Source organism: Nylanderia fulva, unplaced genomic scaffold (genome assembly GCF_048542155.1).
Source record: "Nylanderia fulva isolate GAGA-0341 unplaced genomic scaffold, ASM4854215v1 Scaffold33, whole genome shotgun sequence".
NCBI classification, from domain to species: Eukaryota; Metazoa; Arthropoda; class Insecta; order Hymenoptera; family Formicidae; genus Nylanderia; species Nylanderia fulva.
In genome coordinates this window covers 559,601-1,047,187 of record NW_028190400.1, presented here as the reverse complement: position 1 = coordinate 1,047,187, position 487,587 = coordinate 559,601, and the positions used below count along the sequence as shown (strand labels likewise).

At 32.5% G+C, this 487,587-nt stretch overlaps 37 protein-coding genes, 3 long non-coding RNA genes, 2 other non-coding genes and 1 pseudogene across 66 annotated transcripts in view; 23 read left to right on the top strand and 20 right to left on the bottom strand.

Moving 5' to 3' along the window:
* The first annotated feature begins 567 nt into the window (after positions 1-567).
* On the top strand, positions 568-149,888 carry Ih (hyperpolarization activated cyclic nucleotide gated potassium channel Ih). Of its 7 annotated transcripts, none has more exons than XM_085484988.1 (16): positions 568-1,067; positions 34,046-34,129; positions 74,709-75,061; positions 79,610-79,880; positions 115,511-115,674; positions 116,782-116,918; positions 117,377-117,520; positions 121,121-121,195; positions 130,188-130,295; positions 137,026-137,175; positions 137,761-137,979; positions 138,067-138,213; positions 138,431-138,548; positions 138,706-138,994; positions 140,042-140,177; positions 140,383-149,888. In XM_085484988.1, exons 1-16 carry the CDS (start codon positions 1,030-1,032, stop codon positions 140,527-140,529), a joined length of 2,580 nt encoding a protein of 859 aa, XP_085341114.1. In that variant the 5' UTR covers positions 568-1,029; the 3' UTR covers positions 140,530-149,888. The 7 variants fall into 7 exon arrangements, with proteins under 7 accessions (XP_085341114.1, XP_085341109.1, XP_085341112.1 ...); XM_085484983.1 differs by having other exon boundaries at positions 970-1,067; positions 138,706-138,982; XM_085484986.1 differs by lacking the exon at positions 121,121-121,195 and having other exon boundaries at positions 970-1,067; positions 138,706-138,982.
* LOC146722336 (uncharacterized) lies at positions 121,766-124,610 on the bottom strand. The gene is made up of 2 exons (XM_085484990.1): positions 123,168-124,610; positions 121,766-123,064 (listed from the first exon to the last, which is right to left on the bottom strand). Exons 1-2 carry the CDS (start codon positions 124,237-124,239, stop codon positions 122,514-122,516), a joined length of 1,623 nt encoding a protein of 540 aa, XP_085341116.1. The 5' UTR covers positions 124,240-124,610; the 3' UTR covers positions 121,766-122,513.
* A 1,951-nt stretch (positions 149,889-151,839) lies between the features above and the next one.
* Positions 151,840-174,423, bottom strand: LOC114927900 (uncharacterized). The gene is made up of 4 exons (XM_085484991.1): positions 173,960-174,423; positions 173,526-173,677; positions 153,330-153,917; positions 151,840-153,228 (listed from the first exon to the last, which is right to left on the bottom strand). Exons 1-4 carry the CDS (start codon positions 174,206-174,208, stop codon positions 153,036-153,038), a joined length of 1,182 nt encoding a protein of 393 aa, XP_085341117.1. The 5' UTR covers positions 174,209-174,423; the 3' UTR covers positions 151,840-153,035.
* Positions 157,644-173,772, top strand: LOC114927901 (carbohydrate sulfotransferase 11). 2 transcript variants are annotated; one of them, XM_085484992.1, is made up of 8 exons: positions 157,644-157,714; positions 162,614-162,786; positions 167,327-167,580; positions 170,322-170,562; positions 171,217-171,396; positions 171,725-171,882; positions 172,016-172,092; positions 173,482-173,772. In XM_085484992.1, coding segments are annotated over exons 1-8 (1,098 nt in total). In that variant the 5' UTR covers positions 157,644-157,701; the 3' UTR covers positions 173,484-173,772. The 2 variants fall into 2 exon arrangements, with proteins under 2 accessions (XP_085341118.1, XP_029154790.2); XM_029298957.2 differs by lacking the exon at positions 173,482-173,772 and having other exon boundaries at positions 172,016-173,352.
* A 2,764-nt stretch (positions 174,424-177,187) lies between the features above and the next one.
* Positions 177,188-177,697, top strand: LOC146722335 (uncharacterized). Its single transcript, XR_014925210.1, has 2 exons — positions 177,188-177,264; positions 177,332-177,697. It is a non-coding gene; the product is annotated as an uncharacterized LOC146722335 (long non-coding RNA).
* A 617-nt stretch (positions 177,698-178,314) lies between these two features.
* On the top strand, positions 178,315-186,753 carry Tnks (tankyrase). Its single transcript, XM_029298955.2, is given in 13 exon segments — positions 178,315-178,863; positions 179,631-179,833; positions 179,949-180,274; positions 180,473-180,726; positions 180,829-181,162; positions 181,268-181,398; positions 181,548-181,776; positions 182,060-182,445; positions 182,662-183,093; positions 183,220-183,752; positions 183,847-184,269; positions 184,271-184,360; positions 184,362-186,753. Coding segments are annotated over 13 exon segments (3,618 nt in total). The 5' UTR covers positions 178,315-178,664; the 3' UTR covers positions 184,440-186,753.
* On the bottom strand, positions 185,524-189,053 carry LOC146722334 (uncharacterized). The gene is made up of 2 exons (XR_014925211.1): positions 188,584-189,053; positions 185,524-188,503 (listed from the first exon to the last, which is right to left on the bottom strand). It is a non-coding gene; the product is annotated as an uncharacterized LOC146722334 (long non-coding RNA).
* On the top strand, positions 188,056-217,265 carry Gbs-70E (Glycogen binding subunit 70E). 3 transcript variants are annotated; one of them, XM_029298958.2, is made up of 5 exons: positions 188,060-189,718; positions 204,463-204,711; positions 205,418-205,939; positions 206,596-207,099; positions 212,983-217,265. In XM_029298958.2, the coding sequence occupies exons 2-4, from the start codon at positions 204,469-204,471 to the stop codon at positions 206,770-206,772; spliced, it is 942 nt and encodes a 313-aa protein (XP_029154791.1). In that variant the 5' UTR covers positions 188,060-189,718; positions 204,463-204,468; the 3' UTR covers positions 206,773-207,099; positions 212,983-217,265. The 3 variants fall into 3 exon arrangements, with proteins under 3 accessions (XP_029154793.1, XP_029154792.1, XP_029154791.1); XM_029298960.2 differs by lacking the exon at positions 212,983-217,265 and having other exon boundaries at positions 188,056-189,718; positions 206,571-206,659; XM_029298959.2 differs by lacking the exon at positions 212,983-217,265 and having other exon boundaries at positions 188,056-189,718; positions 206,559-206,659.
* On the bottom strand, positions 217,136-220,502 carry LOC114931416 (serine protease snk-like). The gene is made up of 6 exons (XM_029303416.2): positions 220,247-220,502; positions 219,323-219,477; positions 218,657-218,763; positions 218,185-218,438; positions 217,824-217,993; positions 217,136-217,593 (listed from the first exon to the last, which is right to left on the bottom strand). The coding sequence occupies exons 1-6, from the start codon at positions 220,320-220,322 to the stop codon at positions 217,426-217,428; spliced, it is 930 nt and encodes a 309-aa protein (XP_029159249.1). The 5' UTR covers positions 220,323-220,502; the 3' UTR covers positions 217,136-217,425.
* A 2,170-nt stretch (positions 220,503-222,672) lies between these two features.
* LOC114931414 (venom protease) lies at positions 222,673-226,331 on the top strand. Its single transcript, XM_029303414.2, has 6 exons — positions 222,673-222,857; positions 223,985-224,248; positions 224,641-224,905; positions 225,180-225,445; positions 225,593-225,759; positions 226,076-226,331. The coding sequence occupies exons 1-6, from the start codon at positions 222,761-222,763 to the stop codon at positions 226,256-226,258; spliced, it is 1,242 nt and encodes a 413-aa protein (XP_029159247.2). The 5' UTR covers positions 222,673-222,760; the 3' UTR covers positions 226,259-226,331.
* A 1,166-nt stretch (positions 226,332-227,497) lies between these two features.
* Scgbeta (sarcoglycan beta) lies at positions 227,498-230,800 on the top strand. Of its 2 annotated transcripts, none has more exons than XM_029298978.2 (4): positions 227,498-227,872; positions 228,819-228,983; positions 229,258-229,483; positions 229,571-230,800. In XM_029298978.2, exons 2-4 carry the CDS (start codon positions 228,844-228,846, stop codon positions 230,222-230,224), a joined length of 1,020 nt encoding a protein of 339 aa, XP_029154811.2. In that variant the 5' UTR covers positions 227,498-227,872; positions 228,819-228,843; the 3' UTR covers positions 230,225-230,800. The 2 variants fall into 2 exon arrangements, with proteins under 2 accessions (XP_029154811.2, XP_085341063.1); XM_085484937.1 differs by lacking the exon at positions 227,498-227,872 and adding an exon at positions 227,879-228,094.
* LOC114927910 (interleukin enhancer-binding factor 2 homolog) lies at positions 230,554-233,403 on the bottom strand. 3 transcript variants are annotated; one of them, XM_029298975.2, is made up of 5 exons: positions 233,259-233,403; positions 232,317-232,620; positions 231,893-232,199; positions 231,530-231,787; positions 230,554-231,133 (listed from the first exon to the last, which is right to left on the bottom strand). In XM_029298975.2, the coding sequence occupies exons 2-5, from the start codon at positions 232,611-232,613 to the stop codon at positions 230,847-230,849; spliced, it is 1,149 nt and encodes a 382-aa protein (XP_029154808.1). In that variant the 5' UTR covers positions 232,614-232,620; positions 233,259-233,403; the 3' UTR covers positions 230,554-230,846. The 3 variants fall into 3 exon arrangements, with proteins under 3 accessions (XP_029154808.1, XP_029154810.1, XP_029154809.1); XM_029298977.2 differs by having other exon boundaries at positions 233,283-233,402; XM_029298976.2 differs by lacking the exon at positions 233,259-233,403 and adding an exon at positions 233,062-233,133.
* A 167-nt stretch (positions 233,404-233,570) lies between these two features.
* On the top strand, positions 233,571-235,940 carry LOC146722333 (uncharacterized). The gene is given in 4 exon segments (XM_085484945.1): positions 233,571-233,575; positions 234,339-234,411; positions 234,414-234,851; positions 235,299-235,940. Coding segments are annotated over 4 exon segments (741 nt in total). The 3' UTR covers positions 235,524-235,940.
* A 480-nt stretch (positions 235,941-236,420) lies between these two features.
* LOC114927898 (disintegrin and metalloproteinase domain-containing protein 10) lies at positions 236,421-304,523 on the bottom strand. Its single transcript, XM_085484947.1, has 19 exons — positions 304,365-304,523; positions 304,086-304,289; positions 293,427-294,109; positions 289,095-289,236; positions 276,688-276,806; positions 250,402-250,645; positions 249,526-249,642; positions 248,603-248,787; positions 247,156-247,296; positions 246,917-247,041; positions 246,048-246,176; positions 245,724-245,892; positions 245,403-245,572; positions 244,841-245,008; positions 244,616-244,740; positions 244,402-244,516; positions 244,194-244,328; positions 243,362-243,589; positions 236,421-243,259 (listed from the first exon to the last, which is right to left on the bottom strand). The coding sequence occupies exons 3-19, from the start codon at positions 293,683-293,685 to the stop codon at positions 242,363-242,365; spliced, it is 3,468 nt and encodes a 1,155-aa protein (XP_085341073.1). The 5' UTR covers positions 293,686-294,109; positions 304,086-304,289; positions 304,365-304,523; the 3' UTR covers positions 236,421-242,362.
* A 3,665-nt stretch (positions 304,524-308,188) lies between these two features.
* On the top strand, positions 308,189-309,437 carry LOC114929778 (calmodulin-like protein 4). The gene is made up of 5 exons (XM_029301434.2): positions 308,189-308,333; positions 308,545-308,575; positions 308,656-308,787; positions 308,850-309,032; positions 309,114-309,437. The coding sequence occupies exons 1-5, from the start codon at positions 308,331-308,333 to the stop codon at positions 309,212-309,214; spliced, it is 450 nt and encodes a 149-aa protein (XP_029157267.2). The 5' UTR covers positions 308,189-308,330; the 3' UTR covers positions 309,215-309,437.
* LOC114929779 (neuronal acetylcholine receptor subunit alpha-7) lies at positions 309,427-329,585 on the bottom strand. 4 transcript variants are annotated; one of them, XM_029301435.2, is made up of 9 exons: positions 329,462-329,585; positions 323,001-323,137; positions 318,483-318,637; positions 317,774-317,957; positions 315,808-316,024; positions 313,249-313,383; positions 312,116-312,294; positions 311,466-311,601; positions 309,427-310,540 (listed from the first exon to the last, which is right to left on the bottom strand). In XM_029301435.2, the coding sequence occupies exons 1-9, from the start codon at positions 329,523-329,525 to the stop codon at positions 310,290-310,292; spliced, it is 1,458 nt and encodes a 485-aa protein (XP_029157268.2). In that variant the 5' UTR covers positions 329,526-329,585; the 3' UTR covers positions 309,427-310,289. The 4 variants fall into 4 exon arrangements, with proteins under 4 accessions (XP_029157268.2, XP_029157270.2, XP_029157271.1 ...); XM_029301437.2 differs by having other exon boundaries at positions 311,466-311,598; XM_029301438.2 differs by having other exon boundaries at positions 310,476-310,540; positions 312,102-312,294.
* A 1,267-nt stretch (positions 329,586-330,852) lies between these two features.
* On the bottom strand, positions 330,853-334,329 carry Fbxl7 (F-box and leucine-rich repeat protein 7). Its single transcript, XM_085484994.1, is given in 4 exon segments — positions 330,853-332,463; positions 332,465-332,861; positions 333,387-333,858; positions 334,213-334,329. Coding segments are annotated over 2 exon segments (1,335 nt in total). The 5' UTR covers positions 332,849-332,861; positions 333,387-333,858; positions 334,213-334,329; the 3' UTR covers positions 330,853-331,512.
* A 29-nt stretch (positions 334,330-334,358) lies between these two features.
* On the top strand, positions 334,359-345,045 carry LOC114937350 (cytosol aminopeptidase-like). The gene is given in 11 exon segments (XM_029310778.2): positions 334,359-334,487; positions 334,792-334,907; positions 340,202-340,298; positions 340,300-340,363; positions 340,832-341,006; positions 341,096-341,423; positions 341,505-341,621; positions 341,623-341,774; positions 342,169-342,214; positions 342,216-342,348; positions 342,533-345,045. Coding segments are annotated over 11 exon segments (1,536 nt in total). The 5' UTR covers positions 334,359-334,403; the 3' UTR covers positions 342,757-345,045.
* On the top strand, positions 334,842-340,097 carry LOC146722332 (E3 ubiquitin-protein ligase COP1-like). Its single transcript, XM_029310777.2, has 2 exons — positions 334,842-334,907; positions 335,574-340,097. Exon 2 carries the CDS (start codon positions 335,848-335,850, stop codon positions 337,894-337,896), a length of 2,049 nt encoding a protein of 682 aa, XP_029166610.2. The 5' UTR covers positions 334,842-334,907; positions 335,574-335,847; the 3' UTR covers positions 337,897-340,097.
* Positions 344,831-350,147, bottom strand: MED28 (mediator complex subunit 28). The gene is made up of 4 exons (XM_029310787.2): positions 349,916-350,147; positions 349,192-349,543; positions 348,934-349,109; positions 344,831-346,814 (listed from the first exon to the last, which is right to left on the bottom strand). Exons 1-4 carry the CDS (start codon positions 350,051-350,053, stop codon positions 346,602-346,604), a joined length of 879 nt encoding a protein of 292 aa, XP_029166620.1. The 5' UTR covers positions 350,054-350,147; the 3' UTR covers positions 344,831-346,601.
* LOC114937361 (anaphase-promoting complex subunit 13) lies at positions 349,938-350,880 on the top strand. 2 transcript variants are annotated; one of them, XM_029310789.2, is made up of 2 exons: positions 349,938-350,319; positions 350,574-350,803. In XM_029310789.2, exons 1-2 carry the CDS (start codon positions 350,180-350,182, stop codon positions 350,800-350,802), a joined length of 369 nt encoding a protein of 122 aa, XP_029166622.1. In that variant the 5' UTR covers positions 349,938-350,179; the 3' UTR covers position 350,803. The 2 variants fall into 2 exon arrangements, with proteins under 2 accessions (XP_029166622.1, XP_029166623.1); XM_029310790.2 differs by having other exon boundaries at positions 349,958-350,319; positions 350,538-350,880.
* A 3-nt stretch (positions 350,881-350,883) lies between these two features.
* Positions 350,884-351,823, top strand: LOC114937360 (AN1-type zinc finger protein 1). Its single transcript, XM_029310788.2, has 2 exons — positions 350,884-351,306; positions 351,397-351,823. The coding sequence occupies exons 1-2, from the start codon at positions 350,884-350,886 to the stop codon at positions 351,781-351,783; spliced, it is 810 nt and encodes a 269-aa protein (XP_029166621.1). The 3' UTR covers positions 351,784-351,823.
* Positions 351,824-351,975: 152 nt separating this feature from the next.
* Positions 351,976-355,250, bottom strand: LOC114937364 (tetraspanin-33). Its single transcript, XM_029310794.2, has 5 exons — positions 354,953-355,250; positions 354,446-354,649; positions 354,190-354,363; positions 353,948-354,079; positions 351,976-353,833 (listed from the first exon to the last, which is right to left on the bottom strand). Exons 1-5 carry the CDS (start codon positions 355,040-355,042, stop codon positions 353,597-353,599), a joined length of 837 nt encoding a protein of 278 aa, XP_029166627.1. The 5' UTR covers positions 355,043-355,250; the 3' UTR covers positions 351,976-353,596.
* Positions 355,251-361,313: 6,063 nt separating this feature from the next.
* On the top strand, positions 361,314-366,660 carry Brd8 (Bromodomain containing 8). Of its 3 annotated transcripts, XM_029310781.2 has the most exons (4): positions 361,314-361,494; positions 362,153-364,141; positions 364,193-365,364; positions 365,739-366,660. In XM_029310781.2, exons 1-4 carry the CDS (start codon positions 361,476-361,478, stop codon positions 365,913-365,915), a joined length of 3,357 nt encoding a protein of 1,118 aa, XP_029166614.2. In that variant the 5' UTR covers positions 361,314-361,475; the 3' UTR covers positions 365,916-366,660. The 3 variants fall into 3 exon arrangements, with proteins under 3 accessions (XP_029166614.2, XP_029166613.2, XP_085341122.1); XM_029310780.2 differs by having other exon boundaries at positions 362,153-365,364; XM_085484996.1 differs by lacking the exon at positions 361,314-361,494 and adding an exon at positions 361,505-361,540 and having other exon boundaries at positions 362,153-365,364.
* A 166-nt stretch (positions 366,661-366,826) lies between these two features.
* Positions 366,827-367,824, top strand: LOC114937356 (uncharacterized). Its single transcript, XM_029310784.2, has 2 exons — positions 366,827-367,289; positions 367,461-367,824. Exons 1-2 carry the CDS (start codon positions 367,088-367,090, stop codon positions 367,745-367,747), a joined length of 489 nt encoding a protein of 162 aa, XP_029166617.2. The 5' UTR covers positions 366,827-367,087; the 3' UTR covers positions 367,748-367,824.
* Positions 367,825-368,172: 348 nt separating this feature from the next.
* LOC114937354 (heparanase) lies at positions 368,173-371,404 on the top strand. Its single transcript, XM_029310782.2, has 6 exons — positions 368,173-368,346; positions 368,757-369,073; positions 369,260-369,506; positions 369,614-369,973; positions 370,230-370,674; positions 371,151-371,404. Exons 1-6 carry the CDS (start codon positions 368,271-368,273, stop codon positions 371,308-371,310), a joined length of 1,605 nt encoding a protein of 534 aa, XP_029166615.2. The 5' UTR covers positions 368,173-368,270; the 3' UTR covers positions 371,311-371,404.
* LOC114937355 (uncharacterized) lies at positions 371,332-373,839 on the bottom strand. The gene is made up of 3 exons (XM_029310783.2): positions 373,453-373,839; positions 372,905-373,213; positions 371,332-372,711 (listed from the first exon to the last, which is right to left on the bottom strand). Exons 1-3 carry the CDS (start codon positions 373,729-373,731, stop codon positions 372,178-372,180), a joined length of 1,122 nt encoding a protein of 373 aa, XP_029166616.2. The 5' UTR covers positions 373,732-373,839; the 3' UTR covers positions 371,332-372,177.
* On the top strand, positions 372,908-378,076 carry LOC114937368 (tektin-3). The gene is made up of 9 exons (XM_085484997.1): positions 372,908-373,912; positions 374,854-375,005; positions 375,196-375,447; positions 375,748-375,974; positions 376,112-376,221; positions 376,290-376,441; positions 377,186-377,408; positions 377,581-377,729; positions 377,806-378,076. Exons 1-9 carry the CDS (start codon positions 373,853-373,855, stop codon positions 378,014-378,016), a joined length of 1,536 nt encoding a protein of 511 aa, XP_085341123.1. The 5' UTR covers positions 372,908-373,852; the 3' UTR covers positions 378,017-378,076.
* Positions 378,077-378,150: 74 nt separating this feature from the next.
* mino (glycerol-3-phosphate acyltransferase mino) lies at positions 378,151-395,914 on the bottom strand. 2 transcript variants are annotated; one of them, XM_029310791.2, is made up of 13 exons: positions 395,371-395,914; positions 386,188-386,303; positions 384,663-384,841; positions 382,296-382,457; positions 381,815-382,209; positions 380,976-381,399; positions 380,719-380,884; positions 380,327-380,511; positions 380,064-380,253; positions 379,770-379,993; positions 379,578-379,688; positions 379,054-379,246; positions 378,151-378,837 (listed from the first exon to the last, which is right to left on the bottom strand). In XM_029310791.2, the coding sequence occupies exons 1-13, from the start codon at positions 395,433-395,435 to the stop codon at positions 378,644-378,646; spliced, it is 2,604 nt and encodes an 867-aa protein (XP_029166624.2). In that variant the 5' UTR covers positions 395,436-395,914; the 3' UTR covers positions 378,151-378,643. The 2 variants fall into 2 exon arrangements, with proteins under 2 accessions (XP_029166624.2, XP_029166626.2); XM_029310793.2 differs by lacking the exons at positions 384,663-384,841; positions 386,188-386,303; positions 395,371-395,914 and adding an exon at positions 382,762-383,761.
* Positions 395,915-403,587: 7,673 nt separating this feature from the next.
* On the top strand, positions 403,588-412,582 carry LOC114937375 (uncharacterized). The gene is made up of 4 exons (XM_029310805.2): positions 403,588-403,877; positions 404,230-408,005; positions 408,594-408,790; positions 411,280-412,582. Exons 1-3 carry the CDS (start codon positions 403,746-403,748, stop codon positions 408,694-408,696), a joined length of 4,011 nt encoding a protein of 1,336 aa, XP_029166638.2. The 5' UTR covers positions 403,588-403,745; the 3' UTR covers positions 408,697-408,790; positions 411,280-412,582.
* A 1,093-nt stretch (positions 412,583-413,675) lies between these two features.
* On the top strand, positions 413,676-421,384 carry LOC114937376 (mitoferrin-2). Of its 5 annotated transcripts, XR_014925212.1 has the most exons (7): positions 413,676-414,341; positions 416,101-416,377; positions 416,749-416,973; positions 417,060-417,270; positions 417,389-417,525; positions 420,721-420,875; positions 420,956-421,378. XR_014925212.1 is itself a non-coding variant. In XM_085484995.1 (6 exons), the coding sequence occupies exons 1-6, from the start codon at positions 414,231-414,233 to the stop codon at positions 420,762-420,764; spliced, it is 1,005 nt and encodes a 334-aa protein (XP_085341121.1). In that variant the 5' UTR covers positions 413,676-414,230; the 3' UTR covers positions 420,765-421,384. The 5 variants fall into 5 exon arrangements, 4 of the variants coding, with proteins under 4 accessions (XP_085341121.1, XP_029166642.2, XP_029166640.2 ...); XM_085484995.1 differs by having other exon boundaries at positions 420,721-421,384; XM_029310809.2 differs by lacking the exons at positions 420,721-420,875; positions 420,956-421,378 and adding an exon at positions 420,052-420,213.
* Positions 419,691-425,533, bottom strand: LOC114937377 (uncharacterized). The gene is made up of 6 exons (XM_085484944.1): positions 425,521-425,533; positions 422,732-422,788; positions 422,445-422,647; positions 422,122-422,321; positions 421,849-422,026; positions 419,691-421,746 (listed from the first exon to the last, which is right to left on the bottom strand). Exons 1-6 carry the CDS (start codon positions 425,531-425,533, stop codon positions 421,516-421,518), a joined length of 882 nt encoding a protein of 293 aa, XP_085341070.1. The 3' UTR covers positions 419,691-421,515.
* A 472-nt stretch (positions 425,534-426,005) lies between these two features.
* Positions 426,006-427,194, top strand: LOC146722331 (uncharacterized). The gene is made up of 3 exons (XR_014925213.1): positions 426,006-426,140; positions 426,238-426,390; positions 426,796-427,194. It is a non-coding gene; the product is annotated as an uncharacterized LOC146722331 (long non-coding RNA).
* Positions 427,195-427,887: 693 nt separating this feature from the next.
* Positions 427,888-431,757, top strand: Suv3 (Suv3 RNA helicase). The gene is made up of 14 exons (XM_029310786.2): positions 427,888-428,122; positions 428,294-428,532; positions 428,726-428,948; positions 429,113-429,281; positions 429,372-429,483; positions 429,566-429,696; positions 429,785-430,098; positions 430,220-430,361; positions 430,440-430,598; positions 430,674-430,853; positions 430,993-431,141; positions 431,228-431,349; positions 431,448-431,501; positions 431,600-431,757. The coding sequence occupies exons 1-14, from the start codon at positions 428,046-428,048 to the stop codon at positions 431,731-431,733; spliced, it is 2,205 nt and encodes a 734-aa protein (XP_029166619.2). The 5' UTR covers positions 427,888-428,045; the 3' UTR covers positions 431,734-431,757.
* A 6,233-nt stretch (positions 431,758-437,990) lies between these two features.
* LOC114937365 (ejaculatory bulb-specific protein 3-like) lies at positions 437,991-439,482 on the bottom strand. The gene is made up of 2 exons (XM_029310795.2): positions 439,220-439,482; positions 437,991-438,410 (listed from the first exon to the last, which is right to left on the bottom strand). Exons 1-2 carry the CDS (start codon positions 439,425-439,427, stop codon positions 438,250-438,252), a joined length of 369 nt encoding a protein of 122 aa, XP_029166628.1. The 5' UTR covers positions 439,428-439,482; the 3' UTR covers positions 437,991-438,249.
* A 3,526-nt stretch (positions 439,483-443,008) lies between these two features.
* On the bottom strand, positions 443,009-444,258 carry LOC114937357 (uncharacterized; annotated as a pseudogene).
* A 2,939-nt stretch (positions 444,259-447,197) lies between these two features.
* Positions 447,198-450,338, bottom strand: LOC114937369 (odorant receptor 63a-like). The gene is made up of 9 exons (XM_085484980.1): positions 450,134-450,338; positions 449,823-449,942; positions 449,265-449,382; positions 448,822-449,083; positions 448,534-448,680; positions 448,296-448,386; positions 447,742-447,878; positions 447,432-447,564; positions 447,198-447,351 (listed from the first exon to the last, which is right to left on the bottom strand). The coding sequence occupies exons 1-9, from the start codon at positions 450,275-450,277 to the stop codon at positions 447,301-447,303; spliced, it is 1,203 nt and encodes a 400-aa protein (XP_085341106.1). The 5' UTR covers positions 450,278-450,338; the 3' UTR covers positions 447,198-447,300.
* Positions 450,339-458,101: 7,763 nt separating this feature from the next.
* On the bottom strand, positions 458,102-462,955 carry LOC114937371 (odorant receptor 63a-like). The gene is made up of 9 exons (XM_085484967.1): positions 461,849-462,955; positions 461,547-461,666; positions 460,743-460,860; positions 460,299-460,560; positions 460,023-460,160; positions 459,796-459,886; positions 458,669-458,805; positions 458,363-458,495; positions 458,102-458,280 (listed from the first exon to the last, which is right to left on the bottom strand). Exons 1-9 carry the CDS (start codon positions 461,990-461,992, stop codon positions 458,230-458,232), a joined length of 1,194 nt encoding a protein of 397 aa, XP_085341093.1. The 5' UTR covers positions 461,993-462,955; the 3' UTR covers positions 458,102-458,229.
* A 1,195-nt stretch (positions 462,956-464,150) lies between these two features.
* LOC114937373 (phenoloxidase-activating factor 2) lies at positions 464,151-472,814 on the bottom strand. Its single transcript, XM_085484939.1, is given in 7 exon segments — positions 464,151-464,736; positions 465,671-465,834; positions 466,208-466,391; positions 466,393-466,477; positions 467,187-467,486; positions 470,128-470,531; positions 472,730-472,814. Coding segments are annotated over 6 exon segments (1,314 nt in total). The 5' UTR covers positions 470,505-470,531; positions 472,730-472,814; the 3' UTR covers positions 464,151-464,532.
* Positions 472,815-475,808: 2,994 nt separating this feature from the next.
* On the top strand, positions 475,809-475,880 carry TRNAH-GUG (transfer RNA histidin (anticodon GUG)). Its single transcript has one exon. It is a non-coding gene; the product is annotated as a tRNA-His (tRNA).
* A 296-nt stretch (positions 475,881-476,176) lies between these two features.
* TRNAH-GUG (transfer RNA histidin (anticodon GUG)) lies at positions 476,177-476,248 on the top strand. The gene has a single exon. It is a non-coding gene; the product is annotated as a tRNA-His (tRNA).
* A 583-nt stretch (positions 476,249-476,831) lies between these two features.
* Positions 476,832-480,131, bottom strand: LOC114937366 (uncharacterized). The gene is made up of 6 exons (XM_029310797.2): positions 479,764-480,131; positions 478,592-479,388; positions 478,258-478,420; positions 477,900-478,171; positions 477,594-477,811; positions 476,832-477,046 (listed from the first exon to the last, which is right to left on the bottom strand). The coding sequence occupies exons 1-6, from the start codon at positions 480,129-480,131 to the stop codon at positions 476,930-476,932; spliced, it is 1,935 nt and encodes a 644-aa protein (XP_029166630.2). The 3' UTR covers positions 476,832-476,929.
* Positions 480,132-483,414: 3,283 nt separating this feature from the next.
* nanos (RNA-binding protein nanos) overlaps positions 483,415-487,587 on the bottom strand; it is a 7,809-nt gene continuing 3,636 nt past the window's right edge. For both annotated transcript variants that reach the window (XM_029310799.2, XM_029310798.2), the window contains exons 3-4: positions 486,902-487,103; positions 483,415-486,176 (exon numbers count right to left, since the gene is read on the bottom strand). In XM_029310799.2, the coding sequence (XP_029166632.1) occupies positions 486,902-487,103 (202 nt within the window). In that variant the 3' untranslated portion in view covers positions 483,415-486,176. The remainder of the gene's footprint in view (positions 486,177-486,901; positions 487,104-487,587) is intronic.

The window sequence follows — 487,587 nt, the reverse complement described above, 5'->3', positions numbered from 1 at the left end:
TTTTATGTTATATAGTATTGAAAAATTGCATTCAAATAGCATTACCATTTTAACGAAATATTCTTGCATCGCAGAATGAATGATTTGATCAAATAAATCAGAAAAAATGCGATTTTATAAATTATGTTCGTGCTAAACTACCTTTTGTAATCTCCACCCCCGGTATGATTAACGATCCCCTTCCATCACTTCCGCATCATCTATTATAGCTTTCCATTTCCCATGTTCCAGCAACACGTACGCACGCACTCATCGAGAGCGACGTTCGCCAAAGAAGGAAGAAGACGACGAAGAAGAAGAAGAATTCGACTGACGACCAGACCGAGATAACGAACAATTCATGAAATCGCAGTCGAAGTACACTTGGGGTGGAGGCGGGCGTGAATAATTAACTAATTAAAAATAAAATAACGACGGTGGGAGAGAAATAAGACAGCGCGAAGACGCGTACGCGAAGCGAGTTGGCTGGAAGTCGCCGAAGGGGAGAAAATCGCGTGCGGAGAGAGGTGCGGAAGTGCGAAGAGAACCGGTAGTGTCGAGGTGCGGTAACCGAGCCCAGTGTGTGTACCACCCCCTGGGCACAGGGGGTGGCACAGAAACGCCGTCAGCGTGGGTGCCGGTGCCGCAGGGGCGCGCCTGGCCCGTCGGCTCGCCCGCAGATTAGCACGCCGACTAGCTACCTCGGGCCCATTCCGGCGTACCGGCCTGGCGACCTCGGCGGGCCTCACGTCGGCGGCGGTGGCCGTGGCGGCCCAGGGGGAGCCTCACGCTCCCCCAGCAGCCGCGCCACGCCGCGTCACGCCGAACGGAAGTGCCAGCCCGATCTCGGGCTCGGCCACGACGATTACGGGGTATATCCTGACGACGGCGGCGGCGACGACGTGGACGACGACAACGACCACGACGACGACGACGACGACGACGGCGACGACGACGACGACGACGACGACGAGCACCACTACCCTCATCACCACCACCACCACCACCGCCACCGCGACTACCACCACGAGTCGCAGCAAGAACAGAGCCATGTCTGTGAGAAGTCTGCATCGGCGCGTCTCTCATCCGTAAGTTATGGTTCACATTATTTATCGTTATGAAACGGGCGGGACCCGGTCAGCCTCTTTCTGTATATTATCTATCAACCTGGCACGCGCTCTGCGTGCAGACATACGTTTTACCCGGATGGTCGTTGGATCGCTAGTTTTGGTCTTCAGCAATCGGCGACGTTGACTCTTTCGATGTGGATGATCCACGCGTGACGATTACGATGAGAGTGAAATAGGGTAGTATTTGTAAAAAGGTTTAAAAATTTTGAAATACAAGGGATGCCTAAAAAGATATATTTTTTAGAGCTATGAAAAGGTTATAAAAAATTTATTAAACTATATATCATAAAATATATAAATATAATAATTTATCAAGGTTATAGATATTGAACTGACGACACTGGCTACAAATTAGAGTTGTTAATATATATTTGTTTTAACGTTTCGACCATACGGGCTGTGGTCCTTTTCAAAAATACAGTGGAAACATCCTAAAAATTGATATAAATGCAATCAGAATCACCAATTAAAACGAACCATGAGCATTTATATCAATTTTTAGGATGTTTCCACTGTATTTTTGAAAAGGACCACAGCCCGTATGGTCGAAACGTTAAAATAAATATATATTAACAACTCTAATTTGTAGCCAGTGTCGTCAGTTTAATATCTATAACCTTGATTTTTCATTCCTAACGAACGAAATTAAATTTTATTGTTATAATAATTTATTGAACAATTTTATGAGATGTTATGAAAATACATATGAGAACTCGAATATCTTTTTATATAATTCCTTTTATAATTCTATGTCTTAGTTTTTCCTTTTTGTACAAACAAAGTATTGCTCTGTTGATTTTCTTAACGCACTTACTTCTATTGTTCCTGCGACTTTTATTTTTCGTATTTTCTGACGTTTCAATTTTAAGATAAATTCCTCGTCACTAATGTTTTTTCATTTACTATTTCATTATTTCGTTTCTCATCTATTTGTTTCAAAATTTCAATCAATATTATTGATGGTATTGAAAGCTTTTCTTATTCGAGAACAATGTTTTATATTATAATTCTTAATTTGAAATATTCTTTATTGAAAGAAATACATTTTTTAATATTTTTTAATTATTTTTTATTAGCCTAATAGCAAATAAATAATATTAATTATTGCTACGTTTCCACATCGAAAGAGTTTAAATAAGTAAGTTTTTTAGTTTCTTGGTCCGGATCGTACAATGAGAACGAAGAGCGATCTGAATTGAATTGTAGAGATGGAATGATCGTGACTTCTGATAGGGTATTTGCATGGTTCGCGTGACGTTGATTTTTTTGCGGCTTCAATAATTTGACAAGAGAGGGAGAGAACTCAATTCAAAAGAATTTAAACAAGATGATTTATGACGCGATTAAAGAATTATATGACAGTTATGATCGTAGGCGAATTTCCAGGGTTTCGGTTTTTATGAGGAGGTTTAAATTTACTAAAAATGAAATTATCGATCAATTTCTCTTCTGTAACGTATCTTTTATTTGATGACATATTGCTGGGAGAGCTTAGCACGCCGAGCTTCCAACACGATCCGCTTATAACGGATCAAGATAATACCTTAAAAGACTAATGATAGAGACTATTTCGTGCAAGACCAATTAACGATCAGTAATTTTACGAAATAATAGAGTTTCCCCATAAATGCGCTGTCTCTTCGATCGCTCAATGCTATTAGCAAATTGATTTCTCTACTATATATCGAGACGAAGCCGCAGAAAGTCAACGTCAAGAATGTGTAGTGATTCACGAATGCGAATATTGTGCAGGACTTAGATTAGCATATAAATAACATATAAATGAAGTAGTCACATGACTTCTACGAAACAATATTCAAATCTTATTATGCATTTCTCACAATACTCTTCGAAAGCACTCTATTTAGGATGTAGACGTAGAATTATTTCAACTGTCGTGAAATATTAATAACATCGATACGACAGTATCGAATCATTGAAAAAGCAGTGATCTAAGCCTCCGAAAAACGCAGTAAAATGCATCCTCCTATATCCTACTGAGACCTGCGAGCAAATGACGTCACCTCTGTTATCGAAAATCAAGTCGCTTCAAAAGCTTTCATGCGGTGCTCGTATCGCTAAACTTAGCTTCGCTCATGACCAGCAGTAAAACACAAGATTCCGATATCTGCGCGCAATTGAGAAACTTCGAATTTACGAACTGAGATCCCATCGCAGATAACTTGTATCGTAAAGTAAGAAGATCGGAAAATATTTCACGCGATAGATTCGCATTCCTGATATTTGTTATAAAAATTTTGTACTCATATTTCTATATAAATAGCCGTTGAAAATTTATCAACGACAATATTACGCGAGTAAAAAATTCGTCATATTTATCTTATCGTTAAATTATAGTTCGTTTAAAGGGCTTCATATATGTCATTTTGGTGGCGTATTTATTTAACTGGTATTTATTTAATTAAATTATTTATTTACTCAGCTCATTTGCATGTTCAGTTAACAAACAAAATATGAATTCGTGCAAAAGATACATGCACATGCATATATCATTCAATGTATATTTGTATCTACCTGTTGAGATTGAGATTTGACACTATTAGTAGAATCATTGAGAAACTCGTTATTAAATTAACAAAAAGAAATGTTCATTCTTTTTAATTATCAATTTATTTCACATCAGTTATACTTTACTGTTTGTGTTAAATCTGGAATGTCTCATATCCATATTCCATTAACCTTTCTCGTATATAGATTAAAGGGATGCTTGTCTATTTTTGAATGCATATCGGTCAACCCTTTTCCTTTCAAGTTTATCATGCTTCATTCTTGAGCTCAACGTATCATTGGAAAATACTTCGGTGAATATTATTATGCCATAGAATAATAAAGGGGGATGTTAGTGGAAATATATGTATATACATATATATGCAACAAAGTGTGCTCCGCGCGCTGTATTTTATTGAATTAAAACTCGACAACATGGCAAATATAGAGCACGAAATATGTTTTAACTACTCACGGCGCTCGTTTCTTGCTTTAGAGATTAACGTGAAAAAACAGTAGAATCATTGTAGATTTATCGAATCAAATATGCAGTACCATTGTTATTTAAAACGCCTTAATCTCTCTATTCTAATTCATGATGTTGCATAATGGAAGAGTTAAATCGAGTCATACTATTTAATACTTTGCAACAACTTTCAGAGTCTGTACCACATTCTTAATACATACTTCAAAATTGTCGTTAATGATCTAGAAGTTCGCGCATTTCTTAGCTCGGATAACACCTTTGAGTTGTTAAAGGAAGGTGATCCCCTACTCAGATTACTTCGTTGAGTCAACTATGCCTGAATTAAAGGACGTACTTGTGAAAACTTGAATAAAAACGTAAAGTGATTCCGCGTGTAACCGATTAATAGTAAAATCGATTACGTCGAAGAAATATTTATGACGACGCGATAGTTTTTTAACGATAAAATCAAGAATCATCGTAAGATCGTAAAAAAAAGTTGCGACTATAAAAAAATCCATAATTGTTTGAACTTTAGAACGTTAGATTGAAGAAAAATCGACCATTCATGCAATTTCCTCGCACATAAAAGTCTGTCATTTAACGTAGAAAAATAAAATGATTAAAAACAAGACAGCTGTCAAAATGACTCGAAACTTAGAAGAGCTACAATCGGTGTCGGAAATTATTCTGTCGAGCCGATATGTCGAGGTCCGCGATATAGTGAAAGTTCTATCGAACTAAAGCGACTTCTTCAACGAAAAATCATTTATGTGAAGTAAGTCGCAAGAATCACGTACGTATGATTTTACTTGCTTCTGACGTTATATTTAACAACGGCTGACGTAGATACTTAATTTATTATTTATTTACTATATACTACTTAGGCCTCTTTATGACTATATAAAATACTGTATGTATAAAAAGCTATATATATGATTATAAGCTTATATATATCTATATATAGCATTAGATTTGCCTATCACTACGTAAAGGACTATATAAAACACGGTGCTACTTATTTATAACTGTATCAAGTCGTTAAAAAAAAATAATGATATCTACCTGTCAATGTTACCATTGAAACATTTTTATCGCGCTCATCTTGCTGTTGCAATTATCGCGATTGACCGTACGTGATACAGGAATATGCTTTAACGCACTCTGAAAGAGTTCTTTTTTTTTTTTTTTTTTTTTTTTTTTTTGCAAACCGCTCAGGGATCGATATGCAATGTCGCCCATGTGTAGTGAGTATTACAACGATGCGATGTTCGTGTATCCTAGCGAAGCGAGACAGAACAGGCACATATATCTGTGTAAATCGGTTTCGAAGTTGCGAGTCGTCAACTATTGTTTCTGTCTGTGATGTAACTTTGTCACAGAGAAAATCAATTAATTCGTGACCCTGTCCACAGTCGCAGTCATTTCCCGTCCCACATTCGAATAAATCTTACAACGATTGACAGTCGCGTACGGTCGAAATGCGTAATGTCGGCCCCGTAATGTCGGAAAACAACGCAATCGTGATTATAACGTAATAAATTAACATTGCAATCGATTATTGTAACGTGAACGACAAGTTTCTCCTCTGATTTATTTTCCAACCCCCGCGTATGACTCGTATAATAATTGTCAATCCATATTATTAAACGAAACGATATTATAATTATTATATTGCTGATTATCAATCATTGATGATTCGAGGAAATTCGAATATGGAATATTCAAGCTCTTTGTATTTCTAATATTTCTTCTTCATAATCCATTTCAATATTTGGAATATTGAAATAATCCCAATTAGGATTCGTTTTTGAATTATCTCGGGATTATGTGAATAATACAATTGTTCGAGTAATTCCCAGCTCTGATTTATAACAATGATGTCGACAAGCAAAGCTTTGTGATTCGCTTAAAAATTCCTGCGATCTTTCCGTTGCGAGCAATTCTTTGCCATTCTAATATATATCGTTCCCTTGAGACTGATTCAAATCTCGCTGTTGAACTGTCATCGTTTTGTTCGTCGACCCTGTTTCATTCTCGTCCAGCGGGACGACCCTCGTACAACACAACGTGAAAAATTCTTCGAATAATCTTACACGTTGTAAATCTTTATCTATCGAGAGCAGCGTGTTAAGGATATATCTGTATATCCTGACCTAAGCAGAGAATATAAGCTGTATCTTTGATGGAAATGTCGAGTGCGATTTTCGTGCAGTAACATGCTCATCTTTTAGCATTAGCTACTAATACCACAATTTTCTCGAGTAAATAAAGATAGAAAACCTCGATCGTTAATATTACTGAGAATATATATTACTAATATAGAATTTTAGATCGAAATAATGTAAGAAATTTACGTACACACTTTTTTATTCTGTAAGATTTTTTGTTGTCTACATTAAAATAACTGTTAGAAACATGAGGGTTGTGTAAAAATTTAGTTAACAAAAATATGGTAAACTTGAAAATTTTCACGTAATAATAAGACAGTAATTTTTTGAAGATGATATTAAAAAAATATTATATTGATATTTAATGTTCTCTCTTTCTCTGTCTCTGATAATATGTAACGATATGTCCGCTTTCTTTCTTTCTTTTTCTCAATTTTCATGTTTCTTGATCATCATAGAACACTAATATTTTATTCTCACGAGAAATAGTAAAAATTCAAAATTAAATTTTAAATTAAGTTGAAACTTCAACGCAAATATTATATAACTCCATTGAATAATGGAACAATGAAATCTCATTGTTCTATATCAACAATAAATCGCGTAATTGCAGCAATGCAAACGCCAACAATATTACATATCGGTTTATCACGGATTTTTTTTCGATCTCTTTAACGCGAAATTTGCCGTCGATGGTGTTATCGCAATCAGAAACTATGTTTTAGTTATTCTGCTCGTTCGTTATCGTTAATTGATACATTTAATCCGCTTATGCGTTTCTTTTTTCTCGATTCACCTGACATTGAAGTAACTTCTTCAGTCAAAAATATTTTTGCATAATCTTTCCTGCACTGCACAGCTTGACCACTTTTTTTGGACAAGCATAAAGAATTTATTTAATAATGATTAGCATACAATTTGGAAAATTACTGCTATTTATGCTTATTATAAATCATAAACACGCTTTTCATTTTCAATTTATATTACGAATGATATTATTTAATAACACAATCTATTTAAATTAATGCTATTTAATGTTAATATTCCTGTATTACAATACAATATTACTGAACTTTAGTGCTTAAAAATGTTATAGTGATTAAAAATAAAAAAATTTTATAAGCTTGGAATTGCAATAAAATAGCGAAACTTTATTCTACACTTTAAAAACTGCTTTTACAGAATTTTAATTTAAAATTTAATTAGTAACACACTGTACGATAATTAAAATAATTTTTGTTTGTTTTATATAAGCGTAGAGTGTTTTGAAAGAAAAGAAACGTGTGAGATAAAATCAAAACGGTCTTTTGTTTGTTTTCGCGTTCGAGACGAACAAAATGTTTTGAAAAAAAATAAAATACATGAGTGGGACAAACTGACGGAAGACGAGTAGTAGGGATTTCAGATTATCAAGATAGGAGTCAGTTGTAGGACGGACAGCCAGAGCGACGTGTTAAATTAATCAGCAGAGAGAATTTTAAGTTTGTTTGTGATAAACGAGAGGCCAAACTTCTGATAAGAGGTTTGTCAAATTATTTTCATTCCTTAATCTATATTAAATTATGATTCCTTATTATAATGCGTTCTGCTAATATTATTTAATACGTGGTTTTTCTTTAGTTAAACTTGTGTTGTTGTTGCTGGCCGCGTATAGATTCTATCTGCCCCGAGAACCCATATATATATATATATATATACATTTCCCGAAGTAGTATGAGTCAGTAGTTGAAGCAGATACCTCGCGTGTGCAATCAAAAGTATTGACTATAGATATACTGTCTAATACGTTTACATTCAGCGATCAAATTTCCCGTATGTGTAATATTTAAGAAAAATATCTATCCTTTTCCGCTTATATAGGATTTAATAAAGCAAAATTATTTTATTTTGTGAAAGAATAGAAATAATCGATGAATTATACATTTGTTTTCATGTTCAAAGAGCATAACACTTTGAAAAAAAAGGAAAATACGGGAGTAGAAGGAAAGACGGATAGTAGGGATTTCGGATATCGAGACAGGAATCAGTTGTAAACGAACGAGCGACATGACGTATCAGATTGATAAACGAAGAGAATTTCAAGTTTATCCACGATGAACGAGAGACAAGATCTCTGGGAAGAATTTTGTCGAATTATTTTCAATCTTCGGAGATAGACTAAATTGTGATTCTTTATTGTAAAGTGTCTCGTTCGCGGATGTTGTCATCTTTTCAGTCAAGTATATATTTTTATTGTCTGCCGAGATTTTTCTGCGCGTACTTGTCCCGAAAATCCATATACGTTTTCCGGAGCAGCATAATTTAATAGTAAAGAGTCGGGAACATTAATGTTATTCGATACGCTTGTACGCTCAGATTCCTCTGTGTGTGATATTTGAAGAATATATTTTTTCGTTTATGCAGTTAATATATGACTCGACTTATGTTGCAAAAACACTAGAAAGAATCGTATGATGTGAAGTCTCTTTATGAATGCAAGCACGCTAGACGGTATTAAGGGCAAAGCAAGGATAAGTATCTCTCAATTTTTTTTTCTCTTCTCTTCTTCGTTCAGAGAGAGGTATCCGATTATAACTTTTATTTTTACAATTTATATATTTATTGCTGAACGTTAAGAAGTTGAAACAAATAATAGAATTTGACAACAACTTTTCTTTTATAACAAAATTCAAATTTTAAATTTCCCAAAGGAATTAAAGTATGCCTCGGTCAGCTTGAATTGATCCAGATTTTCTGTATTTATAGTAGTCTTATCTAAAATCCAATTCAATCCTCCGTTTAATCTATCCAAGTTTATCCAATTGTTTAAAAATAAATTCTCTCAACATTTTCGATAAACAGATAGAATATTACTTTGCATGAAAAGGACATGATCTACATTCGATTGCGATTATCTAAAATCCAATTCAATCCTCCGTTTAATCTATCCAATTTTATCCACAATTGTTTAAAAAAATATATATCCTCTCAACATTTTTGATAAACAGATAGGATATATTACTTTGCATAAAAAAAAAACGCGAAAGGATATTTTATAATATTATGTACATATGCCGCGAGATACGCCGTGTGTGCTGTATTTCTCGGTATACAGTTTGCTCCGGATTTGACAGCTGGAAAGTTACGAACAGACGTTCGCCCAAACTTCCACAGTCGTCGCGCGACACACGTGAACGTTCATGCCTGATGACTGAAATCCTGCGACACGTGGGAATCCAAAAGACACCGTGACAGCACACACAATATCATGTGTTTTATCGTTCTCCCGCGCAACGAGAGTTTAACGCGAGCGCATAAAGCCGGTCGTTGGTTATGCAAAAACACCGTTCCGGTCGTGTGAACTTGCTTGTAACAGCCGATCCGCGTGGCAATAAAGGGACTGAGACGAAGTTAAAGGGCGGTAAGTGGTGGCTACATTTCGGTATCTAAGATAACAAGATAGAAACGGCGGAGGTATACGGTAGGCGTTACAGAGAGTCGACTAGGGAGCAATCAATAACTGACCCATATTGTAGTCCTCGTTTTCCTCTCTCTCTTCCTCTCTCACTCTCATCTATCTCTTCTTCGCCACCCTTCCTCTGCTCGAACTCTCTCTCTCTTTCTCTTATGCACCCTACTCTCTCTCTTTCTCTCTTTCCTTCTCTGCTTTCTCCTTTTTTAACCCTTACATTTTCTCATCCTTCGTTCGTGATTACTGCCTTTTACCTTTTATCAATTTAGAGATCTCGATACAGTTATTGAATCAGGTCTTATCTTTATCTTTACAAAATTTACACTTCTATAAAAAAATAAAAATAATATGCACTTCTTTTTATTTACAATATGCGAAATATAAGTAATTTTAAATCGGTCGCTCCCAATATCTCAAATTTTTACGTAAGCGTGCACGTAATAATAAATCAAAAAGAGTCGGCGCATGCAGTGCATGGATCATGGGTCATATTTTATAGATAAGATACTTAAAGAATTTATAGAGTCAGTTTTTATTAACGGAAATATCGGATAAAAATGTCTATCCTTTATTATAATTTCCAAAATTTTGACATTAGATGTGTCTCATTGTCAGCAACCAGATTTCAAACTAAAAAGTAAAATTTATTAAACAATAATAAATCAAGAAAAATATCATAAAAGTTCAACCCACGAAAAGATTTTCGTTTTTCGCATAAGAGTTCAGTTTATAATATAAAAACTATACTGCTACGACATGTTCGTATTAAAGAATAAATTCTTTTTTTTATCCTTAAAATAGAATTTATCCTTAAAATATCATCCATGCATGTATTCTGTTCATGTCCTGTATTCTCGTAAAATCAGTTTCGGCAAATAATGGTTTAATACGTCCGCTTTGCATCATGCATTTAACATAAAATTATAAATGCATTATGACGCAAAAATGAATATTGCAGGGATAGCTTCATAATCTCTTTACGTGGCGCTTTCACGCGGACCGTAATCCCACACATGCACTTTTTATACTGGGAGTTGTATAGAATGCGATCGCTTTGAAACGAAAGCGAAAGATCCGTCCGTATATCGCGCTTAATTCGATCAGATTTCTCAGCCGTCGTGATTTATGCTCGCTTCCGTTAGGTCGGCTGGCGATATGCGTTTTTACGCGACATCATTTCGCGACGATCTAAAAATCACTCCGTGGCCTATTAACCTTTAGCACGCGAGAATTTTCTTGAAAAATGATATGCCATCATCCACGTCTCACAAGATATGACACTGTCTCAAAAACAAAGAGGACCAGTTCCTCAGAAGTATATTACGGTATGAAAGTTAAATTTCACTTGAACAAGAAAAAGATTCTTCGTACGTAACAAAAAAATATTTTTTCCGATTATAATTGAAGCGCCAAAGTTATTAACTGAATTTCTTAAATTGCTCATTTCATCAATTTATTATATTAGTACATGGTATTTTTTTGTAAAATGTACAATTTGAAATATTGAATTCCCTTGTAATTCAAAATATAATTTTTACTTACATTCTTCTGTTATTTTGTGTTGCAAACTAGTCTAATTTACATCCAAATTGATTTTTGAAAATATTTGTTTCCAAATAAAAAATCAATTTTGTCAAATTCATGATGCTAACATAATTAATATAATTCAAATACGAAACTGTTTCGCGAAAGTTACATAGTAACTGATTGCTAGAGAAATATATTTTGAGCTAACCGTTTACGTAATTGAAATAGAAAAACCTTTCTACATATGTATACACGCAATAGTAATCTTGTTACTATCCGCAAAATACATATACCTTATATTATTTCTTTTTTTTCATAATATCTAAAATGCTGCACTAAAGAAAACGAAGAACATAAGAAACATGAAATAAAAGTTATGAGATTTCTCTAAAAATTAATAATTGGTAATCTCGAAAGTTTTTCCTACATCACGTATATAGAGTTCCAGAATTTCCCGACTTGTCCTGGTTTTCGCGATTTTCCGGAGTAGTAGCAACCTTCGGATACATGCTATGTCATGTCGCATTATATCGCTCGACGTGCATTCGATACTGAGCGATTCGATCAGCACGTATCCGCGCTGCCAGGGCAACTGTACGTACGACAGAGAGACCTATATAGAACGAAGAATAATTATAATAACCGTTCAATCATATCGAACGAGTGCTCTCTTTCTTTTTCTCGCCAGCCAGTTTCGAATCGTTGACCCAAATCTTGTTGACCGTGAGTTATCCGCGTCTTGTAAATATATGGTTGAAGGCGGTTTTCGAGTGGGCCTGAAAATGGGTGTCAACCGCGGAGGAATAGGGAAAGGGAGGTTCTGAAAGGCCTAAGAGGCGTCACCGGCGCCAGAGGGTGAACGAAAGTGCTTAGAGAATAGCGGCGACTCGTATCTCTGCAATCTCTGTCGAGGTTCGCATCTCGCAGCCCTTGAGGACTCTACAGTATCTAATATCATGCTTTAAATCGCACGTTCAAACTCGCTCGCTAGTTAAGTACGAAGTCGTAGACAGTTATATACCTTGGCCGAGAAAATTCGTCATAAGCTATCTATTGAGCAAAATGTTAACTGAATCAGCAGAAATAAAAAAGTGATTGATGATCTTGTTGGATTAAATAATAAAGAGTGCCATATAATTGTGAAGTAGAATTTATGTCTACAAATCATATATATATATATATATATATATATATATATATATATATATTATGCAGAGAATAAGAGATAAAAATATGCGTGATACCATTACATGTGACGAAGACCATTACATTGCATTTTCAGCAGTTTCTTTTTTTCTCTCTTTCATCTTTTTAAATATTTTAAAAAATTGCTGTACTTGAAAAAAAATTACAGATAACCGAGATCCGAATATTTGTTCGGTACAATCTCGCGTATTGTTATTAATGCAGCTTAACATAGTGCGGCGATCATATTGAAGCTCACTGATTATTATATTATTGTGTTGGTAGGGATTGGACTATTGTTGGGACTGCCGGGCGATCACCATCGCAGACCTATATGAACAATAGGGTACATTGACTCTCTTACCTTATTTTTTGCCTTCATATTTTATTCCTTACGCTCGAATTTTTCTTCTACTTCTATACTATATTACTACTTTTTTATAATATCTCTTAGCAGATCATTGATACATATTCGCCGTTGTCACCATTTTACGTATTGTCTCTCTCTTTTTCCTCTTCTATCTTTCTAAGAGTAATATGGCCTCTTATACAAATTTTCATATAATCACGCATGTTTCGACATTTCTCGCCTTCCGTTTTTCTGCCCATTGTTATTTATTCATTTTTCGACTTCACCAACTTTTTCCTATGACGTTACACGAAATATAGTGCATCATACTGGTAGCGTATGAACTTATGAGACGCACCTCATGTTTTAATTTTGCCCCGTAATGCATGCGCAGCGGAAGTAATATCACTAAACGATCACGTAAGATCTCTTCAATCATTGTATTCTTATTTATCTTTAATTATATTTTTTCTTAAACGTGTGTATGTGTGTGAATGTGTGAGCAAAATTGCGAAGGTAAGTTTCATAATAATTAGTGTTTGTGCGGCTTCTCGCTTTTCCAAACATTTTTGTCTGCTTCCTCTATCTAATCTGCAATATATATTCTGCGGTTAAAAAGTTAAATAATATTAAAGTTAAATGTTTCTCAGTAAAAATATCTTTTGCGAGCACGTACAATCTCATTCTTCTAGCGGCGAGTTGAAAAATGCTCCTGGAAATAATCGACTACTCCAGAAATATAAGTACGCGTGACGTATGAAAGTAGCACGAACAAACGAGTAATTTATGTCGGCGCGCTTTCTGAATGAAAAATTAAAGTACTTAGACGATTGTGATGCTCTCGAGATTTATATCCGAACTTGCATTTGCATATTAATGCGGGTAAAAGCACTGTACTTAACTCGAGCCACTATTAGTGCACTCTCGGCAATGCAATATCTTTCCGCAAGCTACATATTTTCACGCAATATACCAGAAGCTTATTACTGACATATATTACTGTTAATCGGAAAAAATAATATTAATGATAAACAACGCTGACAATATTTACAATTTTATCGTTTTCTTATTTTTTACTTATAAATAGAAGAATTATTTTTCCTCTTTTTTTCTTTAATTGTATTATAAAAAGCATGTTTATTCTAATTCTTATAGTAGATTTATTATATAATATTTATAATAATAATAAAAAATTAGTTTTCAAGAAATTCTTTATTTTTAGTCACATTGTAAACTTTTTTGATTGTAAATTAAAAATGATTAACGTTATAATATTTTAATTTCGGATAGATCAGACTTATAAAATGCATTACACACAAGACTAGTGTAAATTCATTTGAATTTGTCAGAATGAAAAGCATTAATCTCGAAAAAAATCGAAGCATATATTTTGTTAATTTTAAAGATCATGATTCAAAGTTTTTATCACTTACGTTCAAATATTTCTCTAATAATGAATCTAAAAAATCCAACTTCAACAATATAGCATTAAATAAAAGTTAATGAAATTCGCAAGTTAATAAGATTCAGAGTCTATTTTAACGTGATTGCTAAATAACATATAATTATCGTTATTATTCAGATTATATATTAGAATATCAGTTGCCATTATACTCATTTCTTTCCTCCTATCTTGTTATTACTCCTCCGCGACATTTCCTTCTCATAGAAGAGTTGAGAAAAATCCATTCCATTCAGAAACGTTCCTCTTATGAATAACCCAATCATTACGTCGGCGAGTGCTAACAAATAGAGTCACTTACATTCTTTGCAATCTTCTGTATCACTCTCGTCTTTAATTTCAACTATTTAATTCGCGTATTTTCCCATTTTATATTTCTTGTAATTAAATAAATATTCTGTAATTAAACGAATTTTATATTATACTTGTACAAAAATTCAAGCAGAAGTATTCGATCGAAATGCCAGACATTATTATTTTATAATCATTTCATATGCTTCATTATTACATTTTTCGTTATTACATTTTTTACTAATTAAATGTATAAAATGTATATAACTACATTTATTTATACTATCTCTTTTGTCCTCTTCTTTGCAATTTTCCTCATTCAAAGACCCAGATGTAAATTTTCGCATTTAAATTCTGATATTTCTAAAATATATTTAAAAAAATATTTTTTACCTCTGAAACCTTTTACTACGCAGAAATATTTTTGTAAAAAAAATTTATTTCTTTTTTTTTTAATTGAAAAGTCGCTTAAAATAACGAGGATATCATTTATAAATTTGCAGGTATTTCGATCATTAAAATATAGTATCTTGCATATTTGAGATATTATCTCTCTTATTCATAAATAATATACATTTTTAGAATTATCTGTTACATAATAGTCAGTAAATAATAAATCGATATAAGAGCAATTTTAAAATAATTAAAATGTTCTTTATTTTAAAACTTTTCTCATACACATATACACACATGTTTCGACATTTTAATTAATGAAACATTTGATGAATAAGCAAAAGTATTTGTCAAGTATCGGTTTATGTGATTTAAAAGCATACCGAGACAAAAAATACGTTCGTGCGCGTACACTTTATAGTTTCAATGCAATGCTCAACAATTGTACGGCCTTTGTTTATGCGGAAATGCGTATAAAACTCATCATCAGTGAATTCCTTTCTGCACGAGCAGACTGTGGCGGCCGGAGGCAATCTGGACATTTGTTCTCCGTTAAGGGCCGAGAACAAGGCCGACTCGATTTTACTCTTCGTATCGTACAATAACGATGATTAACTTCGTTGTATCAAGTCTCGTTGAGAGTTGAAATTAGGCGCACACACTCCTTATACATTTGACAAATGCGCTCATAACTCGAAGTAAACAATGTTCAACAAACGAAGTTAATTTTAATAGCAGACTGAAATACAGTGGGTATTCGACGACTCAATCCGCGAATATTTATTTCGAACATGCAATTCCTATTATAACTTTCATTAATCTCGGAATAGAAATGCGAATAAAAAGCGATCAATATGCATAACGAGAGATGCAAGAATAAATAATAAAGAAATAAAAACAAATTATTTATCCGAAATATAATATAGATAATAATACAAAATATATATTACAAACATTTTTCTTCTGTTATTTCGCTAATTAATTTTTCTACATTACGTTTTGCAATTAACGTGCGATTGGCTTGTAATTAAGATGTGACACGAACACATTAACAACAAATAAAAATTATTAAAAGTTAGTAAAAAGATATTTTATATTTCATGATTTCATTATATTCATACAAAAATTGATTAGCATATTGTCAGCCATAATTTCATTAATGATCATTAATATAATGAACGTGGTTATATTATAAACCGCATAATATGCGAAGTTTTATAATGCTAATTCAGTGATGTTATTTGTGAGAGTGTACAGTGTGCATTGAGTTATTTTCAGTGCAGCGAGTTGGAGAAGTAGAAACACTTGCGAGGAAAACACTTTTGAAAAAAATTGAAAGACTCCGCGATTAAACATAGCGCATAAGCAGCCGAGAAAAGTGTCGTCTCATTATGGTGCACTCACATTAGAATCGCATTTATTCTGGAACGACAACAGATTTCCACTGCTAATGCAATTTAAGGTATTGTTATGGGGAGAAAAATAGATACAGATTTAATATAGCTGAAAAAAACTTGGTTGATATTTATATCGTCATTCATGCTAATCCATCAATGGCATCTAATTAATATCTCGAAAATTGAGGTTGATTAACTTGATGAGTTAATTTCGAAATATTTTATTATATCGGAAAAAATATATGTATACAAAACTTTTATTCCTTTATTTGAAAGAATATAATATAATTGTATATTATATATATATAATATAATTAATTCATTAATATCATAATTTTTATTTGTATATATATATATAATATAACAATATGATTTTCAGTTGCATTTCATTTCTCTCGCATGAATAAATCTTTAATTATTATTCTTACATTACATTAAACATACACAGTAAATTAAACTCGTTATCATTTGTCATCTATCTATAGATGAAATTATATCGATTATCTTGTGATGATCCACCATGGAACGACAAAGCCTTTGTTTAATACACATCAGTCTCTCAGTCACCTCTTAAAAGACGAGTATCTTTAATCCCGCCAAATCAACCGTGTATTAATCTATAAAAAACACTTGGACCGACAGACATTTTCCAAGATAAAAATTACCGAGCCTCAACACGAGAAAACGCGAGATCGAACCCGCCCTAATTGTGGACTCACCCTTAACGTTCGAGTTGATTGTTGGCTGTGGTAGCGGGCGGGTTAACGCGAGGAGGACAATGGAAATTGCGAGGTTGAAGCAGCGGCAGTGTAAAGACACTCTCTTTTGCTCCTTTCGGCTTTAAATTGCTCGCGGTGCGCTCGACCGGACGTGCGCGAATAGTCAGGATGGTCTTTTCGAGTCGCGTATGAAAGCTCTCGTACAGATTCTCTCTCTTTTTCGCTCTCACTCGTTAGCTCACCGACTCGACGATAACGGGTTGTGTTATTCACGTACACAGATACATCATTCGATGTGCACATGCACCTGCACACGGTACATGCACACGGAAATCGCGATAGCATCCGGACGTTTGCCAACGTATCTGTGATGTTAAGTCGCTCTGGCGTTTCGATGCACGAACAGAGATGTATATAGAGAATAATCGTGCTATATATTCGCGCGTATTTAGAGCAGAGAAACGCTACTCGCGATAAAATATTATATATGCGATTAACGAAGTGAGAGTCTCTGACACGAACGGGAAAAGGGCGGCCCGTGTCACAGTTTTGAGTAAACGCAATTATCGGCCGAATATATCTGTACTACAACGTGGTGTTAACTAGGTGATTTAAATACGCAATGCGACGAGAGAATTGAGTTTGTCTGAAAAAAGAGCATGAAAGAAAATGCAAATTGGGGACACTTTCGCTTTTTTTATTTTTTGACTTTATTCTCGAAGAGACTTACTTGATACATGTTTCATATATAAAGTACTGTTAAACAATTTTAAACTTTTAGATCTATTTTTTTTTCTTTGAATATATCACGGCTATCCACGGCTGTGCTCTTTTCATTCTGTTCATATAGATGAACTTTTTAATTGCGAGCACCGCGAAACTGCGAAAAATATCGTGAAAAGTGTGAGAAATTGTGAAAAATTGGGGAATTAAAAATTTTTTTACTAATTTTATTATTTGCACACTCTCACTATATTCACCGATTTGTAAATAATGACCGTATCTTTACTCTTTTTAAATAACACGTGTTTTAATTTTATTTTGATTTTATCTCTCATATTAATATCATTTTATTTTTTTACTATGAATACTTCTATAATTATCATTCAATTGTGTAATACAATATATCCTATTCTACAAAAGATTATTTTTTTAGACAAATAATTATTATCGTTACAAAAATGATAACGTAATTAGAAAAGAAAGAAGTTGTAACAATTGATTTATTTCGACTATATGATATACATATATATATAAATATATATATGTATATATATATGATATACATATTTTTTGTATAACATAAATTATCTTTACTCTAATAAATGTGAAATAAATATTCAAATAGCACATCCAGATTGCATTTTAATAACGTTAATCAATAATCGTAAATTAAAAACAATCAAAATGTAATCAATTATGCAGAATTCATGCTCTGATATATAGCTGTAGTTGTAGAAAAGTAATATTATTAAATATTTATCTTAATATCCGAGTCGCGTGATAAAATATACTAAAAAATATGGGGCACCAAGATATTCTATTCATGCTTTGTAAAATAAAGTTAGTATTTATTCATTTGCGCATTACGCAAACGAATTAAAGATCAACGATTATTCTTAAAAATAAATAGTTTATTTTTATCTGGTTAGTGTATAGCTTTATTCGATTTTATCATAAAAATAAATTGCGAAAAATATCACGCTTACTTTTTTTCTTACGAGCTTTCAAGATAATACATCTTCATTTATTCTTGAGATTAAAAGGACCACTATAATTAAACCGACAAATTTTGTGATAGCAGTTGAAGATTAATTGCACTATCGAGAGTACAGCGTTCTGAGCATTGACGTTTAGCATAATATCAATAGTCATGTTTTCATTTTATCGGACAGAGTTACGGCAACGCGAATAGTAGAACGACATGAACTGAATTAGCTATATGCTATATAATTCTTGATTATGTAAATGAGATACTCCCGATGGGAAGTAACATTTATGGATTAGTTGTCACACGTTAGAAGGTCCGCATCAAACAAAAATAGTGTACTATGACTTTTGCTATTTTCACTGCGATCCCCAATAGGGAATAGACACGGACAAACATATGACTTGAGGTATTGATTTTTAAAAAATTTGTCCTATTTTTGACGTCAGGTCTTCTATCACTGAAAACCTGCCGCTGATTTGTTCATGAAGTTATTTAGTATAATTTGTAGACCGCATTGTGTAACATTATACGGCATAAGGAATTCCGCAATGACTGCATTGCATGAACGAACACGCAAAGATCGGCGCATCTAAAGCTTTTTATTGACTCTCATGTTCTATATTTTCACATTTAACTCATTTATTTTACTTCATTATAATTATATTTTCGAATTAATTCTCTGTTCAAAAATGTAACATAGAAATTAAAACAAAAATTTGCCATTTACTTTTATAATAGTTTTCATATAAAGCTAAAGAAATTATTTAATGAAAACAGGATTGATAAATAGAATTCTATATGTTTGCGCGTACGCTCGATTGCTGACGTTGAACGCTCACGCACGAAGCTACGGATCCTGACAATCGGGTTGTAAATCCGATCGTCGATATCGGTCTCGCGTATAGATTGCACAGGAAGATTCAAAGTGGACTGTATCTTAAGGAGGGTGGACGCGCTCCGATTGGTGCGCAGGATGGGTAACGATTTAAGCCACGTGCCGAATCGAGAACCAGAATACGGAATTATATGCACAAATTACACAAAAACAATCCATTTATTAACTAAATTTGTCCGAGAGTCACAATGTACATAAACGCAAATTAATTTGAAACCTTTACATAAAATCTTTATCTATTAACGAATAAAATAGTCACCGCGAAAACACGTATGACGTGGTTGTTAAGCAGTCCGAAATGTCTCACTATATGGTATCTAGCATGTGTTGCATGGACACCACCGAAAAACTATTTGTTGCATAACAATTGCTAGTTACGATGAACACGCTCGAAACTCGTGTATCGAATCGTTCGAAATCTCACATTAAGATTTCGTACACGTTGCCGATTGCGGCGAATGCGATATTAAATCGCGAACCGAAATGTTTCAATTAACATGGAGAATCACTGATCACATAAATGTTACAGTGCGTTGAGCATCACGGGCTCGAAGGGATGAAAAAAAGGAACGCAAACGCAATCACGACATCAGGTATCAGTCCCAGATGACTGATCACGTGATCTGCGCGCTCCAACTCACGTGATCTACGCGTGCCAAGCGAACACGCGCGAGCCTCATGTATACAATTATTACGTTCGTGGAAACAATCGGACTTCGGCACCTTGATATTTCACCATTGCGTGAATTCTGGTCCCAAATCACTGAATTCCGCTTCGTTAACAATGTTTTGAGCGCAAATTTTATGTCGCGTATATAACGGCGCACCTTGTTGCTACCGTTAATTAGCGAATGTCAAAGTGAACGTATTTCACATCTCACTTATCACTGAATCACAGCAGAATATCAATCTGATTATTTTTTTTATTAATCAAACGAACTACGAACAATTAGAATTGCGACGGAAAACCCACATGTGACTAATCGCAAAGCCGTGCCAGGAGCGAATGCCCAGGTTCGATGACGAGGCAGTTCATCCCCGATCGATTCGATAATCGAACGCTTGAAGCGCGGCGTGTAGGTTCAGTGCGTGCTGCCCCGTGCCGGATTAACTCAAAAATTATAGAATTTCAAATTATCGACCTACTTCTTCATTCTCTTTGAACAAATAATAAAGTTCTTGACCTGGGGTCAACTTACTTCTGAACATACCGCCCGCCTCGAAATAAAGATTTCGAAATGTCTTACAGTAACTAAAGAACTTACCCCAGGTTTGGGTTTTTTTTTGTTACATAAAGAGAAAAAAAAAAAAGAAAAAATAAAACGTTAATCGCTTAATGATTTTTCGAGTGAGATTCAGTGATTACATATTGAACAATAACAGGCATTTGGTTGCTTACATGATTGAATAACAATATTAAGACATAGATTCTTACTAAACTTACATTAACGCGACGCGAGTGGTCTTGAGTAGTCAAGGATATTGAGCGCCGCCCGCCTTAACTAACTACGAAGGACTTGACTTGTCCTAATTATGCGAACGATTGAGACGTTGCATGCGCATTATGGAGTTGGGTTTTCCGCAGTACCTGTCTTACGTTCCGACAGTTGATCGATTAAGTTAATATCGATAGGTAGTAGGCACAATTTAGTTACTGGTCGCTTGTATTCGGACGTCGCTGTTTTAACTGAGACGACTCGAGTTAACCCGTCAGAGCCCGGATGACAATGAATAACTCGCCCTAATTCCCATTTACACGGTGGGAGAAGGGGGTTTTGAATCAAAACCATTGAGCCAACCTGAATCGGAGGCGTTTCTCGACGCCACTTTGATCTTTGTTGAAGAGTATTGACATAATCTGACTGCCACTGCTTCCAAAAACGCTCCGTAATCTGTCTGAGTAATTGCCATCGCGACAATCTGTTTTCGTTCAATTGTAGAACGGAAGGTTCCGGATTCGTAGTAATGGCAGTCCCAATCAAAAGGTGACCTGGGGTCAGGAACTCGTAGTCGTCTGGAGTATCATTGAGTGGAGAAAGCGGCCTTGAGTTGAGGATAGCCTCAATTTTGCACAACACTGTCGTGAACTCCTCAAATGTCAATGCGTGTGAGCTTACAATTCGACGAAGGTGGTGTTTGACACTCTTCACTCCTGCCTCCCATAGTCCTCCAAAATGAGGAGCATGAGGCGGGATGAAACTCCAAGTGATCCTATCTGTTGCGATTAAATTGAGAAAATCCGTATTGCGTTGAGCATCCCGATACGCGCGGGATAGCTCTTTATCGGCTCCTGTGAATGTTGTACCGTTATCCGAATACATAACTGCTGGCAAGCCTCGTCTGGCGCAAAATCGTTGAAATGCGTTCAAAAATGCTGGCGTTGAATAATCGCTGACCAACTCGAGATGAATGGCTCGAGTTGCCAAACATATGAAAACGGCTATGTAAGCCTTTCGTGAGGTGATTCCTCGACCAGCAGAGGCTCGAATGAGCACTGGACCGGCATAATCGATGCCGCTGTGCAAAAACGCCCTCGTTGGCGTTGAGACTCGAGTTGATGGGAGTTGACCCATTAACTGATTGGCTACCTGAGCTCTTTCTCGCGTGCATCGAACGCACCTGTAGATAACTGATTTAACTAAAGGCCTAGATTTTATAATCCAAAATTCTTGGCGAATTTTAGACAGGGTAGACTGAAGACCGGCGTGCAGCGAGGCTATGTGCGTGTAGCGAATGAGCATTGTAGTAATTGGATGATCAGCTAGTAGAACTGGATGTTTGGATTGAAATGGTAGATGAGAATGCTCCAATCTTCCGCCAACGCGGAGTAGACCATTTGCGTCTAGGAATGGATTTAATGATATCAGAGCGCTGTTTCTTGATAACCTCTTGTTTGATTTGAGTAAGTAAAGTTCTTGCTTGAACACCTCTGCTTGAATCATATGCAACCAAAAGTTACGAGACTGCATGTACTCAAATGCTGTAATGGCGTGGGACCGGACGTGATCTTTGTGATCTGCCGCGTGCTTCCGTTGACATTTGTTTATGAATCGGTATATATGCAGTGACGCGTATCAATTTTGGCCACCATGAATACCGTGCAGCAAGACTCCAGTCTTCACGAGTACTGTTTTGATGAGCTTCACATGCCTTCAGTTCCAACTGAGTTTCGTGGTGCTCTGATAGAATTTGATGAGGCCACTCATCAGAATGAAGATGCAACCATGACGGCCCATGCCACCATAGGTTGATGGATATCAAATCTCGGCCGAGTAATCCGCGCGAAGCACAGTCTGCGGGGTTTTCACTGGTGTTTACGTGATGCCAACTACCGGTTGGTAATCGTGTCTGAATTTCGGCTACTCTATGAGCTACGAAAGTTTTCCAATTTGAGGGGTGCTTCTTGAGCCATGCGAGAACTACAGTGGAGTCTGTCCAACAATAAATCGCAATGTCGCTTAAATGAAGTGACTGCTTGATAAAGTCAATCAAGCGAACTAGCAGAACGGCAGCAGAAAGTTCGAGGCGAGGAACCGTCATTGGTTTAAGAGACGCGACTTTAGATCGCCCAGCAATGAGCGAGACCGTAATTTTCCCAGAGGAGGATGTCACGCGTAAAAACACCACTGCTGCGTAAGCGATTGTGGATGCGTCCGCGAACCCGTGTAATTCCACAGTTGCCGTTCCGGACTCAAAACCTGTCCAGCGACTCAGTTGAATTTTTCGTAGATAGGGTAATGACTCGTAGATAGACTTCCAGGATGATAAGATTTCGTCCGGAATAATGTCGTCCCATCCGATACGGTGTCGCCATAATTGCTGCATGAGAGTTTTCGCCTTTAAAATCGCAGGTGTGACCCACCCGAGCGGGTCGAATAATCTTGCTATTGTTGATAGAATTGCTCGTTTGGTGTTAGGAACAGTTTCAGATAATGTAATTTGAAACTGAAAGCAGTCATGTTTCGGGTTCCAGACAATACCGAGGATTTTTAGACTGTCATCAGTCTCCAAATTTTTTGCGTAAGCCAATCCATGATTGTCAGGCTGAATATCTGAAAGCAATTCTGAGTGGTTACTGGCCCATTTCCGGAGATCGAAACCACCACGGTTCAGCAAATTACAAAGTTGAGTGCGAGCTTGCTTTAACAGTGTGATATCGTCTGCACCAAATAATACATCATCGACGTAGATGTTTTCTCTTAGGATGGGAGAGGCTAACGGAAATGAATCTCCCTCGTCACAGTTCAATTGTTGGATTACTCGAAGAGCAAGAAACGGTGCTGACGCAGTGCCGTAAGTAACGGTAAGGAGTTGATATTCCTGTATAGTTGAGTTGTGGTCGACCCACAGTATCCGTTGGTAGTCTCTATCTCTAGGATCGATTAATATTTGGCGATACATTTTAGCGATGTCCGCAGAATATACATATTTATATTGCCTCCAGCGCAATATAACTGCTTGTAGATCGGACTGCAATTTTGGGCCGGTGTACATGTGAAAGTTGAGAGACGTTCCATTGGATGTGAGGCAGGAGGCGTCGAACACGACTCTTAAACGGGTTGTCGAACTTGTCTCCTTGATGACTGGATGATGAGGTATATAGGTCGCTTGAACATTATTTGAATGCAAAGGAGCGACTTGCTTCATATGATTTAATTGCTCATATTCGCGCATGAAGTCCAAATATTCTTGTGCAAGTGTGGGTTGACGAGCAAATTTACGAATTAGCGACGAAAGTCGGCGTTCAGCTATGCTGCGAGAGTCGCCTATTTTAATAGGCGGGCCCTCTTTAAAAGGGAGTCGCACGACATATCTGCCATCTGCTGTTCTAGTATGCGTGCGTTGAAAGTGATCCTCGCATTGTTTATCTTCTATGGACGCATGAACATGTTGAGGAGTTTCTTCAACCTCCCAAAACTTACATAATTGCCGTTCCAAGGAGCAGCAGTGAGCAACTGCATGATACCTTTGTTGTGAACTGGGTAATGGTGAGCCTTGAGGTTGGGCTCCGACATGCGATGAAACCAAAGTAGAGCCGACTACATGGGTGTTTTGTATGACATGATTAGGGATTGACGTAGGTCCAGATAGAATCCACCCGAAATGCGATTGTATAGCGTCTGGTTGACCTATGGGTCCATTGCGTATATTGACAAGAACCTTGCTATACAAATCAGCTCCAATAATGAGGTCAATAGGAGTTGATCCAGTCGGATCGTCATCCGCTAAGGTCAAGTTGGAGATGTGTTTCCAGTCACGTAATGACGAAGCGTGTCTGGGAGCATACTTCGTCAATGCTCTCATGATGTAAGCTACCGTGGTGAAGGTTGGCTCAGGTTTATCGCGAGGCGAAATATTAATTAACGCGGCAGATCGGCATGTACCGGTATCTGCACAGCTAATCCCCGAAGTTGAAGTAAATGTTTGCATACGAGGTAAGCGTAAAATTTGCGCTACGCGTTCCGTAAGAAATGTGAGTTCTGAACCACCGTCAAGTAAGGCTCTGACAGTTAAGGAACGTCCAGAAAGCGAATGTATTTTCACCGTTGCCGTAGACAACACCACAGGAGTCGGTGATGTAGTTAACGTGACCGCTGAAAGCGCTGTGACATTTGATATATTAGTAACATTCTGCGAACTCGATGACGCAGGAATGCTCGTTGTTTGTTGCAATGAGCGCGAGTCAACGTGGATCATTGTGTGATGCCGCTTGCTACATTTGCGACACGTGAATTTACTCTGACAATTAAGTGCTACGTGCTTATCGCTTAAGCAATTGAAACATCGCTTAAGTTTCTTTATCAATTCGCGTCGTTGATCCGTGCTCATTGAAAGAAATTGTTGACACTTAGAGAGAAAGTGAGATTGTTTACAAATTGGACATGACAAATTAACTGACGCAGTTGCGGTGGCGCTTGTCACTCTCGAATGTGACTTCGTTTTATCGTGTTCGTGAGGATGGAGTTCCTCAAGCGCTATAGCGCGCGAAGATATGAAACGTATCAAGTCTTTGTACGTTGGAGGATTTTCGTTATCGCTACTCTTCAATTTCCACGCTCGACGCGTAGCGGAATCAAACTTTTGTGAAATGAAGTATACTAATATATCGCTTACAATATCCTCTGCTGTACGATCAAGACGTTTCAATGTCGCTAACGCTTGTTCCGTTTTATCTCGCAACTCGTGAAGTTCTGACGCTGATTCGCGAGTCATCTTTGGAAGATGATATAAGGTCGACACATGTACTTCGATCAACCGTCGTTTGTTCTCGAAACGCGTGGTTAACGCTTTCCACGCGACCTTAAAATTTTCGGCGGTTACTTTGATTCCTGATATCGCATCGCGGGCCGGACCTGTCAAACTAGAGATCAAAAAATGCATACGAGTGAAATTTGACAATTCTTTGTTATCTATAATCAACGACTGAAAACGGTCGCGAAAGGTCTCCCAATCCTCGTTTTTTCCAGAAAAAGGCGGTAATTTAATAGGAGGGAGATGCTTTAACGAGAATGACGATGCGTCCATTTGCGCAAAAGAAGTTTCGAGGGATGTATCTCGACTTACGACAGGAACCAGGTCTTCTAGACATTCGTTCATATGATCCAGGGCTGATTGATAGAGATCTTCGTGAAGGTCGAATTGATTCTTCTTGAAATAATTAATTGACCCTTGATCATCCTCTGGAACAAGTTGAAGCAGAATGGTGTGATTGTGCACACCTTGAGTCCATTGAGCTTGTAAAGTCGCAATCCGTGAGCGAACCCTTGCGGCCGTCAAATTAGAACGACCAATCTTTTTGAAATTGTCGAGAGCTCGAGCAATTGAGTGGAAGATAGTTTGCTGATTTGCAAGAGCGTCTTCCATTTTGACACTATAGTTGTTTATGAATATGTCACTAACACGATTGTCTACTTAAACGCGATTACTTGACTGACTGTATCTCGAATCACGTTGCACTTAAATATCACTGGTGTCCTTAATTCAGTGTTCTCGATTCGTCATTACTCTCCCATCCGGCTCGAAGGACCAAAAAATGTTTGCGCGTACGCTCGATTGCTGACGTTGAACGCTCACGCACGAAGCTACGGATCCTGACAATCGGGTTGTAAATCCGATCGTCGATATCGGTCTCGCGTATAGATTGCACAGGAAGATTCAAAGTGGACTGTATCTTAAGGAGGGTGGACGCGCTCCGATTGGTGCGCAGGATGGGTAACGATTTAAGCCACGTGCCGAATCGAGAACCAGAATACGGAATTATATGCACAAATTACACAAAAACAATCCATTTATTAACTAAATTTGTCCGAGAGTCACAATGTACATAAACGCAAATTAATTTGAAACCTTTACATAAAATCTTTATCTATTAACGAATAAAATAGTCACCGCGAAAACACGTATGACGTGGTTGTTAAGCAGTCCGAAATGTCTCACTATATGGTATCTAGCATGTGTTGCATGGACACCACCGAAAAACTATTTGTTGCATAACAATTGCTAGTTACGATGAACACGCTCGAAACTCGTGTATCGAATCGTTCGAAATCTCACATTAAGATTTCGTACACGTTGCCGATTGCGGCGAATGCGATATTAAATCGCGAACCGAAATGTTTCAATTAACATGGAGAATCACTGATCACATAAATGTTACAGTGCGTTGAGCACCACGGGCTCGAAGGGATGAAAAAAAGGAACGCAAACGCAATCACGACATCAGGTATCAGTCCCAGATGACTGATCACGTGATCTGCGCGCTCCAACTCACGTGATCTACGCGTGCCAAGCGAACACGCGCGAGCCTCATGTATACAATTATTACGTTCGTGGAAACAATCGGACTTCGGCACCTTGATATTTCACCATTGCGTGAATTCTGGTCCCAAATCACTGAATTCCGCTTCGTTAACAATGTTTTGAGCGCAAATTTTATGTCGCGTATATAACGGCGCACCTTGTTGCTACCGTTAATTAGCGAATGTCAAAGTGAACGTATTTCACATCTCACTTATCACTGAATCACAGCAGAATATCAATCTGATTATTTTTTTTATTAATCAAACGAACTACGAACAATTAGAATTGCGACGGAAAACCCACATGTGACTAATCGCAAAGCCGTGCCAGGAGCGAATGCCCAGGTTCGATGACGAGGCAGTTCATCCCCGATCGATTCGATAATCGAACGCTTGAAGCGCGGCGTGTAGGTTCAGTGCGTGCTGCCCCGTGCCGGATTAACTCAAAAATTATAGAATTTCAAATTATCGACCTACTTCTTCATTCTCTTTGAACAAATAATAAAGTTCTTGACCTGGGGTCAACTTACTTCTGAACACTATATGTAAATAAAACTAGGAAATTTATCAAAATACACAGTATTTAAATTATCATATAAATAATAGTAAAAAGTAAATTTTTCTATAACATTTGAAAAGTAAATGTTACAATATTTAAAATCAATTTCTCAATCATTCACAATCACGGTTAATAAACTCTAAACTCGACAGAGTTGATTAAAAATTTTGCGAAAAATGTCTACCGTAATGTTAAAAGTGACTTAAAATTGCAAATTTGTTCTTTCGTGAAAAAAAGTCAATGCGTGCTGAAAGTGTTACGAACTTTTTAAGTATTTGCACACCGAGCAAACGTATATATATATATGTATATATCTTAAACAGCTATAGCGAATAAAGGGAAAAGGGAATAGGAAGAAGCGAGAGCGAGAAAAGTTAAGAGAGTGTAAGAAATTTTGTCGTAAATACATTCCTAAGCTGTCGGAGACGTACACGGTTCGCAGCCTCGCAGTAGCTGCAGACGACGTTCGTACAAAGTAGTAACGTCGTTCGATAACACCTCCTTTCCGCAGGCTTTCAGTTAAAAGATAAGAATCTCGAATTCGAGGCCAAGCGAGCGCGCACTCCACGAGGGCGTTCTTTGGCCATCGGCAAATTTCGAAAGGACGCTCGACCTCGTAAGACGGGATAGGAAATATAGGAGGGATGATAATATCAGAGATTGCTCGTAGAGCGAGAGATTGACAGATATCAATCTCTGTCTCGGACATCCCCAACGTAATGTGAACGGATCCGGATAAATTGGAACGACCCCAACAATAAAGGGACGCCAAATATCCCAAATATAATACGTATTGTAAGTGCCAAAGATTGTTTTTCATCTTCCTCCGATATGGCCGCGTCTCCCAATCGCACGATCGGCTGAAAGGAAATCGGGGGAGTGCTCGATACATTGCGGAAGGTCAAGCGCCCTCCGCATCAGACAATGACAAGCACTTCGAGTTTCACGTATAGGCACGTCGAGCACGTGTGTGGGGGAAACGAAAAGGGGGACGACAGTGGGTGGCAAGGGAAAGAAGGCCTCGGGGATGAGAGTATATCGTGGGTGTATGTGTGTTGCAAGAACGGTGCTGTGTATCACCACGGTGTATCCTGTAGGTCACACCAGCGCGGCGTTTCGTATCGACCGACCGCGTGTGTATGTTACCTGCCAGCGTTGCCACCGACAGCCGAAATATTGCAGCGAACGGAATCTTGGCCGCGATGCACCTTTCTCGGCGCGAATGCGTGGGCGAAGTTTCTTTCGCGAGTGACGTTGGAGACATGGGTGTCCGCAAAGGGAAGCAAGAGGAAACTCCTCCCTGAAATCGATCAAAAAATTCAGCGTTTGCTCCTCTCTCGAAAATAAAACCCTGGGATTTATTTGCATATTTAATTTGAAAAAATGAAAATAAGAAAAAATTAAGAAACAAAAAATTTAATTAGGCTCCCATCCAACTACTTAATTTAGATAATCCTGCGGATGCCCATGTTAGGAAATAGGAGTGACTCCTGCGTGACTGTGCAATATGGTTTGACACCCTTCCTATAAATGAGAGTCTCATTTTCCATTTACGAAAGTGCCATTTACGAAAATTTGTGTGCTTAGGTATATACACAATAATTGCTGCGGCAGAGACGAGTGGCCTATAAGAACGAAAGAATTCCGTTGACATTGATTAATTTAAATCACTCTCGATGCAATTATTCTCGTTCTGAGGACAGCATGCAAGTTATTGGACAATTCGTTGAAGTTAATGGACATTTTGGAGAGATTAGCTTCCAATGTCCATTAATTTCCGAATATATTTGCTTAATATAATGTGCTTTTAATTTATAAATTGTCTTCGTGTTTTTTTTATCATCGAAGTATTTAAACGTTTAAAACAGATTAATTTTGTACTACAAAGTCTGAAAATTCAATTACCTGAACATCGCGTCAAAAAATTGTGAATTTTTTCCAGACACGCAGTTTTATGAATAGTACACTTGGTAAAAATCAAGATAAAGAATCACAACTTTATTTTTGCTGCACAAAGAACAGTTTTTAAAAATGATATGAATCGTTCGTACCCGTCATTCTCTTCATATAGCATCGTCTCATTCTCTCGGATTCAGACAAGAGAGTATAAAATATTTAAAGTACGTTACGTCACTATAATCCCTTGCACCCGCTCCTACAGTCAAGCAAGAATAACGCGGGATTTAATTTCACTACCAGCCAATCTATTTTATCTCGGACGTTTGTTTAGAACACACGTGCTTCACTGTGCACGATTCGAGTGCACTGAATCGAGGCTGGACTTATGTAATCTGATTGCGATGCACCGCACCGAATGTGTGACAATCGACGTGCACTTTCAGCAAAACTGCATATTACTCCGAGGAAACGAAAGAAGTTTTGCTTCAAAAGATTCTTTGATCGAGAGATTTGAAAAATCGTTTTTTAAATAAAATTATGAAAACTTTATAACACAATTTTTAATTAAAAAGCTTGTATCAAATCTTCATTTATTTTCATCGGCTTGATTAATTAAAAAATTAATCATCGAAATTTCATATAGAAAATTAATATAAAAACTTAGCGAAAAAAGTATACGTCTAATTAGCTTTATTATACAGAGAAATTTTAAGACTCGATGTAAAATGAAATAATATCTATAATACTGCTTCAAATCGAATGCAATAATACGCATTCCATTTTTTCTCGCATAATCACGTACAGTCCATTTGCTCGCTCGTCGCGCAGTAATTCAGAATTCTTTACAACTAATTTACTCGTCGGTGAATTTAGTCTTTGTATATATATATCATAACATTGCTTTTAAAAATTGCCACAACAGATTGGTTACTGCACACGAAAAGAAATTCAATTGGCTTAAGAGAAAACAACACTATAAGTATATCAACAGCATCAAACCTATAGATATACATTGTTCTTTACATTTTGAAACTTCACAACCGACGAAAATATCACAAAATTCTCTCAGGGCAATCACTAATGATGCCAAGGAGATCAATATACACATAGAAGCCAATAAATTTCTCAATGATACAATTAACCCTTTGGAAAATACTAATAAAAAATGGTTTGTTAATCTTTCCAACACAGACATTCCGCCTAACGTTTCTAATCTGTTGCAAATGGGTGATAAATTCTGTCTTCCGAATATTAGTAAAAAAACAGCGATACATGAATTCATCAAGGACATAGAGAGTAATAGCAAACGAAATAATATTAATAATCTCACAACAATCAGAAATATCGCGGTTCCAAAATTTGCACAACTTCTGAACACGAAGGATAAAAATGACGTAAGTCAACAAAAATTACTTGGTGCACACAGAGATTTAATAAAATTTTGTAAAGACAATCCGAATGTTCTATTCACACGCGCGGACAAGGGTAATGCTACGGTGGCAATGGAAAGATCTCATTATATTAACAAAATGGAAAACGTTTTAAAAGATGTCAACACTTACACTATTGTTAAAAAAAATCCGTGCAAAAAAATAGAGAACGATTTGAATGATTTGTTGAAGAGATGGCTTAAGGAAGATTATATTTCAAAAAACGAATATTATAAATTACGTTGTAGTGATTCTCTCCTTCCAAAAGCGTATGGATTACCGAAAATCCATAAGGAAAACTATCCAGTTAGAATCATAGTTTCATCGGTTGATACAGCTCTATACTCGCTGGCTTCGTTTTTACAAAACACCTTACGAACTAGTCTACCCAAAGCGAAAAGTCATATTAATAATAGTTTTGATTTGTACAGCATATTGTCTGGTAAAAAGATTGATGATAATGATAGGATGTTTTCCTTGGATGTGGTGTCTTTGTTTACGAACGTTCCTCTGGATCTTGCGATTGACGGTATTAACGATAGATGGGATCACATTGGAATAAATACTAAAATACCGAAAAACGAATTTTTGGGGGGTATAAAATTCATATTGACTTCTACATATTTTACATTTGATGACATAATTTATAAACAGACGTTTGGGACCCCTATGGGGTCACCGTTATCACCAATTATTGCAGACCTGGTTATGCAAGATCTTGAGGATACAGTTCTCAAAGCGTTGAATTTGGAATGTTTGTTTTATTTTCGTTATGTGGATGACATAATAGTGGCCACCTCTATGACTAATATGACTCAGATTGTGAATAATTTTAACAACTATCATGAAAGACTTAAATTCACGGTCGAACAAGAGGTTAACCATAGCTTGAATTTCTTAGATTTATCACTTAAAATTATTAATAACAAAATATATATAGACTGGTATCAAAAAGAAACCTTCTCAGGAAGGACGTTATCATTTTATTCAAACCACCCACTATGCCACAAAATAGGAATAATATATAACCTTGTAGACAGATGTCTATTGCTATCACATCCACTATTTTTTAATAAAAATTTGGAGTTAATTATTAATATACTCAGAAGCAATGGTTACCCTCTTGATCTGATTTTTAACAAAATTAATCATCGGATAGAACACATCATATCTAAGGGGAGCATTATAGAGAGACAGGCCAACATAGAAAGAACAAAAAGTATAAGAAATGACTCGGTCAATAAAAAATTCTTTGTCATTCCGTATATAGATGGGATCTCAGAAATGATTGTTTCCTCGGTAAAAAATAAAAATTGTATGGTAGGGTATAGATGTCTCAACAAACTGGACAATATTATTAAAGCGCAGAAAGATAAAACTAAACATCCATGCAATTCGAATGTGGTTTATAAGATCAGTTGCAATAATTGTAATGCATCTTATGTAGGCCAAACAAAGAGGCAATTGCAGACGCGAATAAAAGAACATAAAAATAATATTAGGTTGGACTCAACGAAACATTCAGTAATTTCTGAACACATAATAAATGAACATCATACTTTTAATTGGGACAATGTTAAGATCATGGACAACGAAAATAATTATTATAAAAGACTCATTTCTGAGATGCTACATATCAAGGAACAAAAAAATGGACTAAATTTAAACAAAGATACTGAGTTACTTAGCGAGTCGTATTTTGATATTTTGGATATATTAGCGAACAAGAAATAATAATAGGACAAATAGGACATTAACGAGTAAAACATAGATATTAGATCATATATAAACACGCACGCTCTCCGATCAAGTAGAGTTTAAAATGAGCTGTCTTTCTGTATTGTTGGTTTGTTATGTGTCATCCTTAATAACTGTTAATAAGTAGCAAAATTATCAAGAAGAACGATGATAGGTAAGCATACTACCAATTGTAGGGGATACATATTATAATTTGGACATGCGTTGATCGGTAATTTTTTATAAATCGCAGCGCCTACGGAACGGGTTAATTTCTCGCATATTAACGATGAAACTATCCGAGATCTGAACAAAATCAGGGATCATATCGAGGCGAACATTGTTGGACAGGACGGATTGAAACACGCGTTAATTACTCAAAAACTCTTGATTCTGAATAACTATAATTAAATTTCGATATTATGTGAATTGTAAGAATTTATATTTCAATAATTATACTGAAGAAGACCGCGTGCGGTCGAAACGTTTATAGAATGATTGTAATTTGCGTTAGTTTTAATATAATGACTGTAGTTTTATAATTTATACATGTAATAAATGGTAGTTGACTGAACATCTCGAATATTCAGCTCGATAAGTTGGCCTTATATTTATCACATTATTTTATATATATATATATATTTCTATCTTCCTTTTTCTGCCTCTAATTCTCACGCTCTGATGTTTCCTGGTATGATGCATGAATCTACGTATTTTAAATTCGCATATTTCGAAATACAACATCCGAAGTTTCGTTGCCGGCTCGGATATTTATTAGAGCGTATGCTTATTTCTATGTGCACTCTCGTTTCTATTCCGGCCATCATAATAGCGCTAGTCATTTATGCATATTCTTAAGAATTACGACGACGGAGAGCCAAAAGCGACAGCGAAAAAACATAATGAATCTCTACAAAATATGCAGCACGTAATAAGAATTGAAATAATAATTCTAATCTTTCTCTCTGTTTTTTTTTTTCTACACAGTTGCCACGGAATCGAGAACCGGCATGTCGCAAAACACGAAAAACGTCCATCGCAGAAGCTCGAGTCGTCCTGGCCGTTTTCCTTGTAAGTCCATTTTCAATTTTCTCTGATTGCGCGGATCTATATCTCTGGTTTTCGATCCTGCGATTCCGCTCCGGAAATACATAGAAACGAATGTGCTATTCTGCACTTCGTGTATCTTCGTTCCGGCTAGTATATACGATCATACGTAACTTGCTTTATCGATATCGCTCCGCTTGTTTTATTGACTGTAAAAATGTATTTGATTTTTCTCTAATTTTCCTTTTCCATGATTTAAATCACCTAAATCACATTAGTTAGAAAAATTCAAATAATTGATTTAAATGAAATTAAAAGAAAAGATCAAAGTTTTAATTATGAAATGATTTATAAAATCATTAAAGAATATTTACATTTGATAAAGTCTTTATATAAAATCAATAAAGTAATTAAAAATTTAATGCGTTATATCACATTTGCTTGAAAATCTTAATTAATTTGTTTGCTTTTTATAACTTATTAAAAGTAAAGTGCATAAGTAAAGTATGCAATATTCTTTTGTTTATAACATTATCATTAGATTCTTGCATTTTTAAATAATTGCAACCAGATATTTATATATATATATAAATTCTAAGATTGTAGTTCCATTAGTTCAAAATTAAAAGTTCGGTTGTTAAGTTCTAATGCAGTTTGTTAAATTATAATGCAACTCCTCAACAAGATTCTCTAGATTTTTAATGAGAATTTTGAGGACAATAGTAAATTTTCTCTTGCGTATATGAGACTCATTGAAGCATTCATCCGCGTAGAGTTGACGTCATTGTTGCAAGAAGAACCTCATTATTTTAACTGATAAAAAGCGGGGAACACTTGGGAATTGATTCGGGCCGACAAAGCTACCGTAACTTATGACTTGATATTCTCCTTACACAACTTTGCGTTGGCGCCATTTTTACGATCAATAATCTCCCGCCTTTCATTGCGGCTAGATGGCACGTTCTACCCGGGCATGATCTTGTTCTAAAACTTGCTACATCTACCGGGTGATAGCGCCACATCGAGCTTTCTAACTTTAGAAAACGCATTTATGAATTTTTTATTTGATACACGTCGCAATTTATTGATATTCCATTAATAATTAAAAAATTTATTTGGCTTGGGGGCACCTTTTGTGCGTTAAATATAATAGAATATATAATGGAAATCACACAATTAAATAAGGAATATAAAGTAAAATATAAAATTTAAAATAAATATGATCAAATGCAATAAAACAATATACAAACTTGAACCTACTTTTGAACACGCTGTTCTATGAGGAAAGCTATAGGTATAACGCGATAATTATTTTTCATCTTTTTGAAGATAATAATTATTAAAATCATTTTTAAAGGAAGAATTAAAATATAAAGAAAAGTAAAATGATAAGAAATAATAAATAAAAAATCAATGTTTACTTTACGTACATAATGCAACGTAATACGTTTGTTTATAGAACTACACTAAGGATAAGTTGCTATAAACAGCAACTAACAAATAAATTTCAAATAAATTCTCTTGTTCGGCGAGATAATTTATATCTCAATAACCAGTATTTCGCGGTAATATCATCATAGTAAATTCTAGCATATTGCCCGAAGAAACGTATATATTATACAAAGCGATGAGATATTCGCTCGCAAAGTGCATGATATAATTGTGAGAAATAATTATAATACAAATCGTGCAAAACTGTGGAAAATTAAAACCAACAAGTTTCACGTTCGTATTAAATAATGAAGAAATGAAATGTGAAGGAATTAAATAACTACCGCACGGTGTTTATTTAAGGTCTACGTTCATTAATTTAAACAAAGAGACAGCGAGCATTAATTTCACAAAATAATATTAATTCATTCTGAAAGAATAATGTCTCATGTATATAATACTTGCAATGCATACCGTTAATATGTGTATTGTTTTACTATTGTGTTGTTTTCTCAAGATTTCGCTTTACGTAAAAAATGCGATTTATAATATAATTCGTTTCATAAAAGTGCAGATCTCCAGAAATTTTTGATAATTTAAAACAAAATTGCTGAGTATATCTATATCTATGGGAAATATTTTGCACCATTAATTTCGACAGTGAACTGTTTATTTTACGCGAACAATTAAAAAGACGCGAATAATAGATATTACGTTTTTGCGTTGCAAACAAAAAGGTAATATAACGGTAGTCAGGAATGAAAATATAAAAAGCGGTTAAAGGGCCGTTTTTCTGGATTCCACCATTAATTTCGACAGTGAACTGTTTATTTTACGCGAACAATTAAAAAGACGCGAATAATAGATATTATGTTTTTGCGTTGCAAACAAAAAGGTAATATAACGGTAGTCAGGAATGAAAATATAAAAAGCGGTTAAAGGGCCGTTTTTCTGGATTCCGCGGTCGCGTGGGAGGCTGCGTTACGACGATTCGCGTAATTATTTTATTTCAGCGCCGAGCTCGAACTCAAACACTCCGTTTTTTACAAACGTCGACGAATTGTTTGTCTCTACCCTCGCAATCCCTTTTTGGGGTTCCTTTAATTTCATGTTTTACACGTCGCCGCATATGCATGACCAATTAACGATGGCCGATTGCGATGCGTGATTAAATTATGTTTTGTTTGAGGCACCCTCTTTCTTTCCCTTTCTCGCCTACTCCCGTCATCATGTTTAATTACATGTGTTTTTTTGAGCACGAGCGATAATGTCCGTCGACGCGAACAAGAAGTAAGTCAAGGATCAATCCGTGCACCGGACGATTTCGGTAGTCGTCGAGTTATCGTGGGCGCGCCCGACCTTAACACTGATTGGTCGATATCCCAAAATAGCCACCGGGAGAATCTGATAACGTAGCCCCATATACGGGGTGACTCGAGGGATTCTTTGATCAATTGGGAATTAATTTTTAACGTGAATTTTGAGACGCCGGATAATCCAGAGTCGAACAACTGAAGATAAAGAGCTTTTCATGAAATTTCACTTCTGAGATGTAATAATTTATATAAACAACTCTCTTTTCGCTTAAATATAATTAAATTTTACTTTGTCCGAATTTTAACGAGACTAATTAGCTAGACATCCAATGGCAATATGGAAAAGTTGTAACAAACAACGTTCGTTTTGAAATATTTGCTTAAGGTTAAGATTTATCAAAGAAATCTATCGTCAGAGTTGAAATCTAATTTTGAATACGCTGAGAAATTCTAGGAATATATTCTCTGCGAAAATGTAAATCCGATTTGTCTGTTATTTTATACTTTGCATAAAGATTAGTACAAAAACAATTTTAACACTTTTTACACGCAATGGTTTAACAAAATTTTAGCTTCTATTATTTTAACACGAGTGTTTTAACACTGCATGAGAAAAAGCTCTATAGTTTATACAACGATTCTCCAGCAATCGTTAGGCACGATTAATATTTCGCGTTGCTTTTCGACTTCGTTTCATCGAATATTGACGTCATCGGATATTTGGTCGGCCAAATTTACTCGTAGCAAACAAAAAGCATTGAATCGAAATAGATTTGAGCCAAATTCGAGGTATTCGAAATATGCAAAACATTTTCGAAATATTTATGCTATTTTTTCGAATAGAAAATAATACTAAAATAATCTAGACTCGGCTGAAATTTCTAAGGAGCATGCAATTCGCGCACTATTTTCACGGGACGAGAAAATCGGTTGCAGGTGATCTCTTGTGACGCGCCGACGCGTTCCGCTGTCCAGGGTGTCTAGCAAACCTGCGCCGGAGTCGGAGAAATGTCGTGCAGCTGAAAATTTGCGTGTGTGGTTAGGTTTCGAACACATTTTCGGGATGTACACGCGCTTATAGAAAATACGCGATAAATTCAGGCAAGGACGTCGGATGCACAGGTGCTTCATGAAAATTGCACCTCCACAATGGGAAAGGTTTTGTGCAAATCAATTACAAACGGAATGTATCGATATTGCTCGAGTATTTATTTCCCATCCAAACGTATGCCTCATCTACAAGGAAGTTCCCTTTTCTTGTTTTGTAAAATACAATAGCGTCGTTGATACATATGGTTATTATTTAGTAAATCTAACAAAATATATTCATACGATTAATTAATGACGTGTTGGATGAAAAGGATTAATTTTACAAATCGTAAACCGCTCTTCTCTCTCTCTCTCTCTCTTATAAATTTGTAATTAATAAATATATCTTCTCTGAATTAAAAATTAATTAATGACGTGTTGGATGAAAAGGATTAATTTTACAAATCGTAAACCGCTCTTCTCTCTCTCTCTCTCTCTCTCTCTCTCTCTCTTATAAATTTGTAATTAATAAATATATCTTCTCTGAATTAAAAATTATAGCGATACTTTGATGGAAATATTTTCAAAATTGAGACAATATCTATCTATATATATAAGCACCGTCCGTCTGTCTGTCTGTCTGTCTGTACCCGAACTACTTCCGCATTTGTGGACCGATTGTCTCGAAATTGGTACCAAAATGTTGCAAATTTTTCGGGGGTGGCTGCTGTGGGTTTTTTTTTAAATTTTTTTATTTTTATTTTTTTTCCTCAGAGGAGGGTGTTTTTGCAAAAAAAAATTTTTTTGCAATATTTCTGAACACATGGTATCAAAATGTTGCAAAATTTTTGGAGATAGCGACGATGCGGTTTTTTTAAGTGTTACACTTCCACCTACTCACCCACCCACGCATTTACTCACATGCATGCGCATTTATGGACCAATTTTCACGAAATTAATACCAAAATGTTGCAAATTTTTCTGAGGAAACTGCTGTGTGGGTTTTTTAAGTTTACGCCTCCACCCACGCACCCACCCGCGCAATCGCATACTTATGAACCGATTTTTTTTAAATCGGTACCAAATTGTTGCAAATTTTTTGAAGATGGAGACGATGCGGTTTTTTCAAGTGTTACACCTCCACCCACGCACCCACCCACGCGCATGCGCATTTATGGACCAATTTTCACGAAATTGGTACAAAAATGTTGCAAATTTTTCTGAGAAAGCTGCTGTGTGGGTTTTTTAAGTTTACACCCCCACCCACGCATCCACCCACGCAATCGCATATTTATGAACGGATTTTTGTAAAAATTGGTACCAAAATGTTGCAAATTTTTTGGAGATGGCGACGATGTGGTTTTTTCAAGTGTTACACCTCCACCCACGCATTCACCCACACGCATGCGCATTTATGGACCAATTTTCACGAAATTGGTACAAAAATGTTGCAAATTTTTCTGAGAAAGCTGCTGTGTGGTTCTTTTAAGTTTTATCCCACCCATGCATCCACCCACGTATTCAAACATTTATTCACAGACTTTTTCGAAATTTGTACTCAAATTTTGTCCGGGATGGCTACTATATGATTTTAACAAATTTTTATTACTTTATTTATCCACTCACGCACCCACCCACGTATCCACGCACCCATGTGCATAAAAATAAATATAAATAAAATAAAAAAAATAAATAAATAAAAATAAAAATATATAATAAATATTTAAATATATGCAAAACGCGGTGTAAAATAAAATATCTGGGAGAAAGAAATAGATAACATAGTAGTCATCCAAAAAAAATTTGAACATTTATTTTGATATAAATTTCGTGAAAGTCGGACAACAAATGTGGAAGTAGTTCGCGGTAATACAAAAAAAGAATTAATTTTTTGTGTTAAACCGGATTTAATATAGGCTATATGAGGACCGCGCTTCGCGCGGTCCGAAAAGCTAGTGTATATTATATCGGCTTGCCTAATTTTTTGTAACATTCGATTACTTTCACCTCATGTAAAAACAACTTTAAATATATGCCGCATGCAAAGTAAAAATTGCGGTAAGACGACGTTGACATGCGACAATATCACGTGGTGCACAAAACGCGGTCAACAAAGAAACATAAACAAAACAAGAGCTTCCATGTAATCAAAAGCCAATCAGTCACGTGTGAGAAAAACGTCTGATAATGATCCGCGTGTCGCATGAGATAGGTTTGAATTCTCGATAACGACAACGAGACGCTATCAGCCTGTATTTCGATCCTCCCACTCAATAAGGGTGCGCACCCCCATCATTTTTTTTCACGACGACCTTTTTTTTCTTTCTCGTCTGTAAACGCACACAAAGGTTTGCATATAATAAATAGTCTTCTGCTTAGATGATTTTAAAATTAGCTAGAAAAAGATGAGATGAAAATATGTAAATTCATCTTAGATAAGGCGAAGAGGATTTGTTTTGAATATATCTAGATAAAAATAAAATTATATGGCGATTCATGTAGATAATTTCTAGATAAAATTATTTTTAAGACCGCTTATGTAAACAGTTATATATTTTTATTTATGAGTTTTTATCGGTTACTGCTCAAATTAATATTTCTACTACTTAAGTATTTTTATGTACTATGACTCTAAACCAAATTATCTGTGAACATTGTTCTAGATAATTTAGAGTAAAGATAACACTTTCTTTCATCAAAGATGCAGATATAAATAATATATATATTTTTATTATACATATAAAAATAAGATAATGTCAAAGTTGCAGCTAGATATCTATGTAATTTTCAGGGTGTCTAGCAGTCAGAGAAATCTGCAAAACCGGACATTGTCAGAGAATTTTATAAATTTGGAATTGTCAGGAAAAGTCAGAAAATTTTACTATTTATCTGGATTTTTTCATATTATTCTACATTTATCTCAACAATTTGAAATTTTTTATTAAATAAATATAAACTTTTCTTTGACTGCCGGCACGCTAATTTTCTGTGTTGTTGAAAATCGATTCATCTACAGCGTATTCGTTAATTTATATATTTTCATCGTCGTGTTATTTTATTTCAATGTGATTATTTAAATAGTTTATAGTGACATGTTTGTTTCGATTATCGTACATAATGCAGATTGTACAATTGATTAAAATTTTTGTTTTAACTTCTGAACCTTTTCATTGTTGACAAAAATATCTCAAGAATTTCATGATTCAACATTTAATTGATTTCACATATAGATATATGCAAATTATATATTTGGAAAAATAATACTAAAAGGTCAGGGGAAAAATGAATTTCTGGTTTTGGAAAATCTGAAAAAGTCAAGGAATTTTACAAATTTATTGAAATTTCGACCTAACTGGCCAGTACAATTTAATTAGAAACACTACGTTTCGACCCTGTAACTTTCAAAATGTTGATTCGACAGCAGTAAAATTACTAATCATTAGTAATTTTACTGCTGTCGAATCAACATCTTGAGAGTTACACTTGAAAAGGACCCGTACCTAAGGGTTGAAACGTAGTGTTTCTAATTATATTGTACTGGCCAGTTAGGTCGAAATTTCAATAAATTTGTATAGTTTTGCTCATCACTTGCGATTTCATTAATTTTATCGTTATTTAAACTACATCAAGGAATTTTGTTCATCGAGTCTGCTGGACACCCCGAATTTGATCGAGGTACCAGCAAACACTGATAATAAAGATCGTAGGGAGAAAAACACGTAGGGGTTGGATGGGAGCGACAAGGGAAAAAAATTACTAATCATTACTAATTTTACTACTGTCGAATCAACATCTTGAGAGTTACACTTGAAAAGGACTCGTACCTAAGGGTCGAAACGTAGTGTTTCTAATTATATTGTACTAGGCCAGTTAGGTCGAAATTTCAATAAATTTGTATGGTTTTGCTCATCACTTGCGATTTCATTAATTTTATCGTTATTTAAAATACATCAAGGAATTTTGTTCATCGAGTCTGCTGGACACCCCGAATTTGATCGAGGTACCAGCAAACACTGATAATAAAGATCGTAGGGAGAAAACACGTAGGGGTTGGATGCGCGCAACGAGGGAAAAAAAATTACTAATCATTACTAATTTTACTACTGTCGAATCAACATCTTGAGAGTTACACTTGAAAAGAACCCGTACCTAAGGGTCGAAACGTAGTGTTTCTAATTAAATTGTACTAGCCAGTTAGGTCGAAATTTCAATAAATTTGTATGGTTTTGCTCATCACTTGCGATTTCATTAATTTTATCGTTATTTAAAATACATCAAGGAATTTTGTTCATCGAGTCTGCTGGACACCCCGAATTTGATCGAGGTACCAGCAAACACTGATAATAAAGATCATAGGGAGAAAACACGTAGGGGTTGGATGCGCGCGACGAGGGAAAAAAATTACTAATCATTACTAATTTTACTATTGTCGAATCAACATCTTGAGAGTTACACTTGAAAAGGACCCGTACCTAAGGGTCGAAACGTAGTGTTTCTAATTATATTGTACTGGCCAGTTAGGTCGAAATTTCAATAAATTTGTATGGTTTTGCTCATCACTTGCGATTTCATTAATTTTATCGTCATTTAAACTACATCAAGGAATTTTGTTCATCGATTCTGCTGGACACCCCGAATTTGATCGAGGTACCAGCAAACACTGATAATAAAGATCGTAGGGAGAAAACACGTAGGGGTTGGATGCGCGCAACGAGGGAAAAAAAATTACTAATCATTATTAATTTTACTACTGTCGAATCAACATCTTGAGAGTTACACTTGAAAAGAACCCGTACCTAAGGGTCGAAACGTAGCGTTTCTAATTAAATTGTACTGGCCAGTTAGGTCAAAATTTCAATAAATTTGTATGGTTTTGCTCATCACTTGCGATTTCATTAATTTTATCGTTATTTAAACTACATCAAGGAATTTTGTTTATCGAGTCTGCTGGACACCCCGAATTTGATCGAGGTACCAGCAAACACTGATAATAAAGATCGTAGGGAGAAAACACGTAGGAGTTGGATGCGCGCGACGAGGGAAAAAAATTACTAATCATTACTAATTTTACTACTGTCAAATCAACATCTTGAAAGTTACACTTGAAAAGGACCCGTACCTAAGGGTCGAAACGTAGTGTTTCTAATTAAATTGTACTGGCCAATTAGGTCAAAATTTCAATAAATTTGTATGGTTTTGCTCATCACTTGCGATTTCATTAATTTTATCGTTATTTAAACTACATCAAGGAATTTTGTTCATCGAGTCTGCTGGACACCCCGAATTTGATCGAGGTACCAGCAAACACTGATAATAAAGATCGTAGGGAGAAAACACGTAGGGGTTGGATGCGCGCGACGGGGGAATCTGTGGCGGGTGAAACGAGGGTTGAACGGGGACGGAGCTTGCGCGATGGCGCGGCCATTCGATAACGAAGGGAGGAGAGCGACGAGCTCTCGACGAGCGCGTGTATACCTTCGTGTGTATATACATCAGGAAATTCGTCTAGGTTAGCGGGAAGAAAACGCGAGTACGGTGGAGCCAGGACGTCCCTCTGATCGTCCTTTCCACAGGACGAAGATTCGGGAGTGATCGATTCGCACCGCACAAACGTTTCTCTGAGCTCCGCTATGAAAATCGGTGAGCTTTGTGAGCCAGCGGAGGAATATCTTGGTAAGCGAGAGAGGCTTGTATTGTCTGCGGAAAGGAGAGCCTTAGTATCGTCGTCAAGGGGATTGTGAGGGTCTCGAGCTTTTATCGTTTCACGAAGAGACGGGTCTCGGAGGTATAAAAGCTTTAGATCAGTACCGTCCGTTTTCGAAGCATCCCTATATAAACGTAGAAATGATATAGAGGGATCAAGTTTTGCCCAGAAGTTTTGCGAGTTGTACGATACTACAAGTATAATTGTTAAATGTACCAGGAAAATCGTTCGCTCGTTATCGTTCGTCAGCAACGAGATGACGATAATTTGACGAAGCAGCGTAAGACGAGTATAATGGTCTACATGTAAATCTACACGTCGCGCAGGGAATCAAGGATATGCGCGATACGCGGCTAGCAATAAGGTAATGCGGATGAACGACAGTGTCCTCTGCTGAATCTGCGCGCTATCTCTCCTGTAACATGAGATGGAGGACTCGTGAGAGGTGCGGCGAGATCGGATTTCGCCGTTCGATCGTTCGGTCAAGGAGACACTCGGCGTTGGCGCTGGCGATTCCGAGGTCGGACGCGTCATCGATCCGGAAGAGGAGGCTGACCGATCGTCGGTACCGACAGACTGGCGGCCACCCTACCCGGAACCAAGGGTGGTGTTGTGCAGGGCGTCCGCGATCGATTCGCGAGGGAGCACGACCTTCGAGAGTCACGTGCGCCGTGCCGACCGAAAGTCGATGATACGAACGGGTTAGGTCGTCGTCGTGTACGTGAGGGATTCGGGGCTTAAAGGAAATCCAGCGGTCGGGATATTTTTCGCGAAGGAAGCGGAAAGAGGCCTTCGTCCTTGATGCGCCGGGGGAGGGTTTATTTCCGTCTATTTCCGACCGTCCGAGAATAATCGGTACCACCCTGTAGAAAGTGGATCGCGAAGGGCCTATATAGCTATGTATATTTAGTGACTGGTACTACACTGGATGTTCTTCGTAGGGCCGTTTCGGCGATGGCGGCGACTTCGATATACCGGCAGTCAATGACGCTGGCGCGTTCTAATTTTACCGCGATGCAACATATCGATGGCGATCGCGCATCGGGGAGGACTCGCTCGATTCGATGCCGTTGCTCGTCCTGGTCGATCGATACGTCGCCCGACGTAGAAAAATTCCGCCCTTCCGAAACGCGTCGAGCGACCGCTCGACGTAATAAGGACAGTTTCTACGTCCGTATATAAAGTGCTGCGTCGTCGATGCGACATATACGATTACACCGGCAGTATATACATATATATATATATATATATATATATATATACTGTCCGTAGACTACGGCGTGACACATCGCCCACGCAAAACAGAATCCCTTTCTCCAGATCGAGCTTCTCGATTTTATGCTAATTGAGCGAGACGGATTGTGCGCGGGCGATAGAGAGGATTTCAATCGCGAGCGGGCTTTTCTACGAAAGGGATATTTTATATTCAGAGCGAGAGATCGGGCGATATAGAGAGTGGATAGAGGCGTGACGTATGCAACCGAGACTTTAATGCACGCAATTACAAAGCATTGATCGCTATCGCGAGAGAGCCGCGAGAGAAGTTGCACGAGATATTATATGTATTTTAATTCATTTCGAAAACTTGCTGATAAAGAAAGTAATCAAAATTAAAGAAACGAAACAATTTCAAAGACCGATAAAAAATCTGACGTAATAAGATCGATGAAAAAAAGAAAAAAAAACAGCGGAGAATATAGTTTTTCCTTTTCAAAGTTGTAATAAAGATTATAAGATTACGAAGAACATAAACGCGCTTTTTATCCAAGGACAAGCATATATAGCGCAAGAATATCTGATGCGATCATCGGGGAATACCAAGAAACACGGTATCGTTCGTTTTTGCAACTCTCCCGTTTTAAATAAGGAAAGTAAAATATACGCTTGAAAGAGATATATGTATATATCCTCTCCGAAGACGTTGAAAACCCGATAGTCGAGAGAAGATACAACGAAATACACTTTCGGGATAAAAAAAAAGCGATCCGATATCGAATCGCACTCGAAAAGCGAGAGAAGTCTTACGCGGTATCCTGCGCGAAAGCACGAACGACTTGAAGATTATCTACGCGCCGCTCGCCAAATCCTTACAAGCCCGACAAGAGTACGAAGTCTCTCTCGTGTTCGATGCGCATGTCCAGTGCCTTGACTACCGGGACGCCTATACCTTCATCGGCGTCGCGAAGCACTCGGGAAAGCGACACACATATCAAAGTTTTGCCGCGTGTTCGCGACAAAGTTGCCGCGCGCGCTTCGGCCGAGGATAATTCCCTGCGAAATCGAGTGTTGCGAAAATAATAGGAAAGTAAGAAAAGAGTCAAGGCTGACTGAGAAGTGCGCGAGAAGAAAACCTGAAGGGTCTCTATCATTCGCGCGAGGAAACAAAAGAGATTTACGCGCGCAAACTATACGACGTCGGAAACGGAGAACGCTTGAGAAGAAAAAAGAGAGAGAAAATTGTGGACCCTTTTTTATTACAATATAAATGAAAGATCGGCTGTGCTGCGCTAACTTAATTAATTACAGAGCTTAACGCGAGCGCGCTTCGTCGAATTTTTATTATCGCTCGATATCGCAATATAAATGAAAAATCGGCTGTGCTGTTACTTAATCAGAGCTTAACACATACACTCTTAGGGTGTTACCGTTTAGTGTTCGTTCGTTAGTAGTTGAAGTTGTCTGCTTCGAGGACTCCGAGTCGAGGGGAGAAGAAAAAAAAAACAAAAGAGTAAGGGAGGATCCTCAAAGAGCCGACACCTCGATATTTTTGCTACGTTTTATGTAATCGCCTGTTTACGGCGACCGTCCGTCGCGAATAGATACCGAAATCAATCACCGGCTCCGCGACATCGAACTGCAATTAACGATCCCATCCCCCGTCCGATCATCGACTGCCTTCGTGTCGAATCGATCGAAAGGACCGACGTCTGCTTTTGGAAATTTACGCGCTCGCAACCACTACTTCGTGCCATAAATCGTCGAGCAACGAAACTCGCGTTCCTGCCACCACATCGCAGGATCGATCGTCGTACACCGGAGACGGACAATCTCTCGTCGCCACGATCGATTGCCTGTTTGTCTTCGGGCTCCACGGAGGAGAGACAGCACCGTCGTGAAAGAGAAAACAACTCTAAATCGAGACGAGAAATTATACTCGATAATATATAAAAACTCGCTTTTCTCGCCACTTGCACTCGCGAGTATATATAAAATTCATGAGAACGTATATATAGAATGCCGTTGCTTCCTGGCGCGGACGGAAAAGCTCACACGGGGAAACGATAGTATGACGTAACAGACGGAAGCTCAATGTTCCTCGACGAAATTAATTTATTCGCCGCAATCATTATTCTAGCTCAACGTTATTTCGTCAATAATCCGCCGTCGACGTACAACGCTCACCGAGGGACGATTCACGACCATGTCGTTTCGTAATATCTTGCGAAAGTGCATCGAGAAGACGCGTCGTATGATCATTCACGCGCTCAAGAGATGAATCGCCGCCGGATGATAATCGAGATCGTTATTGCGGATCGTTATCGCGAAATCACGGCGCGCGCGTCTAAGCGATGTCGAAGCTGACTCGACGCTTTTGGACTTCGGTTACGGGTTGATCGGTGCGAAACGGATTCGGGGGAGAGAACTGGAGTCAATCGAGGGCGAACTTCTGCACGGCCATGACCAAGTACGGCTTCGCCAGGCTAGCTCTATGGCGGCCGAGGCGCTCCATGACCTCCCAACCGACGAACAACCAGGAAAACAACCCTCTAATGTATGCCACTAATGTACTCTGCACTCTGATATGTATACAGGCTGTATCGGAGATTGCGCGCTTTCCTTGCCGATTATATAACGATAGATTTTTTTACAGCTGATTCTTCTTATGCAATTAAATACAAATTTCACGAAGAGAGAGAGGGTTATTATATTAGAAATTTAATTATACAAAAATCGTATTCTTCAATTAACTTTAATTATATTTAAATTTCCTGGAACTACAAAAAAGGAAACTTGCGCGCCGTGAGAAAGCGCGCGACTTTTGGTGTATCATGTATATGTATCATATTTTTTATGCGAATAAACAATGTTATTTCGCTCTGATATGCTGTGTGCGCTTTGAATGTTGCCATCGCTGGACTCGCTCGCGAGATCGGTTTGATGATCTCAAACAGCGAGACCCAACGTCCACGATAATAATATGCGCTGCGTTTGTACAATTTAATCAGAGCTCTCTTCACGGCCTTTATTATATTAGTCGTACTTAATAAATGTATCGATGTGTTCACACACCCGCCACGGGTATATATTCCCTCCCTTACGCTTCACTTGCGGCTTGCTCACAGATTTATCCGTGCCTTTTTTTTCTTTTCGTCGTTATATACCTTCCTTTAGCACATTTTTATCCGTCCCGCCAACCACCACCAACCAGCGCTTCGTATTTCTGGCTTTATGTGTGCTCGACGTTGACAGATAAAAAAAAGGTGAGCTTGAAAGCTCGCGCGAGAGCGCGACGCGTTCAACGTATAATGCAAAGTACGCATTAAGTACGTTCGTAATATATTAGAATCTCTTCTGCAATTTTTTCGAAATATTTATCGAAAACCGAATCTTTTCCTCCCGAAACTGCGAAAAATAAAAGTCAATCTGTACACAATGAAATTATTACACCCCAATTTTCCCCAATCTTATTCATGGCCGATTTCACCGATGTTAGTTAACTTTAACCGTAATTAAACTTTCCGCTTGTCTTCTCTTACTTTTAAGGAAGAATCAATGAAACTAAGGTTTAATTGACATTGATAAACTTAACTTTTACCCGATAATGTCGGAATTCTAACAATCTTCGCAAAATGAGGAACAAATATGTACAATAATTTATAATTTCAAAATTTTATTATAACTCTTAGCTATTATTTATTTTTTTATAATATATAAAGCAAAGGATTTTCTTTTCTCCGAGAATAGACATATTTAGTATATTTTATTCGAAAAAACTAATTAGTACTATATAAACAAATCAATTCACAAGTCACTTTTTACATAAATCTCGCGTTGCGTTGACCGCATGTTCTTTTTTGAAATAGTAACAAGCAATGTTGGTAGTAAAATTGGACAATAAACCGCAGCGGAATATTTATGGGAGTTCATTATTTTTAGTCCAGACAAATAAACGAAAGTGCATGGGAGTCGATTGCCAGAAAGTCACATCGATTACACGGCTCGCGGACATTCGTTTTATGAGATAAATATTGCTTGTCGCTACATTATCTGATTAGTAACTTATGGCGGCAATTCTGCAAATGTGATCCATTTTGTTGCTATTTTTGCAACGCGATTTTGATAGCGCAAACCAAGTCAAGCACGATAAAAATCGTTACGGGAAATGCAGTTATTGGAAACAACTAAATCTGATTGTAAATTGCACTAACAGTTTCTATGCGAACGGTTATTGATATCATAAATTCTGTATATATATATATTAGTAGCTTCGTAAAATGATATGCGATTTGTAGCATAAATCGTGATAAAATCATGCAAATTGTATTAAAGCCATTAAATGCCGATAGTCGTTAAATTCCAATAAAATATGTATAAAATAACATTGGTGCAGGCCGATATAATTGTGGATACATAAATTCGAAATAATCCGTGGGCAAATAGGAGAATCCCGAAAGTTCGCTCAAATTAAATATTACATATTCTCAATACACAATATCTCATCAGTTGTTCTCCAATCTATGCCACGTCAGCGGGATCGACCGGCGGTAAAAATAAAAGATCGATCAAGAAAATTACGCCATCAAAAGAGAGCTCGGTGCAGTTCGAGAAATGAGTCGCGAGCAAGATTGCACAGGCTCTAATATAGATCAATAAATATTTATATATATACCACGCGTTGTGCGAGGGTGAGAGAGAGAGAGAGAGAGAGAAAGAGAGAGGAACGGAACTATAAACTCACGAAGTTACCCAAGAAGGTGCATGATAAATAGGTGAGCGATTAATACGAGTAGGCGATCTTGCGATGGTGTAGGTGCACCGGTTGGTGCGCAGCTGCGGCATATCCAGAGTGGATATTTTGGGACTACGGAAAAATCACCGGAGTCAAACAGAAAGATAAGGCAATAAGGAACGCGATCGAACACTTAATTTGATGTGTCTCGCGATCATTCTGTCCTCCGATATGTTTTTGATCATCGATGAATTTCGAACGGGTAAAGGTCGCGCAAAGCTATCGCGTTCTCTTTTGTGTAAAATATACTTGCTAGGAAGTTCAAAGCGGAGCATGCCCGAAGTAATCAGCGACCGATCGATTACCGAGAGTCTCTCTTTCTCTCTCTCTCTCTCTCTTGCTTCTCTTAATGAACTGACTTCCTCATTCTAAACTACTATACGAAGTTTCGATCGACATGATGTAATAATCATCGAGATTGAAATGTTGATGGGATGTCGGAATGTTAATGTGCAGCGTACATTATGCAGAGAGGACAAAGAAATGCGTACGCGGTTAGATATCGACTTACAACATTGCATCAATTACGAGTTTTCGCTGAACTCGTGAATTACATCTAGCGACCGCACTTCTTTATTCCGGGCTGCTACGTAGGTAAAGTTTCGATTGACGTGACGTAAGATAGTCGAGGTCGAAATGTAATGTTGATTTCGCTCGCACACATGGCAAACGCGAGGTGCATCCAACGTGAATTTTATTTAGATAAGTTTTACATATTTTTTTATTACATTGAAGATATCAATCCAAATTTTTATTTTTCCGAAAATTATGCTAAAAACACTGCAAACTATAAAAAACACTAATTAATTATATTATTAAAACAATTATCCGAATATGTATATAAATATAAATTATATTTTTATTTTAATAATTTTTTTTTAAATACTCATTTTATTACTTTTATCAAATAAATTTTTATGTGGATCAATATACGTATTTATACATTATAATTAATTATTAATAATATTTACAATTTATTCAAGAATAAATATACTTTGATGGATAATGAATATACGAACAAAAATATTACAAATTAATACGTAACATAAATTATTACATATTGTAATTCTTTTTGATCAACCACGTAATTTAAAAATATTCTTATTCTATTAAAATATTTATATCATTTTCACTCGTAATATTCAAACAATTTGAAGTAATTAAAAAAAAAAAAAATTCAAGTAAAGTTATATCCACTATTATCTTTACACGAATACATATTACGTAGCATTGACGTAGAATACTTGAGGTCGAAATGTCGATTCGCTCATACACACTAAACCGCATTTACATTGTTTAGTCATGACAGAAGCGAGTGCATTTACGGCTCAACTTGCGTCAGAATAGTCTTACTACGCTGAAGTAGAGATACAAAATGCTACATATTTATGTATCTCACCGCAATGTTGAACACGATAGTTGCGGGAAATAAAAAAACACTAAAAAAAATTACGCGAATCGTCAAAGCAATGACATCGATATTCGGTGAAGCGAATATCGATTGTTGCGTCAAGCGATGAAAAAAAGGGATGCGGTATAGAATAAATTCGTCGAAATTTAAAATGGATTCAAGCTCTTTAAATATTTCGCGGAACTCGATAATATTAGCATTCGGTAAACACACGGCAGGCAGACGAGAAATGTTGGAATTATCGTAATGTATCGATCTCGTTAAAAAGAAAAAAGAAGAGTCGGTGGGAAAAAAATGTGTGCGTTATATACATTCGCGTCAGAGGTTCAATGCACACACAGCAGCAGCGATTGCGTGTGAATCTCCGTAAATGAACAGAGACATCGCGAGGCTGAAAGCGCCACGGACGATCATAATATGCGGGAACGCGTTCCAAATTTTCGGCTTCTCGTGCAAATTATAGTTGCAATGTGTGTCGGCGCAGCAGTCACGACGACGCCTGCTCGATCTGTCAGCTCTTTTTTGTCGGTTCCGTGTGTTCCGCGAGTTCGCGATCGTGTCACGCTTTTGCCGGTATTGATCTGCCTTTACTCCGCATTCCACGGTTCCTCTCTCTCTCTCTCTCTCTCTCTCTCTCTCTCTCTCTCTCTCGTTTCTCTTCCTACCCCACGCGAGCAACTCTCTGCACCTACTCGCCACCCCCGCATACGATAGATTTTGTGTGCACTAGATGTATCATACACTCTCCCCCGCCTTAACCGTATAACGGCATCATGGTCTAACAATAAACGTCGGTCTAATCTCGCATATGTACTACTGGTTTTAGCGCGTAATCGCCCGAATGTTCGCCGTCAACAACATCGACGTACAAAATGTCTCGGTTAACGGGTATTTTGCCCCGTATCCTCGCATCCTATATTTAGCATCCCGTACTTAATGCTAAATGTAGCGAAGGATTTTCTACAAATCGCAATGCGATATAGGAATGACAGTTGTAGAATTGTGAATACGAAGGAGTAGAGAGAGAGAGATTAAATAGGATAGCGTCTGCATTTATAATAAAACATAAATAAAGCAAGCAAATAATTTTTTAAGACACATATTTGAGAAATATAATTAACATCTTCCCGAATCAAATCAGAGGAGATGAATCCTTGCTATCTCTCTGGCCTGTGAATAAACGAACAGAAAAATAAACAGCTACCTAGAACGTGGAATTTTATTTTCAGAAGATTATATATAATTTTATTTTTAATATATAATTTTAATTCAAGAAAATTATCTTTGTATATTTTTATCATATATTAAATGCATTTCTAGTATATATATATATACAATATTAGAATCGAAAAGAAAAATGATGTGTCGAATTAGAGTTTCGTCAAAAAAAGATCAAGCGAATTTATCAAAGAATCTGCAATCGTGAAAAACACGTGATACCTGTGCAATATACGATGATCGATATCGCGTTATTTGACATCCTTTTCGTCGGAGGGGCAATCTGACATTTTATGCGAAAGCGTACTGTATATGACATGTATGTTTTATCGCACGCGACGCGATCGCTTTGTCGACACCACGAACGCGTTTATTTTAAAAATCAAAGTATCGATATTGGAAAAAGGTACGATACTTTTTCGATAGAGGAAAGTATTCATTGCAACAGAGAGTTATCTTTAGCTACCCCCTAATGTGTCCAGCTTAATCATATAGTTATTATAGAGAAGAAAGATAAATTTAAATTGTTCGATGAAATATCTCTCTAATAATTCGTACAAAATAATTTCAAGTTCTCACGATTTAAAAATAAATTAAGATTAAGAATAGAATGGATAATTTCGAACTGTCAGATATATAAATAGTAGAAGAGAATGACGTTTCGAAAATGTATCAATCATTCATTCCTTGCTATTTTTGGAAATATTTTTGTATTATATCACTTTCATATAACTGAATATTTGTTTAAATGTCGCTGCATAATAAACAATAGTAATGTTATCATTATGCATAGATTTAATAAATACATTATATGGAACGTTAATAATGAAATATAATTACGTAACATTAATAATGGAATATTTTTCATTCAAAATTGCATTATTGGATGTTATAATGTGATGGAGAACAGGTAAAAGTCAATTTCACAGTTATAGTTCATATTACCTTGTGTGGCGCCCTATTGACGGATTTGAATGTTAGATTAACGTACACGTACGGCATGGCATATCATTTGAACAATTGATGGAACCGATAAATTTGATATTTTAGCATGTATTTAACTAATTATATCGAATACTTCAAAATCTAGATCAATTTTAATCACACAAAAATTAAAAAATCAAGTGTCTATAGTCAAAAAATAAAAATCAAGAAATTTTGGAAAATATAAATGTAATTTCTCTCGAGTTAGTAAAAATTTCTGGAAAGCAAATATAAACTTGATAAAAAATTAGATATCAATTTCTTGAAAAATTATTTAAACAAAAGTTAAAAAATCGAAATCCTTCCATAATAATATCATCAATATTGTAGCAAGGGATCTGATTTAATTTTCTGCCAGCTAATTGATATCGTCGGGCGAAAATCCGATTAAACGCCGCCTCGTTGACGTTTATCGAAAACTGCATTAGAAGGTTACTTACAGCGCATCTTGAGATCGATCCTAAACAGATTCGACGACATAACGCGATAATTAGATGCGGCGTCCGAAATTAACATGCAATATCACTAGCACGCGTCATTACGTCATCACAGAGCGCGATACCATTTGTCATTGTAGCGTTAACAGTTATGGCGTAAGGGATGCGTGCATATACGGCTACCACCTAGACATACCGGTCATGGCCGCAAAAGCGTGGGCACGGTTTAGGTCTGAACACGTGCGAGAGGCACTTAAGTGTGCATAGTTCGCAAAGAGAAGGGTGGTAGTATCGTCGAGTTTAAAAGCAAAAAAAAGGGATCCGAGGCAGCCGTCGTCTGCGTCAAAGTTCCCAGCCGAGAGAGAATATGACCCGTGAGCGTGAGTTCCGTCGCTCGCCCAATATACGACCTTATCCTTGAGAGAACGCGATTAATATCGCGGGTCACGTAAGACTCGAAACACGAAGGGGTGAAAGTGGCGATTTACGTAACGAAACTTAAAATATTGCATTTCATAACTGCACTTTTCATAGACGCACGCCGTTCCGCAGATCGATGGTGAAAAAAGATAGGTTACTCTTTCTTTTTTTTGGAAAATAATACAGGCGAGAATCACGATGAGTTATTACACACACACACACACACGTACACACAAAATCAATAAATTTATATAGTATATATTTTCATGTTTTTTAAGCGATTTAAATTTAATAAATATTGAAATCAATTATACGAAATATTTAACAATATATATCAAAGAATATAATATAGATAAAAATCGTGAAAAACATAGAAAGAATTGACAGATTTATGAACTCGATTAATTATTGCTGTCCATTAATTTGAACTGTAATACATTTTACACCAGAAAAGAATACAAGAAATTATATAAGACATTTATTCGATCCGCTTTTATATCCTCGATATTTTCAATATCGTAAATATTTTTCTAAATTTCTCGAGAAGCTTTATCAGTCGCATTTTCATTCAAAACTCATCAAGTGTTTTTATTCCATATTTATTAAGAAAATATTAGTGAGATACATTTTCCACATGCAAAGGGAATAGATATCTCAGAGAAAACTATTATAATACAATACCAATTGGACCGGTTCGCAGAAATGGAAGATAGCTGTTAGACGGTCAGCCGAAAACCGCGAATCCGGTAATGTCTAATTGAAAAAGAGAGTAATTACGAAAAAGGGTACACAGTTGTATACGATCCGCTGACCTAAATCGTACGTTACGTCGCCACCGTCGTCATCATAGTCGTGCGGGTATTCAGGTGAATGGGCCGGCGTATCCAGATTCGCAGTAACAAGGGAGAGAGAGAGAGAGAGAGAAGGAGCCTAATCGATAACCTACTAGATTTTATAGGCCTGTGCACAACGTGTATCAAACGCTATAATTTCACAGAGAGTGACCCCGCCGCAGGCTCGATGGTCGGATGCACACGCGTATGCACTGGACACATTCGTGGGAGATTCGTGTAATGCGCATCATATATTAATTTCCCAAGCTCGCCAGACAACGCGTTTTCATTATGTAACATCAGCGACCGCTAAAACGTGCACCGAGATCCCGATTGCTAGCCAAGAAATTCTTCCGGTAGAAATTGTTTCTAGGAATTATTCGCGTATCCGATTAGACGCGTTCAGGGGGATGATCACATGTATATATATATATATATAGTGTGTGTGTGCGCGTTGCATTATAATCTTCTATCCTATCATGTCTATACACCACCCCAGCACACATACAAACTTTAAATAATTGCCAACTGCATTTATGCAGCATAGTAAGATTACATCGCACTATAATTGTTCTCTAGATAGCCATGTGATTTAATCACGGTGGGTTCACACTTGATTGACGCGGCCGCGACGAATTTGAATTGAGAAAACCTAATTCTCTCTATATAAATAAACATATGATAATATATACGAACATGTATATAGTTATGAGATTTAATCACAAGAGATAATATAAATAAAAAAAATAAAATAATTTAATTTTTAAAACTAAAGATAAAATAATCGAAATAAAACCAACAGACCAAAAACGTAATAATTTTTATAATTTTATCGGATTTAATGTTATTTAATTTTTCGTGTCAATTTATAATGAAGCGGCAAATAGCTTTCCAATAATTCCCGTAAAGTTTCCAATAAATATGAAGGCTTTAATCTAGTTACGAGAACATAGGATCGATCTCGAAGCTCTCTATTCAATTTATTCTCGCGTTGATCGTTAAAACGGTGTCGATGGTATCGAAATTCGCGGTGTAAAGTATCTCGGATAACAGTTTCCTCTGCAGCCTTCGAAAGATATATCGCCGAGTGCATTAATGCCTTTTACGGGACAAGTCCCTGGAGGGTTTCCTGTATATTTTACAGCTGGATTTCCACGGCGAGAAAATTATATTATAAAAGCATGCGAAGTATATATGTACATATATCGGATTCAAGTATATAGCGATCTTGCTTTGCTTTCATTTTTATTACGGTTGCCCTCTGACATCATTATATTACGTAAAGTTCACAGACAATCGTTTCCAATTATTTTATAAAGACGACAGAATAAAGATATTACAAACAAACAAACAAACAAAAACTGTGTGACAGGTATAATTAAATACAGATTTATAATTAAATTAATTCTAAAATGTTGCTGTAATTATTTCACTATAAAGTAAATTATTATTCTCAAAATTACAAATTCGAATGCTTGTAGAGTATGTTGTTATTCGAAAATGCAATCAATTTTCGAGGCAGAAATATTTCTCCTAGATCTAATAGCGATCGTTTTTGTGAAAAACAAACGTTACATTGAAAATTACAACTGTTACATTATATGTAGGATGGTAAGGAAGAGAACTTCTGTTATACAGCACCACCTGCTAATAGATGTCTGAAACGGTTTTGCAGCAATACCTATCTACGGTTGAGACTCGTCGATCGATGATATTCGCGCGGAGAAAATTTCAAGAAAAATCGACAAAATAAATACGCGTTCATATATTTGTTATTTTTTTCAATTCATCAATTCTACAGCTCTAATGATAATTTATATCACTTGCTAATATAAAAACTTGTATGTCTTACGATGTGTTCAGTGAGACAGATTATTGACGCTCGCGTCAACAAGCACGTGATGCTCAAATTATTCATTCGACTGTTTGATCCTGATTAACCAGTAGATAAAACGCATCTTTAAGCAAATTGAGTCCAACTGAATGATGTTGCAGCGAGACAACCATTTAAATTAATTGTTGTAATTGAACAGAAAGTCGTAGTTAAAATAAAGAAGCAAAATTTAACGTCAGATCTCAAAGTTCTTGGAAATCACATTTATCATACAAATGTGCGTCAACAGATTTCGCGAAAATATCATTGATTCAACGATTAAGTCATATGTTTGGAAATGACGTTTGATTTAAATTGACGCTTCTTATACTACATATAGCATCTCAAAACTACTTAATTTTCTTTTATTATAGAGTAAATTTAAAATAAACTTTTTTCTCTTTGTAAAAAAATTTAATTTATACATATAGTAAGTTTTCTTCATGTTTTATCTTATTACATTTTTGTGATTAAATCTTAAATTAAATTAATTTCTGTTCGAGCCAAGTCTAATTAATTTCAAAGAAACAGACTCTTTTAAATTTATACTCTTGAAGTTTAATTTATTAAACGTCTTTAATATTAAAGAGAAACAAATGTTTTAAATTTATACTCTTGAAGTTTAATTTATTAAACGTCTTTAATATTAAAGAGAAACAAATGTTGAATATTAAAGAAAGTCCGTAACTAATGCAATATCATTGACAGAATCGTATTTTCTTTATACGCGTATAATAATGCCTGTCATATGCACAGAATATCCGATCCATGTGAGACACCTTGTATGGTAATTCCGCCAATAACACCAATGATTATTTGTACGATCTGTATAAGTCCACGCAAATTGTTTGTCTCTCGCTCGTTTATCGCTGTGATCGGAAATATGTCAAAATGCGGTACGACGTGATAATAATTTACTGTTTGTATTCACAGTGGGCGTAACTAATTACAATCCATTCCGCTATTTTGCAGTTCAATCACCCATTATAATTAGAACGTATCGCTATCCAATACCGGAAGCGTTACAGTCGAATTATCATTTATCGATCCGCGCGCAAGTCGAACATTTTGCCACAGGTTGCAATCTTCGACGACCGTCTTTGCCGTCTTTGCAAGTGCAAAGCGTGCAATATGTAAATAAGAATTTCTGATATTCCCGGGGATGTTTCGCCCTCTGTGTCTTTCTTTATACCCGGACGCGAACGTGTTTGCTCGTAGGGAGAGAAAATTGTTGTGCAAGATTTTCAAATGTTTTCGAAGAAACATTTGGTATCGACTAAATCGAATGCCGTTGACATGTTTATCCACGCGCGCAAGAAATGCATCTGCGCGTGAAATCCTTCCTTATTTCACTTGCCCTTCTTTCGCTCTCGGATCAGATAGATGAAGGTCATTCGTTTCTTTCGGTACTTTTCAGGACGGTAGTTAACGAACACGCGCGCAATTTAGCAATGAATAATGAGCATTCTTTTCCGGTGGTGCAGCTGCAATCCTGGGGCTGCGTGTCTATTTAACATGTCGAATTAACCAGGGCAACGCGCGAGACGGAGTTAATTATATTTTGATGTTATTTAGGAAAATTCGCGGTGTCGAGAAATCTCCGAGAGAGTATTGACGAGCTATCAAATCTGTTCCGGGCCGTCACTACGTCATATTGGTCGAATACCTCGAATTTACTCGCCCTCGATATTTTTCGCTAGTATATACCTGCGCATGCCTACACACACGCATGCGCGCATATGAGAAAGCGTGTAATATAACACTGTAGCAGGTTTAATAATCAATTATTCATACCCGAATTAGAGCCTGAGACCAGAATTTTATTTACGACGTATGCGCACATGTGCATTAAACGAGGCGTGAGACACATGCACCATTTATGCGCTTTATTATTATTAAAAAAAAAAAACTGCTGAAACGCGCGCGTGATGGTGGAACGTCATTAATAAAAATTGAAATAAAAATGAGACGATATAATGCATTTGCAGTATACAGTGAAACTGCATTTAATGGTAGAAATTCTGAAAAAAGGGCCGAGTGCCCACACATTAAAAAGGACGAAGTGAAATGAGAACAAATAACTTGTTCGGGTCGATAGCACGCAGGCGAATAGCGATAATTCTCCTTGGAAAATATCCTTCGCTCAGCTCCAATTTCACGATTGCCCTTGGAAATTCGCGTATTTTGCCGTAGACACCGGATGATTTCATCGGCGCCGTATCTCGCCACCGCGAGACGTTTCCGTAAAGCGCCGACGCGCAACCTGCTCCAAACTGATATACCGCGGCACATATTGACTTGACGCAAAAATAATATAACTTTCGAAATTTCGATTATACTATAAAATTGCTCAAAAAGCTTCATTGGAACAATGCGTCGTTAATAATCAGGTAAAGTTATATTGAGATAAAGATGCATAGAGCTATAAGTTTCTTGCAACTTTTTTTTATTTTCAAGAAGCGCACGCGATCTTTCTGTTCTATAAATATAATTTTTAATTCATTACTCTTTATAATCTTTACTCTTTCTCCATATATACACTTATTAGATTTGATATCTGTTTACATGGCAATAATGTTTCCATATGATAAAATTAGTAAAGCTCCTCTGTGTTTATTTTCTTCACCATCCTCAAGATATCCTCTTTTTTTATTATAAAATTTATCATCTTGTATATTTCTACGAGCATATATTCAAGAAAGTATATCTGCATATTCCCAAGAAGACTAAATCGTGTTCTGGATAAACATCACAGTAAATATTGACGGTCCAAAAATGTATCTTTTAAAGAGCAAGTTTAAGAAATGCATCTAGAATAATGAAAAAACGTATTCCGTATGCGGGAAATGTATGCTTCGAAGCTGAGGAGTCGGAAGGAAATTCTTTTATCTCTTTCCATCCATCTCTCCTGCTCTTTTCCATCTACGTTATGCCCCTGCGCCCTGCACCTTGCCACCTCTTCTCTCTCTCCTACTCTTGTGTCTCGGCGCAATTCGAACGTCGGCCGTCCTGCCAGGCTAGGCATATAGAGCAAGCGAGAAAGAGAGAGAGAGGACGTGAAGGCCCCGGGTGGCGCGACGGAGGAGCTATTCGAGCTGTGCACTTAGTCAGCCCAGCACAGTTCGGTTAGTCGGGTTGCAGTCGAAGCGCAGCCGGCTGCAAGCCAAAGAGCCTGCCAAGTGGTTGGTTCGACTGGATCGCTCGCCTGCCATCCAGCACGTGCGCTACCAGGGGTTGCCGGTCCCCGACTTCCGGTACTGCGATCGTCGCTTCGAACGGGACAACTCCGCGGAAACGGGTCGCGAGCGTTGACGATGACAGAGGAGAAAGGTCCGAGAAAGAGAGAGAGCATGCTCGTTTAGTCGTTCCGCAGGAGCCGGCCAAGTCGGTCGATTGCTCTCGACCCATCGGTGCACTCCGATCAGCTGTTCGCCGCCGTTCGTCGCTCCTTGCAGTCCGACAATCGACCGCCGACACGTGCGCGCGACTCGGATCAGCCGGCGATGCGGACGTACCTATACATATGTTACCGCTGACGTACGAGCGTTGCTTTTCGCGAGAGCCAAAGGACGATTCTTGAGCGGATTCCTGACACATCGATCTCGCCAGGATCCACCGCCCGAGTGCATTTACATGGAGAAACATGCGTGCGATTCTTTGACATATCTACATATCGGCTACATATCGCACACGTGTGCGAAGACACGCGACTAATTGCGTCCCACGCTGTCTAATTTACCGCGCTGTCATACGGCTCGAATTATCGCGAGTTTTGTGCATGCGTTTGTGTCTATCGATGTCGTGACGTTGAAGAGGGAACCGATATGAAAGGCGAGAATTTTTCGGAGCGATGGGTCGTCCTATCATTGTGAAACTCGCGCCTGTTTCGATGTAACTGTCATCGAGGGTTTTTCATCGACGAAAATTCGTGATCACGGGATTATTCGGTGAAAGAGTTGCGGGTTTCGTTCGAATCGATCGAATGCGGAGCTCATGAAAAATCGTCCGACCTGCAGCTCGCAATAACGCTGACCGAGTCGGGAGAAGAAAAAGCGCGAACTCGATTTCCTGACAACGTGCGTTAGATCAATCTACGATTAGTACAGTAAGTAGTGGCCCCATTCCTTGCATTTATTTTCACAAAGTCTACGGTTCGACGATGACCAATGAGCGGATATAGCCGAAAATAAATCTCATGTCAGTTCACTGTTTTTTGAAGTGCGAATTCCTAGATGAAACATACGTATTTTCTGTATCTCCATTGATCTTCAAATAATCACGTTTTGTGACTTTTTTACGATTTAGAAGAAAGGCCAAGAAGCCTTTATATAAAGCGACTATATTCTCCAACATTCCTTGGATTTTCCAATTCCAAGAAATTTTCTATTGGACCTCTGAGATTCGTGCGTGGCTTTTCTAAGCTTTGCTACAGATAGAATCAAGTACAAAAGTTTTTCAATCGCTCAAAATACAACCTCGTTTTCAAATAGATTTCCTGAGAGTTTAAATAATAATAGGAAAAATTTTCTTTTCAACTTATATTATTATATAACGCATTATAATGCATAAAATATATTTAATTAATCAGAATTAATATTGACGTCGAAAAGTTTGACCAAAATAAAATCACAATTTCCAGATGTAATATTACATTCATAAATAATGACTGAATAGGTCACAATTCTCCTGTTGATATGTATAATACAAGTGATCTGAAATCTATTGGAAAAATGTCAGGAATGACGTAGATATTTCCGGTTGTATCCAGACTGTTCCGAAAAATCACAGGAAAATGTCGATTTCGAATATGTCAGTGCATGTGACCATCGTGGAACTTTTAAAAACTGAGATATCCTCAGCTTTTGTATTCTCGGATAAGGAATATACTGAAAACGTCAGTGGCGTTCGCTAATCTGCGTTATACCGTAGGCATTTTAACGCTTGTCATTAACTGTTTTACGATGACAGAAGATTATCCGGCAGCACTTCTCATCTCTCTTGCACGTTATCGCACGGTCGTTTTTGGCACGTGTGCTTAAACGTGCATATGAATTGTCACCGTCTTCCGATGAATAGAGGTATTACGGTTAATCGGAGTTCTTGTTTTCGGCGTCGTGGCAAAAATATTTGTTGTCGTCTATGCGGCGTCTATCTGACCTTCTCCGCGTTCTTCCCGGACGAATTTAATACAGCTGATATATTTTGCCATACGTTCCGCGCGGCTAATAGTATAGTAGGAAGTATGATACGTTCCATCTCACATCCGTTCACGCAATCGTTAATAAATGGAGTAATGATAAGAGTACCAGTTGATTCGCGTCGCGGATTCGTATCGAACGTTGCAGAAAAGGATATGGGGGGATATCATTTACGGAATTTCCGTTCATACTTTTACAATAGCACGAGATTTCTTTGCCTCTGTATTATGTAAGTTTGTAATTAATGGAAAAGTCTCTAGTCGAACGCGTTTTGAAAATATGAAAATTGGTCGCTCGTTAATCTCTGAAAACGTCAAATGAGTGAAAAAGAATTTAAGAACGTAGATCTATCCTTTATTTATTATTTTACTTTTGGCGCAGCTTCAACGAGTGAAAGAAAGAATGAATTGTAAATATTTCTATAGAAATTCCTCTTGGATTCACACGATAAACATTTCCCCGACTTAATCCGTATTGCAAATATTGATTCTATCGTACCGGTGCAACTCGGGTTGCGATGCAAGCAGCGAGTTAAATCGTTAAGAACGATAAGATAACGCACTTTAAGAAGATTAACGCACTACTACTGGTTAATACTCGCATGCAATCAACGATTTAAACATTTTGTCAATTGCGTTTTATCGCTTTTTATAGCCGTATAAGTATATATTATGAGTGTTATAGCGTAATTCATTAACTAATATTATTTAGTCATCATGCATAATAATTATTTTCTAGTAACATATTTACATATGTAAAAGATATCGCGAATATGCTAGTGACATAATATAATAATGAAATTCAAAAACACAATTTATTTTCAGAATGCACTGAAAAAAATTGGTTAATTTGACTTTCAACTAAATATTATTTTATTAATTGAACATGTAAAAATATTTAAATTAATATAACGTATTAAATTTAACAAAACATATTTTACTTAAATATTAATATATTTTCAATTAACAAAATAGTCATTTAATTGAAAGATTTAGTGAAGTTAATTTTTATTTCACACACAGTGTAAACAATCTTATTATTATGATAGCATTTGCGCAAAAATGCCAATTGTTAAGCATAAACTATATCATAACTAAATCTGTGACAATTAATTATGATCAGTGATGAATCAAGAAGATGGATATAAGACTGCGAAACCCTATGATTAGACAAGGGAAGGAGATTCCGCTCAAAGCGGCTTACTCAGACATTCACTTTTAATTAGGGTTATGACATTGGGACCGTCATGTCTTCGGATGTGTTCAAGTATACTTTTATTATCATGTATGCGTGTACACATGTAATATGTACAACAGCAGGTGTCCTTTTTCGGTGGCCAGGGCCGACAATAAATAGTGGGAGATTTCATCGACGCGGAATTCGAATGAGAGACATAGGTGTGACGCGAATATCTCGGGATTTAATCGATGAAAGTGGATTGGTGGCTGTATGGTACCTATGCACATTTTATTTCACGATTGAAAGAATCGCGGAACTTTGCAATCCAATTTTAACGTTTCGTTGAAAGCGCCTCGTAAAAATCTGAAAATCGTAACTGTTTCACTTTTTTTCGTTTTTTTGCAAATAAATATTCCTTCGGTATATTTCTTGCGATTTCTTTTTTCTACATTATAAAATTAAATATTTCTTCAAACTTCGAAGATATAATTAAAATGTGCATTTAAGTTTTCTCAATAAGAATAACATCGTTCTTTAAGCAAAAGAACTGAGGACACATACTTAATAAAATAAAATAAAATATTTAGGTATTTGTCGAAATAATTTCCGACAAAATAAAGATAATTAATGTTTCTGTCAATTTTCTCGATATTTCATTTTGGAAAGTCCCATATCGCTGGATTTATTTCAGAAAATTAAGTCTTATGTTAGTATAGGAATTATATGTATTGGCAGCGAAATCGATAAAATCAATACTTTCAAGTATTTCCTCAAGATGCCCACATATAATTTAATAGATAATTTAATTGAAAAAGCAAACTATATTTGATCAGAATCGGCTTTATCATCAATAATAAATGCATATCCAATAGGAATCTAACATAATACTAATGGAATCATATACGTAGGACGTAATTTTTAACGATGATTTTCGTAATACCTCCTATTTGTTGTTTATTGTATTCTTTTTATTGCTTTTCTAAATATCAATCTATTTTAATGCCCACATATTTTATTATTCGTTTACTTTATCTAAAAAATAAAATAATATTCTACAGGCTATATTTATTTTATAAAATACACATGTATTCCTTCATGATTTAAAAAAATAAAATTTTTATATTTAGAATAATATTTATCCTATGGTTTTCCAGTTATTAATTGAAAAACATGGCGATAGTTTCGATGTTGATACATGAGATCTTTATAAATCAAAATCGAATATTATCGACATAATTGCTGTATTTATATAACATTTTGCGCGCAATGTTCTGTGAAATTAACTATTTATGATAACTGATTAACGTAGACGACATTGATGTAGACATTATTAAACGCTCATAACATATCGGAGAATGCATAATTCAATGAAACTAGAAACTGTGTATACATATATAATGCATAAACTAAATACATTCATCGTAACGTCAAACTAAACATGTACCAAGAAAGAAATTTGACCGACAATGATAAACCAACACGATAAATTGACATTTAAGTGACATATCATTTAATGACACATTCAATGTCACATTCGATAAAAACTAGAAATTATATCATGCATTGCAAAGTACGACGTAGCGCCGTTTTCTTTCCACGTGTCTGTGACTCACCCAGAATAATTTCTATATCTTAATCATTCCACGAGAGATCACAGTTTTCATTCGACGCATTATCGAAGATTTAAAACAGAAACAAATAGTTAAATATTGTAACGTACAAAAGCTGTTCGCGTCAATGTCGGTATTAAATGATAATAATAGAAAAACGCTAAATTTTGTACAACAATATGATTAAACAAGAGATAAAACGAAAATTCAATTAAATTCATAATAGCGTACGTAAAGCACATTTCGCGGAGAATAACACGTGCCATTTGACGCTCGTAAATGCCATTGCGGAGCACCTGATTCACGGAGACTTAATTGAGATCGCATTTGCGCCCCCGAGTAAAAAACCACGTGGAGCAAAGGAAATCGTATACCGCGCTCAAAACCTTTGTGCGGCGCATTATATTATGACGTATAATATCTCGGCGTATATATGGAGAAAATTCCGTGAAATTCTAACAATAAGCTGGAGATATACGCAAAGAGGGATGCAACGCGAGCCGCGTTTGCGAAAGACGCGACAAACGAATCGTCGATCTCGATTGTTCGCGATTCGCGAATATTATTAACAGCGAGATAGTTTTTCGAAGCGTTTCTGGGTTAATTATTCTCTACACATATCACACGTGTGTGGTATTTGAATATTTGCAGAGATGTAACCTACGCGAGATTAAATACGGCGTAATAATTCTGACAGAGTTATTATATCCTGTTTGACTTGTTGTTTGTGCTGCGCTAACATTATGTGCATTTGTACGTTATTATTGATGTATATGCAAGAAAGTGGTGCTCTAGATAGGAAAGATAAATTTACGCAATAGAAAAAAAATGCAATAAAATACAAAAACGTATTATTCTTAGAAATATGTTATGTACATATATTATTTTTTGTTTTTCTTTTACATCGAAAAATTTAACAAAATTTATCATATTTTGTTATGGCAAAACTTTACCATAAATTTCAATCATAAAGGTATATATTATTTGAAAATGGGCAATAAATAAATTCAGTACACCGATATACGTTTAGAAAAACCGAAGGTATTGCAAAAAATGTGATTTTATCGGCGAATCATCTGTTAAAAATGAAATTCGGTCAAGGTTGGGAAAAATCTGTTTTCAATCTGTAATCAATCTTATCCGACGTATTATAGATTAAAACAAGTGGCTATACACAAAAATGTCGTTAATTTGTCACTAAAACATTAGGAGGCTGTACAAGCAATCAAGTACGAGTAACTACATGTTAGAAATCTATAAATACATATGAAATAAAATGAAACTATTAAAATGTCACAGTTATTGAATTTAATGTATACCATAAAACCTACGCCGTGATGGGTAAACGAAACTCGACTGTCATATCTATAAATAAATAAAACATTTTTTTCGTCACAAAAAAATGCGGAGGATCAAACTTCGATGTCAATCACAGAAACTAATAAATATGCATGTTCTCAAAAACTCAATACAGATTAGCATTCCAGCGATGGCGGACAACTCTTCTCATGTGATTATTGGACCGCTATTTTTGTAAATCTTGCTGTGTCTATGCAATTTTGTTTTTAATTAGTTTCAATTTTAATTCACTGGCTTCTTTATTTGACAACTTTAATTAATATAAAGATTTTTACAATTTTAATAAAATAAATTACTGCTTTTGCATAATAAACTTCCTTTTAACTCTTACATTTCTGTTTACATATTTACCTATTTTAACTAATATTTAATTAATCAAATTAAATATTATAATGCAATGAATCATTAAAACATCTTTTCTTATTAATTGCATATTTTTGAAACTGTCATTAATATCATGCGGACGTATTAAGTATTTTTACGGTGAGCAAGTAGTTGGTAGAGTGCGAAAAACTGACGTAAAAACTGAGTTTCACGGAGTGCACAACTAGGCACTGCTGATTCAAACGAATTGGCGCGTGCAATAAGTGGGTCAGTAAAGCTCGCTTTTTTTCTAGCAATCGAGAGAGTAAGCCTCAAGGGATTGCGCGGGAAGTAAATTGCGCGCCGACTCGCCACAAGACAAACTCGGAGCTTAAAATTTGGCAGTGAGAGACTGTAAATTTATGACGAAAAATTTATGCCACCGTTACAGCGTAATCCTTTGATCTCTCGATATACATGATTCGATCAACGAATATGTCCATCATCGATGAAAAACATGTCAGGCATATGTTCGCACGTTGTGCGAACGGAATAATTTTCAATATAATAGTGCAAAATATAAAATGCTATTAGAAACTCAATCTGAAACAATATTCCATATCGCTGCATTGTGAAATTTTAAAGTTAAATTTTATTGTCTAAAAATACCGTAAAAAATTTAAAACATTATGCAACGATATTGTGCTAGTAGATATAGCAGCACATTTATAGATTATGTATAGATTAAAATTGAACTTTAATATATCGTGAAATCATCGTTTTTATCATGCTGTATCTAATTGATTGAGATTTGTTTTACATAAGTGTCAACTTATAAATTTAATGTTCTATCTTTATTCGATAATAAATAAAGATGTGACACAGATTCGTACATTTATTTAGACATCAATCACAATTACGTTGTGCGATTATATAATTTTGTCATTTGTTCATGTTCTTAAAATATTTTGTTTAGTGTGTTTTGGTTATTTGATTTCTGGCATAATTATTCTGGCAAATTATTCTGACATAAGTTGCACATATATGAGATCAGTATGATAAACAGCACATACTCATACATCTAAGTCGAACTTAATCACTTTGTGCTTGTACCCTATTATATTATATATTCGTGTGCACGAATAATTATGGTGACAATATACATACACCTGGCGTGTATAGATAATTAAAAGTATATTGAAAATAAAAATTATGAAAATAATATTTTATACATATTGCTAACTCACAATCAGTTTTATTTATTGTGTAAGAATACAATAATAACATATAAAATTTTTTAAATTATTTCTAAAACGCTTAAAAACGTATGGATTATATTTAATATTTTTTTGCATGTTCCGTTAAAATCAATTTATCAAAAGTTTTTAATTATTTTCAAATATATATTCATCATGTTATATTTTTTTATTTAAGAGATAATCTCTCAAAATTCTCTCTATATTCTTTTATCAATTTAAGTTTTATGTCGTAAAAAATCTTGTATTATATTCAGCGTGAAATAGTTCAGCTAATATTCAGTTTTTCTAGGACTGTTTTAAAAGAAAGGTTGCATTAAATGTTTTTTCTTCCTAACTGATGCCACTTGGGGTCATATTGTTACTCATAAGCGGCGGAGCGTTTAATATGCGGAACGTTTAATGCGCTATGACGAGGAGTTTGTACGTCCCAGAGGCATAAATTCGCAGTTATAAATTGCCGGAGAGCCATGGTGGGCATATTTACGTACTATGTGAAAGGTTCTGTTCATTTCAACTCGTTAGCTCAAGCTTTCAAGCTCGACCTGCGATGCGGCTTTACGCCAAGAAAATTCGAATCTCGACGAGCATGTCACTTTACAGATATACTGTGTTGATATGAGTATTTAATTTCAAGATTACGCTTTAAAATAATTAAAAATATACAAGCAGAAAGTTTTAAAACATATACGAATAATATTTGAAAACATTTTGAAAAATTTCGCCAGTCTCATTAGAATGATAGAAATAAAACTTGAATATATTTTTAATTTTGTTACTGTAATGCATATAAAAAACAATTATTCTTTTTATATTTTTTAACTTTCTTATAAAACATAGAAAGTAATGTGTGCATGTACGCATATATTGAATTAGAGATGTTTAAAGATGCAAAGAGATTATTGTATCTTTTCCTTCCTTCCTCAATTGAATTTAAATGAAAGACAATTAAAAATTAACACCAACGATATGCCATTTTGCGTGTGCAGTTGATGAATATTCGTCGTGATGTCAATTCGACAGTCAGATGACACTCAATCTGCAAACGATCGTGTGAAAATGATTGTCTATGTCGTATTTCTAAACACTTCAAACTCTAGCGTGAACGAGTTCGAACTTTATCTATTAAAAATATAAAACGACAGAAAAATGTAAACATATAAATCGTCATTGTGAAAAATATCTGCATTTTGGATGGTGATTGATCAGAGACAGTTTAATTCCTTTAATTATTACAGCACAATAACAATAATGGCGATACTAGTTTTTTGAAAGGCTCTACTGTTTTATTGTGCACGAGACCTGTTCGATTTTATTTTTGAAGAACGTCATCATTCCAAAATTGCATTTGTCTCTATATCGAACAAATATGGGCATTATAGTTCGAAATGATAAAAAATTCTATACGAGATATATTTAAAAAATACAGTGTTCCGATATCCGGTATGTTTCCGACAACCAAAAATTGAAAATAATAAAAGCTTTGTAAATCCAGCAAAAACGTTGCGAAAATTATAAAAAAAGAAGAAAAAAGAAAAAATAAATGGACTTAAACTTCCACTAGTAAAACTGGAAAATAAAATTTTGTTATTTAGTTGATATAAAGTAAACTTTATTTTTTCTCTTAATTCAAAGATAAAAAATACTAAAACTTTTTATGTTGAATATATTATTAAGTTGCTCGCGTGCTGTAAATGACAACCACTCTCCGGAAAGTTTGCCTAAAAAAATAAATATTGGTAAAAGTCCTTTTTGTTCTCAAAATCATCTACTATTTGCGAATATTTTCTATATTTTATAAAACACACAATATAATTTTTTTTCCATTATGTCGATTCATTATGTCACGTATTATTTGTACGATGTGACAAGTCATAAAATACAAGAAGGTGCGATTAACAGAAGATTAAAAAGACATTCATCAAGATATATCATACAGTTGCAAATACAAAAACTGTATTTCTTACGAGGTAAATTTTAAATACAATACTTTTAACGTGTATATATGTGATTGAAAGGAAAGATAGGTTTTTCTTGTTAAATGCATTAGTTGATGCATCATCGAGTCTGATTAATTAACTGCTTGTATAATCATAAACGATCATAATCGAAGATATAATTATGAAGATTCCACATTATGATTAATCATTAGACTGAAGTATATAAATTATATGTAAATTTGTTTCTCAAACATCAAACAAAAATTTAAAAAATTTCCATGTTATTAGTTGATATAAATTTTTTTATCTTTCTTATTCTAATGTAATATGATATATATAATACGACGTTCTTTAGAAATATAAACACGTAGTTCATTAGTTTATCACGTAGTTCACCGGTTTATCACGTGGAATTTACATAACGATGTTCAGAATACTCAAATTTAGAAATGCAGAAAAGACATTGTAAACGCGTTAAAAAAAAGAATTAAAAATCCAGATTTTTTAAAATATCATATAGCGCAATCTCGTTTTCATACAACGTTTAATCAACCTTGATGAAAAATGCTGATCTAAACCGGTTTTCTATATAGTCATAATGTACAAAAACATAAGCTACAAGAACAGAAGTAACATTCTGTTTTTATTATACTATTTAAAATACATTTAATTTGTTGAATCACAGCTACTAATACACAACAGTCTCTTTTATATCTATATTTATAACCAAAAGTGCTTATATCGCCTAACTGTATGTGCTATCTTAATTAAATTTGAGTATTTCGCTATTAGAGGATTTTGTCGCATATTAGAAATTTCATCTGCAGCAACGAGACAAGATGCGACATCAATATTGATTTACCTTCGACTCGATTTGCCTTTCGATAGAGAACATGATAAATTGAAGTCGTGCAGTGAAGGCACAATCACTATACTGTATAAGACAGACAGTTTCTACCTACGATACAGTTCGAATATATAATTTCTCTCTTTTTTCATATTATTCTAAATAATAACTTTTCCACATGATTTTCTTCAAATATACGTCGAAAAATTAAAGTATTTCGAATAACTTATATATACACATATTTCAGTCAGAATACTGAAATCTATTTTAAGAAACCTCCCCTGAGTGATGCAGCAAAAAATATTCAAATCAAGATGTATGCGCCTCTGGAAAATTCACTGTCAGTGAGAAATGCCTAGTAGAGAACCTGTTGTACATCGTTCAATAACATCTGCGGAAGCACGCATTCGACATTCAACCTCGTTAAAAACAGTCAGTCAGGTCGTTTTTTTTTTCCCGGTCCGTTATTTGACAAATTGAAAAAGCTGTGGTAATCGAAAGTAAATCTTGGCACTCTCTTTTCTCACCGACAGTCGTGAATTTTCGAAAGGCGCATACGTCTCGACTCGGATGCTTTTTGCCGCGGTCGACCGCATCACCCAGCAGGGAGGTTTCTTAAAATAGATTCCAGTGTTCTGGCCAGAGGTTAGCTCAGTTACATGTATGTATATATACATATGCATATATACATATATATCGGACGATGCATATAATGGCATCGCGGGTGAGCTGGGTTTCTTTAGACAAGATTTAGCTTTAAAAGCTGGACCATGTGCACGTATCTATATCACATATTATCTAATCATAGTACCTATATAATCCGTTGCAAGTGCTGCATTAAAATTTACAACTCGACTATCTGCTGTATATCCTATTTTTAAACAAAGTTATATAATTGAAAAATTAATTTAATATTTGTTTTTTATACATATATATTTTATTTCTATTATAATTTTATATAAAAGTAAAGAATAATATTAATTTTTACTTTTTATAAAACTATAATAAAAATCACGCAATGTGCTTAGTAAAATAATATTAACAGAAAAATAAACTATTATTCACAAAATGAAGAGGATAGAGCAATACTAACAATAAGCAAAATCTACAATTTATGAGTGTACAAAAAAAAATGACGAGCTTGCATTCGTAACTTTGCCCTACGTAAATGTGTGCAAAGTCTGTCTAGTTATTACTTTTTAAAACTATGCCATATATATTGTATATGTATTATATATGTATATATTCATATCTCGCCGTCCTTTCGTTCTATGTGTATATATGTATGTGTCAAAAGACAGAACACTTCTCATTGATTATTCTCGCTTGTCTATTGTTGCTAACGCTTCCTTCATGAGCTACCCTTTCGAAGAAACGTGAGGGACGTCTCTCACTTTATAAATACGAAATGCTCGCAAGGTAGACCGGACGTTCGTTATTTTTACATGTCTTTCGACGCTATTTTCGATGCCTGGCTGATTTATTTTCTCGTCACGCCGCTTGCAATTATCATGGACGCGCTTTGCGATTTAATATGCGGCCGCGCTCCGCGTCGCGTTTTAGATCGACGTGATAAAATTTCCGACAATTTGTTTTTCTTCCGTCGAATACGCATGAATGGACGGGCGGACGATTGGTGCAACACGTCGAAGCGTGACGGAAATTGCATTATTTTCGGTTATTGCTTGAGGGAGGGAACAAAACGAGTGTGTGCTCGATAAAATGCTATGCTACGGGAACTGTATATCGTTATATAATTGCGGTAGGAATAATTTATCAATATATTGCAGTCAAAATCGTCAACTGATAATAAAATTTGAATTCGCGCTGCTTCTAACGCATTTCTCCGAAATGGCTTTCCAATTTGGTCTAATGAATTAATTGGTTTTAACAACCATTATGTGATTTTTATTTTATTCTCTCAATACTGATAAATTTATACAATTATAAAATAGTAATAAATATAGTGAAACGCGTACCCAAATATGTTGGTCTAATTATAAAACCTCGTAATTCTCAATTTTGTTAAAACATCGATTTCCAATAGCATTCAGAGATACATATCGCTATCAATCACACGCTCAAATAATTTCGTAAAATTTTCAGCTTATCTCTCGAGATGAAAACCGCAGATTTAATATCTCTAACGTTTTCGAAATGCACGACAATTTTGTCCCGGCCAGGTCATCGCTCTGTGAATGGCCGTTTAATGACTGAATGATTTTGTGCGCTGCGCGGAACGTGATCGGAATCGATAAAGTTGTCACCGCGTAGATTGCCCTCAGTCGCGATTCCTAACAATTTCGGTAACACAATTTGATCCCAGGGCACGAATTTGATTTATGTCGTGCGCGTAAAGCGTGAGAGAGCGATAACATTGCACTTTCGTTGCATTCGATATCCTGCTCTCGCGAGTTTGAGTATCGATATCTATATAGTACGAAACACGAGAGAAAAATAAACGTCCTTTCTTGCATGCTAGTGAAAATCTACCGTTGATGCATCAGTGGCTCCGGATTCTCTCGTATACACAAGAGAAAATATTTATTTATTGCCGTCCTCGACTTTAAAAATGCCATCGCGCAAAGATTCTCTGATCTCTATTTCGTCGAGCACGTTGGTAATATACTGTATGTTCGATGTCACGACGAGAAAACGCATTACTCTATCAGGTTTCACATCGAACGAGCTGTCAATACCAGAGATGATCGGCGTAAAGCGTAATTGATCATTACAGATCTCTTGCCTTAACTTGTACAAATATATATTTTAGAATTATATGTGTGTGCACTATATAAAAAGTACACGCTATTACGCTAATTTATGAGAGATCTTTGTCAAATTTAGTTGTACCTACTTTTGGTTATTTCTTATTCCACAACGAGAATCTTAAGCTCTTCATTTATATAACAATATTTTACGCAGAATAGATTATTATAGAATTATATATGTATGTATAGGAGATATTTTTTGACGAACAAACTGATGCGTTTTTAGATGAAAAGCGAGATATTGAAATAAAACTCTTCGAAGTAATTAAAAGATCAAATAATGTATATTCTCATCTACATTTTTTTTCGACACTTATTTCGAAATCTTTTCCTTTAATATATTCTTACGAAATACTGCTGGAAAATATACCAAAGCACGTGCCGCGGCATCCAGTATTACGACGAATCCCCATGCTACATACGAAATGTCGCTGCGAATATTTCCATAATAATATGTATACGAGAATAGCGAGAACGCAAGTTACTGTGCCGCGTCGGTTGCTCCAATTCTACAATCGGGCTTTGATGTATTCCGCGGAACGACAAAGACTCACCTCAACCATATATTCGTTTTTTAGTCTCTTTCTTCTCCAAAAAATGCAAAAAACATTATATTCGATCGAATTTTCATAAAGCCAAGATGATTTGTTACGTTAAATGTAAACATTCTAGTACAATTGAAAGAAATCTAGAAAAGATAAAAAAATTTCTGTGTTATTTCTAAGAGAATTCGAGCTTCGATTTCGCGAACTTTCGTCATATTATAGATACAATATGTGACGCGCTAGAGAAGTTTTATTGCAATTAAAATAAAGTATACTGTTAGGAATTTCAACTCTTAAAAGGAATTTTTAATGTTAAGACTGTGTTGCGGAAATTAACTGTGATTTACAATTACGATTTACTAAATAGCTTTTAAGGATTTTTTAGATTATTGAATACAAAATTCAATGTTCAAAATTGTTAAATTCAAAATGGTGCTCAATATAGGGGACGTCAAAATTTTATAAATCCTTTTTTTATATAAATCGCCATATTAAGTCCATCATTTTGGCTGGATTTGTATTCGGTAACATAAAAAACTTTTACTATTAAATAAACATAACTGAAATCTATTTGGTAAATCATAAATGACCCAAGTCACAGCTAACATTCGTAATACATCCCATTTAACCATGAATATCTTATCAACCACAACTGACATCACAAAAGTTCCTTTTAAGGGTTGAAAGTCTTAACAACAATATACTTCATTTTGATTGCAATAAAATTTCTCTATCACGTTTCCAAGAATTTCTCAGAATAATTTGGAAACCAGATTCGTATTTAGCACCTGAAAAATTAGAAGAAACCACTAGCTGGTTCCGGTTAATTTTTTTTTTTCTTCCAGCGTTATTTGTCCGCCGTAAGAAATCGATCGAGAACCAAAGTACAGCCATCGAACATAGGTATTGAACGAGCGATTTTGTTGCAGGGAAGGCGAGGGCGGCGGCGGTCGTTCTGTGACCGGCGTCGGTGGCGGTGGTGGAGGAGGCGGCGGTCGACGGGCACCGAGCCTACGGCTGGTGAACGGAAGGGCGACCACCGGGGTGAGTTTGCACACCAGCAGCACCGAGTCTGTGCGCTCTCCCCATCACCAGCTCGGCCAGCAGGTCGGCAACAACAACTGCCACGCCGGTAATAACCCCGCCGCGAACAATCATCCACGGCTCAACAAAGATGATAGCATCAAGATCAGCATCGAGAACACCAACACTTGTACAGACAGCCTCGTCACTGCTCTAGACGACGAGACTCTGCTCATCACTGATTTCCTGGGCGATACAGGTAAATCATTTCGGAAAACGTGATCTGATCGCCAGTTGAATTTTTAAAAACCAAATTAGGCAAGAATTGATTGACCAACACCGGCAAAGTTAAAATTCTTTTAATAAGAATATTTTTAAGTACAGCTCTCCAATTTTTAAACCACCATATTCATCTCGACTAAAGAGCCAAACGCGATGTTATTGCGACAGATTAAGATAAGAAAATTTTGGAAACTAAGGAATTTGAATCCTATAGTTGGAATCTCAGAAATTCCCCTTAACACTCCCTGTAAAGAAATAGACGAGAAAAATATTGGTCCAAAAGTCGGCTGAATCGACGGTTTTAAAATTCTTTTATTAAAAAAGAAACGACGTTTCGACCATCAATTGGGTTCTCTTCAGGCTGTTGAATTTAATTACATATTGAAATAATTAAATACTGATTGAAATAATCAGGTAACTGTCAGTTGTAACATAACAAAAATGACAGTCTTGAAAAGTAAAAATAGGAACCCAAAGTTCACTTAGACATGTAAATTTACACGAGTAAGTATAAATTTACATGTCTAAGTGAACTTTGGGTTCCTATTTTTACTTTTCAAGACTGTCATTTTTGCTATGTTACAACTGACAGTTACCTGATTATTTGGTTATTTCAATATGTAATTTAATTCAACAGCCTGAAGAGGACCCAATTGATGGTCGAAACGTCGTTTCTTTTTTAATAAAAGAATTTTAACTTTGCCGGTGTTGGTCAATCAATTCTTGCCTAATTTGGTTTTTAAATCATTTCGATTTTTCGATCGTTCTTCGCAGAGAAAAAAATCATCATTGGAATTAATATCTGATTTTTTTAAAGAGGGAGGATCTAAGCGTTTCAAAACGCGATTATTCGCAGAAAAAATCTGCGAGTCTCTATTAATCAAATAGTTACCGTGAAGAAAGTGTATTGCGTACTGAAAAACAATTTCTTGAATTCGAATAAATATTTATTTCAATACTGTCTAATAAGTCATTTATTTGAAACTAATAATATTGACGTGAAAAATATTTATTTGATATAAGAAACAAATAAATATTTATTTGTTTCAAATAAATGACTGATTAGGCAGTATCGAAATATTAATTTAATAATTTTTGGTCAGTGCGACAATTATTTCGAGATGAAATATTCTGATTAATTGTTAACGACATACATACACAAAGTATCGTTTTTATATGAGACTATAAATTCATTAGTGCTGTACCTCACGAGATCCCTTCGGGAGAATCCCGGTACTTAAATACAATGACGTTTCATTCGATCGTATAAATGTCACCATCCGTGTCGTTATACCCGAACGTCAATATCGCTTGAAATATTACGCTCAAATGAACAATAGAAACGGACGATTTTACACGGAAATATTTCACGCTTTTATCTACGTAAAATCCAAAATGTAAGCACGTTTAAAGCGCGAAATCATTATAAATTCGAGCTTAAGATCCTTATACGAGCGAACTTCTTCGAAGGGATGTAAAGGAATGCGGAGTAAAAATAAGACGACTTAACGACGTCGCCGCGATACAGCGACATTCTAACGACGGGAATAAATGATGGCCAGATTAAATGACTACTTGCCTGGCGCCGGCCGTGAAATTATTCGCCAAGTTCTGACGATTTACGATCGATAATACTTATTAATGCAACGCCGTATATCGCGCAATGGACCGCCGAGTCGCGCGATTGGATCCAAACGCTAATAAACGTCGAATTAAATTCGTTTCATTCGTGAACAGACGAGAGAATGTATGATTGCCGCATTGTGGCGTTTGCGGTAAAATTTCATAAATCATTGATCAGTCCCGTGACACGCGCAATGAACACATATGTGTAACGACCGCATATTGCATCCCGCCGCACATAATACGCAAATGTAAGCAGCGTGTGATGTACTTAGCGATAAAATGTGCTCACTGTACTGTTAATGGCAAAAAAATATCGATGAAAAAAGGATCGCGCTATTTTATATTCATGAAAATTGAAATGCAGAGCGAGATTATCGAACACACGATACAAATAATATCGAAGCCAAAATCGATAACGCGATGCGATACGGCAAATACCGTCAGAGCATGACAGAATGTGTGTCTGAATATTCCAGGGCCTTTCTCGTAAATGTAGAATGCCGGCATGATACATTACGTAAGAAATGATTACCATATTCGATGTTGTTCCGGATAACTATTTAAAATATGATTTAATTCTCATATAAATTATAAATTAACTACGTATATACACAGGCAATAGCAATATGGAATACGGAACTTCTAGTGACATTTTTATTCCATTAGTCCACAAAATGCAAATTCAACATTGTACTCTCGCGCTATCGAAATATATAGTCTATTATAGGCATCTCATTTTTCCGGTTTGAATGCATCGTGTAATATTCCCTGCAGATATAAGCGGATCTTCTACAGAAATGGAAAATACATGACGATCTCTTGGAATATAATAAAAGTCTGGTGTTTTTAACATTTCGTGCGAATGTAGGCACTCCGCGGATCCGATATATTCAAGAGTGTATCTATTAAAATAATATAAACTTATTCCACTTGTGTCTTCTCCAAAATGATAACATATTTTCTTATGCAAATAATTCCGTGAAAGTAATACACAGTATAATTGCAGCTGTATTTATAAGACTCGAATCTTTATGACATTCTGGAAATATCTGAATACAAATCTGAATATTATCATAAAAATTACACGATACTGAAAGAAGAAGGATTATAAAGATTTGAATAAAATGCATCTTTATTAAGAAACATCACACAGTAACGGATAAATTTTCAACATAAACGTTGGAATTTCGTAAAAATTCCAATATTTACAACGTTACGAAAACATGAGTCTCGCGCTGATTTGAATTTCAGTTCTAGTGTAACGCGGATAACCGGCAAATAAAATTTCTCAAATAACTAGCGCGATACAATGTTAAATTTATCGTCCTCTCTTTCAGCCTCGATTAAAACGAACAACGTCATTCCGTTCATCTGTCTCGAATATCATACAGAATGACAGGCGCAATAAATCGCGATATTGGATCTTTTACGCCACTGCGATACGCATCGGGGTATAGGGATTATGGTGAAGCGAATTAACGTATACCAATATATGTACAAAAAAAGAAACGGTCTTATGTATTTGTTCGTCCGGCTAAAACCGGTCAGTGGATACGCGTCTCTTCTCGCGCATCTTCGCGTCCTTGATCCGTTAGTTGCTCCAAGTGATTCTTGAGCGGTATCTGCCTTTGGACCGGGTCAGAGCGATTCTCCGCGTTTACATCACATTCTCATCTGAACTTGTTATGACGGTACACGTCGAGGAAGGAGGATGCGCTTCCACGGCGCAAGAAAAGCCACTGTTACAACAAGGCATCAACCCGTTGCAAAATGATTTATCGAAAGATATGGGACCGTGGACAAGATCATACGAGGAGCTTATCTCCACTTGGACGTTATGGAGCGTTTATAAGTCGCGTAGAGCCAGTGAGTGTCAAAAAAACGTAATGTTTATGTGTTCGTTATCGCCGTCGATTTCGCTACTATATAGTATTCATTTTGAAAAAAATAACAATAATGAAAGAGTGTGTATGTGTGAACATCCCTTAAATTTTTATTTAATTTTCTTAAATCAACGTTTCGATAAAAGTGTGTATGAAAAATGAATATATTTAAAATAACAGAGTAATAAAAACTGATAAAAATATAAAAGCACACATAACATTGTGATTTAAATAAAATATAATCAATGAATTTTATAAATTGTACATGTGCAAAAGAGATAATAGACGTGCATAATATAATTATTTATGTGGAAATATTTCATTACATTATTCACGTGAGAGTGATTTGTAATTACGAAGTTAAAATGATATTAATATTGAAATTAATTAAAATATTAACATACTAAAGGCAAAATTGGGAAAATTGTTCCTATATATTATTAACGTGTGTGTAAAACGAATTGCTCCCGAAAATATTTTCATCTTTCAAAGATGTAGAAATACGAATGTGACATCGAAATAACAGATATTGAAAAATTTATACATCATAAAATATAACATCGTCAGATTTACAAACGCGAATATTTTAATCATAAATTACCAAATATAGGTTGAAGCTATCAGGCTATTAAATAACGTTTTTAAGAGAACAAACAAATAAATGTGTTCATTTGTGTGTGTGTGTGAGCGCGCATGCGTGCGTGTAACTCGTCGTCCCACTTATAAAATTTTAGAAAGTCCCATAAGATTTACAAAGTATCGTCAAGTTCACAAGCTATAAAGATATTTCGGGTAATGACATTGAGGTATACGAGTCGACGCTAATCGTGTCGCGAGTTTGGTTGTGAACAATCCGCGATTTGCCACGTGCCAATAGCTGTCATATGACTCGACCCTGGGTTTATCGGCCGATACCGAGATTTTACGGGCGCTTCGGATGGTGATAAAATCGCCAAATAATGAACGGTTATATTGATTGCCGACACTGATCTCACACGATTATCGCTGTGTTTCAGGCAACGAGATGAATTACAAAGGCAGCGGGAAGGTTCACTTCGGGGTGGATGACGTGTCTCTTTATGGCACCCCGAAGGAGGAGCCGGGCCCGGGTCTTCCGGGCCAGGAAGTTAAGCAGAGCTTCTTGAAGAATCAACTTCAGGCTCTGTTCCAGCCGACGGACAACAAGTTGGCTATGAAGCTCTTCGGCAGCAAGAAGGCGCTTATGAAGGAACGGATCAGGCAAAAAGCCGCAGGTCACTGGGTCATCCATCCTTGCTCCAGTTTTCGGTAAGTCCTTTTGCCTATCAGCTGATCTCATTCAACAGGCCGCATCAATATTTCGCGCTATCGCATTCGTTCCGGTTGGAAAACACGTCCTACTAAGAAATACCGGTTTCAGGTACAGTCTCATATCTAAGTCTGTCCGAATAAACTCGCGCGTGAGATCCGTCCCGTGTGCTTTATAAAAGAGACAAATGTCTGCATAATACTTGTACCTCATGGGACTTCAATTTCGCTTAGTTTTATCGAGAAACAATCAAATGTAAATAATTTGTATTCAAATTCTAATTTAACAAAGTACAAGAAGCCTATAACAACATTTTGAAATATTCTTTTCAAATAATCGGCAATAAACTGGCAATCAGGAAATATTTCTTCCCACGAGACTAATTATTTTACAAGTTGTCAAAAAATTGTCAACATGCATTTGTCATCAATAGATTAGTCATCGATATCTTTAAAAAACACCGGTTACAAATAAACAAATTATTTTTTACGCGCTTCATTTTCAAATCAGTATTCGAATGTATAAAGAATGATTCTTTTATTATCCATTTCTGAATTAATGTGATAAAAATCTTAATTTTACAATCGCTTAACGCATAAAGAAACAAGTATGTTATTATAAATAAATTTGTGATACAAATTCGTGTTCTGCGTATAAATATATGCATACGCGGAATATCGCGATAGTGAAAATGACAAATGACATTAGTGACTGGAGCGACCGAGCGATAGATCACCAGAGTCGTGTCAGCTTATCCGCAATCCCAAAACTTTTCGTCTTGACTGCGACTCGGGGCTCCAGCAAAGTGAACCAGTATCTTTGTGTGTGTTGCAATAAAATATCTGCCGGATCCGTATCGTGTGCATCGCTCAGGCTGTCGAGCGGCGCAGGACAGATTTCGAGGATCACAAAAGAGCGCGTTTGACCTAGCAGCGGCCTAGCGGCAGCTAACACACGTCGCTCGCGGTTTTCGATCGATCTGGGTCGCGCGGAATATTCAATGGCTCTGCACAAGAATCACGGATCTCATAGTCATATACATGCAGATGTAACGTGCCTTGTCCCGAGAGAAACGAAATAGTGCGGGTCTTTACGGCCTCGAGAGAAGGCCTCTTTTAGGCCTTTCGCTTTTCCGCTAGTGGCTTGCCTTATCGATGGCGAACCACAATTCGCCCGAATGTGTGCTATCGACTCCTCGAAGAGCGGAGGCTCTTGGCGCACTCGCCAAGTCTTTTATGTGTATGCGTCCGTTTAAGGACAAATGTATCGATTAGAATGACAATAAGTGCCCGTCTACCGGACGATAATAAATGGACGATCTCCGATTAACGGTAATTCTTGCGGAATTGCCCATTAATCTATCTTCAGTAGCACGAAAAATTTTACAACAAAGTTATACTTCGTGGTTTATGTTAGCGAAAGTTTACCTAAGCAACGCGGTGTTTGAAGAAGTATCGGAAATATTAAAGGAAAATTTATTCTCAACCACAGTGCTAAATATAATCTCCCAATTCTCTATTCTTTCAAGTAATAACTTTTAAAGCTCGATGAACTATAACTCCTTCCTGTTACGTTTAATTATTTTAAGATACATCGATCGCGCGATATATAAGATTCATCCTTAGTAAGCGCGCGCTTCACGAAAAAATCGTCATAATTTGATTTCCTGCCCAGTCGCTTCGCGCGAGTGATTTTTAATTTTCGAGAAAGGGAACTTTTTTTTTTTTTTTTTGAGAGAGAGAAAATTAAAGCAACGAATCCGCGCGGGGTTGAAAACGAGCGAGTGGTGCTGCGAATGGCAGTATCAAATGGCCGATATTAAAACGTGTATAGTGCAGCCAGCCCGCCGTTCCATAACGCGCGAAATACTATATACTATACTAGACCGCGACGGCGTTTGTCGTTCAATTGGTTGAAATTGCCCGGCGCTTCCGTTCGGAATCTTGGCTAATTACCGGGAGCAGGGCGGGAGATATTCGAATCCTCTGTCTCGCAGCATCTTCTATGAGTCTGCCGGGGATCGAGGGAATCTCGTGGGCATTGAAACTTTAATTCGCATCCCCGTTAATGCTAGTAATATTTTCCACGGAGGTTCCGCACGGCGGAACAAGCGTAATCAATGATTGTCGTTAATGTCGTGCGACATATGTAACGCTAATATCTAGCTGCTAAATTGTGCAAATAATCGTCGTTCCATTTTCCGATCGTTATTGTGTAGAGCAGGTAGGTGCATAATAGAATTGCTGGAAGCTTTCCATCTGGCCTGTATGTTTTATTCGAATGTAACACAGCGTGCGACCAAATTCATAGTTTCGTCATTTAAAAATACAATTATTCTCTTTTGTCAACAACTCTCCATAATAATTTTTGAAACTTTGTTTAAATGTAATTTTGATATTATAAAATATTTACAACATCCTGAATATTTTTAAAAACTCAAATATAATTATTTTTATAATATACTAATGCACATCTCAGTTAAACAGAAAAATTCGCTTTAAAATTTATTAAATTCTCTTTATCTTAAATATTAAAATCTACATAGCAATTTTATTATTTTAGTTTCTTCTTAACAAAGATATTAATTATAAATTTTTCATTTAACATAGTGGAAATTAACTCTACCTGATATAAAATATTTTTGTGAAAGTGAAAAAACATTAATATAGATGTCAAAAAATCTATTTCGTGGTTTGGTTGGGCGACTAAATGAATGTGCTCTTTGATCTTCAGGCCTGAATATAAATGATAACCGAAATATCCGATAACACGTGCCACATATAGTCGGCTGTAATGTCACTCCGTCAGCAGTTCATTATCCTGAACATCCCGAACATGTGCATGGCTCTGTAGTAGATATCGCGTTAATGGAGATCCATCCATGAGCAATTAACATGGGACATCGATACGACATAGTCGATCAAACTTTCTATACCTAATTGTTTCAACATATCTCTTGAGTAAAATTTAAACGAAAAAAATTGATTCAGAGTATCGAACTGTTCTTTATCAATTATCAAAATTGTGTCTATAATTGATTTTTAATCGAAATTGTTTTGAAAACTTATTGTTAGTTACAACGTCAAGAAATTGAATGCTGCATATTATAAATTCACAACACAGACAATGCCAATAATTTCATTTCCTTCTTTTTAATATGCGGCCGCCAAATCGCTATCCTTCACTTATGTATGTTTCATGAATTCGTAATTCACAAAGTGTTTGGCTCCCGCGATACGTGATATTCATAATAATGCATATGACGGTATCTCGCGAGATATTGCAAAATTAGATGAAAATATTGTTACACGTGCAGTTCTGAAAGAAGACCGAAGACGAGGCCACGCGAGGCGGAAACTTTTGTTCATACATCGAAACAAAATATGGAATTGTTTCCCCTGCGAAACAAAACATATAGGTACTCTCTGTTAGCCGGAACTACTGCGGCGAATATAACTTGATGGTTGGGACTCTGTCAGGAGGATACATACTTTCTTCCTTGAAAGGAGGAACTCTGGTAAATACGAGACATCATAAAAGCGAACATAAACTACGCTCCTTGACTCCGAACGCGATGTTATATGTTCCTTTTTCTTTGGGTGCGCCTCGTGTTAAATTGTATAAGAAGTCACGGCTTTTTGGAGAAACCGTATTTGATTTATCGACGATAATGTTAAGAGATGTAAAACCGAACTCTCGAGTGATTTATCGCGTACGGACATGGTATCGAATATTCGGGTCGTCATATATATAATATTTTCATTTTTCAGGATTCGTGAGAAAAAAAAATTATATTTTACATTGTAGTTTTCTTCTCTTTAAGAGAGATGTGAAAAGAACTTTCTCATAATTCTTTTATATAGAAAACATTAAAATTTTTTTATATATAAAACTTAAGAGGAAGTTTTAGTTCTCTCTCTTTTAAAAAGGAAGAAAATTACATCTCGTAAAATATATTTCTATTTCTCATGAATTATATAGGTATATTATCCTTTTTACATCTTAATAAAGTTGTTACCGAAGTGCATCATTATGTATCTATCTACGCGCTCTAATCAATTGTCTGGAAATACTAAAAGAAGAAAACAAAGAAAATGTACTTAGATAGCAATTATGCAGACGTTTGTAATTATCGACGAACAAATCGTCCATCTTCCAAGGTATACTAGATTTGAACAAAAGCATGAAAATATAAAACGAAGCACCAATTATTTTTAGTGCTTCGAAGTAAAATGTATTTATAGCATCATCAAATAAAAAGAATGACGTTTTCGACGTCGGAAACAGTCAACAGTCGTTAAAACGCCTGTCGTAGCTCGCGTTCGCGCGACACAATGTGTATTTTATGCGTACTAGTTTCGGTGAAAACCAATTAAAAAATATATATTACCTTGTTTGCCCGCGCCAAGTTAGATATTTAAGGAAGAACAATTACTGTTATCTAGACGATCGTTGTTCCTCGATTCATCGCGTTATTGTGCTACGATGTCGGGCGATACCGGATTGCTGCGCAATCATCCATTTTTAGTTTATTATGACTTTCATTAAAATGAGCTCTTTGCGAATCGCTAGCGAGTAAAACGACATTCCAAACGACTGACTTCAGCAACGTCGCACCTTAATGAGGAAAAAACATCGTGATAACATACAACGATCGAATCACAAGTCGCTTTGGACATTGGCCAATCGATCTTCCCAGGCGAGGCAAAATTGCACCGAAGCAATACGAAATTTCAAATATCGGCTTCAAATTAACTACAATCCGATATGTTAATCTAATTGATTTATCATGAATAATTTAAATAAATCTTATTTAAAATTTTCTCGTAAGAGAATATATTAAGAAGACTGTAGCTGTTTCAATTGACTTATATATTATTGTTTCGAGATTGAAAAAGTTTGGTATAAATATAAATTTCATAAAGCTGGTAAATCAAATAATGAAATATTCATGATTGAGATTAAGATTGTTTCTCAATCAATATTTATTTCACAATTTTAACACCAAACTTGTGCATATGTCAAATGAAACTTAGCGGCAGCTATGTAATCATATTTTTATACAACGAAGAAAACAATTCAGAAAGTGCATTTAGGAGCTGTAAAAGGAGCTGTAAAATTTATATATTCAAATGAGAATATAAACGTGGTGTACACACTGTATCGGGATCGTAGTAAAGTTATATGTACGTAGCGACTATCGACATAAAGATAATTTATACACAAAATAAACAGGAAATCGCTGACGTCACTGATCAAACTTCGAAGCTATAATCTTTCGGAAACTCGAATCACGCTGTAACAAGAGGGAATCTTATGATGCTAGATCAGGCGGTGGACGAACAAAACCAAACGGGACAATGACATAATAGGATGAAAATTCGTTCTCTAACACCGAAGATAATGGAACCGCATGCAGTTTTGTAGAATTTGCATAATACGCACGACGTACAACCGCAAAACGCTCGTTATATGCATAAATGATGGCTCCATGATATAAAGAGCTCGCTTTAGCGGTTCTGTGAATCTTTCGCTGCCAACTAAGCTTTTCACAAAGATGGAGCAAAGGAGAGAAATTCGCGGTATCTTACGTTCTCTTCCACGGGACTGTTCGAGATCCCGGAGAAAATGGACTATTGTATGCCGCTTGAAGAAACAAAGAGAGGAAAACTTTTGGCGGAAACGCAAGAGATCCCGCCGCAAGCATCTCACAGTCGCGTATCTCGCGGAATAGCAAATTATCCACGGTTAAAGAGATTAAGACTCGGCGAAAGCGGCCCCGTGATGTCCTAGAAATTAACGGAATAAAAACTGGAAAAAGTAGTTTCTCTCTCGAAAGGACAGAAAGAAGAAGACTGGGAAAGGAGGACAAGTCAGTCCGGCTTGAGTCAGTCCGGCTTGAGTCAGTCCAGTTGCAACTATATGTGTTGTTTATACATCTGCCGCTGATTCGACATCAGTTGTAAGAATGAGCTCAGAATAATCAGTCGATTAAAGCCGGAGGACAACATTGTAGCTTTGCTAAACTCGATATCATATACGTATATTCCAATAGTTGACTAAATTTCAATTTGATAATGATGATTCTCGTTCCAGAAATAATGCGTTTGTGATTAAAATAACTTCACAAATAAGTGAAAACAAAATTTTGATACATGTGTTTTTTCCGAAAAATTTATTTGAATGAAGATAGAAATATTAAATAATTTTTTTATTTTTATAAAGCTATGATATAAATATAATAAAGATATGCTAAAATTTATATTAAGAATTTCACATAATTTAAAAAAAATTTATTTGTCAGGGAAAAGAAAGTGATTACTTTATCGTGCTATTCTGAATATACATACATGCATATCGGATTATTAACCTGATATAAGATCGATATAAGTTATACGCAAACTTATATTAAAATTTATAACGATGAATAATATTGTGTCGCTTTCAATTGAATATGCGTGCACGCCAATCAATAACTCCATCCGGACTCTCTATTAATCAAACAATGACAATCGATACGTCGTTCTCAGTATTTTGTTGAGCATATATCGTAAAGTCTGAGGAATCCACTCTTTGTCAGAGAAATATAGACTCTTTACACAGATTCAATTCGAATAAATATCCAAAATAAAAAAAACTCTTTAATAAAAATTAAAAATATATTTATTATGAAACCATAATTTTTTAAATAATTTTCGAAAAAGTATCGTTTGAAAGATTCATCTTTTGTTCTTTGCAAAAATAGAATTTTGCAGACCAAATAATAAAATATTTCGTAATAAAATAAAAAATAATATAAATGATTATTTAATACATATGTGTGTATATAATAAACTTTTAATTTTTATATTTCTATATACCGCATCCTCTGCATGCTTTCACTCTTTTTACTTCTTCGAATATATTTATATCGTACAATGCTAAATATATAGGTCAATGGGCTGATGTGAGGCATAACTAGGCGCGCATTTCCGGACCATTTAGAGATGTTCCATGTGCGAGAATTTCGCATGCTCGATATTTCCCGACGGTATAGGCTCCTCTGGCCGACAGTAAAATGTTATTCGCATACGTAATCCTTTTACTTGTTAAAACGCTCATAAAAATTAAATACAGCTTCGTTCGTCCGTTCATCGTAGTTCTTTCTGCAAAACAATTCTCCGCATTCGTCATTAGTCGCACTTACAAAAACTTGCGGTCATTTGAGCGGGACTAGGACACACACATGTATGTAAATTCGCATCCTGCGTCGCGAAAATCAGAATACCTCCGCAATGTTTATTACAAATCTGTTTCGTTGCACGTTATTATTACAATTGCACAATATAATATTTGGAGAATTTCGCTGAATTATCACGCGCTGTATACGAAAAGAGTCAAAACCGAGAGGAATATAGGCGCATTTCGAAATAATGGTTTCATTTAAAAGAGTAATATATCGCGCCCTATTAATACACTCTTGATTCCTAACGATGCCTAATTAATTATCGTATAATTATAAATCGCAATATGTACATATATATTCATAAATCAATATTCTGATTCTTGAATTTATATCTCGTTAAATCTTAGTTTCACGATTCATTAAAATTGATACGTATCATTATTTAATATCTATATAATATTAAACAATGATAAATTATGTTCCATTGTGTAAAATTAATAGTTTATAAAAATGATGACGAGATTTAAAAAAATGTATAAAATCATGAACCATGTATATAAAAAATTTTGATAATTTAGTATATAAGAGATTTCTCGTTTATTTATAAAATTCAAATTGTCAGTCTTTTTTTTCTCTTGCGACTCTTTATTATTCTTATCATTGTTTTGTCTTTCCGGGCCGCTGCACAAATACGGATTACATTCGATTAAGCGCCTGAAAACACAGGAGCAGTGGGTCCTGCTTCAAATCTCGCTTCTGCTTCGCATACCGCGAACTTCATACCACATACCCCGATAATTTTAATTACCTCACGTCATTTTCAGTATCTATTCTAGTAGACTAATGAATTTTACGAACCGGCCGTGTCTTCTCGTGTAATTCGCAGACAAATTGTCGTCAGTCGCGTCCTCTCAAAAGTACGGTCGCCGCAGAAGTGACATTATGTTAATCGCATTTTGAAAAACTTTCTACTGTGTCATAAAATGTATATTATAACGATTAGTCTTTTGAGAATAATCATATACAGTATACTTTCAGTAATCTCGGTTCATTTTATATAATATAATATGAAAATTAGTTTATAAAAAATAATTAATTTCTCAAAAATACGTATAATTTATACCCACATATTATATGTTAAATCTCTATTTAAAATAGCTTCGATTTTTCTATATCCTTCGAGAATGTCACCTCTCCAATATCTTAATTTGCATTCAATTATATATTCTACGAAAATATGCCATTTTTGCATTCTTCTACAAGCTCGGCATTGTCGGAATCATAATATCGTCGAGACTCCGATTTCTCTCCGTGCAAAAATAATGCACCGAGCAAAAGTCGATTGCAAAAAAAACGTTCATTCGTTCGCTTATTGTTAGAGTGATTAGTTCGCGGCGCAAACGATGTCATTAATCTGTATAGTATTTCTCGCGAAGACGATGTTATGTATATATGTATATGTGCGCGACTGGCTGCATATTCTACGTACTCGCGCATTCCCTAGGGTCAATTAAGACGTCTCGTGGTTATTCTATCACCCCCGACCCTGGAGCGGCAAACATTGTGCAATTCAACATGTAGGCCTGACCGTTTCGCGTCTATTTTTGTCGCTCGAGAAGACCATTTGCGCGAGAGAGAGAGTCTCGTTGAAAAGACTCCGCTCGGTCCAGCAATTAATTCATCTATGAAGGAAGGCATTAATTAACTTGGACGGCGAAACGCGCGATTTTCGCACCGCCATCATCGATTCCCGATTGAAAGCTAATGAGCCGCCGCGGATGGATTCTTCCGGGAGACGACGCGATTCTGCTCTCGTCCAGAAACGAATTTCATTTAGAACACCTGTCCACTCAGACGAATTCGTCATTGTCGCCGTCGTTAAGCACGAAGTGTCCATTATGATCGAGTCTTCTTCGATCCTGATATACGTATTCGAGTGCAATTAAGACGCTATCGGAAATAATCGATTATGCGGGACACGTAGGAACGAAAGAATTCGATTTACGAGTCCATTGCATATGCACAAATCTAATATTTCTCGATTTTACAATCGTCTCCCGAGTAATTTTACGTCGAAACGTCGAATGATCAAAATTATAATTTTAATGCGCTGTACTCAATTATTTGGTTCAAGTTTTAATTGTATTTCTCATTATAATTTTTTTTTAAAAGAACCCTAAAAATATTTTTCGATTTCAGATTTAAATCTATATGCATTTAATATTTAATATTTACGGTAGCATACAATTAAATTTTCTCTGAGAACAAAACATTAAAATGTCGGAGAATTTCAATAAAAGAAAATATAATATAATAAAATTGTGATATAATGACATCACAATTATATAAAAAACAAAAATTCCTTTTTCTTGAGATCATTAGTAAAATAAATACTTAAATATATATATAGTATTAGTACATTTGACGAGCAAACAGCTCAAGATAAAGTCCCGTGCCTTGAGCGTTAAACAAAGAAATCGAGAGATTAAGCCTGGCTTTCCTGTTTGAAGCGCGCTTCTCTTACTATCCGCGCGTTACCGATACAGGAAACTGAGAATATGGCTTCGCTTATGCGATCACGATGTTTTATTCACCGATTAATTATATACGGGACATTAAATGGGAACGACGTCCTTCATTACGCAATTACCGACGTCACTGTGTGGCGCGTGCCTCATTCACCCGATTAATGTGATCGCTTTTCCGTCAAGTAAAGATACAAAAATCCTCTTTAACGATCCATTCATCACCGCTTATCACGATAGGTAATCGTACTAATTGAGTTCGTAAAAACGCTTTTAAAGTTCGATGCACTTTCGACTGCCAAAAGTCATACATTGTAAAACATTCTCGGATTAGTATTTAAAATCATTACTTTTACTGTCCACAGGCGACTTCAAAGCGTCGTTTAACAAATATTCATCAAGCCGATAGAGACGATTGCGTGTATATGTGTGTAAAATAAAAGTATGTCAATACGACAATGAGTTCTAATTATATAAAATATTTTTCTGCAATCATTACTAAATATTTTCAACTCTTATTGAAACAATGAAGAATTTAAACGTATGTCTACAAAGAATTATCGCTTTGTACTTGCCGAAATTTCAAAAGAAAAAATCGAAATAGCTGCATAATCACCTATAGTATATAGTTATATGAACTTTCCTATTATTTTGACAAGAGCCATAGATTATAAAAACGTGTGTAAAATTGTCACAAATCTTGCGCAAGACCATATACAGAAAAAAAACAAACAGAATCATTAACTGAATAGCGAGATAATTAATGATAAAAAATGCTGTAATAATTTCAAAACAAATTGTACATTTGAAGCATTTAGCACAGAAACTATTGGACGAATCGATAAGATTGTCATTACGGGCCTTTATGTTGACAGCCAATCGTTTCGGTCCGATGACTTTCGCGACGCAATCAGTCGTACGCTATATCTCCGATCGCTATCGATCTATCGCGCTGCGATTGCGATTTTTTTTCACTTTACTCCCGACCAGGGGCCTCCTTCCCCGATAGCTTCACTCCCAATCAGGGTCATCACGTGATCCTTTCCCGGCCGGTTGCGTAACATCGAGCGTATAACTGTGCGCTCCACCACGATGGTAGTTCGCGTCAGCGGTAGTAGGAAACCATTGTTTAAATTTGCAAACTACCTAATGATAGGGCAGACCCGAACAAGGCCTCTGCAATTTTCAACCGACCGGCCGGTGGTTCCCGATCGCATCTGCGTTCCGTTTCGAACCGGATAAGAGAGAGAAATGTCGTTCGCACAAACGATGTCATCGCACTTCTGATTGCACAAGGCGACAACACTTTTTCGCAGCAACGATGCGAACATCCGTAAAAAAAAAAATCGTGATCGAGCAAGCGCATAATTCTCCAAACATCGCGCTGCTTCGTAAATAAATGTTACGAGGAATTTTTTCCATTCTCCTTATTTAAAATTCCTAACTGCGAAATTGAACGTTCATCGATCATTCGTCAAATTTAACACAATGCTGTCACGAAAATAATTGTCTATTTTAATACAATTTTTTTAATGCAATTTTGTATTATTATTTTTATCGATATTTTCATCATTGATAAGATTTTATTTCGTTCATCATATACATTGACATTTAATATTAAAACATCAGGATCGTTCAAGCTGTAAGATGTAAGTAATGTCATGACCAGTATGATTTATGGAATTGCAGCGAAATGTTAGCAAGATCTTCGCGAACAAAAGTATCTAATTGACTCCGGCACTCAACTTGTATTAACAAACTTGACGGACAGTTGTTAAGTGATGCGGCGACGCAGGAGCCGAATATATAAGCTGTTCAGATCGCCGATTGATCCGACTTTAATGATCGCACAAACTTGAAACATTTCGAGATTATATTTCTCGGTATTCGCCCGGGCAATTTACGACCTTGCTCCAGAAATCTCCGAGGGCGGTTCTTCATTCTTATTAAACATTGACGGTAGACACGATGAGGGAGAGAGAGAGAGAAGATGATGCCAGGGAAAAGAATGTATAGAAAGAACTGTCGGCTTTACCTACTCTTAATGCGACGGTTATAAAGCAATCGTTTGCAGGTTTAAAGGAAAACTCATCCTCGTCGATAAAAAGCAATGATGACGAGGAAGAATAGAAGAGAAAGGAGGAAGAATTCAATTCTGATAATCTTTGGAACGAGCGAAGTTTCTTCGCAGATGAATTTCCTCTCAAATACATTAAATTTTATTTTAATACTTCCACATTTTTGCCCCAGTGGAAACAATATCTCGAAATTATCCAAACAATGGTTCTATATCAAGTATATTTTTAATAGCTATTGATAACACATAATTAAAAATTGTAATATTCCTATAATGAAAAATAATTGTCACATCCTCAATTATTTACAATAATCACTGTGACATATATAATTAAGATAATATTAATATATCGACAGTAAAAAATTACTTATACATCATTATATAAATTCATAAAAAAATAATTATCGAGAGGATCATCGGCATTATTAGTTACCAATTACAATTATCACAATTATATAGCGGCCCATGCTACTTATGAACAAAGCTGGCACTCGCCACACACAATTGAACATAATAATCCGGGACTGTAATTATATTATTACAGAAATGTTTAAACGATTGTAATTATACTACGATTTAAAGCAGCATTTCCACGGTAATATAATACATATTAATCGATTAAGGCGAATATTTTTCCGTATAATATCTGCATTTGTCTCTCTTTATGTCGAGCAGCCTTGAGGCGAATAATAATGGTTGGTTTCCTTGCTTTCCGAGAAGCATTGCGCGATGACGACCGCAAGTAGACGAGTATGACATTAACCAACAACACATTAACGAATTCGCGCGCGCTCATAATAGCCGCGAACTCACTTTATGTAATACCGATAATGCCATTCTCCACGGCGACGCATTACATAAAGATCCCTCATTCTCCCCCTGCTTGATACGCATAATGTCGTATCTCGTTCGCAATATCGCGTTATATAGTCTCGCACTAGTGGTATTCCGCGAGAATGGAATGCCGAGGCGCAGAGTTGGCCGATCATTCTGATCGCTTCTCGTAAAACGACGCAGTTGAATGGATAATAAAACATATAGCAATCGATAAGAATCCCCGTTATGCTCTTGATTGCGAAAAATAGTAGTCTAATGTGTATACACGCAGGGTGTATCTAAATAAGTGCGACAAATTTTAGAAGAAGATTCTTTGTCGAAAATTAAGGGAGGTTTCTTATATAAACAGTCCCTCTCTGAGGAATTACACTTTTCTCAAATTTCAGATAATTAAAAAAATGATATTGAATGGATATTTTCCGCTAATAGAAAGGATATTTATTAATATTAAACAAAAATAAAAAGTTAATTTTTACCTTTCTTTTTAGAAAAATGTAACTCAAGGACGGATATAAGAGTACAAGTTTATATAAGAAACTCCCTTTAATTTTCGATAAAGAATCATTCCCTACAATTTCTCGCACTTACTTAGATACATCCTGTATATATACAGAGAATAAGAAAAAATACGTTCTCGTTCATTATATACGAGAAACTCTGTAAATACTTTTATAGATACTTTTACGTCAAATTAAATTATTTTAATTTTATTAATAAGAAATATATCTTTTTTATTGATAATAATAATAAATTTTTTTTAATAGATTTCTCAATATAACACTGCCGCCGATGAAATTAATACAGCCATTATTAGGTAACTGCCTCTATTCCACGAGTTATATCCGATCATTATGGAGATAATTATATTATCTAAAGATATCACTTCCTCGTTTTGCAGTGAACTATTCGGGAACTATCAAGGAACGATATGCGCTGGTGGTGTGCTCGAGTAGATCCTATTTTATAGCGTCTATTTGACGCCGGCTTCATATGTGCCTTGAAAACACTGTGCGTCACGTACCTTAAAATATATCATACGCTTAAAACGGAAAGCATCTTGAAACGCCATTAGAGAAGGAGCCATCGGCTACTCTATATTATTTTCCCATAAAATCGCGGATTTTATAGGAACGATAACGTTTTTGTGCGGATCAGTTCTTTCTCGCAGTTACAAAATTTCCGTAATCCATAAACGCTGATCGATTTACGATAAAATATCTAAAATATAAACCTTCATTAACTTCTTATTATCCTTTTTTTGTTATCCACTTTTTATTATTAACACAGTCGAAAATAATGAGTTTATAATAACGTATAAAGCTTTTTCGCACACTCGACGAATGATAAGGATAATAAAATATGTGACTCTTCATATTCCATTAAAATTATTTTAAATCTATTAATAAGAAATATATCCATTTATTGATAAAAATTTAATAGATTTCTTTAAATATAGACTGGCGCCATTAACATAGCCATTATTTGATATGTTTCACTTGATTAATTCTCTATTTGTTAACCCTCTCTTTGATCCTCGAGTTTATCAGTTTTCGCAGGAATCTGCTGATCAAACATTTGCCGCAACTATCGCAACAAGCATGTTTATATCAAATATGGATTACGAAAATCGGACTAACATAAGACGAAATTGATCCATAGATTCGATAAATATATGGTTTCCTTGCCGAGTATAACGTATTCATCCACAAGATCGCGAATATTCTTCAATATTGCATGCGAAGCGCGTAATTTCGCGGAATTTGCGAAGAACTGTATCTACGCATCTGGCATTAAAACAATAATCGCGTTAATATTTAACCTATCCGAGGAATGATTGGAATCGCGAACAGTTAATCATCGTCTAACGCAAACTCCGCGACTCGCATTCGCGGATCGTAATATATGAGACCGGGTTATATAGTATGTTGACACGTATGTACACGGTACTTATATGCAGTTCAATCGAGTCAATTTGTCCGATACCATCGATCCTCGCTACTTGGCTGCGAGTCAAGCCTGTTTCTTCCAAGTTTAATGCGCATATATGGATCAGTTATATGCATATTACTCACCTTTGCATATAAAGTGTGCGAGGCGAATCGACATTCTCTTAATCGCGAAATTAGCATCTGCTTTTGCGATATAATCGACCGACTCTTCTCCGTCTCGTCTCCAATAAACTCTTTAAATTGTCTGACATTTCGCAAATAATTCGAGATCGGGAGATATAAAAAATTAATTGTTTTTACGTTATAATCGATATGAATTCTAATATTCTCTCAAAAATTCTCGGGATCAATCGACGAATCAGTCAGACGAAAAACGCGAACAGTCAGAGAATTAAATAGTATCCGAAATAAAATGTAATTAAATGTCGCGTAATTAAATTCGGCGATTCTGCCAGAAGTATTTCTAATAATTTCTAAACATTTGAATATATAAAACAATCAATTTAAAAAAGTACATTGAGATGAGAATTATCGCTTAAATTTAAATATCTTTTCCTTTTATTAAATTTAAAATATCTTCAAATTGAATACTTAAAACGTTGCTAGTGGTATTTAAAATAGGAACGATATTTAATTCTCGACCCAAACTAGCCAAGAAAATTTTTATTTTATTTCCACAACGTTTCGACCATCTGTTTTTGGTCCTTTTCAAGTGAAAAATTAAAATGGTACAATTAATTAAAATTAATAAACATTTTAATCGTCGAATTAAATATATCGTTCCTAATTTAAAATATCTTCTATAAAGATCAAATTTATTTAAATTTAAATGAGGAACAAGATTTATCGTTAGATTATACCAAATTAATTCTATTTATTTAAAGTACGAAAATTTACATTTATTTCGCGTATTCCAGATGTTATTTTCAACAACCTTTATACCCGAATAATAAATTAAGACCTTCGTCTCTCTCTCTTTTCTTTATGATTAAAAAAAAAGGTAGAGTGTATAGCAAATTGAAACAATTCTCCTAGTTCAATCGAAAGAATTCTCACGCCTTGACTTGTAGTTTGTAGTAACTTCCCGATAGCGCAAGGGCAAACCTCTCGTGTCGAAATTACATTTTACCCCTGATTCCCCGGTAGCCCACCTCTCAGCTGTCGAGAATCGCCTTCGCTGCCGGCAGGTAATCTCAAGGGGTATTCGCGTATGTGCTTCCATATGTATATTCCATATATCGACTCTATACCGACGTCTTCTGTATACGCGATTAGGTAGACGTAAAGCTATATATGCAGACGAACGGGCATGTAAGGAATATCCTGCAAACGTGTACATGCCTGGCAAAGTGTTCAAATAAATCGGTATTGGAGGGTGTGCGAGTTCGATCTCGCTATTAGGCCATGGCCAACTTAAGGGATATGTCGAAACGGTGAAAATATTTTATTAGTCGGAAAGATTAGGAGCTCGATTTTCTCTCTTTCTCTTTTTTTCTCTTCTTCTGCAATCTTCTGCTAGATAAACGAATAACACTAATCAAGTCAATTAAATACTAGTGCTATGAATAATCTTTTTTTTCTGCTAGATAAACAAATAACACTAATCAAGTCAATTAAATACTAGTGCTATGAATAATCTTTTTTTTATGTATGCGCTGCAACTATGATTATGGAATGAAAAAAATGTATTAACAGTTAATTACAGCTGTTGATGCAACGCATTCTTAGAGTATGTTATATTATAATGTCGATTAGTGTGATCATGGTTGAATAATGACGTGGCTAAATGAAATACAAGGTAACCAAGATTAAGATCTCAACGACCAAGAAAAGTGTAATAGCTGGATATGAGATTAACCATCTCCGGAAGATAACGCAGTAATGACTGGTTTCATTATTATAGTCATTTAACTTAAATTCGTCTAAAATCCTTCCTTGTGGAATTATAATTAGAGATGAAACAAAGAATCAATTGCTCTACAGTTATAAAGCTGATAAATAATAAAGTTGATTGTGTTAGCGAAATAAAGAAAACAGTTTTATACAATATAACTTAAAATGATAATTTTTCAACTAATTTTTGTATCACAGGAATTTTAAAAGAAGTAAAGTTTCGAGTTCTCTCGGCAAATGAATCTAATTGTCTCACAGCCAAGTAAAGAAATCTTGAACTGACTCGACAAATTACCATAAACCAGTATTAAAGAATCGATGAATCGTTTCCTCGTTTCGCTCGGTCATGTTTTTGGCAACGAGATAAATGTGCCGAAAAAGATTGCACAACTTTTAACGGCGACCAGCAGGCAACGTAAAGGAGAAGCTACTATTAAGATACCAGTGGCGTTATTACGATAAGATTTAATTGGTTCGATTTGGTCGGCGATCGGAGCTGGTTAAAAGCTCTTGCTTACGACTGAGGAGTTAAATTCACTCAACGATAGATCACGTGTGGTATATGCGTACGCGAATCTCGTGATGATGTTTTCGGTACATTAACTTCGGTTATGTTGATCGTGACCGAGAGGCACATTAGATACGGAAACTGATTCTTATAGTGATGTAAGAATACGTATAAAGGTTTTGATGAAACTTAATGAGATTGTTTTTTTCTGAGTTTCAACGCGTAGGAGAAAATTAATATTTGCATTATACATCAGTGTAATTAAATAAAATGATTCCAGCTTGTCATCATGCTATTTAGATTCTTTTGATATTAATTGTTCTCAAGCGGATGCTTTATAGAAACAATATTTTTTACTCATTTTTCTTACATATCGCATTTTAAAGTTCTTGTTTTAATGCAATTTTAAAATAATATACCTTATATAAAATAAGGTAAATTTGAAGTTGATGCATTGAAAATATTTAAAATTTAATTTTACACAAATTTTTCATAATTTAAAATAATTTAATTAAAATGTATATATATATATATAATCTTAAGGTTTCTTTTAACGTCTAATTGCACGATTTCACGTAACTCAATTCTAATGAAATCGTAACACGATATCGCTCTTCCGTAATGACCAATCGTAAAAGTTAAAACTGATTCACCTTGCAAAATCACTGCGTGTGCAGGCACGTTTTAGTCGACTGAAAGCATCCTATCTGCTAAACACTCGTCCCTCAGTGTTTAGCTATCGCTGAGCAAACACTTGTAACCCACTTTGGTTTGGCGAACGATCAGCTTGTGAGACGTGACGTCGCGAAACACGTTCGCCAGAAACTCGCCCTGTCAACTTCCGGCCCTACCCGGAAGGCTTCATCGGACTTCCGGATAACAACTGCGTTATTAACTTCGCGAAGACACAATGATAGTCGCAAACTAGTCCGTTCGAGCGTGGAAATATTTTCGAGCTATCTTCTTAAATCTTGTATAACGTTATATCAGCCGTTACAAAGTGGATCATCGTAAAATGCAAATTGTAAAGCTCAGGATTTAGTGTCGACATATACGGAGCGTACTGAGTGCCGCGCGCAACAATACGGAACAATTTCTCTGTAAAACTTGACATAAAACTTGCGGGGTATAAACTATAAACCGAGATTTAAACTTGAAATAAATTAGTCTTAAATAACGCAGATAATTATAGAAGTTTCAATATCCGTGATTAAATAAATTTTCAAATAATCTTTTTCAATGATAGAATTAAAGAGAGAGATAAATAATTTATATGTATATATATATATTCCATATATATTCAAATAATTATCTATTATTTTATTCATATAATGTACTCAATAATTCTCTCTCTGTTTCTTTATTATAATATTTATTGATTATATTATTTATATTATGCGTTTCTATTTACTTTCAATTTTTCCTTGAATACTTTTCTGATATAACACTCGACGAGTCTTTATATAATATAATACAAGAAAGATAAATATTATCGATGTAAATGTGATATACATCTGCATTTTAAAACAAGATATTGAACGATTATTTGGGGGAACATTTATGAAAACATACTGTGGCACAAAAAATCCTCTGGAGTAAGTAACAATGTTTTCTTCGAAAAGAAAATCTTGCTATTGCAACATTATCGATTGTTTGCGCACGCGCGCACATACCGTTATAAAATATTAATAAAAACAGTATTTTGAAAGTTTATTATTCGCATACATATTCAAGAAATCTTACGACTTACATACATAATTCATAAGCCAGAATCGTGACATAACGACATTTTATGTATTAACTTAACGGTTTATTCATTAACCACACGGAAAAACAGAATAGTTTACAGTAATATTTTGCGTTTATGTGAAGTGATAACGATAAGAAAAGAAAATTAAAGAGAATTGATTTTATTATCTTTCTAAGTAACCCCCGTTAAAAATGAGAAAGAAACTTTTGATATCTATATCAGGGTGTCCAGCAGACTCAATGAAAAAAATTCTCTGATTTTCCAAGACCAGAAATTAATTTTTTCCCTGACTTTTTAGTATTATTTTTTCCAAATATATAATTTGCATATATCTATATGATAAATCAATTAAATATTAAATCATGAAATCCTCGAGATATTTTTGTCAACAATGAAAAGGTTCGGAAGTTAAAACAAAAATTTAAACCAATTATGCAATCTGCATTATGTGCGATAATCGAAACAAACATGTCACTATAAACTATTTAAATAATCACCTGTTTTATTTATATATCAAATTTTTTAGTTTTGTCTCTATCAAACATTGAAATAAAATAACACGACGATGAAAATATAAATGAACGAAAACGCTGTAGATGAATCGATTTTTAACAACACAGAAAATTAGCGTGCTGGGCGTCAAGAAAAAGTTTATATTTATTTAATAAAAAATTTTTAATTATTGAGACAAATCTAGAATAATGTGAAAAAATCCAGATAATTAATAAAATTGTCTGACTTTTCCCTGACAATGCCTGGTTTTCCAGATTTCCCTGATCGCTAGACACTCTGTATATATATCCAAAACCTAATTGTTCAAATATTTCAAAAGTATTTCTTCCATCGAAATATTTGTACAACAGTAACATCGTAAAATTAGCTAAAACATTCGCAAATGAGGAGAAATGCGGATATGTAATATGTCATGCATTACAAGCAGTTCAGTTCAACGACGTTATTCAAGAGACGTAAAGCCGATTACTTAACCATTCATAGCGTCGACACCAACCGCGCTAATTGCTCGTAACAGAGCGAACTATCCTTCCCGAATCGTCCTTCGTCAACGTCGACCGCATAAATTGTTTCATTCATAAGAGCAACGTAAAAAGCAGCGCAATGTGGCTAAAATTGCGCGATCGTCTCCGCCTCCGCAAACGAAACTATATATATTCTCTTGGGTTTTTTGCAACCCACAATTAAGCGAAATACATTTGCACGCCTGCGCAAAAGAGAGGCAAAGAGAAAGAGATAAAGCGAAAACGTGTGCGTAACTCGGTCAGGATAAATTTAACCGGGGGCGCAATTAATATGACTTAATTAATTAACTCGTCTCTATTTCTGCGTTAATTCCCGAGGGTGAAACCACCACGACCGTGATCTACGCCCACCGCGAGGTGAACACACATTTCTGTCTCTCTCTGTCCACATATTAAATTAGAATAGCTCAAACTTGTGCGGATAAGACAAAAAATATATCATTCTAGAGAGAGGAGGTATAATTAATTTTTGATTTTATCTAATCCGGGGACTCTGTATTTTTAAAAAATGTTTAGTATAAAATTCTAATTTGCATTCGCGAGAGAGAAATAGCACACAAGAATGATTTGCATATTCTGTTTAGTATTAAAAATCTTGTATATTAGAGTATAATTCTTACAATATTTATGTATTATATTTTTTCAACGTTTAAACATAAAATATACATAGTAAGAATTAATGTAAATTATCTATCATTTTTTTATTTATTCTTTTATAATTTTGTACGTTGCTTTTTAATCATTTCTTATGGGGTTATGTGTCTGTATGTCTTTTTTCTCTTCTCTGTCAGAAGCGCTATTTTTTTCTTCAAAATCAACGAGAATGATGAATTTAAGAGTTTAACTAGGCTCTGTAATATATAAATATAAATTTAACATATATAAGATAGGCAATAAGAGCCAAATCGCGGATGACAGTGCGTTATTCTAAACGAAACTAAAATTTTTTCGTTAGAATTAAATACCTGTGCACAAGGCACCAAATTTTTACTTGGACACGGCCAAGATATAAAATTGGAATAATCTCTACAAGAGATTTTTAATTCCATGTATCCCCTATTCCCCCTAAAGAAATAAAGTGCGAGAGAAAAATATAGATCCGAAAGTCGCAGAATCGGGAATCGAACCCGAGACCTTTCGCTTGCCGGGCGACTGCTCTTCCAACTGAGCTATTCAGATCCTTTCGATTCTATACTTTTCTCTGTTATATATATTAATGTTGGTAAATAAACGCCTTTAAGCCAGCGTGTATAAATTAAGAGTTTAACTAGGCTCTGTAATATATAAATATAAATTTAACATATATAAGATAGGCAATAAGAGCCAAATCGCGGATGACAGTGCGTTATTCTAAACGAAACTAAAATTTTTTCGTTAGAATTAAATACCTGTGCACAAGGCACCAAATTTTTACTTGGACACGGCCAAGATATAAAATTGGAATAATCTCTACAAGAGATTTTTAATTCCATGTATCCCCTATTCCCCCTAAAGAAATAAAGTGCGAGAGAAAAATATAGATCCGAAAGTCGCAGAATCGGGAATCGAACCCGAGACCTTTCGCTTGCCGGGCGACTGCTCTTCCAACTGAGCTATTCAGATCCTTTCGATTCTATACTTTTCTCTGTTATATATATTAATGTTGGTAAATAAACGCCTTTAAGCCAGCGTGTATAAATTAAGAGTTTAACTAGGCTCTGTAATATATAAATATAAATTTAACATATATAAGATAGGCAATAAGAGCCAAATCGCGGATGACAGTGCGTTATTCTAAACGAAACTAAAATTTTTTCGTTAGAATTAAATACCTGTGCACAAGGCACCAAATTTTTACTTGGACACGGCCAAGATATAAAATTGGAATAATCTCTACAAGAGATTTTTAATTCCATGTATCCCCTATTCCCCCTAAAGAAATAAAGTGCGAGAGAAAAATATAGATCCGAAAGTCGCAGAATCGGGAATCGAACCCGAGACCTTTCGCTTGCCGGGCGACTGCTCTTCCAACTGAGCTATTCAGATCCTTTCGATTCTATACTTTTCTCTGTTATATATATTAATGTTGGTAAATAAACGCCTTTAAGCCAGCGTGTATAAATTAAGAGTTTAACTAGGCTCTGTAATATATAAATATAAATTTAACATATATAAGATAGGCAATAAGAGCCAAATCGCGGATGACAGTGCGTTATTCTAAACGAAACTAAAATTTTTTCGTTAGAATTAAATACCTGTGCACAAGGCACCAAATTTTTACTTGGACACGGCCAAGATATAAAATTGGAATAATCTCTACAAGAGATTTTTAATTCCATGTATCCCCTATTCCCCCTAAAGAAATAAAGTGCGAGAGAAAAATATAGATCCGAAAGTCGCAGAATCGGGAATCGAACCCGAGACCTTTCGCTTGCCGGGCGACTGCTCTTCCAACTGAGCTATTCAGATCCTTTCGATTCTATACTTTTCTCTGTTATATATATTAATGTTGGTAAATAAACGCCTTTAAGCCAGCGTGTATAAATTAAGAGTTTAACTAGGCTCTGTAATATATAAATATAAATTTAACATATATAAGATAGGCAATAAGAGCCAAATCGCGGATGACAGTGCGTTATTCTAAACGAAACTAAAATTTTTTCGTTAGAATTAAATACCTGTGCACAAGGCACCAAATTTTTACTTGGACACGGCCAAGATATAAAATTGGAATAATCTCTACAAGAGATTTTTAATTCCATGTATCCCCTATTCCCCCTAAAGAAATAAAGTGCGAGAGAAAAATATAGATCCGAAAGTCGCAGAATCGGGAATCGAACCCGAGACCTTTCGCTTGCCGGGCGACTGCTCTTCCAACTGAGCTATTTAAATTCATGAATTAATTCTTTCGCTTATCATACGTAACGCAAATGATCTTTAAATAAGAGATAACGTGCTGGATTTGGCCGAAAGGGTTCGAAGTGTCAAGTTAATGAGCGCAACGTGCTACGTTTGATGATCGACTGCGCGCTATAACGACTCAATCAATTATTCTTAAGTAGCGTTGATCATCCGATTCTACATGTCGGAACGAGCAGCTTGAAACATGTATAGGCGCATGAAATAGCGATGCCCTATGCAGATGCCTTTATTATAGCCACCGTCATAGTTATTTCTGCACAGAGAGAATTTTCTCTTAGAATTTACCCTGAAAAAATCATGGCAATTGTGGGACAATATAGTATCAAAGGAATTTTATGAGTTTCTTTGATTAATATTTACGATATAATAAAAACATTAATATCTACCACAATGAGATATAAAATATGTTCGATTAATTTTACTATGTACATATTAATATTTTTTTATTGTGATAAATATTTAATCAGAAAAGCTCTTATAAAATTCTTACAATATCATATTGTCCCGCGATTAGCATAATTTTCAGGGTAAAGTCTAAAAGAAAATTCTTTTACTGTGGAATCTAGCGAGATCCGTAATTAGAGAAATATAAATTATAAAAAATATAATTGTACATATTTAAAATTTTCAACATTAAATAATTCTAACAAAAATTTTTAAATTTTCTGCACTTTTCGCAATATTTATGCTTGGATGACATTCGCAAGCTATACAGTGTCTGATACGTTCACCGATACAAGATACAGTTGAAATGGCGAATAAAATAAATATGATGACGCGATAATACCCCCAAATGCAATTCGGATAATTAAAACCTGGCCTGCTGAAAAATATCAAAAGTTATCTCATGGTGACACGCACGAGAGCCTCAGAACATAAATTATTAATACTCTAGTTACCGTGCGCGTTAACGGTAATTTAGTGGCATAATATGGTACGATCTGCATAATCCGATATCTAAATGCGTTGCAGAAATAGCCGTGATAATTCCCCGCGAGATGTATCACTTCGCGCGACAGCCTTAAGTAAAATCCGCAATTCGATGAATCAAAGGCACTCAAATGTAGAAATAATATCGAATATATATTTAGAGAAAAATAAATATCTCCGATTTCCTTCATAATCTGGATTTTCGTCGAAACGTATAACAGAATTTGAAGATCAAAATTGTATTTCAAGGTGACGAATGAGGGTTTCAAATTTAAGGAGAGATAAGAGATTTTGGGAATCTCTCCGAAATCGTTTCATAAAATCGCTTGCGCACGCGTTAGCGGTCATAAGAATGAATGATCGCGCTTTCGATTATGTCAGCATCCTCTGATGGACAATGAGCGACCCCGCAGTATTGTTCGGTTCGCGTGTATGCATAAGTGTATGGGTACCATTTCATGGCGATTCTTACTAATCAATGTAATCATGCAAGCGTATGTGTGTGCATGCACATGTGTGCAGCATGTCGCGCTTCGCTACGCAAAGTGCATCTAATCTCTCGAGAATCTGATAGTCGTTGCAGAATTGCTCTAATTGCGAGCAACCGAGTTTTCTTAATACCCAATTAGAAAAAGAGATTCTCCCCACGGCATTGCTCATTTATTTAAGAATTGTTATATATTATATTACATCTTCTAAAATAATACTTCATTAAACGCAAAAATTATGCTATTTATTGCGAGATATAATATTAATTTTATCGACGTATTTTATCAAGATTGTATCTTGAGTTATGTTAGTAAATTTTAAATAGTTTCTTAGTACAAGATTGTAAATATAAATGTCTTAATGATGCATTGCAATTGACTTAATCATTATTTTTCCGCATATAAATCGCGCACAGATATCTGCATATTTTGTGGTAACAAGATCTTGTTTAATCCCGCGGGTATATCCCTGTTTCGTGCAACAGACTTGTATAGGAGGAAAATACATATAAAAGAATGCAAATAAAAGAATATATTAATTTACCTGATATTAAGTGATCTCCTTATTATGCAAACGTAACTAGTAAAATCCCTGTGTTATGTGATAAAATTTTATATATAGTGAGTGATATTAATCAATTAAAGTCTAAAGAAATGTGCATGTGTGTGAATTTGTCTATTAATATCAATCTTCATCTTCTGTTTGCGCTTCCCTTTCTCAATCAATGTTCAATTATTAGTTTAGATATTTTTACATAAATATTAATTTGTACGTAATTAGTAAAAATTTAATTGCAATATTTTTTATTTTGATATTTATCTCTTTTATTTGATATTTATTAAAGGCTAAACTAAATATAATGTAAATATAATGTAAATATAATTTAAATATAATTTAAAAAGAGTATTTGAAATCTGAGTAATTCAGTACTCCAGCTTTTACATATCTCGAATATGTATAACGGAGCGTGACTTTCAACTGACTGAGATATAAAAATTTGTCAAGTATTCGACGCAGTTTCTTTTTTAACGTGTCATGTGAAGTGGATTTATCATGTGAAAGATTCGGTGAAGTGAATAAAATAGTTATCGCAACTACCACCTGTTTATCCTAGCTTATCAAAAGACGCGGTAGCATTTCGCGTCAAACATAAATAGCAATATAAGCTCGTAAAAAAGATACAATATGTCTTTTATCGTAAAGGAAGATTTTTCCAAAAATAATTTAAATATATCCAGAAAATATGTAAATACGATTATATTATATATTAATTAAAAAATATATATATATAATATGTTTACACATTTTCTTTAATTGATACATGATAAAAACATTATCATATATGCATTAACAATTTCTTGATCTAACACAATGATATAATTTAAAAAAAAGATTATTCTTATATACAAAAAACTATAATATCACATAATCAATATCGATTAATTAAAAAATTAAATACTCTCCTTAAACAATTTTTAATATTTTATTTATTAATAAATATTATTAATATATATTTATTAATAAACATTTATTTATAAATTTTAAATATTTTTAAATAATTTTGGATTTTAACAGCTATTTCAAATAATTTTTTTAGAAATGACATTTATATACGATATTCACTCTTCGCTCACTCGCACATTTTTTTCACCTAATGGAATCGATCTCAAACTTTATTTCCGTAAACCTGCTCCGAGAATAGTAATGCAGCGTAAAGATCCATCAATGTCAGAAGAATTAATAGGCCGGAACAATGGTGGTTAACTTCTAGAACGTCACGTATCGCATTGTTCCTCATATTCTAGCGCTAAATCGATAATTACGGTAAGCAATGATGGAATACATCTTCCGGCGGTGATACAAAGCTACCGGATTATTATTGCACTCTTTTTTTTTTTTTATAAAATGGCATTCACGTAACGAGGTTTGTAATGGACGCTGCAAATATGCACCGATAAATATTTCACCGATACTGTATTATGCATTTCCAATCAATAAACACTAGCATTACGAATTTAGGACTGCAGTAAACAATTCCTAAACTACACTAGCAGGCACGAATGTGTGCTCTACAATCGTTTTCTTACTTTTACTGCAACAAACGACAAATGTCTTCGTATCGCAAATGGAAAAGAGTTAAAACTGTGAAAAAACGGAAATAAAGGAATACATTTCGTATTCAATGTAATATTAATTTTTTTCAAAAAACACTTTTATGTGACTCTTTCAATTTCGCGATGCAATTAATGCTAATTATAAGTACTATAAACGTAATGCTAAGTAGTATATATTTTAATCTCTTATAAAGTATTAGGAACGTAAAATTTCTCTGAAAAAAAAGAAAAAGTATACAAATTTATTTTTTGAACAATTTGCTGAATGAAATATTAAATATATTCTTTTAATATATAATCATTAAACAAATGAAAACTTTTAAAAAATAATATTTGTGTAATATTCTTAAACACTATTTTTAGACACAAATAAGAACATGTATCCTTTGATTGCTGAATATGCTAATAGCTGCAATTATGAATTCGAACATCCAAAATAATGTTGAAGTTTCAGCTTAACTCTTTTGGTATGCACCGGAATAAAGCCACATGTTGTTGAAACAGAATTTCGAAATAGGACATAATGCAATATATTATCGTTATCGGCGTTAATTGAAATCCTGCGGATTCTATCTCAAACAGTTGGATCTATATATCAACATTGCATATTGTAGTCGAAATTCTTGGCTTCCTACACGCTTGACCTATGACACTATCGGTTTCGAAATTAGTATCTTTACTGACTTAAACACTTTAACAAAAGTATATATGCATTTCTCTCGTATATGTTGGAACTTGTTTGTATGAATTATATTATGGAAAAAATATTATTGTTGTATAATAAGTGTCTCATAAATTGAAACCAATAACTTTTCCGTAATAGTTCATATAAATATATCATATAATAAATAATCAAGCAGTATCAATTAATATTTTTAAAAAAATTCTATTAATTCTGAGATATTCGTATTTATATATATATATATTATTGAATAAAAAATAAAAATATAATTTTATTTATTATCATAGTTGAATTTCTTTTTAAACTTGGTAGTGAGAATAAAAGAAAAGTATTAAATTCCTAGTAAAGAATCAGTCTTCTCAAATATATTTAAATTTTCGTCTATTATATGTCTATTTCTACAAAGAGCGAGTCTATGAAATATCTTTGACTTCCCCGAATTCGCGATTCGCGGTTTTATAGTATATGATATATTGCTGCACATTTATAGTTAAAATTTTCCGCGTTACTTTCGCCGAAATGTCATACTTTACATAGCACTTCTCACAACGAGAATAGCGTGCGAATAAAGCTAATATGTATGCGAAAAATGGTAGAATTCTCGGTTTCGTACTTGACGTAATCCTATTAAGAATGCTGCACAACCACAAAATTCGTCGCTCATATGTGACACGAAATATGTGTGTGTGTGTGTGTACATGTACAATATATAAAATGCAAATTCTCCTCTAATTCTCGTGACGTACAAAAATACGCACGTGATAAGGCGTTCTAAACGGAACACTTCTCAGCATCCACATCAGAGAATGACAGGTGCGAGTAATCCAATATTCATATTCTGCTCAGACGTTTGTCACGCATCCGTGAAATATGCAACTAGATCTCTAGGAATAGATTGAATGAAAACTAAAAATTATTATTTTTATAAACAAAATTTGTGGAATCGGTATAAATTCGATAAGTTATTTTCCATGCCGTATAGACACGACAATATACATACATACAATTTACATTTTAAGGAAAATCACATCTCTTCATCCCTGATATATATATACCATATATATATATATATACATATATATATATATATATATATATATATATCTTTTATACAATATATTTTCTATTCGAAATAAATTCTGATTCTTCGCTCCGCTCTGACATAAGCCATTTTGATCCTTATAAAACCGTAGGAATCGCAGCTTCAATAAGTATCAATTCTTATTTAAAAGTGACACGGGACGCGCGTTCAGTTAACGTGGGGCGCAAGATGGATAGCGAGATTCGCAACCAGGAATCATCCATCCTTCTGACGCGCCAATTCTCCGGCGTGTCGCATTTTTTCATAAGAAAAAGGCTAAGAAGGCTACGGAACGTCGGACGAAAAAGATTAAGAAGAAAGTCTCTCTCCGAGCGAGGCTCAATGCGAGATGGAAAAGTTTTGATGTACGACTTTGTTATATCCGAATCGTCCTAAGCAAATTAAGATTAATGCAGCCGGCCTCTCTCGCAGGTTGGATATAGTCAGGAAGTATCCAGAAGAAGAGAAACTAGGACGTATAACGTATTCGCCTTTTCGCGGAGGGATGAAATGCGTGGGAAACCGATATTTCACCGATATCGTGCCAACGTCGTTTCACGGAATTCTATGAAGATCAGTATGTGTAGGCGTACAGTAGTTCCGCACTTCAACTTCCACATTTCACGCTTGTCCACGGTCGGCGAATTACTCGCAGCAAGAACTGAGAATTTAGAGCGCCAATAGAGAACCAACGTTGTCAGATCGCGATCGTCGGATGCTTCCGAGAAACTTAGAAATGACGAAAGAAAAAAAACATATCGCATCTATGTGATTTGTTATAAAAAAAAAAATTATTGCGCTTTTTTGATCGCGAAAATGATCTGTGTTCGTATAAACGACATCACAATTTAATTATTACGGTATAACAAAGTGCAATTTACTAGGTGTGAATAGGAACTATTCGCCGCGAATAGGGCAACCCGAGGAAAAGCATTCTGAAAGAGGCGAGAGCGTGGTAAATTGTCTCGAATTCAGAAAACCCGCTGCTCGTTAAAGCGGATCCTCCGAAAAAACCGTATAAATCTGATGCCGAGGTATGGTTATCGCAGAGGCGTAATCTCGCAGGCGGTTCTAGGTCACTGTCTAGCGTTATATATACATATATATATACGTATGCGTGGAAAAAAGTCTGCATAATACAAAAATCTCCGAGAAATCCCTGGTAGAGATGACATATAACTCTTCACGCCTCGTTAATTTATTCCATTTCGCGAATATTTATGTTAATACGGAAAATCACAACATTTGCTTTTCTATTATTATTGTTATAATGATTCATTCAAAATCTAAATATATTACGGTAACATTATTCTAAATATTCATATTTGACTCATCAATATTAATATTTCTAAGACATTATTCATGTGGATTATGAATGAATTCGGTTAACAATAAATACGTTTAAATTATCGATGTCGGAGTACACCGCTCTGGAAGCTAATTATCTATATTCACGTTCCCGTTACATTTCATCGGAAATGAGGCATCGTTCCTGAAAGGTTAATCGAAATAATATAAACGAAATACAAACATGCAGATATAAACGCCCACTTTTGCCAAACCGAATGCATTTCGTTGAATTGAATTCAGGGCTGTTAGCCAATATCCGCGAATTTATACATATCTTTTTTCCATTTTGATTGATCGTTTCATTTAATATATGACCTATAAAGAAGGTACTTGAATTTTAATTACAGCCCATAGAATATTTACAAAAATATTACACATAACACATATTAAACACTTGACATTTATTATCTCGGAATAATAATGTCGATTATATCTATATATGTGACTCGCTCAAATTACCCATTCAGATGAATTCTATAATTAACTTCTCCGTCATTATCTCAAATATTGTTAATTGCCTGTATAAGCAATAAAGAACAATTTAGCATAAATTTTCAGACCTATTTTCTCGTTCAACGAATTGTTATCGTTACAATTATACATACACGCCTTCCCACGCGAATGCATATCGATTAGAGAAATTTTCTCCAATGCATTTTCCGCCCTCAATATCGCGATATTGTATCGACACGTGAAAAAGTGAACTATTATAATCGAAATTCCCAGGGCGGACGCGTTATTCGAGAAAATGTTTCCGCATGAGCATAACTCATGGAGAAACATGAGCCGCGAATTGAAACAAACGGCACGTCATAATGGAAAGAATCATTCCGACCTACGGTCGTGCTGCTGGGAAACCTACGATCGTCCATCAATCTTCTTCCCACTTCCAATACCGCTGAATTACGTTTAATTTCGTGCAGCCCCGAAACTGGGCTGCTCCAGTTTATTATGGCGCAAAGATATTCCATTTCATTCGGTTTAGGAAGCCGGCTCGAGTATTTCGGCACGCTAGAATCGGCCCTCGCGTGTATATCGCGAATAAGTTTCATTTTTTTCGCCCCATGCCGCCTCTTCGTTGTCGGATTGTGATTATCTAACCACTAACGTCAAACCTAAATCATTCGGTGACAAAAAGTTCAAATACACGCACATGTGCACGTAAGTGCTTCTCTATACGCGCGTGGAAAATATATCGAGGTAGAAAAAAATATATTGATATATATATATATAAATGCATTTTAATTAAAAAAAATATATTAATAGAATTTAATTTATAATAGATATTTAAATTTTTGCATGTTCAATATTTTTGAAAGGAAAATTGCCAGGAGACAATCTCGGCAAAATAAAACACTCGGTACTACTTTTATAATAGAGACAGAAATGTATAAGAAGACTCGTTGATACAAGTTATTACGTAGAAAATTGTATTTTAAGATATGCTTTGTGTAATCCTCCTGTCTTCTCTGGAGATAAAAAGCGCATTAACGCTTAAATGTCTCATTTACGTAGAATGTTGTAAATCCTTTATAAAGAAAGTTTTATATTTTGATCTTATTGTTTCATAATTTGTCTCTCTCTCTCTTTTCTTCTCACTCTGTTCAAGGATATTTACTATATTATTATTTATTTAATGTACATCTCTTGTTATAATTATTATTTAATATATTTACTATATGTACTCTTGGTCATTTTTAAATTATAACATTGACACATTATTTAAACTATCGTGTATGTAATCTTCATTGATTAATGCACAACTAGTTCGAATTTCTAACTCAATTAATAATTAATTACGTTCTCTTAGTTATATATAAAGATTAATGCGATATTGAGAAGTTCTGCCTGCGAAACTAGGATTACATCTATCCCGCCAACTAAGTAAAGGATGACATTAAACTCTGAAATATCGTCGGCGCGCGTTTATAAGCATTATCTAATAAATTAATTAGAGCTAATGTCGTCTTGAGCTCGGTATCCTAATGCGGTTTACACGTCCAGTTCGAGTTAAAATGGAGTGTAGCTGCAGTCTTTGCCGGCCGCATAATCTAATTCAATTACAGCATATACACGGAGGCATATCTATAACTCGTATTCAAATTGTACAAACATTTTGTTCCGATCGCTTCGCTTTACGTGGACGAATGCGCGAGAAATAAATGCGGATGTGTTGCGAGCGATTCGTACTTGACGCGAATAAAATGTTTCCGGCATTACACACACACGGTTGCTGATCAAAAAATCGCGTACAATGTTGTGCACGCAAATAAACTTCGCGGTATTCGAAGAATATATTCGAAGATTCCGCCATTCCCGACGTAGTATGCGCACAAATGCACCGACAGGATGCATTCGCGTGCAAGCATCCGACACCGGACACGCAAAAGCTCCAACTATATACGTGCGTGTTTCGTGATCTGCACGAAATAGAGAAAAAGGAACGGATAAAGGAAGAAAGAAATTATTTTTTTTTTTTGTAGATTCAAATCTCTTTAAATATACCTGTATGCATAATAATGATTGCAATTTTTAAAACGCATATTGCGAGCTAGAATGTGTGCAGCAACGATATTCAATGTATAAAAATAAAACTTATATTTAAAACAAGAAGAGAGAGAGAGAGAGAGAGAAAATGTGTATGGAAAAAAAACAACAATATAATTTACAATTTGTTGAGCAATATCTACTAAACTGAGACTGAAATAACAATAAATTTAGACGCAAATGTATCGCATCGCGGAAATGGAGTTTATTTTTGAATGGCGAGATTGAATCAAATCAGCTACCTAAAGGGAAAAAGAAAGAGAGAGAACATCAGTAGGATACTGAGAGATTCAGATATATACTGTGAGGTACGAATGCATTTATTGCCCGAATGCAGAATGTTATTACCTACTTCAAAAAGTGTTATCATTGTTTCCGGCTTGAATGAAAATTGAACTGATTAAAGTCGACCTTTCAGAAATTGAGTTTTGCGCGAAACCTTTGTTCTTTAAACTCTACGAATACATTATTTTTTTCGTTGTGATTGATTTAGCCGTGTGTATTACATTGTATTGACGTAATAATGGTTCGTATGTATGAGTGCAAATTAATAAAATTGAAGCGCAGTTATACTACTTTATTATATAGTTTATAGACTATTTTATCGACTAATCCCTCAAATATTTCCTCCATCTCGATATTTTTGTTACAACGACATTAAATAATTCTAGTATCTAGTTAATAAATTTTATATATTGCTATTAATAAATTAAGATGATGGTTAGGAAAAGACCGTATTTTAAAAGAAACACATTTAAAGTTTTATCTTAAAGTTTCTTTTTTTATTTATATGATAAAGGGAGATAACTATTCGTAACTCTATAATAAATTGTGTTTACTTTCACGATTTATTTAAATAAGAAAAAATTTAGATAATATTTGAAAATCTCTTTGAAAACCATATAAAAATTTACTACAAAAACTTTTGAAATATCTTTTAGTAAGAAAATTAATACTTACAAGTATTAAATAAAATGATGTATTATGTTCCTGTATACACGATTTATTTTGTTGAGATGATAATTTACTGGAAAAAATAAATCAAATTGTTGATAATTTGAAGAATAGCAATTTATACCGTAATATATCATCATATTCATGTTGTTGCAGGAATTCATGTATTATAACGTGAATTTCGTGCATCGCGTAAGACATCAACTATCTACGTGCATCAGCTGCATATTGAAATCTCTCAGTGATTCGTGTCTAACTAATCTTCAAGCTAGACTGTTGAATTTGCGAAGTTTACAATGCATCTAGTAAATCCAAATTATAGAACAATATCATCGTTCATACATCATTCTTAATACGTAATTCAAGAATTAGTACGTGATTAGTACGTAATTCGCATATACCGTTAATATTCCGTATATTCAAATGTAATTGTATTTACGTAAAGTGGTTATTAACACAATTTTATTTCCCGAATAAATAACTCTTTACATATTTGAAAATTAATGAACGTGCAATAACATTTCTTTACATCATTGCATTACTGAATAAATAATGAAGTAAAGAATGATATATATGACAAAGAAAGTAATGTATTAAATGATGAAATAAATTTTTCGATAATATTAGAAGAAGTTGAGGAATGAACATATACAGAACTACAAACATCCAGAAATAATTAGATTCCTGTTCATCCATATGTATGATTTCATCATCGTCATACTGTGTAATTTTGCATTATCCACCGTTATTCTCATTAGAGCGCAGAAAAGTTGAAATGTTTTACATCAAAATGGACTGCCAGTGCATAACTTTGTCATGTACATATCTGATTGAAAATTTCAAAGTTGCGAAATTAACGCTGCGAGTTTGTCCGTTTAACAATCACAATTTACGGCATTGCAGTTCGCAAAGTTGCTGATGTCCATCGAAAACGTCCTCCCTTCGTTCCTATTCTCATCGCATATTCGCCGCTAAGGACAACAGTATTGATAGCAAAAAATAATCTCGTTTCGTCCCAATTTAGTTTCAATCTCACTTAAAAGCGTATTTAATTATAGACAGATATCCGAATTTAATTCAATATCTGATTTACATTTGAATTTTATGAAATTCTATTTCGAAAATCGATTATCGTTATTTAGTATTTGTATATACTTTTTCCATTTTTATTTATCGCGTTTAAGCAATTATTTGTCAAAAACTTTTGTCAAAAACTTGTATCAATTATAATAATCAAATATGTAAGGATATAATTTTCAAATTGTCGGTCATCTACGGAGCGATAATTTGAACATTCGACGAAACTTTTTTTACTAGGAAATATTCCCTTTAACAATAATATAAAACGCGGAAAAGTTTATTCTGCATTTCCACCTAATCTTCCCAAGAGAAATCGCCTCATGTCTTCAATTGTGCCATGAATTTCCCGCTACCTTTCCCGCGGAATAGTGAAAAATTACCCTCATTCTTATTCACGAGCGCTACTTTGCAGACTAATGATTCCGTAACCGGTTAAGCGAATCAAAAATATGAAATAAATTTGTATATCGGTAGACATAAGAAAATGTATATTCGTACATTTCGTTTATAATCGGCATCGCTTAGAATCAACTCTCTTTTGTTTTTGTAAAGATTGAGACTTATTAATATCATTTATTCTAATCATATATAGTAGGCCAACTGAACGAGCAAATAAATAAGGTGTAAAAATTTTTATTAATAGTTAAATAATTAATAAATACATCACGCTCTCTATTTTGACATTTGGTATTCAGACTTCGCAACACACACTTGAAATATCGGGGAAAAGGACTTGTTAAAACGATAATGTAAGTTGAAAGATTTTTTAATTTTCTCTGACATTGATTTAATTCGCGTATTATACCTGTATCCGTAGCATGCTCAAATGTCGCATAACTTGGCATCTCAGACCAATCGCCTTGCATATCTATTGGTCAACAGCGAAGAATCGTTTCAAATTTATATTTTAATATTTAACTAACTTTGTATTTTTAACATTTAACTTGGTATTTTAATATTTAACTTTTATGTATTGATAAAGACTGTAGTGCAGTCGAAACGTTTACAATTTATATCGATTCTGTAACGGAATGTTAATTTAATTATTTAACTATTAATAAAAATTTTTACACCTTATTTATTTGCTCGTTCAGTTGACCTACTATATATGATTTGTTTAATTTTGTTAAATTATACGAGCCTTTCATTAATTAATCATTTATTCTCTTCAATTAAACAATATGTATACATGTGTCATTTTAGTAATAATTAAGTAAAATTTAATTATATCAGAAAAAATGCGTGTTTTAGAAAAATATTAATGTTAAATTAATATTTTTTTAAATATATATAAAAATTATCTTTCTCTAGTAAAAAATATTTTTATCACAAAAAATATATTGAAATAAAAATTAACGAAATTATTCTCCTTAGATAGAAATCCTTTATCTAAAAGAATATACATGAAAAAAATAATTTTATATCTTCTAGATTTAAAGATTTACGATAAAGGCGAGAGATTGAATGATTCTGAGAGTTATTTTAACGGAGATTGCAAAGTCAATCCCTATAAGCTCCATTGGTTCAGATATTCGCTCACTTCAAAGTGAGAGTATAAAGTAACTATCTCGTATGAGCTAAAATGAACAAAGTGGAATGAGAAAAAAGTCTAAAGTGTTATCACGATCTTCCCTTTTTGTATGAATCAGATTTCTCGCTTTTTAGATAGCACAATACATTTATTTATTGTAAAATAAAAATATTTAACTTTTGTGATTTATAATAGATTTATTCTAACATACTTTTTCTTTTTTTTTCAGATTCTACTGGGACCTCTGCATGCTCCTCCTACTGGTAGCTAATCTGATAATTCTGCCAGTCGCCATTAGTTTTTTCAATGACGACCTAAGCACTAGGTGGATAGCCTTCAACTGCCTTTCCGACACGATATTCCTTATAGACATCGTCGTCAACTTCAGGACGGGTGAGTTTAATCATTCAATCAATTATTATTCTTTTATAATAAATTTCCAACATATTAACAGAATTTTCCGAAGAAGCTATTTTTATTTTAAACATACGCTGCTCATAAGTTCGGACTAAACTTTCAAGAGAATACAATTATAAGTGTTATCGTAATAGAAATATTAATAATGTTATTTGAATTCTATTTAACATTTCAGCTTTTATTATCTTCACGATATAAATTTAGCATAAAATTCAGATACAAATTAATATTCCAGAATATTCACGTTCCTTCTATAAACAAAATTTTTAATATGCATACGTATTTTATAATATAAAAAAATATTTAAAATTAATTATATTTTTTTTTGTCAAACTCTTTCTACTATGTATTATTTGATTAACTGTTTTAACTGTACATTTTTGCAAGGACAAAATTATCTTGTCAACGATATTAAATAATTTTCTAAATATAAATTCAATAGAATTTTTGTCTTTCTTAAGAACTTTTCAAACTTTCTTCTAGATAAGATTTTAAAGGCTTATTCTCCCTTTAACTTTTATTCATCGCCTCTTCTATGTCTTTATAAGGCACCGACGAAATCTCAAAAAACGCAATGCATAATGGATCATTTACTTTGGGCCCTGCTGGCCCCGACGTGCACAATGATAGTATTGTTGCGCAGGACAGAACACTCTCAGCTTCTTGACATTTCGTTATTACCTCAGGATTAATTTGAAACGTGTTTGAGTCGGTTCCACAAACGTGGAATTGGGTCACGAGTCGCGGCCGATGAAAATCATTGTGTTACATTGCGCATCGCATTGCGTCGATTTGGTTAAAAATTTCCTGACTCATATTAGCGGATGTTTTATGTATAACAACATAAAACAATAATTATCTTTTTTATGCAAACTAATAGATTCGTCTTTCGTATCCCCAATCCCGGTCATTAAATTACACATAATGTATATGTATAATGAGTGCACTGCGACATGTCAAATATATGGCAAGTCGCCAGAACATAAGGCTACAGCATTAGTGTTTTTTGACGGCGATCGGAGCTTTACGGATTTCGGAAAATCATCGACGATGGAAAATACATGTGACATTATTTCGTTGCAGGTATAATGCAGCAGGATAATTCCGAACAAGTGATACTGGATCCGAAATTAATCGCGAAACACTACCTCAGGACTTGGTTCTTTCTTGACCTCATCTCCTCCATACCATTAGATTACATTTTCCTCATATTTAATCAAGTAAGTATATCCTGTGCATCGTATAGCTCGTTAATGCGACTTTACGTTAAGTCCTTGTTATTTTATAAGTTATTAGCTCATTTTATTCCGAGGAAAAATTATTAAAGCACAACTCTTTCCAATTTGTCCGCCTATAAATAACAAAGTATAGCATTTATACTTTCTACATGTTTGGTGTAATATATTATTAATGGTAAAAAAAATTCAGACAGTGAGTAATCGCGTTTAATTTTGTAAAATGATTAATGATAATTTTAATAATTAATATAATAATTTTGTGAATTTAACAAAGTCAAGTAAAATGATATTGTGACACAAAACATTAAAAATATATGATAAAATATTTAAAACCCTTATTTATTTTCAGTATAATTTCTCAGTATCGTGAATATTGATGTGCAGTCGGTTGGATTGAAAGAAAAGATAAGTCAAATATTTTATAAAAATAAATTCGCTAGTTTCAGGACTTCAGCGAGTCCTTCCAGATCCTGCATGCTGGACGTGCTCTCAGGATTCTCAGGCTTGCAAAACTGCTGTCACTCGTTAGGTTACTACGTTTGTCAAGACTGGTGCGGTATGTCTCGCAATGGGAAGAGGTCTATGTGAGTGTTCCACTATTTATTATACAGCATTGTTCTCTCATTTTGTATATCATATACGATACGTGTAGTTCGTGTAATTTACGTTCCAAAAAAAAGAAGCATTTAGTGACTTTTAACGATTCAGGAAGCTGACAAACGATCTTCTTCCTACCGTTACTTTTCCTACCGACAATGAGATCTAATGAGAGTTAATTAATGTCGATTGTCAGTTTTTTGAATCAGTCAATTGCAGAAATCGTCTTCCGCACTTACGCGAGATATTAAATAATTATGTCTATGCCTGAATACATGGTCGCTGTAGAGAATTAAAGGGGATAAAAAGGAGGAACAACAGAGTCAGCCTCTTATATTTTATCTTTACATGGAGATTCTGTACCTAATCACAGGTGACTTATTGAATGTCAGTGAAGTTCTCACGTCAGTGGTGGATTTTCTCCGCAGGCAATCTTTCTTATAAAGCTTTCTTCTGAATTTGCGCATTTTAGCAAAAATTTCATTTTGTCCTTATACAAGGATACTCCATTTGTCCGTCATAGGAATTTCATCAAGTGTACTATCAAAAATATACATACATACATATGTACATATATATGTACACACACACATACACACATACACACACACACACACACACACACGCACATACACACATATGTACAAATATTTTCTAGGTGTATGCAGCAGAATAGGACATGCTTCTTAACAAAATAACTTTTTCAGCAATTTTGTCGTAAAAATCTCAGTCCACCACTGCGGAGAATCTTTTCGAACTAGGATTATTAGATTGTGTTTCGCTTTCCGTTGCTGAACATATAATGAATGTCCCCACGGCTCTACTCTCTAGTATATCCCGTGATACCCCAAAACTTCCACTTTATATGAAAATCTCCGATCCTTCCGTCTATCTTTCTCTTTCATGACAATAATAGTAAATTAGAGTCAGCTGTTTTCTCCTTCTCTCTCTCGCTCTCTCTCGCTCTCTCCTCTCTCTCTCTCCTCTCTCTCTCTCCTCTCTCTCTCTCTTTTTCTCTATTTCTATCTATCTACCTATCAATCCCTCTCTCTCTCTCTCTCTTGTTCGATCATATCGCATCGCACCGAGAGGAGCATAAACAGATAATAGCCATAATAATAAATAATACACCTAAACAAACAGTGTAATAACGGAGAATAAACAGAGAGGTAGCGTGACAAAAAATGACAATAGAGGGAAAAAAGGTACACGTATATTGCACACGCGATTGCGTGTCTTGCAGAATCATCGGTAGTATATCGTAAAATTTGCTAGAGAATCTCGTGATACACATACGAATTTTATATATTTTTCATTATCGTTTCAATGCACCGATAATTGTTGCTGTTCGCTACTACTCGTATTTTATTCGTTTACTTTTTTGCTCTCGTAACGCACATGTCGATTTTGCGCACGTAATGTAATGGTACGATCCGTTAACGGGTAAGTAACTGTCCTTCCAAACAAATGTACAAATCATTTGATGAGCGACGCGTAAACGTATTGCCCACCCTGTTGAAAGTCAGTTTTGCAAAAGATACAAAAACTAAATATGAAAAAAAATCGAAAAATTAGATCGAGTCTTATTATAAATTCCGTTAAAAAAATTCGCGTCTTTAAAAATCTCATATACTTCAAATACATCTCGATTCTTCAAACCAACATCTTCATCTCGTTAATTCAAATTAAATATTACACCGTAACTATTGCATTTATAGAATAGAAAAAAACAATTTACACACATGTCATCAATTAATAAATTGACACGCTTATGTTAGCGAGAAGATGAGAGGAGAAAAATGAGACGATAAAAATCTACGACTTTACATGCACACAATTTATATCTTGCCAGGTCAATTATACAGCGAATGAACTGCAAGTGGATTTAATTGTTTGCGTGGATAATTGGGTTGAGAAATTATCTTGCTACCTTTCAGTGCTTCAGCACATCGGCGATTGTGTTTACGTGGGATAACGTTTTATGTTACATTTGTGCTCGCGCTGTTAGCGTAAAATCGTGCAGCGAAGAGACCAACGAATCAATCAGGCCTTTCGTCCAATCAAGAGAGCAGTTTGTCATTCGCTGAAAATCTTGTTACGCTTGCCTTGAAACGTTTTACTATTGCCTCCCTCTGCTTTTTCCTCTCTGTTCTATTCTGTTGTACAAACCATTGCAGGTATGCTTTTTTAAAAAAAAATGTATGCAATGAGGGAAAGCTGCGTTCTAAGTGCAATATAGATTCGTTAAAGCGCGGACCACTTATCGCTCGAACAAATTACTTTTCATCGAATAAAAGTGCAGGATTACACGAAATGGACAACGATACTGCTAAATAAATACGAACAGTATCGACAATCGTTATCTGTATTCTCTTTCTTCATCACAAGGTAAATGATTTCTCCATTAAAGTGTAGGGATAAAATATTCTTTTTTAATGACAAAATTAAATCAATTCTTGTCTTAACTCTTCAACTTCAAGTTTTAATAGCAAAAAAAATTGACGAGCCAATGACTTCGAAAGTGTGCCAACGACAATGAGAATAACTGTATAGGTTTTACATCATTTTCATACAAACACTTTAAAGATAAAATTAAAAACATCAAAATCCATTTGGATTGAAATCGAATTATTATCATTAATATGTTATATATTAGATTTTTGGAACGCAAACAATAAATTTCGAAACAAATGCATATTGTATATCGTATCGATAAAATCCAACTATTCAGAGTTAACTTTAATCAATTATTTCATATATAAATATCAAATAAAAATTCATTATTATTTTTTCAATTAGAACGAGTAGATCGTAATATATCGATTGCTATATAATATTTGTATTAAAATTTAATTTTAATTCAGATTACTGGCTAAGCCATTGCATTTTTTATATATTTTTCCACTAAATATATTAATGCTAAATAAACGAAATTTTATTTTTAGATGATACATCGTTTATTTAAAAAATATATTAATACGCATGGAAAGCAGTATTTATAATCTTTCATTTCCAATTCTCAAATGTATTATCGAATACAATTGTGTGTAAACATGAAATTATAACGGAGAGATTTTCTTTCACAACTCACATTATGTTTATCTTTTCATCGTTTGATGATTTTAATATGGACATAGAATCTGAAAATGTTCATTTGATATAGCGCAAAATCGCTATATCGGATGAACATAAGAATCGGGAATAAATAAAAACGAAATCACAGGAGGCGCATGATTATTACGTCGCTCTGTTCATAACATCAATCTCGCGAATCTCATTATCTCATCGAAAATCTATTCTCTCTCACTCTCTCTCTCTCTCTCTCTCTCTCTCTCTCTCTCTTTGTGATCAAAAGTGTCAAGTGAAACAATGACAATCTCTTCCTATGTCTTTTCTATATGTTACACGTTTTTTTCATCTCTGTGCGTACATATACACAATGCAACTCTCACTTAACAAACGCATACACACACACACATACAAGAGAATCTTGTACTTTATACTCCGCCAACACAAAGAACATAAATATATACAAGAAATCGACTACTAGGCGTACTGCGAGAACACGTTTCCGAATGGGTTTGCAGATCCCCCTTTATCAACAGCCGGAGAGGCACTACGAGCGTCGGGCGACACCGCCCCAACCAGACCGAACCAGCAAGGTGTGCCTGCCTAGTAACCCTGAAACCAAGGCCAATTGCCCTTTCTTGATTCAAGCGTTCGTTAACACAAAACCTCAATGTGTTTCTACGTATATCTATATACGCTAGATCATTATTATTATTCACTGCTATTGTTTCTTTCGTTGTTATTACTCATTGGTTACAATTATTCTGATTATTATCATTGTCATTTTCGTTTTGTCGTCATCGTTCTCGTTGAGTTTCCTAGAGAGCGTGCATAGTCTTGTCGTACGTAATTTACAGTCTTCGGTACGAGGAATTTTTTACACATATATAACACGCCCGACATACTTAGATCCAGTTTGTGAGTTGTAGCAGAGCCGATCAAGAGCTTTAACGTTATCGAGGAATAGTAGATCGAAGTAAAGAGACTATGCCTATTTTTTTTTTTTTAATCAAATGTTTATAACTCGTACTTAGATTTACAGAATTACCCTTTTATTGCCTTTTGTTTCGCGTGGCTTTCTTATAATTTAAAGTGAAATTTATACGAGTACAAGAAGAGTTTTACTGATAATCGAAATCTCTCTTAAATAAGAATTGTAAAAATTATGAAAAAATGTCGATTTTAATTGAAATTATTCGTAAGTTATAATATCGTTTTATTTCTCTTTCTCTCGTGAGAGATAAATACACAGTTGTTTTTTTTTTCGAAAGAGAGTAAATCTTCAAGTATAGGATATTTGAACAAGCTCTTGATCAGACTTGCTCTTACAAGGGACATGTCACAACTGTCCGGAACCGATTTGATTCTCCTTGAAATATGTTGTTAAATACACAAATCTAAAAGACACGTATTTTTTTATACGTGCGCAATTTGAGTTTTAAGGGGTGAAACACCCCTTTAAAGAATAACGGTATTTTTCTTTAGGATCAAATATCTGCTAAACTATAAGAGATATAAAGAAAAAACGTACAACAAATTTTAATGGCTTGAAGAGTACTTTAAAGTTATATGAACAAAAATTTTTTTTTTTTTTTTTTTTTTTAAAAAACCCTCACCACCTAATTTTTTTTTCAAAATTAAAAATTTTGTTTTACCTAATTTAAAGCTTATTTTTTTCCAAATTCAACCATGTGTAATAAAGTTATGTTACGAAATATCATTTTCGAAAATTAATTATAAACGCTCCCGTATATACGCTCATCCGTGCTATGTGCGTAAGTAATTACCGTCGAACAATAAAATATATAAAAAATGTTTTTGTATAATTCTTATTTATGTTTTCTATGTATTTATAACTGTGTATTGTGTATATTTAGATTTTTTTAAAAATGTATTTGCATTTTATATTATTCACTCATTATACACATTACAATAATGATATTCGACAAAAAAATGTTTCAAACATAATGACTTCTTGCACCAAGAACATCTTACTACAGCTATATTATTGCAACCTTCGATATCACATTTTGTTAAAGTTTCGTCTAAACTAAAGTGTACTGGATTTTCGAATTCGTCTGGTCTTTCATTCGTATAACCACTTTTAAACCACGAATATTTAAATAAGTTTTGATATCGTGGGGATGACAATTGATTATGTATCAAAGATTGCAATTTTATTATATTATTTCGTTCATGTAAGTTTATATTACTTTCCAACAGTAAAACCGCATCTGAAAATCTTTTAGCAAAATTTTTCCAAATTCTGAATCCATAAACATCTAATGGTTGTATTTTCCCTGTAGTTCCTTTCGGTATTATCATAGTAGTAATATGTGTTCCAGGAGGTGTTAAATCCGAAATCATATTGGGGCAATGTCCAGTCCATGAATCGATAAGAAGAACGCTATTAGGACCAATGTTTGCGAAATAAGCTTCTTCTAACCACATTTTAAAATGATCTGTACAAAATATAAATGTTAATTTAATAGTTTTTTTATGACTCTTATTAAATTGTTAAATAAAATAAGGTTGTTAAAAAAAGTAATTATAAAAGGAAAATACCTGATGTCATTTTACCAGATTTCGATGCTTTTACAATAACATTTTCTGCTTTAAATAAATTTTCTTGTACTCTTGGTCCAAATTTACCATTAGCTTCTTTTAATACAATAAATAAAGGGGACAACAAATTGCCATTACAGGATATTATTGGTTGTATCGTATATGAATGGGTTGTTGATGATATGGATTGCACGACACGTTCTACTTTCTTTTCTCCCTGGTTAGACAATGATCTTCCAGAGTGAAGTTCCAATTGGAAACCACTTTGATCTGAATTGTAAATATTTTCAGATCCAAACTGTTCAATAAGAGGTTTTACTGTTTCCAGAAAATCATCAGCTGATTTTTGCAAATCAGCAGAATCTTCTAATGTTCTTCTAGTGACAAACTTCGTAACTTTTCTTGAAACAATTCGGTGAGACTTCTTAAATCTTGCTATCCAACTGTGAGATGCTTTAAATATAGGATTTAAATTTCCTATTTCTTCTTGAGCTTGTAAAGCCCATCTTTTTAAATCAATATCATGAACCATGAATCCTGATTCGACAGCTGCAGTAAATTTATCATGTGTAAATTTGGAGATGTAAGATAATTTTTCTGTACGACTTCCACCTGATTGTATTTGTTCTTCCCATCGCCTTAACTGACGTTCAGATGAAACTCTTCTAAATTTATTTTGTACTACTCTTAGAGGACGATTCCTTTTTCTGTCATTACTGTTTTCATCAGTGTCCCGAAATCGCCAATACTCAACAGCTCGTCTTTTATAAGAACTATCAAAATTTGTATCATCATTTGAACAATGAGGATGAGAATTTAAACTATCTTCATGCCATGCTTCTTCGTCATCTTCAATTATTTCAAAACTATGTAATTTATAAGGTTCTTCATAATCGAGATATATTTCTTCCGTTACTTCCACCCCATTATAATGAAAAACGCTATCCAGTAATATTTTTTTAATGTTTTCCTTTAATTCCACTTCTGCTTCAGTTACTGGCGTTTCTGTTAAATATATTGAATTTATTGACACCAATAAAAGTCTAACAACGTTAAGCGGATTGATAATCATATTCAAAGATGTTATATTTTGCTTTCTATTGCAATAAAAGAACAGTTTACACAGATATTATTACAACGAAAAGACTACACCGACTGTGAGAATTATGCTGCTACATGAACAATTTATATTAACTTATCAGAAATACGTCATCACATAATCTTATTTTATTATTTATTTTAACGTATTAAAGATTTTATTGTAAAAATTATAACTTATCTGGAACACGTACACATAATCTTATCTTATGATTCATTTAACGTAAGATATAAAATTTGTTTATGCCAAATATTGCGACATTGGTATTCGCAAGATTCAATTAAAAAATAATTTTATTATAAAATATAATTGTTTTTAATTTTTATAGAAGAAATTAAATATTAAAGAAATAATAAGAAAGCAGGGGGTATATTTAAAAAATTCTTATTAATTATATTTAAAAATTTTTTTTTAAATCTAAATATACACAATACGCAGTTATAAATACATAGAAAACATAAATAAGAATTATACAAAAACATTTTTTATATATTTTATTGTTCGACGGTAATTACTTACGCACATAGCACGGATGAGCGTATATACGGGAGCGTTTATAATTAATTTTCGAAAATGATATTTCGTAACATAACTTTATTACACATGGTTGAATTTGGAAAAAAATAAGCTTTAAATTAGGTAAAACAAAATTTTTAATTTTGAAAAAAAAAATTAGGTGGTGAGGGTTTTTTAAAAAAAAAAAAAAAAAAAAAAATTTTTGTTCATATAACTTTAAAGTACTCTTCAAGCCATTAAAATTTGTTGTACGTTTTTTCTTTATATCTCTTATAGTTTAGCAGATATTTGATCCTAAAGAAAAATACCGTTATTCTTTAAAGGGGTGTTTCACCCCTTAAAACTCAAATTGCGCACGTATAAAAAAATACGTGTCTTTTAGATTTGTGTATTTAACAACATATTTCAAGGAGAATCAAATCGGTTCCGGACAGTTGTGACATGTCCCTTGTTAGTCCTGTAGTCCTGACGATGCGACGTGTGACATGGATCACAAATTAGAAAATGCGATATTAGCTGACAATGAGAAGAATCCAGTATGTATTAATCAATGGAGAATGATGCTTGCAGTATTATTTCTAGTGACAATGTTTTCTATGACGTAACTATATATATATATATATAAAAACAAGAGCATTTCATACCAAAAAACCGCTTTTAAGAACTTTGGCGAGTAATTAGCTATTCGGTGAAACATGGATTTCAACTATATATACATATATATATATATATATATATATATATATATATATATATATATGTATATATAGTTGAAATCCATGTTTCACCGAATAGCTAATTACTCGCCAAAGTTCTTAAAAGCGGTTTTTTGGTATGAAATGCTCTTGTTTTTGTCGGGTTTTGTTGGAAAGTTCCGTTCTGTGCTAGGTACTAACATGAGTTTGGTTGCGAATAGTCATTGTGAGTTAATTGGTCGTGTCGAATACTGATGGATCGCGCGCTCCAATCGCGTAAAATCGCAAAAACGTTCGTGTCGATCGCCGAACAAAAACGGCACACTCTATCCTCCTCGAATTTCTCGACTCTTGATTATCACTGACCCCATAAGCCGCATAACTTCATTGGCCTGATACGACATAGATGCGCATGTATATTATGTATAAGTCAATAGCAGTTATCGACGTTCTTTCAGTGACGGACTGCATAATCTAGATACGTGTGCATGTAACTGTATCGATAGTATTATACATACATAACGGATGCACCATTTCTTGACAATGGTAGCGAATGAGGTCACGATGATGATTAAGAATCGAGAATTCGCTTGTCGCAAAGTCTTATCTTACTTGATTCTCAGCTGATGTGCGATTATGAAATACGAAATGTCTAAGAAGAATCTTGTACAATGCAAATAATTGTACGATGAAAATAATAAAACGAATATATATAGAAATGTCTACGAGGTATTCGACGCGAACCGCTCTACAGACGAGAAAGTTGGTTGGTCTAACTGTAGGTCTGCCTGTGAGTGTATAGGTGTATACTAACCCTATTTGTCCACAAAATTCTTGGCGATGTGCCCGTGTTCGGTGTGTGCTCCCATAATTTTATTTACTCCCTTTAAGACATTTTCCTCTTCCTATTCCTTTTCTATGGTAAACTAAACTTTTCTGGTACTAGCGAACCTCGCCGATTATTTTATCCCCGATTATTTTGTGTTCCATCTGATTGCTTGTTATTTCGTGTTGTTTAGATATGCCTAATTTAACCAAGGAAGAAGCGACTCTCCAATACTCCATATTTATTTTATTTTATTTATTTTATTTTTATATTTTACTTCCACCAGGACGGAGAATACAATAACGCAGAGTACATCGTTAATACTTTCCTCTGCCCACGTATGTATCCGTAATATTATCATATTTGGTTTGTTTGTTCTCTCCAGGAACACGTTTATATTATAATATTGTCGGTATTTTTCAGCGTGTTTCTTTTTACGCCGTAGATCTGATCGTTAGATCCATTCTGGCCTCTATGACAGGAGCGAGGGAAGTACTCGACAACGCGCGGTTATTTTACGATTTCGCTACTTGACATGTATATATATATATATATATATATATATATATATACATGTATATACATACAGTATATTATGTATATGTATACATATATATATATATACATATACATAATATATCTCTATATGTTTAGCGGATATGACGTTTCCTCTGTCTCGCGTGCATCTTTCGCGTTTCATTCGTCTTGAGAATTGATGCTCTTCCGCGATCGCACGGCGAATCGTCAATGATGCAGTCTTGTCTCGATTCTATTGTATAACGAGGAAAATTTTCTACGAGAGAGATGCTGTCTCTGACGCGTGTTGCTTTCTAGAAAGCGAAGCATAACATTTTTCAGAATGTGTGTGTGTGTGTGTGTGTTTGTATGTGTGTTAACATGTACTGTGTCATTTATACGTGCAGTTCGTTTTTCGCGAAGAGACCGGAAATAAACAGGAGACAGTTGATTAATCGCAAGCTCTCGATCTGGAAAGAGACGAAACTCGTTTTCCATTTCTTCCTTTTATAGTAATTATCGTACTTTTCGTCAAACAGAACTTATCATGCAAAATTAAGCAGATTTAAATAAATACTTCAATTTGGAGAATTGCAAAGTATTATGATCGCTGTGAAACTGTCACTTGTCTTAAAATATTAAAATAATTAGTCTAAATAAACTTGTGCATAAAAATATAAGATAATATTTTTGTTGTTTTGATATATCATCTTGAGTTTAAGACAATTTAATTATAAAAGTTTCTAATTTCTAGTCTATTTATTTCAATTAAAAACTTCTAACACACTTATAACAGAAAAAATAAATAAATGATTCATGATGCAGAAAATTAAAACGGCACAAAATATAAGAAAGATTAAAAAGAAGCATGCAAAAAAACAAACATAAAAAGGCTTTGCGCCGAAAGATTTAAAATTATTATTATGTTAAATTGATGAAATAATTGAAATTGAAATAATTTTGATATACAAAATTGTATTGCAGTAATTCTGTTTTTCTTCGAGCAATAATAATATTTTATATTAAATATTGATTTTATCAGCAAATATTTCAACAAAATTCTTTCCAACTCTGCATAGATTTCCAATGTTGTATAGAACAAAGTAATGTGAGCAGTAACATGATCAAATATTCCAAGTCTTACGTTCAATTAATTAATTAATCAAAAATGTCACGCTCTTGTAATGAGTGCAGAAACTTTTTCCGCCCGTACACTCTCCGAGTTTCCCTTTACACTGTAATTAAATCAGATAATAAACATGAGTGTGCCTTTGTGAGCACGAACATTAAAGCTAACAACCGCGTAGCAAACCGTTGGCGATAATGGTCAGGGTTGGTTGTATTCGCCATATAAATTAAAACGTGCCCATGTGTGTATGCGCACATTAAGAGACAATAAATCATAACTGTCACGCAGAATAATTATCACGCGATTATTATTGCGTGATTTTCGCAGCGCGCACTTAACACGACGCAAATCGCGCATTTCTTCGCGCGAATTATGGCCCGAGATATATGCATATGTATGTGCAGATGTTTGCGACAGAGCAAGCTTGCACGATCGATGAACAAGCGTATCCTTGGTGTTGCTTCTGTGTACTATAATCTCGTCGTTATCTATACAATGTTCTCTCATCTCTCGAACTGCAGAGCATACGGAACACTCTCGCGAAAAATACTGATCACCGTCAAGTTTTTTCTACCTTCGTGCTTTTTGCATGAAATTTTTCAGAAAAATAGAGGAAAGGATTTCCTCTTTTAGATGCAAACCGTTGTGTGTTTATCTCGTCACAGATTGTTTCTTTTAGCACAGCAGCGATGCGCGCAAGGGTGAAACTTTTATATCTTACAGATCATCAGATTTACAGATTTCTCTCTCATCGTTATATTGAGTTTCACGAATCGAAGCTATTTATTTCACCGAATTATCTAAGATCATTTTTATTGCTTTAAATATAAATTAATATATACTTTTCATATTTCTTTTTTTTAGTCTTTTTTCGATTAATTCCCCTTTAATTCCATTAAATATTTGTCAAGGTCACACAAAATGAATAACTTGCCACATATAAAAATGTTATATTCTCTTCGATGCGCACACATACATACACACAAATACATTTATACATATTCCTATTTATATTATTCTATTTTAAATCGAAACAATGTTGTGAAATTTGCATTAAGAAACTAAGATCGATAACATCGCGATACAGCAGATCAATTATCTTCCTGTATTATTTCAACGTACGTGAAATAAATTTGCAAACAAGATACACGGCTTTAAAAGACGCGTGTTTTTTTTAAATATAACCCGTAAATGCCACTACATATGTATCCGCTAATTAATTCATCGAGCTTCATCCGAGCTTGAGAAGGAACTGTGGCTTCACGCTTGACGCGCGATGGCTAATTCGGTAGCTTTGATACTAACGAATGGCTTATTGATTACTAATTATCTAATTCACGGATCACCGTATCGTTCCTCTCTTGTCATCGTACCGATTGTATTTTCGCGTGCACAACACTCGCTCTCACCGAAATCGTTCTTTTACTTGCGCTCCCGCTCTCACACTTTTCTACTCACTCTTTCCGATCGATAGATCGATCGATCGATCGATCGATTACTTCGCTCGCGAAGTACAAAAGTATTACACCGATACTAACTGACTTGATATACTTGGCATTAATTATTTACTCTATTTATGTGCTTGTGTATGTGCCACACAGTATTATAGCAGTATTATTTCAGGAAGGAGATGCAAAATGAGAAGTATACCAACACCCTACAAATCTGTTTTCTCTTTCTCTTCTCTCAATTCCTTTCAAGCAAAGCTGATACAGCAGGATCTCATCGTTAGGAACCGTTAAAATGACGTCCACTGCGTTTGCGCATATCCGCTGGCCGGATGTCGCGATCGAGTGCCATATTCTAACGATACATTAGGGATGGGATTGTCTTTCAGCGTTTCGTTTGTGTGTGATGTAGCTACTGTGTCTGCACACGGGCAGTGTGTTTCTGATCCTACGAGAGACCGGAACAACAAAATCGATCCTACAGCCTGACAATCTTCTATTCTTCTGTCATACTTCTTCGCAACACTGTATCACTCTATATTACCATCTTGCAAAAAAGCTGTCAACTATAATACATATCCGTCTATTACTAATTACACCGACGTTTCTCTCCCTTTCTCCTTACTGTTACTTTCTCACTCTGTTTCTTTCTATATTTCCTCCTCTTTCTTATATATATATACTGTTTTTCCTACTCTTTGTGAAATTTCTATACTAACCTGCCAAAAATTTCTATTAACCTGCCCTCTTCTTACTACGTCTGGCTATGTCCCGCTTTCTTTTGTTTCTAGATATTGCAGAACCTACAAAAAAAACGCACTGAGCGGAGGGGGCGCCTAAGTTCTGACAATATGACTAAAAAGAAGTCCGGTTTCAGCAAAAGCGAACTTATTTTTAAGGTAACCCGTTCCTGACGAACGCGAGAGCTCACGTCCATTCGATTCGTCCATCGCGAATCGACCTCGACGAATCACCCATCCGGTTTTCCGCGAGACTCGTCAGAAGGAAGTCGATTCTTCCGATTTTCTTCTCGCTCTCGACGCATCTGATAATTATTAAACAAGCAAAACCGGGGACAAAAAAAATTATCTTTCCACCTATACGTGTGTGCGATCATTTTTCAAACAAAAGTTCCAATAAATCGATATAAATAAAAACGGAATATCAATTTTTTTTCAAAGCGGCGCTTCTCTCTCTCTCTCTCTCTCTCTCGCTCGCTCTCTTCGCGAACATGACTAAAAATATATAAAATATTATGGATCTCGTAATTTTCACCTCAGAAGACCCAATTAATAATCACATATATTTGATAATCAAATCGATCATTGATCTCCTTGATAGAGATAATGTCCGAGAAATAACAATTCATAGTATCGCGCGCGACAATTATATATATGGACCAATTGTTAAACCGATCGACTGTCATTCTGCCGATGTCTCGCAAAGACCAGGAGCCGGACTAACGAGGTTAATTGGACGGAGGAGCTGTACGCTGATTGGCTCGTTGGTTTAATTACAAACATTCAGCTTTTATATACTTTTTTACGCCGCATTATATATTACATATACCCGCAGCAATAGGCTATGCTTTTATATACATTCACCATCGGCACCCGCCTAGCGATGAGAAAGTTATGTAACTATGTGTGTGATATATATATATATATATATATACTTTAGAGGTCCATAAATATATACAGGGTAGGCCATTTTAATCTTTCTACTAAAATTTCTCAAAATCCAAAAATTTAAGACAAAAATGTTTCAGATAAAAGTTGTATGGTTTCAAGGGGGACATGAGATGGTGTCATTGATTTGACCTTGAATAGCCATTTGAAGGTTACGTAAAGGTCAACTTCAATTTCTTAAATGGAACACTATATTTTTTCTTGCATACTTTTGTAGCTGACTTCGAGATCTTTCCAAAACACTACAATAAAATATTTTTTCATGAAGTATTTTTCGAGTTATTAAGGCTGCAAATTTGCAGTATTTTGACATAAAATACAAAATATCTTGGGAAATATTCATTTTTCGATTATCATACCTTAATACTTTTATGCACAGAATAATGAGACGAATCAATTGGTGTAAAGAAAACACATAGTTGTCTTAAAGAAAAATTATCTAACTGCTTATTGCAATTTTCATTTTTTTTTAAAGGTAACTATGTGTTTTCTTTACATCAACTGATTTATCTCATTATTCTGTGCATAAAAGTATTAAGGTATGATAATCGAAAAATGAATATTTCCCAAGATATTTTGTATTTTATGTCAAAATACTGCAAATTTGCAGCCTTAATAACTCGAAAAATACTTCATGAAAAAATTATTTATTGTAGTGTTTTGGAAAGATCTCGAAGTCAGCTACAAAAGTATGCAAGAAAAAATATAGTGTTCCATTTAAGAAATTGAAGTTGACCTTCACGTAACCTTCAAATGGCTATTCAAGGTCAAATCAATGACACCATCTCATGTCCCCCTTGAAACCATACAACTTTTATCTGAAACATTTTTGTCTTAAATTTTTGGATTTTGAGAAATTTTAGTGGAAAGATTAAAATGGCCTACCCTGTATATATATATTATACAGGGTTTGTCCGGAAAGTAATGCGTCGCATTTTTTTAAAAAAGAATTTATTGATCGCATAGGTAAAACAACTTAAAATTGTTCGAAGTATGACCCTTCTGCGTCAATACATTTTTGCCAACGCGATTTCCATGCGTCATAAGATTTCTGGAACTCCTTGACTGGGATGCTGTTCAGGGAGGCCGTCGAAGTAGCTTGTACGTTGTCAACCGACTCGAGCTGTTGTCCTTTGAGCTCCCTTTTCAGCCGAGGAAATAAAAAAAAGTCCGCCGGGGCCAAACTTTCTTGAGCATTTCAAAAGTTTCCAGCGGCGTCTTGTCCAGCTTCACGCAAAACTTTATCGCATAGCGTTGCTCTATCGTTCTCTCCATCACAAGTTCGACGCGACCACTAAGCAGAGGTTCACAGAATAAGCCGTCCTAACCCTCCAAGCGCATGGAAACAATTGAGCGACCTACCGTTGGAAAGCTAAGGGTACCCCCCTTCCTCCCCAACCGGTCCCATCGCTCTGCGATGTATAGTCGCGTCACAAAAAAATGCGACGCATTACTTTCCGGACAAACCCTGTATATAGATAAAAAAAAAACGCCCCGGCACACACGTTTACGAGCGTGCATCGTGTTATGCCAGTACGGTGTAAAGGCCCCGATTTTTTTCGATGATCGTCGACTGATCAGCGCGATATTCGATACGTGCTCCCTGTGAAAGTGAACGAACGGGTATCGGTTGTCGATAGTCCGGCATGGCGTGTTTGACTCGAATTTTGATCGTCATACTCGTTGAACCCTTTCCTCTCTTTCTCTCTTTCTCTCTCTCTCTCCGTCTCTCACATATGTATATTATATATATATTTTTTTTTCTCTATCTTCTAATTTCCTCTCTTTACTATTCGACTGTTTGTTGTCTTTCCTCGATCTCCCTGTGTATCTCGATTGCATCCTCTCTCGACCCAACCCCACGTACGACCCGATCGATAAAAAACCACAGAACAGCCTGTTTTTTTTTCCACGCACTATCTATTGATTGTGAAACGCTTTTGATCGCTAGACGGTGTGCACGATTCCTATGAAAACGAGCGCACGTGATTGGGCGTCCCTTCTCTGTCGCTTTGTTGCAAATCGCGCATTGTGTTATCATATACCCGAGGCGCATCGTTATCTTAGAAGAATTATAAAACCAAAAAAAAAAAAAAAACCGCTAAATATACCTACACAAGCCACACGCGCGAGTGTTAAACGGAAACAGTAAAATTAGGGTGCAATGTGTATGAGAGAGTAGACAGCTCGCTTTCCCTGCCGCTGCTCTGCGAACGATTCTTCACCCTATGTAAACCCCCGTGTGTTATCACCAACCCTCGCCCTTACTGTTGCTGTATCCGCTGTCGCTGCTTCTCGACCGCAGAAAGTGCACCCCCTTACTTATATGTGCAATACGGCTGGCTATGTATATGTATATGCTTGCGAGATAAGAAAGAGCGAATATATAGAAACGGATGACACAAAAGAGCGAAAATCCGGCTTTCTTTTGCTTCATGGCTTCGCTTGCGCCGCTTAAACTAACATCGTTCTGACTTGGCAGCCGCTGCGTTTTGTTGTCGTTTTGTCCCTTCATAATGCTCATCATAAAATAAAATCACTTGGAATCGTCTCGAACGAAGCGTGAAACTCATATACCCACTATAAACATCTCTCCTTCGTGAACTCGTCGATTGTTCTTTGTTGTGTCTTTAGTTTGCGTATATATGTATATATATGTATATATATATATATATATATATATATATATATATATACTCATTTTTGTTCCGGTGTCGTTTTAGAGCGTTTGTTGTTGCCACTTAGAAATAATCGCCATCGGTTGATTAGCGACGCTGACTCATTAATCGTTGATTATTCATTCATCATCGTGGAGACATAACAAATCAAAGCTTACATCTTTATTGGACTTGTGACTGTCTCGTAGAAGAGAAGGTTGTGATGTTGAGTTACGATGTATCGTTTACCTTGTGTTCCCTTTTTTTCTCTCTATCTCTATCTCTCTATCTCTCTCTCTCTCTCTCTCTATTTATATTAATTTACGAAGCCACGCCACGCGCATACATGTACATTATGTACATTGCCCATTAATTAAGATATCGAAGGTATATGTATGCGTGTGCGCGTGAGTGTACGTGTATATCAAACGTGTACACATATCAAACGTAATCTTGACTTGTAGACCAGGTAACGTATTGAGCTATATGTCGTTTAGCAATAAGTTTCCCGTGTTCTTACTTGTTTCCCGTAGGCGCAGAAACAGTACCATTGATCATCACCCATGGAATATCACGATATCCAATAGATAATAGAATGTATCCATAATATTTTATCGCCATTTAGACAGCCAGAGCTCCGCGCTTCATCGAAATCTTACGGCGATTGGGCAACGATGTATCTCTTTCTCTCATCGTCTTTTATATCATTATAATTTATTACAATTTTTAATTAATGACCGTATCTTTACGATAATTATGTGAAATTTTTGTAAATGAACTTTTTTTGCATACTAGGTCTCCGTAGCGTAAACGCACAAGTGATAAAACTATGCAATTTGACAAATTAACTAAAATAATAATTTCATTCATAAAAATATTTTTAATATAAAACGTTATTTCTATATATGATTCTTAGATTCTAAGATTGCTTAAATTTGAAAATAGCATATTTTAAATTATTATAAATGTAACTTAAATTATGACTTGCTCTTGCAATTTTTATAAATATTTATTACAGCGTATCTGTATAACTTGTAATAAAATAAGGAAAATATATGAAATTTTTGTGAAGCTATGAAACTAACATAAGTTATCCTCGGGAAGATGACACGTTTGTCTGAGCAGATTATTATGTGTCATTATGTTATTATGTCAGTAGTGCAATGCTTCTGTCACTTCTGCGGTTAACTGCAAGAGTAATTACCCGTTATGACGGGTCCCACTGCCGTACGATTTCAAGATCATTATACCGCGATTGCCCATGACCGTTTGCTTAAATCCCTTATTTGACTTTTGAATTTATTAATAATTTATTTTATAAACTAATCAGGCAATTTTTCAATCGACCACGCATTCGAAGAAACGACCTTTTTTCAAAAAAAAATATGCTTACAAAAGCTCGAGAATGATAAATATCACCAGACGCGTTAAAAAAAAGAAATGAAGCTCATGTTTGAACTATTTACGAATGTTTGGGCAAAAGCGTTTAATTTCGGAGATATCAATTCGCCGCCGCATATATAACGGGGTCGGATTCGGGGAAATTTTCTTCGTACGTGCTCTGAGACGGCGTCGTATTGAAAATTCATTTTCGTCGTCGACTGAACACTCGCGAACAGAATTTGCCGAATACGAGGACCGCGGGTGCATGACACACTCATTATTATTGGCGGCGCACGTGTTGCGTTTCTCATTGCGAGTGCTGCACGCATACGTGCGAAAACGGATATATATGTCATCGCCACACATGTACATACCTTATGTGGTAACCATGAACATGAATCGCACTTCATATGATACCTTCAATAATCCTTTAGATAACTTGATCCTTTTATCTCTCGATTAACAGAAGAACGCGGAGACTCGATCCACTTTTCATTCTGAGTAATTTATCTACTTTATTGAATTATTCTGAACAAATGTATAATTAAATTAATCCGATGGATAACCTTTTAATTGCGCATAAGAAGAATATTTTTCCTAAGATTCATAATTTTATATGAATGGAGGTAAATTGTAAAATACAATAAATCTGCAATTTTCAGAGATTTTGATAATCTCATTACCATACACTTGTTGCATTATACTATAATTAGCTACGCGAATCATTTTATTAAAAATAGCCAACTAAATTGTATTGGATTACATCTTCGATTTTCCATTTTAACATGCTAACATTGCTAAAAAAAAAAAAATCAGCCACTTACATAACAGTGTTATATTAATATCATTGAGAAAATATATATAGTATATGAAACTTTCCACATGAATTGTAATCATCAAAGTAAAATATGAATCGGAATTTCCCGAAGGATTAACTCAGCAATTTAATTGGTCAGGATATTCTCCGCGTTCTCCGCTTTTCATTTTACAATTAGTACAGACAGATTCCCATATCGTACTTATTGCGCACGATGAAGCCGAATAATTGCAATTCACTTTCAAATGGATTGCATCGACGTTACTAATAAGCGTCGATTGTTTCTGTTTTATTCTGTTATTATATTTGGCGCATAAGCGGTTTGAGAATCTCGACCCAACAAATTGCAAATGATCGATATTTTTTTGTTAGAGCATTTGTAGATTAACCAGTTATTTATCAACGTTTTTAAGTTACGTTAAATTGTTCTTTTTTGTGTGCCACGTGATGCGTATTCTCTAATGTAGCATGCTTTTCTTAATGAACGAAAAAAAAAGTTTCGAGAGTATGAAGGCAATGACAATTTAGGAAAAATGTGACACTCTTTCACCTAAATTATCCACACTAAGATCTAAATGATCATTTATTCTTACTTAATATATTATATATGTTAATCAATCTTAATGTTTGAATCAATTCTTAATCCCTTAAATTTATTAACGAGTTAAATTGATTTTTGAAATGCGAAAAAATAGATTATTTTTAAATATTGATTCTAAAAATTCGCGATTTTTTTAATAAAGTATAATTTATTGTTTAAAGGGTTAAATAGATTGATGTTTCACCATTCGTTTTCCCTGTATTTATATACAAAAATTGATAAACGATTGGATCTTAGTGATGGAATCCTTCTTCACGTAGTTTATTCAATATTCCTAAACCTAAGCAACAAAAACAATAATAGAACAGTGTACTCGACGAATTATATATCTAACGCGTTTTTGTGCAACACTCGCTTACTTGCTGTACACTACGCAATCGGAGCTTTGGATAAACGAGAAGTTTTAACCAAAAAAGTGTGAGAAAAATTTCTGACACATTTTCGACCCGGCACGAGAGTAAACTCTACCGTTGTTGTTGGCAGTTCCTGAATATGGCGTCGGTGTTCATGCGGATTTTTAACCTGATCTGTATGATGCTCTTAATCGGTCATTGGAGTGGCTGCCTGCAATTCCTGGTACCCATGCTTCAAGGATTTCCCAGTAATTCATGGGTAGCCATTAATGAGTTACAAGTAAGTAATTAATATATCCAGCGCAGTTAATAAGCATGTACAACTATAATCTGTTTCTCTTGAAAATTATTTTTTCAAAATATTTTCTGTATATTTAATATACAGCTAAACTATGTATGGGCTAATATATGAAAAATAAATTTCTTTCAGTCCTGCAAATTTCAAGTTATATATTAATGTAGAAATAAAAAATATATACATACATTTATTAATTTATTTATAAACTAATATATAATTTTAAATTTTGCAGAATTGAGATATACTCTGTTTCCCTTTAAAATTACTTTTTCAAAATGTATTTTTTACAGAAATGGTGAAATGAATTAAATTTCTCCAAGTGAATTTTTCTGTATATTTAGCATATATAAAATTAAATGAGAAATTCTCTCTTTCCTACACGCGACAATATGTCAAAATGATATGTTGTAGCTTTTGAACAATTTTACAATATTGTCCAATTTCTCGTAAATGTTGAAGAAGCGAGCTCGCAAGAGAGACTTTGCGTAAACACTCTGTACTTTGTATCGAAATTGGCAATCGATCGCCAAATGCATTTCCGTGTTACGACCTGACGCTTATTTACAGGACTCGTTTTGGCTGGAGCAATACTCGTGGGCCCTCTTCAAAGCCATGTCGCACATGCTGTGTATCGGATATGGTAGGTTTCCGCCACAATCCTTGACCGACATGTGGCTGACCATGCTCAGCATGATCAGTGGCGCGACGTGTTATGCTCTTTTCCTCGGCCACGCGACAAATCTCATTCAATCTCTCGATTCCTCGAGAAGACAATATCGCGAGAAGGTAGATATAACAAGATCGTAGGAAGCAAGAAAGCCCGATGTGTGTTTCCGCCAGAATTTAATTCCCCTTCTGACTTGTGAACCGTAGGTGAAACAAGTAGAGGAATATATGGCCTATCGAAAACTACCGAGAGAAATGAGACAGAGGATCACAGAGTATTTCGAACATCGCTACCAAGGAAAGTTCTTCGACGAGGAGCTGATTCTTGGGGAGCTTTCGGAAAAATTGAGAGAAGTACGACATTTCTATCGGATTTAAATCAGACTACAATATTTCTGAAAGAGACATCTGATAATCTTTATAGTATACTCTTAAATATTGCCAATTGATATTATTTAACATAATATTAATCTAGAACTCGTCGACAGAGTTTCTAAAATTGATTGAAGAAGAATACGTCTTTTATACGATGCGAAACAATGTTCTCGAAAAATTGCATTTCCTCTTTTAGGATGTGATAAATTACAACTGCAGATCGCTGGTGGCGTCCGTGCCCTTTTTCGCCAATGCCGATTCGAATTTCGTCTCGGATGTCGTCACGAAACTCAGATACGAAGTCTTCCAGCCAGGTATCGATTATCGCTATCGCGTAAAAGCGCGTTTTCTATCGCACACATACATACATGTAAAACATCTCGTTTATTAGCGTCACGGCACGGAAAGGTATTTCCTTGCGCGTCGCTCAAAGAACCGTACGTGTCATTCAAGTGGGAATGAATTTTATAGGTGATATCATCATTAAGGAGGGTACTATCGGCTCGAAAATGTACTTCATACAAGAAGGCATAGTCGATATCGTAATGGCGAACGGCGAAGTCGCGACCTCGTTATCGGACGGATCTTACTTCGGCGAAATCTGTCTGTTGACGAACGCGAGGAGGGTAGCGTCGGTCCGAGCGGAGACCTATTGCAATCTTTTCAGCCTCTCGGTGGACCATTTCAATGCCGTGTTGGACCAGTATCCGCTAATGCGCAGAACGATGGAGAGCGTTGCCGCCGAGAGGTATAAGCTTTGGTTAGGTTTGTTCTATCGAGTTGGTGTGCTAATAGATGTCAATCATCACTCCCATTTACTTTATTTGAGCATTGTGTATTGTTCAACAAAACGAAGTTCAGTCATTTGCTGCCTGTCGAAATCATCGCTCTTTCCTCAACATATACCAATACTCTCGTATGTGTTGTTAGAACACAACGCTTGTTTTACACACACATACACACAAACATATCAATTCAATTTTGATTGAAAAAAAAAAAAATTTTTTTTAAATAATATACAAATATGTATATTGCTCTTTGTGTGATTTTTTTGTGTGAGCGAGACAGTGCAGAATTGGAAAGAATTTGGGATAAATTTATGATGAAAGCGCACTAACTTACGATACTTATAATGAGTTGAGAGGGTTATAGCTTCGAAATATTATAAAATAAATATAATCGGAATTTTTGCTTTACTCGTCTGCATAAAAGGGTGAATATCCGATATCTAATAATATCTAATGAAAAAAATCGGATATTATCTTATTAGAATAATTAAGAAACGTAGTTTTTAAAGTTACGAAAGTTTTACACTCTCGACACATTCATTACATAATAATCTTCTTATAATTTGGCATAACATATTTTAAATTATTTCAAATATAATTTTTGTCACACAACCATAAGGTAATTATAATATTGTAAATTATTTTCTCGGTAATATTACAAGATTTTTTATAAAATTATTTTTAAGAATATTATAAAGTCTGTTAAATGAGAATTAATATATCGACATTTATTATAATCACTATATTCATGATTTATTTCTTGCGAGGACAAATCAACATAAAACTTTATTGATTATTGTGTGTGGCAAAGATAATGAATTCTTTTATCAGTTAACTTCATTCAGTTACCTTTAGCAGTGCAAGTAGTAAAACAAATAATAATGTCTGTTAAGTACAGATAAGCGACAAGCGTCACAAAATGGACAATTGTACTGCTAAGTGGTTTAGAATTTGGTGTAAATAATCGTCGGTTATGCCCCGTGCAACATTCCCTACGCTTAATCATGCTCTCTTTGTAGGCTAAACAAAATCGGAAAGAATCCTAACTTGGTGGCTCATCGCGAAGAGGATCTTGGCAGCGAATCAAAAACGATAAACGCTGTAGTAAATGCACTCGCGGAGCAGGCCGCGCATGCCAGCGCCAGCGAAGAATCAGTAAGTATACGCGATCGAACGTCACTTACACTCATCTGCTATAATTTCGACAGTCTTTCTTCTCTAGCAAAAAAAAAAAAAAAAAAGAAAGAACCAAATTTCCACATGATATATTTTTACCTAAAATCTTACTTATCTATTTTCTCCCGTTTTTATCAAAAATAGATAAGTACATTGTGTCACTTTATCAAATTCGTCATTTCAGGTACACAGTATGGAGCTTAGATCGCTACCGGCTTGTCTCTTGCCCAGACCAAAGTCTGAGAACAATTTCGCGAGCCAAGAACTTACGAGAGAAGGACGGAGAATCTTCCACAAGAGCGACACTTTCCACAAGGATTCGTATCAATGACGACACTCGTTTTACTAGCATACGCAGGGATATTAATGGCTCCATGTTGGAATAATAGAACTTTCTTATCGATAGAAAAGCTGGTGGTTTTGTGCTTCGTGCTTGGGCGATCCTATAGCAGCGGTCTATACCTAGATATCGGCCATGCCACAGTAGTCCTCTAGCAATCGATTTATAGCGCCTTCTTATATTAATCTGACGGCATTTTTCGTCCAAGACCGCAAAACTGACCAGAACAATCGAATATTATCCTCCAACCATGATATAGATCCGTAAAAAAATGCAGCGATTAATATACATATATGTATATGTATCTTAATCGACGCGTATAAATTGTATGTGTGAAAACAGAGAATTGGTGTTAATATTTTATATATATATTACCACTATTTTAATAATATATATAAAATCTTTCTACAAAAAAAAATATATATATATGTATATGTATATATTTCACAAAGATATCGCGAAGAACAAAGAAGAAATTTTAAAAAAATATTTTAGATCCCCTTTATCTTTCAAACTTTGTTCGATTTTTTAAAAGTTGCCGAAATTCCCACATTCATGAAGTTTTAATCTTTTACGAACGTATAAGATGGAAAAAAGAAACCATCTGTATCTCGGTTGGAGAACATGGAGCCTTGTTTTACGCCGCGTCTCTTCATTGAGAATAATCGCCGCGTCGCATTCAAGTGCAATATTAAAGAAAGGCGGATAGACGCAGCGAAGAATGAAGATCTCAAAGACGACGAAGAGCAGGCCTAGAAGTTTATAGAGAATATGTAGTCCACGTCGTGAGAAATTAGGTATAATCCTAAATAACAGTGTAATGATGCGTAATTCTCTGTGATTTTGCAAGTTGACGTTTCGCACTTTAGGAGAGGAAAAAAAAACAGTATAATCTACATAATGAATTATAGAATACTCTTTTTTTTAAGACAACTAACATAGAGAGAAATCGTACGTCGTAAGACCAGAGTATTCCGATTAAGTTAACGCGATTTATCTTTAGCTTCGTACTGCATTAGGACCGCGTAAATAAGTAAAACGAATATAACGCGTAAATACTCCGTGTTCCGGGAAAAAAAGTGCAAGAATGAAGGGAAAAGAATTTACGTCAAATGGGCTAATGTCTCACTGGAGGAGTCTTTTTGTTTTTTATTTCAGAACGCGAAATAATTTGCGTTCAGTACTCGCTTTGTTTGATAGGATCCTTCTATATTTTGCTACGTTTTGATTCGCTTCGAGAATATTATAACGACACTAAGGCCGAGTGATGATTATACACGTTGCGACTCAGTGTCGGATACATTCGATAGACCGTCCTGATACACAAATAGGATCGGTGAGGGGATGACTATAGTCGCGCGTTGAAAAATCCGCAAACGAATTCAAGAGTGAGAAAGAGAGAGAGAGAGAAGGAAAAATAGATTGCGATGCGATGATTATACGGATTAATCGGTTCTACACAAATGCTACCGAAGGCCCGAAGGCTGTGTTTACTTGTTGAGAGTCTTCTGGGCCGCTGTGGTTACATGTCAATGAATGAATATTAAGCGAAACGCAAGCAAAGTATCTTTTTATGAGGTAAATACAAAAAATAACGCGATGTACTATAAGAGAAGCTATAAATACTATGTAATAAATTATTATTATTGTTACGATTATATTACTTGCAATGATTACTATACCACTACCGCATAATTAGGCGACTAAATAAATGACAAAAAATACAGATAAACATATATTATATATGAGATATTATGCATAGTGGTTAAATATCGTGTTGCAAGATGTAATGTTCAGCTACGTGCGAGAAATGATCTGACACTGACTAAACCCTGATACTTAGCAATTTATACAGATCACATTATTTCCCCGGAGCTCGATCTATCTTATTTCGTTCGAACAATAATTTATAAACATTCGCATCTTTAAGACCAATTGATATCAATCGAACTAGCTTCATATATTTTGCAGATCCTAATCGACGAACGAAACAGAATACTCTCTTCATTTGAAAGATTTCATAGAACAAGTGAATTCGGCATAAAACAGTATTAAAAAAAAATAATTATAGTAGTACCTGCAACTATGAATCATATAACGTTTATTATTCTTTAATCCTAAAGAGTACAAATAAATTTGCAGCATCAATGTATCCCACATACTGTGTCCCACTAAAATTTCTACATATATAAAATTATGATAAAATAGCCACGTCTTTACCCAGCATTTATTTTTAAAAGAGTAATTCAAAATTCATTTATTTTTAAACAATACATTTTTTTTTAATTCATTTTTTTTAACCTATTTTTTATCAATAATTATTCAATATCAATACATAAAATTGATAAATTTTTAACAAAATATGTTAATCTCTTTGTCGTGCTCTTTAGGATTAATAAAAAAAAGTTTCTTCAATATTGCATAGACTCGAACGTAACGGCAGTCATTCGCTTTTCTTTTTAGATTGGTGACTGTAATGTTTTCTTACGCGTGAAAAGTAAATTGTTCATCCTCTATTAAAATAATGCCCGCGTATGATTTTGACTTACGTGATGACGGGACGCATCGGCAAACGCACGATTAAAAGAAATGAGCCAAGTCGTTTTTTCTAGTTGACGCGTAAAACACGTTATCGCGAATACATGTACATATATATCTCTACATAAGATTTTAAAGATTACACGCGAGTTTCATACATATACATATGTAAACATGAAACACACACGTGCGAGAGGGAGAGAAAGAGAGGGAGAGAGAGAGAGAGAAAGTGAGAAAAAGAAAGAAGTACCTATTTTTCATGTAAGAGAAACATAGTTTTCTGTCATTATTTTGCACATCTTCACACGTCTCATCTAATAAGAATATATTATATATATATATAAATACTATATATACATATATAAATAAAAAATAGAACCGAGAGAGAGAGAGAGAGAAAGAGAGAAAGAGAAGAGTATGCGTATAAGAGGTCAAAACATTCCAATGGTAGAGTAGTCGTAGACCGCATAATCGACGTTTTTATAGATTAATCTGTACGAACGGTCTAGGATTAATCTGCCGGTTCGGGCCTAAGAGAAGTACGCATTACTATATAAATATTATATATAAAAATATATAACGTTGTTACTGTGCTCTCCGAAATGAGTGCGAGGGAAAAGAACGAAGTGATCATATACAAAAAAAAAGGGAAAAGAAGAAACTGTACTCTTACTACCACTGCTAACTAATAGACACTATTATTTAGCCAATGTCTACTTATGTCGATAAAACGATTAAAAAAACTGCGGCAAAGAAGCGCTGTGTTAGTACTCTACTCACATACACATACAAGATATTACGTGTACATATATACCGTACGCAATGTACGTATAAGGAGATACGCATCTATATAGTGCACTACAAACAGACGGGGGAGAATAACATTTTAGAATTAAACAGAGATCGTGTGACTATTTGAGGTGTGTGAACCTTATTCCGTAAATGCTAACAGACAAGAGTGAGACATTATTAAATAAAAATTAAAAAAAAAAGAGGTGAGAATAGTTTTTGTATCGAGAGATAGAGATTGGGCGTGAAACGGCGAAATTGGATCAGGTCACGGGAAACAGATCCGGAAATCGGAAATGGATGCATAGTATCCGTACTGGCGTAACCTGGCAGCCCGAGATTTAAAAAAAAAAAACAAAAAAAAAAAAAAAACGCAGGTTTAACTACTATTTTGACTCGTGAGATAACGCGCTAAAACAGAGGATTGCGGGAACGTTAGGTATACAATAGTCATGCGAGGCTGATCAAAATGCGTCAATTTACGATCTATGCGAAATAGGACGTTATATAAGAAAATAATAAAAAAAAAAGAAGAGATCGTGAACGTGTGTTTCAAATTTCACATATCAATCGTTCTGTTGAAAGACGTCGCGAAAGTATACGCTGGATGCGAGAATTGTTTTTAAAGCGCGCTCGGTAAAAAAAAAAAAAAAACGCTTGACTGGTAACATAGCGTATATTATCGTATATATTGATTTCTTTAGGATATATTTAATCTCGCAATTTCACATACAACTTAAGGGGGCTTGAACGAAATTTCCAATTTACCTACGTGCATCCCGACTATCCTTCGCTAATCTCGCTCGTTAAATATCGTATTGAATACGACGGAACGCGACCGTATTTCAAATTATATCTTCCTCTTGAGGTAAACTTACAACTTTCCGTTTCCGGTTTCGAGGATCGAAAACCATTAAAAAAAAAAAAAAAAAAAACGATCGAAAAAAGAAACATGCGACTGTCCAAAGCTAAATAAAATGCTATTAGACGATCGGCTGTTAAATGTTTCTTAAATAGTTTCTTGCACGGTGGCACGGTATTTTCGCATAATTATATATAGTTTTGAAATGAAAATCTGTTTTTCACATTCTCCTATACGCAGCATTTCATTGTGCGGGTGTAACATATTGTTAAATATTTCATATATTAAATGAAACTAATTAAATTACTTCGGCGCCACTTTTGGCAAATGTGAATATCGTCATTTTATATAGATCCATACATTATCCGTTTTTCTACAACTGTTCAGAAATCAAATGTGATTGAGACAACGAATTACGCGCACATTAAAGCTTGCGTTATTGCGGTAATTCTTGTATAGTATTAAATAGAGATGTATAATCGCGCTAGACCTTAACGATTGCATGAGTGCAATGGTGCTATATCAAACGCCACAGTTTTTTCTAAAGGAGTCATAAATAATAGCAAATGCATTTCACAAAAAAATCGGAAAAGTATACCAATTAATTCGTCATTAAATAATTATCTCTCTTATAAAATTTTCTCATAATTGGTTCATTAATTAAATCTTCATGAAATCTCTCTCTTAAGTGACTGTGAAAAAATTTGTCATATTTATTTCAACAAGTTTTTTTGAATAATTACTAATCTGAATTATACAAAATTCATATTTGTGCCTCCTAAAGCTCTCAAGTATCGTGGCACCGTGTGAAAACTAGGGCAGCTAGCCGGGAAATGTGTGCATAGTACGCCTTGTAAAAAAAAAATAAAATGAAGAAAACATTATACCCTAGCGTCAATTTTCTACGAAAGAGTTTTTCTACAGGGTTCACACCATGAGCGGGAATTTCGACGTCGTGCTTATGGTATGAATATGTACGCTGGTACGAGACTATCGATGTTTTTTCTATTACATACGACATTGCGTTTTTGTGTGATTACGATCTCGTTTCTCACGTGCGAAGAAAAGCAGCGTGCAACGGGGAGAGAATTATATCAGTTATAGTGAGAGGTTTGTTATAGAGATAAATAATTGGGAATGAGAGAAATGAGAGATATACGATGAGAGTATACTTTAATTTTTCTACGCGAGTCCGTTTTCGTTTCTTTAGCGATCCGCAGATTTTACTTGGTGTTTTGTAAAATAAGATTTATCCGAGAATCGAACTACAAAGATCGTATACGAAATTAAAAATTTGGATGAAACACATGGCAGAGTAAGAATGCTGCGGTTCTCTAAAAAAAAAGTTTGTTGCCAACATCTTTTGCGACGCTAATGGTGTAGCTCACACAACATTGCCCTGCAAATGTTTCCGCCATTATTTGCTTGACGGTAATTAAAGTATAAAGAATTTTTCAAATAATTTGACGCTACAGTTAAATATATATTTATATATTTATCAATATATAAATGATATATTTATTAGTACATAAATATATATTTGACATTTGTGTGGAAATTTCTGTAAAATTCGAATATATATTAACGAAAAGATTTGCTTTAATCGATGCTACGCCATTACTCGCAAAACAATCTTACATATGTCATGAGAGAGTGCAAAGTAATAATAGTAAATACACGCGCGGACTATAAAAGCCGTATGTTCTACGCTGCCGTGCGTATTTCATTGAAACCGGCTGATGCTGTGAGTAAGCAATAATTAATAGCCAAGGATTTAATTCGAACGAGGAAATCAATTGGACCTTCAGCTAATAACGCTTGGTACGTACGAATGTTTCAAACTGTCGTACAATTTCTCACGAGATACAGTTGCGTATCTCGTTAGTGTATCACTTATATATATACCGAGTGGAAGTGAGTAGTCGGACGGAGCGTTCTGGCCGAAGGAACACACACTCGTGCTTTCTCGAGATCTAACTTCTTTCTCGTTTCGCGATTTACCTTGTAGTGATTTGCGATTCGATATATTTTACTAACGGAATAATTAGGCGTACAAAACACTAGATCGAGGAATTGCATGCGAGTAGGAAAAGAAAAAATTAGCGCGGGCCGCGAGTGTATGCAAGCCGCATATATCTATGCATATAACAAAAAAATTCGAATCGAGGTCACAGTTCTTTTCCAACGAGGCCGTCGTTTCCTTTGAAAAACTGATTCGAGATCCTAGCCTGGCTACATATTATATTTATAGGGGGATTATAACCGGCCGACTATACTTTTATAAAGTGTACGAGAAGTATTTCACGCGCGTATTTAGACATCGGCACCTTTAAAATATACTTGCCATAACGAATGCCTTAGCAAAATGTTACTGTATAATTGAGATACCAGAGAGAGAGAAGGTATATAAATATTAAGTATACATGTCACACACACACACACACACACACACAGATACATACATACATACACACATATACAAATACACATGACACAATAGGCAAATGAGTCAAAAACCAATGCACATCAAAGAGTACATAAGTAGAAAAAAAGAGTACCTATACATTCACCTAAAAGCGTGCACGCATAAGATATACCGTGATCGCGAACGATCACGATACGTATTATACGTGTAATCACATCAACAAATAGCAGAGAGAAACAATCACTCTGACATGCAATGTATGCAAGACCTCTCAAAAGCGCACGAAAATACAAGTAAGGCATGTGAAGATGCAAAAAGTGAGAGTATATTATTAAATGTATTATATTAAGAAATTGAATCACTCTAGAGCGCGAGCGAAAGAGCGATCATTAATCATGTACATACCATCGATGGCAATACTTGAATTCGCCCGTCCATTTCATTTCTACGTAATAAGTTTCCGCGGAAGAAAACTAGATTTTATTTTTATCTGTGCTTTCAATTCTCCAGATAACTCATATATCATAGAAAAGAAAAGTCAAGCGAACAAATGAAAACGCCATCAAATATATCTGCAATTCTAGTTTTAAAGTTAGTTGTTACGCCTTGACATATGTGCCATAGGAGAATGAGGAATCGCGAATGTTATAGAACATATATAAGACGGAAGTTCCTAACTGTGAAGAAGAATTTAAAAAAAAAAAAAATTAACTAATGACTTTTGTGCACACAAATCTTAATCATAATCGCGAAATGACACAAATTTTGAACAAACATGAAAATAATCTGTATAATGTAATATTAAAATCAACTCTAATTGCAACGCAAAATTGTTTTTCGCAATTTTCGAAGTGACTGCGTTAAGGTAATGTGCTTCGAAAATTTTTAAATTGCGCACATATATATATATATATTTTGGCATCTCATTTTTTTACGTTTTGACATTTGCTTATGATACGTATGTAATACATTTGAATTCTGTCGCCAGTATATCGCGGTTGTAATTATACGAATTAATTTCTTTCTCATGCGTGTGGTGTTAAGCAGATACTAAGCCAATACGATGCCAATCAATCAATTTCATGAACAACACTGACTCGAGGAATAAGATTGTGGGATACAAGCTGTGACAACAAAGTGCGCGCGTTTTGGTATTAATCGGTTCATGCGTTTCGGTATTACTCGGTCACTTGTAAAAATCAAATTATAAGTAATAATGACATTAATACTATTTAAGGTACAATACACATTTTGTAGCAATATCTTTTATGACGATGAACACGATATTAATAAAGAGTTTTCAGTTTTTATCTGAATAAAAAAGAACGTTAGTGCATATCTCGTCACATATTGTGTCCTGCCTACCGACGAAATTATACATGCATCAACACGTATAATCATTCAGCAGTTGACAAGTGTGAATGCATATGTACAAGTATACAGAGACACACATGGACACAACATATACATACATGCATATTCCGAAAGATTTCATACAGTATCACACACTAGCGACTAACTAGTTGAAGAACTAACAAGCTATATACATACATATATATACATATATACATATATATATATATATATATATATATATATATATATGTATGTATGTATGTATGTATAAGAGAGAAGAAAATGAGAGTAAAAATATACAATATCAAGTATCAAAGGTCAATGGCAAAAAAATAGTTGAAAGACTCTAGCTTCGTGGTGAAGAAAAGAATTATTTTCTATGCTATTATTTAATCACTGATAAATCTACGTTAAATATGTCCACACGTTCGTGTACAATGAAACACGTTCGCATAACAAAGCTTTGCGAAACTGCGTAATATAACAACATAACTAATGCATGAATGTGACGACATTTCTTATCCGACTACTAAATTTTTCATGTGAAAAACATTAAAAACTTTTCGCTAGAGATTATATTTTACGATCACCATTATCGGATTTAGTGCGTTAAAAGGACGTGTTATCAATGTACACGGACACGCGGACAAATGTGTACATATATAGAATGAATTGCAAATAAATATTATAAAAGCGACACGCGTTCTCTACCAGTGAAGTCAATCGCGATAAATCGTATAAGTAGCGAAGAGAACAATTGCAAAAGAAACAAGTATTAAGGCTAATCACGTAGTGGGAAAAAAAATCGTCTCTCTATGCTGATGTCAGCGAAAATAAGGCAAACGTTTGTATACCTCGTCAAATACATTTCCATATGCATGACGCGATTAACGCAATCGCCTGCGAATTATACATTACTCTAATTTTTTTGTCTTGGCGTCTCTCATTTGACGAGTGTCATAATTATGTGTCATAATTAGAACTTTAATCGGCATAAAATACATATGTTCATTTCTTTGTTACTGCGTTAGTTCGCCGAAACGATTCTGCGATCAATATTTTGCAACAAGTTTACATTATGTTAATAGTTATCCCGCACGAAATGGGAAATAGAAATAATTTGAAAAAAGACGCCTGAAATAAAATAATGAAATAAAACACGCAGTACTACTTCTTTACATTGCGGCAAAAATATGATGATGACGCTCGTATTTGTAAAAAGATTTATATAGAGTTTCCGAAAAACTGTCCTCGTTTCTAGACGACACTTGCATGCTGATAAAATGTTAACTTTACTTTCGTAATAATCATTGATAAACAAATATAATTTAGTGCCTTCGCTGCTACTTATTCTAAGAATAAATACTTTGGTGCAATTAGTATTGCCTGTACAAGAAATTGATTTCTCCTCGTACTACCATCCTACGATTCGTGTAAAATTTACTTGAACGCACGTTTGTTATACTGTATTACAATCGCGTAGACTTTTCTACAAACAATAAATCAGATAATGATAAAAAAATTAATAAAAAAAGTTTTACCTAAACTGTGGTAACAGAAAAATACGCGAGATAAATGATTAATATATACACGAGATTATCTTCTTCCACAAATTCAGTTGAATTATTTGATACAATTAAAATGTATGTTTTGAAACCTAAATATATATACTTTGAATCGTGTCAAAACAAATATTTAAGAGTATTTGTCTACTCGTGTAGTTATTCAATTAAACGCAAATTGCGCAAATATAATTATATATCTATATTTGAATTACAAAAATGTTTTTCGAGTACAAAAAAAGAGATGCATCTGACATACTTTCCTTAAAAATCTAATGAAAGAAATGCAACAAGTACTTCACGTAAAACATTTCATTCAAAAACTTATTTATACGCATATTTTGCTTCTTTGGAATTAACAAATAAATTTGTTAAATAAAAAAATAAATATTGGGTTTCAAAGATTATGTTAATTACACCAAGGATTTTCTTGTAAAAACTATTTCAATCCGAATTTAACTATAATAGTAACTCTTTGATCAAAATCGAGAATTAATAATATTTTATATTTTAAACTATATGTAGAACTAAAAACTTACGAAAACTAAAAAATTCTTCTCGGTGGATTGATAGTACGTAAATTAGACATTCTTTCTCACTATTCTAATTGAAAGAGCGTTTCATTAATACACTCAAGTTTGTCTTCTTTCGAATTCGGATTTCTATGGCTGGCTAACAATCATGCATTCGCTTATCTAACAGTTATATTTTTTCGAATATAAAAAAAACTATATTAAAAAAAAAATATAAAAAATTTTAAAAAATTGTATTGTATTTTGTATACATATATAAAAAGATTAGTAAATTTGTAAATCATTTTTTAAAAAATAATTCTATATAAAATGTATAAAAAATTGACGTATTTCCTAATTTAATTAATTATTGTATTTCGCAAAAATATTTCTTTCTTCAAAATCTATCCATTAGATTTAAAAGCTCATGTTTAAAATCAGTTCTTTTTACGATAACAGTAAATAAATTGCGCCAGACAACCAATTTGGCTTAGATCACAGCATGATAAACGAATCCATGATTTTTAGATTTCGAAGCTTGTGTTCGAACAGTCTTACATTCTTTCTCTGAACGAGCCAAGAGCTTCTTGATAAGAGCGCGACTGGATAGGATTCGCGTAACAGCGATCGACCAAGTTAAATGATCGCGTATTTGCGATTCTTATGAAAGGAGAGAATGCTTGCTATGCGAATGAAAGCTTGGGAATGAGAGTGTCGAAATGAGTGTATTAGAGCGAATTAATGCGATATTCAAGCAACAACGATGGTGACAATGACGATGAGGACAACACGTCGACTAGTTTATTAGAAATTATCGTTCATCGAGTATCAAGAACGAGTGGAAATTAAATACCTATGTACATTGAAATATACATATGGGTATATATCTGCGTGTACAGTCAAAGCCCAATATGTAGTATGTAAATAAACCAAGCGGACAATACGAAAGAGAGAAAGAGGAGAGACGAGAGAGAGAGAGAGAGAGAAAGAAAAGAGTGCATAAAAAAGACCGAGTAATGTCGCGCGTTGCAATGAGTTTCAGACGTAGAAGCCGGCGAGTTCGCAAGCGAGAAAGTTTTCGCCTTTAGATTACTTAAACAAGATTAATTAACTCCCGGCTAACAAGTTCAATGACAAATGATTGCAGACTAAATGATGAAACGAAATAGTACTCACCTTACGAAGTGCAAAACTTTCCTACACGTGCGAACGAGCTGGTCCTGTTGATGGGGATTAAAAAACAAACAAAAGATAAAATTAATAATAAAAAAAACTTTATTAAAGTCTCTCTTGAGAAAGATGAAACGACCGCGTTTTTACAAATAAAAATTCAACGGCCACTAATATAATCGACTAATTAGAGCCTTAAAAGGCTTCTCTCAAAATAATCCATGCATATATATGCATTAGTTGTCACGTCCAATTGATCAATGGAATTGGTATGAATCGCTCCGCTAATATCGCGTCGAGCTAACGAAATTAAAAAGAAGATAAACTTGAATCCACACGGATGAACGCACACTCCGATATTTCATTATCTACGAATTGCGAAGCGCGATAGCTGGTACTTTAATCAAACTCTCATGTCTCGCCGTCCCTGCTGTGTCCCTTTTCAGTCTTAATCAACAGCGAGGGCGTTATCGATTTTACAATACAGGAATCTTATAACATGTACATAGGAATATACATATTGCTGCGAGACGCATAAATCAGTCGAGATATATATAGAACGAGACGTATAGTAGACACACATACTATAAAAGTGATACCTGTAATGAAACGACTGTATACTGAAGAGAAGAGCTATATCGTATGTAATCGTTGACGAATCGTTAATGCACAGTGGACGTAGCGATGATATTTTGTATCGAAAGTGCTCAGCAAAGGTCTCTACCGAACCATATTGACTCACTCACTGACTCGCTCACTCACTCTGTCACTCCAACCACTCACTACTCACTTATTACAGTATATATATGTTACGAATATGTGCTTTATATAGTTTAACAAAATAAATTATTTCAAAAATTTACATTCAACAGCTTTCACTTTCATTCGTCAATTCGCTTTTCGCAAAGGTAATACTACCGTAATTACGAAGAATAAGAAAATAGAACTAAAAAATTATATAATTATATTAAGTCTATTGATATTAAAAGTGATAAATAAAAATATAATCGAAAAAATAGAAGTAATAGAGAAAACTAAATTTATTTTTAAAAAATAATATACTTTATTTAACAAAAATTGAACAAAAAAATATATATATACTTATAATTATATGTTCATAATTATATAATTTTTGCGCAATTTTCATAGGAGTGGGAGACCAACTGGACGTAATTTTATATTAAATGCAAGTATATTACATGTACTGCCGCATATTAAGTAGTGAAAAAAATCTTAAACTAACCGTAAATGTGCATTATTTTCGATTACAAAATAACGCCCACTTAAGAAATAAGTAAGTCTGTTATTGCTTTTGCTTGTTGTATCTCAAGAATGCTCTTCTTGTCGCGAATCATCTCTAATTCGCGTATTAAACTCATCGCAGCATCAATGCATTTATCGACCTCTTCCATAATAGTCGCGTTTGGAAATTCCACCCGTAAAAAATGCAATATTATGTTCAGTTGGTTGACGGATCTGTAATCATCGATAATGTAAATCGATCTTCCATTAACGCTCGTTTTTATGCGTGTCTAGTCGCAAGAACAATCTCGCGACCATCGAAGCGCTTTATTTACCTGGCAAAGATTCTCACATTGACTTCGTCGGCGTTGCTCGACCACTCCAGTTCGATCAAACAATACATCAGAGATCCGTGTTCCTTCATCAAGAAAGTATCGTCGTAAATTTTTACGAAAGCCTTCGCGGTTAAGAAATAATAGATTTTTTTCTTCGCAAGCTCGTACAAATCGCATGGATCGTTTTCATCGTCCGAATTCTCTTCATTATCCTTCGAGAACCGAATTTTAACGATTTTCTCTGCGCTAGACGTACTTTTCAACGCCAGTATCGCATTAAGATTGTTCTCGTTTAAAAATTTCATGCATGAGCAATCGCTCATTTTGTCGATGGTGAGCTGAACGGGCGGTACTGGGATCTGAAATTGCGTCTCGCCAATCTCGTACGAGATCGTAGCCCAACACTCGCTGACGGAATTTCGATCGAACGTAGGTAGATCGAGCACTGTCGTTGCCACAACGCGAACCGTGCCAGGGTGGATCGAGTTGATTCTTTCCCAATGAAGAAACCGTTTCCAGAACATCGATTCACCGTAAATCTCCATCTCGTCCCGTACGTATGGATAATATCTGGGGTTAAGCAATGTGCTAAAAAAAAAAACTTACGTAACTGTATTCTGCATTATTTCGATTGAAAACGACGGGTTTTTTCGACAACAGTTCGATTAATTCGTACCTATATGTTATATTTTAGTCAAATATTTTTCTCGCTGTTATAAAATAATCTGAGGTTTATTATGCGTAAATTGTAATACGCGCATTGAAATTTTAATATAAATTTTATATTAAATTATATCAGAATTTTCATTTTAATTTTTATGCCATTAAAATATGAAAATACCTATGTCAAAAAATTATAAATATCTGATCTACCATTCTATTAAACATTTAATTTTATAGTTATTTACATGTTAAATATTATCTCATGAAAGAATGTAGTAGACTGTAAAAGATAATAATAAGATACGATGATAATAAGATCGTAATAAGATACATTATTTTAGATTTAATACTTGAATATTTTTTGCATATAATTATGTAATTATAATAAACTGTTTTTGCATCGGGATATGATGTGATTGAGGAATGTTTGGAGAAAGGTATCACGCACATTTTCTACAAAAGTAGATATTGACATCAAAGATAGGAAAGCTGCATCATTAGTTAGATTTTTTCAATATTAAACGTACAAATTTTTAAAAGCAGAAATAAAGTAGGCCGGAAAACATCTCTTGATTAAAACTCATCGACAATAATATGTTGTATGATATAATAAATTATTTGCATGATTCAGTGATAATGACACACGCATGACTTGATTTGAGCTTAATATATTCGATATTGCATGAAAAACTGTGATATTATATAAATATATAATAAATATATAATGTAACAACAGATAAATCCGTAATGTAAATGCAAATCAACGCGAGCTGACCGACGCAGTTCGCATTTTAATTTACCGCATTTAAATAACTTACGCTAATTATGCCGAGAAAATTCGTAAAAGAAATCGCACCCGACACATGTATTTAAACTGACAAATTTATTGCTCAAACTGATTAAGATCTCGAAGACAATCAAAGACTGACTGTCATTAGTCTATATATACTATGTAAAAAGAAAAATAAATTGTTCCAACTTTTCTCATTCAGATAATTTAATTTTATCTGAATTTTTTGCCCAATTTTATATATTCAAAACTTTTATGAATTAATCTAAACAGCGTATTCAGAGCTTGCTTCTATTCTATTGTTCAAAAGTAATAAACTATTTCCTTTTTCAACGCATAATATAATAGAAACTTAACTATTCAATTAGGAGTATAGTTCAATTAGGAGTTAGGCTAATAAACTAATAAAGTGTAAATATCTTTCATATTAAAATTAAAATAAAATTGTCAGTTTTTTCTTCTTCATTGGTCTCATTTTCTTTATCAGTTTGTTTTCTATAAACACTTTTTTCCGATTTATTTTTTTTTCTATTCAGCTGCCTCGTTATAATGTTCTAATTACCGCTATTGTATAAAAAAAATAATAAACGGTTTTTTATTTTAAAAAATTTATTTTAAAAAAGTAAGAATTTAGGTCATGCACAGATTAAACGATCGCGATGTCAGCGGATATGCACACGAATTGACCTTGAATGTAACGCTTGCACCAACATTATTTATGCAGATCGACCCACGAACAAAGATACCAATCGTGATATTCCTGCAGAAGTCTAATAACGCAATATCGACATTAGTGAAATAATTTTATTATACGAGTACAAGTTGTTCTCTATATAATCTACCTATACTACTGATACAATCTATCTGAACTTTTTTCTTTTTTTTATTCTTTTTATAAAATACAGATTACATGCTTTTTCTATATGTATATTCCTCTCTTCTTCCTCTCGTTATATATTATTTCTTTTTAATCACAATCACATTTAGATCAAATCAAAATGCGAAATTGAAAATTAATGTTTATTCGTATATACCAGGTCAGTAAATAGCATTTATTCTTTTTGTAAATATGTGTGAAAATGTTTCTATTTTCAACATTATTTTTTGCCATATAAATTTATGTCATCTGGAAGTTGTCTGCCATTAACATCTTGACGTAATCTGATAGAACCATCTTTTCGCTTCATCAACGCTGTTAAATCGAGTTGTCAAAAATTTCTTTAGAAATCGGACATCAGTAAATGAAAAAAATTTTAACAATATATAACGATTTAACAAGTCAGACGAGATAAAAAATAATTCTACAAAATTAGATCAAATATTAACAGTAGATTTCTTCGAGACTAAAAATAAGATATAAAAAAAAAATATTAAAACCAAAAGACTTATTTATAGCTAATTAATATTTAACTTTTGTATTCATATTTTCTTTTAATCTTTCAATTTAGATTAAGAGATAAAGATATAAAAAAATTTAAAAGTGACCCATAGAAATACGGTTTATGTTATTTTCCTAATTGCCTAATCAAGAAACGTTCATTATAAAATCGGGGCAATATTTCGTCATGGAAAATGGTAATATCAAATTGCAATTTTCGAATCCGCAATTTGTAATCGATCCACCGCGAATCACGAGTTACCGTTTCTGTTAGTAATTAAATTTCAATTTTAATTAATCGGTCTCCGACCAAGGCGTTCGCTCGCTTACGGCGGTTCGCAGCGAGTTTGCGCGAGAAATGTCCGGCGGCAAATCGACCCGCGAAAAAATCGACCAATCGACGGAAGCAGGCAAACCGCAGGTTCGACTTGGAGCATTTACATACCTCGGTACACGATTAAAATTCACTATTTTCATATTCACCATATTAACTTTCAAATAATTTCAATTTTACATTTATTTTCAATTTTCTTCATTTTATATACAATGGAATTTTTTAATTATTTTTATTCATACGTACACTAAAAAAAATTATTAAATTTATTTCAATACTGCCTAACAAATCATTTGTTTGAAACAAATATTTATCTCTGTTTCGGAAAGGATTTTCTTATATCAAATAAATATTTTTCACATCAAATCAATATTTCAAATAAATAATTAATCAAACAGTATTGAAATAAATATTTATTCAATTTCATTTTAATTATGACGAAGTGATGATTTTACTCATTCTGTTTACATTTGAAATTATTTTTTATATATATTTTATATATAGATAAATTCAGTTCTTAGTATAAGAATTCAAAAAATGTAAGTATATAATATAAATTTATATTGTAATGGCCTAACTTATAACTTATAACAAATGAAACTGGTCAATTTCCCTTATCCGTCTATATGTATACGCATTCGCTCGATAATTTGAAAAATAATTTCAAATGTAAACAGAATGAGTAAAATCATCACTTCGTCATAATTAAAATGAAATTGAATAAATAAATTCGAATAAATTCGAAAGTTTCAAGAATGAAACCGAAGTGAAGATTTTCGAAGTCTCGAAAATGAAACGTCACATAACGCATCCCATCGCCCTAGATGGAGCACCCGAGAAAACCGGCCCTGGAAAGACGAGGCGGGTGGTAAGGTGTCGGGGACGCGAGCGTCGCGGCGCCCATGAAACGGCGGGCCGGTCAGTCGGTCGGTCGGTCTCGGGCCTGTCAGTGATCTGCACGATGCCGCCGTGATCGGAACGGCATCGCGTTTTCCTAGTGCGACACGCGCACGCATCACGTGGCACGCACACCCGCGCGTCCGACTGTCCTGCCTCCTGCGACGCGAGGATCACGTCCGACATCCCTCGCACGCGACGTTCCACAACCCCGGAGGAGAAACGACGCCCGACGACGAGGACGTCGACGACGACGACGACGACGATCACGCGCGACGACAAATGCGTCAGTGATCCCGCCGCCGGATATATGCCCGGAGAAGGTACGAGAAAAAAAAAAACACAGAAGATAACACGATTGACCTGGAGAGACGAATCTCTCCTCTGTGGAAGTTCCGGGATTAGAAAGGCTGCTATACCCGCTGACCCCGTGAACCCGTGCACTCGTTGCGAAACACGATCGCCTTCGCGAACGGCGAATTCACGATGTTAATCTGGGAGACGACGCTTTTCGCGATAACATTATACTCGTTTGGGGATGCGATGGGAACGTTCGATACGATAAGAGTTGTATATATTTAACGTAGAGTGATAACGTTAATTCAAAATGTAAATTTCCATGACGTTCGCATGGTTGCTTCGCAAAACGTCAAGTTTTTACGTGTTCAAGATATACGCATTATAACAACAAAGCTACTAATAGAACCGTGTCATTAATGTGATTGACTAAGGTTTTTTCTGTCTCTCTATTGTAGTTAATAAATGCTATACACTATATAGAATCAAAGAATCAGTTGAACTAGTAGAGCGTAACAATGTTAGTAGAACTAGATCCCAGAAATTCACAACAGTTAACTTTGAAATTACTCTCTATTTCTGAAAATGAATATAAATTAAGTTGCATGATAATATAGATTAACTAACTGCAAGTAAGATTCTCACCAATATTTACAAAATAGATCTCTCTATAAAATAAATGGAAAAAATAAATATGTATATAAAATAAATCGCGATTAGTGTTAATTCAAGGAGACAAAACCGCGATTCATCAAGGTTAAAAAATCAATCCACGTTGGAGCAAAGTTGTATCTGCTATTTGATAAGATATTTCTTGGACACAAATTATTTGCTGACATTTCGATAATTCGAAGATCAGTATAACTTCCAAAAATAATACTTGATAATGTTTCTATAAAATGCCTATAATAATTATAGTAACTTCATATATCTGTAAGTTATTATGTAATGATAATTGCCATAATATTCGTAATCGACACAACCTGATTAGCAATATTTTGTTAACCCATTGGCCTATACTCATCGACCTATTTCGCAAACTTTGTCTCGATCTGATTAACAAAACAAATCTCTTCGAAAAATTCAATATATATGATTATTTTTGTAATTTTTAGTACATCCTTGTTTAACAAAAAAAAATTATTTCTTCTAATTGATTCAAAGCAATTCTATTACACGCACAATAAATCATATAACTTTAATAAATTTATCGAAATCTTTTAATCGTCTCGATAAAAAATTATTTTTATTATCATCTTATTTATTATAAATATTAATTAACAAAATTTTTTCCAACACATCTCTCGATTATATTTATCACACATATTTTTTGTTGAATTATGAATTATAAATGAATATATATATATATATATATATATATAGAGAGAGAGAGAGAGAGAGAGAGAGAGAGAGAGAGAGAAAGTGGGAAAGCTCAATTTCTGAACTAACATCTGTCGTTGTCACGTGCTTCAATAATAAAATCTGTATCCTATACATAGGATGCAAATGTAATTATGAATTACAAATCGACGGTTCCATTCACGAGATCAAAGACGTTCCTTTCGCTGTGGGAGCAGACCGTTTCTCTCGTTCTGAGTCTCACGGAAAACATAAGTTGCATGCACATAGAATCGTCCAGGCTTACGTAATCTAATGTTGGTATCCTGACTCTAGTACCTATCATTGCGTCGCACAAAGATGTCTTATTTGCGAATAAGATAAATCTTATTTCACACAGTGTTCCATTCAGCTGTATTAATGTTGCGCAACAAAGTTATCATTCTTCCTGATGATTTGATCTTGTGTAATTTTATTCTATCTCGTACTCGTATATTATCATCGTGCGCCATATTATAATTATTCCGCAAAAAATACATGTTTATCATTCAATTAGTCGATTATCTCGAAAAAATCTATGATAACAGTAAATCAGAATATAAGTATACGTATATTTTACTATATATTATACTGAGTCTGTAGTAGAAGATCGAGTTATATAAAACGTTATGTGACAACGGATGAACGGCATAATAGATTATTGAAATGGTATAAAACGGAAAGAAATCATTTTTGCTTCAAAGACTGATCGACTAATGCCGGTAATTACGATATTGCAATACAATGGTGTATTACGGTATTGCAGTATTGACCAAACGCGTGTTTAATAATGAAATAAATTATGCATAAGTATATACGAATTACACAAGACCAAATAAAAGATTGAAAATGTTCGTATTAATCAAATAAAATTACGCTCATAATTATCTGGATGCTTATTTTTTTTATTATAGTTTTATAGTTATTTTTGTGAATTATCGCAAAATGGCGATATAAATTTTATGAGAACTGTCAATAAAAAAATACGTGAATAATTCGTCACCGTTTACTATTATATCTATATAATGCTGATATTGAATATCGAACTATATATACCGTTACTGAAATACGTTTATTTTATGAAAGAGAAGTTTGATTAAATTTTATTCGTATGTTTTTATTTATGTTTATGTTTTTCGCGAAACTTCCACAAAATTCGCATGCATCCTATTAAATTCTCTTCATAAGTGCTATTTTTCCTATATGGCTGTTTTTTATTTATCAAATACAATTCGGACATTCATATCACTACCAAACATGTTTCGAAAAACGCAAGATTTATTCTTTGTTTGAATCAATAATTCAGGTTTTGATTATACTACTATTATACTAATAAAATATTTTATTTCACAAACTACGAACAATAAATAAATTGTAAAATGAATGATATAAAATAAAATGATGAGTTAATTATATTCATTTTATAAAATTTAATACTTTTCTTTCTCTTTATTTATATAAATATTTTTTTGCAAACTTAAAAAATATATTTTCATATAATTAAAAATGTAAAAAATATATTTCATAATTTTAATATATGTACCTAACTCATTTTATATAACTTTTTTCTTTATGATGAATAAAATATGTTCTTAAAATTTGACCATATCATATGTATTTATATACTTATATATAAATACACAGAGGCTTTCACAGAAATAGATGGCCAAACTCTAAGAGCATCTACTCACCCACCCTGAAGATAAAAAAAGTCATAAACGTGAGCTGGAAACTCTTTTTTAAATTATAAACAAAACAAATTATTAAGTTGAAAATATTAATAAAATTACACTTATAACTAGATATATTAAATATATAATTCACTGTACATTGATGTCAAAATAGCAATTATTATGTCTCTTTTATTATTACATTCAAGATATTATTTTTAATATATTTTTTATTTTTGCTAAAAATATTCTTGATTTTTTTTGCATTATAACGGATATCAGTTTTATAAGAGAGATCTATTTTTACATAAACACAATGTTTCAATAGACGGATCGTTACGTTATATTTACAATGACTAATCCAATATCTAACGTGATCGTTGCCTGATAACAAACAATCAACTACGACGAGTAGAATCTAATAACGAGTCCCGACCCCGACTGATCTGTCATTCGACACGCGATTAGACGTATATACATAACGATTAGCCACACCTACAAAAAATCAACTGCAAGAGATCATCTGCATCGACGTAATCACTGACATACTGACCGTGCGAATTTCTACAGTCCGAATGCGAATGCTTATCACATATGCGGTCACATTTCCGCGACTAGTCGGCTGCTTGGCGAGCTAAATACATACTCGCAATCTCGAATACACGGACAAACGCATACCGACAAATGCAAAACTGATTACCCATTCCATTGATCTGATATCTATTTCCCACGTGTCTCATTCCGCAAACTGGACACTCCACACAACACTTATCTAACTACTCATCAATCTGATTATTGTGTCATTTGACTTGACTCGAGCATTCTTCAACACTAATGCAAATTCCAACACGATATTGTCATATGCAAATTATTCGGATATAATACAATGAAATAAACAAATACAAAATATTCCTATATTTTAGAAAAATAACTTAATGTTTCTCTCCCATCGACTGGAAATATAATTATTAGAACGTATGTGTTTAATCAATTGAGGTATATATAGATTTGAAAATAAACGCGCAACACGAATGTTCAATCAAATCTGGAATCAATAAAAAAATTAAGCATTTGCTCTCCTTTTGAATAAACACTGGAACTTATTTGCATATTTAATTTAAAAAATGAAGAAAGAACAAAAAATAAGAAATAAAGAAATTATAATTATGCCCCCTGGAAAAATCCTGCGGACGCTCCTGATGATACCTCATGACAGGTATCTTTATTGCGTTCAGATAAATGCAAATCAAATATGAGAAATCTGAGAGATAATTACAATCTGCCGTTATGACGCAACAATTGTGTCGTGCTCGTTTACGAGTGTCAAGACGCATCACGCGGGAGAAGGACGTAACAGTATATTCTCATTATCTGGTATCGCAATTCGCTTCCTCGTCAAAGCGGAACATGCGTATACAATCAGTATCAGTAAACCGCATACATCATTAACTCTATCGACTCTATATCTCGCGTCCTCACCATAAAATAGAGATTATTTATATTATCAAATTTTTCAGTGATTGCCCAAAGCAATTAAACGAACTGTCAAATATGCGTCAAATATTCCGCAAAATACCGAAGACGTTAAATAATTTACGATCGGAGTATGTACGCCTATATAATTCCCAACCGCAACATCCGAGCACGTCTGCGTTCTCACAATGGATCAATTAACTCCCATACCTTACGAACGTTCCCACTAGCAACGAGATTCATGAAATAACGGCGTCGCGAACGATCGACAGATTAATGCAATTAATGCTCCGTGTAATGGTTACAAGAGGGTCTGCGTGAAGAAGCCAGTGAAAGAGAATCGGTGATTCATCGCGGCATTAGTTACGATAAACGTCGTACGGTAACACTCCAAACGTGTTTCAGTCCGATATGAGTACAGACGGAAGAACGTTTTCCGGGAGAAGATGACCCCACGTCGTCGCGTCTTGGCAGGAGTTCGCCGTGCTATTTTTGCCGCCAGTATCCTGGCACTTATCCTCCTGGCGCTGTCTTGCCAGGATAGCACCAACACCTTGCAGCACGGGAATTCACTGGAGGTGAGTCGCCTCTTATACAAATTTTATCAGTAAATGTTTACAAACCCTATACTACCTCAGTACGAAATACTTGATGCATTTTCAATTGAAGTTTACGCGTGCACCTATGTATGTATATGTGTGTGTGTGTGTATGTGTATATCACGTTACTTCGAATAATTTAAATATTATATAGTTCATAAAATGTTTAAAGGAAACTGAACATTTATCGGTCGTTTAATTGTTTAACATTCGCGTGACATTTTATTCAATGCTTCAGTATAAAATAAATACATAAAATAAATTTAAATTTTTAAATTTGCAAATATTATTTAATATACGATTTTAAACTAAAAATATATGTAAAGGCTCGTTGCAGTTTTTAACAATATAAGGAAATTACTAGGCAATTTACGAGACATACAAATAATATTTTTAATTTATTGCATTAATTAAATGGATTTAATTATAATATAACAACAATAGGCATCGTATATCTAAATTGTGAATTTGCGGTTGCACTGAAGAAGAGCTAGTAAGGTCAAAACGTATACATTGATTTTTATATATCCATTTAATTAATGTAATAAATTAAAAACTAACAACTTTATTTGTATGTCTTTTAAGTTGGCCTAGTAATTTCCTTATACAATTTTAATTTTAATTCCACCGATAATTATTTACTACGTTTTATTTTTAAACTATTCTTTAAACTTTTATTCTTATCGCAACTTTTTATAAATATTAAATTAAAAAAGCAAGAGTTATATATATATATATATACGCATCTGTGGTACAACGGAAATTCGGATTTAAAAAAAATCTGTTTCGAAGAGAAACGCAGAAACAGTTCTGTTTCCTACTAATTCCTGGGAGACCGAAAACGTTTGCTTTACGTAAAGCACGACGACCATAGATTGGCACGCTTCCAGGCGCAATGCGGTACATGGATCAGTGCCCGCCTGATATGGCCGATTTAAGTATCCCAAAAATATAATTTAAAGTTATCCCTAATCGTATATAAAAATAATTTTACGAAGTGTCATCGTGACCGAATATGTTGTTGCAAGATAAATCATTTAATATCAAACAAATTAACGATTAATTTCTTTAAAAAGAAATACATTGTTAAAATGTAAATTATTTTTTTCATTTAGCATGACTGTATGATCCAGAAATTACGTTCATTTGTTATCATGAAAGTATTTTTACGAAATAATGGGCGCAATTTTTCTTCGATAATGATACTTCAAATGGCTCACCGCAGAAAAAAGAAGAAATATATGAAATAGAGCAAAAAAAAGCATTATATTTCAATATAGATCATGAAGATAGTCCGATTTAGATAATATATGACGTCGAAAAGGTTTCTACGTGTCGAAGTATTTGTATGATAAATTCTAGTCATCATTCATGACATTCCTTATTTTTACTATAATCAAAGACGATGAGATGAAAAAAGTTTCCGTTAAAAAAATTAATTATAAGACAATAGCAAAATCGCGAGACACAGTTAGAAACTTTTATCGCGGCGGATAAAAACTTTGTCCTTTGTAAAAACGACGTATCTTCATTAACAAAGCTACTTGCGGAATAATGAAAGGCTGGCTATAAGATAAATGTAAGCTAAGAGAATAACGTTCCACATTTATAAATAAAAGAAAATTGCAAGTAATTGTAAAGCACATTAAAAATTGAACTATAATAATGAAAATTAATTAAAACCTTCAGTTAATTAAAAAAAAAGAATTAAAGAGCAAACATTTATCCCCAGTGAAATAAAAATGATCTTTCAAATCAAAAACATTAACTATTCACGAGAGAATCGACATAAATAAAATTTATCATCAATGATAAGTATCTGTGACTACTCATGATTACTATACAGAGAGAATTTTCTTTTAGAATTTACCTTAAAAATTATGGTAATCGTGGGACAATATAGTACCTACTCTTTCTCTCTCTCTCTCTGGAAGAATTTTATAAGAGTTTCTCTGATTAAATATTTACCACAATAAAAAACATTAAAAAATATGTACATAGTAAAATTAATCGAATATATTTTATATCTTACTGTGCAAATATTAATACTTTTATTGTGGTATAAATATTAATCAGAGAAACTCTAATAAAATTCTTCCAATATCACATTGTCTCGTGATTACCATTTTCAGGATAAATTCTTAGAGAAAATGTGCAATATTAAAACGAAAAAAATGTGCTTTTTAAAAGAGACATGTATATTCGCGAGAATATACATGTTTTACAAAATCTTTATTTTTCTTCATCAACGCAGTTTGAAGCAGTACTATAGTTGCAACAGGCGAACACCTACTTGCACTTCAAAAAGTTATCTGAATCATCAATCTTGTTGTTAGTCGGCGGACACAACAAGATTCCTGCTTAACGTAAATAAATACGGAGACATGGATATACGGGAAAATAACGGATACAGGTTCTAAAGCCTTGTCTTGCCGATAGCACGTGCATGCACGATGCGCCAGTACATAAACGTGCGCGATGCGCCACCACCCTTCGTGGCCCACATTCGTCGCTGCACAAGGCGCGTTCTACATCGAAATCAATAAGCGAAAGCCGCCGGTAGTTCTGTATTAGGTCTTAGCTCTCCAGCTCGCTGCGCATTCATGTGATTTTTTTCTACATTACACCATCCCGAACGAATTACGATTCGCAAAAATAAAGAGAGAAAAATATTCGTCAAGTTATTATTTTCAGTGCAAATGCAATTGATTTGCATTGCACTGAAAAAAAAACTTATTGGCTTGACCAAATCTTTAATTGCATATTAATTAAACATATAAAAATATTTAAATTAAATCTAACAAAAAGTATATTTGACTTAAATATTAATATATGTTCAATTAACAAAATAGTAATTTAGTTGAAAGATTTAGTCAAATTATAATAATTCTTTTTTTCCGTGTGCACTCTTCGCATTTTAAGAAACCTCTCAATTTTCGAGAATTAAAAATCGATTTTATTTTACAGTTATTGAAATATTAATCTATAAAAAATATTGTTTGTGATAAAAAAAATAATGCCCTATATTTTCTGCAGAAGTTTTATAATCCGATTGAGGTAAAGTTGCAAGGTACAGTTCTCATGCTGTGACAAAAATAACGCAATTTAAAGAATTTAATTTCATTCTCGTGCCATCTTGGGAGCCAATTTCCCGAAAATTGCGGATGATTCATGAGATCGTAGAAACATGCCGTCTTATTTGCGACGCAGACTCATGCGACAATAAGGTGTGTGTCTCAAGATAGTAAATTGCCCCTTGCGATCTTCGCAGCATGCGGTGTGTGCTTCTTACTGCTTGTAATGATGTCTCTCGTTTAAATACCCGAAGTAGCACGATAATAGTACTTAAGGTATATTAGCATAGGAATAATTGATTAAGAAAATAAAAAATTATAATGCAATTATAACTGAATACTGTCTTGTTAAATCTAAGGCAAAAGGCACGCTTGCAGGTAACGTAAATGATGAATTAAAGATGTACATATTTATAAAATCGCGTGACTTATGTAATGTACATGCAAATGATGCCGTGAAGACTCGTCAATTCTACATTCGTGCATTCGGTGTGCAATGTATAGCAAGTACTCAGTAAGGTATAGATTACTATTATGTGTTTTTAAATTAATTGTAGAAATTAGGAAATTAGATTAACCTTGCGTGTTACGAAGAAGGTTAATGTATACGTGTTACAGTCTTGAAAGCTTTTCTGTTACATTCGATGCGCGATATATATATCGAACTCTCTATCCTTTCGCATATCAGTTACAATTATTCTACCATTATAATTATCCCATAATTACTTGTTTTATCGGTCTCGTTACCTCATAATTATTCATAGTTATAATCGAGCGTTATTAATCCGATGTCAAGAAATAATTGTTCATATTTCTTGTACTTGCACTATTATTGTAAAACATAACGTTTTTGTATATCTATTTTTCTGTAATATAGATAACGTAATGACTTCAATATTAAACGCAAACACATTTATATTGATCGTATAAGTATATTATATAGATCAACAAAGTGCAATAATGATTTTTACATTGTCATGCAGACAATTGATATCTCTTGTATTTCCGTCATTTGGTGAAGATTATATAAAAACTGCGCGACATAATTGAGCAAATAATCCTCGACACGTTTTTGTACCTTACGTCATGTACACACATCGTAACTCTTACGTCAGTGTCCAATTCATAATTCAGTGTATGTAGCGTCGGCTCATTTCATAGGTCTCATTGGAATAATTTCTGGTATATCTAACCGCACTAACTATCACAAATTTAGATCAAGTTGACGACAAGTGGACAAAATGATAACACTAAACCCGATGCTTCGTAATTCTAAAGTATTAATAGCTCATATGACAAATAAGTGTATCGATGAAAAATTCGCTGAAAAAATATCGAGATGACAAAACGTGTCACGCCTACAACTTATATTGAAAAAAAATATATATTTTTTGCATAAATTAATTTTCTCTTCTAAATCAAAACTTTTATTTTTATTTTGACAGGACGCGAATCTGACACCGGAAGAAAAAATATTGGAGCAGATCACCGCGGCGGAAACCGAACAACGTTTAATAGCTAGACGGAAATTTCTGGCGGAAAGATGCACCGAGGAAGGGCTCGATCGTTCTGGTAACGATTCACTTCACAAGCCGAACGCTTGGGAATTTCTTGTAAATAGAGAATACCATCTTATATGGTGTAACGTTTTCAAAGCAGCGTCCACGTCATGGATGTATAACTTTAACTTACTTGCGGGGTAAGTCACGCACAGGACTATATTACATTCATTACTAAAGTTCTTCGTCGATGAAAAGAATACAAATAAATTCATACACGCGTAACTTTTCCATTACAGAAAATTGCAAAATAATATAAATATATTATAAATATTTTATTATTATATAAATAATAATGAATTTAAAACATAAATAATAATTTAAAAAATATTAAATTATATTATTTATATTTAATAAATTATTATTTAAAAAATATTAAATTATATTATTTATATTTAATAAATTATTATTTATATAATAATTAGTTATGAGATAATAAATATATATATTGTGACGTGACAAATTGAAATTGTCCGTCACAAGGGCTGAATGGCCCGATCGGGGGAGGGCACGGGACCTCTGCTCTCCCGAGACAGCGAGAGAGAGAGAGAGAGAGCGTGCGTGCGAAAAGCGCGGGACCGGACGCGATCCCGCTGCTACGCGTCTTCGTATATTTTTTGTTGTTAGGAGTTTGTTTTGAGAGTTAGGATTATTTCGGCGGCAGACAGGATGTGCGACGAGTCTCAGCCGAGAGAAAAACCCTGGAGGAAAGATAGGAGAGCATGGGAAGCAGGACGACGGGGACCCCCTTCGTCAGGGACACGCTCGGTAAGCCCAAGATCAAAAATTTCTTCACCAAATATCCGACAACGGAGTAGGTGCCACTGCCTCAAAATTTGTACCTTCCAGGAGTGAGCAGGGGATGGCCACTCGGGTGCAACAAGCACCCGAGTCCCCGCATACGGAGCGCCGGCAGGAGAGCTGCCGCCCCCGGGACATCCGGAATCCCGAAGGAGAGCAAGGAGCGGCCCTGCCGTGCGCTGCCGCGACGACCGCCTACGAGGGGCAACCCGCGGATCAGGACTCCGCGGGTAAGGATAATTACGCGCGCGGCCGCAAGGATCACCGAGGCCGCGCGCGCGGCCGACCGGATAGCGCCGCGAGTGGCCTATCTAAGTAATTGGGTCACCGACGTGTCTCCTGAGGGCCCCCGGTTCGGCACTGTCTAGCGAGCGCCCGAGGAGAGCAGAAGTCCCGAACGGAAGCGCAACTCAGAGAGAGCGAGAGAGGAGAGGACGCGAAGGAGCGTCATAGGACTGGTGAGACGACGTGGTCATCCTGCTGTCGCCGAATTAAGGTAGTAGGGTGGATGGGTTCCGAATCATTTATCGTTAATAGATTACGCTGGACTTAGTTGCCGGCCGTTTTAAAATTTGCGAGAGATTCGTTTATTGTCGAGTCGCGTTAGTAACGTAACGAGACCCTATTGGGAAAAATTATGACCCATCCACTCTCTCGCGTTTCCGCATATTCTCTCTCCCGCGTGGACAGTCTTCGCGCGTAACATTGTCGCGCGAAAATTACCGCGATTTACGCGTTGCCGATTATTGTTCGAAGCGAAAATCAAAGGGCTCATAAACGCTTTCGGGCTCATTAAAGTATTGATAATGTAAAGTATTAAGGTTGTAAAGTATTGAGGTTGTAAAGGCTTAAGCGAAAAGGCGTGATTACGTTTGATTTTGTGTGTGGAATTTATGTACGGCGCACGCGGTGCGCCCTTACGCCGGCCCCTTTGTTGTCGCGCATACCGCGCGGATCACGCGCCCGCGGCGTGGAGCCATATACCCGGTGGCGCGTCGCCGATTTAATTAATCGTCTTTTCGTTATTGGGGACACTACCTCGTTGCCGCGAATTTGTTAAAGATTATTCATAACTCGGCACGGCGAACCACCGGGCGTGGTGCCCCACCGAACTCTCAATCGTGCGTCTGTGCACGCCGCTTATTTCTTTATATTATATACTCATGTGCCTTGTGAACCAAATTTAAATATATGTTTTATTAACTTTAATTCCTAGTGTGATTTCTCGCCGCCACGCACCCGAACCCTTACCCGCACAGAGGCTAGCCGAGCGGGAAAGTTGCCGTCGCGATCTCTCTCTCTCCCGTGATTGACGCCCGCGAAAGGGCTAGGACAAGAAGTCCGAGGAAATTAAGACTTAGCGTCCCGCGACTTTATTAATTGAGAGACTGTGCGGCTGCCGCACCTGGCGCCCAACTAAATTGAGATTTTAGTTTTCTCTTTATTATTTTTTTTTTGTTTGTTGCAAATTTTTTTTGTGATCGAACGGAGAGATCGCGCCGAAGGTAACCGATATTCCGCAGGAGACTTTTCTCCTTCCGCGACGAATGGATATTCGCTGCGAATTCCGCGCGATACGGTTATAATATATATATATATATATATATATATATATATATATATATATATATATGTGTGTGTATAATAAATATTTAAGTATGACATAGAGAGAATTTTTCTTAAAATTTACCCTGAAAATCATCGTAATTGTACAAGACAATATGGTATTGGAAAAATTTTATAAATAAAGTTTCTTTGATTAATATTTATCACAATAAGATATAAAATATGTTCGATTAATTTTACTACGTACATAGTAAAATTTACTATGTACATATTAATATTTTTTATTATAGTAAATATTTAATCAGAGAAATTCTTATAAAATTCCTCCAATACCATATTGTCCTACGATTTTCAAGATAAATTCTAAGAGAAAAATTCTCTGTGTATAATTATTTCAAACTTGTATTAAATTTTCTATCTATTCCCGGTTTTTTAAAATGTCGATCGATGTACTGAATAAAGAAGTTAGTAATGGTTAATTTCGCGAGTAATCATTATTGGGTTACTATTACAGATATAGCCCGCAATTCCTGAAGGCCTCCAAGGCGGTGCCAGTTTCACTGGCCAGACAAAGATATCCTAGACACACTGCGGAAGAGCTAGTTAAATTTTTAAACGACAGCATCAGTTTTTTGATAGTGCGGCATCCATTCGAAAGATTACTTAGTGCTTACAGGGACAAATTGGAGCACAGTCTGCCGCACACGTTTCATAGTAATCTCGGTGCACACATAGTTTGGCACTACAGAGCAAGGGTAACATTATTTGATAATTTTTAAGAGCGATTCAGAATCATGCACTGAAAAAAAATTTGTCAACTTGATTAAATCGTTCAACTAAATTACTATTTTATTAATTCAACATATATTAGTATTTAAGTCAAATATACACATGTTTTGTTAAATTCAATATGTTATATTAAATTAAAATATTTCTATATGTTTAGTTAACAAAATAATATTTAGTTGAACGATTTAGTTAAGTTAACAAATTTTTTTCAATGTAAATATAGAAATAATTCGCAACAAAATTGTAAAGAAATTAGAATACAAAATGTGTTATCATTCAAAAAATAGATTTTTAAGAATTTTAATCAGCTCAATTGCCTCATTATAAATTCGCACACTGAAAAAAATTTGTTAAATTAACTAAACCTTTTAACTAAATATTATTTTGTTAATTAAACATGGAAAAATATTTAAATTAAATGTAACATATTAAATCTAACAAAACTTATATTTGACTTAAATACTAATATATTCAATTAACAAAATAGTAATTAAGTTGAAAAATTTAGTCTAGTTAACAAATTTTTTTTCAATGCACTATATTTATCGACAATTAAAATTTGATGAAAATCATATTAATGTCAAGCAAAGAATTATAAAATTGCTTTCTACAAAATACAGGATCCGAAGACGAATACAAGGCAAGGGCCGAGATATCCGCTCTTCGAAGAATTCGTGCGATGGTTATTATGTCAGTGGAGAGCGGGGAACGATCTTGACATGCATTGGACGCCAGTTGTAAATTTTTGTACACCCTGCCAAGTGCGATTCGATATAATAGCTAAATTTGAGACTCTACATGTAAGTGAATTCAATCACTAATGAGAGTCGAAATAATGAAGAAATAAGCAATTTCCGTTCGTTTAGATAGAAAAAATTAACGAAATATATATTTTATTTTGTTTAATACATTTTATCTTCGAATAAGAAAACGAATTTGAAGATAAAATGTATAAAATGAAATAAAATGAAAAAATTAACGAAATATTATATTTTATTTCATTTAATACATTTAATCTTCAATTTTAAGAAAACTTTTATTTGAAGAATATAATATGTATAAAATAAGATAGAATATATATTTCATTTTTTTGCGAATTATTTAAAAATTATGTCTTTCTTGTTAAAGGAGGATCAAGATTATCTTATAAAGCAAGCTCACGTGGGACACATAATTAAACCTGAATGGAAAAATCCAACCAGAGGTGTCCAAACGAAAGATGTTATAAAAAATTATTTTACGCAATTATCTAAAACGCAAATCGATGAGCTCTACGAGATGTTCAGGTATGTTACAGGAAATAGTGGAATATACATATGTTCGTTATTTTTTATCTGATAAAAAATGCATATTATACATATGACATCGTAAAACATAAAATTACCTTACCTTATTTCATGTTTCTTTCATATATTATAGGTATGACTTTGTATTGTTTGACTACTCACCTGAAGAGTATCTAGCTTTCGGAAGAGACGAAATCACTACATTGATATGTAAGTGATATGACATTTCATCCACATGCTTAATACATGTGCGCGAATGCATCTCTAATTTGAAAAAGTTCTATATTGAACTACAAACAACGAAGCTGTAGATAGTATTTAAATAACATTTGGAAGGAAAGGAAGCTATGATGTGTATATAGTAACATTCATGCCGTCGATGCATTTCTTACATAGGACTTAAAAAAAATAAAATAAAATAAAATAATACTTAATATATGTCCTGATTTTATAACTTATATGTAAAAAACTGCGTTGTCGCATTAAATGAATTTTGATAGCGAGCATATGTTAAAGTTTATCAAACTGTTGTACCAACTGTTTTGAAAAATAGAACACAATGGTGACTTGATAAACAATAATAAAAATGTCTTGCAAATGTGAATGATGTATAATGTAAAATTCGTTATTTGTATAGTTAAATTATTAAGAGAGCTAAATTTTTAAAAAATTTACAGTTCTCAGATCTGAAAACTTGATCGCTACTCAATCATTCCAAAAAATTTGCACATTTCTCAATTATCTTATGTTTTAATGAATAGATTGAGAGTATTTTACGAGTATATAAAATTACTATTAATTATTTAATTAATAGATTGAGAGTATTTTACGAGTATTAAAATCTTTAAATATAGGAGTGCGATAAAATTGATCTGAGAGAAAAGTCTAGATAGATTTTAAAAATTCTAGGATGTGACAGAATTGGAAAGAATTTGTGATAGTTCCAGTTTCGCATAATGCAATAAAAATATTTAACTACGCTATTGAGTTGTTCCTAACAACCGCACAATAATCTTTGTATACGCATGATTACAATATAGTTACCACCACTGTAACAATAGTAACGGTACCACTATAACAATAGTAATAGTATTGCCTCAAGGAAACATGGTGCAAAATGTTAAAATAATTACCTTATCATGTTATATACATCACTTTAAGAAATGCAGACATTTTGTAGAATTAAATAATTCCAAAAAATTACAAAATGTATATTTCCAAATTTAAAAAATCTTAAATTGATTTAAAAAACCAGCATATTTGCTTGCTGCATACATTTTGCTATAGTAGAAATTGATTGAAATAATTGGATATTTACTATACTTGAGTCCCAAATGAAATATCTACATATATAATTGCAAAATTAAGTTATCAAATTTGGATAATGCAAAAATATCTTATTATCTACTACAAATTTCTATAAGAGTAAAACATATTGTTGAATAAAGAAGATTTGTACGATATATATTATGTGCGGTGTACAATTTTGCACTTTATTTATCTCCTATCTCTTTGCACACCTATGTATATCTATATATTTATAGATATATAAATTTTCTATTTTTATATGTTTCTCTTTTTGTTTCCTTTTCCTTGTAGAAGGCAGAAATTACATCAGATACAATAATTATCAAATGACTCACCAACACGATGCATTCTGCAACTCTACTCCAATAATCCACTTATTCTGAAGAATACATTGCCATTGTGACACTATTTCCACAAATCTTTCTGCATTATTGGTTCTACGTTGTCCTTTCTTCTTCAAGATAGGTTGTCCTTCGACAGTGTACAACTGTAAAATTAAGACAATTAAGTATACATATACCAAAAGAGACTATTATATTAAATGCAGAGATATATTAAAGATACAGCAGAATTAATCTTCAATCATTTGTGTATAATAGAATTTGATAAGAACAAAATACAAGATTTTTTTCATATAAGACTTCAATTTCTTATTAAGAGAAAAGAAGTATGAAGAAAAGAAAGTGCTTTAGACACGAGATACAAGTTAAACATCGTATCAAACATGCATGCATCGGAAAAAATAAAAGATAAAAAATAAAATGCTTACGTCACAATCGGAATCCGAACTGATATCCTCTCCATAAAGCGCGCGTCGCTGCTGAGTTTTCAAAATATGCTCAGTGGCGGTTCTCATCTCCGCGATCTCGCTCGTCGTGACATCGATACTGTTCTGGACAACGGCGAGCTGCTTCAGCAGATGCTCCTCGACGGGATTCGGCGGCGCGGCTCGGCTCGGCAGCGACATTTCCTCGTCGCTGATAGTGGCGAACATGTCCTCGTCGTCGGACATGTCCATCGTTATCACGTCGCGTGCCTCTCGTTCCCAATCTTAACTTGTCATGCACACGTTATCCTTGCTCCAGCCCGCGGTCAACCAACATGTCGTCCAGGAATATCGCCTCCAGAAAGAGATCTACCCGCGAAGTCCCGAGAAAATCACGAGGACATGTGAGCTGCACGCGCGAATCAAGCGGCGGGCTCGCCATTGCGAAAATTTTCAAACGCATACAAAGTTCGCGCAGTGCAGCCAACGTAAAGCAGTCAAACATCAGGCAGGCACGTTTATAATAATATATATGAAAAGGTAAATCATTTTTTTAATTTAGCATGTTACGTTATTTTTTATCGTGAAAGTATTTTTACGAAATAATATGGGCACAAGTTTTTTTTCGATAATGATACGTCAAATGTCAAATGTCAAATGGACTCACCGCAGAAAAAAAGAAGCATTATAAAATCATAGACACAGATTAATAGACAGATCGCCAAAGGCCTGCCTAAAGAAGAGACCGCCATCTTCATGCGATAGACTTTGCCCCTTACCGACACACTTTGCCCCTGGTTCGAGTCCGTGCTAAATTTCGTAGACTTGAACCAAAAGACTTTGCCCCTGGTTCGAGTCCGTGCTAAATTTTGTAGACTCGACCAAAAGACTTTGCCCCTGGTGCAAGTCCAGGCTAAATTCGTTTGACATTACCAACAGACTTTGCTCCTGGTGCGAATCCAGGCTAATTGATCATGAGACCAATTTGAGAGATTTGGCCCCCGTTGTGTGTGTGTGTGTGTGTGAGAGAGAGAGAGAGAGAGAGAGAGAAAAAGAGAAAGAGAATATTTTACATATGCATATATATATATATATATATATATAAAATTTATTAAATATAAAAAATATATTTTTTACACATAAAATGTTTTTTTATTGAAATAATCACAATTTTAAATGTGATATAACACAGTGTTCAAAAATTTTTAATTAAATTTTATTAAAAAAAATTACTTGAAATTTTTTACATTAAGAATTTAAAGGCTCCTCATTCTCTTGTAGAAATTTATCACTATGCCAATTAATCACTTATTTCGAGTATTTAAAATACTCAAAATTTCAAGTAATTTTCTTTAATAAAATTTAATTAAAAATTTTTGAACACTGTGTTATATCACATTTAAAATCGTGATTATTTCAATAAAAAAACATTTTATGTGTAAAAAATATATTTTTTATATTTAATAAATTTTATATATATATATATATATATATATATATGCATATGTAAAATATTCTCTTTCTCTTTCTCTCTCTCTCTCTCTCTCTCTCTCTCTCTCTCACACACACACAACGGGGGCCAAATCTCTCAAATTGGTCTCATGATCAATTAGCCTGGATTCGCACCAGGGGCAAAGTCTGTTGGTAATGTCAAACGAATTTAGCCTGGACTTGCACCAGGGGCAAAGTCTTTTGGTCGAGTCTACGAAATTTAGCACGGACTCGAACCAGGGGCAAAGTCTTTTGGTTCAAGCAGAGAGAAAGATGAGAGCGGCCAGGCCGGCGTTTTGGCTGTTACCGTTTTTACGGGACTGCTTGAAGCGCCCCTCGCACCCGTTTTTAATATCGGAACTAACTGCACACCCATTTTCTGGCAGGGTCGATAAAGTTTGTATTTGGTGCGAGTCCGTGCTACGCCCATAATTTTCGTGTTAACACAGTATCACGTATTCATTCTGTATATGTGCGATCTTTTCTCTTTATTTATATATATATATATATATATATATATGTATTTATATAATTTGTATAAAAACTAAAATATAATTATTAAAATATATATATATATATGTATATGTGTAATGAAATATATAAATCTTATTTTAATTAAAATAAAAAGAACGATTAATTGTTCGACCACCTGGATTTTGGAATGTAATTTTTAATATATATTATATTATATTTAATATTTATCGCCGCTTCTATTAATATGAAGTGCAATGTCAACGTGCAATAATGTACAATTATTTAAAGTTTCCATGCCTAATGTATCATGCCGGTATAAAAGAACGTCAAGTAGCATGCGTAGCCGAGCAACTAAGATGACGAGCTGAAATCGTGGACATTTCAAGTTCAAACCCCTGCCTTTTTCAGATTTTTTTTTCACTTTTTTCAAATAAGTTATTATGTGTATAAATGTGTAATAATCAATATATCATTATTTGATAATTTTTTTTGTAATGGAACAAAATAAATTATTTTTTAATTCTGCAAGGAATTTAATTATTAATGCAAACGCCCACACACATAATTTAGATATTCAATTTTTTTTAGTTCAAATGTTTCTTGCAATCTGTATACGACAATCAGTCCACTCGCTGTGCCACAGATTGCATCGCATAATACGCTCAGAGTTATAATACGATAGAGATCGCTTTACGCTGTTTTTCCTTGAAATAAATAAATTTTACGTGTTGTGTACGCGTGTTTAGTATATTTGTTTCTTTCATATTAATTTTAACTATAATTAGTTTTTTAATTAAGATTATTTTAGTGTTAGTTGTTTATTTGTTAGTGTCCTGTTTTCTTTAATTTCGCATTTTTTAATTTTCTTTTTTTTTTGGTGTTGGTGCTAATTATTATTTTTATTTTACAATGTCGAGTAAACACCGGTTTTACGATAAATGTGTGTATTTAAATTGCACAAATATTAGGACAAAAGATGGAAAACGTTTATTTCGATTTCCATTACAAACGGGTGCGAGACATGATTTATGGTTACGCAATAGTGGTGAGTTTATAAAATTGATTTACTTATTTATATCAATATATAATATATATTGATATGATATATGAAACAAATATATATATATATTCTTTGTTTTTTTTAATAAAATATGTCAGATATTATGTATGTTTACGTATGGATTACGTTGAAGTGTTTCTTTGCCGCGTTTTTCTGATCTCGCCGAACGGTTCGCGAATCCTGTGCGAATAAAAAACGATGCGCGTGTGTGTGTGCGTGCGATTGTGATGATCAGTTTCAGTTCGTCTTCAACGCTTGACGAGAGAAGAGGTCCCGAACTGCTGTAAGTTTATAAAAACATATTTTTGTATAACACATTAGAACGATTTTATATTATTTTTTTTGTCTAGAAAACGTTATATTAATAACCGTTATGAAAACGATCTTGACGACGGCGACGATGCCGGTGACGAACAATAGGCTTCCCCATCCATGGCAATTCACAAATATAAACATCTTATAAGTGAAAAACTAAAACCTTTATTTTGCATTTTATCTATTCGAAAATAATATTAATGGATTATTGAGATTTTTGCGATTTCAACGACACCAAACACGACATAATTCGGATAATTTTTAATTAAACAGATAATCATACAAGTTCCTATCGCATACAGCTATTCTACAGACGGCTTTTCACGGCTTTTTGAGGCAAAGAAAAATGCATTTTTGTAATATACGTGTTATAAGTAAATAAATCGTGTTATTTACATTTATTTTGTGTAAAAATTACATTTTATGGTAAAAAAAAATTTTATTTAAAATAAAAAAATATTAAAAAAAAAGTCACTCCTTGAGAATCGAACCTCTAACCTCGACGGTACGTGTCTAGCCCCTTAACGCTACGCCACACGCTCTTCGATATAACGCTCTATTCCATACGTATTTATACGGCACTCATTATTTTTGATTTCGATTTTCTCGCGTACGCTTGAGAAATGCATTTTATCTCTTTATTCCACAATAATTAAAAGGATTTCATTAAATTGACAAATATAGTCGTACTAAAAAAAAAAAAAAAAAAAATTGGCCCTGCGAGGTCTCGAACTCATCTCCTTTAACAGCTACGTGTTACTGGCGCTCATCTGTGCACATAGCACGGAATCGAACCACGTACCGTGCACATAGCCTGTTACCACTCGGGAGCATCGTGCACATGGCTACGTAGTTCAATGTGCACGTTTTGTGCACATAGAGGCGCTTTGAATTCCGGTTGCAGCTAAATCGAGGGGATGACCACTCTCATCCTTCTCTCTGGTCGAGTCTACGAAATTTAGCACGGACTCGAACCAGGGGCAAAGTCTTTTGGTTCAAGTCTACGAAATTTAGCACGGACTCGAACCAGGGGCAAAGTGTGTCGGTAAGGGGCAAAGTCTATCGCACGAAGATGGCGGTCTCTTCTTTAGGCAGGCCTTTGGCGATCTGTCTATTAATCTGTGGCGATATAGTACACTTGTCAGGACGGCGCGTCGGAAATGCAAAATGTCGCCAGTTGCTTCCCTAGCAACCCGTCCGTACGTCCGTCCGTCCGTCGTAAATAACGTAATAAACGTGCGGTGCGGTCGGACATGGCTGGTTGAACGTTGGTGAAAACCGTACCTGTCTGTCTGTCGCAACTGCGTCGCGGATCCACCGATGATCACGTCGGACGGCGCGACGGCGTGAAAATGGCGGTGTGAAAAAATGGCAGGTCGCAGATCGACGCTGACGGCGAATGCGGTGGACTCGCTGCCGGGATCGGGTGGCGGAGATCCGCTGCGCGAGCTCTTCGAGGCCTGCAAGACCGGCGATCTCGCCAAGGTGAAGGCGTTGGTCAACCCGAAGACGGTCAACGCCCGCGACACCGCTGGACGCAAGTCCACCCCCCTGCACTTTGCAGCTGGTGAGTACTCGTCCGGAGCTTTTCCGTTCTTGGTATTTCGTTTCTCCCGCGGAGAATATCAAGGTTTTTGTAAACACGTGGATTTTTTGCGATAATCGAGGAAGGTTAATCGGCCAGCGTCACGTCCCAGCTGATCGCAGCCTGTTTTCAACGGAATTGTTAAATTGCAACGATATTTCTTATACCGTTGATCGAAATTTATTATTAACGGTATAAATTTATTTACTTTTTAAGTTCATTTTTTTTTAATTCTTTAAATTTGTTTTTTATTTTTTGTGTTTGTAACTTGCAATATTTCGAAGATCATTTTACATAAATAAACTTCAAATCAAATTGATGGAAAGACAGATAATCTAAAGAAGAAAAATGAATAATAAAACATTGCATGTTAAATTTTTCTTTAAAGAGATATAAAAATTCTTGCATAAGAATATGAAATTTTTTAATAAAAAAAGTTTGACAAGAGCGATAGATTCTGATATGATTTAGTTAAAGATATATATAAATTATTTAAATTTAAAACTTTGATATCTATTTAATATCTATTTTATGTCACTTATATGATCATATTTTATGCATTTTATTCAATTATAATACCATTATATTAATTGTTATAAATTTTATTGTAAATGTCAAACTTCCCTGTATATATAATGTATTAATAACTATTCTAATATATATATATATATATATTATAATATAATAAATTTTATATACAATATATATTACATGAAATTTAAAAATTTTTGTTTAATTTTAAAATTTAGGATACGGTAGAAAGGACGTTGTAGAATTTCTCCTATCTGCTGGTGCATCAATTCAGGCACGTGATGATGGTGGTTTACATCCATTACACAATGCATGTTCCTTTGGACATTGCGACGTCGTGAGATTACTTTTAGAAGCAGGAGCAAGTCCAAATACAAGGGATAATTGGAATTTCACGCCTTTACATGAGGCAGCGATTAAGGTGCTTATTTTGTAACAAGAAAAATTACTTATTAACGTGATTTTTTTGTCATGCGTAATAAGAATCGAAGATGGAAATGGTGTCTAACTTTTTCATCTTCATTTGTACTTGACAGGGTAAAATAGACGTATGTATTACTCTGCTACAGCATGGTGCAGATGTAAACATTAGGAATACAGAAGGAAAGACTGCATTAGAGGTAGCTGATGCTTCTACTAAATCAGTACTAACAGGAGAATATAGAAAAGACGAGCTCTTAGAAGCTGCTAGATCCGGAAACGAGGAACGATTGTTACAGCTGCTAAATCCTCTTAATGTCAATTGTCACGCCAGTGACGGTAGAAGATCTACACCTTTGCATTTGGCAGCTGGATACAATAGATCTAGAGTTGTACAGATCCTTCTTCAGAACGGTGCAGATGTGCATGCCAAGGATAAAGGGTTAGTATATGTGCCAACACCCAACTTACATATTTACATCTCAATGAGTATAATCTTCAAAAAATTATTCTTTACTATATCTTATTTATATGCTAATTATTTTTTATTTCAGTTTTGTTTATCATAGTTTTTTATTCAAGCCATGTGTCGAAATCGAATTAAAATCTATTGAAATTCTAATCCTTAATTCTTTTACAGAGGTCTCGTACCACTTCATAATGCCTGTTCATATGGCCACTTTGAAGTGACTGAGGCACTTTTGAAGCACGGCGCTGCTGTCAATGCCAGTGATCTCTGGACATTTACTCCGTTGCACGAAGCCGCGAGTAAATCCAGAGCAGAGGTTTGTTCCTTATTGTTGAGCGAAGGTGCGGATCCAACGCAATTAAACTGCCATAGTAAGAGCGCTATCGACGTAGCACCGACACTCGAATTACAAGAAAGATTAGCTTGTGAGTTTTAAAGCGAATTTATTATACTTTCTATTGTTATATTTGTGAACATAATTTTACATATTTTATAATTGGTGTACGTTTAATACTTATTACTTTCAGACGAGTATAAAGGTCACTGCCTATTAGACGCCTGCAGGCAGGCAGATCTTACGAAACTAAAAAAATATCTATCCCAAGAAATCGTCAATTTCAAGCACCCTTATACCGGGGATACACCGATGCATTGTGCAGTGGCGTCACCTTATCCGAAGCGAAAGCAAGTTATCGAGACCTTGATGTGAAAAAATGCTGCCATGAATGAAAAAAATAAAGACTTTCTTACGCCGCTTCACGTAGCGACTGATCATTCGCATTACGACGCGATGGATATATTACTTCGACATAATGCGAAGGTCAACGCGCTGGACGGCTTAGGACAAACCGCGTTGCACAGGTATCTTTGTTCTGGAAAATCACTGTTTTCATCTCGCTTCTATAGAAAGAAATACTTTAGTTTCGATCACATTAGTTCATAAATCATTAATTATTTTCTTACTAGGTGTGCTAGAGAGGATAACGTACAGGCTTGCAGAATACTCTTATCATACAATGTCGACCCGTCGATAGTATCTCTTCAAGGATACACCGCGGCGCAAATCGCTGCCGAGAATGTGTTAAAAATATTGCAGGGTAAGATATTTCTTTTATTGTTAGTTTATTTATTTTATCTTATTTATAGATATATAATTTTATTTGTAGATATTATATATATTATATATATTATTTATTTAATCTGGATTTCGGGAGAACAATTTTCATTTTTAAGTTTGACTTTACAGATCCGCCGAGTGGAACCGATGATGTGGAAGCACAACTCTTGGAAGCGAGCAAATCTGGCGATCTTGCAGCGGTGGAAAGAATTTTGCAGGCCAATCCGCACGCGGTAAATTGCCGTGATTTGGACGGAAGGCACTCGACTCCGCTGCATTTCGCAGCGGGTTTTAATAGAGTGCCGGTTGTAGAGTACCTATTAGCACATGGTGCAGATGTGCATGCCAAAGATAAAGGGTAATTAATAATATTATCATAAAGTACTTGTGCTATAATCTTTTTTTATCTTTAAAATAAATAATTTACAATATTATCTTTCCATTGATTGTACTTTAATATTTACATAACATATTTCTCAGTAGACTTACATTTTTTTTATCTATTGTAATCCAAAAAAATCTTTATCTATAATTTAATTAAACTGCTCTGAATAAAATTAATAAAATTTAATAAAATATAGCGCATATACATATATTTATTTTTAATACTATATTTTTAATATATTTATTTTTTAATATAGCGGATTGGTTCCTCTTCACAACGCTTGCTCTTATGGCCACTACGAAGTCACAGAATTATTGGTAAAACACGGTGCGTCCGTGAATGTCGCCGATTTGTGGAAATTTACACCTCTTCACGAAGCCGCCGCTAAAGGCAAATACGAAATAGTTCGATTACTATTAAGACACGGAGCAGATGCTACTAAAAAGAACAGAGACGGCGCGACACCATTGGATCTGGTGAGAGACGGTGATCAGGATGTAGCGGATCTCTTGCGTGGAAATAGTGCTCTCCTAGACGCTGCAAAAAAAGGCAATTTAGCTAGAGTTCAACGATTAGTTACGCAAGACAACATTAATTGTCGGGATGCGCAAGGACGCAATAGTACTCCATTACATTTGGCTGGTAATTTATATATTATTTTTATATAAATATCGAAATCTTTTCTCTTTTCTTTCTGTTCTTAATTTTAAATTGTTTTCTTTAGTTATTATATATTATTTTGTTATAAATATAAAAAAATTAATATAAAAAAATTAAATTTTCTTTTAAAAAGATTGAAAAATAGATTTTATTTTTATGTATAGTTTTATATATAGACAGTTTTTTCTCTTAATACAGCGGGGTACAATAACCTGGAGGTAGCTGAATTCTTGCTGGAACGTGGGGCAGATGTAAACGCGCAGGATAAAGGCGGCCTTATTCCTTTGCATAACGCGTCGAGTTATGGTCACTTGGATATTGCAGCCTTGCTCATTAAATATAATACTGTAGTGAACGCGACTGATAAATGGGGATTTACACCGCTTCATGAAGCTGCGCAGAAAGGTCGAACGCAACTGTGCGCCCTTCTGCTTGCGCATGGCGCCGATCCGTTCCTGAAAAATCAAGAGGGACAGACTCCGGTGGATCTAGCCAGCGCGGACGATGTAAGGTGTCTGTTACAAGATGCTATGGCTTCTCAACAAATCGTCCCATCAGTACCATCTGGCAATATGGTGAACAGTACTGGCAGCAATCCTGTCAACAGTAGGCCACCCAGTATCATATCCGGTAAGAATATTTTGTAATGATATATCATATAAAAATTCTTCGAGCTTAATTAAAACATAAAAGATTCGAAATGTAGAAAAGATGCAGAAAAGATTCTAATAACATTTGTTAATCTCTTCTACCTAGTTCCCGTTACACCGCCGCCGCCACTCACTCAAGAAACAGTTATCATGCCATCCGGAGCGGCTATGACTCTATGCGTACCACTGGCTCGTCCGACATCGTGTCTGAGTCCAATGCCACCGAGCGAACCATGCTCCGAAAAAGAGTCCAAGGATTTATGTAAAGAACACAACGGTTCCATCACGACTGTCGCTGGTTTCCTACAGAGCCTCGGTTTGGAACATTTACTCGAGCTGTTCGAACGCGAGCAAATTACTTTAGATATACTGGCGGAAATGGGTCACGAGGATTTAAAGCAAGTTGGAGTGTCAGCTTATGGTTATAGGCATAAATTAATTAAAGGCATGGACAAACTATTGAACACAGCAGCGGGCTCTCTTTGGCAGCCTTCCATAAATCCCGGGACATTATTAGTGGATTTATTAGCGGAGGACAAAGAATTCTTAGCCGTTGAAGAAGAAATGCAAAGTACTATTAGGCAACACAGGGACAATGGCCACTCTGGCGGTATCTTTTCACGATACAATATAGTTAGAGTACGTATAATTTCTATTTAACTATATCAGAAGTATAAGAAATAATTAATAATATTTTTTCGGCATATTCAAAAATATCTTGTACATTTTCCAGATACAAAAAGTTCAGAATCGTAAGTTGTGGGAGCGTTACGCTCATAGAAGACAGGAAGTCGCTGAAGAAGTCGGTGCCGCCGCTCCCGCGTCTCCCGGCACTGGACCGAGGGGCACTTCCAGTTCGACCGTGTCCCAGGCGAATGAGAGAATGCTGTTCCACGGAAGTCCGTTCATCAACGCGATCGTTCAGAAAGGATTCGACGAGCGACACGCGTACATCGGCGGAATGTTCGGCGCTGGGATATATTTTGCGGAACACAGCAGTAAGAGTAACCAGTATGTTTACGGTATATGCGGAGGCACCGGATGTCCCGCGCATAAGGACAGAAGCTGTTATATTTGCCACAGGCATTTACTGCTGTGTAGAGTTACCCTCGGTAAGTCGTTTTTACAATTCTCGGCGATGAAAATGGCGCACGCTCCCTCCCGGTCACCATAGTGTGATGGGTAGACCGTCGCAGGGAGGCTTGGTATTCCCCGAATACGTTGTTTATCGAGGCGAACAAGCTTATCCCTGAATATCTTATCACATATCAAATTGCGAGACCCCAGCAGGAAAGCGGCGGTAACGAGGGCGTCGAGGAACGGTGATCGAAAGAGCTAAGTCCCGCGGCGAGATTGCGCAGTCTCTGTTGCTGTCAGAGACCGAGGACATGCGGCGCATTGTCGCGGACATAAAGGGCGAGCTATTTCGTATCCAACTCCATCGGTTCTTCCATTTTTAATTGATTAGAGTGGAACTGTAAACAAAATAACAGTGTGCGCGCGCGCGTGTTTATGTGTGTGACCGAAATATATGCACTTATAGAATATATTCTATTCCAAAATAACATCTAAATTACTGTGAAAACAGGAATGGCCGTTATAATAGCTTGTTTCTAGCATTTAAACGTGATAATATTTAAGCTCAGTCTAAACCGTCAAGCAGAGATAGAGAGATGCATATTGGTCATGATGTATATATCGATATAGATTGCTGTGTGCATCTCTTACATCTAATTTGATGTGTCGATTAGTGTGTTCTTAGGATTAGTCAGTATTAAAAGAAATTGCAATGGCATATTTGTATACATATGGGAAACCTAATCTATAATTGACACGCTTGACATGCTTTGCATGAAGAAATTAAGAAAAAGGAAAAAAATATTTGATCTTGAAAGTATATAAAATCATCGAAGAAAAAATTTAATTTAACTGGCCCGTCTCACACGCGATATTTAATAGTATATAATATAAATTAAATTCATTTATTTGATATATACATTGTAAGTAAAGTCTACAATGTGTGTGATAAAATGTATATTTATATGTACAAATATAATTTTTTTTTAATTAAATAATGATATCTATAATTATTGAAAATTTTTTCGGCATTACGTGATATGAATAATTTTTGTGTTTTTATTTTAAGAAGCAATCTAATCGAGAGAAATATATCTGTATGTTATTATTTTGTACATTACAAAGTATATTAATTTATTTAATTATGTAGATGCATCTTTTGCATTTCGGACTTTACTTGCAATGCATATACATTTATAGTCTTAGTGTAAGTATTGTATATAGAATTTATGATTATATATTCTTTAATATTTCGTAAATGTAATCAATGGGGTTCCTATATAATTCGATAGCGATATTTCAAATACTGTACAGGCTCTTTTTACCAAGATAATATAGCTATTTTATTAATGTCAATCTGTTTTTGGGGAAAAAAGATATCAAAAGATATCTACGTGTTACAATTAACTCTAAAAACTGAACTCGTAAGCATTATCAGGGCCGGGTATAATACGTAGCTGCAAATTATTATGACATCGATTAAAGTATTTATAAAAACGAATTACTAAATAATCGAATTAGCTTTATTTCGCTTAACGCCGTTCAAAGAATGATAATTTTTCTAAGCAAATTGAATTTTGCGAATGGCGAATATCGAAGACATTCTGATCTCATTAAAAATACCGTCTTAAACTGTTCAGAATATACAGAACGTTTTAAAAATAGATAGCTAAATTTTAAAAGCGTATTCTACTCACCTAAGATGAAAAAAAAATCAAATGAACGTGAGGAAACGCTTTTTTTCCAAATACATTTTTTTTTTTTAATTTACAACAGACTTTGAGAAACTTAATTAAAGAACGCTTAGAAACACTTCAATAAAGAAATTGCTAAAAATGATTTCTTTCTGAATGCCTCGCACCGATGTTTCGTGGAAAAACATTAAAAAATGTCTGCAGTATTTCGTACTTTATATCACACGATTTCGGAGTATTTGCTATTTTCACAATAGCAACAGAAGAGTTTTGAAATGTCTTAATAATTAAAAATTGATGTAATTATTACGGCAAATTGTCTGTTGCAAATAAAAAGTGTTTATAATTTGGAAAAGAATTGAAAGAAGCGTTTTCGAACCCACGTTTATATGAGTTTCTCAACCTTATGATGAGAATATACTCTTAAAATTTGATCATACATTTTTGAAACATTCTGAATACAAAATTAGTTCGTCGCAATTACATAAAGAGAAACAACTACGTAAATATACATAAAGATAATACGACCGTAAACAGCGGAAAACGAACACCACAATTGCAATAGTTTTAATAGTTATTCTCTAGGTGATGGGGTGACTCTTTGTGTTTTTATAGGGGAGTTTTCAATTCATTTTAAATAAAATACTTATCTGTGACACAGGACATGGACACAGAGCTAATCTCTGCGCTGCTGCATTTGCTAAAGCATGAAAATGCCGATATTACAATATTTTTATGTAAAGCAGATATGCAGTAATAGATCAGAGTGATATACATATATGAAGTGCATACATATTACCACTGTGTTCTACTTGTAAGAGAACGAGAGACTTATGAAGAGAAAAACAATGACTTTCTTTAATTGTTAACATATGAGTTTTTTGTCTTTACTTTAATTTTATCCTCTTATTGTGCGATTTTTTTTATTAATTCACACATGAAAAAGAAACACATATTCTTCCTTTCCCTCTCTATAAATCATCCGTGTAACAAATATTAAAATTTTACTCCGTTATACAATAATACATGTTTATTAGAATTAACACCGATATTTGTGAATTTTCTTATCAGCCAATAACAAACATCTCGTTTCTCTCTCAACTCACAGACAAAAGCATCAATATTTTCATGTATGCATGTATCATAAAAAATTGCATCAACAAAATCATTAAATCGTAAATAATTTTAGCGCGTGTTGCACAGTTATATCGCGAGATACTATTTATATATACAGTAAACGATAAACAATTTATTCACAACATTGTGTCTGCGAGCATCCCTCGACTTTTTTCATTCCATAATACCTAGACATAGGAATATTTCTATGTCTATCTATTCAATCATCCGTTAGTCATGTATTATACTTTACGAATTATGTATATTATGTTACATCATTCATGGAATATTTGCAAAACTTTTTCTGTACGATACAAGATGTATTCATATTCTGAACAGATATACTTTATACACATTTTGATATAACGCAATGATTTTGTAATAACGCAATTACATTATATCCCTTACACAACAGATAAATTACTTAAGCATACAGTATACATTTTGATATAGATTAAGAAAAAAGATTTCTTCTTTTTTCATCAAACAAAAAGTTATGTCTATCAAAGTATCTCTTATAATTAAAAGAGGAGTGATATTTATTGCGCGCGAAAATTTCTCTCTGATATATTAGATCTTCATTTATCAAAAATATTTTTTTTCTATTTTACTCTCTTAACAAAATAATGAATTTTAAGAGATTAAAAATAACTGCGGAATGCGCTCTGTTAATTAAATGCTAAAACATATGCTATTATAATTTATAATTGATGCAACACATGATCACGTCATGTCTGAGCGCTGATTAGTATCGAGATCAATTTGCATGATAATATCTGATCACAACGTAACACGTGCTTTTAACGTGCAGAAAGCGCAAATACATTTTTTTTATACGCACATATATCGAAAGCAATCTTTTTTAGAAATTTTTCTATATACTTTGTCGCTATAATGTGGCGCTAAACTTTAAACTGTAAAGGGTATCGTTTCGCGTTTTTTCAGCGATATTTTCTCATCAGTATCAATGAGAGCAAAAACAAGTCCGGTTCGACTGATATATATTCCACGGATGAAGGGAAAAATTTGCAAAAATTAAATTGCAACGTCCAATACCGATCGTCTGTTCTCGTTTCGAGTGCTGTCACGTTCTCGTCGCTCGTCTCGTCAAATGGAAAATTACGCGGCGATGAATCTTTTAGAAATTATGTTAACGCGACGCGTGTTCACGTGTCGTGTATATCTCGTTCGATGAATCGACATATCGTTGGCGCCATTAAGTGGCACTTTATAATCATCTTTTCCGCGATATTAATATCTTTTTTTAACTCTTTATCTCGCAATGCCATTAAAAAGAATCCCAATGCTGCAACTCGTAATATTTTCTGCCACTTGTTTATTCTTTATCTCGCGTCCTGTTAATTACAAAGTATCATTTAATATGTATCGCTTTTTACCGTATAAGAATAAGCAAAAGAAGATACACATTTCATCACACGAAAACTTAAATCTCGCGACATATAAATATCATTTATTTCCACGAAATCTTTTCACACACGATGCCTGAAAAAAAGATAAATTTTATGCAGCGTGAAAATCGTACAACACGTCTGTTAATACTAAAAATATATCAGAATGCGCACCGTCATTACATCCAACTCAATCCGATGCGTCAATGACACCTGTTTATCGCTACACGCATATTTTATGTTACAGCCGTGTGCTATTAATATACAAGCGCTTACTCGCGGGAAAATTCCGCGGAAACGCATTGGCCGACCGTCGAAGGGGATTTGGCACCGGTTACGTCAAAGTTACACGTGCAAAGTTTGCAAGGTCGAACTCCAGACGAATCAATCAATTAAATCAGTGCGTCGCGGTATATGCAAATTTTTTCAAAAAGCGGAAGGGAGCGAGATGCGATATTTTTCGCGATAAATAGGCGACACATTTAAAAAGGACATTTAAAAGCTCGCAGAGACGAAAACCTGAGAATATTAAAATCGTGTCGCCACTATATGTATATGCATATATGGGAGAAAATCAAGTCCGATGGCTGCAAGCGCGAGAAGTGCAAGAAGCACGTGACTCCGCGCTGCTTCGATTCGCAGACGCTTCTCGATCACGAATGTCACTCGTGACATTAGGTGCGCATGCGTGCGCGCCTTCGCGTCGCCTGCGCCGCGCCGGCCGGCTCGCGTTCAAACGTGCGACGGACGTAGCCGAAGGTGGATTGGTACCGCGTTGATTGAACGGCGCGAACGTCGTCCGAGCTCTCGAAGGCGGAGAGTTGTTATTTTTTTGTCAACTCTCGCTTCGTTCGAACGATATCGCGATCTCGCGACTTTTCGTAATATCGCTCGAGGAACGTCCGATCGAATGTCGAACGGATTAAGATAAGACGCCCGCTGTCGGTCGTGTGCGACGGAGTCGGTGACGGACAGGCGTGCGATGCGCTAGGCCGCGGTTAGCATCATCACATGAGAGGAGAGAGAGAAGAGATTATTACACATCCTTCGTAATAAAGATCGAAATTTAACAGTCGCGAAACATCGCGATGTCATGTACTGTCGTATAAGAGATTTCAAGGAAGAGAAAGAAGAGGACAACTTCAACAACACGATTACCGATTCTGAGGTTGCGGAGTAAAAAACGGGGAATGCTCTCCTGAGGAAGAAAGAGGAACGTCGGCGGAAGTTGTTGAGAAACGGAAGGAAATTTTCTTTAAATCCCATTCCTCGTCGTGTCGCAGGAGTCTGTCGTTACTGCAGAGAAACGGTAAGTAATTTGCTACTCTTTATCACTCTTTATTGGTTTAATAGCATCTGACGCGTGGGTGATGCGTACATTCGCACGCTTGATCTCGCGAAATTGATTCTATTACCAGCACTTACGATGCGAACGATTCGACAATGTATACTATGTATAGTCATCATTAATTTTCAATTTGAGTTTAATTCGCGTTAAAGGATATTTTTTCATCATGCTTGCAAGTAAAAAAGTCTGTTCACTAAAATAATAGAACATACGAAATTAAAAAAAAAAGTATATTTTGTTCAAATTATAAAGTTTCCTATCGTAACAATTAAAGTCACCAAGTTTGCTGCTAAATACCAAGGATATTTTTTTACACGAAGAGAAAATATATTTATATTGAAATCTTTTATATGTCAGAATCATATTGTGTGTTGGTTTCGATATCATCAATAATTAATATTAATTAATTTTATATAATTTAAAAATTCAAAAATTTTTAATAATATATTATTAATTCCGAAAGACGAATCAATAAAACAATAAAATTGTATTGTAATAATTTGTGTTTTTGCTATATGTATTTGAGAGACATTCTTGCTCCAAAAATTTAACATTCTTTATATTCTCTATGGAAAGATATATTTTTTTATATTTTTCTCTTATTAAATCAGAGATCACAATATTAAAGTATATATACATTAAAATATAATATCTTTATAAAAATGAATTGTGCATTTAACATGTAATTACAAAATTAGATAAAAATTGCTGAAGTTAACATCATCATTTTTCAATAAGCTTATTGCCAGATTCGACGATATATTCACATAAAAATTCAGTCTATTTAGTTCAAAATAAAATTATGGTAATTAACATGAAGTATATTTTATATAACTAAATTTTTATATAACTAAAAATTTATACACTGAAAGAAATGACTAAATTATAAATATTTATTTCAATACTGCCTAATAAATCATTTATTTGAAACAAATCAATATTTATTTGTTTTGAAAAGGATTTATATCAAATAAATATTTTTTATGTCAAATCTCAATATTATTAATTTCAAATAAATGATTATTTGGCAGTATTAAAATAAATACTTATTCGAATTCAATAAATTTTTTTAGTGTGTGTGTGTAGTTATATTAAAAAATTTATAATATTAAAAATTAATATTATCCTGAAATATTGTATCTGTGTTCCAAGCAAACACAATAGTGCAGTAGTTATAGATTATAGATGCAATTTGCAGACACACTGCGAAATATGCTTATATCTGCATTAGCCTGGATGTTTCTTTTATGTCTGAGAATGACTTATAATCACGAATTTTACATTTTACGTGCATACGACTTGTGCGTGTTTATCTCCAACAATGTAACAAAAGCTTTTGTGTACGTGCTTGACACTTTATTATCAATGCTATTGTTTATTAATTAATGTTTCGATTCTGATGTATTTTATGATATATTAAATTTAGGCATAGAATTAGACAAGTTCAGATTTTGAAATAAATGTGACTCGAATGAGATTACAGTGAAAAAATTTAATTTCTACAGATATAAATTTTTCTAGGAAACTTTTAGAAAAAATTCTCTATAAAAATTTTATTTTAACAAAAGTTAAATTTTAACGAGGATTTGATGTAAAAAACACGTGTTAGGAAAACGTGCATGAGAATAATGTTATGCAAAAAATTATCAATTTCTAATCTCTCATAAACTATGTTGTTTTTAATTGCGGAAAATACTGATAAAAAAATTTCTTTGTGAAATATGTATAATTGAACTTTTGCTCCTTGTTTATCGATATAATATTTTTGTTTCCTGGTAAAAAATGCCGATATAATTGCGCGACGTTAATCGGAATTGTTACGTACTTTATCATGACATTGCGCGATATTCTAAGCGGGAGATTAATTAGAACTAAAAGATAATATGTGAATTTTAATTAAACGGCTTCTAATCATTTACACGCGTGATCGGAATTTGTTCACACCCAACCGAAGTAACGACCGTTCACCACATGTATTATCGTTTCTTAAAGGGGATTCTTTGTTTACAAACAAGATCCGAGATAACTTCCGCACACGACACAACCTGCGCAATTCACTCACGTATTATATCGTATCATTAGTGAATTGGCTATCCACACTTAAGCCTTGCATAATTAGACGTGCTAAGGAATTTTCATACAATTAGTTAAAAGCACAAACTGCAATTTTATTCAATAATTTATTTAAAAGTTTGATGATTAATTAAAATAAATTTAATCTGACAGTTCTCTCAAAACATTCCCCAGTTATTTAATTTTATAAAATTAAATAACTGGAGAATTTTTTATTAATTAATTTATTATTTTTTTTCATTAATTAATAAACAATAGTTTAATTTTATTACATAATTTATCAATATAATTTTATTTTAATCAAATAATCAAGCATTAAAAGAAATTAAATACTGTTCAATGAGTGGAGAACTTGATAACTTTTTTGACTATTAAAAGCGAAAATTTTTTGCGACTCTTGAATCTGTGTAGACATTCATAAACGTTCATTGAACATGTTCCATGTCCAGATATTTGCTCGAAACCGGCTTAGCCGGCTTCCTGGACCACGTTCACGCGCATATGCGTGTGGCCGCGTGCTCTCGTGCCCCCACAGGAAAACGCGTGTTTTCCGGTCAATCGTCCCTCGCATACGCTCACGCGGAATTCTATTAAACTGACATATGTAAAGCATGGCATTCATATTCATAAATATAATTTCTATTCACCTATATGTTTGCACATATGTGCATGCCGAAGTATTCACACTTCCGGAGGAAACCTGTCTGCCGATTATCGCGAAAAAATATTTTCCGAAAAAAATGAGCAAAGAAATGAAAAGATTGGATATTATAGAATGTACAGTCAAAAAATGGAATGTCAATCTAAATACATTTTGATTTATCAGATTATATTAAAATTTTGATATCTTTTCTATGAGAGCGTTTATTATTTGTCAGAATATAAAAAATCAGTAAAAGTAAACATTATTATCGTAAACAATAATAGTCAATTTGTTTATTTCACCGTTTAAATCAATATTAAAGTCATCTTTTTGATAACTGTTTTACAATTAATGAAATTGTAAAGTATATGAAGATTTATTGAGAAATTAATGTATCTTATATTTCATTATTAATGGAAACTGAGAATCTCTTAACGTGATACTTCGAATGACACCTTATCAGTCTTTCGATTTGTCTACTAATCTCTCATGTCATAGTTAAAAAAAGTCAACTTACAGCCACGTGATTCTCGAATGATATCACATTACATATCACGAATAAAAGTTAAAGACGCAACAGTTAATTAAGTGTAACCAAGTGCAACTCTTTTGATACTCAGGAGATAATCTGTGCAAAGGATTATAAGATAATATGATGATTGTATAATAACAAATATTTTTTACGTATCAAGAACTATTAACGAATTTATTTCTAAATTTGGAAATTTAATTATTGAAATATGAGCAAATTAATTGTCTAGTTTTCAAATCATATTCATCATCTTTTTTTACGTCAGAAAAGAGACTTGCATTTTAATAAGCATTAGCAAATATTAAATAATCAAATATAGAAATAATTATTCAGCATCTCTTATACGTATGTATATGTATATATAATTTCTCGCTATATTTAGTTATCATTTTTTATTTCCCGCTTTATTCATTATGCGTGTACGTGTAGTTTTGGCACGATTAAACTTTGTTCGGTAAGATTCCTCGATCGACGAGGGCATTAGAACCAAGAGAAAGAGAGAGAGAAAGAAAAGCTGAGGATAAATATTGGTTATCATTACTGCTTCGAACCAGAAACACGAAGCCGATAAGGCCGTGAAGATTCGACCTCAGCGGCGCCTTCATCTGAGTAATAAAAAGAAAAAAAAAGAAAAATATATTCTGTACTGGAATATACATAAATCGGCTGACACTGAAGGTAGCAACTACGGTTCAACACGTGCTCGTTGCGTGGATGTCTGGTGACATATGCAACAGTTATTAACACTCCTATCAATAACTTTGCCGAATTTTTACGATTGGAGTGAACGCTCGTTCTCGATTCGTACTTGCACAGATATGATTTTATAGAAAGCAATTTTGTAGAACATGTTTTGCATTTTTTGGAAAATATTTAAAAAGCAAATACAGCACAAAGAGTGCAATTTATTTTCAGTAATTAGAATAAATCTATGAACGATCAATAGATCGAAAAGGTAAATAAAAAATGTTTTAAATGTTTGACTAATAACTGTATGATTGATTAATTTTATTTAACTAATTATTTAAAATTTTGATATTTTATATACAATTATTATAAAATTTTAGGATTAGGGTAGCATTAAGGAATAGCCTAATCAAAAGGCAAATCTCTAAATAATTCCCGAGCTATTTTTGTCACACACTCGTAGTCTGATCGCGAAGTCCGAATTGAAATGAAGGTATTTAAATTCCGTCGACCGGTCCTTCCGCTTTCGACTGAATTCGATTTATGCTCGTTTCTCTTGTGACATGTATGTGAAAAGGTAAAACCGGTTGAGGAATGTCTCTGCTCCTCTACTCATTATCTTTTTACGATGATCGGTTATTTTTCTGACGCGAAATTTTTACATCTTACGAATAACTGTACAATGTAAATTTAAATTTGAACAAATTATCGTTGCAATCAAAATTTATTATGTGTTACTAAGTAATATTCATCGTAATTATACTAAGTAATTATACTCATCGACTTATCGAATGTAAGAAATAAACGTACAAACATGACATATGTCACAAGTTTTGATAAAAATTTGTAATGAATATTGATGATCTTCCCTGATCTCTCTATTTGCTTTTCTAACATCAACGATGGAAATATACAGACTTTTCATATATTTTCTACATATCTTATTAATAGTGAATATATCATTAGTAGCAAAATAATCTTTTCTATCCAATGTAAATCTAATTTTTTGGTTAAAAATATTACATTTGATTTATGTTCATTGATTTCCTCTCCTGATTTACGCTTTTAGAATTATTCGAAATTATTAAAAAATTTTTATACGCAGATTTATTAAAAATTTTGAAGTGAAAGATCTCTCTCTTTCTACTAAAGGTGACTTCATAAATCTTAAAATCGTTATAAAACTTTTTTGTTCAGAATGCGTTTATAAAAAGCAAATTAAAAAAATAAAACAGTAATGTATGCGTGCCTGACAATTAAAAATGGCAAAGAGCAGCAAGAGTTCAAGGTTAGCCAGCATAATGTTTACATTCTCATGCACATCGTTTAAATACTTCTGATCATTCTTTGATGCACAAACCGAGTAATATGATATCGAGATTATCATAGGTCAGGCATACACAAAGGTTTTGGCATCATTATTTTGGTGTCATTTGTCTCTTCTTTCCGATAATACGAATTCTTTATAGGCGGATCAACAATTATAATTAGAACGCGATATTAGATACTGTATCAAAGTGTTTATTTGAGCAACATGGAATGTAATTAATTAAGCAGTTCTATCAACTATTCATCTTTCAAATTTAATCTCGTTCATGAATTTCATTATCAGAAGCTTGATTACTTTATTTAAAAAATATATAATATGCATTATTTTACACAAATTATTTTTAATGAGCATTTTCTTTACATGATACTAATGACTGTTTAAAAACTGCAACAAATTCATTCATTTACACTTTAGATCTGCAATTTTCAGTTTTGCTAAACTTGACGTGATTTCATAAGAAAATCTTTCATCCATTCATTTTCTGCGGATGTTTTCTAGAGCAAAGAGATCAGAGTTGTTTGGTGAAGTTCTGTGAAATCTATGTGTGAATTCGAGAAAATGATTACTGTTTTCATTCACGATCGTCATTCTGTCTTTATTTTCGCCAACTGATTCATAAGACAGAATAGGAGCATCGTGCTATTTGCGGAATTCGAGTGAGAAGCGATTCGGGGCAATTCGCACTCACGTGCGCGATTTCACCCTCCTTGCACTGCCAATCTTTCCGAAACAAGTCCGATCGACGTCATTGAGAACGTCATTCGCCTTGATGGCAAGTGCATTTTTAACACAATCAAATTAAACGCGCCCTCCACTCGTGTTTTCCTCAACGATAAAAAATATGTGTCTCGAACCGCAAGGTGACTCCGATTATAGGCTTTATATCAGGCAGTATCGCACATTACGAACCGACAAACAAAAGTCACGCTATACCGGTGAAACTGTCGAAACCGATAGCAACATACATACATACATATATATATATATATATATATATATATATATATATATATATTTACGCGATTAAATTTTCCTGTTTGATTCTCTCTCGAATATATTTGTTAACTTGTCGGCAAATCATAATATATAGTAGAATTAGGCAATTTTATATCCTATGACATAATTTATGCCATAAATTATTTGAAATTTTCTAATTGGAAAATAAAACAGTCTTTAGTTCGATTTTACGAATTGCGTCCAATTACTTAGATAACTTTTCACTTATTCCTCATAAAAATCTTGACTTTTCATATTATCACAATAAAAGTATATATACACTTATTAAATAATAAACATCTGTAAAAAGTGAAAAATTATGTAAAGGAACAATAATCTTATTATACAATAAAAAAAACTACACAATTGCTAACGTAATAAAAATGTGATGAATTAAACTGAACATTAAAATTATTTACAAGAAATTTTCTTAATGCGCGTGATATTTGACAGGTTCGTATGACATTTGACATTTTCTATTATCTGTTTATACTGTTTAATATTAGACAGTTAGACAATCTTATCATTTTGTGATATAGTAAATAAGATACCTACTGATAACTATGTGACAACTGATTAGTAAAATTAGGATGTCTGTCACATAAATACTGTGTTATTTCATATTTTTTCAGTTAAATAATCTGCTAATTGTGCACATTTAATAATTATAATTGACATCTGTACGACTTTCTTTCGATTTTTCTGGGTGACGTAAGATTATATATAAAATTTTTATGATGTATAACATAAAAATATCTACACACAGCAACTTAATTTATAATTTTATTATATTTTAATAACTTGTATTTAAAGCTATGAGAAGAAAAAGTTTAATTTATAATTTTATTATATTTTAATAACTTGTATTTAAAGCTATGAGAAGAAAAAATCGAACAGTAAAATTAATAAAACTAATAAAATAATAATCTAAGTTATCGCAATATTTCAAAATTTATTTTTATAAGACTGTAAATTATAAACTTCTCGTCTTTTAAGTTTATTTTTTTCAAAGTTTATTTTTAATTATTATATTGCACACAAACAATTGATAATATAGGCATATATCATTACTAGACAAATATTATTATTAAATATTTATTTGACATTTGCCATATTGAATGAAAAATTGATTAGCATATGTATGCAAAATTTTTCTTAAAATTAATATTTTATCGATTATAAGCATATGTAATGTAATACTTCTATTTTTATGATGGTGCTTATTGCGTAAATTCATCTTAATCTTAGATGCGCATTTTTTGCATCTCAAATATGATGGCCCAGTCAAACATTTAGCACGCCTTCCGCTCGATCCGAGTGAGGAGTGATGATCTCTTATCCAATGAAACGAACATATAAATAGCACATTTCAAATAATGTAGAAAGATTTATGAGACAGATTTATGAGGCAGATTTCATTCATCATAGTTTCTCATTAAAAAATTTGTTTAAAATAAATATTGCTTAGATTAGATATACACTCCACTTCCACGTGGCTCTACTTTCTCAATTTGATAAGGTTATTGACATAGAAAGAGAAGACTGTTATTATATATCTGCACAAATTAAATTTTGAGATTATAAGAATATCAAAAGTGACTTCTTTAACGTACGTCTTATCTATTGTAAATTACTACCCGTTTTACTATCTATATTTATCGTAAATTACATACTAAAATAATTGCATGTTAAAAAGCATGAAACAAGTGCTTGATCATTTTGTCAATGTAGATGTTTCGTTCTATGTATGGTAATTTGCCTGCTCGTCATGCAGCACTACGTTCTTTGACGACAAATGATTCGATTACAGAGCTGTGTAACCATATGATGTCAATGCATTTCATCTCATCTCTGGCGATTACATTTGTGAACAAAGTGTAAAGTAACCACAGATTCCTCCATTTATAATCCTAATGGATTACATCGTAGTTTCAGATTTATCATTTGTATTCAGATTTAAAATTATAATTTTAATGTAACAAATATATTCGACGCACAAACATCTATATTACTCGTTGAAAATTGTTGTCGTTCAGTATAAATTATGTAAATTTGTTATCATAATATTTTTCGTAGTCGCGTTTAAAAATTAAATTAATACAATGAATATCATATAATTTGCATAAAGCGAAAAAGAGTAAAATAATATTATTCCATAAGCCTATATGTAAAATGTAAGCTTTGAAAGTTTTTTTTATAATTCTCTGTATAAAATATATATCGTAGGATTTTCTCTTAACAGAATGCAAAATACTAGAACTAAATATTAAAACTCTATAGGTCTTGTCATACTTCTTTTACTTTCGTTAAATTGCAATTTCTTTAAATCATTTGTTGCTGATTACAACTTGCTCAAGTGTAATAAGACGCGAGGTTAAGGTTTCCTCTATTTCAAGCAATTCGCAATTAGACTTGCTTTGCCACTCTCTTTGATAATAGCGACGAGTTTACATCTACCTTAGAGCATGAACAATTGGACCCGGTCCAAGGCCGTGGTGTGTTTCACGACACGAAGCGCAAGAAGACGGTGGACGGTGGGACTTTTCTAAATTTGACCGCGAGTATGTCCGAAATAGTTTGACGACTGCGTAATTTTCCGCAGCGAGTCACGTGGCCGTTCGATCCCCGACGAAATAAAAAAAGCCGTCGTATAAATAATTGGCATTTTACAGTGCATTGTATTCAAACGCCACAGATGTTTTCTCATAAAACTTCGAAATAATTTAGATTTTTTTGCGAAATATATATATGTAAGGATTGAGTCATCTTACGTTTTACAATCTCTAATCTTTACATCTTTACTGTGTATGTATTGAAGAAATATTACAACTTATACAAAATGAGCAAAAATATATAAAATGATTCTTATCCAAAATAAATAGTATAACAAAGTATAAAAAAATATCCATAATAATTAAGTATAAAAATAATAATTAATAATTATTAAAATAAATAACAATTAAATATTTAAAAAATCTCACGTCAAAAAAAATTATGCAAGAATGAAATTTCTAATGAATTAACTAAAATGTAAACGTAAGATGACTTGGAGCACATATAACGTAAACAGTAATAGGATATCTAGTGTCTAATATATAATATTTGTGATTAACATGAAAAAATACTAAAAGTACTAATGATAATTGTATTAGATAAATGTGTGACTGATTTTATCTTTACAATTTGCAAAAATAATGGATTTTTTCTAGATAAAGAGGATGTCACATTATCTTATATAAACTACACTGATGAACTATGTGAATATATCATGTGAATTACAACATAAAATCATGATAAAAATCAATTATAAAAAAATTGCTATAAACTTTAGTACATGATCAACATAATTATCGATTATTTATCTTGTTGATGGTAAAAAATATATTTACCAATTTTTTTATTTAAAAGAAATATTTTTCTTTTAATTAAAATAAAAATATTTATTTTAAAGAAAAAAGCTGATTAAAATTAGAAAATTAGAAAAATTAGAAAAGTTATAAATTTTTTAGAAACATAATATCATTAATATTTACATTAATCGAGACGAAGAAAAAAGTGCATCGCCACAAAAATGCGGTCTATCGAGCTTGATACATATCTGACACTCGCTGCAGTCATGTCGCGTGCTCCTCCATATGACCTGACCTCTCTCATATATAAACAGAAGAGGGCAAATGATAAATTGCTACGGATGACATACGTATCCCATTCTGTTGCTTCTTCTACAAGAAGCGGAAAAAGTTGATGCTATCAATTTTTGGTTGTGTTTTTCACAATTTTGCTAATCTTAAAATTATTTAATCGAATCTAAAATTTGTGAAAGAAAATTAACATTTAAAAATCTTTTAAAATATTTAATTCTTTTCATTTATAATATCTATAAGTAAACATATTTGCAACTTAATATATGTGTAATTTATATAATAAATATTAATGTCATATAAATCTTCTATTATTTATATTTAAATTTGCAAACAAATTTACATTTATATTTATATTTATTTATATTTATGAAAAATAATTTTGCTAATATTATAATTATCTTAATTGAAATCTTTGTTTAATAGACTGTTGCACATTTTTATATTATGAATGTCCACGAAAAAATATTCCATGATATTCCGAATGTAATAATTATTTTAAACGAGATGCAGAAATATTATTTATAATGAAATCACATCAATTTTAATTTACATGTTTATTACGCAACGTTTATCTACTTATTTATGATAATTACTGAGTAATCCGATCCGATCATCAGAGTTTGATGAGAAATTTCTTCTACTTCGTCTTTGCGGTAAAAGAATCTCAGCCTCAAACACATGACGATTCATCTCGGTAAAGATCAACGTGCCGTAAATAGAGATGTAACGAGGTATGTCGAATCGAGAATTAAGATCATGAGTTAAAGTCTGTTCATTCCGCTATCTCTTCGGGACCGATAAAAATAATCACGGCCGAATATATCACGCTTGAACACGCGACGATGCGCCTGCGAGAAGGAAAATGCAACACGCTTGCCGCGAGTCATCAAATCGATGAATAGAAGTGCAACGAGGTATATCGAAGATTTATTGCCTGCAAACGCGATAATGAAGGTATTGACGAGATGAAGGCATGTTGATAAATAGAAATTATTTATGTATTTTTCGATAAAAAATTAGAAAAATTTTGCTACTTAAAATGAAGTTACGATAAAACGATTTTGACTATACAAAATTTTAATTCAATTTCTTCACTCTTTTTACATATACTGTGTGTACAAATCTATTGATATTTTATTGAACGAAAATAATTTTAATTTTAATTCATTGATTATAAAAATATATATTATATAGTAATATGATATAATAAGGTAGATATATCCATCATATTGTTTCTTAAAATTGCTCTTTCGCCACATAAATGAGAATGGCAATAAAAAATTTAATGATCATAAATTCTATTTTATATATATATATATATATATATATATATATATATAGATATATCATGTAATATATATTATACATATTTGTGTATATTACATATTGTAATAGATAGATATTCATATATAAAATAGATAGTGATATCTATATTATAACAAAATTGTATCTAACAAATTAGTACCAAAATTAGACACGAACAAAAATAGATAAATCACTAATTTATCGCATTGTATTATTCAACAACTTGATGATATATTGATGTATCAGCAGCAACTTCGGAAAATTACAGAGAAATGATATGACTTGTAGTAAGAAACGATAAGATTTTTTGTGTAATTCATTAGACCAAACAATCTGTCCTTGCTACATCATTGACAGAGAAGGCAATCATTGAAGGAGAAGTCATAATTGTATGATGATCTCAACTTACTATATATATAAATATACATATACTTATATGACGATTTCATGAACTGTACCTGTAATAGCATTTAAGTTTTATAATAAGTTTTTCTCTATCTTATCGTAATTGCTAATGTTTAAGTCTTCCCTTGTTTAATTTTCGTTTTTTAATTTTCTATTCCTGATAAATACATATATATTTTTTATCTTAGAACATTTTTTTTAAATATACTTAATCTAATGTCGCTTTAATCGCAATTTAATTACGACCTAGTTTTCTCGACCTGAAATAACATGATTTTTTTTTTACTTACATTGCTCAATGCTTATTATAATAATTATATCAATTTTCCGTTATAAATGTTATCAAACCGTAATAACAAAAATAACCGCACGTGCCGAATTAAATCTAGCTTAATCTTTTCAGTCATATGACAAATATTGATATCCTAAGCTGACTTTGTCACTTTTATCTCAATTGATTTTTAGTATCCAATTATTGAGAATAGCACTGCTTCAAGAGAAATAAGCATCCGAATGTTCAGCAATAGCGTACTTGGTTTCGCTTTTGCCAGCGATATTCGCAGAGCTGATAATGTATATATCTGTTATCCATTCATTAGCAATCAGTATACATTACATTTTTAGGAAATTAATTTTTTTCTATAAAAGAAAAGACTAAATGATCAATATTTATTTCAATACTACCTAATAAAACATTTATTTGAAACAAATAAATATCTATTTACATTGCTCAATGCAAAGGATTTTCTTATATCAAATAAATATTTTTTACATCCAATCAATATTATTAGTTTCAACCCATACAGCACAACAAGATTGCAGCAGCATTGTGGCAACATTTATATTGTTCTATAACATTGCAGCAATAATACAATAAAATATATATGTAATATTACTATTGGATTATTAGAAATGTGTCAAATACATGATCGGACTAAATGTTCTGTACCTAATATTTTTTACGTGAATTTTGTTTTCATATTATTTCTGAAATGTTGCTGCAACGTTACTTAAACTATATTGCAAATTCATGTCTATATAATATTTCTGCAATATTGCTATGCAATGTACAATATTGCAATGTTGTTGCAATATTGCTGCAAACTTGTGTGCTGTATGGGAAATAGATGATTTATTTGGCAGTATTAATTGAAATAAATACTTATTCAAACTCAATAATTTTTTTCAGTGTATTCAGTCAGTGTTTATTTCCGGTCCAGGGGAGAGAACCCCTACTTTTGTGGCGTCTCTCGTATTGTAATCGATATGCATATCTCTTGGCGCGAAGATACGCACGCGAGCGCGATTTAGGAGGTGACTTTGCGCGTTGAAACTCGAAACGTTCGCGCTATTCACGGTCCGACTATTCTCAAACGGTGTGGAGATGCTCCGCCATTCGGTTCCGGTCTGGTACATACAAACTGTGGTATATATTCGTGTCATCTCGAGCCCGGTCTTCTTTACCCGGAACCGGTCCTCAAAAAAGGAAGAGCGACAGCGCGCGGAGGATCACCGGTTTGCCATCCTCGAAACTCGTAATTCTACTCCGCGAGTAACATAATTACACGTGTATAATACCACAGCGAGTACACGCAAACGTCGTGTCGTATGTAAAAAAGTATATCAACGATAAAAATGTGCGTAGAATGCACGCTATAATGAGCTCTAGCGTAACTTCACTCTTCTTTACCTTTAAATGGCTTTTAATATGCAGATTTATAAATTGCAACAAGTCCCGGAGATTGCGACATCCTTATGTACAGCAAAATAGCTGTTGTGTAAGCTTTTTTTGCACTATATTGCTATATTTAAAATACGAAAGAATCAATGTTAACTTAACAAGTTATATAAGATATATGTATAGGTTCAAAATTTTTATTATAACAAAAATTTCTGATATAGAATTGCATGTTTGAAAAGAATTGCTAATTATTACAATAATTGTGAAAACTATTATCTATTATTACAATTAATTATTAAAATTATTGTTATTACATCTTATCACGCCCCATTTTATCTCAAAACTGATGTTAATAAGGTATAATAAAAATCTTATTTATATTTTGTTAGATTACTTGATAAAAGCTTTTAATCATTTATTTCGCTAAATTTATAGTCAGACTGTTACATCGTATCTCGTGTCGAAAGAAAAAATGCATACATATATGTACACGAGATTATTATATTATTTTGCAAGATATTTTAATACATGCTTGAGTAGATGATATCGCATTTGATACGGTAGATATTGACTGATAATTCTGCAAAATATATTAACGCACGAATTATGCGTATCATTATCATCAAATTCTTAACATGTATAAAAATATTTGACGAGACTGTGTCTTTATTATCGATGTGGAAAATATGATTAGCAAATCAATGAACGTATATCAGTCATATCGATAACTAATTGGTATTCGATCAATATAACTATCAGATATTTTTAATAGCTTTAACAATAAGACTATGCAGATCCACGTGATCTAGGAGTGATTCGAATGGTTGACGAAATCTCTGGCAGGCGAGAAGCGACAGTTCTGATGTGATGTTATATCGTAGCAGGGCACATTCGCCCACGACGATGGAGAAATTAATATTAAGCATCTTGGCGCCAATAAATTTGTCAGACGCCAGAATTACATTAGGAACAGCACAGTCCAGTCTCTCGTTCGATTTCTCGCGAATAATTTTTAACAACCACTTCTGTATAATTTTAGCCGTGAAGGAATAATTAGAAAGTGTGTGCGAAAGAAAATATCGTCGACGAAAATTGTACGCTATTAACTCATAAGATGTTTTGAAAAATAAAATATATAGGAAAAATTATATATAATTATATAAAGAAAAATTATATAAAACAATTAGAAAATAAAGTTATAAAATCTAATTTTTACAGAGTATTTTTATAATTTATATATGTATATAATAAATAACTCTGTTATATAATAATTCGAAAATCTAATTTTTAAGTATATGAAAGAAATCATCCCCAATTTTTTTAAATTCCACGATTTTTACGTGACGCGTCAAAACTGAAACATTCATATGCAATCAGCATTTTAAACAGCATTTTTTTTGTAATTTCAGATCTAAATGTGTTCCATAGCAATGCCGGCCGAACTGATCCTGGGGCACAGCCCTCCGGTTTACAGTTCTCTATTGTACAGTCCTCTGGTGGTTTCGGCACCCACAATCAGTACTAGAACTGTGCCTCCCAGGATCAGACCATGTCTCTCTTCGGGAGCTTTGCCCCTGGACACGCTGCGAAACGATGGCAGTGGCAAGCAGAAGAAACGGGTGGTGTTCGCCGACGACCGCGGTCGTCCTCTCACACAGGTAATTATATTATATTATATTAATTATATAGAATTATTTAATTATACGGCGAAATTGACCTTTCTGAGCGATAAATTGGATTTTATTATTTGCATCTGTGTTTCGTATATCTCTGCTGACTTGTTCCTTTAATAAGTAAAAAAAAATAAAGAAAAACATGTGTAAATATTTTTAAACCTGTATCGTGAATCGATGTTATATTAATAAAATTTCATAAGAGAATTTGGCCAACACAGAGGACTATGTTCGCAAGCAAAGTGTAGATATGCATCTAACATAAGTCTGTGTTTACCTTTGAGAAGTTCGCAAACGATACAGATAGGCAAAATCAATATTACAGCGATAAGTTTAACAGCTTATTTTTATCTTGCTTTTCGATGATACTTTTCGTTCGAAGTAGCATTTTTATTGAAATATCACACTAATATTTTACCTTAAGATCCACACGAATCACGCATTGTTGTGCGTATTCGCCAGTTTTTTGATTATCTAAATTATGCATATTATTAATCAATGTAAATTGGATTCATATACATGTATGTCAGAAGCAAAAAAGAAGAAGTGCCAAAAATCACTTTCCACTCGTATTTGCATGAGAACAAATATTTTCAATTCCAATCCAAGTAATTTCGAATTATCACGAGTCATATTAGTCAACGACTTGTTCTCTATTATTTTTTCCTCACTTTCAATATTTCGTCCGCAGGTTCGCGTAATGTCGGAACCAAGCCACGTGCCACCACTATGGAGCACGGCTTACGTGGCCGGGTTGACCGGAGGTCTGCTCGGTTCGCCCAAGGATCCAAATCAGGACGCGGCGCAGAATTCTACGCCACTGTGGCAGGTGACCTTCCCGCAACCGGCAAGCGACTATCTCGCCTTTCGCCATAAGCTCGATCAGGAGAGTGTCAGCTTGGAGAATGTGATTGTGCGCGAGTCCGAGCAATGCCTGGTAGGCACCGTGAAGGTCCGGAATCTGGCTTACGACAAGGAAGTCGTGGTGAGAGCGAGCAACGACTCCTGGTCCACTCACGAGGATGTGTACTGCACGTACGTGGAGCAACGAGGCTCGCCGGTCACCCTCACGCTCTACGACACCTTTCGTTTCCGGCTCACTCTGCCCGTGGCCTCGAATGTCATCGAGTTCTGCGTCCGATACCGCACCGATGGCAAGGAGTCCTGGGATAACAACGAGGGCAAGAATTACGTGATTCGTAAGAAGCAAGAGGTAAGTTTTTACCTTCTAAACATGTCTTTTCGAAATTACAATTGATTTATTCACTTTGGTTTAATGTGCCTCTTCATTATTGGGAATACTTTTCAATTTAATATATATATATATATATATATATATATATATATATGTATAATGATTTCTCATAAATACACAGAGAGAAAATTTCCTAATATTTGTCGAATATATGTATATTGACTGTGATATCACTTCTATTTGGAATTTCAATAATGATGCACGACGATATTCTTTGATGACTGACATATTTCATAAAAATTATTACGCGATTTTAGTTATGAACATATACATATATACCAAAGAATCTTCGGTAACTTTATCAAATATTTACCAAGTAGCGGCAATCTGGTCACGGTTTATTGCTTCCCAAAGCTATTTATATTCTTAAGGTTTATAAATGTCCTCAAGAATATTTTTATTTGAACGATGACAGAACTTGTTAAAAAATTAGAAAAGATTTACAAATACATTTTACGAAAAATATTTGTTTCAATTTCGCGATTCGAGTTATTTAAATATTTTTTTCACGTAATATATAAGCCGACGCGTAAAATAAATTGTAAAAAATTCGAAGAAAAATAATTTTCGATGCAAGCACATGCCAAAGGATTGAGACACGTCATACGCTTCAGCCCCAAGTATCGGCCAAATGGTGCGACAACATCCAGACGATGACGTGCGACGGGAGCTCCAACAACGGGACCGGCAGCATGGTCCCGCGCAACACGGAAATCACCAGGCTCAGCATGCGCACCTGGAGCGAATTCTCGTCCTGGCAGCACCTAGTCAACGACGCGCCCTACTGGTGAATCTACCTGCGAGGAGGTTTTGTAGCCCCCTCGTGTCTCGATACCAATTCAAGCTGTACGAACTACTCCAGTTTCTTCACCGGCATTTCGAGCCAAGACGAGAGATCGAGTAAGTTGAGCCGTAGTCATCTCGCGGGACGCGAATCATCTTGGAGGATGAGGGTACGACGAGATCACGACGAGAGAGAGGAGAAGCTGCGCGACGATCCGAATTGAGAACGAGGGAAACAAGAGCGCGCGTGCGGGAGAAAAACAATCGGGGGATGATAGCGAACAGCAGCAGAGCGGACGCGACGTCGAGCTCCTTCGGATAACGCAATCTGCACGGTAAGCCCTGATTCTACCCTTATCTCTGCTTCGCATGAAAATACTTTGTCAAGTTTATTCAAACTTATTTTTATGGCGGAACGGGAAAAGAGGAATATGCGGCTTACGCAATAAATTGCTACGTAAATTCATTTGCGTATTCTCATTCCGACTAATTCAAATGCTTTTTACGTCCGATAATAATTTTTTATTTTTATCGAGAAAAATGTTTGACAATTTTTTCGCTTTATTTTTCTAAAATTTGATGGATTTACACAACAATTTTAAACAGATAGATACTATAGATGGATTGAAAAATTTGTTTCATTTTTTATTTTTATTTATGTTTTATAATTGTAATGAAATACCAATTTTGTCTTTAACTTTGATTAGCGGTTTTCGTAAATATATTTAATTACTCGTTTTAAGCCAAAGTCTTACTCAAATATGAGCTTATTCATTACGCTTCTTCTATATATATGTACTTGAAAAGACGTGTATTCTTATGGGCTTATCCTTGTACACGAAATAAAAAGAATAAGCGAGATTCAGAGACTCGTTTGATTCTGCTGGTTGATAAATACCAAGATTATAGAATCTTTAATCATATATCAACGGATTACACTCGAATTTTCAATGCAGCAGACATTGCGACAATATCAACATTTATATACTGCTTTTTAAAGGATTATAATGCCTATTTGAATTTCGCGAAGTCACTGTCTGCAAAAACATTACAAGAGTTAACTCCAATAACAAGCATCGAAAATAATTTCAACGAAAGATCGTAATAAATAATACAATAAAAAAATGAAAAATCCATCATAATAAAAATTATAATAAAAAAATGAAAAATCCATCATAATAAAAATTATAATAAAAAATGAAGTTTTTATTGAATTTAATAAAGCATATGTTTAATTTCTTTATTTTTTGTAAAGAGACTTTTCTAATGATACTTTGAAACTTCAAAAGCTTAGAATTTTTGCAAAGCTATTTAATTTTGACGAAAATAATTTCAAAGAAAGATCGTAATAAATAATACAATAAAAAAATGAAAGATCCATCATAATAAAAATTATAATAAAAAATGAAGTTTTTATTGAACTCAATAAAGCATATGTTTCATTTCTTTATTTTTTTTTAAGAGACTTTTCTAATGATACTTTGAAGCTTCAAAAGCTTATACGATTTTTGCAGAGCTATTTAATTTTGAAATATAAATTGAAGAAAAAAGATATATAATTGAGTTAATGTGGAGCTTAAAGCTTTCAATTTCTGGATTTAGCATGTCCTCGCTTTTCTAAGAGATACATGTCATCTATTTACGCTTTCTCTTTGCGCGCAGACGGAATAGTACCACGCTCGCGAAAGTTATTATTAACCGACAAAAGTGCAACGAGCTTCCTCGAGAGTGTCTGCGATAGCTCAAACGTCCTCTATTTTGCCTATTTATCCGTTTCGGCGACTCGCAATCGCAATTGCGAGACGCGGAACGTAGAAATTATACATTTGCAAATTTTACGAACGTCCTTTTTAGCCGCAGATACGAATGTATGTTCACTGGCGGCTTGAAACTTTCTCTCTATAAATAACAGCCGACCGGCGACGTCGTGATAAGAGACGCGACCGACGAGGAGTCGCGCGACTCTAATTAAATCGTCTTAACTAAAGGTTGTTATCACACAATATAATGTACCGATCTTAAATGGCGCGATGTATCTCCTTTCTTCTCTCACTCTGTGTTCCGTTTTCTTGTTTTTTTCTCTCCGCGTTTCGTCATGTTACCAATTCATCTCGTGACATGATGATATAAGGGATGTAACAAATAATAAAAGGATTGCAAATGTAAAAATATTTCTTGGAACGAGATTTTTTCTCTTCGCGAGTTTAAATCTGATTGAAAATCAGGCGCCGATCGAGTATCAATTCGGGCGAATTAATGACTGAGGATCTGCGAATAGAAATTTAGGAAATAAACATTTTTCTCTTTTAATTTCGAATATATTTTGCATAGTTGAAAAATTTGTGTTAAATTGAACAGATATCACATGTCCCAAACGGAACATGTCCACAGACATTTTTGTGTTAATTTAACATAATATGGATATGTTAAGTGAAGACGAATACTGTGTTAATATTTTAATACCAAATAAATGCAAAAATTCAAATAATTTTAAGTAAAATTTGTGTAAAATTAACTATATAATTTTAATGTAAAAATTAACTAAATATGTTAATTTTAGATTTTATCATTCCCACCTATATTATAAAATAAAAAATCAACATTTTTTTCTATAAATTTTAACAGATAAATCTTGTCACTAATAAAATAGAACATATTTATTCTGTAAAATTAAAAATAGATGCACATTGTGTTAGTTTTACATCTTTTTTCAATTGTTTTAATTTAACATTTAAATTCAATTAACACAACATTAATATGTTAAATTAATACATGTGAATGTGTTAAATATTTAACACAAAAATTTTAACAAGGGCCGTTTTTAATAAGAAAACACATGTTCTTACCGTGTGATTTTGCAGAATTTGAATTTCTCCACTCTTTTCTTAGTCATATATATAATATATTGAAAACTGAAATGCTACGAGAGGAAAGGTCTTTATTTAAATGAATTTAAATAGGTGTATATATTATTCGCGAGACAGAATCAAGTTGTGTATGGATCCAATGAGTAAGCGGAATTGTTAATCTCCCTTCCGATAAATGTTATATAAATAACACTGAAATCACGAGTGAATGAAGAGGGAGTCCGTCTCCCCCGAGTATCATCAGGGCGATAACTTTTACTCGTTTTTATGGATATATATAATATATATATGTACATTTCTCACGCATACACATTCATTCATCCAGTCGAGCGGTTTCTTTTTTTTCCCAACTCTTCCCTTTGTACCGATAGTGTCGAGTTCGTTGCATTTTCCGTTTAAATGTCACAATTCGTTACTACCATATTTTATATTTTATCTAAAGCCGAGGTACGTGACTACTTATAAATCAACATATGAAGTTTAGCGACAATGTCTACAGACAAGGTCTTGGGGAATATTTTCAGGGCCAAAAGAATGTAAAACGGTCCTTGACACACTGCCAAGCACACATCGTATGCACTATTATAAGTATAACAAAATGATTCTTTACAAGCGCGTGATGTCCTCGACTTTGATCTGTCTGGTCTGAGAAGTACAAGGAAACCATCAGATCCAAGACAGATTTGCGCTCAGTTTGACTTGTTCGATAGCTTCGTCCATTCGAAAGTTTGCGAAACTCGATCCTGATGCGTTAACGACTTAACCCACTTTGCGCAATGTCACTAAAATCGCTATATTTATCAGCACAACACTTTTCTGTGATGTCAGGTGGCTTTAATGTCTTTTAGATATTATTTCGTGATGGAAGGCTGCGACAAATCACGATGTGCATTTTGATTGCAATCAAGAAAACTTTGATGTGTAAATACAAATTCAAAATAGAAACAGACTAATAAGAGCCAATCGCAGAAATAAAACACAATAAACTTGTTATTAAATACTTCCTTAATTAGTTTGAACGTTCCAGCAGATAATTAACATCGATCTGCTGAAAAGATGGTCCAAAGAAAAGACCGAATTTAATAACAAGTTTGTTGCGCTTAATCTGATTAATTTGTTTCCATCCTGAATTTATATATCAGAGCTCTTTTGATTTATTATTGTAAAATATTATTCACGCAATTTATTAATTTGTGAACTTGTATATAATATTTTGCATGCAGCAGAGACATTTCCACTTTAATAAACTCAAACTGTGTCTTTTCGTATAAATGAATCAAGATGTTTCTGTGACGTGATCGTTTGTTAACATTTATTTTATTAACGACACATACTTACTTTTTTCTTTAATAAAATTTTAATTTTATTAAACACATTTTTGAGGACTCTTCATAGATAATAAATATATGAAAGTAAAAAATTTATAAGCATACCAATTTAATATCGGAAATATTTCTAATTATTTCTAATTATTATCTTTTTATTGAAATATGGCAAAATTATGTTTTCATAATGTTCTACTATGATTCGTCTCTCTCATTGTTTTATTTATTAAGAAAAAAGTTTATAATCTATATTGAACATTTTATTGAGACAAAAATTACTTTACATGTATGAAACACGAAATTATACAAATTAAAAAGTGTTCATTTTTATAAAATCATTTATCGCAATGATATCGTTCATCATGCACGTATATATATTTATATATAGAAATAAATGCAAAGGGTGCATCAAAATCTACATCTTTTCTTCAACAAACATAAACAAAAATTCTTTCTAAACGGAAAATTTTGGAGGACTAGGTAATAATACAAAATAAATAAAAATGTTAAAATAAAATAAATCTAATTGGTAATATAAAGTAAATAAAAATATTAAAAATAATTAATATTTTTTTGATAACGTACATATACATTAATTTTATTTTCATCGATTTTTGTTAATCGATTATTATTGCAAATGATGTTTTCCTTAATGATATCAACGTAAAACAAAGTATCTATATTTAGAGAACATACATTAGTATTGAACAGAGTATCGTTATTTATTGATATTGGATATAGCAAATAAATAACCTTTAACTTTAAGATGCTCAATCCAATTATCACGTTATTGAAGAATTATGTATATGCAATATGATACGCAATTTGGGATAAAATAATTAAATCTTTACATTTTGCTTTCAAGTAATAACATAATCCGATAACTGTAAGACTGATATATAATTCTCGGTGATTTTCAGTATCGCTAAAGTTGCATACGCACGATAAGAGACTGCAGGAGTCACTTTAATCCTCAAAAGTGCATCAGAGGATTTGAACTCCCGAGTGTCTTTATCTATGCGTTTTTCGACATTCAAACAATTCAGCAGCGGCCGGTATCTTGTACGGTGAAAATGTACGCGCGACTTCTGCGATACCCTGTAGGAATTATGTTTGAGACGTGGTCAGTGAGAAGTGGTAGCACAGGATCATATATACATGGTCATACCGCCGTGGTACCACGCCTTGGTGAACACAGTCAAAGAGAGAGAGAGAGAGAGAGAGAGAGAGAGAGAGAGAGAGAGAGAGAGAGAGAGAGAAAGGGAGAGAAAACGAAAAAGACGAGAGAAAAAATGTTAAGACGTCTAGACGCGTGGGACGGACCGGAGTAATCTCGACTCTCGTTGCTTTCTTATACTTGCTCGCTTACGCGTTTACACGTGTTCCTATATTCGTATATGCATAAGACGTGCATTTCGAATCACTGAAAGGCTGGATTAAGCGTCTTAATTACCAATAGTTAACCATCGTTAGAAATCGTAGTCGATCTGTCACGAAACTTCAACGTGTTTCAATTCCATCGCTGAAAATTCAATCGAAAATATGGAACTTTTTTGATCAATTGAATCCGGACTAGTCTCTTTTCATTAACAAAATTAACAATTTTGTAATTATATTTCAACGTGCGTCTGAAATTACACTGTTCCACAAAATCAATTAATCGGAACGAGACTAGTCGTTTCTTATAGTTTGTTGGATGCTGAAAAATTCTCTAGCACGTCACATATTGTAGCTACAATATAACAAAGTTCATGAAAAAAGTCTTTAATTACAAATTCCTCAAAATTATGACGTGACAGAATAATTTAGAAACGGGATTCGGCATCCAAAAAAAACTATACTCGTTCCGTGTTTGAAGAAAGTCATATTTTTTATTGAACAGTGTTATATGTATATAGAAGAGAAACATTTCTATTATTAAATTAAAATTTAACTTATTAATTTTTTATCAAACCTCAAAATGTGTTGCAATTTAGTGTAACCATATGCTACGATTATTTATTGTATTTTCACATTCTTGTTTCAGATCCCAGCATCCCACATCATCATACAATCAGGATAACCCAGGTCATCCTGCGTCCGTCTCTAACACGCCAGTAGCCACGTTCATCATCGGCCACGAACATCATCGTCGTGCGTTATCTTCTCGAACGTCCTCTTCCTCTTCTTGTACTTCCTCATTCCTCAGAGATTTTCGACCCGCCTACGGCCTCAAGATAGTCAGTCGAGCTTCCACCAGATCGAGTCGTCCAAATCTTGCGGATCTCGTCACAACGGTCAATATTGTAATCCTGTAAGTTATCTCCATTTCTTCCCTTGTCAAGTTTTTCCTCTTTCTCTCAATCTCTCTTTCTTTCTCTCTTCCGTCTCTTTGTTTCTGGCGCCCTTAACACGATCCTTCCTGCGAAGCACAGATTCTCGACCAGCTGTGTTCATTATTTTACGAGTATATAACGGGACACGTTTCTAGTTTCGTGTAAGGTCTCAGTAAAAGTAAAACAGTTGCGAGATTACACTGACAAATGCGATGTGTCTTCAAGTGTGAATTATATATAGATTGTTTCGTGGCACCAACATATGTGTAGGCTCATCGTCCAGACACATAAACGCCTAAAAGATGATTTACGAATGTTTTTATCAGAGGCTAGGGTCTCTTCTGGGTTGTCATATACTAGAGTGATGCTATCGTAACATTTCTTTTAAATATTCAAGCGAATTATACTATTAACAACTTTCAAAAGCCTTGTGCTTGCATGTTTGCAATCGAACATCAACATTTTTAACACAACTATCAACGGCAACTTTCTACTATTATCTTAATTATTATCTAACTGGTGCTGTCTGCTGTTTCTATTGCAGTTCCTTCTTTCTTTCGCGTGTCCCTATTACTTCGCGAATAGAAAGAATAGAATAAACAAAATTGTAATTTTGCACGGTGAAGAAAGTTTCAGCAACCATTATTACACTATTAGAATCCGAATCAAGAAGATGATTGAAATACTATATACCTTGTAAGATATTAAACTACTAATCTTCTACCGCCCAATTATTTACTCTCTTCGGGACTTTTATCTCTCGCGGATTATTTTAAGAACGATTTATATTTTATATATCTATATAAATGAATATATTTGATATATATATATATATATATATATATATACATATATATATATATATATATATATATATATATACAGAATTAAATACATGAAGATACACGCGTATATGTATGTGCACACACACACACGTGCTACATATAATCGCATTATACGCTCGAATCGATACGTATTTAAGCAAACAAGGCTCAAGATTGATAAGAAAATCGCAATAAGTGCGAATGCACATCGGAGTGCAGCTCGATTATGTTATTAATGGATATTGAAATACATAATATCGATCATTGATTTGTGTGATCTACAGAAAATGTAATTCTCGATAAAAAAAAAACAGGGTATATACATATGTGAGCCGATTCTTCATGTGTCAAATATTTCTTTTTCCGATATATATCTGAAGAATCGGCGCAATTTTTCTCGAGTATTTACAATAAATTAGTGCGGTCAGTGCAATTTTAAAGTGCCGGAATATAGCAATAATAAAGCGGATATGAATATATATTTATGAATCTATGAATTCTTCTGAATTTTTCTATTGCCGATCAGTTCGAGTTCTTATCTCGTCTCTGTATAAGGAATCAAGAGTTAATTCTTTGGAGTCATTTTTCGACTTCCTTCCTTCACGCGGTTCAAAGTGCTGCTACCTCAAAGCTTCTACGCCTGAGTTTCTTCAGGCTTTTTCGTTTGATTGAATACATGTCTCTCTAACGTTCGCGGCTGGCTCGTACACAGATACATATATATATATGCGATAAAAAAATGTACGAAGTACACCTGTTATTTTGCTCAACTGCGTTATTAAATGAAAGCGTTTAAATATTATCAATTTAAATTTTGAAACGACAGAGCAAGAAACTGGAGTGACAAAGATACGTGATCGCGTTCGCGATAAATGAGGTGGTACTTTGAATTACGGAATTGCGCATCGGAAGGAACGTCGACACGATCGCGAGAGATGACAAAGCTGTAGCTAGTCATTTGCAGGCGCCGTTGTACGTCTTTTAGCGGGCTTTCATATAGCAATATTGAGACTGCTTTCTATGTTCGTACAAATTGTTCGAAGTGGATAACAAGATTTTAATTGGCGCTCTAAGCTTTTTTTTACTCGTATAGTTTTTAACATCGAATCTTTCAGTTTTTCATTCTATTTAGCTTTTATTACATTTATCATGTTCTAGAATTTTTCTTAGTTTATCAAAGTATCGTATGTTTTCAAAGCGAACATGGATAAAAGTGTGAATGATGAAGATATAAAATGTCCTCATATAATCTAAATTATTTCCTTAGATATTTATTTGCTTTCCGTCAGTTTGGTGAATGCGATACTATTTAATCAGGTCTGGAATAATATGTTATTATATTATATATTATACGTGTTATATTATATATTATACAATGTGATATTAATTCACACTACTTGAGTTTTAAAAAAGAATTATTTTAGAACAAGAGAACAAAATATATTTCCTTCATCTAGTTTGCATCTACATAGACTTAAATATTTTCTCTCGATATCATTAAGTTCTTTAGCAGTTTGGCACAATGCATACTGTTTTTTTACAATAAATGACGTGTGAATAGATATTATATTTTCTCTTGTTCTAATTTCTTCTCTCGTCTACTCTTTGCTTTTCGCTTTTCTTTCATTTTTTTTTCTTTTTTTTTTTTACAACAATCTAGAATTAAAAGCAGCTTATGAACAAGTGTGTTGTAAATGTATGAAACGATTGTTAGTCCGATTGCTATCGCGAAGAAACTAATTTGTGCACTCGTAATTTGTTGCTCCGGAACGAATCCGTTCATCGAATATCATATCGTTAATCGATGTAATGAGCTCGCGTGTATGCGTATATGTGTGTACATTTTCTTTCGAGAGCCGTAAGACTGAAACTACGTACATAATGTATATAATAAACGTATTCATAAGTAAAGATTTTAATCGTGTCTCGATGCAATTTTTAAATATCTTATTACATTCGACGATTACCGAGATTTCTACTAATAAACAAATCGCATCTCTGTATATTTTTTTATCATGTAAGTTCTCGTTCCCTTGTTGCGTATTTCTAATTCCTAATGTGTAATATATCGCCCACGTATACTCGACTTATGTATAGTATCTATTAATGTTATGGCATCTTTTCCGCATCATTTTTATCCAACAAACGTGATATATATAAATATTAATTAATGAAAGGCTCGTATAAATTAAACAAAATTAAACAATCATATATAGTAGGCCAACTAAACGAGCAAATAAATAAGATGTAAAAATTTTTTTATTAATAGTTAAATCATTAAATTAACATTCCGTTACAGAATCGATATAAATTGTAAACGTTTCGACTGCACTACAGTCTTTATCAATACATAAAAATTAAATATTAAAATATAAAGTTAGCTGTTAAAAATACAAAGTTAGTTAAATATTAAAATATAAAATTGAAACGATTTTTCGCTGTTGACCAATAGATATGCAAGGCGATTGGTCTGAGATGCCAAGTTATGCGACATTTGAGCATGATTATCGTTTTAACAAGTCCTTTTCCCCGATATTTCAAGTGTGTGTTGCGAAGTCTGAATACCGTATTCAGACTTCGCAACACACACTTGAAATATCGGGGAAAAGGACTTGTTAAAACGATAATCATGCTCAAATGTCGCATAACTTGGCATCTCAGACCAATCGCCTTGCATATCTATTGGTCAACAGCGAAGAATCGTTTCAATTTTATATTTTAATATTTAACTAACTTTGTATTTTTAACATCTAACTTTATATTTTAATATTTAATTTTTATGTATTGATAAAGACTGTAGTGCAGTCGAAACGTTTACAATTTATATCGATTCTGTAACGGAATGTTAATTTAATGATTTAACTATTAATAAAAAAATTTTTACATCTTATTTATTTGCTCGTTTAGTTGGCCTACTATATATGATTGTTTAATTTTGTGATATATATAATCTTTACTTTTACAGCGTATATTAATAATTATTGCGCACGATATTATCATTAATTATTATATATTTGAGATATGTTCCCTGTATAAAATGTAAGTTTTAAAAATGTTTATTATACTGTGGTTCGTACATATATACATACACATACGTTTGGGTACCATATTGTACATATCAATGAGAATTATTATTATCCTTTTTGCAATAAAAATTACAATGCAAATAATATATACGTGATATGATTTTCTTTTCCTTTCGATCGTTCGATTAATTTTATTTCTCTCGTCATCTATGTAATTTTGTATCCTTCGACAATTACTCTTTGAAGCTGTTGGAATTAAAATTAGAGATTGACATTTTTTGATGATGCACCTCGATCTGATTTTTTATGGCCAAACAGTACTCTCGATCCAGTCGAGGTAAAAACTAACTCTGGTGTACATCGCGGGAGAAGATTTAAAAGCGCAAAATTTTCCGAAACTTGTCACACCCACGACACTATACATGCAATAAGGTTGTGCGAGAACCCTTTGCAATGGACCACCGCTGTCGCCCTATATATAATGGAAATTAAGTCATTATTCAAATTTTTCTCTATATATATATTATATATATTTTATATATATTGTAAATATGTAGAGTCTAAATTAAAATAAAGAATTCCGCAGATAGAAAATTTTTTGTTGTGAAAAAATTAATTTGAGGAACGCAAGTAATTTTTGCGAAATGACTTGCTTGGAGACAAAAGGCTTGAAAATAATTCCAAGTGTACAATTGCACACACCTGACAAGTGTCTTTACCGCCTTCCATTATGCCGGCACAAAGTAAACCCTGTATCAAACCGTCAGGCAATCGACGTGTGCCAATATCCTCAGCGTAACTCTTTTTACAATCGTCTTCAGATATGTAATTCAGCTGCACCTTCATTAATTCGTTGCTACCGATATTAGCTTCTGCACAGTATCTTATATAATATCGTCCGATATATATTCATATAGAAAGATGTAATAAATAAAATAATGAATATATAATTATAATAAAAATTATATAAAATAATTATATAATAAAAAAAATTATATAAAATAATGAATACTATGAAATATTGAAACATGCAAGAGGGAAATAATATTGAAAAAATACTGACCGTAAGAAGTTTTCCCAAATCCAGAAGCGATAGCACTTTTGCCTGGTATCTGCGAGCTTACTTCGAGACACGCGGGTCGCACTCGAGGACTTAACTCTAGCGGTCGATCAAGTTTAAGTAACGCTATATCGTGATACTTAACCGAAGGTGTGTAATCCGGATGCTTAATTCTATCCACGATGTTCCTCTCTTGCATAACGTCGTCTGGAGTTGATAAATTAATCAAGCCGACGCGTACTTTGGTCGCAGGACCCCTGAAATAAGCAGATAATATTAATAAAATAAGGATAATATTAATAAATAAGTAAATCAAATAATCGACCAAACTAGCAAAAATCAATTTATTTATCTTCACGACGTTTATAAAATATTAATAAAATAAGGATATTATATTAATAAAATAAGGCTTTAAATCCAAAAGTGATGGTAATAAAACGAATATAAAAATAATTGTAAGAGACAAAATGATTACTTGTCAGGAGATTCCAAACAGTGAGCCGCTGACAGAATAAAATGCTCAGAAATTATGCTTCCTCCACATTGCCAGGACACCTCGCTCTTGCCATACCCGATCACCGCCTGTAATAACATCAATATTTTGTCAATTAAATATTGAAATAATACGAAATGAAAGTCTAGATGTGTCACGTAGTGACGAATTTCTCAAGCACTTTCGCATTACCTAGATTGTCTAGGTTGTCATATGTAGAAAAAACGAATATTGCATTCTTAAGTATGTTACGACAAAAAAATTATTGGATACAATATTTTGTATTATTGTTAAAAATGACAAAGTTAAGGATTTCATTTTTAATTTTTTTATTCACGAAAAAATTATGAGATATGTTCTCACACGATATTCAAATATATTTTAATTTTGATATTTTATTGTAATTTATGAGATGATTGTTTAATTTATATGTATAAAATATAAATATATAATTATATATAAATATTTTAAATAATTATAAATAAATATTTTATATAATACTGTTTTGCATAATTGTATAATATGTTTACGGTATCATCGTTGATTCAATAATCAAAGATGATTTTCTTATCTATTTCTTGTCGCATTTCCAATTAATCGTGTAACTTTCTTATCGTTTTAACACTTTTCTCTATTATCTATTCTCACCATATGCGGAAATTCCGCGGGTTTTGCCTGCACTCCGCCAATGATAAGAGGCGTTTCAATAATCGCGCAGCGAGATACTTTATTCGAACCAGCGTTGATACGCAAAGTCGGTGAGTTTTCAGTTTCATAAACCAGATCGGCATATTCCTTGCATTCTGTGAAAATGCAAGGAAGAATTATCTAAAGAAGAATCGTAAGAATTATGTAAATAAGTAGTTTCATGGAAAACAGACGCAAATTACAACGACAGAATTCAATTCATAGTACAATTACAATGTAAAAAAACTATGATTAGATAGAATACGCAGAAATTCATCATTTCTACGCGCAACTTAAAATGCGTATGCATCGATTTATTATCGTGCGTCATGATTACTTGATTGCGCATCTGCCACACATTTATTTATATCGATCTAAACAAGTTACACGTACTCCTTGAGTCACACACAATCAAATCTCACATAGAAAAGACAATTTTTAGACAAACTTTTGCAATTTATAACATCGTGATTTAATAAACATTACATGTGTTAGGAAATTTTATTTAAAAGCTAATATATACTTGTAAAATGCAAATTATACAATAACTTACATGTAAATAAAATTAGAATCAAGTAAATCTTTGGACTTATTTTTATAACTAGTTAAGTAGAAAATTAAACAAACATATGTTATAATTAAACCTATTAATTAATATAATAGATGCTTGTTTAATCTTCCACTTACAATTAATTGCAAGATATTTAACACTAAAAATTAAAATGTTACACGATCTTCCGTTCACAATTTCTGTCTGAGAAATCGATCCTAAATTTGAAAGAATTTGTTATTGAAATAAAAGATGTGGGGCGAATCTAGGACATACTCAAAAAATATAATTATACTCAAAATAAAATTTGAAACCAACGATCACTTTCAACTAACTTTCTTCACTTTTTCGCGCTGAAGAATTTCTGAATAAAATAACAACGAATAACGCAATTGCGAATTTCCCGTACATATTGCGAATCCGATACGCGACGTATTGACACCTTCTTAGAACAAAAGCGTTTATAGCAAGTTCTCGCTTTTAAGTTTGTCGAATAATGCGTAACGAAGTGCACACAATGATAATGACGTTCGTTAACGATTCGTAAGCTAAAGTGTCATTAACATGATATTGTCGGAACTATGGCCAATGACGTATCCGCTGGATCTTTCCCAAGGAATACCTCTTAATACATTTGCATCTATTTCCAATAAGCGTATGTCTCATTTTAATAACGGATGGCTATTTCATGGAAAAATTGTGTATTATTATATCTAAGTATCCACTGTATATTCATTCACGCTATTGAATTAATTCAAAAAGATGCGCTTATTAATAATTACTTAAACAAAGACTATCTATATATGTCTGCAAATTTTCCATGCTATTGCACATCCTTTTAGAATGCGTAAACGTAAAATGTAAATTCTGTAATACTCGGTAGTTTAATTTATTCGCAGAAATGTTTCTTTATATGATGCAGACTCTTATTCTGTTCATTAATATTTGTCTAATCACAAAATAATTATTTTGATTATTAAGTTGGTAAAATAACACTGCTATATATTATTATATTTTTTTAATAATCTAATATTTTCTGATATTATAATTAATATATCTAATATTATCATATTAATAATCTAACTTGCAAATTAACATTTGGATCAACTACATCCCTGGATTTGCGCTCGTAATGATATCGGCCTTATTAAATCTAACGAGCTTATTGCAGCAATCTCGATCGCAATGAGCCGAATTGGATTTGTCTTACGGTGTATTAAGTTCACCTATTTATCGACATTATTTTTGACAACAAATATATAGAGAGAAAAAGAAGAAGAGGGATTATCATAATAAATCTATCTTGGTTTATTAAGAATTATTTTAAAACATATGTAAAATATATTCTCTCAAAACTTGAGTTCTGATACGTGCTGTAGTTTTTTTCTTATTAATGTATAATATTTATTTTAATGTTTGCTAAATATGTAAATAATTTTAATTAAATGAATATTAAAAATGCTGATGGCAGTAAATTCTAGCATAAGTATAATTTCTTAGTCTATCTCTATTTTAATTTTAATTTGTAAGCTTAGCAATACCTTGCGTTATAAATGAAATAACTTGAATTTATTTAAAATGTAATTCTTGAAGATACAATAATTACGGAGAAATTGGTAAATCTACTCTACAAATATAATCGTTTTTTATTTGAAGTCAATTTTTTTACCAGTTACAACTTGACTATAACAATTTGCAAATATTACACATAATATATTACCTATATGTAATGTAATCAATGATCAATAATTACTTTATAAAAGCAATTCTAATACTCCGATTACTACATTTATTGATATTATTATTAGATAGCAAATTATCTAATATATCATAATCTTATTATATGTACATTTTATATACATATATTATGATATTTATATGTGTGTTGTAGTATTTTATTTATAGTATAAATAATTTTATTTAAAGCCATAATTATAAAAAATTTACATATTGCACATTATCACTTATAAAAGAATTTATCCATTTACGAAAATTGCAAAATTTACAAATAGACACTTATTAAATGTAAAGCATTCTTTCAAATCATACTTTTAGCCTGATAAAGTGCAAATTATGCAAAAGTTCTGCATCTTTTTTCAAAACTTCTGCAAAACTTTTTTCAAAAAATTAAAAAATTATGTATATGTAGCAATGATTAATGAAGATTTAATCGCACCATTTTAATGCTAATATCGATCTATTTTGTAATAACTTCGTTACATTCATAAAAAGTGAATTAAGATTAGTGGGTTCGTACATTGAAAAAATTATTAAATTAATAAATATTTATTTCAATACTGCCTAATAAATCATTCATTTGAAACAAATAAATATTTATCTGTATTTTGAAAAGGATTTTCTTATATCAAATAAATATTTTTCACATCGAATCAATATTATTAGTTTCAATTTATTAGGCAGTATTGAAATAAATATTTATTCGAATTCAATAAATTTTTTTTTTTTTCAGTGTAACAATAATTCACATAAGAAATATTTTTCAAAAAGTGAAATCACTGGAGAATCACATCGAATTTTATTCCTGTTACAGGACCGTATACAGCACGCTAATTAGTATTAATTGTCCCAATTCATTTATCGTTTCGCATTTTGCTGAAAGGATGAAATTTCTTCCTGAAAAATGCGCGCATAATCGCGTCATCTTATTCTCGGCTATAACCGGCTTATCGTATAAAGATGCAAGACAAAAATGACCTCGCCATCGCGAGACCATGGAAGAATATATAGTGGGGATCATGAGGAAAATCAGAAACCAGTGGATCGACGAGTTAGACGAGGTATATCTTCCGTCGTAGCGAGTGCGAGAGACCAAGCGAGGAGAGCTTGTGATGTCAAGAATGTTACAGAGCGTGTCGGCCAATTCACCGTTATTATTACTAGTGTTGGTGTCGATCCTATTGCCGACAAATGGAGCCGACGTGGGAGGTGAGTAACAGTTATATATTTTCGCGAGATAAAAACAAATTCTCGTTTTGAACAAATATGTCGAGCGCATTCTTTTACGAAAGAATGAGAAGGTCGTCCGGAACGACCTATTCTGGAAAAATTCCACTGTCAGCGTGATAATTTTTTAATCGTATAAAATGATTATACAATCATATACACTCACAACAATAATTGTAATCATAAATTACTGATTTGTTTGGTTACTATAAATTCGTATTATAAATAATATTCTTGTTATTCAACTGAAAGAAGTTAAAAATTACTTAACAATAATATTTCAAATATCAATTGTTATTAAATATAATTGTTATTTTTATATTTATTCCTTATAATATATTCTGTCATGCAAGTTAATCAATAATAAACGATAATAATTTTACAATAATTGCGTAGAAATATTTCTATCCTCGAAAAAGAAGTTCTATGTAAATATTGTATATAGCAGCCTTGTCAACAATGTACATAATTGTAAGGTCAATTTATCTATCTCTCTGTCAATTTATCTTATCTTCAATTGAAACAATTAATATTCTTTCAATCGCGTGCTTCGTATACTTTGTTCCTATACTTCGTATATTTCTTCAGAAATGCGTAAAAAATAGCTAAATGTGTTTAAAATAAATGTAAAATGAGCTTCTATTATGTATTTATATAATAATTGAAGAAATGGACAAACTTAATATATTTTTTATATTTAAATAAATATAATTTTATCGATATATTATACTTCTTATTCAGCGATCTCTTCAACTGCCTGTGATAATCAGTAGATTAATTATTATTTTGAACTCAGAAAGAGTAAAGGGCAATATAACATTTATATAATTTTCTTCACAACTTTTCTAAATTCTAGATAATCCTAAATGCATGATGATAAAATCGCGTACATAGTTTTATCAGACTATTATACAAAACGCGATTTAAATAAAATAAGATGATTTAAGAAGTGGAGTAATTGAAATATAAAATCTCATATTTTTATTTCAATTTATATCTTTCTTTTCAGTATTTTTAAATATACACGCGACAATAAATAATCGTATTAAAGTTTTTTAATTTTATTACCGCGGCTTTCCTCTCATATGTGTGTATGTAATAATTTACAGAAAGTTGCACAACCGATTCGTCGAGCCAAGGTATATGCAGGCTTTTAAGAGATTGCTCAGTAATTTATCAGCAATTGTTAGCCGGCAATATGCCGGACAGCATTTGCGGTTTCTCAGATTTCGATCCGATAGTCTGCTGTCCGGCAAATCGTATCACTAGCAGATTACCGCAACAGACCACACCGACGTCGCAAACTACCACTCGGACAGAGATAGTGCGACCTTTGAAGCTGGATGACAGCAGAGGAGCTTTAGCGCGAGCAAGTAAGCTTCCCGATATTGATCTTCCAAACTTAATCTAAGATTGCAAACACTTAAACGTATACTTATCAGCATCCTTTGAATCTAGCATTGCGCATATATTTCGTTCCATGGTTGTGCTTTCGCCGCAAAATCCAATGGCAATGTTATCTCTAAATGATATTAAAAAATGTTAAAAGTTTTTCTCTTTATAACTTAAAAAAATTATACTAACTGCATAAAACAAGCGACTTAAATATGCATTTCTACATTTTAAATACCTAAGTCAAAAAATGGAACTTAAATGTCTAGAAGACGAGATAAGAAGCTGTGACTTGTCAAACGAAGGATAAAAGCAAAACTTAAAGTTTTACATGTAGCTTCAAGCTCTCAATATCCATTCATCTGTTCTCCAGAATGCGCGGAAGCTGCAGAAGCTGTCTATGGTTTCGAAATACCACCCACACCGACCTTTGATCGAACGCCCGTAAATGTGTCGCGTTGCACCCTGAAAACACAAAAGCTGATTGTCGGTGGTGTAAAAGCCGACCCGAAGGAATTCCCGCATATGGCAGCTGTTGGTTTCGAGAACGGTCAAGATATCTTATGGAATTGCGGAGGCAGCTTGATTTCTGCCAAAATCGTCCTAACAGCGGCGCACTGTACTTGGAATAGAGACTGGTAGGTTTCACCTTCACTTGCATGTCTAACTAATCTTCAGAAAATTGACGAAAAAAATGATCAAAGCTGCGCTTTCAATTCAAAACTAAATTTAGATTAAAACTTATTTCGATAAAATAAAACATTGGTATTTCTTTAGTTAATTTTCTTTGAATCGAAATAATCAATTTCGCCATTGCTTTTTTTAATGTGAGCAATTTAAGAAAATTGATAAAAATCTTTTATTTAATATTAACTGTAAAAGCGTGCACTTTAATTTCTATTTACTTCAAAGGGGAGCCGCAAAATGGGTGCGAGTTGGTGATCTGAATCTTGTACAAACGACTGACGATGCGAGGCCGCAGGAAATTAAAATTGCAAAAAGGATAAAGCATCCTCAATACGGAGGCCTATCGGAATACCATGACATAGCTATACTACGATTGGAAAAAGAAGTTATCTACAATGCATGGGTGAGACCAGCGTGTCTTCCGATTGATCTGCCTGATGTAGGTACGGATAAAAAAGCCGTGGCCACTGGATGGGGTTTAGTCGATTGGTGTAAGATCTTTAATAAAAATTCACATTTAATTAAATTAAATTGAAATTTAAAAAATAACATATGATAATATAAATAATATTATTATATGTAGATGTATGTATAAATTAATATATTACTAGATAATAATATATTATTTTATTCCACAGCTGAAGACGCAGGCTCAGACAATTTGTTGAAAGTAACGCTCAGTCTGGTCAACCATGCATCTTGTAATGCAAGTTTTTCCGATGGCGGCTCCAATGTACAGTTTGCAACAGGCATAAGAGACGATTGGCAAATATGTGCGGGCGAACCGGGAAAAGATACTTGTCAAGTAATAATATTTTTCTTCGTACTGAAAGAAACCTTTCCTTCTTCCTAACAGAAATTTCTTTTTAACTAAGGAAACTATTCCCTTCATAGTTATTCTCTATAATAATTAATTAAATTCAACTGCGTGAGATTTAACTAACTTCTTTTTAATTGTATTTATAAATATAGTCAAAGAATTGGTCAAAGTTTAGATTACATAATATTGCTCATTTTATCCTGTAAAATAGTGTAAAAGCATCATATTATTTTCGTGATAAGTAAGTTAAGCGAAAATAAAAATTAATCGAATGCATTTTTTTTTGTTTGCAATTATTAAGGGTGACAGCGGAGGACCACTTGCTATCTTTAACAAAAATCATGATTGCGTGTACAATGTGATTGGAATTACTAGTGTTGGACGATTCTGTGGCAGCAACATACCCGGCGTGTACACTCGAGTCTATCATTACATCCCCTGGATAGAGAGAAACGCGTGGCCAGAATACTATCAAAACAATTAATTTCAATTTACTCCGTTTCTCTATATTAAATGTATTATTTTTTTAAGTATTAAATATATATATATATATATAAGAGTTTTAACAAGGCTCTGTAATATAAATATAAATTTAACGTATAAGACGGGCAACAAGAGCCAAATCGCGGATGACAATGCGTTATCCTAACGAAACTAAATAATTTTTCGTTAGAAATAAATACCGGTGCACAAGGCACCAAATTTTTACTTGGACACGGCCAAGATTTTAAATATGAAATAATCTCATATTTTGAGATTTAATTTCAATACCCCTTTAACCCCCCTACGGAAAATAAATAAATGAATGCAAGAGAAAAATATAGATCCGAAAATCGCTGAATCGGGAATTCGATCGCGATTTTCGGATCTATATTTTTCTCTTGCATTCATTTATTTATTTTCCGTAGGGGGGTTAAAGGGGTATTGAAATTAAATCTCAAAATATGAGATTATTTCATATTTAAAATCTTGGCCGTGTCCAAGTAAAAATTTGGTGCCTTGTGCACCGGTATTTATTTCTAACGAAAAATTATTTAGTTTCGTTAGGATAACGCATTGTCATCCGCGATTTGGCTCTTGTTGCCCGTCTTATACGTTAAATTTATATTTATATTACAGAGCCTTGTTAAAACTCTTATATTTGATACACGCTGGCTTAAAAAATGCGTTTGTTTACCAACATTAATATATATAACAGAGAAAAGTATAGAATCGAAAGGATCTGAATAGCTCAGCTGGAAGAGCAGTCGCCCGGCAAGCGAAAGGTCTCGGGTTCGTTTCCCGATTCAGCGATTTTCGGATCTATATTTTTCTCTTGCATTCATTTATTTATTTTCCGTAGGGGGGTTAAAGGGGTATTGAAATTAAATCTCAAAATATGAGATTATTTCATATTTAAAATCTTGGCCGTGTCCAAGTAAAAATTTGGTGCCTTGTGCACCGGTATTTAATTCTAACGAAAAATTATTTAGTTCCGTTAGGATAACGCATTGTCATCCGCGATTTGGCTCTTGTTGCCCGTCTTATACGTTAAATTTATATATATTCCTTTTTTATACGATTTGCAGTTTGTAGTTTTTTCTTTCTGTGGCATGTTCTCACTTTTAGCCTGTGATCTTAAATATATACTTGTGAAAAGAAAAAAGAAAAATATTTTTAAGTCATTTCAATTTTCTCCTCTTGTTGCTCATTTCGATCTCTTCATTAAAATCATTTTCCAATATATCTTCCGCGATAGCAGATATATTTATTCACTTGAAGAGAATCAGTAATATATATAATTCAATTTTTCTTTTTTTTATTAAACCAAACGTAATGTTAATAAGGAGCAGCGGATGCGCAACAAGGAGCAATTTATGCGAATGCATATGAACTCCCGGAGACGGATGCGCGCGAGTCAGGGCGAATTCCTGAGGATGCTCGGCATCGATCCCTGGACGCGCAAGCGCCGACCGACGAGTTCTCACATCCACTTCCATCATTCCCGATTATCGGCGAGAGTCCGTTCGTCGTATTCGACGAACGTAGTTAGAACACGGCCGTCTATTTTCGTTTCCTTCCAAGAGTTGACCGTCTTTCGCGATATACCGCAGTCAAGGTAAGAAAGTCGGTCGCGAAGCTATCGCATCTCGCGACTTCTGTTATCGAACGAAAATATATAAAGTTCACCTGTACATCGAAAAAGCTCGTGGAAAAAAGGAGGACAAAAAGTGCCCCGAAATTAACAAAAAAAATTATTTTTTTAATAGTGACACGTAATATTAATTTTAATTAAACTTTAATTAAGTGTAAGATCGTTGCAATGTGCTGAAGACGCGAGGTATGCATTACGCGCTTTTGATGATATTTTAGAAAGAAAAAATTTAAAATTTCATGTTATGTTAATATATAATATATAATATAAACATAAAAGATGTAAAACAACAAAAAACTCCAATAAAAATTAATAAACTGATAGGCAGACTCGAGAAACAAATATAGCAAATATACGTGCAATATCAAAAATGAAACAATTTATTAAGAAACTTGAAAATCTTAATGAATTAAAGTTTATAAAAATAATACTTAAGACTAAAAACATATATCGCAATCATATAAAAATAATAATGCAAAATGACACAAACGTTTCTGCTTTAAACTGAACAGAATCTATTTTTAATTAACTTATAAAACCATAAAAAAGTGAAATATATAAAAATCAACATATAAAAAGATCAAGATATAAAAATTGTCAAAAGTATTAATGTTATATAGTTTTGTATTAGTTATCATATTTTTTTTATTTTTATGTAATTCATATATAATATATATATTTTTTTCCAATATATTATTTTTGTGAACTTTATCAATTCATTAATAATTTTCAAAATTCTGAGTGAATTGTTTTTTTTTTTTATATTGCACTCATGTCTGCTATTTGTGCTCGCCTGTTATTTTATTTATAAAAAATCTAATTATATATGTATAGCAAAATAAATAATTATTTATTTATCTGACTTTTTTCTGTGCTACTCTTTTATAATAATATGATAATATTTCGATAGGTAGACGAACACAGAGGAACTTCTAATGTCGGCTTTGCTAGATGTATGCGGAAATGATACCGGTTCACCATCGATATCGAAAGCTGACGATAATTTATCCAACAGTGATGGGCCTCTGATTAAAGGCCTTATTCGCCAAAATAGTTGCGGCAGTGTACATGCAAGGTGAATAAAATAAGCTATATGCGTCAAAATTTAAATTATGTCTTCATCAATTTGGAATAATAATTCTATAATAATTATTGTCTCACTATTAATATATGACTCTTGTTTTCCTCATTTTATTTTATAAGAAGCGTCGGTATTTAAAAAGGAAATGAGCAAGGAACTAATAATCGTAATTAATTCAAAATTGATTAGTTAATTGAAATTATTGTCGCAATCCCTAGACTAAGACTAATTTCACAAATAATTAACCTTCAGTCTAATTAATTAACAGGGCAATCAGCTCTTCGTACGGTATGTCATCGCCGAGCGAAAAAGCTACGAAGAGGCGTTATTGCCTTTGGACGTTGACTCTAGTTTTGGCGATAATCGGTCTCTGCAATCTTTTCCTGAATATCATTGTTATTGCTGTTTTGCGCATTAGTCAGGGAATGGAGGCCATGGAAGTAATTCCAGATGAGAATCTTGTCAAATTTTATGGAAGAACCGACTTGGACAAGGTATGAGTATGCAGTCTTTATATATTGCTGAATATATTATTATATTCTTGAATATTAATATTATGAATTAATTTTATCTCTCCAAAGATATCCCTGCAATCCGGTGTCTGCCAGAGTTACGGCGACGAGCCGATGGAGGTATCCGGGGACGAGGCTGGGGTGCACGTCGACGTAAAGGGCCACATTTATCCAGAGACACATCCGCGTTCAAAGCTAAGCGTCTTGACGAACGGCACCACCATGTCGCAGGTGGAGTCGTTCGAGGTGAAGGATCCGCGCACCGGCGTGACCTATTTCACCACCGACTTCCCGAACTTCGGCCTGCCGAGCGGCGTCGAGACGGTCGATGTGCGGCTCGCGGAGACCTATCGGATCACCTCGCCGGTCAACGAGAGCCTCGCAATAAAATCCGACAATCAGATCTCGATGCACGGCATAGAGGGCGTGCGTATGGAGAGCAAGGACATCGTCTGGAGCGCCGACCTGGAGGTCCTCCTGAAGAGCGTAAACGGTAGCGTCGTGCTGGACGCCAAGGATGGTGTTTCCATTGACGTGGAGAGCATCCCGGTGGCGCCCATGTTCTTGCAGAGTCCAGCCGGGACTCACGAGCAGTACAAAGTCTGCGTTTGCATGCCGCAGGGCAAGCTCTTCAAGATGCCAGTCCGGCCGGGCGCGAGTTCTCGCACCGTCAATTGCGCGCGAGTCGCCAGGACTCCCGAAAACGATCCGTGTCTACATTGAATTCGAAGTAAAGACTGATATTTTCTACAACACGCTTAAATGAAGCGCATATCACTGCCAGATAGGCAAATGCGGCGAAATTCGAAGCCTGAATTTGTGTAACATCGATAGGCAGTACGTTAAGCAAGATATAGTAGACGATAGGGCCTCGGCACATTTATACAATATCGTTGACACATAATCATTAATTCGCATATCTTTAAGAAAAATACTGACACAAAGATTATGTAAGCCGAATCTTTAGAGATCAAATCTCTCTATAACGCTTAAGCGTGAGTGAGAATATAAAAGCTTAAGGTGCTATCATGTAAAAACAAAACTCTTAGAAGTAGTGTTATATAATCGAATTTTTTTGTGTAGAATACATACTATTCTATTCTATATTTTATGTATACACGAAAAATCACACATTTTTTGTGGACACATTCAATACCTTGAATCGTTCCCGCATAAATATGAACATCGTGAATAAATGATGTCACCTTAAGATCATCGACGGAACTCATCGAAATGTATTTGCGAATGTTAAATACAGTATTTTATAAGAAACGACAATAAGAAAGTAAAAGCATCATTTCGTTTCATCAAAAAACGAGGAAACCTCGGTGCATATCATAAAATTTTATACGCTTTCCGTGATCATCTCCTCATTGCTTTCGTCCATGTCCTCCTGCTGTTCTTGTTCCGTGGGTGGCTCGTATGCTTTGTCCAACGGACTTGCCACTACACCACCCGCCCATACGCTCATCTCCACGGCGAGTTTGTTAGAACCTTCCAACAATGGTCTATAACCGCCGTGAGCTAATACGCGCAATAATGTCTGGGCAGTGAGACATACGAGATCCTGTTGTTCAAGAGTCATCGCGGTATGCACGCGTATATTACCACCCTCACACGGATCCGAAATACCTGAGAAAAGTTATTAAAATCCTTGCAACACGCTGCGATTGAGGCAATATTTGCTACGTCAATTATTCGGAACTTGATACAAATAATTCCCGTAATTCATATCTAACACACAGAAGACTCGTCTTGAAGCAGCATTATAAAAATTATCCTTACTCATGACGTCATAATTCATAATCTAATCAAAGATTTTTAATTCCAAGGAAAACAAGTAAATTTATAGCATAATTGCGGCGCAACATGTAATTTTTATAAAAAAATTAATAAAATTTCATATAACGATAAAATAAATGCAATTTTTTAAAGAATATTTTCGGAAAGACTTTACTCAATTATTTTTCTATATTTATATATAGAAATTCTTTTAAATTTGAAGTAGAGACAAATAAATTAAAATACCTGCTGATCCAGGAAGGAATAATCCAGAAGCAAGCAACTGCAATACTCTTTTGTACGCCTGATTAATCGGTAAAGCTTGTCTACTGGGATTATTCATTATTGCATTGTGCGCCAACAAATCCAACATCCATGGAGATAGTGGCTCCAAACCTTCGAATCTGTTTCTGAGATCACGAAGTAAGCGTATTAAAACTTTAATACTAGAATGATGAGCATTTTCCTCAAACCAACGAGAATGTCTAATAGCAGCGAGATGCCCTATAAATAAAAAATGTATTTTCTAGTAACAGTTACTAAGATTTTTTATTTCATTACTACCTAAAAAAATAAATAAATAAATAAAATAAAATACAAGACAATTACCTTGACAAATTTTGACGTCTAAATGTTGATCAGATTCTAGTTTGCGTAGATTTTGATGCAGTGTGGTTATCAATACACGAACAGTAGCTTCGTTATTAGCTATATCAAATCCCCGTTCAGTCTGTATAACTCTGAATATTTCTTTCGGATTTACAGATTTCAGATCATTATTGACTTTGTTCCCGAGAGCTTCCACTGCCGTTTTCGTCGGTAAAGTTTTCAGAATTACAACAATGTCAGCGACATTGTGACCCTTTATCATTGTACCTTTCTTGAAACTACCAACTTGTCTGACTTCCTCTAATTGCTATATTGAAGACACATGTAAATGAGATGCATATAATATATTACACAAGATAGAAATATTAAGTGCAAATATGTGAGCAGTTTAATTTTTGATTAATTAAACATGACATGTACTTACGCAAGCTTCAAAAGTTCCTGGTGCAACAATCAAGTTATCAAGAACAGTCTGCAGTTTAGTTACAAGATTTAAAATGGAAGTTTGCTCTTTTGGTGTAGGACACATGTCAGAATTCTTCTTTAAAAGGGCTGATTGAAAGTCTGATTCATCTGGAGCGGGTTTAACACGAGGAAAAGCAGCTTCACATAGCGTGTAGTCAAATGGATGACGTGGCAGAAATTGTTTTCGTGGAAACCCCATTCCACGTCCCATACCTCCTCGACCGCCTCTGATCATGCCTCCGCGACCTCGTACCATGTTATTTCTGCAACAATAAATAATATAATAATGTAATAAAATTACTTCAATTTATATAAGTAACACATATCTGCATCATATTATTTTTATTTACTAAAAGAAAGAAATTGTTTTAATTATATTAATTAATATTTATTAGATACATATTTCTTTAAAAGTAAACAAATATGATAGGGTTGTCCGCTTACATTTTTTAAGCATAACTAAAGTTTAATTTATCAAAATTTTAATAGTTTATAACAAATTATTCATAATTCCAAATTATTGTCCTAAAATCCGCCATACTTTAACATTATTCTATAATTAATTATTTATATGATCCAAAGAAATTGGGAAACTGAAACACCCATGTATATATTTGTAATAAAAGTAGATAATAGCAAAGATAGGTTATATTATACTCGAATAATTATAACAATATTCCACAAAATATAATACGTTCACCTACGTATATTTGATAAGTGTTGATCATTTTCACACTCATTCTTCAAGCTAATGTGCTTAAAATATTCGTAAACAGTAGACTACACAAAAATCAATACGACGCTTCTGGATAATTTAACCTAATCAAGGAGCATGTTTTCTCACTTAAATCGGAGTATTTTCAGTACGAGAAAGTTGGAGATCAATAATACGTTTCTATACCTTATATATAAGCAATACACTCACCCAAAGGGCGCAAATTGGAAAGACGTGATGATGATTTATTAATAACTGAAAAAATATTCGCCGCTTTGGCGTCTAACGCCGGTTACAAAGCACAGTCCTATGAGAGCGACCATCCCGGCCGGTTTTTTTGCAAGATACGTCACCGTATTTACCATAGCGCCATCTACATTCATCGAGAAAACTGGAAAAAACTAGTCAAGCTTTTTTATCGACGGTGTCGATTAAATATTTATATATAATTACCATTGTAAATATCCCAGGTAATGCGCTGACGTCATAAACGTCAAAATGACGTCTTTTTGACGTCGACTGACGTCAGCTTGTTACCTGGAATATTTTGCATAACTTAAGCATGTTTTGACAAATATTAAATTTTCATTATTTCCGATAAGATGTAAGATATACGCTCCATATTATTGCAATTCATGTATAAAAATACATTAATTAATTTAAAATATTTATGTATTCTCTTGTTCATCTTTTTTATCTTTTTTCAATGTGTGTGTCTTGCAATATATTAAATAAAACCAATTCTTTTGCAAACTAATATTTGGACGTCCACAGGATGTCCATCAAATTCTCTTACAGCACGAAATATTGCTAAAATATTGCATAAATATTTTATTTTATTGTATCATAATAAATATTGAAGCAACATTGTGCAAATATTATAAATTTAATATTTTATTGGAGACATTGCAAAATATACTATGCAATATTATCTTGTAATAGTTCCTTCATTTGCCGCTATGCGACGCAAGATTCGCTGTTCATCTCGCTATTAAATTTAGTTAAGAGAATTATAAAGCGCATGCAAAAAGTGGCTATTACAGTTAAATATGTTATAATTATTCTGATCAGTTTAACCTTTCTGATACTATCCCAACACAAAAAATTTAGATATTGAATTAATTGAAAAAATTGAACAAATAAAAATTCGGATAAATAAAATGCGAAAATAAGAAATATTCTGCAATATTTTATGATTAGTATAAAAATGAATTAATTTTGCATGTCAAATTTATTATTGCTTATAAATTTCTTATACAGATGAAGAAAACGTGCGCTAAAATTGAATTGTGTAAAATCTGTCACGCGATCGCTATCGGATTGTGCTAGAAAGAAAGAAGCTCACGATCACGTCTGATAGAAAAGAAAGCTAATTTGGAAGCGAGTCAGGCGAAGTTAACGAAGCTCTTGCATCAAGACGACACCGTCGAGAAATTGGAACGAGTCGAACAAGAGAACAAAAGGCGAAATGTGCACGCTGATCTGCAAAGTCAATTAGCGGACAATCCTCGACGAATTCAAGACGAAAGAAATCAAGAGAAAGAGCTGGATCGCAAAATGGTAGCGCAGATAATGCGAAAAATTCAGGAGAAAGATGTAAAAGTAACAGAGAAGAAAGCTAACAATGCGATTCTGTTAAGAAAGGAGATGATCTCATCTTTGGCAGCCGAGGATGCCTGGGAAAAGAAATATAAGAAAGCATTGGAGGATGAAGACGAGAGGCTATCTCGTATAGTTGCGAAGAAGAAAGCTCGACAAGAGAAACTGCTCGATAAGAAGGTAAATTATGATCTTTTGAATAAATTAGGTACATATAACAGGATGTATATTCAAATCTTATAAATAAATTCCAGGTACTTTTGTTCAAAATTCCAAGTAAAATTAAAGTATTAAAAAAATTTTAAATATACAATTTTAAATTAAATTTATTTTTGTTATACATAATTTTTTAACATAAATAAAATATTTTTCAATATAATAATATGATATCTTATAATAAAATGTATATTTTAATATACTTTATATAAACTTAATAAATTTTATATTCTTTAAAGATATATTTGAAAATAAAATCAAAGGGGAAATTTTTTTTTTAAATTTCCTGAGATTTCAAGGTTTTCCAAGTTTTTCCCGGGAGTATACACCCTGTATATGTATATAAAATTTAATCAATACCATAAATTGATGCGATAAAAAATTTCATGACACGTATTTTTCGTGACATAGACAGAGTTTCGCGAGATGAGAGAAGCGGCGATAAATAAAGTAGCTGGAAAAATGCTGGATAATGTATGTAAAAAAAGAGAATGGAAAAAAGTATCTAACGAATTGCGTCAGGAAGAACAGGAAAACAAGTGGGCAAAGGAACCGACTATGCTTACGTTAAGGAAACAATACGCTACTGCTGAATTTCTAAAGGAAATGGCAAGAATTTCAATAGTTTGCAATTAGCGAATTAATAAATTTAAAGAGTATTCGAATCGCTCATTTTCTGCAAGAATACAAAAATTATATAAATAAGAATAAGTGAGTATGTTTGTATAAAAAATATATAAATGTATTATTTGAAGGTCAGACGTCAGAAAGCTATCGCTGAACACAAAGCAAAAAATGAAGCGATTGATGCCGCATTTACACGGTATTTGACCAAAGAATAAGATGCTGAAAAGAAAAGAAACCAAGATGATGCACGTCACATTATGTTCTAATATTTCTGTGATTTATTCAAATACGTAGTAGCAAATGTGTAAACTTATAGTTTCATTACGTATATCAAAAAATTACAATTTAATTATAATATAAAATGCTATAGAAAAGGCATATAAAATTATAATTACAAAATTACAATTTATATAAAAATTATATAAAATTTATGGTCTCTTAAATATTCCTCATGTTGCATTTCTAGAGTATATTTATTTTATATAATTATATAATATAAATATACTCTAGAAATGCAATATGAGGAATATTTAAGAGAGACCATAAAAGGGTCAAACGACAGAAGCAAAAATAATATAATTGCAAAAGAAAAAAAAATTTAATATGAACATTGGAGGATGTACAAGTGATTAGTGATCTAAATTCACGATTGATTAATAAAAGGAAGAAAAATAACGTTGCACAGATTTATCTATTTCAATGAAGAAAAATTAAGGAATAACAATAAATTTTAATAGTGCATCTAAGGTGTTTAGTTGTGTAATATTTAATTTATCATATAAAATTCCAAAATTTTTACTTAAAACACTAGTGCTTTGAAGAATAATATGTATAAGAATGTTTAATGAAAAATTTGAAGCTTACGACCGGGCGATAGCGAAGACAAAAATTGAAAATCTTGAAAGTATATTTAGCGTCTAAATACAGATTATTATTCAATTTTTTTATTTACTGATATTCTACAATGATAAACTTATGCTTCTATCCTCATAAATTAAACTACACTTATTTTCTTGGCAAAATGCTTCTATACCAATCGCTAAATACTTTCTCATTCTTCAACATGTGTTCGCATTCTACGCGATCGCAGCTTCTTCTCTGTCTTTTTTTCACATTTCGTCTAGCATTTATTGGTATACAGGTATGTACAAATCGCGTGATTTCTCCACGCGAATTCCTGTTATATTTGTACAAAGTCCGTGTAAAAATACAGCAGCCCCATCTTATATCAATTACAAGTTTACGCGATAAAAGTTAAAATAAAATAACAGTCTCGCCTCTCGGACGTATCTAATATTCCGAATAGGTTCGGATCGAGACCACTTGTGCCCTCGACTTTGTCGATCCGAGTGTGTGTGTGTCGTGTCATTTGGCATGCAGGGGTTCATCCTTCTTCCCCCTGCTACTGTCAACTATTAAATGGAACAAGAAGCACTCGAGTGTAACGGGAATGATTACAGTATGTAAGTACGAGCAATCAATTTGTCCTCGGTGCGGCTATCTAGTCACTATAAATATGCTCAGCGCTCTCATCATCCGCAGATCAAAAATACAATGTTTAGCTATACGGTTATTGAACTACGGTATTTTTTTTTCAAAGTCATACGATGAATATGCACATACATAGAAAAAGATTTCACGCCACGTGGCAGTGCCGCTAAATAATTTACATGAGCAATCAGAAATCTTCAGTCTCATCAATAAATGTTAAAAGCTTAAAGAAATTCTTGTAGAAGCTTGAAACATTTTTTTCATATAAAAGTAGTTTTGTCAATCTGTTTCAAAACATGTCATGTGAAATAAAATAAAATTGAAAAGAATTTTATTTCCATTTGAAATTTCAACGTTATTATTCCTTTTTATTTCACATTAGAAAGTTCAAATAGACATCAGATTCCTTTCGATGTGTTTTCTGCTTAATGTATATATATTTCATAAAAATTTTTTGATTTTCTCGTTGCTTTTTCACAGTATCATGTTTTGTTAACTTAGCAGTGCTAAGTATCTCTCTCTTCAATTAAATAAACTTGATTTAATTCAGTAAATTGAAAAAAATAGAATCGCAATTAAAATTCTTATACTAGAGATGTGCTTATTAAAATGAATAAAAATATTTAATATCGATTAAAATAAATTTTAAAAAATAATATAAAAAATATACTCAAAAATATAATCGATACCTATTTTTCTCATTAAACTCATTATTAATTCTTCAGTGAATATATCTACTTTGAATTTTCCTTTGATTTTGTTATAAATTGATTACTTTTTCGATTTCTGTTATTTATTGATTAATCTTGCGCTAATTAGGATCGTAATTCGGAACGAAATTAGAACATAATTATTTGAATGGCGCAAAATCTTTCTCATATATATGTTTCACATCGCACTCATCGAATTTACGCAGGTGTAGAAAATTGTTTAATCTATAATTTGCGTTTACAGATTTGATTCATTTCATCGCGACTGAATCTCTCACTGGACAGACTATATAAAGATAACAGCTACAGATTTATCATCTACACATTACAGAATCCGAATATCTCAGTATTTCTGTTTTCTACCTGCTGATTCTACGTCCAAGCTACAGATTCTTCCTCTTTTTTTTGTTTTGTTTAAATTACAACGTAAATCTTACGACCAAAGCGGAATACATAGTTCTAGTTATTTATATAATATAGTATATAAGTATCACAATAAATGTATATATATTTATATATATAAATATATATATAATATATTTATATATATATATATATATATATATGTATAGATAAAGATACAAAATAAAATGCAAAGTTAATGGATATTCAGATTAAACGCTCGTCGCAATCGCACATAAATTTGCAGCGATTTTACACGCAGCAACTAGGCACAATAAAGCGAATCGCGCCACTGGATTAATATAATTGAGTAAGAATTTGAGGATTAAAATCGAAATTTTCTCATTGAGCTCTGATTTAAATACGTTATTTAAATAAAAAAAAGATTTTTTTCTTTCCGACATATGCAAACACATGTTAATAATAGTTAATTTTCGCAAATAGCTATTGCGAATTTAAAATTATTTAAATCAAAATTAAGATATGTTATAATAAATTCTACGAGAATTCGAGAACGAAGAGAGTCAAGAACTTTTAAATTTAATCTTGTATTTCTTCGAGATAAAAGAAAACGTGTACTCAATTTTACAGTTTCTTTCGATTCAATTCAATTCAATTCAATTTTTATCGTGATATAACATCGATAATTTAATTCACCGAAATGATATTGATTTTGATTTTCGATTAATTCAAAAGATGGATATAACACAGTTCGATCTTAAAAATTAAAGCGCTTCCTTACAAGTTAAGCAATCCTGTTTATAAATTCGTGTAAAAGTAACATCACATATTCTTATTAAATTAAGTACATGTACGAATGTATACAAATGCATTCACACACACATACACACACATACACGCGAATCAAACTGATTTTTTATTATAAATACCACTTTCAGCAGTTAATGGAACCGATTATGTAAGTATACAAAACACGGTCAGCCAAGAGTATAAGTGCTTTTGTTAGCACAGTTTCTGCAAAGTCTTTGTTTATCTATATAAGTAAATACATAATAGATGTATTTGTCTTTACGAGCTTTGGAGTTGAAATATCATTCAATTATCAAATTAGGCTGTCAATTGCACTTGACGAATAAATGTTATAAACACACGAATCGTCGTAGAAATATAAATATTAATATAATATTTACTACCGATATCTATATTTTATTGCAAAAATTAATCGTACGAGCGATGTGTCCTTTAAAAAATATAATTAATTAATAATTAATGATATATAATAAAGTTTTTTTTAAACTCCAAATAAGATTATTCCAATATAAGATTCAAAAACTGAGAATTTTCGTTTGCCATATATGAGAGTACTTATTTACATAAATCTAAATAGAATATATAGTCTGGAAATTAGAAATTAATAATAACATAATTCACTTACATTTACAGAATTGTGAATACACACACCGCGGTATTAATAATTTTAATTAAATTAAAAGAAACCTATCAAAACCCTGTTTATATCGCTTAGTAATTTTTATACGTAAAAAATAGATGAAGTTATTATATTTATCTTATTTCCTTTCTTTCTTGCTTTCTCCTCGTGAATAATACTTGTTGTTACGGAATGATATATAAAAATGAATACCGCCAACGAGCGTATTAATATTATTAATGTTATTATCCTTGAGTATCGATCCGATTTTGTTTGTTACTTTACTATACAGAATGACAACTCATACTTGTTGCATGTTTAACATGTCAGACAGGCAGTATGAGAAGTCAGCGATTATAAACAGATCTTAAGAGAGGATACATTAACCGTACTCATACGTGTTGGCTAATAAGAGCTAGCAGGAGTCGATTTCATAATGATTAACCGAACCGGCGAATCGCGGATCTATCGCCTGGAGTAAAATTGTGGCAGCTTGAGAGATTGCGAAGCCGACTCTTGAAACGCGAACACGTGAATACTCTCTGTACCGAGATATATATGTATTTATATATATATATATTTTTTTTTTAATATTCGACTGCACGCGAGCCGCGAGCGCAAGGAACTTAAATTCGGCAAACGCATTCGATGCAAAAAATATACAAGTCAATTAATAAGAATCGATAGAAATCCGTTTCATACAACGGATTCTAAAATATATGTATATATTTGTGATAGAAAGACAAAAATATTTTTCGCACTATCACCTTCACCGCGAATTAATCTCAATGTATTTATAATATTGTCGTATTACTTTCTCTTAATTTAATTCTTGGAGTTATAAAAATGTTTCTCTTTTTATGTCGATAATATATTTAATTGTATAGATTTTTTCTCTTTACTTTATCAGAAATATATTTGGAAAGAGAGAGATCTAAACGTAAACAAAACGATTATCTATCGATTTTAGTTAATCCACTTATCTTTCGCAGAACAGGAATGTCTAGGCAGCATAAAGCATATTTACAAATGGAAATTACGCTCGGAAACACGATCGGACAAAGGCGTAAGTACACTGAGTGTTAGCACCAGAGATATTGGGAGATTGAGTATAAAGTATAGGAGGAACGACGTGTCTCCTCCGATAGCAATCGCGAACAATGAAAAACTCGGCGGAACAGGCGTCGTTAAAGAGATGTTGTCTTAAAAATATATAAGCGGTCCGCCGTTGGCTCGATTTTGCTCGCGGATGCGCTGAAGACACAAACTAGATCCCCAAAGAGGGATGCTTCGAGATGTAGCAGATTAGGAATTGTCAACGATAGGAACCTCTCGAGTGAATGATAATACTACTTTAACGCCTTACAGGCAGATCGGGCGACGAAGAAACGAGAGGACCTCCCGACAATCTGTTCAAGCCCATCTGACGTTTTAAATGGACGTCAACCTACTTCAATGTCATATCAACTCTCTAATCGTGATAAACTAAGGTTTGTTCCTCTGCGTCAATATAATAGCCCTAACTATAATATACATATATAACTGTAGCTAATATGTGTATGATACGTCACATTATAGTGAAATGGCTATAATGTAAAATATATATATATATATATAAATTATATTATAGCTAAAGCTATAATTTGCAATGTACAATGCACTTTGTAATGTAATTTTAGCTATATTATATAGCTAGGGCTATAATATAAAGTATGTAAGTTATGTTACAGCTAGAGCTAAAATATAGAGTATTTTTTATAGCCGTATCATAGTAAGGACTGAGAGATGTAAAGATTATAGCTACACTTTATAATTATGGCTATAATCTTGAAAGGAGCGACTGATAAAAATCAATTAATCAAAGCTATCTATGCTTTAACGCATTTTTCCTTTTGTCATCCTCTCGATCGTGATTGATATATCGATATAAATGATTTACCTTCGCCAGGCGCGATTTTCCTTAAGCGTCGAAAAATAGGGTACAGAGAGTAATAGCACAGGCACAGTATAAAGATAAAGCATTGCTTTCAGTACGTTTTGCATTTTGAGTACGATATATCAGTTGCACACTGATTCTCGAAAAGCTATCATCGACGAAAACGAATTGTAAGACATAATCTGCTTTCACAGTTTCGTTAAGTATTAGGCGAGTGTGATCAGCAATGTATACAATACTTGCAGCATTTATTTGCCAGTCGCTCTTAAACAGTTGATTTGGCCCCTTTCTTTGGAAGAAGAAAACTGGCTCGATCGTCGAAAACTAATGCTGGTGCAACGTTTGTCATCGTCCAAGTGGAAATTTCGTTCGTTCCAAGGTCTTCTTTTCAGCTGAACTGGCTGCACCATTTCAGAAATTATCTTTTTCTTTCCAATGTAGAGTTAAAAAGCTAAATCGAACTATTGTAGCCAGTTCAGCTGAAAAGAACGGACCTCTAATCGCACGTGAAAAACATTTTCACCGATCACAGCACGAGCAATCACAAACGTATATAACCAGTCCGTCACGCTATTATTCTAGAGATGAGGAAAGGAAGAACGATAAGAATCGATACATATCTTCTTGGTTTATACATCAGACAATCGGCAAATAGTATTGAAACATAAAGCAAAACATCGTTCGATAAATTCGGAAATAAATCAATTAGACTACTCTTCCCTTCCACGTTCTCGGACGGGATTCTTTCAAGCACGCGCTAGTGCGATTCAACGCATCATTTATTATCCCGCGCGCATATAATCCTAATAAGGTAATTTCTCATTCTTGGGCTAGAATAAATAGCTAAGAACTACTTACTAGTCGCATAGCGACTCGAAAGAGATTCAAACACGCGAATTGTACCCATCGAAATCCGTGGTCACGTGTCCGAGAAGAGAAACTCGCTCTCTGATAACAGTACTTCCAAATCGGAGGGTACGGTGTGCAAATCGGAATTGGCTGGTTCCGGCAGATCACTTCCGCTGTTCCCAATGCCGGTAGGCGCGATCTGTCGTGCCCTGCCTATTCTAACTCGATCCTTCCTCTTGGCTGCCGTTCGCAGAAGTACTCCGGTTCTCGGCAGTTTCGCCGTTCTACCACTCGCGTTAGCGTGACTCGCAGTCGCGCCTGCTGGTGCCTGCGCCACCTTGTCGGATTTGCGTAGCTTCACGCTAAATCGGAACGGAGGCTTGTACACCACTTGGAGTCTCGCCCGTTCCTTCCTGGCGAGGGAACTCGACGAGTTCTTCAATTCCACCACCCTTCCAGCTTCCAGAGCACCGGAACGTCGCGCGGATATCGAAGCTTGTTGCCTCGACACCGGCGTCACCGGCTGCCTGGACGCCACCGCACCACTTCCACTGGCTGTTAAACCCACCGGGGTTGACTTGCTCTTTGGCAAACCGCTCACGTTAGTCCGCGCCCCGATGTCCGGTCGGCACTGCGACGACGCTAATAACCACGAACGCACCTTGCTTTTAGGATCTGCATTTGGCTCTGGTTCCTTTTCTGCCTGGATCGCTGAATAATCTATCACCTCCTTCCTGTGCTGCTTCTTGCGCTTCCTCTTATCGTTATCGCCGCTGCCACTGCCCCCGGCCAAATTATTACCGGCGACTTGTCCCTTATCTTTCGCCGACGAAGTCTTCTTCCGTTTATTCTCCTGCACCGCAGCAGTCGGAGCTTCGGTCGGCCTTTTTCGCGCGAAATCATCCACCTGGCCGGTAGATAATCTTTTCGTTTGTTGAATTTGTTGTTTCTTCTTCGTTATGACATCCTTTAAATAGAAATTAAAAATTTAATTAAAAATGTTAAACTTGATATATGACATTCTAATATAATATATAATGTAATATCTTCCTTATGTGAATTGACTTACTTTATTGAACTTGTCAGTGTGGCCACCTTCTTTATGTTTACGATGACGCCTTTTTTCTCTGACCTTTCGACTAAGAGGAAGCTTGGCGCGCACTGCTGGCGGATGCACCGTCACTCCTTCCGCACCCTCCGGCGGAAGTCGCACCGTTTCCGTTGTAGAACTGTGGATTATCGTGACAGACTTCAACTTCAAGTCTGGTCGCTTGCCCAGTAATCTCATGCTGGCCACCTAGAGACAGAGAAATAGTTTGTAAATAAATTTCAATTTACTATTTTTATTTCTTAATTAATTAGTACAAGAATTTAAGAATATACAGGAATACTGGAGATACTATTGCACAAATACATGTATACATCTTTATATAGTGACATATTTATTTTACAAAGTAACAAAAAATCGATACATAATTTACTTTCAAATTTATTATTTCATTTAATAAATAATTAAAGATTACACTTTCTAGCAGCTATAGGGAATTTTTGCTTCTATGTGACATTTCAATTATTTACATATATCTCAGAAATAAACTGCAAATAATACATTATAATGTGAAATAATAAAACAATAATTAATTCCATCTAATAATTATTTTACAGTAAATATTATAGAACTAAAGTATATATACAAATAGTTTACTTTGACATATCCCTACACTTACTCTCGTCACTTTTCATTCTGTTCCGTAACCGTTTCTGACAATAAATAATTCAATCAAATTCATTGTTAATTAAAAATAATGAATCAAAATTAGGAAACTTTGAAATTTGATTTTGGCAATAAATAATAATTATCAGTTCAAGAGAAAATATAGATGTACTATAAATACACGTACCAATAATGATATCGCTGCTAAAATGATCAGAGCGGCGGCATACCAATGTTCGGCGACCCACCGTCTGAAAGTGGCGAGGCTCTCATCGGATAACAAAAGTTTCCTTAAAGTTGCTAATGGGCCACTTGGATCGACCTAATAAAAAATATTTTATTTAACACCAATTGTATCTCTATTTCTACTTCATTTTTTTTTTCATTCTATTTACCTCGCGACATTTTTGAAAGACATCACAGTAGCCGTTGTAATCGTTACACGGAGTTCCCGGTTTTGAGTGCATGTTGGGAATATCATACGGCGGGGAGTTCAAGACGAAAGAAGATCTGTAAAAAAAATTTATAGACGATTAAATCGATCTGTTGATTTATTGAAGAAAATTTTGATTCAAATCCCAAACTACAAAATAATGCGAAACAACATACAAGCATTGATTTTCGCCAGGAACTCGACAACAGAGCTCGCAAGCCTTCGTCGGCGGATCGTTCGGACCTGGTATGCATTGGCAAGATTCCAATCCGTACGCCAAGCATATGCTGCCAGTGCATTCCTTATTATAAAGAAAAATTGTTTGCGTGTAAGATAAATATATCGTATATTTAATAAATAAAACATCTTCTATGTTCTTAAAAAAATTAATTAATATTTACCCCCATAAAGCAAACCAATTCACGATTGCAAATGGTTTTATTGGGCTTGTTAATGGACGGTGGACAATACGGAGAACGACCGTCGCAGAAACTCGCATCGCGGCAGCCATTGTCGTCCCTGCACTTGTCTCCGAAACGGAGATTACACTCGACGGTACAGCACGGACCCTGAAATGGGGGAAGGCAAACAGAGCCGTCGAAATTACATCATGTCGTGCGTGCAGTGCGCCGTATAATCATATTATGCATATCGGTGAATAAATCGCCTAAGGCAAATTTTGCAGAATATCGCTTGAATTAATTCTTTTTGTTTTGCATTTAAACAATTAAATATTTATACACTCTTTTGTCAATTTTTTTAAATAGATAATTGACTGAAATAAACATTGAAGAATTTGTACACTTGCATATTTGATATTTAATATTTAAGAAATTGAAAAGATAGAAACGCGCGACTAGAGTATCTTCGAGTTAAATTTTAAGAAAGAAAAGTTATCCTAAAATTCCCTCGACAATACAATCCAGCTCAAGTTCCATTTTTTCTTGCAAGCCTCATACATACTTGACTAGGACTGCATACGGAGCCTGGTTGGAGCGTGCACGGAGTCTGGTTGGCCGATGGATAACGGCGTTGCGGATGGCAACACGAGTCCCGACAATCCTCTTCCCAGCCGCAGTCGCACTCCTCGCCTTCCTCCACCACGCCGTTACCACACAGCGATATTTGCGGTTCTACGATAAACAATGCAAGCGCCGTCAAGTTATATGGAACAACACAGAATACAGAATAATTGGAGAAGAGCAGATGCGGAGCGTTCGATCAACGTTCGTTTCGTTGCAACGTTAACGATACATCGCGTTGTTCTTCATCTATAAAACTCACCGGTAAAGCATCCCTTCAGCGAGCGTGCCTTGCTGTTGAGCACGGGATTTATGGCGTTCAGGCTGCACGGGCTGAAGCGATTGTTGTTACGCTTGTCACCGCTGGTAGCACGGGCGAACATTATAAAGTTGCCATCCTCGCCGCCCGGTGTACATTGTTCCGGATCGTGCTGGATGCAAAAAGAACAATAAAACATGTGCAGCGCGTTTTGCTCGCGTGTTGTATATTGATGGAATAACATCGCGTATATACATATAATATCTAGCGGAATGTGGAACGTGTGGCGTTTGAAATGCGATTGACGGAAGTGTATATATTACGTACCGGCGAGCCGAAGTTGTGGCCGATCTCGTGAGCCAAAGTAACGTGAGAGACCGCAGGCGGTACGTGCTTCCCGTAATTTAATAGGGTCACTATGCCGGTGTTGAGTGACTTCATGCTGCCGCGGTAATGCTGCAACGTTATTTCATTATCGATTATTTTTCGTTAAACGAACGTTCGGTCAACGACGACGATACGTCGCAATAATAATAATAGTAGTCGATCGAGAATCTAAAACATAAACGTCATCAATCATAGCGCTTTCAGTGGATTAACTAATAAGTCACATACACTACTTCAAATTTCATCGAATTAAATATTATATATATTTTTAGGTTTTTTACAAAATTAATTATTCAATGTAACATATTAAGAATTTAATTTTATAAAAAACCCCAAATGTATAGGATTTTGGTTTTCGGTAGAACTGACTGTTTTTTTCATATGCTGTAGACTTATGACTCAGTCAATTTTATCGGGATTCAATTTCATCTAAGATTTTATATATCAAAAACCCTATATTGTATCAAATTGAATCTTGGTAAGATCAACTGGTTTCCTCATATATTGTAGCTCATGATCTGCTGAATAAAAAATACTATAGGTATAACTAATTTATAGCCAGTCAAACACGAAAAACTCGGGCTCTGTGAGTTGTTTGACTTAATGTAACTCAGTAAGTTATCCAATATTTAGCTTTAATAACTTTAGTAACTCATAAGCTACAACATATAAACAATCAACCAATTCTACCAAAAGCCAAAATCTTATGTATTTGATGCAGGATCCTTTATCGATAAATAAAATAATCATGTTTTAGTTGATAAAAAAATCATCACCGATCATCTTCATCCTTTTTTGCCTGCACTTACCCCGTTCTTTTCACATACACCGCCAGCATTCTTCAGATCGCCCGTCCACGCCAATCCCAGAGTTCCCATTTCAAAGTCCCGATACGTGAACATGTAAGCCAGGCAGAACGCGTCATAATCCTCTTCTATAACGAAGCAAACGTCGAAGCGTTATCAGTTCAATCGGTTTTCCTTCGTTCGAACATATCGACATTGTGTCACACATTGAATTTTAACATGAACAATAATTGTCTTCATACCTGAGAAGAGCTCTAAATATTTCTCCACACCGTAATTGCCCGGGAAACGATAATTAGCATCTTTCAGCGCGTCCTCGCTGTGCACTTTGACACGTTTTATCATGAAGCTGATGTTATCCGGCTGTCCGTCTTGATCGAAGTCTGAAAAAGAAACATGTCACTGTTTGCAAAAACACCGTTATTTCTTATAAACTACACGTATTCATCACGGAACTGAATAATAATTCACTTAAACTCGCGTATTATTCTACTCTCGTTTCTTGCTCTTCACGTTCACGACTCCCATGTGATTACCGTTCTCTGATCCAAACAGAGTAATTTACGTATAATGCAGAACTCAGTGTGTTATACGTAATAGAACAGTATAATAATGAAAATACCATATGTAGAGAAACAAACAGGGAAGTATATATTTTGCAGAGATGTCATAGATGACATGTGTAATAGAGAAGAATAATTTATTAAAATATTTTAAGTATACATGTTAATTTCAATATTGTAAAGAGCTAGAAAAATATGCTTTTAATTGTAATTTCTTTGTATTTAACAATAAATAAAAAAGTCTCCTCCCTTATTATATATTATTATTATTGTTCTTATTATTATTATTATTAACATTAATCAAATGTTTTATTTTACGCAACAAATGTATTCATTCATAAATATGTATGCTCAATATTTAAAAAACTTTAAGAAACTGAGAGACTTAAACATATCGGAGACGCAGGAAAAATTGCATTTTATATTTTACAGCAAACGTTTTATAAGCACAATTCTATTTTTTAAGATTACCCACACATTTGCATCAGAGATTAAAATTTATCTTATATTAACCAACTTTTCAAATTAGATTTGATACTCTTGCAGTGATTATTTTTAGGTGACATATTAAACCGTTATATTACATATAATATACGAACATTCTCTGTTTTCCTTTGTTTATTCTGATTAATTATTCATCTTTTTCGTAAACTAAAGTTTCAACTATAGTTTCATCGTTTTTAGCAATGTACTAAAGTATTAACATATTAAAGCTGAATATAAACAAGAAAAAAATAAAAAGTTTGCCTCGTATACTAATATATGTATAATAAATCCTGCTTAGTAATATATAATGTTTAATTATGCAATGTTAAAACATTAATATATAAATGCAGATTTAAATATCAATAATTAAAAATTGAATAAATAATTCATTTTCTTATGATTATTAATCATGCAACAAAAATTTAAAATTTCAGAAAATTTCCGTATAGTTTTCCGGCACATTTCTCGAGAATGTCTTAAAATTTTCTCGCTTTTTCTTCTTAATATACGCTGGCTACTAAATTAAATTCTTCTGGCGTTTTTCGTATTCCTCGACAGTTTTCAATTTTCCTGGACTTTTTGGACCGGCGTTAAATCATTTTTCTCCAGACGATATATTACTATGAAGAAAAACACTCACCCGTATGTTTGTAGATGGAGTTGACTCTTTGCACGTGCCTCGTCATCACCTCAATACAGGCTTCCTCCGTGCCGTATCGCGCGAAAAACTGATGGTCCGCTTGCAAGTAGAGCATGCAGGTAGTTTTCCGAGGATTTATCGCGCGCTTGTGCAGATGCCTCGCGATCCGATCTCTGTTCCTCGCACTATGAGGAGAGAAGGTCGCTTTTATAGCGCGATGAAAAACGCCATGCTTTTCTCACATCTGAGTTCCTAACTCCGAGCGTCCGCGCTCGTCCGAATTCTATTTTAACTTTGCGATGTTCAATTCCGACTGTGCGACTTTCGTTACCCGGTACCTCACTAATATTCAATTGATCCGGAATAAAATTGACCATAGAATTTCGCATAATGTAAAATGAAAATTGTTGGGCTCTTTCCACGTTTTTTTAATAATTAAATCAATCATTAAAAAAAACTTGTAAGTTATAAGTTGTATTCGAGAACAATAAGAAGAAATATCTATGTTATATATTTATATTTTTTAATATTATCGGCATTGTGCATTTCTATTTTTTTGTATTTTTTTTATATTTTTATAATTTTTTATACTTTTTGATAATTTTTCTTATACGATAAAAGGTATACTGTTTATGTATATCTCGTATTAACAAAATATTAGATGATATATTTAATATTAATTATAGAATAATGTATAAAATAATAAATGTATAAAAAATTAAACAAAAAATTAGTCTTGGTTAAAGAAAAAAATTAAATATAATAAAAACATCATTTACCAAATATTAATTGTGAGAAGCACGTATACTTTTTTAGAATTATTCCGTCATAAATATAGTTTTCGTTATTAATAACATATTATTAACGTACTAAAATCAGAGGAAAGATTCGGCTATTTTTTATTAAAAAATACAAATACTCACGCATCTATGTAATCTTCGTTATTCGTTTCCAATGTTACTTTCGCGTTGTTTTCCCTCGAGTACAGAGCAACGTGTTCGCCGAGTAAGGGCTCGTAGAATGCCTGAGAGTTGTTGTACCTATATCCGAAGAAACAGACAACGTACATCGTGAAGTTTAAATTTACATTTAAAGTTTGCTATATGAAGACTGACATAGAACGCGCATAATATATGATAATCCTAGCCGGCGGGAATTTTCTTACACGTGTCTAAATTATAGCACATTTGCCAACAATATACGCTCTTTTGTCATTTCCCTCTGTGCGAATACATTTTCATGAAATAGAACGGCAAAAGGTACGCAAAATAAAACATCGTAATAAAAAATGTACTTATTAAATCTTTATTTGATTTTAATTATATAAAAATAAGTATATGATAAAATCTGTAAAAAAATTTTCGAGAAATTATTTTACTATTATTTCAATTCATAAGATCGTAATCAAAGTCTTTCATTGATTGTTAATGTACTGTTAAAAAATCGCTCGTAAAATATTAAAACATTTTTAAAACCAGAAATCACACGAACATATGTATGTCCATAACGTCTATCAAAAAGAAAATCAAAAATCGCGTCGTCATAATTCAAGAGAAATCTTCATAAAATAAAATCTAAGAAACTCCGTAAAACATCGTCTCATTTGATCTCCAAACTAGACGTAGCCGACCTGGTTTGACAAAAAAAAAAAAAAAAAAAAAAAAAAAAATACGCTAAACGGAATGGCACGAAAAATCACCCATGAATTTAAAATCCTGTATAATCTAAAAGGAGATTTACGTCGTCGGTCTACATTGATGATCGCCTGCTTACTATTCGAGAAAACGAGATAGACTCACCTATCGAAGGAATCACGAAGAGTTCCCTCTCGATGCAACTGATGACTGGCACACGATGTATGCGGCGGGATGGTAACATCGGAAGTACGATAAGCTATGCTGTGATAGGGCGGCGACGTGTCTTCATTTTTATTCAAATACCTGCTCGTCGGCTCGATGTAATACTCTTCGAATCTGGTCACGACGCTACCGTCGAATAGACCATCTTTCGTAACGACGCCCTGCACCATGGCGCTCTCGTCCTCTGTAAAGAGAAAAGAAAACGACGCCAGTCAATAAGAAGTAAGTAATCGAATTTATCGGGGGAAAAAGAATTTCCACCATCCATTATTCAATAGTGACAATTTTCAATATTTTTATAGAAAAAGGAACAAATCAATCCAAATATGCGTAATCATTAATTTGTAATAAATATTGATCTTTATTGTTTCAAACAATATTAGCAAAATTCGTAAAAGTTAAATTTTCTTTTTTACATATAATATATATTTAGTATCCCTTTTATACATATCGTAAATATACAGTTAATATTTGTTTCATTACTTGTATAAGAGATATATAGATCATGATGCGAGTGGACTTTTTTTTATATTCAAAACACTTCTTCATGGCGATCCGTCTTATTTTAATAACGCTCGCAAAAACCGCTAAATTCATTATTAATAGTTTTTGCAAAGAGGCGGATTCGCGCTGAATGTATATGCGATGTAACCCCGAGCTACCTTTTAAAATCTGCGAAAACACGAGGGCGAACCGCGGTTGCAGGAGACTCGTTCCCACGGTGCATATAAAGTTACCGCCGGGGTAATTATATTTGTAGAAGCCTTTATTCCGTGTCGCCGTGCTTTCATTATTTCTTATGAATTTTTTGCGACTTTGCCAAAGTTAGACAAGGCGCGCAAGACGGAAAAGAAAGAGAGAGAGAGACGCTTGTGTAGTAACTTTTCGAACGGAATTAGAATGGATTGCCAGGTATTTAAGATACGGTGACGAGCCATAACTTCATTTCGCTTTGCGCAATTTCATCTCCATCGGAGCAGCTCGGTTTCCTTAACGAAACGACAGATTTCCGTGAAAATTTCTAGAAATCGAAGTTTGCTGTCGCAGCTATGAGTAAGAAACTTCTTCTACTTGCTTCATTGTGATTGTTAAGCCACGTTCAAATTTTATGTAATTTGAACTACAAAATTAAACACACATTTATTGATAAATAATTCTTTCCTCAGTAAAATAATACTTATAAATAATTAATTTCCGATAAATAAAATAGTGCTCGATGTGCTAAATTTATTGGATTTTTAATAGATTAATTTTAGATAAGAAATTTAAATATGTTCAGTTTTTAAACAATAGCTATGAGTACCCAAATATATTCTATTCTGTTTTCGAGACAGACTGAATCGATGCTGAGATTGTCGTTCAATATGCATACTTTCCTTCCAGTATATTATTGTAAAGACATTGCAGATTGAAAGAGAGAAAAAAGGAGACACACTGAGAAACTTGAATGTAGAAAATCACGATCTCTGAGAATCGCCGCCTCGAAGCGAGTTTGTTTGAGTAAAACACGGGTGGATTCCAGAAATTCCAATCGTCAATCATAGGCGATATTCCGGACTATTACTAGAGAGAAGATAAATCGACTAAAGTGCTATCGCGAAGTCGGAGAAATTTACGGCCGCATGTTACTTCCTACAAGTAATTGTTTGGATCCCTTTGGTTGCTGGCGCCAAGTCGATCCGTAAATTCACCCCTCATAGTAATCGATATACTCTATCTTTTCTGATAAAAGAGACAATCGCGAAAGAGATTTTTATATCGTAATATAATTTGAGTCTTAGCTACATCAAAAGAAAACAATTTACGCTCGGATAAAAACTGCGCGTGAAATAAAATGAAAAAACTAATTATATTACCCTGTTTGTCAATTATGTTAAAATAAATTATAGTTCTCAAAAAAATGGAGACATTAAGTAAAATCTCAAATTCTCATAATTTTAATTTAGATTAAAAATAAAAATGATACGTAAATATATAAATTTAACAAGTAACATATAAATTTAAATATTAAGTAGCGATATTAAATCGAATATTTTATGAAATAATTATTAAAACACACACACACACACACATATTTGATTTGAAAATTAAAATAAGCAATATCATATATCGATGTATTATAAGATATTATTTTAATTGATTTCTAGAAGATTAAAACATTTCTAGAAGATTAAACCAGACTCATTGTAGTCACTTGAATAAATATTAAAATTTTAAATATTTAAATATAACTGTAATATAAAATTCATTTTCGTGTAAATTTGAAACTGAAAGAACCCAGATGACAATGAGAATTAATATCCAGATTTTTTTTTGTGTGTGTGTACATGTAAATCGCTTTTAAAATATTCCAGATTCTTTTTATATTCTTTGCATTTCTTTCTATAATATTCTTTTCGTATTCTATAATGAAATTTTTGGCGAAACTTTAATTTGCGGTGTCATTTTTTTCACAGTTCTTTAACATACTCTTTATATATTTCTATATATAAATATATATCACGCAAAATTTCATTAAACTATCACATAAACTGAAATAAGGTATGAAAATTTTTGTTATTTATATTTGCATTCAGCAATCTAAAAAAAGATCACAAGTTTCAACACTTTCAAACTGCTTACGAAATTCTTGATTAAAATGTACCAAGCAATTTTGAAATATACCGAGGATATTTGCTCCTTTCAAACTGCGAGAACGTCGTCAATTAGAACTTCGGAAGGAAAGAAATGCGCGATATCGAGATGCCTAGCGAATTTCAGATAAAATTCCGTGGTCAATTTTTCTATTAAAAAAAAAAGAAAGAGAAATATCTTTTCTCTCTCTCTCTCTCTTTCTATGGAATTTCCGCGACTAATTCGATCCCATTTCTCGCGATAGCGTAAACGTGAACGGCGATTCCCCGCGGACGAGTTGAACCGTAATCGATGTGGCGACGGCATCTCTTTCTCTCTCGATGGGAGATTGCCGATGAAAAGTAGACCTCCCGCGAGAGGCTCAATAGCGGAGAGAGTAGAGTTTGGACGGAAGATGTGAAAGGGAAGAAAAAGTAAACGCGTAGAAAACATGGAGGGGAAACTAGGCTACCCTCGGATTAAATTCGGACGTCCTGACTTTGACATAGGTCGAGGTCAGATCTTATTCTGACCTGTGCAAATATAACTATTGTAATAACAAATTATATAACCGATATATATCGCATATTTCTCAAGCAATAATTAATGTAGCTCGCAAAAAAATATATTAAAATATTTGAAGTAACTTTTTTTAATAAAAGTATTATTTAACGCTGCAAGATGTATATAATTGTATGCGCTTCGTCGATTTGGATATTTCAAAATATATAAAAAATAGATACAAAGTTTCGCTCGTACATTGAAAAACAAAAAGTGATCAATGCAAGGCCAACTATCGAGCAATTATTCAAACTGTTCAATCAAATAACATTTATTTCATATATAAATTATTAATAATGAAAATACTTATTTAGTCAGCTCTTTTAATTTTTAATGATGACACAAGACAGAACCAACAATATAAAAAGACAGCTCATTTTGAACTCTTTTTGCGTTAATTTTAATATTCAATGATTGTAACTTAATAATTTATATATGAAATAAATGTTATTTGATTGAACAGCTTGAATAATTGCTCGATAGTTGGCCTTACATTGATCACTTTTTATATAAAAAATGTTTTATGCTTCATTTTTCACTGCTCTTGACGTAGCAATAATTATTTTATTAATGAAATATTTAATTACAGTTCAACCATGCATTTTATTGTCAAATAAATAATTTATTATATGTATATATCATTTTTAAAAAAGTGAGTGAAAAAAGTGAATCAACAATTTACAAGCAATAGTCTAGCATCCGCGCTTTTAATAGCATTTCATCTGGGCTTTTTTCACGTTTGAGAGCTCAAAGAGAAGAACGCAGCTTAATCTCTAGCGAACGAGCATGAGAGTTCACGCAAGTGAGAGAAGTAAACGGAAGGAAATTCTTTTACCAAAAAAGACAGATGAAGATAAACAGAGAAAACGCGATCATTAAATGGTAATTAACAAATACATTAGGAAAATACTAATTACACCCAGGACGATCGTATCAACGTGGCATTAAAGCGAGGAATAAAATCAACGAACATCAAGGGTGAAAAGAAACAGGTAGAAAGAATCTGGAAACCTTTTGCATTGAGGTAGAAAGAATGTTTTTCTTCGATGACGGAGGACCGAGAAAGATGAAGATAAACAAAATATAGTGTAATTAGGTGATAATTAATAAATATCTTAAAAAAGCACTGATTATATGTACAAGATAAAACTTATAAATGATTAAAAACGAGCAAGAATGTAAAAAAAAGTATGAGAAAAAAATTAAAAGAATTTATTTCTTTTATGAAGAAGAAAAAAGAAATAATGTTTGATATAATCGTATGATAATTATTAAATTTATAAAAAATATATACATTGATAATAACCGTATAAGAACCGTACTATGTAGCGTATATCTTAAATTATGCGGCAATAATAGAAAGGATAGAAAGAAATCATAAAGAATAAAAGGAATATGGTAATTTTGGAAAGAGCACACTACATTATTTCTTTCCTATAATAATTTCTTTCCCGTCAAGAACGAACAAGAAGATAAATGCAAGGAACGTGGAAATTAATGAACATATTAGGGAGAATTGCGATTACAAAGCGAAAAATATGAATGCTGAAGCAGGCATATGAAGCGGGAGTCATATAAGGGTAGAAAACAACATGAGCGAATGAAGAATGAACAAAAGTACGGGGATTACAAAAACTGTCCGCGTATGACCGCCAGCAGTGTACCCTTTTGATAGCTTTTGGCCGGAACCACTAGACTGCCGGCTGCTCGAGAGGGAAAAAAACAGAAAGGAAGAATCTGCGTCCTGCGGCTTAATCGAGTCTCATCCCGACGCGACAGTTTGGACAGGCGTAAAGCGGATAAAGTAGATCGCGCACGTCAACCGGGGAAAATAAAGAAAAATTGATACAAAAATATATAGGACACGCGTTAGACCGCGAGATATGCGGAAATAAATAGAGAAAAAGTAAAGTACGATGAAACGCGGGCACATGAAACTTTTGATTGTCACTTCGTTGCAAGCATCGCGAAATTTTACATCAAAATTTATAATTACTAAAATACAGCACTACACGCGCGCTATTCTTCGATTTTATGTCAAAAAGAATACTTGCAAACATATAGTTTGTTTTAACTAGATTAATATTTTTTGACAGAAATCAGCTGATACCTGTCAAAAATATTGTGATTATTATTTGACAGAAATCAGCTGATAACTGTCAAAAATATTTTGACAGTTATTATTTGACAGAAATCAGCTGAAAACTGTCAAAAATATTTTGAGTTATTATTTGACAAAAATCAGCTGATAACTGTCAAAAATATCTTGGCATATTATTTGACAGAAATCAGCTGATAACTATCAAAAATATTTTAAGTTATTTTTTTTATATATTTTTTCTCCCTTAAAAAACTCCAACAATGAATTACCTAACAAAATGAAAAAATTATACACAGTTGCATAGACGACATGTAATTTTCGAAATCATGAAACTTCATCTGACTACAAAACTGCTATTTCGCGAACTTCCATTTTCGCGCGACGTCGTTCGAACATATATTATACATATGTAGTGCTTTTATGACGCGTATGTTATATTGACCAGATCTCGCCTTGAGTGCACCGACGCGATAGAAATCGCGGTGTTAAACTCGCGTCACAATCCGCTGCCGACGCATTGTACATACGTGCACAACCGTATTCCGGCTGTGGTGTATACTGGCGATTTATCAATTATTCATCGCGGCGTTCCGCGCGTTCGCGAAACATTATTCAGCGCGGTTGCAATAGTCAAATTACACGTTTACACGGTTTTACACGCCGACGCAAAAGACGAGAGTAATACTTCTCTCTCTCTCTCTCCTCTCTCTCCCTCTTTCCAAAAAATCAACTTCAGACGTATAATTCGGGGGAAAGAAGCTAATCAAATCGAAACGAGGGATTGAATATAACAGATAAGAGAGAAAAAATCGCGCGAAAAAAAAGCAGGTATTAAAGAGATGAAAACATTTAATTCATTTATATGATGCTAGCAATAATGGCATTGCTTTCAATTTTTTATAAACTTCGAATGTATTATAAATATAAATATTATATATAAATAATAAGATCTAAAATATTATATAAGATATATAAATGAAAATATAGAAAACGTGTCATTTATTATTTTATTAATTAGAGATTCCTAAAATAGATTCAAAAGTCTTATGTCCAGCGTGAAAAATACTTGAATATCCATTTAATAAGTTATTTATTCAGATTAACATTTATGTAAATCTCTCTGAATTGAATAAATCGATAGAAGAACCCAGCACAAAAGTGGGAGAGAGAGGATTCTAAAAATTGACTTCCTAAAATAATTTTGAAGGAAAAGAACCACTTAAGTCTGAATGATTGTAAGAGCCGAAGTGAATAGAGATAAAGAAAGAAAGCGTATACGTGTGAATGTGTAAGTGAGGGCTAAATTCCCCCTGGGCAATATTTCGAATAGGGTGAGAGAAAAAGAAAGGGAGACATATATACAGAGAACGCGAGAGAGAGAGAGAGAGAGAGAACGAGCGTAGGAGGAACATTTCGAGAGAGAAAAAAAACCGATAAAGGCGAGATACACAAAAAGAGAAAGCTATCGTCGATAATTAATGAATTATTCATGTTCGAATTCGTTTTTATCACGCATTGTAGCGTGTTTTCGTTCATACTTATTCATCGACGGGCTCGTCCGACGATTTGGTGCTTCCGCGATAAAACGTTCTCGTTGGCTAGCAGCCGTTTGAGAGCGCGATTTAATAGACTCTCCTCTCGTCGCCGATCAATTCAGCCCGAAATTCAAGCCTTGCGTTCTGCATTTTTCAAACTTAATACGTTCGAATTTGACGCTCCCTCGGCAGAACGTGATGAAGAGTCCCAGTCGCGATTTTTTTTCCAACTTCGATGTAATATCGCATATGTTATGGTTATAAGCTATCCCGCTAATTAATCATTGTAAATAGGATATAACAGCGAACAACTGTCGCAAAATACTATCAGCGTGTATAAGAGATAAAAAATGATTAATTTCCATTGAATTTGTTTGCCAAGTGCGATAAAATAATTATTAAATCATTTAATTTCAATGACCTACGCTTAATATAAAAATGATATTAATGTATGAAAAAGCTTGTATCAAAAATAAAACAGGAAATTAAAATGTAGCACCATTATTATTTCGCATGGCAAGATGTAGCGAGATTATCTGCCGCCGGCGGAGGAGAGAACAAAGCAACGTCAGAAAGATGCGCAAAACGCGCATCTCTCTCGCATCTAGAGATGCTTAATTCTCGCAGGAGGATCCGCGTAGCAAGCGAAGCATTTGGCTCGGTGTAATCCCGAGAAGTAGTAAAGCGGATCTATGAAAACGGAGCGACCGCCCTAATCGGAGAGAAAAAGAGAAAGTAAAAAAAAATTTTTTTTTTTCAAATTAAAGAAAAGTCGAGAGAGAAAAAGAAACAGGGTGTCCAGCAGACTCAATGAAAAAAATTCCCTGACCTTTTTAAATTTTCCAAGACCAGAAATTAATTTTTTCCCTAACTTTTTAGTGTTATTTTTTAATATAAAAAATGTAATCAATTATACAATCTGCATTATGTACGATAATCGAAACAAACATATCACTATAAACTATTATTTAAATAATCACCTTTTTTATTCATATTACATCAAATTTTTTAGTTTTGTCTTTATCAAACCCATTGAAATGAAAACACGCGACGATGAAAATATAAATTAACGAACACGCTGTAGATGAATCGATTTTTAATAACACAGGAAATTAGCATGCTGGGAGTGAAGGAAAAATTTATATCGATTTAATAAAAAATTTCAAATTATTGAGACAAATGTAGAATAATGTGAAAAAATCCAGATAAGTAGTAAAATTTCCTGACTTTCCCCTGACAATTCCAGATTTATAAAATTCCCTGACAATACTCGGTTTTCCAGATTTTCCTGAGCGCTAAACACCCTGTTTTACTTATTTTTAAAATATATAGTTTCTTGAAAAATGGCAATAATATTACTTAAGGAGGAATGTCGATATTTAATATTAATATAAAATAATTAGTAATTGAAATTAAAATATATAAGTCAAGAATTTAAAAAATTTCCAATCAAATCAGAGTCTAATAAACATATATATATATATATATATATATATATATATAAAATTCATTTAAAATAATCATACATGCAATCTAAGGAAAAATCAGATGCGGTCGCAGTAGTAAAATTTCCTGACTTTTCCCTGACAATTCCAGATTTATAAAATTCCCTGACAATGCCTGGTTTTCCAGATTTCCCTGACCGCTAGACACCCTAAAGTATAATGCGAAAGAGAGAGAGAGAGAGAGAGGGAAAAAAGATGGAGAAAAGGGGATGCACGGGATGTGCGATCCGGAAAAGTGCAGCGATAAAAGGGATGAGACGAAAAGACGCGCTCTCAAGCGCGGAGAGAGAGATGAAGAGGAGAAGAGAGCAGTGTGTGTTCGAGGAGGTTCGCGAGGAGCTTTCACGGAGGAAAAGCTCTCTCGGACTCGTTAGTGGAAAAATCCAATTTAGAACGCTGAACGGATCGGTTCGGTCGTGGCGCGTTCGACGCGTTCGTCGATTCGCGACAGCATGCAACAATGCTACACGCACGAGAAAGCGCGACCGAGTTACGCTTTATCGATCAACAATCGGATTATGGCAGCGGAGCGACGATCGCATTCATTTGAATCGACATGACTTAGCTAGCGTCCAGTCCAATTTTCACACGCGAAAATCGAGAGAGAATTTGTTTTTTTCCACTTTCGCGTATTTTTTTTTGCTTCCTCGAAAATTTTTATCCAGAACGCGCTATATAAATAAAATTTAGAAATAGAATATATATTATATAAATACACGGAGAGAATTTTCTCTTAGAAATTTACCCTGGTAAAATTTACTATATGTACATATTCATATTTTTGTGGTAAATATTAATTAGAGAAACTCTTATAAAATTCTTCCAATATCATATTGTCCTATGATTACTATGATTTTCAAAGAAAATGCTCTCTGTGTACATATATAAAATATAACAAATAAAATTTTCATTAATTAATTAACGTAATCTATTATTGACAATTCTCTCTCAAATTGGCAGATTTTGTGCAAAACAAATTATTATCTTGAAGTTTAGGCAATTTATTGCCTTCGTGTGTGTACAGAGATTAATTCAAAAATTCCGATTCTAGACTATTTTTGTTGTGGTGTAAAGTTACCAAACATGATAAAATTATTTCTATACAAAAGCGTAACAACAAACTCTCTTTTTTATTTTTATTCCTTTCGCGCTTTATATTCTAATTCGTTTGGCGCTCTGTTTAACTTCGATTCTCCCGTAAAAGCGCGGTACATATGGATGGCCAGTTTTGGTTCCGATCGTACAAAACGTAGACATAGTGAAAACTCGCGCGATTGCGTCGAAATACGCAGTGAAAATCGCGGCTCTGCAAAGTGGTCTTTTATCGGTGGTTCTTCGCACATATGCTCGCATTCGCAGAGGGATATGAAGCAAATAGTACTTGAATATCAAATTGTTTCGCGCAATCCGATTACAATGTCGAGGACCATCTGCTATACGGTGCAATGTTTGACAAAATTTGAGACAAAGAAGCTATTTTAAATGCACAAGTCTAATTTTGAGAGTTGCACTTTATCATTTTTCATCCGCCTCATTCATATAAATATCAAATTACAAAATAATTTCGACACACTTTTTATAAAAATTTTATTTAAAAAAGTTGTAATTTACGTTTTGTTAAACCTCAAACGTATATGTAACAATTTAATTTGAAGTTGTAGTTCTGCTCTCAATTTTCTTTCTAATTTTATAAAAAAATTGTAGTTAAATAATTCAATTTGACTACAATGTCAAGGGTTAAAAAATCTGCTACGGTGTAATGTTGGACAAAGCTTGAGACAAAAAAGTTATATAAGCCATGTATTTTAAATTGCATAAGTAATTTTGAGAGTTGCACTTTATAATTTTTCATCCGTCTCATTCACAGAAACATCAAATTGCGAAATAAATTTTAACTTATTCCTTTTTTAAAAAATTCTATTTAAAAGTAATTTACGTTTTGTGAAACCTCAAACGTATATGTAACAATTTAATTTGGAGATGTAGTTTTGCTCTCAAATTTTCTTTCTAATTGTATAAAAAAATTGTAGTTAAATAATTGAAAAAGTCAAACGATGATATATAACGTAGTAAATCATCACTATCGTATTAAAAATATTGCGCCATATATCTAATTTTTTTCAAGATATATATTACTATCTACTGTCGTAAATAACTCTTCCTTAAACCGTCCCCAATTTCCCATGCAGCAATCTCTTTGAGATTGAAAAGCATATCGTAATTTTCTCGTCTTACTCTCGTCGACCGATTTATGTCTCGCATAAAATGCTAGATGTAGCCGCTCCATTAGCGTACTCATCTAATCTATTTTTATATTTCTGAGAGTTAATTATAAATCCTATAAAGAAAGAAAAAGAGAGAGAAAATGTATTTTTAATTAATTCTTACTATAGGATTAATAAGATTGTTCAATTAAACTAAAATTAATTGCTCCGTATATGATATTATGCGCTTATATTAAATATGCAAACGTATCGAAAATTTCTTCGCTTTGTCTTGCAAGATTAACGTAATCGAGAATAGTACTTTTGATAAATATTGCGACACTTAGTCTACTAAGCGCTGCTTAATTCTTGATTGACCTATTGCGAGTTAATCGCACGGAATAATTGTTGACATTATTCTCGCGTAATACAGAGGCACAAAATCACACATGTTCCTACGAGTAAATATGTCTACATTCTACGTACTTGACGTTCTTGCTGATTTGCGAATATGTCCCGATTATTGATTTTAATATTTTCTTTATTTTGACAAATAAAGAAAATAGAAATGCATTAAGCATAAGATAAGACAAGACAATAGATAAAGATAAGACAATGGAATTAGCTAGTTTAATTATATCTCGAAAATTTCGCGATTCGTAATCATAATTATGCATGTAGATATTAAAAGCTAAAGATGTATTAATTTATTTTTATTTTTGTAATCATATATGCATGCATATAAAATTTTGAATACTTTTTGAAGTATTTAATCCAATATTGGTATAATTAATTTGTATAATTATTTTATATTCCAATTATAGATTAAAAAGATTTTATTTAATATAGAAATCATTCCAGATAGTATCGATGTAGAATATTTAAACTTTATTAATTATTCGCTAATCGACTTTAAAATGACATTTATTGCCAATTAACGACATCTACAGCAGAAAAACATCTCATTTATAAATGTATGTTACCGCTATTAATTATGCAACTTCTTTTCATTCTAATGAGCCATCGTGAGACAGTAATACGTATCATTTATTCATGTTAATACAAAATTAACGCTACTTATTATTGCCACATCGATAATCACAATTGCAATCACAACTGATTCAGTAGTAGTAAAACAGAAACGCAATCCAATAATTTGAGTGATATAAATAAATAAATAAATAATATATATATATATATATATATTACATTATTATTGCATTTGTATTCTTATACAAATAAACATAAAGTTAATGTTTATATATTTATAAAAATAAATTTGAAATAAATCGTATTAGACAGATTTGACTTGCCTTTTGATTAAAGGCGACGTTCATTCTTTCGATACTCCTGCTTGTTTTGATTAATCGACTCGCAAGCAAGGAAAGCGATGCAATCTCACGCGACGAAACTAGTTATTGTTTTTCTCGATTCTCGACACTCTCGGAGTACCGAAAGTAATAAATATTCCGCTCTTGATCATCGCGGCAAATTACGAACCCGAACGCGCACAGACCATCGATATATCGACGAGCACACGCCGGCTAGTTTGTTAATTGACTATTGGTATACATGTCATTAAATCGGCTTAAATTACATTGCAGACGGAAAAATCTGACCAACCATCTCGAATTCGTATATTCGCGTTTTCGAGTATTTCGGCCTGTTTAAAATTTTTTTTAAATCCTTTGATTACGAGTTTTAAATAGTTTGACGTAGATTTATTACATTATTGTATATATTTGTATCGGTCAGAAATAAAAAAAATATATTTGCAAATATAAAAGTAAAAATAGTTATTATAATTTTAAATACTTTAGTATGGTCAAAGATATATAAGAACTGTTTCAAAAAAATAAGAATAAAAAATTATTATTATGTAATTACATTAAAGACTATTTTGTTCTCTTTAAAAAATAATTTTTACTTCTCAAAATAAGCATAGCATTATTAATACGCTTTCAGTTAGTATTGTCTGATAGCATTGTCTATTATTTTAAAGCTTCAGTAAAAAGAAAATCTGCTTTCAAAGCAAAAGCAGAGGCGGGAATAAAAGTGGATAAAAATGAGCCGCAGCGCGTCTGTCAAAAAATATCGCGTAAAAGCGGAGGTTTATTTAAATGCGCGAATTTTACATACGATGATTTGCAAAGAGCGCATTTCGGAAATTGCATTTTCTTTTATCAGCACTTGAGCATACTTGATAATAAGCGAAATCTCGATAACTTGATAATTAGAGTAGCCATAATTATAAACTCGCATTCCTTTGTCCCCGTAATTTGTCGCCCTCGAATGAAAAGCGAGATATTCCGCTTATGAATATGTCGAGACAAACTGGCGACCAGCCAGGACTTTCATCCTACGATCGTGACTAATCTCACCTAACTTACTACCCTTTCGCGTTCTAGTTGCTGTGTCAGAATTCTTAGTAAATCATATCACTTAATCAAGCACGCGTTATGATTTATTCGCGTGTTATTACAAAAAAGAAATTACGAAAAAATTCTGTGCCCCATTAAGAATTCTCTAATTACACAATAACTCCAAAAATATTTGACTAAACAAATATAAGAGAAAAATAAAATTAATAGAATGTATTATAAACTGAATTATAAACTGTTTTATAGAGAAAGAGTATGATATATGTTTTAATAATTATTCAATTAAGAGATCAACAAAAAAATATATATATATATATATATATTTTGTTAGCTTAATTTGTCATCTGTCAACATCTGCGTGTTCTCTATTCAGGATCAAATAGAATTAAAGAATTAAAACATCACAGCATAAAACAAAAACAAGTTCTTTCATAATAATAAACATTAATAGCGTGCAGTGTACGAGCATAGGAGAATTACATACCTGTAGTTTAAGCAAATTGAAACTTGAGGAATTTACGTAAAAATCTAAACCTTCTATACAGGGTGTCCGGTAACTAACGGATCAACGATTACAAATGGATTCTTTGGTCAATTTGGGAACGATTTTTCCTCAGCGAAAATGTCGAAAAAGGTCATCATTTTTTACAACTTTCCAATATTTGTCATTATGTATCTTTATAACTAAGCCTCAAATTTAAATTTTATTATAGTAAACTCTACCTGAAATTAACTGAAGAATGTAATTATGTTAGACTTTTAACTTCAAAACGTTTAGTTTTCAAAAAACCCATTTTTTTCAATCGCTTATAACTTGAAAATTATTGACTTCTCAACGTTTTTGCTAAGGAAAAATTGTCTCCAAATTGGCCAGAGAATCCGCCCTTAATCATTGGTCCGTTAGTTACCGGACACCCTATATATCTAATGACAGGCGATTTTTATTTCAGCATAATTCTGCGGATTAATTATCAAGATGTTAAAAAAATAAAAATATCAAGAGAAAAAAAACTCTGCATTATTCAAATATACTGTATAAAAATATAATGCACAGCATTTATAAACTCTCATAACTCTGTGACCTGATACTAAAATAAATAAAAGATTATTTACTAAAAATAAAAGATCTATTATGAACTATTACTACTGCTCTACTAACCACTCTGAATAAACAGATAAAAAATGAATAAATAAATGAACAATCGCTATCACAAATAAATAGAAAGAAAAAATTATCCTATATAATTATACTCTAAAAATGTAAACGTAATATGATTTCTAGAAGTGGAAAAGATTTTTCTAATATGTACAAGTAACGACAGAACAAATATATAAGTATACAGAGTTATATTAAACATAGAACATGATAATATTTAAAAAAATAAAAACAACACTGAATACTTTTTATATTAAATCCGGATTAAAACAAAGAATTTTATAAAAATATAATAATACTCTTCAGACATCCTTGCCTTTTCTTCTAATCGGATATTAATCAACCACAACCTAAGTTAAGTGCACACGCTTACACAAATGCAGAGCAACAAATTTTGCAGATATTATAGCTTTTGTGTCAGCGAATTCGTCGAGAGAAATTAGAATCATTTCGACTGTGAAGTTAGCGTCGAAGAGGCTTTCCTTCATCAGGGGAACAAAGCGGCGAGCAAACGTTTCGGCAAATATATCGTCCGTTAAAGAGTTAAACTCGCCGCAAACCCGTGGAAACAATGGCCATCGCGGTAAGTGCATTTTGTGCTAGGAGAGAGAGATTGCACGGCGCATTTCGCCGTTCGTGTTGTCGCAGTTCGAGTGCCGTTCTGTCGCGTTCTCCGATGCCAAGAGACGAAATACGCCAAAATATCGTTATAGCTATTACAAGAAAGAGAGAGACAGAGAACACATCAGGGTGCGAAGAGAAGACGGGATTGGCCTACTTTCCAACGAGGCTATATACCCCCGAAGGAGCACGGAAGAACCGACATTATTCGCGGTACTTCGAAATTTCGTCTATTGGGAGACGACGCAGGATTCTCCACCGACTATGACAAATGGCCCGGCAATTTTTGCGTCTCGTAAACCCTCTGATCGATTCGCAGACACCACCGTCGTTCTTGCAACGCGAATATATAGGTATAGCGAAGCGGTCTATTTCAAAGAAAGAATGTTGTCCGATGCATAGCAAGGTGACGGAATCGCTTATCAAATCGTTATATACAGGCTGTTTCTTCAACATATGTATGTCAAAAATTCAACGGGTGATTCCTTGGGTCGTTTTATGAAAATTTATACCTCGAATAATTTTTCGAAAATCGCTTCCTTTCGAAGATACAGAGCGATACAAACTTAGAAGAAATAGAATATTTTTTATTTATGGTAACAAGAAATGATAACAGAATGAGGATACGTTACACATTCTGGCATCATATATCATATGATATCGCCCTGTATCTTCGAAACGAAGCATAATTTTCAAAAAATCATCTCAGACGTATAAATTTTCATAAAATAACCTAAGGAATCGCCCCTTGAATTTTTGACATATGTTTAAGAAACAGCCTGTATATATTCTTTATTGATATTCTGAGTTTATTCTGTTGATACCAATATAACTTTGTTACGTCAAAGGTCGAAATTAAACAAACTCTGTGACTTTAACGAATATTTAATTATAATTAAAGAAAATAATCGATCACTTAATATTTTAAATTTAAAACGTTTCAGCGTCACAATTACATTGTTAAATTCTATAAATTTTTAATTGTAATTAAACGCGAAATGCAATAGTTCAAAAAAGACGAAAATAAATACAATCCAGAAAAGATCAAATATATTTGTTATAAATTTACAAATTTAAATGTATTAAAAGTTTAATACTTTAAAGATCTATGTAATAATGAATCTATTATTAATATGTATTTGTTATTTAATAAATAATTACGGATAAATTTGAAATTGTATAATAAATATATGTATAATACTCTCTAAATCGGTCTTAATATTATCCTATTATAAATAAACTATTAATCAGTAAATTTAATTCGTGTTAAATCGTAATCGATCGATTCTGTTAAAATATTAAAACGTATTATTGTAAATATAATTATATTCAAAAAAATAGTATATACAAATTTAATATTCAATATTTCTATTATAAAAACAGAAAAAAGTGTAAAGAGAAATATTTGTAAATTTCTTCATTATAATTAAAAGCATAAATTCTTTTGATATTTTTGACACTCCTCGCTTGTAAGAAATACTACAGCATACTACAGATACTTCATATTAGAAAGGTGAAGAAAAAATTTAGTAGGAAACTTTTATATTTAACTCAGAAAACTTCTACATTTAACTCAGGACTTGTCGTAAAAGACATTAACATTCAAAAGATTTGTGGTCGAGAGTAAGATTTGTTTGGCGGATATTTAAACGAGCGCGCTTTGTCCGTAATTGAATTTTAAGTATTACAAAACTCACGACACACCCAACCCTTTGTTTTGCGCGAATAAATACAAATACTTGAAAATTCATTATCCTTTTTTTCTATTTTTGCTCGAAGAAAAAAACAAAATGCATAAGCGGATTATCTCGCATCCATCGCACTTCATTTTCTTCTTATTCATAGAGTCTTTGATTAATCTAATGTCGATTTGCTTAACGATAATTCAATCGGTAACAAAAACATTTTAATACATTAATTTCTTTCAGAAATTTAAATGTGCTTATTTTAGCACTGTAAGTTACACAGTAAAGAATATCGAATAAAAGATTACGCGCAGTTTCATAAATTCCAAGAAAAATAAATATATAAATAATGATATATCTCTTCCCCATATAAGAAATCTTGAAGATATATTTCTCAATTATTTCACTGAAAACCTAATTTCGCGTTTTGATCTCAATAACAAACGTAATGATACGACTCGAGCATAAGACGATAAAATCCGTACTTTATCAGCGTAATATCTCGCAGGCCGATGTATAAGTTTGTGCTCGTTCTCGCGAACTTTTCAAGATGATTACTCGCTAATGGTACCGAGGATTCTCCATTATCGTGAATCGGAAATCGAGTGTCCCCGGGTATGCAATTACACGCGCGTATACCGTCAATTAGGCAAGTTTAATCGCTAATCGGATTATCGTCGATACGCGTTATCCTGGACCACTGCCCCGGCTATCAGGCCCGAGCCAACCCAGCTGGCGGATTTCGGTGGTTTGTTGGCCGTTTACAATGCGCGCGCGGACGCGAATACGCCAAAAAGTCAAACTAATTTCATTGCCGCGCACTACGTGTAATTACTAATTTCGAGTGACGCGCGGTTGCTTGATCAATTCAATGCCAGCCACTCTAAATACAACCCGCGCCTATGTCGCGAATCGTTATATCGCCATTTAGCGTAACAATTACCATAATACGGTCCGATACTGCGACTATAATGATCTTCGCAATTATTATTATATCGTAGAATTTGGAAGATTTTTTAGGCTTTCGAAATTTTCTCCTTTAGCTTTAACATTCTCTAACATCTTTCAAGCGGTTTTTTTATTCTGCCCAATTTTCTTGATAACATTCTGCGATTTATCAAGGAAACGATTTTTAATTGACACTTGATAAAAGAATCGAATTTTATACGAGAAATAAATTTTATTTTAAAATTAGCGATGTGTTAATATGCGATAAAGTAGAAAGAAGTGACATAGAATCTCAATTATTTGTCGAAATAGACTCTAGTAGACTCGTTTAGATTTTGGAAGAGGAATAAATTTTCCCAATTTTATCGGTTTTTCATGAAAAGTGACAACTCTGTTTCTGATATATGGTGACATGATATCGATACATGTATAATAATACGTTGTTCTGAATATATCTTGTCACTCAACCTTTTTCGTGCAGAAAAAATATTTTACAGATAGAAGATATAAGTTGATTAATGCAAAAAATATTTATATATTTATATATATAAATAATTTAACAAGTTTTCCAATAAAAAAATGTTATGCATTGAAGATAAATTAGTTTTTCTGCACATTAATTCATTTCTATAATAATAGATCGTGATTTGTATCCTACTTTTCTAATATCTTGCAAAAAAGCATAAAAACAGTAATACAAAACGTTTTATCACGATTTCGAAATAATCTATAATGTTGAATCCTGCAAACTAAAATATAATTTAAAGCATATTAAAGACAGAGAGAATTGCAACGGTGAACATAATTTTCGCAATGACGTAATCGATTATAGCGATAAATAGCGTTATCCCAATTAAAGCTGTCGCGAACGGGGAGAATGTGCACGAGAATAATTAACGATTTCACCACTTTGCGATATCGCGCATATATCCCGATAAGCGAGTTATCTCGTCCTTACCGCTTTATGCATAAATGCGAATAAATTACGTGCCCGTTTCTCTTTAACAGTAGGTGGTGGGCATCGAATCGCTTACAGCCGGATCCTATGCATCAAAGTTTGACGTCGAGTGCAGCTCTCGACATTCGATCGTGGAGGATTAATAAAGTCTTGTCCACGCCAGAATCGCCGGCTCTTTTAATTATACGTCTGAAGGTACGACAAACAAATGGAACTTTTCCTCATGAAAAAAAAATTACTCAAATGAGCAAAACTGTCGATCGTTCCTCGATCAGATTGAACCACGGTCTTATATACATAGGTCAGGACACTCATTAAAATGAAGTGTATCTCAGGCCTGTCAGGTAATAATATATTTATTATAATATATTTCAGTATTTTTAAATAATTTGATAAAAACTATTCTTAATATTTAATAGTTATTCCGATGATTTTTTAACCGTGTTTATTTTTGACATTTTTTTCAATTGTGCACAAGATCTAACACAAAACTGTCAAAATAAAAAAAAATCTGCGTATATTGTGAAAAATCGATCTGAGTTTGTAGTCCATATTAGTTACATTTTGTTACGCTTGACAGCATGTAGTCGATATAGAAGGATTAAACATAAACAGATGACATATTTAATGCGAAATGATTTTATCTTTCGACAAAATGTAGCGTTGCATCGATATACAATCGACTTCGCGATTGTTTGCAAAAGCAAAAATATCGGCTTTGCAAATTCGCACAATTTTTTTCTCGCTGCGTAAAGTTATATTTATGTAGCATGAGTTTCACGAACGGTTTTCACGAGTATATAAGCATGAGTGAACGCATAGATCCAGATATTGTGAAAGCGCGTTTGAAATATACGAGCATGAATGCATAGATGGATTTCTGGCAAAGATAAGCTTATATTAGAAAGGCACGATTAAATGAATGTGTGCTCGCGATGAAGATGCATTTTTGTATCGCGAAAATATGAGCAAGCGAATACCGGCAAAACGAATTGATTCGCTGTAAAGGCATTCACAAGTATGAATGAATTTGTTAGAAAGATGTATTTACGCTATGCGAGCACGAATGATCGAATTTTGTTATGTTGTGATGGTATAGTTAAAAAAAAATAAAACGAATTCGCGTTTATTCGCATTCATCCTAGCAAAAAAGGCGCGTACAGCATACTAAAAAAAAATTGGTTAACTTAACTAAAATTTTCAACTAAATATTATTTCGTTACTTGAACATACAAAATATTTTAATTAAATATAATATATTAAATTTAACAAAATGTATATTTGACTTAAATATTAATATATGTTCAATTAACAAAATAGTAATTTAGTTGAAAGGTTTAGTCAAATTTACAAATCTTTTTTTTTCAGTGCAGCAGAACATAACGAATAGTGAGAATACTGTAGATCTGAAATTGTGTGTATCTAAAGAAACCACACTCGATATACAATCTATGCTTATCGAATTTCGATGTGAATTAGATGGTTCTATCAGGTAAGCTCGTACATTTCAATATATATTTCCGTATATATACTATATGCAGTTACTGTATCGCTATTATAAGCTACATTACCATTTATTGATTTGACATTTTCCTCGGATAAATATATATAAAAGCAAAAATACAAATAGTGAGGATAAAATAGAAAAATTCAACTCATACTATATTTTATACACAATTTTAAATGTCAAGACTCGTTTACAATCTTCCTTTATTTACCTTTAATAGCTCATACATATATATATTTTATGTGATAATCACCTCTATCTTTTAACTCGGCGTAATTAATTTCCTTTTTAACGATAAAAAAATAACATATTTTGTTCTTTGCACACATCTCTCTTTCTTCTCTACATTTTGATCTTATTTTTTATTTTATCTTATATTTCAATATATACAGAATGAGAGACGAACGAGCTCGGGAATATTGCACGGAAAACCTGGATCACTGACGTAGAAGGAATTCATCTGCAGTAGTTTAAACGTTTCTATTACGAGCAGCTGGTACTCGTGTGCAGTGCAAACGCACCTTAAGGCCACGATTATATGGATGCACGTTCCGAGGGAAACTCCGTTCCGGACAAATTCCTATACCAGACATCGGAACTAATCAAATAGGTTGAGGCAAGTCGAGATAAAACTATATACAAGCTATCTTCGAACCATCACTTTTCGCGGATATACTTTAAATGAGCTCATTGTTCGCGCGGCAATTTTTAACTTAAGATCCGAGACATTCCCACCAATTTAATTTGAATTACATTTTAATATGTTAATTTAATATGAAATTTCTCATCTAGAGGAAGCAATTCCTTCCGGGTTACCTGGTATAATTTTTATCCGTATAAAAACTTGTTCATTATCAATTGTTTACTATTCATGAACTATGTGTATGCTTTATCTTTCTAAATAATCATTATTCGTTATTAAATATATTAGACATTTTAGTATTTATTGGAGAAGATAAAGTTTTCTCGAACGCTCGGTATAACGCAGGATTCGATATCACGTAGCGTATATAATTAATTCCACTTATCTCGACACATTTAATTAGTCCTGATCAGTAAATTCCTATCGGCGCGTTCACTCTGCATCGTAATCCAAATATACACGCGGTACACTAATTTAGTCATAATCCCTAAATTATCACACTAAAAGTGATACTTTTTAAATTATTTTCGATTCACATACGACGACATTCACAATAATATAATTAACAAAATTAGTAAAATAAATAAGTAATAGTAACGCAGCAAACTAATAATTCAGCTATTAATAAAACACATTAAACAAAATATAGAGCAAGTTAAGTATAACTAACTTTGGATGTGTCTCTGATGACCGTTGTTTTTTTTTATATCCGTCGATATAGTGAAGTGAAAGAGTAAATGAGATTAATATAATTAATGTTCTAATGAAAGAGGATAGAACTGGAATGAATATTCTCTTCTATTAATCCAACACGTTCAGGTGAATACAGATATATACTGATACGAGGTAATAATTCCTCTCAACTTACAGATACAATTACAATAAATTAATGAAGAACCGTGAGCCCTCCTCCGTCGAGTTCAACCGATTTCCCGGCGGAAATTTGTCAGCGTACAAGAACATTCGTTAGAGAAACTCGCGCACGCGACGACACCGCAACCGCAACCCTAGCCCTAAAGTCGCCCAAGTGAAGACTACGACGTCCGGATATTACTGCAGCAAGACGACGCTATTACGACGAGATTCAACTTCCCCGCAATCCCGGTCGTCGAAACAGCAGCACGACGGGACGGTCGTTCGCGATTCACGACCGGGCCGCATTCACGATCAAGTTTCTGACCCGTTCGCGAACTTGCGGTTACGTTTAGTTCGCCGTATATACGCCAAAATTATACCACGCTTTCTCCTCTTTCTCCCTCTTGTATCGCCCGATGCAGTTTCGCTCGTCCGATTCCTGCAGGAACGCTTGCGGGCACCGGACGATGCGCACCAGCATCATCTATTGTCGATGAACCTAGCCACAGTGCCGTGCCCGGATTTCTGCCCGTTCTCTCAACGCGCATTAACTCTTGTCGAAAAACTTTTTTTTTTCATCGAAATTTTGCCAAGCCGAAACAAAGTTCGATTTAAACCGCGGCAAAAAGAATTAGCTACCATAGCTAAATTTCAGCTGTCCATAATATATATTACAACTTAAAATTGAATTATCATGCCTAAATTTTAGCTACGGTAACTCATATTTTTTAGCCATAGTTTAACGGAGAATGTTATAGCTAAAAAATATTAGCTGTCATAAAATGAAGGCATAACTAAATTTCATGTGTAATATATATGGACAGCTAAAATTTAGTTATGGTAGCTAATTTTTTTCCGTGACATGGAAATTCATATTTAAAATAATATTCAGAGATTATGACAGTTCTCGTATTTATTTTGAAAAAAGAAAAATATAAATAATTAATATATATTTATTGATCAATTCAATATTTACTTATGTGTTTATTTTCTTAAATCACTATTAACATCAAATTTTTTTAAAAAGCCGGAAAATGTTTTTATTATTTCGTAATGCAAAAAGGAAAATTATGATCCAAAAAAATTGGAGATTAGAATTGAGTTTTGATATGAACATTTTTCATTTTCCACAGGCACACAACATCAGCTATGGGTTCTAACAGTTGTAGTCACAACTATGGACATACGTATACTTATTTCCCCACTAAATGTCTATAGTCTACATTACCCTTCCCCATTCGTGACCTCTCCAGGGACAGCACCCGTGTGCTATACCTCCGATAGGTGAATCTGGCACGTTTCCAAACGACGACTACGACGAAAATGAGATTCCTAGTTTAATGCGGCGAGCGAGACGACAAGAGCAAGATAACGCTATCCGAAAATGTCAATCGATGATTCGTGATAAACCAATAATCCCACATATTACGATATATTTGTCCGATCCTGATGGCAGGTCAATAAAAAATGGTACTATTTGCATCTCATTATCACACAGCAATATAATATAATAATTACATACTATTATATATTTAACTATTATATTATATCGCTTATTCGCGTATAATAATATTGTAAAAATTTGCCAGAAATTCGCAAAATTTCAAATTTGGTAGAATCTGCACAAAATGGCTCTCCCTCTCGTTGCCGCGCTGTACCTCACGCGATTCATGCGCGGTTTACAGATAATTTCGAATTGAAATCGACGATATTTCGACCTGCATTTCCGCCGATATTACATCCCGCATTCCGATGCGTCGCGACGAGGCGCACGCGACCCGCTTCGAGATACGCTCTCGTTCAAACGCGAAATTTATTTCTCGATTTCGCTCCAGGTCGCGATGAGAGTCGCGTAAAATTACGAGGAGGATATCTGATACCGGTTCAATATACACAGTATCACAAATCGACCTAACAAATTAACGACCCCTAATCGAGTCTTTCCAGCCTTGTAAAAGGCTTATATAGATTATTATTATTTTTTTTTATTACTATTAATTTATTATTATTTATTAAGCTTTAATAAGCTTTTTTCCCTTCCATTACTGCACACAGTAAGAAAATTTGTATTTTCTTGTCTGTCCCCATTAAAATTTTTGTGTTAAATATATTTAACACATTTATGTGTCAATTTAACATATTACTGTTGTGTTAATTGAACTTAAATGTTAAATTATTAAAACAACTGATAAAAGATGTAAAAATAACACAATGTAAATCGATTTTTAATTTTATATAACAAACATGTTCTGTTTTATTAGTGACAAAATGTATCTGTTATTTACACAAAAAATGTTGACTTTTTCATTTTATAATAAAAGTGCGGATGATAAAATCTAAAATCAACATATCTTTAGTTTTAACTTTTACATTAAAACTATGTTAAATTTACAAAAAATTATTTTAAATTAAAGTTTTGCATTTATTTTGTATTAAAATATTAACACAGTATTTGTGTCTCCATTTAACATATCCGTATTATGTTAAATTAACACAAAAATTTCTGTGAACCATTTGGAACATGTAATATCTGTTATACTGTATAGTACAACAAATTATATCTTTCACTATAGTTCTCATGATGAAAAGTTCTACAAGGTCTTTAATAATAAGAGATTGAAAAACTATAGCATGTATAACTTAAAGACCTATTTCTTATACAAAAAATATTAGATTAGTAAAATGATCAAAAATTAAAAAATTCTAATAAAAAAAAAAGTTGAAATTATAAAAGTATTGCGAATTACACACTTAAACAAAAGTGTTTATATAGAATAGATATATCTCCTCTAACCGAGTCTATTATACTTCAAATTTACCGTAAGGCTTTCCATCGCAACCATCTGTGACGCCCCACATCCGAAGGTCTAGGCTTAGTTAATTACATGGATAACTAAACACGGTGCTAATAAATCATTAAGATGTTTTTTTTTGTAAGGACTAATCAAGAAAGATTATTTTTGTTCTTCTATGGAGAGACTGATTCGCGTAGCGCGGAACAAACTCAATTATTTATGGGCACATTAGCGACGCGAACTAACGAGGGCGTGCTTAATGAATTACTGAAATCGTATTCAGCCGGAAAACCATCCGTGGTTACGCAATGACGTTAAACAAAGCGTTAATCCTCTGATGCACTTTGGGAGTTAAAATAACCCCATGCGTCGCGTATAATTTTCGTGTCGTGCAGTTTTCGGAATTTTGGCTTATTAAAATATAACAAATGTCCTAAAGATCTATACAATGACAGTGAAGCGAATTCTGAACGTAACTCTGAAGTTTTAAAATAATTTTCTTGTTGTTCTTCGATACTGATTTCAGAAGACTCGATACAAAAACGATTAAAAATAAAACTTTATTTTTCGTTGATTAATTACTTTATTTTTTGGAGCATATAAATAGAATTTTAATATCGAACTAAAAATTAAAATGTTTAAAGTATATGAATTTATATTATATTATCGTTTGCACACACAATAAATTAAAATAAACATAAATTATTACAATTATATGCAAATTGAGAATCCTCCTCAGTTGTCATTTATTACAAAAGAATAAAAAAAATTAAACATAATTAATTATAACAAACGTGTTTGCGGTATATGTTCACGCTTTATTTACAATGTTATTAAATTAGGAGTGAAAGGAACCTTTTCTAACTAATTTTCGATTTGAGAGAAATTCAATTATAATTAACCGGCGTCTTTCCGCGTATAATCTGAAAACGGATAGAGTGCATCAAAGGATTAAACAAGGCACCCTCAGGTGCGCGCCGAGGTTTTACCAGGCGAATGCGGCCGCACATGTGCTCGCGAAAACCGCCTGCGGAATAGCGGACGGGGCGGCTGGCTATGCACGCTATCCATCACGAAGCTGAAGTTGAAGGATGCCCGGCTAATTACTTTGTCGCGGACATGCTCGTCGGCGTGTATATAGCCACGCCTAATCTCAAAATGTGCCGACACTCTTTCGCCAGCGATCGCGCCGCGCCGCTAATGACGGATAATACGTCTCGTTTACGCAATGTAATTCCTGTACGCGGAGTGAACGTGTATAAATATTGATCTGGTTGGGCTGAAATGACTATCACGGCGCTCTCTCTCTCTCTCTTACTATGCAGCTATACATATATGACGTTGATGCGCGGTGCGCGAGAGCTTTGAGATTATCGGATTGTCGAGATTATCTCGATAATCTCGAATCAAGATCCCCGGCTTGGGCAAGGAATTACGCGCAAACGTAATTAGTCCCTTTGATACACGCATTTTGCGCTTCTCTCTTGCTTGAGCAACACAAATCATTTCTCTTTTATATATAATATAAAGAGACAAACTTATATGTAATAGAGAGATTTGTCAACAGTATCGTTACAAAGAAAGTGTTTACATTTTAAAAACTTGAAAAAATAATCGGTAACAAACAAACAAGATAAACGCAGTGCATAATATTTGTAATATATATTTTGCTGCGTTATTACTTTTATTATCAATAACGCATATTTTTAAATTAAATTAATAACAACGAGCTATGAATTTCATCTATACATTGATCAAATCGTTAAATATAAATTTATTCCAAAAATTACTGTAAAGTTAAAATTACAGTAATAATCATACTTGTAGTAATATAATTTGATTTGTTTGAGATGAAAATGTGAAATAAAAATGGCATGAAAAATTTGATGTAAAATACATAAAAAAATATTAAATTTAATCTAAGCGTATTTTGCTAGCTAACGTTCTCTTTGATTGTATAAATTAAATGTTTTCTATTTATCATGTAAAATATAATTTATTCAATTTTTTCAAATCGTATTTAATTTAATATTAATAATTAATTGAATAGTTAATTTAATAATACAATTAATAATTATGTAGACTTAATGAAAAGTTAAATTTATATTTCCTTCATATTGATTATGTATATGTATAGAAATAACATAATTGCACTTACCTAAAATGGTACCGACGTAAGAATGCGACGTGTCGAAGGATATTGGCCCGTCCGTACTTTCGAAAGATGCGTCCTCGCTGAACAGACTCGCGTCGTGAATTAACCGTATCGTCCAGGATCTGTAAGATGAATTGTAATTATAAAGTGGCGGGACGAGAAAACTTTTTGCGATTCGAATGCGGGCAAGACTAATTGTCGACCTTCCTAGTGTGCCAGAATAATGATAACGGATTCACTTCGGGTCATTACACAAAAAGCCGATAATCTGATAATATGAATAGTGAGAAGGAAATCGCCGTAACAAAGGACCGGGAAACATTAAACGAAGAACTATATTTCACAAGAATTATTCAGATAATTTTGTTTTTAAAAAGAGATATCGAGAATTTAGAGAATAATATCTTTCCAATATCAATGGAATAAAAGATGGAACAGTCTTCGTATAGTAATGAGATTTATATAAAAAAACTTCTATTTTAAATTATATATCGTATAAGAGCTATATATATATTTAACTTAAAGGTCTCGATATCTCATGTATCAATACGAGTATTGCACGCGTAGTAGAAGCAAAAAATGTACATACACGTGCGTACAGAATAAATATCTTGTTCCATTACTGAGATGCGATATCGCTCTCTTTGAGCATACTTTGTATGAAATGTCAGATCATTTCATAAATACGTGCACATTTACCATATAGCTATATATATTTCAGTCCCTCGCACAAAAATAAAATATAGAGATATCGTTAGTAGAATAACGATAAATCACTAATAATGAAGAAATATCGTTCCTATATTATAAAATTAAAACATATATTCAAAAATATATATATCACTCTAGTCCAACAATGTTGGAGAAATATATTTAACACAAATCTCTCCAACATGTAAAATGAAATTTTCAAAATAATTCTTACAAATTATGTGAAATATATATTCTAATCATGTTAGTCACGCTTTCTATTACAGACTCGCGGACTGATCTGACGGTGCAGGATGTCCTCCGTAACTTCGAGAGATACGACATTTGAAGCCTTCGAACCTCTAAATATCGCTTAAGCTCAAGATGAAACCATGTAACATCATATGGATCGAATGGCTTCTCCCACAGATTCAACTAAATATGGTATATACGCGCTCTTTCACTCGTGCATATCACATTTACGTAACAAATTTGTCTTTAACGAGATCATATCTATTAAGATTGACATTTGCGCTATGGATTCCTATAAAGAAAAATATAACGTAAAACGGATTAATAGCATAGATATAGAATCCGAATATTCGATTGTGACAAAATATTATACGTATAATATTTATATTTATTTACTTATATTTTATTTGTATAAAAAAAATTGTATAATGTTTGAATAATTCTAGCAAGTTTTTTTACGCGCTCTACCTTCGTCATATTAAATTAAAAAGCGTGTTTTTTATTGATGCAAAATACTACAGCAAATAAATTATGAAAAAGCGAAAATTTGCAGGAAAAAGTAAAATATTAAAATATTATAAACTGATACGTGTGTATATATATATGGATAAATTATTGACGTTTTTCATAAAAACACTTTTAATCATTGACGTATAGGTACTATCGAGATGTACGATTATAAAAATAACGTATTTTCGCAGAAAAAATATAATAAATATAATAAAAATATAATAATTGTTGCACGAAAATCAAATAATGCATCTTTTTACCGTGAAAAAAATATTAAATATTTGTGTATAAAATAAATCCCGAGTGAAACATGATAATATTTGTTTCTCGAGAAAGACGTACAAATGCTGCTTGTGCATCCATTTTATCCATACAAAAATAAATTCGATCATGTTAATATATTCTGTACAAAATGCAACAACAGATAAATTATAAAGGAGATATTTTTGAAAGGGACAATATAAAAACATGTAATATTAGAATGTGGTAAATTAAAACGTGTGTCCGAGAAACTCATTAACGCTTTCACAAATACATGTCGCGTATACTAGTTATTATTTTATTTATAACCGAAATGCATCCGTCCATTTAAATATGTAACATAATTGCGTTTTGTAACTATACTTTATATATATTTGTAAATTAAATATATCATAACATATTTAATCAAGAGCGAGCCAAGGTTATTAAATAGAAAACATGTGTGATGACAAAATAACATTTGTATATTATTATTACAACGAAATATACAAACGCTAACATAAACTGGAGTTTTATTAATTCGAAAAAATATGTACTTCCGAAAATTTACAAACTGCGTTTAAAAATGTTTTTATTTAAAGTCCAATTTTAAAATTAATTTAAATCTGTCTCAAATCTTTAATTATATGCGCTTATCACATATGTTCTATTTAAACAAATCCTTACTCGACTGGATGAATCCTTTTGAAGCACATTGTACCGATAATCATAGTGATGTCATCATACAACAGGTGACTGATAAGCGATGACAATTGAAAAGGACGACGAAAAACTGATAATCACTTTAAAATACGGTAAAATATAACGACATGATTCTCGTATTAAATAAAATCTATTTTAGAACTTATGTGACTTTCACAATGATGATGCGCAAACACGTACCACGTTTCCGGATATCTCGTTAAAGTCTGATTCCACGATGACGTTGAATTTACATAGAAGGTCAAGCGAAACCAACTGAACGCGAGTCACGTTAAATGCCACTACAATGACGTACGCTGCTAAATTTATATAGAGAATCTCAATATTGGAGATGTATTCTAACATACTTTTTGCTATGTTTAATCTCCTTTTTTATCAAAAATATTTATTCATAATCTTGTCTCTATGCTCGTTCATTGATTTGACTGACTCTTATTTTGTCAATATCTAAAAACTCTATTATTTATAATATATTTTATTTCTTATCGACTCTAAATGTTTATATTTGCTTTTTTTCCAAAAGAATTCAGTTTTATTTCAAAAACAAAAAAGGTGAATAAAATATTTCGGCGTTTCACGCAAAAAACCAATTAAAGGAAGTATTTCGATTATTTTGTACAATTCTTCCTTTGTGCAACGACATCTTAAACAAATTTTTTTATAAAAAAACTTACAAATTATGGGAATTAAGGGAAGTGTAACAATTAATAGTCGCGGCTCTTTATGACACGCTCGCCCATGCTGCTTCCGCGACAATCATTTTCATAATCCAACCATCCCTCTATGCGCCGCGGTGCATTGAATCGTACGCTTTGTTCCTGAAGGAGGCTCGTTATGTCGTATCTTCGCCTCATCGCGTCGCAGCGCCTTGCGAAAAAGTCGCTTAAGTGCCGCTTTTAATGTCCGGAGCTTGTAAAAGGCGAACTTTCGCGCTGCACTTGCCAATCTCCTTATCACTAATCTCTTTAAGATTGCACGTACAAGATGCTCTCCAATTAAAATCGAGGGACATTCAATCTATTTCTAACATCGTTCATTTCTGAGGCAATTGAAAAAACGCACGTAAGAAATATGCAAATACTTATTCAAATATAATAAAAATGAAGACGAGAAGAATTATTTACTAAATATCAATGCACTAAAGAATACAATTGCTTGTTTAGTTTCGTTAGAAATAAATTTCCTTTCGCACTACACTTGCCAATCCCCTTATCGCTAATCTCTTTAAGTTTGTACGTGCATACAAAATGCTCTCCAATTAAAACCGAGGAACATTCAATCTATTTCTATCATCATTAATTTCTGAGACAATTGAAAAAAATGCACGTAACAAATATGCAAATATTATAAAAAATTATTCAAATGATAAAAATAAAGATGCTATGAAGGATTATTTACTAAATATTAATGCACTAAAGAATACAATTGCTTGTTTAGTTTCGTTAGAAACTAATTTTCTTTGAGCCGAATTACCTGACTATATATGTATTCAGCATTCAATATGAAAAAAAGTTGCTGATATATAGAGGGAAAGGAGAGAGATCACGCCACATCAAGAGATTAAATTTTCCTTTAAGAAAACTCGGTACCAAATTCCTTTGGCAAAAGTAGAACTTTGCTCCTGGTATACTTTCTTTCTCAAAGCTACTCTTTAGTCGCTTTAGCCTTTTAGATTAACTTCGTCAATAGTCTATGAGATGTCTGTACCTCTTTCATAACAAATATTGATTCGAGCTAATAACTACGAGAAATTAAAGCTATCATTTATTAATTTTGTGATCTTTACTTTTTCTAAATATTACAAGAAATGTCGATATTTTAATAAATAAAATCACATGTCTGTTTTAATAATTCTTTATATTAATTACAACTTCTTTCAGAAGAGCAATTCGCGCTGTTGAGAAGCGAGAGAGTGGTTAAAATAATTTTTCTGTTTTTTTTCCTCGAAACTGCAACTTTTGCATAACATTTATTTTCATAATGATCATAAGCGCGCGATATACTTTTTATAACTCGCGCGCCCGCGTCGAGGAAGTAAATTTTCGCTATTTTTGCCATGGTGTGGTGCCGCGCTCTTTAGTAACAAAGGTGGACTTTATTGTATTAAGGAAGTCCAGGCACACACGCGCATACCTTAAGAGAGGTAGAGGAAAAAGCAGCTCCGACCGTGCGCTCTTTAGCTTTCATATATTTCATAGCAGCCCATAACACGCCCCCGTATGCACGACGAAACGATGCGTTGGCTTGGATACTAAACCTGTGCCCACGTACAGGAAAACTGGATCCGCAACATCCGAGCTAGGTGCGCCGAGGTACACACGGCCTATTCATGCGCGAAGCCTCTTTTCATCGAGAAACAAAGCGCGGCTAGAAAAGTGAGAAGGTGTCGCCTGTATATACGATGTCTATTTCCGACTATTCTCAACCTGGTCTCTTCCCAAGACTAAACTATGGAGAAATCGCTCAAATGTGTATGTAATGTGAAAATGCTTTTCTCATTTCTTGTCTCACACAATTTTTTTTGAAAAAAAAATCATCGATAAAATATAAATTATTTTTATAGTACGCTAGAAAAATATAATTAAAAAAAAAAATATATATATATATATATATATATATTCTTCCTCGCTTTCTCGAAAAAAGGTGTTAAGTGTACATCGTATAACAAATTCGTACTGCAAAAATTATTCTTTTTTTCTACAAAAATTTTAATTCTTCTTCGAAAATAACTTTCTTTCTATTCAATTTAGATACACGGTAGGAAAATTTGTTTTCTTGTTAAAAACGGTCCCCGTGAAAATTTTTGTGTTAAATATTTACCACATTCATGTATTAATTTGACACATTGCTGGTGTGTTAATTGAACGTGAATGTAAAATTACTAAAAAGCTGAAAAAAATGTAAAACTAACACAATATGCATCTATAAATATGTTCTGTTTTATTAACAAGATTTATCTGATAAAATTTACAGAAAAAATGTTGATTGTTTATTTTGCATTAAAATTATGTTAATTTTATACAAAATATATTTTAAATTATATATACTTAAAGTTTGCATTTTTTGTGTTAAAATATAAACATAGTATTTGTCTCCATTTAACATATACATATTATATTAAATTAACACAAAACTTTCTGTAGACCGTTTGAAACATGTGATATCTGTTAAAAACAGAAATTTTTCAATTGTGTATAATGTGAAAATGGTTTTCTAATTTCTCTTGTCACACAGTGTGAAAGAAAAATCGTGGATAAAATATAAATAATTATTTTTATAGTATAATAAAAAATATATTTAAAAAAATATTATAATCTTCCTTAATAATTTTCTGGAAAAAATATTGTACGTTAAGTGTACCTACATCGTATAAAAAAGTTCGTGCTGCGAAGAATTGTTCTTTTTTTTTTCTTCAAAATTTTTAATTCTTCCGCGAAAATAACTTTCTTTCTACAATATATCAGTTTTAAATATTAATATAAAGAATGTGTGAGAATAAATTTCAGAAATAAAATAAAATTGCAAAACAGAGTTATACATATATAATAAAAATGATACAACAAAAGTGAACTTTTATAAAACTCTTATGGAACACCCTGCAGGCACATCTTTATAATGAACCCCTTGCAAAATCCGAAATAGACTAGAGAAAAGATGATAAAGCGAATATATATATTTAGCAAAAGCAGCGTATCAATGCGTTCTATATATCGAACGAGAAATAGGAGAAACGCGGTATAAGCGACATTCGGCAAGAATAAATTCGCCGGGTCGTGTGTCCTCGACACGGATAGAAGCACGGAAAATCGCATTGCGATACTCGAGACGGTACAATCACCGGGTTGGAGGCCTTGCTCTGAAGGCGACGAGAAACCGAGGCGGCGCGCGTGTGTCGCTCGGAGGGAAAGAACTTCTTCTCCTCTCCTCAACTATTATCTTGCCAGTTTGTACCAGGTGCGCCGGGGTGGAAACGCCACCGTCGTGCGACAGTGCGGGAGAATTCCGAGAGGGTGGGTTGGAACAGGAGGGTGTGGCGCGCGCTTGGTACGACGACACCGAACGAAGGGAATCGCGCGCACGGCTCGATCCCCTTCTGCTTTACATTTTATTGCCCGACGTGGATTCGACCGATTTACATAAAGAGATGTACGCTGTATAGTTACACCGGTGGACTGTGCGAACCGGAGAGGGAATGTTTCTCGTACCTGAGAGACAGGACGTTTGCGTGTCGTTTGTCGCGTAGAACGTTAGAAATTCGCGATACCAGAGAGAAGACGCGCGAAACGGGAATGCCAATACGTACGCCCCTCGATTTTTTTACTTACTCGCATTTATTTAACATTCTCCGGGCAGCTTTAGGTAGGGAATTCTTCGCAAACTAAAATTCTTTCGAGACTGAAACTCCCGGGAATCGTCGGAACGTAGAACGGCAGTAGATATTGCGTCAGGCGAAATGTATAGCCGTAATAACTGTGCGAGTCGTAACGCATCAAGATAAGTGGCAATGGTGGGCTGCAACTTGCAGCAATAGTCGTCGTTAAACGGTTTATATAAATATATAGATGCGGTATATGGATTGGAGCAGGGATCGCGTATGTATTTTTCAAAAGTAAATCAATTTAAAAAATCTTGTTACACGCAAAAATCAAATAATAAATATATATTGTCAAATCTTAATCAAGAAATGAGGACAACTATGCAGTAAGAAAATTTGTCTTTTCTTGTTAAAAACGGTCCCCGTTAAAATGTTTGTGTGTTAAATATATTTAATACATTCATGTGTTAATTGAACTTAAATGTTAAATTATTAAAATTTAAAAAAGATATAAAAATAACACAATGCGCATCCATTTTTTATTTTACAGAATAAATATATATGTTCTGTTTTATTAGCAACAAGATTTATGTGTTAAAAAATTTGCAAGAAAAAAATGTTGATTTTTTTATTTTATAATCTAACAAGGGACATGTCACAACTGTCCGGAACCGATTTGATTCTCCTTGAAATATGTTGTTAAATACACAAATCTAAAAGACACGTATTTTTTTATACGTGCGCAATTTGAGTTTTAAGGGGTGAAACACCCCTTTAAAGAATAACGGTATTTTTCTTTAGGATCAAATATCTGCTAAACTATAAGAGATATAAAGAAAAAACGTAACTGCAGTAAATTTATCATGTGTAAATTTGGAGATGTAAGATAATTTTTCTGTACGACTTCCACCTGATTGTATTTGTTCTTCCCATCGCCTTAACTGACGTTCAGATGAAACTCTTCTAAATTTATTTTGTACTACTCTTAGAGGACGATTCCTTTTTCTGTCATTACTGTTTTCATCAGTGTCCCGAAATCGCCAATACTCAACAGCTCGTCTTTTATAAGAACTATCAAAATTTGTATCATCATTTGAACAATGAGGATGAGAATTTAAACTATCTTCATGCCATGCTTCTTCGTCATCTTCAATTATTTCAAAACTATGTAATTTATAAGGTTCTTCATAATCGAGATATATTTCTTCCGTTACTTCCACCCCATTATAATGAAAAACGCTATCCAGTAATATTTTTTTAATGTTTTCCTTTAATTCCACTTCTGCTTCAGTTACTGGCGTTTCTGTTAAATATATTGAATTTATTGACACCAATAAAAGTCTAACAACGTTAAGCGGATTGATAATCATATTCAAAGATGTTATATTTTGCTTTCTATTGCAATAAAAGAACAGTTTACACAGATATTATTACAACGAAAAGACTACACCGACTGTGAGAATTATGCTGCTACATGAACAATTTATATTAACTTATCAGAAATACGTCATCACATAATCTTATTTTATTATTTATTTTAACGTATTAAAGATTTTATTGTAAAAATTATAACTTATCTGGAACACGTACACATAATCTTATCTTATGATTCATTTAACGTAAGATATAAAATTTGTTTATGCCAAATATTGCGACATTGGTATTCGCAAGATTCAATTAAAAAATAATTTTATTATAAAATATAATTGTTTTTAATTTTTATAGAAGAAATTAAATATTAAAGAAATAATAAGAAAGCAGGGGGTATATTTAAAAAATTCTTATTAATTATATTTAAAAATTTTTTTTTAAATCTAAATATACACAATACGCAGTTATAAATACATAGAAAACATAAATAAGAATTATACAAAAACATTTTTTATATATTTTATTGTTCGACGGTAATTACTTACGCACATAGCACGGATGAGCGTATATACGGGAGCGTTTATAATTAATTTTCGAAAATGATATTTCGTAACATAACTTTATTACACATGGTTGAATTTGGAAAAAAATAAGCTTTAAATTAGGTAAAACAAAATTTTTAATTTTGAAAAAAAAAATTAGGTGGTGAGGGTTTTTTTAAAAAAAAAAAAAAAAAAAAAATTTTTGTTCATATAACTTTAAAGTACTCTTCAAGCCATTAAAATTTGTTGTACGTTTTTTCTTTATATCTCTTATAGTTTAGCAGATATTTGATCCTAAAGAAAAATACCGTTATTCTTTAAAGGGGTGTTTCACCCCTTAAAACTCAAATTGCGCACGTATAAAAAAATACGTGTCTTTTAGATTTGTGTATTTAACAACATATTTCAAGGAGAATCAAATCGGTTCCGGACAGTTGTGACATGTCCCTTGTAAGTGAGAATGATAAAATTTAAAAAATCAACATATTTTTAATTAATTTTTACATTAAATCTTGTTAATTTTATACAAAATTTATTTCAAATTATTCCAAGTTTTGCATTTATTTTGTGATAAAATATTAATACAATATTTGTCTTCATTCAACATATTCATATTAAATTAACACAAAAATTTCTGCGTGAACCTTTCGAGACACGTGATATCTGTCAAACACAAATTTTTCAACTATTTTTAAATCAATTCCCTATACCTCTCTTCCTTCCGCTAATAGAATCACCACCGTTCTAATTTCATCGGCTTTAAGGGGATAAGTGCGGCGCAACAAATTTACTTCAAGGCGAATTTTCAAAAAGTAATGGTAATCGCACAAGAGCGCAAGACGCGAGAAAAAAACAATGACATCACGTCGTCCTCGTCGTCGTCGGAGCAATTAGCGGTAATTACGCGCGTCCAAATCCGACGCACGGGAATCGCGGGACTTGACTCACTGATTTCTCTCGTCGAGAAGATCTCTCTCTCTCTCTCTCTCTCTCTCTCTCTCTCTCTCTCTCTCTCTCTCTCTCTCTCTCTCTTTCTCCTGGGTGCTGCAAATCCTTCTGACTGTCGGATCAAGAAGTACCCGCCAGTTAATTAGCTTAACGTCTATGAATTACGGGCGAAATTTCCTCGGAAACTTGTTTCCCTTTCCTTTTCCCTTGGGAAAAAGAGGAAAGGGAGCGAGGAAAAGGGAACACGAGGGAAATGGGCACGCGCGCAAGCTATTTCTACTGGGTCACTTCGCTACGGCTGAGATACTAGACCATTCGTTGTAACTTTGCAATCTACATGGTGCACGCGGTCGTCACAGTCTCTTGCATAATGGATAGTTCGACAAATGTTTAACATTGGTCCCCGCGGGACACGAAATCGGACGAAATTTTCGGATCTGAGGTGATTTAATGCGATTATAGAATTCATCCAGCACGATCTTCTCTATTATTGAATTAATACCTGATTGCCTCAGACCTAGTCCTTCCATTTAAGAAAGTCACTTGACATTTCGTTTTCATATGTACATATATATCTATAATATTAATGTTCTACTAATCAAATGTTTCATTGCAAATGTATATATAAATATTTTAAATAAAATTAACAGTGATATGTATATAATATATGCAGACACGCGAAAATCATCTAATTTAATATTAAAGAATTGATAAACCAAATTCCGAAAAAGATGTTTTGAAATATAGAACGAAACTCCGAAAAATTATAATTCCGAAATTTTAAATATGGAGATATGTCTCAAAAAATTATTAAATACCGTCATATCTGTAAATCGAAAAATCTCCTCAATTGAAGCCTTAAAAAAATCAAATAGATAATAATTTTATTGTGCATCTAATTTTTCGAGAAAATTTTAATAGAACAATTACAATAATATAAGGTTTTAAATGTGAAATCATTTGCATCTCAATTTGTTTTGCTTTCTAAAATGAAAAAAAAATTAAAAAGAGAAAAAGTTATCAAAAGTAATTATTTGTAAGAGAAATTCGTCAAAACTTATTTTACTTTTAATTTTGAGTCTCTTTTTTGGTGACTGAGAACTTTAGAATTATAGAATCAGTTTCTATTTTTATCCAATCATTTTAATTTCAGGATAGATCTGACAATGTGTTAGAAACTAGAAATTTTCGTTCAATTTAATTTAATTCGTCTATTCTTGAACGAAGAAAGGAAAAATTCCATTGCATATGACTGATGCTAAATTTAAATATAGAAATTTATGTATAGGTATATAATTAAAATTAAATTATATAATAATTCACAATTTCCGTATAGAATTAAAGCACATAGAAATAGCCGTGATGATAGCCGCTTCTAATTCAAATAATTAGGTACAATTTTTCTCAGTTTATTTTCCTAATTATACCTATATATTCTATAATCAAAAATAGTAGTTGATATAAAAATATAATTTCGCAGTTCAGAAGAATTTTAATAAATGAATATTATATACTAGTAGTATAAAAAGATTTAATTATGTTACTTTAATATATGTAATACAGTAAATATAGTATACATATGTAATATAATATATATAAATATTGAGCGACCTAGAAAATTCGAGAGAACCATATTATATGTATACCGTTATATTCAGAATAGAAAAGGAAGATGAACCGTTATCTTTAGAGTCCATTTAAAAGTTTATAAATATGCCGCAAGAGTGAAAGCACGAGTCAATATTTAAACGATTCCGTAATACATCGACAGACTAGAACACGGTTTGTATCGTTAAACTGGAGCGCTATCATAAATTAAACTTTCCGATGTTGCGTTATGTACCAATCTTACATTAAATAACCGCGAAAGTGAAACTCTATAATTGCTCTTCTTGTAGATAGTAAATCTAGTAAATCTTGTTCGACGCGTGCAAAGTGCAAACATTGATATTATTATTCACATTTTCTCTATAATTCTCCAATTATTATCATATATGTAAGACTTGCTGCTGTAATTGTTCAGCAAAAAATTTCTTGTCTTCAAGAAAAAGCTTTAGGAATTTATATTCTATAACACATCGTGTATAGATTTTCTTAGAGGGGATCTAAGAGAAATTCTTAGAAGGGATTTTTTAAAAAAAATTTTTAAAGAATAGCATGCAGAAATGTATGATAGAAAAAAGAAATATCTAATAATTCTAAGAATATTAGAAAATAAAAATTCAGTTTTTTTTGTTAGTGAGATAATTTTCTTCGATGTATATTAAGTAAATCTCTATTTTAAAAAAGATATGTATATAAAAAATATTTCTAAATAACTTCGATTGTACGTGACACATACAAGCTATATAAACCGCACGTGAATTAGTCTTGACCACCATCTTTAATCGGATTCAGGTACCACTGACCTAATTAGGACATACCGAGAACGCTGCGGCGACACACCACCGACTTTGTTCACATCTCTTTACAAGTGTGTGTTGAGGAAAACAATATTTGCATTTCTCGAAATTTGTAAAAATTGGTGTGATTACAAAAAGCTCGAAAATTTTCGTGTAAAATTTTTATAACATCATAGATCTGCAAAGACCAAAATTTCATCTTTTTCGAGAATTTCTGATATTCATTAAACTTTGATTTTGAAACTAGAATCGAGTGTTCGAGATAGCTGAAATTTCAACAGCCTTCTCGGATGTCCAGAGTCAGATTCGGTATCGATCTTGCGTCTTTCCTCGGAACACGCTGTGTGCACGAGGAACAAAAAAAGAGCTGACTATGTACTTGGGACAAGGAAAGATAGATTCGCTTATAGAACTCACCTGTCGAGCGTCTTCAGATGCAGAATCAGAGGTTGCTCGGAGTCAGTCACGTCGCGACGTATCCGGTTGCGATGTTGTCTCAAGGTCGCGATGTCGTAAGTAGCTGGCTCGTAGTACCCGATGTACGAGTTGCGCATGATATCTGAAAAATGCAAGAAAACGGTTCTATTAATGATGTTTCTGAGAAGAATACGTTGCGCAAACCGTAAATCGCGAGTCACGCGAAGATGAGTTGCGCCATAAAAGTACGTTTGCACCAGGTGCGAGCATGATTAAGAGCGCGACGAAACGCTTCTTCGTTTCTTAGATAAACCAAAAAGTCCTCTCGTTAATCTCTTCTTTGTAGACAAAAAAGAAACACGAAAAGAAAACTTCTCTCGCCACAGGATAATAAATATAATTATACAGTTATATAATTATATTAACTATATAATTATTAACATATTTTCGTATAATGTAGTGCTTTGAAAGTAATTCATATCGCAAAATAATATAGCTGTATATTTCTTTTTCTCACTTTAAACTGCAAACCTTTTTGCAAAAATCTTTTTAATAGTATCTTATTTTATATCTGGAAATAATGATGAAATTTCGCGAGTTTTCGTGATTAAATAATTATAAAAGCAATATTATTTTAGAGTAATATATTTTTATATTCATATGTTAAATAATTTTGTTATATAGTCTAAGAATAAATTCTCTCTCCTGAGAATATTATAATAAATTTATTTTAAAATTCAAATTTAAACATTAAAGTCTATTTAAGTCGCGCTCGATTATCCACAATAAAAAAACACGCGATAACGGTTCGTATTTTGCCGAGATCGTTATATACAAAATTAAAAGCCGTGTAAATCAGACGAGGTATACTTTCACTTTCATGACTTATTGTAAAAAAAGAGGATGCGATAAATGTTATCTTCTTTATAACGAGTAATAAAAAAACAAATTCAGGAAATTATATCTATCAAATATATTAAATACACGACAATAAGATGAATACATCTATAGATAAATATATTCGATTTTAAATGAATGAAACTTTTGTAAACATCCATATTTATGGAAATCCTAAATATAATAATATAAATTTAGGTCTTCAATTTCTGATATTATCACAAATATAGTGCTAAATATAACTGCAAATTTAAATCAATTATAATCCGAATTATATTATTAAAATTAGACAGCAGTGTATATTTAGAAGAATATATAATATATGCAATAATATGTAATAATAATCAAAATCAATATATTCGCTTTTATAGAAATACAACTTTCGATGATAAGAAGAAAACTAATAAAAACCTACCTTGTCTACCTTGTACGTTTTTTCTTTTTTTAGAAATTGGAATAAGCCCGAGGTAAATCGAAATATGTCAGATTTTTTAAATATTTTAATGCAAAATTATTTGTAATAATTTCAATTATTGTAATTATTCATGTAACTACGGTTACGTTTGTGCTCGCATGTTAACTATTAGTATCTTGACTTTATAAAAATACTTTTTTCAATCTGCCTTAGATGTTATTATCTATTTGGTGCTGGTAGGTGCTGGTACTTCATCTTAAGATAATTGCGAAGTTAATTATTTCATTTTCACATATTGTATTTATATGCTGCGAAAGATCACATTCGCCCCAAAAAACTTTTTAAATGTTTTAAGGCGACAAAAATTTTCAGAGTAGCGAGCACTTCTCGAGGATTCACCACGACCACTCAGCTGAGAGAGCTCCTCAGAGACACGTTTTTAGATCTCGGACAAGTACGGCAACCAAAGTGCACTTGTTTCGCATCCATTTCACCGAAAGGACGCACACTCATTAACCTTTATAACCCAGCCACTAGATTTCCAAGTTTCAAATTTAATTTTTCGATATCTTTGCAATCTATAGTTGGAGTAATTTCTCGATAATCAGAAATTTTTTAATTTTTTAGTCAACAATAATTTCAACTAATAGTTAAAAACGCGAATAAAAAATAAAATTGTATTTATCTAGATATAATTTTTTGTATTTTTGTTGTATGCTATTAGATAGATTAGAGGGAAAACATATTAATGTGCATATATGATTTGGAAATTGCGCACATTCGGATCCAATTAATCGCATTCGACACATTTTTTCTACCTACATAATTATTGTTTTCCAAGAGAACAAAAAAAAAAGAATAAATGACGAAAAAAACTAATGCATTATTTATTATTCGATTCAATTATCTTTTGCTATCATAGTTTCTGCTATAAATTTTTATTCTAGATATTTGTCTGATTGTTCAAGCATCGCAATTACATTTTTTTGATTATCTAAATTTACAGTTTCAAAAAAGTAAAATTAAAAAAAAAACGAGATATAAATTACGCGATATATCCATTTTAATGAACAGACTTTGTAGATGCGACTTAAGCAGTTTTCGATGCATATAAATGGTCGAATAGTCAATGGAACGACGCTAAGTTCAGTTTGCATCGCGTGCATTCGCAATTAGAGTACCGTTTAAGATCGCGCGTACCATTGTTTCCGCAAATACTATCGATCGAACGATCGGAACATAAAAGGAACACGTGAGGCAAAAAGGAGTATAGGATTTGGAGGCCATCGGCGCGGGCGGACCCGTTCGGGATCCATCCAGGATATCGAATGGCCATGGTATTTCTAGAATATCTCGCGCGAAGATTCACACGAACACGTGTAATTACGATGTGTGAACCAAATTGTATTAAATTATATCGAAAATATTTAATTTAAAAAGAAAAAAAATCAAGAATTATCTATCAAGCTGATCGAATGGTCTATCTAAATTATTATTATTGCTCCTAATTCGATATTAAGAGAAAATATATGAAAAAGTGTGACTATTTTTTAGAATAAAATAAAATTTAAAATCCTACATAATGACGCAACGGCGTCATACATATAATATATGTACCTACGATAATCATGTATATCAAAGGAACAAGGTTGATCCATATGGGTCTATTAATTATGAATCGATCCCTCATGCGAGACCGATTTCGTATGCATTATACGAATTAGGGTTACACGATAGCATTTGAGAGATGCACATTACAGATTGCTAATCGAGAACAGATCTAATATATAACTCAATTGCGAATTAATCGTAATTCCAATCCTCGCATCAATGCCGTAAATCGTGAGAACAATTATCTAATGAAAAAATCGATTCTTTCTCTTAATTTATACAGGGTGTCCGGTAACTAACGGACCAACGATTACAAATGGATTCTTTGGTCAATTTGGGAACAATTTTTCCTCAGCGAAAATGTCGAAAAAGGTCATCATTTTTTACAACTTTCCAATATTTGTCATTATGTATCTTTATAACTAAGCCTCAAATTCAAATTTTATTATAGTAAACTCTACCTGAAATTAACTGAAGAATGTAATTATGTTAGACTTTTAACTCCAAAACGTTTAGTTTTCAAAAACCCATTTTTTTTAATCGCTTATAACTCGAAAATTATTGACTTCTCAACATTTTTACTAAGGAAAAATCGTCTCCAAATTGGCCAGAGAATCCGCCCTTAATCATTGGTCCGTTAATTACCGGACACCCTGTATAGACTTTCGTTATTTTCTCACAGGTCATTCGTTTTCGCGCATTCTGCTTCAAAAGCGAAAAATTATAATAACAAGGTAAAATATAATTATTTTTATTATAAGAATATATTTTTCTCACAATGAGAAGAACTATATAACGTAATTATTGTTTGTAATTTTTTAAATAAAAATGATTGTTAAACACTCTATATAAAACTACTTTACTTTGTAAATTATTTCCACTAATAATTTGTTAATTATTTTATAATTACTAAAAGCTAAAAAATAGATGAAAAAACATTACGTAATTTAATTTTTCTCAAATTATGATAATAATTTATCACTCTCGCTCACAATCAGAGCAATATTAATATATTTTTTCTTGTTTTATAATTTTACTAATAAATAATTATATATTTAAAAACCCTTGAATTTTTTATCATGCTAGGAAATTAAATAATAAGATGTGGAAAAGAAAAACTCTATACGAACGAAGAGACAAATATTCATGAAAATGTTCTCTTTCTCAATTTTCAATTTCCAATTTGATCCATACGTAATTTGAGGATATTACTATATAATATTTCGGGCGATAAGCTTTGCAAGAAAATTAGAAGTTGGAACCCTAGAAATAGTTGATCCAATAGTCAATCGATAAGTTGATACAAACTCATCGTATGTCGAATGCAATAACACTCCAACAATAAGTGTACGAAGTTCGGGGCACCGTTTGCTCTAACGAGTCAACAAAGAAAGGTAAACGTGACTCACCTCTGCGCGGTGGTACGGGATGAAGGGGAGACGCGTCGACGACGATCGCCAGAATCCAGACGGGCAGCAGCAGCAGCAGCACAAAGAAAATCGGACGCTTGGCGGCGCACCATCGACTTCTGCCCCCCACTACCGCCGTAGCCGCGGGGCACATCGCGAGCCCGCGAGCCTCGTGGCGGTGCCCCGTCGTTCGGTCCTCTTCTTCGTCCCCGTCCTCTTCCTCGCCCTCCTCGCCCACGGCCAGGGCCGCAACGCGCATGGGCCCGATGTTCCGTGCCCCGGCAACGACTAATGGCGGCGCTATCTGCCTTTCGTCGAGGAGTCGACCACCGCAGCACTTTGCCAGTCACCTACCAAGATCATTTCTCCGTCCTTCTCCGCCGGGGTCGTTCTCCTCCTCCTTTTCCTCTTTCTTCCCCGTCTGCCCTTTCCCAACCGCCCCTTCCCCGCCAGCACCTTCTCCTCGTCGTGATCTGTAGGTCGCTCAACCTTTCGACCCCTTTCCGCCGTCTCCTCCACCGCGTCTCTTCTTCGCTTTCCTCCTTTTTTCTTCTTTTTTCCTCTCTTTTTCAGTCGGTTCCACCTCGCCTCACCTTCGACGGCGGATCGACTCCTTCTCCTCTCATCCTCTTCTCTTCTTGACGTTCCACCACCTCCAAAAGGTGTCCGGTCGTCGATCGATCCTGTTGACAAAAATGTGTCAAAAAATTGGTGTGACGCAAAAATGTGACGAAAAATTGATCATAAGGGCTGTAGGAACATGCAAGATTATTCTATTCTCGGTAGAAGATTAGATTGCGAGTTAAAGCCGCAAACTCTCGCGATTGTGAAACTTGCCGCAAAATTACATGCTCGTTTCCACTTATGCGCTGCAAGAGAGAAGCGATAAGGGTGACCGAGAACATTTACCTCGTCAAAGTAAACTTGTAAATCGTAAAAGAGAGTTTGTATTTCGAAGGGGAAAAGGGCGCCAAAATAGGCAGAACGTCGTCAACTCGGAAATTGTGGCCGGAGGATTGTTCGGGCGAGAATAAACGTGGGGTTTGTATAATAGAGCACATTAATGTCCCCGATATATACAGGGTGTCCGGTAACTAACGGACCAATGATTAAGCGATTGAAAAAAATGGGTTTTTTGAAAATTAAACGTTTTGAAGTTAAAAGTCTAACATAATTACATTCTTCAGTTAATTTCAGGTAGAGTTTACTATAATAAAATTTTAATTTGAGGCTTGGTTATAAAGATACATAATGACAAATATTGGAAAGTTGTAAAAAGTCTTCATAATTAATTGTTGATCGCCAGTGATAAAATTTTAACAAATAATAAGATGCAATTTAATTCGATCAAAAACTGGCTTTTCAAGTGTTGTTCTTATTCAGCAATTACATTAATTAAAAATAGAAACATGAATGTTGTCCTGTCATATCTGTTAGCTACTGTGCTTGTCAATATGACAGGACAACATTCATGTTTCTATTTTTAATTAATGTAATTGCTGAATAAGAACAACACTTGAAAATGTCCACAATGTGGGTCGAAACGTAGTGTGTACTTATTTTCAATAAATGAATAGCCAGTTTTTGGTCGAATTAAATTGCATCTTATTATTTGTTGTAAAAAATGATGACCTTTTTCGACATTTTCGCTGAGGAAAAATCGTTCCCAAATTGACCAAAGAATCCATTTGTAATCGTTGGTCCGTTAGTTACCGGACACCCTGTATACATATGTATAAACCCTATATGTAACAAAATTTGCGATACTAGAAAAATAACTGCATTATGATGAATACAAATTTTTAAGCTGAAAGAAAATAGGTTAATGTTCATTATTACGATGAAATAATTCAACATTTTATTTATGTGGTATCTCTATATAGATAACAGATTTTTTCGTATGTTTAATATTCGCGAAATAAAAAAATATCCAAGAAAGTTATTTATATTAACTAAGTTTTGTGATATATATTTACGAGATTCCGCGAGTTAATTGTTAATTTATTCGTTGAATAATGTATGGCTCTATAAAACTACTTCGAAGCAAAGTTACTTTTGATAATACAATCTAATCCCATTTCCCAGTACCATCGTAATACTGGTCGCCTGAAATTTTGGTATGGTGCAGCCAACGCAGAAGAGATTATTAATGAGCAACGACGATTAAAAATACTCGTGAAATACAGCAGTTTCATAACGCGCAAACAGTTTGCATTTTTCATGGAAAAAGTTTTGAAACATGCAAATGATACGCGGCTACTAGCAGAGTGACTTTCGTATTGTTAATACTCTATGAATACCCTACTATTTTTTTCGGAAAAGGTTCGTTTGCGAGTCGAAACACAATTAATAACAGCGCAATATACATTTTTATTCTACATTATTGCATTTACGCGTTACGCTCTTAGATACCGATTGTAAAATAAAATTCAATAATAATGTTTTTAATGAAATCAAACATTCAACATTTTATTTTTAAAAAAATGTCATAAAGAGAAACGTAATAACGGGAAAGAGATAATATTTTTATTAAAATTTGTTAAACTATATAAGCTCCGATAATATAATATAGAATTATATAATTAAATATATTTTTTTATTTCCCGTACCACAGATTTATTACGGTAGACTGGTTTTCGCGCAACTGGTTTTACAAAACGTATATATTTCGACATACGAGGGAAGAGCTTTACGCTTTTTTTCCATAAAAGACCGCGGTTGAGAAGAAACAGGTTTGCACAGGTTCCGTATTCTTCTCGCGAATTCTTCCAGAGTGAAAGAACAAAATGAAATAATAGGCACAAGATGCATTCTCAGAGAGGAACAGTCGCGCGTGCATATACATATATATGTATAATCAAGCTGCAGCATATCCGGACTAGCGTCGCAACGCCGAGAGATGCACCGAGATGCACGCTGTAATGTGTAAATAAAAGTGTGTATGCATCGCGACGACGGCGACGTGCAAGCTCGACATCACCGGAGCGATAATACATTTTCCCTCGATGTGACACGATGCATAATCCGCGAATAAATCATGTTTACGCTTAAGCTCGTGAGCAATGAACAATGGATGCTACCGACGGATCTTTTAGAGCATTTTACTTCAGCCAACTTTATCATAAACATGACAGACTAAACAAAAAAAAATATAAGATTTGAATATAAGATAAGATTTAAAGTTTTAAAAATACAAGAATAATGAAAAATTTGGCGCGAAGTTATACTACAATTAAAATATAAAATAATTAAAACGTGATAAATTGTGGCAAAAAATCCAGAAGGCTTTATTTTGTTTTTAATATAATTTTATAAATTCTACTGTGCTTATACTTAAAACAAAAATTATTTAAATACGGTGATTAGTAGAAAGAGATATGATGACTATATCTGAGGCAAGTTTAATTACAAGTGAATTTGCATGAACTTTACGAACTTCAAAGTGTCAACGTTGGGAATAATTTTGCTAAATGTTATTTTAACGCCATTCAGCACACATCCGAGCTTCAGAAGACAAGATCCTGACGTGAAAAAATGCACGCAGTGCAATATTATATTTCTTGTTCTTATTTTCATTTCTTCTTCGATCCGTCCTAAAGTTCACAATTAAATACTTATTAGTTAGATAGGTCGCGATATTTCAAAATTTTGAAGCTCGGTGCCAAAATAAATTACAGAAGCATCGCTGCAGCCGGATACACTTACTCGGGATTGGGAGGAACTAGAGGTGGTCCCCGGACGGAGGATAGACACTACATTCCGAAAATGGAATGTCGACGCGATGTTCGTACGAGGAGGAGCTTTATCGCGCCTCGTCCGTGCAGGCGGAAGAATGACTTGGCACGGGCGAAAGCTATTACTCGCATTTCGCAAGTCCCGGCACGGCGAATTTACACGGTTCGCATTTGATGATTATTCCGGGACGGGTCGCCCAAAGCGAAAAGGAAGTGACTCATGCGAACGATGTTTCCGCAAAAATTGATCGTTCCGCGTTCAAAGATGACAGAAATACGATATTTTTTGTAATTGAAACTGTCAACGTTGTACAAAAATTCATTTTTAAAACGATCTTATAAATATGTATAACAGTAGGAAAATCTTTGTGTTTTCTTGTTAAAAACGGTCCCCGTTAAAACTTTCATGTTAAATATTTAACATATTCATGTGTTAATTTAATATAGTGCTGTTGTGTTAGTTGAACTTAAATATTAAATTATTTAAAAAACTGAAAAACAGTTTAAAATAACAATGCGCATCTATTTTTAAATTCATTTTTTAAACTGATAACGATCTTATAGTGTATCTATACATAGACAGTAGGAAATTTGTTTTCGTGTTAAAAACGGTCCCTGTTAAAATTTTTGTGTTAAATATTTAACACATTCATGTTAATTTAATTTAAATATTAAGTTATTAAAACAATTGAAAAGATGTAAAAATAACACAGTGCTTTTTTAATTTTACACAATAAATATTTTGTTTGATTAGTAACGAGATTTATCTGTTAAAAATTACAGGAAAAAATGTTGATTTTTCATTTTATAATATAAGTGGAGATGATAAAATTTTAAGTTAACCTATTTTTAGTAAATTTTTGCATTAAAACTATTGTATGTTAATTTGACACAAAATTTATTTTAAATTATTTGAAGTTTTGCATTTATTTTGTGCTAAAATATTAATGCAGTATTTGTGTCTACATTTACAATAACATATCCATATTATGTCGAATTAACACAAAAATTTCTGTGGACCATTTGGGACATGTAATATCTGTTAAATTTAACACCAATTTTTCAATTGTGTATGTGTATACATACACAGGCACACGCATTTGCAGCAATTTTAAAAAATGTACTTAATATCATGTAAATATCAATATCATTAATAAATATATTAATATATAGAAAATATTAATATTAATTTATTTAATAAAAGCAATTAAAAATAAAAATCTTCCGTAAAAATATAATCATACATTCATTTTTGCTCAGAATCCATTAATTTAACTCGACAATCGCGTACAATTTTTATTATACATATACTGCCGCACTAACAGTACTTATACGCAAAGCGAAAATCTCTATTTCCTGCCATCTCTAAATGCAGATTATTATTTCTGCGAAACGATTCCTTTGTTCTTTTTTTTCTACTTTTCTCATCGTCACACAAAAGCGAACTTCCCAATGAATTCACCTTGAGTTGAAGGAAACCCGTTCCTCTAATATACATTCATTTTGAATGAATCATCATTCGCGTAAACCAAGTATTTTTTTCTTAGAAGGATAAATGAATCTCTTAACATGCAAAATTCAGAGAGAGAGAGAGAGAGAGAGAGAGAGAGAGAATTTTCCTACAACCCTCGACCATCATATATAAAACAGTCTTGGAACCGACATCCGATTTTAGCGGACATTTCACGAAGCATCAAAAATTCGCGCGCGCTTTCATCCGCGTTCATGCATATTATACTCGACACTTTATTCTAACTATAGAGTCTCTCTCTCTCTCTCTATCTATCTTGTACGTTAACAAAATTCGATCGTGATAATCCAGAGATATCGACGGATGAAGACTCGATGCCGAGAGGGGATCAACGTGTCGCAAGCGTCGTTCGCCGTTCGCCGGCGATCGGACAATTTTCCGAGCTCGCCTCGCTGAACTGAACCGTTACCTCGCAACGCCAGCGAAACACGTTTTGCGTAATGTCCAAGCGTCCGAGCAAGAGATAGAGTCCGGACGTATAAAATAATTACGAACGCGAATCAACCCGCCCTGCTATCCGAATGACGATACACGTCGAATATTTCTCGCAACGTCGATACATTTCCGGCTTCTTTAAAAATTCAATTACTCGTAATGTGTTTTCCTGATACCAATTACATTGTATAATAAATTTTAACTCTCTAAAAAAATTACATTATTTCGATTAGTCCAAGGAAACATAATTACGATCCAAAAGCCAAAATATATCATGTTTCGGAGAGACAAATAAGTTTGCATCTAATTCTTTTTAAATCCCATGTATGTATATTTTGATTTTAAATAGAATTATTTTAAAATAGTGTAATAGTAAATATTTTAAAATAAGTTGTGTGATTTTAATTTTGTTTATAAATATTTTTCAGAAGTCATAGAATATCAATAATATTCAGCAAGCATATATTAATTCCATTTTCTTTTTCGAATAAATTATTTTTTCAAAAAAATATGAGGAAATATTTGACTATACGTTGTTAACTGTTCCTCGATTTTATGAAAAAAATTTCAGGAAATATTTTAGCAGTACCTATATTGCTCCTCATAACGTGAAAGTTTTTTAGTAATATAAACATAATTTCTTTTTATAATTTTCAGAGACTATACAATATTAGAAAAAAAACTAAAAAGATATTTGACATGCAATAATGCCATGCAACAATATACTCAAGTTACATTTTCATTTAAAAAGCAAAAATAATATTTTATGTTAACTTTATTTGAATCGACAAGTTATTTTCAGAATTGCTCAGAAAACAGGTTTTATCGCTATTTTGAATTCATTAAGTTTCTTTTTGTGATAATATGACTATTAAAAAAGTTTTGAGCTTAAAATAATTTATAAATTACAAATGTTCCTATTATTTTCTTCGCAAGAGCTGAATTATGCATAAAGTAAAAATCAATTGCAATTAAAAGTAGCTTTATACATATATGATCTTTTATTAATTTTTGCAAAATCTCTTATTAATGAATTGTATTATATAATAAGCATATATGTTGTTTTTCCCAGATTGAACGCGAGTGTATAACACTCACAATCTACACCTATTTTATATAGATATATTTTAGCAATCTTCTCCAACAAATCCAACTATTCGAATAATAACGTCAAGATTTATAATGTTATCGCGTGGGTTGTGCGCAATCCATTGGGACTTTCAGTATATATTACGAATTTCTGACCTAGTTTTATTTAATCAAGAATACAAGGTAATTCGAAACAGCCCTGTACGCGTTGTTACCCCGACTAATTAAAATTGAAAGATCTAGTGAAAGAGAAAGAAAGATAAGTCTATATTAAATTACTCCAGGAAGCCAAGATACTGATAATAAAAGTCTCTATATATTAACCAGCGCACACACACGCTGAAAGGGGATTTAAATCGCCATTGTTATCTTTCAACCCCGGTACATATCATACTCGCCGAACGTTTAACCGACCATTATTAAAGTTAATATAATTTTAACCTCATAATAATCGCCCTATTTTAATAGTTAGAGAGTCCGCACGGGATGATAATATCGCATTATTAGCTCATAGATATATGAAGGAAAAAACCGGTAAACTTGATGGTAAACCGGTCTATTTCCACTTATCCCTAAACGTAATACACGCAATATCGCGAAAACGCTGAGTGCGTTTCTCGATGCCATTTTGGCATAACATGGTAAAACACTTTGCCTGAGAGAGAGAGAGAAAGCGGAAGAAACGACGGACGTCAATGTGCAGGTCTTGCACTTACTTCCTCGACATTGCGACCGAGCTTGCAAACTTTATCCAAAAGCTTTGACAAGACCAATTTTTATCGTAAATATTTCCCCGGTTCATTTACCGTGTTTTGAATTCGAAGACGATTCGAAGTCAAAGAACGAGATGACAGCCAAGTCGTTTCTCGTAATCACTAATTTAAAAAACGCGAAATATTATTTATGTAAATTGCCTGTAACATAAATCTTGATGTGACCATACAGCAAAAGTAGAAAAATTCAAAACCGAGTCTTGACACTTTTTAAATTATCTACAAGTCTACTTTATTTATCCTATATTTTTATAGAAAAGACTTTTGCGAAAGAGCAAAAAAGAAAGAAAAAATATGAGCCTGCAATTTTGATTTTAATCACATTGATATAAAATATGAAATAAATTTCAATCATTCATTTAAATTAATTAATGTTAGTTATTAAACAAATAATCACATATAAAAATTTTGTTTAATATATTCTGTTTCAAATCATTGTAAATCTAACATTACGTATTTAACATCTTTTTAAATTCAATCTTTTTTAATTAAAAAGCCACTTTAAAATAAAAAAAACATTACATTAAAATCGTTAAAAATACATTGATTAAATTTAACAATTTAAACAATTATATTAAATTGAAATAAAAAGTGCATATTTAATTTTAAAATGTAAAACTGTATACTGTATAAAGTCAAAAAGTGCAATTTAAAAAAGTAATAGTACAAAACACATATTTTTCTATTTCTATAATTTCCTTTCTTATTTATAATTATGCACTTTTTAGAAAGGGATAAATAGCAAAGTTTTATTATTATCAATTAAGAGTTTAACTAGGCTCTGTAATATATAAATATAAATTTAACATATATAAGATAGGCAATAAGAGCCAAATCGCGGATGACAGTGCGTTATTCTAAACGAAACTAAATTTTTTCGTTAGAATTAAATACCTGTGCACAAGGCACCAAATTTTTACTTGGACACGGCCAAGATATAAAATTGGAATAATCTCTACAAGAGATTTTTAATTCCATGTATCCCCTATTCCCCCTAAAGAAATAAAGTGCGAGAGAAAAATATAGATCCGAAAGTCGCAGAATCGGGAATCGAACCCGAGACCTTTCGCTTGCCGGGCGACTGCTCTTCCAACTGAGCTATTCAGATCCTTTCGATTCTATACTTTTCTCTGTTATATATATTAATGTTGGTAAATAAACGCCTTTAAGCCAGCGTGTATAAATTAAGAGTTTAACTAGGCTCTGTAATATATAAATATAAATTTAACATATATAAGATAGGCAATAAGAGCCAAATCGCGGATGACAGTGCGTTATTCTAAACGAAACTAAATTTTTTCGTTAGAATTAAATACCTGTGCACAAGGCACCAAATTTTTACTTGGACACGGCCAAGATATAAAATTGGAATAATCTCTACAAGAGATTTTTAATTCCATGTATCCCCTATTCCCCCTAAAGAAATAAAGTGCGAGAGAAAAATATAGAGGGTGCCTTGTGCACAGGTATTTAATTCTAACGAAAAAATTTAGTTTCGTTTAGAATAACGCACTGTCATCCGCGATTTGGCTCTTATTGCCTATCTTATATATGTTAAATTTATATTTATATATTACAGAGCCTAGTTAAACTCTTAATTTATACACGCTGGCTTAAAGGCGTTTATTTACCAACATTAATATATATAACAGAGAAAAGTATAGAATCGAAAGGATCTGAATAGCTCAGTTGGAAGAGCAGTCGCCCGGCAAGCGAAAGGTCTCGGGTTCGATTCCCGATTCTGCGACTTTCGGATCTATATTTTTCTCTCGCACTTTATTTCTTTAGGGGGAATAGGGGATACATGAATTAAAAATCTCTTGTAGAGATTATTCCAATTTTATATCTTGGCCGTGTCCAAGTAAAAATTTGGTGCCTTGTGCACAGGTATTTAATTCTAACGAAAAAATTTAGTTTCGTTTAGAATAACGCACTGTCATCCGCGATTTGGCTCTTATTGCCTATCTTATATATGTTAAATTTATATTTATATATTACAGAGCCTAGTTAAACTCTTAATTTATACACGCTGGCTTAAAGGCGTTTATTTACCAACATTAATATATATAACAGAGAAAAGTATAGAATCGAAAGGATCTGAATAGCTCAGTTGGAAGAGCAGTCGCCCGGCAAGCGAAAGGTCTCGGGTTCGATTCCCGATTCTGCGACTTTCGGATCTATATTTTTCTCTCGCACTTTATTTCTTTAGGGGGAATAGGGGATACATGGAATTAAAAATCTCTTGTAGAGATTATTCCAATTTTATATCTTGGCCGTGTCCAAGTAAAAATTTGGTGCCTTGTGCACAGGTATTTAATTCTAACGAAAAAATTTAGTTTCGTTTAGAATAACGCACTGTCATCCGCGATTTGGCTCTTATTGCCTATCTTATATATGTTAAATTTATATGTTTATTATTATCGTTCACAATTATAAACGAGCGTCAAATGTAGCAGTAGAAACAAAAGATTTTTTATTTTGGCATATTATATGTCATATGTCAGGTATATCAAAATTTATCTCGCATGAATATGCGACAAGCTTCACGTATCACGGATCCGCGAGAAATTTATCTCGCAAGATAAATTGTGTTCCTATCATCCCGATCTCGAAACATATCGTAGAGAAATGTAAGGGTATTCAAATGTGACGAAACACAGGGAACTCGCGCGCAAGATGCGTACATGCAACGGGTTTCCCCTCATTATCCCCTCATCCTCTCAGAGCGGATATGCAACGGAACTCGCAACACAATGAAAATAACAATTATTCTGATATCAAGCATCGATAATAATTTCATCATTTTTTTCTTATTAAATTAATTTCATCATATTTATTCTTACTGACTTCGATGAAATCCGATTTGCTCGTATCGAAATATTCAACGCGTATATATAAATTGCAGGAAATTGCGTTATCTGTTTAGAATTTTATCCGATATAGAATTGTCAAAGACGCCGCGTTTGGAAGGACAACCCTGTATATACGCACACTTGTAGTACGCACGTAATATATATATATATATACACACATACAAACACACACAGTCGCGCCTACTCCATGTGTATACATACACATATATACGTCTAAGACTTACCGAGGCGCAGCTCCTCTCGTAGCTCCGAGAATCTCCTCCGGCTGTTACAGCACGGGCATTCTCTCTACCGGGATCCTGCTGACGCGCGTCACGCGAGGACGAAGGCTCTCCGTGTGTCATCGGCGTTCACCGTCGCATAGCGACGCCGCCCGCGTACTACTCCGCCGTGCGGGACACATCCGGGATACGTGCGCGCACACACAGCTACACAAATGTACACATACAAATATAATATAATATATATATATTTATATATATATATATACATATATTACACACGCGGGATGAGAGACGGTCGTCGTCCTCTGAGCGCGTCTCGCTGCTACGTTGACGTGCAGCGCGTTACGCGAAACGAGAAATATCACGCCGCGCACGTAACGAACGTGTAGTACACCGGGTACCAATATCGACGTCAGCGCGGTCCGCATCGGACTGACGAGCGCGAGTCGCGCGCGTACGAAGACTCCCGAGGACAACGACTTCCCCCACCACTCGCGCGCGTTCGACCCAGCTGTGCACTCCCTCCCCCCTCTTTTGAGCTGTCACTCTCTCTCTCTCTCTCTCTCTTTCTCTCCGATATACGTAACGCCGCGAGATCTATCTCGCCGTCTGCTATTCTGCGCTCGCGTCCTCTCTCTCTCTCTTATTAATTATTACATATGTTAACATATTTATTATTGTAAATATCAGTGAGTAAAGATTTTGATTACAATTTTATCACGTATACTATACAATTACGCGCTGGAATTGATTTGCGTATATAATTAATATAAAAAATAAAAATTTAATTTAAAAAAAGTTGAAAAAGAAGAAACAAATAAAATTTCAACGACGCTCCTTTCCCTGGAAAAAAAACCTGTAAACGTCCTTACGTGCTGGTATATTTATTTGATATATTAGTGAAGAGAGAAAAAGAGAGGGAATAAATGTTCCTTTCTCCTTCTCGCGCCGAATCGCTGATCCTCCCTCCAGAAACGGAGCGGGCTTATTCAACCCCTCGCACCCCTTCCATCCATTCCATCTCGCGGCCGAACACGTCGCCCGCGCGCGCGTTTATCCTGTCTCCTGTTCAGCCTCCTCTGTGCGAGAGAAGGAAGATTGGAGCAGCCGGCACAGACAGGAGAGGACGAGATGCGCGAGCGCGTCGTCGTCCTTTCGAACTTTCTCCATCTCGCTCGCGTCCTTTAACGCTGATATTCCGCTTCGCTTTGCTTCCTCCTTCGATTTCTCTCTCTCCCTCTCCTACGTCTACCCTCATAGATCTACATCTATTTCGTGCAGTTCCCGCGTCTGTCGCGCTATATATTTTCGTATCTGTCGTTCGGTATATTGCTTTTACCCTCGTACACATGGGCGTCCGCAGAGAAGGGCATTTGCCCTTTCCTCCCCCATTAGGAATCAGTAAAAAAATTAAGCATTTACTCTCTTCGTGAATAAACATTGGAATTTATCTGCAATTTTATTTAATATAAAAGTATTAAAATAAAATAATAAAATATTACAAGAAAAAATAATTAAAAAATTGAATTTAAACAATTAAGGAAGAATAATAAATAATAGGAAACAAAAATATAATTCCTGCGCACCCCCATGCTCGTGTATATATATATTATATATTCGAGGTAAACGAGCTTTTCCCTGTATCCTATATCGCGAAGGGCTATCAATGAAACAAAAGAAACGCGCAAAAGGCGACGAAAGGTGACAGAGAAACCAGAAGGGTGGCGGCCTGGAATCCCACCCTCTCGTCCTCGACGGGAAACCATTACCCCGGGAATGTTGCGCTCTGGATTAGTTTGATTATCGACATGCGGCGGCGCCGAAGCCGCGAGCAATTTAATTATGGAAACGGTATGCTGCAAAGGACGAGCCCGCGATATCCAATTAGTTTCCACGGGCTGCTGCGAGTTCGTATTCGTTCTTAACGACTGCTAACACCCGGCAGGAACGCTAACTGTTCGTAACTATCGAACGAGGAAGCGTTCACATTAACTGCCGCGATAATCGCGTTCACCCCGTTTGTTTACAGGGCGATTTGCAATTACGTTTTTTTGTCTCGAGACCGACATATTCCATCGTATTGGTCGTGAGATAAGAGATTCAATTTGCAGACGTATTTCATCATTTTGAATAGAAGAGGGATACAATTAAGGGAGGACACCCAGAAGCATTAAAAAATAGCTAATACATATATTCGTAAATTTTGTCCAGAAAGTATTAGGATTATTAAAATGGGGTTTTTATCAGTCTATTTATATGTATATTTAGTAATATTTAAGATAAAATTTTTATTGAAAAATGTGACAGATATTGCTGCTGATGGGAGACAGGTGCTGTTATGTAACTTATCTAATTTATTTGAAACAATAACTCAATTGATTCTTAAAATATACTAATAAATCTAGTCTTTGTCGTAGGATTTTTTAAACGCCTTAGTTTTTTTACAATCAAAAACGATAAATAAAAAGAATTCGTTCTTCATATATTCATAATATACGTGTCATTTTACAAATATTGCGAAAATTTAAAAAATTCGCAATGTATACATATTCCTATTTTTCAATAAAAATTTTACCTTCGATTATTAAATATACATATAATAGATTGGTGAAAAACTCATTTTGACAATCATAATATACTTTCTGAAAAAAATGCATAAATATTGCGCTATTTTTTGTCAATGTTAACAACATAATAATGTAAATATAGAGTTCGAATAAAAAATCAAAGCAATATTAATAAAAACGAAAAAGACAACTCGCAAACTTCATATTCACGAATATTTGAGATATTATTTGAGAATTAGCGAGATAATATACATCGGTATTAAATCCTTAAAGATCATCAGGTTTAAACGTCATTCTGATTTGCAGAATCTTATACGTATAATAATAATCTTTCGATATATTTTTGCACGGCCGGAATCAAATTGCACCATTAATTCGCAATCGTGCGAGCAAAGTCGATATTTCCCGGTTCTCGTGTTTCCTCTTGACGTCACGAAGTAAAAGGCTAAACGAGAATCAGTCGAGTCATTCCCGGAGATGCGAAAAAAATTGATTCGTCTCTGGGGTGAATCCTCGGATCGAAGAGAGAGAGAGAGAAAGAGAGCGAGATTGATGGCGAGGTCTTTTTAACGAGAAAAGTGAGGAGACGAACATTAATCAATAGTGTACGTATACGCGCACATTCGAAATAAATTCTAATCCTCTACCGCGTCGTCCGGAAGGGACGATTACCGGATCATTGTTCCGTTCGGCCATTCTTTTCGGGATGCTGCGGGCGGCTTTTTTCGCCGCCCGATAGCGCCGTCCGATCGCATTAGTCGCAATTAGCGCGGAATTTATTCCTCGAAAAGTTGCCGAACGGCTAATGCCGCTTGATTAATCGCTCTTTTTCTACAGAACTTTCTCAGCGAATCGTTACGGAAAATATTCGCTACCAAATGAAGAAACGATTAACTATTATATGTGCTATTATCTGTGATCTTATATTGAGGAATAAAATGAAAATTTTATTCGTTCCTCAAAATCCAATTATTGGAAAAATAATAATATCATTTCTGCAATTATTTTCATCAATGTAATTACATATATTAAAAAAAGTTATATTTATTTATAATAGATAATTGCAATTATTTTTAATCCTCAATATATTTTTATTGTTGAATTAATAAAAATTAAAATTCTTCGACAATTGTGATTTATCGTTCGAAATATTTCGTGTGTGATTAGATCAACAGATTTTCCGAAAATTTCATTGAGTTACGATGCCAAAATAGATGTGCATACATCGAACAAGATAATCGTGTATGTGCGGTTAAACGACATTGTATAACATTTAATTCTAGAATATGTATATAAGAGAGCCTTTGAGGGAGATACTACATTCCACTTACTTTTCTGATACCTTTGATGTCGTCTTGGGTCGAAAATATTTCTCTTTTTCGCAACAATTCTTGAAAAACCTTGAAATTGTTCTCTTTCAACTGTATTCGATTGTGAGATTATTTCGCTCTGATATTTGAGTGTTTTGCCAACAGAGAAAAAATGATGCATTTTAAGTTAGTGGATTGGCACGATTGATTTTTAGTACACAATCGCGGCAGATGATGTCGCTCTTTACCAGCGAAAATAGAACAAGCGGGGTTGGGTTATGTCTCGCTCTGTCAAACACCTGTTGTGTCAAAATTGTGAAGAAACATTCCGATATTCGAAAAAGAACGCGATCTTCTTCTAATCAATCATGGTAATTTTAATATAAATTTTCATCAATAAATAATTTAATTAATAAATCTATTTATAAAATACTATAATTTGAAACTACTTGATCTACTTTCATATTTTATACATATAAATTGTCTTTGATATAATATATAGAGTTGCTTTTAGTTTATGAATATATTTAATCTATTTACTTTTCATATATTCACTCAATATTAATAATTATTATATTACAGGCACGTTACTTTAGAGAAGAAGATATAGATGGTATGTTGAGAAGATGTTATCATTGCATATTTTTTGTACACCTTGCATAAATTGAATATTAATATTAATTTTTTTTATAGAGTTTCGGGAATGTTTCTACTTGTTTGCTCGAAATGGCCAGATTCGTACACTTGATGAGCTCACTATAATCATGAGATCTTTAGGGCTAAGCCCAACTATTGCAGAGTTAAACAAATATATGAAGGATAAAGGTAAGTGTTTTTGTACTAATTATCTTTCTTTGCAAATAAAATAAAATCTACCTCAATTCCAGGTGGAAAAATGTCTTTTGCTGATTTCTTGGAAGTCATGCATCTTCAGACTCGTGCAGAGGATCTACCGACAGAAGTGATTAAAGCTTTTCAAGCTGCGGATATCTCTCATAATGGCACCATTCCGGCAAGGCAATTGGCACACATGCTGCTTCACTGGGGAGAACAATTGAGTAGCAAAGAAGGTACATAAATAATTGATTCAATTTTGTTTTTACTATTATTACTAATACTGTTATTGCTTCACATACCATTTTCTGTTACAGTGGAGCAAATCTTCCGCGAGGCTAATGTATCTCTAAATGGTTATGTTAAATATGAAGACTTTGTGAAAATAGCTTGTGCACCTGTACCTGATTATTATTGAATTGTTAAAAGACTCATATTTATACATATATATACATATATTCTATTATACATTTTATATTTTTGCTATGATGAAAGATGACAATGCATAAAAAGGAGAAAAATATCTTATACTTAATAAAATTAATTTTTTTCATACTTTTGTGAAAAATTGTATAACTTAAAAATGTGGTTGTGGGACTTCCATAGTTATTGGATATAATGAATAAAAGCTTATTTCATTATTTGGTCTTTTCATGTTTTAATTATACTTTCAACCCTGTTCAAGTATTTCTTAATTTTTAACGATACATTTATCGTACATTTAGATACCGAGTTTTTTATCTATAAGGAACATTTATTCTAGATCTAAATATTAACATTATATTATATTTTTAATATAACGTATTTTTATGAACTTATGACATCGACAAATTCATGTATTCTGTGACAAATTCGATGCATATATTTATAGCTCTCTTCAGTTACTTTGAAATTATTTGTTCAATATCAAAGAAAAAACAAGAAAATTAATTACATTTTTGACAAATAAATTAGAAAGCAAGCATTTTTTCCGAAAAAAGAGATAAGTAAATTTTAATGCCATAGCAATAATGCTTTATTTTATTCTTTAAATTCATTCCCGGTTAAGAGATAAATATTTCATTTTTAAACGTATATATAATTTGTACAAAATTTATGAATTAAAAGAAACCGATAAAAATTGAAATAAAGTTTGACTCGAAATAATCTTTCATCTAAAAATTCTAACGAAATAATAAGAAATTAAACAACTGAATTGATTTTTATACCACAGAGTAATTTTCCATCAACTTGGAGTATAATGAACATTAAAGTTTCTATCAAATTTTCAAAAATCACTCATTCGTAGACACACCACATATATATATGTATCTCATCATAAAACGAGAAAAACATCCATTTATTCCTTATGTATCAACACGAATAGATCTACTGCAAATTATTTAATCTTTTTTATAAAAAAATAAAATAAAATTATTCTTTGAGTCCAATGATGAAGAAGACATTTTGGCATCATTTAGTCAATTGATATAATCAAATCGATAATTCAACGATTACCCGTCTTTTGATACATCCTGAGTCGGAGGCGAGCCGCATAAAATCACCGCCGTGCTAACGATTGTCGTTAGAAAGAAAACGCACAATAGCGCGCGATCACTGACCAGAGCGACTTGTTTCCAATCTAATTCTGTCCTTTCTCGACGATCTTGCTCTACTAGGCGCCGCTCGTTCCTTTCAATGGTCGCGTGCACTCTTCCCAGGACCCGGGACCATTGTGCCTCAAGGCCGCCCTCCTTTCCGAGATCTGCGCGATCATTCGATATATAATTTGTAAAGCATTGATCGCGCGATGCGAATCAGCTGATTAATGAAATTAATCAAAGGCTAGACGATAATTAATCAGACTATACAATATTTCATGAAAGAAATATGTTCTCAGCCAACAATGCAACAAAAATAGATTAGAGTTTGATTGAGAATACATTATAGATACATATTCATATTGAAATACATATTAGAATAAACATCTTTTTCTAATCACGCGAAAATTAAATATTTTTATAAAATATGTATCATCTTGTGCAAAATATTTGTCATTTCTCATATTACAACAAATTTGAAAATTTAATTATATACGAGAGTTAAGGAAACCAATTAGCAAAATGTAAAATGTAAAGCATTGATCGCGCGACACGAATCAGCTGATTAATGAATATAAGTTAGACTGAATCGAAGACTAGACGATAATTGATCAATCTATAATGTCTCATGTGTAATATCTCATAAAAAGAATATGTTTTCAGCCAATAATACAACAAAAATAGATAAGATTTTGAGTGCATGAAAATACATATGTAATCTTTTTGTAATCACGCCAAAATAAAATATTTTTAGAAAAATATCTAATCTTGTGTAAAAATTGTAATTTTTTATATTACAATATATTTGAAAAAAATCGAAAAATTCGTATAACATTACGATTTGAAAGTAGAATGTAGCTTTTTTAAAAGAATGGCAGAAAAATTTATAATATAAAAATACAAAATAAGAATAAATTAAAACTAAATTAATTAAATTATGCTGATAATAATAATATGTATAATATCAAATAAATTTATTATATGGAGGGTTAAATCAAATAGCGTGTTCTTGTCGTTAAACCATGATGACAAGAAGATAGAAATATTCCGCAACTGTAATCAATTATTTATTACATAAAATAGACTCACCTAGACTAGGACTGCTGCTATTACTATCATCCCTTCTCGATACATATTTAGGAGATATGTGCTGCTCTGGCAGTTCCGATTTGCAGTGCAGTGGACAATTGTTCTTTCTTCTCGAGAATTGTTCCGCCGGTTCCTGCTGATATAACAAATCTCTGTGATTTCAGATTGATGATCGCGCCGTAACTTTTCTATAGAATCTAGTAATAGCGGGGACGCGTTTATAGAACCTATATCAACATGAAACTTTCTCTCTGCGAAGTATAACATGTTTTTTTTCACATATTCTCTTCATCTTTTTATAAATTTTTTTTATATTTTTCTATATAGAGATAGTTAAATTTTTTTCTTTACTTTATCCTTCTATTTTCTTTACGTAACATTAAAGATATCTTCTTTACTTTTTTTTGTAATTTATGTATCTTCAAACAATATCTGCTTTTTCTTTAATTCTGAAATTCTACTTAGGCCATTAATTGGCCGGAAGCTGCGCGACTCTCAGAATTATCATTTGATCGATCGCTGAGAAACGCGCAGCGGAATATTGACTCAATTTTATTATATTCAAATGATTGAGAAACAGACTGCAATTGAAAAAATGCCCCGCGTGTTACAAAGAACAATATCCATGTGCATTACGTTATCCGTTTTACCGATCTATTCTCCTCTTGGAAATTCAGAAATACTATCCTGGCTAATTTGTCTAAGACCAACGATCTCACGATACTCGGCACTCGTATACCCCGTACACCACGATGATGCAAATTCAATGTCACGACCGCCAGACCGGATGCAAACGACACCAGACAAATGCTGACACCGTAATAAAGACCTGAAACCATATGGAGGAAGCTAAAAATATGTATATCAATCAAATAAATATTAATTTATTTTTTTAAGTAAATTTTAAAAATATGCAAATATTTTTTTAAATAAAATATTTTCACTTTTTAAGAATATAAAATAGTGTATTTATATATATATTAAAATACTATTGTACGTATATTATTCAAAGTATGGTTTATACGTAAAGATGATCTTTATATAAAAATATAATAATATGACAAGAATGCAGATGTATACGATAAAAGATATATCGAACGAAATGAGAACGATATGATAATGTTTTTATCTTTTAGATATAAAAATATTCTCTGAAATTTGAATATCATATTTTTTTTATAATTCCCCAAAGATTTTATCTATTATGGTCTCTCTGAATGCAAATCATGGTACCTGTAAGCATTAAACAAAAATCTTTTCTCCGTTTAATTAATGAAATATTGAACTGCTTTTATTCGATTTTCTCGTTATGTTTTGAAGACATTTCTTTTACCTTTGAAGGTAACATTAGCAGAAATAAGACGGTGCTCGTTCTTGTACACGGTTAACCGCGTCTCAAGAAAATCCCAGGTGCATTTTCCCGCGAGTTTTTTAATGAGAAACGGGTAACGAGCAGCTATGACGCTCGAACGGAAATTGCAATCATATCCTGCGTTATATAAAATTTCCGAAAAAATTGGGTGACACTTTTATATCTTAAAGTTTGAAAAAATATATACATGTTTCTCACTAGCGATATAAATTTAAAATAGTGTCACTAAACAGAATGATATTTGCTTGTAAATAAGATTGTATAATAAATCTCTCGTAAAAGAGATAGGGGAAAAAGAAAAAGAGAGAGAAAATATTCTAAAAATATCTTTAAAGTATGAAAATATGTATCTCGGCTTAATATTCGAATGAAAGATTACGGTGGAAAACAGGTTTTTGACTCAATACTCACTTATTAACGGCGTCTTCTCCGTAGGCGGCAAAGTTTCGCGAATGGTCATCAAGAAAACCGTCATGGAGAGAAGGGCCGAGATACCGAGGGTGACTTTCTCTCCTGACTCGGAGGGCACGTAGAACACCAACAGGGCTGAAAAGCAAACAAAGGAGACGTTCGCAAAAGTTTTCCTCTTGTCGCGGAATATTGAATCCGAGATATTCCGCGAAAATTTCGAGCCGAAGTCTCGTGACAAACTTGAGTGTAGTAGTAATCAACAGTGAAATGACATTAGAACGGCAAAAAAAGGCGAGAAAAGACGAGAACGAAGACAATCTCGGAATCGCCTTTCTTTCGAGACTTCGGTGAATTTAAATTTTTTCAGTTTTCTATGCCTTTATTGTGCACGTACATCTATTATGCTTAAATTCTTTATTAATTTATATTATTGATTTTATGTGCTTTTTTCGATAAAATTTTCCGCAATTTCCATTTAAATTTTAATCTTGCAGGAAATATTCATGCAAAGAAAATAAATGATATTGTTTACTTATTATTATTGTCATGTAGAGAAATTTATACACAAACCAGGGAAATAACGCAGTGATTTTTCCGATAATGAAATTCACAATTGTCATTTTAAACTTCTGGACAATAACTATCCATTTTGTCATCGGAAAACTATTGTTGTCCCATTTACCCGACAGTCTCGATTGCTCCACTCGGTCTTATATTCCGTTAGTTTAATATTTACATTTTTATCTTTTTATATCCTTTATGTCTTTTTATTTATGTATTTTTAATTTTCCTAATATATATATATTTTTTTTATTATTTTTATAAAGAACAGTTTCTTCAGATTTTGATCAGTAATTACTAAATCTACAAACTTGATTCGGATATCGAACGAATCCTTGGCAAATTTCTTTCATTATCGATAAACGGCAGCAGCAATGCAATGAAATGCTTCGGTTCATACCATCGTTTCCTTAAAAGGTGACTTAATTCGTTTTCCTTCGTACAAATCTTAATGCGATTAAATCCAGTGGCCGATATTATTTTTCGAGCTATCATTGGCGGACAGAACTAATACTTTTTTGCGTTGATCATTACTTTCACGCCTTTTGTTTCTACGAAAAATACTACATTATCAATAATATTTTATTAATACCATACAAAATTATTACATTCAACTTGTTGCTTTTATAAATTTTAAATCTATCTTTTATTAAAATATTTGTAAATCATATATGTAATAATGACAAAATAATTAATCTAAAATATCAAGATTAATATGAGATTAAGCATAAATATTTGCTACATAATAAAAAATACATCTCTCGTAATATTATTTGATTGCTCTTCGCAGCGAATATTAATTTTATAAAAATTTCAAAAATTGTTTATAACGACGAATTTGTTCAAGATCACTGATCTCTAAAAAGAGAATTAAATACTAGTTTAATTACATTAATATAACATTTACATAATAGACTTGGATTTTCACTCCGTCAATTATCAAATTTTGATTGAAGAGGAGCCGAATAAAGAGATACAAAATTAATTTCTAACTATATTAATTAGAAAATTGAAATAATACTACAAAAGATGTATAATAAAAACTGCATAGCACAAATATTTTAACGGCTTAACTGGCCATTCTTATTTTTTCTAAGAAACAGAGAAAAAAATATATATATAAAAATATATATAAATATATACACTTTTTTCTCTTGTTTTCAAAAATATTTAATATTAACATTTATGACGAGCAATTATAGCTCTCTCGATATTATCACAAAAAGTAAAATTTCTTCTTTGTCAAGAAATTTTTTTCCATAATATTATTCTCAATACTCTTATATATAATAATGTAATTTTATCAAAATTTCGAAGTTTTCAAATATCCATATAAAAACATCGATCGTGCACACTTTGCTTTCTTATCATCCCATAAATCTTAACACATAATTTGATCGCTCGCATAGTTATTAATAAAAACGCCGTTTTTCCTAAGATTACGAAAACTATTATGCAAATTTATTGGATCCGCGTCTTACGCGTTCTCGTAGAGGCAATCTTAATTTTCTTATGCAAGCAAGTCGTAGAGTGCGGAAAGATCGCAAGGGAAAATCTTTATCTAATCTTGTATATGACTTCTCATGCGCGGGCTTCTTCGTAGTCTTGAGGCTTATTTATGAAAACTTCGTAATAAGCTAACGATAAGAACTGTTATTTCTCTTTTTAATAAACGACCCGAGCGATGTTACAGATTTGCGTTACCGGGTCATCGTTAATTCGCATTCGTGAAAATTTATTTAAAAAATTAAATTAGAATTTTTTCATATATCTTCTTTTCAAAAAATATTTAAAAACAGCGTATTCGTGTTCTATTTTATAATCAAGGAATACGCTTTTTAAAATAAAATCGCAGCGAAAAAAATTGTAATGCGAACAGACATTGAAATGATGATTATTATTTTAATATACGAGCGACAAATGATCTTAATACTTGATTTCGCTGAAGACGTTCCTCAACGTTTTAGTCGTGTATGCACATTTATGTAGTCCACTTACCGACGCCGTTGATTAGTATGCAGGGCAGAATCAGGTTGAAGACATAGAACATCGGACGTCGTCGTAAGCGAATCTCGTAAGTGATGTCGGGATACGGTTCTTGACAGCAGGAGTAGTACTCGACGTTTTTACGGGCGGTGAAATCCAGAAGATGGAACTCGCCGTTTGCTTGATAATTACTCACGTCCCCCTTCTCACTCTGCCTCTCCAGCTCGAGCTGATGTCCGCGAAATTTTCACGATATTAATTATGCTTGATTGCGCAGATCCGCCGTCGTTCTCCGTAAAAGCTCCGCGAATTTTCGAATAATAAAAAGTCAACGTCGCGCCGTTCGTTAAACACGAAGGCTAGTTTATCGATTAAAAGTTAAATTGGCAATTGACAAGCCGAATATCTTTCTACTACAATCGAGATCTTTTTGTGTAACAGCTCCATTATCGAGAACTGTTTATACAATACATTTTTATTAATATTGATATAAATCCAGATCTATATTATTTTATTTTGCGGTAACATTTCTATATCAATATATGAAAGAGACTGAAGGATAAATCGAATTTTAAATTAAAATGGAACATTACCTTTCTCTCTTGATTTAGATTTAATGCAATTACCTTTGTTTATTTTTTCTTTAAGTTTATAATTTCCTTTTTAATGTTTTTCGTAGCGAAAATTATGATTTGAAAAAAATACTCGTACTAATTTATTTCAAAAATAAATAATTGATATTAGAAACATTGTATTGCAAGAAATGATTAATGCGCAAAAAGGATTCTCTAGAACAATTTAAGTATTTTAAATCGCGATAACGTTCTCGACCTTTATGCGACGAAGAAAAACGTACCGACGTTACGCAAAGTGTATTCAATGCGGAGAGATAGAAAATGGGAAAACTCTGTGAAAGATAGGCAGAGAGTTCAGCGCGGAAGTGAACGGAACGGCTCTCGTATTGAATTCTTCTCGCGATGCTGGGATTAAGCTCTTCGATCTGCCCGAACCATTTTCACGACTTGGCGGGCCCGCGTTTGCGATTCCACAGCTGTGTTAAGCGTCCCCGAACTTTCAAAGCCGAAGCTCTTCGCTTCACGAACAATAATTTCTTTTTTCTTTTATTTACGCATCGTACATATTGCTGTTACATCCTGCATTATAGTTCTTTTATCTGTATATCTTTGTAATACCAAAAAAATTACTTGCTATTTTAAAACATAGAGACATATAGAATTGTCCACGATATATATTTTCAACAATATATTTAGGAAAGTTTTAAATTTCAAATATAATATTTAAATATTTATATCTCTAATTTCTTTATTTTAAATGCTCCGATTTTTCCTATTTTACATAAATTATATTTTCGTACTTCAATCTTTGAATAACCAATACGATCTTTGATTTTTATCACAGAATATACCGTGATTTTTTAAATAAAAGTGAATGTAATATCACGAAGAATTATGGCTGACTAAACGGTGAATTTAATTTGATTTAAAAAGAAATCTGCAAGATGAACAGTCGCACTAGTCGATAATTACTGGCAAGAAAAATTTTACGTCGCAGTTTTTTAAATACTTTCAAAGTTCTATAATTATAAAAATCGATGAAAAATGTGACTAAATAAAAAATATAATTAAGATTGTCATCTATAATTCAAGAAAAATACTTTTAGTTAAGATGTATCCGAAAACGATATCTCTCTAAATTTAATAATGATAATGAAGACGCATTTATGCACCGATGCAAATTTTTCATTTACATCATTGAATAATTTGTCTCAACGGAATATTAGAAACTCCGGATTTTTAAAAAAGAAATTCGTTAGGGAGCACAGTGACCTATTCTAAAAGCAGATATTCAATTATGTAAATGTGAAACTTTAACAATTTGCATTCGCGCGGATGAAAATCCAGATGTGCAACGTGAAAAGTATAGAATGTGGAATATGAATGTGATGTATGAAACTTACTTGATATCCGTCGTAGGTCCAAGAGGCCCATTTCAGAGCGCATCGTTGTTCATCAAAGGGAAAGAATTCCACGTTTATGTCGCAACTGCTGCGGAAAATACCGTGGCTTAACCAGACAACTTCGCCTGTATGACTGACGATCACGTTTGTATTGATGACCGCTGAACTATATTGTGGATCAGCACTGTAACATTAAAAATGCAACGAAATATAAATTACTTTGTTTTATTTCTTACTCTTTTTTCTTGATTTTTATATTTAATCAACTGTAGAAAATATATCTTTTTAAAATTACTGAAACTTTGAATTATCTTTTCAATTGGAAATCAGCTTTAACCCTTATTTTTTTCTGTCATGTAAAGTATGCTATGCAAAGTATTCCATAAGGGAATCGAGAAAAGTTTGAAAAGGATAGCAAAATTACATAGAGATCTCAAGAGAACACAAATCATTGGCTCCAGTTTGAATATATTTTTTTAAATCTTTTAGAGCCACAATATATTATGAATACATATATAAACTTAGTGAATGCTATAAGATATAGAATATATAACAACAACAGCAAAATATAGGGGTGTACCCCTATGTATTTATAAAATTTATATATAAAATATATGTTAACACATGTCTAAACTTACTCTTGTTAAAATATATTTTTGAATATCAGTTTTTTAAGTTCACTCTATATTTATGCGAAATAATTGCTCACTTGTTGTATAAAATTGTGTCAGGTCGCCAAACACGATTATAAGGAACACGGATTACTTGAATTCCAGCAAATTCCGAGGCATTCCATTTCAAATGATGGTCGGTCCAAACTTGTGTAACCCAACAATTGGTTGTGAGTATCTGGTTCTTTTCATCCTGTAATAAAGTCACAGCATAAATCGCAACTTATAAACAAACGTAAATAAATTATTTATATAAAGTGAATGCTATAAAAAGATATAAAATATATAACAACAACAGCAAAATATAGAGATGTATCCCTATGTATTTATAAAATTTATTTCGATTATTTATATAAAAACTAGATTTTTATTTATTTAATTTTATATAAATTCAAATCTAAAATTTTTTTCAGAAATTGCATTTTTCATTAAATATTGAAGACAAATAAGAAATTCGATACTGGCAGTGATTATCTTTTGAAATGTCAATTATTTTAAAACCACAATATTCCTCTCGACTAAGTCTCAATTATTTTAATTAAAACTCTTCCTCTGACATTTATTAATATATATATGTAAAAATCCTAAAAATATAAAAACGTTAAAAATATATTTCCATTGAGACTTTTAAAATTTGTATTTTTTCCGAAATATCTATTTGTCATTGAGAAGACAAACCGTAGAGTAAATAATACAATTTAAAATGTGTGTAACAAGAAGAGACACGCAAAGTACAAAAGAAAATAGAATTTTGTAGCTAACTAAATATTACCAATAATAAATATATATATATATATATATATATATATATAATCATAAAATTTATAATATAAACTTTAAAATATAAAAAAAATATTGTATATAAAATATCAATATATTAAATATTAAAATGTGATATAAACTATTACTGATCAATTGTATTATTACTAATAGAAAAGTTACAAAATTAATTGCAAGTAATTTACCATAAAATATTTAATTTGTGACGCCTCGAAGAATTACTATGTTATTGAAGAAAAACGGTTGGAATTGATCTGTTTGATTAATTGGAACTCGTATATTTCAGGAAAACGAATTGTCGACATGTACGGTCAGCAAACGCGACCGATGATATATCTTTCTTTCTATTATATAGAAAAAAAATCAACAATCCTTTATAAAATCCGAATCAATTACACAGTTCACATTACATAGTAATTCTATTTTTGCAATTATTTTAATTCAACGTATTTATTTCAGATTCATAAAAAAATAATATAAAATTTAGAAATATTATAAACATTTTATCAAATAAGTTATTGTATACATACAGTTAGCAAATAAAAGAATAATAATAATAAATAATAATAATATTAATAATAATAAATTCAGAAAATTTCTTAAATATACGTATAACAACTGAGAATAAATAAGATAAGAAATAAAATAATTGTAAGAAAAGTCGATTAAAAAATCAAATTATCTAAATAATATATATTAATCTCAACATAGATTTTTTATATAAATTAACTAATCTAAACTTTTATATTTATCAATAAACTTTCAAGAAAAAACAACACGTTTTAATTTATTTAATAAGAATCCAACAGTCTGCTCTATAAAAATTATTTTATAGAGCAATAAATATTAGTTTTTTTGCCGTAAATATCCTAATAACATAAAAAATTGAATTAAAATACATGGAATGATTTTGCGGTATTTAATTGACTCCTGTAATTGTGTGAAATCTAAAACATGATGAATTTCGCGTTATCTCTGTGGAGATTAACGTATGCAATGCTGCATCCGATCGATGCAAAAGTTTAATTAGATCTTGCGTTATTATGTGGCCGGATCGTAAATATTTTAATTTCCAGTTCGCATTCTTTTTTCATATCCTTACTTCGCTCTAATATGTTTCCAAACTTTCAAAAGATTACTCACATCTGACATCTTAAGATTCTTTTAATTCGATTAACAAATATCGAAATAATAACAAATTAAAATGTATAAATAATATTTTTAAATGGTCCATTTTTTTAAATAATTTTGCTTTGATAAATAAGATTATATGTGAAATCTAATAATATATGAAGTATTTTTTTTTCAAAAGAGAAGCTACATTATTCTCGCACTAATAATACTCAGTACCTTCATGCATCATTTTCAATCAAACGGTAGATGGAAAATCAACGGAATGTGTGATCAGCATATGATATAACGATGATATTTTGATTGTCGTGAGGCTATGTATAATATTTCTCTCAACTGTGGAAGTAGGTATGTCGAGAATTTAAGCGGTATTTCGTAGTCGATTATTATTTGACGAATAATCAAGATTTCACGAATCTAAAATTTCGGTACAAGAATTGATAGTCTCTAAATAATACATACATATAATATAATAAATAATAATAAAATAGAAAGAAAGACAAAAAAAATTATAAATGTCAATTTTTAGTTAAATAGAAATTTCTTAAACAGAAAATTGTCAGAGAGGAATCTATAAATACTGATGTTGAATTAATAACGCTTTCTTATAATCACAGATTGAGAATAACGCTTGATTACTCCCATAAACAGTATCCCAGAAAATCGTTGATGGATTTAAAGATTGACTCGATGTGGATCGAGAGAAAGGAAAAGATATTAGATGAAAAGGAGATCGTAATGTATTATGTTATCATTGATGTTATCAAACGAAACGAAACGAAAAGAGATAACAACATATCGAATGATTGAGTATATATTGCGCGATAGATATATATAACGAGCTCTCGTTAAATGGTCCCAAACTCCCTGAGGTGACCGATTGGTTATGCTACGAGAAAGGTTGATCTCGTTATATCGCCATACGCAGAATAAATGTTCAGAAATTTTCCCACCGCGCGCCTTACCTATTCTCACGCCAATTTATCTCGCCTCTCGCCGATTACCATTCGGGATCCCGTCGCGATCGCAGTGTTTCTATTTTCATTCAATACATATTTTTATCAATTTGATTTTATTGTGTTTTGAGATTAATTTAGAGGAAAATTTTTTCGAGATAATATATATGGATCAATAGTTAAAGATACAAAAATTATATGCATATATACCATAAACGTATATTTCCATATGCTTTGAATTCATTTAATTTATATTCGTACTTTGTATTTTTGTTAATATGCAAGAAAACTGGCAAAATGTTAAATTTAACTATTTATTATACATTAAAAAAGTCTATTTATTAGAATTAACAAAGAATATCAATTTGATCAGAATTATTTAAAATATTGGATATGCACAAATTAATTTTTTATCGTAATATTGTCTATAAAAATATATAAGTATATTTTTATAGACAATTGTTAATGCATAAAGAAAATTAATAGTCTAGAAATATATTTAATAAATTAATAGCCAATATATTAAAATAACCGTATACATTAAAAAAGATAATCAACAATTTTATCATATCAATTTTAAACGTTTTTAAGTAATATTTCTGTTCATTTCTTATAGACGACGACAATAAATGTTTTTTATTTCTATCGTTTTGTATTTTTTGTTGTCACGAGTAGATTTTATTAAGAATAAAATCCATTTACTGAAAATTCTGTTCAAATTGCAACGTGCTGGTAAAAGTCTATAGACACGAGCGCGTATATCGTTAAAAACAGAATAATTACATTGTCATATTTTTTATCTCTTGTATTTATTTTATTTTTTATTTTGTAATTTTCATCCCGAGATGTTGTCTTTTCGATTAATACATTACTGTTATTAAGATTATATGAGTATATTTTCTCATGTATTTATTTATATATGCTAATAAAAAATAATTATATTTTCGCGGAATTCTGTAAATATGCATATAAATAAAGATTATAAACAAAAATGAAAGAATATGAAAACATTTTTTAAGAAATCCCGTGATTCCACTTAGCCGTGTTTTTAAAGAGAAATTTTCCAATAGATACATTCTATTTCTTTAATATAATACATTTCCTATTGCCCTCGAACTTAAAGGATTTCAAAAAGTGTGTCGATATTTCCGTTGATGTTTCTATTTATACACAATCATTGATATTGCATTATATATAACACGTGTATACGTATGTTCTGTACGAAAAAAGCTATAATGTTCAATTTATTTCTAACTGTATAAAAATTTACCATTATTGCTCGACGCTTAAAAACATTTCAATTCATAAAAAAATATGGATACTTATATATATCTATTTAATATTTATTACGCGCGTGTCTAGAAATATATATTTACAATCTACATAATTAATTTATACATATATACAGATTCTTGCTGTGTCTTTTTTAAATATAACAAATTCTCTTTTTTTCTAATCAATTTAATATCATATATTAATCATTATTATTATATCATCAAAAGTTTTGGAAAATAAAGACTTTCAAAAGTAGAATTATCCTTAATGTAAAATATGGATACATTAAACATTGTTCTGAATAAGAAAGTATATGCTAAGAGAGAATACTACAAAACGGCCCTTCAGGAGGACCAGTCGCATTCTCTTGTGCCATATATTGGTCTTTAAAATTGTTTGCGCTCGAATACTCACAACATCGATAATGTGATGAAGGGATAGCCCAAAGACCACGACCAAGGGCTGGGACGAATTTTTAGCTGGTCGTACGCCGGCGTCATATCCGTCCAGCAGATGCTTCGTCAGTCTGTATTCGTGCTCGTCACACACACCTAAACATATATGCAAGATGCAATCAATTTTCTAAAATAACTATTTTATTTACTTATTTATTTATTTTAAAGAGTATATAGATATCAATTTAATTTTCAAATTAATTTCTTCACATTGTAAAAAAATTCATTTTAATCGTGATTTAATAAAAAAATATACAGTAAAATTAATACAATAGTTTAGTATTCCATATTATTGCAATAGTATTATTTATTAATAAAATTAATAAAATATATTAAAAATATACGATTTATTTAAACAGATCTTTCTGTTAATGTATGTATTAGATAACTTTCTCTTAATGTATGTATTACATGTATTCATACATATATTTTTAATTTTTAAATAGTAATAACATCACTTTTTTCATTTTAATAGCGACAAAATTATTTCGAATTAAAATACTAAAAAAACTTTATAAATTTAGCTATAATATAGTTCCTTTATGTCCAGTTTAACATTGATTATTCTAGTCAAGATATATTACTCATGAATATTGAAATAATACGCCCTTGAATCTATTCGGCTATAGAAAAGCTTTAATATCTCTCGCTTTCAAGGTTTCAATATTCGTTGTCTTCGTAAGTGAACACTATTGATAACTTAAAAAGAAACAATTTTACAATATATTACAAATAAAGCATATAATGTCGATAGTACAAATAAAACATAAATAAATGTAACAAGTAATGAACTGTAAAGATCGCCACTAATAACTAATCCAATATTCAATGATAAAAGTCGACCAAACTGGCAATAATTCAATTAACGATGTTTAATTGAAATACAACATTTCGACTGTCATTGCAGTCCTTTTCAAGGAAACCTATAAACATTAACACAAAATTATTAATAACACATTTCGTGTTAATGTTTATAGGTTTACTTGAAAAAGACTGCAATCACAGTCGAAACGTTGTATTTCAATTAAATATTGTTAATAAATTGTTGCCAGTTTGGGCGACTTTTATCATTGAATATTAAAATAAATTTATTTTCAAACTAATTTAGTAAAGCATGAATATGTTGTAAATAATATTTACGATAAAGTATGAACATAATATTTTAAATATTTAATATAATTAATATAATTATTAATAATTTTAAATTGATAGAATCGCGGGTGCGCGAGCGCAGTCAATAAAAATTTAATGCAAATATGTAATGTCACAAAAAATAAAGCATCCGTATATAAAGAATTATCGTCGCCCTATAATACAAGTGATACAGTGATATCGAATGGAAAAGTAAAACATGATGAAAATCACTCAGAATAGAGGTTGATGTAAGATCGAACGAACAAGATCTTGAGAATCGGTCTCCAAAAAAAAAAACGATCTCAAAGATTCCTTTCGCCGGACTCTTCTCTCTGATTACCGCTCTCTGATCCGTTTCGTTACATGGATCCGTTTCGTTCATCCATTATAGCGATCGGCTATATGATCAGTAACGTTAGTCTACCCTCATTGAAACCCCCATTGTGCTGTGAAGCGTGGTGAAACCTGTCAGAAGACAGAGCTAATCTCAGCTTGGTCTCATCTTCTCTCGACAACGTAAGTGCAGACCAAGATTCTGCGAGGAAGATAAGTGATACTCGTAAATACCGATCGTAATTAGGAAAGTGAGTTCTTGACCCTATCGATTCTCTAAGAGCTGTACCTTCAAACAATGACTCTTCAAAGGGATTGTTGCCAAAGTGAAATCATAGAAAATTTTATTAATATACAAGGTATCTCCAAAATTAATAATTATTTATATTTTTATACAATTTAATTTTTTATCATAAATTTTTTTATCCAGTTAAGATTTGATTTTTTCCTCAACAAAAATATTAATGCATTTATAATTTTCAACTATTTAATAATTATAATATATTCTTTTTTATTTAATATATTTGATCTTATTCTCTTTTTCTTCACATTCTAAAAGCGATCAAGCACATATATTTTTGATTACATAGCCGCGGAGCTATTTTTAAGAATTTTTTGCCTCGAATACCTACACCTAAATATTTTAGAAGCTAGCATTATATATATAGGTATAATATAAAAAATTACATTATATTCTAATTTTCATTTTATTTAATTGACTTTATATTTACTAATATAATTTCATTATATTCAGTTTTACTATATTTATATTCTTAATTTAAACATTTTTATAGCTTCTCGAATAAGGAGTTTCCCGAGAGAAGTCGCCGAAATATTCCCACAGATCGTGAAATGGGCCGACGTCTGTCACCGCCACCGAGTGAGGTAAATCGAAAAATCTCGCGGATTTATAATGAGATCGCATGTCGGGTGTCGATACTCTATGAGCTTACGGAATATCTCGCGGGAGCCCAACTGAGAATGTCGAATTTCTTCGGGGAGAATGATTCACCATGCGAAGACAGCCATCCCCTATCCCAAAGATTACTCTCCCAAAAGATACATATTTGATTATTCATGTATTTCGAGCGACAGTAAAAGTTAGATGAAAGATCGCAAAACGATAATTAATGAGACCAAATATATAGTTAAATATAGCTCAATTATTATTAAAAATAGATATATCAAAAATATTAATTTCTCTACACAGTAGGAAAATTTGTATTTTCTTATTCAAAACAGTTGAAATTTTTGTGTTAACTATTTAACACATTCATGTATTAATTTAACATATTACTGGTGTGTTAATTGAACTTAAATGTTAAGTTATTAAAACAACTGCAAAAAGATGTAAAAATAAAACACTGTAAATCTATTTTTAATTTTACAGAATAAATATGTTCTATTTTATTAGTGACAAGATTTATTTGTTAAAATTTACAGGAAAAAATGTTGATTTTTTATTTTATAATATAATATAGGAATAATAAAATGTTAAATTAACATATCTTTTTGGTTAATTTTTACATTAAAATTATGTAAATTTTACACAAAATTTATTTGAATTAATTCAAGTTTCGCATTTTTTTGTGTTAAAATCTTAACACAGTATTTGTGTCTCCATTTAACATATCTATATATTATGTTAAATTAACACAAAAATTTCTACAGACCGTTTGTAATATCTGTTAAATTTAACACAAATTTTTCAACTCTGTATAATACTTTACATTAAATTTATTGTTGTAAATGATTATATTATAAATAATTAATGCCAATACAATAAAATACATTATAAAATATCGTTGCTATTAAAATAATAAAAGCTGAAATAATAAATAAAATAAAAAGCTGAATCATATTAATTTTATTTTTCTCTCTTTGATTTACTAGAAAGTTTTAACGTGTTATAGAAACATTAATCTTCTTGCACACAGCCATCCATATAACATTCTATTAATGGATAGACTTCGTAAATGACGATGAAATAATAGCCAGTACTCGGCCAAAGTCTCCTCAAACTCTAACACGCAGTGGCGGATTAAGCATTTTGCCGCCCCTAGGCAGCGTACATTTTGCCGCCCCTAAAAGCAAAAAAAAAAAAAAGATTTAGTACAAAATATCAACAATTTTCTGTTACCCCTGCATTAGCTGGTGAAAACGTAATATATTTTTAAATATTTTCACGACCCCAGAGTGCACCACGAGGAGGTTTGCAGATAGGATTTTACACTCCTTTTTTTTACTTTCTTTATTTTTTTTTACTTTTTTATTTTTATTTCTTTTTTTATTTTTTGTTCTTTTTATCTTTTCTTGTATTTTTAATTTTTTTTATTCTTCTTTTTTATATTTTATATATTTTTTTTAATTTTTATTTCTTTTTATCTTTTTTACTATATTTTTGTTAGTTACTTGTTTTTATTGTAATAATGCTCGGAATTAAAATGAGCGTCGCTTCGTCGCTCGTCGCCTAATATCTCCCCACTACCGCCTACCGCTCGAGGCTTGAACCGGTCGTCAATGGCTGCGTTCAGCAGACAGAGGCGACAGAGCAGATCAGTTAGCGCTCAGTGATTCTTTAATATAATTGGTTCTTGCATTTAGATTTTTGTTAGATCTAAGTGCAGAAACCAATTACAATAAAGAATCACTAAGCGCTCATTGATCTGCTCTGTCTGCTGAACGCAGCCATTGGTATTGGTAGAGTCGTCGGCGGCTCGGCCGTCGGCGGCTCGATCGTCATCGGCTCGGCCGTCGAGCCTCAAGCGGCCAGAGGCGGCGAAAATTTTCTGTCTTCGAAAATTTGCCGCCCCCTCCAATTTGCCGCCCTAGGCAAATGCCGATGTTTGCCTCTAGTGTTAATTCGCCCCTGCTAACACGTAAACCGATTTACTAAATGCATGCGCGGATACGATTCCACGGCAGCGAATATGCAAATTCCGCCGATGTCCCGATCACGGAATTTGATGGCATGGAGGAGGCGTCGAATGGTCCCTTGACGCGACTGATTCGCAAACGTTTACACTACTAGCTGCGACGCAAACATAGCATAACGAAGTCCGGTTAAGACCGAGAACCACACATTGTAGGGTAAGTAAAGCCTCTATTGCGAGGATCCCTTTTTTCAATCCCTTTTGTAGATTTTCTCGATAATTTAACTCTTTCATTTCTTAACCAAAACTATTATTGTATTACAAAATAAATAAATAAATATTTTGTAAATATTATTAAATATATCATTATTATATTAAATATCATTAATTTAATAAAAAAAAACAATTATCTGAAAAAAATAATTTTTTGAATAATTTTAAAACAATGTAAATGATCACTATCGTGATCTAGATTGGAAACAATTAAAAAAAGAATAAAAAATTTACAAAAGAGAAATAACGCGATTTCAATTGGAAACTAACATTATTGAACAACTGGAAGCTGCGGTTAGCATCAAAAGTTCTGTGAGTTTTTTATGATCTTTTATATTTCTTTTTCTCTCTCATCAATTTATACCTATAAAAGTAAAATTCCATTTGAAAATATTCATATGTCTGTGCTTTCACACTTAATTGTCTCATTATTTTTAATAGAATTATCTATCGAAATGTGATAATTTTATACAATCAAAGATATTTATAACAAATATTCATATTTATTAAAATGACTTGATTATTTTCTCAAGGATATTTTTAGAAAAATCTTGTGATAATTTATTAATATACGCGCAAAGATAAATATATATACTGTGCAGATCGTGGCATTATTATAACAAATCTTTGAAAATTTCAAGGTTGGGAGAAATTGTAAAAATCACAAACTGTCGAAGGACACTTCTAAAAACGGCCTCGCAATTCAATGACGTTTCGGCCTTTGGAATTTGGTCGCGTCACTAATTTACATCTCAGACGTCTTTGATATCAGTGGTTGTGTAGTCGTGACAGGCAAAAGCTATGACCAGCTTTGACGCATGACAATATCTAAACAATTCCTAACGTGCTGTATCTTGGTACCACGAGAACCTTGAAACTTTATTGATGGCCTACATCTTTCTTAGCTTCCGAGATTATTGAATATTATAGGAAAAAAAAGAGCAAGTCATTAATTAGCTTTCATAAGATACATTTCAAAAATGGCAACCATGTCTCAATAGTCCTCAATTTTTGAAATATTATTAATATTTCTCTATTTTTATCAAATTAATAGAATTTCTACTCTTAAATAGAGAGCTTAATTTTTAAACAAAAAAATGTTAGAGTATTTTATTAAGTAATTTTAAAACTCTGGAATTATATTTTTTAAATTTATTTCTTATAAATTTATCATTTCCTCAATATATGTATAATTATTTTAATTGAGTATAAAATATAAAAAATAAATATAATATTTTACCAAAAATTTTTTATCTTTTGCAATGTGTATGTACAGAAAATTTTTCATTAAAAGTAAAAGTTTACTACTTAACTAAAAAATTTTTTTACATAAAAATAAAAACTCAACCTATGAAATTAATTAAAAAAAAAGATTTTATTAATTCATTATAAATTAATGAATTTATTCATAATGAATTAATAAAATCTTATTCTTTAATTAATTTTATAGATTAATTCTATTAATTTTTCTTAAAACTAATTCCCGCGCGCGCGCGGATGAACTATTTAATTTTCTCATCATAAAAATTATAATTCAAAAATATCAGTGTATCGATATTTAAAACAACCGCCACAAAGAAAAGAAAAACAATAACAGAAACAAGACCCGAAAAAACTACTATGGTATAATATAATAGTTTTTCAATAATATATTATTGAAGAATGATCATATCAATAATTTTTTTATATTCTTGTAGTTTTTTCGCTATAAATGAATTTATTGCTGCTATTTCATACACAGTTACACACGCATAAATCGATAAATTGAAATGCAATGCTTCGTAAGTGATATATATCGAATGCTCACCATTCCCGAAGGCGATGATCAAGAGAAGACCGTATCGAAGAAATAGGACGAGAGACGGCGACATGGAATTGAGAAGGCCTGCTTAACCGCGTGATCGCCTACGTACGACTGGTATACAGCGGCGGTTTTCAACCATCGTGCAATTTTACCCCTGAATCCCGCGCTACCCCTACCCGAAGGCTCGCGGGTTTCCGAAGGAAATTTCGCGCAGGCGTTCGTCGAAACAATGCAGATATGTACAAATAACGGCCGCCGAAATTCCGAACGCAAAACTTCCGCTCGCGCGTTTTTTCGCTATTAAAGTAAATTTCATTTTTTGTTCGATGCAAAACACGAAATAATGATATCAACACGATGCTGTTTTCGGAAAAATATACGCGAATTACATATATGTATACATATATACATAATTTTTTAAATGGCGACTAGAAATAAATCTTCGGACCAACATTTCTCAACACATTATTTATTGTTCTTGATTGTTTCATCGATCGTAAATAATATATGTACGATAAAAATATAGATATATTATCTTTCAGAAAACTCTATGAATAATTGCTTACTTGATTTTTGCAAGTCGATTGCAAGAGATAAATCTTGGAGCAGGTATTTCTTATTAATGCAGCTTCTTGATAATTGTTCGTTAATCGTCTCTCGTCTTCTTTGTGTAACCATGGATTATTTAAATATAAGTAGAAGTCGCACGCCTGCGCAGTGTCATTCGGGGACTTCTTAAGGCGGATACGCATTTTGTCGCAAAACCAAGTATACGAATGTGATTGGCTGAATCGTGATTTTGTCCAGACTACCTTGCAATGTGTAACTTTAAGATCTTACTGTTAGCTATATATATTATTTAGCTATATTTATTTTTGTTGAAACAGAGATCTAATCAAAAAATAAAACTAAAAAAAACTAAATATATTAAATAAAACTAAATATGTTTTATATAAAAAAATGCCATTTATATAAATCTTTTTAATACTGTTAGCTATATATTTTATTTAGCTATATTATTTTGTGAAACAGAGATCTGATCAAAAAATAAAACTAAAAAAACTAAATATATTAAATAAAACTAAATATATATTTTATATAAAAAATGCCATTTATATAAATCTTGCACAAATTATAATAAAATTATTTTATAATTATAAAACTACATTAATCTAGCAATAGAAAAACATTTGTAACGATATAAATCTGAAATGTAAAATATTTTGTATTCCTAAAAAAATGATTTGCTTTAATGAAGGATATATTTTACTTGCATACATTTCTATACATATTGTGTAAAAAGCATGCTATATAATCAATTTACATAATTTAATGGTGTTAAGAAATGAGTATATTTAATATCTTATTCTGTAACTACAATAAATTAGACAAAATTTAGTTACCAATGATTTTATTATTTATGTAATACGTTAAATTACAAATACAATAAATAGTAGCCATGACTTTCTTGAAGCAGAATATATGTATATATTTTTACAACCAATGAAACACAAATAACCTTTTTACAAATTAATATATACTTGCAAGCGATGTTTGTAAAATAATATTTGCATATGTTAATAAATAGATTCCAAACGATACAAATTATTAAAGTCTCAAATTCATCCTACATTTTTCTCTCATTAACATGGTATCAAAAGATATAACATTTATAATCATTAATAAACGTAAATTTAAAAAATTAGATTTACAATTTCCTACAAACTTTTCTTATATTACACTCTGGCACTTGGAACTGGTGACGTGAGATGATTAAATATTCTGAGAATATTCTCATTCTTAGATATTACTCTTAAAATTAGTATATTCCCAGATATTCTGATATATTTTTGTAAAAAATATTCTTACAAAATATTCTCAATACATTCTTATTCTTTATATTCTTTCAGAATATAAAATATCTACAAATCTGTTCTTTTTTTATATTCATATAAAAATTCTCTAAAAAAATATTCTCTTTTTCAGAATACATTCTTTCTAGAGAATACCTCTTTATACCATTACTTCGATATAAGACACCGTAGGCTGGAATATCAACTAGAAAATCCAGGATTAGTATGCTCGATGATGCAACGTCTGCAATAGCGTTTGACTGCGTGGTAGCCAATCCACGTGACCATAGGACATTCGCCGATGTTGAGTTGTCGCAGACCACGTACGTAATAAGCCAGGGCCTCGAGACCGGCATCCGTCACTCTCTCGCATCCGCATAGGGACAGCTTCTTTAGATTGGGACACCCTGTGGAGAGTGCCTCGAGCGTCGTGTCGCCGATGTCGCATTTCCCGATATCCAGGGCGCGCATACGTGGACATCCGCGTGCCAGGGCGATGGTCGCACTGTCACTGAGCGCCTCGCAGCCGCGAGCGTTCAGATAACGGAGCTTGTAGCAGTGACGGGCGACGACCAGCAAACCGGCGTCGGACACCCGGTCGCATTTGCCCACGGAGAAGTAACGGAGCGAAGGACCCAGACGCGCCGCCAGTTCGCGTACTCCAAAATCCGTCACCTTCGCGCAATCTGACACTGACAGCTGGCGCAAACTGGCACAGTAGGAAGCGATGGCTACCAAGCTGGCGTCGGTGATGCGGGTGCATCTACGTAGGTAAAGACATCCGAGGTGCGGCATGCGCGACAGACTTAACACCAGACCAGAGTCCTCGACACCATGGCAATCGCTGAGATCGAGCGACTGCAGCTGCAAGGTGGTCATACGACCGCAGGCTCGTGTAACGTTGGAGCAACCGGTCAGATCAAGCTCGCGAAGATGGGCGCAGCTGTCCAGCACCGTAGTAACGTTGGCATCGGTGACACGTCGCGAGTGTCGCAGCACTAGGGACGTCAGGTTGAGATACGGCAATTGGACGAAGATGCCAGGTAAACCGGTAGCGCCTTCCAGAACCAAACGGCGAATACAGGTGTGGCAGCCGCGACGCGTCAGCGCGTTCAACGCCGTGGTGGCGTTTTGCGGATAGCAGACCTCGACCTTCTCGCCAGAGGGACGGGTGCCACGCGATCTCCCAAAGACGTCGACATGTTTGCGCCAGAGCGCAGCGATCTCGGGTGTCGAGCCAGCTAAAAATCCTCAGAAGCAGATTGTCATCCAGCTGGCACAAGTCGCTAACTATAGAATAATGTATCAAATGCTTAGATTGTGGTGGCTGCTGTTGCTGTTGACGGCTGGGCACACCCGGGGTTGACGAGGACGATGAGGACGTGGTGCGGCAAGCATTGTTGTCAAGGGTGTGATAACCCAAGTCGATGGCATCAGAACCTGGCCTGTATACCTTCTGCGATGAGTAGCCTCCTCCCCGCTCAGAGCCAGTCTGCTCTCCGAAGCTGGGAAAGAGGAGTGGGCATGATCCGTCCATTCCATGCTCCGTTCTAAAATTTTAATTTATTTCAATTACATTACATTTAGAGAATATCCTACAAGTATAAATAAAAATGATTTAGATTATTGGAAAGATTTCAAACCAAGTTTTTATTTTTATTAAGATAAGGGTATCATCGATGGCTATATCATCAAAATATTTCAGGTAAATAAACATAAATTACAAGACACAGAAACAATTGTCTAGTTTATATAAAAGAAAACAAGAATTCATAAAAAAAATTAAAATTTTTTAAGTTTATCAATTAATTATGACATGTGTTATAGCACATTGATTAATTAATCTATGGACAGAGACCTATAAAAAATCCAAAGATATATCACTTCGTCGACGGGTTCATTCTCTGTTATTCGCGCATACCACAACGCGAAGCAGGTATGTGCATTATTTTTGAAAAAATTCGCCACTGCAAATCTGCGATTTACGACGCGGCCACCGATAAATACAACGTAAGAATTACCCGAGGCTTAAGCGGATACTCGTAGCTATTTTTCTACGTGAAAATTTTACTCACAACAGGATGCCGGACAGGGAGAGTCAGCGACCACGCGTGACATCATCGAGCAATATCGATCTATCCGCCACCTCCATGTTGATCCCGCATTCCAATTCTCGAAGGCAGCTGCGGGGCCCGATATTTCGCTCTCTCGCGGGGACCGATGACCTTCGAAGAGCCGGAGGGGGTCTCTACTCGAGGATGATCTTGAGAGTCGTCGAGTCGCAACCTGCGATCGTCGAGGAACGTAGGTGATCGCGTTTCGGGCGCGGGGCGAAAAATTTGACACATGACAAGCCCTCGACACACTTACAAGGGGGCCCCGACACTCTATCGCGAATTCCCCCTCCAACGTTTTCTCTCACCGTTGACTCTCGTCCACTTTATCCCACTCGCAGAACGTCGAGATCGAGAGATGATGCGGAATTTTTCAACGGGCCCCGAAATTAAAAATTAAAGGCGCGTTTTTGAAGCAAAAATGCGCGAATTTCTGTATGCAAACAAAATCAAATACGCGTCATCAAATCAATGTATTTTTTAATAAAATTTAAATCAAGTAAAAGTTAAATTGAATTATGATTGAATATGATGAAGAAAGAGCAATTTTTGTAAATATTAATATATAATAAATATATAATAATAAATAATATATAATTATATATAAATTATTATTTATATATTATTTATATATATATATAAATAATATATAATTAATATATAATTTATATATATATAATAAATAAATTTAAATCAAATAAGTTAAATTGAATTATGATTGAATATGAAGAAAGAGCTATTTTTGTAAATATATAATTGTAGAAAAATTATATTTTTATATACTTACTTTCTCAATATAAAAATCCGTTCGTAGTTCGCGCATTTGACGTTACGCGGGATCACGATCGCGCTCGAATCGAATTCGGAGTCGCCGCTCTTTATTACATCTCTCCCCGTGATATATGTATATATATATATATATATACAATGTATATATATGTATATATATATCACACCTAATGCTCTCGGGAACGAATTATGGCATTGTCTTTTATCAGGGCTAAGGTATCACCGCACAGAAATTCTCTCTTACGTTTCTTCGCTAACGTATCGACCATGAAGGTAATTTACGGGAAATCTCATTCACCGTCATTTTTCGCCGTCGACGAAGCGGTGGGTTTCTCTCGAAGAAGAACGAAACGAGAGAAATTTTCGTCGCGTTTTAGAAAATTGTCCCTGCGAAGAACGTCCGATACGACTTGTCGTTGTGTTGGCGCGTCCGGAATATTTCGCGAATAAACAGAGTGTCGAAACGATTTTGATTGCAAAATTTTTAATCGCGCTCGTTCGAATAATAAGAGATGTCACACTTTTGTCGCCCATTTCCACGACATGTTTGCATATTTTTTTTTTTTTGCATTTGCAGAAGGGATTGGTGCTCGGTGTGTACGAGACAGAGAGCGAGAGCAACGTCGTGTTTACTCCTACTGCCGCCAAATACAATGAATTGGTTAAGGGCAAGCTGCTGCAAAACATTTTGCTGTAAGTCTCACAATGTCCACTAATTATTATATTCATTATTTACTGCTGATTACTACCTTTTGTGCATCCGCGCGATTTTAGAGATGGTATCACACCGCAATATATACGTCTGTGTCATATATAGTATTATTCTTATCTAACAAGGCTGTACCCCTTGTGCGTTGTTGTAGAATATATTTGCGAGACCTTGACTTGGACACGTATGTTTACTTATCGAAGTATTTTTTTTCTCTATGTCTTCCTCTATATGGAATCCTTTCTTCTCTCGACGAAGAGTTAACTTACATTCCTTCATATATATACAAACATATATTTAAGGACACTTTCTTCGCATACTTTATTTAATGAACGTCACATACTGATGTATAAAACTGTGAGGTATACAAGAGAGCAATTCTCTATGCAACACTTGCACTTTGCCAAATTGTTCTTCCACTTTTATTTAATCATACAACACAACAATATGTTTAAATATTTTATTCATATTTCCAGCCTGAAACAATTGTTATATAATGCTGCCTGAGCTTTTTTCTGACATTCAAAAGTGCTTTCCCTTTGTTATCTTAAAATTCTTACATAAAGTATTTTTTGTTATTAAAAATTTTGAATTTTTAAACAAGAATTTTGTACTTCACGAGCTCACTGGCATTATTTTCATTGTTTCAGGAGTGACTAGACTGAGAGACGATATTATACATATGATATGAAGCGCAACTTGCTCCGCACAAGGATTTCCTAGACATACGCTGCGCTTTATAAATGCGAGATATAACTAAAGAATAAAATACTGCCTGATTTATGACATATATATTCTTTTCGACGTGACATCAGACAAATCAAACGTCCACTTAGGGGTATTTTAAGCTGTTAATCCTTCAGTTAATTAATCTTTGCTGCTCGAAGACTGAGATCAGAAATCTCGAATATAGTAATAGTAGTAATGTCGACACCTGGCAACAGTAATATGAGGAACGATAGCAGCGCAGGGAGCAGTGGTGGTGGCTTAGGCGATGGTAGCAAAATTAATAAGCATCACCAACCTACGAATGTGTTGCAAAGAATGAGCGGGATATTAGAAGATAAAAGTAACGATTATATGTGTCCAATTTGCTTCGATCTTATCGATACGGCTTACATCACGCGTTGCGGACATACTTTTTGTCACCATTGTATTGTAAAGTGCTTAGAGATTAAGGATCGTTGTCCGAAATGCAGTTTTACATTGAACGAGAAGGACATCTTCCCAAACTTTCTTCTGGACGAGCTAGTTTCCAAATATAAGACGAGAACTAAGGGTCTCGCCCAGCTAGGTTCTTACACGGAGAATGGTAGACACAGAACAGGTAACGATTTATCAGTACCGGCGTCCGATGGATTAAGAAGCATTGTTGCGGCGGAAAGCGCCAATCTTACTCTACCGGATGTAAATGTGATGCTAGAGGTGCTGACTCAACGAAAGCATTTGCTCGAAGCTGAAACTTGTACGGCGCAAAACAAACTTTTGCACGAATTCCTGAAACATCTGTTGCAACAGAAGGAAGAACAAAGGAATCAGTTGCAGAAGGAAGTGGTACTGATCAAGAAAGACATGGAAGAAGTGGAGAATATTCTAAAGGACGTTCAGAGCAAGTGCCCGCGGGTGGAAGACGTGAAAAAGGCGAGTGAGAACGACACAGCGCAGGTTTCCGCCATCAGACGGGAGATGCTCGGCCTTATAGATATAATAGACTCGAATATGGTGAAACCTAGTGACAAAACGATCGGTCCTGATAACTTGATCAATCCGAACGTCAGCCAGCCCAGCGGATCTACCCTAGCTATACGCAGGAAGAGACTGCACGCTCACTTCGACGACTTTGTTCAATGTTACTTCGATTCTCGCGGAAAAGAACTTCTCTTGGGTCAGAAATCACAATCGCAGAGCGAAGCGCAACAACATGGTGGCGTCCATAGCACCTGTTCCGGTCTAGACATCTTTCGTGAGAATCTAGTCAAGTTCTCGAGATACAATTCCTTGCGCCCATTGGCGACTCTCAATTACTCGTCGGACCTCTTCAATAATTCCACAATTGTTTCCAGTATCGAATTCGACAAGGACAATGAATTCTTTGCGATCGCCGGGGTGACAAAACGTATAAAGGTATTCGATTACGGTGCCGTTATACGCGACACCGTCGATATTCATTATCCCTGCATCGAGATGGTCTCCAGTTCGAAAATCTCGTGCGTCTCCTGGAACTCTTTCCACAAGGGTATGCTCGCGTCATCGGACTACGAGGGTACCGTGACAGTGTGGGACGCGACGACCGGTCAGAGGACGAAGACGTTTCAGGAGCACGAGAAGAGATGTTGGTCCGTCGACTTCAACGACGTGGATACGCGTTTGATCGCGTCCGGCTCCGACGACGCGCGGGTGAAATTATGGGCATTGAACACCGATTATTCCGTGGCGTCGTTGGAGGCAAAGGCGAACGTATGCTGCGTGAAATTCAATCCACGTAGCTCCTGTCACCTGGCGTTCGGTTCCGCGGATCACTGCGTACATTATTACGATCTGCGTAACATGAAGGAGGCGTTATGCATATTCAAGGGTCACCGCAAGGCCGTCTCCTACGTTAAATTCATCAACAAGGAGGAAATTGTCTCAGCTAGCACGGATTCGCAGTTGAAGATGTGGAACATAAATAATCCGCTTTGTCTACGCTCGTTCGTGGGTCACGTGAACGAGAAGAACTTTGTCGGACTCGCCACTGACGGCGATTACGTTGCCTGCGGGTCGGAAAATAATGCATTATACGTATACTACAAAGGACTAACGAAACAGTTGTTCTCGTACAAATTCGACGCCGTTCGAAGCATACTGGAGCTGCAAGACAGAAGAGAGGAAGATTTGAATGAGTTCGTGTCCGCGGTATGTTGGAGACAAATGTCCAATGTCGTAGTAGCCGCTAATTCTCAAGGAATTATCAAAATATTAGAGTTGATTTAAAAACAATTAAAAATTTAACGAACAGAGAATAATTAGTTTACTCGAATGATTAGCAAATTGTGAATAACAACGAGAAATGACGAGGAATTATTCTAAATAGCATAAATAACTTATTGTTATAAACACGACGTGTAGAGAAAATTTTTAACATAACGGAATTTAAATATTAATATTGAATATTGAATTAAATATTGAATATTAGTATTAAACGTGCATTATCGGCGAATCTAACTAATTTGTGAAAAAGGAAAATCTCCAATTGATCCATGCTCAATATTAACGAGGAGAGCACAAGTATTTTCTCTGGATTGTACATTGTGTGTATAAGTGTAATTAGGGAAATTGATATTGTTAATTATTACGCGCATTTTCGTATATATATCTTGTGACTCTATTTTCTAATCAATATAATTTAGGTACGTATAATTCTATAAATGTGTACAGACTGAATTGTAATGATAAAAGTTTTGCATTGTTATAACAACGAACATGTTACTGAAACATGTTTGCGCACACATACGATCATTTACAAAATTAAAATAATTATACATCTTTCATAATTTTATATTAAGTTACCGATACTTAACATTCGCCGGGAATATATCATAGTTGCACGCTTATTAAACTGTACATTCTATGAAGACGATATATATATTCTACATATATATGATCGCAATACGAGAGTGAGGTTTATTACAATAAGCGCAATACTGCTACAAATGACGCTTAAAGCTGCAAAAATTTAGAGCAATGTATCTACATATAAAGTAAAATATTTTTCTTGAATAATATTTCCTAAATTTACTTAGAATGACGATTGTCTCAATCAACATTCAAAAATTGATGCACATGTTTAATACAGAGCGCATCTTAATTTTGTTTTACAAAATCTGCCAAATAAATTTAAAATGCAGTCGTTTAAGTCTTTTAAAAGTCGATAAAAGTTAGAAGGAAGAAATTATCAAAATTGATATACATGTAGTGATATTTTAAATGGTAATCAATATATATACAAATCGTACCTGCATTTTTTTTAGAAAACTATTACCAATTGCAATATCAATATTTCAAAACTAATACATACTAAAATATCAGTATATTTTAGCTGTATCAGTGTATGTAGAAAAGTCAAAAAAATTTTGGAAAATTTTTTTGTAACCAGTTAGAGTGATAACTCATCTTCCGCTTAAAGTGACTTGCTAGTATCATGACTGCATGATTTTGTAAACAGAAACGTGATAAGGTGTAATCAACGTCTCAAGTATTTTCAATGATAATTGTACATATAGATAGCACATGTTTCTGTTGAAACGCTCCGACTCTCGGAAAGATATTTCTTTTACTGCATATAAAAAATTTTATATGATAATAATTTTATTGTTTCTAATTAGCTTTATAATAGAAAGTTTATTGTATTATATATGAGCCTAATTGAAACAAAATGAAAAACAAAATTAATTAACAAATCTAAGAATTATAAATATTGTTGAAAAAGGCAATTCTAAGGTGCCAAAATATACAGAGAATAAATAGAAAAATTCATATATTTTAAAGTGTTTTAAATATCTGTTTTTGCATAAAATGTTTAAATCTAAAAATGATATAATAAAAGAAATATATTTTTTTCAAATATTTTGTATAATATTACGTTAAATTTTAATTATAAGAGTATTAATGAGACATCCATTGTTTTTTTTGCTTGTTACAAGAAATATAGTTGTGTTTTTAAATTTTTTTTAATTTAACAAAACTCATAATACAACTATGCCAACTAAACCCCATGACAAAGTCACATTATCGCTTATAATATCGTTGTATATAAAAGAAACTAATATTTGCTAACACAAAAATTTTATGATGTATTATATCTTAAGCTGCTAAATAGGTTGCTCGCAAATTCAACTTGTTAGTGAGAACTGTATGTGAAGCAGTTATCTGTAATATCGAATTGTATTGATGCTGATAGATTACAAAGCAACAATTGTGAATTAATGTATAGTTATAATCCTCTCAAAGAGAATAATTGTAAATGTACTGGTGTATAATGTATAACTGGACGAAGAAAAATATTCTAGAATAAAGAATAGTATATTTTTAGAATGTATTTTAAAATTGCAAATTACTATATCATACATGAAATAAATGTCAAAAAAATGCCTAGATTCTATTGTAATTAATAAATTTACGAATTTGTGTCTGAATTTGTCTTCTAAGTATATTACTGTCGCATATCTTTCCTTATTAAAGAAACATATTGTTGCGATGAGATTTTTTGACTAACTTCAAATAAATGTTTACGCTACAGAGCAGGACCAAAGATTCCTAAGGGTCATGCTAGAGTGTTTTGGGGTTTGGAAACAGATTACAGCGGAATCGCGGTAGTTAGTCTGGGAAAACAAGGATCTTGGTATTAACAAGCTTGAAGAGATTCATGAAGGAAAGGAAAGCGTACGTGCTGCCGCAGCAGGTAATTCTCATTATTCAATATACTATGTAAAATAAAGGATTATTATAATCTATGTTATTCAAATTTTGAATTTTTAAATTGTACTTTGAAATTAACATTTTAATATATGATAATATTATATATGTGTTATATAAAATATGTATATGCATGTTTATTATATTTATATATGCATAATATAATCTAAAATCATTTTGATATTTTGAAATATTCATTGGAAGATGATATATTCTTTTACTTGTATGCACTTTATGATCATGGTGTGATTGATAATTGATAATTGATTTCATTATATTGGACCATTTATATATAAATTGCTCATATATTTTGATTATCTTGGTGGACAAGTTTTAGATGAAAATTATTAAAAAGATAAGTTTTATTTTACAGTTGGAATAAAAACATTATTCATTTTCTTGATGCTCTATTATACGTCGTTACTGAATTTTATTAATAGGATTTTTTTTTTAGCGGGATGTCGTGCTTTGGACGATGTCGAAATAAAGGATATCAAGCTGGAAGCACTAGGAGATGCGGAAGCTGCCGCCGAGGGAGCTGGTTTATGCACGTGGCTTTATCAAGGATACAAAAATGAGGAGAAGAAGAAGAAGTTACCAAAGATCTCTCTCTACGGAGAAGAAGGAGAGTGAGTTTCTTTATCTTCACATCCAGAAATGTAGATATCCCACATGACGAGTGTAAACACAATTTTTCTAACGTAATAAATTTGTTTAGGGCGGAATGGCAAGTGGGTATTATCAAGGCCCAGGCACAGAATTGGGCTCGCGAGCTTGCGGACACACCTGCGAATCTGATGACGCCCACGATATTCTCGCAGCGGGTCTCCGAGGTTCTGACGAATCTCGGAGTCGACGTTCAGGTACACGACAAGAGCTGGGCCGAGCAGAAGAAGATGGGCTCGTTCCTCAGCGTGGCCCGTGGTAGCATCGAACCACCTAAATTCGTAGAGATCAGTTACAAAGGCGCGGAGAACTCGAGCGAGTCCCCGGTGACGCTTGTCGGCAAAGGAGTCACCTTCGACGCCGGTGGTATCAGCCTCAAGGTAGGAATCGCGTCGCCCTTTTCTACTTAAAAAGGGAAGAAAACTTCGAAAAAGAACAATCATCATAAGTCATGATTGCAGCCAAGTGCGGAAATGGACGAAATGCGCGCAGATATGAGCGGAGCCGCTTGCGTTGCCGCCACTATTCGAGCTGCAGCGGAATTAAAATTGAAGAAAAATATCATCGGACTAATTCCAGCTCACGGAGAATCTACCGTCCGGACATGCCACGAAGCCGGGAGATTTGGTACGAGCGATGAATGGCAAGACCATTATCGTAGACAACACCGACGCGGAGGGTAGGTTGATTCTCGCCGATGCTTTGTGCTACGCTCAGGAGTTTAATCCGAGGTAAGTAGCCGAAGATTTGTTTGTACAACATGACATCGGTGATAAATGATTTGTGGGGCGTAATTACATTGTAATAATTACTTGGGGAACTGATAAGATAAAGTTCTTCTATAATTTTTTTAAATTTTAATCATATTTCCAATTAAAACTTTTGTTTAAAACATTTTTTAAATAATGTGTTATTCAATCTATTTGATTTATTATTATATATATGTATTATTTATATTTCATTGTTTTATATTTTTATATTTTATTTTCATTATATATATATATATATATATATATATATATTTTGCCTATATTACATATATTTATTTTATTTATTTGCTATTGTTGATATAAATTCATGATTATAGTCACATGATGAAACTTAATAGATTTTCGATTCAAATAGATTTATTTTGGATATCGCTACGTTGACCGGTGCCATGAGAGTCGCCCTTGTCCAACTCCGCAACAGGAGTGTTCAGCAATGACGGTAATCTCTACGAAACCCTGAGAAACGCTGGCACGATAACCGGTGATCGAGTATGGAGATTCCCTCTGTGGCAGCATTTCACCGACGAAGTGACGAGTAAATAAACAACTTCAATCATTATTTCTTATTTTAGAAATTTGTGGACATACTTTTTCCTTATACTCAGCAATATTCAGTTATCATCTTTGTTGTAATCATTGACAGAGAAAGCTCGAATATGATGTCCTCATTATCTGTCACTTATTTTAAATACTTCGCTAACAAAACCGATAATTTTCAGAAAAAGTCAAGGGTGCCGATCTAAACAATATCGCAAAGTGCAAGGGCGGCGGCTCTTGTACCGCTGCTGCATTCTTGAGGGAGTTTGTCGCTAAGGATACACCATGGATGCATTTGGACATTGCCGGTGTCATGGGTCCCGCTCACGATGAATTGTCGTGTATCCCGGCCGGAATGACCGGGCGTCCCACACGTACGCTAATACAATTTCTACAGGCATTGTAAAAATCGCATTAAGCGAGGCCTGCAGCGAATTATTTTACGCAACTCGCACATCTCAGGCGGAATCTGTTATATAATTTTATATGCATATACATAAAAGTTTATACATAGAAGGGTATGTATATACAAAGTAATAAGATACATTTTATGTACACATACATACATACATACATATATATGTGTGTGTGTGTGTGCGTGTGTATATATTATATATAGGGGAATCGCGCCTAATATGGAGAGGATTACATTGAACATTTTTTAGTTTCAAAAAAAAAAAAAAAACAGTGATAAAAACTAAATAACTTTTATCAGTATTTTACAGTATTTTGTTATATATTATTATATATATATAGTATTATAAGAAAATATTAATAATACAGAGTGGATGCTACAAGCTAGTAACTTCTAATGTAAATTTGAAATTATATTCATTGTATCATCCACATTGGATAGTATTAAAACTTGAGGTTTGCATGTATGGAAAAATATCACTGCTATAGAAATAACGTTATATATTCGAAGAAATATATATATATATATATATATATATATATACAGGGTTTGTCCGGAAAGTAATGCGTCGCATTTTTTTGTGACGCGACTATACATCGCAGAGCGATGGGACCGGTTGGGGAGGAAGGGGGGTACCCTTAGCTTTCCAACGGTAGGTCGCTCAATTGTTTCCATGCGCTTGGAGGGTTAGGACGGCTTATTCTGTGAACCTCTGCTTAGTGGTCGCGTCGAACTTGTGATGGAGAGAACGATAGAGCAACGCTATGCGATAAAGTTTTGCGTGAAGCTGGACAAGACGCCGCTGGAAACTTTTGAAATGCTCAAGAAAGTTTGGCCCCGGCGGACTTTTTTTTATTTCCTCGGCTGAAAAGGGAGCTCAAAGGACAACAGCTCGAGTCGGTTGACAACGTACAAGCTACTTCGACGGCCTCCCTGAACAGCATCCCAGTCAAGGAGTTCCAGAAATCTTATGACGCATGGAAATCGCGTTGGCAAAAATGTATTGACGCAGAAGGGTCATACTTCGAACAATTTTAAGTTGTTTTACCTATGCGATCAATAAATTCTTTTTTAAAAAAATGCGACGCATTACTTTCCGGACAAACCCTGTATATATATATATATATATATATATATTACTCAAGATTTACATACGTCAGTTAAAGGTTGCATAAATATAGTTTATCTTTGAAGCATTGTCTGATAAGGTAATTGGAAAACAAGACACTGTATCAACTTTTTATGACTTATATTGCTTTAATGTTTTTATACCTCACCATATTAGGTACTGCCTATATTACTTTAAAAAAGTTACCATACATATTTAAAAAATATATAACCTGCAAACAAAAAATGTATACATATAACACAATATTTGGAAATAGAATACTTTACAATAATTAAAATAAAAGTTGCTCGCCTTATTGCAACAATCTTCATCAAAGTTAATTAACTCCAGACTCATTTTGTTTCACGAAATTTAATTATATAATAATATTGCATAATTTTCTATATTTTATATAATAAAGGGAAACATTGATTTTATTTTTTATAAAATTTTTGTTTATAAAATTGTTTTAATATCGAAACTCATTCAATGCTTGCAGTATCACATTAAACACAAATAGTACATTTAGTTATTTTAATTTTTTTTCAACATTGTCTCAACAACAAAAAACAAATATGAGTAATACATATAGAAATATTTTTAAAATTTAATAATTATTCCTATTAGTAAACTTGTCTTCAATTTTTTTTAAATTTACAACAAATAATTTTTATTTTTCAAAGAAAAGTCTTGTAAAAAATCTTCTCCTATATTAGACACTATTCTCCTATATAAGATACAATTTCTTATTATTGATCAAAAACTGATAATTCCAATTTATAATATGCAATTTACATATACATTTGATTGTCTGTAAAAAAAAACAAACTATCATTATTGTATAGTGGATTTGAAAATAAGTTTTATATACAATTCTTTTACAATTTTGTACAAACTATCTGTATATGTAAAACTGAGCTCTTATTAAAATCAGGATCTTAAATTAATTGGAAATAGTAAAAGTAAGAAATGTACTTTAATATATTCGTATCAGCTCTATGTATACTACAGTGCATACAATATAGTATTGTACAGGATGAAACTTACATATATTATGTGTTTTATATATCGAATTGAAAAAATAATATAAGCATCCTGTCCTGCATTTGTAAGATGCATAAAAGATATAAAATGGCCTATTAATTTGAGAAATAAACGATTGTATTCATTTATTTTACTAATATAAATCGATCATTTTTTCATATTAGAAAATATTTTTTGCATTTTTTTCATCTATATGGATAAAAAATGCACATAAAACTTTTGCCAATTTATACAATATTTACTACATATATCTTTATCCTAAAACTATATATATATAAAATAAAATTAGAAATAAATCTGTTATATATTCTAGAAGAATCGCTACCTATATATATTTTTTTATATAAGTGAGAGAAATTTGATTATTCTGCTACTTATCATTACATAAACTCAAAAAACTATGACGAAACAACATTATATGCATAATATATCGCATAAATATTAAAAAATTATAAAAGATATTTTAATTCTATAATATAATTTATATAAAGATCATCATCATCATCATAAAGTTTAATTTTAATTTAAAATCTTGTAGCTTGAATCAAAATTCTGTTTTACATGCATAACAACTATATCTATATCCCACATACATGAGTACATTAATTATAAATTTAAAACTGAATTCTAATTTTAAAGAATTTGAAAAAGTTATAAAAATGAATAAATTATTAATTGGTATGCAGATATTCTAGCTATAGGACATAGATGCTTATACTAATCTAGCATAATCTACCTGCATGACATACATTTTAGTTTACAGTATGTTAAATAATTTCACTGATGTCGCACAAACAGTACATTTGATCATTGTCCAAAGGCACTGCAAAAGTGATAAACACATATTTTTATTATAAAAATGTTGATACACACACACACACAATCTTTAAAAAATATCATAACTAAGATGTAGTATAAAGAAATAGGACGAGATATCCTTCTGTACAAGAGAGTAAAAATATCACATTACTCGTGTTATATAATTTCATTATGTACAAGTGTCTCACATTGCCATTTAACTTATAATTACAAAATATCTACCGTATTCTAGATCGCAATTTTACATATCCTGCATAAGTTCTTGCTCTTGTCTTAAAGTTTTCGGGACTAGTGAAAAGAATTGAAAAAAAGTCTATCCCTCGCATACAGTAACAGTTTCACGAGAAATGCGATGTTCGTACTGAATACAATAAAACTGGCACTTTATCAAAACGCGTTTGCCTCAACGTAAGCTCGTAAGTTACATTTGTACATATTAATCATACCTATCTCTATTCCAATATAATTGTCATACATCATCACTGCGTTTCAACAGTCACCATCAGCATTGTATAAACAAATTTGCGAGTTCAAAACACAAATCCCGTCTAACAACCAAGTATATTCGACACTTTGGAAGCTACAAGAAGCTATAGAAGTCTGTTTTTCCTTCAGAGAAAGAAACAAAAAACCGCATCACACACAACATATAACATGTTTACGTGCAAGGTGGTGGAGGCTGCTGTTGCGGAGAGGGAAGGGGCGCTGCCGCAGCGGCTGCGACTGCGGCAGCAGCAGCATAGGACGACGGGTCTGAAGGATCGAGAAGCGGTGGTGGCGGCGGTAGGCCACTGCCACCGCTGCTACCTCTACCTCTACCTCGGCCTCTTCCACGACCCCGACCCCGGCCCCTCCCCCTTCCGCGTCAACTCCGCCTCTCTGGCATCCCTATGTTGCTCGTTGTCTTCTCCAGGAAGGCCAGAGGTCCCTGCAGAGCGCTATTGCCCATACCGCCGACCGGGAACCCGGCGGCCCTGCCACCGGCTACACCCTGCGCCATGAACATGCCCTGCTGACTGACTGGAACTCCGACTCCCTGAAGACCCGACGTCGGCGGGCCACCAGAACCCTGCTGCACCTGCAAAGTCACACCAAGAGAAACTTATTGTAACTTGGAAGAATGCCTCTGAGAAGAATATACTTGAATATATCCCATGATACATATGTATTGTGTACGCAACACCAGGAATGCAATGGAAAGATATACAGCATAGCGATATAACTAGCATAAGCTTGCATTTAACATCTGTCTCTAGCTTTGCTGTGATATTAAGGAAAAATAGTACTGTACTAGTTCACTTTTTCACGTTTACCACGCGAAAGATAGCTATTGAAAAATATAGATTCTACACGTAGCATGCATATGTTCAAAGAGAGAAAGAGATGGGACACACGTGAATAAATGAGAGAAATCAGTCGGATCTGACAGGAGTGACGATAAGAGACAAGGGCAATGAAAGAAAGCACAATGGTTGTTTGTTTGAGATGAACAGAGATATTTATTCTGTCGCAACATCTCTATTTGCAAGTAAGAACAACATAAGTAAAATGATATTTTCAGATTGCAACAGCTATAATGCTTCTCTTATGAGTTTATATAGTTTGTAAACTTAAAATTTATATATAAATACTCTATATTATATTATTATATATTTATCTAAATGTATAAAGAAATATATCTCTTTATTTATGTGCAGGACTCACGTATGAAATTTGCAGAAGGAACTTGACAATAGTTATTCTAATTTACAAGTAATTTATGTTTTTGCCACTGATTTTCGTAGTCGAAATTTAATTCGCGTAACAATACTTGATGTTCATGCATACAATATCTACATGCAGAAGTATGTAAGCATCTTATACATATATATATATATATATATATATATATATATATATATATATATGTATGTATATTTCTTTATAAATACAAAGATATGTAAAAAATTATGTTTCACTCATAAAAAAAAGATATAAAAAAATAAGATAAAAAAGAGTAAAACGTTTATATATATTATTCATTTTACAACTCTATATACAAAATATAAAATCTTATCAAATGCAATGAATAATAGGAAATCATATAAAATATTCAAAAATATCATTATCTATACATTTGAACTCGTACACATGAATTAGTCTTTTCGAACATATAGTGTAGATAATCACTAGATTTTTGTATTAATATGTAAAGCATACTAACTAGGAATATTCCTAGATGTATTATTGCCATTATTAGATTTATTATACTTTCTTCTTCTTTTCTTTTTTTTCTTTTTTTGGTTAAATATTTGTACATATTTTCGTCTTCATTGTTTTGGCACCATCTTACAACAGTTTTTTTACATGTACAGTTAATCTTCTAATACTTTTCTTGTAAATAAAATTCAAATTTTTGTATAGACTTTTATATCGCAGGTAATCATAAAAGCACTTTAATCTGTTTTTCTTTTTACATTTCTAGATCTGTAGATTTTTATAAGGCACTGATATACGCATTATTATAGTTATTATCCCTTATCCGATGGGACTCTAATTATCTAATCTCTTTGTCAGCAATTACTGTTTAAAAAAAAACAGCAAAACATTTTCTAACTTTCTAATGAGTATTTTAGAATTATCAAAGAATTTACTTAGTTTTAATAATCTCTCTTAATTAATCTATAATTCTCTGAAATAGATAAATAATTTTGCAAATACACGTCCTCGTGTATACATACGCGCATATGCAGGCAATCGCTCATCTACGATCAAATGCAATAAATAATAAAAAAAAGACATTGTAACAATAAATATATATTATAATTAAAAATAGCAAAAAAACACGACTATACGGATAGAACATTTGTATGACTGTGACATGAAAACAGATCTAACATTAAAATATCAAGGTAAATGCATTATGTGAACAATGCAATCAATTTAGATTTGAAGCAATAAGACTATTTATAAAAAACTTGCTCTCTATAAAATTACAAAAGATTGGAGTTTCTTGACCTTATTGAAGTTAAATCTTTCAACATATTTATCAATTATATTGATTTACTTTCACCTATCTCATGTGACAATGTTCTTTGTTTTTTCCCTTCATTTTTTCTAATTCCAAAAAATGCGTATACTTTAAGTACCAAATTTATCAACAATCTGAAGAACAAGAAAATTTTAACTTTGGTCATAACACAGTATTACTTAAATACCTGTTGCTGCAATGGATGCTGCAACTGCTGTTGCAATTGTGGATGCTGTTGCTGCTGTAATTGTTGTTGCAGTTGCTGCTGATGCTGCAACATTTGCTGTTGCTGTTGCATTGAAGCATTGCCACCGCCACCTCCAGCCTGTTGGTTTTGCCCACTTTGATTTCCACTGGATAATCCTACATACCAATGTTATTAAATATCCTATATACTAATGATATTAAATATATTATTTCAAGAAAAGTGTTAAAATTGGCTTACCATTAGGAGCTGGACCTTGAGCAGGAGATTGCGCCCATCCCTGTAAATCTGACAACATATTCTGCCAGACGACAATCTTTTCATTATGTCTCTTTATGAGCTCTTCCTTACGGGCCAATTCCATCCTCAGTTCTTGGATATCTTCCTTGACTACCAACTCAGGCTTCAGTGCAGACAGCAAAAATCTTTTTTGTAGAAAGAAAGCCTCCATTTGCCTAGCCAGGTCTATAAACCTCATCGTAGCTTGTTCCATTTCCGCACGACCTTCATCCTTATCCACTGTCAAACCACCAGAAGCGCCAGTCCCATTGCTTACTAATCCTTCGTCCTTTATCAGCATGCTCAAACATTGCTGGAAATGGTGATTAAGCTTCAATACATTTGCCTGACGATTTTCTCATCACTTTTTCACAGTCTCAATACAACATAATCTTACATGTAAATGATAATGAAATTTCGACACAAGTGATTCATTAAAAGTAATTTTAGTCACATTAATAGGTGCTAACAATTAAGCTATTTTGTAACAATTCTTTTATACATTCCACATTCGACATGTAATATTTGATAAAGATTCCCTCAATCAAGGGTATCCCTCGACATTTTTCGCGATGTAAATTGTCAATAATAACGTAAACAGTGCAGTTCTCGTAAACGTAGATTTTCACGGAAGGAAAAGCACATGTATGGTGGAAGGGAAAATTTCGAATCGGGCATTTTATACCTGAAATGCTTCTTCGAACTCGTCAACGAGATTACCGTTGCTGTTGGTCGGCGTCGCCATTATACTGCGCGATTTACGCGCAAAAGCAAAATCGTCTTGATTTCTGGTCGCGCGAAAGTCACATTCGTGTTCCTGCATGCATTCCTTCCTACTTTGCTAGACCTTGCTCCAAAAATGGCACTAGATGCCTAAATGCGTGAAAGGAGACGTGCTGATTTCCGCGCATGAGCAAATGCGCGCGATTGCCTCCTAGTTATCTTCTCCATGGTACATACTCTGTTCACCAGAAAAATTTCTGAAAATAAACGTCGAAATAAGCATGTCATTCTGCCAATTTTGTTGAATTTTCAGATTTTCTATATTAAGAATTGTTGGATCAATCTTATCAGATTTTTTCATCGATAGTAAGTATGCTCAAAAATCGTATAAAACTATGCATAATGATTATTTAAAAAGAGTCTCAAGTATATTTATACATATAAAACATTTGATGTAATTTTTTTAAATTAAATGTTATAATAGACATAATTATTTTGATTTAATATTTGACGTTCAAGTATAAAATTTATCAAATAATTGAAATAGCATTGCGTGTGTGCAAATACGATAATATTCTTTTAAGATTAAATGTGCTGATTGTCATTTGCGACATGGACAGCCAGGTGTGCGGAGATGGTAGATTGATAGACGTAATCGACGAGAGCTGGCGCAAGGAACGCTTACCCATCGACGACATTTCGACCCCGGTGGCTGAATTGCCAGATCCTGAGAGTGATAACGGAGATTCTCACATGACGTTGAAGGAATTGGAGCAGAAGTGGAATAATCTTGCTTTGAGCTCTCTCAGCGACAATCATCTGCATTCCCCGACACCTCTGCACAATTGAATATTGTTGCTCAAGAATTTGAAGGATTAATAGATCATATATATATATATATCTCTCGATATCTTTTCTTACTGCATCACAATGGAATTTCCAGAAACTGGCAAACACTGCGCGATGAAGGACTGCAAATTGTTGGACTTTTTGCCATTTGTGTGCGAGCATTGTCAGGCCACTTTCTGTAAAGAGCACTTTCATATGATGTCACACGAATGTTTAAAACAGGAGACTGCAAAATGTGCTGTAGAAAAACCAGTAAACTTTTTATGCTCCAAAGAGTCTTGCAAAGAAACATCGCTAATTGAGATGCCATGTGTCAAATGTAAACAGCATTTTTGTGTAACGCATAGACATCATGGATGCTTAGAGTTGAGTGAATCAGAGAAAACTCAGAAATTGAAAAAGTGGCAAATACCTAAGAAACAATTTGCAGAAGCTAAAGCTGTTGTAGATAAACAAATTGAAGACAGCTTGAGAAAATCTAAGAATACAGCAATGGCAAATAAGGTACTATTATATTATCACATATAAAGAAGAAAATATTTTTTAGTACATTAGAAAATAATATTCTTAACAAATTTATTTATTTATTTATAGGTGCAACTCATGCGTGTAAAAGGTTCCGCAATTGGTCCGAAAAATGTACCAACGAGCGAAAGATGTTACTTCCTTGCGCATTTACCACTCACAGTTAAAAATAAACACATAGGCACATCTAAAGGTGTCTTTGTCAACATGCAGTGGACGATTGGTAAATGTATAGATTCAATGGCAGATACGCTTAAAGTTCCCTATACTAATAATACTAATTCAACCATTATGAATAAACTGCAACTTTTTCATCATTCTAACGGAGCTCTAATATATGATGAAATGGATACCCCTTTAATAAAATTATTTGAAAATTCTACTATTGTTGATGGACAGCGAGTCATTCTGGAATATTCTAATAATGTACCTATTGACACATCCTTGTACAAATAGGTGTTGATTATTTTGTCGTAATAAAGTTTCTTATACACAATTTGCTATCTTATATAATAGTCCACCACACTTATTAAATAGAATAGTGTATGTATATGGGGTAGCTGTTTATATCACTTGTGATGTATTGGGTTATATAATAAGTTTTTATCACAATACAATTTGATTTATTGATAGCAAAATAACACACACTTTTTAGAATAATACTTATTTATTAAAAACTAGAAGGTTTTATATCAGTGGTTTTACATTCATTCTTGACAAAGATACATCTAAATGCATTAAACGAATTATTTATACCAGATTATTGTCAGATTTGTTTAAAATAAGAGAACAATAATACTCTGACTTTGGCACTGGACGTTTCTTGTGTCATATACACGAATTATTGCTAATATGGTGAGCAATATAAATGTGTACAAATAAATGTGCGCTCGTTCATAATTTTATGTAATACAGATATGGCATCGTACATACTAGAAGAACAAGTTAATGAAATACCATTATAATTATTGAAGTTCAATAGTGTGTATCCATTTATAGTAAGAGTAATATTCCACTCATAATCATTAATTACATTAAAAAAAGTATAATGAGCAGAAACTGTTCATATAGATGTATATTGTCTATAATCAAGAACACATTTAATATTTAAATATTTAAAAATACAATATAAAATAAAACTTTGATGATAATTTACATCTAGCTAATGAAGCAAATTAATGTTTCAAGATTTATTTACAAGATGACATTTATCTCTAACCTCAAATTCATTAATTCTACATATATTTTAATGGAAGCAATATATAAAAATGCACACGATTATTGAATTCCTTTAAAATAAACTCCTATATCACTTATTAATAGTACATCAATGTTAACCATTAAAATAATTTTGTGTCATTCTATCAAAAACTACTAAAAACGATAAAATTTATGCTGTAATTAAATCTTGCAAAAAGAATATCAAATCTGAATATTTTTTAAGCTATCCTGTGTTGCAAGAAAATAAAAAAATAATAGCGATATATATATATATATATATATATATATATATATATATATATATATATATATGTGTGTGTGTGTGTGTACATTGATACAAAAATAACAAATTTAATTTAAAAAAATAAAATTGTTTGCGAAACAGACGTTACATATAATCGTAAAACTGAGATTGTGTTCTATAATATCGCGTAATGCAATGCAATACACTCAACGAAATGCATATTGCAGAGTTCGTCATGGTAAATATCTCACTTTTGTCTTTAGCGCATTTGAGTCATCAGTTCCATGTACAGAGAAATGCATTAATAGTGTCCCATACAACATTCATAAAAACATGACCTCGCCATTTTGCAAGCACGAAGCAGTTGAGCGATTGATCATACAATTAATTCTGTGTGAACAAAAAAGTATATTTCCCGAATATTAGAAAACAATTTGATCACTGATTGTAAATACATAGGACACTATTTCTCTCTGCACCTGTATGTATATAATCTCAATGTAAGGTCTTAATCGATAGCTAATCGCGTAAACGTATCCTCTGCGAGTGATGGACAAAGAATCAACGACCTCTTTATCCCTTACTCACGTACAGGTGAAAGTAATTTTTGAAGTAGAGGACAAGTTTGATGAGGGATAGAATGCACAATATGTATAAAGAGATCGCAAAGAGGACGAGCAATGCCATTCGCGCGTTTATATTTGTCTCTGTGTGATCATGCGATGCGCGCGATCGACCGCCGCTGGCCACCTGCCTGTTGGCTGGAGAATGTATCTGATAATGGTAGGTGGCCTGAAGTCAAGCTCAGGAATGCCAGCGGGACTTCTGCAATTCGATTTGACCTTCCAGCGTTTTTGCGAGATAGATCACGAAGAGTTGACTGAGCGCAATACCCAGAGCGATACCAGCTATCGTGTAGAGATTACGCTCCGCCCAACTACGCACGATCTCGATGCAGCCGCTAGTCCACACCTTTTTACTTGCTTCTGATACTGGCAACATCTGGACCTTATAGCCGCACATTATATTTACAAGTCCGCTCTGAAAATTTAAATTATCTCATTGAGAATAAGAAATTTAAAAAAATATATATATATATAAAAGAATGTTTTAATTTCCTTAAAAATTTTTTTTTCTAATATATAATATACGTACAGATATATCAGTAGCATTTATGCAACAAGAGAATGGTACACCGCAACGCTCCACACTAGGGCTACTACAATTAAAATATTCATTCTTTCCCCAGTCCTGGTATCCCCCTTGGCTTAAACCGCAGCACTTAAACTACAGTGGAAAATTTTTATAAATATTTTACAAATATTTCATAAAATTAAATAGATTATATAAACACAATACATTTATCATTTTAATAACTTTATTTACATAATCTTTACCTCTTGTTGTCCAAAATCAATGAAATTTTGCAGATCTGGATCTTCTCTGTATGTTTGAATTATTTTGTCTGTAAAAGATTCTTCCAAAAGAGACTGCAATGCATGTGGAAATACAAATCCAACAATTGCCACACCCATTTCCAGGAGGAAAAATACCAGAAGACACAATGAATACTGAAAAAGGAATTTAGTCAGACAATAAAATATATTTTTATAGAGATTACTTTAACAAAAGAATGTGTACAAAAGAACTAACGAATTTAAGAAGGCATGTGTTCTCACGAAGAGCTCCTACGCATCCTGCAAAGCTAACGACAAAGACGACGCCACCAGCTATCAGCATCACCAGGGAGATGTTTAAGACTACATCGTAAACGTTTTCCACTCTGACAGATCCTGTTGCTTGCCATTTATCCACGAAAGCATATAGACCTACTCCAATTAATAGTCCGCCAAATAACTAAACAAGAAAATCATGTTGTCATTTGTCTCATCTAATATCAACCTCTTTAACTCTGGATATCAACTTTAATATAATATATAAATTAGACTTTCTCTTTCTAATATAACAGTAAATAAAGTTATATCAGCTGAGCTTTTACTAGACAATTGAAATTAATTCATATTAGTGAAAGTGACATAAATATGTCGATCTCTTTTGTCTCATCGAGTACCAAATAACAAGTTACATTTACAGATAATCGGTGCAATAAAGAATAAAAGAAGCTCTACACGAATACAATCTTGGGAAGGAGTCGCTCACCCAGAAGACGAAATTCAGCATAAAGATCATGTACTTCACGCACGAACTGACGTACGTAAAGTTATTGCTTCGTCTGCGATTATTCATCATCGTGTCGTTGTGGGAGGACTCGACCGACCTCAATGGCGAGTGATTAATAACCTTCGAGCGCGTGCACAATCAAACACGAACACAAACGGGCGACTGTTTCAACTCACGGCGAAAAACAATCCGTGTCGTTGAAACATACTTCAGCAGCTTCCACTCGTTCCGCCATTACGACGTTTCTCGTCGCGTTTCATTCCTGTCATTCGCGTTTCTCGCAATCAGCTGTTCCGCGTTCCACGATGACAGATGACAGCTCGCAGGGTTGATTCTTCGGGAGATTTTTTTCTTGCACGTTCCTCACTTTTTCATTCTATTTCTATAAAAATGTCGAAATTTATCGAGTGAAATTAATAAAATTGCAAGATAATAAATCGAGAGAGTTTTAATTGAAGTTGAAATAACGCAAAATACGAAATAATCTGGTATCCCTTTAACTGGGATTTAATTCTGGTAACGTAAAAAGATTGGTAGCACTGTTCGCATGTGTAAGCTCTTCGAAACGAAGGAACTGGATGGAACGAACCATTTTCGTGTTTTTAAGGGTCGGCAGGCGACATGGTGGAGACGCCTATCGGCCGGCCGGGAATTACGGATTCTTATTTTCCAGATATTAGCGAAAATATTGAATGAATCTTATTAAATTTAGGATATTCTTAATCAGTAAGCTCATTTGTAGTCCTCTAAAGAGCTATTTTATGAAAAAAAGATAAAAATAAAAATTTTTAATAAACTTGGGGGAATGCACAGCTAGGAACGGGTAAGGTTGGGTTAGCCGCGAGTCCGTATTTTATTTATTATAAATTTTTAAGAGCGAAAATGTAAAATCCGGCCTTTTAGAGGACTGCTTTATTATATAAAGAATATATTAAAAAAAAATTCACGAAGTTATGTCACTTATTTTATGAAATATCTGGACGATAAGATTCTCACTAGATTCATAAGGAGCAGGGGAAATTTCTGTGGTAACATGCTGACTGCTTGACAAGGAGAGAGCATCATTCCATCTTTGTCTCTCTTACATCGCATATGTAGTAGCGTCCATGTAGGTACAAACACTAATACGTGAGCACACGGATGCAAATATTGAGAGATAATGTCAGCAAAAAGGCTATCATATTATTTTTATTTTTTTGTATATGTATGCATATGTAAATAAAGAACAAAAATAAAAACTATTTTAAGATGACATTTTATAATTAATTTTCTATATGTATTTGCATTTTATTAATATATATTACATTTTTGATATGTTTTTAATTTATAATTTATATAAACATAAGTATGAAATAAAAATTGAAATAGTTCTGAAAATAAGTATATTAATGATAAAATTATTCAAAACAATAAAAAAATTAAATTTAATATTTTTTTAGTGTTTGTACCTACATGGACGCTACTACATATGCGATGTAAGAGAGACAAAGATGGAATGATGCTCTCTCCTTGTCAAGCAGTATTAAAAGCCATATTAAAAGCTCTAGCTTCATTCAATTAATAATCCAATATAATAATCAACAATTATTTTTATATAATATATAGTATTTTTAAATATTTTTAAATATTTAAAAATATTTTTTTAAGATTAATTGAGGAAAAGAATATTTTAAATATAAAAAAATATTTTAAATATTCTTTTTCAATTAATTTTTAAAACAAATTTTTAAAAATATTTTTATATATTCAAATACTTATTATATTATATAAAAATTATTGTGAATTATACTCATTGGAGTAATAATTATTGATTGAAGCTTGTTATGGCACAAACTGAACATCTTGTACATTGTCTGTATAATATTTTACTTATTTATAAAATGTTTTTTATAAATAAATGAAATATTATATATATATAATATATAAGATTATAATATATAAGATTATTGATGTTACATTGTATAACTCTCATTTCTTTCTCTCTGCTACATAAGTACTTATGACGTGAAAGAACTTACGAGTAACGTATGATGGCTCAATGCAAGAATATTTAATCACGTAAAAAACTTGAGTTCAAATATATCAATATCAATTTTTTTATAATATATTGGAATATAGAAAATCATAGAAATATATTTTTTATATAGGCGATAAACTTAAAAATTTGATATTGAAAATATTTTAATCATTTTACAACTACACATACTATAAATATATAAATGCAAAATAATTCCGTAAATAAATTTCAAGTAATAAATCAATTGCACACATGCACACAGCTGGTATGTAGATTTTTATTAAATTTATTTTCTGAATTATTTTACACTTATATATAGTGTATGTAGTAAAAATATTTTCAATATATTAAAAAATTTTTAAATCGCCGAAATATATTTTTTTATCATTTTTCTATATTCTAATATATATATATATATATTATAAAAAATTGATATTGATATATTTGAACTCTAATTTATATACTGGATGATATACTGAACATCCTTGCATTGATTATACATTACTCAACGTTCTTTCACGTTATAAGTATTTGGAGCAAATTATACAATAGCATCAATAATCAAAAAGAAATCAAGAATATAATCAACATATCCCTTATATAATATATATATATATATATATATATATATATATATATGTTATATATATACGTTATGCACATATGTGCATAACCATATATACTTCCAAAAAGTGGGTGCTTATTAGTCTTGCTACGTTACTGCTTTCTGCTACGGAAGGCCAGAAAGCATTTTCAGGCGGCATCTCGCGTATACCGGCACGGTAGATGAACAAGGAGAACACGTGATTATCGGTCCTTGTCTCTCTTACGTGCGTCCGCGTGAGCGATGCAGTTGGTGTATGTACGTGTACAGACATACACCACTACATAAAACCCGAGAATTGGTTTCTCGGCGTTGGCAACACTGAAACCGGAGTTTCGCGTTGTCACCGCACGAGGTCTCCAATATCAATTCGGAGTTTGCCTGGGTGTACTGCCGACCCTTAAATAGGTGCATGTTGCATCAGAGAGAAAGATGAGAGCGGCCAGGCCGGCGTTTTGGCTGTTACCGTTTTTACGGGACTGCTTGAAGCGCCCCTCGCACCCGTTTTTAATATCGGAACTAACTGCACACCCATTTTCTGGCAGGGTCGATAAAGTTTGTATTTGGTGCGAGTCCGTGCTACGCCCATAATTTTCGTGTTAACACAGTATCACGTATTCATTCTGTATATGTGCGATCTTTTCTCTTTATTTATATATATATATATATATATATATGTATTTATATAATTTGTATAAAAACTAAAATATAATTATTAAAATATATATATATATGTATATGTGTAATGAAATATATAAATCTTATTTTAATTAAAATAAAACAGAACGATTAATTGTTCGACCACCTGGATTTTGGAATGTAATTTTTAATATATATTATATTATATTTAATATTTATCGCCGCTTCTATTAATATGAAGTGCAATGTCAACGTGCAATAATGTACAATTATTTAAAGTTTCCATGCCTAATGTATCATGCCGGTATAAAAGAACGTCAAGTAGCATGCGTAGCCGAGCAACTAAGATGACGAGCTGAAATCGTGGACATTTCAAGTTCAAACCCCTGCCTTTTTCAGATTTTTTTTTCACTTTTTTCAAATAAGTTATTATGTGTATAAATGTGTAATAATCAATATATCATTATTTGATAATTTTTTTTGTAATGGAACAAAATAAATTATTTTTTAATTCTGCAAGGAATTTAATTATTAATGCAAACGCCCACACACATAATTTAGATATTCAATTTTTTTTAGTTCAAATGTTTCTTGCAATCTGTATACGACAATCAGTCCACTCGCTGTGCCACAGATTGCATCGCATAATACGCTCAGAGTTATAATACGATAGAGATCGCTTTACGCTGTTTTTCCTTGAAATAAATAAATTTTACGTGTTGTGTACGCGTGTTTAGTATATTTGTTTCTTTCATATTAATTTTAACTATAATTAGTTTTTTAATTAAGATTATTTTAGTGTTAGTTGTTTATTTGTTAGTGTCCTGTTTTCTTTAATTTCGCATTTTTTAATTTTCTTTTTTTTTTGGTGTTGGTGCTAATTATTATTTTTATTTTACAATGTCGAGTAAACACCGGTTTTACGATAAATGTGTGTATTTAAATTGCACAAATATTAGGACAAAAGATGGAAAACGTTTATTTCGATTTCCATTACAAACGGGTGCGAGACATGATTTATGGTTACGCAATAGTGGTGAGTTTATAAAATTGATTTACTTATTTATATCAATATATAATATATATTGATATGATATATGAAACAAATATATATATATATATTCTTTGTTTTTTTTAATAAAATATGTCAGATATTATGTATGTTTACGTATGGATTACGTTGAAGTGTTTCTTTGCCGCGTTTTTCTGATCTCGCCGAACGGTTCGCGAATCCTGTGCGAATAAAAAACGATGCGCGTGTGTGTGTGCGTGCGATTGTGATGATCAGTTTCAGTTCGTCTTCAACGCTTGACGATAGAAGAGGTCCCGAATTGCTGTAAGTTTATAAAAACATATTTTTGTACAACACATTAGAACGATTTTATATTATTTTTTTTGTCTAGAAAACGTTATATTAATAACCGTTATGAAAACGATCTCGACGACGGTCGTCACCGGCATCGTCGCCGTCGTCGAGATCGTTTTCATAACGGTTATTAATATAACGTTTTCTAGACAAAAAAAATAATATAAAATCGTTCTAATGTGTTATACAAAAATATGTTTTTATAAACTTACAGCAGTTCGGAACCTCTTCTCTCGTCAAGCGTTGAAGACGAACTAAAACTGATCATCACAATCGCACGCACACACACACGCGCATCGTTTTTTATTCGCACAGGATTCGCGAACCGTTCGGCGAGATCAGAAAAACGCGGCAAAGAAACACTTCAACGTAATCCATACGTAAACATACATAATATCTGACATATTTTATTAAAAAAAACAAAGAATATATATATATATTTGTTTCATATATCATATCAATATATATTATATATTGATATAAATAAGTAAATCAATTTTATAAACTCACCACTATTGCGTAACCATAAATCATGTCTCGCACACGTTTGTAATGGAAATCGAAATAAACGTTTTCCATCTTTTGTCCTAATATTTGTGCAATTTAAATACACACATTTATCGTAAAACCGGTGTTTACTCGACATTGTAAAATAAAAATAATAATTAGCACCAACACCAAAAAAAAAAGAAAATTAAAAAATGCGAAATTAAAGAAAACAGGACACTAACAAATAAACAACTAACACTAAAATAATCTTAATTAAAAAACTAATTATAGTTAAAATTAATATGAAAGAAACAAATATACTAAACACGCGTACACAACACGTAAAATTTATTTATTTCAAGGAAAAACAGCGTAAAGCGATCTCTATCGTATTATAACTCTGAGCGTATTATGCGATGCAATCTGTGGCACAGCGAGTGGACTGATTGTCGTATACAGATTGCAAGAAACATTTGAACTAAAAAAAATTGAATATCTAAATTATATGTGTGGGCGTTTGCATTAATAATTAAATTCCTCGCAGAATTAAAAAATAATTTATTTTGTTCCATTACAAAAAAAATTATCAAATAATGATATATTGATTATTACACATTTATACACATAATAACTTATTTGAAAAAAGTGAAAAAAAAATCTGAAAAAGGCAGGGGTTTGAACTTGAAATGTCCACGATTTCAGCTCGTCATCTTAGTTGCTCGGCTACGCATGCTACTTGACGTTCTTTTATACCGGCATGATACATTAGGCATGGAAACTTTAAATAATTGTACATTATTGCACGTTGACATTGCACTTCATATTAATAGAAGCGGCGATAAATATTAAATATAATATAATATATATTAAAAATTACATTCCAAAATCCAGGTGGTCGAACAATTAATCGTTTGTTTTATTTTAATTAAAATAAGATTTATATATTTCATTACACATATACATATATATATATATTTTAATAATTATATTTTAGTTTTTATACAAATTATATAAATACATATATATATATATATATATATATATATAAAGAGAAAAGATCGCACATATACAGAATGAATACGTGATACTGTGTTAACACGAAAATTATGGGCGTAGCACGGACTCGCACCAAATACAAACTTTATCGACCCTGCCAGAAAATGGGTGTGCAGTTAGTTCCGATATTAAAAACGGGTGCGAGGGGCGCTTCAAGCAGTCCCGTAAAAACGGTAACAGCCAAAACGCAGGGCCTGGCCGCTCTCATCTTTCTCTCTGGTTGCATAAAAATACAACAACAAATTATATTCGTAATTTCGTTAGCTTATAAATAGCACGTATTTTGCAAAATAGTAGCAAGTTTTGCAAAGAGCGCTTAAAAAGAGATGCAATGGCGTCGATGCAGGAGAGTAAGTTTAGCTTGGGATATGCTTTTACATTATCTGTGATTTATAGGTTAGGATAGCTATTGTATATTGTAAAAGAATGTTTTAATTTCAAATCAATCAGTTTTTAGATAATCTCGTATACTTACGACATTTTGTTAACTATTAAACTTTTTTTATTAAACTTTAATAAAATGAATAAATACTCGATATAAAATAATAAACATAAGTATACGTCGAACAAAGAATGTCAATAGCAGATAATAGTCGTACATATGATTTATCTCGTTTTTTTAATTTAAATACACTTTCTCCTACTCTATTTGAGAAAACTAAGAAACGATAGATTTATATATTAAAACGTATATTTGAATTACAAAAATAAACGCTTTGTTAATTTGATTTCTATTAGTTCTATGCAATATATAAGATTTGTTTTGTCAATCCAACTTTCATAATCTTTCTAAATATAATATCTATTATTTTGTTATTTACATTTAATTTCTTATTCAATGTATGTGAAAAAGCTACATTTAATTAAATATCAATATCAATCATATATAAATAATATCAATTACTTATTTATATATTATATATATAAAATATCAATTACATGTAACTAATATATAATTAAATATAATTTAACATTAAGAATATATAATTAAATATAATTTAATTTTAGGACTAAAACTCAAGCGTGCAAACTGTGATGCTTGGACGACACGGGAACAATTATATCTTGCATCGAGCGTATTGAAGTCCGGGGATCAAAATTGGATGAGTGTGTCCAGATCGTTGAAGTCGCTGATCGAAAAGGAATCGCTAAGGCCTCCAGAATGGTTCTCGCAAAAGTCATGCGCCATGCAATATGCGTCTTTACTCGAGAATGCGGACACACCGAAGAGGAAGAAGCGAGAGAGTGGCGAAACCACCAGCGAATCCATCGTCAGAAGATTGACGCAGGAGAGAATATCCGAATTGAACCAGGCTCTGATTTCCCAGAAGGATGAGTATCTGCGGCTCAAAGCGGATATAAACCTGCTCAAGTCGGGCACAATAAGCGAGGAAAAGCTGGAGAAAATGTGGCTCGAGATACAACAGGAGGAACGAGAGACGGATCAAAAGGCGCGGGCTCACGTGGCCTGGTTGAAACGTCAACAACAGCAGAAGCAAGAGATGAGTTCGCTGCCTGTGGTCTCGTCCCCGATCGCGAGTCAGACGCGCAAACACGCGGACAACACAGTAGAAGTGGCGCAGTCAGAGCACGCGTCCGAGTCCGCGTCGGAAAACAACGACGAGGAGAGAAAGAACAACCGAGGCGGTAGATCTCCGTTACTGACAAGCTTGCTAAAATCTCCCAGTCCGACCACTCAGACTATACAGACCTACCCGTCCACTCCCGTTCAAGTCAGTTCGCCGACCATCACCAGTCTACTCGGCTCCAACTCGAAAATACTGAACGCCCAATTGACGCAGAATGTGTCGCCACAGCTACAGCAGCTGGTCTCGACGGCGATCGCCAGCGCGAACGCGACTACGCCGCCGTCCGTAGGCGCGCCTACGCTTTCCATGCTCCTGGAAATGCCAGCCACCACGCAAAGAGGACCGCTGCCAAAGCTGCAAACCTGTGTCGGAGTCGTGTCTCACGCGCAGCAACAGCAGGCTGTACCAGGCGCTGCCACTAGCACCGAGGTGCGCAAGTTTGAGCAAACGGCAACCCAACCGCAGTCCCAGATTCGCCAAATGAGTATACAAAACGAGGTGGTGAACGCGACGACGACGGTGACTATACCAACGACGACGACGACGATGCCGGCACCAGCAGCAACGACCTCGGCGCTCACCGCGGTTGTCCCTGCACCGACAAACGTGCCCGTCTCCGAGAACATGGTGCAGATAATTGATCATATAGACGACGTGATACGCAAGGACATAATGGCGGACGTGATGGACAAGGATGAGATAAACGAGATCATCGGCGACATTGAGGAATTGATCAAGGAGGAGATCACTGGCAGTCCGCGAACCCTGGACACGAGCGTCTCGACGACGACCTCGACAACGACCTCGACGTCGACGGCGGTTACCAGTAGTCTCCCCAACATGCCCCGTCAGACGGTGGAAATTCCGATTGTAATCTCGGAACCGAAGCCAGAGCCGAGGGACGTGGACGAGACTGTGTCGCTGTCTGATTCGCCGCGAAGCGAAATCGCGATCGAAGAAATCGACTCCAGCACCTCGAATATCGCCGAGATCATCGGTACCGTCGCTATAGAACCGCAGGAACCCAAAATTATCGTCACGGAAATAACAGAAATCATATCTAATACGCCAGAAGAAATAAAATCCGAGACGAGTACTTGCGACGAGAGGGTGACCGAGGAGCTTGCTCTGGAACTAGCTAACGATGGAGAAAGTAATAAGGATACCCCGGTGGAGGAGAAATCGGATGTCGAAATGAAATCCGCAGACACCGCGTCTTCAAACGTCGAAGTGAGCAATTCTAAGCCGGACGAAACAAAGGAAACAGTGGAGGATACTGTAGCGGAAGCGGTGGTAGCAGAAGAAGAGGACGGCGAGAAGGAGGAAGAAGCGGAAGTGACCGCACCTGATGACAAGGAATCATCAGAAAACGCCAAAGAGCTACGAGAGTCTCCAGAAGATACTGAAGGTAAAGATAATAAATTAGCTCAGTCAGATATATATTTAACAAAAATTACAGGGGATCAGCAGGACGTTCCATCCGCGGAGATTGTCAGCGTCTCTTCAGAAGTGACGAATGATTTGCCTAGTGCCGAAGACACGGAGAAGTCGCAAGATATCAGTCTGATTTTAGAGGACGACGAAAGCAGCCAGAATTCGGAAAATAAGAAGAAAGCAGTGGCGGAGGAGCAGCTCATTGAAAACACGGTCGAGAGCACCGAGTCTTTGGAATCATTCAAGGGAGACTCGATGGTCCTAACGAAAGAGAAAACCGTGACGGAAGTAAAGGAGGACTCCTCGGTGAAATCACAGGAAGAAGAGACCGTCGAGGAAACCTTAGAGATATACACGGACGAATTTAAGAAGGAAGAGGTCAAGGATTCCTCAGAGGATACAACAAGCTCCATTTTACAGGATGTAGAAATAAAGGAGGAAGAAATCGAGCCGGTTGACGGAACTGAGAATACCATTCCTGCGGTAACTGTAGAAGAAGTGAAGAACGTCAAGAATGAATCGATGGAAGTTGCGACAGTCGACCCAAACATAAAAAAATCCGAGAACGCGGAAGTTAAGTCCGAGGAGCCAAAAACCGAAAAAGAACCAGAAGCTACAGGTGCGTTTCGCGCGAAGAGTCCGCTTCCACCGGAAGAAGACAAAAAGGTAGTTGTAGATATAAAGCAGGAGAAGGAGGACGTGAAGAAGAACGTTGAGGGCGAGCAAAGCATAAAGAAGGAGATAGAATCCACGGAAGAGCCCGGGGAATTGGACGAAGAGGAGTCCTCGTTGAGTAAATTGAGCGGCGGACGGGCGATGAAGACGTATTCGAAGAAGCAGAACGTCGCTGTGGACAGCGAGCCAGAGAACGAGGGCACGGGCGAGGGCGCGGATTATCGCGCCTGGAAGAAGGCGGTTATGCTTGTCTATAATCGTTTGGCCACACACAAATACGCATCGGTGTTTCTCAGACCGATCACGGAAGACCAAGCGCCCGGATATCATTCGGTCATCTTCCGACCGATGGATCTTTCGACTATCAAGAAGAATATCGACAACGGCACGATCAGATCGACAATGCACTTTCAAAGGGACGTAATGCTTATGTTTCAGAATGCCATTATGTACAATAAGCATGATACGTTTATCTATAAAATGGCAGTTTCGATGCAAGAAGAGTGCCTGCAGCATATGCAGGTAAATATTTAATTATTATAGTGTAATTCATACATAAAGCAGTTCTACATACAGTGCTAGTAAAAATATTTTAAAGGCTCCTGGATCCTCACCGCGGCTATGTTAGATTGTGACGTCGCGTTTTATTGAAATATCTTTTTATTTCGAAAAGACATCTAACAATTTTTAGCGTGTGTTTTTTCCCCGCTGACGTCACAATTCTAACATGATCGACGAAGAGCCAGGAGCCTTGAATGGACATAAAGATTGAATGCTTTAATCTTTAATGTAATCTGAAATAAGATAGTACGTGTTCTAGATTGTGTTATTGATGTGCATCTCTTATAATATTTTTTTCTTAAGCAATGTGATATTAATTGTATGATTGATTTTAGATATTAGTACAAGTAACAGGAGAGGGAACCTTCCGAAGGGAGACCAGAACTGCCACAAGCAGTAGCAGCGAGGCAAGCGAAAGCAGCATTAAGCGAAAACGGAGTCACATCACTCCGAGTCCCCACGACACCGACAGTCCACGATCAAAGAAACGCAGAAAGTCCGAGAACGATTAAATTACAAGCTCTACATATGAAATATCAAAATTTGCATTTGCAAACATGTTGAAGATGAAGGAAGGAAATGCAAAAGGGAAAAAGTGAGAGATATTTCAGGCGTTGAGAAATATGTATTGACTCGACTATGATTAGCGAAACATATGGGAGAAGTTTGTGATATAATTACTTTCTTATCATATTATAAAATTGATTTAACTATCATACTTTATAATGTATTATAAAATCTGACAACTGACAACTACAAAATATTGTTGAAATATTGCAAAAATATTTTTAATTTGACTCTTTTGTTTGAGAATTTTCTTTATCTTTAAACATTAAAAAGGTGTTAACAAAGATGAAAATACAAGTATAATATGAAGATAAATTTCTTTGCTGTCAATTACATCAAACAGACATACATTTATTTCTTGCAAATGTACAATAAATAAAGATTCAAAAGAAGTTAAATATTAAGTATGTACTTAATTTTTGTATTATATAGAAATGTCATCCGACAAAACCCACGTGGCTGCGCATGATTTGACAGATAACCAGAAAAAACCATAAATGTCACAAATGTGAACGAAAAAAACACTACACACCTCTTTGTACATAACTGTCTGTTTATTCGATTAAATCATGAAAATTCACTAGTATGTACGTTTAAAAAAACTGTAAACTACAATATCATGCGTCATATATATAATTATAACTTACGTGTATGACTTGTATATACATATATATATATGTGACTTTAAAACATGGGTTATTATTGCGCCTGGGGAGATGCAAAGATAATGGGTAGTTCCGAAGAGGAAGGTTACGAATTTTCTGTCTCCGATGGCAGAGAAAAGAGAAGAAACCGCGTTTCGAACACCTTCGGTGAAACTGTAAGCGACGAAAACTACGTTAATTCAATCTAAAAACATTATATCGTTATAAAATATTCTCGCGCTTGAATTATTGTATGTCAAATATATATTGATAAATTTTATAAAAATTAGCAGCTGATATTCAAAGAGTGAACGATAATCTGCTTGTTTTCTTCATAGAGCTAAAATTATACTTCGATTTAATCTAATTACAATAAAATTTGTAAAATGAGCGTTATACAACGTTACTTAACTTGTATATATGGCGTAAAATTGTATTAATCGCGTATTTAGTCTTCCGGTGCAGTTTTACCGATGTCGGACGATGCCGATCGACAATTCTGGGCGGAAGACGAATTGAGCAATTCATCGGAATCGCGTCAGAGATTGACTACGAGGAGGAAACGTCGACGAAGTGTCTCCTACAGGAATCGCACCGCGAACAGAAGCCGTTCTTTCGCTCGTAATTCCTCGCATTCTAGTTCTGATTCGATCGATGCAGAGACTTCGCCGAAAGGTGTTTTATTAGGATACATTTCCCTAATTATTCGTATTGAGTATTTAAAATTACATGTATACAATTAATATATATAAGGAAAATATTCTCTCATTGTACTTTAATACATATAATATTTAATTGTCGACAAAACATATGCTAATTTTAAAATCGAAATGCAATTATCCGTAGCTTGCAAAATACGAAAATATTGTCGATGTTGGCGACAAAAACTAAAAACTGTCAAATTACAATCTGTCAATACGGAGAAAGAATCAAGTACAAGTATCGGGGAAAGAATCTGTACAATGAACGAAGTTGTCTTTCCGGAATGTCAAACTGCATCTATTTCTGACAGAAAATCAACTGATTTGCATATTGAAAATCACCAGATAATCTCGTCGAATAAAAATAATCATAAACGAGCGAGCGATGTCGTCCGTGCGAAAAAAATCGGATTGCAAAAGGCATTCAAGTAATATTTACAACGTTAATTCCAGCGATTACAAGATAATCAAGAAACATTTTATTTGACAAAAAACAGTAAGCTCTGAGAACAACGGAAATTTTTCGTATTTATTTGATTCAATCATTTTCAAAATCATCAAAATTTATTTTTTAATCTATATTATTAATTTGTTATTAATTTATTATATTAATTCATATTACTCTTTTAGTTTTTAAATATAAAACTTATTTTGCGCCAAAAAAGGAGTGAAAATAATATTAAAAATAATAATTTTGTTTATATTCGAAATCTAAAAAGTAATAAACTATAACTATAATATAATGAATTAAGTAATAATATGGATTGAGAAATCTCGATTATGTTGGAAATTATAATTGTTTTTTTTTTGCCGCCTCAATCGCTCTGTCACAGCGCGCGGCGAAAGTTTCGATTTTCGATCTATCGCTCGAGCTATCAGCTGTCAACTGTTCACTGATGCGCAAAAGTGAATGTGTGTTGATGTTAATTGAGCCGGGGAAGCCGCTTCAACGACGATGAACTACTTCGTGAATAACGATTGGAGCAAGAATCGTTATCAGAATCTGAATGATGTCCACAGACAAAGTAACAGTAAGTCACAATGAATTTGAAATACGTATCGTAAAAGAAAATACATGGATTATCGCATTTTTCTTTTGCTTGCTCGCTTCAATCTCGATCAAATCTCTTTTTAATAATTTTAAATGGATGCTTTCTCGTCAATTATCTTTTTTTTTCTCTCAACGCGAATTAGCCTCTCTTTCCTCATTGCCGATAAAAAATATGCTATTTTTACCGGAAAATGTCGTGTTACGTGATTATATTTTGAATTGTACATGTGTATTCAAATAATTCTCCAATTATAAATTTATTTATTGACTTATATCTATTTTTATTTACGTTATTAATATTTATACATTTCGAAAACGTGCTCTTATATATAGTTTTTTTAATTCTTTTAAATATATTGACAAATTGTTTTTTTTTTTTTTCTATTGCAGACTCGACAGTTCGCTCCATTCTCTGTTGTACTGTATTGGGTTTATGGTCGCTACTACTAATACTCTCAATATGGAATCCTAATATACATATTCCAACGATCCGTACTAATGTATTGCACTTGGACCTACGACAACCTCTCATGCATACTGTTTCTGACAAGTTTTTGTCATTCGGTCTTGATACGTCCTTACTCAGAATGATGAATGAATTGCCTGTGAGACAAGAGAAATTTATCAACCTGGCCCGTCACTTGAGTCCTGCTTATGTTAGAGTGGGTGGAACATCTGCAGATTGTCTGATATTTGACCAGGATCAGGTTGGTCCATAAAATATTGTCTTCTCCTAATATAAAATAATCCCACTAGTTATTCCTATTGAAAGAAATTTTATTTACCTATTTATATCTATTTTGAGAGACACAATGGTAACGTTTGTTATAAATCTGTAATAAATTGTTATAAATTTGTAATCTCAATCTTTCTTAATGTATTGAATAATTCAGATTGTGCAAAGTTCGTCTGAAAAGATTCTCAGTCCTGTGGATGGTCAAGACATCAGCAATTTTACCATCTCTGGTGCAGACTTACTTGCTATCTACAATTTTACAGAAAAGTCCAAATTACGAATGATCTTTGACCTGAATGTTCTGCTCAGAAATTCAGATGGATCTTGGAATGATACTAATGCACAGAAGATTATCACATTTGCTAAGAATCAAGGCTTGGAATTAGATTGGCAATTGGGAAATGGTAAGCAAATATAATAAATACAGAAAATTAATGCATGTGGAAGAAAAAAAAATTTGTATAATTGCATAATGATGCATAAAATTTAAAATTATTTCAAACATTTTCAGAACCGAATTCTTTTAAACACGTGTTCAACGTGACAATCAGCGCAAACGAACTTGCAAAGAATTACGATCATTTGAGGCGATTGTTAGACGAGGCGGGATATGACGATAGCATCCTTGTCGGACCGGAAGTGAATCATGTCGGAGAACGGAATCGCATGGGAGAAGAATATGCCGAGCTATTTCTAAAAAGTCAAAGCAGTACCGTGAATTACGTCACTTGGCATCAGTATTATCTGAATGGGCGAGAGGCTACAGTTCAAGATTTCGTGAATCCTCTTACATTTAATTGGCTACCGATGCAAATCAAATCCTTTGGGGAATACATCGCTGCATCGGGAAGAAGCGTTTCTATGTGGCTGTGTGTGTATTTTATATTAGAATTAAGGAAGATCTCTCTTCGGATATATAATATTATTTCTCGTTTTTTCACTTTTAATTCTATTTTTAAAGAACAATTTCTCTAAATCATACTTATACCTTAATAATTATACATGTAATTGCTATTTTTAAATATGTAATATTTTTTTAAGGCTGTAGCAAAAGCATTCCATTGTTTCGAATGAGCGCGAAAGCTATATTCAATATTCAAAAGATATAAAGGATGTATAATTCACAGCGGAAACCAGTACTGCGTATGGAGGAGGAGCGCCGGAATTATCAGACAGATTCGTAGCCGGATTTTTGTGGCTGGATAAATTGGGCTACAGCGCTAGCGCGGGATTGAACGTCGTCACTAGACAGTCGCTATTCGGCGGAGATTATGCTATGGTGTCGCCGGATGTTACGCCAAATCCCGACTGGTGGGTCAGCGTTTTTTACAAACAATTCGTCTCGGAGAAGGTCCTGAAACTGATCACATCCAACAATTTCGGCTACGTGCGCCTATACGCGCACTGCACGCCAAAAGAGGCTCGAATTGCCAGGATACCGGCTGTAACAATCTACGGAATGAATATAGACAAGATCGCGGTCCGCGTAGATATTCCAGAATTGTTTGTACAGTCTGGGAAAATTGTGAAGATATTTTTTTATTCTTTGACCGCCAAAAGTCTTCAGTCGAGGTATGTAAGATAAAGAATTTAATTTCTTTCATAATTTAAATATGTGCCTCTACATAATTCTCTAAATTTTATTTCTTTAATATGAAGAGATGTTATACAGTTGAAAAAAGCTTAAAATATTTTAAGGGGATTTAGTATGTTCAAAAAGTTGAAAAGTCTTAATATGAGTCCACAAATAAATCGCTTTTGAAAAACTTTTATTATTTTATTCATGTAAATATAGATAAATTAGTTATATTTTACAAATATTTAAAAAATGGCTTATTTGCGTACTCATATTTATTAAGACTTTAACTTATTTTGAAACATACTAAATCCTCTTAAAATATTTTACCTTTTTTTTCAACACCCTGTGTACATTATTATAAATATAAATTAAAATTTAAATAGAAATATTTAATTAAAATGGTAAACGCTCTTTATCACGAAGATAAGAATTAATGATAAATCTAACAATTATTATATTATTTTTGTAGCGAGATAAAGTTGAATAGCGAAGTGCTGAAACTGCAACCGAACGGAAACTTGCCGCCATTTCGACCTATAATATTGGATCCTACAGATCCTGTGATTTTATCACCGTACTCTATGGTATTTATAATAATTCACGGTATCGATATTCCAGTCTGTGAATAAATTCCTAAAGAATACTACGAATTTTAATTTTACATGACATTTATATTCTGTATATATTTTTCTTATACATTATATTAAAGATTTATATATCGTATCGCTTATGTTACATATTTTTACAAATTCTTATTAACGAGTAAGCCGCTTATTATACAAGCGCGAGTACCATTTTCTGAAGGCGCGTGGCGCTTCATAGCTACATATTTATCTGTCTACTGTATAACAGTATAACGTTTTATTTAGTTTATGATCTATTTTACTTCGTCCCTTTTCTCAGAGACAAATATTACACGCTGTACAAATGAATAACAGTCAATGGTATAGCACGTAATTGCGGATTTATACGGTTACACAAAATTCTTTTTCTACTAATGATGCACGCTTTAACATTTTACATTTCTTGTTTGTCTTTATTTAATGTCCTTGTATGATGTGTGTACATTGTGATATCTTAATTCATTCAAACAATTTTATAAGTTCCCTACATATAGTATTTAACTAAATAATACGAAAATTTCATAAACATTATATCATACAATCAACAAACATACAAATATTAAATATGTATAAATATCGAAATTACGGGAAGGATGTACAACGGAATGATATTTATACATCGAAGTTCTTCGTAATGAGAGATTAGTATTATCATTACTACTCTTTTCTCGCTAATAGAATCTTTTTTTTTGTTAAAAATATGAAACTCAAATTTTTTTTTTGAAATTAATGTCCAGAGTATAATTATTATTGCGAACAATGGACACAAGATATTATGACGTGATATCTGTATTATAATATAAATTTCGCACGAGTACTTAATACTTACACAATCGCATTACGCAGAAAAGTCTTATTATTATTATTATCTCTCTACTCCGCGGCAGAGATTGTGATAGTTTTTCCTTTAGGATCATCGAATCGGTCCATTGTACGGATATCCATAATCATGGTAAGCGCCCATATCATAATTAAGGCCAATATCGCAGTTACAAATATTCCCGTCCAAATAGGTATACTAGTGAAACCGACGCAGTCGTACGCATCGCTGAACGTGCCATCCTTATGATCAACTTGGACTTGCAGATCCGTGATATTTAAACTCACAGGACCATTGACGAAGATGGTGTTCAATGAACAGTGATAAGAAAAATTAAATGGGAAATTAATGTCTCGCTTGGTTGATAGAGCACCGTTTTTGCCTGTTATTTCATAATTGATCTTATCCAATGTGTAGTATCCCATGCTTTTGACTGGGAAGGAGAAATCAAGCGTCAGCTCGTTAATGTCCTCGATACCGGCAAATTTGATGGTTAAAATCAGTGTATCATTCTCCTTATGAGATGATGCTCTAGTTACTTTAGCTCTAGACAGTTCCAAAGTTTCCTTTTCTGATTTTTCAGGTATCTGCAATTATAAAATTTATTTAATCTATGTAAATTTTAATGTATTTTTTTGGCTTTATTGATATCACAATATTTTTAATATTCTGTTTTTATTAATCGATTTTAATGTTTACCAATTTTAAAACTTTGTTAAGTCTTTTGAAATTTATTATGATTACTTGCAAAATGTTAACATTAAGTTCATAATATTTTACCTGGAATGATAATGGTTTACTGGAATAGAATAGAATTCTGTCTGTTCTTATTCCAAATTCTGCAGTATTGTTTTCAGTGGTCTCTCTTTTTATACGTTCAGGTTGACTGTAACGGCATTGCTTTCCTGTAAGTGCTATACACTCACTTGAATCTGTATCCTTCAAGACCATGTTTAATTCATGATCATCATTTATATCCTCTAACGTTCTGATCTGTTTGTCGCTGTAGAGTTTTTCAAGAATCGTATTTGGCTTGAAAACACTCGGGTAATAATATAACTTTGAGCCATTGGTGACAATTGGCAGCACCTATAACATTTATACAATTTTATCTCCTATGGATCTATTCCGCTCTTTAACGTATCTTTATAAACTATGTCTCACTATACAGTAGAAAAAGAGCTTATAGAGTGAAAATTTTCTTACAAAATATATGGATAATTTCTAAAAATAAATAATGTACTCATTTTATAAAAAAGATGTGTCCTGGGAAAATATATTTCCAAGAATTATATGGATTGACAAGCAAACGTAAGTACTCGTCTAACCTTGTTATCTCTCAGATCCTCGACGCACAATTCCTCGACAACGACGGTGGTCAGCTCCGTCAGACCCGACCGCGACAAGTTCTCCTCGAACTCCTCCGACGATAATTTCTGCAACGGATTCAAGCGTATCTTCAACTGCGAATTGTGGTCGGACGATTCGTTGTGCGGACACCATATAACGACAGGCGTCCCGGCGTGGGAAAACGCAAATTGACAGGCGACGATCAGCACGAGGAGCGGTGCCTGGAGCGAGCTCGCTTTTCTCGCGCTACCTGTCATCCTAGAGCCGAATTTAGGACGAAAATCTAGCCGAGTACGACAGATCGAGAGAGCACCGCACACCAACCAGAGCAGAAGGCACCGTGAAGCACCTGACTACCACCTCGTGATCATATGACATATGATGCGTGTCACGTGGTCGATGCACTTCCGGATTTTGAAAGAGCGCTATCATAAGATAGTATAAATCTCGTTATAAATGCCGATTGTCGCGTAAGATATTGATTTCTAATTGATGAAAGATTGTAAGATAAATTATCCCCTCTTCTTTCTTTGAGAAGACTTTTTCAATTTTATATTAAAAAAAGTATTGAAAAAAATAATACATAAAAATAATAATATTTAACCTCTAATAATATTTTTTGAGAGAAATAAATTTATTAAAGTATTAATCTGCTAATTAAATTTTAAAGTATAATATGTTAAAACTATAAAATAGTGACGTTGTAAATTGTAAATAAATGTACTATATTCGGGATTAATACCTTTCGACAGAAATCAGCTGATAACTGTCAAAAATGTTACTTGAATTTATAAAGTATGTTATAAACATAATTATTTAAACATATTATTTATATATTATTTTAAAATTTAATTAGCAAATTAACGCTTTAATCAACTGATTACTATCAAAAATATTAACAAAATATTAAGTAATTAAATTTAAAAATAATAATTATATGTTTCTGTCAATGCTTTTGACAGGCATTAGTGAATTTTGATTTAGCGATTATTTCAGAGTAATTGTAACATTTGAAATTGTGTATCTTCTTTGGACATAAAGAAAATTTTACGAAATTATTATAAGCGATCATGGCTAACATTAGAAGCGAGAAGAGGACTAAAGCCGTTATATATTCTGTAAATATCGCTATAAGTATACGGTTGCATTTTTATATTATTTTTTATTTATATAAATTGGATAAATGAAAAATTTGCGTGCGACACATGAGAGAACAATTTTATTCAATGATGATATATATAACTTATTTATTCAAGAAATGATTTGTGATTTTATGACAATTGATTTATTATAATAACATTTTATATAACACGTTTTATATTATATACATTATTTATTTATTATTATATTAATTATATATATCATCCTACTGCATTTAGCAACTCCAACCATGGACCATAGACGTTCCATCATGTATGGAACAAGCAGCTGATCCTTCAGTTTCGGTCAAAGTTAAAGAATTTCACAAAACCCTAAGATCTCATCCTTGGCGCCCTACGTTGGGATACAAAATCCTGGAGGCAGTTCCTTCGTAAGTAATTTTTTATCTTTCCACAAAAATTGGAAATGTATATTTTTTAATTATACAGATAATAAATACACTATTTTATAACAAGATACAAATTTAATTTCAAGACATTTATTATGTCTCTTCAAAAAAAAAAGAAAGAAAATTTTTACAAAATATTTCTCTTACCTAAAAAAGAAATAATTTATACTAGATCCGTACAACCTGTAACAAATTTAATGATGGACGCTTATCGCATACCATATGGAATGATAACGAAGCCTTTAAAATTTCCAAATTTAGTGACTGGTTTCGATCGTAATCCTTTGCATGCGGCACGTGCCGCACTTTATATACGATACACTCCGTATGATTGGATGCAGAATCAAATCAGACTTTATAATGAAGTGGATTCGAATAGATATTATGCCGAAAAATTATGCAAGGACAGTATATACTTAATAAAGTAGGAGAATCCTTCTTCAAACTTAAGATATATTTAATGCATCTCTTTTTAAATTAAATAAAAAATATATAAGTCGATAGATTTTTTATAAAATTATTTTAATTATCAATATTTATATATAATTTATTTATTACTAATTAATTTTTAATTTGAATTTTAATTTGATTTAATCTTTCTGCACCTTTTGTAAGTTTTGAATTGTGTGTCTTTAAAATTAAAATTTAATAAATTATATGTAATTGGAGAATATTTCCACATAAAATTTACTGTTGTTATAATGTATTTATATTACATTGTCAGACAAGCTGACGAAAAGATACAAAAGAAACGAATGGAGAACGGCCAAAAAATTGAAGAAAGTTTTACTTCCTTTCCACGGAACAAAATAGCATCGGAGTTGGAGAGATTAATTACAGAAGACGATAAAATGCAGGAGTGTTATCGTGATCTGCAAATTGTGATTCAGAATCTCGAGGGACAATTACATATCACGCAAGAATGTCTTTATCATCGAGAGTTCAGAGAAGGTTCCTCACTTTATATTGGAATATAATAGATCAATCACTAAATGTATTAATAAACAATCGATATAAAAACATATATTTTCGAGTTGAGATTCTGAGAAATTGTATCTTCTAAGAGATTCACACATTAATGTTAACAGATGCCGATTTAGTTCGCGATGAAGTCGAAAGTGCATTGTTGAAAGAGATAGAAACAGTAAGAAATTGTGAAAAGAAATTAGAACCGTTCACAAATCGATGCATCGATCAGGTATGTCGTATGCTTACAAATAATACATGACACTAATTTTAAGGAACTCATTTTATCCAACCTTTCAGTTAGCAAATAATCGAGCAGTGCAACATCAGCTGCAAATAAATATACGGAATGAAGGAGCAGTATCAGGAAGCGATTTATGTCATCAGACAAATAATTTTAGCCGAAACTTGCAGTATTATGATAAAATAGAAAAATACGATCCTAACAATACGTAATAATTATAAAATTTTTTTACTCATAAATGGAGCATTTAATTTATTTTAAAAAATTCAAAAAATTAAATAAATTTTTTTTATATTATTTTATTTCTTATTTTTTTTCTAATTCGATATTTGTTTCATAACATATAGATCGAATGTTAATGTTATTAACTCTTCGCAACTTTGTGAAGTTTTGTAATGCTGGCTTAAACTTGGAAAACATTAATAAGCTGACTGAAGAATATACCACATAAAATTTACTGTATGTAAAAATGAATTTAATTTTGTCAACAAGCTGACGAAAAGTACAAAAGAAACGAATGAGAACGGCAAAATATTAGAAGCATTTAATACTATTTCAAAAGGTAAAAAATGAAAGATTCGTGGAGAATAATTACAGAAACGATTAAATGCAGGAGTGTTATGTGATCTGCTATTGTGATTCGAATCTCAGGGAATTTAATTCATCACGCAAGAATTCTTAATATCGAAATCATGAATGCAAGTTCTCAAGTCGAGAAGTTTCACTTTAATTGAGAATAAATTAATCATACTCAATGATAACTAAACATCGATATAAAACATATCAGTTTGCTGAATTTACGCATATGATCTTAAACCTAATAATATTAAACAAGTCGATAAGTTAATGCTAAATGAGATACAATAAAAAATCAATATCTATCCTGTATATAATTCTATATATCTAAAGGAGATCTTTATAAGTTTAATTTGTTCCCCAATTATTTTTATAGTATCACCGAGACCAAATCTTGGATAAAAACGGCAAATAATGTAATAAAGCAATCAGAGACAGAATGTGTGAAATCGTGTCAATTACGAAGCGACATCAATAATGCTGTGAATGCTGTAAGCTGCGAGACATATGAAACTTGGGAAAACACTAATAAGGCGCTGGCTAGAAGAATCAATGAAATATTGAAAGCGAAAGAAAAATTAGAAACACATTTGCATAAGGTAGTACAAGAAATTAAGATTATAATAAGATTACTTATTCGCATTTCAAATAATACAAAAATTCAAAAGATGTTTAAAGAATACCTGAAAGATTGTGCGAAATCTTTTATAATGACTTTAAAATTTTGATAATGATTGTTGTGTATATTCGATCTATATCTGGATATTTTAGATTCAAGAAGAAATCTTAAATATCGAAAAAAGCATGAAACTAATGCAAAAGACTATCGTCGATAAAGATTCAGAACTGAAAGTTGCAAACACGCTGAAGACGAAAATTTATCAGAGTCCGCAAGCTAAACTGTGCAAAGATCAATTCAGGTTTGCTAGAATTATTTACGCATATGATTATTAAACTAATAATATTAATAACTAATAACGATTTTAATTATTCTAGGATAATAAAAGAAGCGAAGGATATTGATAAAATGATAAATGATATGAATTTGAAATTGCAACAGTGTGAGACGCAACATCAACAACTCTTATGCATGAAATCTAATCTGAAAAGAGACTTGAAGTTCAAAACAAACGCACTCTTCATTGACAGAGAAAAGTGTATGGGAATCAGGAGAAGTTATTCGATTTCGTCAACTGTAAAATTTTAAGGTGCTACATACATTACAGGAAGATGTATAAAATTATTGTAAATTTTAAAGAAACTGATTAAAGAGATATTTAGTAAATTATATAATTATTTTTAACTTTATTAAACTAAAAATTATTAACGTCTTAGACGATATATAATATTATCAGTTTATTCATACAAATATATTTTATGATACAACCAATATCTCAGATTTACAGTTTATGATCTTTGTACAGTTTTTCATTATGCAATAGGACTTTTAAGTATTTCATTGTGAATGTGTATTGCACATTGCTTTTAGGAACATCCACAAGTGACATACTATACATAGTTATATCTTTACTTTTTCTACAATAAAAAAAATTATATATTATATATACATATATAAATTATAATTATATATAATATATATAATCTATATGTCTATGAGTTATATATATTTATAAATACATACATATATACATATATAAAATACATATATATATATTATGTGTATCTATAGTTATATATATTTAACACGTGTACAACGTAAAAAAAAAAAAAAAAAAACGAACAAACATGTGTCAATAAGATTCTGTAAAAGATATAAAAAAATAAGATTTGTGGAGAATCATTTTGATTGCGCAGAATAGAAAGTATCACCATTTTAATTCACGTTTTTCATATTAGTCCATTTGAAAGCTGCTACAGTATCATACACGCTTTTCGTTATCATCTCCTTATCGTAATCTTCTTTCAAGTACAAAATTTTAATATTTTCTTGCGTGTGACATTCTAGAACGTTCCATTTTTCGAAAAGCTTGAATGAATTCTTTATCGGATCGACGCATAAACTTTCCCCTATTATAATAATTAAAAAAAAGGAAACAGGATATTATTTTAAAATGTGAAAAAAATTCAATTTTTATATTAACGATCCCAAAAACTAATTATTTCACATCTAATTCGTAAACAAATTTATACAAAATGTAAAATTGCAGTTAATAGAATTTTACAACAACTATATTTGAATTTAATTAAAATCACTAATTACTGAATTAAAACACTATTACTCACCATAATTAACTATGCCTCCATCCAAATTAGTTTTGATTTCATTCAATACTTCTTGGACTAAATCTCGCTCGCAAAGCGAACGGCCGACTAGTTTCATCAAATTGAAAGCGCTACATGTATACGTATCGATTAATGGCCGTAACATCGTGTGCAGGAATTCCATTTGACTGGAGTGCTCTGGACTTAAACTCAACTAAAAATAATGAAAACAAATTACAAATTGTGAAATCATTCATATATAAAAATTAAAAAATTATTTGTAATATTTACAAAATTATATAATTTATATACAATATATATATATATATATATATTATATATATATTTTTTTATAAATAAAAAAATTATTTGTAATAATTTAAAAATTTATACAAGCTAATTAAAATGTACTTTTATAATATAGAGTACAAATATATAGAATATCGAATATTTTAGTCAATGTTATTTTGGTATAAGAGTGTTATATATAGCTATTATTCATATACATAAAAAATTATCATTAATGTTTAAAAAATTTTATTTACTTTATATTTAATTTTGCAGATGTCTTGTTCCCTTTGATATTCTTCATCCGAGCTGTCGTCAAAATTTTTCGCGTATCTTTTACTCCAAAGCTCATCCTCGAGGTAAATTTTCTGTGACAATAATTTTTTATTTAAAGATATTTTATTATTGTTAAAAATATTTGATTTTATCGAAATAAAAATAGAACAAACCTCTTCTTTGGTGATAATGCCTTTATGCATAAATTTATCTATCGTTTCGAGAACTATATCTTCGAGTTCCTGGCAAGGCCTGCAGAAAATAAACTCATACCTCAGAATGTCGCACAATTTGAGTGCTCGATTAACCAAAGTGTTTTGGAGCACTGTAATATTATTCTCGGCAATTGCGACTGGATCGTTAATCTGTGACTGCAATTCAGCATACAAAGCAGTTACTGAAAATATAACAATTAAGTTTCGTTATAGAATTAAAAAGTAACTCTCCGATCACGCTGAATATCTTACCTACTATGCTGTCCATCACATAATATAGCAGCATAGTGTTGCTGTAGTACGATAACTCAATCACATTTGGTAGAATTGACACAGGACGGATTGCGATGACGACATTTGATTTGTAAGACTGATCGCCATCGACAGATTCAGTGATTTCTTGCCGCTGTTGCATCACTAAGCCCGGACCCAGGATATCCAGCTGTATACAATTCAATCATAAATTTCTTCATTTTTTCTCTCTCTCCACAATCACGTTTTTCTCATCTACTAACCGCGTGTTTAATAATATCAATATTCTCTCCACAAAACGCTATATCTATGTTGTTAAATTCCAACTCTAGTCGTATCGTTTCAAATGCTTCGACCAATTTATCTAGTGTACAGCCATCTCTAAATTTATTTAATAGTAAAAATGCAACAACATTGGTCGACATGATCGGTGTGGATTTCGACGAATCTGAAAAGCGATTAAAGTCAATAATTCAGATTAATAAAAATTTACTTTATAAGAAGAACAACAGAGAGTGCATTACATTTTGCCGATTAATCTAATTCTGCGAAAAATCAGTGTTATTTGGATATTTTGTGATTGATAAAAAAATATAATCTAAGTAATATTTAATTCGTAGATCTATAAAATTCTACAACATTCTTTTTCACTCACCATATACAACATGTCGGGCAATGCTGTCCACTAATTGACGATGTTCCTCTACAATGACATCTGTACCATAAATAGACGAGTTCGACATAGTATATGTTAAAGGTTGCTTCGGTGATGATCGAAGAGGGGTTCTATTTTGCTGAGCTTGAAAGGTCTGTACCATTTCCTGTCAATTTTTTTCTATATTAATAATTCTTACGATTATCACCACCGTGATGTGGTAATTTTTAATTGACTAAAGATAAGAATAATCTTACCCTGAGAGAAAACGGTTGACAGAAATCGATCTTGACGATACCGTAGTGCCCCATGAGCGTCGACCACATTGCTTTTATCGCCGAAGTGAAAGTTTCCATTTTTTTCGGCTGTCCCAATTGTTCCCTAACAAAATTTCCATCCACCAGTCGTTCATAATTCATCGCTATCGGTATCAACAGTGCATCCTCGATTGTTCCGTCCATATACGCGTCAACAATGACGCTTAAAATACCGCTCTTTGGCATGCAAGGTTTGCCGGTTCTCGTTCGGCCGCCCTCCACGAAAAATTCCATGTTGTGTCCGGCTCGAAGACTCTCCATGATATACGTTTGAAGAACCGTGCGGTAGAGAAGATCCTTGCGTCCCGCTACCGGATCGATACGACGTTTGATAAAGAAAGCGCCCAGACCTCTCAGCAGCCATCTAATAATATCGATCAATGTACAAATGTGTTTTTGAAGGATTAGATAAGTTATAAATATTTTTTAAAACTAAATTAGACTTATAAATTAATTTAGTTACGTTAAAAGTTGCATAAACAAAAATTAACAGAATGATATTCTTATTAAACTGTAATCGTTATTAAATATTTTGTCTAAGTTTAAAAGAAAATATTAAAAGAAAAAGAAATTGCAACTTAGAAAAATGTTAATTAGTTTAAATCTAAAAATAACTAACTGAAGTTACAAATTAACTCATTTAAAATCAACTAAGCTAAGTTAAAAGTAATTAACTTTTCAACTTTTTAACTTTTAACTATAATTAACTAGTTATTACCCAATCTTGGACTTTTTTTATAAACGTTAACTGCTAGATTGATGTTAGATCCTGAGCTTACCCAAAGAATGGAATCTTCAAATTGTCCCCTGCTGCAATTAACGGATTCCTTATGTTATTCGTGACCATGAGAAAACTGATCATTATATAGTCCAGGTGACTGCGATGTAGCGGTAGCAGCACGAGCGGTAATCCAGTTTCGTTCGCCTTCTTCAACAATTCTATTTGCGAGGGCAACACAACGGCGGATTGTATGAAACAGGGCAACAGTTTATATATCAGCCACGCGACTATCTTGAGTAAGACGTCGCTGCATCTGCTCTCCATTTGCAGCAGTATGTTCTTCGCCCTAGCTTTTGTCTTCGCGAATGCCTCGTCCTTGCTGTAACCCTCATTATTAGCTGTGTCCCAGGCGGTTACTGTGACAACGTCTTTCAGTCGTTCGTCATTCAGGATCTGGATATAGTACAAAACAAGAATATAAATTTTAATAAAAATAAAATATCTTTTTTGAGACAAGAATTCATAAAATCAAAACTTACAGTCTTCGTGATCATCGGATAGTCATATCTCTTGAAGCTCGAGACATGAGATACATAATTGAATATTCTTGAGAAAAGCGACGAACCTGGTTTTACTAATAATATGTTCAAACCGTACGGATGCAGTTGTTGCTTCTCACGCACAATAGTTACTAACGAATCCTGTAAAAAAAAGTAATATATTTTTATCGAGATTATAAGATTGAAAAGAGCATGTGCGTAAAAATTTATATTTACATACACACATATACAAAATATAGAGTAAGAGGAAGCGAGGAACAAGTTAAAATTTATTTTTTAGATAATAATAATAAGGCCGCACTCTCTGTTAAAATGTGATGTTTCGAAACTAACTGTCTGATTTTACAATTATGGTTACTATACTTCTAATTCTCTAATTAGAAATTTGAAAAAATTCTGAATAAAGACATCATAAAATTATGTTAGCTTCTTACTGTCAACTCACATTTTTTGGATATCCACGAACAATTACAATACGCCACCATCGTGATATGAATCTACGTGGTTCCTCGCACATTTCTCTTACATTCAGAAAATCAAATACATGTTTAACATATCAATTATGCCGCCATTACTATTATGTTAACGATTACAGAAGCTCTCATCGTCCGTAAGTTTATAAACACAGCGACACTTTTCCGCTCCGTTAAAGCATGATTTTTTATATTGGTTTTCTGATGAAATCATAAAAAATTTCATCGAATCATTAACGATTAAGTATACCATGAAACGTGTGTGTCACAAAAATAAATCTCCTTTCAATGGATCTCTCCTTCTTTTCAGATTTCACTTCGTAGAGAATTGAAATTTAAGTTTCCACCAGTGCAAAGTTCACATTTGCACGCATCGATACATACAACGTGCGTGATAATTTCTTTTATCCAACGACGACCAAATGATATGAGAGGAGACGGAGGAGAAGTTACATAATTAAACGTGTATCAGAGGACACATCTTATAATTAGTTAATAAAGCTATAATTGTGTGTATCGTGAGAGCACTGCCGATTTTTGAAGTCCAATCGCATGATCCTGATCTATCAGAAAATACAAAACGCCGTTGCGATGATGCAGCAGCTGATGCGTCATACACGAAAATAATGCCACAAAATCGCGCGCCCGCGACTTGAATGACAAGACGCCGTTCGAAGAATTTTGTCTTGGTATCTTCACAGACAGAGGTTGGTCTTTAAACGATTTATTTGCATCGTCATCGTCTTGCCGTGCTCTTCCGCACCTTGTTCTTATACGGTATCTTTAGTCATATATCGAAAATAGATCGTGGGTGTGAAAATGAATAGAACGTCTTACAAAAGTAGCAAGAAGTAACGTGAGTTTAGTTTAGTGTGATTAATTAGTATGAATTATTGTAAAAAAAAATGTGACCGCAAAAAATCACGGAACAGATATTCGCGACTCCGCGTGGTTACGAGACTAAGAAACGTAGCATCTGACTAAACGATCTCGACTAAATGTATTTTTAGTGTCGTTCATGTCGTCCGACGAGAGATATACAGAATATACCTTTCTTGTGATTTTAAATAACGACTAAAACATGCGCATGTGACTACTTCTCTTATGCGGATTTCGGTTGCAATGACATATGACTGTCAACGAATATCGCGAATAAAGATGATAAAATTTGACAAAATCTTCGCTTTAACAAAACAAATTACTGCGCTTTAGATCGTAAATAATTCAATTCTCTAAAAACAATCTTACACGAATAATATTGTAATAAAATAGCCTTTTCCTTCTTAATATTTCAAATAAATGTGGACTAAATTCTGATTAATAAATAATAACATATAAAGAAAATATTTAGCAGATAATTCACAAACGTGTCTATTAATTACTAAAACATTGCACGTTACGAGATGATTGAATTATATGTATAATTAAATCTATATTAATGATTTCATTCTATCTTTACATTATAACATAACGTGAAAACCTCTCATAATAAATTATATGTATAATTCTTGATGATCTTTTAGCGACTTTATTAGAAATCGCAATCGATTTAACTCAAGGTAGGTCTTTATTCACCTCGTTGCACCGTATCCCCTCAACTAAATTCATCGACGAACAATGGATCAACGGCAATCAAACTCGGAGCAACGAGGTCATCGGTATTTAACAATAAATTCGGTAAGTTAACGCAACTACGCCACTATACTTTAATTCAACGTAGACCTCGTGCACGCCTACGCCTACGTGAAATCGCACGACAGGCTAGATTGGCAATAAACACGCGAGAAGATGTCGATGATTGATAAATCGGTCGGGTTTGCGTGGTCGAGATGATAAGAGGCGGCGATAGGTCGCCTCGCACAAAAAAACTTACTCTGGATGCGGGCGTGCAGGTATTGCAGCAGTATTGCAGAAACGATAATTTTGGTCTGATCCTTGGCGGCAGTGGCTCGCTCTCCTTAATCTTGTACAACGAAAACTCGCGTACCTTACGCCAATCTTCCCTTTCTTGGATCTTGCTTCGCCGCAAGTTCTTCGCGGCCTGTCGAAGACCTGTAATCGTGCGCACATCGCATTTAGTTCGACTGTATCTCATTAAAAGAAAAATGTTTATCTATGTAAAAAATGATGACAAGGAACTTTAGGCACAGTCCAATGAGTTTTCTACTTTTAGAATATATATATATATATATATATATATATATATATATATATATATATATATGTAAGAGAAGAAAAATAATAAATTAATTTTTCAGGGTGTTTACTCAAATTTTATAAAAAAAATTTCCCTGAGAAATTTTCCCTGATTTTTAAAATTCCAAATAAATTAAGATTTGTAAATGTAAATTTTCAATATAAATTTATTGTATTGTTTCTTTCTAATATTTTCTATATACATACGATTGCAAAGTTATCAAAAGTGCAGCTTTCATAGCATTAATTTAATATTGATTTATTATATAACTAATTAATTATATAATTATATAAATTTAATCTAAATAAAATTAATTTGAGTAATAAAGTACGATATATCATCATGTATAAACGCAAAAAATATGTGCAAAAATATAAAGTAAAAATATAAAACAAAAATAATTTATTATAAACTTCTTAAAAAGTATTAAGTTATTTAAATTAATTATTTATTAAATAAGGAGTACTAATTTATTTAAATATTATCTATTAAAAAATTGAACAATTTTCTATAAAACTTATATAAGATCTTTGATACTAAAAATAAATTGTTAATAAATACAATCACATAAAATTTTAATAAAATATTGCAAAAATATGTTAGACATATGTTTCTTAAACTATATGCTAAATAAGAATAAGATTATTAAAGAGGCAATTTTTTACAAATGCTCTGAGTACCAATTAAAAATTTCATAAGAACTCCTCAATTTTTCAGATAGAACATTTCCTTAGAATACCAAGTTTTCAAGGTTTTTCCTGGGAGTATACACTCTGTTTTTCAAAATAAGAACAAGAAAGTTTGAAAAACAAAAGGCTCATTTAGTTTGTTAAATTAAATTAAAAATATAAAAATGAGATCACACAAGAACAAACTATAATGGATGTTTGTTGTTATTAATATAAAAAATTAATAAATAAATTACAGTTGTATTAAATGATTCGAGGAAAAGACAAAGTGAAAAATAATCTTTCCTCTTAGAAAGTCGTTAACGAGTATGGCACATAATATTTATTTCGCAAGATAAGAGTATATCTGTTCGCAGTATGCATTTTGTATTTAAAGGAATTTCGCTGCACAAGAGGGTAATTATAGACTTGAGCGAGACGATACTTGTCGACCCTAATAACTACAATCCTTTGATGTCCTAACTTACACAAGAATAGCTTCAAAATGAAACAAAAAAGAAAATTGCCATTACCATCGAATGTATATCGACTATTTGTCGATTCTGCATTCCGCACTTCTGTCCTGGCCTCCCAATTGGCATATACTTCCTGTAAACGCGTAGATAGCACGCCCACCATATTATTGGGTCTGTAAATTCATATAAAAACACAAAAATTAAATAAAGAACAAATTAAAAAATGAAATAAAAAATAATACAATTAAAATGATACAGAAAGAAAAATAAATCTTTAATAAAGTTTCGTCGAGAATAAAAATTGAGATATAATATAAAATAATATAAATACGATTATTTTCATTTTATAATGCAATTATACATATTGCACTACACATTAATTTAATACTTAAATAATACCTATTTCACAATAATTTAATATTTAAGTATAGCAGTAATACTCACATATACAAGTCAAGTTTAAGGAAACAAATGTTTCTATCGCAAAGTTTATTGCGATTAATTTTATGCGAGCAATTTGTCAAAATTACGAATCTTACTATGTCTACTGAAAAATAAATCTGTGATAATTAATTTGCTATCGATCAAATAATGACGTGAACCGTATGATACGCTCGTTGCTAACAATCCAATAAAGCCTGGAAAATCGAGAAAGCGGAAAAACTGTTGCGGAACAAGAGAGCACAATTACTAAAGCAAATTGCTAAAACAAACTTAATAGCTTCTAAAGACGGAATGAATGTATCGCAACAATACGTAATGTGTATAACGTCCCATCGTGGGACGCACTTTCTCTCTTGTTAGATACCTCGAGGCTGAATAAAAAAAATGCATATTTGTTTCTCAATTCATCGATAGTCTTTCTTCTTAGTTCTAAGCAATCAAATGATGTAAACAATATGAAAGGAGCAAACGAGTGACAAACCCTTTCGCATCTTTCAAAACTTGATAATATTGTGTTGTAAAATTAACATCATCATATAGAAAAAGCTAATAATTGGAAGAGTATTTGAAACTTTAAAACTGCATGGCACACTTTAAAATTTTTTGATTATTAAATTTAATTTGGTTTTAAATAAAAATTATTCATATGTGTGTGTGATATTTGTTTAATAACTAATTAAACACAATTAATTAAGAATCATATTATATATTTTTATTATAATTGATAATTTTAATTAGGAGTAAAGTAATAAAGCTAACATAATAAATTTCTACTTTTTTAAGGTCATAGTTTGAACGCAACAGTGCAGTTTAACATGTTTTCTCAAATACAAAGTTGCATATTAAATGTTTATATAATATATAAAATATACATATAAACATTATCTTTGATTTATCGCATTTTTATCGCTCTATAGTGCTGCGCACAGCATAATTAAACTTGAAAAATTTTTTTCTGCCGCACAAATATCGGCTCTTATAGTCCATTTATTTCAAATTATATTTAAAAAATTCTAATCAACAGGCTTTTTTTACATATAATGTATCACGTGATTTTCAATTTATACATCGTGTGCAGCCTGCAAGCACAATCGTCACAAAGACTCGGCTTCATGGTGATGGTCCAGAAGCGAGAGATTGTCAAGAGTTACCGTCTATTAGGCTCATATACGATCCCGACAATGACGTAGTACGTACAGAATCACGCGATAAATATTCAAGAGAAAAAAACCTAGTGCGTCGAATAATCTGAGATTAATAACGCTAAAAATAGAACAGCAAAAACAACAAAAAATATATATTTTTATCATCTGTCTTTTTCGTAGATATCTACTCATTTGCTGCACGTATTTGTAACATTGTGCGCACATTTTCCTGTAATTAATTATTTAAATAAATTTATTCCTGTATAAAATAAAAAAATCATAAATTTACATTTCACCTGATTCACTCATGAATATCAAGTTGATAGTATTTAAATGTCTAGTTCAAATGTCAAGCATTTAATTTCTCCTTTCTCGAAGATTATAAGTGGTAAATGTTCGGTAATTTTATTTTTATAAATTATGTGAAACAAATCACTTTTTAAATGTAACAACTAAATTTTTTGTATTTATAGAAATTTTAACTCTATAGCAAAATTATGTAGTACTTTCAATATAAATTTAAAAAACTACGTAATTTTGATTAACATTCTACTTAAATAAAAACGATTCGAAATATTCCCCCCGAAAAAAAGAGAATCCAATATAATGTTTATGTTTATTTCTCTCGCAAGATTAAGTTGAAGAAAATACGCTAAAATAGGATTGATTTTTTGCTTAATACGTCGGAATACTCCATGACGGAAGCATGATAACGCCGACATAAAAATGTAATATATGCATTTAATTGACTCAGCGAATGATTTCGAATTAATCATATACTGTTATTTATGGTTATATTAACGTGACTTCGCGACATTAGATTAGAAATGCAAAAAAACGGTTCTGTGCAAAATACTATAAGCGGAACACTTGATAATTATTGTTTTACTGACATTGTAGAAGATAAAGAGAAGTTGCAAAGAATGTGAATGAGAAAAATTTCGACGCAATGTATGATGAAATATTTCGACATTTTCGTGTTGTATGTCATTTAGAAGTAAATGATTGCACAATAACATGTCAATATACAACAATACACGACGATTTAATTTTTGCATTTAATAGAAAATAAGCTTTTAATTGATCTCAAAACAGAAAATTCAAAACGAGATCAAATTATGATTATTTATTTCTATATAGTTAATATAAAGCACAACATAATAATCCGATTAATTTGTCAATAATATTAAAGCTCACTAGTTATGTTAAAATATTTCTTGTGGACAGTATGTCAACATAAATCAATTTTTTCGTATATTATTTTTTTCTTGTGTTGTTAGTCACGTCCGATAAATATGGATGAGTAAATTATGCCAAAGATTCTCGCATCAATTTCATAAATAAATAGCTATAATAAATAGCTGACTTCAGAAACTTTAAGAATAATATAACAAAGAGAAATAATTCTTTAGATTTTTAATTTAAAAACCAATATGTTTTTCACAACAAAAGAAATCATGTGTTTTTTATATAATCAAATTTTTTCACGCACGTAAAAAATATCAAGATTAATATAGAATAATATAAAAGTTGTGTGGCACAAAGTATATAAAAAATATATTTTATAAATGAATACACGCAACTTCAAAATATGTCCAAGTCGACATTTAATATATTATATTTTTCTTCTATCTTTTCCCTTTTATTGTATTTCTTAACGAGCTTTTTTCGAAAATTTTTAAACAAAATTATATACAATTGCATTTGCAAAAAAAATAATAATCATAAATGTAATTTTTTACGTCAGCTATTTTGCATGTTGTTTAAAATAAGAATCGTTTGCAGAAATATCAGCTGATCTAGTATTTAACGAAAGAAAAACATCATTATTAAAATTACAAAAGCAAATTAATTGAATATGAAATCTCTGGTCATACGATCTTTGCGTATCGCGGTTACATAAATGTGGGGATTAAGTGTTGCTCTATGTGGGAAACGGGTGCATCTATTATCTTGCATTCTAGCGAACGCCATTACACGTGGTCTCAGCTGATTTATGCGTGTCACTTGCATACGTATATGTGCGGTACACATTAAACATAAGAAATCGCCTCTGTAAAAACTATCCAATTACGCGCCTGCGACTTTCTTTTGCACCACAAACTAGGAATGGTCATTTTATAAAAAAAATAGCAATACTTGATATACAGTAAAAAATATATAAAAAATGTAAGTGCATGAGTTAAATCAAACTAATATTCCTAATCGAAAATTGAAAAGTCCAATTTGAAAAAATTAAAAACTTGATTAATTTAGAAATCCTTCCTTTTTCGCTTCCGGGGAAGAACGATTTAATAAGTATAAATCAAAAATAAATACAGATATAATGATTCAATTAGTTAAAAAAAATGATTTAATTAGTTAAAAGCTTAGTTAAAAAATTAAATAAAGCATTTCTGTATTAATTTCCAAAAGATTAGAAAAAAGAAATACAAAAAAAAATCTGCATAAAATGTCGAATTTTTCGCTTCCGGGGAAGAACGATTTAATAAGTATAAATCAAAGAAAAATGCATATTATATGATAATTCAATTGTTCAGTTAAAAAGTTAAATATATCATTTCGAGTGATGTTCAAAACATTAGAAAAAAGAATTACAAAACAGAAAAATCTACATAAAATATCGATAAGGCAAAGGTTTATCAATGCAGTATCGAAACATCATAACAAAGATGAACGTTGTACAGTGGTAACAATGTTGAAGATCATCCAGATGACCGATAACAAACGTCAATCATGCATACTTTGCATTTACAGTTGTTAGGAACAAGAGAAGCAAGTGCTTGAACTCAGTTAATAATTATTGTCAAAGTCCACGTTGATAAGTCTCTATCGCGTGAATAACGCGTGCAATTTGATAGCAGAAAGAGAGCCGGGAAAACTGAAGAGTGGAAGAAAATGACTCTGCGACTCAAAACATAATCCAAGAAAGACGGAAATTACCATCGGACTCTGAAATGAAACAATAAAATGACTTTTGAACGGCGAAATGAAATCGATAAAAACGAAAAAGTGCGATCGTGAAAACAATAAAAGATTCTTTCGCGCTGAATTTTTCTGAAATCCTGTCAAATCATTTCGGAGAACTGTGATATATATAATTTATACATTTTTTAAATATTTATATACCATTAAAAAATTTATTCCGCAAAAATAAATATAATTGATTTATACTGCTGTACTAATAGAGAATTTTCTCTTAGATTTTATCCTGAAAATCATGGTATTAGAAGAATTTTATGAGTTTCTCTGATTAATATTTACTACAATAAAAAATATTAATATCTATCACAATAATATGTTCGATTAATTTTACTATATGTACATAGGAAAATTTACTATATACATATTAATAGTTTTCATTATGGTAAATATTTAATCAGAGAAACTCTTATAAAATTCTTTCAATACCATATTGTCCCATGACTTTCAGGGTAAATTCTAAGAGAAAATTCTCTGTGTAGTAGCAATATAAATCAATTATATTTATTTTCGCGGAATAACATTTTTAATGGCACATAAATATAAAAAAAGTATAAACTATATATCATAGTTCTCCAAAGTGAACTGACAGAATTTCACGAAAATTCTAAGAGAAAATTCTTTCCGTGTATAATTATCAAACTTATTATAACAATTGTTTGAAAGTTAGCAACAATAATATAACGCGATGGAAATAGTATTTAAATTAGTATAAAATTGTTATTTAAATTTCATAAGATATATTTCGCAATGATTTCGCAATGCATCGTAATGAATGCCATTAGTGAGTATAATATTACGCTCACATTGTGCTCCCTCCCCAACGAGGCAAAATTTATTTAAATTGCTCGTCCGGTGTACTTCAAAAAGCGTTGGAAATGTGATCGAGATTCGATGAACACATAATCTAACAGATTTTAATTTAGCATAATTTACACATTTGTGTACTAACACGCTAACGCACAATACTGTTTTGCACAAGATTGTTGTTCTGTTCGTCCGTCGTCAGCCTAGATCTATGAACTTATATCCGTGGCAGGTCGGGTTATCGACATCAAAACTTGTGCACATTGTTGGAACTAAAATATACGCATTATTTTACTGGCTTATCAAACTTAATGGTCAATCGTGCAGTAATAATCACAATGGAAACTCGTAATAAACAGCGAGTCCTTGGTACAATGTGTATTAATAGATAAAATTTAGAATAATGCTATTAAAACTGAACAAATATGGGAAGAATATAGCTTGAATTTTCGCAACATTTTAAAATGTACATGTAATTGCAGTTTATTTTTTATTAAAAATTTGCAGAAAACCAAAGTTACACCATTTGTTAATTCTAAATTTGTTGCTGCATTTTTTCTCTAAAAATTTAAAGGAAAAACACATGCATCTATGTTAAAAATTAAAATTAAGAATATATCTGTAAAATAAGAAAAGTATATTTAACTTAAATAAGAAAAGTATATTTTTCAAAGACATGCTTTAATTCACGTAAAGCACCAATATTTAAGAAAAATTAATAATTATTTTCTTAATAAAATATTACTTATTTAAGATTATTGACTGGATTAATTAAACATCTAGAATGCAGATAATAAAAAATTTTATAATTAAGGATTTTTGAGCACAAAGAATTTTCTCTTAGAATTTATCCTGAAAATTATAGTAATCGTAGGACAATATGATACTGGAAGAATTTTATAAGAGTTTCTCTGATTAATATTTACCATAAATGAAAAATATTATTAAGAATTTAGAAATTAAGAAAAAAAATTAATATCTATACAATAAGATATAAAAATTAGAATGATCGACTCTGTATATATCAATAAATAAATATATATATATATATATATATATATATATATATATATATAATATATATAAAAAATAAGATATAAAATGTCCGATTAATTTTACCATGTATATAGTAAAATATGCTACGTTCATATTAATATTTTTTATTGTGGTAAATATTAATGAGAGAAACTTTTATAAAATTCTTCCAGTACCATATTGTCCCAAATTCTGAGAAAAAATTCCCTCTGTGAGTAATCACGCGAATTAAGATTATAATTAATTATTATATAGACTATTTGTAGCCTTATTTTAGTCTGACTATCCGACGTAGCAATTATTCGCACGCGTCGCTATGGGAAACGAAAATTACCATCGCCCTTGCATGCATCAGCATGCAGGAATCACAGTCGACAAGATGCGGCTGGCGAATAACGAGGAGCAAGGTCGTGGTGAAATCGCGCACAATGCACTTTTGATAGTAAGCGCGTATTTCGATGCAACATAAATGGGGATTCGACGACCAACTTGAACGTTTATTTTTCGCGGTCGGATCTCATATTCTGCAAACGACAAACAATAATATGTCGACACATAGCAAGGTTTCCGGAATACCTTTCGACGCCCGGTATATTGCGCTCGTGAGAATTTAAATTGAGAATCGAGCTCCCCCATCGGACTTTATCTCCCATACAGCACAGATTATTGCAATTATATTGCAGCAACGTTGCAATGTTGCAAGTTGCAATGCAACATTATAAAGACATTGCAGAGATATAGGTGCACAAAATTCCAGCACACTTGTAGCAACATGACATTAATATTTCGGAAATATTGCATGTAATCCAAATTCTATAATTTATATATTGTAATATATATAAATTAATTACAACGTATTTTCATTAATGATTTATTTACATTTATATACCTGTATATGCAACATTAGTTTATGGTTGCAATAACAATGCATTATTGCAAATTCATAACATTGCAATGTTGTTGTAATATTTTGTTGCAATCTTCCAAAAAGCGGACATTTTAACATTGCTGCAATTCAACAGCAATGATGTAGCAACATTTTGCAGTGAATTTGCAATATTGCAATATTGCGGTGAAAGATTGTTGTAATGTTTTTGCAATCTATCGGTGCTGTATGGGCTCATTCAAGAGCGATTAGAACGATTCTATACTATGAACGATTATCCCAAAAGATCAGTTTTAAGCGGCTCATCAACGGGACCCAAAATTTTAAACGATCTAAATAATAGTACAAAATAAACTTTATTATTCGCAGATCTAATATAAATGCTGAGCACGACCAGAAATAACAATAAAAATAGAAAGTAAAGAAATAAAGATAAAAATGATAAAGAGAGATGATAGAGAAAGTGATATACCCATTTCTTTAATTTGATAATCTTATGAATATAAATATTATATATTATGATAAAAAATTAAACATATATATGTATATATAAAACGACATATTAACATATCTCGGTCAGTAAAAATGTTTCAAGTCAGAATAACATCAATGTACGATGAACTCAAGAATCGCGAGATATTTCTACATCATTCCTGATAAATCAATCTCCTGTATAAACAGGAAGTAAAAGATCAGCTGATGAGAAGGACAATTAATTAGATCAAAGATATTTAAAATAGCTACGTAATTTATATTGTATGACATTTTTTTATTAATATCAAACAAGAAATTGATCGAAATTATCTTATTGTACATAAAAATTTAGCTCGCATAATTTAGAAAATAAAAAACACACCAGAATTGCGCAATATTTTCTCTGCTAGATAATAAAATTTTAATTGAAAAAATCAATGATTATTCTAATGTTGAAACATTTCTTCTAATTATTAATAATTATCAGTCATTCAATTATCAATTTAAGAGAAAAAAACTTTTGGCAAATTAAATCATAAATAGAAAAGAAAAAGTTGATGCTGCAAATAGGGCTCTATTTCTTTATTTTCGTTCAAGAATAAAAGATATTTGTGAAGCGTGAAGAAGTGAAGTTTTCTATTGTACTTGAAAATTCTTTTGTAAACTCTAACAATAAGACTAGCCTAAAAATTTCATTTTAGAACACTATCTTAAAGACGACCACATTGAAATATCGAATACAAATACAATTCACGAATAAATAACAATCGAAATAATTTTTTGTATTGTAATAAAAATAATTCTGTTGTTTTTTGTAAAATCGCCAAAGTCTATCAGCGTGTCTACTCAAATTTTGTAAAAAAAGATTCCCTGATAAAAATAAAAATATAAAACAAAAAATAATTTAATTCTAAACGTCTCAGGGAATACTAATTTATAAAAATTATTTGTCTAATTTATATATTACTTGTTTAATATTATTTATTAAATAAATAAGAAGTACTAATTTATTTAAATATTATTTGTTAAAAATTTTAACAATTTTCTATAAAATTTATATTAGATTTTGATACTAAAAATAAACGGTCAAAAAAAATCACAAAATTTTAATAAAAACTTTAATATCACCAAAATATGTTAGACATACGTGTCTTAGGTGTTAAATAAAAAAATAAAATTAACAAGAGGATAATTTTTTTTAATTTCCTCAATCCAAATCAAATTTTGATGAAAATTCCTTAATTTTTCAAAGTTGAACGAAGTTTCCTGAGAATATTAAATCTTCAAGGTCTTTTCCGGAAATATACACCCTGTCTATAGCTGAATCGATGATTCTGTAGGAACACAGCTATAATAATGATTCTACAAAAGTGTTACAAATTTTCTAAAAGTATCGAGAGTTCAATGTATAACATTCGACTGATCGTAACACACAAACACACATTCTCCTCTTCGCGACTGAATTACCTGAGATTAAAAAAGTAGCAGAGCACTCCGCAGAAGAGGAAGATTTCGATGAGGAATCCGTCCATCCTCGACACTCGTTTTCAATGTACTTCAACACGAAAAACTAAATTCGAAGAAAACAAAACCGTCTTATATATACGCACTATATATACAATCCACACTCTAGATCAATCAATCAATCGCGAATCGATTGTTGACCATGACGATCCCCGATCGATCAGTGTATAGTAACGTGTCAGTCGCGGAATTATCTTCGCAGATGAGGGAACAACGCGCGCGGACGCAGCAGATGTTCTCGCGGACAGAGGCCGTCGATCGCGAGTCTCGTGGGATCCATCCGATCCAGATTGGCGAGGCGACTCGATGAAAGAGTCCGACCGAAATCCGAATTCCTGATACGACGATCGGCACCAGCCCGCCCGGTCGATCCAACGTCGTCGACTATCGTCGACTTTCTACCGCAACACATTAAGTAACCATCGGGCGAACCGCTCTGCCGCCGCCACCGTGGACGGTTCACTGACTCACTGATTCCGCTCTGCGATGATGGTGCGGTGCGATGCATGCGTGCGTGCGTGAACTCGAAACTGCGTTTTCAAGATACGTCGAAAGGGGAGCGGAGGGTGGCTGCGCCTGACCTTCTGGATCACGCAAATCGCAGGGAAGAGAGAGAGGGAGGTGAGAAGGCTATATGTGTATATATATGAACGATTGTTTATCAGTCATGTTTTATCAGTCACTGTGAACAATTTTTCGACAATTACGCATTTCGAAATTCCTAATATTTCCAAGGGACACGAGAAGCGCTAATTGCGCCCTGTTTCAAAAAGCGAGATAAGAGATACGCGGACTCATTACAGGTGTACCGCACGTAAATTACATAATCAGCGAGAAAATATTGAAACAAAGTATAGGTATATATTAAAAGATATAAAGTATATTTGTTTATAAATGTTTGCATAATTTTCAATAAAAATAATTTTAAATGTAAACGTAACAAATGCATGACAATGTGTTTCTTTATCGCCGCAAGTTTCTAATGACAAAAGCGTAACTAGCATATTCACAATTTGCTGCAGTACTTTAAGAGATCATTAAAATTAACGATTATATTAGTTGCGCGGACAATGAATAACGCGATAATGAATAACATTTTGTTACGCAAGTACACTCGTATCAAGCAATATCACTATAATAATTTTACTAATTTAGACAGAAATAAATTACTTTGATAAAGTATCTTTTTCTTGTGCAGCCAATCGCTAAATTTATTTATAAAATAAAATAGTAACATTTATTTATTTCTTTTTTTTTTAAAAAAAAAGAATATTTTAATTAATCTTTAACTATGACCTTACTGAATGTTCATTGCCAATATATTACATTAACTAATTTCAACAGATAAACACGTAATATAAAAAAATTCGATTATATTATTTTCTATTGCTTTCTGCTCTATCATTTTTATTGAAAATCGTGCAAGCATCAAATAAACAAAATGCGCTCTATATCTGTTACTTGTTTTTCTTACGAAGAAATAGTTCAGAATTGCTTACTGTCGCCGAGCAATAAGAACTGTCATCGTGTGGTCAAAGAAAAATGAAGAGTCACTTCTTAGCACTTTGCTGATGTGGTCTCATAATCAGTACACAGACGCCCTTGAAAGTTGCGAAATAGGAATGTATTGCGCATATAAATTCGAATGAAGTTATGTTTAAATAAGTCTATAATAAATACATAAATAAATAAATAATTTTGACTAGCAAGCAAGTTATATACATTCTATGAAGACAACATATGCATAAGAGTTTGCATACCCTACGAAAACGGATACAAGTATCTAAGATAATTATTCTTTATAATTATGATACTTAAATAGCTGCAAAAGTCTTTTTTGAGGCTTCTTAATCAACATGGACATTTTATTTTTATTACAGAAATTTAACTTTGCGAACAAGCGATTGTATAACAATACTTTTGGCACAGTGTTTCATTGAAAAGCTCGATTAAATAAGACTTCTGTTTTTACTCACTGCAATTATGTTATAACGTCGGAAACAAGAAATCGCAATTTTTTTTTTACAAAATACAAGAGAAAATTATTTAAAAATTATACAAGAGAAAAATATTAATATCTATCACAATAAGATATAAAATATGTCCGATTAATTTTACTATATACATAATAATATTTTTTATTGTGGTAAATATTTAATCAGAGAATCTCATAAAATTCTTCCAATACCATACTAAAACAAAAAATTATTAAATTAATAAATATTTATTTCAATGCTACCAAATTATTTGAAACAAATTAATATTTATCTGAAAATGATTTTCTTATATCAAGTAAGTATTTTTTCGCATCAAATCAATATTATTAGTTTCAAATAAATGATTTATAAAGCAGTAAGTATTGAAATAAATATTTATTCAAATTCAATGAGAATTCTTTTTCAGTGCATAATGTCCCACAATTACTATGATTTTCAGGGTAAATTCTAAGACAAAAATTCTCTCTGAGTATAGATTATTCTATAGTTTGATTCATATCAAATTATATAAATTGAATTGGCCTTCCTTTTTACATTTGTCATTTCTGCATTTGCGTTTATTATCTATGTGCGTATTTGTCGTAAATTGCATTTTAATATATGTATATACAGTTAGCAATTGATTTTCTCATTTGCTAAATAATTGCGGAAAAAAATGTGCTTTGACCGGTAAGACTTTCTCTGTTCGTTAATTCCGTCAATTCCAAAGACGAAAGGCCCTTTGAAAGAAAACCCACGACTTTCACTTATGTATGCGATTCAGTTTCAAACATTTGAATAAAAATTAAAATCAAATTAACGTCACGCACTCGCGCGATGCAATCATGCGAAAACCATCACAAGATAGCAATCATTAAAGCCGCATTTAAAAACGAAAAAAATCTTCACTAAGAAAATTTAACAATATAATCATTAAAATCAATAAAATCGATGAAATTTATTATATACTCAAGTTTCAATGAAAATATCCAAATTACGAAGAATAATAGCGTAATTTCTTCTTTGTAAAAATGAAATAAACAAGAAGTGAAAGATTTCTACGCAAAAAATTTCTATGCAAAATCTTGATGATCGCATAAGATGAGCTTGATTAAACGATCAAATTATATAAGATCAGTAATATTGGACAAAATCTTTGAATCATCCGAATTCAAACATTCAAGTGGCTAATTAACCGGATCGTCACTTACCCAATTAATTTTTAACGCAAACGGTGATGATGATGCGGATCGACTGCATTCAGCTGCATTCGCAACTTAAAATGCAATACGACCGACGAAAATAAGTCCTTATGCGCTTGCATTAAAAAATTCAACCAATCAATTTTTATTATAGGTATATTAAAAATCAAAATATTGTATGGAGAGAACTCTCTTTGAAATTATCTTGAAAATCATGGTAACGTAAGACAATATGGTATTGCAAGAATTTTATAAAATTTTCTCTGATTAATATTTACCATATTAAAAAATATTAATATGGACGCGTAGTAAATTTTACTATGTACATTGTAAAATTAATCGAACATATTTTATATCTTATTGCGGTAGATATTAATACTTTTATTTGATAAAAATATATATATATATATTAATTAGAGAAATTCTAATAAAATTCTTCCAATATATCATATTGTCCCATGATTATGATTTTCAAAGTAAATTCTAAAAGAAAATTCTCTTTGTGTACGCAATTATAATTCATTTTGCATTTAAACAATAATCATTGAAAATATTTATATTAAAAATAAATGACGTGTGACGATAACACACTTGACGTATTGATATATAAGTATATCGATATTTAGCGCGAACACATTTTGTTATTTAATGAGATAGACAATCAATCGGAGAACACGAATATTCTCTGATACCAGAAATACTCTTAATTATTACTCTTATCCACAATATCGTTTATTATCGTAAAAACGCGCAAATGCGTAAACAAAACAGTAACGAAATTAAGGAAATGTTACGATTATGCTCCAAATATTTTTAAATTTAGTTTTTTATAAATTAATACAATTGTCGCTCGTATATTGAAAACAAAGTGATAAATATAAGGCCAACTTATCGAGCTGAATATTCGAGATGTTCAGTCAACTACCATTTATTACATGTATAAATTATAAAACTACAGTCATTATATTAAAACTAACGCAAATTACAATCATTCTATAAACGTTTCGACCGCACGCGGTCTTCTTCAGTATAATTATTGAAATATAAATTCTTACAATTCACATAATATCGAAATTTAATTATAGTTATTCAGAATCAAGAGTTTTTGAGTAATTAACGCGTGTTTCAATCCGTCCTGTCCAACAATGTTCGCCTCGATATGATCCCTGATTTTGTTCAGATCTCGGATAGTTTCATCGTTAATATGCGAGAAATTAACCCGTTCCGTAGGCGCTGCGATTTATAAAAAATTACCGATCAACGCATGTCCAAATTATAATATGTATCCCCTACAATTGGTAGTATGCTTACCTATCATCGTTCTTCTTGATAATTTTGCTACTTATTAACAGTTATTAAGGATGACACATAACAAACCAACAATACAGAAAGACAGCTCATTTTAAACTCTACTTGATCGGAGAGCGTGCGTGTTTATATATGATCTAATATCTATGTTTTACTCGTTAATGTCCTATTTGTCCTATTATTATTTCTTGTTCGCTAATATATCCAAAATATCAAAATACGACTCGCTAAGTAACTCAGTATCTTTGTTTAAATTTAGTCCATTTTTTTGTTCCTTGATATGTAGCATCTCAGATGAAACTATCCGAGATCTGAACAAAATCAGGGATCATATCGAGGCGAACATTGTTGGACAGGACGGATTGAAACACGCGTTAATTACTCAAAAACTCTTGATTCTGAATAACTATAATTAAATTTCGATATTATGTGAATTGTAAGAATTTATATTTCAATAATTATACTGAAGAAGACCGCGTGCGGTCGAAACGTTTATAGAATGATTGTAATTTGCGTTAGTTTTAATATAATGACTGTAGTTTTATAATTTATACATGTAATAAATGGTAGTTGACTGAACATCTCGAATATTCAGCTCGATAAGTTGGCCTTATATTTATCACTTAGTTTTTTATGCTTTTCTCAAATAAATATCTATCAAAGAGAATTATTTTTAATTAATATGAAATTTTATTTTGCTGCTGAAAAGTATGTTTGAAAAGAGATCTTCAAACATATTTTTCAATAGCAAAATAAAATTTCTTATTTATTAAAAATATTGATCAAAGAACAAAATTGCAGATTATTATCTTCTATTAATCTTATCTTATTTATTTTCTGATTTTATAAGAAGTGCAACTAAAGTCCATATTTTTAATCAATATAAAATTTTATTTTGCTGCTGAAAAGTATGTTTAAAGAGGAATCTTCAAATATATTTTTCAGTAGCAAAATAAAATTTCTTATTGATTAAAAATATTGAACAAAGATTAAAATTGCAGATTATTATCTTCTATTAATCCTATCTTATTTTATCTTTTGATTTATTTTACCTTATTTTATCTTTTGATTTAATAAGAACTTATTTTATCTTTTGATTTAATAAAAAGTGCAACTAAAGTTCATTTTGTTTGGAATATATAAGCATTGTTCAGTTCTCAAAATTATATAAATTTAAAAAAACATAAAACTATATTGCGAAAACAAACACTTTTCAGAGTTTTAAAAAATAATTATTTAAATCGCTTTTAAATACATTTTAGTTTACAAAATTCTAAGATTAATTTGTGTACTAAATACTTTATAAAATATATAATATTTTTAGAAAATTTATTTAACAGTATATAGTATTTCCAAAAATATTACGAGTTTTGTAAAGCGCTCGACACAAATCACCCTTAGAATCTCTGAATAATTTCATATTTCAAAGTGATTAAAATTTCGAATAGATTATTATTTTTAATGTTCAAAGAAATGATCATTTTTGCTGGAAACTGCATGTGTGGAACGATTTACTAGTGAAAATGGTAGCGATCTAATACTCGGTGGCCGGATTCCGTGCCGCGAGTCGTAAATTAATCCTATTGAAAGCCATTAGGCGTTTTATTACGGTCTGTATTGTACGTCAATTTGAAAATGTACATTAAAATCGTCGTAGACTGACTAACTGTCGGGGAAGTCAGTCGTATCTGTAATTCGTGCGGATTCATTAAATCGTTAAGATAGACACTATATTTATAAGAATATTAGTACTTATACAATAACTATATGAAATTAAATTGATATACAATATATAAAAAAAAATTAAAATTAAAAATAGTTTGTAACTTTGCAAAAAATATCATACTTTAATACTCATTAAAAATATAAATATTTATTTTTAATTTAGAAGAAAGCATACGCAAATATCTTCCTTTTTTAATTTTTATTTGGATATTTTTAAGAATTATTTAAAACATGTATTTTTTTATAAATATTCAATTGCCGGTTAAACAAAATAATCATCGGAATCTAATTCTATATATTTGTTTTTGTACAAATATTGCTGAAATTATAAGATATATGAGAAAAAAATTGTAATATTAGTTGTAACATTTAATGAATTTAATAATCATGCTTTTCAAATTTTTGGAAATTTTGCAAAACAAACATACAATAGTTCTAGTATTACATCTACAAACTTCAAAAAATTTTTTTAATAAGAAATAAAAATTTTAATATTTTTTTGCAAAATTATATTTTTGTAGTAAATTTGCTACAAAACACAATAAGCATTTATATCCCTAAATCTAATAGCTTTCTTTTCACTTTGCGATGTAAAAAAGTTACACATATGTTGATTACATATATATGTATAATACTTGTAGTGCACTCCTTAATGAAAATGTCAAAAGTTACAAAATAATAAAAATAAGAATTGTTTAAAATAAGTCAAAGAAGACACTTGCTTAATATTTTCTTGTTAAAATATCTGTTTGAAAATAATAATATAACGCATCAGTATTCTCCAGTGGTGTTTGTAAATACAATTTTGAATAAATGAGAGTAATTCTATAAACTCTCTCTTAAATATGTTATATAAATATACTTAATCATTGTTGAAAAAATATATATATGTATACATACATATATATGTGTATGTATATTTATGTAATTTATGTTCATATATGTACATATATTGTTAGAACTGGCACACATATGTTAAGAAGAAACTTTTGTTTACTTCAATAATACTATTAATATATCTCATTTTTTTTACAATAGAAAATAATTTATAACTTCTCATATATTTTATTAATGCTCGCACTAGTTTTAATATCCACATTCTTTCATGAAACGAAAATTCGTTTCTAAATTTCTACTTCATAATATTTACTTCATATTATCTTTTAGACTGAATTATCATCAAAATATAAATCATAGTATACAAGTATACATCACAGTATCTAAAATATAAAACTAAATGCAATAAAAATAATTAAAAAAACCGACATAAATATACCGGGAGCATCTTCAGAGAAGTTACATACGTAAAAATCGCGGCATAACCTTACAACGCGATAAAATATGATTGAAGGTGATACAATGATAACTGACCTTCTCGAAAACTTAAACAGCTTTCTCTCGATTCGTAACTTGAAGCTGGCGAACTTTTTCCCGAATAATTCTTCTGGAACTACGCCATTACGCGCAATCCATCTGCTGAATCTCACGAAGGACAATTACAAGTGTCTCGTTCGAACTTGTATACAAGTGAAATCGGAGATGCCTTCAGGTTCAGCCGTATTGTTTTCTTTTTTTTTTTTACCGAAAAAATAATTGACACACAAATTCAACAAGAGAAAAATTAAGCGCACGGAGAAGCGTATACCTCTTCTATAAATATAAGTATATTTATTTAGAAATATTCCTGTTGAACGAAAAAATTCGTTGCTTTGTCAGGAACACGTTTTATTTACCGCCGTCGAGTGCTGCGTAGTTTTTCCGAGTTTTTCGTATCGTAAAGGCGAAGCTACATGTGTCAGGGAACAGTTTGTTGTACGCGCCTGATTGGCTGTCAACTAGGGGAATTTCTCGGGCCTCGGTTCTCGACCAATCAAAATTCTCGACGAACGCGACTGGATTCTAAACACACCGAATCTGGAAAAGACGAACGAACCTCCGCAAATTGATTGCGCGTGCGCAAACAAAAACCGAGGAGACGTGAAAAAACATGGCCGCAATGGCTGCTGTGTCTGTTGTTTGACTGGATTCCAGATGATTCTGAAGATGATTGCCCCCGTTGTTTTGTGACGAACGAAATCTGATTCCGGGTCGATCGTGGCTAGTCGAGATGGAGCTGGGTATTTCGAATACGTTGCTGGCAGGTGATACGCGTTTGATCGATCATATAGTGGGCGAAGTTAAATCCCAAGGCATTTTTGATCAGTTTCGGAAAGAATGCATCGCTGATGTTGATACCAAGGTGAGGCAACGTGACAGCGTTCTTTAACGAGTTTGATTCTTCCGCCTGATTTTTTTGACAGGGATTAAATATTTAATATGTAGCTATTAATGTTTAAGGATACACTGCTGCAATGTAGATCCTAATTATTGATAAATATTTTGCCGACGAGAAAAGAATATTATAGTGTATATATATATAGTGTAGCATTTTGTGTTACAAATTTTTAATGTTGATCATTAATCGTTTTTTGATGAAATGTTGATTTTTAGAAGCTTAACATTATGTGCTCATTTTAGAGCAGATTGCAATAGATGCAATTTTAGAAACTATGACATATAAATAATATACAATGATATATATGTAATTTCAGCCAGCGTATCAAAATTTGAGGACAAGAGTTGAGGGCTCTGTAAACTCTTTTCTTACTAAACAAATGTGGAAACCAGATTTGAACAAAAATCAGCTCAGAGAAACTTTGCGCAAGCATATACACGATGCCCCATATTTGGATGCTGGTGTAGAACGGATAGTGGATCAAGTGGTAAATCCTAAAGTTTATTCAGTTTTTATGACTCACATAGAAGATGTGGTATATAAATTTTTGGGTGTAGAAAGACCAAAGGTGAAAGAAAAAAATGGTGCTTGTGGTCTTAAAGATTTATTACCTAAAGATTTGGATCCAGTTTCACCAGAATCTGATAAGAATAGTTTAAAGGATGTATCCCTGGAATCAATAGATGCAAGTGATGCAAATGATGTCGATGGGAAGCAATTTGACAAAGCCAATGAACAACAGTTGCAAGATGAAGAGATATATAGAGAGAAAATTAAAACTAATCCTGAAAATGGACATATCTCCTCGGAAGAGAAAACATTGGATGAAACTTGTAAAAGTCTGAATAAAACTAGTAGTAGCCTGAATTTAAACACATCTGGGAAATCAGATGACAGGATAGAAGATGAAGACGAAGAAGTTAGTCCAACATTTGAACCAATAGATATTATGAACTTGAATGAATCCAATATTTCCAATGATTCACACCTATCGGGAATATCAGAATTAACGAGTCATAGATCAAGGAGCCCTGATTTTTCGAACGAATTATCGCGGGATAACTTTGATTGTAGCAATCAGGATTCTCAGCTTAGTAAAGTTTCCTCAGATTCTCGATTATCAATTGTAACAGACTTTGGTTCTTCTAACCATGGTTTTACACCAGTACATGATGCATTGAAAGATGATGCAATAAAAGACAAATATGAAGTTAAAAGTGGTAAAGATAATTTTAAAGCAATCAGAGAATTTGATTCATCGAAAAATAAAACGACCAAAAGCAATTTCGACTTTGCTAAAAACAAAGATGGACAAGATTATAAAGATTCGAAAGATTTTAAGAGCAGTAAAAGTGTTTCTTCTAAAGAAAATTCTCGTGATGCTACAGATAGTGCTGTGAAAGATAAATATGAACATAAGAGTTCAAAAGAAAAGAGTAGAGATAGCGAATCCATCAAATCATCGAAAAGTATAAAAGAAAAGAACAGTAATAAAGATACAAAATATAACAAAGATAGAAGTAATGAGAGAAAGAAATCGCGTAGTCATAGCAGTGAAAAATATGATAAACATAGTAAGAGTAAGTCTAAAGAAAAAATCGAGCAGGTGAGAGAAAATTCCGACAAAGCTAAAGATATTTCGGAAACTTTGAAAGATAACATAAACAAACTTAAAGATGAAAAGCTGAAAGAAGCAGACAAGAAAGATATTAATAAAGATAGCAATAAGGAAGCGAAAGACTTGAAAGATATCTACAAAGAGAAGATCAGAGAGCTTCGAGAAAAGAAGGAATTGACAGAGAAAGAAAAATTGAATAAAGATAAAGATATTAAAGTTACTAAAGAAGCTAAAGACAAGAAAGATCCTCTTAAAGATAAAAAATCAGAGAAGAGCAGAAAAGAGCACAGAAGTTCATCTTCGTCGTCATCATCGAAGAATATTTCTACAAGTCACGAAAGTAGAAGTAGTAAGGTAACAGATGGAAAAGATAAGAGATCAGACTCGAAAGATAAAGCAAAACGGGATGAAAAAAGATTGTCGAAAGACAATAAAGGTAAAAATCATTACAGTAGCAAGACAGATTTATCGGACAAATCTGATCCAAAAAAAGTTTCCAGAAACGAGAAGGAAGACAAAGGCGGAAAAGTGGATGCGAGAAAGGATGGCAAAACGAGCAGTGAAAGGACGACGAATGATAAGAAGGACGCGAAGAGTTACTTGCAATCGAGTAAAAGTTCGGATCGCAATGAAAAGTCAGATGGTAAGAGAGACTCGAAGAACGATAGTCCGTCAAAAGATAAGAAGCGACGAGAGGATAAGAAATCTAAGACGAAGGACGATCACTCGAGTTTACGGAAAAGTTCTAATGATCGTCGTTCCACTGATAGGGACGGTTCGAACGGCTCGAATAGTAAAACCTCGCCATCGAATAATACAAACACCAACACGACGAGCAACAAATCAGGTACGTCGAGTTTGACGAAGGAGAATAGTCACATTAGCAATTCTGGTAGCGAGACGTCGGATAGTATCGAAGAAACGCAAATGAGTGACTCAAAATCATTGCAACAGCCAAATTGTAAATTATCTCATAAAATCAGTTTGACAAATGAAAAGAATCATCTGAAGATGAAACTCGATATAGATGAAACGCATGAAAAACATGAAGAAGAAGCACATTCGCGTGATACGAGTTTATCTTCGAAGAAGAGACGGTTGTCCGGTAAAGAAGACGAATCGACTTCGGACGATATGAAAATTAAAAAGCCAAAATTTGCGAAAAATATACACGAAGCTAAAAAGCTGATGAAACTCCGGAAGCTGATGGAAAAGGAGAAACTTAAGGAGGATAAGAAAGAAGAGAAGAAAGTTACACATGAAACGGAACAAACTAGTCAGTCGAGTACAACAAAAGATGCTGACAATCTCGAAGATATGCCCGATGACGAGCGTGTTCAGATTATAGAAATTCCCGACGAGGAGTACGAAGAACCTTATCCCGAGAAGCATGAAACCAATTTAACATTAGACGAAAGATCGCTAATAATGCTAGGAGCTGAATCTTGTACAAATGACTTTTTAAATAGACAATCTAAGCCATCGTTATCCACTATAGAGTTATGCGTAAGGCAATCCTTAAGTGAGATAGTGTCGAATGTACCATTAGGAGAAACAATTACACAGAATTTAAAAACTGATGAGAAAATCATACAGTCGGAGACGCAGATAGAAGATACAGAAGAATCTAAAGAGGAACATGAAATTACAAAAGACACTGACAACAAGACATCAAATGTTGACGCAGAAAAATGTTCTTCGCAAGAGCACATTCTACAAAAGCAGGAAGAAATCGCTAATACCGAGAAATCTGAATCTGCGGATAATAATGAGAACAAAAGTACGGAACAGTCGACGGAGAAAAATCCTCAAATATGGGAAAATGAAACAGAAACACGGACCGATAATGAAGCACAAATTGACAATCGAACAGAGATCGATGATAACAATGAAGAGCCACAGAACGAGAAACAGATGGAAACTTGTGCATTATCGAAAATTAACGCGTCGTTAGAATTACATAGCGATTGTCTGGAAACCAGATCCTCGTCTTCGATTATCAGCGAGGATAATGGAGAAGATTGCCGTTACTTCAACAAGACTGACGATAAGAAATCGGAAAGGTTCTCTAGTTTCTTAGAATCTTTAGAGATAGGTTCTATGGAGAATTCGTCTCTAGAGGACATAGTGGAAAGCCTGGGTGGTAAAGTGGTTCTCTCAATACCAAAGTCCATGGCGGCACCACCTTTACCGAAAATGCGCAAATGTTCGTCCAGCCCCTTGTCCGACATATTGGTGAATAATTCGGATAATAATAATGATAACGATCATAAACGAACATTGTCAATCAGTGAAGATACCGTGCACAACGTTAAAAAGAGAAGATTCAACAAGAAGCCGAGATTCTCGAATCTATGTAATCCGCAGGGGGTTCCGAATGGCGAGAATTTCGTCATGCCTCTGAGCCCGGACAGCGATGTGTCTGCGACGAGCGAAAAAACAACATCATCTACTGTGATCAAAGAAGAAAAAAGGTACGTGTTATATGCTCTCGAGGTTCTTATGTAACGCGAAATTTTGTATATATGGGATTATCTTATTTTAATCACTCCTCAACATTTTTTTAATTTTTGATTGTATAACAAAATGCTTCAAACAAAAGTTGTTTGATTTGAAGGAGGACAGAAGATGCTGCTACAGATTTTTTAAAAGTCATTTGCTTTTCAAGGTCATTTGAAGTTCAAACTATTCATTTTTTGGTCAGCTTATTTTTATAATTTTTTATGCTGAAAGTTATAAAGAATCAATTTATATAAAAACAAAATATAGTCGTTCCATTTAAAATATCCCTCTTGTTCTTTCTTTTTTCAAATCAAACAACTTTTGTTTGAAACATTTTGTTGTGCAATTAAAAATAAAAAAAATTTTTGAGTGATTGATTAAAATGGGACCTTGTATATTTTGTTGCGCTCTTTTACTCCATTGTAAACTACATATCTGTACACTCTATTCTTTAAATGCACATGTTGAATGTATCATATTAAATAAATATTTTTTTTCAAATATTACTTAAGGAGAGTTTATAATTGATCTAACGTTATTATTTTCCTTGAAATTTGCAGCCGCAATAGGAGCAGTCAACGATATTCAAGCGATGACTTGTATAAACCACGTCCGTTCTTTTCCAGTTCTTCTCGTCGAAGTAGACGAGCTAATCAAGTATAGCTAGTGCTACATGGATTCAGATGTTAAATAAACTTATATTTCAAAGTAAATTTATCCTATTGCCTAGTAATGTGAATCGCACATCAAAAATATGGTGAGTCTCTATATTTAATTTTTACTATTACTTGAATTTCACAATATTTTAAATGCGTTTTTTATTTAAAGTTCCGATCTTTAGGACATTGAAATTATTTATGTAGATACTTTTACATATGTGTTATATGTGTGTATATGATATATATACATTTATAAAGAATTACATATTTATAAAGTTAGAAAATTAATTATTACATTTATAAATTATAATCTTATAAAATTACAACCTTATTAAACTTATTAATTTATAAAGTTTATCATTTATCATTTTGACCAACATTATAGTTTGTATTACGATAAATACAAATTGTTAATGAAACTGTTAATTACCGTTCTCTAACAAAATTAATTTTTATATGTTTGGAAGTAATTAAATATCGATTTCAACTAACATCTTCCATGTAATATCTAATAGAAGAAGGTTAAAGATTATAATATTTGATATTATTGTAATAAAATTGATTACACATTGGAGAAAACATGTGTGTATTGAAAAGGGGAAATGTATGTATATATGTATGTGTATGCCTATGTGTGTATGAATATCCATAAATTCGCGTCGAATCCCATCTTAAAATTATTAATATTGTAAAAGTTTGCACACAAGTTTGATCAACTTATTTCTCTCCGAATCTTCTGCAATTAATTGGACAGAAATATTTAATTTCTACATATAATATTTAATTCTATATGTGTGTAAATTAAAAAATCTCCACACAACAAAAATCTTATTTTTTTTATTTATAATATAGACCATTATTTATGGGAATATCATACAAGATATGTATATCAGAATAATATTAAAATATACAATTACAAGTTCCTAATTTTAACAATGTATAAAAATTTTTAAAAATTTCTGTGTACGTTACTATTATGTACACAAAAAATGTACATAACAGTATATATTTATAAGACTGCAATTTTTAGATTTGTACTCTAAAATTTTCTCTTTATAATAATACTATACAGGGTGTCCGGTAACTAACGGACCAACGATTACAAATGGATTCTTTGGTCAATTTGGGAACGATTTTTCTTCAGTGAAAATGTCGAAAAAGGTCATCATTTTTTACAACTTTCCAATATTTGTCATTATGTATCTTTATAACTAAGCCTCAAATTAAAATTTTATTATAGTAAACTCTACCTGAAATTAACTGAAGAATGTAATTATGTTAGACTTTTAACTTCAAAACGTTTAGTTTTCAAAAAACCCATTTTTTTCAATCGCTTATAACTCGAAAATTATTGACTTCTCAACATTTTTGCTAAGGAAAAATCGTCTCCAAATTGGCCAGAGAATCCGCCCTTAATCATTGGTCCGTTAATTACCGGACACTCTGTATATTATTGATTCTAAAAATGATTTTTATACATATATTCATACTTTTTTATACTCTGCAAGTAATCTAGCGCGATTCATCCTTTTCAGAAATAAAATTTTCACATCTTTGCGATATAAGCATATCATTAAAATACAAGCTGAGAATCACCTGTATTGATAAGATAAAAAAAACATTAAACAAATATCCGTAAAATATAATCTTACATTTGAATTCGAGTTATCTCACATCGTTAGAAAATTGAGATAATTGTCTCTAATATTTTTTAAATAATTATATTTGTATTCTTTTTATTGTTACTTATATATTTAACTTATATATAACATAAGCTTTGTAAAACATAATTATCTCTTTTGAAATATTTAGAAAATAAAATAATAAATAGTAATAACTAAAATTTAATAAATTCTAATTTAGATATTTATAATATAAATATTACGAAATCTCTATGGAGCAGAATATTGCGATGTTATGTCATACATATTTTTAGATTTCCTGAGAATCGCATTCTTGTTTCTGTCGGCAACTACCGGTGATATCAAATAAGTACGTAAAACGCGTGTATATATTAAAGAAATAAGTTATACTATATATTTCAGTAGGAAAATATCATGGAATATAATTTTTTCAATCTTTAATCTTTATTTATTACAACTGCATATACTATAATGATATACATTTCAAATTTATATACGCATATAAAAAATTTACGCAATTAAAATTGCTTTCAAATAAAGCGGATTTTATGTGTCCATTAATTAACATTGTATGTACACTAATACCTTCACCTATTGTTCTACATCCTATAATTATGACTGATTAACAAGTTTATGAGAGATTTACATTTGTAAATATATTACAAGTAGAAAAAGTGTGGACGCAAATTGAGATTCCGTATATGTATATCTAATTAATTTAAAAAAAGTGTTTATTAAATATGAAAATTGTTTAATAACATTCGATAGAATTTACAATTTTTAAACAATTCTTATGCGCGCAACTCAAAGTTTAAACATAAATAATATACATTTCCAAGATCAATTATACGTATATGTATACATATACGCGCACGTTTCCAAGATCATTAATAACATTGCTTATATGTATGATCGATATTATCGCGCGCTATTATTGATTCCAGAGACGTGTTTAGAGAAGTGTTACTCGAAGATATAGATATCTTTTATTATGATCAGCAGCCGCTGATCGATTCGGCTCCGGGACATTGGGTCCAATAGACGATCAAGGCCATTGCGACTATGTGCGAAGATTACAGCGATTAGATGTAATAAACTGCCGTCGACATATTAGAAACTTGCCTTCCTGTCGACTCATGCCTGTTTACTTTCTGTGCACAGCCGAATAACGACATAGTTGCATCGTCGGACGACCTTGTCACTTACTTAGCCGACTCGTCGGTTGCGATTAAAAGTGCTCTACTATGCGTAATACGCAACCTTTCACATATACGTACACATTTATATATATTTACATACAGCGTGTGACGTTCAAAATATTTACAAATTAATTGAAAATTATACTCTCATCTCGTGTGGCGACCGCGCATCTTTCCCGCCTCGCATAATCTCGCTTTCCTTAAATAGATCGACCAATTATTGATGGGTTTATCGTTCGTATAATGATGCATGATAACCCTCATACGCGTTTGCATAACGCTACCCATTGTCTGCACATGCGTTCTGTTGTTTAAATAATGTAAAAATTTAACATGTAAAGAAAAACGCACCGTGCGCTTGCATATTTTTTTAGTTCATTTTACGCGTGTTAAAAGCGCGATAAAAATTTATAGAGATGACATAAAATAATACAATGTAACTTGGATATTTTAGATCGACATCACGTTAATGAAATTTATTAAATAACTCGTCGATCATTAAAGTTTTACTAAATTTGTAACGGACGTATTTATTTATTAATAATAAGCAGATAATATGATTAAATTCTTCTGTGATATTTATTCTCAGATTAGCTACTAATTTTTATTTTTCTCTTAAACAAATTTTTAATCGATTTCGAGAGAGAAATTCTTTTATCTCAATATTTAGTTGTTAAAATAATTTTTTTATTGCTATCCATAACAATTTTTGACGCTGCATTGATAATGAATAACCTGCAGTATAATTAAAATTTTACGAGTTTGCAGGATGCATGTGCGTTCGTATCGGAAGATATAAATGTAAAGCGAAACCTTGCATATTAATAGCGGTGCAACGTTTGCTAATCGTGTTTTGCTAATGAATGATTATCTCAAATTTTTTTTCTAACACAATTTGCGATTAATCTGATTTTTTTTCTATATCTTAAAAGCCTTAAGCGATTATTATATCGAAAGAAGGAAAAATAAAAGGAAAAAATATACCGACGTTTATTACGCGCATCAGCGTAAAAATATATTTGATAAAATATAATTTATGCAGCAAGAATGTATTTTTTCTGTTATTTTAGTTCTAGTTTCTGTTCAAAAGAAAAACTTAATCTTTCGTATAACAATGAAATGTTATTTCCTCATGCGATAATCGAGCTCGCGTTTTGAATAACATATGATTTCACAATCAACGAGAGGTTCCTAATGTGATCCTTTTGCTTTTCCATGTATTCAATAACAACCACGTGTATGCATTTATATATGAACATGTATAAGAGTTCACGAAGATTATATAAAAATTCAGCTGATAGTTATAAAAATTCGACTCCAATTTAGCTGTATAATTTCCCACATTTTTCTACGATCGATTAAAAATTTTCTCTTTCGCAAACCTAGAAATATTTAATTATTTATTAATTATTAAGCGCAGTATATTTGATTTAATTCGCTTTTAATATATTAATTTTTTCCGCGATGACGCAAAAGCCGATGAACAACTATCCTTGTATGACACAGCATAAAACTTGTTTATTTGTCTTGTATTGTACAAAGTATTCGATACTTTTTTATACCCAGAAAAATGCGTAAATATTTCCAGACGAATATCTTTGCACCTGGATCATAATTGCTTCGCATAGAAAGAAATATTTAATTATTTATTAATTATTAAGTGCAGTATATTAGATTAAATTCGTTTTTAAGATATTAAAATTTTTTTTCCGCGATGACATAGAAGCCGATATTTTTTTATACCCAGAAAAATGCGTAAATATTTCCAGGCAAATCTTTAATAATTGCTTTGCGTAGAAAGCGTCGAGAAAATCCAGGTAAAACGAAAGAGAAATCTGAGCGGAGGAAAACCGCGTAGTTTCGTAATATCGTCGCGATATATGCGATATATATCGCACGTCGGAGATACGCATCTCTCTCTCTCTCTCTCTCATCCGAGAAAAAAATAGTCATCATCATCATCTCGTCATCATAGAGTCTAGGATGTGCGCACTCATTTGCGGCATTCTACGTGCACTCAACATCCATCGAAAATAATATATATTTTAAAGCCTTCCCGTCCCGCGGCGCGGACGCGAGCACGCACGGACCACGTGGTCGCGCACGACGCATGCGCACCGAGCACGTGCGTCTGAACCTAACCTCGCTGCTCGCAGTACACCGTCGTTCCTCGCGGGGAACGCTCGCGAAGCGAAAACGAGACGAGACGAGACAACGATTCTCGAAATTGTTGCGTCGAACATCGGAGCTGCGGTTCCGATTGATCTTGTAATTTTGACGTAACGAGGCGAATTCGAGCAGCGGAAAGGGGGGTTATTCGCTCTCTGTCGGCGGAGAAGGGGAGAGGAAGAAGAAGACGGGCGACCACCGATGAGAGCCTATACTCTACTCTCTTCTCCGGTCCCCCATTAAGAAACGATCGACGCACGCGATCACATGTCAGCGCGCGCGTAACCGGATGTTCCGCATATTTCATTCCGTCATTCACGAAACGTTCTGTTCCCTCCCGAGATTGATCAAAGTATCCGAATATATCGAACGTCGAGGCGGCAACGCAAAACGTGTTGACGGCTCGAGGTAGGAAAAAGAAGAGAGAGAGAGAGAGAGAAACAGAAAGAGAGAGTGAAAAGAAGAAAGTATTGCGCGACATCGTGGCGGAGGATCATCGGAGCGAGTGACTCCCCTTCCCCGCGATCATGGATGACTACGAGAGCCTGCCGACCAACTCCGTTGCCGTCCACATGACGGCCGGCGCCCTGGCCGGGATCATGGAGCATTGCGTCATGTATCCGTTTGACAGCGTAAAGGTATAGAACTCCGCTATCAAGAGATTTTTTTTTTCGCACGCGGCGCACGTTTTTTTTCTCCTCCCCCTTACATAACCTCTTCGCCACGAACCGCCGGTGGTGGAGTCATCGCCAAGTGGCGAAACTTCGCGGGACGTCGATGTTACGACACATCATCGGGAAAAATTACCATCTATCCTGTCATAAGCGCGAATTTTTCCTCCACACGCTTTCCCGGAATCGGCGCGGCGACCACTTGGCGCCAGATGCTTTATCAAAGAATTTATCTATCACAAACAAACGTGTGCGCTAGAGATAGGGAGACTTATTATTACAGAAATCTGCGATTATAGTCCTATTGTCCTGGGATATGTCGCAAAGGCATTTTTGAACAAACAGAATTTTCTCATTTGTATTTGAATGACAGGTCAGAGATTAAATGTATATATGTAGGTCTCTACTGTACACACGTTTCTTATTATTATTTCTTTCTTATAATTAATATTTCGTGTGCAACAGCTAAATATATACATAATTAGAAGTTGTGCGTAGTTGAGGAGATTTGACAATAATTTAGGATTTGTATTTAATAGAGATTGTATTATTATTTATAGAAAATATTAATTCAAAATTTAGAGAGAAAGAAAATTCTTATTTTACTTTTTTCTATCAATTTAAAATTAGATAACACAATACTATTAACATACATTTCATTAACATATTCAAGTTTATTTTAAATATTCTTGTTTTTGTGTCACATACTTAAAAAAAAATAAAAAAAGAAGTATTTCATCATATATTTATATCTACATATTTTCCAAGATACAGAAATCGATGACGCAGAGATCATTTTGTTTTTACAATGTTTTTATAATACCTTTCATATGGTATTTAACGTAACCTAGCAAGTTGTTAATTTTATTCTGACTCAAAGAAGTAATACATAGACAAGAGTTGATTCTACTTTTTAGTTTAAGAATTATGACTGATACAGCTATTGTGAATATTCTTTGTTGAAACATTTCATGTTTATACATTGGGTATTATACAGCTTGTTTGATACCATAATAGTACAAAATGTTATCATACATGGAGCACTTATGACGATTAAGACAATAGTCACTTCTATCACTGGCTGGTAGAGGTAATAACACAAAGAAATGAATTGCATATTGCAAATAATATGTTATACCAGGTTCTTACTCAGAATGCAAGTGTCTACTATTCATTATGTAACACAGTTCGTCGGTCTTATTGCAGTAGGTTCTATTTCTGATCTCCTTTTCAAACTACTATTTATACTATCAATACATGCTTGCCTACTTTAACTAATATGCCAAATCTTTATTATGCAAATGGATTATCTAATGATATAGAAATGCTGTCATTTTGCTACAATGTTATGCAAAACAGATTAATATTGGATTGAAAGTAATTATGAGAGTATTCTGGAAAATAATAAATATTTTCAAACATTTAAGTTTCATCAGTTCAATTCTATTTTTCAACTTTATTTTTTGTAGTTATCGTTCTAATTGATAATCTTTTGCATTTATTATCATAGATAAAGAGTGATTATTAACTTCATATTTTTTACATTAAAATAGTTGAGAATCACTGTCGTTACTATCAGCAAGTCATCCTCTTTTTAAACCTTGACAATTAATAATAATGATTTTATAAAATAGCATTGCAATACCAAAATATTAGATGTATAGAATAAACTATGTTACATTATTAACTTTACAATTGATGATAATCTTTTTCTTTATGTATCCAGACGAGAATGCAAGCATTAATTCCTGGCCCAGGAGGAGGAGGAGGAGTGGGAGAAGTATTGTACAGAATGATACAACAAGAAGGTGTATTAAGGCCAATTAGAGGTGTGAGTGCGGTGGTTGCTGGAGCTGGACCTGCGCATGCTTTATATTTTTCTTGTTATGAGTGTCTTAAAGAAAAATTCAAGAGCTCGAGGTCCCAGTTTAATCATCTTGTCTATGGTGCGGCTGGTTGCGTGGCAACAATTTTGCATGATGGTGTCATGAATCCAGCGGAAGGTTAGTTGTATAATGATATATAAACTAATTTGATAATATGTGATATATTTCATTTAATCTAACAATGATAATATATGATATCATTATAAATAGAGGTAATTTTACAATGTAGATGCTAGATTCAATTAGTATTATCATTTAATCCATGAAGAGATATAAAGATTTTTATCTAATCATTACAAATTAAATACTATCAATATATTCTTTTTTGCACATGCAGAATTCCATGTTTAATAAAAAATATTTATAAGATAATATATAGATTATAAAAAAATACATTTAAAGATATTTAATATAATTTACAGAAATTAATCCCTTAATATCTCAAAAGATAATATGTAATAGATTAATCTTATCTTGTCTTGTTACAGTTGTGAAACAGCGATTGCAGATGTATAACTCTCCCTATAGGAATGTATTAAATTGTATACAGCATGTGTATCAGAAGGAAGGGATATTCGCATTCTACAGGAGTTATACAACTCAATTGGCTATGAATGTGCCTTTTCAAAGTATTCATTTCATTTCGTATGAATTTGTACAATCAATTACAAATCCGGAGCATCTTTACAATCCAATAGCACATATCGCATCTGGTGAGTCTATCAACTATTTGTAATATTAATTATCTATTATTATTCTGTCTTTAACAATTAATATTATTATATATCTGTGTAATCAGGTGCGGCAGCAGGCGCGATCGCGGCTGCGGCGACAACCCCCTTAGACGTTTGCAAGACAGTGTTAAACACTCAGCAGGACGGCGTGCAGGCTCAAGGCATGATGGATGCCTTTAGACAGGTCTACAGGCATGGTGGCATACAAGGATACTTCCGTGGATTACGCGCACGTGTTTTATTCCAAGCACCAGCCACTGCCATTTGTTGGGTGATGTAAGTCAATTAATTTTTTTGCGCTTTATTTTTTCTCTCTCGAGATTGTGCAACTTTCGTCAATTTTTTTTCTTTATCGTCACATCGCATAATCGTGTATTTTTAATTTGCGCGACAGATACGAGTCGTTCAAGTACGTGTTACGTGGCAAGCAAGATGACGAGTACGGTAACACGGAGACCGACAGCGGTACGGCCGGAATTAATCAAAATCCAACAATGCTGACATCGAGATCCAACAGTTTTCAAGGAACAGGTCTGTACTTTAACAACCACGCTTCATCACCTGTATTACTCAAAGTGACTACGAGTTAGGTATATAAGAGAAATATTACACTATATTGATCGATTAAGAGAGCTGTTTCATTATCCGAAAATTGTTATAAAAAAATCTCTTCTTTTCTTTATGAGAATTAAGCGACAACGAATAATAAAGATATTTTGTTGATATTTTTGATACCTATTATAGCAGCAAACGTAAAAAAGTCGCGAAGAGAAATAAAAAATATATAATGCTAAAGAAAGACAATATTTCGCAAAAGCACAGAATATTAGTATATAATGATATATGCTAATAAACTTGTTGAATGATTGCACAAAATGCTTTGTATTGGTGTTAATAATGTCATTTTCTTTTTATTTTATTTTTTGATTCTTTTGATTATTGAACGAAAATGATTAATTTTAAGAAGCAAATTTGCAAGTGCAAAATAGGAAAAACATTATTTTATTATTCTTTATTCTTATGCTTATAATATACATACATATATCTTTTTTTTCTTATATACGGCAGAATCTGTAAGAAAATACCGCTTTGCTACTTTACATAATAACTATATAAAACAGCTTGTTCATTAGCTTTACATTAAATTTGGAAAGATGAAATAATCATTAATCGATCCTGATAAACTGGCTGCTATTCTATGTGTATCTATTCAAACAAAATGTCATCTATTGTACTGTTCACATGGAGTATTAATGACATTCAACAAAATGTTAATTTGATGTATATTAATTTTTGAGGATAAAATCTATTTGTGTGTATTATTTGTCTTCTGCTATAATTTGCACATTAATTTATAAACAAACTTATACATGCACTATTTACGATCTAATTTGTACATATTTAGCTTATACAAATAAATTTAAATATCTGGTTAAATAATTTGTTCGATCTATTGAGCCACACAGTTGAGTAATACTTTTTGTGCTTGAAAAACTTCAAGTAAATTTATATTGTAAAAATGGACCTACACTTTAGTAAATACAAAGACAATGACATGGAAAATGTTACATTACACTTTGTAGCATTCTGCAGTAGAAATCAAATGTTTTTGTAAAAAAGAAGAAAAGATATGCTCCACTTGAATAGTGAAAATAGTATAATGCAAGATTAGATTGCAGTCCACTCTAATATTGTACCATTAAGTAAATTAAGAAAAACAGTGGGATGCATGCGAGAATTTTTTCGATAATAAACTGTACTTTAGAGCATAATTAAATGCGCATAATTATAATTAATGCGGGACTTTAATTTCGCCAATATAAATACGCAAAATTAAACAACTCGTAATCATGATTAATAATACAAAATTATTCGGTATTCAACGTTTAAAATATTCAAAGAATTATTTAAACTAATGAAATCCTGAATTAATATCGAAAATGTAACGTAACTTCGTGTTCAGACTGTAGATACGAATATGGATTGGAGTAAATTAAATTAATATAGGACATGATTGGTTACCCTAAAACTTAGAGGAATCATATGCGATGTGAAGTAATTATTTTATAGAAGATTGTAGATACAACTATATAATACATATATGTACAGTATAAAAAGAAAAAAGAAAAGCCAGTGTAGAAGAAATGAAACTATTATTTGTACAAGTATGCGATTCCTCTTGATTACTCAAGTACAAATGATGAAATGCTCCTTAGTCACTTTGTAATATAAAAATGAACTATATATCTAAACCATTATACATATATATCACATACAATATTGCTTCCTATGGCTGTGATTACTGAGTCATTTGATGTTGACTTTAAGAGGGAGTAATATCATGTAAAACTCATATTTCACGCCATTTATTTATTGTTATAATTATATATATATATATATATATATATATATTATAATAATATAATATTATAATAATTATATATTTATATAATAATATATTATATATTATAATAATTATATGTTATATATATATATATATATATATATATAATACCATGTATCGTTACTGGATAAATTGTTTAGATGTTGGAGCACAGTATTCTCATATATGACAATATGTATGTAAAAAATAACGGCATTTAATTAAAAGTAAATTTCTAAAAATAACATTCATTTAAATTACAATTAATCGGAAAATTGCAAAATCTTTATTTTGCTAATTTTTCGTTTGAAACATCTTTATACGTGTGCAGAAGTGCCCATTGCACACGCATGCATGTATTTTACATATTAATTTAAGTACACAATTATCACAGATTGTAGAATATTTTATTGAATTTATCCTTATACTTTATCCTTTATATAACTTTTATCATATAATTTTTATATTGAACATTTATCTCAAAATTGTTTTTATTTGAACTTCAAATAAGTGTTAATCTCTCAGGTGTATAGAATACTGATACTGTACATAATACAGTGTTACTCTAATTTATTTTTGAAACTTATTACGTATGCAAATAATACATAACTATATTATAATGTTGAATTAATCGACTTTACATTTTGTTTTTGCTAAATTTTTGTTCTTTTCAGAAACAAGAGTTGTACATAGTTGAATATATATGCTCCCACTGGTATTACAAATATACATACATAAATAATGTAGTACATACATTAAGTATATATTAAATTTATGTAACAGTAAAACGTATTATAACGCGTAATAACAATGTAAATAAACCATTCTACAAAGTATTGCAACGTATTGTTATACTTGTTGTGCCTTATCTTCTTATAAGTGTATGAAAGAGAAAAAAAACATTTGAAGATAGTAATTTTTCGAAATCTTACTTCAGAGCTATTTTCATTAAAATACTTTTTAATGTCTATGTAAATTATTTGTAATTGATTTTTTGCTTATATAATATATAAGCTTATATAAAATAGTGTGTAAATTACATAAGAGAAATATGACGAGAATTTCTGGCAATATATGTGATACTCGTTGTCAGTTAGTTCGTAATGAAATGATAAGAAAAGAAAACACGACACGAATGAAATGGTTTTTAAAGAATCAAGAACGATTGATAAGTCATTTGAAAGAGCCGAAATTTACAAAACAAGCCAAAGAAATAATAGCAGAATCTGAAAAACGAGTGAAAATTCGTGTTGATAAACCCATTGTGTGTAAAAAGTTTCATATCTGTTAATTCATAATGCTTGTAATTCATAATCTGTTTTAAATTTTGTATACACATATAGGTGCGACGCAAAGCCTTACCTCTTTGGAGGCCACCTCGATCTGATGCTTTTATCAATATAGATACCATGAAACCTGTTAATCCTAATATAAGAGACATGCTCTATGAAAAAGGAATACCGACTTTTATCACTACTAATAATTATTTAACTGAAAGGTAGGAAAGCGCCTACACACAAATAACTTTATGTAAAAAGGGATTAACTGATTTATAAAATGTTTTTAAAAATTTTCTAGATATAAGGAACCTCCAGAGAAGCGTTTCTATTTTCCTGATTCTGTGAATTGGATATACGGATGGCGCCTTGACGATTTTCCTACTGTTCCACCTAGTAATAAAAGCCTGAGATCTGTTATGTTAACACAATTTTATCAACGTAAAGTATTTAATCTGCAGCAAGATCCAGGATGGCATCGTGGTTGTCAGATAAATAAAGCAAGAAATTTCAATGAATTGTTGACATATTAAATTATTGATTAATGTGAAATTCTCATCTCAAGAGAATCATATGAATATCTCTATTTCATACAATACTATTAGAGAATACGATTAGAAAAAGAGATAATATTTTGATATCATATTTTTATATCTCGATGTTATATTTTTTTAATAAAAAATATACTTTTGCTCATAACATTTAGTGTATTTTTGTAAGCGTTAAATTTAACTTTTTTTAAATTTTTTATTTTGTTTTTTATCTTTATATAATTTTTTCATGCAATTAAAATTGTCTACAAGAGATTTTTTTGTTGCAATATCAATTTTCTTAATTTGCTTATAATCTTTTTTTCTTATCTTATTTATTTATGCTATTTACAGAAAATAACTCTAATGGTAATAAGAAGTCAGCATGTTCTGGCATGGCATCAAATGCAAAATTTATAAATTTTTGAAATTCCTTAATAATAACAGTAATTTTTTCTTGAAGTATTACATTTTTATCATGATATTCTGTAATCCTTTTCTTCATTGTGTTTATAGCATCATCTTGTATAATAATAAGTTCATGCAAAGATTTTATTTTTTCCTATATTTAAATATTTAAATAGATATAATATATAAATATTTTAATTTAAATATTTAAATGTCAAATATATTTTACACTACTTTCAAATATATACATATTTACCTTATAATGTTTATGTATCATATGCATTTCTAATTTACTATGTAATCTTTCCATGCAGAGAGTAATAATAATACTCATAACATTTTGTATTTCGAGTTCATGACGTTGAGCACACAATTCTTCTATTTTCTTTTTTTCTATTTCCTTAATTGCTACATCCAATTTGATATATTGTTTTCTTTGGACGTATAAAATGTCAAATTTAATAACTTACGTTTGATGATATTACAACAAAAGATTTTTAAAACACAGTACTTATGTGTATCTGGATACCTCATGATTTTATTGAAATCAGCAATCATTTTTTCTCTCTGTGCACAATGAGATAGTTCAAGATCATCATAGAGAGATTTAATGATGTAACACATCTGGGGCTGCAACTTTCTTAACACATCATGCGTGGTGTCTATTCGTGTTTTCACAACTTTTTGCAATTCTTTCTTATATTTAGCATCTGCATCCATCGACTCAATCTATTGCAATGGCACACTATTCATTACTTGTTATAATATGTCAAACAGAATAATAAGTTATCCTATGCATGTTATTTCTCAATTTGTTTACATAAACAAATATTAATTATGTTATTTATGTACTTGTAATTGTTCCTGCAACTCTTGCTGAGCGGATTTGAAATACTCTTCGTATCTGGCATGAATTTCATCCGCATTGCATTTAATGGCGAATCTCTTTTCAGCTTCAAGCATACGACATTCGTCTGCAAACTCATTCCTCAATTTGTTCTGAGTCAACACTTCAATCTCTGTCTGAAATCTCTTCAATTCTTCTTCACCTAACGCTGAGAGGCAAATATTTATATTTAATTTATTAATATAAGCAGAGAGAAAGATGAGAGCGGCCAGGCCGGCGTTTTGGCTGTTACCGTTTTTACGGGACTGCTTGAAGCGCCCCTCGCACCCGTTTTTAATATCGGAACTAACTGCACACCCATTTTCTGGCAGGGTCGATAAAGTTTGTATTTGGTGCGAGTCCGTGCTACGCCCATAATTTTCGTGTTAACACAGTATCACGTATTCATTCTGTATATGTGCGATCTTTTCTCTTTATTTATATATATATATATATATATATATATATGTATTTATATAATTTGTATAAAAACTAAAATATAATTATTAAAATATATATATATATATGTATATGTGTAATGAAATATATAAATCTTATTTTAATTAAAATAAAAAGAACGATTAATTGTTCGACCACCTGGATTTTGGAATGTAATTTTTAATATATATTATATTATATTTAATATTTATCGCCGCTTCTATTAATATGAAGTGCAATGTCAACGTGCAATAATGTACAATTATTTAAAGTTTCCATGCCTAATGTATCATGCCGGTATAAAAGAACGTCAAGTAGCATGCGTAGCCGAGCAACTAAGATGACGAGCTGAAATCGTGGACATTTCAAGTTCAAACCCCTGCCTTTTTCAGATTTTTTTTTCACTTTTTTCAAATAAGTTATTATGTGTATAAATGTGTAATAATCAATATATCATTATTTGATAATTTTTTTTGTAATGGAACAAAATAAATTATTTTTTAATTCTGCAAGGAATTTAATTATTAATGCAAACGCCCACACACATAATTTAGATATTCAATTTTTTTTAGTTCAAATGTTTCTTGCAATCTGTATACGACAATCAGTCCACTCGCTGTGCCACAGATTGCATCGCATAATACGCTCAGAGTTATAATACGATAGAGATCGCTTTACGCTGTTTTTCCTTGAAATAAATAAATTTTACGTGTTGTGTACGCGTGTTTAGTATATTTGTTTCTTTCATATTAATTTTAACTATAATTAGTTTTTTAATTAAGATTATTTTAGTGTTAGTTGTTTATTTGTTAGTGTCCTGTTTTCTTTAATTTCGCATTTTTTAATTTTCTTTTTTTTTGGTGTTGGTGCTAATTATTATTTTTATTTTACAATGTCGAGTAAACACCGGTTTTACGATAAATGTGTGTATTTAAATTGCACAAATATTAGGACAAAAGATGGAAAACGTTTATTTCGATTTCCATTACAAACGGGTGCGAGACATGATTTATGGTTACGCAATAGTGGTGAGTTTATAAAATTGATTTACTTATTTATATCAATATATAATATATATTGATATGATATATGAAACAAATATATATATATATATATTCTTTGTTTTTTTTAATAAAATATGTCAGATATTATGTATGTTTACGTATGGATTACGTTGAAGTGTTTCTTTGCCGCGTTTTTCTGATCTCGCCGAACGGTTCGCGAATCCTGTGCGAATAAAAAACGATGCGCGTGTGTGTGTGCGTGCGATTGTGATGATCAGTTTCAGTTCGTCTTCAACGCTTGACGAGAGAAGAGGTCCCGAACTGCTGTAAGTTTATAAAAACATATTTTTGTATAACACATTAGAACGATTTTATATTATTTTTTTTGTCTAGAAAACGTTATATTAATAACCGTTATGAAAACGATCTCGACGACGGTCGTCACCGGCATCGTCGCCGTCGTCGAGATCGTTTTCATAACGGTTATTAATATAACGTTTTCTAGACAAAAAAAATAATATAAAATCGTTCTAATGTGTTATACAAAAATATGTTTTTATAAACTTACAGCAGTTCGGGACCTCTTCTCTCGTCAAGCGTTGAAGACGAACTGAAACTGATCATCACAATCGCACGCACACACACACGCGCATCGTTTTTTATTCGCACAGGATTCGCGAACCGTTCGGCGAGATCAGAAAAACGCGGCAAAGAAACACTTCAACGTAATCCATACGTAAACATATACATAATATCTGACATATTTTATTAAAAAAAACAAAGAATATATATATATATTTGTTTCATATATCATATCAATATATATTATATATTGATATAAATAAGTAAATCAATTTTATAAACTCACCACTATTGCGTAACCATAAATCATGTCTCGCACCCGTTTGTAATGGAAATCGAAATAAACGTTTTCCATCTTTTGTCCTAATATTTGTGCAATTTAAATACACACATTTATCGTAAAACCGGTGTTTACTCGACATTGTAAAATAAAAATAATAATTAGCACCAACACCAAAAAAAAAAGAAAATTAAAAAATGCGAAATTAAAGAAAACAGGACACTAACAAATAAACAACTAACACTAAAATAATCTTAATTAAAAAACTAATTATAGTTAAAATTAATATGAAAGAAACAAATATACTAAACACGCGTACACAACACGTAAAATTTATTTATTTCAAGGAAAAACAGCGTAAAGCGATCTCTATCGTATTATAACTCTGAGCGTATTATGCGATGCAATCTGTGGCACAGCGAGTGGACTGATTGTCGTATACAGATTGCAAGAAACATTTGAACTAAAAAAAATTGAATATCTAAATTATGTGTGTGGGCGTTTGCATTAATAATTAAATTCCTTGCAGAATTAAAAAATAATTTATTTTGTTCCATTACAAAAAAAATTATCAAATAATGATATATTGATTATTACACATTTATACACATAATAACTTATTTGAAAAAAGTGAAAAAAAAATCTGAAAAAGGCAGGGGTTTGAACTTGAAATGTCCACGATTTCAGCTCGTCATCTTAGTTGCTCGGCTACGCATGCTACTTGACGTCCTTTTATACCGGCATGATACATTAGGCATGGAAACTTTAAATAATTGTACATTATTGCACGTTGACATTGCACTTCATATTAATAGAAGCGGCGATAAATATTAAATATAATATAATATATATTAAAAATTACATTCCAAAATCCAGGTGGTCGAACAATTAATCGTTCTTTTTATTTTAATTAAAATAAGATTTATATATTTCATTACACATATACATATATATATATATATTTTAATAATTATATTTTAGTTTTTATACAAATTATATAAATACATATATATATATATATATATATATATATATATAAATAAAGAGAAAAGATCGCACATATACAGAATGAATACGTGATACTGTGTTAACACGAAAATTATGGGCGTAGCACGGACTCGCACCAAATACAAACTTTATCGACCCTGCCAGAAAATGGGTGTGCAGTTAGTTCCGATATTAAAAACGGGTGCGAGGGGCGCTTCAAGCAGTCCCGTAAAAACGGTAACAGCCAAAACGCCGGCCTGGCCGCTCTCATCTTTCTCTCTGATATAAGCATATGTGAGATACATATATGTGAATTATATTGTGACTTTCTATGCAAATTCATCAAATCTTAATACTTAAAATATCATGATGTATGTTTGATTTAAGAATGTCCTGTTTTTCTAACACCATTTGAATGGCATCCGGTTTTAATTGATCATTCTGTGTTCTGCAATATGATTGTTGTAGGATTCTCGCAGACTGTATCGAATCTAATTGTTTTATCATTTCACAATGACTGTAGTTGAAGAGAATTTGTGCCAATGAAGTACCAAGACATTGTTGAATCTCTAATCTTGTTGGAATATCATTTTTCTTAACACATTTTAACTTGTGAAATTTGTGAGTATGAACTGTGTATAAAAATATTTTTATAGGAATATTTTTTATATAGATTCTTAAAGATTTAAATAAAGATATATTTTATCAAGATTTTATAAAGTGCATATACTTATTGCTTATATCATTAACATATTATTACTTACACATTGCTTGTCAAGAAAGGTACATATTTTTTATAGCAAATTATCGTTGATTTAATAAAAAAAAATGATGACAAATAATTTATTTTCCAATAACATGCTTTATTATTCTTTTATCTGTGATGACATATCAAGACAAGTGAAATTATAAATTATACATACATAAGAAAGATTTATATTACATACAAAGCCGAATTCAGAGTTCAGACTCTCCTTCCCTCTCGTCTCTCTCTTTTTCTGCTTTCATAAATTTCATATTATACAGGATGTCCGGTAACTAACGGACCAACGATTACAAATGGATTCTTTGGTCAATTTGGGAACAATTTTTCCTCAGCGAAAATGTCGAAAAAGGTCATCATTTATTATATATATTATTATTGTAATAAAATTGATTACACATTGGAGAAAACATGTGTGTATTGAAAAGGGAAAATGTATGTACAATATATATGTATGTGTATGCCTATATGTGTGTATGAATATCCATAAATTCGCGTCGAATCCCATCTTAAAATTATTAATATTGTAAGTTTGCACACAAGTGTTTGATCAACTTATTTCTTTCCGAATCTTCTGCAATTAATTGGACAGAAATATTTAATTTCTACATAATATTTAATTCTATATGTGTGTAAATTAAAAAATCTCCACACAACAAAAATCTTATTTTTTTTATTTATAATATAGACCATTATTTATGGGAATATCATACAAGATATGTATATTAAAATATACAATTACAAGTTCCTGATTTTAACAATGTATAAAAATTTAAAAAAATTTCTGTGTACGTTACTATTATGTACACAAAAAATGTACATAACAGTATATATTTATAAGACTGCAATTTTTAGATTTGTACTCTAAAATTTTCTCTTTATAATAATACTATACAGGGTGTCCGGTAACTAACGGACCAACGATTACAAATGGATTCTTTGGTCAATTTGGGAACGATTTTTCCTCAGCGAAAATGTCGAAAAAGGTCATCATTTTTTACAACTTTCCAATATTTGTCATTATGTATCTTTATAACTAAGCCTCAAATTAAAATTTTATTATAGTAAATTCTACCTGAAATTAACTGAAGAATGTAATTATGTTAGACTTTTAACTGCAAAATGTTTAGTTTTCAAAAAACCCATTTTTTTCAATCGCTTATAACTCGAAAATTATTGACTTCTCAACATTTTTGCTAAGGAAAAATCGTCTCCAAATTGGCCAGAGAATCCGCCCTTAATCATTGGTCCGTTAGTTACCGGACACCCTGTATATCTTCATAATTAAATAGCTTTCAGATTTTTCTGTGATACTTTTTACATTATGTCTCATAATTTTTTTTTTTTTTTATGATTTCTCGTACGAGAATGTCTCATAATCTATGGACGATAGGTTAGCACGTGTTAACCGATAACTGACTATAACCTCAAAAATTCCCTAGATGGCATGTTGCGGTGTCGCGTGCTTCACGTTTCTTATTGTGTTTTAACAGTAAATTGTTTATGATGAAAGATGATGCTCATAAAGTATGTCATGTCAGAACAACTAATGCGAAGAAGCGTCTTATTGGCAGCGTCATTTGTACGCAGGTATAATATATATATATGCTAATTTTTACATATATATTTATAAAAATAAGTTACATTTTACCTTTTCTCATGTTATCTCCTTTTTCAAGTGATTTTGATGAAATATGCTATTTTGGATATTTCTTTGATCTTTACTCTATCTTTACTCTACTTTCATCTTTAATTACACAGATCCACAGCTCTTGGTACTAGTTATGTTCAACCGTACAGAGGTAAAAAGGACGACAGTAGTTCACATTCACCGGAATCTCTTTTTCATCCAGTGCCCATCAAACCAACTCCAGATGACATAAACATTGGTGCCGAATTGACTGGGTCTTTAATAAAGAAAACGGATCTTTTAAGAATATTGAATGCTTTTACGCAAAAGACTGAGATCAAGGAACTTGCTCGGCAACATGGATTGGATAGTATGTATTGAAATGTATTAAAATACACACACAGATTAACAAATGCTACAAAACAAAGTCATATTGCTCTACAGACAAATGTTTCTTTACAATCAACAATACATCAGTTTATATACTGATAGTTACATGTTATATATTAATATTGGTATACATATATTGATTAAATATGGTTATTCTATGATGTTCATTTTAGGCTATCTTCAGGGACAGGCATTTACAAATTTTAGACAATATTGTTTGGCGACAGAATCATTACCTGTGGATCTTCATGTAGTACTAAGTGATATTCTGCAAGATGCTGGAAATGTCACTGATATTTTTCCATATTTTCTACGACATGCGAAACAGATGTTTCCACATATTGATTGTATAGATGATCTCAAAAAGATCAGCGATTTACGAAGTCCTGCTACTTGGTAAGATATTACAAATACATATATATAACTTTAATTATTAATATGATTATTATGATTATTATTATTATAATTCAATATATATGTATACATTAGGCATCAAAAGGAATGACGAAAAGAATCTTTAATAAATTAGAATTTTGTTATTAATGTTATAATGTTTTTAGGTATCCCTTAGCAAGAGCAAAAACTAGAAAAATAATCTTTCATGCTGGACCGACAAATAGTGGGAAAACTTATCATGCTCTAGAAAGATTCATTACTGCAAAAAGTGGAGTGTATTGTGCACCTTTGAAATTATTGGTTGCAGAAGTTTATTATAAGTGTAACCAAAGGGTTCATATCAATTACATAATTTTATTTTTTCTAATTATATTTACTGTATTAATATATTGGATCATAATAACATATTTTATATTATTTCAGGGAACACCATGTGATTTGTTAACGGGAGAGGAACGAAAATGTATTAAAGGTCCCAATAATGCGTCAAATCATTTATCCTGTTCTGTAGAAATGGTGAATCTACAAAGTGATTGTAGGTGTCACTTTGTATCTTGCAACTTTATAAGTATTTATATAAGAAAATAGTATTGATACAATTACATGTTCTATCATAGATGAAGTAGCTGTAATTGATGAAATTCAATTGATGCGTGATCTTAGTAGAGGTTGGGCATGGACAAGAGCTCTTTTGGGAATTCCTGCAGATGAAATACATTTATGTGGTGAAGCTGCTGCTATAGATTTGGTATGCCTTTCATGTTTATATCATATATAGAATCTTATATACCAAATTATATACAAGTAGATGTTTACTAATCGAAGATTATGTATAGGTAAAAGCTATATGTATATCTGCGGGTGAAGATGTGGAAGTTCGCAGATATAAACGACTAACAAATCTGAAAATAGAAGACCAGGCGCTTGATTCTTTGAATAATATTCAACCAGGAGATTGTATAGTATGTTTTAGTAAAAACGACATATTTACTGTATCACGTTCTCTCGAAAGTAGGGGAACAGAAGTGGCAGTAATATATGGCAGCTTGCCACCAGGTACCAAGCTGGCACAAGCCGCGAAATTTAATGATCCTAAGAATTCGTGTAAAGTCCTGGTAGCAACTAATGCAATTGGAATGGGTTTAAATTTGTAAGTTTCATATATTTGTGTTATAATAAATTTAGAGATGGAACTTTGTACTTTGCAAATTCAAAGTGATTCTAAACTCATATTGTTGAAAAAACATTAAATTACTCAAATATTTTTATAGGCATATTCGAAGAATTATATTTTATTCGTTGATTCAGCCAACATTCAATGAAAAAGGTGAAAAGGAAATGGATATTATGTCTGTGTCAGCAGCTTTGCAAATCGCAGGTCGCGCTGGACGTTATGGTACAGCTTGGAGTACGGTAGGCATAATTCAATTTATTTCTATTACCTTTACATATAACGTAAAAGAAATATTAAAATTTACTTTTGCATTATAGGGCTATGTAACGACCTATAAACGAGAAGATTTACCGACTTTGACAAATTTGTTAAGCCAAACACCAGAAGTAATAACACAAGCAGGTCTTCATCCAACAGCGGATCAAATTGAGCTGTATGCTTATCACTTACCAAATTCACCACTGTCAAATCTAATGGTGCGTCTTGCAGTAACAGCAATGAGATTAATTATAAATAATTATATACTTATAAAATGCTTTCATTTATTTCAGGATATTTTTGTGTCATTATGCACAGTTGACGATTCTCTTTACTTTATGTGCAATTTAGATGACTTCAAGTTTTTAGCTGATATGATACAGCACGTTCCATTGCCACTCCGTGCGAGATACGTATTTTGTTGCGCACCAATTAATAGAAAATTACCGTATGTGTGCACTATGTTCCTGAAAGTAAGTATTATACTTTTATTAATGACGCTTAAATTGATACATAATAAGATATTATTAAGAAGACTTTCTGCAAATATAAAATGTTTTATTTTCGAAATGTAAAATTATACTAACAGCATATATGCATATTTGTTTTCAGTTTGCACGTCAATATAGTAAAAACGATGCGATAACATTTAGTTGGTTGTGTCAACACATTGGATGGCCATTTAAGACACCAAAAACTATTCTTGATCTTGTTCATTTAGAAGGCATCTTTGATGTGCTAGATCTTTATCTATGGTTAAGGTACAGTGACATACATTATATTATCTACTAGATATAAAATAGATATATTTATTTTATTTCCATAATCTTTATTTCATATTTTACAGTTATCGTTTTATGGATCTATTCCCGGATGCTGAAATGGTGCGTGATGTACAAAAGGAGCTTGATGCACTCATTGAGGCAGGAATAGTTAGATTAACAGCTTTGTTATCATATTCGAATGCAGGTAAATGTGATTCTTTTACACCGTTTAATGTAATTTATATCATTTTTCTATGTATTATATATAAGATATTAATATATAAATTTTGTTTTGTTATTCAGGTGAAGAGACTGATAGCTTCGAGATGCAAACACAAAAGCAAAACTTTTACCGAGGTAATATTTTCGTATATATAAAATGTATACTTATAGATTACAATTATATATACAGTTAACATGAAATGCACTCATATATTAAATAACAAATCTTTTAGATCCTGAAACAACTGGTAAACGTAACGTGAGTAAAGGAAAGTTGACTGAAAGATTAATAGCAGAGGGACTTTTAACACCACAAATGTTACGTGAATTACAATCTGAATGGATTAAGTCGAAAAAGAAAAAATAATATAAATAGTAACTAAATATTAAATTGAATTAGAAAAAATCATCTTAAATTGTGATTGACATAATTGTGAATTAATTAAAAAAGCAAACTGTCAAGTTAACATAACATGAATTAAGTATTAAAATCTTATATACATGTAGCATATAACATTATAATTTTATGTATAACAGGATTATGTTAACTGTAAATATCATTTTAATATTTAATATTAATTGTATTTATATTACGTAAATTTGTTTACATATATACAAATTAAATATTTTTTTCGTAAGAATTAATGTGTTCATAATAATATGATTTACAATATCTATAATTAAATTTATACGCATAATTAATTTATATATATATATATATATATATATATATATATATATAAACTTTGTGCTTTGTAGATTTTTAGAAATTAGAGTTGACTTTTTAATCTATATTTTTTAGTATATTTAGAAATAATAAATTTTGAATTTTTTTATTTCTCTGTTAATAATTAGTAATTAGAATTTGTAATTTCTGACTGCATTCTAATATCAATAATATATCATGATTTATAATATAATTTACATTTAAATGAATTATATTTATTTCATTATATATTACATCAGTTTAATACTAATAAAATATGTATTTTTCGAATTTTATTTTAATATATGCACATATACATTAGTTGCTTTCCATTTATATCAAAACTCAAATAAATCTCACTTGTGTCTTTCTTTAATATGGATGAATGTTGAAAAAAAACAGAAGTGAGATTTATCTGAGTTTTGATGTAAATAGAAAGCAACTATTAATTTTAAATTTGACGCTTCGATCAATCAAAGACCGAGAATCTCTGCGACCTGATTGGTCAATAAAGCGCTTCACCCTAAGTAAGTATATTTTTGAACACAATCTAGAATGTTGCTGCCATCTGATGCACTTTCTCAGGGTGCGTTCCGTTATGCACTGCAAGTACTGACAGTACTACCAATAGCGTTCCGATATAGATAGCAGTGCACTGCGAAAGTACTATCATGAGTATATGACGTCATATAATTTTGACGTTATTTCCTGTTGCGATTACTGCAACCGGCGAGGTAAAGCACTCGCAGTAATCAAGATGGCTACCTCCATGTGTACGATGGAACTAACTTTTAAATTCCATATCTGAATATAATGATACAATATTTTTAACGTAATTTTTACATTTTATTCTAGGTATTTTAATTTGTCGTCTCATTTCATTTATTAATTCCATTTCCAAATCGCTTTCACTTGATGACTCACTCGAATCATATATATTCTCGATTAAATTATATGTAATTAATGCAATAATGGTATTATCCATTTCACCAATTTTTCACTCGATGATTATTAGCGAAAAAGGTTAGTTAAAAGTCTGCTGAAAGCGTACTGTAGTGCGTTCCGTTTTACTATTTTGCAGTAGCTTCAAAGTGCACAAAATTAAAAAGGAACGCTGTCAACAGTACACTTGCATGACGTCATAGTGCCAGTACTTGCAGTGCATAACGGAACGCACCCAACGTCAAAATTAATGACGTGATATACTCATGATAGTACTTTCGCAGTGCACTGCTATCTATATCGGAACGCTATTGGTAGTACTGTCAGTACTTGCAGTGCATAACGGAACGCACCCCTGATCTCGAGCCGCCGAAAGTTCACGCGCGCGAGATTACAAGGGCGAATCGCGATAATTACCGAGTGCTTTTGACGTGAAAATTTCCGGGATTTTTCGACGTTGTTGATCGTTTTCTAAGCGGGCAACTGCGCGTTTCCGGTCGTATTTCCGCGTCATCGTGTTGAAATATCGTTACGAAATAGACTCATCAAAATTGCAAGTTGCTGATTGCAACAACAATTGACTATATACGACACGCCGCCATATTATTATTTATATTTCAATATCGTACGTTCTCGTGAATTGTCGAATCGGAAATATTTAGCATAAAGATCGAGAATTTATAATACTTAATTGTCAAAATACGCGACGATCGCGAGTGTATATATCCGGTATTCGGAAAGTGCTCCTTTTGTTTTCCTTTTGTTGTCTAGACATCGGATTCTCGGAATTGTAGTGGCCAATTCGGGAATATTCGGCGACTCCCGAGTGCGTCGCGGGTAAGTCGCCGTCGTCGCTCGACGAGACCCTTCGTTAAATGGTCTTGAAAAAAGCGGCGACGCGGAAACGGCTTTATTCGCGCGCGAATATAAAACTCTCGCGCTTTACGCGTCGAAACCCGGCGTCGCGAACAAAAAAAGTAACGCGAGTGTTAAATTTCGAAGCTTTTACGAGGAAGAGGAAGAGGACTTGGGGTGGCATCGGGCAACGATGGAGCAACCGTGAGGTGAATAATTTATTTATTATATATATATATATATATATTGATCATTACTATTTTTATTATTAATAAATCTATGTAAATAATAATTGTTTCGAAATATCAATTATTTTAAATTTCACTCCCATCCATGTATTTATATTTTACAGTTTACAATTCTGCTGAGGTGCATCGTATCGGTGAGTCTTGTGAATTTTTATTTAAATTGTGGGTTTTATAATTTTATAAAAATCCAATTTTGTGTGTGTGTGTGTGTGTGTGTGTGTGTGTCGAATCTTTACAATGTTGTGTATTTTGCGAAATACGAATCTGTAAACTAAAATCCGCGGAACTTACTGTAACTTTTTTCGTATTTAAGCGTGGCAATTTTAATTTATAGATTTATGTTTTACGTACAAAATTACGCAATACTGTAAAGTTTCGGCAAAATCGGGAAGGACGAAACTTGTCCTCAGTGTATATTACTCTTTATTTTAACATAATATACACACACTGATTTTTTAAGAACAAAATGCTGATTAATTTATTCAGCCATTTAATCAAATAATAGTTGCATTTTGTTGATACGAATATAAAAATATTAATTGTTTATTGTCATTTGATATATATGTATATGAATAGGAAAAAAAATTAAATAAAAAATAACGAATTATACACAAAATAAAAAATATGCCGTAAATAATCAAATGCAATAATTATGCAAAATGAAAAATATACCTAATTGAAATTAGAGTTAACTCAAAATTGTCATATTCGACATTTCGATATTTTGAGAATTATGATATCGCGATATTGCGATTCTCGAAATTAAATATCCTTCACAAATCGTGCCCCCACAACGATGATAAAACCGCGTTTAAATCTATTCGTATACAATTAGAGAATAAATATCCTAAATATTTCTGATAAATTGTCGAACGTTGATGTAGGGAAATAATAAAATAATTCTACATATTTGTATAAATTTATATGTTTATATGATGATTTAAAATAAAATCAAAACACATTTTTTATTTTAAATTAACAATATTTCTCAAAATTTATTTTTATTTACACTAAATTATTAAAAAATTCATTATGGGATTGTTCTTTTTCAATAATAATATTTTTTGAAAGCTATACGCTATCGTAAGTTACGTTACCGATTTATTGTATTTAATTGTGTAATATTGTATGCATATTTGCAATGTATACTTCTTTGCTGAAATTAAATTACACTTTCTACTTATATTCATAAATAATAGAAAAAAAAAATATATATATATATAACTTTTTATAAAAAATATATTTGAATAAAAGAGAATGTTCAAAATTCAATATTTTTATTTCAATATTAATTCATTTTGTTTAAAAAAATTTTAGTAATATCATCAAATAATAATTTTTTCTACGTTTTTCGTAATATTAAAAAATTGAAAAGAATTTTTCGGCTTTCGAAAAAAGAAGAAGAGCAAAGTAATTTCTTTTAAATTTTACTGTCTAATAATGTATTAAGTTGTATATGTATACAATAATTTAGAAGTCTCCATAGAGAAAGAGAGTGAAACAAGTAAATTAAAATTCTCTGTAGTAATATAGTATACGTTTTAAATATTTATAATAAGTAAGTCCGTGACACATTTCAGGAAAAAACTTTTGCATTTGCATATTTATTTTCTTGTAAAATATTTTTTTCTAATCTTCCCAATCTCTTGTTCTAGTACATTAGTAAATCTTTACGCAATATCTTTATAAAAAGATAATTCGAAGATAATTAAGGTGAACTGGTGTAGCATGATTTATGAAGCAAAAATTAAGTCTGTCATTCTTAGGAATTTTACAAAAAAAGTTGGATAAATGATTAAAATAATGTAATTATTAGTATATATTCTAAAATTATAAAAGAAATTTTTAGCTATAAAATAATATATGATAAATAATATTAATCATACAAATAATTTATTGTGATTACGATTTGTAATATTCTTGTTATCATATTGCGGTAGATACTTATAAAGATATACATATATAAAAATATTAACAAATCTAATTGCGCACATTACATGTATACTTATTTATTGCGCAATCCTACCTCTAGGAAATACATTATTTATTATAATTACATTCATGAATAATTGATGAAAAAGATGCTAATTTATTGCTTGTTTCGTATCTATCTCGTAAACCTGTTGACTATCGATTTTCTTTGAAAATAATTTATGTATAACATTTATTCTAGATTTATATATTAAAAAAATTTTAATTTGTTAGAAATAATATTCATATCTCTATATGTGTTGTTATTTTAATCAATGATAATTATATAATTTTTCTTCTAACATTGAAAATCAAATAAATTTATTTTCCAGATTATACAATTTATATTATCCGTACATTTTCAAAGAAATGATATCTCTCTTCGATATTGTGTAACGTAAAGTATTTATAAATTAAAATCTATGTAACATTGCAACTATGCAAAGAACAATTTTTTTTATTTATTTGTAAATTATAATCTCAAAGCGGAAATTGCAAAAAGCATTCGATTTCAATTATTTTACTTAAGCATTAGACTTATAATGATTATATTCTGAAATGAGATTATAGTTGATTAAAATGTGGACATGTTAATTATTTTAGTGAAATTTTTCTCATATAAAACATATTCAAACGATATGTGTTGACTCAATTCTTTTAATTAGATATTGGAACATTTTTTTAACTTGATTTATTCACTTATAAAAGCTGTTTAAAACGGATATTTAAACAATAATAAGAAACATTTTTATTCAAAACATTTTTATAGCTATCCACACACACACACACAACAATTTATTAAAATATATTAATATTAATTATATTATTTTTTTACTAATTAACCTGCACCTGTATTTTTTCTTCCATGTAAAGTTTTGTTTTTTATTTATTTTTTATTACGGATGATACTTGTAAATAAAATGTACAATCATTTATATAGTGTCTGCATTAAGAATTATTTAAAAAGTGATGATTTGGCTAATCAGTGCTCAATTATATTGCATTGATATGCATTTTCGGGAAAAAAGAACATTATGTCAATAAGTATGATGATATCGCATCACAAATATTTTCGAAAACGATAAATTGCGAGATCAATATATCACAAATATTATATGAAAATAGGATCATGTTTGACAACAAATGTGAAATGCTTAAAGGATTTCAGTATATATATGTATTTTCTGTGAGAAGTTTATTATAGCCTCATTACAGCCGCGTATTATGATGTCAAGAGCAAAAATTTATTTTTTTGCGCTATGCGCTGGCACATTAATTTTTTTCTTATAATGAATATGTAACATACATATGAAACGTGTCATGGTAATCGCAAAGCTATATTTAAATCCGTTAATTAAAATTGTATTTTGCAATATTTTTTGTGTTTGTGGAAAAATTTTATATGCAAAAAATTATTACGATTTATTTCTTATAAATTATTAGATATATTTATTTATTATATATAATAAACTGTTATCAGTTATCGGTATCATAATTTTGATCAAAAATGCATTTTTTTGTATCTGAAATTGAAAATGAACAGATTTCATGTTATTTTTTCGGCAAAATATCTTATTATCTCACCGAAAGTTACAACTGCTACTGTTACGCAATTATTATTTTTAAATGTGTGCTACAATCATTAAAAATAAACAAATTTTATCAATTTTTTATAAGAAAAATCGTGAAAAATCTCTTTTTGAAGGGTATAATGAAAAAGATTATTTATACTTGCAAGCATTTTATTCGGAATAAAATGTGTGTTACAAAATGAAAAATTTAGTTAAAACAAATAAAATAATAGTTAAATACAACAAAAATATAAATACTAAAAAATTACAAAAACCAGTTATATCTATTGATAAATGATACAATATAATAAATCGTAAATTCAATAATAAGTTATAGTTGAAAATATTTTATATTTTTACATAATTTTATGTTTTAACATTGCCTAAATTTTATAATTGAATAAATATCGAATTATATATTAGATATGAAAAATAATATAGTGAATAATATTAATTAAATCAGACAGAAATAAACAGCATTGTGAATCTAAGCTAATTTTACAAGTGTGATTAATCAGTGAATATATCTTCTCACATTGGCATTGTTAGCACTTATTCAGTTATTACTGGTATTGCAGGAATTACTGTTTCTATGCATTCTTCTTTTTCATATCCTCTAAACTCTTCAAAATAAATCGATTCCATTTTTCAGGCTGATTCTCTGTATACCAGACGCTTAATGTGTCCAGCATAACCTTTTGCTTATCAGTACATTTTTTGCATTGAGTTTGAAAAGCCTCGCTGACGATCTCTGAAAATATAGATAAAATAATTTTAATCCAAAACGATCGATTTTATTGCTAATAAATATAAAGATTCTATGAACATTAATATAATTGCTAAGTGAAAAATATTTATAATAAAAGCTTAAAATAAAATAAAAAGTTATATGTATATGTGTGTATATGTTATATTTTGCAGCAGCAAAAAAAATATAACGTAATTTAAATATTAATTATGTTCTTTATATTTCTAAGAAATCAATTATTTATTCACACACAAAGAACGACAAAAATATTTAGTTGACAGATAGCGCGCAATATTTCTTGCATATATGTATTATATGCAAATATGCAAAATATTTTATAATGGTGTATTTATCACATTATTTTTGAGAAAATGGGTTTGATTAATTTTAAACCAATCTTTTTCTTACGAAATATTCGAAAGATAACGAAATTACAATCATTTTTAATGCGCATTTTTCCAATGATATATAAATTACATATACATATTTTTACTTGACTACTTAACTAAATCTTAAATTAATAATCTTTTGTTAAATTAAAGCGTTTAAAATTAACCGCGGATTGTATTTTATCATACATTTTTTTCTAATATTTACAAAAATGCCTATTATTATGTGTGATTAGTTACTTGAAAATTATGAGGACTTACGACATATACATATATTGAGCATGGAAGAAAATAAATTTTAGTTTAACTAAATAAAAAAATCTCTTTTTTTCTCATGAAAAATAATATATGTTTTATATAAAAGTAAGACATCCCTTACATTATATATATATATAGGGAATGTCTATATATGTGTGTACGTACTAGAGAAGAACTTTGCATCTGCTGTCACACATGGTCCTTCTGCCATAAAACACTTGTAATATTGTTCTCGCAGCCTGTCGTTCGCGAGAATGCTTGGAACATCAACATCGTCGTATTTATCTTCATATTTCTCTTCCTGAGCTTTTCCTCTTTCAATAATACATATCAGTGCGATAGTGATAATCGCGATTGTGTAAATTCGAATCATTATTCTTAATATGCTTTACAATAAGTTGAAGTAGAGATACTGAGTGGTCGATAAGATCGTGCTCAACATTTATATAGGTATCATTCGTGCAAAAAAGTGTTACGTGGATATCGTTGAAAGTGGGATTTAATTAGCAAGAGGAATAATCGTATTTAGCATGTGTGTGTGTGTGTATGTGTCTGCATATTAATGTTACACGTTAAAAGCTGCTTTAACATGTAACAGAATATAATTTTCCAATGAAAATGGTTTTTATAATTGTTTGAATATATGCTTTGACTAGTTTTTTTTAAGTGAATAGTTAAAAAACTCCAATATTCAATTATGCGAAAATAATAAATTGTAAATGCTCTTGAGCTAACATATGTTAGTTTAAAGATGCAGAGTTTTATAACAAAAATTTTAACAAAAAACATCAACACGTATAAACATTTCGGTGATTTAGATATTTCACTTTAAAGTATAATTATAAATCTTATGTTATAAGTGATTGAATGCTTTTTGCAAATATTATTTTGAGATTACGAATAAATGAAAAAATATTTTTCTTTGTATAATTCTGCATAGGCTTCAATCTATGAGTTTTTATTTACTAAAACGTAAATCACGCAACGTTAAAAATATATTGCTTCCTTCGAAATATGATATATATATATATATAGTTCGTACAAATTATGTGAAACATATAATTTAACTTTGATTAACGTACGAATGAAATGCACAATATAATTATAATTATCATGATTAAAACATATATGTAACTTAACTGAAATTATTTAAAGAATAAATTTCAAATTCTCTAATCAACATGTATATAAAAGGAGCATTGTAATGAGTATATTTTATGAATTATTCATGAATGATGATGATATCTAATAGATTTTCTAAAAAAAAGTAATAATCTAGTGAATTATAATCTTAGATAATTACTGTGTTTATATAAAGACATTGTACAATAACAAGGACATTACGATTACTTCTACTATGTATCACAGATTATACTTGTTGCTAAAATATTTCTCATTTGTAAAAATAACTTTTTATGGGAAATTTATAACACATATATATTATTTATTGCATTATTCTATTAGTTTTTACATATATAAGATTTTCTTATAGAACTTATTATGCAACAAATTTGATCAATTTAAATTTGACCATTATTTAATAAAAATTTTATTCTACTTGTTTATTTCTTTGAAAAATTATCTTAATTACTTTGAAATCTTGAAATTATTCTATACACACTTTTTTAGTATATTTAATAAGAATTCATCGTTCAAATAGTGTTTATGGGAGCTTTCCAGCAAGGACACAATGAGACACAGTCGAGTATAATTCTATTTTTGTTATTTACTGATATGAAAGAAGGTAGAATGATATTCTGTGTTGCACTGTCCCTCCTGAAAAATCCCCTATGTCAATGTATAGATGATGTAATAGCTATTTTAAAACTTGTCTATTTAACCTTGTTATTTAAAACTTGTTTCGGTGTAGCGAAAAAATTTTAAGGACGTGAAGTATATCATAATATTAATAAAATATATATTTTACATACATATAAAAAATATAAAAAACGTACGAATAAATAGAATTTATTAATTGCACTGTTCTTTATATATATAAAGAAGAATAATATATATAATTCCTTGAAAAGATAAGACATTTGAGCGATATTTGAGGAATATTTGACATACATTGATGTAGCATATAATATAATCACATATATTGTGACATCGAATAAAAACATGAAATAATTAAATGCGAAATATCTTCAAAGTTTTAAACTTTAAGATATATATATATTTTTTTATATGTATATTTATATGTATATATATACATATAAATGAATAGATGTATAGCTAAATGAATAGATTCTAATAAATAAAGTAACTCATTCTTTTTAATAAATATAAATCAAAAATATATTTATCATAACTATTTAAAGACACACAAGTCTGCAACAGAAACAATTAAAATGTTATTCTAAAAATAATATTTTACATAATATAATTGGAAGAGCAGTCGCCCGGCAAGCGAAAGGTCTCGGGTTCGATTCCCCATTCAGCGACTTTCAGATCTATATTTTTCTCTTGCATTTACTTATTTCCGTAGGGGGGTGAAAGGGTTATTGAAATTAAATCTCAAATATATGAGATTATTTCATATTTTAAATCTTGGCCGTGACCAAGTAAAATTTGGTGCCTTGTGCACAGATACTTAATCCTAACGAAAAATTTAGTTTCGTTAGGATAACGCACTGTCATCCGCGAGTTGGCTCTTATTGCCTGTCTTATATCTTTAAATTTATATTTATATTACAGAGCCTTGTTAAACTCTTAATTTTTACATAATACTTTATAATATTTTACACAAGTTTTATCATTTATATATCTAACTGACAGTTAAAAGGTTGTAAAGTAAAGGTTGTAACGAAAAGTATACGACATGGCAGTTTGCATCACCTTAAAAGAAAGTATGATTAAATTATTAACATTGAAAGTAAATATATAAAATATTTGCCGCGCATGTAAAGCGAACGTACTGAGCTGAACGTAGTGATCGACATGATGTACTATGTACATATGTTTGCGGCCGTGAACGTGCAAGGTACAAGACTTCTACGAAGCAATATGCTTAATAATCTTGGCAAACTTGATTTCGACGTAACTAGCAATTTTATTTAATTTTTTCACGACGTTTCGACCATTTGGTTGTGGTCCTTATCAAGTGAAAATTCCATTAATTAAACTGAGATTAACGCAACATCACACTGGTCTTATTTAAAATTAATAGTTAAAAGTTAAAAGAGGAACACGTCCCATCGCTATGATGTTTCGTCAACGACTCAAGTCGTTAATCAAAATTTATATTATATTAATAATAACGTTGCCGTTTAGGAATAATTATAGTAGTAATGCAATTTAAACAGATTAAAACATAATTTTGATACTTGCACTTTGTCGAATACTTCATTATATACTTTTATCCAGGAGTAATTGTTCGGGTAAACACATGCTTAAAAGATGAGTGATAATCGCTCCCATAGCTATATGCGTCCAAATCTTATCACTTCATAGATTTGTCCCAACTTATTGATAAGCTGCAATGTATATAAATTTTTTAATTTTTATAAATATTCTAATGTGTGTCTTTTTTTATGTTTTTTCTTACATAACGCAATATTTTTAATAATTAACACAGAGTAGTTTATTTGTAATCCAATCAGACTTTATACGTTCAAAAACAAGATGATAAACGTCGTAATTCTGTATGTTGAATTTAGTAAGTTAATGTATCTAAAAGATCAAAAAAATAATATGTGAAAAATTTAGTATAAAATAAATAGTACTCGTAATTGAAGAGAATAAATATTAATAAAATTTGTATTAATAAATACAAATAAGAGAGACCTAAGAGCCATACGCGGATGTTCCTTGCGTATATACATTTCTAACATAAACGAAGTGTGCACACGGCACAAATATTTCTTGGTGTACTACCAAGACTTTATAATGTAAAATATCTCATACTTGAGATTTTTATGAATGATAAAATTTTTTATAATACTAACTTTATTGCTATAGTTGATGTTTTCTCAAGCATGCAATCATCTCGCGATAATCTTCAGAATTATGTTCTTTTATTACTAAGCGGTTTTTGTTGATTATTTTCTCGTCTTCAACAGTACTATCGAGAATGTTTTCAAGGCGAATGCTTGAAGATATTAATGCATAAGAATTTTGAATTATAAGCAATCTGGATTGAGATATTTTTTAAGCTGCAATAACTATCTAATGACTTGATTGAAATTAAAGTAAATATTTTATTAAGAGTTTAACTAGGCTCTGTAATATAAATATAAATTTAACATATATAAGACAGGCAATAAGAGCCAAATCGCGGATGACAGTGCGTTATCCTAAACGAAACTAAATTTTTTCGTTAGAATTAAATACCTGTGCACAAGGCACCAAATTTTACTTGGACACGGCCAAGATATAAAATTGGAATAATCTCTACAAGAGATTTTTAATTCCATATATCCTCTATTCCCCCTAAAAAAATAAATGCGAGAGAAAAATATAGATCCAAAAGTCGCAGAATATTATAATTGTTAAATATTTTATAATTGTAAATATATCTTATATCTTATACAATTACGATTACTTATCCGATAACATAAAAAAAACTACAACCGTCCCTAATAGCACATCATATCCGAAAGATATTCAGGGGATATTCAAAGGACATTCTCAGGACGTTCTCCGAACGTCTTCGGAATATGTGTGCTGTTAGGGGTGTAACACAAACCATATACATTGTATCAATATTTACCATAAACCTGATAGTAATTATAACTGTACAATAACAATGCAACAAAATTGGATAATAATATGTATTTCTCTTTGTCTACTCTCAATTCTCTCGTAATAACATATAAAACTGGTCGTGACTCATTCAACGGTATTATAAATTATAACATCTAGGATTTTTGGCATTAACGGTGTTGACATAAATATTATTATGAATATGTTAATGTACACTGCAAAGAGAACATACGTTGCTGCATTAAACCTATTATTTCTAATTAGTTTTTATAATACAGAAATTTTCTTACAAGCTTGATATATTTTTGAATATTAATCTCAATAGATTTGAAACAGTTGACTATTCAATTTATTAATATTTGTTTGATGCGCTTATGCGATTTAAAACTAGTTATCCGATCATCTGAGTAATATTTTGTCACTTTTTGGCCAATGTTAGCATAATACCTCAAAATATGAAGCTCACACTCGCTTTGAAAGAGCCGCCAATTTTCATCCATTAGTTCTAACAAATATTTCAATTAACAATAAAAAGGAAAAAACAATAATATAAAATAATAAATTGATAAAGACATAATTAACCATTTGTTTTAATTCTTGTGAACACAACGAATGTATATGTACAATTCAATAATATAGAACGTAAAAATTAAAGCAAGTCAAGGAACATAAAAATTTATAAATTATAAATAAAATTTTGCCAAAAAATGATTGTCCAAAATGTGCTTTTTAATATTTATCATTAAATTGCATATTATTCGATTTACACATGCACACTATATCAAACTTACTTTTCTATTGTTTATAACAATATTAACAAAAATAGAGCCACCAACAATAAGGATAACATTAACTGTACCTTCGACAGTCATACTTATTTCACTCCAAGTATCGTACAACAAAAACACCTATATAAATTAAGAACGGTATCGATTAGTTACTAAGAAAAAGAGAAAGAAATATATTACGAAAATATTTATTAGAAAGAAATCGAATCGTCCAATAATATTTCTCAACTGATTTAATTGTGAGATGACGCAATTGCATAATAAATAACATTCCCATGTACGTTACCTGAGTTAAAAGTATAGATATCTCGGCGACTATTAAGAAACACGGTAGCAATATCTTTATCATCCTAAGCTGATAAGGTCAAACACCTATCAGTGACAAGAAGAATTAATTTCTGGAATAATATTTTAGCATGTCCCCTTGCATGTCGCAAAATAATTGCGAGACTTGATCACCCTCCTGCTAGGTATCCCATTGTAGAGAAAAAATGCAAAGTGAATGCAGTAAAAAAAATACTATATTATTTCGATAATTTCCGGTTGTCAGAAAACGTTTATGCGCCATAGTAGGTGGATATTTGATCGATTTATGCTGATCGTTACACTGTTTGCTATTAAATATTTATATATTTTACGAGAAATATTCTCCAAACATTTACGACAGTATAAAATTATTGTACTGATCTTCGGTTAAGTAAAAGTAAATAATGTAACTTTATAACTTATATAGAACGCGATATTTTTATCAATTTTCTATAAAACAAACTGAAATATATTAAATTCACTTCCCAGATAGCCACAGTAATTATTATGACATCATTTTGATGTCAAAATGCATCATTTTGATGTCATAATAATTACTGTGGCTGTCTGGGTTGGTATGTCGCGTAAAGTAGAAATTGATTTATGAAAAGCATCCCTTTGCGATTGATAAAATTCTACCTTTTATAACGAATAAACGTTTCCTGACAACAATCATGATGATATATCTTTCATGATATTGCATACGCTCTATATTTTTTGAAAATCAAAAAATTTCTTTTGATATTTGCAATGAAAAAAGATTAAAACAAAACTATTACTAAATATTTTTTAGATAAATCTGATTATCTAATTGAAATTTTGGATATTTTCTCTAATTCAATAATATCTTTCAAAAATTACACACATATAGTTTTTCTATTACTTTTTTATATGGAAAGTCTAAATTAACCTTGACTAAATGGGTATTGTGATCATTAAATATTGTATAATGCAGGATAAACCGGTAATATAAGATAATAATTTTTTACTGTCATAAGATAAAAAAAGGCCATACAAGTATTCTAATGATTAATGAACTAATTTATAATGATTTTCCGGGAACGCGTGCATATATACAAATCAGTGCATATACAGGGTGACCCATTTTAACTTAGGCAGCCAAATAACTCAAAAAATAAGCACACTACGAAAAAATGTTTAGAATCAAAATTTCGTCATTTCGAGGGGGACGTGCAATAACGTTAACATCAGCCCCCCCATCCCTCCCCCTGGGCGGTGAGGGGGGCAAGTTTGAAATCTTAAATTTTGTCGATTACAGCGCCATCTATCATGAATCGAGAAAAATGTTTTAGACAAATTGTATGTGTTTTTAGCCAAAGATTCCGAATATGCAATAAAAAATAGGGGTTTCCATTTAAGATTTCAAACTTGCCCGCCTCACCGCCCAGGGGGAGGGGTGGGGGGGCTGATGTTAACGTCATTGTACGTCCCCCTTGAAATGACGAAATTTTGATTGTAAACATTTTTTCGTAGTGTGCTTATTTTTCGAGTTATTTGGCTGCCTAAGTTAAAATGGGTCACCCTGTATATATATATATATATATATGTACATATATAATTCATATTAATATTGCATATAATAAGTTCTATAAGAAAATCTTATGTATGTAAAAATGATTTGTATATATGCACGCGTTCCCGGAAAATCATTATAATATATTATATTTATGTTATCATTATAATATTATATGTTATCTCATCTTATAACACATTATATGTTATCATTATAACATATATATAGTATATATATATAATTCATGTTATATATATATATATAAAATAAAATATACTATTACTTTTGAAGATATCTTCTTAAAATTCTGAAATTATCATTCATTTTATTATACTATACTACACCATCAATAAGAATTCATAAATATTCATTCGTCAGAGCAGTACCGAAATTAATGTACGTACATAGATATGATATATATAACTATTTTAATATTCAAACCGGATAACATAATGCGACTTAAAAAAATGATTTATAGCAGTATTTTATTCAGAAAAAATAAAATATACGAAATAGAAATTATAATAGCATCATTTTTTTTATGGCGTAAAGATTTGAAGATATTTGACCTTTAATTATTTAATTATCTTTGTTCAATCTTACAATGTGTCATTATATACCATCGATTTATACACGCTTCAAATGTCTTATCTCTTCAAAAATCAGACGTGTATATATAAATATATGTATATATGTATAATTATATATATGTACATGTATATGTACATATAAATGAATAGATTCTGATTAAGAAAGAACTCGTTTTTCTTAATATGTGAAACAACACATTTATTATAACCATATTTGAAATGTTTTCTACAACAATGACAACTCTCTAAAAAAGAGTCTCTCTAAAAAAATACTTTATACAATATTTTATAATATTTTTATAAGTAAGTTTATCGTTTATATGTCTAACTGACTGATAAAAAGGTTGTGAAGTACGACATAGCTGTTTGCATTACCTTAAAAAGTATCATCAAATCACAATATTGTTTAAGCTGCTATATACAAAACACTTTTCGTGCGTATAAGACAAACATACCGTGCTGAACGTCTCTACCGACATCACCGACATGTTTTCGGCAGTGAGTATGCAAGGCACAAAACTCCTATAAAGCAATATCCTTAATAATTGTGTTGTTTTCGACGAAAACGTATACCATCGCGTATTGTATCTACAAGATAAAAATGTTTCATATAATCGAATTCTTATAGTGACTGTATGAACAAATTGTACGTGCAATTATAACTAAGATTATATATTGAAATAACGTTGCCATTTTGGAATAATTGTAGCAGTAAAGCAATTTAAACAATTAATAATGCAATTAAAACATGATTTTGATACTTGCGCCTTGTCGAACACTTCTTCGCTTTTATTCACGAGTAGTTGCCCTGGTATACACATGCTCATTAGATGAGTGATCGCTCCCATAGCTATGCATCCAAATCTTATCATTTCTTGGATTTGTCCCAATTTACTTAGAATCTACAATGTATATGATTTTAACATTTTTCTAAATATTTTAGTTTTTTTATGTTTTATGTTTGTTCTTTCATAATTCAAAAAGAAATACGAATAATTAACTACAGAGATTAGACGTCCAACTTATAATTGATAAATTAATATCAACTTATATTTTCTCACTATATATATATATATATATACACACGTATATATACGTATATATACATATAAAACTTTATTTTATTATAAAACTAATTTATTATTTACTTTACATATTTACTTTATATATATTACATACGTATATATTACTTTATATACACATACACATACATTATATACATATAAGAAGTATAAATATGTGTGTGTATGTATGTATAAATCAAATTTTTCTTAAATTTCCATTAATATTTTTAATAATTAATACATATGGTGGTTTACTTGTAATCCAATTAAACTCAGAATCATTACATTTAGAAACAAGATAATAAACGTCACAGTTTTGAATGAAGATTCTATCACATCAACGAATCTAAAAAATAATGAAAAATCGATATATGAAAAATTTAATGTATACTATAATTATTTATACATATAATTTAATGTATAATTATGGTAATCATAATTGAATAATATTACCAAAGTTATTATTAATGATAAAATTTTTCATAATACAAACTCTATTGCTAGTTGGTGTTTTCTCAAGCATACAATCATCTTGCGATATTCTTCAGAATCATTCTTCTTTATTACTAATTTTAAATATTTTTCGCTCACCTCGTCTTCCATATATTCAGTTTTGTTCTGTATATTTTCAAGACGAATGCTTGAAAAAACGCATAAGATATTATCAAAATCACAGGTAATCTGTATCGAGATATTTTTTAAGCTGGAATAACTATCTAATGACTTGAATAAAATTAAAGTAAATATATTTACTCCATATCTTGCAATATCGATTACTTACCCGATAGACTCAAATAAACTACAACTGTGTAGTACACACACTATATACATGGTATCACAATTCACCATACATCTAGTACTAATTACAATACAAACAAAACAATGCAATAAAATTGGGTAATAATATTCCACTTGGTCTACTCCCCATTCTCCCGCAACGATAAATATATATGGCCGTGACTCATTCAATGGTTTTATGAAATCTAGAATTCTTGGCGTTAACGGTATTAACATAAAAAGTATTGCAAATATGTTAATATATACTGCAAAAAGAACACATATTGTTGCAATAAACCTATCATGCTTAATCATTCTTATAATATAACATTTTTTTCAAATTTGATATATTTTTGAATTTCAATCAACAGATATTCGAAATAGTTGATTATTAAATTAGAGTTTGTTTAATACACTTATCCGACTTAAAATTAGTTATCTAGTCACCTGAATAGTATTTTGTCACTAGCTGGCTAATATTACCATAATATCTCAAAATATGAAGCTCGTATTTATTTTGAAAGAGTTGCCAATGGTCCTCCATCATTTCTAATAAATCTTTTATCTAAAATAAAAAAGAAAAAACAATGATGGGGAATAATAAATAAATTAATGAACACTTATACTTAATAATTTGTTTTTGTTTCCATGAACACAGCAAATGCAAAATTCAATAATATATGAAACGTAAAAATTAAAGGCCATTTTTCTTTGATCTTATCTTTGATCGAATCGTATACTTATGATTTTATGTTATTACGTGTATGTCAATATACATACATTATATATATATATATATATATATATATATATATATATATACGTATATGTATACTATATTATAAAATACATTTTAATAATTAGCATATAATATGTACATATATTAAAGTGCAAAATAAAATTGTAAATAAAACTTTGTTAAAAGTTGAAGATAGTCTAAAATGTTTCTCTCGATATTCATCATTGAACATTATTTGATTTACATTCACATAAAATTAAACTTACCTTATAGTTATTTATAATAATGTTTAGATATCTTGTAGTGGCTCCAATAAGAAGGATCAGAGTAACTGTACATTCGACAGTCAAACTCAGGTCACCCCAAGTAGCATATAAAAAAGGTATCTATAAATTAACATTATCAATCAAATACTGAGAATACTGGCAATACGGAAAAAAAGCGAAAGATATATGACGAAAATATTTCATTAGAAGAAAGTCAATTCGCCTGATAATATTTTTTAATTGACCTATGACATAGTATATAATGACACATTTATACAATTGTTTGCACAAATAACATGCTCGTACATTACCTGAGTCGCAATACCAGAGATTTGGGCGCCTATTACAAGAAACGGGATCAATATTTTTCTTGTCCTAGACTGATAAGGCCAAATACCCATCATCGACAAAAAGAATTGATTTGTAGAGTAATATTTTAACATGTCTCCGTGCATGTTGCAAAATAATTGGGAGACTGATCCGATACTTTCTTGGTAGATATCTGACTGTAGAAAAAAAATGCAAAGCGAATGCAGTGAGAAGAATGATGATATATCGTGATGATAATTTCAGGCTTGTCAGTATTGAAAACTTTTATGCTTAACGTAGAGAAGATATTCGATTTATAAGAATCGTCACTGTTCGATATTAAATATTTATTTTTCGCAGTAAGAAATATTTTCAAGTGCTTCTCGACAACCCAAAATTATTTCCTATAGACTAAACTAAAATATTCTCTCGGTGCAGCGTTAAAAGTAGAATTCCATCTATGAAAAGCATCCCTCTTTGTGATTAAAATTTCACCTTTTGCAGCGGGACGGTTCGTCGTCGCGCGACAACCCGAAATTATCATAATAACATCTTTGACGGTATTGCTTATGCTCTATATTTTTTCCATGCTCGAAAACTGAGTATTCAGTCTCGCAATTGTTTTGTAACATACAACACAGCGTGTAATACTATTTAAAAATAAATTTTTATTATAAATGTTTGATTTTATCGATTAAGAATTTTTCATATAAAGAAAAAATGTGTAAATTATAAAATAAGAAATAAATTTTCTCTATAGAATAAATTTTAAAATATAATTCATTTAATTGTGATAAACCATTGGAGCAATCTTCTTATAACATTTGCAGGAAACCTAAAACATATACATATTCTGTGAGTTACCACAGTAAGATTAATTTTAAAATATAATTAATTTAATTGTGATAAACCATTGGAGCAATCTTCTTATAACATTTGCAGGAAACCTAAAACATATACATATTCTGTGAGTTACCACAGTAAGATTCACTCTCTTTAAGATCACTTGATAACGCCCCTTTTTACCTGTAATTAAATATTAATAAACGAAATTATATTTTATGTACTATGCACTAGTTCAGAATCGAATGTCTTCATTATTAATAATGGCATTATCAGTCACAATCATAGACATAGGACCAAGTAGAATTCGATCTATAGAAAGCATCCCCCTTTGCGATTAAAATTTCACCTTTTGCAGCGCGACGGTTCGTCGTCGCGACAACCCGAAATTATCATATAACATCTTTCACGGTATTGCTTACTTTCTATATTTTTTCCATGATCAAAAATTGAGTATTCAGTCTCGCAATTGTTTTGTAACATACAACAGAGCGTATTATACTATTTAAAAATAAATTCTTATTACAAATGTTTGATTTTATCAGTTAAACATTTTTCGTATAAAGATAAAATGTGTAAATTATAAAATAAGAAATAAATTTTCTCTGGAATAAATTTTGAAATATAATCCATTTAACTGATAAACCATTGAAGTATTCTTTTTACAACATTTGCAGGAAACCTAAAACATATACATGTTTTGTGAGTTACCACAGGAAGATTTACTCTCTTTAAGATCACTTGATAATGCCCCTCTTTGCCTGTAATTAAATATTAATAAACGAAATAATATTTTATGTACTTTCACTAGTTCAAAATCTAGTCTCTAAATTATTAATGATGCCATTGTCAGTCACAATACGGGCGATTAACCGAAATTATTTTCTACAATCTTCAGTAAACTTTAATTTACACGTGTATGAAGATAAATTATAATAGTATTTTATGTATTCTCTGTCATATATTTTTAAAAATATATAATTATATAAATTAAATTATATTTTACTAATAATCATAAAGACAATTTATTAGCATTGCAATTAATATATGTACATATTATGCTAAAGATATATTAATTAAGAGATTCGATCAACTGACCATCAATTTTTTCGTACTTTTGCACCTTGCTTACCGAATACGTCTTTTCCCCATCCACTAGGAAAATATCTCAATCCGTCAAAATTCGTATATTTATTTTCGGTAGACAAACGATATCTACGTTCTGTGTGTATTCGACCGGGCTTTTCAATATCAGTATAACGTAATCGTTGTAAAGCACGCCAGAACGGAAGCTCTCGTGAACCACAATTTTCTTGACGTCGCGGTCCTATATCGGATAAACCTCGTATTTCGTTTGCGTGTCCCATTCTTCAGCGCGAACTTTGAGTTCATGCGATTGTTTTCTGTTAATCGAAATGTAATGTTAAATTAAAGAAACAATGAAGAAAGAGCACAATAAACAAAATACTATTTATTTAAATGTAATATGAATTTTCGCTGTTATAAACGGAAACACACATTATATCTAAAATAAATCTTATATTTTGAATACAGAAATAAGAATAAATAGTACTTATTTTCCGTACTTGAGGTGAAAATTTATTTCGAACAAAGTTAGCAAAATTTAAAGACCATCTATTCTTCAATCGTGATCTTCAAAAAAATAGTTTTAAATGAGGCAGAAGGAATAACAATTAGCCACAAATGATATCGCGTTAACACAATTAAATTTCAATATTAATTAATTTAGAACACAGAGATATTATGGATACTTTCAATAACTCGTTTTGTTTGACAAATGAATATATTAATTAAATTACGTCGAGAATTAAAATATTACTTCAAAATAAGTTTTGTCTCAAGTGCTATGAAGAAAAATGTAGAAATAATTGTTATTTCAATTTTTTCAAATACAGAAATAAGACAATAAATATTATTTATATAAGAATATAAACAGTATTTCTTTCTATCACATTTAATATTTTTTTGTTCAAAAGCACAATTGAACAATGGCCTTAAAATTTCACTAAGGTTATCAATATAATGTTATTTTTATAATCGTATCGAGGTTTATAATAACAAGTCGACTACTGACGCATTAACGCAATGAAATGCAGTGAGAACGGTCGGTGAATAAGTGCACCGTGGCATTGATAAACATTAAATTTTTCACCGTTTTCGCTAATTGCCTCTTTCTTCAAAATAGCCACGGAAATTTGCCAAACTGTGCCTCGTTATCGGTCTGTCCGGTGATCCTAGAACCGATTTTCTCAGCATTTTGTTCACATCCGGTTTTACCGATCGGTAGCGGTGTGGCTGGTGACTGTAGATCCGGCGGTTTGCAACAACGTCCAAGTAATTCTCGCATGGTCCAACAACTCTAAATAGCCAATCAAATAATTATATAAACATCAGGAGCAATTATTCTTGATTAATCTTATAATAGGAATTGCAAAGCGATCGTTTATTCACATATAAATATAAGCAATTAAAAAAGTCAAAAGAGCATCTACAAGATATTTAATGAATATCTGAAAGATCAATAAAACATGTGTTGTTTCTGTTCTTTTAAATCTTGGATCACTTGTTGTGAGTGCAACATTTTTTTTAATTTTGCTAATATACCGATAATTTGTTAAATTATTTTTGTATATTGAAAGATTATAATCTAAACATTTTGTGATACAGAACAATTTAAATATTAGGCAATTACTAAGCTTTAAAAACATTATTAACAATAAGTCATCATTAAGAGAAATTATGAGCAATTACCTTTTCCCATAATTGTTCTTTCTCCTCACAATTGAATTGCCCATCAAATGATAATTATACATTCTTAAATTAACAATAGAAATGGTTGCTTATTTGCATATACGGAAAGAAGAATTTTATTTTCCAAAGATTGTCTCATGCGGTGTAAATAATGAGATGGTATGCTTAAAATAATCAGTTTGATATTAAAATTCATACTACAATTTGAATTGTAATCAATTATAAGTATTTATTATAGAGAAACAAGATGGGAGCATTTATATGTATACATATTTAACCACATGCAGAGAATATTTTTAATTATTTGCAAATAAGTAATTAATTCTGTTATTATGTGTAATATTGCAAATATTTCAGAGTTACATTTTTCTTTAATTTTGTAATTTTAAATATTACAATTACATAAAATTTTCATAACTCACAATTATAATAATTAAAGAGCTATTATACTTTCGAACGTTGTACTTTCGATAAACAATAATTGCCGTGTAGAATATTTATAATTACGTTGTTATTTATGAATGTATATAGCATTGTATCGAGAGCTGAACATTGTATGTACTATGTACAGGGTTTGTCCGGAAAGTAATGCGTCGCATTTTTTTGTGACGCGACTATACATCGCAGAGCGATGGGACCGGTTGGGGAGGAAGGGGGGTACCCTTAGCTTTCCAACGGTAGGTCGCTCAATTGTTTCCATGCGCTTGGAGGGTTAGGACGGCTTATTCTGTGAACCTCTGCTTAGTGGTCGCGTCGAACTTGTGATGGAGAGAACGATAGAGCAACGCTATGCGATAAAGTTTTGCGTGAAGCTGGACAAGACGCCGCTGGAAACTTTTGAAATGCTCAAGAAAGTTTGGCCCCGGCGGACTTTTTTTTATTTCCTCGGCTGAAAAGGGAGCTCAAAGGACAACAGCTCGAGTCGGTTGACAACGTACAAGCTACTTCGACGGCCTCCCTGAACAGCATCCCAGTCAAGGAGTTCCAGAAATCTTATGACGCATGGAAATCGCGTTGGCAAAAATGTATTGACGCAGAAGGGTCATACTTCGAACAATTTTAAGTTGTTTTACCTATGCGATCAATAAATTCTTTTTTAAAAAAATGCGACGCATTACTTTCCGGACAAACCCTGTACGCATATAAAATAAAAGAAAGAAAGTACACCGTTTATTGATGTGTTATTACTTCCACTTTTCTTCTAATGCGTTCTTTGTGTAACTCAAATCACTTATTGTAACTATCATGCTAGAAATGCATTCAATGATTATATATTGTTCATTATAAAGACACAAATACAATGATGGATGTCTTTTGTCAATTTACGTAAAGAAATTGTGCTAAAAATTAAACTTTTTAAAAACATTATGAAAGAAAGAGCGTTTTTACAATAATTTACATAAACGATTATGTAATATATTAAACTATATATTACAACAAAAAGAAAATTAAATATTTTTATAATATTACACTATTATTACTTTATAAAAAACAGAAAATAATTATATAATTATTATTAAAAAATAGAATTTGAACATCTTAAATTTGAATACATGTATATGTACATTTATAAATAAGATATGATTTTAAAGATACTATGTACATATATCTACACTATATATATCTATATGTATCTAGATAATGAAAGGATAAAGTTCTAAATTAATAATAGGATAAATTAATACCTAATCAAAACATCACATACCAATGCTCAAGCTCGTATGACAATAAAAACAATGATAAATTATTAAATTAAGGCCATGTGTAACGAGCAATACGATATTATTTTATTATTGAGAAGAAAATTCTTAATTTGAAACAATAATTATACAAACGTTTCGAGCTCTACTTGCTCCTCTTTAGTGCGCAAAAAAATAGTGATAATAAATAACGATAATAAATAAATACATAAAATTCTAATAAAAAATCCGCAATACATAGTCAATATAAGTTATATAGTTGAGTCATAGTTAAAACGCAAAATATATTTACAATGAATTGAGACCATTAAAATAGTTCAACAAAGTAAGAACCCAATTAGAAGCAGAATGATTCGTCCGGTTATTCATAAAATATATTAGAATTATTAATAAAAACTTGGAGTGACACTTATACATTACTCCAAATGAACCACTTATCGTTATTTGACGAAAGTCCCTCGATCTGGCAATATATTATAGATATGTAGACGACATTATTATGGTGGCACCAAAGAATAAAATTGATAGCGTATTGAATAAGTTTAATAGTTACAATCAACGACTACAATTTACGATTGAATACGAAATTAATAGAAGCATAAATTTTCTAGATTTAAACATTAAAATAATAGACAACATCATACACTTAGATTGGTTTCAAAAAAAGACATGTTCAGGTAGAGTACTATCTTTTTTATCGAGTCACCCTATGTGCCATAAAATAGGAGTAATTTATAATCTTATTAATAGGGCATTGTTATTATCTCATCCCATATATCATAAGAAAAATTTAGAATTGTGTATTAAAATATTATTGGACAACGGTTACCCTATTCATTTAATCTTTAAAGAAATAAATAAGAGAATAAGAGTTTTAAACAATGGTCAGTTTAACAACAATAGAAAAAAAGAAATTGCAGAAGATAATAGCAAGAAAAAATTTTTCGTCATTCCATACATTAATAACATTTCTGAGACAATAGCATCGACAATAAAAAAATCAGATTTCAGAGTAGGATACCGTTGTCTAAATAATCTTAACAAATTAATTAAAGTCCACAAGGACAAAAACGTGCATAACAATAATAATAATGTTGTCTACAAAATTAATTGTAAGAATTGTGAAGCTTCGTATGTTGGGCAAACCAAAAGAAAATTACGCACTAGACTAAAAGAGCATATGAATAATATTAAATTTGATTCCTCCAAGCATTCTGTGGTCTCTGAACATATTATGGATAAAAAACATGCTTTTGATTGGGATAACGTTAAAATACTTGATATTGAATCTAATTATTATAAAAGACTTATCTCGGAAATGATACACATCAAGGAACAAAGGCATGGTATAAATAATAACACAGACACCGAATTGCTTAACAACGCGTATTTCGACATTCTAGAAGAAATATCGAATTTTTAGACTTATGTAAATGTTTATTTTGTGAGATCTGACACCTATTTATTCGACTTTTTAAAAGACTAGACAACAGTCAAGTACTAACAATAAGACCAACAACAATTAGAAGCATCGTCATCTCAAGTTATTCGGAACAATTTGTAAGCATAAAGGTTCAATATTTTAGTAGTTAGTTTAATTTATAATTTTTAATCTTTTTTTCACATACACATTAGTGGAATCCTATTTTACAATTGAATAAATTCTTTAAATTCAGTTAACAAATATCAAATAATTTGGAGAAGATGAACATAATCATTGCCAGATCGAGGGACTTTCGTCAAATAACGATAAGTGGTTCATTTGGAGTAATGTATAAGTGTCACTCCAAGTTTTTATTAATAATTCTAATATATTTTATGAATAACCGGACGAATCATTCTGCTTCTAATTGGGTTCTTACTTTGTTGAACTATTTTAATGGTCTCAATTCATTGTAAATATATTTTGCGTTTTAACTATGACTCAACTATATAACTTATATTGACTATGTATTGCGGATTTTTTATTAGAATTTTATGTATTTATTTATTATCGTTATTTATTATCACTATTTTTTTGCGCACTGAAGAGGAGCAAGTAGAGCTCGAAACGTTTGTATAATTATTATTTCAAATTAAGAATTTTCTTCTCAATAATAAAATAATATCGTATTGCTCGTTACACATGGCCTTAATTTAATAATTTATCAATAATAGGATACCTTTACCAAATTTAATTAAAACCGAGGAAACCACTGCAAATAAATTTTTGCGTGAGAATAAGAGAATATAATACTACTAATCGTCATCGGGAATACTGTACTACGGGAATACCAAAACTTAAAAACTTTCAACCTCGATCTTACTATGTCATCGTTAATCGGCAAAAAATAAACGAATAAAAATGAATAAATAGAAATTATCAAAACATCATTTTTTAATGACATATAGCTTTGAAGATACTTCACATTTAATTATTTTATTTCACCTATTCGATTTTACGATTCGCGCGCGCGCGATTATATACTATCGATTTATATACACGCTTGAAATGTCTTATCCCTTAAAAAATCAAACATTGTGTATATGTATATACATATATATATATATATGTATATGTATGTATATACATATACATATAAATGTATATGTATATATATGTATATATACATATGAATGAATAGATTCTGATTAAGAAAGAACTCGCTATTTTTAATATGTGAAACAACATATTTATTATAACCATTTGTAATATTTTCTACAACAATGACAACAACTAAGAGTCTCTCTAAAAAAAATACTTTACACAACATTTTATAATACTTTTAAGCAAGTTTATATGTCTAACTCATTGATAAAAAGGTTGTGAAGTACGACATAGCTGTTTGCATTACCTTAAAAAGTATCATCATATTATAATATTATTATATAAAGCTGTTGTGCAAAACACTTTTCATGCGTATTAGACAAACATACCGAGCTGAACGTTTCTACCGACATGACCGCCATGTTTTCGGCAGTGAGTACGCAAGGCTCAAGAGTCCTATGAAGCAATATGCTTAATAATTTTGTTGTTTTCGACGAAAACATATACCATCGCGTATTGTATCTACAAGATAAAAATGTTTCATATAATCGAATTCTTATAGTGACTGTACGAACAAATTGTACGTGCAATTATAACCAAGATCATATATTGAAATAGCGTTGCCATTTTGGAATAATCATAGCAGTAATGTAATTTAAACAATAATGCAATTAAAACATGATTTTGATACTTGCGCCTTGTCGAACAGTTCTTCGCTTTTATTCGCGAGTAGTTGCCCTGGTATACACATAGTAATTAGATGAGTGGTCGCTCCTATAGCTATGAATCCAAATCTTATCATTTCCTCGATTTCTCCCAACTTACTTAGAATCTACAATGTATATGATTTTAAAATTATTCTAATTATTTTAGTTTTTTTATGCTTTATGTTTGTTCTTTCATAATTCAAAAAGAAATACGAATAATTGACTGCAGTAATTAGATTTTCATTTAATTGATAAATTAATATCAACTTATATTTCTCACCATATATGTGTGTGACTGTATACAGTGTCCCGCAACGTGATATCCATAGTGTATTCTTAGTGTCATTCTAAGTCGAAGTCTTAGTACACATATGCCTTAAAATCGATTGTTTTAAAGTTACAGCGAAAAAACAAAGTTGCATAAAATAAGAACAGTATTATTTATTAATGATAATAATATTATTTATTGAACGATAATATTAAATAATAATTAACTACTTTATAAATTGTGCGATAAGGTAAATCATAAAGGTGTTTTTCTCACCCTAGTCCGGTAAAGTAAGGCATACATTGAATCCTTAAGAAATAAGCCAATTTCCACACGCTAAACAGCAATCAAAAATCGAATCTTCGTGACTGGCATTACAAAAAACAATTACCTACGTTGTCATAGTAAAAAATAAATAATAAATAAGTATGCAAATAATAATTAAAAATTACAAATAAATAAATAAGTAAATAATTATATTTATATTTTTTCGCTATAACTTCAAAACAATCGACTTTAGGACATATGTATATTAAGTATTAAGACTTTTTGACTTAGAATAACATAAAAAATACACAGTTATTTCAATATGGACATAACGTTGCGGGACGTTCTGTATATATATGTATGTATGTGTATGTATGTGTATATATACATATAAAACTTTATTTTATTATTTACTTTATATTACATATATTACATTTCATATATATAATATATGTATATACATATATACATTATGTATACATACATAAAAAGTATAAATATGTGTGTATAGGTATGTGTAAACTCGAAATTTTCTTAAATTTCCATTAATATTTTTAATAATTGACACATGGTGGTTTACTTGTAATCCAGATAAACTCAGAATAATTATATTTAGAGCCAAGATAATAAACGTCTCAGTTGTAAATGTAGATTCTATCATGTCAACGAATCTAAAAGATAATGAAAAATCATGATATACGAAAAATTTAATGTACATTATATATATTTATATATAATTATGGTAATCGTAATTGAATAATATTACAAAAGTTATTATTAATGATAAAATTTTTTATAAGTACGAACTCTATTGCTATTTGATGTTTTTTCAAGCATGCAATCATTTTGTGATATTCAGAATAATGTTCTTTTATTTCTAAATGTTTTTGGGGCATCTCGTCTTCTATATGTTCAGTTTTGTCGTGAATATTTTCAAGACGGATACTTGAAAAAACACATAAGATATCAAAATCACAGATAATCTGCATCGAGATATTTTTTAAGCTGGAATAACTATCTAATGACTTGATTGAAATTAAAGTAAATATATTTACTCCATATCTTGCAATATCGATCACTTACCCGATAGACTCAAATAAACTACAACTGTGTAACACACACACTATATTTATGGTATCACAATTCACCATACATCTAGTACCAATTATAATACAAATTAAACAATGGAATAAAATTGGATAATAATATTCCACTTTGTCTACTCCCCATTCTCCCCCACAAATAAATATATATGGCCGTGACTCATTCAATGGTATTATCAAATCTAGAATTCTTGGCTTTAACGGTATTAAGAAAAACACTGCAACTATTATGTTAATGTATGCTGCAAAAAGAATACACATTGCTGCAATAAACCTATTATGTCTAATCATTTTTATAATATAAAAATGTTTTCCAAGCTTGATATATTTTTGGATTTCAATCAACAGATATTCGAAATAGTTGATTATTAAATTAGAGCTTGTTTAATACACTTATGCGACTTAAAATTAGTTATCTAAACACCTGAATAATATTTTGTCACTAGCTGATTAATGTTACCATAATATCTCAAAACATGAAGCTCGCATTTGCTTTGAAAGAGTTGCCAATGATCCTCCATCATTTCTAATAAATTTTTCACCTAACAATAAAAAAGAAAAAACAATAATATGGGGTAAAAATAAATTGCTGAACACTTATAATTAATAATTTGTTTTAATTTCCGTGAACACAGCAAATGCAAAATTCAATAATATATGGAACGCGTAAAAATTAAAGCCCATTGATCTTTGATCTTATCTTTGATCGAATTGTGCTTATGATTTTATTTTATTATGTGTGTTAATATACATACATATACATATATACGTATAGGTATATGCATATATGTATATATGTATATCACCAGCTGCGATTCTTGTGCGGAAGGGGGATTGAAGTTAAATCCCCCTTGTAAATTAAAGAAAATTTGTCGTTGGTCCTGGAGTAAAAGCTAAGCATGAGACAAAAATATTAATTAAATAATTTAGCAGATTTTCCTCTCCCTTATTATTGATGTCAGGATCCGCTAGTGGTATACATATATATTCACAGGTGTCTGGTAATTCGCGCTCGACCCGTCAGGTACAAGTAGAACAGGTTAAACCTAGTCTTCACATATTTCGATATTTGCAATAAATAATGAAAAAATAATTGAAAAAGATCGGTCAATTCGCGCGGTCTTCAAGCGTGCTATGTTAAAAATTGGAGATTGTATAAAATGTTTCTCTTATTAATATTCTTCATTAAACATTATTCGATTTACACACTCACCAAAATTAAACTTACCTTGTTGTTATTTATAACAATGTTTAAATATTTTACAACGGATCCAATAAGAAGAATATTATTAATTGTAGCTTCGACAGTCAAAGTCATGTCACCCCAAGCAATGTATAGAAAGGATACCTATAAATTAACATTATCAATCGGCAATATACAATACTGAGAAAAAGAGAAAAGTCTATGGCGAAAATATTTTGTTAAAAGAAAGTCGATTTGCTTGATAATATTTTTTAATTTATCTATGACATAGTAATGATACATGTATACAATTGTTCTTTTGCACAAATAACATGCTCGTGCATTACCTGAGTTGCCCAACCAGTGCTTTGAATGATTAATAAGAGATACAGGGATGATGTTTTTATCATCTTAGACTGATAAGGCCAAATACCCAACATTGACAAGAAGAATTTATTTCTAGAGTAATATTTTAACATTTCTCCGTGCATGTTGTAAAATAATTGGGAGACTGATGCGACACTTTCGTGGTAGATATTAGACTGCGGAAAATGCAAAGCGAATGCAATGGAAAGAATAATTATCGTTACAATAATTTCGGGTTGTCAGTATTGAAAACGTTTACGTTACAAAAACCTTTGTCACGATAGATGGATATTCGGTTTATGAGAATTGTCACTGTTCGATATTAAATATTTATCTTTTACAGCAAGAAATATTTCTAAATGTTTCTCGACAACCCAAAATTATTTTCTATAGACTAAATGAAATATTCTCTTGGTGCATCGTTAAAAGTAGAATTCCATCGATGAAAAGCATCTCTCTTTGTGATTAAAATTTTACTTTTCGCAGCGAGAGGGTTCGACGTCTCGACAACCCGCAATTATCATAATAACATCTTTCACGGTATTACTTCCGCTCTATATTTTTTCCATAATCGAGATATGAGTGTTCAGTCTCGCAATTGTTTTATAACATACAACAGAGCGTATTATACTATTTAAAAATAAATTCTTATTACAAATGTTTAATTTTATCAATTAAGAATTTTTCGTATAAAGAAAAAATGTGTAAATTATAAAATTTAAAATGAATTTTCTTTAGAATAAATTCTGAAATATAATCTATTTAATTGATAAACTATTGGAGCAATCTTTCTATAACATTTGCAGGATACCGAAAACATATATACTATGTACGCGTACTATACGTTCAACATTAGATACATATATTATGTCTATTATAGTAATTCGATTTTTTGGAAATGAGAAATAGGAGTTCTCTAAATATAATGATTTTGTGAAAGTGTACATTACCATCTCATTTTTTTCATGGTAATTATGTTGTTATTTGATATGAAGATATATATATATATATATATGTATAAGTATATGTATACATATATGTATATAATGCAAATGTTTTTTCCAATTTTCCGAAAATTTTTATTTTTATTTATGCACATATTTATTTATAGGAAATTTTTTATTTCCAAAAGTCTCGATTGTAAATTAAACATCAAAATTTATAAATAAAATTTAAATTTAAATAAAACATTATACTCTAAATATTTTCTTTTGTTTGTTTTAAAGGCAAAAAATCTTTCGAATTTTACAATTAGGAGATTTTGAAAAAAAAAACAATTTATTTTTAATTTTTTTATATAGATAAATCTGATTAAAATTTTTTGGATATTTTTTCTAATTTGATAATCTTTTAAAAATTGCACACATGTACGTTTTTCTATTATTTATTAATGAAAATTATAAATCTATTATTAATCTTGACAAAGTGTGTTGCGAATATTCAATATTGCACAATAAACCGGTGATAAACCGGTAATGTGAGAAATAAAAATTTTCCTGTATAAAAAATGAGCGCAAATATTCTAATGATTAATTTATTTATAATGAGTTCCCGGAAACACATAAAAACGATTTTATATAATAGAATAGAATTACTTCGAATTTAACATCATTCATCTTGTTATTACTTAATTGCTTCTCTGTTATACCACACAAATACAAATACAAATATCTTTATTTTTCTCTACTTGTATTTTAATTATTTTTTATTATGATATTTTATTGTTATAATATTACTAACGTTTGAATAGGCTCCTTATTGTTGACAATATTAGAGAACTTTAAATATCTTAAAACATACAAATTTAAATTATGCACTTATACTATTATGTGCTTTTCTTCTGTTACTTCTGTAAGTATATGAAGTAACCAGTGTTTTTTTGTATATGGATTTTCAAATAATATTTATTATATTAATTAGTTAAGAAATTAAAAGTATTCTTTCGTGTTATATTATTACTTATTTGATTATAATTTTCTTACCCTCGTTGCTATAGTTGACAAGAGAAAAATGTATAGAAAATTATTTTAGTTTACACAAATTTTCATAGCTTTTGGAACCTCTATAATTCTATTAAAATAGAAATTAGAAATCGAACGTGAATAGTGGCATATAAGAAAACTAATGTAATTTGACTTACATATAGTGTAATTATCAGACTAATACTAAAATATAGACTAATATTGTGAAGCTACCATTATGTGCAATAAAATTAAAAGCTGATTAATTAAAAACTATTATTATAATTTTTACAATTTTAAAAGGAAATAAATTTGACAACTGTTCCAGTTTTAATAAAAATGTATTATTCGCTTACACATTATACACATAAAATGCCACACATTGATTTTGACGATTATTCGTCTTTGTCATATATCTACGATCACTTTCAAATGCGTATGATTCAGCCTACAAACGTAAAAATAAAGTACATAGACACGGGATTCTTAATATTAAAGAGGCCACTAAATTTTATTCTATCATGGATCATCTGAGTATTAAATTAACATATAACTTGTCAATATTTTTACATCACATTTCTTGAGTGGAGTTGTTTAGCGTATAAAACTCAGTACAACAAACGTTGCACAATTCGTGATGAGTATGACAAAAAAGGAAAAACTTGTAATTCATAAATGATTGGCACGTTGGATGAGAGCGACGATCAGTTGGGATACTGATAAACAGTGTTATCTAGATTATAGAAAGCTATCTGCTCGTCGATCCATTGGCGTGCGTGAGCTACATTAGCATAAACTCCAGGAGTTCCATTTTCCCCGCAACCAAGTCCCCAGGCTACGATTCCAGCTTGAACGTATCTGCTCGGATCGTTCTTTAAGGGACATACTAAGGGACTTCCACCGTCACCCTGCAAAAAAAAATTCGAATAATTATTTCTTTGTCTAACGTAAGATACGAAGTAGGGAGGAACAATCTTGGCAAAAAAATTATTGGGAATTGTAAGAAACTTGAATTATAAGTATAAATTGAATTATAAGTATAAATAATATACTTATATGTATAATATAGCATTTGCATTTACATAAATATAGTTATACTTCAATATTTGTTTTTAAAAAAATTACAAGATACGATCGCCAACGTAAAAATTAAAAAAAAATCTTTCCTCAATGGTAAAAGTCGACCAAACTGGCAATCATTTATTATAGATAATTAGTTAAAATACAACGTTTCGGCTGTCATTGCAGCCCTTTTCAAGTAAATCTATAAAAAATTACATAAAAATAATTATAATTTTAATACATTTCATCGCAACAATTAATTATAAATTTATATACAAAAATATGTTACATATCAAAAGTAAATGCAAAATAAATTAATACAGTAAGTTGTATATGAAAGTAGTTTGTATATGAATTTATAATTAATTGTTGCGATGAAATGTATTAAAATTATAATTATTTTTATGTAATTTTTTATAGATTTACTTGAAAAGGGTTGCAATGACAGCCGAAACGTTGTATTTTAACTAATTATCTATAATAAATGATTGCCAGTTTGGTCGACTTTTACCATTGAGGAAAGATTTGTATTAATTATTACTGGCGAACCTTAAGGATTATTATCTGTAAAAATTAAAATAAAAATTTGAGCAAGAATTAAAATAAAAATCAAGATTCTTATTACACGAATCTTCGTAATCTTGAATCCCTAAATCATTATATATAATTCTAAAGTAAAAATAAGATAAATTTTATAGAATAACTGTTTATACATATTAATATTACAGATATGTAAATTATAAAGAAATTTTCGTGAAAGATTGCCTCAAAAAAATTTACCTTGCAAGTATCTTTCCCTACTTCTCCACCCGCACAGATGAAACTTCTATCCAGAACAAAATATTTCCCCAGTCTAGTGGTACGCATGATACTTTGGCATGTATCGTGAGTTACCACAGGAAGATTAACTCTCTTTAAGATCACTTGATAGCGCCCCTCTTTGCCTGTAATTAAATATCAACAAACGAAATTATATTTTATGTACTTTCACTAGTTCAGAATCTAATCTCTAAATTATTAATGATACCATTGTCAGTCACAATACGGACGATTAACCGAAATTATTTTCTACAATCTTCAGTAAACTTTAATTTACAAATATATGAAGATGGAAAATTATAACAGTATTTTATGTCTCTTTGTCATATATTTTAAAAAATATATGATTATATAAATTAAATTATATTTTACTAATAATCATAAAGATAATTTATTAGCGTTGCAATTAATGTACGTACGTATTATGCTAAAGATATATTAATTAAGAGATTCGATCAATTGACAATCTATTTCTTCGTGCTTTTGCACATTGCTTACCGAATACGTCTTTTCCCCATCCGCTGGCAAAGCATCTCGATCCGTCAAAATTTGTATTCATTTCCGGTAGACAAACGATATCTACGTTCTCTGCATATTCGACCGGGGTTTTCAATATCAGTATAGCATAATCGTTGTAAAGAGCGCCGGAATGGAAGTTCTCGTGAACTACAACTTGCTCGACAGTCGCGGTCTTGATGCGGATAGATCTCGTTTTTCGTTTGCGTGTCCCATTCTCCAGCGCGGACTTTGAGTTCTTGCGGTTGTTTTCTGTTGATCGAAATGTATTGTTAAATTAAAAAAACAATGAAGGAAAAGCACAATAAGCAAAATGCTATTTATTTAAATATAATATGAATTTTCGCTGTTATAAATGGAAACTCACATTATATCCAAAATAAATGTTATATTTTGATTACAGAAATAAGAATAAATAGTACTTATCTTCCGTACTTGAGGTGAAAATTTATTTCGAACAAAGTTAGCAAAATTTAAAGGCTATCTATTCTTCAATCGTGATCTTCAAAAAAATAGTTTTAAATGAGGCAGAAGAAATAACAATTAGCCACAAATGTTATCGCGTTAAGACAATTAAATTTCAATATTAATTAATTTAGAACACAGAGATATTATGGATACTTTCGATAATTCGTTTTGTTTGACAAATGAATATATTAATTAAATTACGTCGAGAACTAAAATATTACTTCAAAATAAGTTTTGTCTCAAGTGCTATGAAGAAAAATGTAGAAATAAATGTTATTTCGAATCTTTTAAATGCAAAAATAAGATAATAAATATTATTTATTATTTATATAAGAATAAATAGTATTTCTTTTCATCTCATTTAAGATTTTTTTGTTCAAGATCACGATTAAAGTATAAATGGGCATAAAATTTTACTAACTAAGGTTATCAATATGACGTTGTTATTTTTATTATCGTATCGATATGTTTATATAACAAGTCGACTACTGACCCATTAATGCAATGAGCCGCAGTGAGAACGGCTTGTCGGTGGATAAGTGCACCGCCGCATTGATAAACATTCAATTTTTGACCGTTTTCGCCAATTGCCTCTTTTTTCAAAATAGCCACCATCCACGGAAACTCGCCAAACTGTGCCTCGTTATCGGTCTGTCCGGTGATCCTAAAACCGACTCCCTCAGCATGTCGTTGTCCACATCCGGTTCTACCGATCGGTGGCGGTGTGGCTGGTGGCTGTAGATCCGGCGGTTTGCAACAAACGTCCAAGTAATTCTCGCATGGTCCAAGAGTTCTAAATAGCCAATCAAATAATTATATAAACATCAAGAGCGATTATTCTCGAATAATTTCATAATAGGAATTAGCGAAACAATCGTTTATTCACATATAAATATAAGCAATTAGAAAAGTCTGAAGAGCATCTATAAGATATTTAATGAATATCTGAAACATGTGTGTTATTTCTGCTCTTTTAAATATTGGATTACCTGTTGTGATTGCAATGTTTTTTTTTATTTCGCTAATATATCGACAATTTGTTAAATTATTTTTGTATATTAAAAGATTATAATCTAAACATTTTGTGACACCATTTAAATAATTTGACAATTACTTTTTAAAAATATTATTAACAATAAGTCCCCTCATTAAAAAAAATTATGAGCAATGAGCAATTATCTTTTCCCATAATTGTTTTTTCTTCTCACAACGGAATTACCCATCAAGTGACAATTATACATTCTTAAATTAACAATAGAAATAATTTATTAGCAGATCCAGAAAGGAGAGTTTTATTTTTCAAAGATAGTCTCATGCGGCGTAAATAATTAGATGGCATGCTTAAAATAATCAGTTTGAAATTAAAAACGACAGTACAATTTGAAAATTATAATAAATCATAGTATTCATTATATAGACAAACAAGGTGGAAGCATCTACATATAATGTACATGTATACAGATTCAGTCACACACAGAGTTATATTTTTCTTTAATTGTGTAATTTTAAATATTACAATTACATGAAATTTTTATTACTCACCATTATAAAAATTAAAGAGCTACTATTTTTCGAATATTGTACTCTCGATAAACCATAATCGCCGTGTAGAATATATTTATAATTACGTTGTCACATTTATGAATGCATAGCATTGCGTCGAGAGCTGAACACTGTACACGTATAACAAAAGAAATCGTAAACCGTTCAGCAGCATTGATGTGTTATTACTTCCGCTTTCCTTCTAACGCAATCATGTCCTCCATGTGTAACTCAAATCACTTATTGTAACTATCATACTATAAATGCATTCAAAGACTATGACTATACATTGTACATTATAAAGACACAAATACCATGATAGACGTCTTTTGTCAATTTACATAAAGAAATTGTGCTAAAAATTGAACTTTTTAAAAACATTATGAAAGAAAGAGCGTTTTTACAATAATTTACACAAACGATTATGTAATTAAACTATAATATTAAACTATATCTTACAACAAAAAGAAAATTAAATATTTTTATAATATTACACTATTATTACTTTATATAAAATAGACAATAATTATATAATTATTATTAAAAAATAGAATTTGAACATCTTAAATTTGAATACGTAAATATACATTTAAAAATAAGATACGAGAGAGAGATTTCAAAGATACTACAGGGTTTGTCCGGAAAGTAATGCGTCGCATTTTTTTAAAAAAGAATTTATTGATCGCATAGGTAAAACAACTTAAAATTGTTCGAAGTATGACCCTTCTGCGTCAATACATTTTTGCCAACGCGATTTCCATGCGTCATAAGATTTCTGGAACTCCTTGACTGGGATGTTGTTCAGGGAGGCCGTCGAAGTAGCTTGTACGTTGTCAACCGACTCGAGCTGTTGTCCTTTGAGCTCCCTTTTCAGCCGAGGAAATAAAAAAAAGTCCGCCGGGGCCAAGATAACGTTGTTCAGGAAATTGGGATTATCTGCACAGAGTTGCTTGAGTTCTTCACAAACTTCCACTCGGTGTTGCTTTTGCGCATCGGTCAACACTCCGGGCACAAGTTTTGCGCAAATCTTCCGCATGGCCAAGTCTTCCGATACAATCTCGTGAACAATCGTTTTCGGCAAGTTCAATAATTCCGACATTAAGCGAACATTCATTCGACGGTCTGAATTCAATAATTGGCGCACACGAGTCACATTGTCGTCCGTTCGCGATGTTGACGGGCGTCCTGCGCGGGCCTCGTCGGCGACCTCCTTCCGACCTTCTCTAAACATCTTGTGCCATCTGTTTGACTGCGATTTGGAAAGGCAATCGTCCCCGAAAACTTTCTTGAGCATTTCAAAAGTTTCCAGCGGCGTCTTGTCCAGCTTCACGCAAAACTTTATCGCATAGCGTTGCTCTATCGTTCTCTCCATCACAAGTTCGACGCGACCACTAAGCAGAGGTTCACAGAATAAGCCGTCCTAACCCTCCAAGCGCATGGAAACAATTGAGCGACCTACCGTTGGAAAGCTAAGGGTACCCCCCTTCCTCCCCAACCGGTCCCATCGCTCTGCGATGTATAGTCGCGTCACAAAAAAATGCGACGCATTACTTTCCGGACCACCCTGTATATACATATATCTACACTAATATATCTACATGTATCTAGATAATGAAAAGATAAAGTTCTAGATTAATAATAGGATACCATTACCAAATTTAGTTAAGACCGACGAAATCAATGCAACTAAATGTTTGCACGCGAGAATGAGAGAATATAATACTACTAATCGTCATCGGGAATACCGTACTCTACGGGAATACCAAAACCTTTTTTACAAAACCTTGTACAAAAAATTTTGTACGCGACGAAGGAATTTCACAGCATGCCATAATCCGTCCGCCGGTGAAAAACAACCGACCGAGACTTCGATCTTTGGTCAACAAACTCACCCCTGCGACTGCGAATTGTTATCAGCACCGAACCTGATATCGATGATGCCGACCCCGTTGTCCAAGATCTTGCCTTCTTTGCACTGATAGTAGGGCACGCATTCACAATTGTCGGGTTTCGGGGGTGGTGTATTTTGCGAGCCGAGAATGATATTGTTTGTAGTGGTAGTGACGTTCCGGTTCTGAAAAACGTCCTGAATCAGAGTATCGAGATCACCGTCTATTTGTGGCACCGGTTGAGGGGTGGTCGACGTCCTGACTTCGGGAAAAGCCTGGTTGATCAGACTGTCGAGGCTACCGGTGTTCTGTTGCGCCGCCGGCAACGCCGCTACCAAGGTCACGCTGACCAAGGTCAAAGCGGGAACCAGTCCCCACATGGTTAGGTACCAAGGACTCTAATCTACCTGCAAGCAGATATACGACAGAGTCGTGTAATATAATAACCGCAAGGCAATGCACGTGGAACGCGATCTCGTCCTCGGACGGTTTACGATAAAAAATTCTCGCAATGGCGATCGACGTATTTTCTTTCTCGAGATTATAAATAGCGATGACATAGTGATGCCTTGATCAGTGTAAGCCAGAAAAATCACAGGAAGTAAATGCAAACTAGAACTCAGCGGCCCGTGAAGTCTAATCGCTTCATCTTTTTCCTACAATTATTAACGCAAGGCAATTTAGCTGGTGATCTCGCTATCATTAAGAGAAGTATTTTTGAGCAAATAAAAGACGTTGTAAAAAAACATTCTCACTTGAGATATACAACAAAATGGGGGGAGAGATATGTTAAAAATTTATGTCGAAATATTTCCAAATATTTCTGCAAATTTTTTTTTAAATATAAAAGTATAAGGAAAGATTCAATATTTTATGTTTCAGCATATTACACAATCAAATACACAAATATTATAAATTAAATTTCGGAATTATAACAATTATAACAAATAGAGAGAATAAAAATAGTTTTTAGATAACAATTTTTTTATCTATTTTATGGAAGGACTTCCCCGACTTATCGGAGAATACGAGATATAGCATATAGATATTTCACAATTACAGTAATTACATGTTTGCGATAACCGTAACATCGTGAGAGATATTACATATTCTAAGATATAAAAATGTTTCAAAGTCTGATAAAACAGTGATTTTCTTTTCTATAATATATAATTGTAACAACGAAAATGCTATAATTCTTATCCATTGCCTAAAAATTAATGTTTTTTTAATGAACTTTTTAAAAGGTTACATATCATATATTAATATAAACATTAAAAGTGAAATTCTATAAATTTTTATCATAAAATAAAATTCCGTTGCAAGAAATATTAATTTTTAATTAATATCATAATGAACATTTTATTTATTGTTACAAAAACAGTATTACAATAAAATTTTTGATTTTACAAGCAAAAAAGATAAAAAATATTTTTATAAAACAGGATATTCATAGTTTTTTCTAAAAATATATGATCATGAAATACACATAATAATTTGAATACATAATTATTCAGGATAATGGATGTCCTCATGTAATCAGTTTTATCTTTGCTTCCGCAATGAAGATGTACGTATGTATGTACATATATACATGCGTCATCATACGAAAATATTTTCTTCTTCTGTTTATGCATGTAAACACTCTTTTATGATAAAGTCTTTCTTAGACAGATTTTAAATAAATGTTATATATGATGGATTTTTATGATAAAATTTTCATTTATAAAAATAGGATGACTTGCCAGTTATCCCACGAACATTCGAGGTTTGTTGCCATGTAAATTTTTTATCATTTTGAAACATTGAATGCATATTTAATAGAACCGTTACATAATTATTTTGATCTTTCAATGTATTTATCCATAATAAATTGCCACTGACCTTTGTCGGACTTTGAATGACGCGATCACAAACCAGTATTATCAACATATTTCGTTTAAGCATTATTAGCAACTTCGTTATTTGTTAAAGAAAATCTGAAATTTTGTTTGTTTCACCATCGTAGAATAAAATTTTATATATTACTTATAGAAAATAATTTATATATCTATTTGATTACATATTAATTAATTTGATAAACGTAACTGTACGCTAAGAGCATTAAATTCGTCATTATCATCATTGTTGAATAATTAAAATTTAGATTGTCAAAGTCGTATAAGTTCACACACATACACACACAAATGGACACACATAGAGTATAATATTCAATAATATTAACCCTTAGTCCCGACGGTTCTTTTCGGCACCTTTAATCCCGACTCATGGATCGTTTGCGTCTTTGCGTTATTTGGATCAGTAAAAACGCTTTAAAAAATCTGAAGAAATTCGAGGAACTTCTTGCAACCTTCAACTTGAAGTCCCAATCATAATATTTCGATAAAAATTATTTTTTTATATAGTTTGTTATTAAGAAATGGAGGTACCTAAGGAAAAATCACTTGTTCGTTTGGGTCGCAAACGACCCATGAGTCGGGACTAAAGGTTAATCTTAGAGATAAACAACAAACTGATATTACTAGTTCTTATAAGAAAATTCATGAGTAACTATTATCCGCCATTTAATGTTTCAACGAAGCACAAAAAATGATTTGATACTCACCAAGAAACGGTGAACGAGCACCTTCCACTCGGAGCAGCAATGCTCGATTAGTACGTCTTTGAGTGGAGAACCGATTTCTTTCATATAATCTGCAGAATCCCTACTCCGAGCATTTATTTCATATATTCTCCCCACCTTCTTCTTCGCTCTGTCGTTAGCACGGGATTGTAAACTTGAAGAACCGGCATTTCCCCCTCAAGCGTTGACCCTGAGAGGTTTCGATGCGGTTTTCCTGGAAGTTTCAGTAGAAGAATTTGCATGACTGTTCTTTGGATCGCGAAATCCCCGCTTCTCCATGACGCACAACTTAACAATTATAGTATATCTGTTGTACCAGTTATTCGAAGGGTCGCGCGAATCCTTCACATGTCAATGCTCTAATTAGCAGGGAATTTCCCAAAATAAACGTTTTTTTTAATTTATTTTATTAATTTTTTTAATTTTTTTTAATTTAGTTAATTTTTTTTGCGTTTGGATTTGCTCTCGTCACGAATTATGTGGTAAATAACAAGAGTTTATTTCTCAATGTTAAAACCACCGTATTATACATATCGCAATAATCAATTTGAAATTTTATACACGTTATTTTAAAAGCTAAAAATGATGCTATTATATTTTTATATAATTAGTAATAATATAAATTATGATATAGTACATGCAAATCGAACGTAGCATATTTGCATTAAGTTCTTGCCGAATTGTGACATTACTTAATGTGTCTCGCATATACTTACATACTCGATGTATCGAGGTCAGGGACTTATCAAATTTTTAATGTTAAGGTCAAGTATATATCTGGATGAATATTCTCAGAATGCATTATTAAAATGATCAACAGCTCGTTTGCCATGATATTTCGTGCACGATTTTTTTTTACGCAGCTTATCGCAGAAAAAAGAAAGCATATCCAAATTATAATTAAATTTGATAAGATACGGAGCGAATCATTGAGATTTATAAAACACATAAGTAACATCGTTCTTTATAAATATATTAAATATATATTTGATATCCACGGATTCAAGTTTTGGTTCTCTCTAAAGCTGATAAAAATATAAAAATATAAATCTAATAGTCTAATTCCTGATAGTTAATGAGAAATTAGATTATAAATTCTCATCGTAATATATTGATTTCCACTGATATTTATTTATTTATTTTTTATTTGTTATTATTTATTTATGATAAATTTTATACACAGTTGTTTGCTGTATAACTTTACTTAATTTTAACTAATAAACATATGTATAATATAAAGTATTGTGAAAAATTTTTAATTTTTATAAAGATTTTAATAAATTAAATTAAATAACCTTCTTAATTATATATATATATATATATATATATATATATATATATATATATATATATAAGTTATTTGATAAAAATTATTGATTCAATAAACATATTACTTATAGACGATGTTTCTTTAATGTTCTTACGATAAGTTTATGATAATTGCACACATTTGAATCTGACAGACATTTAAATTAACACTGCAGTTTATGCATACACGTACAAATTACTTTATAATTTTAAATTATATTACCTAACAGACTAATAATGAATACAAATAATTATTAAACTGCTAATAAATTAATCAGTACGAGTTACTAGACTAAAACTTATGTTATCAAATTGAGATTTATAATTAACTCTTAATCTCCAATATAGAATGGTTGAGCAACTTCGTATCGCCTCCTTTCTCTCTTTCACTTTCGGATTTTCACATTATATAATTAATAGTAATGAGATATCTCAATAATATGCGAAATTAATTCTGAAAGAAAAAAAGAAATAGAAAAGTCGCGTGCATCAATTCGTCCGAGATCATTGCAGTGATATAATATACATTCTATACGGGAATTCCGATCGAAAGCGTGCATTCGACAAATTACAAATAATATAAAGATAGATAAATAATAAAAAAAAAAATATATAAAAGAGGAAATCCGCATGAGCTATTAATGCGGATTACATGCTCGTTACAGAGATATCGATCTACTATGCGGCTTTACTTATCGTCCCGTTAAAGGAAACACGCGTGCATATATTATACCTAACATGTTAAAAATGGGTCAATAGAATATGTGTCATTTAATCGTCATAAATAACGCCTGCGTCGATACATGGAAATTGTCGTGTTTTACCGCTTGCACACGATAATTCATGTGACGTTGACAGGTAATCAGCTGTCGCAACAGCATTTCATTCAACATTACGTCAATGATTAATTATTATTGTTATCTTATAAAGAGATAATATCACGTTTTTTTGCAAATTATTCTATTTATCGCTTGAAATGTAAATGAAAAATGAATAAATGCATTTTGCAAAAATGAATATTAAGAATTTATAAGAATCTATATGTTACAAAATCTTAATCTTTAAAATCAGAATTTTTAACAAATATATCGAGAAATATATTTACTTTTTTTATAATTCTTTTTACTATCATGAAAATCTCAAGATTAACGAAGCTTACATAATATTTGCAACAAGAAGTCTAATTGTGAGAACAACTTGAAAAGAACTGAACATAAAGATTCTGTTACCTACTAATTTAGAAGATGTATAATCATTAACAGTAATTATAATTAATTATTTACCGGAAGTCATAAATACGAGATGATAATTATATACGTCAAATCAAATGAAAGATAATTAAATAATTACCACCTCGTGTCAAAATTCGAACAATCTTGACGTATTTGTTATTTAAAAAAGAACGTATCTTTTGCGCAAATTATTTAAAATAAAAATTCGTACTTTGAATTAATTCTTTCAATCAAATTAAAAATGAAATTTATTATTCAGCTTAATTTTTTAATTTATTGCATATATATTATGATATTTAGTCTAAAACAACATTCTTATTTTAATGATAATATTATTTATTTATTTATTTAATTAATTAAAAATCCAACGTTATTTTTTACTATGTAATTATTTTTTTCAATTAATTTATAATATATTGTATTGCGATATTATTAAACGGAATATTTTTTAATGTTTTGAAATTCGTTATGACTGGATTTTTCTACTTGATTTTCCAGTTCTGGAATCATCTCTTCCAATAGCCGTGATCGTCTAGTGGTTAGGACCCTACGTTGTGGCCGTAGTAACCCAGGTTCGAATCCTGGTCACGGCAATGTGAAAACATTGTCACGGTGGAAGTTTTTTTTTATAATTATCTATCACTAATTAATAGTCTTTATGCATATGTATTTAAATATCATCGATATTTTATATTTACATCGTCTCTTGATACAATTTTTTGAAACTCAGATTTCGATAAAATTATCTCATATAGACATGATTATTTTATTACAAATGTATTGATGTACAGTTCATTACGGTATTCAAATATTTGCTTAATTGTGAAAAATCTGTCACTGGCGCGAACATTATGCTCAATTCTCCGACATGCAGTCAGTTCTTCCAATAGCCGTGATCGTCTAGTGGTTAGGACCCTACGTTGTGGCCGTAGTAACCCAGGTTCGAATCCTGGTCACGGCAATGTGTTAAACATTGTCACGGTGGAAGCTTTTTTTGTTCGTTTAATATTTATATTTTAGATATATTTACCTCGTGTTACTTCAATTTGATTTTAGAATACATTTTTAGATATAAATACAGTAATATTTATGCATGATATCACAAATATTTATTAAATTGAAAATTTGGTTTTTACATATTACATATACATGTATCTATTTTTCTATATATATTTTTTATAATTTATTTTAAAAAATTTTAATTACGCAAATGCCTAATTACTTATATTATGCAAATAAATGGTGTTTATTGACTTTACAAAGTGAATAATAATTTAATGAATTTTATTTTATATAATGAATTTTATAATAATTTAGTGAATTTAATTTAATAATAAAATAATCTTATAATGAAGAGTGAGGAGAAAGTATACATATACATATACATAACATATATGTTTTGACATTTTGTCAACAAACATAATTGTATAACATATTCTATATATTATTCCATATATGTATATATTCTATATATTATACGTTATATATTTTTTATATATTACTCTATATTATATATTTTATATATATTTTATAGATTTACGTGAGCAAAGTGAAAAGATCATGGTAATTGTATAATCATACATAAAAAGCGCAGACATGGCAGTGAGAATTAGAAATATCATATTAAATATCCCATGCGTTATTATACGCCAAAAGTCGCGAGCTGTTGATCTATCCATTGACGATTTTGCGATACACTTGCATACACTGCAGGTACGTTAGAAGTGCCGCAACCAATACCCCACGATACAATGCCTGCCTGAAATAAAAATTCTTATATACACACAGGATATGTATATACGTATACTTATGTAATATTTTTTATATCTTTTGTTAATACAAATATATACAGGGGATGTTAAGAGAAGGAACCAGGGGAATTTTTGAGATCCCAACCATAGGATTCAAATTCCTTTTTCAGATGTTCTTTCTGTCATAACTGTCGCAATAACATCGCGTTTGGCTCTATTGGTCGAGAGGAATCAAGTGGAGATTGTGGCTTTACAAATATATATGTATCTACGTACTTTAATTTAATTTTATCTATGATATAATTAAAACAATGAACAAAATTAACAATAAATAAATAATAAGTAAATATGAATTGAAATAATCAGTAAAAAAAACAGAAATAAAACTGTTATTAATTAAATGTAAATTATTAATTGGTTAAAAACTTAAAAACTGCGAATATTTAGAATGCTTGTTTAAAGGAAAACTTTAAAATTTTGTAAGAGAATTTAAAGAGTTTTATGAATTTAACTTTTTAAAGGAAGGGAAGTATTATATATTGATTTCTGGCCCACTTGAAAAAATTGTCCCGTAGTAGCTGGACAAATCAGAGGACCACCACCGTCACCTCGACACGTGTCTCTGTTCGTTTCGCCGCCGGCGCAGATAAATGATCCGTGCAATTGAAAGTATTGTCCTAATTTTGTACTTTGTAAACGCGTCTGACAGTCCGCTCGATCGACGATTGGAAGATCGACCTTTCGAAGCTCAGCCTGATATTTTCCTTCTGGTCCTGGAACGTCATTTTGCGAATGAATAAAAAGTTGAAACAAATAGCGAGAAGTCTATTAAAAAAAAAAAAAAACACTCTTGAAGCTTACCGTACGAATTGCTACCCCATCCTATTCCAAGGCACCTGCTTCCTGTCGGAAATATCGCACCTTGTTCAGGAAGGCAAATCGGCGCGACATTCGCTCTGTAGACGACTGGTTTCTCCAGAACAAGAACAGCCACGTCATGGAAAAGCCCACCGCTGTAGTAAGACGGATGTATAGATATTACGAGAATATTCGCTTCTTGTACGGGTAATGGTTGAACGTTACTTCTTATGTCCCATTGACCGAAGCGAACTATTAAATTTTCAGGCTTCTGACTGTTAAAAAATTAATGGAAGGAAAATATGTAAGACATTTTAGCACACAATACATACTTCAAAAATAATAATTTAAGAAAACATACTTTATAACGCAATGTGCAGCAGTAAGGATGGCCTCGTTATTTATCATCGATGCACCACATTGAAAAACGTAAGAATCGCCAGTCGTGGACTTTACAAGAAGCGCGACCATCCACGGGAATTCAGCGAAATAAGTTTTTCCAGAATCAGCGGAAGCAGGCTGCGCTATAACAATTAGCGGTTGTTGTTGTTATTATCATCCGAAAAATTAAATAAAATTTTAATCAGCTTTAAACTTAAACAGAATTAAATATGATTATCGATATTAGTCTCAAAGTATATACAATTATTGACGTTTGAACAAACGTTTTGATCCTGGTCCAAAGTTCTACTTACGGGGTGCGTAACTGTTATTCTGTATACCACAAGTGATCTCTGGAGTCGAGTGATCGGATCGTGCAACGAGACCTCCGGACGAGGAGACGGAAATACCGCGAAGACCTTGAAGATCGATTCCCGCGAGTCGACAGCACACTTGATCCGCCGACGAGCAAGCCGTGAATCTTGGATCGATTATACCGAGACCGTCCGGGCTTATGACATTTCCCGCGGAACACAACCAGGTCTTTACGCAGTAGCAAGCCTGTGGAGTTCCCGGATTCTTCAATGGACCGAGCAGATTCGTAATCGACGAGTTGGACGGACTAGGTTGACAGTACAGATTCGTCAGCGCGCAGACGTTTTGTCTCGCTAGAATCTGAGAGAATCTAGGGTCTATCGTCCCGTCTGGCGCGATGACGATCGTGCAGGTGAAACACTGAACAGTATTGTTGCACACGAAGCATAACAGCGTCGTCGTCGTCATCGTCGTCGACGTCGACGGTATCGTGGTCGGAGTTTGCGTCGTTGGTGGCTGCGTGCTGGTCGCCAGTAATCTGCAGCAGACTTGATTGGCATTTGGACATAGAATGTATTGTTGTCGCGGGCTGATTACACCCTCTCCGAAAATGGTGACTATTCCGTTGGGGTCGCACAGCGATATCTCAACGCAGATGCAGTTCGGCAGTACGGTAGGAATCGGCGATGCAGTCGGGAAAGTTATCGGGGGTGTTGGTGGAGGTATTGTTACAGGTGGTATTGTGACGTTTCGCAGATAGCAACAGACCTCGAAAATTCCGGGACAGCTCCCAACGCTGCGTGCAACATGATTGATTATTCATTAATTACATCTCGAGATCTCTCAATCAATATCGATCATGACTTGAAACTTAGTTTACTTAATAATTAATGTGCATAAAAGTATAGAATATAAGTCCCTCTATATTGAGAATTTATAGTTTATAAAAGAATTATAAAAGAATAAAGAACTTAAAAAAATTTATAAAAACTACATATACAGTTTTAAATCTCAATATAGAGTAAAATTAAATAAAAAGAATATATGAAATCAAATTAAATGAAATAGAAATAATAAACATCTGGATTAAATATATAATTAAAATGTATCGCAACTTTAATAAATGAACAAATAATGAAATCGATTACTTAATAAATTTTGACCAACTCACCGAAAATCGATTATTCCTGTACCATCAGTGATAATAGTCTGATTACTGTCGCATAAATAAAACGGGACACAGATGCAACTTCTAGGCAACGGAGGAGTAATAGGAGTAGTAGTAGAAGTAGGAATTTTATCCAGCTTTTGATACTGTACTTTGTGTTTAAGGAGAGGCAAAAAAAATATAGGCGAAGAATTGACGAACGACATCGCGTTTCGATTTTGAGGGAAGACATTTCTCACTCGAATCGGTTTCTCAATTTGAACGAGTTCGCGGTTCGTATCTCCCGAAAATGCAACGCCGATCATCATCATCATCATCATCATCATCATCGCGACGACAATAATATTTATTAACACGTAAGATTGCGCCATGACGATGAGTCGTTACCATCCGGTGGCTCGCGGTCTATTGAACGATTTTTAACATGACCACGCATTTATGTATACAGGATGTGCTAGTGTTTCCCGGTTTATGGGGAGCGTTTATAGATGCAGATATGACGCTAATAGCATGCTAGCTTTTGTTACATTGACCAATTTTCGAAGGTAAAATATAATAGCGACACGTGACACATATATCATGTTTCAAAATATGAAAGAGAGAGGAAAATAGGATATTAGCAAATAACATGGAATTAATGTAAAAAGTAAAATAAAAAACCGAACATTTATAATGCGCAAATTTAATTATAAGAAATAAAATATAAACGAAACACATATTGACTATATTGCATTCTATATTACACACGACACACATATATAAATATATTATAAGTGTATACATACGATTATGTTAAAAAATATATTTATAATTTTAAGGGCCACTTTAATTAAATTTTGATAAATTTAATCATTGGTTAGTTTGCATGATTACATTAAAATTTCCAACGACATAATTATCGTATATGTATATGTAACATAATACTATCGTTTATATACAATAGAAATTTTCCAAAAGACAAATTCTGCGAATTAATCAATGATTAAAGTAGTTTTAAACGAAAGTAATCAAAAGATAAAAGACATCTATTTAATTGAAATACAAGAGAATAATCTTACCTGGATACCAAAAATGACAAATGCTAATTTCAGGAACAAACACGGTATCATTATTATTATAATTATTACATGTTACACTTTGCAATGGTAATATTAGTATTAAAAATAAATACGAAATTAAATATTAATTTCAAAATTTAAAAAAGTGATAAAATTCTATAGTATATGCAGGACGAATCGTTCAACTAGGCAAATACAAAAGATGACCTACTTACTAGTTGATACTAAAACTGGTAAAAAATTTTACGTACCTTTTTATCTAATATTTTTAAATTGAAATAATTAAAATGTTACATCTTAATACAAACTGCGTATTTTTAAATAATAATTATAACTTTATAGAATAACAATAAAAATCAAATTTTACAATAAAAACATGCGGTATATTAATAACAATGACTTATACAATTTGTTTATGCTGAAATAGTGACTAGTTCATAGAAAAAAGGTGAATCATTTATTTAGTCTACATTAATTTAAAAATATTAATGAGATTAACGAAGCTAAATAGGGCGTCTCGCCGAGTAAATCATTATCTATTTGCATATACATTTTACTGTGTTTTATTAAGCACAGATTCCACGAAAGATATACAGTCACGCAATATTTAACGATTCATTTTTCATTTTGTATACGAAGAGACAAAAAGTGTCACACAAAGATCTCCGATAAGTTTTGCAATGTTTGATGACATGTTATATATGAAGCACTGAATATGTTATATAAAATATACATATTTAGAAAAATATATACAAACCATAGAAAATATAATTATCTATAATTAAAAAAAAATAAATAAAAGAGCGATACACAATGATATCATATGACAGAAAAAATATGCATTTATTTTCTATTAATTCATTATTGAGCATATAATTAATTAAAATGTGAGCGAGCGATATCTTATGTGTGATATCATATGGACAAAAGGTAAAAATAAATAGCAAAAAATTATTTCATTTAAATGCATATATATATTCTTTCATTGAGCATAATACAAAATTTTGTACAAATATACTTAAATAACATAATATAGCGAAAATTATAATTATCTTTAATACAATTAGAATGGCGAGATGATTATGACAATTTACGCAAGACTATTAATCTTAAAATACAAACAATTATAAAAAGAAGGCATATCTAGAATACAAGATTTGTTCCGAACAAACGGAAATTTAATACGGCGAGGAGATAAAAAAATCCAAAAGATTTCGTGCGAACTAGCAAATTCGCAGTTTTTGGATAATGTTAAGTGCGTGATAATCGTTCGGGTTATATGCTCGCAAGCAGAAACGCTTAATCGGAACCTCGATCAATATCAGAGGCGGCAAAATTAATTATTTATACAATTCTGTGAAACGTGCAATTGAATGTTAAATTATTGTTAATCTGTCGGGAATTGTGAATTTTTTTTAAATTTTCTACCTATGCATATGAAATTGATTTCTCACTTGCTGCTTTAATCGTTATCACCTGCTGTTGCTACTATGAATCACGAGAATGCTGCTGCACGGTTTCAGATTACTGTAACGTCATCTCGCGCTCTGAATCAGTCGGTATATATTGTGACGGCAATGCATATAGAAAAATTGCGTATATAAATCTAAGCTTTGGCAACGTACGCCATAAGGTACAAAACGCATCACATATCTTACAAAAGTAAGGACTTATTCGTACTATTAAATAGTCGCCTTATAAGTTACAAAAATGTTTTATATATATATTTTAATATTTTAAAAATATAACAGTACGCTATATCATTTATAATTTTAGTAGGAACAATTCGTAATTTCTAATATAAACAATTCTTATATACTACTTAATTTTCGGAAAACAAAACTGAAAATGTTTATTTCATCATCCTTCATAATATTCGAACGTTTTAACCAAGTTCTTTTTCTTTTTCAGATTTATTAAATCTTCAAAATACTTCAATCTCTGAAAAAAACTGCCAATTAAAAGTGAGTACATATTAATATTATGCAATTATCTTTTTTATGTACTTATTTTTACATTTTTCAAATACTATTTTGCAAAAAGAATATTAAAGGTTAGTGGAACATAAATTCATTCAAAGCTGAATTATTTCAAAGATTGAAATGTCTTAAGGATCATAATAACTTCAAACTCTACTTTGTGATGTAATATATTAACTATTATAAATTAAATTTGCAATTTAAATTATTTGCTGCTTTTATCTGATGAAATAAAGCATATAGCGCTGAATTGATTTAATTTAATGTATATGTATACACATACATATATCTATATCTTATACTCTATATTTTTAACATTTTGTCGTACAAGTAACAAAAAAATTGAAAAGCTTCAAACTTAAATTTCAATGTTAAATGTAACAATAACTCAAATTTCCTCCTGAATTATAAAAGAAAAAACATCAAAGAAAAAAATTCTCTCGCGAAAGTGTCTCTACGTAATTCGTATACATATCGATAAACTTTACAAGAACAATTAAAAGAAAAATAAGAAAATAGATATATACATTAGGAACTGTGTGTGTGTATGTATGTGTGTGTGTATATATATACATATATATACATACACATATATATATATAAATAGAAAATAAATGTACAAATTATATATTATTATATTTTATGCGGTAAAAAGATGATACAACACAATAGCTGATACATTTAATTTTCAATCACATGAGTTTTTGTCCTCTCGGGAGAATTTTTAAATCGTTAAAACTTTCTGAACAAGTATCATTTCTTTTTAATTATTTTAGACAGTTTCGATATGTATACAAATTACATGCCGAGAAAATGTAAAAGCGTGTCCTTTCGCGAATTTTTGAGAAATAGCGGAAAGAAGCGTCAACTGCAAAAAAGCATTCGCCTTCTACGAATTATCAAACCTTCGAAGTAAAAGCCTACGTATGTATAAACACGAAGAAATACCGTTTCGGCAACAGCTTTTGTTTCGACGGCCTTGACAAGATCGTAGCGAGACTGACAGTGACAACAGTTCCAATATTCTCTGAATATGGCAATAAACACATATAATATACAAAATTGAGAACAGACCGTTTTGTATCAGCTGGTGAAGCAAAATAAATAAAATATCCACGGAAATATATTTAGACATGTAATTTTTGAGAAAAGATTATTTTTACAATTCTTATATCGATTATTATTACAGATTTTTCATATCACGTAAAGGACACGCTTTCACACACATATAAAAAAAAACATACACGTATTGCGGTGATAATTCGTAAGCACATAAAATATACATCTCTAATGCTACAAGATGTATAAATTAATATTATTGCTCACGTTGATGCTCGTATAAGATTACGATGATCGTTATCGATCATCTCTTATTAGCTATATTGAAAACATTCGATGTCGGTCGATAAGACTTTATATTTTTAAAATGCACATTTTAAAGTAAAAACACAATAAAATGTGCATATATCCTGAGTTATTTCTCATATGGTATATACTATACTTATTATATTATATATCTCATCAACCTATATCGTAAAATTATAAAAATAGAATATCTTATAAGGCACATATGTTATCATCACAACGTTTCATTGGAAAGAGGAAAAACAATATTTTCAAAATTTATCGATAGTTTCAATTAACACTGATTCAACTATCAATTGTAAATTATGAAGTAATTATGATAAATCATATAATTGTCGAAACGTTTTTCTCTCTCTCTCTCTAAAAGTCGCATAATGAAAAATAAATTAAAATAAATTAAAATAAAGACATACGTTATTCGTGATTAGAATAATTTGGTATTAATTATCTTTAGATTATATATGGAGAAGAAAGATATTCAAATAGAAAATAAAAAGCTAATGTAGTACGATAGGTATATAATACTGAAATATCTAAACACAAAGTTATATATAAGATTCTTTTTCAAAAGATTACATTATTCTGTCATTTCGAAATCGGGATGAATGAAGAAACGCGATGTTCTTATGTGGACATATGCAATTAATAAATTGTGGGTAAAATTCTCGTCCAAATCCATTGAAATTTTATGTTGTCATGTTGCATTTTGCACAATTTTTTTTTTTTAATTGAATTGTAACTTGATGAAATATGCATTCAAGAATATCAAAATTAAAGAAAGCGTAACAAAATTTGTCATATCTTTATATAACGTCTAAAATATCTTACGTATTGTTATATGTCACGCTAATCGTCATACATCATATTGACTTTTTCATATTCTTGGTAAAAAAAAATAGTAGTAGAAATATATGCAACATATTAGGAATCAAAATGACGAATTCAGAAAAAGAATCATACAATATATAAAGATATATTCATAATTTGTAAAACCCCATTTCAAATACAAATGCGTATCTAAAAAAAATTACAAATTACGAACTTATTGTATTCTTCCCATGAATTCTTCAAATACTTAAATCGAGAATCTTTGGAATGCGTAATCTCATTACAAATAACTACTTAACTGCTTAAGAAATAATCACAAAAATAAATCGTAAACGCGTGCGTTAATAATATTAAATAAACTCAATTAGGCACTTTCTTGTTATAATCATTTTAAAAGCAACTAAGTTCCTTTTATTCCCAATTATTTCAATGTGACTCAGTATGTTATCGACAATTAATAGGCATACTTTTCTTAAGAAATATTTAATATCCCAGAAAAAAATATCTTTGTGTACTTATTCGTCAAATGACACATTGAATCTCTCTAGTACTTAAGAAATCATCGCAAAAGTATGTCGCGATCGTGTAAAAAAATCGCGTTTAATCTTAAAATCAAGACGTGTCGCAAAACTGATGTGAATGTGCTGTCACTGAATTTATCCAATCGCGCAAATCTCGAAGTACGCGAAACTTTTTCTTGCTCTAAAAATCGAAATTTATATTTCATCAGCATAGTACATTTTTCTTTATCACTGCATTATGAACATGAAATGCATCACAAATAGAAACGAGGCGAAAGAGATAGGATGAATTACGAATGCGGAAAGAATACGGAAGGGCAACGCGACAAGACTAACTAAAGTCACATATCGATCTCAATTTAGAACCGCGATGTTTCAGCGTATTTTCGAGAATGCGAGATCACGTCGAGTGTCAGTATTCGTCTGCATAGACGAGTGTAAATGTTAAGTACAAAAATATATAAATCTAAGAGAAATCTATGAATTTAGATTAGCTTAAGAATTAATTGCGCCATATGAACGTACATATGCGAGGACAGCCTTTGTCAGCAGTTAATGTGTATATACTCAAAAACGCTCGCTTCTTTTATTTCTTCCCATTGAAAATTTCGGGCTTAGATGATATTGTTACTTCGTGAGATATTTGTCAAGCGTAGACGATGAAACTATGAAATAAAGAAAAAATATTTTTTTTTATTTAAAATCGTTTAATAATTAATTGGGACCGCAAAATAATTATATATAAAAGTGACTCGGGATGTTCGCTCTCATTTATACTATATATATATACATTTATAAAACACACACAAACTTTCAATATCTAGAGGTTGTATTTTTCTCACAATGATTAAACATGTTACTCAAAGAAATATGGTAAAAATATAGTCTTTTAACTTGGGAATACTCGTGAATTATTTTGTATTTTTTCGTTTTTAATTAATTATTTGACGATCATTATTTTTATTAATGTTCATTAATTTTTTCTTCCAATTTGTTTAATTCTTTTCTTAATATGTGCAGTAAAATTATTTTTTTTAATTTTATTGCAACACTTATGTAACCAAATTATATTTATTTTATAGCAACTTAATGTTTGCTTTTATTATTTAATGTTAGACGCATTAGCAAAGAAAAGGAAACAAAATAAATAATATAAAAATATATAATAAAAGGGGTTATTTTGAAAAATTGTTTATCACATTCAATATCATACATTTATACAATTTTTTAAAATTCATTAGAATATTTTCTGTGTTCGCTATTATTTATTTACAATTTATATCGAATAACAGAAAAAAAACTTTCAGAAGAAGCGGTGTCGATCTATCGAGATTAATTCTGACACTTACTTCCTGAAAGTCTAATTATATAAAAAAGATCTAAAAATTACCTAAATATAAGCTTCTCGGATGGAATGTCCTCCCATATGGATTATGTCGCGTGTTTTACGACGTTTTCCCGTCGAGTTTCTCTGCATCTTGAAGGTATTCGACATACTCATTGTACAGGAATTGTAATACGGACCCTTTGGACAATATTTAACTGTGTGTGCTCCATCGCCGCATGCACCACAAATCGGACACGTATAAGCCCTGTTAATAAAAAAAATCTCGATTTTTGTATGATATGAAGAAAAAAAATATCTGCTGGAAAATTATTTTTCTTTAAAAAAAGAATCTCTCTGATCACAAAGGCTAACACCATAAAATATTACCAGTGAACAATTATCACGAAAATATTTCTGATATATAACATAAATGTTGATCTTTTTCTCTTTTATTAAATTTAGTAAAAAGATATATTTAGAAAAAAATAATTATTTTAAAATAACGGTTTAGAATGTTTTTTTTATACATTTAGCCTTTAAAGGTTGTATCGTATACATAAAACAAAAAAAAACTGTAAAATATTTCTTGTTCAAAAACTTGTCAAAAAAGAATTGTTAGACTCAGTTTTGATCTTTTTCTCTTTTATTAAATTTAGTAAAAAGATATATTTAGAAAAAAAATTATTATTTTAAAATAACGGTTTAGAAAGTTTTTTTTATACATTTAGTCTTTAAAGATTGTATCGTAT

What these genes read in the sequence shown, in the direction of transcription:
- LOC146722336 (XM_085484990.1), bottom strand. Translation starts at nt 124,239, where the DNA reads ATGATTATCAATCCGCTTAACGTTGTTAGACTTTTATTGGTGTCAATA. An exon ending in ATCTGGTAAAATGACATCAG is followed by an intron (nt 123,065 to 123,167) that starts GTATTTTCCTTT and finishes TATTTTGTACAG; the next exon opens with ATCATTTTAAAATGTGGTTA.
- LOC114931416 (XM_029303416.2), bottom strand. Translation starts at nt 220,322, where the DNA reads ATGTACGGGAAATTCGCAATTGCGTTATTCGTTGTTATTTTATTCAGA. An exon ending in AGCGCGAAAAAGTGAAGAAA is followed by an intron (nt 219,478 to 220,246) that starts GTTAGTTGAAAG and finishes GCATTTTCACAG; the next exon opens with AATGCAAGGAATATGCCGAT. An exon ending in GCGGTAAAGACACTTGTCAG is followed by an intron (nt 217,594 to 217,823) that starts GTGTGTGCAATT and finishes CATTATATATAG; the next exon opens with GGCGACAGCGGTGGTCCATT.
- LOC114937364 (XM_029310794.2), bottom strand. Translation starts at nt 355,042, where the DNA reads ATGATGAATAATCGCAGACGAAGCAATAACTTTACGTACGTCAGTTCG. An exon ending in TGCTGAATTTCGTCTTCTGG is followed by an intron (nt 354,650 to 354,952) that starts GTGAGCGACTCC and finishes TTTCTTGTTTAG; the next exon opens with TTATTTGGCGGACTATTAAT. An exon ending in ACACATGCCTTCTTAAATTC is followed by an intron (nt 354,364 to 354,445) that starts GTTAGTTCTTTT and finishes TTCCTTTTTCAG; the next exon opens with TATTCATTGTGTCTTCTGGT.
- LOC114937369 (XM_085484980.1), bottom strand. Translation starts at nt 450,277, where the DNA reads ATGCACGGAGACATGTTAAAATATTACTCTACAAATCAATTCTTTTTG. An exon ending in AGTTTATTTGAGTCTATCGG is followed by an intron (nt 448,681 to 448,821) that starts GTAAGTAATCGA and finishes CGTTTTTTCAAG; the next exon opens with CATTCGTCTTGAAAATATAC. An exon ending in AAACACCAACTAGCAATAGA is followed by an intron (nt 448,387 to 448,533) that starts GTTTGTATTATG and finishes ATTATTTTTTAG; the next exon opens with ATTCGTTGATGTGATAGAAT.
- LOC114927910 (XM_029298975.2), bottom strand. Translation starts at nt 232,613, where the DNA reads ATGGTACGAGGTCGCGGAGGCATGATCAGAGGCGGTCGAGGAGGTATG. An exon ending in CAGGAACTTTTGAAGCTTGC is followed by an intron (nt 232,200 to 232,316) that starts GTAAGTACATGT and finishes TCTTCAATATAG; the next exon opens with CAATTAGAGGAAGTCAGACA. An exon ending in AGACGTCAAAATTTGTCAAG is followed by an intron (nt 231,788 to 231,892) that starts GTAATTGTCTTG and finishes TTTTATTTATAG; the next exon opens with GGCATCTCGCTGCTATTAGA.
- Scgbeta (XM_029298978.2), top strand. Translation starts at nt 228,844, where the DNA reads ATGTCGGCTTTGCTAGATGTATGCGGAAATGATACCGGTTCACCATCG. An exon ending in TGCGGCAGTGTACATGCAAG is followed by an intron (nt 228,984 to 229,257) that starts GTGAATAAAATA and finishes ATTAATTAACAG; the next exon opens with GGCAATCAGCTCTTCGTACG. An exon ending in GAAGAACCGACTTGGACAAG is followed by an intron (nt 229,484 to 229,570) that starts GTATGAGTATGC and finishes ATCTCTCCAAAG; the next exon opens with ATATCCCTGCAATCCGGTGT.
- Gbs-70E (XM_029298958.2), top strand. Translation starts at nt 204,469, where the DNA reads ATGTGTTCCATAGCAATGCCGGCCGAACTGATCCTGGGGCACAGCCCT. An exon ending in GCGGTCGTCCTCTCACACAG is followed by an intron (nt 204,712 to 205,417) that starts GTAATTATATTA and finishes TTTCGTCCGCAG; the next exon opens with GTTCGCGTAATGTCGGAACC. An exon ending in TGATTCGTAAGAAGCAAGAG is followed by an intron (nt 205,940 to 206,595) that starts GTAAGTTTTTAC and finishes CATACGCTTCAG; the next exon opens with CCCCAAGTATCGGCCAAATG.
- LOC114937361 (XM_029310789.2), top strand. Translation starts at nt 350,180, where the DNA reads ATGGTACATACTCTGTTCACCAGAAAAATTTCTGAAAATAAACGTCGA. An exon ending in ATCAGATTTTTTCATCGATA is followed by an intron (nt 350,320 to 350,573) that starts GTAAGTATGCTC and finishes CGACATGGACAG; the next exon opens with CCAGGTGTGCGGAGATGGTA.
- MED28 (XM_029310787.2), bottom strand. Translation starts at nt 350,053, where the DNA reads ATGCAGGAACACGAATGTGACTTTCGCGCGACCAGAAATCAAGACGAT. An exon ending in AGTTCGAAGAAGCATTTCAG is followed by an intron (nt 349,544 to 349,915) that starts GTATAAAATGCC and finishes CACCATTTCCAG; the next exon opens with CAATGTTTGAGCATGCTGAT. An exon ending in AGCATCCATTGCAGCAACAG is followed by an intron (nt 346,815 to 348,933) that starts GTATTTAAGTAA and finishes GTGACTTTGCAG; the next exon opens with GTGCAGCAGGGTTCTGGTGG.
- LOC114937368 (XM_085484997.1), top strand. Translation starts at nt 373,853, where the DNA reads ATGATGCGTGTCACGTGGTCGATGCACTTCCGGATTTTGAAAGAGCGC. An exon ending in GACAGTATATACTTAATAAA is followed by an intron (nt 375,448 to 375,747) that starts GTAGGAGAATCC and finishes TTACATTGTCAG; the next exon opens with ACAAGCTGACGAAAAGATAC. An exon ending in TCATCGAGAGTTCAGAGAAG is followed by an intron (nt 375,975 to 376,111) that starts GTTCCTCACTTT and finishes TAATGTTAACAG; the next exon opens with ATGCCGATTTAGTTCGCGAT.
- LOC114927901 (XM_029298957.2), top strand. An exon ending in AGCACGGGAATTCACTGGAG is followed by an intron (nt 162,787 to 167,326) that starts GTGAGTCGCCTC and finishes TTATTTTGACAG; the next exon opens with GACGCGAATCTGACACCGGA. An exon ending in GAGCTCTACGAGATGTTCAG is followed by an intron (nt 171,883 to 172,015) that starts GTATGTTACAGG and finishes CATATATTATAG; the next exon opens with GTATGACTTTGTATTGTTTG.
- LOC114937354 (XM_029310782.2), top strand. Translation starts at nt 368,271, where the DNA reads ATGAACTACTTCGTGAATAACGATTGGAGCAAGAATCGTTATCAGAAT. An exon ending in TGTCCACAGACAAAGTAACA is followed by an intron (nt 368,347 to 368,756) that starts GTAAGTCACAAT and finishes TTTCTATTGCAG; the next exon opens with ACTCGACAGTTCGCTCCATT. An exon ending in TGATATTTGACCAGGATCAG is followed by an intron (nt 369,074 to 369,259) that starts GTTGGTCCATAA and finishes TGAATAATTCAG; the next exon opens with ATTGTGCAAAGTTCGTCTGA.
- LOC114931414 (XM_029303414.2), top strand. Translation starts at nt 222,761, where the DNA reads ATGTCAAGAATGTTACAGAGCGTGTCGGCCAATTCACCGTTATTATTA. An exon ending in AGGAGCTTTAGCGCGAGCAA is followed by an intron (nt 224,249 to 224,640) that starts GTAAGCTTCCCG and finishes TCTGTTCTCCAG; the next exon opens with AATGCGCGGAAGCTGCAGAA. An exon ending in TGTACTTGGAATAGAGACTG is followed by an intron (nt 224,906 to 225,179) that starts GTAGGTTTCACC and finishes TTTACTTCAAAG; the next exon opens with GGGAGCCGCAAAATGGGTGC.
- LOC114937356 (XM_029310784.2), top strand. Translation starts at nt 367,088, where the DNA reads ATGTCGGACGATGCCGATCGACAATTCTGGGCGGAAGACGAATTGAGC. An exon ending in TGCAGAGACTTCGCCGAAAG is followed by an intron (nt 367,290 to 367,460) that starts GTGTTTTATTAG and finishes AATTATCCGTAG; the next exon opens with CTTGCAAAATACGAAAATAT.
- LOC114929778 (XM_029301434.2), top strand. An exon ending in TAGAGAAGAAGATATAGATG is followed by an intron (nt 308,576 to 308,655) that starts GTATGTTGAGAA and finishes TTTTTTTTATAG; the next exon opens with AGTTTCGGGAATGTTTCTAC. An exon ending in ACAATTGAGTAGCAAAGAAG is followed by an intron (nt 309,033 to 309,113) that starts GTACATAAATAA and finishes TTTCTGTTACAG; the next exon opens with TGGAGCAAATCTTCCGCGAG.
- LOC114937365 (XM_029310795.2), bottom strand. Translation starts at nt 439,427, where the DNA reads ATGATTCGAATTTACACAATCGCGATTATCACTATCGCACTGATATGT. An exon ending in AGATGCAAAGTTCTTCTCTA is followed by an intron (nt 438,411 to 439,219) that starts GTACGTACACAC and finishes CTATATTTTCAG; the next exon opens with AGATCGTCAGCGAGGCTTTT.
- LOC114937366 (XM_029310797.2), bottom strand. Translation starts at nt 480,131, where the DNA reads ATGGCGCAATCTTACGTGTTAATAAATATTATTGTCGTCGCGATGATG. An exon ending in ACAGGAATAATCGATTTTCG is followed by an intron (nt 479,389 to 479,763) that starts GTGAGTTGGTCA and finishes TGTTGCACGCAG; the next exon opens with CGTTGGGAGCTGTCCCGGAA. An exon ending in ATGGGGTAGCAATTCGTACG is followed by an intron (nt 477,812 to 477,899) that starts GTAAGCTTCAAG and finishes ATGACGTTCCAG; the next exon opens with GACCAGAAGGAAAATATCAG.
- mino (XM_029310791.2), bottom strand. Translation starts at nt 395,435, where the DNA reads ATGGACGGATTCCTCATCGAAATCTTCCTCTTCTGCGGAGTGCTCTGC. An exon ending in CCTGCACGCCCGCATCCAGA is followed by an intron (nt 382,458 to 384,662) that starts GTAAGTTTTTTT and finishes TTTTTTTTACAG; the next exon opens with GATTCGTTAGTAACTATTGT. An exon ending in GTCAACCGTTTTCTCTCAGG is followed by an intron (nt 380,885 to 380,975) that starts GTAAGATTATTC and finishes AAAAATTGACAG; the next exon opens with GAAATGGTACAGACCTTTCA.
- LOC114937355 (XM_029310783.2), bottom strand. Translation starts at nt 373,731, where the DNA reads ATGACAGGTAGCGCGAGAAAAGCGAGCTCGCTCCAGGCACCGCTCCTC. An exon ending in AGGATCTGAGAGATAACAAG is followed by an intron (nt 373,214 to 373,452) that starts GTTAGACGAGTA and finishes TAAATGTTATAG; the next exon opens with GTGCTGCCAATTGTCACCAA. An exon ending in GTAAACCATTATCATTCCAG is followed by an intron (nt 372,712 to 372,904) that starts GTAAAATATTAT and finishes TTATAATTGCAG; the next exon opens with ATACCTGAAAAATCAGAAAA.
- LOC114937377 (XM_085484944.1), bottom strand. An exon ending in AGTTGCAGGAACAATTACAA is followed by an intron (nt 422,322 to 422,444) that starts GTACATAAATAA and finishes CCATTGCAATAG; the next exon opens with ATTGAGTCGATGGATGCAGA. An exon ending in GATTTCAATAAAATCATGAG is followed by an intron (nt 422,027 to 422,121) that starts GTATCCAGATAC and finishes ATACGTCCAAAG; the next exon opens with AAAACAATATATCAAATTGG.
- LOC146722332 (XM_029310777.2), top strand. Translation starts at nt 335,848, where the DNA reads ATGTCGACACCTGGCAACAGTAATATGAGGAACGATAGCAGCGCAGGG.
- LOC114937376 (XM_029310807.2), top strand. Translation starts at nt 414,231, where the DNA reads ATGGATGACTACGAGAGCCTGCCGACCAACTCCGTTGCCGTCCACATG. An exon ending in TGTCATGAATCCAGCGGAAG is followed by an intron (nt 416,378 to 416,748) that starts GTTAGTTGTATA and finishes GTCTTGTTACAG; the next exon opens with TTGTGAAACAGCGATTGCAG. An exon ending in AATAGCACATATCGCATCTG is followed by an intron (nt 416,974 to 417,059) that starts GTGAGTCTATCA and finishes CTGTGTAATCAG; the next exon opens with GTGCGGCAGCAGGCGCGATC.
- LOC114937371 (XM_085484967.1), bottom strand. Translation starts at nt 461,992, where the DNA reads ATGCACGGAGAAATGTTAAAATATTACTCTAGAAATAAATTCTTCTTG. An exon ending in GCACTGGTTGGGCAACTCAG is followed by an intron (nt 461,667 to 461,848) that starts GTAATGCACGAG and finishes GTTAATTTATAG; the next exon opens with GTATCCTTTCTATACATTGC. An exon ending in AGTGACAAAATATTATTCAG is followed by an intron (nt 460,561 to 460,742) that starts GTGTTTAGATAA and finishes TTCTTTTTGCAG; the next exon opens with CATACATTAACATAATAGTT.
- LOC114929779 (XM_029301435.2), bottom strand. Translation starts at nt 329,525, where the DNA reads ATGTCGCCGTCTCTCGTCCTATTTCTTCGATACGGTCTTCTCTTGATC. An exon ending in CATACTAATCAACGGCGTCG is followed by an intron (nt 313,384 to 315,807) that starts GTAAGTGGACTA and finishes TTTGCTTTTCAG; the next exon opens with CCCTGTTGGTGTTCTACGTG. An exon ending in GGAGAAGACGCCGTTAATAA is followed by an intron (nt 312,295 to 313,248) that starts GTGAGTATTGAG and finishes ATATGGTTTCAG; the next exon opens with GTCTTTATTACGGTGTCAGC.
- LOC114927900 (XM_085484991.1), bottom strand. Translation starts at nt 174,208, where the DNA reads ATGGACATGTCCGACGACGAGGACATGTTCGCCACTATCAGCGACGAG. An exon ending in TTGCAGAATGCATCGTGTTG is followed by an intron (nt 153,918 to 173,525) that starts GTGAGTCATTTG and finishes TTTTTTTTTTAG; the next exon opens with CACATTGCTTAACCCCAGAT. An exon ending in AATGTGAGAATCTTTGCCAG is followed by an intron (nt 153,229 to 153,329) that starts GTAAATAAAGCG and finishes CGATGATTACAG; the next exon opens with ATCCGTCAACCAACTGAACA.
- Ih (XM_085484988.1), top strand. Translation starts at nt 1,030, where the DNA reads ATGTCTGTGAGAAGTCTGCATCGGCGCGTCTCTCATCC. An exon ending in TGATTTCCTGGGCGATACAG is followed by an intron (nt 75,062 to 79,609) that starts GTAAATCATTTC and finishes GCTGTGTTTCAG; the next exon opens with GCAACGAGATGAATTACAAA. An exon ending in GCCGAGAGGTATAAGCTTTG is followed by an intron (nt 138,995 to 140,041) that starts GTTAGGTTTGTT and finishes CTCTCTTTGTAG; the next exon opens with GCTAAACAAAATCGGAAAGA.
- LOC114927898 (XM_085484947.1), bottom strand. Translation starts at nt 293,685, where the DNA reads ATGCGCGTTGCGGCCCTGGCCGTGGGCGAGGAGGGCGAGGAAGAGGAC. An exon ending in CATCTGAAGACGCTCGACAG is followed by an intron (nt 276,807 to 289,094) that starts GTGAGTTCTATA and finishes TTCATCTTACAG; the next exon opens with ATCCTGGACGATACGGTTAA. An exon ending in AATTGGTTTGCTTTATGGGG is followed by an intron (nt 244,741 to 244,840) that starts GTAAATATTAAT and finishes CTTTATAATAAG; the next exon opens with GAATGCACTGGCAGCATATG.
- Suv3 (XM_029310786.2), top strand. Translation starts at nt 428,046, where the DNA reads ATGATGCTCATAAAGTATGTCATGTCAGAACAACTAATGCGAAGAAGC. An exon ending in TCGGCAACATGGATTGGATA is followed by an intron (nt 428,533 to 428,725) that starts GTATGTATTGAA and finishes TGTTCATTTTAG; the next exon opens with GCTATCTTCAGGGACAGGCA. An exon ending in TTACGAAGTCCTGCTACTTG is followed by an intron (nt 428,949 to 429,112) that starts GTAAGATATTAC and finishes TAATGTTTTTAG; the next exon opens with GTATCCCTTAGCAAGAGCAA.
- LOC114937375 (XM_029310805.2), top strand. Translation starts at nt 403,746, where the DNA reads ATGGAGCTGGGTATTTCGAATACGTTGCTGGCAGGTGATACGCGTTTG. An exon ending in TCGCTGATGTTGATACCAAG is followed by an intron (nt 403,878 to 404,229) that starts GTGAGGCAACGT and finishes ATGTAATTTCAG; the next exon opens with CCAGCGTATCAAAATTTGAG. An exon ending in GTGATCAAAGAAGAAAAAAG is followed by an intron (nt 408,006 to 408,593) that starts GTACGTGTTATA and finishes TGAAATTTGCAG; the next exon opens with CCGCAATAGGAGCAGTCAAC.
- LOC114937360 (XM_029310788.2), top strand. Translation starts at nt 350,884, where the DNA reads ATGGAATTTCCAGAAACTGGCAAACACTGCGCGATGAAGGACTGCAAA. An exon ending in ATACAGCAATGGCAAATAAG is followed by an intron (nt 351,307 to 351,396) that starts GTACTATTATAT and finishes ATTTATTTATAG; the next exon opens with GTGCAACTCATGCGTGTAAA.
- Brd8 (XM_029310780.2), top strand. An exon ending in AGTGCCTGCAGCATATGCAG is followed by an intron (nt 365,365 to 365,738) that starts GTAAATATTTAA and finishes GATTGATTTTAG; the next exon opens with ATATTAGTACAAGTAACAGG.